Genomic DNA, 576,716 nt, shown 5'->3' on the forward strand with positions numbered 1-576,716 from the left:
TAAATGACAGCATAACCACATTCCCTTAAGTGAATGCCAGTGCTTTTCCACATTGTCCTGCTTTCCATCTATTTACTTATCTCTATTTATGAATGCTGAATAGTGGCTTAGTCTTTTCCACATTGTCCCGCTTTCTATCTCCTTACCTATCCTTTTCAATGTGTGGTAAATAATAGTATAGTCAGGCTGGCATGACCACAAAGTTGGTTGGGAGGCACTCATTTGTCGCTCTCCGTGGTGCTGAAAGATGTTTATTGGCTCAAAATTAGTTGTTTCTCCTAATTCTTTGGCACACATGATTACTGCCCAATCAAGAATTCAAAATAAGGAGGGAAAAAAAAGGCTAGTGGGGAAAGGGAAGATTTTAAAAAGTGAAGGGTTTGCAGGAGAGGCATAGTTATTGATTAATAGCTGGTTGGATTAATTTATTCATTACTGACAAATGTTTACTGTACAACAGGCACCCTGCTTGGAGTGAAGCTACAACTCCCTGCATGCCTACTGCCACCTTATAAACCTATATTTTACCTTGGTGTATCCTACTGTATATTGGAGAAAACAGGCACTAATCACACAAATATGGAAAACTGTAAATTTGTAACTGTTAGGTGCTAAGAAGTATACAGGGCCTTATGGATCATGAGAAACTAGAGCAAATATTAGTGTATCAGTGTGGAGCTTGGTTAAAAATTAATTATATTTTCTTCACGTTATTAAATTATTATTAGGAAAATAATATATTAAAGAAGATAAGATCTACTACTGAATTGTTTCAGTTCCAAATAAAATCTTTAAAAAATATTTAATGAGACCTTGCCTCCATGAACTCAAGTTAATAATAATTGATTTTATTCTTGAAATAGCTATATTATTTCCCAATAATGATATTTTTAATGATGATATAATAGTTTATCATCATCAAAGGTGAGAAAATTTGTTTGCACAAGTAGGTGAAAAAGATTTTAAATATTTACTTTTATGATCAAATATTTATATCAGTTAAAATGGTATTTTACTCATCTCTACTTTTCTTTCATTAATAGTTGTGATTTTGAATTTTTGTGGATATAAATGGATTTCAAACCTATGCAAAATGTTTATCAGAAAAATAAAAATCATTATAAAGCTTGAGCTTGAAGAATTCCCAAGCATTATTAGAATAGCCAATCTGTAGCTGACATGGTTACCATAAAAATAGCAAATCAGCAGCATATAGAATAGTATTATCTGATATTTATGTTGGTGGAGCTTTGGATCATTAACTGGAGCCATGCTCCCTAGAAGTTCCTGCCAGACGTCCTTGCTCCCCCATTTGCAATGGGTTACACTTTGAAATTCATGTAATGTTCCTTTGCTCCTAAAAAAAAAAAAAAATCCTCAAACCACTCCATGAGCCCTTGTCAGTTGTATGCTGCTGAATGCTGAAGCAGATGTCCAGAAATAGACATCTCTATATCTATGCCACTGGAAGAATGGGACACACACTCAGATAGTGGCCTTTCTCCAAAGAGCCCTGAACAGGTTTCTTATGACCAGAAGCTGCCTGGCTACGGACTCTGGCAACTTGAGGCCACCCTGTGTGGCCACTCCCAATAGGCGAGGTTGTCAATATATCATGGGATATCTATAAAAAATCATTTGTGGCAAACTAGATTAAAAGCTCAGCTCTTAGCCTTTTTCAGTTTTCTTCTGAGAGTTTAGTAACACCTGACAAAAGTATACATCTGCTTATTGGTTTAGAACATAGCACAATAAAATGTAGCATTCATGAAAAAGTACAATATAAATGTTCATTACTTTTAACACATTCACGTAAATTATTGCATGTAATTTACTTGTGAGATAAGCAGACTATTTCTCCTATCATCTAAAATATTAAATTTAAACTTTAAAAAAGTTGCAAAATTAGTACAAAGAATTACCTTATATTCTTCACTCAAATTTAACAACTCTTAAAATCATTCTCTCTAAAGGTATTTCTGAATCATTGTGAATAAACTGCAACCACTATGCTCCTTTTACTCCAGTATATTTCATTACAGTAATCACAGTAAAATGATCAAAACTAGGACATTTAATGTTGATACAAAACCAGTTGTAATTTAACATAGATAAAAGGCCTACAGATGAGATGTTATAAAGTTTATTCTTATCTTGCCAATTGTCCCCATGTCCTTTTTATAGTTATGTATTTTTTCCAGTAGAGTATTCAGTTCACATTACATTACACTTTGCATTTAGTTGTCATGTGTCTTTAATCTCCTCTAGTCTGGAACAGTTCTTCAGCTTTTCTTTGACTTTCATCGCAGTGACATATTTGAAAAGTACAGATATTTTGTGGAGTTTATCTCAATTTAGGTTTGTCTTTTGCTTCCTCGTGATTAGAGTTGATTATGCTTTTTTTTAGTCTGGAATACTAAATAAATTATATTGCGTAGTTCTTCGTGAGTCACATCATGAGGCTTATGATGTCATGTGTCTCTCATTTGTCATCTTTTCCTTGTTTGGGATTGCTGCTAAAGTCACTATTATTTCAGTTCCTAAAATGTTTATTTTTTAAAACATGCTCTTCCAGCAAAGATGGGACTGTAAACTCCCACTGTGAGCCTGTAGACTTTCCAGAGCTTTTATAGCTCACTCTTCTCTCCTGAGTGTCCATGCATTTGAAAGGTTTTAATCAGCTATTACTCTAACTGGTTTTAATCAGCTATTACTCTAACTGATTTTAAGCTGTTTAGGTGATGAGTGACTTAGAGACCATGTGTGTCTGCTACTTCATTAAACAAAAAGAGGCTCATAATGTCACCTGATCCCATTGCTGGTGATTTTAATCTTGATCACTTGGTTAAGGTGATCTCTATCAGATGTATTCATTATAAGGAATTTTTTATTCCTTTGTAATTAAGGAGAATCTGTGAATTACAGAAATGGCCTCAAGTGCTTCCCCTTTGTGTCTGCATTCTTCTTTGATATAGGATTTTGCAGTTTCATCATCTCATTGCATTGTCTCATCAAGACATGGAGTATACTACTTCACCCTTCAAATATGGGCTTGGTGATGTAATTTCTTCGGGTAAATGTGTGTTGGCAGGACTTTAAAAAGTGCTCTGCATTGGAGTTTGCACTCCATTGTTGCTTTCTAAATCCTGCAACTCCCAGTACTCAAGAAGACAGGACTAGCTTACTGAAGGATGACAGACCGGCTTAAACAAAGATAAGCCATCCCAGCTGAGCCCTGCCCCAGGTCAGCTTGCCAACCACTAGACAAGTGACTGAGACCATCCAGACTAAAGTGAGCCAGCCAGAGCAGAACACCACCCTGATAACCCACAGAACCTTGAGAAATTATAGATGTGTACTGTTTTAAGCCACTAAGTTTGGGGGTGGTGTGTTATACACAAGAAGCTAATAATCCCCAGGGAAGTACTTTGGGATTACATAAATAACTGACTACATGCGCAACTTTTACTGACTAGTTTTATGATTCTTGCCTTAGTTACATATTACTACCAAGGTTGCAAAATGATATTGCTACCTTTTTTAGAGATGAATGTAAGTATGGGGACTTAATATGTTTTTCAAGGACATATGACTTGTAAGTGGTTTTACCAGCATTAGAAGCTCAATCTTCTTCCTGCTGGTCCATGGCCTTTCTCAGTGTGCCATGCAGAGGTAGGTGAGTGACCTGATAACACAACTGTAACTCAAAAGAGCAAGCAACAGAGAAAAAGTCTAGTGTCCTTGGTGTTATGAGTGGCACCCTGTGTCCTCACACATGCACAGAAGCACCTCTGGTAGATGCTCCCTAATTGAAGGGTGCAGGGAGGTAGGCAGGATGGACAGTGGAGGAGAAAACATTAAGTACAGTTATCATAACAGGTTAGATGTTAATTGATTCATGGAAAGATATAAAGATAACATCTCTAAAAATTGCCTTTCATGAATATAATGAATGTCATTGATACTGGATTATAATTAATAATGTATATTTGTACAACATAGCTCAATATTTTTGGAGTAGCTTATGTCGTCCCCAAATTTTGCCACATTAACTAAGCAGAGGTAACTAAGACAACATGAAGTGACCCTGTGAGAGGAAGAAAGGACCCCTATGTTACCCTCTCACACAAATAAAACTGAAACAAGAAAGTCAAGAACCAAAACTAACCAAGAGCCAAAAGTGAATAAATATCAAAGCATAGACTTGAACTCAGCAATTCCAATTTCTGAAGAGTCCTTCTCACATGGCAGTCAGGGGTAGGTCCGAAGTCTTAGGATGCTAATATATCTGAGTCCTAAGTTTGTGCCTTGTGCCACGCACTATTCTAAAATCCTTACATATATTTTAACTCAGTATCATGAACTTTCTACTATACTACACATTAACTTTACTTATAAATGACTGCATATTTATTTTGAAATGCAACTTGCAGGTGTGTGTGTGTGTGTGTGTGTGTGTGTGTGTGTGTAAAGACTATCTTCCTGAGAAAGGAATTTAAAGCCCTACCTTTTTTCTTTACTGCTCCCTAAAAAATTTAAGAGTACGAGGAAGCTCTTTGCGTTTCCAGGTCTCTTAACAGTGCTTTTGGTGGCAGCGGCTGTCGCTAACCAGAACATTAGGATCCTGCCAGGGTAAACCAATTGTAATTGACTAAAGGCCAAACTCTGGCTCGTCCTTTTTGCTTCCGCGCCTAAACCTCAAGTTCCCCGCAGCTTCTCTCTATTGGAGTCGACGGCGGGGGTGGGTTTACTAGAGCTTTCCCCCGAGGGCAGTCTCCGACCTCTAAGAAGCTTCCTGGTGCACTGGACCAACGCGGTGTATGCCAGCCTGCTTTCGCAGGGTGGGGCCCCGGGGCATCAGGGGTCGCGGGGCGCTCTGGGTGGAGAGGAGCCGACCCCACGGTTGCTCTTGGGTGCCAAGCCTGCCAAGTATCGCGGGACTTGTGCACATCGCTGGAGCGGCAGCTCCAGGAGCAGCTGGAACACGCTCAGTGAGCACCGCCCCAGCCCGGGGAGGAGCGGGAGCGGAGAAGGGGGAGGGCTGGAGGTGCTGGTTACGTAAATGATACTAGCCCAGTGAGAGGCCTCCAGGCTGGGGCTACGGGAGGGGGAGGGACCGCGCGAGGAGGAGGGGCTGAGAGGGAGCGTGCCGGGGTGGGAGGGGGGCGGGGGCTGGGGGCGAAGTGACCAGGCGGCGGCAGCGGCGGCGGCGGCGGCTCTGCCGAGGTGACAATGTGCTAGGAGCCTTCGCTTGGTCTTCTGCTCCTCCTCGGCCTCGGCGCCCGCTCTCGCCGCGCTCGCGGAGCCCTCCAGCCCGCCGCTGCGCTATGAGGGCTTCTCTCCGGGGCTGGCCGAGGCCGGAGCCGGCTTGCTCTGCTCGCGGGGAAGTGTGAAGTGAGAGGCGCCGGCGGGAAGCCGGGCTGCACGCGGCGCTCGCGGGCCGGCGCGGGTTCCAGGTGAGCGCGGGCTCGGCGCGCTGCGCACTCGGCGCAGCCGGCCGGCGCCTGCCGGGCTGAGTCGGAGGCTGAATTCCGTGCGTGGACCGCTGTACCCTCTTCGCGGGATCCCTGGCCACAGTAGCAGGTCTCCGTCTCTCTCTTGCTTACCCTCTCTTCCTCTGCCTGGAGCGAGTCACCTCTGGGCAGCCCGAGTGCCCGGGTGGGCGCCGCAAAGTCCCGCAGCGGGTGGCAGGGTGCGGAGCTGAGCTCCCGCGGTCTGTCCCGGGGCAGGGGCGCGGACGAACCCGGTAAGGCGGCACCCCGCGCGGTGGGAGCGCGCTTGCCCGCCGCTGCAGGTGCGGAGGGAGGACTGCGAGGCGCGAACTTTCCGCCACCGCCCGCCCTCTATCCTGCTTTCTCCGCTTGCCGGGCGAGCTGGGGAACGATGGCCACTCTCTGCGCCCTGGTGGCGCTCGGCGGCGGGGGCTGCTCGGCCTTCCCGCCCCGGCAAGTTTCTCACCAGCTGCGGGCGCCCGGGGGCTGCGGTGCGCGGGCGCATCTACTCTGTCCGCCGGACATCGGGGACGCGCTCGGTCTCGAGTGTCTTCCTCGACGGCTGCCTTCCTCTCTTTCTGTCTCCCTTTGCCTCTCAAACCCTCTGTGTGTCCATTTCTGACTCAGTTTCTTTCCCTGATTCTCTGGATCCCCGCACCCGCTCCAGATTTCTCTGTCTCTTTTTCTTTCTCTTTCTCCCTGTTTTTTTTTGGGGGGATGTCCCTGTGTCCCTGGTATTCTATCTCTTCGCTGTCTCTCCGTCTTGCTATATTTTCTCTTTCTGTTTCTGCTTCTCGCTGCCTGTGTCTGTCTCTCTGTCTCATCTATCGTGCCTGGCCCTCTCGAGCACCACCAGCTCGCAGACCCGGAGGCTTCTTGGCCAGAGGAGCACGCCCCGGCCTGCCTTCTGGGCACCTCCAGGTACAGAGACTTCCCTTCTTGGAGAGGAGATGGGGGGCTCGGGGATGGAGACAGTCTACTCTTGGCTGGGCTATCCTGGAGTCGAGGGACTGAATGAGGGGGCGCAAGGGCCAGCCTCCCATCCCTGGGTCCGAGGGCGCTGCCGCGAACCCGGGGGCAAGGAAGCTGTTGGTCCGGACAGGGAAAACTGCGGGCGCCCCTCCCCTTCCCCCGTTCTTCGACTAGGATCAGTTGAATTTCCAGGTGGAGAGTCTACATCTCTAGCCTTTTACAGTCAGCCACTGGAGGAGACAGTGGGCAGATAAACACAGAAGCTTCGGGATCCAGGGAAAACTAACCTGGAAAGGGTGGGAGCTTTTCAAAGGCTAAGGTGTTGCTAGCGAAGGAGAGAAGCGTTGGGAGACTCTCTGCTTTAAACTGTCATAATACTCAATCCTTGAGCGGTTTCCTTGGAAGAGATAGCTGTCCCTCTTCCCAGAAATACAGCACAGAGATTTTATTTGCAGGGCTAAAGACACTTGGCCACCCCGACCCCCTGAAATTTCAAGTGTCCTTGGGGCCCCCCAGATCTTAAGCTTTATATGAAGGCTGCCTTTACCCAGGATTGCTCCCCTTGCCCATCGTGTGTATGTGTGTGTGTGTGTGTGTGTGTGTGTTTGCATTCATGCCCTCTAGTGTTAGAGAAACCTGCTGGTTTGAGAATATTGAAAAGTAAGGTCAACCTATTGGTGACGTACTTTGGACCTCTCACCTTCCCAGATTATTCTCCTTGATTTCACCCATCCTTTCCTTTTCTTCAGCTGATCTCTACAAACTCTTCCTCTCCTACAGAATTAGAACCTTAATACTGAAACCCTTTTCAAGTGACTTCAGAGGTGGATAGATTTGAAGAATTTTCATAGCCTAAGGTAGGCTTTAAACATAAGAAACGTACATTTTCCTGCACGATTTTCCACAAGCTAGGATTTCATGTCTGTTCGTTATGTCCCGGCCCACCTTCAACTCCACTGAGTTTTCTTCAGCTGCTCCTGCTTGTTTAAGTAAATACTTTTAATTTACTCTTTCTTTGATGCTCATCCCATTGTAGGGCTTAAGCTGCTTGCTTAAGTATAGATATTGTGTCTCAGATCAGATTTGGGGAAGAAGAAAAGAAAGCTTTTCCAAAGGAAGCACAGTGCTGCTGCTGTAGATTAATTCTGGATCTGAGTCCAGAGTGGGACTAGATGCTGTCTCAGATATGCAGACCCTAGCTCAGTGTGGGAAAACCAGTAATGCTTGCTAGGAATTTTTGGTTGATTGGGGGCTTTGAAGTCACCTAGCTATGCTAATAAGCCCACATACAAGAAGTTGAATTGTGCCTCTTTTTTCTGTTTAATTTAGTCTTTTATGAATGGGAACTGAGGTCTAGTGCAAGGGATGTTGAAACATGAGTCGGCTGTGTCTTTTTACCTCAGTTGCTGCTTGAATTTGCCCCCGTGTGCAAGACTTTAACTTGGCTGATAACTTGTTCTTTACCAGTCACTGCAGAATTGAAGGAATGCATTTAGAGGCTCGGATGGGTGGCGTCTCTCAATCTTCTTACCTGAGAGTAAACTAGGGCATGACATCATTTGTGGGTGAATACATTCATGTGGTTCTAACAGGTGAAAAGTTTTTTCTTTCAGTATGAAGAACAGGTGTCTCAGCTTAAAATAATTGAGGGCTATAAGTTGATCTGCAAACCAAATCACTTACCTTAAATAGTTTACAGGTTTTCTTACTGCTTCAAATATATGGGGTGAAGGTGTGATACTTCATGTTTATGAGAATTTGCCAGAGTACCTGGAAATGTACTGCCTTCTGAAATGAGATACTAGTAGGAATCTGTGTGCTGCAGTATTGCTTTTTTGATGATATGGTAGTCACCTCTTAAAACAGTTGGGGCTTTACCACGAGTGTTGTTCAGGAGCACGTTCAAGGCAATTTTGCTTGAAAAATATTACTTGTGAATCAACTGATCCTCTCCCCTATTTTTTGTATTTAAAAGTAGCAAAGACATAGTGAAGGTGGAAATTCTGATACAGGTTGAGATAAATTCTGATTTCTTACTGATAAGAATATTGAGACACATTTAACTTTTTAACTTAAAGTGCACTAATTTCAGGTCAAAATTATGTCAGCGTGAAATACGATGTTTCCATTTTCCTAACTTGATTTTTAGAAGTGGTAGTTGTAACAGGAACATTTCTATGTATTAGATATTTTGCAGCTTTTTAAAACTCTGACATTTTAGGAAGAGGGGAGAGAACAAGTAGTAAATGGGTATTTTGAGTCTTCCTAGATAGGTAAATGAAGAGGATATTGGTGTTTCTGAATAACAAAAAAAGTACAGAAAATGACTGAGAGTAAGGTATCAATAAAGTCCCACCATGTGAAATAAATAATATTACATGTCTCTGATAAGTGTTTATTGTCTTCATGAAAATGAACAGTTAGTATAGTTTTAACCTTTAATTTGCCTTATTAAACACATTTTCAAGTGGTACCTCTTGCAATAAACAGCAAATTCTTAACTGGGACTTTTAATACATCACCTTCTTGAGTTTGTCTTGGTATTAGTAGTAGGAACATGTAGACATCTTAAATTTGATGTCTAGCAGTTTAAATGTAGCAGGATTACTACTTTGAAGTCTGAGTGACCATATGCCTAATTATCCAAGAATTTTAACTGGGCTTTGGTTCTAAATCCTTCCTGCCATCAGAATAAGCACATGTGAAACATCAAATTAAGACTTTATATATGTATATATACTCATATTGACTCTGACAAGCTATTTGATGACATTTCTAAATATGCCCCTTCTCTTGCACACACACACACAGAAGCACATGTTTGAATACATAAGTCACATTTAAAGATCATATACTGTCTGCTTTTATAAACCATTTATCATTTTTAACAGATTAAACTTCTATTTACAATTTCTATCTTAAAGCACATTGTTTACTTAGAGATGTTTGCCATTCAGTTACGCCATACGTATTTTTGAAGAGTCTAGCTTTCCATTGTGAAATTTAGTACTTGGAGAATTCAAAGAAATTTGTGAAAATGTATAAACACATGAATTTAGTAGTAGTTGGTCATCCATTGGGGGCATTATAAGCAATTATCTTTGGGAGCAAAATATAAATCAAATGTATTTTATTCATTTTGATACTTATTTCTTCTTGATTCAGTTTTAGAACTATCTGTGTGTTTTCAATGTAGTATATCTATAATAATATATTTAACTGGTCCAAGATGATTACCAAGAAATAAGTACAGATGGCTAGAAACATCTGTGTGATTAATGTATGTTCTGATGTCCTTTTTGAGTACAATAACTAAAATTCATTTTTGGCTGTGAGTTTTCCAATTTTATTTTCTTAGTATTTCTAGGACCTATTTAATTAAGCTGAAATTCTTATTTATTTTTTTTACAAGTTATTACTTCAGATTATTAGGAGATTATTGGGGTTTAACATTTAAAATGTAAGTTCCAGTAGGAGACATGCTTTTTCTCAAAGGACACATCCATATAACTATAGACCTCATGAACTATCAGTTTCTCTCTTAATGTTTACCCTACTGTGTATTGTCCTCTCTTCACAACAGGTCTAAAGCAAGATGCAAAATATCAATTATTAAAAGTTATCCCATATTAATAGTTAATCCTCCTAACATAGCTTTGAGAGGGATTTAGGGAAAATAGTGACTGTTACCATCATAGGTATGAACATACTTGTGATCGTGTTTTTTGTTAGATGAGAAAATTAAACACACTGTCCATATTACTCAGTTTCCTTTTGAATTTTTTTCAGAAGTGCTTGCTGTTAAGATAGATGAGGACTGTCTAAGGTACATCATATCAGTGTTTTTAACATGATGTAGAATTAATTGGGACTCTGATAAATTAAACTACACTGAATTGTCACTTAAGTCTTATTTAAGATCTTGTAGAACATTATAGGAAGAGTGTGATTAAACTGTTGGTTGGCACTTTGGTGAGCATAATACATGTGCTGAGTAGCCACTGTAAACAAGAATTTGAAGCACAGCCTGTGCATTCAAAATCATCTAAATTACACCTCCGAGATAGTAGTAAATGCCAACTTAGTCTCTTGCCTAATATTAATTACCTTGATATTATAAACACAGCATCACTTTTTTTGTGTGTTAAAAAATGAATTTTGACATATGGGGAGGATTATCTTGTAGACCAGAGGCATAATAACTTACTTAATGTCCTGCTGAGATTTTTATTATATAATTAGTTTCAGATGGAGAGGATGAGATTTATATGGCTATCGAGACCCCTATGCAGTACTGCCATTAGTCTACTGAAAGAAAAATGGGAATACTTGGAAGCAAATGCATGTAAAGGTATAGCCATTTCAGTTTATTGAGTTTGAGTTAAAAATGATTACCAATTGATAAAATAACTAAAATTTATTTGCTAGATACTTTATACTTCTGGGTAAGTAAATATCTAACAGCTCTTACCACTTTTTATCCTCATAAACATTTGAATAATAAGTAGTATGACTCTCCCCATTGTATTAAAGAGGAATCATTTGCTTGAAATCACACAGCTAATGTGTGTTAGTAGGGCCAGGGGTCACATCAGTTCTTTCTGTCTCTGAAGCCAGTGCCCTTACAGTACTCAGTCTAACATTTTCACTAATGACTAATAAAATGAGTGTCAACCTCCATGTGAAGATTTTCTTTTGCATGGTAAGAATGATTTTAACAAATCTACGTATATCACAATCGTTTTACAAAAGAGTGGACATTGTAACACCAACTGGTGGTGGAACTAAGTCTCAAAATCTCATCCTTAAAATAGAATACATTTAGCTTCTTGTGCATTTTTCTACATTGTACTTATTTTTCTAATTTAGCAAAGACTGATGAAAATTTCATCACAGTCTGGTAATTTATTTCACCACATTCTGTAGCCTATGATTGGGAGCGTTTCATAGTCAGAACCACTATAAGATAATACGCTGCCTAGCCCGTGGGCCCCGAGCACCCACACAGCACAGGCCAGCATGGTTGTCATAGCCAGGACTTAGCCCTTAGATCTGTTCCCTCATCTTCCTAGTTGCAAATCTGGACAGTAACATTTATACCTAAGCAAGATGCTAGCAATTGCACTAGCCTCAGTTTACTGCATCAGTGTGTATTGAAAGGATTAGAGGATTGAAGGTGACTTGTTCCTTCATGGTAGTTAACCACAAATCACCATCACTAAGACTGTACCAATCTGAGTCCTTGGATGAAGAATAAATGTTGGGGAAGACAAAAGGAGCATGTCTCAAAAACTGATTCCATCCTTCCCTTTAACCAGTGTGTCCCAGCCTTAGGGATGAGTTTGCTCCTTTTTATGTCTTTGTTTGCCTTGGTGAGGACAAAGCAGTTTTGCTTTAGGTAAGAAAGAAAATTCCAGAGCTGAACTTCTAACTGCTTTTGTAAAACTGACTGATGCTATTAAATCCCAAGTTGCTTTGGATAGGGACTGTTGTGGCCAGTGAAGAGGAAAGGAATGCCGCTGGAGTGCAGGAGATGTAGTTACATTGACCGAGGGCACTGTTTAATGTCACGGCTAACAAACCAGTTTGTAAATTGAAATTACCTCAAGGGACGTTTATTTGTTTGTTTGTTTTAATACAGGTTGATCTCTGTATCAACAGAGTCTCATTTGCCTGGGATGAATCCAAGAGGATCTATCTTTATAAACATTTTCCTAGATGAGTCTGAGGTCTCAAGCAACCAAAGTACTTCTAGTACATTTTTCAGATTTATCAGTTTTTATTTATTTAACAAAATAGAGAAGGTACGGTGTTCTGGACTCTGTTCTGAGTGCTTTACAGATATTAATTCATTCAATCATAGCAACCTCCAAGGTAGGTTTTATTGGTACCTCCGTTTTACAGATAAGGAAATTGAGACCCAGAAAGGTTAAGTTGTCCGGGGTAAGTTGATTGAAATGGCAAGGCCTGAGCTATGCTATGTTGGTGAAATGATTAAAATGATCTACTTTCAGTCACAAGGCTTGAAGCAACAGAACTGAAAATGAAACCCAGATTTGTATGTTTTGTTTCCTACCTGAATAAGTTTTGCCTTTAGAAATGAGGGAAGAAAATCTGACCGACAAACTCAGATTTGTAGAGTTGAAAACAGTTTACCTTTTAAGAAGTCATACCAGATTAAGAAAGAAAGTTAATTATGAAAGGGACAATAAACATGGAAAAAAATCAGTGATTTTCTTCAGGTAGATTGATGTTTGTCTCTTCATAGGTGCCGATCACTGTGCACCCCCAACAAAAAAGAAAACAAAAAAAGAAGTGAACAAACACATAGTGATGCAGACAAAAGAAAAAAAAATCAAAATCTATAAGTAGAATTTCTATATATAGACTTCAATCAGTAACTGATCTAGTAAGAAATAGCTTATTTTCCTGCAATACTGTTCATAAACTGTTTAAATTACATTCTAAAATATTAATATTTATGAAAGGATTGGAGAAATCCTACTGAAACTTCTGGATTTTTTTCTCAAATATGTTTTTTGTAAGCTTTTATTTTATGGAATATCTGTACAAATTTGTAATCACTGGTAATCTATAAAGAACTGATATATTAATCTTTGATGAGATACATTTTCTCCTTCTAGCCTTTGGTTGATTTTCAGCAACTTTCTGTTACTTAATATTTGTGATGAATGCACTCAGGCAGTGTTTTAATGACTTCTCTTTAGTCTTAAAAATATTATTTTAGACTGACTGACATTTGATTAGGTTGTGTAAATTACTTGAATTAGATACCCCAGTAGTGAGTCACCCTACCTATCTGGTTTTTTAAAAAGTAAAAATCTACACTTAAAAACAATCCTGTTTTCAGATTCTGTAAATGAAGTGAGAGCTTACGGGATTACTGACTAGCCAAGTTTTAAAACTCAGTACTACTGTCTTTCCTCTTTCTCTCACAGCAAATTCCACCTCTTTTTCTAAACCCTCAAGGCTCATATTTCTTGATTTTCTTGATAGTTCAGTCTCAAATGGGATTATGGATCACTCATCCTGAAAAGTATTAGAAACCAGCCTGTGCCTGATCATGATTCAGATTTCTCCCATATCCTTTGGATTTTCACAGTTTCTGTGTATTTTCTTCTCAAGTAAATACTGTTTCATCATTTTTCATTACTCTCTTTCTTCCATATCTTTTCCCTGCCCTTCTCTTCCTGTCTTCCTTCTTCATAATGCTCTCGACTTTAAATTGTCTTTTTCTGTGGTTTAATACATCCTCATGAAGCAGGGCTGGACTGTGTATTCGTTCTCTTGGTTCTCTAAAAAATGTAAATAAAAAAAGAGCTTCTGTTCATTTCATCATTTAGTCCCTTAGTAAGTAAGAGGCAGACGCTCTGGCTCTTGCATCTGGGTCATTTAGCAGGAGGCTCGGGATGCTAAATTCACATCTCATTACCTTTGTCTACTTTTAGCATTGTGTGCTTGGGCCCTGTGGTCAGTTGGCAGGCACTGGCTCCAGGGGAATGCTGTGTTATTTGAGGGGGTGCCAATTTCAGTTGCCACACAGTTCTCACATTCCTTGGTCAGGTTTTCCTTATCAAAAGTCCAGGACATGTTTCATTGTTAACTCTAGGCTATTGACTTCATGTCAGGATTTCATTGTGATATTAATTGATAGATGGTGATGAACAATTCGTAAAATTTATATTCCATGGCTCCTGTTCCCTGACTTTGGGATGGTATTTTTCCCTATTTGGTAAACCTAGAGCAGACATTTTGTCACAGATTTTTTAAAGAGTTTTATTGTTGTTCACTAAGTTGAGATGAATCCTAGGTAATTGGATGGTGCAGCTGAATTAACACATTGAATTGCTGCTTATGAGACACTTCATTTGCTGTTGTAGACAACAATAGGCCCATTTTGCTTCTACAATGCTCAGATTCTTATTATCTATATAAAATTCTAATTCAAGTGGGATAACATGTATGCCTCATTTCCATCCCTTTGTAAGGAAAAATAACCTCCACAAATCTAAGATATTTGAAACTATCTCATTAAATAATTTTGAATTTCAACACATCTTTTTTTGAGAATGTTAATCAGTTGTCTCGTTGCTCACAAAAAAGACATTTCAGAGACACGCAGTCAGTAGTACTGCTTTTACCCCGTGTGCCCTAGGACCTGTGCACACGTGCAGTCTGCGTTTGCTTCAGGAGAGAGCCTTGTCCGAGTGATTCTGGGCAGCATCACCACCATCATAAGCATGGTGATGTGCAGCAGTGTGACAATCATGTCTGTTCTTGGGTTTTCCTCATTTTAGGTGTTTTAAGGGCAACTTCTGTAGGTCAGTGGAACGGCTTTTAAACAGGCGAGTTTTCATTTCACAAGGGAGGATTAGGACATATCTTTATCTAAACTCCCTCCTGAAACCTCATGAACTTAAACATTAAATTAAGGAATTAAAAAGATATCAAACTGTCACAATTTGGATGGAATGAAGCAGGGCGGAGGAAACTGCCCAAGATAGGGGGCAGTGGCCTGAGGTTGAGGAGGGAGCCCCTTTACCCTGAACAAGAACCCAAAGGCTGAAGGCTCACCGAAGCCAAGAAAAATAGAGTAGAAGAAGGGCACTGAGACTGAGACAAAATAATGACTCAGCGTGTATAACTGGAATAGCCCACCTTGCAGTCACAGCGTCTACTTCCTTTGCAGATGTCCTTGTAGCAGGTTTTTTTCCCTGCCCTTCCCAACCATCCCCATTAACATGGACTACTGAGGGGCGGTAAGGGCGACTAGGGATGCATCTTTCAGCTGTAGAATAAATTCCCTTTTATTTTGGCACCTAGGGTTATCAAGCCTAAGGATTAGTTCCTTCCTTACCCTGAAGCAAAGTCTTCTGTACAGCAAGACCCACTCAAGTACAGAAAGTTCAGCCATTTCTGCTCTTTTATTCTTAAATACAAGACAGCAACCAAGTATTACCAGACATTTAAGAAATAATTTAATGAAAAAGTTTTAACAAAAATCTGCAACATGAAAAAGAAAGACCAAGATAAATGAAAACCAATGACAATAAAATGACCTTTCAGGGAGCAGATAATTAAAAGACCATACAAGAGACCAACAAAATTAATTTTTTGAAAAATTCAAGAAAATATTGCATTCGTAAAATAAGATGATAGGGAAAAGACACAAATGGAGAAGAAAAACTGTTGGAAATTAAAGATTTTCAAATCAGCATTTTAAGGCAACATTTGTAATGTCAAATTGAGAAAAACTCTCAACAGTGCAAACAAAAAGAACAAAAAGATGAAAAAGGTAAGAGTCATAGTGAGTCTCCCTGAAGTGTGACTTCCTGCTGATTGGAGTTCTGTAAAAGAACAGAAAATGTAATTAGAGCAGATATTAAAGAATTAATAGAATTCTTAAATTTCTGAAGGAAGATGATTTGCAACTGAAAATTTTGTATCCACTCAAAATATGAGTCAAATGCAAGAGTAGAATAAAGACATTTTCAGGCACATAAGGACTAAATATATTTTCCTCAAATGTAACCTTACAAAATTACTGGAGGTTGAACCCCAGCAAAATGTAATCAAGAGAAAGAGAAAGACATAGCTTTGAAGCGGTCCTGGAAGGCACAACTCCTACTGCTTCACTCTGGTGTAGGATCAGTGCACAAAAGTGGAGGGCTTTGGCTGGTTAGAGGCTTTGGGACAAAAAGGGAGCTTTATACAACATACAGTGTCCAAGAAATATTTGCAAAGGCAAATAGTGCAAAAACAAAAAAGGTAGAAACTCCAGGAAAAAACAAAGAAAATGCAAGAAAGGAAAGTAATCATATAACTTTAGTGGACCCTGAAATGAACAATATTTTTATATTACTTAAATGTTAGGTTATGTATTTGCAAATTTTCAATTTTTTTTGTATCAATCTTTAAGTAAAATGTGGGAGATAATCACGACTATATAACAGAATGCAAGTATTGTCAACAATGGCAGTGTCACAGTAAATATGCAGATGGTGGAGGCTAGGAGTTAGGTATTGGGGTTGAGGAAAGCAGAAGGAGAGGATGGAAACTGGAAGAGGAGCCTGTTATAAAACAAGGTCGAGAGATGGTGTGTAAAGTTGTTATAAGAAGTGGAAGTGATGATATATCCCTTATAGCTACAAAGAAAAGTAAGAGAAGGAACAATGACTATATTAAGAGGAAGTGCATGCAGCAGTGTGGAGTAAGCTAAGTGGGATAATCTAGATAATGTCTAAAATACTTTGGGTCCATTTGTTTGATCAAAGTGTGCTTTGATTTGATTTAAGAAAAAAATGTGTGGTTACTTTTAGGTGTGTATGAACTCCCCAGATTCCCAAAGATTCCAATCACTGTCTGTCCAATCACCCTGGTCCATAAGGACATTTGAATTTAAGCTTTCTGTTGTAGAGTTAATCAACAATTAAAGGCAGTTCCCTCTGGGGAGAACTGGTTGGGGTTGGGGGAGGGGTGCAATTGTATAAAGAAATGTAAATACTTGGAATTTTTTGTTGGTAAACACAGTAGCAGTCATCCCCTACAGTATTAAAATGATTATGGGGCTATGAGGAGAGAATTGGATTCTAGTCCAGGTAAAACCACTAATAAAATCTGTAGTATGTCATTCAAGTTCTTTGGACCTTAGTTTCCTCATCTGTAAAATGATGCAACTGGTAAAAAAAAAAAAAAAAAAAAAAAAAAAAAAAAATCTCTGATATCACTCTGTAGTCTGATATTTATTTGTTTTGCAAAGATAGGCCTAATCATTTTCTTTGAGAATGAAATAAGCTTTAACTTTTTCAGGTGTGCTAGGTCTCAAGGCTGATTCAGAGTGCTTTCTTGCTCTGGCTCTTTGTGAGAGGTTGTTAGTTGCCTTTCTAACACTGGTCTCTGTTCTCCTTTACCTTGAGTCTGACTGAGTTGATCACTCAAATCCGAATTGTACATCTTTAGTTTCATTAATCTGTAATAATCACTTCCCAAACAAGGTTGTTTTGATACAATGTTTTTATTACTCAAGATCTTATTATAATTTAAAAATAACTTTTTTCTTGATGTAAAAATGCAAAGCATTACCAAATGATTCTTTAGAAGATCCTATCTCCATTCCACCTCTGTTTTCCTGAACATTTTAAAAGTGCTAAACAATAATTTTAAACAACGTTTTGTAGTGGTTTCCAGATAGAGATGGTAAATTTTATAGTCCTCTGCATTATTAAATTATACCAGTTACTGTGATTACCTGATGTGTGTACAGATTCACAGAGGAATTGATAGAAGAAGGATGGCCATTTCAACATTACACAGATGTGAGGATATTGCCATCTTAGATCGGCAGCTGTTCTGGAAGTTCTCACTGCTTCTTATTGTTTGGACTTATTGCGTAGCTAATCAGAAATGGTTGCTTTAAAAATGTTTGCTATTCCTAATGAATGTGAGAACACAGATGGATCCCACAAGAAATTTCTAACCTGTCAGTTGTTGGCAAGATTTCTCTGTGTGTATGTGTGTGTGTGCGCGTGCTTTAGCATGTTTTAACTATGAACATCAATCCAAAAGAGAATTGTAATACCTTTCTGTAGATAGGTGGAAATAGATTGACAGAGAGACAGAGATAGAGACAGAGACAGAGATGGAGAGGAAGAGAGAGAAGGAGGAATGGGGAAGTTTCCCAGTTTCTACCCTCCAGCTTGAGGCTTGTGTAACACAAAAAACATATTGTGAAAATTGAGAACAGAAGTTACTTTTGATACATTAAAATCTAGTATTTTTATTGTATGGAAGGATAGGGGATTCCGAAATGATAAAATACAATTAACAATGAGGCATTCTTCAGAGCTGTGAATATCTGGTTTCTGTTGACAGGTTGTGATACTAATCTCTTGGGTCACCTCCTTTGACCATTTTCTGAGTGATCTGGTTTTTGACTAGTGACTGGGGGGCAGTGAGAGCTGCTTTGTCTGGTTATCTTACCTGGTCTGATGAATCAAGGGCCCATTAAATTTCCTTTAAAAGGTGAAGTTCTTGGCAGTTAATTAGAAACTTTGGCATATAAACTACCCCTTGATTCTAAGAGAAGAAAAATGGCTGGACTCAAGTTTGGGAGGGGGCAGTGAATTATGGTTGTATTAATGACACAAGTTTAAGACTGTGGTGCCTACATAAATGCAGTTCAAAAAGTCTAAATTATCCAGTTACCTTGCAGAATGACAAAAGCACAGCTAGGTAGCCTCTATGGAATTTAGTTACCTCATCCTTAAAATGGCAGTGATAGAAATAGTAGCTAACAGTAATACAGCTCAGGTTTCTAATAGGTAATGAGGGTCCCTTCTAAGTGCTTTATATAATATTAGCTCCTTTAATTCCCACAGTTCTAAGAGCTAGATATTTATTTTCAACCACCTAATAATTATAAAACTGCTTCAAGGGTTGAGGTGACAACGCATGTAACGTACTAATTATTAACACATTAGCGTGTCTCCTCTTCTGGGTCCTCTATTGGTGTTTAGTGTGGCAGGTGCCCAGTAAATCTGGCCTGCTTAACCGATTTCTGAAATAAAATTCTCAGACTTGGAAGAATTATTGTAAAGAGTAACTGCAAAATCAGACCCCGGGAGTAAATAAATAGCAGTCAAAGATAGGATTGAAGCCAAGCAAAATAGAAACAGTAAACTGTATTAGTGAAATATCTAGAAATCTTATAGAAGAAAGAAGTGAAGGTAAAGGAGGGAAAGGCAAAGGAATATCATGTCATGATAAATAGATCATAATATTGTACAAATTGCACACAGTGCTGAACACTGAAATGCCACTTTGCAGGAAGTGCTTCTGGTTTAGAAAAAAGGTGATAAGCTTCTTGTAGTCCCTTGAACTTTATTTGGAAAATTCTGGCATCACTGCTGATTTTTGTTAGTTCTTGGCTAAATTGGACAGTCATCCTCCATTTTCCTCTTAGTTTTTTGATCAGCTTTTTCTGTGTAATTTTTTCATGGCTGATTTCTTAGAGAAATTGAAAGATGGGTGCTTTTTGTGTGTGTGAATATGAAAAATGGTAACAATTTAAAAACATGTTGCCATTCTAGCCTTAGTCCCTTGATGAAAAAGATGAATCATTATTATTTTTTTGTTCTTTAGAGACACAGACTTCATTTCAGTATGTGACATCTTGTTGTTTTGAATGATTTTTATAAAATGCTTAATTGGAGATTTTCTATTTTTTTATGTAGAAGGACATGTAATTTGAGATAACAAATCGTAATTGATTTCTCATTTAGAAATATTTAAACTCCAATTCTCTTTTCTAATCATATGAGAAGAATATGTTGTTTTGAACACTGATAGTTTGTCAGTTCCTTCACAGTAATTTGTACAAATGATAATTATACATAAATTAATAAACTGCTAGTGGGAATCTAATGATGCATCATGCTGTTTTTGATTTATTTCTGAATCATTTGCAGTCTGTTGAAATGTACCAGGACTAATTGTTTAATGTAACCTATAACACCTCAACTCCAAAAACATGTCCAGTAAATTAGAATATTTATTTTTAAAAAATGATGCACTAGCTTATGTTTTGTGACAGTTTATTATATAAGAAGTGGTTTTATGGATTATTAAATAGTATCTGTGTTTTATCTGTGTTTAAAAATCCTTTTCATGTTAAAAATAATGAAATTATTTAGATAACCTTTTACTACCTTTCTTATGTGATCCGAACAGTTTTCTAGTACTGCCTAAAATAATGTTGGGTCCTCAGCTTACGACATTTGCTTAGTACTCCTGTTGCGTCACATCCTGAAGTTTTGTGTTTGAATGTATCTTGAAAGTGATTAAAAGGAGACCTTTGGCATAAGCTTCAACAACCTTGTGAGGAGTTTCTACATGAGAAATAATTAAAATCAAGTAATAACTCCTGCTTTGTCTGGGAACCATGAATGAGGTTAACCATTCTCAACCAAGGTTACATTAAGTCACAGACAGACAATTGATTGTCTTGTATTGTTGCATCTGTCTGCCAAAATATTATACCACCTGTATTTATTTTATAGTGTAATAGTCCACTGATACTTACCTTGTAAACTTATTTGTGAGCTGTTTTCATGTTATTTAACAGGACTTTTGAAGTCAGTAACTCACACAAAATATTAACCATCATTTTAAATATAAAACTAAGATATAGAAAGATTTAGTGATGTGATTGATTTTGCAGTCTATTTTTCACTAAAAGTGAATCAAAGATATATACTCTTTTCTGTCATAGGGCAGGGCTGATGCCCACCATGTGTGTGCGTGTGCGTGTGCGTGTGTGTGTTCATGTTTCCCAGAGGGTTTCTACTTAAAGTTGAGTTTTTATTTTTATGGATATCCTGGGTATATATTTATTTATTTTTATATTGAAGTATACTTGATTTAGGATATTGTGTTAGTTTCAGATGTACAGCACAGTAATTAACTTATATATGTATATATATTATTTTCCAGTTCTTATCCCTTATAGATTATTATAAGATATTGGATGTAGTTCCCTGTGCTATACAGTAAGCCTTTATTATTTGTCTTTTTTATATATAGTAGTGTGTATCTGTTAATCCCATACTCCATCCCTTCCCCTTTGCTAACCATAATTTTTTTTTGTCTGAGTCTGTTTCTGTTTTGTAAATAAGTTCATTTGTATTATATTTTTAGATTTCACGTGTAAGTGATATCATATAACATTTGTCTTTTCCTGTCTGACTTACTTCACTTAGTATGAGAATATCTAGGTCCATCCTTGTTGCTACACATGGCAATATTTTATTCCTGTTTATGGCTCAGTAGTATTCCATTATATATATAAACCACATCATCTTTATCCATTCATCTGATGATGGATACTTTGGTTGCCACCATATCCTGGCTATTATACATTGTGCTGCTGTGAACATTAAAATTGGGAGTTTTTGTCTTTTTTGGATATATTCCCAGGAGTGAGATTGCTGAATTGTGTAGTAACTCAATATTTAGTGTTTTAAGGAACCTCCATACTGTTTTCCATATGGCTCCACCAGACTATTCCCACCAACAATGTGGGAGGGTTCCCTTTTCTCCACACTCTCTCCATCATTTATTGTTTATATACTTTTTGATGATGGCCATTCTGATTGGTGTGAGCTGATAACCTCATTGTAGTTTTGACTTGACTTTCTCTAATAAGTAGCAATGTTGAACATCTTTTGATGCGCCTGTTAGCCATCAAAGTATGTCTTCTTTGGGGAAATGTTTTAGGACTTCTGCCCAGTTTTTGATTGGGTTCTTTGAGGGGTTTTCTTTGTTTGTTTTTTTCTTTATTATTTTGAGCCGTATGAGCTGTTTGTATATTTTGAAAATTACTCCCTTGTCAGTCGCATCATTTGCAAATATTTTCTCCCAGTTCATAGGTTGTCTTTTCATTTAGTTTATGGTTTCCTTTGCTGTGCAAGAGCTTATAAGTTTGATTAGGTCCCATTTGTTTATTTTTGCTTTTATTTCTTTTGCCTTGGGAGACAGATCTAAGAAAATACTGCTGCAATTTATGTTAAAGACTGTTTTCCCTGTGTTCTCTTCTAGGAGTTTCATGGTGCCATGTCTATATTTAAGTCTTTAAGCCATGCTGAGTTTATTTTTGCGTATGGTGTGAGGGAGGGTTCTGACTTCATTGATTTACATGCCGCTGTCCAGCTTCTCCTGGATATTTCTAAGTGTGGGTCTCCACCATCTCTTGGGTACCACTCAAGTTACTGATCTTATTTTATGAAAATTCAGAATTACTCTTGACTTTTAGTTGTTTTATTAATTTTAGAGTTTGTTTTGACCTTTTCTTGGACCAAATTACATTTTAGTCCAACTTTTTTTTAACTCTTCTATCTAAACCCATATTTTCAGTGCAAATTTCTTGTCATATTTAATTCAGTAGTTTTGAATTTTTAGCCTACTTTCAGGTCCACACCTTCATTTTATTAGAAATTTCATGAATTTCTGCCTTTTTGCTGATACCCACATACAGATCTCCCTTTGCGGAGCCAAGACTATTCCTTAAAATGGCCCAGAGCCACTGACAACAACCTTTCATACATCCTTTCCCTGTTCTCACTGCTCGTCACACTAACACACCCTAAAACACCCACGTTTAGTCATTTTTTAGCTGATGTTATTTTCTGTCCATCTGTTTTTTAATCATATATGTGTCTAGTACTTGCCACGGAAAAATAATGATTTTAATGTAGTTGTATGCATCTGTATTTTATTAGAATTGTCTAAATAGCTCTGCACTTGTAACTGGCCAAAGGGCTACCTGTCATAATAACTTGATATATAAAATTGTGGACCAATAAAGTGTTGCCAGGTTTTAATAGAGAAGGGTACTTCACTGGTGCCTGAAATGATTCCTACTTAAGCAGTCAGTCTACATAATCCATTAATAAATCTAACTTGTGGTTTTGGGATCTACCTGGTTTAAGGATCCCTATTAGGTAGATCGCACAGTAGATCTACTATGTAAATGCCACATCCGGAGCTGCCAAAATTTCCCTAAGAGACACACTTACAAATGGGTTTTCAGCAGTGGGTTCATGTGCACCACATGAAATTACTGAATGCTTTGGCAGTTCTAAATCCCTGGGGGTCCACGTAGCAAAATCCCTTTCCCTTTGTGTCTGCCCTTTTGCTTGCTTTCTGTCAAGTCTCTGCCTTACTGAAGTCTCATGCTATTAAAAAGATGATTTTCTCTTTCTTGCTTCTGGGGATTGTGTCCTCATTCAGGGATGAACAACACCAGCAAAATAGAGCCACATATTTCATAAGGCCAAACTGTTCTATCAAAAAAGGACCTCTCATACCATTAAAATATGTCATCTTTCTATATGAACAGTATTACAAATTTATGAATGAGGAGCACAGTACCACATATTGTTATCTTGTAGAATTGTTACCTTTTCTTCTCTGTGTCCTTCAGCAGATGCATTCAGGCTGTCATTCATGGCTGTATTTTATAGGAAAATGTGTGTGTTTACCATTGTGTGGGGGCATCAAGGACAAGGAGTTTCCTCAGAATCTAAGATTCTTATCTGATGATATGCTTGGCTGATGGCCATCAAACTGGTCATTCAGAGGATTTAGGATTCCTGCCACACACCATGTATCAGTCTCAGGGATGACAGTCACACTACACCTCAATTGCAGATTTTTTGCGTTCTACTTTCTCAGTCCAGGTTCATGCCTTCAATTTATTAGAAACTTCCTGCATTCCTACCTTTTTCTGATAGCCATATAGAGATCTCCCTCTGCAGGGCCAGTTGGCCCAGCAACCGAAAGGGAGGAAGAAAAGGAGCCTGTAGCCCTAGATCAACTGTCTTGTGGTTGGCCTGGTGTTCCTCCCTTCCGGCAGCTGCAGTCCTGTGGAATGTGCTTTAGACCCTTTCCCTGACCTTGGCTGACGTGCTGTTAAACCTCAGTGAGGCAGAGCTTGCCTTTTCTCTTCCAGCAGGTCTCAGGAGTGAGATCTTGCCACTGGCTTGTATTCTCTGACCCTTAGCTTTGTTTCCCCTTGAAATGGAACCAACCAAGGAATTGTCCCGCTGTTGATACTCATGAAGCATTTAATACAAGTACATACATTTTTGTCTGTTTCTCTAGTTTAATTAATCCTTGCTGTTACCCTTCTAAATTATAGATGTGTATCTACATCCATCTGTCTTTAATAGATTATGAAATCCAAGAAGGCAGTCCAATGCAGTTTTTTTGTGCTGTACCTAGCAGAATGTCCTGTGCAATTAAGTCTTTCCTACACGCATTAATTAGGTTGCACATGTACAGATAGGTGCCCTGGGCCTTCCAAAGCAGTAGATGCTACTTTGGAAAATAATGCAGGTCAAAAAGGATTTAGGTCAGTCAAATCTTATCTGTCTTTCCTGGTAGGATAGTAGAAAACGTCTTTGCACTGTGGCATATTAATGTCTTCCTTGTGGTTTTTTTCCTCTCAGATTCCATTGTCAGCTAGTCAGAGATTGCACACTTTATATGCTTCTTGTCAAATTCATTGGGTATTTAAAGTAGCTGTGTCTCTGTGATTTTCACCAGAGTGGCCCAGGAGTTCTGCCACCTCTGTCATTTATAGAAATTCACCTGGAACTTGTTTCATCTGCAGAGGACATAGTCACAGAGTTGAAGATTGAAAGGGATCTTGAAGGATGATCCCGCCACCCCAGCTTCCCTTACCCAAGGTGGTGCCTAGTCTAAACCCAAGACTGACATGGTTCTTTAAAGTTGCCCCATATCCTGTAGTCAGTTCATTACCTACTTCACGTTGCCAATACAGGGCTCTCTCTAAATATAACTATGAGCATGTAACTGCTGGGTATAAAAACCTTTGAGAGCTCTACAGATTACATTTCAAATATTTTAGCATATTATTTGAGACCCTTCATAGACATCTATCCCAGAGACCTCTGAAGCTGCAGTTCTCATTTGTTACCCCTCCTAATCTAGTTTAAGGGTTCACTGAATTACTTCTTTCTTACCTGGACATGGCATAGATACCCATGACTCTATCTATTTCTTTGCTCTCACTGCTTTGCAACTTTGAATTACCCGTCTTTTCATTTCAAGGATCAGCTCCAATTACACCTCTTTTTAAAGGATTTCCCCAAATCTCCTGGGTAGAATGTTTCTGTTCCTTTCTCAGTTCCCCTAGTACTTTGTTCCCATTGCTATTGCTCGCTTGCACCATGTTATCATAGTTGTGTCCTCCTCTGTCTCCCGTTGTAACTCCCATTTTAAATTATAATCTTTTTCACAGTAGAGGCATCACATTCCTCTTTGTTCCCCCAAGGCCTACCAAAGTCCATAATATAGCTAGTTATTCAATAAATGTCTTGAAAAATTGTTAAATATTGATTTGGTAGGAAAAAGGACTGTGAATTTAATGACGCTGTATTGAATGAATCTTTGTGATACTCCTCGTGTCTTTTTCTGGAATATGATAGGGATATAAAAATATTAGCATAATCCATTCCAAAGATGATCACCACAAATTTATCAGAATAGCAGGTTCAAGGGGGTACTTAAGAACCATTCAATTCCAGCAGGCAGCCAGAACTTGAGGTCATTTTCAACATTTCTGGAGAATGGAGCTCTTGAACTCTTTATTTGGCCCTTTCTTAGGGAAGCCCATTCTGTTTTGGCGTTCCTCACAGAAAGAGGGCCTTTCCTTATGCGGAGCTTAAATTTGACTCCTTGTAACTTTTCTCATGAGTCTTACTGGTCTTAGTTATGCTTTGGGGGAGCACAGAAAACAAATTTAAACTGCTTTCTAAATTGCCAGTTCTTCACATAGGAACAGCATTGAGGTTTCTACTATATATTCTATTTTACAGGCTAAATGACCCCAAAACACACTGTGTGGGTGTGTATGTGTGTGTATGCATACATACATATAGCATAAATATAACATCTGTGTTAGCACACATATCAGTAATTAGCCAGAAAACAACTGGAAATCATTTTAATTGGAAGTAAGATAACTTGCATAGACAGAGGTAGAGACAAAGACAGAAAAGTAGATTACCATATAAACAGTTCACATTCTGATCAGTGTATGTTCGTATATATAATTTTGGATATTTACATTAAGGATGACAGATTATTGCGTTATACTTCCAGATTTTAGACTCTAGAATGGTCACATTTTCTGGTCATTTTATTGCTATGCAAGAAACTACCCAGAAATTTAGTGGCTTAGAAAAGCACTTTATTATAATCTCTCATAGTTCTGTGGGTTGACCATGCTCAGCTGGGAGATCCTCACTTGGGGTCTCTCATGCAGTTGCCATCAGGTGGTGGCTGGAACTGGAGTCTTCTAAAGGCTGAATGAACTGGTGTCCAGTGTGGTTTCTTTACTCTGATGCCTGTGTGCCCCTCAGCATGGCTGCTGTCTCCATTGGCAGAGTAGCCTGTACTTTTTACATGGCAGCTGAGGGCTCCAAGAGGCAGAAAACAGAAGATGCTAAATTAATGGCTACTCCTGGACTAGTACAGTATTGCTTCTATCATAAACTCTTAGTCAAAGGAGTCCTGAGTTCTGCTCAGATTCCAGGAATTAAAAAAAAAAAAAAGCTTAATCTCCTGATGGGGTATATGTGAATGTCAAGCTCACACTGCGGAAGAGCATGCTGAATGGGAGATGTTGTGGCCATTTTTCAAAAATACAACCTGCCACACCATGTATTTGGATGTTGTGGTGGAGTAAAGGTTGCACTTTATATACATTTTAACTTGTTCTCAGAAGAAGTAAATACAAATGTGATATATTTAAACAGTGGCATAAAACATGGAGAAAGCATGAATAGTGACCATAAAACATAATAGAAAACTAACTCACATCCTTTAACTAAAGTTCATTACATATTTACACTGCATTTCTAATTGGATTTCATGATTTTAAAGGTCCCAGTTCTAAATTTAGGTTTAAAGATGTTCAAAAGAATCTTCACTTAAAAAAAAAAAGAGCTAATATTTAACAATATTTAGTTTCTGGAAATTCATTTTTAGAGTGTAATATAATCTTTCCTGCTACTGATAAAGCAGTTCCATTACTTGGAATCTAATTTTAAAAATAATCCTTCATACAATTAAATATACCTAAACTACTATGTATTTTAGTGAAATACAAATTTTTCTATTTAAACCATTTTTAATGTAATGTAATATCCTAGATTTGAATTCTTTCCATTTCTTTCCTCCCTCTGCATTCCTTTAAATTTTTCTTCATTTTAAGAATTATTTGACATATGAACCCTAATACTTGGTAACATATATTCTGGTGAGTTGATTCTATTTCTCCATGACGGAGAAACATTTTCTTAATTCTTACCTGCAAATTCTCAGATAATTATATGTATCACTTAAAACGTTCAGTATATATTCAGAGTGGCCTAAAGAAATTAGTTCTTTATTTTTCCTTCACAAAATATGAAGTCTTGATATTGGTAGTTCAAGCCAGATAAGATGGCTCTGTAATGTCACCAGGGACTTTGGATTCTTGTAGTCACTCTAAGATACTCAAAATAGCTGCCAGAGTTTCAATCATGTCTACATATTCGGCAGGCAAAGGCCAACGAACATAAAAGAGCATATAGCATCTAAAAGAGGGGAGAACTGATATTGGGGAGGCACCTGGCTACTCCAGCCATGTCGCATCAAAAAATCACCTTCTATTAACTTTTTGAGAATTTCATGTTACTGCTTATTTGTGCCTTAATTTTGTCTATATAAGTCTCCAGCTCTTCTAATACTGAAGTTCTGCCTGATTTATAGCTTTCTGTTTGGTTCTTACATATGCGCAGTTGCCTTTTTTTCCCTCTGAGTTTTTCAACTGATATTCTTTCATTCTTTTTGAATTATGATATAGATATTTTTGTAGAAGATTTGTAAAATTAAGAAAATTATTGAAAAGTATGCTAATATCACTTATATTTTCACACATTCAGAGACCATAACTATTAACATTTTGCTGTACAATCTTCCAATCTTTCTGAATTTTATACATATATTTGTATATATGTAAATGCTTATGTGTATGTATATAGTTATTTACACAATTGCTACTTTATTCATATTATTTTAGAAAGTATATTGTTTTAAAAATATATATTGAAGATTTCTGCATATCAACAAATACTATTTGAGACATCAGTTTTGTGATTGCCTGGCATTCTATCATCTGCACAAACTTACTTAGTTGATCTCTGATTGTTAGACACTCTAGCAGCTTTCAAGGATTTACAGTCAAATATTACAAATGGCACTGATGAAGTTCTCTGAGCATAAATCTGCCTGAATCTCTAATTTGCTCTTAGCAAAACTTCATGGAGGTGGAATGAGTCAAAAGATAGGGAGATGTAAAGGTAGAGGTGAAATTTCTACAGAGACTAGAAAATAATGAAATGAAGGATACAAAGTAGGCCACGCTTTAGTGTGTGTGTGTGCTGAGAGTGGGCAGAGGTGAGTTAAGGAAACCTGTTTCAGCTTCCGTCTCCGAGGATGAAGGAACCACCATTTTTTCGTGTCTTGTCAGGTGGATAGGAGTAGGGGATGAAGGAGAAGGCATTCACTGTGCGTTACGAGAGAAGCTGGTGAATGTTTGGGACAGTCACTTTGCCAGTTCCTTGAACAGTCAATGGAAAAAAAGTGAAATAAGACAAAGAAAAGAAAGAATTGGCGTGAGAACCCACTTCAGTTAGGAGACAGGTCTTGACTTTTCCCCGACTGGGTGAATAGACAAGAGGGATGGATGATACAGTCTTCAGTTATGGAAAGCCACCATGTAGGCACTGTCTGCAAGGTAAACGCACTGTCACAAATCAAGGGGTGAAAGTGTTCAGGATCCTGGGTCAAGGCATGACCTACTGTTTGAACCATGGACCAGACCGGATATGGAAATACGCAGTGACTTAAGTTGGCTAATGGACTGCAGGAGAATTACATTTTAAAAGTGTACAGGATTCAAGAGGTCCTGATTTGTCATACTTTTCATAATATAAATTATCATAAGATTATTATCAAGTCATCTTTACAATAAAAAGTATGCAAGGAGTGAACTTAGGGTTCTTGAAGGCCAAATAAAACTGGGGAGGGAGGAAGAGAGAACATATTAGTGATGACTTTAGAAGTTATGGATTAATCAGCTTGCTTTGATATCCAGGAGATAGGGGAATAAATCAAAAAGACATTTGATTTTCATACACCTCAAAGAGCAGAACAAATAGAGGTAACAACCAGCATGGATTTGAAAGAAGTAAATCACTCTGAGTTCATTTAATTCTATTCTCTGACACAATGACAGGACTTAAATATGAGGGGAAGCAAAAGAGTTCATATATCTTCACTTGAGTAAGGTTTAGTTTTTTTTTTTAACTTTTTTTTTATTGAGTTACAGTCATTTTACAATGTTGTGTCAATTTCCAGTCTAGAGCACAATTTTTCAGTTACATGAACATACATATATTCATTGTCACGTTTTTTTTTTGCTGTGAGCTACCACAAGATCTTGCACACACTTCCTTGTGCTATACAGTATAATCTTGTTTATCTATTCTACATATGCCTGTCACTATCTACAAATTTCAAACTCCATGCTGTCCCTGCCCACCCTACTTCCCCTTGGCAACCACAAGTTTGTATTCTATGTCTATGAGTCTGTTTCTGTTTTGTATTTATGTTCTTTTTTTTTTTTTTTTTTTTAAGATTCCACATATGAGCGATCTCATATGGTATCTTCTTTCTCTTTCTGGCTTAATTCACTTAGAATGACATTCTCCAGGGACATCTACGTTGCTGCAAATGGCATTGTGTTGTTTTTATGGCTGCATAGTATTCCATTGTATAAATATACCACATCTTCTTTATCCATTCATCTGTTGATGGACATTTAGGCTGTCTCCATGTCTTGGATATTGTAAATAGTGCTGCTGTGAGCATTGAGGTGGAGGTGTCTTTTTGAAGCAGGGTTCCTTCTGGATATATGCCCAGGAGCAGGATTCCTGGGTCATATGGTAAGTCTATTCCTAGTCTTTTGAGGAATCTCCATACCCTTTTCCATAGTGGCTGCACCAAACTGCATTCCCACCAGCAGTGTAGAAAGGTTCCTTTTTCTCCACAGCCTCTCCAGCATTTGTTACTTGTGGACTTTTGAATGATGGCCATTCTGACTAGTGTGAATTGATATCTCATTGTAGTTTTGATTTGCATTTCTCTGATAATTAGTGATACTGAGCATTTTTTCATGTGCCTATTGATCATTTGTATTTCTTCCTTGGAGAATTGCTTGTTTAGGTCTTCTGCCCATAGTTTTCATCTCACATAACATTCTCATCCAGTAAAGAAAATGTAGTCTTTTTTTTTTTTTTTTTTTTAACTGAAGTATAGTCAGTTACAATGTGTCAATGTCTGGTGTACAGCACAATGTCCCAATCGTGTATATACATACATATAGAAAATGTAGTCCTGCAAAAAGGGAGGCTTGGTTTGTTATGTGTCATTGAATCAGTGACCTGCTAGGGCAGACCAACTGAGACTCCAGAAAGGTTGATTGGGTGCTTATGCTGAATAACATTTGTATTACTCTCCAGTATTTAATAATACAAAATATGGAATCTAAAGATGAGGCAAGTTGCTAAATCTGTGGGAATTTGAAGGAATTCAAAATATAGAAAGAAAGGTGGCTGAACTAACTTGAAGATTGATGAGAACCATCAATTAAAATGGCAATTTAAAAAATGGCATTGCCTAACGTAATAAAATGTAAATGGTAGTATCCAGTGTAAAAATGGCAATGTCTCGGCATTCTGACATGTTGCTGAAATGAGAAATGAGACTTGGTAGAGCTGTTTGAATTGTTCAGGAGGCTCTGTAGCGCTTCCTGTCTTTGCGTCACTCATCCTGCAGTAAGCAGTCCTCTTGTACGTTCTCAGTTACGAGACTGTAACACATCTTCATCTGTTTCCTTCCTTGGGTCCCATAAAGGGCCTGACTGTTGCTCTGTACGAAAATAGGAAGTAATTCTGCCAAAAGTAAATAATTATTTCACTAAAGCTACTCTGTTTCCATGCTTTTCCGTATCAACATATCCTTCCTTCCTTCCTTTATTTTTTCTTTCTTTCTATATTTGATAATTACTTGTAGATACAAAATAGTAAATAAATAATAGCATGTATGGGATACCAATCAGTGAAATGATTCTGCATCGTAATGATAAAAACAGATGTTGCCACAGAAATTCCTAAGTTAAAAAAAGAATCTTAAGAATCTAATTATAAAATTGTTTATGTTGTATTATTCTTTAAATAATGGTTTGAAAACAAAGACAGGATAGTTATACATGAAATACATTGTTTTAGGAATTAAGAGTGATTTTTTTAAATCTTTTTTCCTGAATTTAAAAAAAGTTGGTAATTTTGACTTAGAGAAATATATAAGGAAAATCCACTTACATTCACTTTCCAATGTAAGGAAAGTATGATGACAAATAAGATACTTCCATTGTCTTAAAATATCTTCTCAAAAACCATTTACTAATTACAATGGGGTAAATAGTAGCTTTAAGGACAGTTCGATAATTTCTTTTTCTTTAATTGCTGACAACTTGAATTTATTTATGAATATCATTTTGTTATTTAACTTTACATTGCTGAGTTCACTGACTATAATATCATTTGTATGACTTATTAAAAAACCCAAAGCTAGATTCCACATTTACTTTCATTCTTCCTTATCTTATGTATTTAATATAAATATATAAATGAATTATTTTAAAAATAGATATCTTTAATCTAATGTAATATATAAAATAGATAATAGCTTTGTTTTTATATAATCTATAAAATAGACAATATCTTTGATTTTTTATATGTCATATATAAAATTCAGGAGGAAAAAATATATATATGGATTTGTATTATTTCACTTGTCCAAAAACACTGGGCAATGATTCTGATTTATTTTTTAAATTAGTATTTTCTTGATTTAACAACACTTCATTGATTATCTCTTTGACTATTTTTCTGTGATCCCAGAATATCTCAATGAAAGTAAAACATTTGTTTCTTTCTATCAATTTTCTCTAATTTAAAATTTTCATATAATTTAAAACATAGAGAAAATTTCCAACTATTGTACTTAAGAACCCTGAATACTCTCTGTACAGATTCATTTGCGTTTTACCCCTTGTACTTTATTTCTACTTGCTCTCCCCATATATGTGTATATATATGTATTATATAATTATGTAATCATATGTGCTTATATATATATATATGTGTGTACATATATATAATTTTTCCCTGAATCCTTTGAGAACATGTTGCACACATCATGCTTCTTTACTTGAAGTACTTTAGGGTATATTTCTTCAGAATAAGGACGTTTTCCTCTATGTAGCCTCCGTACAATTGCGAAAATTATTTTATTGCTGATTCTATTTCACGTTTAGTGATTCGTCTGTTCAAATGATCTATTTCTTTTTGATTCAGTTTTGGTGGACTGTATGTTTCTTTTCTTCTAGGTTGTCCAATTTATTGCCATACAGTTGTTCATAGTCTTCTCTTACGATTTTCTTGTATTTCTGTGATGTTGGTTGTAATTTCTCCATTTTCATTTCTTATTTTGTTTATTTGTGTCCTTTCTCTTTTCTTCTTAGCAAGCAGAGGTTTATCAATTTTGTTTACTCTTTCCAAAAAAACAGCTCTTGGTTTGATTGATTTTTTTCTACTGTTTTTTAATTTCTATTTTATTTATTTCTTCCCTGATTTTTGTTATTTCTTTGCTTCTGCTGACTTTAGGTTTTGTTTGTTCTTCTTCTTTTTTTTTTTTTTTAATTCTTTTTAGGTGGTAGATTAGGTTGTTTATTCAAGATTGTTCTTTTTTGAGGAAGGTCTGTATTGCTATGAACTTCCCTCTTAGGACTGCTTTGCTACATCCCATAGATTTTGTGTGGTTGTGTTTTCATTGTCATTTGTCTCAAAGTATTTTTTATTTCTTCGATTTCATCACAGACCCACATTGGTTTTTTAGTAGTGTGTTGTTTAGTCTCCATGCAGTTGTTTTTTTCCCTCATTTGTTCTTCTGTGGTTGATTTCTAGTTTCATGCCATTGTGGTCAGAAAAGATGCTTGAAATAATTTCTAACCCCTTAAATTTGTTGAGGTTTCTTTTACGCCTGAGTGTGGTCTATCCTAGAGAATGTTCCATGAGCACTTGAGAAGAATGTATATTCTGTTCTTTGGGGATGTAATGTCCTAAAAATATCAACTAAGTCCAACTATTCTATTGTATCATTTAGTATCTCTATTGCCTTATTGATTTTCTGTCTGGAAGACCTGTCCAGTGATGTTAGTGGGGTGTTAAAGTCTCCTACTATTATTGTATTCCCATCAATTTCCCCCTTTATGTCTGTTAGTATTCGTTTTATATAGTTGGGTGCTCCTATATTGGGTGCATATAAATGAGTATAATGTCCTCATCTTGTACAGCTCCTTTGGTCATTGTATAGTGTCTTTCTTTATTTTTCTTTATGGCCTTTGTTTTAAAGTCTATTTTGTCTGATAAGAGTATTGCTACTCCCACTTTCTTGTCATTTCCATTTACATGAACTAACTTTTTCCACCCTATCACCTTCAATCTATGTGTGTCCTTCATCCTAAAGTGGATCTCTTGTAGGCAGCATATTGTAGGTTCTTGTTTTATTATCCAGTCTGCCATTCTGTCTTTTGATTGGAGCATTTGGTCTACTGACAAAAGTCCAGGACCAGATGGCTTCACTGGGGAATTCTGTCATACATACAAAGGAGAGCTCATACCGATCCTTCTCAAACTCTTCCAAAAGATTGAAGAGGAGGGCATACTCCCAAACTCATCCTATGAAGCCACCATCACCGTGATACCAAAGCCACACAAAGACACTACCAAAAAAGAAAACTATAGGCCGATATTGTTGATGAACATAGATGCAAAAATCCTCAACAAAATATTAGCAAACAGAATCCAAAAACACTTAAAAAAGATCATACACCATGATCAAGTTAGGTTCATCCCAGGGACACAAGGATGGTTCAACATATGCAAATCAATCAACTGTGATACACCATATCAACAAGAGAAAGGACAAAAATCATATGATCATCTCAATAGGTGCACAAAAAGCATTTGATAAAATTCAACACTTATTTATGATAAAAACGAACTAAAGTGGGTATAGAGGGAACATATCTCAACATAATAAAAGCTGTTTATGACAAATCTACAGCCTGCAGAATACTCAATGGTGAAAAGCTGAGAGCCTTCCCACTAAAATCTGGAATAAGACAAGGATGCCCACTCTCACCACTTCTGATATAATATTGGAAGTCATAGCAGTTAGACAAGAAAAAGAAATAAAAAGGATCAATTCAATTAAAAATAACATTTTAAACTAAATTCTGTTATAACTCAGTGTGTTTAGGGTGACACATGCATTTGGTTGTCATGTCTTTTAAGTATTCTTTAATTTGGAACATTTCCTGTTTTTTTTAATGACTTCGAATTTAAAAAATTCAGACAAGGTATTTTTAGACTTTCCTCTGTTTGGGTTGGCCTGGTATTTCCTAACGATTGATGCAGGTTACACATTTTTGGCAGACATGCCCCTGAAACGATGTGTCCTTCTCAAGTGCATTGTCCTTGGAGACTTGTCCTGTGTGTTTGTCCCAGTGATGATGTTGTCTTTGATCAGTTAGTTAAGGTCTCTGCCAAGTTTCTCCATTGAAAGGTACTATTTTCCCCATTATAATTAGTAAGTGATTTTTGAGAAGATACTTTAAGACTATGGAAATACCTTGCTTGTCATAATACTTCAACCTGCATGTGCTGATCCACAGGTATTTTCTGGACTAAATCAGTTAAGTATAATGTGCACTTAAAGGTGATGTTCTAACTCCATGAATCCATCTATATTTGTTAGTTGTATTCTACCCAAAGAGAAAATTTTCCCTTCTTCTTTATATAATTTATATATAACTTTATTTTTTATTTATTTATATTTTATATTCTTTACAATAACTATTTATTATGATTTTCCAGTTGTCCCAAATTGGACTTGTGAGTACTTCTTGAAGCTGGAGCCTATGTCCTTTCGACATATCTCCATCATTTTAAAATGCCTTACTCCTCCCCCAGAAAAAATGTCATCACCTTGAATTCCATATAAAGTCTCCTCCCTGTGTTCATATTCTAATATGTCAGGATAGTTTTTTCATATTTTCATAGTTTCAGTGAACTTTCTGAGAGTGAGTTTTATGTCACTCTTAGGACCTTTGTTTTTCTCTTTTCTCTTCCTCAGTTTCTGGACCCCTTAGATCTCTCTAAGACATATAGTGGGAGATTGAAAGCTAGCTCTGTTAGAAATTGGTGTTTAATTTTCTGTTTACAGGGAATCTGACATTTTTATTATTCTCCAACTCCCAGTTATGCTGAAGGCCTAGGATTTGTGTGTTTTTATTTGTTTTTGTTGGCTGTATTTTTTACAGTATTTGTGAAAAGTTTCAGATTTAGGTGGCTGCTGTTACCACAACTACCCCGAATTCCAGGTCCATGTTTTTAAAGCGTTCTACAAAACATATTGATATTTTACGTTATTTGCAAATAGGCCACGATCTAACCGGAATTCGTGGGCTGCATTGCTTTACCTTTAGTGTTCAGCATTCTCTTTATCCAGCTGTAGTTAAATTGAATGTTTTTTCTTTATCACTTTAATTACTTTATCAAATAGGATACTATCAATCCAGGAGGTATCTCTCTGAAAGATGTGTCCATCGTAATTGTAAAATCACGATTGAAGATGATTAAGACTTACTATGTGCCAATAAGTTGTGCTTTAAAATATCTCCCTTAGCTTTAAAAATTATCAAATATATATTTAAATACATGGAAATTGAAGCCCATGAAATATAAAAAATATACACACACACACACACACACACATACATATAGGTTAAAACAAGGTAACTGATAAGTAATAGCTGATTATAAGAATATAGACAAATGTACTCAGAAGCAGTCACTTCAACTGATGAAATAAGCTCTTTGAGCCTAATTAATATTATTCCTCCAGTTTCTCAGTAAAGAAGTCTGTTTGTGGTTGGGAGATAAGGGAGATTTAGATCAGGAGCAAAACACTCCAGGGCCTGAAAATTGCAGCGCAGAAGACAGTCTGCAAAAGTAGGAAATAGATGAGTGCAGGAGGCATGTCCCATCTGAGAGCAGCAGACGTTTCTCTGTTCTCTGGAAGCTGTGAGCCCAGCCTCAAGCTCTCTTTGCTTGTTCAAAAAGAGCTAGAAATTAGGCTGCGTATGAGAAATCTCTTGCTTTTGAATATTTTAAAATATTTTCAAAATCATGGTGTGTGATGTGGAAAAAAGAAGAAAAATAACACTGCATTAAGCCAGAGTTGGTTATTATCCCCCAGTTTGCAACCTCTGCTTTGGATACTGAGAAGAGACTCGTGGGTATTGTAGTAAGAAGAAACTGGGATTAGAAAAGTTGGCTCTGAGCTCAGGATCACTCCTTGTTAGCTGTGTCAAATTGGGCAAGTCGTGTGATTAGTGTTAACTTCAGTTCTCTTGCTGAGGAGGATGAGTATGCTTAAGTATGAAGACATACACAGATCTGCTAATTTTTATAATGTTATTTTATTGAAATTATATGTGAACATGTTTGTATTTTCTATTAAGTTCTAAGTTTTAAACTTAGAAAAGTGAAATTTATTGAAAAATATGTTTTCTTAGGAATTTGCTGATTTACTTTTGACATTTGACTATAAATTTGCTAACTGTATCTAGTTTGCTCTTATTCAAGAGGCTCTCTGTTGAGGATTTTAGTGACATAATTCGTTCCTGTGCCACGTAGAGGGTAGTGCCATCCTGTTGTCTTTCACACACTAGAGGAAGATAAATTAGATGTTCAACTCAGAATGCCTGTTCTGCTTGTTGAACTGTTGATGGGGTGAGCTGGTATTTCTGCTTAGTCCTGTAAAGAACCAAATGTCTGGGCAGAAATTCTGCCGGTCGCTAAGAACTAACGTTCCTCTAAAGACGCTTGCTACTTAATTTTTATTTGTATTGTCCATTATGCGTTCGATCTGTCTGAAACAACATGTTGTACTGTGAAGGGTTACTTTAATTATCAGTAGGTCATGTTTTGTTTTGTTTCATCTGAACAGTTCTTTTATAAAACAGTATACCCAGAAGCATAAAATTCACTTAAGTTGAAACAATTTGTGCTTTGAAATTACTATGCTCTTCCCAACACCTCTCCTCTAAAACAAATAAATGAATGAAGTCTAATTAAATAACCTTCTCCTTATAATTGGCTTTTTGAAAAAAAAAATGAATTTGTCTTTTTTTGTGAAATGTGCAAGTGGCATGCCTGCATTTTTCTCAGTGCAAGGTTTTCAGTTAGAATTGAAATGCAATTACAAAGTGAATTGGTGCAGTCCTCTGGATAAATCAAGCAAAATTCTCCTCTGACTCAGTGATCTTCATATATCAGACAAAGGTATTATTTTAAAAACTTGAATTATTTACTAACCACCTAAAATCTCCAACTAGATTTACTTATAAATGTCTCATATTTTTTAATTGTTTTTATGTTGTTCTACCATGTTCTGGGGGCACTAGGTTTCTTGCATTTTATATGAACCCCATGTGCAGGCTCATCTTAAGAGGGTCCTCCTTGACTGATACATAGAATATTTGCATATAGTTGGGGATATTTGTGTTCATCAGCCTATTATAATTTGCTAGATGTATACTCTACATTTTGCAAAACCTATTTCAGTATGTTCAAGTGTGTAGTATCTAAGTGTGTGTTGGTCTGAATTAGTTTTTCTGTGACCTTGGCAAATTGTTTACTCTTTTGCATTTTTTTTCTTTTCACAGATGCATTTTGTAGGAGTATTCTGAGGATGAATGTTTGCAAATCATTTTGAAATTGCCAAGTGCCACATACAGTAAGTAATACGTATTTTTATTTTTCCACTCAATAGCAGTCATGCTGAATATGGCAGACAGTCATAAAAGAATACATTTCTATTTACAGTTCTTGATATTTATGAATACTGAGGAAAATGTGTATAAAAGATAAAAATTTGGGCTATTCTCTGGTCTGAATTAAATTGTATAACTTCAAGATTTCTAGTGACTGATTTTACCATTATTCTATATACATATCTCGTACATAATTTTATCACTTACTGAGTTTTTTTCCCTTTTAATCGTAAGTTGAGAAGCATGAAGAAAAAAACTGATGTTATTAGGCAGTCTTGCTATGGAAATTTTAAAAAGGAATATTGAATTAAACATTAAGATTTGCTGAGGATTAAGATTTGCTGTGTAGGAGATAGTTTATATATTTTGCCTTAATTCTCCCTCAAATATTTTAAGATCACTATTTTTATTCACATTCTATAAATGAGAGAACAGAGAACCCAGAAGTTTTTATTACTCACTCAGTATCTATTTAAAGTGATGACCTGGGTTTTGATCAAAACATACGACTTTTCAGAAAATATAAGAGCCTGAGTATTTAAGAGTACAAACTTGTTCTAATTATTTCTTTGGGTTTTTGTTTTGCTTAAGCAGTGTCATGGAAATGGTGCAGCTTTTTGTTGTTGTTGTTGTTGGCTACCGTGTCACTGCTTCCATTTCAAATGATGCTTCTGATGCCTCACTTAGACTGCTTTAAACTGGCAGGAAATAAGTGAAAATGTGAATTCTGGAAGAAAGTCTATAAATCACCTAAATTATTCTTTGATAAAAAGTTCCTAGAGTTCTGGAGTTCTCTAAAAGTCTTCCTTCATTCATTAAAGAAACACAATTAAATGCTCTCATATTACTATTTTAGAGTTGGAAGGAACCATAGAATCACAGAGTCCTAGCCTCCACGTGCTCAGATTCTTTGTTTGATGCAGTAGGGTAATCTGGAGGATGATTCTAAATGAAAATTTCCAAAAAATGTGGAGGCAGTGATGACAGTATTGATGTTTGTACATTGTCTCCCAGTGTAAGTACTTTTAAAAAGGCAGCATAGTGTAGTGTTTTAAGAATTTTGACTCTGAATTCAGACCAGCTGGGTTTAAATTCTGGATTTATCATTTATTAGCTATATGACTTTTAATAAATTACTTAATGTCTCTTAAAAATGGATCTAAGATTAGGAATGACCAAATTTGTGGTGAGTTAATACATGTAAACTACAGTACAGGTCCAGCTACATAGTTAATGCTTGGTAAATGTTCATGGTTGTTAAACTGGAATTGATTCATGTGGATATTTTACTTCAAGTATGTATGTTAATAAGCATTACAACTTCATGATTACATTATATCAAGTACACAACAAAGGTACTCAGCGAGTACTGTCGATTGACATGCTCAAAAAGAAACAAAACTTCAGCCTTCTTCATACACAGATCAAGATGCTTTTAGTACTTTTCCTTCTTTGAACTTTTAGTGAAGAAACAAACCATTCAGACAGACAGCACTTACATCCTATGTGCTGACTGCACACCTAGCCTGCAAGTGTGTTTGTGTGCTGTTTTGAGGAAAGAGGGGCCAGTCATGTGCTTATGTAGTCTGAAATGCTTGTTTTCAAGGAGACCAGGCAAACTTACAGATACAGAATAAAGAGAATTGTTAAAATGACTGTCAGAAAATTGGGGGAATAGTCTCATCTAATGTTCTGTTAATTCATGGAAGTTAAAGGGATGTGGACAAAAAAACAGTATGTATTTATTAAGTATCTACTGTATCACATGCACTTTACATTCAACATCTCAGTTAATTAATCTAAGCAATAATATCATGAGGTGGATAAGTTATTATCTCCATTTTTCATATGAGGAAGATGCACCACAGAAAGCTTAAATTTATTATCCATGGGAACAAAGCTTGAGGGTGATCTAATTCTTTTTTGTACTGAAGTATAAGTGACATAAACACTATTATTTTCAGATGTACAACATAAAAAGTCAACGTTTGTGTATACTGCAGAATGGTCACCACAGTAAGTGTAGTTAACATCTGTCAACATACATCCTTACAGAATATTTTTTTCTTGTGATGAGGGCTTTCAAGATTTACTCTCTTAGTGACTTTCAAATATCAGCACAATATTATTAATTATAATCACCATGCTGTACATCATACCCGCATGACATTTATTTTGTAACTGGAGGTTTATACCTTTTGACCCCTATCACCCATTGTGCCCACCCCCACTCTCTCCTCTGGCAACCACCAGTCTGTTCTCTTTATGAGTGTGGGGGTTTTGTTTGTTTTTAAATCCCACGTATAGGTGAGCTCATAGGGCATTTGTCTTGCACTGTCTGACTTAGTTCACTTAGCATAATGCCCTCAGGGTCTGTACATGTTGTTGCACATGGCAAGAATTCATTCTTTTTTATGGTCGAGTTGTATTCTGTATTCTGGTGTGTGTGTGTGTTTGTGTATCACAATTAGAAAGATATGGTATGCTATATATATTCATATATATATCTCACATTTTTATCCAATAACCCATCAGTGGACACTTAGGTTGTTTCCATATCTTGGCTATGGTAAAAGATGCTGCAATGAAAAGGGGGGTGCATACATCTTTTTGAGTTAGTGTTTTTGTTTTTTAAAATAAATACCCAGAAATGGAATTGCCAGATCCTATGGTAGTTGTAATTTTTTGAGGAGCTTCTATACTGTTTTCCACACCACCAACATTGAGCAAGGGTTCCCTTTTCTCCACATCCTCGCCAACATTTGTTGTTTCTTGTCTTTTTGGTAATAGCCATTCTGACTGATACAAGGTGATATCTCATTGTGGTTTTGATGTGCATTTCCCTGGTGATTAGTGATGTTAAGCATTTTTTCATGTATCTGTTGACCATAAGTGTATTTTTTGAAAAATGTCTGTTCAGATCTTCCACTCATTTTCTTTTTAGAGGTTGATCTAATTCTAAAACTTCTTTAACCTCTTAACCTGGATGTTAAGCCTTGAAATTCAGTGGCTTATCTAACTTTCTTTTATTTGCGTAAAAATCTTACTCCCAAACCTCAGCTCATAGATATTAATTCTTTAATAAGTAAGTAGTTGATGAGTGAATTTCAGCTCAACAAATGACAGTTGCCTTATATTAAGTGTTGATAGGACCACGCAGCAACTCAAAACTAATTGCCTTGAAAAAGTGCTCTTTGAATAAAGAAAACTTGAAAAATTAAAAAGTTCCTTCCCTAGGGCCAGAGACCATACCTTATGCTTCTATTAATCTTACTTCTCAAAATGTGAAGTGACTGATCACACCTTCTTCTTGCAGTTTTTCAGTCACTTCATGCAGGGCAGAGAGGTTTGGATTGAAAAGTCCAGCCTGACTTCATCATTCGCCTTCCTATTCATCATTTTCCGGTGTGTCAGAGTTCAGGGACACTCCTTACAAGTGGTCAGCGGCACTGGGACTTGCCCTCTCCACCCTTTGGTCAACTTCCTCTTCCATTTCAGTCATCCACTAATCCCAACTCCTTTACACATCACTTCTTGAAACAAGCCATTAGTAACGTTTTACCGGAGGGGTATTTTCAAACTTACTAGTATACAAAGTACTGCTGCTGTAAGTATGAATTTGGCCAGTTCTTTGGTGTTCTCTCACTACTCTTGGTTTTGAGCTCAAAGAACACATAGAGTGCTTCTACTTTCGATTTCCAGAGTTGGACTTTGAAGACAAAGCGAGTGATTACATTTAGTGATTCTGTTTCATTTATTTGAAGAAAAAGTCACATGGTCCTGTGATATGAGAGGCACGGTGATAGTTCAGTACTAGAGCAAGTGAGAGGGAGAGACAAAAAAATGACTTTCAAGAAACTTCTGTCTTCAGTTTGAGGAAATAAGATGTGCCCAGGCATAAATAAGGCTGAGGATGTGGTGTCAGGGTGTGGGATCATCAGAATAATCTAACTTAGTCAAATTAATAAAGCCATTTCAAATTATTTGAGAAATAATAAAAAAAGGTCATCTATATACACATAAATACATGTATATGAAAATAAAGCATTAGAAGAGATTTAGGAAAGGAGATACAATTATGAACTGCATTGGTGCAAGATTTCATCATTGAGATTACATCTGTGCTAGATCTTTATGCAGGTGGACAGTGTTAACAGAAGTCAAGGAAATGGCATATCCAGGTTTAGCAGAGAAAAGGCATACTTTACACTCAGTGAATGGTAAATTAACTCGTTTGACAAGAGTAAGTTTCTTGTCTTGGACTAAGGACGTAACACTGGAAAATAAGGCTGGAGCTGGTTTGTAGGTAATACTGATAATCAAAATAAGAAATCTGAATTTAATTAATAGGGAATGGAAAAAAAAAACCAGAATATTTTGTAAGGCCAATCCTGTAAACAGAAAATTTCTTATTTGAATATTAGTCTGGTGTTGTCTTCACAATGGATTCCAGTTCTAGACAAGAAGAACAATTTTTAGGAAAATGTAGCAGAGTAAGAATGAAGGGATGAGGGTAAAACCCAGGTCGTAGCAGTGGGAATGGAGAGAAAGGAACAGATGTGGGTGGGATTTTTGAAGAAAGTAGGGTCAGGGAATAATAATAGTAATTAACACTTGTGTAGCATTTACTGCATACTAGGCTCTGTTTTAAATGATTTACATTTACTTAAGCTTCCAACAACCATGAGTGGTAGATGCTAATGTCATGCTACTTTGCATAATAGAAACTAAGGCACAATTTAACTAAGAATTTAAATTGTCCCAGGTCAAGAACTGGAAAATAGCCATGCTGACACTTGAATCCCATTCAGTCAAGCTCCAGAGTATCTCTAGTTAACCACTGTACATCACTCCTCTGAAAAATAACTGAGATTTCCAGGTTGACTGAACTGGAAAATGATGTTAACAGTAGAGACAGATTTTTTTTTTAGAGTTTTTTTTTTTTTTTTAAGAGTGTACCCCTTTGTTAGTTAAGTCTTCAGTAGGGAGAAAAATCTTCTGACCTTTAGGGAGAACTATCCCTTTGTTTAGTGATGAATCTTATTGTACATATTCACTTCCATGCTGGGCAACAGGAACAGTGTAATTTATGATATTGCTCAATTATAAATTAGAATAGTAAATATGTCATCTTAATGTGATCTGTCTTCCTTCCTTAGCAGAACTTCAAATGAAACAAGGATAGAGTGCTAAATTAAAGCTTTAATATCTTGGGTCCATGAAAGACCAATATTTTAGACTTAGTTTGCCTATGATACTAAACAATAGTTTTGACAAGGGAAAACCTAACACCCAGCATAGGGGGTATCTCTCTTTTTCTGCATTAGGGAAGTAGCACAACGTGATACTTAAGAGCAGGGCTCCAGACCCAGACTGATAACGCTGGTTCTGATCTTAAGACGAGGCCTCCTTAGCTGTGTGACTCGTGTCAGTTACTTCAGCGCTCTCTGCCAGTCTCCTCACCTCTGTAATGTGACCATAATAGTACTGTGTCTTCTGAATATTGTAAAGCTCAGTGAGATATGATACTTTACAGTGGCTCCTAACACAGTAAATTCTCAATAGATGTTAGTTGTGCTATTTGAACTTTATCTCATGTACAGTTGGCCCTTGAACAACATGGGAGTGAAGTTAGGGGTGCCCACCCACCCTGGAGTTGAAAATCTGCTTACTGTTACCTCTGCCTTAAAAATATAGTACATTAGATTGAAAAACAGATTTTTAGTCTGATTTTGCTGGGATTTTTTCCGATAACTGGGTTTTGAATTTCGTCAGATGCTTCCTCTGTATCTATCGAGATTATCAAGTGATTTTTCTTTTTCCTTTGTTCATCTAGCAATTTATATTGATGGGATGTTTTTCAGCTTCAGATTCCAGCGGCAGACCTGCTGCTTCCTTGTCCTTAGTGTGGGGCCTAGAGTGCCAGAGGGTTTTTCTCAGTGTTTATTCTCTGCCCTCCTAGGTTTGCATCACAGAGGAAGCCTCTTGTCACATTCTGGTTCCACCCCAGTGCTAGGGTGCTTGTTACTTGGTGCTCTGCTCTTGGTGGGGTCAGGAAGGTTATGGGTTCTTTTGCTCCTGTCTGTCTGTCTATCTATTGAGGAGTAGTCAATTTTCAATGTGGTGTGAATTTCTAGTGTACGGCATAGTTATTCAGTTATACATACATGTATATATATGTATATATATATAATGTTCCTGTTCACATTCTTTTTCATTATAGGCCATTACAAGGTATTTAATATAGTGCCCTGTGCTATACAGTAGGACTTTGTTGTTTCTCTATTTTGTATATAGTAGTTTGTATCTATGAGCTTAATTGTAGACTGTGCTGTTGCACCTGGGCCACAGCTGGGGGGTGGGGTTCAGTATTCCTGCTCATTCCTTCCAAGGGGCTCAAACTCTTCCTTTACTCTGTGGGGTTCTCTGCTGGGAGAAAACGTCCTGCGCTTGCCCCAGTGATAGCCAGTCTCTGCTTTGTGTCAGTGTAAGATTCTGGGGCCAAGAGTTTACCTGCCCCACTCCCCCACAGGGCCAGGTGACTTGTTTTCTGCCTCTTTCCCAGGGACTCTGGATCCTTTCCAGGGCCTTTGGGAGTATGAGGGTTTTCTATCCTAAAAGGCTAAATTTTGCTTTGTGTTAAAGAAGAATTTGGGGAATTGGAAAGGGCTTTGTATCTTTGTGACACCAGAGTGCTCTCTCCGGTTTCTGGCCCTGACCCTAATCCTTCTGCTGAGCTGCCAGAAACTGCCTGGAAAAAAAAAAAAAAAAGAGCTTATGAATGAGTGTCTCTCCCTTTGTGTCTGGGGGATCGCAGGGTGTCTATCCTGTCCTGTCCACCCATTCTGGCCTTTGAGTATTTGTTACCATTTCAGCTGTTTCCTTCTTACCATTGTAAAATGAGCACCCAGCCCTCTCATGTTCTGTCGAAGGTGAAATGGTTGCTGTGTCCCGTCTCCCCTCAGAGTGGCTGTGACCCTTTGAAATTTAGTTAATCTCTTTGCCTTGTGACCCCAGGTCTCTGATGAGCTCAAGAAAAGTTATTATTTTATAGATTATCTGGCCTTTTCTCATTGTTAGGATGAAAGCGATATTCTCTGGTGGCTTTTGATCTTCTATGTGGTAGCAAAACCACAAAATGTTTTTCGTATCTATTTTGACCCCGCTTTTTAAGTTTTCCAAAGTGAGATGAGTTTTTTCCTCCTCATGTTGCCTCGTCTGCATTTATCAGAGCCAGGGCTCCTGAACCAGTGCCAGCTTTAGCAGTCTTTCCACACAGAAGGAGTCGCTGCTGTCACGGTTCTGTGAGCATTGAGGCTCAGTGGATTATGTATAACAAAGTGTCATTGGTTTAAACCGGGTAGAGTTCAGGTTTTCTCCTGCGTGAAGGAGTCTGGTCAGTGGCCTTGTGGGGCTAGAGCTGGAGTGCTTCAGCCAGTAGGGAATCTAGTTTCTTTACATAGTTCAGCTCCAACACTACAGCCATGTGACTTCACCCTCAGAACTTACCCAGTGGCTAAGCTGACTCTGGGAGCCCAGCCATCATATTTGGGTTTTGTGCAACAGGAATGAAAAATAAAATGCAGTGACAGACGGGCCTGCTACCAGCTGGTTTAGCCCCCGTTTAAAGATTCCCTGGAAACTTCACTCAGTAATTCCTACCTAACCATCATTACTCTTTGTTGTAAAATACCTGTTATATACAATGCTTCAGTTGCACACACAACTCCTCTGAATGTGTCCCTCGCAAAGAAGGAAAACTAAATATTGGGTAGGCTCTTAGTGGACTCAGTCACAATTACAGGATGCAGACTACATTTAAGTAATCTGATTTCTGAGGCAGGATAATGTGGCTTAAAACACACAGGTTCTGTCATCAAACAGAGCTGGGTTCCTGATCTCAGCTCTGCAGATTACTAGTTGTGTGACCTTGAGCAAGGATTCTTTATTTATTTATTTATTTTTTAATTTAAGTACTGTCATTTTACAGTGTTGTATTAATTTCTGGTGTACAGCATAGTGATTCGGTTATGCATATATATTCCTTTTCATATTTTTCTTATTCTTTCATATTCCTTTTCATATTCTTATACAAGGTATTGAACTGGTTCTACTTTCTCAGCCGTAAGGGCATGATAATAACTACTGGAAGCATTTTTGTGAGGACTGGATATGATAATGTACACAAAGGGTCTGTGAGGACTGGATATGATAATGTATGCAAAGGGTCTGTCCCATAGGAGGAGATTAATATAGTATGTGTTCTTTCTGCTACCTTGTATTAACATAAATTCAGTTATTTAAGGGAGGACAGAGTCTATTCATGCCTTAATATTGATTGAGAAGGGGAGAGAGGCAATTTACCTGTTTCTCTTGGGTAAAGCTTTATGTTTTAGATTGATTTGAGACTCTCAATTTCTACCCTTTAAAAATACCATTTTTATACTTTGAACCACACTGAAACAGTGCTCAAAATTTAGGTTTGTGATAGTAACACTTTAATGTAATGTAAAGAAACAGATAAGAGGAGTTCTAGTTTGAATTTTTCCATTAGAAGTTATGAAACTTGTGAAAGTCATCATAACCCTCTGGACCTCAGTTTTGTCAGCTGACAACCAGTCAGGTGGACGAACTGACCTCTACCATCTATTTGACAGCTTTAACTCACCGTTGTATGTATTTTAATGTGCCCCAGACAGATTTTCTTGTCAAAAGAAATTTCCGAAAGACCAGCAAATAACTAATAAAGACTTATTTATTCAAACCGAAGTTGATTTTTTTTACAGGAACTGGCTTTGTTGAGAGGTTTTGCCCATCCTGACATGAAACAATAGATATTCATTAAGCAACATGGTGTTGTATGTTAGAAAACTGGCTTCAAATTCTGGTTGCAAAGATTGCTGGCTTAGACAGAGTGTGTTGTTTTGGGCCAGTCACTTAAATTCTATGGGCCTTAGATTACTCATATATAAATTGGGCAATATGTATTAAATTGATGGTGAATAACAACTGAAATAAGAACAGTGCAGAAGTACTTTTAAAACCTATACACGTTTAGTGCTAAGCTCTTTGGATGGTCCAATGGGTAAAGTGCAGAAAATGCCCTTTCTCTCCAGTATGGATATTGTATAGTAGTTTTATAGGTGAAATACAGTAAAATAAAGCTACTAAGGATCTCTGTTTTAAAAGTGTGTGTTCAATTTTGCCAGTCTATTTTTCTGTCCAGATTATTTTGTATGAAGCTGTGGGTCTGGTGCACCCCACAGAGACCAGACCAGCAAGGCATATCTGTGACTCTGTGTATGAAATCTTACCTTGAGGGAAATTTCCAGATGTGATCTTTCTCTGCATCTGAAACATTTTACTTGCAATCCAGTGAGGCTGAAACAAATAGCAAATCATTTGCAGTATGGGGCTGTTAGGGCTGTCTGCTCTTCTCAATTTGCCCGCTTGAATTGACAGTTAAGGCTCCTTCTCTGTAAATAGCAAGTTATTAGTAAAAGCATGGTTGCCATATGGCAGAATAGTCTCTATTGTTAAACTGGTTAAATGCAACAGCAATGCCCAGTCTTTAAGATATTATGTTCTGGGATAAAACCCTAGAGATTATTTTTGTTTTCAAACATATTTCAAGCGTGCATAGCCTCTGGTTCTATCAGTGTATGTATATTTATTTATCTTGTTAATACCTTCTAAAATTCTAGAAGTATGCCATATGTATATTAAAGTGTGCAAAGTGCACTAATATGAAATATACAGATTGATGGATTTTTACATAGTTATGGACTTGTGTTACTACCACCCAGATCAAGATACAGAACATTTCTAATCACCAGGAAGTTATCCTTACATCTCTTCCCCATTAATAACCTTTTGGTTTTTAATATTTAAAACTTTTTTTGCTTTATGATAATGAACTTCTAAAAAGGTAAGAAGTATTTTGAAGGGCAATTCTGATCTCTTAACAATTTTTGGAAGTATTAATAATTGTTTCAAAAATAAAAACCTCCAAACAATGCTGAGTAATGCAATAAACTATAGTAATACTGTTGCAAGCAATAAACTTCATTATACACTCACTGAATTGAAACAGAGGTGCAGTGTGGAAACCTCGTGACATTTTATCCAAATCTCCCACCTGCAGACCAAAAAATAGAGCCACCACACAGGCTGGTACGTGTTCCATTGGTCACGTTGCCAGGCAACCTCAGTCAGTATCAGAGACACCCAGTTGAGCAGCAGAGTCAAACTAGAAGGTATCTTGGAAACAGTAGGGCCCAGCTGAAAAAAAAAGGGAGGAGGGAAGAAGAGAGAGAAAAGAGTATCACTTCAGTGTTTATCCATGTGGTAGTCGTGACCACAAGCAGTTTTTCCCCTAGTAGCATGCATCTAGCTCAGAGCACAATTCTTTGGGTTTCTTCTTCCTTCACTGGGATTTCCTCCTTTGCTGTGTCTGCAGGTATGAGGGCAAAGGTTTGGCAAGATGCAGCATCATTACTTTTTAGGAGAGAAGGGTGTTACGGATCATTTCCAGCACATTCAAACCATGGTAACTAAGAGATCACTGAGATTTGTATCATACAGTATTGCATTTGCTTCATTTGTACTTAAAAATTAATCTGATTTTTAAGTTGATATACTTTCTTAAAAAATGGAAAGTACAAAATAAAATACCTACCATCTGAAGTTAACCTGTTTCATGAAAGGCATACAAGAATAGAGAGGGAAGCGTGCCTAAGTCCCTCTGGACGAGCATCAGAGGAGATGATCTATAACAGGCAAGCAGGATGAGAATCTGGGATGACAACTTCAGCTGAGCCCTTCACTCTGAGATGCAACTTTTATGTGTTTTTCCAGAGAGATGTCTTCCATTCTTCAGTTTGGTATAAACCCTTTTCTGCTGTCCTGTGCTCTAACTCCACACTACTCTCTTTTCTTCCTTCTTAGCAGATGACATACAGAGAAAACAGCATCCATGAACTACGAGGTTCCTGCTAATTTACTGTCCATGACTCCTTTTGTTCCTCCCTTCCGATGCTTCTCCCTCCATGAGCCAGTGCCATCATGTATGCTCTGCATCTCACCTGTGCGTGTTCCAAGAGCCCTAAATCAAATGAGTATTTTCTTTCTCTTCTGTATCTTCAGTCTTCTCGCTCTCCGCTGATCTCCTCCCCATTGGCATTAAACACCTCAAAGTATCTTTCCCCTTAAAAACAAACATGCACCTGTGCATAGATCCTCCCTTTATTCCAAGTCTACTTTCAACTACACAGTAGCTCTTCTCTCCGCTCACAGCGAAATGTTTCCAAGAATTGCCTACATTCTCTGCCTCAAAATTGCATCCTCCACTTCAGACCTCAACACACTGAGGCTTGCTTTCTCTGTTTATCTGAAGATGTTCTTTCTTAGGCCACTGAAGTCAGTCTTGGGACTATACATAGACTATACGTTTTTTGTTTTTTGTTTTTTTTTGATCTCTTAGCATGGTTTTGTACCATTAATCATGCCCTCTCTTTTTAAATATTCCTTCTATTGTTACCAGTAACACTGCACCCTCCTGATTTTCTCTTCCCTTCATAGCCCTTCCCTAATCTCATTTGTGGGCTTATCTTCCTTTCAAATTGGACTCTGTGGGATTCTTTGTGGCAGTTTCTCTGGCTTTAATTAACATTGCTTTCCCAACTTCCTCATCTTTACCTCTCTTAAAATTCAATTCCTATATTCACCTGCCTTCTGGGCAGTGTCACTTTATGTCTCAAAATCGTCAAAGTCTGCCAGCAAATTTATTAGTACTTCTAATTATTTTCTATAAAAATATATCTAAGTAAAGTGATGGGATGCATTAGGAACAAAATAAAAACAATGAAATTTGGTACTCTTATCAATGGCCCTGCTCTTAACAGGTCTTTGATTTCATCTGGAAATACTATATTTTAAGCTCTAGGAGGTAAGATGTCCCAAGCATCTAGCATAGAGTTGAGAGCATTTAGGTACTTAAATTTTCCAAATAAGGAAAACAAATAGCCTATATTTGAATAAATCTTAAATGCTTTTTTCTTTAAGCTGTATTAACAAATTATTTTGCTCATAACAGTATTGATCATAGTAATAGCAATGACTAACATGTACTGAGTAGTTACTGTGTGCCTATTCTTCTGACTCTCATTTTATGTGCATAATCTTTACCATGACCCTGTAAGTAGGGATGGCTCTTACTGCCCTTTTATTAACCTGGGAACAGCTAGACTTAACTGGGCAAATTCACCTCTCTGGTATCTCTAAATGAGAGGATAGGGGAGATGGGACTTGAATCAAAGACTGTCTGATACCCCTAACCATGCTACTTGTTGCTGAATTTTTAGAAGAAACACTGTATATTTCCGGCTGTTTCATGCAAGTGACTGTTCTGGTATTTTTGCTATTATTTAGCCTCTTCAGTGTCTTATTAGTAGTGGCATGTGACTACAAGTACAGTCTTTCTTAGGCATCCTCAATTGTCATTTTGGTTTTGGTTGGAATAAAGAAGGAACTTAGAACATGCATTCAGGATTTGGGTGAAAGGAAAGGAGCTTCTGTAAAATGGCAGGTGGAGATTATGGAGAAATATTAGGATGGCCAAGAGATACGGAGTTTTCATTGAGGAGGAAGAAAATATGGGAAAGCTGGGGAAAGACTAGGAAAAACATTTGACGTGTTGAAAAATAACTGAGAAGTCGATACTATAGAGACAATTGCAAATTGAAATGAAAAATCCTGGATAGGTGATTTTTGTAACTGGAAAAAGAGGAGAATATGGAAAAGAAATGAGATGAATAAAAACAGGAATATAAGAAACATGATGAAGAGAAACATGATTTAACTATGACTAGAGAGAAATACAACTTAATAAAATGAGAGGAGTGAGAATAACCAGGAATTAAAAATGGCATAAAGAAAAAAAAAATCCCATGCATCAGTTTAATAGGTTTCATTGATTAAGATTGCTGCCTTTGTATGTATCTGCCGGAAATGTGAGGCAAAAAGAAAAATAAAATGTTGATTGCTGTTCTGCTGGGATGGATCTGAATGGATGTGGGATATCTGAGAATTTTTATACTGATGATGGTTTTTGCAGGAGAGGAATCAGACCAGCATTTTCTTGCTCAGTTTGAACACTGTTTCATTCTACAGAAATTAATAGATATGAGATGTTGGAATGGAGCACAGCTACTGATTTGTTCAGATGTCAGTCAGTGGTTGGAATTATTTACTCTGCTTATCAAAATCAAAAGAAGATATTATAACCATTCAGCCACATAAATAATGGAGCTTTTCCTTGGACTAAACAGATGTTATTGATCACGAAGCTTTATACTCTTGCTGTTTGAGCTACACAGCTCTAAAACCGTTGCAGAAAATTTATGAGCTGTTTGCTTTTAGAATTGAACCTTGACTCAAAAATAAGCTGTAATAAGAAAAACTTCCTCTTGATAACATTGTTTCGCACTGCTACAGTGTAAACGATAGAGATCTCATTTCTAGAAAGGAAATTGAATAATTGAGGTGAATTTGAATAGGGTAATAATCACTTCTCTCCTGCCCCCACCATAGTCCCCATTGCTAATTTCTGATGAATAATACTGAAAGAAAAATTGTTTCCAGAAGTTGATTTAATTGTCAGTGACAGGCTCAAAGTGATAAATGGACATACATATTTTTTATTTTTGGTCCCCCAAAGTAATATTATTTAATTATTGCATTAAAATGATAATTAAGTTCACTTAAGATAGTATTTTTAAATTAGACATTTAAAAACAGACTGGATAGGTTATATTAGTTGGGTACTACATCTTGGCTTTTTTTCTTTTGGTCTCTGAATAAAAATAAATGCTAGGGTGCTTGCTTTTAACGGGGAGGTTTTTTTTGCTCATGGTAGTTTGATTTTTGAATCTAATCATTTTTGGCATTATCTCAGTGATGATTTTTTTCTCAAATTACGGTATACCATTGAGAGGAGACTTTTTCTATAGCAGCAATCACTGTAGTTCTCTGGTATTTCAATTAGCATGCCACTTTAATCTCAAGCATACAGAAGAGAAGAACATTTTGGGGTTGGAGTAGGTATGTCTTCAGTATATTACAATTTCCTTACATAAGTGGAATATAAAATTCATTTTTGTTGTTTCTTTTGTAAAAATGTAGCTGGATTTGATGAAATATAGTATGCAACAGTGAGAGTGATTAGAATTGAGTAGTCTTCCCCAGCTTCAATACTTGCTTTTAAATACTGGTCCTGGTGGTTTTAAGAGGGTATTTATTTGGAAGAAAGGCCACAAATGCAAACAGGAAAAAAGTAGTGCCTGAATCTTGGGTGAGACTCCATCCAGGTTTGCAAATTTAGCCACTTTTAAAAAAGGAACGTGGAGCTTTAATTAATATGACATGTAGGGGTGAACTTTTATCTTTCCAAAGTGACATAGACTCTGTAATACTGGAGACTAGTAGAAGAGAGAAATTGGGAAACACAATACTTATATCAAGCTTTATTTTTAACAGGAGCTTCTGCTCTCCTTTTCTTTCTCATTTACTATGTTTTGTGAATAACTTTTTTGTTTGTTTTATGAATCACTTTTGACACCCTTTGGGTCTGTTACTCTCCATTGGTTATACTTTATCATAACTGTACGTGCCCATGTACTCCCACATGCGTATGCACAAATACCACGTAACTCAGAATTTTATTCTCTGTCACTATGATTGGTGGTTTTCTTATTTACTTCAAAATAAAACATATATTTCCCCATCATTAAGACAATAGACACTATTTCTGAATAATTTGGAAATTAGCAAACGTAGTAAGAGGAATGCCAAAAAAAATTCACACATTCCCACCTATTTGCAATACTTCATATGAATGAGGTAAAAAGAAAAACAAGTTGACATCATAGTGCATAAACAAGTGAGTATCTTGATTTGTTTAATTTTATATGATCATATTAGCTTTTCTCTGTTATTACAAAATTTGATAAGTTTCTACTAGCTGCATAATATGCTGTCAGTTAGCTTTGTATCTATTTTGAACTCTTTAATAATTAATGCTGTCATAACATAGTGCATAAAGCCTTTTCTTTAATAGGGTGTTATAACAGGAGAGTTTTGCAGTAGAGAAATTGCTAGTTCAGAGTGTAGGATTAATTTTAAGAAGTAGGCCAAAAATCTTTTTTATTTTTAATAAACCACATTTCATTCCAAAAAGGTTTTTACCACTTACATTTCTCCCTGTAAGGGCCTGTTTTATCCAACCTTTGCTAAAATATAATTTTGTCAAAATCAGTATTTAATTTTAATTTAGTTCTTAAATTAGCACAATGGCTAATTCACTAGTAGTTTTCCCAGATGTTAGGGGAAAATGTTGCCTTGTTTTCCGCTTGCCTATTCACGTGCTTGTACATATAATCTCTGTTCAACTTTTAACTCTTGTAAAGAGGCTTATTTCTCTTCCTCAAGTATTTTTGGCAAATATCCTTACTTTATAATATTTGTATATTTCCTATGATCGGATTATATACTCCATTGTATTAGATTGCTTTATATTGATTAACACGTTACAGTCCTTAGTAATTTCATATGACAAGGTTGCTGTGCCAATAAGAATATGAATTTTAATTCTTTGGGGATATAATAATTTCACTTAACTTTTAATTAATTGGGAGCTAATTATTCAATATTCTGAGTTTTAATTCTTTATTACTTCTTCCCTCTAATTGCCTATCTTTTAAGGCACTTAATTTATGATTAATAACTTCCCTAGGAAATTTGCAGGAAAAAACCCCCAAAAAACTGAAGCAGCAAATCAAACTAATAAGCAAGGATATAGTAGCTTTAATAAGGTTTTTTTTTTTTTTTTAACGCTTTTGGAGTAGAAGAAGTTGAATATTTCACTGGTTTTTTAAGCTAGTTTTAAGAAAGGTGTGCATTATTCCTTTGTGTCAAGTATGGTGAAAAAAAATTTTACTAAGTTAAAATATTCAAGTGGGCAAATAAAATTTTATTTACATTTGTACAATTTTAAGATACAATTTTAGAAAAGAGCTTTAATCCATTTTACTTCTAGAGTTTTCTGTAACCAAGACCCTCTGCCTCCTCTCCTTTGTGCTGCTGGCATCCTGTCCTTTTGTGCCTGGAGTTCTGGACTTCTGTTTGATTCTGCTTCACTTTTTTTATCTCCCACTAATTGCCAGCTGGAGCAAAGTGACTCTGATGTAATGTTACAAGATAATTTAATATTATTCTTCCTTATTTTCTGCAAATAAACACCCTTGTTTTGGAAAGAAGCACTTGTAATTCATTCCTTACATTTTTTTACATCTTTTTTTGGTGAAGAATTCAGACTCCTTAAGGCTAGCCAGGAAGCTGGGGTTAAGATTTTCTAATGGTTTGATGTCTCAGTGGAAACATTTATTTTCTTTTTAATAATGTGATTTATGGCAGAAGATGGCCAGCTTGCTGGTGAATGTCTATGGGGAACTGTCTAAATGCTCTACTGTTGTCTTAAATCTCTAGGCTTTATATCCAGTTGAACATTCTGGATTTCTTTTTTCCCCTCTTGGCAACTATTAATGAATGAGCTTAAACCACTGGTATGCTGTGTTGTAACATGAATCCTGAGCAGTCAATAAATACCTAAAACGAATGATGAGTTTTTAGGTTGATGAATATAGTGTTTACAACAACTTTATTTCATTTCTTGTGGGGGGGAACATATATTGCTTTTTACAAGCTTTATAAAATGAAGACTTAAATTCATTATGTTTTAATGTGAATCTATAGCTTGTAAAGCCTCATTAACATATATTTTAGGCTTTGACATTCATAGGATCTTCACAGAATGGATATCCCCATACCTAAACATGATTGAAAAGCCCAGTGTGTAACGAACTGCCTTGAAAAATGATGTCTGCCTTATAAACATTCTCTATAAAGCTTCACCCTTCTCTCAATCTCTCTATGTCCAATTATTCTGTTTGTTGCTGTAATTTCTGAATTATCTATTGAAAAGGATCCCACATCTTGGAATGACTTCAGATGTTTCACTTACCTCCTTTCTTAGACTCCATTTCTCTTGTCTGTCTCCCCTCCTAGATCCTAAACAAGAAGGCAGAGACTCTGTCTTTTTATTTGTTTCATCTTTAGTGCCTGACATAGGTGTTGGCATCTGTATAGACACTCAATTTTATCTGTAGGATAAATGGAAGACATACTTTACTTTTTATACTTAAAGTAATAGTTTTATTCTGAAAGAATACATGCTTTTATTAAAAATTCAAACCTACAAATCAGTTCTACTCCTTTTGAGATTATTTGGCCAGTCTGTCTTTTTTTTCTCCTAACATTTTTTATTGATTTATAATCATTTTACAATGTTCTGTCAAATTCCAGTGTAGAGCACAATTTTTCAGTTATACATGAACATATATATGGCCAGTCTATCTTTTCAGAAAAATTTCTGTGTGTATGAAAATCCACACAAACCCACATACATACTTTCTGATTTTTCTGTGTGTGATGATTTCAGGTCTGGGACGGGTCTGGAATTTGATTCTACTTTACTTTAAAGCTAATAACTTACCTTGTTACTGTTTCATGGATGTCGGCAGGATGGACTCCTGAGTCAGAACAAAGGACATTTTTAGTCACAGCAAGTAGCTTAAGTTTCAGCGTTCCCGCATCAGCTCCAGTTGCTTCCCAGATCCCTTGGAGGCCATGTGGGCTGCCCCAGTGGATGCCTGCAAATGACAGGTTGCATTTCAGGAAAAGGACAATAACCACAGGGAATCTATTGTTATATAGCGGGCAGTAAAGGGCTGCTCTTTATCCCAGAGAAAGACCTCAACTCCTTCTTTAGGTTGCTCACTGTAACCACAGCCCTGAGCAATGGCCTGGGTGAAGAGCGGGTGGGACCCCACATCTAGGCATACACAGTGAGGAGTGTAGGACTGGGAGAGACCCTGAGGAGGAGGGTCTTCCAGCAATAGCTCCCCTTTGGTCCTCCATCATTTTGGATTCTGGTGAATTTTCACATGAGTATGCCATTCCATTGAACACCTTGATTAATCTGACAGAGGCTGTGACCAATTCCATTCAGTTTTGCTCATATTGTGTTTATACTTAAGGTTATTATGAGCAGAACTACAAGAAGCAGGATTAGGCAGACCTGCAGTATTTGACTTCAGTCATGTCTCCCAGGGTCATGGACTTAATCACTGTAAAGAAGTCTCAGAGGGTATTAGTAGGTCTTATTTTCTATAGCCCAGATGTCGTCTAAGGCAGCTTTATTATCCAGTGTGACTAGCGCAAGGGAGTTTAGCTGATTTTGCTGATCCTTGGATGTCACTGAAGTAGACCATCAAATACCTCAATCCCCAATGGCAAGGCAGTCCATGGGCCATTTAACTCCAGATACAAACATGTAGTCCAAAGGGGCACAGGCCTACTCCAGTTCAGTATTTGTTGGTAAACTTGATTTGGATCACAATTACATTGATTTGGTTAAGCATGTGTCAAGTCACTGAGAATTTATATCCTGAGTTGCCGTATATAGCATAACCCAAAGCTGCTCGGATATCAGGAGAAGCAGAAGAGGGGTCTCTTTTGAGGAGCTGCCACTGAGGGCATCAGGCACAGCAGAATAGTTCAGGACTGGCCTGTTTTATAGCACTTGGATGAGGTGACAAGGACACAGTAGGTCAGATTGCCAGCTGCAGAAGCAGCTTCACCCAACTTCTGTGGCCGTGAGCTTCCATTGCCAGGCTGTCATGTTGGATCTAGGTGGCGAAGAGCATGAATTGAGCCTCCCACCCCACCTCTTCCCTCTTCCTCTTGGGAGACACTGTTTCCTCCCCAGATGTCAGGATTGTTACGCTCCCTCCAGAGCTGTGCCATTTTGTCTGTCCCAGCTTAATAAATACAACATCACCTCTTTTTTACAATCCTCTCTTACTGTGACCCAGGCCTTTCATATGGAAGGGTTAAGTATGAGTGGGACAAAGGGCATTTTTACAAAAATTGCAGACACCTGTGTTGGCCCACGTGGGCCTCTGTAGCAGGATTCACTTAGCACCGTGCACAACCAAGAGCTTATTTTCCTCATGTTCTGGGACCTCGTCAATCCAGGAGAATCCAGGTACAGCGTTAGAACTAAGTTTAATACTCTAGGCTTCCTTTTGGCTGCTACTGCCATGTAGAACCAGGCTGGCTTGGAGTTGCTATGATGAGAAAGAAAAATGCACCATGTTCAGGAATGGACAGGGTGTAATCCATATTTTCAAAATAATTTTATAAAATTCCCCACCCATTTCATCCTGATCGTTGATCATTAGGAAGTCAAGAGAAGCTGAACTTTCTTTTGGGAAGGTCAAGTTCAGTAAGCCAACCGTCTTGCTCAGGTGGGTAGACCAGGAGGTGACTAGAAGTTTGGTCAGATCTCTTTTTCCGTCAGTTTTTGAGGAGGTAATTCCGACATTCAGCAAAACCTTTGAAAGGGAGAAAGTATGGAAAGCCATACCTTGACTGTTATTCCACTGTGGGGTGGCCTTTGTGATCAAAGACACACCACTGTCAGACTGTAGACGGTCTGGAAATTGGAAAACATGACTCAGTTTGGTTTCATGAGCCACAGTAGTGTGGCCAGAAGTGACTGGACTAGAACAGCAAAAGCATAATCTGAGTCCAGGCAGGATGATGATTTGTGTGCTTATATAAAACAGAGACACACTCTAACAGAGCTGTAGGTGGGAGCTCTGCTTCCACTGTCCCCCCATTAACTTCTGAACCATACTCATACAGGTACACATGGCCTCAGTCTGCCCAGGTGATAGGATACCTGAATCATCTTTTTCTCTTAAAGCATTTGAGGTCAGGGTAGAGGAATCAGCACGGAGAGAGAACTTTATGCCAGTGAATAAGTTTTGCATTTATTTTCAGTCTAGAGGACCATTCACCCACAGCACAACCAAATGAATGATTAATGTTTTCACTTTCCATTATTATTATTGCCATGGTTTCTTTAATTTCCCCCACATTTTCATCAGAACTTTTACTTGTTTATCAGTCACCTCTTTTGTGCCAAAAACTGTTTTTTGGTATCTTAAGGATAGCATGGAGAGTAAGAGATGTAATCCCATGGGGGAAGCAGTTGATAAATTAACAGGTACTAGTGATGTGCATTCTAAATAAACCACGTAACTGTATTGCACAGATGGTGGAAGGGCACGCTTTAGGGTAAGTTGGTCCAGAAGAGAACTCTCTGGGCATATTTGAGCAGAGATCTGAATAAAGGGTGAAGGGGGTGTGTCTCTGGATTACTTAGGAGAACAGTGTTCTAGAGGGTACCTCAAGCACGAAGATTCTCCAGTGCATTAAGTGAAGGAGAGAGTGAGGAGATGAAGTCTGAAAGGCAGTCAAGATCCAGATTTGGTTGTGTTACAGGTGAAGTTAGGGATTTGGAATTCATTTCAAATGTGATAGAAAGCCATTGGTGAGTCAGTAATGGGCAGAATATAGAAGAGATCTGATTAAACACAGAGCATCTTCTGTGTAGAGAATAGATTATTATGGGAATGTATTTAAGAACATAAGGAATAGCATATAACTGAGTGACCCCACTCCTATGTATATACTCAAGAGAAACAAATACATGTGTCCATGTAAAAACATGTACATGAATGTTCATAACCACACTATTCATGATAGCCAAAGAGTGGAAAGACCCCAAAGGTGGGTCAGCTGATACATGGGTAGATAAAACGTGGTACACCCATACAGTGTGGAGAATTATTTGTTAAGAAAAACAAATGAAGAACTGGTATATGGTACAAAATGGATAAACCTTGAAAATATTAGGCTAACTGAGGAAGACAGTCACAAAGGAACACACTTTATATGATTCCGTTTACATGACATGTTGAGAATAGAGACAGGAACTGTGTCAGTCACCCACGACTAGGGGCAAAGGGAAGGTTGGAGGGTTATAGCAAAAGGGAGTACCTTTCTTTTGAGGTAATGGAAGTGTTCTGGAGTTGACTGTGGTGACGGATGCACAGCTCTGTGACTACACTACAAGCCATTGAATTCTGCGCTTTAAATGGGTGAATTGAATAGCCTGTGAATTATATCTCAGTAAAGGTGCTTTTTAAAAAATAATAAGGCAGTATGTCAAGTTCCTGATGGTAGCTTGCTTTAGAGTGGTAGCAGTGGAACTGGTGAGAAGTGGGTTAAATCTGAAGGTAGAGCCAACAGAATTTGCTGCAAGATCAAACAAGGATGTGAAAGAAAACAGTTGCCAGAGAATAGTACAAACAACTTTGGCTAAGTTATGTCAACTGCTGCTTAAGGGTTCTATAAGCTAATGATTGAGAACTGACCCTTGGATGTGGCCATGACTGTGTCAAATAAGGTTTCCATAATGGCAGGAGCTGAAGCCTGTTGGGTTTAAAAGAGAATGGGAGGTTAAGGATATGGGGTGTGTAGACAGTGGTTATACCTAATTCTTTTCAGAAGTTTTGCATTAAAGATGAGCAGAGAGCTGTAAGGATAGCTGAAGGGAAGTATGGGGTCAAATTAGTTTAAGATGATTGTTCATAAAGCATCTTTGTATTGATAGAAATGACTTACTCGAAGAAAAACTGATGGAGGAGAGGTAAGTGCATCAGTAAAATCCATGAACGTGTGAGAGCAGAGGGTGTTGTTCTCCTGAAAGGATGGTTCATCCACTGTTAACACTTGGACTTGCAAATTTAGGGCTGGCAGTAACAGAAACCAGCGAGTTGATACATTGAACATGGCAGTATGCAGAATTCTCTTCTGATTGTTTACATCTTCTGCACTAAATGTGTAAGTGTAGCTGAGAGGAAATAGTGTGGGGATGGCAGTCTGAAGGCAAACAAGGTGCAAAAGTTGTGTGAGGGATGGAGATTGATTTGACTAGGAACTATTGCAGGATTGCTGCGAAGCACCACAAGTCCCCTTGTAGTGTGAGTTCCTAGATTTAAAATGAGAACAAGCAGCATATTTTGGGGTTTCTTTCTAGTCATGTTCATCTATGTGCATGTAGGAGTGGTGGAGGGGAAAGTTAAATTTAGTTAGTGTACTGGTTTGCTACGGCTGCCATAGGCAAGCATGAGAGACTGGGTAGCTTAAACAACAGAAATTTATTTTCTCACAGATTTTAGCAGTCCCAAATCAATGTGTCAGCAGAGTTGGTTTCATTCAGAAACCCCTCTCTGTGCTGTGTAGATGACTGCCTTTTCTGTCTTCACCATGTCCTTTCCTCTGAGTGTGTCTGTGTCCTAATCACCTCTTAGTAGAGAGAGCAGTCATATTGGATTAGGGCCCTCTTGTATGACCTTATTGAATCTGTTACCTCTCTGAAGGCCCTATCTCCAAATACAGTCATGTCTAAAATACCAGGGGTTAAGTCATGACATGAATGGGGAGGGGGAGGGCACAATTCATGTGTAACAACCAGTGCTGGAGTTTTAAAATTTAAGCATATTGGAGTGAGAGAGGGCATATGTAAGAGATGTGAAATCCCGTTCTCATACAGCTTACTATTTAAGAAAAAAGGGACAAATAATAAATAAATTTAGAAAAACAATTTTTTAATATGTTGGGGGGTAATAGGTACAAAAGGAAAAAATGAAGTGAGCAAAGAAAATATAGGGTGATATATAATGTATAATGTGGAGTTTTATGTAGGTTGATAGGAAAGCTCTCCATGATCTGACCAGGAAATAAGAGCTGGGAGCCAGGACCGTATCAGTGGGCAGACGACACAGCACCTGTACCTGCCCTGGGGCAAGATAATGATAAGTATATGTGAGGAACAGCCAGGAGACCCAAGTGACTGGCATGGAGGGCAGTGGTAAGAAATGAGATCAGAAGGGTATGAAGTAGAAGTGCTCTGATCTGATACAATTGGACCATAATTTCTTTAGCCAATCAAAATTTGATTAAATCAGGGAATCTATTTAATAGGTACATAAACATTTACGTTTTGCCTTAAAAAAATAAAGTATAATTTACATGGAGTGAAACTGCGCCCAGTTCAATGAGTTTTGACAGTTGTAAAATCCTGTATAACATACTCCAAAACTACCTCTGTTAAATATATTTCTGATAATTAAATATAAAACATATTTGTGCTCACAAATACTAAAATGTTTAATATTAATGTATTTGCAGTGGTCAAATATTAAATATATTAGTAATTTAATATTAAATATACTTGTAAATATACTTGTGATGCTCATCTTGTCTCCTGACCACATGAACCCCTACATACTGAACATACACTGCTTCTAGAAGGACTGGTGAAGAGAATCCTCTTTCTTTTTTCTTGCTCTTTCGCTGCTGTTCATGATGATGATAAGATTACTATCACTACTACTACTAACTAATGTGTCTTGAACTCCTATGTGGCAGGCAGTGTTAGAAGAGCTTTACATGTATTAGTCAATCTGATACTCATGATAACCTTATGAGGTAGCTTCTAATGATGTTCATAGCTTGTGACTAGGAAAATGGGGGCATAGAACATTTAAGTAACTTGAATTAAGCCATACAGTTAGTGAGTGTGGGAACCCAGATTTAAATCAGGCATTTTAACTCTGCAGTGTAGTTTTAGGTCTTATGCTTGGTTGCCTCCTAATTGTCAAATTTTGTTAGGAATACTTGAACTTTCCTTAGTTAAATGCAAGTGAAGATTTGCGTGTGTATATGTGTGTGTATGTATATATGTATTTTTAAACACTTTTTATATTGAGTTATAGTCATTTTACAATGTTGTGTCAAATTCCAGTATAGAGCATAATTTTTCAGTTATACGTGAACATGCATACATTCATTGTCACATTCTCTTTCGCTGTGAGCCACAAGATCCTATATATATTTCCCTGTCCTACGCAGTACAATCTTGTTTAATATTCTACATTTTGAAATCCCAGTCCCTTCCCACCCCTCGTCCCCCTGGCAACCGTAAGTTTGTATTCTATGTCTATGGGTCTGTTTCTGTTTTGTATGTATGTATGTATGTATGTATGTATGTATGTATGTATGTATTTATTTACTTAAGAGTCCACATATGAGTGATCTCATATGGTATTTTTCTTTCTCTTTCTGGCTTACTTCACTTAGAATGACATTCTCCAGGAACATCCATGTTGCTGCAAATGACGTTACGTTGTCAGTTTTTATGGCTGAATAGTATTCCATTGTGTAAATATACCACCTTATTTATCCAGTCATCTGTTGATGGACATTTAGGCTGTTTCCATGTCTTGGCTATTGTAAATAGTGCTGCTGTGAACATTGGGGTGCAGGTGTCATTATGATTTTCTTTTTTCTTTTGCTTTTTTTCGCTTTTTTTCACCATTTTTCCACATGAGGCATTCATTTAACATTATCTTTGCTTCTTTGTCTCTTAGTGTATCTGTCCTTATGACATGCTTTTTACAGCAGACCCTTTGTTTTAGGCTGTGGGTAGATTCCTCTAGTCCACCTTAATTTTAGACATTCACTCATGCAAAAATGAGTCTTCTTGTCAATAAGACCTGTAGTGAATTCGGAGTATTTTTTCAGTGCTTACCCACTAGATTTATCAGTCCTTAAACCAAACTCAGCAAAATTGTCCAGTCATCAGTTTGCAGAAGCTCGTGCATAGCTATCTAATACATTTAAAGTGCCTGAAAGTTCTGTAAGCACTACCAGCAGTCTTCTACTAGCTTCACCCTTTGGCAGCCTCAAATAGGCTCATAATACAACAGCGTCATAAAACAGACTGAATGAATTTGCTTCTAGTATGCAATTTTCTGCAGAAGAAAATATCTCATTACAGACAAAAAATATGTCTAACAGCAACTAAACCATACTCCCCAGGTAAGTGATCACCTCATATTTAAAAACAAACAAAAGTATCTTTCTTATTTCAAAAACATAGTTACCAAACTCCTAAGCTTTATTGAGATTTTACTTTTTTTATACTTGAAATCCATTTTTTATAAAATAGTAAAAATGGTGCATATTTGCAAACAAAAATCCTGTAATATCTCATGGAACTTCTGACTAACACTGTGAATTAGCAGGCAAGAGGAAAAGGAAAGTCGAAAGGATGAGCAAGATGGTAATTGATAGCTTTCTAACTCTTGAAGTTTTCCTGCCTAGAGAAATATCTTTAAAGAGTGGAATAACTGTGCTCAAAAGATGTTGAAATGATTAGAGAAGGGGTCGTATTTTCAGGATTGAAGAGCCTGTAGTTTATGCAAAGTTAGCCATGCTCCACATTGATTTGGCAAGCCAAGGACACTGCAGAACTTGGATTTGGCTTGAGAAACAGAGTAGTGTTTGCAAATAAATAGGGACTTACTGGAATAAAAACATAATACAGATGCTGATTCTCTTAAATAAACCTGGGCCACCAACTGTGCTTACGTTGGCTAGTGTTGCTTTGTATACCGTGCCATCCTCCTGCTCAGTCAGTTTTGTTCTCATGCGAAGAGTACTGAAACACAGCATAGGAGATTTCTATCTTACAAGTGCCAGTGGATACTGAATGATGACATTTTGTATGTTTTCAAAGTAGAGGTGTTTTCGAGGTAGACAGAATTAAAAACTTGAAATATGTAAGAAAGCTTGTTTCATAAATAAACAAAAATTTAAATAGTAACTTAGTTTTAATCACAGAAAATATTAAAGTTAGAGTTTTCTCTGATAATTTCTTGATATATAGAAATAAACAAAAATTTAAATAGTAACTTAGTTTTAATCACAGAAAATATTAAAGTTAGAGTTTTCTCTGATAATTTCTTGATATATATATCTAGCAGGGTATGGAATTAGAATAATTTGAATAATGCTTGAAGTGGCAATGAGATGTGATTTTCACTTACTATTATGGCTCAAGTTTAAATTAAATTCTCAATAACTTCAAGTGTTAGGCTCTTACTAGGAAATGACTTATCTTAGTTTAATATTTAATATTAAGTGGTTTCAGATTTTCTATTATAATAATAATCTTTCTATTTTCTTTTAAAAATGTTCTCATTCTTTATCTTGCTTAAGCCTCACAATTTTCTGAGGTGGATGGCACAGGAAATGTAAGCAAAGAAAATAAAGCAAGGAGAGGCAAAATGCCTACCTAAATTCATCTTTCCATTTGATGACAGAGCCAGAGATGGGGCTTTTTATGTCTTTTGTTATAGATCTTTATAATAAAAGACCCTATAATATATAGATCTTTTATTATAGGATCTTTTTAAAGTATTCCTTTTAAATCTGGAGATAGCTGTTTAGTTACCATCAGTGTTATATATACATTTTCATAGGACTTTTTTTCTGCAATAAACTGAAGGGACCTGCTCCATCTTAGGACCAAAGAAAGATAGCAAATTTAATAGCTCGAATGGTTCCAAATCTCACATTCAGGGATGTAGACATAAAGTACCATCATATATGTTATGTTACAACAAACATAAAGTAACATACGTATATGTTATGTTACAACAAGCCCCGTTGCCAAGTTTAGAGGTTGTGTTCTAATGTTTAGTTATAATTTTTACAGAGAAATGAAGTTGAAATGAAATTAGCATGCCATTTTTTCCAAGAAAAATAACAAAACCCAAATATCGTGTAGTCCTTAAGTTTGTACATTTTGTATCTTTCTTTTTTAAATATGTGTTAAATAAATGTAAATTTTATGTAAATATTAAAAGCAGACTCTGTTTCAATGTTTTTTAAAAATTGTCACTTTATGTAAATTTTGAATGTATTACTCATCTGGTTAGGCAACAGCATTTGTGTTGCTTTATGATGCAAAGGCAGCTGCCATTAATTTAAAGAGCTTCTGCTTCAGCAAATTGTACTTTGCTGTTTTTTTATTTTGAGACAAGTGTTTCTGACACAGTCCAAGTATCTTTGTATTTAATAGCTGTTCTCCTTAAATATCTGTCAAAACTGTTACTTATCTTCTTCACATCAATAAATTTATACTTCAGGTCCTATTATTTTAATGTAGCAAATGATATGAGACTGTTTTTGGTTTGATACAGTTATTGTATAAATAGAACAATAACTATCATGTTAATTTATTTCTGTGTATATGTAGTATAAATAAAACAAATACGTGTATGGTATTAATTGTACACTTTCTCTGAATCTCTCTCAATAATTGCACACACGTTTTTGTTACACCTTTAGAATTCTTGCTCTAGTTATTTTAAGTCACTTAACATTAAGGTGTTATCCTCTGAAATTATCCTCTGATAACTTTTTTGAGTGTGTGCTACTCTTTCTTGAATGCACATCTGTAGTGGATACTTTCTGTGCAGACCAGATGGGGTTTTTAAGGCTAAATAACTGGTGACTTATTTCCTGTAATTGCCCTTTTTGAGAATTTGAGAATTACTTTGTTTTATATCTTAATAGTAATAACCATGTGTTCTGTAAGATGGTTTACAAGCATTATCGTACTTGGTCCTCATAGCAAATCTGTAGGTTTGGCATTGTTATTTTCATTTCATAGATGAGACAACTGAGGCTTAGAAAGTCTTCCCTAGAATTGGAAGGGAAGTTATAAGAAGTGAATAGTGCCAGGCCTATGGGTGTATAAAGGCCAGCTCTTAACCACTGCAATGTATTGTAATCCAGAATGAACTTCTAGTTCAGCAGTATCGGCTCCTTACAAGTGCTGAGTCGCGCTAAATTCAGAACTGCACTATTTCACAACCTGGTGCTCCACAGAGTATCACGATAGGACTTTAAGGAAAAGGCAGTTCAACGGAAAGAAATCAAATAGTTGTCAAGGGCCCTGCAGGGTGGTGGCAGATCTGGGATTAGTTGTTAGAGTTCTAGCCACCTGGCTTGCTTACAGCTGTCACTGATTTGGGCTTTTCATTCTGAATTTGAAGGCCAAATGCTGATACATATGGGAGCATTAAATAAATAAGTCATAGATTTCATGTTATATCACATTTTTGTAAAACAAACTGCAATAATTAATTTTCTTTCTTTCTTCTTTCTTTTTTTAATACAGTGGGGTGCAACCTGCTTTTATCCTGGAGTTCACCCTCGTGGCTTGGATTTATCAGAGTCGTGTCTGTCTTCGATCTCTCTGTTAACTAGAAATCAAGGAAAGAGATGAGGAGGTTTGTTTACTGCAAGGTGGTTCTAGCCACGTCACTGATGTGGGTTCTCGTCGACGTCTTCTTACTCCTGTACTTCAGCGAATGTAACAAATGTGACGACAAGAAGGAGAGATCCCTGCTACCTGCACTCAGGGGTAAGTGCTTACAAAGCAAGTGTTTCTTTTATAGAGATGAGAATGGTAGTGACTTATGACACAATGTGAAATTTCAAAATAGGAGTTAAGTTTATTGACTTAGAAGAGCATTTTGGCAGAACTATTAACGTACATTTAACGGTGGGAAAGCTGCTTTACTTTTCTTGACCTTTGGCGTCCTGTTGGAAGAAATGACAAGAGTTAGCTAACCTCTAAGGTACCTTCCAGTTCTAAGAATTCCAACATTTTGTGACTGTGTGGAAAGATCAATTTAGTGAATATTCAAACTGAACATAATTTTAAATTTAGGCTTCCAGAAACGTAAGCCTTTAGATACCAAGCATGTAATATAAAAGGGGAAAACTTCTAAAGTGAGATTGTGAGGACTGTAGCAAAATGAGACTACGTGACACCCCTCAAAACTTCCAAAAACAATTATATATATGTATAAAGAAAAAGCAACATTTTGTTTTTTTAACAAAACAAGTGTTGGTGGCCAGATTTAACCTGTGGGTTACCAGATTGTTGCCTCATGTTACAAGCAAAAAGAGAATTTCAAGTATTTTATAAAGTCACTTTAATACAATATTCACTCTTTAGAAACCAGTTTCAATGACTAAGTAAGAGTAAATGCTCAAGAAATATGATTTATATAAATGGTGATTTATTAAGTCAAGTCGGAGAGATTCATTTCCTACAGTTATTCCAAATGATTTTTTTCTGTGCTTTCTGTTGACTTCTATATCTATTAATTTATTTCTGAAGTGTTCCTAGTAATTGAGTGCTTCTAAAGTACCTAAGCATGCTTGAAATTAGTTTTATTCTAATTGAATTAAACATTTTTTCCTTAAAATCTAGCTTACATCAATTCTCTGCTTAGCAAAACGTTTCTTTATAAACATAACAAAAGGTAAACTTTGAGTCCCGGTTAATATCTACCTTTTGAAAGAGTGAATCTTTGAGATTTGCGCTGATTTAGTGAATGTAGTCTGCTTTTAATATGACAGATATTTTTGAGATTATGAATTAAAATATGCTAATAAAAATAATTTCATCAATATTATCTTGTGGTATGAGGTTTAGGGAAACATGGAAAAGCATTTCCAAAAATTAATTTTTGTTAAAAGAGTTTGTTGGACATCTTAAGTTTGCTTTGCAATAATGCTCTGGCCCAATTGAAGAAATTCTGATCATCCTCCTCTTTTCAAAATGAGTCTAACTCTCTCACTGTAGTTTTTGACTAGTACAAAAGACTTGAGAAGTCCTTTGGAAGTGACGGAGTCTAGACCCATTTAGGTCATTTATATGCATTTTTTATGCCTTTATACTAAAACTATTCAAACAGGAGAACTTTATGAGTCCATCACTTTTTGATAAATGAACATGGGGGTTGATTTGCTGATCTTTGGTTAAAATCCCAGAATAAATCAGCCTTCTGCTTCTCTGTTAAACCAGCTGAGCTGCTGTTTGGCTGAAAGTGGAAGTGTGTTTTGATGGATAACATCAGTTTAGTATGATCACTGTGTCATTTGTTGAGGGGAGACATCTAGATTGGTCACAAAAAATGTTATAATCTGATTCAGCAAAACTATGACAGCCTTTTCTGGAAGTACCAAAAAAGCAATTTTTCTGATTTAGGTTCTTAATGCTCAGTTTCAGATCTCAAAATATAAAATTTAATGATGCAAGGCAAAAATAGTAATTTTCCTTGTACTTAAACTGTAAAATGAAACTATATTCTATTTTTAAGACTTGGCTATTAGCGTTATATGCTAGCATTATACTAATATTGGTCTTAAAAAAATGAAATTTAGACTATGATTTTAATTTCATCTTCTATTGTTACTTATTACTTCAGAATATTAATTTATTTAGGAATTTGTGCCATGTATTTAAAATAATATTTTATTTATAAGTAGGTGATGTTGTGCAAAGTGCACTTGACTGAAATTTTCCGGCTCTAGCTATGTTAAAAACAGGCTTTTTGACAAAAAAGTTGATCTTTCTGGACCTATGTGTCTCCATTATTAAAGCAAAGGGTTTGGACTGAGTGGTTTCTAAGATCCCTTCCAGTTCTACATTTTAAACAATTTTTAAGTACCCAGTATTAGCATACACTCTGCATTAATTTTTGAGATATGTTCACTCATTCACCAAATCATCAATTATTTATTAAGTTTCTATCAAGTTAAAATGTTATACATCTTATACTTGCAGAGAATTGTGTGTCAATTATATCTAAATCAAAAAGAAGAACATAGCCCAATAATAGGTGAAAAAAAACCAAACCCAAGCATCAGGACCCCCGACTTCACAGGTAGTATAACAGGATTACCTCAGAGTTAAACGCCCAGCTTTGCTGACCGATCTGGTCCTTACCTCCTCCCCCTTGAATTAGTTGTGTGACGTTTAGCATATTTTTAACAAAGTCTTGGTGTTCTCTCTTAAAATGAAAACCTTAGCAGCAATAAATCCTGCTTCCCAGGGTTGCCCTGGGAATTAAATGTGATGATGTGCATAAGCCCCTCAGTGGAGTAGTGGCTCACGGTACCCCTTTATCAGTACCTGCTGAACATGGGAAGGTGGGTGCAAGGGCTGAATGAGACTCCACCAGTCTCTGCTGTCCAAGCTGTCAGGTCCCCAGCAGGGGGCAGGTGTTCTGGGTGTAGCCTCCCAAAAAGAAGTGACTTTAAAAAAATTTAGTAGTTAACATACCTCCTATGTGCTAAGACCTGGAGATATAAGAGAACTGAGGTCGCTATTGTCAAGGAACTTATAGTCAGTAATAAACATCTCTCTCTCTCTAAAAATATAATTTACAAATGATTACAAGGCATAATGAGTATTGGGATGTAGGAGAATGACACTCTGAGTCAAGCATCTCAGGTAATAGAAATGGATCTAGGGTCTTAGATAAAATTCCACAGAGGCTGTGGCATTTAAACTGAGGTCTAAACAATAAAAGTCAGAAATCACTAGTTAATATGGAATGGTAAAAAATTACAGAACACCCAGGATACTTCTGAAGGGGAAAAATACATATGTTTTATAAAATTAGAGTGATTAAGACTGTACTGTTGGCACAAAGGGTAGACAAGTTGCCCAGTGGAACAGAACAGAGACCCTGGAATATATCCACAAGTTTGAACCATTCAGTACATGACAGAGGAGCATTGCAGATCCGTGGGGGGAAAGAGGGCTCTTTTGATAAATAGAGCTGAAAATAAAATGGTAATCCATATGGAAAACAGGTGAAATTGGATGCTTAACTCATGTCATAAACCAAGATATATTTGGATATATTAATATCAAGAAAACTAAACTTTTAGCAGAAAAAAAATTAGGCATTTGTAAGACCTTAAATGAAGGAAAAATTCTGAAATACTATCCAAACTCATTGACCATAAAATAAAATACTGATAAATTTGACTATATTAAAATTGAGAAAGTTGGTTCACTTAAATAGACCTTAAAGTAAAAAGAAAAGTTACAAACTGTAGAAGATGTTCAAGGTACACATATCTGAGATTATTTTCAAGCATATAAAAATAACTCCTATTATTAATAAGAAAAGCCCACACAGACCAATAAGAAAAAATGGGCAATAGACATGTCTTGGAAAAGTAAACACATATAACAAAAAAACTTACAAAAAAATATTTGACATTAATTATGATCACAGAAATGCACACCAAGACTGCAATGACATATTTATATTTGTTTAATTGGCAAGAATTAAAAAGGCTGATAATACCAATTGTTGGAGGTGATGCTTCTCTACATTTTTATTAGTAATTTCAGATGACAGTTTGGCATTATCTCTGAAATCTGAAATTTATGGATGACTAGCATTCAGTCATATACTTAAGAATATTTTTCCACAGACAGAAATTTTTCATACCACTAGTGCTCATAAAAATAAAAGCTCAAAATAACCCATAGGCCCATTAATGGAAAAGCTGATGAATCAATAGTGGTACATAAATGTGAGAGAATAATATATATAATAGTAAAAATGAATGAACTACAGCAGCCTGCACCAATATGAATTAATCTTGATGATACAATGGTAAGTTAAGTATAAAAGTTACATCTTTCAGAGATGGTACATAGCATGATACAGTTTGAAAAGCTAAAACTAAAATGTAAAAATGCATATGTTAGGACTATATGGAGACACAGCAAGCCTTTATGTAAAGCAAATGAGGCTAATTATGAATATGGGATTTAGGATCATGACTGTCTGTGTCAGGGAGTCAGGGGCATGGGATGAGGGCGAATATTCTGACTGAATGTAGGGCATTACTGGGGGCCTGGGTTTGTTTTGCATGTGGGTTTGATGTGTCTGTTACATAATAGGGATAACTAGGTGAATGAATAAGAGCCACTGAATGGATTTAAAAGTTGAGAAGCCACTGAATGGGTTTAAAAGACAGCAGACATGATTACCTCTGTGTTATGGGAAGATCACGTGTAGAGAAGAGGTTGAGGAAGAGCCTGTCTCTTCAGGGAGGCTGGTTAGGAAGTTGTGGTAGCCTTTCCTGAATTCTGTGTAGGACGTGATGCCTGCTTAGAGCAGAGTAGTGCCCGTGAGGAGAAGAAGTGGGTAAAATGCAGAGGTATTTTGAGATGTGGGAGTAAGAGAGCTAGATGCTGGACTGGCTCTGGTGGGTTTAGGCGATGGAAGTGTCAAGGACAAGTCTCGGGTTTCTTGCAGGGACTTACTTGAGCCAGTTTCCTGAGAGAGGAGATTGTAGGGCGAGATGATTTGAGGGTGGATATTGAGTTTATTTTGGTTGTGTTGAATTTGAGACACATATTAGGCCGCTGGATGGAATTGTTCAGTAGGAAGTTGACTACAAAATTAAACTAAGTATAAAATTTAAAAACCATCACTTTTTTTCCTACAATGGGTTACATTCTTCTCTTCCTTACTAAATGGAGTATATGGAATACAACTGAATCTTTGATTCGGAGTCAGCATGATCATTTAACACATCAATTATTGAATGGTGCTGTAAAACATGATTATTTCAGAGACTTTATGGGAGCACGTAGACTTGTTCTAGTATTAGATACAGACCCATGATTCCTTTTCCTGTTTTCTAAAGGATTGTTTTTGGATAACATAAGTTCTTGTTAGGGGAGACGTTAACTCTTTGATGCCACTCTTGGGCCGCCTAGAGCTAAAAGGCGCTGAAGGGCATTTCGAACTCCTAACTGGTATGGAATAAATACTAAGTGGAGCTACTCCCAACTTTGAGAGAATGGGTATTTAAGAGACCAGTGCTGCTGCAGTGGCCCTGCCCACACTGGGGGGAAATGAGAGGTTCTGGGGCCAGTGTGCATGAGCCCTGTGATAGGGGATCTGGCTCCTCCACTGAGGGCCGTGTTCTCCGGCACGTTAATTAGTCTCCCTGGGCCCCAGTCACCACCTGTAAAATGAAATGAGTATGAACCATGGTTTTAAATCATGGTCGTCTCCAAATGAAGGACTGTACTTCTAGGTATTTTTTTTTTTCCAACAAAACTGTGGAACTGGAACTATTTTTGTATCTAGCTTTTGAGCAGTCTGTAGGTAATGTGCAGTGTAAGAAGTGGTGATGCGGAAGTGACATGATGGGCAGGGATCTGCTTGGAAAGCCCAAAGAGCCTTCTCGTCATCACAGAGGACAAAAGGGACATATAGTTACCATATCCAAGAAGGGAAGGAACCTGCCATTCTTTATCTGATCCTGAATCTTAAACATAATACAGAGACTTAGGAAATGAAATAAAATTTACCTTCAAAAAAGGGAAGGAAATATCTAAGAAAGAATTGCTGCTTATATGTAAACAAAGTACACTAGTCAATAATGATAACAAAAATAACGATAAGCTGTTACTATTCTATATTATTTACATGTGTTACATTTTCGTAAAATGCTGAAGTAGACATTCTTCTTTTACATGTAAGGAAACTGAGGCAGAGTGAGCATATGGGGAAAACACTTCCATGTTTCTCCTTTAAACACACATACCATACTTCTTACCCCAGGTATGTGGGTTTTCTTTTCCCCTCGCCAAGCAGTTCTCTGCAACACCAGCTGGGTGTCCTGCAGTTCTGACACTGTCTACCTGGAGTTAGCGTCGTATCCCATAAGTTACGGGTTCAGTCCCACAAGGCTGCCCCAACTTCAGAAACCGATTGCAGGTCCCAGGTTGTCACCAGAACTTATGACGCACCAGCTATAAATTGGCATTTCCATGACCCCTTCTTGAGTTCAATAATTTGTTAGAATGTCTCACAGAGCTCAGGGAAATGCTTATATACATTTAACAATTTGTTATAAAAGATGGAGTGAAGGGTATGAATGAACAGCCAGATGAAGAGTTATGTAGGGTGAGGTCCAGAAGGGTCCCAAGGGCAGGAGCTCCTGTGCCCGTGGAGTTGGGGTGCATGGACCTCCTGTCGTGTAGATTTGTTCACCACCCTGGAAACTGTCTGAGCCCCATAATTCTGGGATTCTTACGGAGGTTTCATCACATAGGTGTGACTGGTCATCAACTCAGTCTCTAGCTCCTCTCCCCTTCCTGGGGGGTCGGGGGTGGGGCTGAATGTTTCAGCCTTGGCCTTTCTGGTGACCAGCCCCCAATCAGGAAATATATAGGAGCCTCCCCAAAGTTGCCTCATTGGAACAAAAGATGCTCCTATCACCCAGGAAATTCCAAGGGATTGAGGAGCTGTGTGTCAGGAGCCGGGGTTAAAGCCCAAACTTTAGAACAAAAGATGCTTCTAGTGCTCTCATCACTTAGGCAGTTACAAGGGTTAGAGGAGCTGTGTGCCAGGAACTGGAGGTAGAGACGATTTTTATATCTTCTATCATTTCACAGTGAGGGTAAGAGGAAGCAGCAGAAGTTTAACAGCCAATAGAACAGGATTTGGTTATGATAATGTAAGTTCAATACAAGATTCTTACCAATTAATGCCAGTTTGCATTGGAACTCAAGTGCCATGCTTTCACTGAGGTACCAGTATGGAGTACATATTCTGAAAACTTGAGAGTTTCATCCTCACTCTCAGAGACATCCTAGACCCGGCCAAATCTCCCTGGCTGGTAGGATGTATAAACCCCAGCCAGGAAAATATTTTCTAGGGACCGTTGGGTTTCAGATCATTTATGAAACAGTACCACCTTGTCTGCATTTTAAGGTTACTTTCACCCACTTGTGTCCCTCAGGACCTCCTTACTGCTGCTCTGAATTGGGGGAAATCAAGAAAGTGAGTGGGATTGTTGACTGGTAATCTCAATTCCATACCTCCATGTTCCCCTTGCTCTTGCCTGGGAGACTCCTGGTTTCTTCTCGTAAATCTGGGGACACAGGTCGCCTTGCTGTCTTGGAGTTTTTACTGTTGGCTATTGTATCAGCCCTTTCTTCTGTTTCTGTTTCTGTTTCTGTTTCTAAATGAGCTCCTCGTGACATTAACACCTAGCCATATACTCATTCATTACATAGTAAATGTTTGTTGATTGATTAATCTTTAGTACTTTAGGAGGGAGTTCCTGTGTGTAGGTGAGAGAAGAAACTGAAAACTGGTAAATCAAGGTCTTAAAATATCATATTTTCCTTGTTTTTTAAAAAATATGGAGGGTGGGGGTTGGCAGAAGAGTGTGACTGACTAAGATGCATTGTCAGTATCAGTATCAGAGTTGCCCTGCATGAATGATGGTGACCACCGAAACTTTCAGGTGACAGTATTTATAGTCACACAAAAAGTGGGGCATATAGACATAGTCAGCAATGGATTAAGGGCATGCATTTCCTAGATACTTTTCAATCAAGTTTATAAATAGTGTTCAAAATCTAATAGACCTTATACGCTTTTGACCTTTGATATTTGCTTTTGCCTTTCATACTTGTATTCACAATTCATCCTGCTCCCGTCTCCAGTCCACACAGACATATCAAAGTCAGGAAAAAAAATACACTGTAATACTGAACAATTATGAGGGTTACTGAGCCAGCTGCTTTATGTACATTATTTCGATTAATTCTCAAAGTAGCATTGAGGGTAGAGACTATTATTATCCTCATTTACATATAAGAAACTGAGATCTGAGAAGGTTAATTAATTTCCTTGAGGTCACAAAACTGATACGAGGGGAAAAGGACTCAGCCTAGTTTGTCAGAGTTTTGAGCCCGGACTTTGAACCACAGTGTTACGCTATGTCCTGGACTCAGGTGTGCCGAGACTCCTTTAAGGCAAAATAATCATAATGCTTCTATACTATTTATAAAATATTTACACATATAGGGATATTTCTGGAGGGCAAAGAAGGAGGTGGCCACTGACCTTGGGTAAAAAATTCTTACTTGATTATAGCTTAGGAGAAAAGTGCTCTGGCAGGCTTAACCTAACTGAAAGTCAGGCTTTCAGACTAGCAATTTTACAATGATTGTGTTTCTACAGTATACTAAATAATTTAGGTGGGAATTTTCCTCAGTAGTTTTCTTTGGGGCCAAGCCTCTGAAGTCTTAGGAAGAATGGTTAAAGGTTGTGATCAGTAGTGAAGCACTGTTTTTTCCCCAAAACTTAGTAAGAGTGATTGATACAATTTTTTTTTTCATCCAGTATTCAATAAAAGTACTAGGTACTATGAAATAGACAGAATTTAATCAAATAGAACATCTGCCTTCAAGAATCACACAGTCTAGTGGAGACAGGACGCGTCTGGAAATAGCTACATTACAGAACAGAAAGGGCTGCTGTAAGAGATACCAGGTGAACTGCTGTGAGAAGCCCTGAAGTATGTAAATTATGTGGACATGTGAAAATTAGGAGGGAGTGGGTACCAGGAGGCAATAAATTACCAGGAGAGAGCTATTGGCTTTTGCAAAATGAGGATATAAGAGATCAGTGAATTGGTTGATTGGGGCAGAATCAGACATGATGGGGATTTCTGGATTTCAGGTTGAAAGCTAGGATTTTGAAGGACTTTGAGTGCTGGGGAAAGGAATTTTTAGCTGTTTGCTAGGAATTGTGGAACCATTGGAAGTGTCTAGAAAAGAAATGATGTGTTTATCACCAGGTGAATTTTAGAAAGAGAAGGCAGTGTTGTTACATATGCAAGACAATAGTACTGAGATATTTTTATCTTAAATAATGATTCAGAACTAAAGGTTTATTTGTTAATTAAAACCACTTCAATTAGATGGTAAATAAAGGGAATAATTAGTCATTTAAATTCTACATTCTGCAAATTAATTGGCAGGAACAAGAAAGTTTTCTGTTTTGTAATACCAAGTTAAGATATTATTTTACAAAGTAGCAACTCAAAATTTTTAATTATTAGTGTGAAGTAAGATGAGACAGTTCACTCAGCACACATTTGAGTGCTTGGTTTGTGTCAGAGCTGGGAACAGAAAAATAAAGGATCGCTCTTATTTTCATGTTTAGAGGGGGAGAAAAGAAGTCAGAGTTATATGAATGAAATGTCAGCATTATTAATGCTTTGCTATCAGGAGGAGAGAGAACATATGAAATAAAGTGAAAAAAATCAGTAAGACAATATCTGTCTTTTGAGAGCAAGATCTAATTTTCAATTCCATGAAGACTAGAGGTGATCTGAGTAGAGAATGGAGAACAAAACTTTTTACCAAAGAGTCCACCAACAAAATGGAAATGGAAAATTTTATCTCTACCTAAAGCTGAGTTGCGGCAGAGACAAACTGCTCATGCTGTGTGCTTGATGAGTAATTGTTGAATGAAGAATGAATGCAGGATCCATTCGGTGCTTTCTCAGTGTTCGCATGACTATAAAGCATCCAGTATAGGTTGATGATTAAGAAACTTGAAATACCTCAATTATCATGGTAGACGTATTTTTGTTGTTGTTATTGTCTACATACAGTCAAATCTTTTGTTGGCTCATGTAATTTTATAGCCCAAATTGGCAAATGTATAGCCAAAGGACTCTCTTTTTTTCCCCCTCAGAATCTGTCTTGTGTTGCACTGTTGTACACTGTCTCTGTGATGCAGGGCACGTAAGATCACTGCGTGTTGACAGGTGGTAGTTCAGTCATTGACGAGAGCTCTGGAGGAGTAGGCAGATCACGTAGGATGTGTGGACTGAATACACAGAGGGCACAGAAGAATGTTTATCAAAGTTGGATTGGGGTGTTGAAAAAGAGGTAGGTGTGTGGTATATTTTATTCACCTGTAAAGAGAAGATAGGGAAAATGGAGATGATGGAAACTGAATTAAAGAATAACATTGGAAGGTTTTAAAAGAGAAAAATCCAACCAAAAAGGAAAATGACTAAAGTCAAGAATAAAGTGATGCAATTGTAGAACAAGACCCAGGGTTAGTCAATAAGTAAGGCTCTCTATAAATACAGCTGTGTGAGTGATTGAGGACAGTAGCTAGTTAAGGAATATTAAATTGTATTGAGGTCTAACATAATGCTCCACTTTGTGTGCAATTTGATGAGTTTTGGCAAATGAATCCCAGAGTTTAACCTCACAAGGATGATCCCCCCTAAAATGTTCCTCCATACTCCTCTGTGCAGTAAGTCCCTCTGCTTTAGCCGCAACTACTGATGTGATTTCTGAGACTACTGGTTAGTTTTGCCATTCCAGAAAATCTGACGAATGATACACTATGAATTCTTGTGTGTCTGGTTACTTTTGCTCAACATAAAGGTTTGGAGATTAATCCATGGTGTTGAGTGTATGAGAGGTTCTATTGTTGAGACCTATTCTGGTGTATGTGTATATTATACTTTGCTTATCCTTGCCCCTGTTCATGGGCATTTGGGTTCTCTCCACGGCTACTGTGAATAAAGTTGCTTCATCTGTACACAGTCTTTCTTTACATATGTGGACATATGTTTTTACAACTCAGGTAAGTATCAAGGAGTGGTAGTGCTCAGTTATATGCTAAGTGTTTTTTAATATTGTAAGATACTGCCAGTCTGTTTCCCAAGTTGTGAGACTATCTGCTAATCCCATCAGCAGTGTAGGAGAGATCTAGTTACTCCACATCCTGGCCAACACATTATGATCAGTGTTTTTAATTTTAGCCGATTTAATAAGTTTGTAATCATATCTCATTGTGGTTTTAATTTGCATGTCATGATAACTGAGCATTTTGCATGGGTATTTTTGGCCAGACTTCTTTTCTGAAGTGTCTGTCAGATTCTTTTGACTATTTTGGAACTGGGTTGTTTGCGGCTTGCCTTTTAAATTTTTAAAAATGATATCTTTCAAAGGGTAGAGATTTTTTATTTTGATGAAGTCCAATGTATCTTTTTCTCTTTTATTGTTCTTTTGGTACCCTATTTAAGAAATCTCTGCCTATGCCAAGGCCATGCTGTATTTTTTTCTAGAAGATTTATGGTTGTAGTTTATAAGATTTAATTTTTGTACATGATATGAGGAGAGTCAAGGTTACATTTTGCCAAAGTAAAAACCCAGCTGTTCCAGAAACATCTGTTCCTTGAAGATAAGAAAGGAATGGACTTTAGAAATAAGAACAACACTTTCATGTAATATTTCTCAGTATGCACCTGAGTTTTTTTTACTGCTTATATGTATGATTTATTTATAAATATTGCAGTTAACTTTCTAGAATTCATTGATTATACAGAATTGATATGAAATCTGTTATATAATTGAAAAGTATCCAAATCTTACTAACCAAATATTCCTTAGATATTTTAACTTGAAGGCAAATAAAAAATATAATTCATTACATTAACATAGAAAGTACTATTAATTTTTCTGATAATAAAATTAGTTATTGTAGAAAAATATAAAGTACAAATTAAAGAGAAATAATCTGGAATTCCACTCATAAATTTCCAACACACTAAAATAGAATTTAAAAATTTTTTCTATCAGTAAAATATAAACATTTTGTCCTGTATAAGATATTTTTTCAAAACAGTTTTAATGACTGGATAATCTTTTATCATATGTATATACCATAATTTCCACAATTAACTAATTTTTATTAATTTTCATGTATACTGCTAATTTTTTTACCACTAAATGTTATAAACATTTTTAGGAAGTTATCTTTAAACATGTTGATTATATTCTTGGGCTAGATTCTTGATTATGAGATTTATTTTTTAAAGTCATACATACTGTTAAAAGCCTCTTGATAAGACATTTCTTTTTTTTATTGAGTTATAGTCAGTTTACAGTGTGTGTCAGTTTCTGGTGTACAGTACAATTCTTCAGTCATACATGAACATACATATATTCATATTCATATTCTTTTTCACTGTGAGCTACTACAAGATACTGAATATATTTCCCTGTGCTATACAGTATAAACTGGCTTACCTATTTTATATTTATCAGTCAGTATCTGCAAATCTCAAACACCCAGTTTACCCCTTCCCCCTGGCAACCACAAGTCTGTATTCTGTCTGTAAGTCTGTTTGTTTTATATATAAGTTCATATGTCTTTTTTTTTTTTTTAAAGATTTCACATAAGAATGATATCATATAGTATTTTTCTTTCTCTTTCTGGCTTACTTCACTTAGAATGACATTCTCAACGGACATCCATCTTGCTGCAAATGGCATTCTGTTGTCATTTTTATGGCTGAGTAGTATTCCATTGTACAAATATACCACAGCTTCTTTATCTAGTCGTCTGTTGATGGACATTTAGGTTGTTTCTATGTCTTGCCTATTGTAAATGTGCTGCTATGAACATTGGGGTGCAGGTGTCTTTTTGAATTAGGGTTCCTTCTGGATATATGCCCAGAAGTGGAATTGCTGGGTCATATGGTAGCTGTATTTTTAGTCTTTTGAGGAATCTCCAGTGTTTTCCACAATGCCTGCACCAAACTGCATTCCCACCAACAGTGTAGGAGGGTTGCCTTTACTCCACACACTCTCTAGCATTTATCATTTGTAGACTTTTGAATGATGACCATTCTGATTGGTGTGAGGTGATACCTCACTGTAGTTTTGATTTGCATTTCTCTGATAACTAGTGATATTGAGCATTTTTTCATGTGCCTGTTGGCCATCTGTTTATCTTCATTGGAGAATTGCTTGTTAGTTCTTCTGCCTGTTTTTGGACTGGGTTGTTTGTTTTGTTTTTTTTCTTATTAAGTTGTATGACCTGTTTATATATTCTGGAGATTAAGCCCTTGTCAAATTCACCTTTTGCAAATATCTTCTCCCATTCCATAGGTTGTCTTTTTGTTTTGCTTATGGTTTCCTTTGCTGTGCAAAAGCTTCCAAGTTTAATTAGGTCCCATTTGTTTATTTTTGCTTTAATTTCTAATGCTTGGGTAGACTGCCTTAGGATAACATTGTTGAGGTGTATGTGAGATAATGTTTTTGCCTTTGTTTTCTTCTAGGAGGTTTACTGTATCTTGTCTTATGTTTAAGTCTTTAAACCATTTTGAGTTTATTTTTGGATATGGTGTGAGGGAGTATTCTAACTTCACTGATTTGCATGCAGCTGTCCAGTTTATCCAACACCGTTTGCTGAAGAGACTGTCTTTACTCCACTGTTATGTTCTTGCCTCCTTTGTCAAAGATTAATTGACCAAAAGTTTGTGGGTTCATTTCTGGGCTCTCTATTATGTTCTTTTGATCCATATGTCTGTTTTTGTACCAATACCATGCTGTCTTGATGACTGTAGCTCTGCAGTATTGTCTGAAGTTTGGGAGGGTTATTCCTCCAGCTGCCAAGGTAATCTACAGATTTAATGCAATCCCTATCAAATAACCCAGGACATATTTCACAGAACTAAAACAAATCATAATAAAATGTATATGGAATCACAAAAGACCCAGAGTTGCCAAAGCATTACTGAAGAAAAAGAATGAAGTTTTTGAGATTGTTCTTTTTTGAGGAAGGCCTGTATCACTATGAACTATTCCCTCTTAGCACTGCCTTTGCTGCATCTCAGATTCTGTGTGGTTGTGTTTTCATTGTCACTTGTCTAAATATTTTTAAATTTCATCTTCAAGTTCATCATTGACCCATTGGTTTTTTTAGTAGCATGTTTAATCTCTATGCTGTCATTTTTTTCTCCTTTGTTTTTCTGTAGTTGATTTCTAGTTTAGTAGCATTGTGGTCAGAAAAGATGCTTGAAATAATTTCTACCTCCTCAAAATTGTTGAGCCTTCTTTTGTGCCCAAGTACATGATCTTTCCTAGAAAATGTTCCATGTGCACTTGAAGGGAATGTGTATTCTATTTTGGGGGGATGTAATGTTCTGAAAATACCAACCAAGTTTAATTGTTCTATTGTGTCCTTTAATTTCTCTGTTGCTTTGTGTCTGAAGATCTGTCCAGTGATGTTAATGGGGTGTTAGTCTCCTACAATGATTGTATTCCCATCAATTTCTCCCTTGTATATCTGTATTTATGTATTTAGGTGATCCTATATTGGGTGCATATATGTTAATTTTTCATCTTGTATTGCTCCTTTAATCATTATAAAATGTCCTTTATCTTTCATTATGGACTTTGTTTTAAAGTCTATTTTGTCTGAAATCAGTATTGCTGCTCCTGCTTTCTTGTCATTTCCATTTGCATGGAATATCTTTTTCCATCCTCTCACTCTCAATCTATGTGTGTCCTTCTCCCTAAAGTGGGTCTTTTGTATGCAGCATATTGTAGGTTCTTGTTTTATTATCCAGTCTGCCACTCTATGTCTTCTGATTGGAGCATTTAGTCTATTGACATTTACAGTAATTATTGGTAGATGTGTGTTTATTGCCATTTTGAACTTAGTTTTGCAGTTGATTTGATAATTTTCATTTGTATTGGTTTCTTTTTAGTTTTTGTGACTGTTTTTGACTTGTGGTTACCCTGTTTTCCCTGTTTTGTATGTATATTAACCAATTACTATATCTGTCTGTTTTAAACAGATAGTGATATATGCTCATACCCATCCTACTGAGAAACAAACAAAAAGAAAGAAAAAAAAAACCTATTTTCTTGCTACACTACCCCACCCTTAATGATCTACATGGTCTCTTTTACAATTTCCTGTTTATTCTGTTGTAATTCATTGTAGTTATTGCCTTTCCAATTATGGTTTTCTCCTTTCTGTAGCATCCTGCTTCTTTTCTATTTAGAGTAGACCTTTCAATATTTCTTTTAGCATATGTTTACTGTTGCTAAACTCTTTTAGTTTTTGTTTTTTTTTTCTTGTCTGTGAATTTCTTTATCTCTCCTTCTATTGTAAAAGGTTAGCCTTGCTGGATAAAGTATCCTAGGTTGCATTTTTTTTCATTCAGGACTTTGTATATATCTCACCACTCCCTCACCACTCCCTTCTGGCCTGTAGTGTTGTGTAGAGAGATCAGCTGAGAGCCTTATGGGGATTCCCTTGTAACTAACTCTGTTTTTCTCTTGCTGCCTTTAGAATCATTTCTTTATCCTTAACCCTGGCCATCCTGATTATAATATGTCTTGGTGTGGGTCTGTTCGGGTTCTTCTTGTTTGGGACCCTCTGTGCTTCCTATACTTGGATATCTAATTTCTTCTTCAGGTTTGGGAAGTTGATAAGACATTTCTAATGACTTCCTGGAAAGCCCATTAATCTTTACATCTCATCATCAATATATGAGAATAATCTCACTGTGATATTTATAACTCAATTTAAAACATTTGCTAATGCTAGTACTTTCCAATCACAATTTTTAAAAATTGTTTTGTTTTGTTGTACTTAACAGTAAAATTTTACTATTAAATACTGAGCATAAATATATGCTGGCCTTATGTCCAGATTTTTGAAATGTAAAGATAAATGGATGGTGGCTTAAAGAATGTGATATGAGACACTGTAGACTATATTAAGCAATTACAGGATCTAGGTGGTAAAATTCTGTTTCTAACTAAGACACATTTAGTGGTATCAGTTAACTCCATAGAGACAGGTAGATAAATTTAAAACTTTAGGCTGTAATTCAAGGAAAGACCAGATCAGGACTGAACTGAGAGGTTGTTGTGATCACAAATTCTTTGAGTTTTTCTGTTTTAAAATTTTTTTCACATTGAATGGTTTTATCCATAGGTATTTTATTTTTGTGTAATAATGAGGATGTATTCTTTTCAGTAATTAGTCACTTGGGTCATGTCTTTCCTCTCATTACTGATTTGCAATGTTAAAATTATCATGTAGAAAATCTTTATATCTACCAGGGTCTTTATATCGTCTATTTATTTGATTCCATTCCATTTGATTAACTCTAGAATATGACTTAAAATCATATTTTTTTAAACTATTTTGATTATTTACCTTTATCTGATCAAACACACTTGACAAGTTGCAAACTGCTCTAGTCTGGAGAATGAGTTCTCCGATATAGAACTGTTATAGTTCTAGTCTTCACTTTGCTACTTTTAATGTGTTTCCTTCTATCACTCTGGCCTTGTAGAAAGTAAGAGACTTGGAGACCTACTCTTCATCTTTTCATGATTTATTTATGAATGGAAAACACTGTCACTATATTTCTAAATAGATTCAGACTGTGGAAATGTGCCAGAATATTTGTCTAAAAATCGTATTTGGCATTAACTATATCATACTTTTTTGAAGTACTTTCATATGAGTTTTTTTAGAAGGCGGCCACACTGATTCTATTGGGTTGGTATAATGAGTGGGGATACTGGAGATACAACGGTATAGTGGCAAGAATATGAGTACTGTGGTTGAAGATCTGGATTTTATCATGGCTCTGGCCTTAACTACAAGTCTGATCCAAACAATCTCAAGTTTCTCCATCTTTTGAGGATTAAATAGATGCACTAAAAAAAACTGCTTTAGGAATCATTAAAAAAGCTATACAAAAAGAAATGAGTGCATGAGATCCCTAATTTACCTGAAGTTAATAGTTCTCAAAACACAATTTTATTCCTTTAAGTAAAAACACTTAAAAATATTATTATTAAAAATCACTTAAATATAATAAATGATTCCCTTTTGGGGGGATTCATTCTTCTTTCAGGTTACAGTAACACCTAACCTTTACTTAAGAAAATGTATTTTCAATGTAGAAGACTATAAGAAAGGATGTAAAAATACCAATTAACCAACCACACAAGATTACTAAAAATACAGTTTTGGCTTATTTCTTTACATTCCTAATAGGGAGCCCACTTTTTATTTCATTTTTATATTCTGCTTTAATTCTCTGATTTTATACTTTGGATATTTTCCTCCATCATTAAATATTTCTTAAAACAATTTACTGGCTGTACATGATTCTATCTAATACATCATAATTTGTTTCCCTCTAACTTTTAAAAGAGAGGATAAAAAATGTCAAAAGTCTTCATTAATTCCTCACTTGTAATTGTCTTCATTATATTCTGCCATGCAGTATGTTTCTATTGTAGTTTGTTTCTTTTTCTTTTATGTAACCTATAAGTTATAATTTATTTCATTATTAATCTACCTATTTTGGGCATTCTACTTATTATTATATGAGATACAAACCAGGTCTCAAAAAATAGATTCCTAGAGGTGAGAATTTGTTGTTAAGGAGACTGGCAATCCTGGAAAACTGGAAGTTTTCGTGTGCATTTATTATCAACATCTTTACCATCATTAGAGCTATTGCTTATTGTCTGCTATATGCCAAGACCTCCACTCAAAACATCATGCACTGTATCATTTAGTGTTCAGACATCTCTATAAAGCAATTTAGAATTATCTTGACAATTTTCTGGACTCACTGTTTTGAATTGTTTCCCTTAAATATAAGCCTACTCCAGTCAGTTTTTCTCCACTATGACTTCACCAAAAAGGCTTTCATGAAGACCACTTACAGCTTCCGTCTTACTAAATCCAATGGCCAGTCTCAACTTTTATCCTATTTATCTATGAATAACATCTGAAACACCTTAATCATTCCTACTGCCTGGTAATAAATACCCTCTAAGACAAGTAACAAAAGTATCACACTCTCCTGATTTTCTACCTCATTGACTGACTGCTCCTCCTCAGTCTCTTTTGCAGGTTACCTCTCTTCACGTCACCTCTTACTGTTGACTTACTGTTGAGGTAGCTCAGGAAATGGGATTGAAATTATCTGTTCTTTACCTATACTCACTCTTTCAGTGATCTCATCATTCTATATGCCGTCTTGTAACTTTATGACTTGCAAATTTGTATATCCACCTCACACCTTTATCTTAATTTTGAGACATTTACAACCAAGGCTTATTATATACATTCTTTGGATTTGGAGACATCTCAAACTTACTGTGTTCAAAACTGAACTCTTAATCTTCCACCAAAAATTTCCCTTCTTGCAGTCTTCTCTGTCTCAGTTTTTAGAAGCTCCAGCAGTCCAGTTGCTTAAGCCAAAAATCTTAGTCATTCTTAACTTTTCTCCTCTCACATTTTATATTAGCAGATCCTATTTTATTCTTCCTTCAAAATATATTCAGAATTCAAGCACGTCTCACCAGTTCACTGGTCTTCCTGTTTCTACTCTTGCTCACCTATAATCTGTTCAGCCAGAATGATTCTTTTAAGACTTAAGGCAATGCCATTCCTCTGCTCAAACTGCTTTGTTGGCTCTGACTCACTCAGAGTAAAAGTTAAAGTCCTTAAAGGGCCTAACCAAGTTCTATACCGTAAGTGAAGACCCTGCCAACTTTGTATCCTGTTAATCTCCCCTTGTTCATTTTACTCCATTCATACTGGCTTTTTGGCTATTCTTGGAATATGCCAGTTGTCTTCCACCTCGGGGCCTTTGCATTTGCTGACTCTTCTGCTGTAATGTTCTTTCTCCAGTTTTCTGTCCCCCATCCCTCCCACTTTTAGGCATTTCTTCAAATGTAACTGACAAGAGTATGGCTTCCATGATGACACTATTTGAAAATATAAATTGTTCCTTATCCGTGCACTCCTTATCTTTCTTTTCTGCTTGGTTTTTCCCCACTGCACTTTTTACCTGACATATTATATATTTTACTTTTTTATGTTCTTTTATTTTCTTCCTTTCTGACAGTGGTAATGTCAGTCTGTTTAGTTTACTGCTGTATCTGTATCTCCAGAAGTGTGTGACACATCAGATATGTGAATGAGGGAAGTAACACTGAGTGATTACTTAATGCATCTATCATGATAGAAGGATCTGTAGAACAGGAATTCAACTTTTGTTCCCAAAACTATTTACCACTACAGAATCATTTCAAGACTCTTAACTAGAAATCTATATAGAACATAAACAGAATATAAATATGAATCAATGTGTAAGGAAAGCATGAAGATTTCAAACATAGGTTTTCCAAAAGCTGAAAGCCATTTTTTTCACATAACTTTATAATATTAATAAAAATGTGTGCATTTTATATGTCCTAATTTGTATATAAATTGGCAGAATATTTCTTAGCCACTTTAATAGGTTGAATAATGTCCAAAAAAAAAAAAAACATGTCCACTTGGAACCTCAGAATATGACCTTGTTTGGAAATAGGATCTTTGCAGATGTAATTAAGATGAGATCATTCTGCATTAGGGTGGACCCTAAATGCAGTGAATGGTGTCCTTCTAAGAGAAGGAAGGAACAAGAGAGAGACAGACAGGAAGTAGAAAACCATGTGAAAATGGAGGCAGAGATTGGAGTTTTGCTACCACAAGCCAAGAACTGCCTTCCAGAAACTGGAAGAGGCAAGGAAGGATTCTTCCCTAGAGCCTTTGAAAGGATCATGGCCCTGCTGACAACCAGATTTGCACTCCTAGGCTCCAGAACTCTGAGAGAATAAGTTTGTGTTGTTTTAAGCCACCAAGGTTGTGGTAATTTGTTCTGGCAGCCCTAGGAATCCAGTACAACTGCTAATAACCACGTTTGAAATGTTCCATAGTCATAAAAGCATAGAGTTGAAAACATAGCTTATCCCAAATCAGAGAAGCTCAGTTAGGATACTGAAAGTGATATTAAGAACTCTTCATCTCTGGTTCAAGATGCTACTTCAAATAGACTTCTCCATCTTTCTAACTTTAATATCACGATAAAAATAAAATGTTTTAGAGTTCTATAGGAATACACATTTCAGAATGCCACCTCTGCTAAGAAAACAATTAAGAAATACTGAGACTATGTAAACTTTTACCAACTTTTATATATATATATATAAACAGGCTAATGGAATGATTGTTTTACTTCATAATTTTAAGTTCTCATTTCTCATGACAAAAGGAGCTAGAAGGGAATTGGAAGCTAGGTGATAATGAGACAGGAGGGAAGGGGGCAGGACACAACCATTAAAAGAATGACACAGCCCATATGATCCAGTAATCCCACTCCTGGGCATATATCCAGAGGGAACTCAAATTTGAAAAGATTCATGCACCCCAGTGTTCATAGCAGCGCTTGTTATAATAGCCAAGACATGGAAACAACCTAAATGTCCATCAACAGATGAATGGTTAAAGAAGCTGTGGTATATTTATACAATGGAATACTACTCAGCCATAAAAAAGAATAAAATAATGGCATTTGCAGCAACGTGGATGGATCTGGAGATCCTCATTCTAAGTGAAGTAAGCCAGAAAGAGAAAGAAAAATACCGTATGATATCACTCATATGTGGCATCTAAAAAAAAAAAAAATAGTACTGAAGTTATCTACAAAACAGAAACAGACTCACAGACATAGTAAACAAACTTATGGTTACCAGTGGGAAAGGAATTGTGAAGGGATAAATTGGGAGTTCAAGATGCACAAATACTATTATATATAAAATAGAAAAAAAATTTCTTCTATGTAACACAGAGAACTATATTCAGTATCTTGTAGTAACCTATAATGAAAAATAATAGAAAAACATTTATATGTGTATACATATGACTGAAACATTATGCTGTATACCAGAAATTGACACCTTGTAACTGACTAATGACACAGCAATTGAGGATAGCACAAAAACTGACTAGAACCAAGATGGCGGAAGATCAGACTTTCTGTAGACCTTAAGCCGCATTATACACTCATTATAATATATTAGCATGCTAAATGACACACCTATGGGCACGATGACAGTTCCTAGGCTGACTACAAAAGGCTAAAAAGTGGGCTGGGGCTCAATTCCCAGGAAATCCCCACCCCCTTCCCCAAAACCGTTGGAATAACCTGACTACTTGTTAGCATATGAAATTACCAAGCCCATAAAAACTAACCACCCCTGGGCCTCTCCCCTTTTGAAACAGACCATATTCTTTCTATGGAATGTGTGTCCTAAGCTGCTCTCACTTTTCTGGACTACCCCACACTCTGGGGCAGCCTCTATTGCCTTCTGAGATAACCTGCTCTCTGTCTGTGGAGTGTGTATCTCCCTGAATATATCTACTTCCTCTTTACTATGGTTCGCCCTTGAATTCTTTCTTGCACGAGACAAGAACCTATTCTCCAGCAACGGTAATATGTGCGTGTAACTATTTATAGTAAGTACGCCGAGTAAAACTTACTAGTATGGAGCACTCGGTTAACTTATAAAGTGGCCTTGCTGATAGAATTTATATTATATAACATTTTAGAATTGACATCCATATGACAAAGAGCAAATGAAAAGGGGTTAATGGTCCATATGCATTTTTTTCTAACAAAAGAAATGTAGAGCCAAGGAGATTACATCAGTTATCAAACTTAGACAAGTAGTAGAGGCCAAAGTAAACCCACCAAGAGCCCCAAGGATTCCAACCTAGAACTCATGGCCTCATGAATTTTATGTCTCTTCCTGAAATGCATTACTGTCATTGTATCTGCTGTACCTATATCATTAAAAGTTACTTATATTTACCAAGAAGTACACACACAGAAAATCCTTTAATCCATTATTTTTGATGAGTTTGGTGGAATGTATTTTATAGCTCAATTACTAGTGATTTACGATTTCTGCAATTCCAAATTTAAGGTAATCCATTTCTCCTCTCCATTCACATAGTACCTCATCTAGGCTCCTTCCATTATAATCTCTTTATCTGCAGGCTATTTATGTTGCTGTTATTCTTATTAAGGGCACTTTGCATTCAGGAATTAAGATCCACTTGTGACTCAGGAAATAACTGGATTGTCTTTCCTAGAACAAGTACAGAACCAACATTTGGTGAATTAGTAAATTTTGATCTAGTTTGGATATCCTTTTCTACTTCTATTTTTACTGTGATTCTTTGAAGATCTTTTAGTTATCTGTGCTACTTACATGCCCACCAACTGGAATGAAATGAACATGACCATATACAGATGATCTTATCTTATTTCTTGATATAAAACACCTGGTAGAGTCTGTCGATGACCGTTATGAACATTATGTGCCCTCAATAAATATTTGGTGAATGAACATTTATAACAGATCTGCATTTCAAAGGTGAAGAATAATTTGATGCTACCAATGATTTATAGACTTTATTTTGACTAGTTCCTGAAATTATCTTGACATTGTGCTTTTCCCTTTGAACTATCACGTTGCCTTGATGTTCTTCTTCCCATCTATTCTCCACAATGATGGCAGATAAATCTTCTTGAAACACTACTTTGATGCTGTTACGTCCCTGCTCAGTGTCCTTCAGTAACTTCCAACTAATGGCAGCTCCAAGTCATAACTCCTTACTCTGGCACTAGAGGATGTTGACAGTCTGATCACAGCAAAAACAATTTTGACTTAGCTTTAAATGCCTTACTACAGATTAGTGTGTAGTTTCTTTAGGTGCTGGGATAAATCAATCAAATTAGACAAAATAATTGTGGTGCTTGCATGTTGTGGGGAGGATAGACAATAAATAGAATAAATTAATAAATAACCTGAATAAAAACAAAGTAACTTTCTTTCAGGAGGTACAAGTTCTATGAAATTAAGAATGGGGAAGAGGTGTGTAGGTAAAGAGGAAGGATGGAAATCAGTTTTGGGGAAACTGAGGTGTTTGCTGCCTTGCTTTCCTGAAATCACAGAGCTACAAGAATTCAGATTTTAGAGAAAAATGATTCAAGCTTCTTATTTACTTGTTTTGTCAGTAGGTTCTAGGAAATTAGAGATATGTGTCAGGAAAAGAAGTTCATTTTGACAGTTTAATCTTCCTAGGTCTCTGTAGCGTAAAATATTCTAGCTAAAGAAAAAGTGAATTTTTTTTTCTTATGTGATGAAACTGTGAGAATTCTTGGTTAATATATTATATGGGTATCATCATTAGAAAGAATAGAAAACATTTTATACCATTCTCTGCTTTGTGTATGGCCGTTTTTGTTTTATACACATTAGGTAGGGGAAAAACACATGAAGAATTCAGGCAAAGTATTCTGAATCTTAATTCAAGGCAATATATATCTTCATGACATTATTGATTTCTCCCTGATTATAAGCCTGTCATGGCATTCCTTGGCAATAGACTAAAACTCAAGTTCTTTTGTGTTTTCGAGTCTGTGGATCTTTGGTTCTTAACACCAGATACACATCAGATTCACCTGGATGGCTTGAAAACAAATGTTTGCATACCTCTGTCTGTTGATATAATTGGCCTCTGGTGGGGTGTAGGCATTGACGCTTTGTAAAATCCCTTAGATGACTTAATGTGCACAATAATTATTGATTTAGGTGATCTAGCTTTTGCCTCTCTCTTCATCCCCATCTCCTCCTACCATTCTCTGCACAGAGGGCTTTTTTCCATCCCCACCCCACCCCCAAATGCAAGTTATGCTCATCTCAGGGCCTTGGCATTTTCTGCTTTACTCAAAGTGCTTTCCCACAGATGCATTCATTTAACATGTCAACAAATGTCTATTGATCACCTTCTCTCCCTACTGTGGATAAAACTGAAAAAAGAAAATCTCTCTTAGCTTGGCTGCCTCTTTCTCATCATTAATAATACTATGGGAACAGACTATTGGAACACAGTAAGTACTCAGTAATTAGTCAATTAATTAACCAACAAGTATATAACTAAATATGGGCTTGAAAAGTTCCTACATTGAATCTTATTTACCATGAAGCTGTTGAAGCCTAACCTTTCGGTTCCCCTATGATCAGGAACCATTTTCACTGTTCTATTCTTTATAAAGAGGTTCCCTAAAATTAATGTGTTTCAAGCCTTATAAAATTTGAATGTGACTTATACCTCAACCATTTTTCTTGTAAGCTCTTCAGGTATTAATTTATCAGAATACTTATATTACTTTAATTCTACAATAAAATGCTGTAAAGAAAAGGCTGTGTTGGAATCATGTGAGTTGAGTGAATAAAACATTTGGAGCCAATAATAAATGTTTGAGGTAACAGCTTGCTTTGGAAAATGAGTTCATTTTAGCGTTTTTTTTTTGCAGAAATAGGTTTTTCTGTCAGTCTCCTATGTTGGACTATTTACAGTAATTTACCTAGTAAATATACTTAATTCCATACTGTTAAGTAATTAATTGCTGGAGAGCATTTGATGTTTGTATATTAGAACATTTTTGGTAAAAAAAAAAAATGAGTAACATGGAAATACATGAATTGGCAGTCGTCAATGCTTGATTGAAAATGGTGTGAAATTAGACTGAAAATTTATCGATGTGACTATATTTAAAATAAATTAGAGTTTTAGTTAGCATAAAGTATTGAAATATTTCCATCTAAAAATTTTATTTGAAAGCATGAGCCCTGCCATCTCTAAGAATAGAGAAGGGCATGGTAGCCTTCACTTAATAAATAATTTTTTAGTGTAGTCAGTTTACAGTGTGTCAATTTCTGGTGTACAACAATGTTTCAGTCATACATATACATATGTATATTTGTTTTCAGTATATTTCATTTAAATTCTTTTAAACATTGCTCCTGTCAATTTGAGGGAATATATTTCTTTGAGAAACTCTTGAAAATGAGCATTATATTTGAAATAAAATTTCAGAGTAGCAAACTGTTATTCAAGAACGTTCATAATTTGACTTAAATATTTCTTTCCATCTATTGCTTCACTAGGGAAAGAGTGCTACTGACTTCTTCAAAACATGCATGATTCCTGCTTTGTAGATTTGCTCACACTATTTTATATGTCGACTCACCTTGCTACTCAAAGTGTGGCCCTTAAACCGGCATCACCTGGGAGCATTTTAGAAAAATGTATCTTAGGTCCCACTCAAACCAACTGAATCAGAACTTTGTATCTTAACAAGAGCCCTGGATCATTCATACACACATTAAAATTACAGAAGGTCCTATTTTTGAAATTCTAACTTTTTTCAAGATAACACTCACACCCCTCCCTGTTGAAGTCTTCCCTGAATCCTCTAGAGAAATATAATATCTCAAACCTAGGAATTATTGTACATTTTAAAATTTTAGCTTTAATTACTATTATTTGTGGACAAGCTTCTTCCTCGGGTGTAGTATTCATGCCTCAATCATCCCCTAGCAAAATGGATTTCATAGATTTTCTTAAAATACTCTGTCAGTAAGTATATCTATGCTTCCCAGAACATTGCAAATGGATTACTGAGTTTAATGCAAACTAAATTTCTCTGCGATAAGAAGACAAATGATTGTCTACAAGCCCTGTAAGCTATTGCTTAATCGCTGGCGTTGCTGGTTCAGAAACTTTCCATCTTCTCCCTCCATTACAAACATGGTGGTGGAGGAAAGGAAAGCTGAGAAGTCTCCCTGCATTTTCATTTTGCCTGAGACCCTATAGAGTTACACTTGTACCATCCTCTCTACTTGTAGTGAGACAGCCTGGGTGTGAATTCTTGCTTTGTGTGATTTTTGGCAAGTATATTAGCTTTCTAAGTTTTAGTTTCCTCATCTATTAAAGAGAGAGAATACAGTAATATACTACCTACTTCATAGGGTTAGTGTTAGGATTAAATTATGTAATGTATGTAGAAAAATTTTCATAGTCCTTAGACTATAACAAACACTCTGAAATGGCTATTATTAATTTTAATATTGTTTTGTTATTTTAGATCTAGGTTAATTTAATGTAGCTATCCAAGGACAGCTCATGCAAAATCTCTTTAATTTGTATTCACCTTAAATAAATTACTCAAAATCAATGGTTTTGAACTTTAAATATGGATAATTTCTTCAATCTTGTCAGTAATTTAGCTAGCCAGACTTATTTAAATAATTGCCAGGTTGCTGAGGGGCAGAAGATCAAAAATTAATGTGGTAATAAAGGCTTCCTTGCTTTTGAACAGATCAATATCTGTAAGTGAATGAGAGGCACTTACAACTAAATATCCAGAAATGAATTAAAAATAGATTCATGGTGGTTGGCTGGAACTAGGGATCTAAGATTATGGTCTCTGCCAAAGCTTAGTGACCCGAAGACATATTCCTCTTCTACTATCCTCCCTTTTGTGTGATTCTTGTTAATTTCAATAGGTATTGACATGCTTGGATGCTTAAAAGATGCTGAAGAGTCAAGCTCTTTAATCAGTAATAGCTTAGCAAATACAAATGCAAATCATAGAATCTGTGTATATAACATCATATATACAAATAAAACATTTGCATGTATGAGTCTAGACATTCTTCAACCTCATTAAAGATATAAGGAAGCAGAAATAAAATAGAGGAGCAATTTGAGAATCTAAAATGAGGCGGATGTTTCTTGAAGCGAGACTAAAAGGATTCAAAGTTTAAAACCTTGTCAAAAGTCTACAAAAATCAAATGAAAGGTAGGTCATACTTTTCTCCAGATTATCAGTTACTAACTCAACTGATAGAGACTCGTGAAGCTCTGTTCTGGACAAGACATACTATGTGCTAGGATGTGAGCATAAGCCAGACAGTCCAGCCAATATCGAACATAAACTTTGAAAACAGAATTGCATGTTGATTTACAATTGCGATAAATACAGCCAATCCAAAATGATATGACAGCATGTAAATAAATGACCTGACCTTATCTATGTCAAGGCTCTAAGGCAAAGAGGAAATGACAGGTTTGAGGGACTGAAAGAAGCTAATATTACTGGAGGACAAAGACCAAGGATGCTAGTGGTGTGGTCAGGTCATTCTAGGTTATATTAAGGTTTGCTTTTAATTCTAAAAGCAGTGGGCCCCTATTGAACGGTTTTAGACAGGACAGACCTAATGTCATAACTAACTACTGTGTGAAAAAATAGATTAGAGAGCCTGAAATGTGGGTGGGAAGAAAGACCTGTTGGGTTTATTGCTGTAGCTTGGGAGAAGACATAATGGTAGCTTGAACTCGGAGAGTGGGAAGAGTAGATGGACTTGAGAAAGAAAAGATTTAAGAAGAGTAATGGGCGTAGCTTAGAGACGGTTGGAAACTGAGAATGAGTGGGAGGTGATGCAGATACCAGGTTTCCTTCCTGAGCTAGTGCCTGGTGATAGTGATCTTGGCTAAGAAAATGAGGTCAGCCTTGGATATATTGCCCTTGAGCGATTCATGTAAGAGTTCTGAGTAGACAGTTGGATACATGTTTCTGAGGCTTAAAGAACTAAGAGGCAACTTTAAAATTTGAAAACTATCATTTTAAGGCAGATGAAAGGAAATACTTCTGTACTCATTATAGAAACCTAGGAGGACACTTGTCATCTTACTTTTCTTAAAATGTGAGTAGGAAATAGGAGTAGGCTTCCAAAGATTTAGACGTGTGCAGTGGCTTGCAAGCTTTCTTTTTCTTCTCAGAGCCCTAAGGTACTGTGAAGGAGACTCAGAGCACCTTGTGTTCTGAGATGGTGTCTGGGAGTAGGAGGCCAGGCCCTTAACCTCCATTCAAGGAAAGGAGTCCTGTAAGTTGCAATTTCAAATTATATTTTACTTTAAAAAGATCCATTTTTTTTTTTAAATTGAAAAATATCTACCTTCCTGGATGGGAATTCTCTGACCCATTATTAAGGGAAAGTCAGGGATCTAAATTCACATCCCTAATACAAGCAGACAGAGTCATGAAGGACAACTGCTCATACTCATCTCCCAGATTATTTCTTTGGAGACAAAATATTGGATTGGTGGGACTGGTTGTTTGGTCTCGGGCAAACCTATTTTCATCTTTGTGATATTTTTGAAACATAATTTTCAGAAACAGTAGGGTGAAAGTTGCTTCAATTTGCAGTTTTATATTGAGTTTGCCTTGTCATCTGAGATCAGCAATTCACTGAACCAGATTACCCCCTTTCAGCTTGCAGATTTTTTTCTAGTTGCATAGATTCCAGACTAGTGGTCCATACCCAATAGTCCTCTCCTTGAGATGGAGTGGCCTGATATATTTTGTCTTGCTTTACTGTTTCTACAGTCTTATTATTAATTTCCTATGCATTTTATCACGTCTGCTACTATGTCATTTGCAGGATTAGTGAGTAGTCTTACCCTTTTTTGTGCTGCAAAGGACCAGTTACCACACACAGGAATGCCCATCTTCTACAGGAACTGAAAAGGTGTAATTTCAGCTCTCTGATGTTCTTTCATACTGACAATTTCTCCCAGCATACATTTGTTAGAGTTAACATTTTTTTTCCCTCTCATATTTCACTACAATCCACAAGAACAAACACGGTTTCAACATTGATCATTTAAGGCCAGTGAAACATTAGGAATCAAAGTGACAGCCTCCGAGAGAAGTATACTGTGGAATTAAACTTTATGATCCATTTACAAGGATGAAAACATACGTGGCTCATCTTAGTAAGTAAATACCGCTAAATTTATTTAAATATTGATCTGTTTTTAGTGGAAGGATTAAATGAATTTCAGAAGGGGGAAGTTATAAATATGTGCAATACGTTTTCTACTGTGATACAAATCTTGTGCTGTTTCACTTTACAGATCTGTAAATAGGTTGGTAATAACTGCAGCTTCTGTTGTGTAAGTTGTAACCATCATCTATCACCATGTGTTCACCATGTGTACATGTTGAAGTCAGTGTTCCTAAGAAGAACTAGTGACAGGGACAAATGAGTTTCTTTATAGCATCTGTCAGTGCAGATAACTACCTCATTTTATAAGCGAGAAGCTTAACTATCTTTAGCAGGTAATATAGGGCCTACTCTAAAATCCACTTTGTTTCCTTTAACAAGTAGCAAGATGAAGCTACACGTTCTCACTTGACTTTCAGAAATTTGTTGAATGATCTTAACCAAACATCATGTTTCATTTTTCAAGATGACCTGTAGATGATCACACAAATCTAACTTTATACAAAAACAAACACCACACACACAACAGTGACAACAGATGCCCCTAAAACCAGATGACAGTAGTTTTTGTGTTTTCTGTACCAGGGTGCTGAGAGTATTTAAGGTACTGGGTATATCTAAGATGCTGAGGATTTTTGCTGGCACTGGAAAAGAAAAAACAAGAAGACTAAATTTATTTAACTTATTGAAAGGAGAACTATTTCTATCTGGAAATAATTTAGGTAAAAATAAGATATATTTTCTAGAGTTAATTTTTCTGAAACAGAAAGCAATCTTGATATAAGGCTATTCTGTCTATAAACTGTCTAATTTTCTGTTATGTACAGAGCAAAATTTGGTATCAACAGAGTATAGTGAAATTTGCTTTAATTTCCTTCAGTTTTTAGTGTTTATTAAATAAATACAAATAGTACTTGAATCTTTACCAGTTCTGAGCTAGAGTAGTACTTCCAAAGAAATTTGATGCAGGTTATTAGATTAGCTTAAAATATAATTATTCATGGCATTGAGGTGTTATCATCTCCAAATTGTATAATTTTAAGTAAGAAAATGATTTTTTGTTTTTTTTCTTTTAAATATATATCTATCTCAGTTATTTCTACCTAAAAACTGAAGTGTGTTAATCAGGCTAATACAGATATTTGTCAACTATGTAAGTATTAGAAACTAAAACTTACATTAATTTAAATTTATAATCTAATATAGTTTCTTTCACCCTCTTTCCTCCATTTAATTTTTGGGTTAAGATTATGGGATGAAGTTGGTCTGTGACCATACACTGAAGTGTCCATTTGATGGTTTATGTTCACAACAATAAAGATTTAGCGTTTAAACATTCTCTCTAGCTGATTTCCAAATATGACAAACTAAAATGAGATTTCATTTGCATAATGAATAAAAAGGATTTTGAGTAGGATTTATTTCATTGCAGCCCTTTATGTCCTTGGCATTCTATTTTAATTTTTAACACCCATTTAACATGTGGCAATGTGTATGGTCTAAATGAAGTAAACATATTTCATTCTGTGCCCTTTGTAGTGTGACATACTGGCAATTTCAAGAAAGGTGGTGTCACTACCTTGTTCCCTTTAGAGGAAATACTATGCTTCTTCCTAAAGGAAAGGGAAGATAACACGAGAATAAAAACAGGTAAATGTCTAATGGTGTCACAGACCTGCAATAAATTTTACTGTTTAGCTTAAGGAAAGATCTATCATATTTGATTATACCTGTCATCTTTAATTTTAAAGTTTTATTTTTCACAATAAAATGCTTCTTCAAGGAAATACATTGAATGCTTTTTCTTTTTTAATTTATAGGGACTGCAGCTTTAAAACCTTACTGAGATACCTAATTTTTCAATTGTATTGTGGTCAGGGATGATTTCCAATAATAATGATGCTTTCTTTGAGTTCTTATGTTTTAAGATTTATGTGGAATTTGAAATTAAAAAAATAGAGGGCAGATTTACAAAAACCTTAAATTACTTTTGTAATCAACTACTTAGATTACTGGCTAGAGTTCTGACGTAGAACACAATCACTATGTGCGTATGTTTGTTCTAGATACTTGAAAGTGTACTTAGAGGCTAGTATAATAAATGGCTCTCTACTAGCTCCAGAAGACTGTGATACACTGAAGGCAACCAGAGCAGTTAACGTTCACACATATATTAAAAGTGAAATTTACAGAAACAATTACCTTTAATGTTACAGAATATTCTTAGTGTTATTAATATTAACATGAATGATTTAGTAATTGTATTTAACATTATCTTTAATAATATTTAACTTTTATTGTTTGAATCACATAAATTTCAACTTTTTAATTTCCTTGAGATGTATCACAGTCCTTTTTTTAAGCCACTTGGTGAGTTACCCTCTTTTTAGTTTTTTTCTTTAATCAGCTCTACTGAAGTGTAATTTATAAACAAGTACAGTCCCCAGCTTGAAGAGTGCACCATGATGAGTCTGACAAACGTACACAGTTGTGTAATCACCACCATGGTCCTCTCCTCACACCCCCGCCCCTGGAAATCACTGAGCTGGGTTTTGTAACTACTGTCTAGCATATCACTAGTGCTTCTGTTTACCTCTTACGGATTTGTTTTTCTTTCCCCTCTCTGTTTCATTTTGGATAGCTTTCATCACTGTCAGGCTCACTGCTCTTAGCTTCTGCAGTAATGAAACCACTGTTAATCCTACCCAGTATATTGTACATTTCTATTGTTATATTTTCCATCTCTATAAGGACTTCTGTAATAAAATAGGCATAATTTTTGATGTGACTATGCAGGATCAAATCTTGTCTCTGATGTTTGAACTTGGGGTCTTTCATTTGTAAAACGGAAAAATAAGTCTATGTGCCTCACAGGAGTAAAGGCAGTTATCTGTGGACAGCCTTTAGCAGTAAATAGTAAACCCTCCATCAGTACTCTCCATGTTATTTTTATTACTGTTTGGTATTCATGACTTATTAAATGACAATTCTTAGATAACTAAGAATGTTCATTATTTCTAGTTGTCAGGTAAGAGCATCATTTTCCTAAGAAAAGGCCCCTTGCTTCCTAGTTAACTCCTCTTCCTTTCAAAGTTCACATGTCAATTTTTCTTGAATTCCTGTTAACAGCATCCTGCCCAGACTCCTCTCCTCACCTCCCACATACAACGTACCTTCTCTAGTGGCAGTTGAGTTTTGTGAAGAATTCTTTTCCTGCTCACTTGGTATTTTTTATATCAATTTCTATATTAAACTTATATTTATTTATGAATTCTCCTTTGGATTGGGAACTCCCAGAGGAAGTGGTAGTATTTTTAGCATCAAATGTAATTGATGTCTGGCATAACAGTTATATAATATTAAAGGGCAATATGCAAAATAATAAACAAATTCTGCAAAATGACGTGCCACTTTCATTTTAGCCGTTTTAATGGAATAAATACATTGTCTTCACACTGTAGGGGCCTCCCTTCTTACCTACCAGCAAACTATAGAATGTGAAGAGTTTACCCAATAACTGCTTGACAACACATGAAAACACGTCCTGACCTACTGTCTCCAGAAGATTTCCAGGCCTGTTTGCCCATTTCCCTGTTTCATTACTTATTAAAAAGCTATTCAGCAGGAGGGGCTTCACGATGGCAGAATGGAAGGATACGGCGCTCACCGCCTCCCACAAATACATCAAAAATACACCTACGTGTGGAACAATTTTGCATAATACCTACTGAACTCTGACAGAAGCTATTATACTAGCAGGGCTACAAGAGAAATCTCCATGTAACTGGGTAGGACAAAAAAACCAACAAAACAAAACCGAAAAGAATCGGCAGAGGACCTGCGCCCTGGGAAGAAGCGGTGAAAGAAGAAAAGTGCTATCACCCTGAGAAGCCCCTTCACCAGCAGGGAGAGCAGCCAGGACGGAAAGGGAGCTTCAGAGGCTCCGAGGGGAGAGTGCAGCAGCTGCTCCTTAACAGGCAGAACAGAGAGAAACCGGTGCTCCACAGGCCAAGAAGGGAGACTGCTGGTGTGTGCAGGGGCTGGGTGCTGAAGCCCAGGGTGGAGAGGGCTGGGGTTGGCTGCTTGGACACAGCCTGAAGCGGCTGGAGTAGGGTACCAGCTGAAGCTGGGGGTGTGTACATAGCAGCTCAGGTCTGCCATAAAAACTCTCATTAGTACACCTGAAGGGAGGGGCAGGACCCTGACATAGCAGCCTCCTTCTTGGTGTGCACACAGGCTCACCAAGAAGAAAAGGGAGAGGACTCAAACAAAATGAGAAATGGAAGAGGAGAAATTACAATGAATACCCCCAAAATACAAAAAGCCCTAAGAGAATACTATGAGCAGTTACATGACAACAAATTGGACAACCTAGAAGAAATGGACACATTTCTAGAAACATACAGTCCACCAAAGCAGAATCAAGCACAAATAGATAATTTGTACAGAATGATCACTAGAAGTAAAATAGAATCTGTAAAAATAATAATTAAAAAGAAAACACCCTGCAAACAAAAGTCCACAATTCACTGGGGAATTTTGCCATACATATGAAGAACTTATACTGATCCTTCTCAAACTCCTTCAAAAGAGTTAAGAGGAGGGAACACTTGCAAAATCATTCTGTGCAGCCTGATACCAAAACTAGACGCAGACACTACCAAAAAAAGAAAATTACAGATCAGTATCTTTGATGAAAATAGATGCAAAGACTTACAACAATATATTAGCAAACTGAATCCACAACACATAAAAAATACCAAGTTGGATTCATCCCAGGGACACAAGGATGGTTCAACATACGCAAGTCAATCAGTGTGATAACACCGCATTAAGAAAAGAAAGGACAAAAACCACATGATCATCTAAATAAATGCAGAAAAAGTATTTAATGAAATTCAACACCCATTTATGATAAAAACTCTAACCAAAGTGGGAATAGAGGGAACATATCTCAACATAATAAAAGCTATTTAGACAAACCCATAGGCAATATAATACCCACACTGAAAAGTTGAAAGCCCTCTCATTTAAATCTGGAACAAGACAAGGATGGCTATTCTTACCACTTTTATTCAACATAGTATTGGAAGTCCTAGCTGTAGCAATCAGACAAGAAATAAAAGGAATCCAAATTGGAAGGGAAGGTAAAATTCTCACCATACACAGATGACATGATACTATATGCAGAAAACCCTAAAGATGCCACACAAAAGCTAGAGCTGATAAATGAATTCAGCAAGGTAGCAGGATACAAGATTAACACACAGAAGTATCTTGCATTTCTTTGCGCTAACAATGAAATACCTGAAAGAGAAAGTTAAAAAAAATCCCTTTTAAAATTGAATTAAAAAAAAAAAAAACTTGGAATAAAACTGACCAAGGAGGAGAAAGACTTAAATGCAGAGAAAACACTGATTAAGGAAATCAAAGTTATTTAAAGAAATAGATAGCTCATGCTCTTGGATTGGAAGAATTAATATCCTTAAAATGGCCATACTACCCCAAGCAATCTACAGATTTAATGTGATCCTATCAAATTACCCAGGACATTCCTCACAGAACTAGAACAAATAATCCTAAAATTTATATGGAATACAAAAGCCCCAGAATTTCCAAGGCAATATTGAAGAAAAAGAACAAAGCTGCAGGTATAAACACCCCACCACCAGACTTCAGACAGTCCTACAGAACTACACTAATCACATCAGCATGGTACTGGCACAAAAACAGACCTATAGATCAATGGAACAGAATAGAAAGCCCAGAGATAAATCCACACATCTCTGATCAATTGATCTTTGGGAAAGGAGGCAAGAATATACAGTGGAGACAAGAGAGTCTCTTCAGCAAGTGGTGTTGGGAAAGCTGGACAGCAGCATGTAAATCAATGAAGTTAGAACACTCCCTCACACCATACACAAAAATAAACTCAAAATTGCTTAAAGATTTAAACATAAGACAACACTATAAATCTCCTAGAAGAGAACATAGACAAAACATTCTCTGACATAAATCGTAGCAATGTTCCCCTAGGTCAGGCTACCAAGGCAATAGAAATAAAAGCCAAAAAAAAACAATTGGGACCTAATTAAACTTGTAAGCTTTTGCAAAGCAAAGGAAACTATAACCAAAATGAAAAGACAATCTATGGAATGGGAGAAATATTGCAAACAATGTGACTGATAGGGGCTTAATTTCTAGAAAAATCAAACAGTTCATACAACTCAATAATAAAAACAATCAAAAATGGGCAGAAGACCTAAATAGATGTTTCTTCAATGAAGACATACAGATGGCCAATTGATACATGAAAAGATGCTCAACATTGCTAATTATCAGATGCAAATCAAAACTACAAAAGTATCACCTCTCGCTGGTCAGAATGGTTATCGTTAAAAAGCCCACAAATGATAAATGCTGGAGAGGGTGTGGAGAAAAGGGAACCCTCCTACACTGTTGGTAGAATACTAGTTTGGTGCAGCCACTGTGGAGAATAGTATGGAGCCTCCTTAAAAAACTAAAAATAGACTAACCATATGATCCAGCAGTGCTACTCCTGGGCATATATCCAGAAGAAACTCTTAATTCGAGTGGATGCATGCACCCTAATGTTTATAGCAGTACTGTTTACAGTAGCCAAGACATGGAAGCAACCTAAATGTCCATTGACAGATGGCTAGATAAGAAGTGGTGTGTGTGTGTACACACACACAAACACACACACAGACACACACACACACACACACGAATACTACTAAGCCATAAAAAAGGAATGAAATAATGCCATTTGCAGCAACATGGATGGACCTACATGGATTATCATACTAAGTGAAGTAAGCCAAAAATAGAAAGACTAATGCCATATGTCACTTATATGTGGAGTCTAAAAAAGAAAAAATGACACAATTGAACTTATTTATGAAACAGAAACAGACTCACAGACATAAAAATCAGAGGTTACCAGTGGGGAAGTAGGGGATGGGATAAATTTGGAGTTTGGGGTTTGCAGATAACTAACTACTATATATAAAATAGACAAGGTCCTCCTGTATAGCACAGGGAATTATATTATCTTGTAGTGACCTATAATGAAAAAGAATACAAAAAATAATATATACATGTGTGTATAACTGAATCACCATGCTATATGCCAGAGAGTAACACAGTATTATAAACCAACTATACGGCAATAAAAAAAATTTAAAAATAACAATAGCAGACCAATCAGAAAAGGCCAAAAAAGTCATTCTCACACCATCTACAGCTTATATTAAAATTATAATTGTACATGGTTTTAATCAACAATTAGTACCAACCCACAATTTTCAGTTGCTACTATTTCAGACCTAAGCAATAAAATAAGAAACACTTTTCCTCTTCAAAGTAATTATCTAAATTACTACTTTTCTTTCATTAGAGTGTTTTTTTTCTCTTTTGAGAATTATTGCTGCCAAATACTTGTATTTCCTGAGCAAGGGGAGGGGAGGGTGAAGGGGGACTAACACAGCTCAGCAGGAGTATAAATATAAATCAATTGTGTGGAATTGGGTTCTCTGGCATTTTCATTAAAGAAAATCTTCTGTAGGAACAGGCACAGGACCAATAACTAAGTGTGACCTTGAAATTACTTGAAAGCAATTAAATTGCCTTAGTGAGAAAAAAAAGTGAACAGTGACAGAGAACACTGATCCTGTTCTTAACCAAGAAACTTGATGTGAATGTTAAAAATTGATGCTTGTGGTAAATTAATTAAAATATAAAAGATTTCTTAAACAATTTTAAATGCAGTGTTACTAATAATTGGTCTATGTTGAGCAGTAAAAATGGAAGATTTTAACGTTCAGAATGAAGAAGGAAATCTTTATTGTATGTGAAGTGTTCCTTAGTACTAATAGCATGAAATCTTACCTGAACTTAACAGTAAGCTTCCCTGTTATTTTAGCTAAATGAATACCTTTGTTATAGTTGGTGTGAGAGATGAATTTGTTTTAATATATGGGTTTTCAGTATTTGTGATAGAGGGAAGTGAAAACAATAGTATTATAGTAAGCAGTTTTAAATATAATACGACCTCTCTAAGTATATTTAAATATTTAGAGGTTACATTATACATTACTTAAAATTAATTTCCTGAAATTTAGTGAGCTTACCTTAGAGTTTTAATAGTATTTTATGGATCCAACTTAGTTTTAAACAGTCAAGATATATCATATTTGACTTTTTATACTCCAGATATATCAACCCATTTTTTTTCTATAAAATCCAAGTAGGATTTGTATAGTAGAAAGTATATAAACCAAAAATCTTGTTAACCAGTTCAGCAAATTTCCCATAATAAATTCATAATTAGATTATAGAGAGAAACTCAGGAAAAACAAATACAAGGAACTTAATGAAAATGATTTTATAATATTCCTTAGTCTATTACAATAAAAAGTGACATTTACAGTTAAAATATTACTTTTGGACCATTACTACTTGGGACTCTAAAAAATAGCAACTAACTGGTAAAGTTAAATCTCCTCTATAGTAAAAACTGGAAAGTATGTATTAGTATATATTTTTAGTATTCCACACACAGCCTATTTGCATAGAGTAACTCTCAAACCCTTTCAATCTGGCTTCCACTCCTACCAGATGGACAGTCTCCAAATACCTGTCCCCTCAATCCTTGGGTTCAGAATATAGCATTTCTCCCTTCCTATTACCCATGAAAATACCAAGGTTGAATAATTCTTTACAGCATTTAATGCTCATTTTCCAGGACTCCCCTGTCCTGGCAGTCACCTCTTGCTACTAAAGCCTGTGAATGTCACTCCTACCCCCACACCATCACTTCTGCTGCCTTCTTCACTTCAGCAGAGACTGAACAAGAACTGTGGCTGCCACAGAAAGGGAAATGACATGCAGAATGGGGCTGCCAGGTGAGAGGACGCAGACACGGATTAACTGTTAGTGCTCAAGTCATTATACAGAGGTGAGTCCCAAACAGAGGTATCCGTGGATCAGAGAGCGGAGGACAGAAGGAAGATGTCTTTCTCATCTTTCAGGTTCTACTTCAAAGCCATTCCTCAAGGAAGCCCATTCTTTCTCTAACAGACAGCTGAACAACACCAGCACTTATTTCTTGAACCAAACATTTGGTAGTTATCATTTCTTCCTTTGAGGGAAGAATTGTTTGTTACACTTCAGCGTATTCATCAGAACAGAGCTGCAAATAAGGTACGTCCGAAATGCAACCGCCCTGCCAGTGCAGAAAGTGAGAGCGTAAAAAGAACTTCAGACACCACTGTGTTCAACAGCCTTAATTAAGAAGTCAGGAAACAGAGGCACCGTGAAATTAATAGAATCAATAATCTAATCTTAAAAGTTTATGAAATAAATATGAAGTGACTTTTAATGTCATAAAGAAGTTTCAACTGCTCTGAAACAGAAGGTAGAGGAAAATTCTTGCTTTGAAGACACAGCACTTGGCCAAATGTCCGCTCATAAAACCATCATCGTGTTCTTTCTTTTCACTTGTGGATATAAGGAACCCCTAATAGTTGAGAACAAGCCTGTACCCAGGGAATATATTTGGACAGGGAATAGTAAACTGGTTTCTGGATGTTACTCGGAAGCTAAGTACTAATAACCTGTGTTAATTTAGAAGAAATCTGTCACATCATGAAATGTTTAAAGACTCTTGGTTATATAGACAGGAAATTGCTTGAATTAGAGCCCAGAGACTAAGAAAACCCAAGGCCCAAGCACACTGCTTTATTGTGGTTTGACCACAAGTGTCCATTAAAGGTTGAGGCTACTTCATATTGTTCAACACCAAACATACTATCCAAGCACGAGGAAGATAAATCAGTGGTCACTGGACGATGGCCTACATTCACAGCAAACTGCATTTGGACTTCTGATAGCATATATATTATGGAAAGTCACTAGGTAGTGTGGGAAAAAATAATAGTAATAAGGAGTAATGGGGTGTGATTTGGGTGTGGAAAACCAGTAGCATGTATTTTAGGGTGTGTTTGGGGTCTACGACCTGAGTTTTGGGTAGGACTGTCTTTGGAATGATTATGTTTGGTCCATTACAGTCCATTTTTCTACTGTCACTTGTAGCAAGGACTGAAATACCACTGCTAATACTGCCATATGGAAGGAAATCGCGGGCAGTGATGTGGGTTTCCTGGCAAGAGGGCACAAGGGTACTGCTTAATGAAAACTGATGCAAGTCATTGTAAGGAGGTGAGTCTGGAACAGAGGCGGCCATGGAGCAGGGAGCCAAGATGGAAGGCTAAGAGAATACCTGCTTCTGTCTCAGAAAGACAGGTTTGTACGCTAATATTGAGGTGGTTTCAAATATGATAAGAATGTAGAAGGGAAATAAAAATGACAAAGTCAAGGGAAGGGTGCTAGGGTGGAGATCAGTATTCAGAAATGAAGAAGAGATTTAGATAGAGGGTGAGTCTATCTAAATGGGCTTTAAAACTTCTTTGTGGAGTGTATTCTAAAATAAATTGGATTACAGGGGCTCCCCAGGTATGACCACACAGTGTGGGTGCAGAACAGCATGTCTGAGAAATATCAAGGAATCTTGTCTGCACAGCAACATAAAATATAATGGCAGATGTTTCAGTGTGACCATGTAACAGGGTAATATATCTGAGTTCATGGAAAACATGAAAAACTAAACTTTCTTTGAAATACAACATTTTCTGCCCTCTCCCAGGGACTAAATGTGATGCTCTGTTTAGAGATCCTGAACTCCGAATTTACCCAAGGAACTGCAAAATTTCTAACCACTGATACAATGAGTGATATACTTTAGCTAACTTAGGGTCCCAAATCACAGAGAAAAATTGGTGAAATCATCATGCTCTGGTAACGTCATTTGAATAGCCAAGGATTAGGGAGAAAGTGAATATACAGGTGCCTCTAGAATATGGAAGGGTGCTTTGGGCTCTTTGTATCCAGGAATTTGGCAGTGTTAATATGTCAGGAGATCTAAAGAGGGTACCAAGTTAGAAATCAAGCTCCTCCCCTTGTCACCACGTTATAGGAAAATCATGTTTTTAAAGAACCCTAAAGGGAAAAAAAATCCTAAAACTTCCTTCTATTGACTGCTGGGTCTAGCATTTAATCATATTTACAGGTTAATATCATACCCAGGTGCCTATTAACTTTTCCTAATCACCACTTAACCCTCTGTTCCTTTTATTAAATGCTAAAGCAACCATTGCAATTCCCTTGGTCATAAAGTTAATACCTAATCCTTCTTCCTCTTCTTTTTTTTCCCATTAGTTTCATTCAGTCATCAGTGGGGAGGACTGGATGAGAGTTGCCTGTACACTAGTTCATGCCCAGTGAATTTGTTTGGAATCAATAAATGATGCCAAGTAAAGAGCCAAGTCCTATAGTTAAAAGATTTCCACAGCACACTTCCCTCCTAGCACTCTTTGTTGAAATAGTACTTGCACAGATCACCAACTGTATTAACTAAAGATTGTTAAGAAAACAAAGGAGTCCAGATTATTTGAGCACAGTATATCCAAATATTCTCAAGTCCATAATACTGATTACCAAAAAAAAAGTACATACAAATAAACAAAAAGGTAAAATATAATGTTCATTTTGCTCAATATTCTTTCTCAGTATTTTCAGTGTTGTTAAAGAGGGTTCCAAGTTAATAATCGTTTTAATTTTTTATGTTTGATGATGGTAGTTATTAATAAGAAAATTAGTAACAACTTACATTTGTAAATTAAAAGGTTATCTTCTATATTTCAAAGTATTCTTTACCAAGTATCTAAGTTTTAAAAGAGAAAATTTCAATTAAGGAAAACTATTTGCAACTGAAAAATTGTGCTCTACACTGGAATTTGACACAACATTGTAAAATGATTATAAATCAATAAAAATGTTAAAAAAAAAAAAGAAAACTATTTGCATGTCTTCTATCAAGATTGAAAGACTTGCTTTTATTCTGCTCCACGAATATTTATCACCGTACTGTAAGAATTTTCTCCTCTAAAAGCTCATTAATGATATCCCATAACATTCATAATTTTATCTAATTATAAATTCATCAATAAACATTCTGGTTATCACACATTTCTCTATATCCCCAAATCTCCTGATGATTAGCCTACATGTTGATTATCTCCTACATTCCTACATATAACAGTAGAGCTCCCATCAAATTCCCAGGTTTGAATGTTTATGTTTGTACTGCAATCATTATAGACATTTAGAAAGGAAATTATCTTGAAATAATAACTAAAGATGCCATGTGCCAGGCACTATTCTAAGTATTTTATAAGCATTAACTTCTGTAATCCTCAGAACTCTGATGTGGGTAGCGTTGTTGCCCCCGTATTAGTATACTTGAGATAACTGGGGCCCAGGGAGGTCAGGCAATTTTCCTTAGATCACATGGTAATGCATACTGCGATTCAGATACAAGGAATTTGGGTTCAGAGTCTGCTCTCTCAACCACTGTACATACTGCCTGTCTCTAGGAATGTAGACATGTGTTAGTAATTTATTCTTTATCATTTATCTCACATATCCAATGTACTTGGTAGTTTGGGAAGAGAGAGAAAGGGAGATCAAGATGGCAGAATGGAAGGACACTTCACCTCCTCTTCGGAACATATCAAAAATACATCTACATGTGGAGCACCCCTCACTGAAAACCAGCTAGAGACTGGCAGAATGGCTCTTCGACAACCAAGGCTATGTAAGAACATCCACATGGAGTCGGGGAGGCAGGGAAGAAAAACCAGCAGCTCAGAACCCACACTCCTAGGAGGAAACACACAACAGGTGGAGGATATCACAGGCTTGGAGATCCTCCCTAGGGAGTGAGGGGTTTGAACCACATTGGGCACCAAGCCCTGGGGCTGACACCAGGAAGACAAGTCCCCTGAGCTGGTTTGGAAATCAGTGGGACTTACAGGAGGGCTATAAGAAACCGAGTCAGCTCATGAAGAGTACACACATGCTTGTTTACTCCTGGGCACAAGGCAGAGAAAGCAGACTGTAACTTCTGGGGGCTCTGGCCCCCTTCCTCCAGCACAGCTCCCCACTAGGCTGAAGGCTGCTTTTGCCAAGGGAAGTGCACACTTGGGTGGGGACGGAGCTGGCTTAGAGCCGGCACTGTATCCGAACAGGGAGAGGGCGGCCATTCCTGGTGCTGGTGGAGGCAGTAGATCTGGAGCTGTCTGGAACTCGGACTGGTGTACAGAGACTGGCCCAGCACATGCCCCAGTCTGCATCTGGCTCCATTCCAGCCCCTCTCGCGTCAGCACTGCTCCCCTCTTGGCCAAAGGTGCCATTGCTGGGAAGGGGTAGAGCGCACACTTAGATGGAATGGTGGAACCAGCTCAGACCTGAACTTCAGGGTTTCTGCTCCAGCACTTTGGGACCTGATTCCAACCTCTGATGTGGCAGTGATAGCTACTCAATACAGGAGAAGCCCTCACACCTGGCTCTGGCTCCAACCCCTCCACCTCCTGCCTTACTTCCCACCAAGGTCACAGCTGCCAGCACATCCTGAGAAAAGATTCAGCCAGCGCTCAGTTCAGATCCAGCACTCCCACCAAAGCCACTGGGCACAGAGAGTACTGCACATGAATGCTCCCACACAAGGACACCCTTTCCAGGCTGGGATAGGTAACTGTCTCACCTAATTTCACAGAGACAGAGAAAGTTAAACAAAATGAGAAGACAAGGATTTGTTTCAAATGAACAAGAAGAAGCCCTGGGGGGGGGGTAACTAATGAAACAAATAATCAGATAAATAGTTCAAAGCATTCGTAATAAGAATGCTAAATGAACTTGCGAAAATAGATGAACACAGAATTTTAACAAGGAACTACAAGATACAAAAAAGAACCAGTCAGATCTGAAGAATAGTAACTGAAATGAAAAACACACTGGAAGCACTGAACAACAGACTAGGTAATACAAAAGAACATATAAGTGATCTGGAAGACAGACTAATGAAATCACTCAAAAAAAATAAACAACAAATTAAATAAATAATAGTTTAAGGGGCCTCTCGAACAACGACAAGGCTACTAACATTTGCATTATGGGAGTGGTGGGGGGAGTCAGTCCCAGAAGGAGGAGAGACAGAGAAAAGATCAGAAATGTATTTGATAAAATTATGGCTGAAAAATTCCTGAACCTGAAGAAGGAAACAGATATCCCGAGACAGGAAACACAGAGCCCCAAATATGGTGAATACAAAGACACCCACACCAAGACATATCATATGAACAGATCATAACTTGCTGAAACTTTTTTCCAGTTTTTCAGTATAAATTATGCTGGTAGATAAATTTTCATCAAAATTTATGAGGATTTCCAAAGGATACATCTTGCTATCAAGGTCTAGAACAGTTTATAAAATCTTGCTCTATTATTTCAGATTATTTCCCACAAAAGTTGTGTCAATTTAAATTCTCACTGGCAGTATATGAGAATGCTTACTTGACCACACCCTCACCAACACTGAATGTTTTATTTTTTAATCTTTGCCCGTTTTGGTAGGTGAAAATGATGTCTTATTTTAATTTTAATTTAAAGAGGGTATTCACAAATAATGTCAGTAATGATGTGGAATATATTTTTTGTTTGTTAACTGTATTTCTTTTGGGAGTCATCTGCTTATTTCAGATCCTATAATCAGTTCTCCACATGGAATTTATATTTGACTTTAAACTAACAATTTCAAACATAAGATACAATAGGAACCTTGTTTAAAAAAATGTTGTATCAGGGCAACTAATGAGTCTGGGAAGCTTAAAAAAGCTTGTAGACTGAAACTCCCCTAAAGATTTCTAGTACCTGAATAAGCAATGTTAAAATTAAAAAGCTTTTGTAGTTTGTATACTCAGCTGCATTTATAATCCCTTCACTAAGCACACAAAACAACAGACCCAGAATCTCAGGTCAGAAAATCTTGATCATTTTCATTGTTACATGAATTGATTCTTAGTGTATGTTTTATTATTTATTCTACTATATGACTTTTAAAACTTTAAAACTATTATTTAGCATCCTTTAGGGATATTTATTACTTCAAAGGGTAGTTAAAATGAACTAAAATAGAATCGATTTTAGAGACCATCTTGGAAAACACTACAAAGGTTAATAAGTTTCATTTATAGTATACAGCAAAGAAGCAAAGCCAGCTTAGAAATTTACTATGCCTTGAAGGGTATTACTTCAAGAATTTTGCAGTGAGCCTCTGTGTGCTCTGTGTTTACATGATTAGTGTTCCATACCCAGACTAGCCAAGGCCCTTAATTACTGCCAAACAGCACAATATTTTATAAAAATTGCTTCAGTTCACCACTTATCTTGGTTTCCTTGGGACAGCCCTAGGTTAAAACTGCCCCACACACCCCATTTAGTTAAGCATTTATCAAAGAAAAAGGGCCCAGGTTTGGACAATAAATTATAGGCCTATAATATTTATAAAATATTATGAGGCTAGGTGACTTTTACTGGATGTCATTTATTTTGTATCACTGGACCAGAGCATAGTCTCTAAAACCAGAGCATTTGGGCTTATATCCTGGATCCATCATTTATTACATCTCTGAGTACGGGTATGGTACCCAAACTCACTGGTATTTAATATTAGAAAAATTAGAATGCTGTTTTGTCATCCATGAAATGTGGAAAATGATAGTATCTATTGTGACAGATTATATTTTTGTTCCTAAATATTTGCCACTCCTTATGAGAAGGTAGTATTTCCCCTCCTTATTGAAAGCATGACTGATTTGTGATTTGTTTACCCCTCCATATGGAAATATTACACATATTTCTCCCACCAAATTAGGTTTCTGAATTCTTTTGGTCAAGCAATGTGAACAAAGTGACTTATACACAGAGACTTTAAGAGTCTCTGTAATGGTTAAGCCTTCTCTCTCTCCCATTTGTCGTAAGATTGACAAAATCCCAATAGAGACTAATTCTTCAGTTGGGGTCCTGTCATGAAGAGGTGGAGCAGAGCTGCCACTGATCAGCAGTAGATATGTAATGTGAGCAAGAAATAAAACACAGTTGTCATATGGTTCTGAGATTTGGGGTTGTTTGTTACACCAGTGTACCTTGGCCTAACCTAACTGGTATAATATTTCAAAGGTTTTTTTTTTTTAGGATTAAATATATTAATATAAATAAATAAACAAGCATTTAGAACAGTGCCTGGCACACGGCAATTAATATATAGTTGATAACGATGACCATTACTTCTAGTAACATCTTAATAAAGATTTTTTTAATGTAAATTGCCTATTATCATATGAAATAATGTAAAGATGAGTAATTTTAGTGATAAATAAAAATTAACACTGAAAGAAAAATATTTATTCCAGTAGTAAACTGCCAACAGATATTGGGATAATTTATATTAATGTATTTTTCAGTATAATTCAGAGGTATATATAAATCACTCTAGTTTTAATATTTTTCTGGGGAAGGAATGATGGATATATTCTAACTTGAATATTTGAAGGGTTCTATTGTTACATTATTTACAATAGCAAAATATTGGAAATATATGAGATTCTTAACAATAGGAATTCATAAAATCTGGTATAGTCATTACAGTTCAATTCTTAGGAAACTGAAACTATTACAGAGTAATATTAGTGAAACATAAAAATGTTAATTATACATATTTATTAAGATATTACATACATAGATATATTAAATGAAGCATATAGTAACTCCATTTTAGAAAAACAAATGCACCTGCGTAATTTTCTTGCCTTTTATATTTATTTTCAATTTTTATATACTTTAATTTTATAATAAAAATAATTTAAAATTCCAACATACTAGGTTTTATTTATTGTATGTGGCTCAAAACCTAAGGATGAAAAATTCAGAAAAGGAAATGCTTCTTACAGCAATACGGTGCAACAGGACTAGCAAAGACTGTGGTGTTGAGAATATTGAGCCTGAGTCCCAGTGCTCTCTTTCTGTGTGATTTCAGCTTAGTCAATGAGCCCCAATTGCCATATCTACAAAATGATGATAGTAGTATCCATCTCTACCTAACTGGCTGCATGGAAAGGAAACAAAATCACTTATGTAGAACTCTAATTGTTCTCAATAAATGTTAGCATCTTACAGTCCACTCATGAAAAAGAAGAAGGATTAGGCTACACCAGTTGACTGATTCTTGAGACCTCAAGCAAACAAAATGTTCCTCCCATTCTTGAGGTTTATCTCCATCCTTCCACTATACAGCAACTGAATGGCGATTTTGCTGTCATTCTTTTCCATGTACTTACACAGGGACTGTGTCAAACAATACTACTTCAATTCATAATAAAATAGCTAAGTCTGAGACCTTTCTTTTGATTATTCTGTATAACTGCCATCTTTACTTTTAAGCATCACTTAAAATAATAGGATATTTTTCACAGAATTAGAACAACAAAAGACCTAGAATTGCCAAAGCATTACTGAAGAAAAAGAATGAAGCTGGAGGAATAACTCTCCCAGACTTCAGACAATACTACAGAACTACAGTAATCAAACCAGCATGGTATTGGCACAAAACAGACACATGGATCAATGGAACAGAATAGAGAGCCCAGAAATGAACCCACAAACTTTTGGTCAATTAATCTTTGACAAAGGAGGCAAGAACATAACAGTGGAGTAAAGACAGTCTCTTCAGCAAACGGTGTTGGATAAACTGGACAGCTGCATGCAAATCAGTGAAGTTAGAATACTCCCTCACACCATATACAAAAATAAACTCAAAATGTCTTAAAGACTTAAATATAAGACAAGACACTATAAACCTCTTAGAAGAAACCATAGGCAAAACATTATTTGACATAAATCTCAGGAGTGTTCCCCTAGGACAGCCTACCCAGGCAATAGAAATAAAAGGAAAAATAAACAAATAGGACCTAATGAAACTTACAAGCTTCTGCACAGCAAAGGAAACCATAAGCAAAACAAAAAGACAACCTATGGAATGGGAGGAAATATTTGTAAAATATTTGAGAATGACAAGGGCTTAATCTCCAGAATATACAAACAGTTTATACAACTTAATAGGAAAAAAAAAAAAAAACCCAATCCAAAAATGGGCAGAAGAACTAAACAAGCAATTCTCCAATGAAGACATATGAATGACCATTAGGCACATGAAAAAATGCTCCATATCACTAATTATCAGAGAAATGCAAATCAAAACTACAATGAGGTATCACCTCACATCAGTCAGAATGGCCATCATTCAAAAGTCTATGAGCGATAAATGCTGGAAAGGGTATGGAGAAGAAGGAACCCTCCTACACTGTTGGTGGGAATGCACTTTGCTACAGCCATTATGGAAAACAGTATGGAGATTCCTCAAAAGACTGAAAATAGACTTACCATATGATCCAACAATCCCATTCCTGGGCATATATCCAGAGGGAACCTTAATTCAAAAAGACACATGCACCCCAGTGTTCATAGGAGCACTATTTAAAATGGCCAAGACATGGAAACAACCTAAATGTCTACTGACAGATGACTGGATAAAGAAGTTGTGTTATATTTATACAATGGAATACTACTCAGCCATAAAAAATAGTAAATTAATACCATTTGCAGCAAGATGGATGTCGGTGGAGAATGTCACTCTAAGTGAAGTAAGCCAGAAAGAGAAAGAAAAATACTATATGATATCACTTATATGTCAAATCTAAAAAAAAAAAAAAAAAGAACTGATTTACAAAACAGAAACAGAGTCACAGACATAGAAAACAAACTTATGGTTACTGGGGGGGAAGAGGATAGGAAGAGATAAATTGGGAGTTCTAGATTTGCAGATACTAACTAATATACATAAAATAGATAAACAACAAATTCATACTGTATAGCACAGGAAACTATATTAAATATCTTGTAGTAACTTATGGTGAAAAAGAATATGAAAACAAATATATGTATGTTCCTATATGACTGAAGTATTGTACTGTACACCAGAAACTGACACAACATTGAAAACTGACTATACATCAATAAAAATTTTTAAAAAGATAATAATGAAACTTTATACATATATTGAGATATCTTCAATATATAGTGTGGCAGCTCTCAAACTTGTTGCTTTTAGGACTCCTTTACTTTCTTAAAAATGATTAAGGATCCAAAGAACATTTGTTTGTTTTGGCCATATCTATCAACAATTACTGTATTACAAATTAATACTACACAAACAATTATTTTTTTTAATGTAAAAAAATAAGCCTAATACATGTTAACATATATAATATTTAATGAAAAATAATTGTATTTTCCAAAAACTAGTGAGGTGACATTTTTGTACACTAAAAAAAATCTTTAATATGTATCTGAAAAAGCCAGCTGTATTCTCCCATCTGCCTTTGAATTCAACTTGTTACAATATGCTGTTTTCATTACACTGTTTTGCTTCACGCATGTACTCAGCTGGAAAACAGAACAGTATTTTTATAGCATTTTTCTAATAAGTGTGGATACTCGGCTTTGATACTACATCAAAACTCAACAAGTAATTGTTTCTTAAAGGTTACTTGCAATGAGGACACTGAAGCCATAACAATGAATATTTCACACTAGAGTACATTAAATTTATTGGTCTACCTTGCAATTTGAATTGTTCTTTTAATCTATGCATAATTTTGTAACATCATGTATTGTAACATCAGGCATGGAAAATATTGGTTATGCAGATCTTCCAAATGTTAGGACATTTCATATGCAATATTAAAAAAAAATCACATTTTCTTATGTCATTGCTGATCTCCTAAGAAAACACTTTAAGTATTAGGAAGCTATCAAGTTCACAGTGAAGAAATACAAGTTTTCCAAAATTCTAATTTTCTCTTGAAAGCTTAAGTTTTATCCTTGGTAATAGTTATTGACTCACTTCAGATTTCAAGGAAAATGTCTGCCAAAAGCGAGCTTTGAATACCCATAGTTTCTCTGTCAGCATTCTTCCAGTTAAAACTAATGCTATGAAAAGGGTAATTAGTTCAGCTTACCACTCAGACAACTGCACATGAGATTTCACTCTAGACAGCCACTGCGTAGACAGTATGGGGTATGAGCGCTTGCTTTATATGCTTACTTCCCATTTCACAAGTGTATATACTCACTGCCTCATTCTTAAGAAGGCATGAGCCGTTTTACTATTTGTTATCTATATGAGAACAAATTCAACACAATGAAAAAGGCAAAGAATATCTTAGTATTACTATAAAAAAATGTTGACCTTATGGACCCCCTGAAAGGCTCTCATCCATCTCCAGAGGGACAATTAGAGAATCATGGACATAGAACAAGTCCTGGTCACCCAAATGTTTACATATCCTTTACTGCTCTGAGGTAGGGGGGAATTTGTTACACTTTGTTTTATTCTTCTAAAAGAAATTTCTCCTGTCTTCATTTAACTCTGCTTTCCTGGTAGCCAGTGAATAATCTTCCAGTAAAAAAAATTTAGGAGCAGATTTAGTGTCATCATTCAGTTTTATCTACATGCTGAAGCCGCAGCCCCACCTCCACCTGCTGTCAGGTTTCCCGTGGGTAGACTGAAGGGTAGCTTTAGGAAGCTTACTTATGAAGAGGCAACAGTGTTCAACTAGTTCTGTTAAAGCATTAGTACATAGTCTCTTGGGTGAAACACTGTATATGAGGAAGCATGAAATGAAGAAGTATAGGTGTGGCCTCTGATAAACAACTAACAGTTGCTAGCTGTAGGGCTAGGTTGTGATTTTTTTTAGCCAAGTCTTGAATTCTTGATAATGAATAGAGAAAAAGTTGCAATTAGCTTCTGTCTCTTTGACGGTGAACAACAGACCGTAAGCTCTCTGTCAATGTTTTCCATCATAGATATGAACAGTATAGGAGCAGAAGCCCCATACAGAAGTCTGATGCTCAAACATGATGAGCATGTTGTACATGTATGTGCATATATGTACATAAAGTCCAGTGGATTCTCTTTTGCAGTCGTTATGTTCTGTAGAGTTTCTGTGAACACTGAATTAATCAACACTGAACTATCGCTTTTAGGAGAAATAAGAGTTAGTTTACCACAAACCTGTGGTCACCACACTTTTGTCATTCAAAATGCTATTTGCGTCATAAAGGTTCATTTGCTAAGTCCCTTATAAAATAAGCTGGATACCTGCCTTGAAAATCTGCTCTTCTGCATAATCCTTTCCCAGTATAACACTGAGCTGGTATTTCAAAAAATTGTTCTACAACTTCCTATCTGTAGAACCTGACTCACTTGCAAGTTTAACTAATTTTCTTGTTGTATCACCCTTGGAAGTGTGCAAGCCAGTCAGCAGTAGCCAAGGGTTTATTGTTTTCCTAACCCTGGGTAATGTGACTGCAGATTTCTTTGGCTGTCAGCCTCACAGCAAAGCTGTCCGCTGTGCTTTTTATTGGTCGTCATCTCACGAATGCACAAGTTTAGCCACTTTCCCGTCTTTTCCACAGCCCCATCATGCAGTACACATACATTTAGCACTTTGCAGAGTGGCCCCATGTACAGATCAGCAAATTTCCACTTCCTTTTTCTTGATGGACCGTATTGTTGATTCATTAACATTAAACTCAGGGCCACCATCACTATAACTCATGCTGGAACACAGCTTATCTAACATGTATTTTCTCCATAAGGCACATCACAGCCTTTCACACTTAGGAACACTACACAGCACTTCAGCACCATGTTTGGGGGCTGTTTTCAACAGCAAAAGCACCAAGGGGAAAAAAGCAACAAATGTGGCACTCAACAGACTGCTGAAAGGATGCTTCTTTTTTACAACATGAGAACCAAAACAAGAAGTCAGGGCATTACCTTCTCAGCCGGGAATGTGTACACTGAGCAACTAAAAATTTTTGTGCTCTGCTTATCTGCAAGAATGAGTATAAAGGCAGTATAAGTATTGATTTGTGGTTACAAGTATATTTTAGCAAGTAGATGAATTCACAAATACAGAATTCATGAATAATGAGGGTTGACTGTACTTACATAGGATTTAAAATTCAAAGGTTTTTGGAATTATAAAAATGACATAATCAAGAACGGAAAGATGAACTACAAATGTATTTCTTTTTTTTTTCCCCAGTAATGAGAGTGTTCACCTATAAATTCCCAATCTTTAGAGATACATGACACAGTATTATGATTAGGGATATTTAAGTAGCTTGTTACATATGGTGTAACATTAAAAGCCCAGAAATTCTGGACAGTTTTAATTATGAGCTCTTCTTCCAAATGCATCAACTCCAAATATAAGTCCAGTGAAAGAAAATAAATTTCAGTTATTAGTTCAGTTTTTAGTATTGAATGAAATATTGGTAGAAAAGCTATGATGCTTGAATATTAATAAAGAAAAAGTGCCAACTTGCAATAAAAAGTCATAAATCAGAAAACATTTCTGAAGCATTCAATTATATTTTGAAAATTCATTTTTGGAAAATTAGCATTTCCCTGACTATGATTAATTCCAGAAGTTTTAGAAAAGGCAACCAAACACAGAAATACAATTTGTAGAAAAACCTCATTATTATCCATTTTAAATCCTCCATATTTTAAGATGTCCTTAATAACAGCTAAATACTACAATCTTTCTTATCTCAAACTTGAATCTTTCTTTATTATAATATGAAGATTTTTCTTTTTTTGTGACTTGTACCAGTTTTTCTTTGTTTCTTTTTCCAGGTCCTGTCATGTTCATTAAAAGAGACCATCCCTAAGTTACTTCATTTGTATTACTCTCTCCTATGTCTGGTTTTTGTGCTAATTTAGATTAAACCTTTTTGAGTCAACTACTTTGTATGGAGTTATCAGTATGTAGAACAATATGATAGTATCATGTTAAGTCTCAGAAATTTAAGAAATCATCTTTTATGATGCAGTTTCCCTTATTCAGTGACAGAGAAACAACACAAAAGACCACCCTTCCATTTCTTCTTTACTCTGCCTACTTCAGCACCAAGTAAAGAACTCTGCTTTGTGATAGGCTCGATTAATGTAAAACTACAAATCCTTGGATGACAGCTCAGTTATGAATCCCTCTAAGTTAAAGTAGGGTCATATATCAAGCACCTGTAGGAACAGCCCTCATTTATATTCCTCCAACTCTCAGTAGGGAAAGTTCCAGGATCCTAAACTCTGGTCTTAAATTTCTGGTCCTAATTACGCATTCAAATTAAATTTTCTCAGTGATGAGGTTTATGTTAAGAGTGCCACTGATTTATTAACTATTTATTCAATATCCAATATGTGCCTTGAACAGTGCAAGTCACCTGGGATAGAAAATGAATGAGCCAATATACTTCTGTCATTTGCCATTTTCAAGTTAATTTTTGTGTATGAAAAGAAGAAACCACCATTTTCATTAAAAGATCATCCTTTCCCCAGCATATATGTGTTGGTCTGTTTCTATACTTTAGTCTGTCCTACTAGTTAACTTGTTGATCCTTGCACTAATCCCATACTCTGTTAACTTCTCAAACTTTATGATGAGCCCTGAAATCTGGTAGCATGTATTCTTAAAGATTATTCTGGCTATGCTATGTCTTTGTATTTTCATATGAACATTAGAATTATCCAATTAATGTCCACCAAAATGATAAACTATACTTAGACATAGTTAGAATAGTAAGAAATCTATAGATCAGTTACATTCTCCAATTAGTTAGCTCTTCGTTAAATTCTCTAAGCAGTGTTTTAAGACTTTCAAATATAGAGGCCACACAATGTTTATATTCACTCATGGGTATGTGGTATTTTTAAAATTTCATTTTGCTTTAGAATAGATAAACAAGATCGTACTGTGTAGCACAGGGAAATATATACAGGATTTTGTGGTGGCTCACAGCAAAAGAGAACGTAACAATGAATGTATGCATGTTCATGTATAACTGAAAAATCGTGCTCTACACTGGAATTCGACACAACATTGTCAAATGACTATAACTCAATAAAAAAACGTTTAAAAAATAAAAAATAAGTAAAATTTCATTTTGCAATTGTTTGTTACTAGTGTATCAAAGTAGAAGTGATTTTTATCTGTTGACCTGTATCTATAATTGACTCCTCTGGAGCTGTTTTACTATTTCTTCAGTTGTGTGCTTCCATTTGGAATTATTTTTCTTAAAGCCAAAAACTTTCTTTAGTATTTCTTGGAGTGAAAGTTGCTATTGACACATTCAGTTTTGTTTAAAAATTACTTTGTACAAATTTTTGAAGAATATTTTTGCTAACTATAGAATTCTGTGTTGACTTTTCCCCCTTCTTTTAGCCTTTTAAAAACATCATTTCATGTTTTATTGCTGCAATAGGGAAACAGTTATCAGTCTTATTGTTGCTCCTTTAAAGGTAATCTGTACTTTTTATTCTGGCTCTTTTTACCTTTGGTTTCAAATATTTGGGTCTGCTGTGCCTTGCTAGTGTTTTCTTTATATTCATACTGTTAAGGGATGGCTAAATTTCTTAAATCTGTAGATATGGAAATGTCTCAGGTATTATTTTTTCTAATATTGTTTCTGTCCCATCCTCTCTCTTCTCTTTCTGAGGTTTTAATCATTTGTATTGCCCCCCTTTGACTGCATAATACAGCTCATACATGTCTCCTATAATATATTTTCTCTTTCTTTGGTTTTTCATCTTGGGCTTCAGTTTGTATTTTTCCATTAGCCTAACGAGTTCACTAATTCTGTCTAGATTGCAGTTAATCCTCAGCCAATGAATTTTTAATTTCACATACAGTGTTTTTCAGTTTTAAAATGTCCATTTGACTTTTTATATATATTTAAAGTTTGTGATCTCTGTCTTTTCATTAATTTTCCCACTCTTCCTTCTATTTCCTTTAACACGTTTATAATAGCTACCTGTGAGTCCTTGTTTGGATCACCTGTAGGTCTGCTTCTATTGCCTGCCTTTTCTCTTCTTGGTCATATTTTTCTTGCCTCTTTGCGTGTCTAGTATTTTTCTCTTATTAGTAGTTTATATGGCCACTGAAAATAACTTTGAGATAAAATTCCTATAATAATTCCTCAAGTGGGTTGCATGTCTTATGTCAGGCAGGTGGGAACTGAGTTGAGGCTGGGTTGGAAGCTTACTTACAAACAGCCCATTCTCTGTTTTCAGTTATCTAAAGGATAAGGTCTGTTTTGTGGTTATTTCAGGATCCTTCCTCTAGTGGGGCTTTGTTTCTCAAGCACCATGATAAGAAGGGAAGTTCCATTCTGACTTTTCTAACTAATAACCTCATCTCCTTTATGAGCCCAGAACTCAGCATGTGCCTTGGGGGAGGGGACGGGAGGAGCTGGCGTTTGGATCTCCTGCAGCTTTCAGTCTGTGACATCACAACATACGAGAAGCTCCTCTGACGTTTCATCCTGCACTAGACTCCTGTCTAACCCAAACTCACTCTGTGTCCAGGGTGGGTAGGAGATGGGGGGAGAGAGACTAAAAGAGAGAAAGAGAGAAGAAAAGCCAAAGACAGCAGTCTCAGTACACCTGGGAAAGGCTCTTCCCTGTTTGAAACCTTAATTCAACTACTCTTTGCTTTCACAGTTTTCTGCTATTCTTTAAAAACAGGAGTTTGTAGTATATCTGTCATTTTTTTCCCTATAGCTTCTCTCAGTGAGAAAAATGGCATGTTACCATCACCTTCATTCTATCAGAGTGGGAATTTATCTGAAAATTTGTCTCATTTTTTTCAAGGTGGGAACATCCTTCCTTAACTGGTGTTCAGTTTTTGACAGTCATTAAGTTAGATCTTACTGACTTCCAAACACTCAGTTATAATGATGTTTTTCAAAGAGGCGGCTAATTATATTGAAATGTCTATCAAATTGGCAGAATGACTAAACTGTCCTATCAGTTTAGTCAAAACAGTAAATATGTCAACTGTTTTAGGAAAAAAAAATCAGAGGTAAGTTAGAATACTTAACATTTTCTCAGACATTTGCAAATACGTGCTGGTTACTAAGCATTTTTCTTAATGTTATTCATGATTAAACATCTGACTGCTTAGCAGCAGGCTAGCTTTGTGCCATGTATCTTTTAATGTCATTAGAATATCAAAAGTCTAATAAAGGATGCCCGTTGCTACTTGTCTTCTGCTATTGAGAAACTATATATTGCTCTTTTATAGGATATAGGTTCCTGCATAAAAATCTCTTGCTTTTGAAACCAGATCTCTCATGTCATAATCAGCATCTTTAAGAGTAAAACTTTACATGATTATTTAAACAAAATAACTAATTTTTTTGAAGTTTGCTGCTATCGATGTTCAAAATAAAGGTGGATGATCACTGGGTCTGGAGAACAATGATGGCCAAATGACAGCGGATCTCCCACACACACACCCCTCCAAATAAATCATAAAAGGCAACAATAGTGGCAAATAACCAAAATAACCCATGGGGTTAGAGAATACTACAATCTTTAAAAAAGAGAAAAAGAGTTTCCACCAGTCACCTCATGTTAAGCCTGTGGTTATGGAGCAAGTGGGGGAGAAAAGGCCTGATGAGTCTCTAGGAAAAAAATGAGAAGGAAGCAGGTGACACAGATGAAACACAGACCAAATTACTGCCCCAAAACACACTGAAGCATTATATTCCAAAATCATAAATTCACGTAAACTGGTTGACTGCATCACTAGTTACAGAGCAGGGGCTTGGTCTGCACAAGATCAGCAGTGGCCTTGTAGAAGCATTGCTTCCAGAAGAGAATGAAATACAAAGATAAGAGGTTGAAATGAGGCAGTGAAGGAACATAAGGAAATAGCAGGGAAAAATTACACTTCTTACAGAAAAACGGGTAACAAAACACCAGCTCTTCTCTCTCCCCACCACCATCAACACCACCGTTCTTTAAAAAACTGAACAGAGAAGAGCAAAAATAACAGAAACTCTGTACTCTTGAATTAGGAATCCTATTCATAAAATAAGTAACAGAGAAAAGCAGATAATATCAATATGATGTGACTGTTAAACATTTTTAAATTGTGACTAAGGCAGTTCTAACTGATGAAATCTATTTCCTAAAAACCAAACGTGAAGCTAAAAGAAATAATACATTCCAAGTTGAATTAAATATCCTAAAACGTGCATTTAGGGTCATGAAAAAACACCTTGAATTAGCAATACATAAACTAATAACAGAAATGGACAAATTGGAAGACAAGACAAGAGAACTGAATGAGCTCACAAAACAAATAGAAGAAAAAGAATGACATATCAGAAATAAAAACTAAAGGAAAAGAGTCCAGAGGGAAAAGAGATTCAAATGAAAATTTCATAAAGACCATTGTGTAAAAGAAGTAAAATCACCAGAATAAAAATTATATTTAAAAAAAGGTAAAAAGGGCCAGAGAGAAAGTGTTTGAATTGGACAATCAACAATAGTTCAAGACATGTATAATCAGAGTCTGTAAAAAGGAAAATCAAAGGAATGAAAGAAAATTAGTATTTCAGTATTTACCATGATAATCAAAAACATTCTGAAGATAAAAAGTACCTGACTCCATAACACCATTATCTAGCAAAGCTGTGGAAGTTTAAAGATAAAGACCTCAAGACCTTCAAGCAAAGAGATGCAAGTTCAACAGAATTACCACATTAACAGACAAAAACAAACACAAAGCAAGACACAAGTATAGTGGTATTTTCAAGAAATTTAAAGAATAAAAGTATGAACCAAAGACCTTACGTTGAGTCAAAACCTTTTAAGTGTCAAGGCTATAGAAAAACAGGTTGAAAAGCGCAAGGACTCAGGGAACACTGCACACGTGTACTCACTCCCCTGAGGCCTCTGCTGCAGGATGGGCTTCATCCAAGTGAGAGAGACAAGCAAGGGAAGGCTTGGAAAGGGCTGAGGGTGAGCGTTCCCTATGTGTACCTTCAGAACTAAGACTAAAACAAAGGTGGACTCACAGGTAGAAAAATAATCATGAAATTACAATGTGTGACAAAGTGTTGAAGAGCCTGGCTCCTGGCTAGAGTCCTACATGTGATCTTTCAGACCCCATTTGAGGCAAATAAAAGACTTGACTTGGAAGACCTCAAGGGAAAGCTGCCCCTCCCCACGCTACACATGGTGCACATCAGGGCTTGAAGTCTCTGAGGAAGCTGTTGGTCAAGGACCCAGGTCATGCTCTTAGAATAGGATAGTATGAAGTCTATTCGGGAGAGATGAGGTACAGAGTGTATGGTAAAGCAAAAGCAGTAGAATGGCTACACAGAATAAACCTGGTTAAAGGATATATAGTTGTTCTTTGCAATACTCTTATTTTTGCAACTTCACTATAAATTTGAAGATATGTTCCAATAAAAACTCAAAAATACCTATAAACTGAGAAGATGAGATTATTGGCAAAAGTATTTACTTGAAAGCATAGTGAGGGGTCATAACATTTGATATCTTTGTGGATCTCAATATAAATCAATTCCTCTCTTACGAAATATAGTTTCATGTTGGCTGGATTTCTCAGTTCCTCCAAATCTGTTGTCTGGCTCTCTCCAGTGTGCTGTGTCCCTCCGGAGGCCAACCTTTATGGACAGCATGAACTGGCTCCCTTCTTCTACGGTGTTCTCTTGTGCTTAGCCAATGAGAAATGTAAGCAGAATCACCATGTGTGGGAGAAGTTAGGTCAAGCTCGCTTTGTTCCTCTACTACTAAAATTTACTATCTCTTTTGAGTCATCCTCTTATACAGATACAACTGTACTTAAAGTTACAACTATCTCCAGGAAACTGCAAAACTGTTCCTTTCCCTTGCTTAGGAAACGTAACAGCAACCTTACCTTGTGAGCCTGCCGCCCAAGCTTCACTGTCCCTTGTCGGTTTCCTTTAACCCTGCCCATACTTTTGTAAATATTCCTTTTATTAAGCTTTCCCCGGTCACTGTGTTTTGAGCGTGTTTTATCTTTCTTGCAAGGATCTTGTCTGGTACATAATGCTAATGGAAAACAGAACAAAACTGTGAAAAATGTAATGTATTTAAATACTGAAAATAATTTGAAAACTGTATATTATAAAAATGCAATTATTAGTAGAAGCAGTGAAATAGTATGGAACATTAATCATTTTGATATATCTACATGGACTGTTTCACAGATGAAAAATGGATGAAATTAATTTAATTGTGTTAACAAACCATCACGTTTTCTCAAAAGATTTCTATAGAGTAGCCTAACGTAATGGTGCATATATAGCTTGGTAGGGATTAAATATTTTTATGTGGATACTGGAAGCAATACCTTAAAAACAAAATGAGGTCCATGCTATTTCTGGTCATTTATATTATAAGTTATCATCACTTAAATTTTACTGCTCTCCTTGCATCCATGGTTAAGACCCTAAACACCATTCAAGGGAAAGGAATTTTCAAAGTAGCTAAAAGCAGTTTAAATACAAAACATGGTTATTTTCCCTAATTTTTTTAAATCCTCCCTCCACTTTTCTCAAAATATTCTGTTCATATCTCATAACCAAGTCTACCACTGAATATTAGGATCAGCAGGTTAAGTAAAAGGGGACATTTTCTTTCATTCAGTTTATGTTAACTCCATCTTCTAGTAGCTCAGTCTCAAAAGCTTGAAGTCATCCTGGATTCCTACCTCTGTCTTACACCTCAGATCTTATCCATCAGCAAAAACTATTGGTTCAGACTTTAAAATGTAAAATCGGACTGCTCATCACCTCTTCCGCTTCTCCACCCTAGTCTGAGCTACCTTCTCCCCTCACCTCGGTTACTGTAATAGCCTTCCAATTGGCATTATTGGTTCTATCTGGCCTCTCTTAGTATCTCTTCTTAACACGGTGGTCAGAATAATCCCTTTAGAAGACAGACTACGTCACACTTCTTCTCTAAACTCTACAGTGGTCCCTTATTTCAGTCAAAGTAAAACTCAAAGTCTACACTTGCTTAAAATAATGCTCTATGTCATCTTTTCCCCATTATCTCTCTAAACTCACTGCCTGCTAATTTCAACACGCTCCTCTGGCCAAACTGGCCTTCTTGCTGTTCCACAAACGCAGCACTCATGATGCCGCCTTTACACTGGCTGTTCTGCCACCCAGAATGCTCAACTCTCAAATACCCACAAGGCAAGCTTTATGTATTTTCTTAAGTGTCACTTTTTCAAGAGGCCTACCCAGACCTCCTCGTTAATATTTGTAAGATGTTCCTCATCCCACCACTTCCTATTCTACCCTCTTTTCTAATTTTTCTTTGTTCCACAAGAATCATTATCTTATAACTTTCTATATCATTTATACATTCCATTTTTTATTTATTGCCTCCTATGACTCTAGTGCAAGGACTGGCACTAAACAAGTGTTCAATAAGTATTTCTAGAATGAATTGATGAATTAATATATTCAACAAATATGTGTTGAGTGTCTCCAAACTGTTGAGTACTCAAAGAATTTTTTTCTAATAAACATTTATTCTGTAAATTAATCATACTGAATGTCTAAATGATATTGAAGTCATAATGTAATAGACTTTTATCACAAAGAATTTCTAATTTCTGAGTAAATCCTACTCAAATATTTCTGTATGTGTATTTCAAACATATGAAAATATAAAGGTTTAGCTTGTCATTGCTCCCTCTTGTCTCTGCTCTCCAATCCCATCTCAGCTACAAGGCTAGATTATGCGGTTCTATTTCTCTTGGCTCCCCTGGGGCACTTAATATATTCGATTGGGGTTCTCTCTTAATGTGTCTGTTCCACAGCTGCTTATGAAATTTTCCAGGGTGATGTCTATTGTTTTCACTTTAGTTTCCCCAGCACCTAAAGTCAGTACTGCATAAATATTCAATAAATAAAAAGGAGAAAAAGAAAAGAATAAAAAAGCGCACAGACCTCCCTGCACATATTTTTTGTAACCTGTCAATGTATGATTGTTTTAAAATTGAGGAAAAAAAAAAGCTTTCTCCTCACCTTTTTCTGAATGTTTTCTTCTGTTATAAGTGCTCAGATAAAAGAAGCCCATACAAAAGCCCAGATAAAAGAATGGAAACCCAACCTAAGATAAAAATGAATGTATTCATATTATTCAATTTTTCTAATGTTTAAGTTTTACTACTTGTAGGTAATTAACTGTTTTCAAAATGTCATTTAAATATGCTAAGACTTTTAGTTTTTGACACTTTTTATCACCCTTAGAGTGGCATGAAAAATTTATTAGAGTTTGTAATGAATTCAGGAACCTAGGTCATGGCAGTTTAAGCAAAGACATATTTAAGACCTTAACTAAAATTTGAGCAGTTCTTATTATCAGTATCATTTATAAGTTTGATTTCAAATTCTCACTTACCTAATGATGGCTCTACCAACAATAACTTGAAATATAGTAAAAAGAAAAAGTGAAAATTAATTTAAGCACAAAAGTCAAGAACTCAAGGTTTTCTAAGTACTGTAAAAAGCACTTGATCTATGAATCTGAAGCTACTAGGACAGTTAAATTGATCAGCTAATGTATTAACTACATCCTAGGATAGGCTGATCGATATTTTGCCTTTAATTAAAAATGTAAGGATGCTACTAAGATAATCCTATGATGAATAAGATAAACCTAACTGTCCAGTAATTTTTAAATTATTACAGGCAAAAAATATATATACATGTCAACTCAGGAATTTTTTTTTAAACAACCTAGAGGGCAGATTTGGAGAATATCAAACTCAACAGAGTTATATTGAGTTTTGGCTGACATGTTTTCCAGTTATCTTTTATCTAGAAAAATAACTCACTGCTTTTTTCTTTTCAACCTGGCAATATAAAAAGATGCACAGCTGTAAAAAATAGGGATAAAATCAGCTTAATACGTTCTTACCTAAGCTTTTATCTTTATAAGGGATCAGTATTCTGCAATGAAGAAAAAAGCCCATCACAGAATTATAACTACCAAGATAAAACTTCTTATTGGTTTATTTAACAATAAAATTTAGATTTCAGTAAATCCTCTTTGCCTGAGGGAATAGCCAATGCTTGACCCAGTAGACAGATGTATTACGCATTAAAGTTGGAAAATGACCATTAGATCATACCCTATTGCCTTTGTTCTGCTTAGGTCACTAGCCTCTTTGAAATGCAATATTCCTAATGAGAATGAATGTGAAACTACAAATTTAACAAGAGTATGTTTATGAATACAGACACTAACTTGCCTTTGTGCTGTCTCAGTAGTTAACTCCTTATTTTTAAAAGTGAACCTCCTCTACTCAGACTATTCTCATTCCATAAAATAGCACCTTTTCTCCTATCCATAGACCCTCCTTCCCTAAAATTGCACCTGGGATGCGTCCTACAAATAGCCAGTCCCATTCTTACAGCTGAAACTCCAGGCAATCTTGTAATTATGTTCTTATCTCTTTTAATGATTATATGTTTGTTTTTGTCTCTGAAAATGTATACAGGTTGCAGAGGAAGGGGTATGTTTAAACTGCTGTAGATACTGCAGTCAGGTAACAAACACTGGGTGACTAATGACTGATCACACTCCCGTAAAACGGGCATTGAATTTACTTCAGTCCGGATACAATTGTAATTCCATGAACAATACTGGTTCCATCAAAAGGGAAAAAAAAAAAAAAAAAGAAGAAGAGCCTCAGGCTAGAAAATGTGGCTCAAGAGGAAGGACCCCTGCTGTGGGTAAACCTATCAGAGATGTATCTTGCCTTGTTGTGGGGAGAACCGCTGCTTCTGATTATGTGGGATTTAATGAACCAGAGTCTAGATCCTTGATCAAACCTCCACTTAACTTTGCCTAAAGAAATTTTCATACATATGCAAAGTGCTCTAATAGGAATTCTTTTATTTTTAACAAAATTTGTCCCATATCACGTTTTACCAATATAATTAGACACTGAACCTGTCATACAGCCCACTGGAATTATATAGAACATTTAAAGACCGTTTTAAGGTGTGCTCATAATTTCTAATTACTTAGATTTTTATTACGGATATAGTTTCCACTTCAGTTCTGAGTTCAGCCATGACCACCAAAACTGAGATATGAAATAGTAGTCCCACCACCCCTAAATCCACCCTTTTGGGTGTATAGTTATATCAGTTCTGGAAACACACACACAGCTGTGTAATTACCATCACAATCAAGGCAAAATAGTTCCATCACCTCACAAGATTCCCTTGTACCTTTCTGTAGAAAAATTTCACCTTTTATTCACATAGTTTACATATAAAGGGCATTGACACAGCATTGTAAACTGACTGTGTCAATTGAAAAAAAATAGAATAAAAGATCCTGCTTCAATCTTCCCTGAAAAAAAAAAAAAAGAACATATAGTTCATATTGCTGGAGTGGAATTTATATTATGCTTATCTAGAAAGCAAAATGTCTTGTATCTATATACTTTAATGACATCCATCCATCTAATAATACTTGTACCAATGAGTATGCAGTCTCGAGAAGGAAAAAGCTAAATAGATTCTTCAACTAGATTCAAAGTCCAATTAATAATTAATTGTTAAAGGCTTCAACTTCAAGAAGGAATGGGATAATTTTTCACCACCTGCTTCTTTCAGTAACTGAGGTTTAAACAGGAGTGAAATTTAACAAGTTATCCTCTACAGAACAGAACATTCTGCACAGTTGATGTCTCCTTGGCATTATCTTTTGATTTCCACTCAGACAATGTCTGATTCATGAGATGACAGAACAGATAATGTTACTTGAGAGTTAGAAATACTGCTGGCTCATATCGGAGCACAACCCCTCAGTCTGACACAAAGCTCCCAAAGTTTCCGAGAGACATTCTGTCCTGGAGTTTATAATGCCCTGTGTCCTTACAGTGAGGTCAGATATTGTGTCTCTGTTCTAAAACAGACACAAAATACACAGCTTTGGTTAGTGAAACAAATGACATGATTTCTTTTTAACTTTTCAATGACATATTCAGGGATTTTCAAGTATAGTACGATATAAGGATACGGTATTTCTAAAGTCATGATTAGTTGATTTTGAAGGTGATGAGTGTGTAGGAAAAGGCAGTAACAAAAACATTAAGTATCTCAATATTTCTCTATGCTTGATCCCATGAAGTAAAACAACTTACTTTTCTCTCTGTATATACAGTATGTAAACTGTATCTCTCTATATATCATAGTATACACAGTATATATCATATATACCTATCATAAATAACATGTATTACATATAATGTATACATATACAATGTGTGTGTATGTATGTTTACATGTATATCTCTAATATTATTAAGCTTTGAAAAGAAAGTAGCAATCTATTGACATATTCCCACTTTGAGCACTCCACTGTATGTGATATTTAACTGTTAAAATGTGGATTTATATTTCAATATTATTTCCCTTGTAAATTGGCTGCTGTTTTTCAGCACCAGAAGGAGAGTTCCTCAAGGCTTTGTAAAATAAATTTTTTTAAAAGGGAGCAGTGCTTCATCATTTTCCAGAACCTTGTGGTTGTCTTTATTGGTCTTTCAAAGACTCCACCAGGAGGAATTACATATTACAGTAAGGAACCCAAGTTCACTTTCTCTGCAACAATGTGAGAGAAGGTTACCCAGCAGACACTGTGATGGAAGGAAAGAGCACTGGCTGTGGAGCCAGACTAACGAGGACCAGGTACCACTTCTGCCTCTCACTGCTTCAGCTGCCAAGCCCCTTTCCATTCACATGCTCACTTTTTCCCACCAAAGTAATTACATCTGCATCACCATATTATTATGAATTTTTTTTAAAAAGTCATGTATGGGAAAATTATACAAATGTTAATTACCATTACATTTAAAATCCCTTGTTTCTCTTTCTATTATTGGTTTCAATGTTGATTCTATAGGCTAAAAAAGAAGAAAGGAAGTGGGATTGAAAAAAATTTGCATCTAATTTTTAGATGGTGCAATTAAAATAACATATTGAGAAAAACCCCGAATCAACAACAAACATTTAATATAACTGAGGAGGGAAGATGTATTTACATAGAGCTATATTCTCATTCTGGAAAGACTTGCTGGTATTGGTCCAAGAGAAAAGGTGTCCAAGAAAATGAAAAGAAAAGAAAGAGAAAAACTGTAGGGTGGTGTGTGTGTGTGTGTGTGTGTGTGTGTGTGTGTTCCTTTTCTATGGGCCAGTATATAAATAATGATGCACCCCAGCTTCCAAGGAGCAAAGGAGTAATGGATGGTAACTGACAGGAGCTAATCGTTTTGACCAATCCCAAAGAAATGAGAAAGATTTGTTATGTCATTATACTTTCTTTTCGAGTCTTGAACCACAAAAACTTCCACTTAATACCGTAACATAGTAGGATGGCACATGTTCATATCCATATAGCCACCATGTGTTTTACTTCTCTAACAAAACAGTAGACCTATGGTAGTTTTTAAAATTCCCCACATACTTCATCTTTCGACACCTTTGACCATGAAATACGATAGCACACTTTGATGAATATTTAAATTTCTGTCTCCTCTACCCCGTGCTACTTTAGTCAAAGTGTTCTATTCTGCAGCACACGAGAAACATCAAACAGCAGTTATTTCCATTGCTGATAATATTTGCATTTGCTCTGATGAGATGTAGTGACAACTTGTTTCATCCAAATAGAGGTCTTCATGAAAATGTATGTGGTCAATTTTGAAGTCAATTATATTTTTCCATTACTATACATTACTGTTTTAGAAAAAAAGACATACCAAGATATTTTGACCTTTATGCCACAATAAAAGAAAGTAAGTGTTACATTTTAGCTAGCCTACCTTAATTATATTTTTAAAGAAAAACTATCTTACAAAATAGCAATACTAACATTCAAAATAAGTCAGGCATTTGGGTTAGCTTACTTAAGCAGCAGGCAGTAGATATATTTTCCAAATCAAACATTTATTTGTCAATCAAAAGTTTTCCTGGGATTCTCAACTAGAAACACTTCTGTCCCCCAGAGAACATTTGGCAATGCCTAGGGGCCATTTTTCGTTGTCACAACTAGGGGGCCATTGGCATTACCTAGTGGAATCTAATACTCAGAGCCCATGGCTGCTACTAAACATCTCACGTGCACAGCACAGTCCTCACAATAAAGAATTACCCAGTCCCAACATCAACAGAACCAAGGGTGAGAAACTCTGCCTTAAATTAATACCCAGTAAGGTTCTAATAGGAACAATATTAATCAATAATGAGTTTTCAGACCAGCAAGCAATAGGATTCAGGAAAATAATAATAATAGCTCAGATATAGACAGTATTTATCAGGAGCCAGGTAATGTTTTATTAATTAGCCTACCCAGTGTTAACCACAGTCCTATAAGTTAGGGACCACTATTATTGTCCTTATTCTACGGATGACAAATATGAGACTTTAATCTTCTTGCTCAGTGTTACCCATCTTCTAACAGGCTGAGCAAGAATTTCCACGACAGGCTGCTAACTCCAGATTGTATACTCCTGACTTGAATACATCACTGTGCAGTTGACCTTTGAACAACATGGGTTTGAACTGCACAGGTTCACTTAAATGTGGTCTTTTTCACTAAATATATATTCGAGTACTACAATCTGCAGTTGGTTGAATCTGCAGATGCAGAATTTGGGATACAGAGGACCCGCTGTAAAGTTATACTTGGATTTGGGACTGCACTGAGGGTTGGTGCCCCCATCCCTCATGCTGTGGAGGGGTCAGCTGTATTGTCTTCATGATGAACAGAGAACCTGCTTTCTGATACAGGTTTTTTAAAAAGCACCATGTTTAGTAAAATCTATGAAAACCCCTGATGTATTACTCTTTACTAGAAAATCTCATTCTTGAAGATCAATGAAAGTTTAAGCACCCTGCAGATGTCACTAAATCATTATTTATTCATTTATTGAGATTCTCATTTCAGCTTTAGTAAATGTACTCAATGTCTAGAAAGATGAAAAATGCAACTAAGTGAAACACATCACACTAACAAAAAAAATGAGAACAGAAATCACTTAGCTCTGGTATAATATTACAAGTGTACAGGCAAGTTAGGATAAGAGAAAAGGTTCATCAAACCATCAGGCACTCTCCTATTTTCAGTACAGGACAGATAAGTTACAGGCTACTGAAAATTCACTCTGAGAAAATACAGACATACTAACTAGAAAGTATGGTGTATTATTACTCTTCTAGAACTGCCATAACAAAACACCACAGACTTGGTGGCTTTAAGAACAAATTTATTTCTCACAGTTCTGGAGGCTAGAAACCCAAGATCAAGGTTTTGGCAGGTTTGGTTTCTCCTGAAGCCTCTCTCCTTAGCTTGCAAACGCCTGTCTTTTCACTTAGTCCTCACATGGCCCTTCCTCTGTGTGCAGAACCCTTGTGTCACTTTCTCTTCTTCTAAGGATACCCACATTGGAGTAGGGCCCTACCCTAACAGCCTAGTTTTAAATGATTTAAAAACCTTATCTCCAAATACGGTACATTCTAAGGTACTGGAGGTTGGGACCTCAACATTAGATTTTGGGGGTACATAGTTCTACCAAGCATATGGCAAGAATGATTCCTAAGAAGACATGAGGCTTAACCTGCCCAGAACTCTTTCATGGAGGATTAAAAGAACAGTTTGTCAGATATTAGGAAAAATCTTAAAATAGTTACGAGAGTAAATAGCACTGTGTCAGTCCAAGGTGGCACTACAGGTGCTAAACCTAAAGGAGGATGCCCCAAGACCCAGCTTTTTACAGACCCAGGTTGAAATTTGCTCATATCTGCAAATGGCAATCACGGTCTCAGCAGCAGCCCTGGAATGTTTCCCCCATGTTTACTGGACAGAAAAAGAAATAATTAATAAATGAAAGACTTTCACAGCAAAAATGCATGGACTGTCAGTGTGTATCAGATCTTCAGATCAGTGACGGAGAGATAAGTGCAATCTAGAGTCCCTCTGCATTCAGCTAGGTTTCTTTTTTGTTTGTAACTGCTTGCTTTTTCCTCTAAGCGCACAGGCACATCAGATTTGCTGCCTTAACTCTAAGGCAGTTGTTTTCACTAGAATTTGAAGCCTGGTTTCTCTGTGCCTGCCAAGAAAGCAAGATCATAACTGCAGGACATGTTTTTCTCCTCCCTACTCTTGAAAGCAACACAACTTGCCTCCACCGAGGGGTCTGCCTACTCAGCAGGTCAGCAAAAAACAGAGAAAAAGATGAGTCAAGCAGAACAGAAGGAAAAGACCAAATGGAGAGATGGCAGAAAGAAGCATCGGAGAAGAGTGTTTTCTTAGAAAACATGACTGAAGCAAGATAAGCAGCATGGTAACAGTAAAGAATGCTTGTTAAGTAGAAGCAAATCACTAAGAACAATGATCAATCTTGTACCATTATAACATAAATTTCCTTTTCATTCTTTTTCTTAGTCTCCTATATCATGATGTCATGTTCCCCTCCTAACTCTTCTAACCACAGGAGCCAAGACTCACATAGGTTGGACTGTAACGAGTCCTCCCCCTTCAATCTCAACCCAATTATTTGTCCTTAAACAGCTCTTTCATCATGTGATTTCATTCCCTTTTTCTAAAAGTCTCAAATAAAAAGGACATTCACTCTTAATTATTCTATTACTTCCCTCCTTTTCTGGTCTCACCCTGCAGGTCCATGATCCATCCTTATTCCTCATTACTCCAGCACACAGTGATTTTAGTAATACCTGTCTCCTCATTATTCTAAGAACATGTAACCAGTTAGTCCAGAATGTTTTCTCTTTGCCCCTGTACTGACCATAGACACCTCATCTTCTCAAGCCCAGATAATAGCCAATCCATTTCCAAGTGATGGCTTCCAAATGGATAATACCATCTACCCTCTGGATCTCTTACTCTGTTATCTCCCACACTTACCTCAGATTTAACATGACTAACATTTAATTCATTATCTCCTCCCAAAAAGCTGCTTCTGCCCAGGGTTCCCTTTATATACTCAGCCAAGACAGACCTAAGAATCATCCTTCTCTCCCCCTCCCACATCCTCCCTGACATCCAGTCATTTATTAAACGCGACTGCAATGACTTCTTAAAAGCCTCTCACATCTATGCCTATGTCTTTTCCTGTGTTATTCATCATCTCCCACCTCACCCACTCTGTCAGCATCCTAACTCTCTTTTGTGTCACTCCGTCCTTTTTTAACGCACCAAACTGTATCTCTATCGCAGGGTAACCAAGGCCCATCTTGATCTAGCAGCTGAAGTAGTGGTCACCCTCGACCACTCTGACACCCCCAAGAGAGCAGGATCATCCTGACCCATGACTAATGGTGAATGTCTCCAAGTTTTTACACAAGGATGGCCTTGATCTGAAATGCCTTTTCTTCCATTATCTTTCAGATAGATTCTTGTACACGTTTTAAAGCAGTTCAGATGCACCAGTTTGATGAACTCTTCCCTGACTTCACCAAGCAGACTCGGATATGTCTTCTCCAACATTATATTTTGTACATTTTGTACAAACTATGATTTGACACTGATAATCTTATAATATAGTCCTTGTACATGATTCCTGCAAGTAGGCTGCAAGCAATTTGAAGGTCTGACTCATGCAGCTTTTTTTTTCATTTATATGTTCCCAGAATATATCAGAGTAATTATTCCATAGAAGACTTCAAATATATGCATTACTGGTTGAACAAACAAGGACTAACCATCTAATACATATGGTAAAATATTAGTTGGAAGCATTACAGAAACAGTCCACAAACTACTTTTATAGATGAAAGAGTAATTCTGATGTTTTACTTAAAAACCTAAATCATTACTTAATTTCTGAACCTTAAGAAAATATGCCTTGGTATCTTATATTTATATTTAAATGTGTAGGAGTATACTAATAATGCTATAATAATATTTTAAACAAAAACACTCAGTTACTACTTGTGACATGATGTCTTGTGAAATATTCCATACAAATCCCAGAACAAAAGAAAACATATCACCATAACATGAGACAGAAAATTGATAGCTAAATAATACCCATTACATCAGTGAATAACTAGCTTGTAACCAGTTCAACTAAAAGAAAAGGAATTATTTTGCTATTTTAAAGGAACTTGTGAAGTTTTTGTATGTGTTTATAAAAATTTATTACTTACACTTAATATTTTTTGAAAATAAAAACAGGATGTTAAGGAGCAATTCTGTGAAAGACGTTTACATAAAAAATAGGAATATTACTTTAAAGGTGATATTTTTAAGGGACATCAATTTATATTACACTTGAAGATAATTAAAAGTTTCAACTTGTACATAAATGATATTATGCTTTAGAAAGTTTTTTAGCCAGTATCTCTAGAATATTAACTAGATATTGAATTATTTTCCCTGTGTAATGCATACATAGTCCAAGATCTATTTCATTAAAATATTTTGCCAAGGTAACTTTTGATTAAGGTCATGGTTTTTATACTCTTGAACTTATTAGCTTTTCATAAAATCAGTGTATATGTTAACTTCATACATCTTGCTAATTCTCACTTCTATGACTTGGACCTTGTGCCTTTGTTAACATCTTTCCCATTTGCCTCACTATTTATTAACATACATCCTTTTTTCCCCCCAAAATCGAATTCAAATCTGATTCCCTGCAGAGCTTTATATACTTAACTGAGCCCAGATCTTACTCATCTCTTCCCTTTTAAATTATGCATTGTTTCTGTGTTTGCTATAATACTTTTCACATATATATGTTCTAATTTTCAGTTGATTTCAAGAAAGTAGAACTAGATGTTTTATCTCCTTCTATACAAAGTAGATATTTAACAAATACTTTGACTTAATTATAAATGCATTTTTGACATTCTCTTTGTTATTATTTATACACTAGACATGTTTTTCAGTTCACTTTACTTCAATTGGCCAGGTAACTTTTTACTCTCTTAAAGACCTGTCTGAAAATAAGTGACTAGCAAATAGTTGTTGACAGCTGTTTCATAGCTATCTCATTCCTATGTGCAGTGGGTCTCTGTGTATGTGAAACATTTAGTATCCTTAAAGTAAAAGTCGGAGAAGAGATTTTTTAAATGTTGATCTTTCAAGTAAACCCAGTTATAGCCCAGGAATCTATGTATCACTGACTCTTTTTAATCTTTTCCTTTGCTTACACTATTCCCTCTATGTACATCTTACTTCTGAATATTAACTGTTAATATGGAGCTCAATGCTTTACAAGTTCTGGGTTCAGCATCTTAGTCCCATCTGTCCACCCCCACCAATTGCTCCCTAGAGTTCATCCATACTGGCCAACTTTCACTTCCTTAGAAGACCCTGGCTGACACTGCCTTTGCATGGTTGAGTCAAATCATTAAACTTTTAGCCCAAATGAAACTTCCTCAAAAGACCCGACCTGTCACATTAGGCTAGGTATTTTGTTATGTGGCTGTATGCCACCCTGGACTATTCCTTCACAGTACTTACAATTGTTTATAATTACGTAGTTGGTTGATGTCTATCTCCCCAGCAAACTAAGATTAACATAGTATCCCCAGGAGCAAGTACTATGCCTCTGGAACACAGTCGACACATAGTATCTATTAAATGAATTAACTCTAATCCGTGCTGCCATGGTACAAGAAGTTTTAAGTATTTTTTCATTCCTTTTCATTCACTTACTCAGCAAATATTCAATGAAAGCCTTATAAATATCAGGAATAATTCTAAGAGCTAAGGTAATAAAGTGAATAAAGGGAGTGATGTCACCAAGACGGCAACATGGATCGTTCCTGACTTTTCTCATTCTCACAAGAACAACAACTATTCAAGAATTCTAAAATGCAAAGCGAGGCTGAAGCACGCCTGCACCTCAGAGACCAAGACAGACTTCATGAGTCGTGTAAGGGAAGCTGCTCCACACTGAGCACTGCAGTCCCGTGCAGCATCATGCAGAGAGGTCTCACCTGAGCCTCCGGATCCTCAAGCGGGAAAAGAGAACAAGGGGGGACAGCTAGAGCACCCCAGCATTGTGGGCCACTTTGTCGGAGCCCCTACTCTGATTTCTAACCACAGAGATTGCAGGGGAATCTGCAAGGCTCAACCACCGATAATCTGACTGTGATGAAGGTGGGAGGGGTTTGCAACAACCAGCATACGGATCTTGAAAGATTAAGTTCATACCAGCAGAGCCATAGCAGTAATCCCAACCAGTGGCTCTGCTCATCTGCAGAATCCAGTGGGGGTGCACTCTAATCAGGGTACTCGGCAGGGTGCATATCTCCTTGGACTGGGTCCCTAAACAAAAATATTTCACTCCCTAAGCCCGGTTTTCCCACACCCAGGCAAGGCGCTGAGTCGCAGTCCCATCTGCTATGGAGAGTGCATTCCAGCCACATCCTACCAGAAGGCCTGGCGAATACACCTGGAAGCAGTGCAGCCTAGCCGTGCTCTAGCTGAGAGAAAGACAGCAGGGCCAGTATTTTGCAGAGCAAAGCCAATAGCCCTGTTTAGCCAGAAACCTGGGGGTATAGGTCAGCTTGAGTTAAGACAACAAAGTGCTTTACTGGTTTTAGAGCTGCTTCTCCCACTGCATTTGGCAGGAGATCTAATCCATACCCCTGCTCACTGCTGGATACAGCCTTCACTGGGTCTGATGAGGGCACCTAAGCAGAGCACAGGGGACTGCTGTTGAGCCCATTCACCAGCCCTGTGTACAGTGACACTTATACAGGGAGAACAGTATGGGGCTTCCCCCCATCTGCAGAGTAAAAAGGTGGCCTCACCTGTCCAGGGAATCCAGTGCACACTCAGGCATGACTTCAGGTCCCCAAACAATGAGCTGCTTAGGCCCTGACTTCTCGCCTCCCGCTACTGCCAGGACAGGGAATTAACTGATAGTTTCATCTACTAGTGCATGTAGTACCCAGTCCTGATCGTCTAGTCAGCCTGATCAGAGTCCATCCTACAGCCTCACTTGGTAGGGGACCAAGCCAGCAGTCTTGTCCAACTTTCTCGGCCAGTAGTACACTTCTCCATCTCTGTTCACAGAGCTGGAAAGGTTGCCTTGACCCCAAATAGGCCATAATACCCCACTCTGCCCAAGGACATTACCAGCAGACACCTAGAAACCCAAACTGAGCTGACTAGTAAAGAACTGTCTCTGCCAAAGCAAACCTGTAAAAGCTGGGAGAGGCGCCCTTTAATCAGATGTGTAGATACCAACATAAGAAATCAAGGATCATGAAAAATGAGGTAAATATGACACCAAAGGAACTGACTTAAGCTACAATAACTGACCCTAAAAAATTAGAGATCTATGAACTTTCAAGCAAAGAATTCAGCATAGTCCTCTTAAGGAAGTTTAGTGAATTACAAGAAAACACAGATAGACAACTAAACAAAATTAGGCAAACAATGCATGAGAAGCTCAACAATGAAATAGGAACCAATAAAGAAACAAGAGCAAGCAAACAAACAAAACGAAAATCCTGGTGTTGAAAAGTACAATAACTGAACTGGAGAATTCAATAGAGTTTCAAAAGTCGGCAACCAAGCAGAAGAAAGAATGTGTGACCTGGGAGATGGGACATTAGAAATTACCCAGTCAGAGGAGCAAAAATAAAAAAGAATAGAAAAGAGTGATGAAAACCTATAGGAATTATGTGACACAATGAAAACAAAAATCACATTATCAGAATTCCAGAAGGAAAAGAGCAAAAGAAAGGGATAGAAAGTATATTTAAAGCAAAAATGTCTAAAACTTGCCAACCTGGGGAGAAAAAAGGACACTCAGATCCATAAATATTCCCAATATATAGAATCTGAATAGAGCTACACCAAGACACATTATAATTATCATTTTCAAAAGACAAAAATGTCAAACACAAGAAGTTTAACAGCAGCAGGGAAAAAGAAGTTACATACCAGGGTAGCTGCATAAGACTAGTGGCAGATCTCTCAATAGAAACTTTTCAGGCTGGGAGGAAATTAGGTGACATATTCAAAATACTGAAAGAAAATCACTGTCAACCAAGAATTCTGTATCCCGTGAAGTTGTCATTCAGAAACAAAGGAGGGATAAAGACATTCCGAAACAATCAAAAGCTGAGGGAGTTCATTAACAACACCAGACTTGCCTTACAAGAAATGCTAAAGGGAATTCTTTGAATGGAAGCAAAAGAATGCTAATTAACAAAAAAAAAAATGTAAAAAGGCGACATAAATCTCACTGACAATGGTAAATATATATATATAGTCATACTTAGAGCCTACAATATGGAAAAAGTGGTGCATAAGTCACAACTCTAGTTTAAACATTTTTGAAGTAGTAAAAATAACCAAAACTACAATAATTTGTTATTAGCTATACAATGTAAAAAACATATAAACTATAACAGCAATACCTAAAATGTGAGGGGGAAGAGAAGTAAAAGTATAAAGTTTATGATTTCTATTGATATTAAGTTATTATCAGTTTACAATAGGTTGTTATTTATTTAAGATATTTTATGTAAGCCTAATGGTGACTATGAGAAAATACTGTAGTAATTACACATCAGAACATAATAAAAAAGACATCAAAACACAGAGACAGCTGGATAAGAAACAAGGAACAATGGATATACAAAACAACAGAAAAATTTAACAAAAGAGCAGTAGTAAGTTTTCACCTATCAGTAATTACTTTAAATGTAAATAAATGAAATCATTCAGTCAAAAGACAAAGACTGGCTGAATGGATGAAAAAAACAAGATCCAACAATATGCTGACTACAAGAGACACATATTAGTCTTAAAGACAAACAGACTAAGACTGAAGAGGTAGGAAAATATATTTCAAGCAAATGGTAACCAAAAAAATCAGGAATAGCTATCTTTAGATCAGATAAACTAGACTTAAACTAGACTTAAACTAAAAATGGTAAAAAGAGACAAAGAAGGTCACTATATAATTATCAATGTGATACATCACATTAATAGAATGAAAGTAAAGAATCATATGATCATCTCAATAGATGCAGAAAAACCATTTGACAAAACTCAGTATCTATTCATGATAAAAACTCTTAACAATTTAGGCATGAAAGGAAAAAACCTCAACATAATGACGGCCATATAAAACAAGACCACAGCTAACATCCTACGTAATGGAGAAAGGTTGAAAGCTTTTTCTCTAAGTTCAGGAATAAGGCAAGGGAACTCACTCTCACCACTCCTATTCAACAAAGTACCGTAAGTCCTAAATAGAGCAATAAGTTAAGAAAAATAAATACAAGTTATCAGAATTGGAAGGGAAGAAGTAAAACTGTCTTTGCAGGTAACATGATTTTATATAGAGAAAATTTTAAAGACTCAACCAAAAAAGTGTTAGATCTAATCAGTGAATTCAGTAATGCTGCAGAATACAAAATTAACATACAAAAATTAGTAACATTTCTATACACTAACAATGAGTTATCCTGAAAAAAAATCTCACTTACAATAGCATCAAAAGCAATAAAATTAACTAAGGAGGTGAAAGAACTCTATGCTGAAAACTACAAGATATTGATGAAAGAAACTGAAGAAGTTGTATAAATGGAAAGGTATCCCGTGTTCATGGATTTGAAGAATTAATATTGTTAAAATGTCAATAATAACAAAAACCATATATAGATTCAGTGCAATCTCTATCAGGATTGCAACGGCACTTTTTTACAAAGGTAGAAAAAACACTCCTAATATTTATATGGAACCACAAAAAACCCCAAAGAGCCAAAGAAATCCTGAGAAATAAGAACAAAGCTGGAGGCATCACACTTCTGATTTCATGCTATATTATATAGCAGTAGTCATGAAAAGATAGTTGTACTGGCATAAAAACAGATAGACCAATGGAACAGAGTTGAGAGCCTGGAAATAAACCCACACATATACAGTCAATTAATATTTCACAAGCAAGCCAAGAATACTCAACGGAGAAGGACAATCTCCTTAGTAAATGGTGCTGGAATAATTAGATATTCACATGTATAAGGATGAAATTGGACTTACACCACTCACAAAATAAAGACTTAAATCTAAGACCCAAAACAATGAACATCCCAGAACAAAACATAAAAATAAAGCTTTTTGACATTGGTCTTGGCAATGGTTTTTTTGGATACATGTAAAGCATAAGCAACAAAATAAAAAATAAACAAGCGGGGCTACATCAAACTAAAAAACTTCTGCACAGCAAAAGAAACCATCAACAAAGTGAAAGAGCCTACAGAATAGGAAAAATATTTTCAAACCATGTATCTGATGAGGGGTTAATGCCCACAATATATGAGGAACTCACACAACTCAATAAAAAAGAATAACCCAATTAAAAATGAGCAAAGAATCTGAATAGACATTTCTCCAAAGAAGAGATACAAAAGGTCAACAGATTACATGAAATGATGCTCCACATCACTAGTCATTAGGGAAATGTGAGTTAAAACCTCAATGAAATATAAACTCACATCTCTTAAAATGACCATCATCAAAAAGACAAGAGATAACAAATGCTGGCATGGATGTGGAAAAAAGGCAATCTTTGTGCACAGCTGGTAGGATTATAAATTGGTAGAGCCATTATGGGAAACAGTATGGAAGTTCCTCAAACAATGAAAAATAGGAACTACTATATGATCTACCAATTCCTGAAATTATATTCAAAGGAAACAAAAATACTAACTGGAAATGATACCTGCACTTCCACGGTCATAGCAGCATTATTTACAATATGCAAGACATTGAAACAACCTCAGTGTCCATCAGTGGATAAACAGATAAAGAAGTTGTTGTATGAATATTCAGTGGAATATTATTCAGCCATTAAAATCAGGAAATCCTCCCATTTGTGACATGAGTGGATCTTGAAGGCATTATGCTAAATTAAAATTCAGACAGAGGAAGGCTAATACTGTATGATCTCACTTATAAAATAAAAACCAAACTCATAGAAAAAGAGATTAGGCTTGTGGTTACCAAAAGCAAAGGATGGGAAGGGGGAAATTCAGGCAAGTTGACAAATATCCAGTTATAAGATAAATGAGTACTAGAATGTAAAGTACAACATGCCATATGATATAAAGTTGTTGAGACTAAATCCTAAGATTTTTCATCATAATGTTTTATTTCCTTTTTTCTTTTCTTTTTACTGTATCTATATGAAAAGATGTCTATTAGCTAAACCTGTTCTGGTAATCACTTCACAATATATGTAAATCAAACCATTATGCTGTATGACTTAAACTTATGCAGTGATGTACATCAATTATTTTTCATCAAAAGTGGAAAAAAATGAGTCAAATGGCATCTGCTGTCACAGGACTGACATGTCATTTGGGAGAAACAAAATAGCTGATATACAGACAGACAGATGACAGGAAGGGAGATTTAGAGATTGTTGTGCACTTTAAAAATGGTCATGATATTGCCTGGGAGAATGCTTTAGACTGCATAGTCAGGGATCTCCTCTCTGAGGATGTGCCATTTAAGCTTTGACTAAGAAATAAGACATAAGACTCAAATTATAATGTCATAACATGTAACCCTGTGGTAGAATGGTCTACTAGTTTGTCTACCCCACTGGACGGTAAGGTCTTTCTTTGAAAGTATGGATAAATCCTCGGTACTTAAAAATTATGAGCAGCACATAATAGTACATAGTATATTTTTCTAAGGTGACTGAAAAAAAAAACTGTGATTAATGGGGCAGATGTGACTGTTTCCAATTTATGTATAAGGCAGGAGACCCAGAGAAGTTAAATGATAATGGATATTCTGAGTAGAACCCAAGTTCTACTTGAGTTCCTTCTCCAGTTTTCCCATCCACCAAAATCTTGATCTTGAATATAGTTCCCTGTGCTATATAGTAGGTCACTTGGTCATCTGTTTTATATATAGTAGTATGTATCTGTTAACCCCAAACTCCTAATTTATCCCTCCCCACCCCCTTTCATAACCATAGTTTGTTTTCTATGTCTGTTTAATGTCTATTTCTGGTTTGTAAATAAGTTCATTTGTATATATATTTTTTTAGATTCCACATATAAGTGATAACCTATAGTGGAAAAGAATCTGAAAACGAAAAAAAATATATATATATATAAATGAATCACTTTGCTCAACACCTGAAACTAACAAAACATTGTAATTTAACTATACTTCAATTAAGAAAAAAATCTTGATCTTGCTCTTCCTTTTAAGAGCCATGATATACAGCCAGTAAGTCTTCTGTATCAAGTCACAGAATTGATAAAGTAGATGAAGACATCATTATTGCACAGAAAGAATATCACTCGTATTGTGATTTTTCTAAATCAGTTATAAAACATTCCAGTTTTAAATGTTAGGTTTGAGTCTGTTCAATAAATTTACCAAACACCTAGTTTATATAATGCCATGGAAAGAAACTATTACTATTTTATTGCCATGAGGTTTACAAACTAGTCAGGAAGACAAAGATGAGAAAAAACTATAAATGACATTATAAGGCATGAAGTTTGATGGAAACACAGCAGAAGCAGCATTTGAATGTTTAAAGGACTGTTTAAGGTACAGAACAAAACACACAGGCCTTCTTGCCAGAGGCTTATTGAAGCTAACAGTCCAAGGGGAAAATGCACCAATGTGCTGTTTAACTGAATAAATTAGGCGTTTCTTGTTGAGAAAGTTGTTTCACCTACTCTGAATCTTTCTCTTTTTATTTCTTAAAATCAGGGAAAAAAATTATCAGTTTACTTGTGGCTGCACACAAATTATGGTGATTTAATAAAAAGTCATAGACTTAAACCTGTGATGAGGAAAAAAATTATACTTTAATTTTATTTTTGGTTGGTGTAACAGATTGTACAGAAACAAAGAAAAAAAGCAGTTAAATCTATATCTGAATTAGATACTCATTATAAACCTCATCTCCAACATCATGATGATTTGGGAAGACATTAAAGGATTTCTGTATCAGCAGTAACTATATACAAATTATATTTTATGTTGTAAGAGAGATTTTCTTGAGAACCTATATAAATTCTTATGTCTGTTTAAAAATATATACTCTCAACAAGATAAGCCAGCCTGAAGGAATTCTGAACATCCCACTTGTCAATAGGTTTTATGACCATCTTGATGATTTATATAAATTAATTCATGGTGCACTTTCCTCATGTGTAAATTTAATACTGTGTTTACATTGGTTTTGATCGATTCTGTCATAATACTGGCCCAGAAGAAAAACACAGCATTTTCTAAGATAAAAATTATAATTAAACAGCAAATAAAATTTGCATTTTCTAAATCCATCAAGAGACTCCTTATTTTATATATATATATATATATATTATATATATATATATATGCATGTATATGTATATATCTATCTTAGAAGCAAGGATTTAATGGCTAAAAGTAACAATGTACTAATTGTGAAAAACAAGCTTACACATCACAGTCTAAAAAATGTCCAGAGAGTTCCCCATTTAAGCTAGCTTGAGTAATTTCTACAACAAAACACATTCAGCCATTGAAGAAGCCACATTTCATAAGACCCTTCACAAGCCGTGGAATCCGTAAAATAAAGATTTTTATCAAAGAACAAGATAACCACTGAATTTACAGTACCAGTCCATCTGAAATGTATTGTTTAGCTTAGAATTCTGTCCTACGCATAATAAACAGTCAAACCAGATCAATATAATCCCAGGCCTGAACTTTTTATATGAAGTTTACTATTTTTCCTGCTGATCAAGTTTCACAGCAGCGCTTTCTACAAAAACAGATGTTCTCTTTAAAGTTACCACATGGTATTATAAAGGGTACAAGCGTCTTAGGAATAACAATGAATAGGTTTGAGCCAGAAAGCAGAAAAAGAAAATACTGATATGCTGACTTAAAAAATGAAAGTATTTTACTTTTGCCAACTTTTCCCTTTATCTTGCTGATGAAATCATTTTTTCTCTAGCTCAGTAATACTTAGCATCTACTGTAAGAATAATACGTTTCCTCTTAACCATTTTGATGCATAAAAATGCAGAATCATCTCCCTGTTAAGCATTATCATTAAGGTAATTTTACAATAAATTGTGAATAATGGCCATTCCCTAGGTGTCACTCATCATTCAAAGAACTTCACAGATACTACCTCATAGATTTTCACAACTCCGAGAGGAGGTACTATCTTACTTTACAGATGAGGATGGTGAAACACAAAAGTTAAAAATCTGCCCAAGGTTGTGCAGCTGAATTGTGGTAGAGCAAAGATTGGAACCAAGATAATATGATTTTAGAACGCACACCTTTATCCATTAGTAGTTCATACTACCTCTCAGTAAAAACATTTCTTAATCACAGTGTGTTCTACTCAGGGTACCAAAATGTCAATGCCCAAGAGGCATCAGAAAAACGTCTTCTACTCTAACATATTTAGTTTAGGCTTTAAGGGACTCCAAAATGACCTTCTTGATTTGGCATTTTCATATTTTAGTTATGCATATCCTGGATTTTTAGCTTTCCCCTACCATGAAAAATACAAATGTGTGTACGTCTGTATCTTTCTTCTGCATTAGACAGGATTCAACTGAGATGGGAACCAGGTGTGGCTCTGTGTCTACAATGCCTAGCAAGTGTCTGAAAAACACGTAGTACACAGTTAAATAAATGATTACTTAATGAACATATGCATGAATAATTAACAGTAAATGTGTTAGTAATCTCAAGAGACATACTCTGTACACAAAAAGGCTAGAGATAACAGGGAGTAGTTACACCTAAACTCTGTACAGGACTTAGAAGATTAAGAATTTCCTTCACATACACCATTTAATCTTCAAAATACCATAAGGACTACATTGCCATCTGTACTTTAAACATAAGGAAGTTAAGTTTCATATGAAGCCCAGCCAATGCAATATATTTAGGAAGTAGCAGAATCATCGCTCAAACCCATGTTTTCTGACTCTGAAGACGGGATATTTTCCATTCCATACACGCCGCAAAAAGAACAAGTTAGACCTTAATTCATACCCCTTCTTTAAGATTGATACAGTACATCAAATCACTTTCAATTTCTCATAAAAATAACCTCAGCACATATTTTAAATAATGAAAGGTTAATAAAATGATTGCTTCTTGTTTTAAAACACTCAAGGATCTTTGCTTATTGGGTACTTATATAAACTGTTTTCTAAAGCAGTGGGTTTCAAACTTTACTGCACATCAGGAACATCTGGGGACTTTATTTTTTTCTAAATCCTAATATCCACTCTACACACCATAAATTTTAAATTAGAATCCCTGGGGCTGTATCCAAGGCATCAATATTTCTTTAAAACTCTACAAGTGTTCCCAACGTCCAGCCAAGTTTACAGACCATCCTTCTGAGTTCTCCTAGACTCCTGCTGTTTTCTTTATCCCTTTATTGGATTAGAGGGCAGACTTCTGTTGCGTTGTGGAGATTAATGTAACAAATGATGGTGTAAAGAAAAATGAAAAAAAATTAGTTAAAAAAAGAAAATATGTGAAAAAAATAAGTGTATACATTACATGTGTACATACACACATGGGCCATGAAGAATAGAATATATCTTAATACTGTATATTTTCTTACCATTACTTGTGTGCATCCAATGAGTCAATGATAAGTCAAAGCTGATTTACACTTTAGGAATGAAGTCTGAGCTGTATAAACTACCTCATGGTGAAACAATTAATCTCTCGGAAGCTTTTGTTTTGTCATCATTCTATAAAGTTTGCATAAGTTAAACAGCATTTATCATGATGGTAACTGCAATGCAGAATTTGTCGTCACATTTTAGGCAATTAGAATATATCAGGGGATCAATTTTGCTATTTTCAGTATAGATAAATTTAAACAAAGGAGCTACGAACTGTTTTCACTTTATGATTAAAGAAGCCCTCCAGGGAAGTCACTGCTGCTATGGCAGTATTTAAGTTGGACACTAATAGCTGGCAAAATGCATCAATAAATGGGACAAACATTTGTCTTCGTAAATAATTATTCTGTATATATGTCAGAAATAACCAATCAGCTCTCATTAGGGACAAATTAAAAATAGTACAACAAAGAAATAAAAAAAAATCAATACATAATAGAATGCCAGGTTTGAACATCTAACAGCAAAGATTATTGGGTATCTACACTATTGGGCATGAAAGATGTCCATCTCAAAGTGGATTATTTTTATTCCTCCTTCCCCCAACTGTGACTAAGGTTCAGTCAATATTTGTAACATAATGCTAAAATCTCAAAACATGTTCAAAGTGTGACATACATATATATATATATATGTGTGTGTGTGTGTGTGTGTGTAAATATTCTAGATTTTACTAAAGCATACCATAAAAATGGCTTTGTTATATTTAGTTATGATGTGTTCTCATTAGATTCATTTATTCAACACAATTTTCAACCAATGCATATCAGATATCTACTATGTTCCAATCATTGGTCTAGGCACTAATGAATAACACATTGATCAAAATATGTCTGCCTCCATGGGTCTGACATACTGTTTAAACTTAAAAATCAATTAGTACTTTAAGCCAGTCCACTTTGAAATAGTTTTCTACTTTAAAAAAATGGTTGTTTAATCACAGCATGCTAGATATCTGCTAATTTTCTTCCTGTATGTAGTTTGGTGGTAAACAATTTGCAGTGACATTAACCAGTGTAACTGAAATATAACCTTGTTCCGGGGCCAATCTAAAGTTCTAGATTATACTAAATCCTAGTGTTTGTTTGATTTCCAATAGATCACTATATTACACAAAAAGAATTAACGTACAGGTTGTTCACATTCAGTTCTTTGGCAAAAATTTGTATTCTTCCTTAAAAGTTTCGTAGAATTCACCAATTACCTGATCTGAGCCTAAACCTTTTCCTGTTCAATGGTTTTTAACCACAAATAGGACTATGCAATATACTCTATTTCTTTCATGAGAGAATTTTGGCATTTAATACCTTTCATGGAATTGGTTTATCTAAAATTTTCAAAGTATGGCATAGAATAGTACATAATACTCCTTTAGTATATTTTTAACGTCCGTGGGATATGCAGTGATATGCCCTCTTTCATTTCAATTCTGACAATTTCAGCCATCTTTTTCCCCCCTTGGTCATTTTGGCTTGAGGTTTGTCAGTATCAATGCTTTTTTCCCCCTAAACACCTGCTTTTAGCTTCATTAACTTCTCTATTCTCCTTTATATTTCTTTCTACTCTAAATTTCATTATTGCTGCTGCTATCTTTATTATTTCTTCCTTCTGCTTGTCCTAGGTATAATTTACTTTTCTTTTTATGATGTCCTAAGGAGGAAGACTTGCTTGCTCATTTATGTTCTTTGTTCTTTTCTAATATAAGCATCTAGTGCTATGAATATTCCACAAAGATTCTACTTTAGCTATATTCCACAAATGTTATCATTTCATATTTTCAACACTAAAAGCATTTTCAATCCCTCTTGAGACTTCCTCTGTGAGTTAAGCTTCCAAATATTTGAAGATTTTCCAGATGTATTTCTGAGTTTTGTTTTTAATTATTTATGTCCAGAGTTCATGCTTTCTATGTCTATTCTTTTGAATCGATTAAGGTTTATTTTGTGTCCTAGAATATGGTCTATCATGGTGAATGTTCCATCTGCACTTGCAAAGAATGTGTATTCTGCTATTGTTGTTTGGTCTGCTATATTTGTCAGTTTGATCAAATTAGTTGATTGTGTTGTTCAGGTCTTCTTTATCCTTTTTTATTTTCATTCTAGTTGTTTTATTAATTACTGAAGGGGATTGTTGTGTCCTTAATTAAGGGTTTGCCTATCTTTTCAATTCTATCCATTTTTGCCTCATATGTTTGAATCAATATGGTTAAGTACATGCATATTTATGATCAAGTCTTCTTTAAATACTGACCTCGTTATCATCATCTAATGCCTTCTTTAACCCTGTTAATATGCCTTATTTGAAATCTACTAACATTAATATAGATACTTCAGTTTCCTTTGGGTTAGTATTTCTATGATCTATTTTTCTCCATTCTGTTAAAGTCTCTTATATTTAAAGTGGATTTCTTGTATACTTCAATTTCGCTTTTATTATCTAATCTGTCATTCTGTCTTTAAATTAGTATATTTAGATTATTTTCATATGGATTAACATTGTTAGATTAAAAAAAATCTTCCAATTTGCTGTCTGTATTCTGTTTGTTCCATCTCTTGTTTTTCCCCTTCCTTTCTATCTTTTTAATTTATGATTCCGTATTAGCTTTGCTATTGACTTCTAATTTATAACTCTTTTTAAAGAATGTGTAATACCTACCCTAGAGTTTAAACTACAAATCTTTAATCAGTAAACCCTCAAATATTATATTGTTTCACATGTATTGTAAGAACGTCATAACACTATATTCACAATTCTTTGCCCTCCCATCATTTGTGCTATTTTTGTCATTTATTTTTATATGTGCAATAACATTTCAATGTCCTTCACTTCTTTTTGTATATCCAAGTTTTATTTGATATTATATTCTATATCCCTAAAGAACTCCTTTAACAATTTTTATAGAGCAGTTCTGCTGAAAATGAGTTCTCTCCATTTTCATTTGTGAAGGAACACCTTTATTTTGCCTTCATTGTGGTAAATTTCAGTAGGTATTGAATTCTTGGTTACAGTTTTCTTTCAGAATATTAAAGATCTCACTCCTTTGTCTTCTGGCTTTAGTTTTGATATGAAATCAGCTGTTTATAATTAATGTATTTTCCTCTGGATGCCTTCAAGATTTTCTTGTCTTTGGTTGTCATCAATTTGAATATGATTTGCCTTATGTTTGTATGTTTTAATTTGTTGAGCTTCTTCAATCTGTGCTTTGATGTCTATCACTGAATTTTTTTTCATTAAATTCTCAATGGTTTTCTTATTAATTTTTGAAAATTATTTGCCACGATTTCTTCATTTATTTGGTTCTGTTCTATAGACTTGGGCTATAATTACACATATGTAAAACTACTGCTTCTGGCATTACAGATGCACTACTTGATACTGTACCATAACTTGATTTTTTTCTGATTTTTCAATGTTTTAAACTTTTTTCCTCTTGGTTTTCAGTCTGAGTAATTTCTGTGGATCTACATTCAAGTGTAATAATTCTTGCCTCAGCTGTACCAAGCATACTGATGAGCCCATTAAGGGCATTCTTCATATTAATTGCTAACATTTGTTTAATTCTTTCTTATGGTTTCCAGCTCTGCTAAAATTACCTGTGTGATATGCATATTATCTACCCTTACATTAGTCTTTAACAATATTAGTAATAGCTATTTCAGATTGGTCTGATAGTTCTACTGTCTGGGTCATATCTTTGGTCTGTTGAATTCTTTTTTCTTGGCAATGTGTCCACATTATTGTGCCATTTTTGTGTGCCTCATAAATTTTCTTTAAAGTTAGATATCTTGTGTAGGACATTAGAAACTGAGTAAATAGTTTTTATATTTTTAAATGAGAGTGACTGTCCTGCTGGTGCTGAGGTTTGAATCCTTCTACTCAGGAGTTGAGCTAAGTTTGGGATTTGTCGTTACCAAGGTTACTGCCTGCATCGCAGGATTCAAATTCTTCTAGTATTATCTTGTGTTCAGAGCAGGGACTAGTTGGATCAATGTTTTTTCTCAATAGCTCCTCTACCCTCAACTAAAGTCTTCCCTTTGCTCTGTGCCTCAGAGAAAGACTCTCCGCATGCTGTCTTACTCGCCCAGCAGTGTCCCACTGTTACTTGTTATTGGAAGCTTGTTAGCCTGGTGGGTGGCAGACCAGAACGGTGGGTATTCTCTCTTGTTCTGATTAACCCTCAGTCTTAACTAGATTCTGTGACCCTGGCCTTTCTCAGAACTTCAGTTTCTTCTTCCACCGTCGATCTGAGACTAGCAGGTATCCTTCCCTCTTCTCTAGGGAAAGAGTATTTTTCTGCCATCTTCCCCTGTTTCAGTGGGTTTTCAGCTGGGACCCTAGGAGTCATGGTTTGTCCCTCCCCTAGCAGTTTGAGGCTTTCCCCCTGTAAAGAAGGAGGAATGAAAAAGCCAAGTGCTGTTTCGTGCCTCTTCCAGAGTGGCTGCTGTACCCTACACAGGGTTTCCAAGGGCTCTAGCCAATATTTATTTTTCTTAATGAGCATCCAGTAAGGTCCATGGGAGAAAAGCCTACAAATGAGTGAAAATTCCCCTTAAATCTCCAGCCTCTAGGAATACTCTATTCTCTTTCTAGCCTGCACTGTCTGTTTTAATTAGATAGAGTTTAATTATTTTTACACTTATTTTTATTGAAATATACTTGACTTATAACATTGTGTAAACTTAAGGTGTTCAACATTGATTTGAAACATTTATATTTGTAATTTGATTGCTGATGTGCCAATAATTAGCACCTCTATCACATGAAATAATTACCACCTCTTCTTAGTGGTTAGAATAATTAAGATCTAGTCTGCTAGCAAGTTTCATCATTATATTACAATACTGTTGTCTGTGTTCTCTATACTGTGCACTAGATCTCTGGGACTTATTTACTACATGATGCAAGTTGTACACTTAAACATCTCTCCCATCCCCTCAACCCCCAGTCCCTGGTAAGCACCATTTTACTGTTTTTATGAGTTAGTTTTTTAGATTTCACATATAAGTGATGTCATACATTACTGTTGGCCGATGGTGTCTGCCCCAGGCAAACAAGTGCTTGTGTTCTGCCTTAAGTTTCAAGTTAATTGGTTGCCCTATCACCTCAGCACTCTGATGTGTTCAAGAAGAACAGAATTTGCAGATTGTATAGCTTTTTGTTATTGTTGTTTTAAATGGTGAAAGTAATAATGCTCTTTCCAGATTTCGACATCCCAAGCAGAAAGTAGAAGTCTCTTGTTTACTTACTAAGCCATATATCATACCGTATTGCTTATTATAGAGCAAGATCACGTCCCTTATGCAGCAGAATTAAAAGCCATGATAAAAGTATACACAAATTCTAATAAAGACATTCAGGTTAAAATATAAACATATTTTATGTATTCTGGGCGAGGCTTCAATTACCTGAAAGAATTGATGAGAATAATCACAGAGATGTTACCTATTGTTAGAACTCATAGAATATTATTAAGATGTTAGAAGATTGGAAATGGGCAATTATGTTGCATTGTTTAAAACTGTATGTTTATCTGGAAAGAAGTAAACAGAAATAATACCCCAAGTGATAGGGAAACTTATTTAAAGTTTCATGCTTGGAAATATACTGGTGCAAATCATAAAACAGAAAATCAATTTGCAACGTATAATAAAATTACAGGCTATTGAGTAAAAAACAAAAATCATCATGCCCTTGTGAAGAATAAATTTATCAAACTAATCAAATTTATTTCCCTAGCAAAACAGCACAGACAAAATAATAAGCTGTAATATACTGTGACTTTATATAGCTTCTGATTTTGCTATGAAATAATTTTGAAAATCCAGAAAATAATGGTTAGGACAAAGTCAACATTCCCTTCAGTTCAAACCACTGTCAGTATCCCAAATGCCCTCACATGCTAGGGGGTTCAGCATTACCTGAAAGTGTGCCATCCTTCTTTGACCACAATCCTCTAGAGACACAGCTGTTACCATGTGATGACCAAGGTTTGTGTCTGACAGCAAAAACCAGTATTTTATAGGCAAAGTTTACCAACAAAGAAGATTTACAACATTCATCTTATTCACATGTATTTTGACATATAATGTGTAGTAACATATTCGATGCCTTTTCCCTCACGTCTGCCACCTGCTGCGTACCCAAGCACTCTGTGCCTTCCTGTGTTCCCCTCCCCCTGCTTTAGGAAAGAGCTGATAGACTCATTCACTCTCAGGTATAAGTGACTAATAATACCTTAAACACACACACACAAATTGTTTAATTTTAATTGCTTGTTTTTTAAAAAAATTCTATATAATGTTAAATTTAAGCTTATGTAAATGCTTTTCTCATCAAACTGTTCTGTGGAAAATCTGAAGATAGGTCCCCAGTTCCTGTTTATATATTCCCCAGTGATGTTTCTAGATAATTTATAGAATTCATTTTGTAAATCATTTCCTAACATTCTTAACACTAAAAATGTTAAGTTTACTTTACACTAAGTCTCAGTATCTTTCCTTCTGAGAGCAAAAATTTTTTAAAAAACTTTTTATTTCTCTCAGGAAGGTCATGCTTCACCAGTTCTAAGCTCATGCCTTCAGGGTTCTATCTCACGTATCATTCAAATGACTCTTAACCCATCATGGTTGGGTATCTGAAGGGTGGACTAATCTGTGACAGATTTTCTCCAATTAGATATAGTCTGCCTATTCAACAATCTGTCCCTACTAATCCTATTCAACTTTTAATTAAGGATCCTTTTTTTTAAGCTTAAACATTAAAAATTCTCATCTGCTGACTATCTATGGGAGAGTAGTTCAAACAACATTTCTATATAATCAGCAAGTCTAATGCGGTGCCACTAACATTGTTCATTGCAAACAATGTAACAGAGAGTCACAGAGAGCAACGTGAAATCTGAGTTTCTGACCCTCTTCCTTTCTTATACTGGGTGCCCACCCTGGGCATACTCATCTATTTTCATGAAGCATAGTCAACCATATCTCCAGTTCCAAAATGTTGCTTAAGCTCCAGATTTATATCTAGCTTCTGTGGACTAAATTGTGTTTCCCCAAAGTTAATATGCTGAAGCCTTAAGCCCCAAGGTGACAGTATCTGGAAAGAAGGTCTTTAGGAGGTAATTAAGGTTAAATGAGGTCATAAGGGATGAGCCCTCAGCTGATAGGACTGTGGGCTTAGAAGGAGTGAAAGAGCTTACTCGCTATCTCACCACCACGTGAGGAAACAGAGAGAAGGTATGCAAGCCAGGAGGAGAGCTCTCACCAAAACCTGACCATGTCAGCACCCTTATCTTGGACTTCAAGCCCCCAGAACTATGAGACTATAAATTTCTGTTATTTAAGCCACAAGTCTGCAGTGTTTTTTATAATCAGCCTGAGCTGTTACGCTGACTACTGATCATGTCCAACAGGTAACTCAAGTCAAACACATCTAAATGAATACTCTGGATCTCTCCCCTATCCTGCCCCTTCTCTTGTATTCTCTATAACATGTAGTAGTAGCAAGCCAGAAGACAGAAAATTCTCGGAGTCTCCTTACCCTTCACCTACGGACAGCCTACCAGTTACCAAATACCATAAATTATCTTTTCAATATAGCCATAACCTAATCTCTCTCCTCTTAGTGTGGTGATACTGGATCTCATCTTTTACGTGGACTATTTTAGTAGATTTCTCGCTTCAAGTAGCTTCCTCACATCAGGTTTTACACCTGAGCAATCCATCTTCTGCTGTCATATAATCAATTGAAAATGCAAATCTTCCAAGGCCTCCCTTCTCCCGGAAACTGTCAGTTTTATCCACTGCTTGTAAGATGCCAGATAAGCCTCCCTTCACCATGACCTGCTTACCTTTCTAACTTATCTCTTGTTATTTCACACGTACCCTCCTCCCCAGTCATTTATTCATTTGTCAATGCTCAATTCATGACCCAGGTTCCCCCTAAGAAGCACCTCTTCACCCCTTTTCCTTCGAAGAAATGACTCCTCAAATTTGATGAGCAATTGCTTTACTAGGCTCTTTTACATTAAGGCTCTAATCCCCTCAAGGTAAGCAAACATAGCTTATTAGCTGTATCAAAGTGTTTGGTACACAGTGGACACTTAATAATGGTTTGTTGAATAAAACAAAAGAAATTTTAAAAAAATCAAAGCACTACGGAAGCTATAATTAATATTCACTCTAAGTTAAAGAACAGAATGATCAAAAACAGAAAAATGGTCAATTAAATGTTACAGTAAATTAAAAACCATCTCCAAAGATAATTTTAAGTAAAAATAGTAAAACATAAAAGTATGCAAACTGTTGATCATGATTCAGTTAGAATTAATGTGTGTGTGCGCGTGCATACACTCAAGTGTATACTGGCATACACAGAAGATTATAGCAAAATATATCAAACATTAACAGAAGCTACTTCTGATGGTGGGATCAGAGGTAAATTTTATCTTTTGTTAAACGTGTGCATTTTCAAATGTGAAAATAAAATGATTCCTATAGCGAAACAAAATATTAAATGGAATTAAAATATTTAAAACTCTAAACAATCCACTTGATTTTTAAAATAGGAGACTGGTAAAGCTTTGATTTAATTTATGTCTTAGTCAAGGTTCTATAAATGAACAAACAATGCAGGTTCAACTCAAGAGCAGGTTCAGTCAAGGTCCTGAGAACTAGAATCAGGAAATAAAAAGATGTTTGCAACCTGGGTCCTTATTTCTCTGAGGGTACCTGATCTCCTGATCATGCTGTTCGCCATATATCTGTTTTTTGTTTGTTTGTTTGTTTTGGTTTTTGTTTTACAGTTTCCCCCCGTCCTCACTCCCTCTCTAGGTTGGCTTTCTCTGCCTTCCTATACACACAGGCTAAGCAAGGCTGAATTCTTCTACTCAGAGTTTATGTTGCTTTAGTTGAGTGACCATAGAGACCAACATCAACGAATGCCGATTCCAAACTTCTGAGAGAATCTGACTGGCCCAACATGGATAAGGTGTGGCACATCAGCTGGTCCAGGTTGCAGGGGAGGGGTTAACAGATTATATTTTATAAACACTTTGTTTTTCCTCCTACAGTGGTGAATGGCAGTTTATAGGTGGGACTAAACCCCAAAGAATAAATAACAATGCAGACGTAGCAAAACAAATGAAAATGTAAATTTTTTTCACTCATACGTTTACTAGGATTATGAGTTTACTGCTGGGAATATATCATCTGAGATTTCCAAAAACAGTCCTCAGGTTGCTATTACCATTGAATATTTATATATAAAAATAGTTAGAAACAATAAAACAGATTGCTAACGAAAATACTGCTATGTCAGTATATGTTGTTTGCTTTTCTGTGTGACTACACAGTTATCCGATTCTCTAAAAGTCATTCAAATTTAAGTATAACAAATTAGAGAGTTGCACAGTAGAGACTACCAGACATGACATCAGAACCTGAGTCTAATACCAGTTTTCCCATTTAGAATATTTGTGACAATCATAAAAAGCCAGTGATTTCTCTAATTAGCAGTTTCCTCAGTTGCAATACGGAGAGAATGAGACATGACTGCATCTTTGCATTGCTATGAAAACTGAAGTGGAATCAAGGTACACTGAACATAAAAAAACAACTTTAGGGGGCATAAAAGTAAGCGATGTGCAGTGACAAGTGCCAACAAATAACCTCATTTCCACCTGTACTTAAAATACAAGAAACTGAAGACAATACATGTCATAACTAAAGCTCATTTCAGCACTTCAGAAGGAGCTACACTGCGATGCAAAATATCCTCCATATGAAGAATCAAAATAAAGTTCACATTGTACATGTCACGTTGCAGTGGCAAGGTACAAATAGAGTAAGTTTCAAAAACAATAAAAATGGTTATTTAGAGAAGAAGAGTTAACTCTATTTCAGAAGGGGACTGGTTTTGCTCCTGCTTGGCATGAAAATCTTAAATACTTTGTCAGTCATATATAGCAAGTTAATTTTTGTGCTTTTAGGCAATAAAACACTAGTCATTATGTTCTTCTCAAATTCCTTGGCAACTATGTAGATTGCTGAATGTTACTACTATAAATAACACCTTAGTAATTCATAAATAACAAAACTTTAAGAACTAAAGTAGTCAGTTTTTTTTGAGTAATTTCCAAAGATAGCATTCTTCAGTTTACACTGTAATATCATAGCAATCAATTATTTACTTGAGAATGGTTTTTGATGGATTTTTTTTTTTTTAACGGTGAGTATATTGTGGCTCCAAAGCTAGCACTCCCACAATTCCCATTCCTTATATAGGTAAGAGTGTATGCAGATTTTTATAATTTCACTTTGCAGGTAATATACATTTAATAATAAAATAACATTCATATAACTTAAAATTTGAAAAATATACTCACAAAATTCGTATTAGAACAGAATCAACAATTCCCATTTTATGAATAAAAAAATGAGGTTTCTGAATTCCTAGTAGTGCTTTTTATGGGATACCAAGCTGCCTATGGATACACTCTTCTTTGTTGTTCCCCAGGTCATGGGTTCCCCATCGATCTTCTATTATCTATGTGATAATCCTGCCAGAATGAAGATTCCCTTCTGCCCATACATTTTACATCTCCTCCATGTTTCTGCTTGTCCTTTCCTACCCACACTCTCAGGAAACTCTTATTAATTCCATTTCCTTCATTCTTAGGCTCTAGCACGTTAAGACAGAAAAGCTTTCCCTTGACTAATCACCTTTTCCTTTCAATGATAATCATCTACAGCATACCCTTTAGCATTCACTTACTGATATTTTATCTCATTTAAAACTAAAAATGATTACTGTCAGTTTTCTGGTTGTTTCATGAAAGTCACTCAGATCATCTAGTTGGCTTGATTTGTTGATTTAAGGGTCTGGCACAAAGACAATCTGCTCAGTCTCTTCTGAGGAGGCTAACCATCAAAACTTAAGTTTCAGAAACTCAGCCTGTAAAAATTGCCTCCATGTTTATGAATGAACAATCCAATATTCTAATGCTATACTCTGCAAACCCACTGAATTTGTTTTGTTTACTTTGTCTCAGCTTCCAGTTTTGAAAACTGAGATCACCTGCTCATGGAAAATAGAGGGGGAGCCGTTTAAAATTATTGGAATGTATTGAACTAATTTATAATGTTCAATATTCCCACTCCATTATCAGTCAAAGGCACATATTTCTCAAGTGATCCATGTCAGCCTGTCAGGCATTTGCCTAGAATGGGACACATATAATTTTGCTTCATTAATAAATTATACAAAATTAAAACAAAAACCTCAATTAAATAGAGTTGGGAGACCAGAATGGGGAGCTCTCAAGACCTAAGAGGATAGCAGAGCCCAACAGGAGGGAAGACTTCTTTCCTGGCAAAGACTCAGCCTGTGAAAAGCCATGGACTCTTTGTTTGCTATAGCCTTCCCAACTTTCTTTTCCTCTCTATAAAAACATTCTACTTCCCTTGTAGTGAGGGGACTTGCACAAGGCTGGCCATAGTTGCAGACCCAGAATTGCAATTCTCTACTGATCGCAAACAAACTCATCTTTCCTGGAGAAGTATCTAGCAGTCTGTTTACTTCAGGCCAACAGTATATTAAAGAGAAACTAAACTGCTGTATCTGCACTGGTAACTGCCTAGAACAAGGAGATACTGATTCATTTCATTTTGTCTGGCACCTGAGGCTCTACCTAGACCTTTCCCATTTTCACAGCAGCATTCAAATAGTTACAGGTACTCGCTTTTTGTTATGTAAAATGTTAGGTTGACTACAAAGATTTAAAAATTTAAAGAAAGAACATAGGGTTTATTTTTCAGGCAGGAGAATACAAAATCATGGCACTAACAAGCTAAATACTGGAGGAAGAAAACTGATTGCAATTAGAAACATTCAAAATATCTGAGCGGAAAATGCTCCCTGCAGACATTATCTTTTTTAAATTTAAGTTTTGTTCATTTCCTCCAAGCCTCTGGGTGACTAGTGTAGAAGGCAATGTGGAGAGTAACATACATTTCCAAGTGGAAATTAACAAAATCGTTTTAAAAATCCAGAATAAATAAGAAAAGTTATTTAATAAGAGCTGTTTTCTCCAAGAGGGATGTTGAGAAACCACAGAGACATTGTTAAGGAGAAGAGGACACGGTGATGTCATCAGCCAGTTTACAGATAACCCTTACTGATATAAATGGCAGAATCCCAGCCATTAACTGCAAACCCCTACTTCAGCAAAGGGATTTTTAATGAAAAATCATCAGTGATGCCATGCTTTGGGTCTTATCTAGTATCAGGAAGTAAGTAATGTTGGCAGTTTTTTTCCTCATACTCTCCACTTGAGACAGGCTGGGACCTGGGTCCTGGGACTCTTTACTGGAGTGCCTGCACCTGCGCCTCCTTGAGCACTAGAATACAGAGCAACTATAAGGGACTAACAATTACTGCCTGCATGGGCAGCTGGGGCAAATTGTGAACAATAAGATATAAAAAGGCCAAAACCTAATTGCCACTTCTGAGTTGCTGGGAGTAAAAGCAGGGCACTGCTGCATGACCTCGGCAAACAGCACCACCAAGGGGGTGGGCAGACTACCTAAGCCACCCTCACCCCACTTAAGGCACCAGCTCACCCCACCTCCCGCCTCGGGGATCGAGGGAGGGCACCTGTTACTTGTTTTTGCTCCCTCGTGCTCCAGCACGAATCCCAATAAAGCCTTGCCTGGATTCTTCATTTGGGCTCTCATTAATTTCTATTGATGAAAGAATCCAAGAACCCTAATTGGTAACACACTCACAGTTTAAAAATAAAAGGCTTAAATCTGCTAAATTAGATTTCTTCTGATGACAGTAATTTATAGTTTAAGTTACTACAGCAAATCCTAAAGTAGTGTAAAAATTGAAGCACTTCAAACCCCGAAATGGGAAAAGCTTTTATCTCCCTTTTTTAATTTCCTGTGCTGACATATATGAAGGCTTGTTTTCTGTGTTAAATATGTATTTATCTGTAAAGATTGGGTACATCTTTTTCTGTACATAGTACGTGCATATTCTGTTTTCCTATTTCATATATGTGTCAGTAAAAGGAAATTATATATATTTTCTATTGCAATATTTAGTCAGTTGCTATAGGTAACTGTCAGAAACAAAATGTTGCCAGAAAAAAACCACTAGAAAATTGATGCCAAACAGGGATAAACTATGAGCACAAGTGGTAATATACTAAGGTCAGATAGAAAAGAATATGGCATTATGTTGCAAGACAATGGATAACCCAAAAGCCCCAAAAGGAGAGTGGAGTGAGCAGACTTGATTCTCTGTCTCTCAAAAGAGAAATATTTTGGATCTCCTTACCAACTGTAATAAGATTATAATAAAGATTGATGAAGTAAATTATAAACTGAGGTTGGACAACCAGAGACGAAAATTTGATGAACATAGTTGTAGTCGGAAGTGCTGAGGAAGGAGCAGAAATGGGGAAAGAGTGGAAACATGAGGGACTCTTTCTTTTCACTGAATATAGAATGGATTCCTCACTAGCATAAAGTCTAAGTGAGGCCATACTTGGTAATGGACTTCTTCAGGACTATACATGGGAATAATTTTGGACCCTGGTGTGGGTATCAAAGTTGATACCAGGGTGCAGGAGACAGAAGAGTAAACACTCCTAAAAAAATCAAACTCTTTTTTAAAATCAAACAAACATGCATTAAAAAAAGAAAGTTAGCGTTCCTGTCTCTTTCTCTCATTTAGCACCTTCTAATCCTGCACCTAATGTAGCCACGATAATATCAAATGTTAAGAATTTGGTAAATACTCTCATAAGGCTTTTCCTAGGTGTATACAATCCTTTTCAGTGAAACAAAAAACAAATCTCTTTATACAGAGTCTAACCTAAAACACTCAATTCAGGGATAATATTAACACAATTGGGGACTATCATGTTTAGAAATGAAAAGAACTATATAAGCCGTTCACCTTACCTTTGAAGATTCTCAGTTTCCGTGGGTCAGTGGTGCAGGCAAAGCCGGGCTCTGCTATCTGCTCTGGGTCTCACAGGCTGAAATTACGGTGTCAGCCAGGCCATATTCCTTTCTGGAGTTTAGGATCCTCTTCTAAGTTCACAAGATCGTTGACAAAATTCACTTCCCTGCAGTTACAGGAATGACGTCTTGGTTTTCTTGCTGGCTGTGTTCAACTTCTCCAGAGGCCACGGGGCCCTCTCACAACATGGCTGCATAGTCCTTCAAGGCCGGAAGAGAATCTCTTACTGGGAAGGGCCTCGTCCCTCCTGCAGGAAATTATGTAATTAAGTCAGGCTCACCCAGGAAAATCTCCTTTGCGATTAACTCAAAATCATCTGCAAAATCTCTTCACCTTTGTCATTTAGTTGAACCGCATCACAGTATGATGCCCTATCATACTTGGGGCCCTCCACCACTCAGGGTGAGGGGCTGACACAGAGCATGGGTTATTCAGGCCAGCTTAGAATCCTGCTGGCCCAGGAGCAGAGAGTCATCTTAGAACTCTGCCTACTGCACCCCCTGTACCCAAGCTGGAGCCCTTCAGGGCTTGAAGGGGAGAGCCTGGGAATTCATCATAACCCCTCCTTGGCATGCTGGGTATGCTCCGTAGCTCTGGAAGACTTCCAGAAGCTCTGCTTGGCTTCCTAGTCCAGTAACTATCACTTGCAAATTAGCAGTTACCAGAAAAACAAATTTGGGCTGAATGTTGGGCTCCCATTTAGCTTCCTTTTGTTCCAGGATTCTTGGCTCCTCGTGTGCTCCCTCCCTGCCTTGGCTTGACTTTCAAACACCTGTTGGCTAAATTTATTGATTTATTTATCTTTAAAAATAACATCCAGGTGTTCTTGCTGTTCTTATTAGAAATGTTAATCTGCAACAAGATGGCCCTCCATCATTGGAACCCGAAATAGATTATTCGGGTATCTTAGGAGATTTTATTTGCAAACGGTGAATTTGCAAGATGTAGCACACCAATAAGAAGCTAGCAAGTGGTAAAGTTTGAAAGAAGTTCACTTCTTTCTTAATCAGTAACATCTGTGATAATTACAAAATAGACTAAAAATCAGCTTTTAATGTTAATCATTTTACTTAAATGTAAATTTTATTGATATTGACTCCACACCACCAAGAACATTAAGCAAAAATTTTAGTGTATGCACCAGACATGATATTTTTAAAAATATTCTCCTTAATCATCATTTGCATGTTATTTTTCTTTGATAAGTGATCACTAATAGAAGCAGCTTTTATTTTGGGGCTTAACTAGTCCAATGAGCTTTGGAATTAAGAATCTCACAGGAATATTCTAATGTAAAATTTTTATGAAACAAAGTAGATGTTCAGCATAATTACCACCCAAGTTGGACCCTCAAAGTTCTGTTAATTATTGACATTCAAACATGTGGAAGATGCTCTTGTACACCTAATTAGTAACTGTACTCCTCCTCCTCAAAGTTTTAAACATTCAGCTGGTATCTCTGATTAGTTAACATTATGAATCTCATTGCTACTTATAAAGTGGTCCATAAACAGGCAGCATCAGCTACACCTGGGAGCTTATCCAAAACGAAAATTCTTAAGGGCCCTACCCCTAGACCTACTAAATCAGAATCTCTGGGGGTTGTATCTCGGAATCTATCTTAACAGTCCCTCCAGGTGATCCTTAGGCAGGCTGAGGTTTGAGAAGCATTTATCTGGCCCATCTTGATAGCAGTATGAATTTTTATTTTAACAACAACAAAACAAATAGATCAAAGCACATATGTGAAATTTTCCCTTTTTATGTTGTGCCCATCTTTGAATTAGTCCATAAACTGCCCCATCAAGAAGGAAGAGGATAATAAATCCACTCCACGCTTGGATACGCCTCTGGGACACAGGGCAAAGGGCCCAAGCCTGAATGTAGATTTGAGTGTTATTTCTCATTTCCACACAAGGGTTTGGGGCCATAAATTCTGTCACAATGCAAACAACTGAACCATAAATCAAAGACACTAGCACTTCAGTCTTGCTTGCAGATTATGTAGTGAGGAGTTTGAAAGTGGACTTTTAAAAATATAGTGGGCACAAGTTTCTAGCATATCAAGAATTGCACAGAATAAAAGCATAACCCTGAAAATAAAATTCACAACCCATAACAACCATGATATAAGTAATCAAGCTTCTAAAACTATAACATAGTAGTATTTTGCTTGTAATCCTCTGAAAGTTAAGATAATTACTGCTTCTATATTGATATCAATATGATTTAGCTGTTTCACCAACCAACAACTTTAAATCATTTTCAATAAAACCATGATATAACTTTAATTATTTAATATCACCTAAAATGACAAAATTTAAAAACATGTAGTATCCATAGAAATTAAAAACAGGAAAACCTAAGGTCCAAAATGAAACATGCACAGAGTATGGTCATCTTTCTTCACAGTAATTGACTGAATTCTGAAGTTACATGTTACGTAAATCCTGTATTAAAAATTACTAAATTTGCCATTTATTTTTTTCTAACTTTAAACATAACTCTTTAGTGACTAAATATTTTCCTGAGACTATGAACAATAAAATATGTTAAATCCAGACAGATGTTACTGAGCCTCTATCCACCTGGTATGTTTATTTGCTTTTTAGAATTTGGTAAAGACTTACTCTCTTTGAAATCAGGGATGCACATTTGAAAGATAATTATGCTAAAAGTATTCTCACCAATGGAAAAGTTTTATATCTGCTCACCCTGTCCCCTCAATGATCAGAGTAACTGCAAGACAGCAGATCAAATTTCGTGGCACTGGTACCATAAGAAGTAAATGCTGATCTGTGGACCCACTGAGATGGTTGTTGCAAATAAAACCACTTTTGAAAGATCAATTTATAATACCAGTAAGAAAAGCTGACCACCACATTTATTTTAAGTCCATGTTCTGTCAGAAACTAATCTCTCTTTCAATGTATTGTATTTAACTTCATTTTATAATGTCAGATCCACTGTGAATAGTTTAGTATTTCAGGGGAATTGAATCCTTTATTTGAATACTCCATAGTAAACTAGTAATGGGAATAATCCTATGGAAAAAAATAAAAAGTAAATAACAAGACTTTGTATTCAACACAATTAAAATTAAAATGTCAGGAAATAACTGAAAATATGTCTAAGTTGCCTCTAAGCTACTTGAGATCAGTAGCAGTGTCTTGTTCTTATTAATTTACATATAACCCTTCATTGGTTCTAAAATTATTATGCAGTTGGTGGTAATTTGTATATCTGACAGAGCACTGAGTTTGGAAGAGTCAAAATAAAATGAAGTATGTTTTAATTAAAATGAGTTGAAAGTTCTTTAAAGTTTTTTAACCACATAAGCAATTCAAAAGTTGATTTACATATTTTAAATGTTACCAATGTGTTTTAAAATTATTAAATAGATAAATGAACTTCTAAAAAATGAAAAGATTCAAATAGATGTGCAAATATTGATAACATATCTATTTTAAAGTTGATAAATAATTTTTGTATATTCAAATAATAAAAAAGCATCTATACTAACCTAAAAGGTATCCATGACAATACTATTTATCTTAATTAGAAATACGTTTAATTTCCAAAAGATATGAACAGCTCATACAGCTCAATAAAAAAAAAAAAATACAATCAAAAAGTGGGCAGAAGACCTAAATAGGTATTTCTCCAAAAAAGACATACAAATGGGCTACAGGCACATGAAAAGATGCTCAACATTGCTAATTATTAGAGAAATGCAAATCAAAACTACAAGGAGGTATAACCTCATATCTATCAGAATGGCCATCATCAAAAAAATCTACAAATAATAAGTGCTGGAGAGTGTGAGGGAACCCTCCTACACTGTTGGTGGGAATGTAAATTGGTGCAGCCACTACGGAGAACAGTATGGAGGTTCCTTAAAAAGCTAAAAATTGAGTTACTGTATGACCCAGCAATCCCATTCCCGCGCATATATCCAGAAAAGATGAAAACTCTAATTTGAAAAGCACATGCACCCTAATGTTCACAGCAGTGCTATTTACAGTAGCCAAGACATGGGAGCAACCTAAACGTCCATCAACAAATAAATGGATAAAGAAGATGTGGTATAGATATACAACAGAATATTACTCAGCCATAAAAAAGAATGAAATAATGCCATTTGCAGCAACATGGATGGATCTAGAGATTACGATACTAAGTGAAGAAAGACAGACAAATATCCTATCACTGATGTATAGAATCTTTAAAAAATGATACAAATGAATATATTTATAAAACAAACACAGACATAGAAAACCAACATATGGTTACTGATGGGGGAAGGGAAGGGTAAATTAGGAGTTTAGGATTAACAGATACACACTACTATATATAAAATAAACAATCAAGGCCCTACTGTATAGCACAGGGAACTATATTCGATATCTTGTACTAACCTATCATGGAAAAGAATAGATGTAAAACTGAATAACTTTTCTGTGTACCAGAAACTAACACAACATTGTAAATCAACTATACTTCAATTTTAAAGAAAATAGGAATATATGGGTTCTTTCCACTAAAGATTTCAACTTTTGTAGATGATTTAATACTTTATTATACTACTAAAAATGTATGGTTGAAAATACATGAGTTAAATAATAAGAAAATTTTTTCTTTATTCTAAGTAATTAAAGTATGATCATGGATGCACAGTGGACTTACACACATTTTTTTGAAAAGCAAGAGAGTAAAAATCATTACCATAAAATGTTTACATTTTTCTAGCAGTTGTTCTAATATGTTAGTAGAATTTGAACAAATTAATACTGGCTTTTACAGTGAATGTTGGAAGAAACCATTTGTTAATTTTACTAATATAGCTGTAATCAATTCAGTATATTAAATAATATTAATATTTAATCAGTTTTATTTAATGAATGGATAGCCATTTAAAAATTTATTCAGAATGAAGTGGATATTTAATTTATAGCAAAAATCTATAGTTGCTAAATATAGCAACTTAATCTATCTAACTGTTGTATAACTTTGGTGTCTCAGTTATCTAAACTTTTTGGTGTATTTTTATAAATTGAATTTTCATACTTGATAAGATTATAAAATACTTATATTCATACTGTAGCACCTTCTGAAATCCTCAAAATTACTTCGTAAAGAAAAGCTTGGATTAACCTTTCCTAATCAAGCAAATGCTTCCCCAAACTAAGCCAAGTCTGATTTCACAGTATTATTTTCTTATAAAGTAGATAACTGTAAGGTTTTAACGTTTTAAGAATGGAAGAAAATTGAGTATTTGAGAAAGATACACGGTGTGCAAGAAAACCAATCAGGAAAATCAGTTTACTTCTGTGGGCCTTGAGGAAAATAATTAGTCTGAGAGGCATGGAGGATTGAAGCCACAGTTAGTGCTGCCGTGAATTTTCTGCTTTTTTATTCCACCTTCTTTTTCAAAATAGAAACAAGAAGTATGAGTACTGCTACATTTTCCCAAACTAAAATGATAGTCCTAGACAATATATTACAAATACATTTTGTTTTTTAGAAGAGTTACTAGAAAGGGATATGCTTATTCCAGATCATCTACCATTATCACTAGGGAAACAGTTCTGTGGCCCTAGAAGCCCAGAAACAAGTTATACAATCAGATCATTCAGTGCTCAGGTTGCATCCAACTTTATCCATCCTTGTATTTTTCAATGAATTATATATAAAATGAATAATTTAGTATTAAATCACCTGGTCCTATTCTATTTTAGCTTCAGATATGATTCTACAGACTAAGGTAGGTTGCAACATGCATTCTAAATAGCTTTAAACATTCTTGACATTCACTGTTATTTTATTTTCATCAAAGCATGGTTTGTTCTGGAACTTTCCTTTAGAAATTAGTCAAATGAATAAGTATATATTATCTTGGCACACTAATTGCAAACATGCATATGAGATATTAAAATATGCTGAATTATTAATTATCACTTCATTTTGACTCCTTTTACTTCATTATATTCAAATATCTAAATGAACACAGTGGTTGATATTTCTGTAGATATTTAGAAGAACTCATGATTGAAAGCCTAGAATACAAATAGAGCAATGATAGTTTATTTATCAAATTTTAGGAAAATATAACCAGATATTATTATTTCTCTAAAAGGTTTAGCTTCCCCAAGTAGGGTAACAGTTATCAAATTAATATTTCATTAGTATGATTTCGCTCTCCCATTATTTCAAGCACTGTTGAAGCCATCAGCCTTCCACAGTGTGTCCTTTTGCCTTTGGCATTAAGTCTAATCCTGTCCCTAGCTGAGTAGAAGAGTTTGATCATCTTCAACATACTGATCCACAACAACAGCACAAGCACCTCAGGAATGGTATTAACCCCTTTTAAAGAAGTGGAAATAGAAGTTTAAAAGCTAAACAACCTCTCAAGGTTAACTTGGCCAAGAATGGCAGAAATAAGAGTCAAATGTAGGTCAATCCCATTCCCATAACTGCCACATGATCAATGCTCTGTTGAATGCGTTACAGCACAATTACTTGTTTATAGGTCTGTGTCCACACTAGCTTCTAAACCTGTCAATGGCATGAACTTCACCAGCTTTATTCTTTCCTTGTAACATAACCAAGCAGCGCTTTAATGATAGTTTACTCTTTGAAGCGTGAAGACCAGCGTCTGAGGGGGAAATGCCCCTTACACTCCCCTGCCTGTAGACTCCTCCCTGACTTGGACCTGAGGACAAAGTCCACCCTTTCTTTTCTGAATTTTGACCACATCCTCCTCCGTGTAGTCTCACATCTCATAATTGATCTGTTTTAGATTGACCCTCTGTAGTCTTGGTCTCTCACTCTACTAACCTATTCTGGCTCATCCTCAGCCTCTCTACCCCCAGAAGTCAGCTCATTCTCACTGTCTTCCTCCCACCACAATCCAGCCCCAGCCAATGGTTTATTGGAATGAATTGCACACTATTTCCAACATTATGAAAGAATTAATCTGTCCTCTCAGTTTGGCTTCAGTTTCTACAAAATGCATGTGATTTGTTCTGGTTGATTACCTTGGAGAATGTTTTGCTGACTGAAGCTCCAAGGGTGGTTTTGTATAAATCCACCCTGCTTCTCTTTGCTCTGTTTCCTAAAGGTCAGTTAAACATATGTCCTCAGAGATTTGAAAGTTACCACAAGCATTTGTCAGACTGCCTGGCACCCATCCCAAATGAAAGTCGATTTGCTAGCTTCAGTTGTTTCCCCCTCCTACTAGTATTTAAGCTTTAGGCTAATAGCAATTTTGTTTTTCAATCTGCTCATCCAATGTTGAGACAATAGCTATCACCATTTGTACACCAGGTTTCTAAAACGTTAGCCTGAACCAGCTCAAAATTGCAGAAGAAAGTTTTAAGTTCTGCTTTGTAAACTGCATGACTTGGAAAGTGCACATCAGATTATTCATTTAAACTGGTTACTAGCACAGCTCTGGGATATTTATCATCCCATATTCTGAAGCCAACTCTTTTAATTTACTCTCAGAGTAACAGAACACCACTATACGTAATGAATGTCACACCAGACTCAAACATATTTTAAAAATATGATTAAGTGAACCTTAATTCTCTTGTAACAAGATCTCTAAAATTTATCATCCCCTCATGACTCATTTTCATTTCTACATTAAGTGTGGCAAAGACTTTATTCTAAGAAACTGAAAGTGTGTATTAGTTACTCATTTTTTTATTCCAAAGATGCCATGTACCATAGAGATTTAGGATCTTAACAGCGGCAATCTATATAATTAAGTGTGGAAAAATCTTCTAAATACAAATTACTCTATGAAAAACACACTGTAAATATATCCTCTCTTGCTCTTCTGTGACAGCTTGACTCCTTTTTACATCTTTTTCTCTTTTTTCTCTTTTCTTAAATGATAGCTGACTCACTTAGAATGCCAGCTCCACCACTTACTACTTGTATGATCTTGAGCAAGTTATTTAACCTCTGTGCGACTTAATTTTTTATATATCTAAAAAACAGTGGAGAGGGTAAGCACCAACCTATAGACAAATTAACATAATATCTGTGTTATGTAGAACTGTCCACTAGAACTCTTCAATAAATGCTGGCTGTTTGCTATCAATAGTACCCCTCCTCTAGACAGAGAAAGATTAAACTCTGGTGTGCTGCTCCACTTCAATGACCTTATTTTGATATCCTGTTGATCTTTTTTGTTTTGTTTTCTCTCTGCAGCTAAGTATCATCCTTCTCATAAATGAACTAATACCACTGTTTTCTGACAAGTTTATTTACCTCTCTCGACTTTTCTTTGTCTAAAACTTCATACATTCTGAGATTCTATCAACGTGACAGAAAACATCATTCCAGTCAGTATCTTTTGCTACCTTCCATTTCTAACTAAATTCCTAAGACATATCAGAGCAGGATGAGGGGTGTGCATCTTTTTACTGCTGCAGTATTTTGTTGTGTGAATGGATGTGGAAAATGCTCTACAAAAGGTTCTCTGTGATAGTCACTCTCTGCATAAAACTGCCCTGCGCTTTGCCACGCTCATAGACATTTCCTCACACAATCCACCCTGCCAAGACCTTTTCACATCTTTACAGGTATCCCAGTCCTACCCAGCAGTTAGCTTCAAAGAGAAGGGAGTTCACGTCACCTCCATGCTTCCTTACACACCACCCCTAAAGGGGAAAATTAAATGGGTTGACTTTTATCTTCATAATTGGGCCACATATATTTAATAATTGATGGCTTAGAGGAAGGCATATAAATAATCAGGACAAGAATAAGCACTCTCCACTCTCTGCTTCTTTCCTTCTGGCCCTAAAGGATGTGGCCTTTCAAGCCATAGAGCTGTATGATTTGAAAGTTAGGTTTATACCTAGAGCTTGAAATGTACGATGCAGACCTAACGTACTTTGATTCTAGAACATTGAAGCCAAAAATCAGATAATGGAGTTTTCAACAGAACCAAATCTATCTTCATAAAGCATTGATTTGCCTTGGTTTGAATCATTGTGCATTAATTCCTTAGAAAATTTCTGGGAAAGTTTGATTAAGAGAGGGCTTAGGGTTAAGACAACTATAAAGAGGGAAAGATAATAAGATAAAAAGAGGTAAACTGATAAAGTATTAACACACAATACTTTTTAAGTTATGAATGTATACTATATTACATAGGGTAATTACTTAAAAAACTATACATTAGAAATATAAAGATACATACTAAAATCATACTAGAGATAATTCAAAGTGAAAATTCTAAAAATGTCAAATAACCCACAGGAAGGCAAGAAAAGAAAACAGAAAAGAAACAGAAAAAGAGAGAGAGAGATGCTTTAAAAAATCAATTAAAAAGACAGAGATTAGCAGATTGGATTAAAAACTTAAAAACACAACTCAACTACACTCAGCAAAAAAGGGGGCATGAACGACTGATATATGCAACAACTTGGATGGAGCTTTAGGGCATTATGCTGAATGAAAAAAGTCAAAATCCAGAAGTCATAACATTCTCCAAATGACAAAATCTTAGAGATAGAGAACAGAGTAGTGGCTGCAGAGGTCAGGGACGGTGGGAAAGGTGGGTGGTTGTAATGGAATGGTTCTGTACATTGACTGCGGTGGTGGTTATATGAATCTACATATGTGATAAAATGCCGTACAACTACACACTCACGCTGTACTAGTGATAGTTTCCTGGTTTGGATACTGCACTGTGGTTACATAAAATGGTTTAATTAGTAAAAACTGGGCAACATGTATGTGGAACCTCTCTGTACTATCTTTGCAATACTTCCTGTGAATCTATAATTATCTCAAAGTTTATAAAAAGAAAAAAATTTTTTGAAAGCTACGTGATGAGAAATAACAACAGAATGGAAACTAATAGAGGTGTCAAAAGCATAAGAGATGATACTGAGTGAAAAGTACAAATAATACCACTATTTATAAGCAAAGGAAACTTAAAAGGTGGAGAAAATGGTAAGTTAGTACAGAAAATGGAAATGTTGGAAGGTGAGTGATCAAGAGGTTTTATTTGTTTTGCTGTTATTTATCAAGAGGACTGATTACATTTAGAGTGAAAATAATAATGTCAATAATAATAATAATAATTAATAATAATATTGCCTCAACTCCCCCCCCCCCATATTTAGTTACTTTACATAAATTGTATCTGTCAGTATCTGGTAAACTAGTGTGCTAGGTACAGCCTTATTATAGATTAAAAAGTTTGATTTTATCTAAAAAAAAAAAAAAAAAAGAGGATTGAGGGATTCCAGATGCAGTGGTCAAGGAATTTTAACAACAGTATCTAACAGTACTGCATAGGTGCATCTCCACCTACCACTGCAAGCATGTCGCATGGCCAGGATTAACGAGATTTCACATAAATTACCCCATCTTTTATGGTTCAGTTTAAACCCAACATAACTCTCTCTGGGAGATTATGGGATTATTCCTTTTCACTAACATCTCTGGAATTTACTCATTTTTAGACTTAATGTATTTTCTGATTTATGCATAAATCATACTTCTCACTTCAACTAGTCACCCAAGTTTTAAAAAATTAATACAAAAATAATTCAAAAGTTTTTTTAAAAAATATGCATAGCCTTTACTACATATTGGCTCTTTAGGTCCTCACCATCCTCTCATATTTTAAAATTTTCCACAAGAGTAGGGGTGGATACATACTATTCAAGAGGGTTGCGAATATCCTTACTTCTCACAACCACATGATGTCAGCTTAGACATCACCGCCAGTGCTTTATTCCAACATTGCTCCGATGTTAATTCCTCTTCAGAGCACTCCTTTCCACCATGTTCTCAAAGAGCTAAAGCTAACTTTATGGATTGCCACAGAGCCTTTAATATCACAACTCTTTTTGTTGGACCAATTCTGGACCCATTTAATTCTGTTGCAAAAGATGCAATAGAGTTATCCAAAAAACAAGTAAATGATTACATAACATCCTTCTCTGCAAAGAATATATTTCCTTTGGCTTGAAGTCAGTTATTCCCAAACTCAGGGTGAGTTCCATTCCATCTAGTATCATGCCCAAGAAATTAAGGGCAAATCCTATTTCTATAATTTTCTATGAGGCCAAGCCTTTGAGGTCATCTTTCAGCACCTGCTTTTGTAGTATGAATTCTCCAAAGACACCTTACACAAATACAATCCCTGTGTCTTGCTCTGACATGAACTAACATGCCCAAATTTCTTACAAAAAGCACAAGAATAGGATGTATCCTGAGACTATTCAAACATGTGTGTATATATATTTGATCTCTCCAATTAAAATGTAAGATCTTTAAACACAAAGATTGTGTCTAATATTTATCCTCTTTAGTGCCGGGATAGGTACTTTTTTTCTTGTGAAGTATTTATTTTGTTTCCAAGGTAGAAGCAGCAAAGACCTCGTCCCTGAGCCCAGACTAATTTTTCAACCACTCACCGAACAACTCTACTCAGATGGTTTATAAGTGGCTCAAATCTAATAGCCAATGCCAAACTCTGGCTTCACAAGAACCCTCATTTCTTTTACTCCCAAACAATTCCCCTCCCCACAACCTTGCCCAACTTTATTTAAATGACTTCAGCATTTATACACTGCTTAGGCCAGAGATCCGAATCTCGTCCTGAAATCTTCCCCCCCATTCATCTTTCAGATCCAATCTATTATCAAGACATGTTCACTCTATAAATGTATCTCAACTTCACATGCTTCTCCCCATCTCCATTTCCTCCTCCTAAGTTCAAACCACCTTCCCTGCCCTTGGACTACTATTAACAGACTAGTTATTGATCCTCAGGCTTCTCTTATTTCTTTCCAACTAATTACTAAACAGTGACCCAATGAGATTTTTTTCAATGTGACTCTAATTATGTCATTTCCCTCTCATGCCCCTCCCTCTGTTGACAGTATTCTTCAGTGGCTTCCACTGTCCTTCAGAGAAAATCCAGAGTTTTACCAGGATCTAGAAGATCCTGCATTGGCTGCCCCTTGCGTAACTTTCTACCATTACCACTTATGAGTCTCCCCTTCATCCACTGGGCTAAACTCAGTATGGCCTTTAGTTTGGGGGGGGGGGCATGTTGAGCTCTTATCAGAGGTTTCCATGATTACAGGGTGTTTTACTTTTCAAAAAACTAGTGTAGAATACTGAGTCTTCCATTCCGACATGAAATTCCAGTCACAAGTGATTGGGATAAACTTGAGATAAAAGGTTTTAGCGGTTGTGGGGTTTAAAAACAAGTGCCAAAGCAATTATACAATTGCAGATGTCCGTAAATTCAAATTGGGATGCCAAGATTATGTCTCTCTGTTAGTGATTTTCAAATGTGTGATTACCAAATCCTGGTGTTTTTATGGTTGACGTTTGTTATAGGATCAAATATACTGTTGTAGTTCTAGTATTCATTAATTATATTGTAACTAAAACTAGAACATCTTGTTTGGCACAGTAAACAACCTTTCCCTTTTGTTTTAATAAACCTGTGTCTTATTAACATATATAAAAAGATGCATATATCTTATTAACATACATATGGATATATATATATATTTGAGAATGTCATGTTTTTCCTCTGATTTGAAAGCTCAAAGTCAAAAGAATACACTATAATGTCTAAGTGACACTCTTCTAGAATAAACCAACCTCCATATTAATGCTTGCAGCATCTGATATTTGGAATCCAGCTATTTACTATAAAAAGCAAATATAAGGTAATGATTTGGAAAAGTGACAAAGTCACAGAGATAGAGTTGTCTTTTTATTGCTACAATCAAATAGCAGGAGAAAGCTAGCTCCCAGGGGCTCCTGCTCAGTGTTTCAGGGACTCGTCGCTGGAAATGCTATCTAGCTATTTCACATGACTTGTAAATAATGCTTGATCATCCGGTCAAGGGCCAGCTTTAGAACTACCACAGAAGTGGAAAAGTGCTCTAGCCTGTACAGCTTTGCTGAGATCATGTAACACCATACACCGAAGAAACTAAATACAGCCAAAGATTTCCAATAAAAATGCAGCACTGCAAACCACTACCAAATCTGGCTTCCTGAATTGTTGTTTCTGCATCTATTGAGACGATCATGTGGTTTTTGTCCTTTCTTTTGTTGATGTGATGTATCACGTTGATTGCTTTGTGTATGTTGAACCATCCTTGTGTCCCTGGGATGAATCCAACTTGATTGAAGTGTATGATCTTTTTTATGTGTTGCTGGTTTTGGTTTGCTAATATTTTGTTGAGAATTTTTGTATCTATATTCATCAAAGACATTGGCCTGTAATTTTCCTTTTTGGCAGTGTCTTCACCAGCTGATCTCCTCACTGGTGAAGGGGCTTCCCAGGGTAAGAGGACTTTTCCTTTTTTACTACTCCCTCCCCAGGGCACAGGGCACAAGTCCCGTCCTGATTCTTTTTCTTTTTTATTGTCTTACCCTGTTACATGGGGATTCCTCTTGTAGCCCTACTAGCATAGGATCTTCTGCCAGAGTTCAGTAGGTATTCTGCAAAAATTATTCCATATGTAAATGTATTTTTGATGCATTTGTGGGAGGAGGTGACCTCTGTGCCCTTCCATTCTGCCATCTTGAAGCCCCTCCTCTGAATGACTTTTCTTTGTTTCTGTAAACCTTTGTTGTTTTCAGGTGCAGCTTAGCCTCACAATAGCTAGTTGTAGCAGTAATTACTTCCAAATGCACAAACTGGGGAAAATACAGTTCGAGGCTTCACTCAAAATTCACTGACTTTGTGAGAGACAGGAGGGTGTGAGTCTGTGTGCTCCAACTGAAAAGAGGCGTTGTAAAGGGGGCACTTGAAGTCTCGAGACTTCCAGATTCCTGGGTTTGATTTCTGCTTCCATCATTAATTGAACAAAACTTCAGGCAAGTTACATAAACTCTGAGCCTCACTTTCTCGAGGATCACATAATGGAGCTTCTGTGAAGACTACATGTGATAAAATATATTAAGCCTTATGCATAAATGGGCTTCCTCTCCCACCTTCTGATTTTTTCCAATGAAGATCCATTCATGAAAATGTTATTTTCTCAGAAATAATTTGTAATTTGGCTTATTTTTATAGTACCATTAGTAGTCTACGTTGAAAAGTAATTATACTGTGGTTGTTACCCATTGTCAACAGACATTTTATCAAGCCTTAGTATAAAACTGACCAACTTCTTCCCGTTTTTTTCTGCAGTGAGATATATACATATTTCTTTGCACAGAGGAATCTTTTTATATATAGTGGGTTTGTCTTAGCTAAAGATACGAGTACTTATGAATTTATAAATGTAATGTATCCTACATACTCATCTGCATAAACTTTTGATTGTATGCATTTTTATTCAGAGCATGTTTCTTCATCCAATAAGTGTAATTCTGTCCATAGAGGATTTACCTTTGAATTAGTTCTGCTGACACTTTAAAGCATGAGTTACTTTATTAAAAAAAAAAACTACTGATTAAATTACAACTTGGGAAGTGAATATTTACTAAAGCAAGGTATACCTACTTATATTTCTATTTTAATTTTTTTCTTTTTTATTGAAGTATAGCTGATTTACAATGCTGTGTTAGTTTCAGGTATACAGAAAAGTGATTCAGGTTTGTGTATATAAATACATATATATACACACAAATATATATAAATAAATTTATATTTATATACACACTTTTTTTCAGACTCCTTACTATTACAAGTTATTATTAAGATACTGAATATAGTTCCCTGTCCTATACAGTAGGTCCTTGCTATTTATCTATTTTATATATAGTAGTGTGTATCTGTTAATCCTAAACTCCTAATTTATCCCTCCTTCCTCCTTTCCCCTTTGGTAACCATAAGTTTGTTTTCTATGTCTGTGAGTCTGTTTCTATTTTGCAGATAAGTTCATTTGTATCACTTTTTTAGATTCCATATATAAGTGATATATGATATTTGTCTTTATCTTGCTTACTTTACTTACTATGATAATCTCTAGATTCATCCATGTTGCTGCAAGTGGCATTACTCCATTTTTTTAATGGCTGAGTAATTTTCCATTTTATATATATATATAAAACCTCTTTATCCATTTATCTGTCGATGGACATTTAGGTTGCGTCCATGTCTTAACAATTGTAAATAGAGCTGATATGAACATTGGGGTGCACATATCTTTTTGAATTAGAGTTTTCTCCAGATGTTATGTCCAGGAGTGGGATTGCTGGATCATATGGTAAGTCTATTTTTAGTTTTTTAAGGAACCTTCATACTGTCCTCCATAGTGGCTGCAGCAATTTACATTTCCAGCAAGTGCAGGAGGGTTCTCTTTTCTCCACACCCTCTCCAGCCTTTATTATTTGTAGACATCTAATGATGGCCATTCTGCCTGGTGTGAGGTGATACCTCTTTGCAGTTTTGATTTGCATTTCTCCAATAATTATCAATGTAGAGCATCTTTTCATGTGCTTGTTGGGCCATTTGTAGGTCTTCTTTGGAGAAATATCTATTTAGGTCTTCTGCCCATGTTTTGATTGGATTGTTTGTTTTGACATTGAGCTGTAAAAGCTGTTTGTATATTTGGGAAATCAATCCCTTGTCAGTCATATCATTTGAAAATTTTATATATTTTTAAATTTTATAAGCATGACATAGGAACCTGACAGATTAATGTCCTCAAGAAAATAACTTCATTAGTTAATGAAGATGGAATTAATTTGTAGATATTCCATTTTATGCAACTGAAACAGCTTTCTGAATGAAAAAAAAATCTAGCTTATGATGAAATAGATGAAATTTGTTCACCACATACAGTCTGTCCTTTCTTTTTCATGACAGGATTTAGTTATTTAGAAACCTTAACTGTGGGTGATGTTACTATGAGACCTCAGTGCTGAAATAGTCTGACCCTCAGAGCAGCAGAATTTTCTCGGAATAAAAATGTGTAACTATAACTTATTCATCATTTTCTCCTTTCTTTGTCCAAAAATAAATAAATAAATAAAGGAACCAGAGCTACACCTGTATCCCAACTTCATAATCGTATTGATTCTTACAACATTTTGGCGAGAATTATTCATGGCTTTATGCTACTATTTATGTTTCTCTTTCCATTAATGCTTTTGTTTCAGAGAATTTTCAAACTGTGTCTATAAATTGCCTTATATCCTTTTTGAATGAAGTAGATTATAAATAAATAAATGTAAACAGATTACTATAGTTCTGTGTAAAATGTTTTACCATTTGGTGAAAATGTATTAACATAAGTGGTCAGAGGCTGTGTCCTATATGGTATAATTCTTCACAACAGCCTTGAATCTCTAATTTTGCAAAAGTAACCCTAGCCCTATTCTCTTCTGTTATAATCCAATTTTTTTATTGTTTTATCTTTAGTAGATATGAAAAACAAACTATTCTGTACTTTAATTGAACTAGATTCAGACCCTAATTCCTTTTGCCCATTAATCCTAATTTAATCCTTCATATTCTATATACTTAAAAATATTTGTTTGTTTTCTCAAGAAGTATTCTATACAGTTATTCATTTCTATATATGGTAAAACATAACACTTGCTTTAAAAGAAATATCAGGACAACTTTGGGAAGCATTTTTACACAACAGTATGAGAGCTGTTTTGTTCTTCAATACCAACTTGCCAACTGATTGCTCTATTGATTTTTTAAATGCCTGAGAATATAAACTGCTTGAGAATCTGATCCAATTAGATTCATACTCCTTTGCAGAGGTCATGTTACAGGCTAGTCTTTGAGATTTGTTTTGAACCCGGGAGGTCTCTTGACTGTTTCTTTACCCGGTTACCAGCTCCTCTCAATGCTCACTGCCCAAATACCTGTTGTTATGGAGAAAGCCTTTAGGCTGGATTTTCCCAACACTCTGTTCCAAAGTTCGTTCCTTTGGGGAGAACTATGGTGCTCTCTGTTTTTATGGCCTGTCTTCCCCCTGGCCAAAATCTCTGCTCTGAAGCTGAGGGTAAGGGGACAGTGGTCTACTTTTTTGAGGAGTGAGATGCCTGCTTCATAGGAAGGATACTGATGGAGGTGGTAGCTTCTGGTCTCCTTGGTTTGCCTCTCTCAGCATAGGACTTTTGCCCCATGAGTATGTGTTGGGCAGATGTGATCAGGGCCCCAGAAGTCTTGGCCTGCCAGGTGTCTTCTCAGCCTGCCATACCTGAGGTATACCTGTGAGTGAAGGCTAGGCAGAGGAGCAAAGCCCAGGCTGCTCAGCCACTGTTGTCTGGAATAGAGCTTTTGCAGCACAGACCTGGGGGACGGGGATGAGAATGCTGCCTGTCTGCAATTTAAATTTTATTTTATCATTGCAAGCCCATTAAAAATAACAAATTTGATTTACTCATTCTATCCTTTTGAAAACCTAGACTTCCTATCCTATGAAATATACCTTCAGCACCTTTCCCAGTCTATTTTAAAATAACCTCTGTGATTGAGCTTCTTCCACAGTCTCAGGAAGCTGTTCCATAATTCATGTATTGTGTGCAGTCAGGAAGTTGCTCTGGATATTCAAATCAAACTTCCTTTACCTTTATAAAAATAACTTTCCTCAATTAGGATTTTTTATATTTATCCTACTCACTTATATGCCGCTATTTTCCCTCCATTTTATATGAACATGTATGTCACATTTATCCAACAGAAATAGCTATATATCAGCACCATTTAAAACTTTAAAAATCTAAAATGTAACATTAAAGAATGTAACATACCACATTGGGTAAGATTTCTTTGATACAGGAAGGAAACAATAAATGTTCTCATTAGAATCTTTTTCATAATGGTTTATAAAGGTTCTTAACTTAACAGACTAATTATTAAATATAGAATTATCAATATTATTAGCAGGGATGAAAAGGGGTAATTCAATAAGAGCCTACTGTTATCACCATTAAAAATTGCTTAAAATAATTTAGAGTACATAAATAAAGTATAATACTGCAATGATATGCAATAACTAATCCTTTTCCTGTTTTATTGCTAAGGCTATAATTGAAGTCTAGTTAGTGCTCCAGGTATTTGATGAAATGTCTCATAATATTCTTGTTGAGATCTCCACTTTGGAATGGAGACAATGAAATATATGAATGACATATATAGGGTTTTTTTTTAACCTATGTTTATATAGGTTTACTACCTTGTTTAACTGTGTTAAGTTTATTTTTAATATTTATAGAATTGTATATACTTTAATAAATGTATAAATAAATTTGACTTATATTTAATCTTTAATTTTCTACGCTTGTCATTGATTAGAATGAAGACAAAAAGGCATGCTTATTACATGTGTAAAAGATGGTCAACTTGGAAAAGATACTGACCATAATAACTCAAAAACTAAAGACTCTCAAAATAATTTTCGTAAGTTGAACAAAATGATCATATCTAAATCTATAGTCTGTATTCAGTATTATAATATGCTAAATAAAAAGGATATTGCCTTTTATCATTTTTATAACATACATCATACTTTCTGATTGTTAAATATATGCTTTCAACAGTTTTAAAATAGAAGAATTGAAGGCCATTAATCAAAATGTTTGTCATTTTCAGTATCTTTTGTAATAAGGGATTATATTAAATTATTTAAAATAATCTAATCTCTAAAAAGTGAATAAACTCTTTCCTCAGAAATACAGTCATCAGAGAATAACGTATAGTGATTAGACTGAAAGTTTTTATTGTTTCATTCTATTGAGATTATAAACATTTATTGAGATATTAATGAATGACTTAATGAGACCAAGTGACCAGTGTAAGGCTCTGTAGTCAACAACTAAATGGATCCGTTAGACTGCAGAACTGCTCTGAAGTAATCAGATGCGTGTAATTGATGGACCCTGAGAGTTTATTATCAAAATGTAGACAGGCGGAAGCCCTGTCTGGGAATGCTGTTATCACAAGCTAAGTGTAGGGAATCTTGCTGCCAGTGGAGGCATTTCATGCTTCATGTTTGCAAAAAGTGCTGTGATTTAGTTGTGTACTGTTGTTCAGATGGTTTCTCATTGGTGATTTGACATTCTAAGTTCCAGCTGCTCAGGCCTGTGAGTCCTCCTGTGAAAAATTACAAACTCCCTGCCAAGTTACCTGTGGTAATTTTGATGGACCTCATTTATATTGGTAGGATTACTCTACACCGCTCTCTTTAAAACTAATTTGGTTCCAAAATAAGGGCCAATTAAAATTATTAAGACGAAAATGGATGCACTGTTTGACATTTTGTATGCATTAGAAGGCCCTATCTTTTTTGCGAAGGAGTTTTGCTAGAGTAAATAAGATATGCAAAGTATCTGTTATAATATGGATCTTCTGGAGTTTAAAAGCAGCTATCCAATTTGAAATGCATGCTCCACGTAGGCTATATCTACTGGATTGCTGAAAATATCTTCTCCAATTAACTTAATTAACTGAAAACTGTCACTGTTGGAATTGTGCTGGCATAGCCAGATAGTTAAAATGTACAATTATTCTTGCTAGACTCAGAAGTTGCTTTAAGAGTACTTAGGAATGTACTTAGTATCAAGACTAAGAGAAATTTATGGCTGCACAGAAGCATCGTTTACTCCATAATCAACACTAATAATGGTAAGTGATGTGAGGTTAGGTTAGTACCTACTTTTAATGAGAAAAATAAATTGTGTGCCTGCTAAGTTAGACGCATGAAATTTGAGTACAGGGAACATTACACTAGGATGTAGGCAGCTGAAGGTACTTCTTTGTTTTAAAGACTCCATGTAGAGAAAAATGACTCTTGTTTCTGTGCTATGCCCAAGCAAATAGCTGGATTATATCCCAGTGCTTGTTCAAAGAATAAATATAGAATGCTCAACACATCTACTTTTATGGCACTAAGTAGAAAAATTTAAAATATAAATTCAAGTACTTAAACTTAAAGGCTCAAAAGATTTCATGTCCCATTAAATGAAAATAATTTAGTCCTACTCATGTCTCAACAGAATCTCTATTGTAGAGGTAATAAAATAATATGAATAAAGAAAATGGGATGTGAAATAGGTAGTAAATGGTGACTATTTCTTTTAAACTGTATTTTTATCAAATACTTGAGGGTAGTGGATTCTCTTTTATCTTTTCCTTTGGTGCCTTTTTTTTTTTTCCTTAGTGATAGCTGTAACCAAGGTAACAGTGATTGCAGAGATTATTAAGATAAACCCGATATGATTAATACTTGTCCGTAGTCAAGACTAATGCCCTTAAGCATTAAAAAATTCTAATTTTAGCTTAATACAGTTCAGCAGTATTTGTTTAGCACCTCTGATATACTATGCTTTGCCATTACAAAAAATGAATGGTACATCGTTGCTGTGTGTGTTTGGTGAGGAAGATGAATTAGCTGTTCATTTGCACTCACTGCAAAGAAAGAAAAGTCTAAACTGAGAGTTTAGGAGAGACTTCTTGGAAGAATTGCCACAATAAAAGATCAAATAGTTAAATGAGAATAAATATATATATATCACTTATGAACTATCCTGTAATGTTTAAATAATTTTGCCAGACATTGTTTCATGTCAATCTAGTAGGGATTCCAGACATTTCACAAGATAGCTATTCTCCTCATTTTACAAATGAGAAAACTGCCCATAGTATGGTGAATATTCTTGCCCAAGATACAGATACTTCAGTATACAATTAGCATTTCACAGAGAATAGCTCAAACCCAGGTAATCTTATTCTAAATATTCCCCCTACCCACACCCTCAAATGATATCAAGCTGCTTACTGAGTTGAATAAAAACAGTATATAAACACGACCACATAAGGCAATGAATGGAACTGCCTGTTGACTTGTTTTAAAAGTAAGATCTTTTGATATGGCGGGTTTCTGGCTATTAGCTTACATGGAGAGTCTGTCACTGTTTCAAGTTTGGCATTGCATTTTCCCAAGATGTTGCATAAAGTGTTGTCTCAGAGTTAACAAATGTAAAGTGCCGCTCAAACTGGGCACATGTTCTGTGTAGATCAGTTATTATTATTGTTTTTCTCAAGCCTGTTTCTTCTGTGTAAAACTCAGTGCAACTGAGGGGCTCATTAAAGCCAGCTGGACAAGGTCCTATAAAAGTAGGCCACCAAGCAGTTTCCAGGGTAGCAAAGGGTAGTGGCTTCCCAAGAAGAAGAGCAAAAAGTGCAGTCATGGAAGGAAATATTTGGGCATTAAGGTTCCCCTCTGAGGCTGTTTGCTGGGCTCCAAGCCTTGGTGCACAGCTTCAGCATATATTCTTGTCATCCTTTATTACCCTGGACTCCTATGATTAATAAGGCATTGACTTTAAGACACAGTAGGATAGCAAGTGTCTAAAAGTTATTTGCTGGCATTAATCCTAGCCAGAAAATTGCCACTCCAAGTAAACTTTAAAGACATATTTGATTGAAGGAAAAAAGAATCCGTTCAAATAAAAATTAAGATATTTCATTTAAATTCGTGCATATTATAATCTTGTAATCAATTTTTCTGTCTGTCTTTTTCTCCTTTTTTTTCCCTCCCTCCTTCTTCTCTCTCTGTTTCTCCCTAGATACACTTCAATATTTAACTTGGCACTAAGCAGTTATGTACAATATTTCATTAGCAGACTGGCTTCACCTTTGAAGGAAAATAGTATTCACATAACATACTTTCTTGGTTTATATGTTAACTATTTCTCTGCCCCTTAGATATCTTGCTTGCCTTCATCTTCAATATTTCCATTTTCAGAGCTCTCAGTCTTACATAACCTATGTCCCTTAAACAATAATTTATTTGTTGGCATTAAGGAGAAAAGATGAATAAAGTTATTTTATGTTCAAAATAATATAACGCACATGACTATTTTTTTCGCTATACAATGCTTCCTATCATTTAATTTCCCAGTACCTATTCACGTTTCATTGAATCCAGGTCCAGTCTTAAAAGCTGTATCTCTTTTTGTTTCAATTAAAAAAATACTTCTTTACAGAGGATGTAAAGAGTCTACCAGCTAGCTTCTACCTGATGCCGAGTGGTCTGATGTGAGAAATGTTTTCGAAGTGAGGATTCCTATTGTGAAAGTGTAGTGTGTAGTACTTAATAAATGTGACCTGTGTTGTTCATACATAGCCAGTTAATGTTGCATGGACACGTTTAATGGCTAGATCTTTTTTTGTGATTCTTTCAGCTGTTAGTTTATCATCCAGAGGTTCTAATAACTCCAAGTATCATTTAGTCTCATCACTGCTTCAAAATTATTGGAGATCGTAGCTTTGCTACTAGGTCATATTACATGATGTGTTAGCAGAGAAGAATTTATACCACTGTGTCACAAATTTGCTTTTCTTAAATATTTTGATAATCATATTTCAACAGAATTCATTTCTCTCACAAGCCTATAGATTTTATTTTGTGTATTTAAAACATTAATCTGAAAAGAGCTAGAATAGCTTTACTGGAATGCCAAAGGGATGTAAGGAGCAACGAAGGGTCATGACCTCCATTTCAGAAGGTTTAATTTAATATTTACTTTCAAATCATTGCCAAAAAAAGGCTAATTTTTGCACTCACCCCCAATCCATTTTTGTCCTCAAGTCTCTTTCTTTATGCATGATGCGTAGGATCTCTCTGCAAAACCAGAAAAGAAGAAGGATAGCTTTTTCTTAATATCTGAAAAGAATGCAGTTCTGTTTATTTATAGGTCATACCCCAAAATATTCTATTTATTAAACTTAGAACAGAAGTGAATAACATGGATTACTTACTTACAGGATAATTTAGAATTTGCACAGTTTCATCTGAAAAAATTTTAGGAAATTAAACATATAATATTTTTAAATGCACTGGATTTAATATTTATAATATTGAATACAATAGTTTTGATTTTGTTGCTATGAAAGATTTCAGTATTAAGCATGAACTCTTATAAGCTGAATATTGTCATTTTCAAAGTATGCTTATGAGCTCCTACAAAGCATAAAATATGTAGATTCAATAGCTGGTTTTATTTTCTTCAGATATTATATCTATAAAACACAGTTGTTGATGTTTATCTTCTTATTAGCAAGGTGCTAGACACAATAATGATTTGAGGTTTCTCTCAGATCCAAGAACAAGTATTCTATTCTATATACTATTAGTGTACATATATAGTAAGGAAAATTTATATTTATCCTTAAGATACCACTTTTGTTAAAATATTTTTTTTAGACAAGCAAGTTGAAATAGAATTTTGACGTCTTCCAGTGGAATTTATATAGCATATTAAAAGAATCACAAGAAAATAAAACCATAAAATAGTGTTTTTCATCCCCAGACCTGATACAAGCCCTGGTATTAGATACATCTCCACTTCCCTACTGGCTTCTGGTTCTGAAACACATTCAGCCAGCAGAACTGGTAGAGTGGAGAAAAGAGACAAACACTTTTGTTATAAACCAGAAGAAATTCATAAGAGACCTGCCATCTTTCCACCTGGCTGTGCACAATGACTTTGAAATGGCTCATAGTACTCTCTTTAACTAAAATAACAAATATGTCTCAACACTGAAATGGTTCTCAAGCCTTCTTATCTCTTGTAGATACAGTGACTCAAAAGACTTGTATGCACAGAGGTGTTTATCACCTCTTGTAATAGTTTCTCAACCGATATTCTTACTTCTCATTTTTATCATAAACCATTCCCTTTGCTAACACTGATTAGTTATAAAATACTATACTTGCACCATGTAGTTCAAATACTATTAATAACTTTCCATTGCCTTCAGGATAAATCCAAAATTAGTAGCGCAGTCATCAAGTTCTTGTAGGCAATGACTGTGAGGAATATCAATAAATAGCAACACTCTCCCCTGCATGGGTTCCAAAAACATTGAAAGATATGAAAAGGTGCAGGCTAAAATAGAACTTTTATTAATGATAGAAATTAAATTCCAAGACATAGCTTAGAATGAGAACCAAATGGTCCTGTTAACTGAATCAGAGAATCAAGCAGAGCAGTCCAACATGACCCAGGGTGCTTTGGGAGTACATATCCCATATCAGCAAAATAAATACATAAATAAGAAAATAATTAAGTAAATTAACAGTCTTAAAACACACAACAGGTCAGTGATCGTGAGTTTCTTGTGACTGTAAGTCTATTTTCACAGGGGATTTACCATTCACATTTTTTTTTCTTTTAAATTAATGCTAGATTATTGTTTTGTTGAAATTTTATTGAGTGTTTACTCTGTGCAAAGCATCATACTAGGTTTAATGGGGAACCAGAGACTAGGAGTCTCTGTCCTCCCATAGTTCATAAACTAGTGGACAAGATGGATGCACAAATAAAAACAAACAATAACACAAAACCTCGGGGATGATACTAAATATGAGAAGTGCCATTGTACAGGAATGATGTACTATGGCAACAGGAAGGAAGAAAGGTAAATTTCTGTTCAGCAGCATATTCTACTTAAAAGAAACATGTTATAAATAAATCAGAAGTAAGAAATGACTTTTTTGTTTATTTATCTTGATAAACCTAATATGGAAAGTAATACACAGTGTTCATTAAAATAATTAAATTATTGAAACATCTCTCTAGAAATATTCTGAAATTTGAAACTGCAATAGTTATTCCCTTATGACCCTTCATCAGACACTGCAGGACTCATTATCTTTGTTAAGTATGCCTGATACAATAACTGTCAGGTTGGGAAAGGTCCTTCTGATTTAGATTTTGCTTAGAAAAACTTTAAGGAGCTTAACAAAATCTTATTTCTTTTTCATATTTATAAAGAACTTACAAAGGATAACAAAAGTTGATCTGGACTAGTTTAGAGAATCTAGGCAGTGCTGGCCCACAGAACTCTGCAATGATAAAAATGTTTTAAATTCTGTCCAGTAAAGTACCTACTAGCCCCATATAAATCTTGAGTACTTGAAGTGTGACCACTGCAAGTGAGGAACTAAATTTTTAGTTTATTTCAATTAATTTAAATTAAACTAGCCCCATGTGGCTAGGTGCCACTGTATTGTACAACACAGCTTTAGAGGGTGTTTGTGAAAACCAGCCAGGGTATTCCTGGTTAACTGACGAGACAAGGCAGCCAGAATGACAAACCGAGGGAGAAACCGTCCGAGCCTCTGCTCGTCCCTGAAGCCCGTTCAGCCCTCACTCTCCTCCTTCAGTGCACAACTAATGTGGCAGGCCTCCCACTTGATATAAGAGAACGAGTGAAAGGAACAGGTGATTCAGACAATTGGAACCATGAAAAATTATGTATCTAGGAGATGGCAAAGTGAAGCCACCTACATCGAGAGAATTACAAGTAACGAATTTCAAAGTTTCCTTATCTATGTGCTTGTCCAATGGGAAACACAATAATTCCTTGCTGAGTAGATCATCACAGTGAATTAGCTGTACAATCAGAAAGGAGGAAATAAATGGGAAAGATTGCAAGTAGAATGCATAGCATTTGGCAATTCCTTGAATGAAAGGGCTTCTGGAGAGATTGGTTCAAAATTGACCACAAAGATAAACTGGAAGCCATTAACAGAAAGACCCAGGGAAAAGGTTGGTTTGGAATATAAGCTCAAACTATGTGCGGCTGTAGTCCTGGAATTTACTTGAAGGACCTGGTCATGTTTGCCTACTTTGGTAATGTTTTCTATCCATATTATTAAAAACAAACAAACCAACAAACCCACCCCCATACTTTGGTTAAATCAAATACTAACTAGATTGGGTATTTCCCTTGTATTTTTTGTTTGTTTGTTTTACAACTACCACTGTTGTTTTTCATTTCACACCTATGAGGAACACAAAGTAAAATAAAAACATCAATTGTCATAAACAAAAGACTACATTAAATATTCAGATGAGAAGTTTGATTCATTGTTAACAGAGGATCAGCGAAAAAGTCACTCTTGGTGGGATGATATTCAAAACATTTCAAGAGCTTCTCCCAAATATATATGAATTATTTTATGAACTTGTCTATAGAAACCCTGCAACACCTCTCCATTTTCGACATCTGACACCAAATCATTTCACTTATTTATAGAAAATGTAGGGAGTGGAAAACTTTTCACTTCTTCCCTTCAAGTCTCTTTGGCTGCTTTAATAATTATATTGACATAATATAGATTAACAGGAGAAAAACAAATTTAATTTTGTACATATAGAATCCCCATTAAAAATGTGAGACTTAAAGAAGTGACCAAGGTAGGCAACTTTCAAATCTTTTAGTCAGAGAAACAGTAAATTTGTGAAGAACTGAAAAGACAAAGAAGTCTGAGCTTGGGGTAGTAAATAAGTGAGGACGTAACAAGGTTTGTTGATATAGCCTTCTAGCTCCTAAATTCCCTATCTCTGGTGATAAGGATGTCTTCCCCCTGTACAGGGAAGATATCTTTCACATTGGAGATGTACATCCAGCTATCAGGGGGATAAAGGAGGGTCAGAGTGGCCTTCATGCATTAGCTGTTTTTTAATTAGCTTTAATTCAAAATAATCCATATGCCAAAGTGGCAACTTTGGGGGTGCCATATTTTGCTCCCCTTCAGGAACAATGGATGACAAATTTTCATTGACAGAATATTCAAAAGAATGCATGTACTGTCTTTAGTAATATATCTTAAGCTTTTAAAAATGATTTTGCCTTGTTAGCAATGAATTGTGGCTCAGTGGCATTAATGCATATATTGAAGTAGACTTAGAAAAAGATGTTTAAGAGTATGTTATATACATTTATTTGAGTTAGGGTTCTATGAAATGTTTATTAAATCAAACTGAATCGAGGTTCAGTTTTTTCATGTGGCTTTGATCAGAGTTTAAGTTATTTCATAATTAACAAGAGATAAACTCTGAGACAAAGCAGTGTTCAGATTGAGTAGTTTAACACTTATACTTCAGATAATAAGCTAAAGGTATATATATCATAATACAGGAAGTACCATGAGAAATGAAAAATATATGGGTAGAAACAAATACTCAAAATTATGTGGAAACTAAAATCTGATTTACTCTAGCTGAATTTGTCTCTGGCAAAATATTTGGAATCAGTAAAATGCTAAAATAATATGAATTATTACAATAAAGTATAGCATTGTATAATTGTGAAACTGTTGCTCAGAGTTTTGGGTGACTGTGAATAAATCTGCCATAAACATTCACATACAGGTTTTCATGTGAACAAAAGTTCTCAAATCAATGGATTAAATACCTGTGATTGCTAGTTTTCCACGTGATGTTTAGTTTTGTTAAGATGGTGCCAAAGTGTCTTCCAAAGAGACAGTACCATTTTGCTTTCCCACCAGAAATGTCTAAGAGTTACTGTTGCTCTGCATCCTCACCCACACTTGATATTGTCAGTTTCCTGGATTTTGACCATTTAAAAATGTGTGTGATGGTATGTCACTGTTGTTTTAAATTGCATTTTCTTAATGACAGATGAGTTTTGTCATCTTTTCTTATGCTTATTTGTCATGTTTATGCCTTCAGTGTTGAGATATCTGTCCAGGTATTTTGTCCATTATTTAATTAGATTGTTTGTTTTCTGACTGTTGAGTTTTGATAATTCTTTGTATATTTTAGACAGATATCCTGGACCAGATGCTTATTTTGCAAATATGTTCTTCCTGTTGGTGATTTCTCTTTTCATGCTCTTATTTTGTAGAGTAGAACTCTTAAATTTAAATAAAATAAATTTTAATAAAATTTTTTTTTCTGTCATGGGTCATGCTTTTGGTGGTATATCTACAAACTCATCACCAACTAATGATTATTCAGGTCTTCTTCTATTCTTTTTTTCCTAGAAGTTTTATAGTTTTGCTTTTTTAAGTCAGTGATCCATTTTGATTTAATTTTTGTGAATCATGTCAGGACTGTGCCTAGGTTTATTTACTTATTTTTTGCATATGACTGTCCAATTTCTCTAGCATCATTTGTTAAAATGAATATCTTTTCTCCACTGAATTGCTTTTGCTGCTTTTCCAAAGATCTGTTGACTGTGTGTAGTTCACTTTCTGGGTTCCCTGTTCTTTCCATTGACCTATGTGTTCTTTTGCCCAATGCCACAGTGTCTTGATTGCTATAGTTTTACAGTAAGTCTTGAAGTCAAGTGGTATCCATCTTCCAATTTTGTTCTTCTCCTTAAGTATTATTATTTATTGTAGACCTTTTCAATTAATCTTCTGCAATAGTTTGTCAATGTATACATAATAACTTGCTGAGATTTTCATTGAAGTTGTTTTTAATTTATAGATTGAGTTATATTAGGTAACTGACATCTTACCAATATTAAGTCTTCCAATCCATGAAAACAGACTATCTCCCATTCATCTCTTTGTTTCATCAGACTTTTTAGTTTTTCATATATATTATATAATCTTGATTTCTAGTTTTCTTCCACTGTGATCTGAAAACACAGTTTGTATGTTTTTTTTTAATCATCTTAAAAAGCTTATAGTATGCTTTATATCTTAGAATGTGGTCTATCTTTAAGAGTCTGACATGTGAAATTGAGAAGAATGTGTGTTCTCCTGTTCTTAGAGTATTCTATGTATATCAATTAGATCAAGTTGATTCACAGGGCTGTTCAGGTCTTCTGTATCCTTACTGATTTTCTGCCAACTAAATCTATCAATTATTGAAACAGGGGTATTGAAATCCTTAATCAAATGGTGGATTTATTTATTTCTCCATGCAGTTCTATCAGATTTTGACTAACTTATTTTGATGTTCTTTTGTTAGGTGCATACATGTTGAGGATTATTCTCTCTTTTTGGAAATTTGACCCTCTATCATTATGTAACACCCCTTTTTATCCCTTCTAATTTCCCTTGTTCTGAAGTCCACTTTGTCTGAAATTAATATAGTTAATTCAGCTTTCTCTTGTCTTGTGGTAGCATGGTCTGTCTTTCTCCATCCCTTTACTTTTAGCCTGATCTTTATATTTAAAGTGGTAGACACCAGAGATGTGGGTCCATTTTTTTAATCCACTTGAGCAGTTTGCATTTAGTTGGTGTATTTAGTCCATTCATGTTTAAAATGATTATTTGTATAATTGGATTAATAATACCATGTTTTTAACTGTTTTCTATCCATTGCCAGTTGTTCTTTGCATCATTTTTCTCTACTTCTTCTGCCTTCTCTTAATATAATTGAGATTTTATATGATTCTATTTTATCTTCTCTCTTACTATATAAATTATTCTTTAAAAAAAATGGTTGCCCTAGAACTTACAATATATATTTTAAACTAATCTTTGTATATTTTATGATGGTGCTATACCACTTCACATAGAGTGTAGGTAACTTTTAACAGAGTATTACCAGTTCCTCCGTCCTGTGCCTTATGACAATTTTTTCATTCACTACACTTATCTATGTGCTAAAATCACCCACTACCTTATTTCTATTATTACTTTAGAGAAACAGTACTTGGTCATTTCAGTTTAAACAATCTTGGAAAGGTGATTCAATGGAGACAGGGCAGTCTTTCCAACAAGTGGCACTAAAACAATTGGCTATCCACATGCAGATATAAAACAACAATGAGAAACTGAACCTTAAACTAAATACTTATCTATTAAAAATTCATTTGCTATGGAGTATAGGCCTATATGTAATAGGGATAACAATAAAAAATTGTAGGAGAAAATCCAGTGACTTAGGGTAGGTAAAAATTTCTCAGGTAGGACACAAAGGAGCAAATCATACAGGAAAAAGACATTCATAAATTGGACTTGGTAAAAATTTTAAATTCCACTTTTCAAAAGATAATATTAAGGAAAACTATGGCAAAACGGCAGAAAACATTTGCAAAACACTTATCTTATATTGGACTTTATCCAGAATATATAAAAAAACTCCTATAACTTTATAATAAGATGACAAACTATCCACATAAAACAAATGCACAAAAAATTTGACCAGACACTTCCCAAAGAAGATAATATGATGGCAAATACACACATAAACCGATGCTCAACATTATAGCATTAGGCAAAATCAAGTTAAATTCAAAATAAGAACACACATCTGCTAGAGTGGCTAAAGCCAAAAAACTAAAAATACCAAATTTTTTCTAGAATGCAGAGCAACTAGAAGTCTCACTAATTGCTGGTGAAGATGGAAGAAGATCTACTGTGGGAAACAGTTTGATAGCCTCTTGTAAATTGAACCATATATTTACCATATGCTCCACCAATCCAGTTCCTAATATTTAACCAGGAAAATATGTCCACATGAATACCCATGCACAAATGTTCACAACCTCTTTATTTGTAACATCCAACAATTAGAGATGATCAAATGTCCACTAACTGGTGAATGGATTAAACAAATTTTGATACAGGCTTACTGAGAAATACTGCTTAATGATAAAAAGAAACAAATCGATAATCTCAGAAATGTCATGCTAAGTGAAAGGAGGCAGATACACACACAAAAACACAGAAACCTGAACACTGTGCAATTCTACCTATATAAAATTCTAGAATTGTAAAAACTATAGGAACATAAAACAATTACAGTGGTCACTGGGCTGGAAGTGTGAGGAGGGGACTGTCTGCAAATGAGCACAATGAAACTAACTCAAGTTGGGAAGTAGTCTATATTTTGATTTTGGTGGTGATTATACCTGTATACATTTGTCAAAACTAATCTTAATAAGGATTAATTTTATTATATGTAAATTATATTAATATATCTAAAAAAATTTTATGGGATAGAAAGAATAAACATCAAACAACCCAACTCTTGGCCATATTGTCATAAATTCTCACAGTAAAGGCCCGTTTACTTCAGTATTATTACCTTCTACACATTTGCCTTTCCAAAAAAAATGTATTAAATTGATTTAGTTACTCTGATGCAGTAAAATTTGCTCTTTTATATTTTGTTATAGGTCTATATCCAATTAACAATATGCAAATAAAGTCACAATCTAAAGGGACTTTATGTTTCCTGCAGGAATAATTATACATTATTAGACTCATTTTTTAAGGATGAAATACTTGGGTGTGTAGACTGCCTATGCTTTGTCAGAGCCCAGAAAAGTCATGGCATTAGGGAGTAGTAAAATATATACACTATTCTTTTAATACAGTATATCTCTCACTTGTAAGAATAATTTAATTATTTTTAACAAATGTGAGTTCTCTGAATTAACATGAAGGATGATCAGTTCAGTATTAAAGAGGGACATTTTAAATCAGTAACCATGAGATTAAGTTAAACCAATTAAGAAAAGGAGAGATACTGGGTTCCAAGAATTATTCAGTAGAATTTGATGCCTTTCAATTGAGTTTAAATATATAGCATACTTCCAGCTAGATCAGAGGACCTGAACTGAGTTTTCAATTGCTATCAAACATCTATCTATCTACCTATCTATCTACCTACCTATCTGTCTGTCTGTCTGTCTATCTATCTGTCTGAAGTTAAGCTGCCTGGGTTTGATCAGGACTTCATTTGTTAACAGGGCAATCTTCAACATTATTTAAGCTTTCTGTATTTCTTTGTTCCTTCTTACATAAAATTGGGATGGTGATAAATACTGCACATTCCATGAAGTTGTTAATGCAGATTAAATGAATTAATGTATGTAACGTGCTGAGAAAGTGCCTCGCACATGAACACAGCTTAAGCCTGTTTTGACATTGTTTTTATTGGACATTAACACAATTTTCCAATGAAAAATTTCTAGTGATACTAGTAAGAAAGATACCAAAGAAGAAAACGAAAACTGTTGGTGGGTAAAGTAGAACTGTGAAATGTGTATTATAAGACGTAAGAAACACTAGGGTAGAAATTTTTTCTGTTTTGTTCACTGACATATGCCAAGTATCCCAAACAGAGCCTGGCATGTTGAAATCAATGAAGGCTGTTGAATTAAATAGAATTGAATGTGAAGAGATGGTTCCATCATATCTAACACTTACAAAAGTTAAATGTTCAGTTATGTCTGAACAATTATAACTAAACATGCAAATATATATACATACAGAACTTGAAACCGTTTAATGAATTGTTTACCCCACACTCGAAAAAGGAAATCTGCATGAATCGGATAATTTGAAGGCAGGAAGAAAGGCTACAAAATGTTTTGATAAGTCATTGGGATCTGACAGGACAAAGAGAAGGTGACAATAATTCACATTAGATGAGAAAAATATGGGAAGAAAAAGAAAAACTCAAAGGAGAAAAATGTTTATTAATCTATGAATTCCTGAGTTGTACTCTATGGGGAAATGTATCTTGAACCTTGCACAGTTAAACTTCACAAAATTTGGTTCCACCTTCCCTGCTTCCTTTTTTCTAATCTGCATAGTGTAAGATGACCAATATGAATGGAGATTAGCTGAATAATTATTGTGAAAACTAGACTTTATAGCTCTGCCTTGGACCTCCACGTATAGCTGCCTTTACATTCATAGGAATATCTTTTAATAAGAGCATATTCTTTCACATAATGATTGCATATTCTTTCTTAAAAGGGAGATAATGTACCATCCTCACCATCTCAAGCTGGGGATCCCTGAGTAGTTTTCAGTGAGGGAACACATTATGTCAATTCATGCAAGGCAATAACAAGATGCTCCTGCCATGTGACTCTGCTTAGTTGGGTGTGATATTCAATATGTAATGGAACTTTACTGCATTACTCTTCCTTTTCTGTTTTCCCACCAATCTATTTTTTCCTAAGACACTTACTGTTTTAAAATTATCATAAAGTATTGTTAAGATCATAGAGATAAATTTGCAAGATACTTGCAAGCTAAACTATTCTGTAACTCAGCTAAGGTAAAGAGAACACTCTGGCTCTTAACAATTCTCTATTGAAAACACTTTTCTGCATTCAGACAAAACACCTCAATTTCCAATCTTGAGACACTGTGAGTCTATAATGTTATAAGATATGTAGGTATCTGGGTTTTGATGAATGCAAGTCAAATGGACAAACATGATGCATATAATCTATCTGGACTAAGTCATTTCATACAATTGGTCTCCCATTTGAGAGTGCATGAATTTAGCACAGTTCAGAGGGAAAAAGAGGCCAGAATGAAGAAACATAGCTGGAAGGAAACAATATCTAAAGGATGGTGAAATGTCTTTGCTGTGCTGCTATGGAAGATGAACTAAAATTTTGATCAATAAGCAATCTAAAAGTCCACTCTTAAAAAAAAAAAAAAGACTCATCTTAAAGCTGAACTAAGGGGAAAAAAAGGAAAAACAGAAAGAGGAAGAAAAACCTCTCATTTTTAAATCACTGGAGTACTTTTACCCCTGTGTACTATAAAATAAGAAGGATAATTCAAATTGGTTCAGGACATGCAGAGGAGTAAATAGAAAATAACTGAAACTATAACAATATAACAATGCATATTAAATTAGCTACCCCTCCCCAGCAGCATGAATGAAAAACTATTAAGCATTAATTGCAATGGAATTACCTGTTGGATGACATAAGCTACTAACATAAAGAAATTATGAAGTTGTTTCCTAAAGTGATGGCTACTACTTATTCCTGTAGAAAACTGAATCTATTACAAACATTGGAAGACAGCTATGCCAGAGTAAACTGATTTTCCTTCAGGTTAAAATAATTTCATGGGAAAAATTCCTCAAAATATTAAGTTACCTTGAAAATCAAGTCCTAGTGCAAAATCTCCATAAGTAAATGTTAACCTCAACCTCGGTTTAGTTTTAAGTAGTACAGGATTTAAAGTAGCAATGTGTATGTAATGAAAATTAAACACTACCATATGTAGTTATGGAAAGGTGAAAATGAAACCATCAAATGTGAAAAAAGGGGTATCAATAAAGATATTTTAAACATCACCACCCCCTAAAAATCTGTGTGTATATATGAGTATATAATATATAACATTTTTGCACAAATGTAAACATACATATATATGTTATTATAAAAATGTTACACATATTATATTTGGTCAGGTAGAATATTAAGAATTTTAAGAGTAAACTATCAAGAAAGAAGAAGGATGCATTCATTGTTTATCCTCAGGCTCAGATCAGTGCCTGTTATTTTATATTGGGTCTTGTCTGGGTGATTAAGAACCCACAATATGTCCTTCACCTTATGATGTAACCAACACTTCCCTAAAAAAAGGTTTAGGTAATAAAAGCCAGGGTATAAATGACAATATTTCATATAGATCTGATGAGCTGTAAGAAAGAGTAGGTTCATTTAAATATGTAACTTACTGGTGTTTGAGTGTTGTGCTGATTTTTATGACAGCATTTAAATTTCAGAATGATCATATGTCTTTAACACAGAAAGTAAATGTACATTAGAAGAGTATTGATTTAGGCCATGTGTATTCTGAATGGTTGAGTTCTTGGAATATTTGGATACTTTAAAAAGGGCAAAGGTAGTGTTTGATGGATTCCTGAAATTTTAATGACATATTTGCATTATTTAGTCAGTACATTCAATTGAATTCTACTGACTATTAAATAAAGTCATCCTTTATTATAGCCTATTATTAGTGTCTTGGTTGTTTTTATTATTATTAAGTAATAGGAAATGCCTGGAGGCAATGGAAAACCCACAACATAGTATAAATTAATACTAAACAATAAGATTTATAATAACTGTGAATACATGCAAAGATCAGCAGCTGGTTTATACAGATGGCTAATAAAATGTTGGAATGCCCAAAACATAAACATAAGGGGTGGCAGCAGGAGGCAGGCAGTGATTAGATAGGTGATCACTGAGGTTAGCTTTTAGTTCGAGTAGAACACTGAATTTTTTTTTCTTCTACCAGAAATTGTCTCCATGAAAAAATAATTATCAAAATGTTACGATTCACATTTCGGTGCCTATTGCAGCAGGTTTACATCAGCTTATTTTGATGGCCTGAAATTATTGCTGGAGCTCCTAAAAAAGATACGATTTAAAAATCAAGTAACCATTTAGGTAATAAGAAATCTGAGTCCATTACTTGACAGCTAAATTGAAGAACTGATATAATTTCATTTTTCTGAATTGACTGATGAAAAATGCAAACTTCCTCTCAGGGTTACAATCTGATCACTCTGAAATGCAAACCTTACAAATCTTCAATTAGCCTCACGATGTTTTACCATCATAGAGACTGGCAGTATTTTAACCTTGCTTCAAGAAATGCATTCTGATGAATATTTTAAATGAAACAAGAAAATTTACTTTCATAATTTCACTCTATGTGCCCCACCATTCTAATCTTCCTTTTTCCATTTTTGTTCTTCCCTCAACACCACTCACCACCCCACATCAGAATACACATATATATGAAATGCCCTAACATACCTTCTTCCATGAAATTGACCATGTGATTATCAGTAAAGAAAGCAGAGCACATCTACCATTTGAACCTAATCCATACACTTGACCGAATAAATCCTATCCAGTAACTGTAATCTTTACTTGATGTTGTGCCATTAAGGATAATCAGTAAGAAGGTTGATCCCATGCCTAGCATCAAGAGCTGAGTACCAAAATGAAATAGTATCTACATCACAGTCAACCAGCAGTGACAACAAGCAACCGTTTTTGACAGCAAAATCCCGAGACGAGAAGAAATGCAAGTTATCGTCACTGTATCTACAGTAATTTCCAGTTTGTGACTACTGCACAAGAAAGAACTGAGGGAGTAAATGTCTTTATTTTATTTTTGTCTTGCTGTCCAAATTCTTTTTGGTTCCTCTCATTGGCCAAATCCAATCTGAAACTAGGGAAGAAAGTCCACAGATGTTCTCCACAAAAGTCAGTATCTTAGGGCATAGTTTGAGAAAGGTTAAGAGCGGAGTGTGGATCTGGAGGAACACATTGAATGTTTTCTGCATTCCTTCCTCTTTCTTCTCAGCATCTGCTCTTTTTCAGGTGAAAAATGTGTCCCTAATACAAGGGATGCGGAAATCCCATCAACTACCATAGTCTTAAGAATTTATGTCAGTTTTATCATAGTCTCAAACAAAATCTGCCATGTTAGCAAACCTCAGTGCTCTTCACATAAGGTAGTCTAGAAAAAAAAAGTAGGGGAAAGAATTCTTAATTAACTTAAAGTATAGCTGCTATAGTCTTATGGCATGTTGCTATTCATGAGGTCTTAGATGATAATTACATATTCTTTTAGCTACAGCCGTTCTCTGTGTATCCTAAGCTCAGTCAGCAGCTAGTCCACACAGTGTTCTTTACCTGGTGGTATGATCCTGTGTTACAAGCCTCTGATTGGTCTGCCTTGTTGTGTTGCCTCATTATTCTATTACCCAGCCTATCACAGAAGTGAGGTGCTCCAGAGAAATCTCTGGGTTCAGAAATAGTTCTCCTTTCCCCCGTTATGTGGCAGCAGTCTAATTTCCTATTGGTAAATAACATCAATCACCTCAACCATTATTGTGGCCCCTTTCTCTGCAGAGAAGGTTCAGCAAGTTGAGCAGCTCATGATGGCCAGGGGGCAGACTCAATTTCCAATTTAACAGAGGCATGATTGTGTTCTTTAGTGGAAACATTTTTTTCCTTCCATGGAAACTAGTACCCTTCTACCCATAAATGTTGAGGTTATAGAGATAAGAAATTTTCCTTCAGTGAGGTATTTGCTGAAAAAGGCCACTCTCACGTTCCCCCTTGTTTCTTGGACCTGTGCATTCTGTCTATAAGGGATATGACATCATACATTGGATGATGCTCTAAGGTGTATGTATAACATCCTGTGCTGACAGCTTCTCAAATCCACAAGGTATCTGTCTCCCAAGTGTTGCCCTAGTAGTCTTTAGCAGATTATTCCATTCTGTTAAAGTCACTGCTTCTAGATGTTGAGGTCATGTGAGCAGTAGATCTTTTTGGTGAGCTCATGGTCATATTTTTTCCCCCATAAATTATTTCCCCTGGTCTGAGGTAAGATTATGTCAGCATCCAAAGAAAACAAGGATTTTGTAAGTGTACCAATGGAGGTGCTGACAGAATCATGGTCAGAGAAGACAGATTCCAGATACCTGTTTCTCCCTGCTAAGAAGACATTTTTCCCCTTAACGATGAAAAGGGTCCAATGGAATCGACCTCACACAAGTTGGTCAAGAGTGATGCCACGTGCCTGGAAAGTGCGCCCGTGGGCAGGTACAGCCACTGCTTTCTGACAGTTGGCATCGAGCCTGACGTTGAAGTCTTGCTGTCCCAGGGGCCCATCTGTGCCTGGGGTGCCCCTCCCACTGCTGCTACTTGGCGGTCACAGCACTGCCCTCTGGGGCTTTCATCCGTGAAAGTGTTTCCTTTAAACCTGCATGGAGGAACACCTGATGTCTGGGAAGATCCCCCGAGATGGGTGCGCTACTGTCCATCCAGCCTCCCCTTTCCCAGACCACAGCTCCTCATTAATAAAGTGGTGAGTGGCGGCAGCAGCAGCCGAAGGGTGACGCCACATGCATGGCTGTGTGCTGTCTCCTGCCACTAGCAAGTTGGGTGGCCGTGACCACATCAACTGTGGTGAGAAGATCACGTTGTCACATCTGTGCAAAGTCTTCCTCTGTGCTGTCCTGGACTGTGAGTACCTCTCCCTTTGTGCAAGCACTAGATCAACTGCAAAAAAGAGGGACAGCTGTAGGAGGGATAATTTTGTCCATGGGACAAGGGAGAGAGTGGAAGTGCTGTGGAAGTGCTCTCGGGAAGATTCCGTGGGGCCTGATTCTCCATTTTTTGTGCCCATTTCAAGGAGACCAGTCATCTACTCCTCCCTCAGGCCTCCTTGCCATCAATTTTCCAATCCTGTTAAGTCCCTTACCAGCTGCCCACCCTGATAGCCACTGCTCGCACATGAGTGTAGATCCCTCCCTGCAGCCATCTTTCCCGTCACATGGTGTTCAGCCACATTTCCTCTGACTTTCTGCCCAGTGGGAGGATGTTTGTTTCACCCACTATCAGGACCATCCCCGAGAAGGGCTGTCAAGTGGCTGCTTCTAGCAAGTACTAGCAGAGAGGGTAGGTTCTTATTTAATCTAGGCTTCTGTTGTCTCATCCTTCATTAACTGGCCACAGTGCAGTCCCCATGAAGTAAATTACAGCTGTGAGTGAGAGCAGCCATCAGCAACCCCATACAGTGGGAACCAGGGAAACAGATACCTCAGCCTCATTCATCTCCTATTACCTGGTATCTGCCAGTGCCTTGCCAACCGGAAGTCAAAGGACAAGGGAGCCTGGATAATGTGAAATAGAGGTGAGCAACCCTTGACACAGCAGGCCGGAGATGGTGCAGAGGGAGGCCTGCTGGGCCAAAAGAAAGACATACAGCACAACTGCCATCAAAAAGCCTCACCATATAGCAGAAGATTTAATTTTATGCCTTAAAATACTTTAAGTTATTTGAGATGATCCATTTTTTTCTGCTCACAGCATTATTTTATAATGTTTTAGTTGTAGACTTTATGAAGGATTTTTTTTTTTTTACTTCTAACATATGGCGTCGTAAGAACCTACTGAGTAACATTTGCTTCACATTTTCTGTGACTAAGAGTAGTTAATAAATTTTGAGCATTCTTGGACATTTTATGCAGCTTCATAAATAAGTAAAATGTTTACATTCAGAAATTATTTTAAAAATATGCATCTTTTACCTCAGATGTACAGTCAATGAATGCAGTGCTCTTTTTTTTTTTAGCCAAAGTGGGTATATTTTTGCAAACTTGATGAATCATATGTGTGATGATATATCAGATGCTAAAAGTGCACTATTGTGTATCTTAGGAACAATTTGCAATGTTGGGTTATGTAAGGGGCTTCTTTGAAATGGCATTGTTCTACTGCAGTCCTCTTACAAAGGATTTCCCAAAGCATCCTGAAGCCAAAATTGGTGCTTTTGTTTCTAAAGAATTCTATTTTTTAACTACGGGCAGAGCTAAGGGGATGGGGAGACTCCTACTAAAAGCTGAAACTGAGGCTATTACGAGAGCCATTGCAAGCTGAGGACCTTTTAAATACTTTTAATGACAAAGCTCATTCTTAATGCAGAAGAAATAATTTCATGTTTCAGCATTATTATATTACCTTAGTGAACATTTTAAAAGTTGGGTCACTCATTTCCAGGAAATATTTATGACTGTAACATGTGCCAAACAACCTCTTACTGTACATAAGAATAGCTTCGGCTTTAATACACATGTAGATGGTTTTGTAAGGATGGATTGTGAAAAGAAAGTGGAAATTTTTATACTAATATAGGAACTTGCTTTTTTCAAAAAAGGAACCAAGAACTTTGCTATATGTCCTTGCTCAGCTGCTAAATTTTTTCTGTATCTGTAAATTGTAATGAAGTTCCTACGAGGAAATTTCCTGCTGAAACAAACCATAGTTCTTTATGGGTACCCGTCTACCTGCTGGTCATCTAATGTATATTAAGCAGCTTGCCCCCCTTCAGGAACTCTACTCGACTCTCATCCCTTCTTTTTCATGCCTCCAATATCTACTAACTACCTTGTATCTGTCACTGTAAAAGCCATGTTATATCATCAGCACTGAAAACCAGAGTTTTGGTTAATATGCAGCTGAAATCACCTTATTAGGTAATATTGAACTGATTAAAAAATACAGATGATGCTAAAGAAAGAATGTAAAAGCCTTCTAATCTAATGAACCACTGCTAGTCTCCATTGGTGACATATATTTATACATCACAGAACTTCTTTTAATGGAAATGAGTTTATTTTGTAGCATTGTTTCATGACCTCTTTTTTTAACTCAAGTATAATATGAACACCTTCTGCATAAATATTTTATAGCATAGTTTTAATGACTTTGTGTTTTATGTGGATACAACAGTTTATATTGTATTTAAAATATAGGATATATAATATTTAGTATAATATGTATATGCTATATATATGTATATATGTGTGTATGTGTGTGTGTTTATATATGTGTATACGTGTGTGTGTGTGTGTGTGTGTGTGTGTGTGTGTGTGTGTATGTCTCAGAGAGAAACGGATAGGATATCCATTTATTTTTCCTGCATGTAAAAACACTTAATATTACTAAAATCATCTATGCCAGTAAAACTTTGGGCATATGCATATTTCCTTAGAATATATTTTTATAAAGGAATTTGAGTCATAATTTATGGGCTATGTTTCATTTTCTTTTATAGAATATTATAGAAATGTGTAATGTGGACATCTACTATAGTATATTTTGCATTGGCATATAGCTTCAGTCAAACAAGACTGTGAAGTTATTTAAATATTTTGAAGAAGAAGAAATTATGGACAAGAAAGGCAGGTCCATGATTGTAAGGCTAATAGGTGCCGAAATTTAAACAGCCATACTTTGTATTGAGTGATTATTGAGAACCACTTCTAATAGCTACACAAACTATTATTTTATTAAAAGTTACCATTGGGGATTGAGAAAGATTAATCATATACTCTGCTTTATTTAAATGGTGGTTTCTTTAACCATCTTCTTAGAATCTGATATGTGATCTAATTAAAACCTCTTAAGGCCGTAGTCTTCACACATTTTAGTTGTGTGCCACTATCAGTAGAAATTTTTGAGCTTGTATCAACCCGAGTATTAAATATGGGTGAGGACTAATTATAATATAATAATAAAATATAAAAATAAATATGAAGTAGAGGTTTTGCTTTTTTAAAATATCACAATGGGTAGTTTTATACATCTTTGAGACGGAGAAAACCTCGATTTTATTTGCTCTGTTCATCAGTCTCTCGACAGAAGAATTAGATTGTCTCAAAGTTTACATCTACTTTTCTCAACTTATTCACTGACTGAATAAAGAGCGTCAGGCCCTGGGCTGAGTCAAAGTGGAGGCAGAATACGTTGATGAGTCTTCGTAGACTAAAGGGGAAAGAACAAAGTGCACTAATAAAAACAATACTATCAGGTATAGCAGATAGGTCTCAATTTCCAAAGGTTTAGCAAAGTAGAGTGTTATTTCTCTGATACCCATTCTGCACTGGGCATAGCTGATCAGCTTCTGGCTCTCCTCCAAGTGATGATTCAGGCACCTGTGCTACTGCCTTCTTATGATGGCTCCCTGTTTTTAACACATGGCTTCCAAAGTTGCTATTGCCAGGGAAAGGGCAAGGAGAATCGCAATGGGAAGTTTTTATGGGCCAAGCCTGGAACTGGCACCAATCACTTCTATACTCAGTTATAAGACCACACTTAACTGCAGGGAGGCTGGGGAATGTGGTATAGCTAAGTGTCCAGGAGGCAGAGAAAATGGGATAGTTCAATAGGCAGACTCACAGCCATAACATATAAACAGGCAATGATAATGGAGTGTTATGAAAGACATAATGGAATAAAGTAAAAAAGCTATAAAATCATAGAAGAGAGACCATTTAAAATTGGTGAACAGGGATTATTTCAGTCATCAGAGATGGAAGGAACTTCCTAGCCAGAGAACTATCATAAGGAAAATCAAAGAGATGAGATAAACAATAATTACAATATAGCACGGTTAATCGATAATTTCCTCATTAAATTTCCACCATTTTTTCATAACAATTCTCAAACAAATTTGCAAAGATGTATACATAAGGAAGAATATTAACTGACTCACCATTTATAACAGATTATTGAAACAACATAAATGTTCAAAGACAAAGAACTAGTTAAATAAATCATGGAAGAACCAAGCTATGCCATATTTTACAGCCATTATACAGTGGGTATGGATTCACATATTTATTTGGAACAATTTCTAGAATTAGAATTGCATTTTAAATGATAAAATAAGCATGTATGATAATGATAAAGATAAATGAAATGATAAAGTCCACTGTGAATGAATGATCATATTTTAAGTACATAAGTGTGTTTCTGAATATATTGAAATTGACCAGTCAAGCAGTAGTTTTTTTCACTTTTTTTCATCATGGCTACCTACCTACCTACCTCTCTCTCTGTCTCTCTATCATTTCTTTCTTTCTCCCTTCCTTCCTCCTTCTTTCTCTCCTTTTTTCTTTTAAATGAGCAAATATTTTACTTATCATAATAATAATATATTTTGATTTTAAAAATAAGTAAAAGACCATTTTGGAAGTCAGTGTTCCCTTGGCTCTGTGAATGATCTCTCACTTAGCTGGTGGAAAATGCTACCTTATTAATATCTAACAAGAGGCAATGCTGTCTTGGGAAACAGTAGCTAATATCTGCTGAGCTTGATCCCATTGGAACTTGCTATTTGCAACATTCATGCTGCATAAAAATCTATGCAGCATCTACATTTTACTGAAATGTAATGGGCAAAAACCAGAACACCACATATGGCCATGTTAAAAATGAAAAAAAAAAAATTATTGTCAGATATATCAGGTTTATAAAAATGCATAGTTTTTTTCTAAGGGATGGCAAATGAATTGCCATTTATTCACACATTAAATAGAATGAATTTTGTTGTTAGATATATATTAAGTTATGCATTATAATATTGATATCATAATATTGATATTTGAGGTCTATTATTATTTCTAATGGAAATGGGGCAAGGCAAAGATATACTGAGTTCCTTTATTTTAACAATAATTACCCTTGATAAACTCATAGTCTGTAAATTGGCAAAAGAGCATGGCCCAGGGGACACTGAGCCAGAAGGCAAAATGGTTTAGATGGTGGAAGGGTCCTCCCAGTACTGGTATGATGTCCTTATCTTCTGACTCCACTACAAACACGTGTGGTTGACAAGACAAAAAGTACTGTCTCAGGGAAACTGATCTGTTAGCAATGGAGTATGAATATTCAAAGATGAGAGAGATTAAAAGTCAAGGTTTTAAATTTATTACAGTTGATGAATTGGAAGTGATAAAAGTGAGAGAGGAAGGAGCTGCAGTGTCATTGAAAAGATAGATTTTAAAGGCAAATATACAGAAATCAACAATTGGGTAGACCTGAAGATGGAAATACAATTTGAAGTAATTTTTTGGAAAGCATGACAGATGGGAAAACATTTAGATTTTGGTCGAATGTCATGCTTTTACCAGTATGCATCATGTATTAGTATGTCCTTTAACAAAATAAACCATTAGATTTAGAATTAGTTGTAGAATTGACCTACAACTTTTTTAACTCAAGTTTTTTCTAGGTATAAGATGTCTCATTTCTTTTTTTCAAACAGACAGTGCTTGTTGTTAACAGGACATTTCTGCAATTGAAAAAGTATTCATAATGCAATGTACATAAGACAATAATGGAATTAAGATGTAGTATTTCTTTTGGTAGACTGATTAGTTGGTTTATGTATATTTTGGTGGTCATTGTCTTTATCAGTGGGAATTCTCTAATAAAAATAAATCTTTAATCTATGTAGTATGCACTATGTTAATGAAAATGAAATATATACTTTATGTAAATAATTCTGCTTTTATATTTCTACAAGTTTTACAATGTCATTTTGAGTAAATTATTTATCATTTTTAATTAGCTCATCATATAATTAGGAAGAAAATAACTTCCAGGATAGTACATTAATCTATTTCTGCAGTCCAAACCAGATTTGGAATTGGGATATTTCTGTCCATATTTAAATCAATAATCAAGATATAATACAGATTTAGTTACCTTCTCTATTACATTTGCCTTAAGAGTAGAAAAGCAGCACCAAAACATCAATGACAGTTCTTTTTGTTTTTTACATTGGCTGTGGAGGAGCATGGTATTTTGTAGGTATGTGGGTGGTCTTTTTGTCTTTTTTTCTTTAATGGAGAGAAGTCAACAGAAAAAGAATAGAAGTTGCTATTTACAGGTACTGGAGATCAGAGATGAAGCCACATACTAAATTGCATATCTTTTCTATTTCTTATTTATACTATTTGAAGGGAAAAAAAAAACCTACTTCTAGCAATTCTAGCATTCTGTCAGGTAAGAGCCAGAAAAAGAAAAGGGATGGTTCCACATAATGATTACTTAGCATTTTTTTTTCCTCAAGCAAGGTGAAAAACACCAATAGGTCTGTTTATGCATAAGAAAAAAACATTTTGTAAGAAGCCAACTATGCATTCATTAGAGACCATTATAAAAAATATATTAAACTTTGGGGAAGAGACACTTAACCTGATATACATTAAGTTGTTATCTATTCTAAGAAGCTGCAGATAATTAAGAAGAATAATTATATGTGCTTGCAAACTGTTTGTAGGTATAAGGATACTATTTATGACAATTTTATGTTTATTGATGGTAACACTATAAGACGATACACTTACTCTTCCACTGACAAAACTATAATCTCCATAGTGCTAAGCAAAGGAAACGGTTACAGCTCTGAAAACAATATATAATACAAATTCTTCTGTGCACCTTAAACTGATCTTTATGCCCTAAAATGATGTACTTGAGCCCTGTGTCTTTTCCACATAAAGTAAACATTAATTCTACTACCTAGTCTTGGTGGCACGGTGTTGACTCTAGTGCCTTTCTCTGCAATGTAACGTATTTTTGTTGGAATTTCATAGAGGATATTTTAAAGAACTGTGAATGGTGTGAACTCTTTTAATTTCTAAAACTTCTAATTTCAACCTCAAATTCTTTAAATTTTCTTTAATGTGTCAAGAATCAAAAATTATTTTCCCCAGAAAAAAAAATTAATCCTATTTTTTCTGGCATGAAGATTATAGACCAGAGTATGTAAAAAAAAAACTATCTATCTACCTATCTACCTACTTTATCAATCTAGATCAGTTACCCCTGTCAAGATGATACATAGATATACACATATACATAAAATATCCACAGTCAGTAGGTGGTCTCATCTAGCCTGATTATGTTCTTGACTTCAGGATTAGAAGAACCCCTAAAGGAACCATAAAAATTCTTTTTTAACAGTTTCTGTGGACTCAAAACTTAAAAAGAAATTCTAGAGATGAAAGGTATTTTGACACCTAAGTCCAGCATCTCACCAACAGCATAAATTCACCCAAAGTCAACTCCAACAACTCCATCTGATTCTAGGGACAGTAATCTTACTACCTCCCAAGGGAACATATTATTGTTAGAATTTTATTTCTTAAATTGAGCAAAATATGCTTTCTCATAAAATTCCTGCCATCATTTCTATTTTTTGCTTCTTAAAGTGAATGAGAGTCTTTATAAGCTTTAAGATGACAATCGTTTAAATAGTTTGAGGTTGAATACATGTATCTTTTCCATTTAAAGTTTTCCCAGTTATTACCTTTTTTCTCTTTGAGAGGATTTCCAGGCTGATCACTTTTTTGATACCCATATCTGAAGTTCCCTAGAAACGCCTAATCTCTTTTGTAGTTTGCCCCATACTGTTCCAAAGTCAGGATGACCCTTCTAGAGCATAATCTACTGGAAGACCAATTGTATATTAGTACTAGTAATACCAGCCTTGATGTTTCATAATCAAGTCAGAGGAGAGTCTCTGTACTGTGTTCTATCGTAGTTTTGAGCACACTCTTTTATTACTTTAGAACTTGTATTTTATGAAGCATTATAATTTACAAATTATTTTCACATGCTTTTTATCCTTTAATATTTTATGGAAGTATAGCTAATTTAAAATATTGTGTTAGTTTCAAGTGTACGGTATAGTGATTCCGTTTTTCTTTACTGCAGATTATATTTCATTGTAAGTTATTATAAGATATTGGTTATAATTCCCTCTTCTATACAGTAAATCTTTGTTGCTTATCTATTTTATACATAGTAGTTTGTATCCATTATTCTCTTACCCCTAATTTGCCCCTTCACCCCCTCCCTTTTGTTAACTGGAAGTTTGTTTTCTATGTCTGTGAGTCTGTTTCTGTTTTGTATACATATTTTGTATATTGTATTATTTTTTAGATCCTACATACGAGTGGTATAGTATTCGTCTTTCTCTGTCTAACTTATTTCACTAAGCATCCACATTGATGCAAATGGCAATATTTCATTCTTTCTTATGGCTGGTTAATATCCATATATATGTATATGTGTATGTGTATATCTCTCTCTCTCATATCTTCTTAATCCAATCATCTGTTGATGGTCTCTTGTTACTTCCATGTATTGGCTATTGTAAATAATGCTGCTTTGAACATTGGGGTACATGTATCATTCTGAATTAGTGTTTTTATTTTTTCTGGATGTATACCCATTGCCTGATCATATGGTAATTCTGTTTTTAGTTTTTTAATATCCCTTAATTTTTAAAATATATTTTAAAGTAATCTGGGTCCTAATATTTGCCCTTTAAAGTATGTGGAAATTAAACTCAGTAAGATTAATGTATTAGGAGCTATAATAAAGCAAAACATTGGAAGAGTCAAAACCAGAACTGCATTTCTTTTACTATAACCTAATTTAATGTCATTATGAAGAGTAAGTTAGTTTACATTAGAATTGACCAGAATCTTGTCTTATTATTAAATGTTAACATACATACAGACATGCACACTTGTGCCTACACACAGATATACACACACGCACACACACACTGAACCATGTATTTTATAGCTAAAGGGGGCATTAGTGTGGTGATAACTTGGAGGAAATGGCAAGAACATTAGCCTGTATATCAAATCCTGAGTCCAGTTAATAAAGACAGTAAAGCCCAGAATATTGCTGTGAAATTCCAGTTATAGAGTACACAGACTCCAGATCTAACTTGATGTTTAAAATTATGTCACCTTTATGAAAGTTCTTTTTACTTATTTAAAAATGATTAGACAAAGGAACCAAATTGCTATGGGATAAAGCATTACCAACTTTGCGTGCTTTTATAAATATATAATGGCAATAGGCATGTGAAATATCAAAACACTTAAGTGGATGTGAAAATAAATTAATCTTGGGATATTTTCAAAATTTCTCTTGTATTTTGCACAACTTGGTCTGCCCAGAACTCAACTTCATCCCTCTCTAATAAGTATATTAAAAATATGAAAGAGAAGTTTTAAGTTTTGGTGTTTTGTGTTGCTTACTTAAGTCTTAATGAATAGTCAGATCATATAATCTGTCTAGACTTGAAAGACTATATGCAGCATTGACTTAATGAATTAAAGTAAGTGGTTTTTATTTTACTGTAGTGTGTGGTTTGTAAATAAGCAGTAAGGACTTGATGACTGTATTATTAAGCCAATATATAAAAATACACTTTAGAATCTAATCCAACACACAAGTTTATTTATTCAGTTCATTATCTGTATGTTTGTATGTATGTGTTTACCTGTGTGTGTCTTACAGCTGTTATTTCAAGAAACCAAGAAGGGCCAGGAGAAATGGGAAAGGCTGTGCTGATTCCTAAAGATGACCAGGAGAAAATGAAAGAACTGTTTAAAATCAATCAGTTTAACCTTATGGCCAGTGATTTGATTGCCCTTAACAGAAGTCTGCCGGATGTAAGATTAGAAGGGTGAGTTTACATTTGTTATACAATCTTACATATTAGCAATCCCCAAATTTCAGAATATCTTAAAACTTTAGTTAACTCAGATTATTTGAATCCTAGAACTGCGTGGTTCTGAATACCTGTTCAATAGTAGGAATTTACTGTGCATGCATATGATGAGAGAGATGAACTGTCTCCTTCCCTGGCACAGCAAAACATGCTACTTGCAAACACACTGCAGAATACACAAGCCTAACAGGTTTTTTTTTTTTCCTTCATGAGATGTCTTTTTGCATTGCTTTGCTTTATCGTGCCAAAAACAGAGCAAATTTGATCTTTGATAAATTATTTCCTCACCTGTATAAAAAGCTTTGCTTTGAAATATACACTTTGCTATTTCAGTGTAAAAATAAGCCATTGCCTGTATGATTCTTTGATCCTTTAAAATTATTTATTGTGGGTTCTTTAGCAATTTATGATGTTTTTTATAATTAGAATACTCAGTTATCAGCCATGGAGGAAATATTCACTCAGAAATAGTAACACTGCATGAAAAATTACGTTGAAAAGTTTAACTTATATGTGATTAACTGTAAGTCATGCTCTAGATAGCTGAACATATTTTAAATGGATGTAATAAAAATCAGAATGTTTAGTGGCAGTATTGTCATCCTTGTATATAGTACTCATAAAGTAAGCTCTTGGCACTTAGAAAAGGTATGTCCTCAGATTTTAGAAAATCTCCCAATTTACAAATATCCTCCGGAACACACTTCTATTTAAAAAGAAGTTGCTCTTTTAGACTTGTAATGGCTTTCTCTATACACAATAACATCATAGTTAATGCATATAAAGTTTACCCACATATAATGGGTTGTATTACATTAGTAGTAGAGTGACGCTAACATATTTACTAAATATGACTTTTGCCCTTTCTGAATTACTTCAAGTAAACCAAAGTAAAGTAAGCAAAGCCTTGCTGAGATGCTGGCCTGAGTTGTCAGAAGGTTCATTTGATAGCTAAGTTACTGGTTTTGTATACCCCTATATGCTTTTGAAATGTCTCTCTCAACAAAACCACAAATAACTACATGTTATGGATATTTTTGGTCCCTAGCAAATGGCTAAAACATCAAATTTAACAATTGTGTGTTCCAAAGGCCTAAGTCACTTTGCAAGTAGTTCGGTCCATATTTGTGTGTTTTGTTTGTATGTGTGTAGATACACTTGCAGTTTTAAAGATAAACAATAAGCATATTCTTCTAAATGATTTTGAGTATTTTACATGCTAAGTTCATAATGTTATAATGTTCCATTGATTCCCTTGTTTTATATACCATATTGTGATAAAGGGGTAAATATGTTAACTTATGTGTTATGGAAAATCACGTAAACACTATTTCAAATTTTTTTAAATCTTCATTTTCAACTACCAGAACATATAAAATTAATTTTTTTCTATTTAAAAATCTATTGGAAGTTTTATTGGGACCACACTGAAATTATACTTTAACTTACAGAGAAATACTGTATTCTTAAAATACTGAGACTTCTATTCAGGCAAAATGGAGTATCTTTACATATTTGGCATGCTTTTATGTCCTTCAGCATTTTTTAAAAATCACAACAATGTTTATATGACTTTGTACATTAACAAAAAATACAATATGTGAACATAGCTAAGTTCAGAATGGTTATACATTTTTCTTCAAGAAGCTACGATTGTCATAAAGTTAATTTTCATATCAGATCTGGAATGATTAAGGTAAGAACTGTTTTAATACAGAGCCATCATTTAAAAAAAAAAAGAGGTAACATCACTGTTGAACATCCATTTAAAATATTTGTGGCCAGTAATATTACTTCCATTAAGGACTATTTAGCATATTAAGTACTTAAATAACTAAGTCTTAAACTCTGGAACAATTCAACATTTAAAAAATGTATGATTCAAATTGCTCAGTATAAAAACTACAAAAAATGCCATGCTTACTGTGGATATTATTGCTTTAATTTTGAGATTTTGCAAATAGTCTATGAAATAATATTAGTGAAGTAAATAATGTTCTCTTTTATTTTTATGACATTACAGTGTATGCAATCAGTAAAACAAACAGAAATGCCATCCACTATTCCTAGTCAAATCATAAAGTATATGTGAAGCTCAATGGGGACATTTGCAAGCCATCTTGAATGACTCAGTTGTGTGCCTGCCCAGGAACAACTAATGCTGAGACATGCATTGTGAATCAGATATCCAAACTTACCAAAAACATGTAAAAAGCTGTTAGTACTCATTTGATACACAAAACTTTTTTTCTCAACTTTGGTATTACTTACAATTCAATTTTTGGTTAGAAATATGGACACATTATACTAATCTCAATGATGACTGATATAAATTATATAAATATATAAAATATGAGAATCACAAAGAATTAGTTTTAAAATTAGTTTAAGTTTACTTTAGTGAAAACTTGAGTTGGTATTTATTAAGAAAGTGTCTGAACTGTACAAAGACTGAATTCACTAAAATATATCCTTACTTAATTTGGCTTGGCTGAATTCAGAAAATTGTCCAAATAGTTTAATGTTGTATTTGGCCTTAATATCAATCTGCAAATATTTGAAGATGTGTTCAGTATGTTGACCTGAAACAAATAGACTGCCAGCAAGATGGGTTTATTTACAGTCACCAGAGAATTGCAGTTCAGGGTCTGCAACCATGACAAGCCAAATGCAAGTCCCCAAATAGCAAGGGAAGGAGAACACTTTTATAGAGGAGAAAAAGAAGTTGGAATGGCTATAATAAACAAAGAGTCCATGGCTTTTCATTAGCTAAGTCCTTGCCAGGAGAGAAGAGTTTTTCTTTGTCCTATTGGGCTCTGCTATTGTTGCAGGGTGTGAGAGTTCCCCCTTCTGGAGCTGTATTCAAACTCTACTTAATTAAGGTTTCTGTTTATTTTTTTTTTAACATTCCTCCCTTTTGATCATGATGTTTCTTTAAAAACACTGCTGATTAGGAGTCGGGTTTTCTAATTTTAATGGCTTTTTCCCCTCAGTGTCAGGAAGGCCTTTTTCTGAGTGCAGTGTATCATGTCAGAAGGAAAGTGCTCAGCTTGGAAACTTATTAAGGTCACATTCAAATAACAAGGAGAAGGGTTAAGAGGGAAAGCTCTAAGGCATTTTAATCCAGAGTCTAAATGTTGTCAAGATCATAGACATTGGAGATCATCTGTTGTGTTATATTATTATCAAAGGTTTAGAAACAAACTTCCAATAGGCCTGGTCTGTGTATCTTAGGAAAACTATCTCATCAGACATCTGCTTCAGTACTGGGAAATTATTACTTTCAGGCCACAAAATGATGAGAAGGTCTGGTCAGTGTCTGGTGCTTTCTTTAGGTGTATCATAGAAATCCAAGTGTCTATTCTTGGGATTTCGCAGCACAAGGGTTGCTTAGCAGTAATGTGATGGGGTCTTTCTCTCAAGGTTGAAGAGAGTACTTCTGGCAGTATCTTTTCTAATAGACAAGATCTCTAGGTTGCAAGGTATAATGCTTAAGGTCTTTGTCTCCTGAGGGTGCAATGTGAAAAGATAGGTCTACCAAAATATGGTTATTTTTAATAGAAGAAATTAGGCCTTTGAAATATTGGAGAATCTCTCCCTTTAGCAGTTGTGGGTCAAAAAGAAGCAGGAGCCAAGTGCATTGGGTGTCCTGTCACTCAAAGTGTGAGAGCCTATGAGTTGCAAAAGGGGTGGATCTGAGATTTAGAAGGACCAAAGACAATGCTTTTGGCTAAGGTATTTGGAAGATTTCTACAAATTTTGTCTCTACCTACTGAGTCCTAATGATGCTGTTGGTACGTTCATCTAAGCTAGGGGATTAAGGCAACAATCCACATGAGTGAAAGTGCTGTAAAACTGGCTGAACAGCAAAGACTTGTCAAAGCACATGGCCAGTGAAACTGGGTGTAGCTGATCTTCAGGTTTCAAAAAGTGTGAAAACATACAGTCCATGACTAAAACATACTCATATCCGTTGGAATGTATGAAATCCATTTATCAGAACTCAAATGGTTTATTTGTCAATTTAAAATGTCTGGGAACAGCTGGAACAGACTTCCCTGGGTTGTACTTTGGAAAAGTGGGACGAGTGAGGTAGGCACTTTTTGTGGCCTTGTTAGTGTTTCCCCACTAATACTGATTCGTGTAGGCCATCATTTTGTCAGCAGAGCAACGGTTTAATGCATGTACATTGGTGAGGAGTAGGACTTTTAGTCTCTGACAGGACTGGATTGTTATTTGATCCAAACTAGAACTGTCTTTTTTAATTAAACCAACAATTGTTGAATTTCCAATCTTGTTACCTGCTCTCTGAGGCCAATTGCTGGGCCTCTCTAGACAGTTTTTTCTAAATTACTACTTGGATAATTTGGAAATTCCCTTTGGACCATGACAGAGATTTGGCTGCTGTTGGTCCTTTTAAGGACAGCATTCCTTGCAGAAAGAGTAGTAAGGTGATTTTTCTTAGCTTCCAGAGATTCAAGTTTAGAATGTCCTGAAATCTTAATGTTAGCTAAAGCAGGGGGTAAAATTATTGCATACATTAATTCCTGAACATAGGAGCCATTTAAAATTTTATTTCCACTGGATATAAGGAAGCCATGTTGCTTCCCCAACATTCCAAAATCATGAGGTACTTCAAAAGCGTATCTACTGTCAGTATAAGTAATGTTGGCAGTTTTGTCCTTGGCTGAAGTACAAGCATATAATTCAGCCTGTTGAACTCAAGTAGCTATAGGTAAATACGCTGCCTCGATAACATCAGAAGGAATTGTAATAGCACACTTAGCACACTGTTTGCCATCGTCGCCTTTCAAATAAGGATCATTGGTGGACCTTGAGAGGTCAACATTACCAAATGGTATGTCCTGTAGATCATTATGAAGAGTCAGGAGGTGGTCCACCAGTGTTAAGCAGTGGTGAGGAACTTTGTTGGTGATGGAGGGGAGAAGAGTAGCCAGGTTAAGGTTCTTATACTGTAAAAGAGTCCTGTGAGGGGCAGTTAACAAAGGGACTTCATAAGAGATAGGGGGCTGGCTGAGAAATGTTGAATGTGGTGAGAATTAAGGAGAGCTCTACTATACCAGGTACAAAAATGGTTAAAGGGATCCCACAATAATTTTTTCAGTGATTTTAACCAAAAGGGCAGTGGTTGTAATGGTGCTCAGGCAAGGGGGTTAGCCCAGTGTCACAGGGTCCAGTTGAGGGCTATACTATTTTATGGGTTGATGATGGTCCCTGTGTTTTTGAATGAGTACCCCAAGGGCATTCTCTTCCTTTTTCATATACACGAAGGAAAAGGCAATCTGATCACTGAGATGCCCAAAGTCAGATGAGTTCATCAGACTCTCCTTTAGGACCTTGAAGGCTCTATCCTCCAGTTCTTCCCATAAAATTGGGTTGGGGTTGTTACTGTTGGACAAAACATGTCAAGGCTTGGTCATATGAGAGAAATTTGGAATCCAATTTTGGCAATAATCAAATAGCCCAAGAAAACCTCACAGTTGGTGCTTAGTTTGGGGTTTTGAAAAACTTAGAACACCACGAAGTCTATCTGATCTAGGTGTAGCCGTTTTGTTATCAAATGCCCTAAATATCAAACCTGGGTTTGGGCAAACTGCAATTTTCCTTTGGCGAACTTATGTCTCTTTAGGGTTAAAGGCTTTATAGCAAGTAGATGCTGTCTTCCTGTAAAGAGAAGGAGAGCAAAGAAACAAGCCATCCACATATAGTGACAAAGTAGAACCTCCAGGGAACTTTATGTCATCCAGATCAGTCTTCAGAAATAAGAAAACATTTTTCTCTAATCATTTGTTTGTCTAGTTAAACTTAAAATCATATTGTGCAGAGAGGCAAGCTTAGAATCCTGGTAAGCCTCAAAATACCAATCAAAAGAAGTATTCCAGTCAGTTCTAGAACTTTCTGCACCTTTGTAGTCCAGCTCAGTTTTAAGGAAATTCAGTTTAGGAATTTCAGAAGTTCCCCATCATGGCTGTTGATATTCTATATTGCCTTTGGTCAGGTCAGTACACTTAATTATATATGTGCATGAGGAAGAACCCTGGTTTTTTAAATATAAAATCAGCCACAGTCCCTGCAGGGAAGACACCCTCAAAATAGCTAGACGACTGGGATCCCATTTCCTAGAGGTTTTTCTTCTAGAGCAAAGAACAATTTTCAAACAGTTTAAACAGCATATAGCACAAATGGCTTAATTCAAAAAGCTTGCAAGCCAGTCCCAGCCAGTCCTTAGAAGACAGAGTGGTCCCAGAGGAAACAGGCTGAAGACGTTTCTTTTTAGCCAGTCTTCACACGACAGCTCTTCTAAAGGAATAGGCTAAAAGTTGAAAATCCAGCACAGTTTCATCTGAAGTAGCCCCTTCTCAAAAGAATTGGGCCAGAGGCATTTTCAGCCAGCTTCAGTTTGATAGAGTCTGATCTCAAGATCAGACCAAAGTGCCAAAGGAGTAGTCGCATACAGTACAAAACCTTAACCAGAAAGACAAAAGCTTTAAATAGATCCTGAATAAAGCCTGCAGAGCTTCACACAAAGAGGACTTGATCACGAATCCAGGAGAAAGATACACCTTGAGAATCCAGGGTTGGTGAGAAATGCAGTGAGTGACAGCGAGCTCAACTGTGGGTACCACACTTGTTTGCTCACCAGCCGTGGAGTCACAGAGAGTCTCCTCTGGTCCCTGAAAAAGCCACCAAAAGTTTGACCCGAAACAAATGGATTGCCAGGTGTTTCTCCAGGAAAGCAGGCTTTATTTGGGATCAGCAGAGGATTGCAATTCAGGTAAGCGACAGGCAAATACCTGCACAACAAGGGAAGGGGGACACTTTTATAGAGAGAAAAAGGAAGTTGTGAGGGTGATGGTAATCAAAGAGTCAATAGCTTTTTTTCATTGGCTGAGTCATTGCCAGGAAACAAGAGGAGTCTTTCTTTATCTTATTGGGCTCTGCTATCAATACAGGGCATTAGAGCTCCACCCCACCCCCATATCCGTACTCTATTTAATTGAGGTAATTATCCCATGTTTTCAAAGAGAAAAAATTAGATTAAAAAATGTTTTCCTGGAGGCAATTGTGATGTAACATCAGGACAAATTGGAGCTGTGTTCTAGAATGTCCATCCCTAGCTATGTTTAAATATTTATATTAATTTACTCATTTACTTAATATATTTATCTAATTAATATATTTACTATATTAATATATGATACATTTATACATAATCTTTAATTTTTTCAGGGACATAATATAATAGTATCACAAAGAATCATGGTACTTGGATATTTTAAGTACAATCAAGGTTGAAGGACTTACTAAATTTCTTACTCTTTTGAATGCCTTCAATTTCTGGGATTCTTGTGGTTGAATCTATGTAAGTATAAATAAAATTCCAAACAACTGTAACCAACCCTCTCCGTTTCCCATCCTCCATAAATTAAAAAAAATAGTGTAATGTCAAAATTCTACTGAGAACTTGGAGAAAAATGACTATCAAGTTGCACTGATGGTTCATCATTAGGGATTTGTTAGCATGTTTCTCATCAATTATGGGTCTAATATTTTATAAATTGATACAGTTTGAATTTAAGTAACTGGGTCTAAATATTTCTCTTTTGGAAAGCAAGTAAATAGATGACATTTTGTTTGGTTTTCAGTGTAAGAGTTTTAAACTAATACTTAAACAAGAGAGCGAGAGTGTATTACCAAACTTAAGAAACTCATTAAGAGATACTAACACATTTTTTAGCACCTAATATGCTAATATGTGCCAAGTTCTTTTCTACATTTTGGGGATTTAGAAGTAAACAAAATTAAATCCCTGCTTCATGGAACTTAGAACAAATAAAAGAATGAAGAATGGTAAGGGATAGTGAATAGAGTAGCAAGAGAAAGTCTCTTTGAGAAACTCACATTCGAATAAGTTGAGTGGACCTTAAGCACCTAAATATTATAATTTCCTTTTACTAATACACAGAACTGTTACATATTTACTGGGATCCTCAAACAGACAATGCGAGAAATATAGCAGACCTATGGATATATAAAACTCCATAAAACACAAAGCAATGGAGTAAATGTTAAGCAAATGCATAGGTGCATGTTTATGTATGTGTGCGTATGTGTATTTGTGTTATTTTTTGAAAAGTGTTTGAATTTTGTTTTCATGAAAGCCAGCCAAAATCACACTTTGGTTTGCAAAAGCTGTCTGGAACCAATAGTATCCCATGCCTCTAGGCTTTCCTGAAGTTGAGGAAACAATATGACTCTCATTATCATCAGGGAGGTACATCACTCTGTAATGTCACATGCAAAACAAACAGGTGGAACAAAAAGCCAACTGCAGAGAGATCTTTCAGGTAATTAGGGGGAAAATCTTTAGGTATGGAGCCAAAACACACAGGTTTAAGAACTGGCTCTATGGCCTCCTATTGGATCTTGGGTAAGTCATTAATTTTCTAAGCCCCTGTTTCCTTTTACTGAAAACTAAGTAATCAATTAGTTAACTAACCAACCAGTCCTTGTCATTTACCTAATATAGGGTTAGCCTTGAGAACAAGAAAATGGATATAACAGCCCCTGACTGTGGACTAAAAGAATATATTTACATAAACAAAAATACAATATTGTATGAACATACCAAAAATGATGAAGAATAGGATAGTGCTGAATTCCTAGTGAAATGTTTATATTCATTACTATTATTATTCTGTTGAATTCTTTTGTGTTTTGGCTTTTATTTTTTGACTAAGCAAGGAAACTTTTTAAGCAACTGGCTTCTCCCTTTACCATTCTTTTTGAATAAGAAATTAACATTGATTATTAGGTGAATACTTATTTTAAAAAGCCGGGGCAATTATAACAAAATGTTAAGATTATTTAGCATTTACTTGTATTTGGACATTTAATAGCACTTCAAGTTCTGGTATTGAGTTGTTTGAAGGTTATAATGCAGCTGGCATTTAAATATATTTCATCTGGGAAAAAATGAGGAAATAGGAAATTTATTTCAGCCATTTATATCCTAGACCAAATAACTGCTTCTTACGTATGCACACTTGCAAGCTGATAAAGAGAAAAAGACTCTAGCAGTCTGCATTATTAGTGGAAAGGAGCTGCAGCATACAAATTCCAAGTAAGATGCTCTCAAAGGACAAAGAGTTTATTTACTACATCAAGCAGAAATAAACCATAGTATATATTTTTCTGTGCTCCATCTCATAAGTGTACCTGTCCATTTACATGGATTGCCTTTCCTATGAATTAAAATATAGTAAATGTCACATTGATTGCACAAGGAGTCATAGAAAATGAGAATATTAATTGGATTTCTGATCTCTGTTCCACATCTTTTCTTTTTAATTTGAGAATTACTGCAACTTTCATAAGCTGGCAAAATTTTTGCCTGGGAAGATAGTAAGAATTTCTGTAATATCCTGATTTATGGAATGTGCTCATGTGTAGAATTAATTCCACTTCCCCAGTTAAAAGGAGTGTGTAAGAATGTCTGTCTCTGTGTATTTGTGTATGCACACAAATATGTATTTATTTGAAGAAGGCTGAGATGCTAGGTATTGTTACCTTTGAAATAATAATACTGTTGTACTATAACTTTCCCGTCAAATAAGAAAGTTGAGTAAAACATGTCTAGGTATGTTTTCAGGGACACGTTTGTGTACCACTGTAGGCAGAGCTGTGTAACTCCATTTACACTTGAACTACCCCTCAAGAGTCTCTTTATTTAATTTTCTTACACTATGAGTTTGAATTTTTAAAATTTATAGTAAAACATAGAAAACATAAAATGTACCATCTTAACCATTTTAGTGGTAAGTATGAAGGGGACCAGAATGTGCCACCCTTCAATATAGCACTTTGGCATGAAAGTTATTTCAAGCTGAAGGCAACTGAGAAAAAGCAGGCACAGGAAAAGCTCTCTTCCTTCCCCCATCTGCCTAAAAGCAAGTTTCCCTTGTGAAGGTGCCTCTGTTCCTTGAACAAGAAAAGGAACAACTTGGGTTGCTTCTAGTTTTCGGCTACTGTGAATATTCCTACTATGAAGATAACTGGACAAATACCTCTTTGAGACTCTGTTTTCAATTCCTGTGACTATATATACATGGAAATGGAATTGCTGGATCATGTGCTAATTCTATGTTTGAGGAAGCTGTTTTCTACAGCAGCTGTACCATTTTATTTTATTTAAAAAAAATGTTTTTGACATGAAAGAAGTCAATGACATTTTTAAATGAGAAAAACAAATTGCAGGGCAGTCAAAAAACGAGAACAACTGAGAAAAGTAAAATTATTGATCCCTTCTAGCTTATAAACAGAGGCCTTGCCTCACCACCTCTGTAATATTTGTTAAATGCCTACCTCCAACTCAACATATATACTGACTTCTTTTTTTTTTTTTTTTTTTTAACAATGAAACAAGTATTTCATCATAGGTACGTAGAAAAAGTTCTCCAGAAGTAGCTGAAATAGTGCAGTTGTGAGAACCTTAAACTGAGGCTCTAAAGGTTCCTGGTTGGATCCTGGGTTTTGGCAATTGTTTCATTATTTTACTTATTTATTTTACGGAAACATTTACAGTATCGTATTAGTTTCAATTTTACAGCATAGTGATTTACAGTGATTTTTATAGACTATACACCACTGAAAGTTATTACACGATAATGGCTATAATTCCCTGTGCTATCCAATATAGCCTTGTTGCTTAACTATTTTATATATAGTAGTTTTAATCTCTTCATCCCATACCCTTAGCATAGCCCTCCACTTTCCCTCTCCCCACTAGTAACAACTAGTTTGTATAACATATCTGTGAATCTATTTCTGTTTTGCTGTATACAGTCATCTTTATTATTTTTTAGTCTACATATATATGAAATTATACAATATTTGTCTTTCTCTCACTTAGGTTACAAAGCATTATGTTCTCTAGATCCATTCATGCTGCTGCAAATGGCAGAATTCATTCTTAATACTTATATAGAATTTCTTCTATATTTTGGCTATTGTACATAGTACTACTATGAACACTGGGGTACATGTATCTTTTCAAATTTGTGTTTTTGCTTTTTCCAGATCTATGCCCAGGAGTGGAACTGCAGTAGTTCTAATTTTAGTTTTTTTAGGAATCTCCATACTGTCTTTCATAGTATTTGCACCAATTTACATTCCCACCAACAGTGTATAAGGGTTTCCTTTTCTCCACATCCTCTCCAACATTTGTTATTTATAGATTTTTTGATGACAGCCATTCTGACAGGTGTGAGATGATGTCTCACTGTTTCAATTTGCATTTGTCTAATGATTAGTAATGTTGAGCATCTTTTCATGGGCATGTTAGCCATTTGTATGTCTTTAGAAAAATATCTATTCAAATCTTCTGCCCATTTTTGATTTTTTTGATATTGAGTTGTATGAACTGCTTAGATATACTTGGATATTAACATTACAAATATTTCCTCTCATTCATTAAGTTGTCTTTTCATTTTGTCAATGGTTTTCTTTTCTGTGCAAAAGCTTTAAAGTTTAATTAGGTCTCATTCGTTTATTTTTATTTTATTTCCTTTGCTTAGGAGACAGAATACTACAGTTTATGTCAAAGAGCATTCTGCCTATGTTCTTACTAGGAGTTTTATGATTTCAGGTCTTCCATTTAGGTCTTAAATCCATTTTGCGTTTATTTTTGTATTTGGTGTGAGGAAATGTTCTAATCTCATTTTTTTATATGTAACTATCCAGTTTTCTCAGCACTACTTATTTAAGAGACTGTCTTTTCTCCATTGTATATTCTTGCCTCTTTTGTCATAGATTAATTGACCGTAGGTGCATGGGTTTATTTCTTGGCTCTCTATTCTGTCCCATTGATCTACATGTCTGTTTTTATGCCAGTACCATGTACTGAATCCTGTAGCTCTGTAGTATCGACTGAAGTCAGGGAGTATGGTATCTCTAGCTTTGCTCTTTTTTTCCTCAAGATTGCCTTAGCAATCCAGAGTGGTTTTGTGGTTCTGTATGAATTTTAGGATTATTTGCTTTAGTTCTGTGAAAAGTGTCATGGGTATTTTGATAGGGATTGCTGTAGAGTACTTTTAAGTACTATGGCCATTTTAATATTAGTAATTCTTCTAATCCAGAAGCAAGGGCTATCTTTCCATTTTTTTTTTTGTATCATCTTCAATTTCCTTCATCAATGTTTTATAGTTTTCATAGTTTAAGTCTTTCATCTCCTTGGTTAAGTTTATTTGTAGGTATTTTACTCTTGCTGATGTAATTTTAAATATTTTTTTTAACTTTCTCTTTCTGATAGTTTATTTTAAGTGTATGGAAAAGCAACAAATTTCTGTATATTAATCTTGTAACCTACAACTTTGCTGAATTCATTTATTCTAACAGATTTTAGGCACAGACTTTAGAGTCTTCTGTATCAAATATCATGTCATCTGCAAATAACAACAATTCTACTTCTCCTTTTTAATTTGGATGCCTTTATTTCCTTTCCTTTTTTTTTTTGATTATTCTGGCTAGGGGTTTCAATACTATGTTAAATAGAAATGGTGAGAGTAAGCATCTTTGTCTGGTTCCTGAATTCAGAGTAAAGGCTTTCCATTTTCCATTGTTGAATATGAGGTTAGCTGAGGTTTGTCATAAACAGCCTTTATTATGTTTAGATATGCTCCCTCTAAACCCACTTTGATGAGTTTTTATCATAAATGGATGTTGAATATTGTCAAATTCTGTTCTGCATCTCTTGAGATGATCATGTGATTTTTATCCTACCTTTTGTTAACATGGTGTATCATATTTATTGATTTGCAAATACTGAACCATCCTTGAGTTCCAGGAATAAATCCAACTTGATCATGGTGTATGACTTTTTTTTTTTTTTTTTTACAATATTGTTGAATTTGGTTTGCTAATGTTTTATTGAGGATTTTTGCATATATATTCATAAAAGATACTGGCCTGTAAATTTCTTTTTCTGTAGTGTCTTTGTGATATCAGGGTAATGGTAGCCTTGAAGAATGATTTTGAGAGTAATCCATTCTCTTTATTTTTTTGGAATAGTTTGAGAAGGATCATTACCAGTTCTTTATATGTTTGGTAGAATTCCTCTGTGAAGCTGTTCTATCCTAGACTTTTGTTTACTTGGAGGCTTTTTGGTTTTTTTTTTAATTGCAAATCCAATTTCACTACTAGTGATATGTCTGTTTAAATTGTCTGTTTCTTCTTGATTCAGTCTTGGCAGGTTGTATGTTTCTAGAAATTTATCCATTTCTTCTTGGTTGCTCGATTTGTTGGCATGTAACTATTCTTATTATGCTCTTTTGTTTCCTGCGATCCTATGATCTCAGTTGTTATATCTCCTGTTTCATTTTTTTATTTTGTTTATTTGGAGATTCTCTTTTCTTCCTAGTGAGCCTGGCTAAAGGCTTACTGATTTTCCTTCTGTTTACAAAAAAAAAAAACAAACACCTCTGGGTTTTATTGATCTTTTCTATTTTTTAAAATCTCTATTTTATTTCCTCCCTGATCTTTATAATTTCCTTCCTTATGCTGACTTTGAGGGGTGTTTTCTCCTAGTTCCTTTAGGTGGTAGGTTAGGTTGTTTATTTGAGATTTTGTGTATTGAGGAAAGCCTATATCACTGTGAACTTCCCTCTTACAAATGCTCTTGTTGCATCCCATAGATTTTGGAGTATTTTGTTTCCATTTTCATTTATCTCAAGCTTTTTTCTTATTTTGTCTTTGATTTCTTTGTTAATCATTGGTTTTTTTAGTAGCATGTTGTTGAGTCTCTGTGTGTTCGTTTTTTATATTTCTTTCTGTAGTTTATCTCTAGTTTCATAGCTGGGAAAAATGCTTGATATAATTTGTGTTCTTTCAAATTTATTGAGACTTGTTTTGTGGCTAGCACGTGATCTATCCTAGAGATCGTTCCATGTGTACTTGAAAAGAATGTGTATTCTGCTGTTTTGGATGTAATGTTCTGTTGAGTGCCACTGGTTTATTGCGTCATTTAAAACTACTGTTGTCTTAATGATTTTCTGTCTGGATGATCTGTCCATTGATGTAAATGGGATGTTAAGTCCCCTCGTATTATTGTAGTATTGTCAGTTTCTCCTCTTATGTCTGTTAGTGTTTGATTTATATATGTAGGTGTTCCTGTACTGGGTGCAATATGTTAACAGATGTAATATCCTCTCCTTGTATTGCTCCCTGTATCATTATATAAATACCCTTCTCTCTATTTTGTTACAGCCTTTGTTTTAAAGCCTATTTTGTCTGAAATGAGTATTGCTACCCCCTCTTTCTTATTGTATCCATTTGCATGAAATATTTTTTCCATCCTCTCACTGTCACTCTGTGTGTGTGTCTTTAGCTCTGAAGTGTGTCTTTTGTAGGTAGCATATATAAGGATCTTATTTTTTATCCAGTCAGCCACACTATATCTTTTAATTGGAACATTTAGTCCATTGGCATTTAAAGTGATTATTAATAGGTATGTACTTATTGCTACTTTATAACTTGTTTTCCAGTTGCTTTTGTAGTTTTTCTCTGTTCATTTCTTCTTTTTGTTTCTTCCCTGTGGCTTGATGATTTTCTTTGCTTCTGTTCCTTTCATTTTAGTTGTTAAGTATTATTGATGTGTTGCTACTGTAGGGTTCATATTTGTTGACTCATAATTATATCTACTTGTTTCAAACTGGCAGTCACTTAATCTTGCCGGGTAGCATAACCTATGTTGCAGGTTCTTCACTTTTAGCCCTTTGAATATATCATGCTACTACTATCCGGCCTGAAAAGTTTCTGCAGAGAAAACAGCTGATAGCCTTAGGGGGGTTTCCTTGTATAGGATTCTTTGATTTTCTCTTACTACCTTTAAAATTCTCTTTAACTTTAGCTTTTGTCATTTTAATTATGATACATCTTGATGTGGATTTGTTTGGGTTCATCTTGATTGGAACACTGTGTTTCTGTATTGGGAGATCTATTTCTGTTTTTTGTTTGGTTGTTTTGTTTTTGGTTTTTGGGTTTTTTTCAGGTTTGAGAAGTTTTCAGCCATAACCTCCTCAAACACATCTTCAATCCACTTCTCTCTCTCCTTCTGGAACTTCTAAATGCAAATGTTGGTATGCTTAATGTTATTCTAGAGATCTCTTAATTTATTTTCATTTTATAAAAAATTTGTTTTTCTTTTTGTTGTTCTGATTAGGTGATTTCCATTATTCTATCTTAAAGATCTCTTATGTGTTTTTCTGCTGTATCACTTAGTCTGCTATTCATTCCTCCCAGTGTGTTTTTTCTTTCAGCTATTGAATTCTTCATTTCTGATTGGGTCTTTTTAATATTTTCTAGTGGGTCTTTTTTATATTTTCTAGTTCCTTGTTAAAGTGCTCACTGTGCACATCAATTTTTTTAACCTAATCTTTTAACATTTTTATTACTAATGCTTTGAATTTTTAATCTGGTAAATTATTTATTTCTGTTTCATTATTTATTTTTTCAAATGTTTTCTCTTGCTCATTCAAGTAAGAGTTGTTCCTCTGTCTTTTTATTTTGCTTAACTTTCTTTGCCTCTTTGAATTTAGGTTAAACATTTACCAATTGTGATCCTGAAGGTGTGTTCTTATGTGAGAGCATCCCTGTAGCGTCTGCCATGTGCCCACTGCCTCTCATGGCATAGCTGGATTTGATGTGGGCCTGGAGATGGAAGGGATAGAGTTGGCACTGGGTGTGAAGTGGGACTTCCTCTCTGCTCAGTGGCCATCACGTCCTGTCGAGGGTGTGATCTGATCCTAAGTTGCTTGAGCAGAAGCCCTACAGGTTGAGCTCAAGATGGTTCTGTTCCCTTTAAGTGTGTGTTTTCCCCTTTCCCTGCACTGAGATCCTTGCCTAGAGGGGCAGGGTGCTGAAATAAGTGGAGCCCTGTGGGCATGTGTGGCTTGTGTTGGCCACAGGCAGAAGTCCAGTTTACTGCCTGTGCAGATGCCCATGGCTCTACTCAGACTCAGCTTTGCGTACAAGTCCCCTTTGTCCTTCCAGCAGATCACTGCCCCCAGCCTCTGCTGCCTTCGCCCTGTTGTAGAATTCTTCCCCAGGGCAGGCAGGGCCTTTGTGGACCCTCAGAGTATATAGGCATGTGAGCTGTGGTTTAGCAGCTGACATCAGAGATCTGGGCTGCTTTGATTGTACTATTTGAGTAAGTGCCAACAATGCCACTGCCACTCCCTCTGTGCTCTGCCCTGGGACCAGTTTGCATCAGTGTCACATAGCCTAGTCTTCTCCTCCATCATGGCTAACCCCCATCCAGTGCCACACTGTGATATGGAGTGAGTAGAGCCAGAATTTTTGCTCGACTTAAGCTTGATGTGCAGTGAAGCAGTTGCAGGAAACCCAGCAGCCTCTAGAGCAGACCTCTCTCTTCCCTGCCTAAGGGGCAGGCCAGTGTGGATGCTTCTTAGGAGCAGAGTTCAGGCCTTCCCACAGCCCTTCTGTTAGTCCCAGTAGTTCTCCAACCAGCCAGGGGGGCTTGTCTCTCCCACATAAGACAAGGATATCTCCCCAGGATGGAGTACCCAATATTTGGCTTGAACTGCTCACTCCTCAAGGTGGGTGTCCTCCCCATGTAATCTCCATTTTCATCTGAGTCCCCTTCCAGGTACAGATACCACACTAATTGCTTTTCTTCCTTTCCTACCAGATTATGTGTATGTTTCTTACAGCGTTCATTGTGTAGTTCTTCCGCCAGTTTCCAATTAGTTTTCAGTGAGCACTGTTCCACATGTAGATGTATTTTTTGTGTATTCATGGTGAGAGATGAGCTCCATGTCCTCTTATTCCACCATCTTGATCCAAACCTTTGAGGTTGTACCGTTTTACATTCCAGTACACAAGGGTTCTAGTTTCTTTACATCCTTGCCAACATTAAAAAAAGTTTTTTTTAATATAGTAGCCATCCTAATGATATGAGGTGATATCTCCTTGTAGATTTGACTTGCATGATTAGTGATGTTGAACTTCTTTTCATGTTCTTTTTGGTCATTTGTATATCTTCTTTGGAGACATGTCTATTCACCCTGTGTTTTAATTGGGGTGTTTGTTGTTGTTGTGGTCATTTGTATATCTTCTTTGGAGACATGTCTATTCACCCTGTGTTTTAATTGGGGTGTTTGTTGTTGTTGAGTTTTAAGAGTTCTTTATATATTCTGGATATTAACCCCTTATATGATTTGCTAATATTCTCCCTCACTCTGTAGGCTGACTTTTCACTCTGTTGATTTTATCCTCTGAGTAAAAACAGAAGTTTTTAATTTTGATATGGTCCAGTTTATCTATTTGTATATTTTTTGCCTGCACTTTTGGTGACATATATAAGAAGTTATTGCCAAATCTAATGTCATGAAGTTTTTCCTCTGTATTTTCTTCTAAGAATTTTATTGTTTCAACTCCTGTGTTTAGGTCTTTGATCTACTAGAGTTAATTTTTGTATGTGATAAAGGTAAGGGTCTAACTTCATTTTCTGGCATGTGATTATACAGTTTTACCAAGATTTCTTGAAGACCGTTCTGTCCCTATTGTGTAATCTTGGCATTCTTGTTGAAAACCATTTGACTGCATGTGTAAGGATTTATTTCTGGGCCCTCTTTTTTGTTCTGTTGGTCTACGTGTCTGTCTTGATGCTAGTACTAGACTTTTTTATTTACTGTAGCTTTGCAATAAGTTTTGAAATCAAGAACTATGACACTTCCAACTTTGATCTTTGAACAATTTTTTTAAATGTAGGTATTTTCTTCCCAGAGTGGCAATTACAGTTTTAACAGCTTTCATTTACAGCCTCATCTTCAATAATAAAACAAAAACCTTTTATTATTTTATACATTTGCCATTATCAAGATCTAATTGTGTAGCCATGAAAAACCAAGTGATACAATTCTCCATCATAGAACGTTATGCATGCAAGATGAAAAAATGTATTAAAACATAGTATGTAATGAAAAAGAATATGAAAAGGAATATATATATGTATAACTGAATCACTATGCTGTACACCAGAAATTAATACAACATTGTAAACTGAAAATACTTCAATAAAAAAAATCTATAATACATAGAACTGTGAGTTTAAGAGTACCATTGTATGGAGGTGAGGTGAAGGAAAACTTTATAAGAGGACCTTGGAGCTGGATTTTATAGGGTGGATGTATGTGGAACCACATTAGATAGACAGGAGATAACTTTCTGGGGAGGAAGAAAAGCATATTGAGGAGCAAGCCAGTTATGATTAGAGCAAAGAAAATGAAACTACTTGTTAAGAACACGGATTATAAGTAAACTTGACCTTGTACCTGGCTATTACTTTATTTTTACTCTTAAGAGTTTATATATTCAAGTTGGCCAAATACATGTTTTCTTTTGTTTTGTAAATTCTAGCTAAAAAAGCAGAGGATTTAATTTTTATTTTCTAAATCTACCATGACAATTATATTTTTATTCGTATATTTCCTTGAGTAATTTAGGACTAAAAGAGTTCTTATATTTGCCCACTATCATAGCTATTAATGTTTCATATATATATATACACATATATACGTATGTATATATATTATTTTCTGTATTTTGATTCTATGTGATTTTGGACAGAAATGTTTATTTTTTAATCTGTTAAAAATTAGAGCTCATATCAATAAAATTAGATTTTGTTCTAAAAATAAAAATTTTAATAGGACATGAGGAAAGCAATTCTTTAAATGTAGACATTTTGGGTGATTAACTGGAAAAAGGTGATACAGTCTAGACAGAAATTATATGAGGCCTTGTAAGGCCTTGTACAACTAGAATGGAAGTTGTAACCAGCCATTCTGGATCATAGGCCTAAAGAAGATGATGATGAATCTTAAAAATCATACCTCTGCCTTTGTTTAGACATGTTGTAGTAGACAACTAGGAGGCGATGGAGCCATGAACAAAATGATACTTGGGAAGAGACATTCCTGAAGTGTATATAACCACTGTTATGGACAGGAGAAGACTGAATTTAATAGGATTCCCTATTGGCTTTTATATTCTCATAGATATGATTAGATAGGAATTTGTCTATAACAGTTGCCTTGGAAGCATAAAGCAATGTGTGGTAATATATTAAAATGATGGAGGATGATAAAGCCCATATTCAGGATAGCTTCAGGAAGGATGGGCACATGATTGAATTTTCAGTTGTATGGGTCTGTGCATGTGTTTGTGTTTTAAACTTGAAGGAAATCAGGAGGAAGGACAGGAACTTTAAGTAGAGATGATCCGAAGTATATGTTGAACTGGTATTCCAGAATTGGTGACTGGATACCAGGCAAGAGGAAACAGGTCAAGGATGACTCTAATGTTTCAAATGTGGTTTACTAGGAGATGGGTGGTATTGCTGATTTCAGCACACATATAAACAGACATACACACACTGTCTCACACATACAGAGGCACACTTAGCACTTTTAATCTGGGTAGTGAAATTAACATGAACACATTAGATAAATCCAAGTGTTGTGGAAACTACTGTTATCTTCACAGGCGGAGTTTTTGCCAGCATATGAAAGTTGTAGTTATTCTCAAATTAAAAAGAAAAGATGTATAACAAAGTTTAGAAATCCAATTAATATTCTCATTTTCTATTTCTTCTTTGTGAAATCAGTGTTACATTTATCTGCCAGTGTTAGCATAACTGGGTAAAATATAATTAAAAAATTTTTGAGATTCTGGTATTTCTAAAATGGCCCTTGTAAGTCAATTTTATCCTTAAAAATGTGTAGTTTTTTGTGCTTGCTTTGGCAGCACATATACTAGAAATGTGTAGGTTTTTTTTTTGTTTTTCAGTATATGAAAAAAATCTAATTTAAAAAGTAAAGACAGTTCCTTAACAAAGATTTGCATATTGATTCAACTTAAGAAAGTGTAGTTCTGCTATTGCTAGAAAATCCTATGTGAAAGGAATATATGACTTCTGTATAAAATTCTTCCTCATTAGTTTTTTCCATGGACAGATGTTTTCTATACACATATTAGTGCCTTAAGGGAAGGCTAAATTTTTCTAATGCCAACTTACCATGTTATTTTACTGAGGAAGAATTTGATTTCATAGTTAATATAATTTAATCCATGTAAGTAAGACATAGTTTTATTGACATGGGAGATGTTGGCATGTCTAAAATTCTCATAATATATTGTAATTAATGTTTTCATGACCTTGAAAAGTCTCCTGTAGAAGCTAATCCACTTTCTGAATGATAATTGCTGTATAAATAAGAAAATCTGGGCTTGGTCTTTAAATTTAAATATTTAATATCTTAATATTGCTATGTACTTTTGTTGTATTAACACACTGAAAACAATGCCAAAAATAAATTTTGCTTTGTATACTCTCACTCCAAGTTCAACATGAAACATATAGAACATATATAATGGTTATTCTGATATTAGGATAACAATATATGTGTACAAATACATTTCCCACTATACCTTTATTTATTGCATTAACATCCTTGCTTTCTTTTTTCCCTGAGGAAAGGCATTCTTTCTGTTCCTTTTATGTCTTTTTCTTTGTAAATAGTGATACAGTAAGACAGAGAGACCTTTTCACTAAAATGTCATAGGAAACTGTCTGGTTATATTGAATGAGATAATTTTCTAAGATGAAATTCAAAGAAATTCAGATGCAAAGAGCCTGTATAAAGCAATTATTTTATCATCATACTAAGTAAGATAAAGTTAAATTTTACAGTATAAGTTAATAAGTAAAATTTAATTTCATAAATATTCATTCAGTGCCCCCTTTCTGACCAGTATTTTGTGAGAAATTTAAAAACAAATACAGCACACCCTCCCTATTCTTCATTGAACTTACATAACACAGTGGTTAGGGAAAGATTTTTCTCCCCTATGAGTCAATTAATGTACATGAATTAATAAATTCTATACTAATAGTTAATGTAACTAGTAGTCAATATTGTTGAATTTTTACTATATAACAGGCCTTACACTATGTCATCTACCTGCATTACCTCACTGAATTCTCAGTAAAAGCCCCATGAAATAAGTCCTGTGTTTTATTGTGTTTGTTTTATGGATTTGGAAGCATACTCAAGAGGTTAAGGAACTTCTCCGAGGTCATGCAGTTGACATTTGAGCCCAGGCAGTATAATTTCCATCAACATGCTCTCAACCACTAGAGAAAACAAGTGAATGTAACAGAGGAAAAGACAAGATACAAAGAGCTTCATGGTAAACATGAGCCATGGGTTAGCCCTTGAGTAATTATGTGGGACGTACAGATCTAAGGGAGAACACAGAGATTTCAAGTGGGAAGAAGAGATGAGGAGATGGACAAAACAAGGTGACTGTACGGTGTACTGAAGAGATGGACCTAATACAAGAGTGAGTATTTTGAGGACAACTCACATAGTCATGCTGACTCATAGTTACGATCAGTCTGCTCAAGGAGGCTCCTGGTGCTGCCCATCAATTGTATGAAACTTCCCCTCTGTTCTCTCTTCCACTCTGTGAATTATGATTTCAGAATTTCAGCACTCCCTTCAAACCATACCTCCTCTCCAATCCTCGCTCTCAGTTTATGATATTACTTTCTTTTATACTGAGAAAAACAGAAGGAAACAGAAGAAAATCTCCACGAGTCCCACCATCCCATCTCCTCCTCCCCTTACTTGCATCTGTAGCCATACACTCTGCCTTCTCTCCTATTACTATGAAGGCATTGTCCCTGCTTCTAATGACAGTCAGCCCATCTACTGCACAGGGGATGCCCTCCCCTCTTAATTGCTCAACCACATTGTTCCAACAATTCTGCCCACCTCTTTGATCATCAGTTCTCTTTCTCTCAGATTATTCCCAGCAGCATGCAAACAAGCTGCTTATGCTCCCTTAAATACAAACATGTAAACAAAGTGCCTCTTTAGCCTTTAGACAACACTGCTCTTCACAGATATGCTCGCTTCTCGTTTAAAATCTTCTTGAGAGAATTGGCTGTGCTCGCTATCTTGCACCACTCCCCACCTCCATTTTGTCCTAAACTCCCTTCGGTTAACTTTAATCTTCACGATACCAGCACAACTGCTCCTGCCAAGGTCATTAATAATCCCTACGTTGCTCCATCTAATTGCCTGTTCTCAGACTTCATATTTCTTGAGCTATCACCATGATTTGTCACAACTGATTTCCATCCCCTTTTTGAAACAAATGTTTCACTTGGCTTCCAAGTCACCATGCTGTCCTAATTTTCTCATTTCTCTATGAACACTCCTGTTTGTTATATATTTGTGTTTTTCTTTTCTTCCTCTTTTTTTTTTTTTTTTTTTGTAAATTCCCTAACCTCTAAATGTAGGTATGTCCCAAAGATAAGTCCTTGGAACTGGCCTATTTTCTGTGAGCTCTCATTCTCTTGGCAATTTTATTATTCTCTTCACTTTAAATATCATCTCAACCTCCAATCCAGACCTCTCTTCTGACATCCAGAACTGAACATCTAACAGCGATATCTCCACTTGGATATCTAACATTTATCTGAAACTTAACACGTCCCAAACTCGGCAGCAAAGAATCCCCATAAACCCCCTCTTTTCATGGAGTGCATTGTCTTAGGAAACGGAAACATCATTCTTCCAATTGCTCAGGCCAAACCTTGGAATCTCATTTGAGCCCCGTTTCTTGTAACCCACATCTGACACATCAGCAATTTCAAAATATTACCTCTCATCATCTCCAGCGCTCCCATCTTAGTCAAAGCCACCAACAGTTTTTACCTGAATTATTGTCATAAGCTACACTAAGTGTTTTTTGTTTTGTTTTGATTTTTGCTTTTCCTTTTTCCCTACAGTCTCTAATTCAATAGAACAATCAGAGTGATCTCATTAAAATTTAAGCCCGTTTGTGCTACTGCTTAAATCACTCCAATGCTTTGCATCTCCTTCAGTGAAAAAGCCACAGTCCTTTCAGTGTCCTACGAAGCTCTACATGATCTGGCTTCCCATGACTTCTCCCCTGTTCTGCATTAGCACTTACCCACTTCCTCCTTCAGTTGCAGGTGCAGGGAACACAGGAACACACGAAGAACACTCCCACTGTAGGGTTTTGGCACTTTCTATTCCCTCTGCCTGGGGTGTTTGTTCTCTGAATGTCCACATGGTTTGTTCCCTCACCTTAGAGTCTTTACTCAAATGCCACCTTCTCTCTGGAGTCTTCTCTAGCCACATTATATAAAATGATATACCCGTGACCCTTTGTCTCCTTTCTCTGCTTTATTTTTCTCTTTCATGCTACTGGCTACTTAACTTAGAGCACGTTTTACTTACTTACCTTCTTTACTGTCTGTTTCCCTCGCTAGAGCATAAGTTCTCTGAATGCAGAGACCTTTCTTTGTTTTATTCACTGCTGTATCCCCAGCTCCTAGAAGACTTTGATGTATGGTGGGCACTCAATAGATATGTGTTGAGCAGATCAATAAATTAATGACTGGTGGTATATATTCTGATGGTATATAGAGGACATGACAGGCCAGAAGCTTGACTCTGATGCTGTAATCAGAAGAGAAGAGCTGTTACAGGTTTTCAGAGGGAAACTGATGTGATGAAAGAGGTGTATATAGACCTGCATTGGGCTCAGCTAGTATTTTTGTCGTCTTTTCTTCCAGCAGGACAGTTGGCCTGGAGCAGAATAAGAAAAAAATGAACAGTGGAAATACTTCCATGTTGGGAATGTACAATGTGCTCTGTAAAAGAGATCAGAGAAAAACTGAAGTAGTTGGAATTTCGTAATAGCTAAGAGAGGGCTAACAAATAGTTATATTTAAAGTTGAAGGTTTTTTTTTTTTTTTTTTTTTTTTTTAGCTTCTATTTGTTGAGAAACTAACTAGTGGGTGTAAATCTCTATGCTAGGTGCTGAAATTCTAATCCTTTAGTCATCCTTTCTAATACTCAAATTAGGCTGAAAAAGTAAATGGCATTATTCCTATTTTACAATTAAGGAAACTGAGGGGAGAAGAGAACTTTTTGTTCGGGGTTAACTATTGGAAATGGCTTTTTTTCCATAATTTCTTCTAAACTTGCTGCCAGATCTCTCTGTTCAGTATTTGAATGACTGACTTACCTGCTTTGTCTATTGTGGCTATTTTCCACTGGTACAAAAGTCACATTTTCAAATACAAAAGTTCTACTATAATTTTTCTCTCATAGGTTTCTAAAAACAAGTTATACATCTGCACACTAAGTAAATCATGCCCTAGGTTTTCTTCATTGTTATTGAAGGTATTCAATAACCCACAAGGCTTTTTACATACATATCAGATCACATTTTTTAAATGTTAATCCCCGAGGGCACGCTGTTGGCTTTCTCAGCAGAAGCCACTGCTTTGTAACCTGTGCCTTAGGTGATAATCCTTCAGTGGGAGGTGGATGGACCCACCTCCTAGCAATTCTGCTGTAGATAATGTTCTGATGAGACTGAGTATAGATCTCTTTAAAAACAAACCAAAGCAAGTCACATTTTCAAATAGTAACGGTGAAACCTAGTTTGGGGTAAAACTGGGGGGACATCATATTCTCCAATGTGGCAGGCATCTGGTTTCCATTCTTAATGAGGGGCATTTTGGAGGCTTCTTCACTGAACAGTTGCCAACATGGACCGAAGACTCCCAGCTGACATCTTTCAGTCCCCCTCCCCAGCCCAGGTTTCTGCTTCAGGCAATAAACCATTCATAAATTTGCTTCTGGGGCTCCCCACCTCAGCAGACAGTCCTACAGAACAGAGCCCCAGCAAGAGGGCTTGAACCCAGCTGCCATCTACCATGTCCACTAGTTCTTACAAACTTGTGGCTCCTTGCCACATGAAAATGTGGAAACGTACTTCTTCAACAGCTGCTCCTTTTTTTCCCCACCCAGTCCCTACAGAGCCCTCGAGGAGACTTCCTGCCTCACATGTCTCCAGACATCAGGGAAATCAAGTCACAGTTCCCCAAGTGCTTTCTTATTGTATGGGACCAACACATAAGTTCAGGTTACAGTTTCACAGCCAATAAATATCTATGCCTCTCTGAAAAGCAGTCACAATCTCTGAAAATAAGTATCTTGGGACCCCTGTCATTTGACTTGATAAGAGAAAAGTTACCTTTCTCCCTTGCCCCAGAAGGAGGAAGTACCACCACATACCTAGTGTCTTTGAATTCCCTACTTCATTGAACTCTTCTTCAAATTCCTAATCTTTTTTCAAAGAGGCTGGAGGTGGGTGATGGAGATTCAGAGTCACAGTATCACCTCTGACCTCTTTCCAGCAGTTTCTTCTAGAGTTTGGGTTATTTATTTATATAAAACTGGTGTCAGTTTTGAGACTTGCTGAAACTCCAGAAATAGATTTTACTCGCCCCATTATACATATCCACATTTGTCTGTTATCAAACTGTATACAAGTTGCAAAGCCAGAATTTGCATGAGGCTCCCTGACTCCAAAGTTGTGCCCTTCCTGCTGTTCTTGACTTGACTTCCTTGAGGGAGCAGAGGACAACGAAATATGCACAGAGCAATCAGGGGACAATGGTAAGAAGACTGAGATTATAGAGGGCAAGCATAAATATCCATGAAATGCTGCAGTGTACCTTGTTCAGTGAATGTGAAATTGAGGTTCAGTTAATGTGTACTGTACAATTAATGAGTTCTCAGCTAGAATGGATACACCTGCATTTAAGGTATATCTCAAGACCAGGTGACTGTAGTGGACTCTGGAGCAGAAGGAAAAATGAATGTGAGTCCTACAGTACTGTCATTTTAAAGAGTCCAGAATTGATATGCATCGTGGTGGGAGTGGGGACCAAAGGGAACAACAGCAATGAGTAAGTGGGAGTCTGAGACAGATGGTGTAGACTTCAAATAAAGAAACCCAGAGGGGGGTGGATAAATAATGATGCGAGTAGCACTGGGAGTAAGGAAAAATTGGACAACCCCATGCCAAGAACTTAGGGAATATAGGATGAGATAAGACCTTTAAATGTTTCCTACCTCTGACAATAAAAATTGTGCAAGAGCAAGTAACACCTGGAAGAAAGTTTTTTCAGTGTTTTGTTGTAACCCCTTGTTACAGTCAAGAGAATCAGGTAACAAAAGATAATGCTGAGCAACATAACAGATTCAAGTGTTTTTTTCTTTAGAAAAATGTTATTTTTCCATTCTAACATAATACTCTATCAAAACAAATAAATAACCAAACCAAAACAAACAAACAATGGGAGTTGAGCAAGAAAAATGGTCATATGCCTAGAATTTAAGTAAAAAATAAAATTTTATTGGTAGGAGAATCACCAATGTGGATTTGTGGGGAAATGTCTATTTAACTGTTACATTTGTGTGTCATGTACTATTCCAAAATAACATAATAACTTCTAAAAAGACATGTAGTCCCTTTTGTAAACAGTTTCCGTCATCGGAGAATCAGCTCAGCTGTGAGTGATTTTAACGGAAGTAAATTGCTTCCAGTGTGTGCTTAACAGACTGTGTCACAAAACTGCAGCCCGAAAACCGGAGGCTGAAAGACCTGAGGGTTACCCGAGATGCACACGTCTTAACTGTCGCCTGGCTTTGGCAGTCTCTTTCTGGGAGAGCCTGGCTGGGGCCACATGACTACTGTATCTTCATATTTATTCTTGATGATCTGGGGGTAGACAAGAGTTAGGGCCTTCCTAATAAAGCATATTCATTTATTTTCTATATATGCATGGAATATTTGTGTCTTACAAAGAGCATCGTTAGCAAAAGAGGTAGAGTTAAGTTGCACAAGGTCCCCATCCTCTCTATGCTTGAAAACGGCAACCAAAAATATTTATTGGCAGATTATTAGTTTTATCTTTATGAAATTATAGTGATAAACGTTTTCCTTTAGTGCCACCTTTAAATAGGTGAACAAGATTTCACTCTGCCTTTATTGTGTTTATAGTGACCCTTACATACAGTGATCATGACCATTATTATGATTTATATTTTTCACTCACACGTTTTATTACATTTACTACACAATACATCAGATGAGTTAGTGTCACCATCATCACTTATAGTGGCTAGCTGAGTTTCCCCAAATCACTTTGGAAAAAGGACCGTGCTCTGTCTCAACCCACATTCTTTAAATACATAAGTGTTCCACTCTTCATCTCACTGCTGTGGGCCACATTAACACCCAGGCCGCCGTGGCTGTGATCACTGGGGTAGTTTTCCACTTGACATACTGTAGCTGGAGTGGCTGCGCATTCTTTGGTGCAGAACATACCAAAAGTTCAACTAACTCCTCCACTAAATACATGTTTATTAGTGCCTGCCAGGTACCAGAAACTGTGCCAATCCTGTGACTGCAAATATGAGTTAGACATATTCCCTGCCACTCATGGAATCTGATTTTATTCATTAGGTTACAGTCTATTCATATCGTTATTTATTTTGATGCCAAATCTGCCCCAAGTTTGGGTAGTTGGAGCCCCTTCTTTACTTTCTAGCTGAGAAAAGGAGAAACATACATGAGACACACCTGGTATATTAGAAAATGTAGCATCATCAATTGATCTGTTTCTCTAAAACACACATATAGAACTTTCAAAAATTAGATTTTTCAAGGGCTGAAAGAGGAATTTTAGCATTAACTGAGCTTTTGATGATTAAGCAACTTTGAAGAATTAGTTTAAATGTCTGCACAGGTGAAAAGAAAAGGCAACCTTTTCTTTGAATGAGCTTTTGGGAGTGATCACAACAGCACACTTCTCCTTTGCATTCAAACTAAAGCAAAAGGATTTTCTCTTTCTCCTTTCCTGCTCACTCCCCTTCTCTTCCTAAACATTTTGGTCTGAAAGCCATTAAGGAAGGCTGTGGTCAGCCAATCGGAGAGTCAGAGCCCACACAGGATGAGGACTGTGTCCACATGTGGCTCTGGGTGTCAGAGCCTCTAGAGAAGAAGAAGGGCAACCACAGGGCATCAGAGCCCAAACAGAGTGAGGAGAGAGGCTCTGTGGCAAGGCAGGCTCGCATGGGGTATCAGACCCTGTGTGAGTCCAGATGGCAATCCCATGGGAGGTGGCCTGGCAGGGCATCTCAGAATGCAAACAGTGCCGGGAAGGCATCCTCCTAAGAGATCTACCAAGGGTGGTTATTAGAGGCTGAGTGAGGCAAAGAGTGCTTTCATATGGGGGACCAGCCAGTCTTAGATTTCATAGCCAAGTCAGGTGCACAGGACCTCAATGTATGAGAAATGGCATTTGAAAGGAGGGTTTCACACAGGGTGAGTAGGTTTCCAGGCAGGGGCTGGCTCAGGGCAGGATGTTGGACCCTAGGTAAGGTGAGGGGAGCTGCTGGGTGGCAGGTTTATCCAGAGCTGTGTGTCAGACATGGGCAGGATAAGAAGAAGCTGGCACCCTGTGCTGAGTTTCAGAGGTCACATGTATGGGGGAGAAGATGACAGAGGTGATGGGAGACTGGCTGCATACAGTGGGACTGATCAAATAAATCAGGCTACTTACTGTCAAAAACAGGAGGTTAAAAAGATGGAAAGGGAAAATCTAGAATGAACCCTGTGGAATTGGAATGGAACTGGAGATGTCAGTGTTAATTTTTGAATTTCAATATAGAGGAAAAGAGAGATTAAAACAAAGTTTAAAAGTGTGCACATGTACACACACACACACACACACACACACACACACACACACACTCCTATGGCTATCCACTGAGTGGGCTTGGAAACAATGACATCTCGGTAACAGTGAGCATACCTAGCACTCATATATTGAATTTCTTAATCCATCTAAAAGGAATTAGAGCTCCTTAGAGAAAAATGTCTGAATGCTGGCCTGGGTCAGGGAAAGCACAAGTTGAGTTTAGACCATTTTGCTGTACCTGAGACCAAGAGAGTGGATGCAGAATGATGGGGAGGGGGGAGCTCAGAAGCCAAGGAGAAGGGGATCCAACTACCCAAACTTGGGGCAGATTTGGCATCAAAATAAAAAATATGAATAGACTGTAATCTAATGAATAAAATCAGATTCCATGAGTCTATACTCTTATGAATAAATGAATACGTAAGTAGATATTCTGATGAGCAGTGGGACATCTAAACAGTTTCAACGGTCCTCCATACAAAGATCCTTATTAATTACAAAGGGGAAATAGATGACACTGTCTTAAATGATGAAAGTGAACACCGTCAGCAATGGGATGAGTCAAAATCTTGCCCCACCTGAGAGTGTGCAGCAGCTCTCGGGCAATGTTCCTGCCAGGGATGCATAATTTGAATCTAATTATGAGGGACATTAAACAGTCCAAACTGATGGACATTCAACAGCAACAGCAACAACAAAAAACTGGCCTGTAAACCTCAAAATGTCAAGGGCAAAGAAGTCAAGGATAGCCTGAGTCTGAAGACCCTAATGAGACATAACAATCATACGGAACTCATGATTTTAAACTTGAGCCTTTTGCCCTAACGGCATTATTAGAACAATTGGTGAAATTTGAATAGTGTCTGAGGATTAAGTGGTAGTAATGGATCAACTAAAATTTCTTCATTTTAACTGTTCTATAATAGTTACATAAAAGGATATCCTTATTTGTGGAAAATTCTAAAATATTGAGGTGGATGATTCATTATCTTAATGAATGATAAAACAATCTCACATCATTCAAAAAAAGTTCTTTGCACTATTTTGTGGTTTTGAAAATACAACTTTTTGGAGTCTTGACTTAATTGAAGATGGGTCATATGTTCAAAATCATTTTAGAAGCTGATAAAAATAAATATATTTGTAGCATCTTAAGTGTTATGGATTAGTTTCCATGGGATGGAGTTTATCTTACAGTAGGTTTATTAGGGAGTGCTCTTAGGATTCATATCTTTAGGAAGGAAGAGAGGGAAGCAGGATTGTGCAGATGGAAAATTCCAGCTGTTTGTTGATAAATGTTTACTATGGAGGTCTCTGAAATAACAGTGATTTTTTAAAGCCTTTATTTATATGGCTTGTACTTTCCCATGGTGTAAGTTACTCTCACTGTGACAGATCTTAAGGTACCCACTTACATCCCTGGATATGAGGTAGAGGATAGTTGATGCACAGATCAGGTCTTGTGAGCTGGTACTGCTAGCCAGCATGAGCACATCACTGGGCTGAGCTGGGATGCAGTCTGAATTGAAGCTTCAGGCAATCTTATGGGGAGTTTTGAGGATAGTGTGCACCTTCAGAATGGTCCTAGATCTGGACAAGTGGGCCAGATCACCACACCCCTGGACTGATCAACTGTTGAATACAATTGCCTTAGCAAGAGGGCAAGCCTTTGAGAAAGCCAGCTCTCTTCCCTCCAGGCAATCTTCAAAGCCAGCCTGACAACTGGGGCTGTTTGCCAGCAGCACTCAAGCAATTTGAAGTAATTTGGCTAAGTCTGTTTGTTTTTCCTGGCTGAAGAATCTAGGCAGCAAGTCATAGCACCTACCATGTTCAATAATGGATCCCCAGATTTGGGTCTTACTGAATTCATAAGAAGAAATCACGGACCATATATATACAGAGAGACTCTCTTTAAGAAACCCTTCTCACTCCCAACTCTGTATCTGCTCCACCACATCAGGAGTTTCAATCGGTTTTATTTAAAATTCCTAACTCTAGTGCATTAAATGACATTTAAAACAAAAAAAGTTATGAAAACTATGCATTTTTTTTAATTCTGAAGAATCTTTATGAATAGAGTGATAATTTGGGATATACAGAGAAAGCAATTTTTTGCCCTGTTTGGGGTAGCTTTTTTCAACGACAGTCCATCTTTATTCCCATAGTGTTTTACTAAGGCACCAGCTTTAGTAGGCTGAACGACGCCCTTCCCTCTCCCCATGATAATGCTACATCCAATCCCCAGAACCTGTGACTATTACCTTATCTAGCGAAAGGGACCCTGTAGATGTCCTTAAGCACATTGAGATGGAGAAATTATCCTGGGTTAGGGGTGTGGGCCCAGCGGGATCAAGGGTATTTAGGAGGGTGCAGGAGGAGTCAGAGTCAGGGAGAAGGCCATGTGCTAATGGAAGCAGAGACTGGAGTTGTGCACTTTTAAGACAGAGGAAGGGATCCCAAGACAAGGGCTGCAGGAACCTCTCCAAGCTGGAAAAGGCAAGGCAGTGAGTTCCCTCCTCAGAGCCTGCAGCACTTCTGATACCTTGTCTTTAGCCTAGTGAAACTAATTTCAGGCTTCTGACCTCCAGAACCCTAAAAGAATAAATTTGTCCTGTTTTAAGCCACCATGTTTGTTGTGATTTGTTACCATAGCCCTAAGAACTGAATACACCAACCTACCCCAAGAAGAGCTCCAGCGTTGAAGGCGCTCTTCTAGGTCTGGCATACAAAATCTGTTTAAGATTTACAGATGCTAAATCTGTAATGAGATGCTAATTGGAGGTGATAAGGTTTTATGGTACATAAGTAGTCCTCTAGGTTCGTCTTTGTACCAACTGTTTTTTCCTTTGGTTTCAAGGATGAGAAGCCATTTCTAACTGAATCAAAAAATAAGCATATTTATAGCACACGAGGTAATATACAAAACCCAAAGGAAGAGGAAGACATGAATATCTAAATGCACAAGAACTCAAGTATGTCCAGAGATCTAACAGGAGGATAATTTCTGGAATGAATGAAGTTCATCACCTGGCTTTTGGGTAGACCAAGATTCAGATTCCAGAAACATCCTTTTTATTGTTTAACCTGGGTCACAGAAAGAGTATACGTCTAACTGATAGTTTTACCAAGACTACGGCCAATAAGGGGGAGGTAGGAGACTGCTATCCACTTTGTTTATGGTGACCATATATCTGATTGACTCAGATTTATACCTGCTGCCTGGAATAAGTATTAATTACTAAGAGCCCAGTTTGGACAATAAATCCATCGTTATTATAACTCTACTGCCTGTGCCAGAGAGGCGGCGTAACATGGTGGCTAATGTCACAGACTTCCTCTTTTGTCTTTAGCCCAGAAATAATAATAATGCCTACTTTTGAAGATTTTGGTGAGATTTAAATGAACTAAAATATACAAAAATATGCATGCTAATGCATTGGAACAGCATCTGAATATTACATTTTCTTTGTGATTTCATTTTATATTCCCCTGAAATTAATAAATAGGAAAATGACCCAATAATAAATTCCAAAATGAAAATATCCAGCATCAATACTAGGAAGAAAGGTTTGATTTAACAAGTGAAGCTTCTGTAGCAACTTGTGTAGTCTGATGGAAAAGCTCTGGATTCAGAAGGCTTTAGTCAGCTCTAAAATCGAACAAGCAGTAGCCGTGCCTTGGGTAGTTGATTTAACTTTCTCAGCCTCACTTTTCTCAACTGTTGGGTTGTCAATGATTGAAATGATCTCTCTAAAGCACATAGAATCTGTCTGGCCCTATTAGACACTTGGCCATGTTAATTTCCTTCTCCTGGCTGAAAAAAGTGATGAAAGTTATATTTTTCTTCAGACTGAACAACTACATAGAAAGCACGGAAAGAGTCTTCTGAACAAACTTCCCTAAGCAGAGGGACCTCAACCATTCCTTATCAAGTTATAAAATTATCATTCACAGGGTGGATGGGAAGGGGTTAACACTACCTGCTATTCTAGGAACTGGTCCTCAATTCCACCTACCTCCCACCACTTCCCTATAATTTGAAACATAATATGTATAATAACTACATTATAAATTTGCATGCTTTCAATTTTAAAATGGTTTTTCGTACTACATCTCAAATGAATTTCAAAACAGCACATGAGTTGGCATGTCAGGTAATAATCCCATTTCACGGATGGGAAATGGAAATTCCAAGAGGTTCATCGACTTGACCTGGATGATACAGTTTATAATTGGAAGAGACAGGCAGGATACTTAGCTAGTTTTCTGGACCCCAAAATGTCTGCCTACTTTAAACACACTGAGATCCTTGACTTTGAAATAGAAGCTCCTGGATGTCTTATTAAAGCAAGCACCAGTGAAGTATGAACACATAAGTGCTAAACTGTTTCTCAGCTTCACAGCTTGTTTTATCAGCTATTTCAAGATTATTCCACTTGAGAGTTTTGTACTTCTGGCCTGCTGTGAGTCACTAATAATATAATCCATTTTGGAAGTGGTGGTAAATTGTGGGTTATGATAACTTTGTTAGAAGTTTCTTATTAATTATTTGCCCTCACTTTCCATCTGATCCTTTGTTGTTTAGTAGACATGGTATTTGTGCTCAATATGGAACAAAACACACACACACACACACACACACACAGTGTTAAGATAAACAAGTGAGTTTTTATTTTACTTGACCTTGAGTTTGAACATCAAATGTGAATCTGGATTTCTGAAAAACTGAGTTTTAACTAACTTTATTAAATAAAGAGGATTTGGGAGGGTCGATTTCAAATAACTATCTCCAAGAAAAATCTTCTTCGAACTTAAATTAGATAGGCATAATTTAATCGCAGTTAGTTTACAATGTATGATTTCCTTAGCTTGTTATTTTCAGAGAGAATTTAAGATGCACTGAAATCGTGCAGGCTCAGTCTTTTCACTAATAGGTTGAATGGCCTAAGAGTAGCTTCCATTAGATAATGCCTCAGAGTGTTGCAAACCCTTCATCAAATACCCCTGTTAAGGGGATGTGGAGTGGGGTATGTGTGGCCTCCGAGCTGTGACATGTAGCCCCAGCCTAGGGCAAAATAATCTGTGGGGCCACACAGAAAGCAGACAGCAATCTAGAAAGTAAAAAAGGCTGAGAAATAAGGGAAATAGGGGGTACTATTAAAGAAGAAATTCAGGGAAATAAATCTTTGGATTTTCTAAACTTGCATACAGTTCTGTGAGCATGTTGGGAAGCATTTAATGGAGTAGACACACAAAAAATTTGAAAAAAAATATTAGGTTGTCTAAAATAATCTTTTCCAGTCAAAGGAAGTTTTTAAGCAAGACTAATAGTGTTATAAGCAAAATGAATAGGAGTTTTATTGGATTTACTTGAAGTTATTGCCTATATATTTTTATCCTCCATGTAAGTATATATAGGAAATTTGACTTCTGATTTCCTAGCTTTTTAGATTTGGCATTGAGAAATAAAGCTGAAGCTTCTGAAAATGCTAAGCAACTGTGAAAATGGGATTTTGCTTTTGTTTTCGCTCTGTTTTACCGTTGACTACAATAGATCATCACCACATTTTTCTGGCTGCATATCTATTATCATAAGGAAACGTTTTTAGTCTTGGGAAAATAAGGAAATTCTTCTTATCAACATAACTATATTGCTTCCCATATGCTTGATTAAAAAGCCTCTGCATATTAAAAAGAGATTTATCACGAGTTCTTATAAAAACTTGCACTGATATTATTTCATTTCAGTTTGGTTGTAATAACCATTATCTTTTTCCTAAGCAAATCATGGTAATATTTCCTATCACTTCATTAGTTTGATTAAAGAAGTTGTAAATACAGGTCTTCCAGTTTTTGAAAAGAACCACTGAGCCAAACATCTGCCTATTCTTACCAAATAAATCTATACCATCTATAGGAATTTAGCTAATAAGTTGAAAAATTTTACTTTTAACTGTCTCTTCTCACTTTCGGAGGAGTTTGGTTTATGCAGCAACATAATCAGTGTGATGTAGCTAATCTGTTCATTTCAGCTATTCTCCTGATCAATAGTGCGGTCTACTCAGTTTAAAGAGAGCCACGCTGATCATATGACATGACATTTTTGACACACTGAGGTTCATTCAGAGAGACATGAGTCTTTCTATCGTCTCAGTAGCCACATTTCCAGTGTAGACACTGAATACGAAAGGCACTAATCAAGTGGCAGGACTGAGAACTATTCTGGATGGAATAATTCAAGACAGTGGGATCCTCAAGGCTAACTTGGAACAGGAAGCGCATTTTTACCAAGTTCTGCAGGGTTTCTTTAAATGTCATGGACTCCTTGGGACATCTGCTTAAACCTATGAACCCTTTCTTAGAATGCACAAAATATGAAGAGAAGGAAAAAGAAGCCAACTATATTGAAATTTATTCACCAAAATATTTTAAAATGAATTTTGAAACAGAATAATATGTCCTGTGATATTACTTCTATCTTAAGGTACTTCTAATAACTACCATAATTTCAAAACAGGCATAAATATAGATAATATCCTCAGATACCTGTAACTATGATAATGCTTATAAAAAATCTATGATTACTGTTAATGTCAAAGTAACAGGTCCTGCAGTATGACCCTAGTTTGCCTACATTTATAGTTAAAGTGCTGTCTCTCACTTAGAAATATGTATTTTTCCAAGTTTATGAACCCCTGATTTATATCCATGAGCCCCCTTTGAGGTAGTAGAAAGCCACGATAAGAAACCTTGTGTCTGTCATTCCTCTGAGAGGTAGAAATGATCATGAAAGTCTTGGACGATGCTATTTAGATTATACGCGCACACACACACAGGAAAAAAAGGAATGTTTCCCGTTTTGTATTTGAATTTCTGTCCCTTTTTTATGGAAATATATGCCTTTTGTAAGTCTGCGTGATAAGAATATTTTCTGTTTAGTTTCTAGTAGAGGAACATATAATTTAATTAGTAAATGATTATTTTAAGTAACTCTGGTAGCAAAAGAATGAAAAGCAGTTACTTTAGTTTAAGATACAAGTCTCTTATGAAAAATGGTAAGAATACTGTTTCATAAGTGGAAAAGGGGAAACAATTCTGATGGAGACGTTTCTTTATTCTGTAGTATTTCTGTTATGGTTACTGTCCTATTCATATCCCCCTAAAAATGTGGATGTTGAAAAACAGTGTCCATTATGTCTCATTTAACACATCAACTGAAGCTGAAGAAAAACTATTCATGCGAATACTGTCAGTGACTTAATCTTATCCAGAACTACTTTGGCCATATTTATAGTTTGGATGACACAGACCAGTGTTACTCAAATTGTGGGCCAGGGACCTGCCTGGGAATCTGTTAGATACGCAAACTGATGAGCTCCCTTCTGAGCTCCTGTACCGTAACTTGGGGCAGTATGGCCAAGGAGTCAGTCTTTTAATGGACATAGACAATGGTGAAAAACAACAACAACCTGAATTAGTTGCCAGTATTTAAACAAGAAAAACTTCACGTCACAAGAATCTAGAATTCCAGTTTCATGAAAAAGAAAAAGAAAAAGGCCCATCTTCTATGATACATCCAGACAACAGAATATTATTCAGTGATAAAAACAATGAGCTCTCAAGCCACAAAAGGACATGAGAGGGTTAGAGGCTAGGGGAGGAGGGGTGAATAGGGGTAGCACCGGATTTTAGGGCGGTGAAACTTCTGCATGATCGTCTAGTGGTGGATACATGTCATTATACATTTGTTAATTGTGTCTCTGTGTTGGCTCAGCAGTTGCAACGCGTGCACCACACTCATGCAAGGTGTTAACCTCAGGGCACGCTGTGTGATGGGGGTCGGGGGTGTAGAGGGAGAAGGGGTGTAAGGGGGCGCTACATTTTCTGCTCCTTCTTTTCCTGCAAACCTAAAACTACTCTAACAAAGAAAGCCTGTTAAGTATATATGTAGACACCCCACCATACAAGGATCTGGCAAGACTGAGTCGGTTTTTAGCATAACAATGCCCTGCAGCTGAGTAGCAGCCACTCTCCTCTAAATGGCCCCGACACAGCAGTTTGCCTCAATACACAACTTGTCATTTTAGGACAATTCCTAAGCTGATTTATATACTGCAAGCCCTCATACCTTAATTACTCACATAATCCAAAAGTAAGTTGTAAGAGCAGAACTGTCATTAAACTCATTCACTAATTGAAATCCTGGGGTCTTGAGAACTCTCGGTGAAGTGGCCTGCTGCCCTGTCTACTACTCCTGTTCCCAGCTGTGGTCATTCCGTGGATGGGCAAGCTCAGGGTCAGTGCCTTCCACAGTCTAGCTTGTGTGCCCCTCGGTTGACCTCTACAAGTTAGGTGCTGAAAGACAAAAGCAACTTGCTTGAGGGCACAGGAACACTGAATGGAAGAGGTAGTAGCACTTGTCTGCTAGCGACCAACTTGCAAAGCCAGTACTCAGAATCGCCAGCCTATACCAAAATGTCCCTGACAAGTCTTGCATTTGACAGAGTTGACAGGGATTTTTTTAAATGGGAAGTAGAATACAGAATGAGGAAACAGTGTCTAAAACAGAACTGCTAAGTGAGAAATAACTCAGTATTCCGCATGTCTTCCCTCTCACTCACCCTGCATATCGCCAGTCACTATGTCCTTAATTGTATCAATGACATTTCTCAGGTCTCTCTCTACTCTTCCAGTTGCATTGTCCTCATCATTTGCTGCCTGAGGGTTTGCAATAGCTTCTTAATTTATCTCCCTGTCACCAGCTTTGCGGTCAACCTCCTTCCCCATTCAGTCAGCTCCAATTTCTTTCACAAGTCTGCTAGAATTATCTTCAAAATGCAAATATGATCATATGGCTCCCTACCTAACATCTTTCACTGACATCCTAGTTGAAATGCCTTGGCATCATTTAAAACTCCTTCAGACAGACTTTCAAAGTTCATCTGCAGCCACTGCTCCAAAGGTGCCTTATGATCCAGGGTGCACTTGGAGTTTTTAAAACACTCAGTTTTCTCTTACTGTCATACCCTTTTACCATGCTGTTTTCTTTGCTAGAATTCCTTTCCTCACCAAGTCCACCTGATAACTTCCATTCATCCTTCATGACTTGACAAAATCACCTCCTTCCTCGGAAACCTTGTCTAATTTCTTCCACCTTCTGATTCCACTGCAGGTATGGTAAGAAATACCCCTCACCAGAGCATCCTCTTTACATCTTTTTGATAGTACTTATTACACAGTTTATCATGATTATTTTTTCACATGTCTGGTTTCCCTCCTCTAGAGTGCAAATCAAGGACTATGTTTTCTTTATCTCTCTTCTCCTAACATACAGTAAATATTTAGTAACTATCCAGTGAACAGATATATGAATATGTGGGTAAATTAATGTGTGTGTGAAATTTACAATGTTATTTTTCAGCCTGATATCATTACAATGAAATGATGAAAAAGGGAAATTTTGTGGCAAACTGCACATATGATTCAACTTCTTGTCAACTTTCTCATAGTCATTTTAAAATTAGACGTGTGCATAAAGTTTTCCAAAGTGAGAGAGGGTGGGGAGAAATTATGTAAGATGTGGGAGAGAATCCCTTGAAACAGTGATTTTTCCAGGGTTGTAGGATTGTGTGTCAAATGACTACTAATATCTGTTGTAAAATAAAATGCCTTGAATTTGTATTTTTACATCAAAATAGACCATGAAGACATACAAAAATATTATGTTTTTAGGGCTGTTGCTTTCATCTGACATTTATAATTTGAGGAGGCTTTAGCTATCCTTTCATATCCAGGCAAAGCAGCTTTTCAGGAAAAGACATTTAAGTGTCAAGTGTTGTTGGTTTGGGGACCCTCTTTTACAATGAAAATCTCGAAGAATGTTTTCAGCTAACTCTGACATGATTCTATTTGTTACTTGACTGCATATCCAATTAGATACTTTAAGAGGCAGATGTTTTTGGACACACATTTCTCTATAGCTGACTTAGAGTGCATTTTATTATGTGCTTGATCTGAAAACAAATTTCACAGCAAAATTTACAGAAATATGCTGCTTAGTTTGTAGTGCAATTCACATACTCAGCATGAATACCCGATTTATGAAGGTGTCAACAAGCTGCTTAAACCCACCCAAACACACATAATACAGATGGCACTGAAGGCACCAGTGCCTGAAAAATAATTTGTGACATCTGTAGCCTTCTCATAACCATTTCAGGTTTTCGTGCTTTTCGTTCAGTGACTATTTTAAGCTATTTCAAATACATGGAGACTCATAGCAACACGGACATTGTTTTCCTGAGCATAAAAAATAAAAAGCTGACTGTATATAACTATTGTTCTTTAAGCTTCTATTACTTTAACATAACTAGAATGTATAAATGTGTTTTGGTAGTTCATTTTCTTAGTAGTTTTTCTTATGTGTGCATGTGGGAAAAATCAGTATAAATATTGCTTTTGAATATCTACATTTACAATTTCTTAATGAAAGGTACATATTTCTACAGTTATGTATCTGTGGAAACAAACAGATTTATTTCTGGGTATTAATGTAATAAATGCACTTGGAAAATTTTCCAAAACATTCTTAACCACGTAATGAATAAATCTAAAAATCCCCACCCAAAATATGCATAGCTAAACATTTGCTATTCATGATTCCAGACTTCTTTTTCTAAACTAATATCCTTATATAGCTATCTCTCTATATATATATAACTAAGCAATTCAGCTATGTGTTACTTAAGCAGACTTTTATTGATACTATTTTTTAATATGCCCTGTGTATTTAATTCCATGGCTATCTTTTAATGTCAATTAACTGTAGATCTTCTTCAATATGAAAATGATAAAACAAGTATTCAGTAGATATATCTTCCATTTAATTAATCTTTTATTGTTGTATATCGAGTCATTTTTGTTTTTGTAGACCATATTGGCAATAAAGCATTTAGCAGAAGAGGTTTTAGAACTAAGATCAGAATCCAGAAGCAAATGAAAACATTGAGAACCTAGTCTTTAAAATAAAAATATTTTATCCCTGAAGAGAAAACATTTTCAGGTTTAATTACCAATGGAGGCATTTAATACTCATAGTTATAGAATTTCTTCCATTTACAGTAACATTTTCCTTCCTGATAAGTACTTTAGCAAAATAACAATTTTAGGTTTCATTACTTGATTTAAATTGAATATGTGCTTTTCCCAAAAAGTTAATTAAAACTTGAAGATGAAGCAACGCCACTCTGCTTTTTAAAGCCAGTACATTTGATAAACTTTCTCAATATGAGATACAGCCTTTTAAGTTTTAACAACGAAATACTTATTTCAGTTCACTATAAACAGCTACTGGATTTCATAAATAAAAATAGAGATCACTTATTTTCTTATTTGATCCAGAACTGCAAGTTACATTTACATGTCTCTTGGAGATTATCAACAATTTTTCTTACTTTAAAAATGCATTGCAAATAAGTACTTAACGTTAAGAGTATTTCTCCACTTTCGCCGTTCCCTTAATATCTAAGTTAATATTATGAATATCAAATAAAGTTTACTAATTAGTGTATCCTTTAAGAACATTTTCAGATGTTCTCCCCTTTAACCCTCATGTTATTAGTAATTATCTCTCCTCTCTCAGGAAGTCTTTTAATTCTTAGTGACTCTCAGATACTATGCTAAACATTTTGTGTGCATGGTCTATTTCATCTTCTTAGAGCCAGCTGAGGTCGGTACTATCATAGCTCTCTTTGCTCATAAAGAAACGAGAGACTTATTATATAGATGTCAAATAAATGGACCAGGCTGACAGAGCTAGTAAACTGAGAAACAGTTTCACACTCAGACTGTCTGACTCCCAAATTTATGCCAGTCATTTAACTACCAACTCATTCTGTGACAACGTTTGTTTCTTACATGTGTCTCTAGTTACACACACGGGAAAGGCACAGATTACTACAGTTGTTTTGTGAATATGATGGAAGTATTTCTAGATGTTTGAAAGTTGTCAGCCTGTTCTACATACCATGATCAGAACTATCCTGAGCCTGGAAGAGCTGCTTTTGTTTACAGTGATGTTGGTTCTATTCTGGGGTCATTAAGGATACTTCTTCCCCTACTATCAATGTGGAGAATAAACCAAAAGTTCTCAAACTTCAATCTCAAAAATTATTGAAGCACCCCCAAATTGTTTATATGTGAAAATTATAACAAATGATATTTATTGTATTAGAAAATAAAACAGAAAAAATTTATATTTTTGATGTATTTAAAATAACAGTAAATCCATTACATGTTAAATATTTTTAAAGCAAGTAACTTTATTTTACAAATTTAGAAACTGCTAAGAGTAGTATCAGTCTCTTTAATGTCTGTCTTAGAAAACTGCTGAAATCTTCATATCTGCTTGTGTATTCAGTCTGTTGGAAATGTTGCTTTGGTTTAGGTATATGAAGAATATTAAACCTCACAGAAATGTATAGTTGGAAAAGGGAGATGTATTTAAGTAGTCCTTTAAGACAAATACAGATATTTTATATTTGATGCCATACCAAAACTCAAAGATACTACATGAAAACGTTAAGAAAGGCAGTTTCTTAAAGATCACCTGCAGTGTAGAATCTAAGACAATATCACTGAACTTTCTACACTATGCTATATTAAAGTCCTTTACTTATATAAAATTTGGTAACATTATTTATTGTTCATTTGGGAAATATTTGTTCATCAAATTATGTTTGTCTTCCAAATTGAACCCATTTCCAAAAGCAGTTTGGCAGATCTACAATATAAATTTGCAATATCAAACAATTACCTTGGCTAATATCACAATCACTTTCATCAGATAACCTCTACACAGCTGTTAAGCTCTTTATGAAGCTCTCAAGCTCAAAGTGAAAGATTCCAGATTTCCAAAATTATAATTTTTGCTCTAAGTCTTGAATTTTTATTATTGGCAAAAATGTACTATTGTCAGTTGTCTTCCTTGAAAAAAACAATCATTTTATTAATTTTCAAGAAAACATCACACAAATTCCCAATTATTAAATGACTGTCAGTTGTTCCTTCAGGTAACAATAGCATCCCATGAAACAAGCCACTAGTTTAGTTCCCCGCTCAGATGGTCTCAAGAGTGCTTTTCTTTGGACAACCATTAAATTTAGGTATGTTGCAGGAGTGGTTTAGGCATTGTATTAGTCCACGTTCTCCAGAGAACCAGAACCAATAGGAGATACATATGTAGAGAGATGTATACATGCCTAACACATATATGTATATATTTATTATAGGAACTGGCTCACTCAGTTACCAAGGCTGAGAAATCCCACTATCTGCTCTGCATATGCCAGAGAACCCAGATGCAGGTGGTGTAATCCAGTCTGCATCTAAAGACCTGACGATGGGGGGTTGGAGGAAGGGGGTGAGGAGAGGATGGACAATGGAGGGTGATGGTGTAAATCCCTGAGTGAAAGCCTGGCGAGAACCACGGGCAGCAGAAGATGGATATCTTAGCTCAGAGAGTGAGCAAATTCTCCCTTCCTCTGCTTTTTTTTTTTGTTCTATTCAGACCCTCAACAGATTGGATGGTGCTCACCCACATCGGGGAGGGCCATCTGCTTTACTTAGTTCACCAACTAAAATGCTAATCTCTCCTGGAAGCATCCTCACAGACACACCCAGAAATAATATTTTACTAGCTATCTGGGCATCCCTTAACCCACTTAAATTGACACATAAAATTAACCATCACAAGCATATTTTCCATTTTATCACCCAGAATATTTACAAGGTATTTGTTATTGTTTGTGTTGTTTTTCTGCTGAGAAATGTGTTTCCATTGCTTTTTACTGGGAGGTGTACTGAAGATTTTAATGATCTCTCATACAATGTGGTGCTGAAGGAGCCAGTGATTTACTCACCATTGATTTTACACCATTGGTGCAAATGTCAACTCTGAAATAAAGGCAAATACTGTCTTAGTTTTGTTTTGAAACTATGTGAGAAGCCTTGCACCAATCCATCAACATTTCTTAGATTATCCTTGAAATTAGCTACGGATATGGGTGAGCTAAAGTTGTAAAATTGTTTTTCACAATTTACAGAGATTTGCAGATTAAAGCCATGACTTTGATCCTGAATGCACAGAAGGGTTAATTTAGAATAATGGGTTGCATTCACTTGTGGTCCCTCTGTCTGCAGACTTAAACTAAACTATGTAAGAAGGCAGATGTCAAAGAAGTGTTCCAATACCTCTTCGAAATTTAAATATAACAAACTGTATATTAAGAAACCGCTTTTCTCGCTAGCCACCATATTAGCCTGAGTAGATTCAGGAAACATGAAAAAATAACAAGACCAAAGAGACTTAGTCTATTACAAAAATGAAATTGCACCAAAGTAGTCTTACAGTATTTCTAGTTTTATACATTTTACCACAATCGTCTGAATTGGTAAATTTATTGCACTATAGAAAACTGTCATGGTTATACGAGGAAACAGCAAATTCTGGACTACCAGCCCATGTTGCTTGATCAACACATAATGAAACCCTTGAACCTGATGTTTTGTGTCAAATGTATCTGATTTCAAGTTATTTTAAACTGTCCACATAAATGTGGTTTTGATTATTTAAAATATAATCTTAATGACTTTTTTTGTTTAATCATTCTTGGAATAGATAACTGAATAAATAATGACAAGACAGAAAAAAATTTTTGAAATATGTGTGGAAATCTCTGGTGGAGTCAATTTTGAGGGCCCTGAGCCACAGTGAACATGCTAATATATCAGAGCTCACTCTGGGTGAGTTTGGATGTGTCCCTCTTTTAAAAACGCAGGTTTGGGCCAGTAAGTCCAGTGGTACATTTATAAACATATAAGCGTAGATAACTTTGTAATTACTACAGTGCATCACTTAGTAACCATACTCAAAGATCTAGATCTAGCTGCTGTAATTGGACAGAAAGAAATAGAGTTCAAAACCAAATGGAAACTTGAACAACTACCCAAGATGGCACTTACAATCAAAACTGAGAATAAGGGAAAGAAGTACAATTTAATTTGAAGTATATATTGAAGATATTAAATATCGAATTTTGTTTATATTACAATTAAAAATAGAGTGAAAATCTTTACTGTTCCTATGGCATTTTTATTAGGGCTCTTTTGACTATAAGTAACAGAAACGCAACTGATACGAGTTCATCAAAATGAGGGAAATAGTGTACCTTGCTGTCCTCTATTAGAGTTGACGAGAATTTCCTCATGTTACAGAATAAATAAGCCAAGGAAAGAGTAGTGATGCAGCTGGGAACTGGGCTTCTTTCTCTGTTTCTCATCTCCTCTCTTTTCTCTGCATTAGCTTCCTTTGCTCACACTGTTGTACAATTTTCCCCAAATAGTGGAAAACATGGCCTCCCCAATTTTTATCTTACAGTAGCTTAACTCCCCTGGACAGATGCCAAAAATTAAAGGGAAGGGATTCATTGGACCAGCTTTGGTCAGATGAACACTCTGGACCACACAGATTAATGACCAAGAACTAAAAATCATATTAGTCCTCATTTGGATGACAATGATGACAATCCCCACATAAAGAACAGCATTGTCCCTGGCGAAGGGAGTAGCTACTATTCAGAAAAAATAAAGGTGTGCACAGCAGAGACACATTGTTACAAGATTTTTAAAAATTAGTCTATTAAAAGTTACTATAAATGATGGCTATAAAAGGTATCCATTTTCAATAAAAATAAAATCCACTACTAGACTGACTGCCACCTGGGGAAAACAAAACACACAAAAAATGCTATGATTATTAGCCTAGCTAAAGCTTTGCATGTAAGTTAATTGGTACTTATTAATATTAAAGCAGAAAATATAAGCACATTCATCTATGAACAGCAAAGAACATTTGATAAACAGCAGACTATTTCTAAATTAGACTGGTGACTTTCATTTGTATTTGCGTATAATAAACAGTAAGATGTGACTTTTCTTATTTTTGTTTAACATTGCATTGGAAACAAAAATCATCTTAGGGAAAACAAGTGTATTTTATTTCAGTCTTAAAACACAAAGCATTTTCTCACACTCAAAACATGCCTTTCATTTTCTGCATCTTGCCCTAAATTGAAATTACTTTTAGGTTTCTGGTTTCTCCACTCTCTAACTGCAATAGTCTGGAGCCAATTATTTAAATGTAGTGTGCCTCGGTTTCCTAATATGAAAAACAGATCTAATAATCCCATCTCGTAGGAGTAAAATTTTTGAATGAGGTGATATAAAGGAAACATTCTGAGCTAGGATAATTAAAGTGTTTCTCTTACATGTGTAATTCGGTCTCCTGACCTTTCTGACAGTAGCATACATAGTGAGAATGGAGACATTCTCAATCATAAATAAGACATACAAAACGCAAAAGTGGGATAAAAATTAGAACTTAATTTAGAAAAAAATAGATTGAGTTGAAATGCTAAAGATAAGAGTTATGTCAACTTCCATCTCAATAAATATGTATGACTAACCAGCGTTAATAAAAAATGCCTCACCTCAGAGAAAAAAAATTCACATTTGTATAACCACAATAGTGCTGCTTGCGTTTTTCTATCATTAGCTTTAACATGGAAAATGCACATGGTTATCAAAACCACAAATAGGTATGAAAATAAAAGAGTTTTAAACCAAAGTGTCCAATCATAAGAGAAACCTTTATTTGATTTTCTTCTTGTGTGTGTTTCTTTTCAGTGTCTTGTTCTCCGTGAAATTCTCTCAAACACTGCTTAGAGGCAGGCTGGCCCTGCAGCAGGTTCCGTGATGTGAGAGGACTGTAACTCAATTTTCTGATTTAATAGTGCAGGACTATTCAGGCATGAAATTACCTCCTTCATGTAGAGCAATCCCCTTTGCCTGGCAAGTCAAGGCTCAAAAACTTGATGTCTACTGTGATTACAGCTGTTGACCCAACCAATTGTTGCCGGAATCAGAGTTAAGCTTTTCTGTATACTCTGCTGAAGAAAATATGCCTCTTCAGATAGTCAAAAGGTGAAAACAGATATAGAGCGTTTACTAGAATCTGAGCACTCTGTGATTAACATTCTGGGTTAAAAAGAACCAGATCGGATTATAGCACAGATGGAAGATGTTCTACTTTTTTAAACTGAGGACAAAATGCTTTCATTCGATATAAATGAGGTATTTTTAATAAAAAAAAATTCTACCAGGTTTAAAAATTATACAGGAGGTAAAGTCTAGCTCAGCTTTCTCTCTGACCATCTGCTACACAGGAAACAATCAATTTGTTTTTTCCTCATTAACTTAATCAAACACCCTAAGTGCTGGGTGTGTGTGTGTGTGTGTGCGCGCACGCGTGTGCGTGTGTGCGCGCACGCGCGCGCGGATGTTTATGGTCACTGAGGCCTCTCAAGTCTGAAAATGGTAATACTCTACCAAGCTGTTCAGTAGTAATCTAATTTGGACCACAAATACGAACCAAATCTATATATTTTTTCCTAAGGAGTCACTTTTAAAAGTAAAAAGAAAGAGGTGAAACTAATTTCAATAGCATATATTTTAATATATCAAACATGATCATTTCAACACAATAAAAACATGTTTGATGAGATATTTTATATTTTTTCATACTAAGTCTTTGAAATCTGGGATACTGTTTACACTTAACTGCACATCTCAATGTGCACTGGCCATATTTCAAAGACTCAGTAGTTGCAAGCTCCTGTTACTGGGCAGTGCAGGTCCATCATCCTTAAAATCCTAAAACAGTGTGGACTCAAGGGTTCTTGGAATACCTGACTAAGTGGCAGACACTGGAGCTGTGGGATGGTTGAGGCAAACGGACAAAGATATTTGCTTTAGTTGGGGCTTTTTCAATAGGATAAGACTATGAAGGATGTTTTCTTGCATAGACAATGGAAACAATAGCAAATATTCTCACACACACACACACACACCACTTATTTCCCTGCCTCACTGACCTTTCTTGTCTTGAGCAACGGATGGATTCAGAAGTTTAGATGTATTTAGATCTTAAAGGCTAGAGAACTGTTTCAGAAGAAAAGACAGATCTGGGAAGGTGACAGTCGGAAGGAAGAAAAGTGTCATTGTTGAATGAGATTTAGGGAGAGTAACAGGAGAAGTTGAAGTCATGTCTGACTAGTAAAAGAGCATTTGGTTATGAGATAGGAATGTAATTGCCCTGGGTTATCCATTCCGGTGCCTCTGGTAAAGATTTAAATCACATTTCAGTTTGGTGAGATGTTGAATTGATGGTTTTTACAATGTGACATGATATCTAGATGGACTATGAAACCAGCTAGGTTTATTTGGGTTACATTTATATTCATAGGGGTTAAGTAACCAACGACATGGCCTTATTTTTTAAAATGTTTAATCTGCCTGTCACCAGTTATACAGTGTACACAACTGTTTATACTTCACAGCAATATGAATTAAAATTGTTTTGCTTTTCTGTCTTTGTGAGTGAACTTGGCACAACACTTTACATTTATCTTTATAAAATCTGATTTTTTGTTATCCTTCTTAGCCAGAAATTAGCTTGATTTTCATAGAGGTTTCTAATAAATAATTTCCACTTATTTATATAGCAAATACATAAAAATTTCAGAAATACTCTTTAAAGTTTTTTAAAGGCAAAACTTAGAAGACTAGAAAATTTCTAAGCAAATTCTGTAAGTTTTAAGGTTGTTGTTTTGTGATTTACTTAAGACTTATGTATAGCCTGAATAAAATACTAAAATATCTTTGTCACAAGGGCTGGTTTCAGTATTTTAGAAACATGTAGCTTAAAAATTGCATTAATAATCCTCATTAACAACAAAAGTTGAAATCTGTCAAGTCCTTTAAATTGGCCCTAAGTTCCTTTTCTTGCATAAAAGAGCTATTGACAAACATTAATTAAAATAAATATCACACATTCATAAAAATATTTTGATAAAATATTATTATTGTGTGCATGCATGTGCTTTCCTTCAGATCATGACAATAAATCAAATATCTCTGCCTATTTCTGAACAATGATGGCAAATAATTTTATTTGAAAATACCTGTAAAGAATTTATAATTCTTGCCCACAGAATCAGATGAGCATAAATATATGTATATAACTATACAATTCACCCCATCTTCTCTCCTACAAACTTCGATGGTACTGATGTCTCTAGCTGCTTTATTTTCATTATTAGGAAATAGAACACAAGGACTCAGACTGGGAGGCATCCAAATTTGTTTCTTTCAGTGGCATCTTGAGAATGAGGGACCTATCTTTCTGGAAGACTTGCTGGCCTTCCTCAGAGCTGACCAGTCTGCTATAGGCAATTAGTTCCTGAAGAGCCATGACCATGACTAAGGACCACTTAAATGTTAGAAGCTTTTCTCCTTCTACAACTTCCCTCTGGGAGCCTGATTTCCTCCAGATGCCTGGTCTGTGATCAATCATTGTCTTTATCTTGACAGAGTCTGACAGAAACACACCGTCCTGTCCCAAGAAGTTCCCACTGTAGTGAAGCACTGAATTCCCCTTTGCCACAGAGATAATAACTAATGATAATTTTCCTCATCTAATTTGCCTCCACTAATTTCATGACAGTAAATGTCAGAAGTTTGCTTTGCTTTCTAATATTTATAGGCAATAGATGGCCTCTGGAAAAAGACTTCCTGCGGTTCAGTCACAGCTCCATTTCTTACCAGCCATGCTGCTTTGGGCAAGTTACCTAACCTCTTTGTGCCTCAATTTCCTCATCTGTGAAATGGAATAATAATAGCAGCCTACTTCTTAGGTTAACTGTCAACATTTGATGAGTTGAGAGTCAAACAGTTGTAAACCACACTGAATAGTGCCTGGCACCTGGTAGGAGACCAGTCGGTATCAGTTATTATCACTGCAGGATAATAGTGTCTTTTCTCAGCAGTGATTCTAGACTGCACATCAGAACCATCCAGCAAAATTTTCTTAAATCACAATATTTAAGCCTGAACCTGGACTTACTAAATTAGCATCTTGAGAAGTAACCCCGCATCATGTGTTCTTTTTAAAAAGCATTTCCACGAATGTTTCTGTTATGTAGCCAAGTTTGGGACTGACTGCTTTAAGGACCATTATCAATCTAATGGGTGTCGAGTTTGAGTACCTGCAAATTAATCATATACTAACAATGGCTATGCTGTGTTTTATTGATTCCAAACCACTTATTCAATGTCCTTATTTACCTGGAGATCCCAAATGAAAAGGTGAGACTGACTTTACCTATGCCATACACACGCAGTGAAATAGTGGGATTGAAAAGCACAAGGGACCGAAGTTTGACCACGAAAAGAAAATGCAGACAAAGAGAGAAATCAAGATTTCTGTTAAACTCCTTAGAATAATAGCCATTTCCTGGGGGACTGACAGTGAACTATCTGGGTCATTTTGAACCAGAGTGCACATCTGAATGTCCCTATATCTTAGTTGGCCCCACGATTTCTATAGCTCCATCCAGAGCACAGCTGCATTCTACTCAGAATAAACTTTTCCGGCCATCCTGGTTATTATTAGCTAAGATTTATTAAAGGCAAACACTTGATTTATTGAAAGTCAAGCCTTGTTCTGTGGGCTTTGCATGATTTTATTGTAACAATGCAGTGAACTAGGAACTATTAATATCACCATTTTACCCATAAGGGACCTGTGGTCAAAGAGATTAAGCAACTTGCCCAAAGCCACACAATTCATCAGTGATACAGCTAGGATTTTAAGCATTTTAACCTTAAAGAGTCAACTCCAGAGCCACGTTCTTAACCACCGCTCAGTGCTCCCACCGCCCTCAACTGCACTTTCCCCAGAGAGATCCTTCTGAGATAAATACACCCCTCATGTAGACTATGGTTTCTGAGAGACAAAAACACTCTTCCCTGGGAATTACCTTCTCCCTCCTGACTGTTGTCTTCAGAGATCAGGTTTAGCCATCACTGTACGTTCTTAGCTGAAATGGCTGCTCTTAGCAGTTCAAGTTTGAACGCTATTGAGAACTGTTTTCTATTTTCTTCCAAAACTTACCATGGGAGAAATAGAGCCATTTCTCCTTCAGGGTACTTTCCTTTAGATATGATTAAGTAATCTATATCCATAAATGCACTCAACCAGGTGAAACAAAGAATTCCTAAGAAACCATAATTCTCGTAAGTTTTAAGGCTGCTTCTCACTTCAAATTGTCCAGATAAAATACTTCACCTCAAATTCAACTTTACTCATCTCATGGCAATCCTCTCTGCCCTTAGCACTTCTCAGATTTTCAACACTTTGATCTGACAAAGAATTTTTTATATCTTTCTTTGTTTAGTGCTCAAGGCCTTCTGACAGATGGGGAATATAGCAGATAAGCTTCTTCTTAGTGGTAATTAAACATGAACCTCTTTAAATTTGGAAAAACGTCACAGCAAATGGACTTAAATTAATTACTCTGTCTAAACTTTTAGACCAGTGGATAGTTATACATGCAAACCAACTCTGCACAACCAAGCTCTTAGAGTGAAAAGATTTCGCCCCTGGCAAGCATCCTTCCTGCTGCCCACACCCCCTACATGGTAACACAACCCCCAACTTCACTCTAAGGAACTGTACTACTACTCATAGATCTAGGATTTGGGTAACACTGACCCAAGCAGGCTAGAAGCTCCATCTATGGAGTCCATTCTCCCGCCCACGTTGATTTCATCAGGCCTCGGTCTGTGGGCCAGCTTGCACCGATAGTGCGTGGCAAGTATTTGCTGCTGTCCTCTGAAGAAGCAGCTTCCTCTTTCCTCTGAGAGCTGTGGGGAAAGACCGGCTCTTTTCTTTTGGACACTGGGATAGAAGACTGTAAAGCTTGGGACTGTTGCAGCTGTGTCTCACAGAAAGAGAAAAGCCAGCCTTAGAAAAGATATGCTATTCAGAAGAAAACATCTCTAATGACCGAGAATTCAAATCACACCATATGTGAAGTCAGAGAACTTGGAACTTTTCAAACCCTTTTCACACTTAAGGCTGTGCTGACTGGGATTTTGATTCCATACAACATAAAAAGGCCTAATGATACTTCAAGAGAGAAGGAGAAGAGTTCATTCTTGAATTATACATCTTTACAGTGGTTCTTTTATTTGTTTCTCTCCCTTTTTTTTATTTTAATCTACTAGTGCTAGTTGCACCAAAGACACAGGGAGTGAATTTCTTAGCGACTCATAGAGTCAGAGGTGACAAAGACAGAAATAAAAAAAAAAACAAGGTATAATATAACTCAGTTTCTGTTTACAGGGTCTGATTAAATCAACATAATGATCAATGCAGATTTGAAAGCAACGGTGCTGCTGATAGGAGGCTACTGCTGGTAGTTGTTGGTCCGTTCATTTTTAATTATATCAATTCTGTGATAATTACAAATGAAACTATGTTTGAATAGTCACATTGTAATTATAGATGTGGGCTTTCAAAATAAAAGTTATTGGGTTTTTTTGGTGCTCTTTGTATTCTGATTTTGAATAATTAGGTTCTCTTAAAATTCTGCGTTCATGACCTTTCTGTTGAATGCCTTTGGCAATGTATTTGCTAAGTGGTCATCAGCCTAAGTTTAAGTCCCATGAGTTCCAATTTTGATTCATTCTGTTATTCTCCTGATTTCTACATCAAAACCTGAATTATTCCATTGCTATTCCATTCCCTTGGTGCCCAATAGAAATTCTATTTATATATGAAAGCTTTTTAGAAATTTGAAGATAGCCTTCATAACTTACCCCCTCCTCAATCTCTAACATCTTCTTCAGGATAAATTCTCTCAACATCCTCAAGTTTTTAATTATTTTTTCAATGTGATACAAATATAACAAGGTGTTTTCCCCTTAAGAATGTGACTACCATCTTGCAACAGGAAATTGGGATGGAGAAGGTAACTGAAAGAGATTGTAACTTCCTCCACTTTTATGGGATACTTCTGAGCATATAGCCTTTTCAGCTGAGATTACAGATTACAGAACAGAATACAAACGTATTAACCTTGACAAAACAGAAAGTAAAGTGACAGCAAAGAATTAGAAGATGAAAGAGGGGAAGAGCTCAAGGGTTGAGAAGTTAATACACCTTTCTTAAAACTGGAAAATCAAGATATACTATCTGTAGTTGACAGAACAAGAAATAAGGATTTAGGTATGATATTTACAAACATACAAATACAACTAACAGAATAATTACCAATAGTATTATAAATATACTGGGAAGAAGAGCATGATAAAAATGAATTAAATATTAACCTAGCATAGCTGAATTTCAATCGCTATTGTTAAATAACCCAATAAAAATGAGTGTATATGTTCAAATTTTAAAAAATAATAGTTTATTGTTTATAGCTATGGAGAAATAACAGAAAGGGGCTACAAGTGTATCTCCTTAATGCATCTGAGGAGCTGGACTGAGTGGGGAGGTTAACTGGGAGATTGTGGCATTTAATTATAAGTTCTGTAACTTCTTCAACCATTTGCATGTATCGCTTTTAGTAAAAAAAATCATCCTGTTAAGTTCAGAAAAATTGATTCTCTTCTGCTGCTAATGACTTTCTTAAATGCACATTATATCTAAATTTTAACATTTTTTTCTGAATGGAACTGTATACCTATTATAGGATTATGGTAAAAAAATAGAATGCAAGAGGAAAGGGGAAGTGTTTTCATTCTAAGAAGTAGAATAAAATACATTACAATTTTTTTTTTAGGTTTAGTATACTTGAAATAGAATTCAACCTTAATTTTAGTGAAGATCTTAAACAGTACTATGCTTCTTTCTTTATAATCATATACAGCATAGCGTGTACATTAAACTTCAGGAAGCTTGAGATGTAGTCACCTTTCTTTCCTTAACACTTTATCCAATATCACAGTGGTTTCCTTAATTTTTTTTTTTTTTTTTTTACTTTTATGTGATTTACTCTAAGACAAAGTAGTTAGTGAGAGGTTTTGCAATTGTTTAACAGTGGAAGATAAACAAGATATGTCTGAGTGGAGTAATTTGTGCTTATACATATGTTAAAAATTTTTACTAGTGCAAAAATAATCAGTCTTATAATTTTGTCATAAAATCTGATTAGGGACATAAAACTGGAGATTATAGTATTATTAGAGTTCAGAGGCTCCACAATTTTTTTTTTTTAATCTAATTTTGGAATGTGTCTCTTTTGGATTCCAAAGCAGGATTTTTTTTTTTTTTTTTGGAGGGACTGGTTCTTTATTTAAAAAAGACACTTATCAATTTTCAGTATCAAAACAGTTACACTATTGGTTTCTCTTTCTTCCAATTGGCTCCCAAAGAGACCACACCAAAGGAGAGTACACTTTAAGCCAATTAAGCTGCAGGATGCACACCTAACAGACCTCACTGAAACCTCACCAAAAAGGGGGGATTGGGTAGGGAAAGAAACTTTAAAAGATCATCACACTGCCAGCCCACAGACTGTAGAGAGCTCTCACAGCCAGAAAGGGTGACCGGTGTGCCCCAACCCCAAAGAAGCAAAGTTTCAAAATAATATAAAATTTAAAAACAGTTTTGTACACAAGCTATTCAAGATTTCTCCAGCACTAACTGATACAAAGCACAATGAGATGGCACTTTTAGAGACAGCAGCTTCAGACCTAGAAAAGGGTGATGAGATGTTTCATATGGCTAAATTAGTGGCAAAACTGATTTTCTTTTTTGCCTTTCAAGGAGGCAGAATAGCAAATAAGTGGTCACCTCAACATAAGGGGCAGATGATCCTGTGAGCAGCTGGGAACAGGGTAGAGATGGGACAAGGATTTGGTCTCAGACAGAGGTCTCACCATCTTGTTTGGTCACTTCTGATGAAAAAAATAAAAATAAAGTTGCGCAAAGATACCATAAAGCTGAAAACCTGAACAGCCCTTTTTTTTTTTTTCTGGCTAGCTCCTCCTGGAATCACCTTTCTGGTTTGGCGGGTAATTTTTACAGAGCAATGAGGTTTCCTGTAATGGAATCTTTCTCTGGGCTGTTTGGCTCTCAGTAAGGCAAGCCCGTACCTTTCTTCCCTCCTCTATGGAGAGGGCAAGATGCATTAAGCTGAAATGTTACCTTTCAAAAGTGAGAAAGGGATTAGACCGCTGCTTCAGAACGGGGAGTTATCTGGAATGTTCTACAAAAGGTTGCTATATCAACAAAAAAGGTAATTACAAAATGTGTACATCACAATATGCTTTTAAAGACACTTTGCATTGTGCTCACATTCCCTTAAATGTTGTTCCCAAAGGTGCTCAGCCTTTTTTTTAATCTAATTTTGGAATGTGTCTCTTTTGGATTCCAAAGCAGGATTTTTTTTGACACTAGGGTAAGAAGTCTTTTATCTGAACTCTGTCTTGAATTTTCTAAGGCTTATCATAATCAAGACTTGTATTGAAAGCATAATATATTATTCAGATATGCATTATGTCCTCGATCTATAACTGCAGAGCAAGAATCCTAGAGATTTGCCCAGTTGCCACCGTCTACATAGACCTCTCAGAAATCCTACCTTTGACATATGTAAAATTACTTCCACAAGCAAGACATTTTTTGGCCGGAGATGGTGGAGGAATTAACTCAAAGAAACTTAAATATTAAGGCATCAAAGTTTCTCTAAATTGTTATCCCTAAAGCTTTTATTTTAGGAATCATAATATGTCGGACAGTGAGCATAAAAATAGATGTTGTCCTTGCATACTGAAGTCAATTTTCTAGATATAATTATTTAACTTATGCATTAAGAATTCTTTTTTTTTCAACATTTTTTATTGATTTATAATCATTTTACAATGTTGTGTCAAATTCCAGTGTTCAGCACAATTTTTCAGTCATTCATGGACATATACACACTCATTGTCACATTTTTTTCTCTGTGAGTTATCATAACATTTTGTGTATATTTCCCTGTGCTATACAGTGTAATCTTGTTTATCTATTCTACAATTTTGAAATCCCAGTCTATCCCTTCCCACCCTCCACCCCCCTGGTAACCACAAGTCTGTATTCTCTGTCTGTGAGTCTATTTCTGTCCTGTATTTACTCTTTGTTTTTGTTTGTTTTTGTTTTTGTTTTTTAGATTCCACATATGAGCAATCTCATATGGTATTTTTCTTTCTCTTTCTGGCTTACTTCACTTAGAATGACATTCTCCAGGAGCATCCATGTTGCTGCAAATGGCATTATGTTGTCGGTTTTTATGGCTGAGTAGTATTCCATTGTATAAATATACCACTTCTTCTTTATCCAGTCACCTGTTGATGGACATTTAGGCTGTTTCCATGTTTTGGCTATTGTAAATAGTGCTGCTGTGAACATTGGGGTGCAGGTGTCAACCTGAAGTAGATTTCCTTCTGGATACAAGCCCAGGAGTGGGATTCCTGGGTCATATGGTAAGTCTATTCCTAGTCTTTTGAGGAATCTCCACACTGTTTTCCATAGTGGCTGCACCAAACTGCATTCCCACCAGCAGTGTAGGAGGGTTCCCCTTTCTCCACAGCCTCTCCAGCATTTGTCATTTGTGGATTTTTGAATGACGGCCATTCTGACTGGTGTGAGGTGATACCTCATTGTAGTTTTGATTTGCATTTCTCTGATAATTAGTGATATTGAGCATTTTTTCATGTGCTTTTTGATCATTTGTATGTCTTCCTTGGAGAATTCTTAATTTCTTATCTCCTTTACTTCTAATTAAAAGCTCTTGCTGCTTTAGCCATGGCGGTGGGTGTGGTGAATAGGAGAGGATCCTACCAAAGATATGAACGTGTGGTCTGGTGGCGGCGTGGCAGGGGGAATGGAGGAATGCCACTTCACTACTTTTACTTTTTTAAATTTCATTTTTTATTGAAGTATCAATGCTGTGTTAATTTCTGGTGTATAGCATAGTGATTCAGTTATACATATATATATTCCTTTTCATGTTCTTTTTCATTATAGGCTATTACAAGGTATTGAATACAGTTCTCTGTGCTCTACAGTAGGACCTTGTTGTTTACCTATCTTATATACAGTAGTTAGTATCTGCAGATCCCAAACTCTCAATTTATTCTACTACCCCTCCTTTTCCCCCTCTGGTAACCAGAAGTTTATTTTTAATGTCTGTGAGTCTGTTTCTGTTTTATAAATAAGTTCATTTGCCACTACACTACTTTGAAATGCATTTTCCATGGAAACTCTGCTACACAATTTGGCTAATGTATATGATGATACTGCTCATCTTTTTAGCTATACTGTGAGCTAAAGAGGCTTTAGAGGCTTAGCCTGGCAAGTTCAACATCTTACATAATTTTGTTTTTCTAAGAAAATGCGATCCAGTTTTACAACGACTAAGTGAGCTTTAAAAAGATGTTTTAGAGTATTACCAGTTCTTATATTTGAAGTCACTTTATATGTGTGTTCATGTATGTGTGTTGTCACATTGGGTGGTATATGTGTAAATAGTATGTTTTGTGTTGGTTCCTGAAAGCTATTACCAAGTTCAGCTGCCTAACTGAAGGAATCATGCATGGTTGGCCTGTGAAGAGCTGTTGTAGGTATGAACAATTTAATCTGAATGACTGTGCAGTGATGAAATTATAATGTTGATAGTTAATAAAGACAATAGAAAGTCTTGCATGAATGTACAGCAAAGACAGTGTGGGAGAATAATCATCCCTAGGTGCACTTTGGAATCCTGGCATGTCATAGAAGCTTTCTCTGATTTGTTCATGTTGCTTTCTTGACAGAAATTCAATTTAGGAAGGAAGTCCTAAGACCAACGCTTGTTACCTGCTTTGTGAAGCACGGCATTGAAAACTGTCTCACACTTATTAGCAGTCATGATGAGAAGACGCTAGTGATGATTACACCCGTATACCATCACCCACTAACTTTATTTAGAGTGATGTGGGACACCTCAAATAACTGTCCCAAATGGGCTTGGATCATTTTGCCACTTAAATATAGAGACAATCAAAATCATAAACCATAAAATGTTGTTCTTTAGACCACATTTTTTAAGCATCCTTCATTATCTCCTCCTTTCACAGGCTTCCTTTGTCTTCATTTGTATTCTAATAATGGTAAGAGTCAATTTAAAAATTTTTTTTTGCCATAAGCATGTGTTTTTGAGAATTCTTTACTTTTCACTTACAGAATGGCATCCAGTTGAGCATATATGTCCAAAAAGATTGATTTGTCTGGCAGTGCTTTCCCTTCACCTAAGTTCTTGTTCAGTTGGAGTGACTCATATTGATGGATACTGGTGCTGTCTGTGATTCGTCCTTGACATCTCAAAGACTCTGAGGGATTCATCTAACTTTATTATTGCTGTTTACAATTTGTCTCTTGACAATCACATTTTCACAACTAAGCTACACTGAGGAAAGTGACCTTCTGGCATTTAACCTGCTGATACTGCTTACTATAAGACTTAATTCAATCCAAAATACTTTTATGCAACATCTACTATATGTCTGGCTGTAGGAGAAGTTGCTGTAGGTCTAGCAGGGAAGACAGACAGATAACTCCATGACAGAAGAAAAATGCAGACATACATGAAGTGTTAATGGAGCATCTATAGTGGAAAAATGAAAACTTTGCCTTCTAGTGGAAGAGCTGGATCAGAGTAGTCAGGGAAACCCTAGTAAGGTAATGTTTGACTAGATTTGAAGGATATATGTATTTTAACTGCATATAGTAAGTACTGTATGTTCCCTGATTAAGGCTCTGTTTTCAGGGAATATTGCTTCTCTTGAATGTCCTTGAGAACACAGTTCTGCTTTTGGATTAGTATAAAAATGAATGGAGGCAGCATTTTTTTTTAATACAGATTCTTCCAGTGGACTCTTCACAGATTAGGGTGATGGCTAATAGTATCCTCTTTCTTCACCCATGGTCCAGGAAACCCAGAGTAACTTAAAACCATACGGTAAAGTAATAGATTATTAACCTGAGAGAATTTAGAAGTTTTATTGGACACCATGAGTGGTTTCAACCTAACTGGGCATCAGGGTCACCCAGGGAAATTAATAAAAATGCAGAATCTTCAGCCTAATTTTGAATATTTTGCTGTAGTACGTCTGGGAAAGAAAAATAAGACAAAGACTTTTCATATGTAATATAGGTGATTCTGGTTGTCTGTTTATGAAATGGGGCCTGGAAACCATTAACCTAGATTTTGTATACCAGCTAGTGAAATACGTATTTCTTAAACTTTCTAGTCTATGTTTTTGTTCTCAGGGGCTGTAATTAGCCCCTAGACAAAAATATCCCAGAACTTGCAGCCCAGTTGGGGTGAGGGAATACTTCATAATGAGATGCATGAGGAGCACTCGTAACCAGTCAGCCATTTTTTGCCTTGAGCAGCCCTGGCGGAAGTTGATAGGGGAATAAATCTGTTTTATATTCCTCCTTGTTCACTTCCAATTCTGTTTTCATGTTCAACATCTGGATGGGTTAATAACTTATTAATATTCTGCCATAGGAAGCTCTTAATTTATCAAGGTTGGAAGCCTTGCTGTCAAGCTATCAGGACTGGCATCCCCAGCTGTCACTCAGTGGTCTTCTCTGTGATATGTCTCACATCACATTTCTATATAGATGTATATTTTTTAATGGCAATTTTCCTTTTGTTTCAAAGCCTCCTCCTACTCTTGTAATTTCTTTCAAAGTCATTCATACTAGAAGCCTGAGGCTTGCCCTAACGCCTAAATCTTAAGGGACCCCCTTCATCCGTTGCTCCCTCAGTCTTCCCTGAAGGAGTGAGTGACAACACTTTCCACCCAGTGCTTTGGAGAAAACTCTAGGAGTCTTTCTGGATGTTTCTTTTTCATTTGTACCACACCCTCAATTTCAACCATCTGAAACATTTGTTCATCCAACCGTGTAATGCAGCCTGAGTGAATTCACTTCTGTTTGACTCCCAGGCTGTCACCTACATCATTGTGATCGTTGCTTATCTTCACTCACACATCCAGAGAGTAGCAAGCGGGGATTTCATAAAAAGTATGTATGATAACATCACTGCTCAGCAGCGACTTCCCAGTAGATTGTGATTGCATTAAATGAAACACAAAATCCTTACTTTCCCTACTAGGCCTTTGGCACTACGAATTCTGCCCACCTTTTTGACCATACTGAAAATACCACATTCTCACTTTGTTCAGACACGGAGGACATAATACTGTTGTTTGGACATGCAAGCTCATACCCTCTGGATCACTGCCCTTTGTTATCCTCTGAGGAACTTCACTCCTGACTGACTTTTTGTAAACCAAGTCTAAGTTCAAACATCAACCACCTCAGAGAGCCTTCTCTAATCAGCCTAACTAGAGCTGCTCCCATTCTATCTCTCTCTCAGTACTTTACCCCATCTAACTGTTACATGGAACTTAATTTTTCTTAACTGTTGATTTAATCAAAACTTGTTCCCCCAAAGTATAAGATTTTGTCTGTCCTATTATTACCATATCCCTCACCCTGGAAAAGTGCCTTATACATCATTGTAGGTACACAGTAAGTATTACTTGAATAAATAAATTAATACATTTAAATTCATGATAACCTGAATTCTTGACTTTTTTCCCATTCTATAATCTTCCAAATTTTGAGAGGACTTTAGTATGTTTTCTTTTTTTTAAACTCTCAATTATAATATTCTAACAATTCTTCTTTCCCCATTTTTGATTTCACTGCAATCTACCTTTCATAGAGTCGCCAAAGTTAAATTTCTAAACGAGTAAGATGGACTTTTCTAGATCCTCAGGTCCATAAGATAGAGTCAGAAGTTCCAAGCAAGGCCTAAAGGCATTTTGTAGTTTAGTCTCCATCTTTATCTCTACCTTCACTTTCTGCTACTCCCTCTTGTGATCCTTACTACCCAATCACATAAAACTACATATAGTCTCAGACATACCCTGTTACTTTTTGATCCATGCCTTTTCCCATGCGAGCACACTATTCCTTTGGAGGTCACCTCATGTCCCTTCTTCATGGGCAGTTGGTGCCTTACGTAAGTCTCTCTCTTAGCTTTCATTATACAATACAGTAATTAACATGGAAATTAATTCTTTATGTGCAATTCTAGCCCTGGAGACTAACACAGTGATCAGCATATGTTCCAAAGGTGTAAACTGAATGAAGGTTGGATGGATGGATGGATGGATGGATGGAAGGAAGATATCTTCCAAATAATCCATAATCATCATGTAGACAGGATCCTTTCTAAATCATCTGAGTGTTGCCTTGACATAGGGCTTTAAATGGGTTAAGGACTTAATACTATTAAATGAGTGAATAAAATAACTGACTTATCATTAAGTAAATGTCTAAAATAATGGTATTCTCATACCTTTGTCTGAAGGAGAATTATCTTTCTCTTAAAAAAGTATATTGTCCTATGTCCTACACCTGTGTTTCCTGATACAGTAGCCACTAGTCACTGGATTCTACTGAACATTTGGAAGGCAGTTTATTCAAACTGAGATGTGCTATAAGTATAAAATGCATGAATACACTTGGTAGAAAAAAAAGTGTAAATTAGCAAGATAATAATTTTAAATGGACTACATATTAAAATGTTAATCATTTGGATATACTGAGTTACATAAGCTATATGATTAAAATCAATTCATCTGTTTCCTCTTACTTCTTTGATGTAGCAACTAGAAAACTTAAAGATAAATTATGACTTGTCTTTTATTTTTATTTTATTACAACTGTAGTTGTCTTTTTTCCAACATGTCTATTATTTCTAACTAACTCACACAATGTTAATGCTCATAATGCTACTCTATTTCTAGGAGCTCCTCTTTTTATAATATTTTCTTTTTTTTTCAAGACTAAATAGTTAAGTCAGATGAGTGTCACATATCTTTTTGTGTCTCTGCTTTGTCAGTAACTCTCTCAAGGCATAATAATCAAGTGACTCGTTTTCCTTTTTACCTCTACCACCTGAAAAATCAAGAGATTATTTATTTCCAAAATTTTAGAATATGCCTAACTTAAATATCAGAAAAGTCCATGGCTTTAGTTTTCTTTATTTAAATTTCATTCAGCTTTATCTTTAAATATCTTATGTTGCATTGTGTTTTATGTATAAGCTCTGCCTTACACAGTGTGAAACATTTATGATTTCTATGTTTACTGTTTATTTACAGTAAGGCAAGTTCAGTTTTTGAAAACTTGTGTGTATTTTTTTCTTTAGTTGAGTGACAGTTATGGTTCTAAATAAGTCTGCTTATTCAGTCACAGATATTTACCTACAAAACATCTGCAAGTTTAGGATCACATTTGTCTAGGGGTATAAGAGGAAGTGGATTTTAAGGTAAGGAGTACGTTTAAGGCCACGAGTAAAGAGGCTACTTCATTCACCATGCAGAAATAGCCATCGGGATTTATTTATCAAATCTGTTCACCCTCCTCACCTCTGATCTTTCCCATCTTTTACCTGGGTGACTTCAAAAATCTAGCTGCTACCCTTTCCTTCACTATTATCTCCATCAAATTTCTTGTCCCTCCACACAACTACCAGAGAGATGATTAAATATTTATAATCTAAAAACATCACTTTTCCAAGAGCTCCCATTCATCATTAACTATGAGCCCATTAAGTACAGAGATGAAGTCCAAACCCCTTGATAGGGCATTCATGGCCCCCATGAAATTGAACTTCTGGCTGCCTCTCCAGCATCCTGTCTTGCTTGCTGCTTTCTACTTCCTGACAGATTTACTAGCAACCCCAATCGTGTCTTCCTCAGTCACATCTCCACACTCTGCTCCTCCGTTTGCCATCACTCAGTCCTTCCGTTGCCCTCTCCTTAATAACCTGTTAACTCATCTAACACTTCCAATCTTATTATGAGTCTGTTTATTATACATCTCCCCACTTGACTGTTCTTATTTTCTGCGGCTTAGTTTTTTTAATCAGAAAAATGAGAATGACCCCGACTCACTTTGTAGGAGGACTGAGTGGGTTAATACATCTCCTGGCAGATGGTCAGTGCTCATTAAGTGTTAGTTATATTGAGGTTGTTCTTGTCATTAGTACAATTATCAATAGCAGTAGTAGTTTGTTATGATCACATTGTTGACACACAGTAGGCACTCAGTAAATGTGCATAGGCTGAATAAAGATTAGGTAATCAACTTCACTGAGGAACCCAGGAGTAAGGGACAGGAAGAGAACTGACTGAATTAAGAAAGACAGAACTGAAAAAGAAAGCTTAAGGCCAGCTATCTCCACCTGAAACTAGTCATGTCTCCACCCTGTCTGAACCTTGATCACTCAATTTGACTGTCCCCTGGGGAGCCATATTTCACAAAGTCATTGTAAGTTCCCTCTGAGACTTTAGTAAGTATTAGGTTATGTTAGATTAGACTAAGGGAGTATATGTAGTGCTGAAATGGGACTTTTCAGTGTACCCTCTAAAGCAATATCCTGATTTACTTCCTACAGTTCTGTACTGCTAATTTGGCTCTTTTCTACTTAAACAATAGTTAGGGTAATTTTTAAGCAACCAATAAAGATATTAGCAATTTTTACTAAGTTTTCAGTTAGATGAAGGAGGAAATATATCATGTAGTTTCTGAAAACAGATTAATAACCAAAAGATCATTCCAGAAAAAGCTGTAAAAAGAGTAGGGCTAATTCCATACTAATTAATAGTTGGTTCTTTCCTGTGCCTGTCACTCATAATATTATTTGGTAAACACAGCATGTTGACTTATAAGATGGACCTAGATCCTGAGCTTTTGAGTGTTTACTATGAGAAAAATAGACCTTAGAGTCAGGAAAATTTATCTGTATATTACATTTATATAGAAATGAATATAATAGTATTAAATATATGTTGTTATATATGTAATGTATGACATAGTGTGTGAAATCTAATATTAGGAAATGTTTACTGAGCATTTGTTTCGTTTTCATATTTAATCCGCACAATAGTATGTGGCTAAGGTTAAGTATGTTTCCTGAATTCATGAAGTCACAAAACCTTACAAGGTCCAGCCCAAATCTCCTTGAGTGGGCCAGGGCCTGTGTTATGGATCTCATGCTTTTCTAGAAACATGAAACATCGGAATTATTCTATTATTCACAGTAATAGCAACAGCATTCATAGGCTACGTGTTGCCTTGAGGACAAATACCATTTTAAGGAGCCACAGTTATCACCAGCCTACTTTCAGCAGTCCCGTACACTGGCACCACACTAGTTGAATGACTCTGGGCTGGCTTCTCAGTGGATAAAGCAACTCTTACACGATTCTTTGCCTTCTGTTTCATTTCACCATTCATTCTTGCAGCCCTAGCAGCCATACACCTACATTCCCTCACCCTGACCCTGAAGTCTGATACCTGAATCACTGCACTGTCTTGTTTTAGTTACGTGTGTGTGTGTGTGTGTGTGTGTAGCTTATTGAATATTTATGCCCAGAATGGTCTACTCATATGGTAGATGAGCAAGATATATTTTTATTACCTCAAATGCCTTCGAGTGTTATAGTTGATCATAATCACTTATCATAGTTTGACTTCTTGATCTCTTTGAATCTCTCTATATTTTATATCCTATATGAATATATTTATAACAAGATCTATGAATTTGTTAACTGCACTGAACTACAAAGAAGAGAAATTCTTTTTATTTCAAGTAACTTGTTCTCTGCTGTGCTGCAGGGACTACCCACAATAACAGTACTTAAGAATTTGATGAATAGGGTCCAAAAATCCCCTTTATATTTTCTATGTGACTTTAAAAACATCGATCAAGTCCCTTCCAACCTGTCCTAATTCCAAAATGAAGAGTGAGAATCTTCAGTGTGTTGCAGCAAAAACAGAAGAATTTTGGTTTTCTAAAAGAAAAAATAAAGGAAAGAAAAAGAGTTTGTGAAAGTTCAGGGGGAAAAGTCTGCAGATGGGAGTAAATGGTGTTTCTGACTGGGTAAAATGAGCTTACCCAAATCCTTCATAAAAGCCAATTTAATTAAATCACAGGATACATGGGGTTTGCTGTTATGCTTGTTGACCTGTTTTTAGGTCACAAACCTCGATGGAGAATTTAATGAAAGTTCAAACTCTTCTAAAAGCAAAATGCATGTATGCAAATAAATACAAATTTTTTTCAGATAATTTCAGGGAATAGGACCCAAAGGATGGACCTTAGGTTAATAATTTCTGACTGAATCTATAAATTAGGATTCACTCTACTGAAGCGCACTGTTTCCACTGTCTCCTGCTACAGATTATTTCCTCATACGCTGTAACATTTTTTACTGCTTTAGCACTCATTCCTACCATCATTTACATAATGCTGATGCTAATTTCTCCAACTCTGCTAGAAAGTTTGTTTCCAGTAAAAAGTTTTAGAATAAATCCAGCCTTTCAAATATTGTCCTACATGCCTCATAGATTTGAACATTTTCTCAGCATGATCATTGTGTGTTTAATTCCAGTTGTTAGTGACAAAATCAGTAATTTAAACTTCTTGAACGATATTATAATAACCTTCTATACTAGTTCTTACACTAGAATGATATACAATCTTCCTATATTTTAGCTTTCTGACATGTTCATGTAAAAACTTTAGATCACTGAAATTCCTTGAATATTTGGTTCATATATCTTAACAATAGTGTTCATAGTATTTTTTCTTATGTTTTTTGTATTTTCTTCAAGTTTATAAATTTTTAGTTATTGAAAACTGCCACCAATCTTTGGTGGTAAGGTATAAAGTCCACTTTAAATAACATTTTATTCATTTATGTATTGCTTGAATATATGTGCACAAGAACTTGCTAGATTTTTGGAATACAAAGTGATTGGTCCAAATGACTTTGCCCCAATGAAACCTATAGTTTAGATGAAGATAGCTGGTAATTCATTAAGCAACAAAATGAACCTGTAATTATAATTTATAATAAGTACAAAGGAGGAAAAAGGCAGGGCATTATCAGATAAAGTAAATTGTGAAGGAGTCCACTTGACAAATATATATTTAGGGTAATAAATATTTATGACATTATGGAGAATATATACATTTAAGCCAAGGAGAGTAGAATGACCAGCATCTGGCCAGATTAAAATAGGGAATAAAATTCACATCAAAAAATAAAAACCTGACTGGAAGCTGGAAAGATCTTGGCACATAAGGAACTGACTAAAGGCCAGTGTGCCTGCATATGTGTTACTGGAAAATGTCAATGTGGTTTGAGAAATAGGCATGCTCCAGATTATGCAGGATCTTGAGGGCCATCTTAAAGAGTTTGTATTTCATTTCAGTGTAATGAGGACCACTTAATGGTTTCACACCGAGTAATTATACGATCATAATTCCATTTTTTTAAGTATCATTTGAATGGTTTATGAAAAAGGATTGGAGCTGGGCAAATATGGTGGCAGGGAAAGCATTTAGGAGGCTGGTTTTTTAGTACCAGTAAGGGAATCATGGTGATTTGAATTAAGAAGTTATAGTGATGATAGGAAGAGATAGACTCAAGATATATTTAGGGAGTATAGTTGACAGACTGAAGGTGGGGGCAGTTTTAGAAATGATTCCCACATTTCTAGCTTAAATAACTTAATAATAGAGGTGGGAATCATTTATAGAGATGTTGGAAACTAGAAATATGAAGCTTGGCTGGTTTGAATTTTGGATATGTTCATTTTGAGATGTCTGTGGGATATTCAAGTGGATATACTAAGTTAATAGCCCAGGGGAGAGATTAGGGCTTGATATAGAAATCTATGAATCTCCTAGAAGAAAACATAGGCAAAACATTCTATGACATAAATCTTAGCAATGTTCTTGTAGGGCAGTCTACCCAGGCAGTAGAAATAAGAGCAAAAATAAATAAATGGGACCTAATTAAACTTACAAGCTTTTTGCATGGCAAAGGAAACCATGAGCAAAACAAAATGACAACCTACAGAATGGGAAAAAATATCTGCAAATGATACAACTGACAAAGGTTTAATTTCCAGAATATATAAATAGCTCATACAACTTAGTAACAACAAAAAATACCCAATCCAAAAATGGGCAGAAGGCCTAAACAAGCAATTCTCCAATGAAGACATACAGATGGCCAAAAGGCACATGAAAAAATGCTCAATATCATTAATTATCAGAGAAATGCAAATCAAAACTACAATGAGGTATCACCTTATACCAGTCAGAATGGCTATCATTCAAAAGTCCATGAAAGATAAATGCTGGAGAGGGTGAGGAGAAAAGGAACCCTCCTACACTGCTGGTGGGAATGTAGTTTGGTACAGCCATTACGGAAAACAATATGGAGATTCCTCAAAAAACTAAAAATAGACCTACCATATGATCCAGCAACACCACTTCTGGGTATATATCCTGAGGGAACTCTAATTCAAAAAAATACATGCACCTCAATGTTCACAGCAGCACTATATACAATAGCAAAGACATGGAAGCAACTTAAATGTCCACTGACAGATGACTGGATAAAGAAGCTGTGGTATATTTATTCAATGGAATACTACTCAGCCATAAAAAGAATAAAATAATACCATTTATATCAACATGGATGGACCTAATGATTGTCATTCTAAGTGAAGTAAGCCAGAAAGAGAAAGAAAAATATCATGTCACTCAAATGTGGAATCGAAAAAAAAAAAAAAAAAAGAAAGAAAAAAAAAGCACAAAACAAAAACAGACATGCAGACATAGTGAACAATCTAATGGTTACCAGGGAAAAGAGGTGGGAAAGGATAAATTTGGGAGTTTGAGATTTACAAACATTAGCCACTATAGATAGATGGTTTAAAAAGTTTCTTCTGTGTAGCACAGGGAAATATGTTCAATATCTTGTAATAACCTTTAATGAAAAAGAATATGAAAATGAATATATGTATGTATATGCATGACTGGGACACTGTGCTGTACACCAGAAATTGACACATTGTAATTAACTGTACTTCAAAAAAAAAAAAAGAAATCTATGAGTCATCAGTATATAAATGGTATTTAAAATTATGGTCCTAAATGAGATTCCCTAAGATGAAAGTATGGTAGGAGAAGAAAAGTGAACTCAGAGGCAGCTTTGAGGACATTTACAGCATTGGTCAAAGAAAACAGTCCATAAAAGTAAACTGAAGAAAAATAGTAAGATAACCCACAGAGAGGGTAGGCGAAGAAAGCCAGGAGAAAATAGTAATCTGAGAAAGATCTATCAAGGTGAGGTCAGGAAAACAACTGCTGAGTTTGGGAAAATATATGTCATTGGTGAAACTTTCCAAAACAATTTTTCTAAAATTTTAGATTCAGAAGCCAGACTCAATTGAGTTTAAAAGACAATGAGACATGAAGACATGGAGACAACAAATGTAGGCAACTTTTCAAGAACCTTTGCCTCAAAGAGCGCTGTGTTTTGGGAGGGGAGAGCGTTTGGAGATATGCAATCAAGAAAACATTTTAAACACATGGTTCCTCCTTGCCCTCACCATCTTCTTCTTTTTTTTTTTTTTTTTAAGTCAATAGATACTATTAGAGCAGGTTTAAATGCCTAGAGTTAAATTGTAGGATACCGAAGCTGTGTCCCAGGATAGCTTGATGTGTGAAAAACTCTCCCACATTTGGTGATCCGAAGTCATCAAAAATGACAAAAGTGAAGTTGAATACTGAGAGTAGAGAAGACATACGGGAGGAATGTTTTTCCTTTACAGTTTGATATTCAAGACTAAATTCAGAGTATGCCATTATTATACACTGTGGCAGCTGAAGGTGTGGCTGACAGGTCTTCATTCTCAGACTGGAAACCTATTTATACTGCATAATGGAGCATGAGAGCCATTTTCCTTACATATTTCCATATTCATCATTTTCTAGGTATAAAAATTCATTGGTTTCTAAGCATTTTTTTCAATACATTTCAAAAAGTCAGTGAAATACAGTAGCCACTGTCCACAGGAGGCTGTCAAGCACCTGAAATCTGGCTAGTCCTAACTGGGATGTGCTGTAAGTGCTAAGCATGCTCTGACTTTGAAAACAGTACAAAAAAGGTATATAAAATATCCCAATAATTTTTATTATTTAAACAAATGATAATCTTTGACATACTAGTTTAAATAAAAATATTAAAACTAAAAACTTAGGAAGTAGTTATTTTATAGATCCTATTTCCTCCATATGAGGCAAATTTTTGTTGTTTTTCTGATTATTGGTTATAATGAGTCATGAATTTGAAATATAAATGACTTCCATTTCAAAAATACTCCTAGTATTACCCTTCTATTTATTAAAATGAGATTAAAACAGGAAGGTCCAAAATATTACAATAGGATTTCACTTTTCTTTGTTTTAAAGTTTTGCAGTTGTATATACGCAGAACTTTCAAGATAACAACTTTCCGTAGATTTTTATCAGTGTTTTTGCATATACTTAATAGGAAGAAAATATAATAATTAATGTCCTCCTCTTTAAAATGCTTTATAAATGGCAGCTGTATTAAATATCTTCATTTTTATTTATATTTTTTAAATTAAATCATTCAAGTTGCTTCTATCTTCCTGAAAGACTTCTATGTTTTATATTATTGGGGGGTAGGGGTGGTAGGAGGGTTCTTCAACATTTGTCTTACTTCTTATGAACAACATCCATGAAGAACATGACAAATATCAAATAAAATTTAAAATTCAGTTTCCAGTGATGAAATTCTCACTATTTAATATGTAACTCACATTTAACCTCTTATTTCGAAACAGAAATTTGAGCAAAGCCCTGTTTCTGGCAGGGATTATATCTGGCAGTACATTTGGAAACCAGCCTAATGTGTTTGAAGAGAAAATATAATTGTGTAAGTTAGTGTAAAGAAAGGTTATTGACATTTTAAAATTTGTATTTTAATATTATGTGTTATATGTTTTATTCTAATGTATATACCTCTTGATTTCAGTGGCATCAAATTGATACTACATGCACATTCTGGCAGCTGTTAGCCCCAAGAATTTTATAGACCAAGCTGACTCTGATAATTCCCTTATGTATACAAAGCTTTAGAAATAGCTATCAAAAAGAAAAAAAAATCCCTTGCTGAGGAATTAATATTCCTGTAATGTAAAAATTATGCAATGTTAAGATTAAAATAATTTTCACTTTTCATAATTCTAAGCAAAATGAATGCTTATGGCTAAAAAAAGGGAAAAAAGCAATAAAACTGCATAGAAGTGCTTTTAAAAAAAATCCTTTTCAGAAAAACATTTTAAGACTTACTTTCAAAAAAGTCTGTATGAACAGAATTTGTGTGTCCTTAATCACCTCTGGACTTTGTTGACCATATAAGTGTCACCCAGAATAAGATCCTGCCTAAGCAGTCCGGGAGGTATTTAGTGCAAGGAAAGACCAGGAGTATTTACTGAAACAGGAAGCATCTAACAACGACATAGTGGTGGGGCAGGAGGACATTTCAATTTCCAGAATACCAGATTATCACATCAGATATGGATCAAATTTTCCTGGATTCCAGGAAAATTCCAGATACCGGATTCTTTGTCAAAGAAATTTGACAAAGGAGCTAGTCAGTAAAAGGTCAAATACATAGATCAGTGAACCCAAACAGAGAGTGGTCTGACTTTCATCAGTAGGGTCTCGGTAGTCAGCCTGGGACACTGGCGTTCAAACAGGATTACATTTACTGAGTTTACTCAAAGATTGTGAAGAGGTGATTCTATGTATTTTAGTATCAGCCATAGACAGAGATGTGTCAGTTACCACATGTCTTTCCTTCTTCTGCGGATGCTTCTTTCCTACTGACTCTTTCCTCGGCCTATAACCACTCTGACATCACTTCTATTATATAAACAACCAGGTAAACAAACCTACATACAAGAAATATGCCCTCATTTGACCCCAACCCCCCATATGTTGCACTATTTCTCACTTTCTCTTAACAGCCAAAATTTTAGAGTAAGTCTTTACTGACTGTCTCCACTTACTTAATTCCAAGTTATTATCCTATCCAGTGTAATCTTTCTGTTCCCCCAAGACTGAGAATTGAAATTCCTCTTACTAGGGTTACAGAGGGCCGCTGTGTTGGGAAATCCAGCAGAGGCTTTTAAATCTTTTCCTTACTATGTGCTACTGACTATTGCCTTCCATGAAATTACTTTATCTTTTGTTTTTTAACAGGCTTTATTTTTTTTTAGAGCAATTTTAGTTCACAGCAGAATTGAACAGAAAATACAGAATTCACACATAGCCCTCCCCACCCACACAAATATACTCCCCCACCATCAACATCCCACATCACTATGGCATATTTGGTACAATCGAAGAACCAACATGGACACATTATTATCAACCAAAGTCCATAGTTTACACTAGGGTTCACTCTTGATACTGTACATTCTATGGGTTTTGACAAATGCATAATGACATGTAGGCACCACTATAGTATCATACAGAATAATTTCATTGCTCTAAAAATCCCTCATGTTCTATCTGTTCATTCCTCCCTCCCTCCCTCTCCCCAAACCCCTGGAAACCATGATCTTTTTATTGTTTCTGTAGCTGTGCCTTTTCCAGAATGTCACTTAGTTGGAACCATACAATTTGTAGCCTTTTCTGACTGGCTTCTTTCATTTATTAATATGTCTTTTAAGTTTCTTCCATGTCCTTCATGGCTTGATACATCTTTTTCTTTTTTTTACTACACATATATTTTTAAATTTACATATATGTACTATTCATTCTAAGAATGTTTAGAGCTTTAATTTTTAAACTTACATAGTTATCTAAGGAATAAAGGCAAGCACAAAATAAGAATTAACTCAAAAAGATACATACACCCTGCTATTAACAGCAACATTATTTGTGATTGCCAAGATATGGAAGCATCCTAACTGCACATCAATAGTTGAATAGATAATGGAGATGGAGTGTGTGTGTATATATATATATATATATATATATATATATATAATGGAATACAGCTCACCCATAAGAAAGAAGGATATTTTGCCATTTGCAGCCTTTCATTCACTTTTTTTTTCACTTCAAAAACCAGAATTTTATAACTGGCATAAACATTTCCATTACATCAAAAACATCAAAATACCTACAAATAAACTTAATCAAGGAGGTTACCTATACTCTGAAAACTGAAATGACACAAAGAAATGGAAAGATTTCTTGTGCTCTTGGATTGGAAGAATCAACACTATCAAAATGGCCTCTACCATTTTGATACCAAAGCAACCCACAGATCCAAGATAACCCCTGTAAAAATGCTCACGACATTCCTCACAGAACTAGAACAAACAATTTCTCAATTTATAAGGAACCACAAAAGACCCCGAACAGCCAAAGCAATCTTTTGTAGGTCTTTTTTTTTTCCCCTCTTTCTTCTTTTTGCTCTTTTCTTATGGTTTGATGACTAGAGAAGGTCCTTTAACATTGGTTGTAAGAAATCACTTTATCTTGAATCTCTTCTAAATTCTCTGAGTTCTTAAAAGGCTCCTCCCTCCTTGAATTTTTCTTTTACCTCTAACATCTTGAACATTAGAATCCATTCCTGACACGTATTTTTTTCATACATTATTACCAATTTGTGAGGAATTATCTGTTGATGATCTCCCATTGTCTGTCTTAACATCTGACTAACCCCAGAGCTTCAAAGTCAAACATTCTGTCGTTTGCTATCCATATCTTTTGGCATCTATCAAAGTCAGCTTATGACCTAAAATGATGCATGAACTCTCTCTTTGCCTCTCCCGTACCTGTTCCTTTTAGGGTGCTTATCTCTGTTACTGATGCTTGAAAATCTGGAGTCATCTCAAATTCCTGTATATATTTCCCCATACATCAAAATTAATCACCAAAAGTCAAATATCTATTAAGTATGTCTAATTTTTATCTGCTTCATAGCCTGTTTTAATAATGATAATAATAATAATAACAGCTAACATTTACTGAGTTCTCACTATGATGCAGTCACTGTGCCAAGCGCTTTACCTGATCAATTTACTTGATCTGACACCTTTAAGAGATAGGTGTTGTAACTAATTCCATTTAAAAATGAGAAAATTAAAATGAAAGGTGATTAAATCACTTTACCAAGGTCCCATCCCAAGTAAATGATGGGGTCAAGGTTTGAGTCTAGGCATTCTGATTATTCTGATTCTGGAGCTTGCCTCCGAATCTCCTTACCTGTCTCTAGCTTTCAAATATTACCACTTTCCAAACCTAAATCTAAATGTAAATATCTCTATGCATATTATTTAGGTATTACCAGTTGGAGATCCACATTAACAGTACTTTGTACGCTGCTAGCATGTCTCAAGTTTGGTTTCATTATTTCGGAAGTCTCTTACAAATAAACTACTTCAGCTTCTGCTTATGATGAAGCCATACCCCACCAGCCAAGCCTGCTCCCTGTTGAGCCGTTTTGAGATGGCCTTGGCGTTGGGTGCAGTTTGGGAATTGGAGCTATCAAAGTGCCAGCACACCTTTATGGTCTCTGACCCTGAATGTGCCTGTTTCCTGCTGGAAAGTGATGGTTTTTAGCAGAATTCTGGTTTTCTAAAATATTTCGTACTGAAATCTCAGTCTGTGGGCACGTGTGACCTCTAGGAGCGTGATACACTGAGACAAAAAGGTTCTCAGCAAGCAGCAAACTAAATCCTGGTAAGTGAGGAATGAAAAAGTATCGCAAATACTTTGTACTCCACTTCCAGGGAAGATCTGTGTTTGTGGGACTTGAAACTTAAACCATTTTGGGGTCTTCTTTCAGAGCAAAATACTAAAATTTGAGGTGATGAGATTAGCTAGTGTGCTGAGTAAGCTGTGCAATGGGCTCTGAGGCTTGACCTTCCCCTTGGCTTTATGGTACATCTGCCTCGATCCACTTCATTAAGTACCAGAATCATGTTGACTCAACAGTTCCCCCCATGAGTGAATGTTCCCATATGTTCCAAGTATAAATTCTATCCTGAGCCATAAATGAAAAGTTTGAATGTATAGTAAGAAAAAAAAAAGAAGACGAAGTGATTTGTAGAGATTAGAAAAGTAGAATAAGAAACTGAAAATAGGATTAGTATAAATCTTGAAGCCTAAAAAACTGAGAAGCTAAGTTACTCAATGACCTACCAAAAAAGGAACCACTCACTTTCCAGTACTTTACATTCTCTCAACAATTCTAAAATCATTTTCTTCTAGACCACAGGCTCTTATGTTGATTTCCTTTAGTTTATTTATGCACTCCAAATCTTAAAAATACATGTGTACATATGCATACATATATATGTGCATATAAACATACGTATATGTATTTCTGAAAAATCAAGTGCTATTTTAACTTGAATATTTATATTAATGGCCTTGGGGTAGAAGTTCTTAAAATGTTACTCTTATACAAAGTTTTACACTTGAATCTCTTATGAATTCTACTATTTCGGGTGTTAATAACACTAAAAAGCAAGTTGTAACATTGGCAATCAGTAAATCACCCTGGCCAAGGCAGCGGAGTAGGAGCCAGAAATCACCTTTCACGAACACACCAAAATCACAACAACTACAGAACAACTACCGACAGAAAACACTGAAACTTAACATAAAAGTTCTCCCGTAACTGAAAACGTAAGGAAGAAACCACAAGGAAACGGGTGGGAGGGGCTGACTCGCAACATAACCAAAGCCCATACACCCCAGGTGGGCGACTCACACGCTGGAGGAAAACCGCGTTACAGAGTTTCTCCCACAGGAGTGAGAGTTCTGCGCCTCACATCGGGCTCCCCAGCCCAAGGGGTCCTGCGCCGGGAAGAGGAGCCCCCAGGCTACCTGGCCTTGAAGGCCCACGAGCATAATCCGCACGAGCTGCACGGGACGGGGGTCGGGGGGGACGCAGGGCTCGCTCTGAAGAGCTGCGCACAGAATCTCGTACTCGCCAGAACCGGGGGCAAAAGCAGTGCTTTCGTAGGCGCCACAGTCAGACCTACCTTCTGTTCTTGGAGGGCTTCCTAGGGAGCTGTGGGGTGGCTGTCTCTCACCCTGGGAGCATAAAAGCTGGTGGCAAACATAGCGGGAAGCAGTCCTGGGCAGGAGCGCTCCTTCCCGGGGGCAGACATCTTGCTCGGCTCCTCAGCACCAAGGCCGGCCCCGCCCGCGGCCCGCAGGCTTAGGTGCTGACGCCCCAGGTGAAACAGCTTACTGAAACACGTAGCCCCGCCCATCAGCAGACCAGCTGCGTGAAAATTTCCCGAGCAGGAAGCCAACTCTAGACATCCCTGTAAACAGCCCTGCTCACCAGAGGGCCAAGACCCAGCTCCACGGTGGGCAGAGACGCGCTCCTCACCAGGAAGCCCGCAGAAGCCTCTAGACCAGCCTCACCCACCGAGGAGGCAAACACCAGAAGCAGGAGAACTGCCATCCTGCAGCCTATGCGAGGAGTCCACAGACCCAGGCCAGACTCTACCCTGGGGCCAGCTGGCCCCTGGCCCTTGGGCGACAAGAGATGGGTGCACCAATTTCCCCCACTACCTCCTAGACACACTGAAGAGACAGGTCACTGTTCAGGGAGTTCGAAGACCTAGATTCTGGTCACAGCATAGTCACCCGGAGTTTGAGAGATTTTATCAGGTTATTTTCTTTGTCTGTGATGCAGTTTTCCCATCCATAAAATTAAAATTATTAGATGGTCTGTAAGCACCTTCCTTGTCTGTGATTCTGTGGATACTATTATAAATATAACGTAAAACAAGGGAATGGGAATATTTATTCACACATACCTGTGCTCATGTGGCAAGAAGCGTGGTTTCTTAAGGGTCTTGGTTCCTTAGTAAGTCCCAGTCTTAGTATCAGTCATTTTCTCTTCTCCTTTTCCTAGCTGCCACCTGTGCTCCCTGCATCATGGTGCTAAATGTCTCTATGGATATAATTCTCCAGAAAGGAAACTGGGTTAACTATCCCAAGGAGTAAATTCCAGTGCTGGTACCAGGAGTCTAAACCACCTGGAAACTAAATGAAACAGGGGTTGCAATGAGGAACTAGATGCTAAATCTCCCCAATGTGGTAATCTCTCAGGAGGAGAAACTAGAAAAAAGAATCAGTGCACATTTGTCTCTTCAAGCAGGGACTGATCAAGCAAGTGTGAGTGCATGGAGTAGGTTAAATTAGCAAGGGAGCATCACTGAGTGGGTAGGAGCTACAGGTGTGAACAGAAGAGAGCAGCAAACAGGGTTGTTTTTTTTTAATTCAACTTTATTCCCAAAGGATTTAAGAACAAAAGAAGAGTTTCAATTAAATAAATCATAAAGAAAACTAAATTTCCAGGTCTAGCCTGGAGCTTACCTATAGTAGAGGAGAAATACATCTTTTAAGTATGTGATTTTTATTTTTTAAATATAAAATTATAGCTCCTGAGTAATTGAAGATAATATTTATAATTTCTTTACTATATAAAACTATAAAAGTATTCACCTTTAAACATTTAATTGGGTGGTCTTAAATCTTAAATATCATTTGAAAGAGAAACCCATTATACTGATATTCAGTTTGTTTTTCAGTCAATATGCAATACAGATCTGAATTTTTGTAATAATGAAATGAAGCGCAAATAGGAAATGAAAAATGAAATATGAAATGAAACACATGATATGTGTTTTAGATCGCTCACTGCAGTAGACATCAGCAACATGCAAAGGCTTCTGGACAGATACCAAACCTATTTAGCAATAATTATAGTCACTATTTCTCTTCACTAAGTAATTGCAGATGAATAGTGGTCTACTTTGCTAGAACTCATTACTTCATATTTAAAAAATCGTTTAGAAATTATCTTATTACAGGTAAAAGTATTTATCACCCAGGATTCTCATTCTTCAATAGTAATAGCTGTGCTTAACTAACATTACATGGAAATTAAGAATAGATATATTTGACAGTTTTGATATTGCTTGCAGTCACTGAAGCATGATATTTTATGTTACATTTAGCAATCACGTTTGAGGCTCAGGGCACTTGTGAGATACTAATGATGGGAAGGGAGGAGTTGATATATGGAGATTGCTTTGACTTCAGTTTTTCATTACAATTCAGAAAATGCTTGGTAATAAGGTTGTTCTTTAGACTATTTTTAGGTAAAAAGAGAAGTTTACATTTTTATTGAGTGTGTATGTGTATAAAGAGAGAGACTGAGAGAATGAAATGTCTTATACAAAAGAGCACATACTATATAATGGCAAAATAATAATAATATGATTAAGAAAAAGGAGATAAGCAGTTGCTTTGGGGAAAATTGCTTGCAAAGAAATTTTCTGCAGTTATAATGTTTCATATCTTGCTAGGAGTTTAGATTCTAGGGGGGCATACATTTATCAAAGCTTAGGAAATGTACACTTAAGATTTATATATTTCATTGTATTTAAATATTACCTTAAAAGAAAAACTGATTAAAATCAAACTCTAGTTAATAATCATGCTGTGGAATTTAGGAGAGGGGTAGTATACTCATGCTTTGAAATGCATTAAAATAAGATGGAAATAGAGGGTCTCGCAAAGGAAATAAACACGCCAGAATAACTATGCAAAAAGAAAAAAGCTGTAAGAGAGAACTAGGCACATAAGGCAATAAAACACAGTATAAAGCTCTATAATTAAAACAGTGTGATAGTGGAGCATAGACAATGAAATGAAATAGAACTGTATAGAGATAAATAACAAGAATAAATGGAAGTTTATAACAAGGTGACATCTCAAATCAGTGTCCTGGTCCCAATAGTAATAATAATTGGTTAGTCATTTAGAAAAAGATATAAATAGATCCATATTTCACACCATACTAAAGAATAAGGACCACATCAATCAGCAATCTAATTTTTTTTAAAAAGCTGTGTTCCTCTATAAGAAATGCTCTTCTATCTGTAATTGTAATGCATGTGCATAAAAGAAAATATTGATACATTTGAAAACATGTAATAAAAAAGCCTTTCACATGGAAAAATACAAGTAAAATAAAAAGACAAATATAGAACTGATGGAAAATACTGACAAACATATCACAGATAAATGGACTAATATTGCTATAATTAAAGATTTCTAAAAAATCCAGGGGCACAAAGCAAAACAAACAAGCAAAGAAAAAAACCTCCAAAACAAAAATAGACAAAAAACTAGAACAGACATTCACTCACACTCACACACACAGATATAAAGTTGACTTTTAAACATATTAAACATGTTGAAAGACATTTGACTTCATTTCTAATAGAAAAGTGCAAGTTAAAACTGCTTTGAGACGTCTTTGCTCACCTATCAGACAGGTAACAATTTAAAATTTGACAACACATTCAAACAATGTGTAAACAACAAACCTATGAGAAAACAAAAACTGTCAAGCATTGATGATGGAAAAGCAAACTGGTACAACATTTATAGTCAGTGATTTGTCAATATGTAATAGAATTGTATATGCATTTACTTTTGACTCAACAATTCTATATCTAGAAATTTACACTGAAAATATACCTCAAAATGTATTTTAAAAATGCATGCACAAGATATATATTAAAAGCAGTAATCATCAATGGATGGTATAACTAGTAAGTGAAATTTTGATAAAAATAGAATATTTTACAAAATCCCAAGTTATCTCCTCACAAGGTACTTATTATTACAATGGGAAAAGACTGCATTGGAGAAACCTGGCAGTAATGACACAAATCAACATCATGTGCCTCCTGTCACAGAGCACTTAAGATGACACAGCATCGCTTCTATTGTATTCTTGCTCCAAAATGTGGCCTGAATCGAACGATGTGGAAACGTCGGACAAATCTCCCTTCCCCCAAAATGATGTGCCTGTTGTTGCCATTGATAAGAATGGCTGTGCTTAAAGGGAAGGAATTTGGAGAGAACAAAATTATTTCCTATTTAAAACTGGGTAGGAGAAATATAAAAGAGAAAATTCATGATGCATATAGTCTCTTAATTGCCACTTAATTTGGCAGCAATTAAGCCTTGCAATTACTATTTGATATTTTCAAATTTTTATTTTAGTAGGTAATGAAATTTGGTTTCTGTGCTTTAAGTTCTTCACTTGCTTCACACATGAGACTTTGATCTTAATTTTGTTCTCATTCACAGATTTAAAGTATTTTTGTAAAAATGCACAAAATATGATGGTATTTAAGTTCTATGACAAAGTATAGTTATTCCCTGAAGCATTTCTTTAGGGTCAGAAATCCATGATATTCAGTTTCATAGAGTATTGAGTATAATTTATATTGATTTACTTACATATTTTACAAATAAATATTAATATAGATATAAATAGGTATATAGATATATAGTGCTTTATAGTAAACGAAGCTAGAAGTACATGAAAACACCATCTGAGCCAAAGTGAAAAAAAAAAAAACAGAGTTCTCACAGAGCCTACAAACTTTACTCCATACAGATAGGCTCTCCACATTGACCCCATTCAAATAAGGTACAATGACCTGCCTCATAGTTTGCCCTACTATTCATTCTATCCCCAATTCTTAATCTAGAGATACAGCTGTGCTTCTGAAAACAGAACTAATCATCTTTGTAGTCAGGATAATTAAGATATTTCAAGGCTTAGGGCACCCCCGTAGAGTTGTCCATTGTGTGCATTGCCCACAATTTACTCTTCTTAATGATGCAGTGCACCTTGGTGAGGGGCTGTGTCTCACTGGAAGAAAGAGTGCCTTTTTCTGGACGCAAAAGCCTGATTTGCTTTTAAGCTTGTGGTGGCAGGGCACCACTATCCAGAAGGGATATATTTTTCTAATCATACAAAGGTAAGTACAGGCTAGCTGTGGCCATGACTCTAGTTCAATAAGCCCATTCACATCTTGCCTGGTCCTGTGTATCTCTTCCAGTTACTGCTTTGATCCTGAGATCTAGCTCCCTGTGTTATACCATGATCCATGAATGGAGTATGTTTCCTGTACTTGTGTATCCATGTCTTTGATCCGATAAAGCAGAAACCCACTTATTTCATGAGTGATTTGTTTTCTTTTTCTGATCTTTCAGGGACTGTGATCTTCTATTTCTGAATTCATCCCCTGGATTTGATCCTTGTGACCGACACTAGGTCCCACAAACACCACCAATTTCTCAGTCAGTATCTTTATTTTGCTTGTTGCTAGACACTCCATGGCAATGCTTTCACCCTTTGCAAAACACCACACTGTTCTTGACACAGACTTTTACTCCAAAACATCTTTACAATTCACTCTGGCCAGTTGAACTTTCCTTCATTATCTGTAATTCCATCTTCCCTGAAGAATGCATGGTTTACAGCCAACCATATGTATATGTATATATACACACACATATATATTCTTAAGTATTTGATAAGGAAATAAACATTTTATATTCAGAGAATTCTGTAGCTAGAAAGTCTTATTATGAGAATACTGAGAGGAAACAGATCCTTTCAGGGAACCTTTCAGATCTTTTCTTGGAAACAGTAGTTACAGTATGACAGAGAATTTTCCAGACACTTCAGAAGGACTCCATTCTCTCAGTGTGTTGAATTACCTAGCAACCTTTTGATAGGAGAAGGAAGGGGAATAAATATATAAAATGTACTGGGAGTTTAGGAGAGTGAACAATTGACTAACCCTGGAAGAAATGTTTTTACAGAGGAAGTGTGGCTGGAGCCCTACCGTGAATAACATGTGTGAGCTCTTCAGGGAAGAAAGCCTTTCAGATACAAAGAATTCTCTAGATGGACAGAGATAAAGGCATGAGAGAGCTTTGTTTCCTGAAGGAAACTGGAGATGTTCAGTATCACTGAAAAGTTAAGTGCCGTGGTGAAAGAGGTGACAGGAGTAAGATTGAGCTGGGAGGAGCCTTTCTATTTCAGCATTAGACAACGATGAGCCATGAAAACACTTGAATAGAGGAGTGGCTGCTTGGGTCTGCGTTGTGGAATGCAATGAGAAGGGCATACTTTGGGGATCAAAAATATTCCACAAATGCACCATTTTGATGCCATGCAATAACTTAGAGAAGAGGTGGCAGTGAACGTAGAGGACATAGTAGCAAGGAAGATAGGAAAGATACTGATGGAGTATCATCAGGATTTGGTGATTCATGATGTCAACATCACCATCATTGTGTCAACATCAAAGTTTGTGCCTTTGATCCTGTGTGGTGGTTTTATTATCTCAGAGAGGTGAAAAACATAATTCTGAGGGTGGTCAGTTGACTTGAATGAGACCATAAATGAAGGAAGAAGAAAAGCCAGATTCCAAGCCTGTTGAAATCAGTGTTATTTTCACTAACAAATGTAGGAGTTTAAACTTACAGATGACAATAGTGAATAATTTTGTTGCAAAGTCACTTTAATTATAGTTACCACATTCAATAAACACATTTATTTTAGACAATTTATTGTTAAGTACTTTCAAAAGCATGAAAGAATTATACTCAGAGGTAACAGAAAGGGAACAGCCTCCTAAATTCATGTTCCAAAACAACAAAGGCCACAACAGTTACTTGAATGGTGTTCTTTTACCTTTAGCTGCAGAGTTGAATTATAGTTCATTTCCAGAATTAAGTAGAGTTCTTCACAATAGAAAGAATATAAAACTTGTCTGTACAATGCTCATTTTTATGTCCTGGAAAAAAGAGACTGTTTAGTAACTATTGACATCATGGAAGTAACTCTAATGGAAATATATAATTGCCATTATTTTGGTAGGAGTTAGATCAGTGATAAGTTTTTTTTTTTTTTAAATATAAACCAGATGTCAATTTAGCGTACCCAGTCTGTTAAAGTCAAGATAGGTCAGCTTAAACCCCAGAGAATCATCTTCCCAAGATTTATTCAATTCCCTGGTAGACTTACTATTTTGTGCCTGCTTTCTCTTTTCTTCCCAGTGTGATCCAGATACTAAACCTGGCTTCTTTCACAAAGTTGGACACATACTCATGTAACCACCAATGCAGTGCATTTATGAGTAGGGTGAATGTAATTGATAATGGTAGGGGAGGTTTGTTGCATTACAACACTATAGTCAAATATGAATCTTAGACATAACTCATCTTTAAAATATCCTGCAGTTATCACATCACTGAGGAAAGCCAATCGGCCACTTCAGCCCCTCATCACTTTGCTTGTTCATCTCCTCTCCCTGGTCCCTTTGTCCTCCTCCTTTATTTAGTCTTTCCTACTTTAAGCCCCTGCCTTCCTGGAGCAAAGCAAAGTTTCCCCGATCTCTCCTGAGAATGCATACCTTCAGACCCCTATCTGCTGCCTCTAGTGCCTTTTCTAAGAATTCTCCCTAAAAAAGGCAGTTTCTTCCCTAAGTGAGAAAGGATATTATCCTAGCAGGAAAGAGGTAGAATAGCAGTTCTTAAAGTCAGATTTCCAGGGTTTGAAACCCAGTTCTGTAACAAAGAAGGAAGTTACTTAACTGCTCTGAACATTAGGTTATCATTATCTCATGGGAGTAATTTAGAATATTATAAAGATTATTAACTGCTGACTCCATGGAAGCTCACCAGAGTAACCACCACCTTGACAGATAATTCTCGTAGTCTTAGAAAGAAGTGGCCAAGGTAGATATTTATAGAAATTGGGGTTCTGGGTTTAAGTGGCTTAAAAGTGGTCTTTTAATGCAGGAATCTTATTGAGACTGGTCAAGTATGTGGTGACACAGTTTAGGATTGTGGACATATTGAGGAAAGAGCCTTGAGGTCAATTGATAAGCAAGCAATTTGTCTAATTAAGATATGAATTGGCCGTGAGAAGACAGCTGAGCTGCCTGTTCTCCTTCAGGGGGATTGTTTGAGCAGTGAACTGTTTGAATAAATTTATTTCCTGGAAGTTCTTGAAGCAAGTGTTGAAGCTAGTTTATGAGTTCATAGTCTTATCAAAGTTTTGATATTTAACCTATATGGCTGCAGGAGATTTCAGTTCTCAGGGTCAAGTGAGATGATCTGTAGAAAACATATAGTACAATGTTTGCTACATAATTAAGAGTTCAGTCAAGGTTTGCCACTTAGTACTGGCTTTCTTATTATGATGTTCCTTAAATCTTGGCTTGGCTGTGGGAGGAAATGACCTAACTCTGGCTGAGGAATGCAAGATTTGATAATCAGACTGACCCAAAGGGTGAAGCAAGTAGTGGGGAGCTATTCCAGCTTGAGTCAGCAGGAGGGGGAACATGTTGGTAGGCACTTAATTCATGGATATTCAGCTAAGAACAAAAGACAAGTTAACATGGCTATCGTCAGAATCCTATCAGCCTCAAGGGTGACCCAAATAATTCTAAGACCTTATCAATCGTATTTTATATAATGCTTTACAATAGAAGAATAGTATAATAATAAATTACATTCATATAATTCCTTAATAATCTCATTTGTTTTCTGCGGAAGTCCTGCAATATAGATGTGGCAGGCAGTTTTACCCCCATTTGGGTGATGATGAAACTGAAACTGAGAGTTTGCTCACGGATCCTAAATGGCAGAATGGGGAGATAAACATAGGTTATCCAGACACAGAACCTTCTCCTATATGTCAAAATAGAACGATGCTACTTACGTTTGGGGGGCATGTGTTCTAACAGAATGACTCACAGACTAGTTTTCTGATACTATATCCTTTCCCTACCTCTAGCTTATTTATTTGGCTCTAGAAGCTTGAAAACCCACACCAACTAAAGATATAAAAAGATGTAGGAAAATGAGTATTTCTACACCCCTGGTTCAGATGATAATGATGTAGAACTAGGATTGGGAAGTTGATCTGATAATACAACAGCCCACCTCATTGTGAAGTTTCCACGCATCAACCTCTTATTAAATATATTTGGTGACATGCAGAAGGCTCGTTTCTGGGGAGGCAGAGATGAATAAGGTTAACCTTCCCTCTTCTTTTTAAGAATCCCCTAGTCTTTTGGATTAGATGTATTTATTGTGAGAGAATGAAATATGTGAAAAGATTGAGGCATATATGAAGTACGAGGCTGAGGAAAGGGGCTGAATTGTTTTCTCTGCCGTCAGGGAAGTGTAGAGAAAGAAATTCCCCAGCTTCCTGTTCCTCCCTTCACTAGGCACAGCACTCTCCCACCCAGCATCCTCATGGCAGATTTCAAACAAAGCAATAATCAAGGGAGTCTTGGGAAATCATCCTGTCCAATAATCCTCCATTTCCACCCACCCCAACACTTAGAAGAGAGCAGAAGGAGCAGGGAGTGGGTCTGATAGCAAATAGGCCAAGGTGTGTACAGGATCTACCTGGATTTCAAAATAAAAATGTTTGGGGCAGATGAATAAGAATTTGCTTTTGTAAAAAATTTGGATTACTTAAGTAGTAATGACTTATAGGAACTTACTTTTGGAGAATTTAACACCGTGTAAATACAAATCTACATATAGAAACCCATGCAAAATTAAGTGCTTCATTTTACTTGAGGCCCTAAGCTACTCAATTATTATAAAAGAATCACTTTCCTGTCACCCAAGTTTTCCTTGCATGGATGCATTGGAAAATGACGAAATTTCTCTCTGTGAATATGAATGTTAATGATTGGGAAACAGGGAAACCACACATAATTCTGCCAGGTCCAATGCAACTCCCACAGCTCTTAAAAATAAAAAGTATATAGAGGAATTGTATCAGAAGTCTTTGTTTTTAATTGCTGTTATTAATCTTCTTTGAGACAGCAAAAGGTAGCCGCTGACTCACTGAGCAGCAATCTGACAAGCCCATGCAAACTACAATGTTGACAGCCTTTGTTTGCAGTCCTAAATGGATTGTGTCTAACTAAACCACTGTGTAATTGTAGATCCTGTGTGATTTCACATTCTCATCTAATAGTCAATTTTTCTTTCTTTGATGTGGCATGTTGTGTTCAGTTTTCAGTAGCTTATCTGAAAACATCAATATGGTTTTGAAAAGGATAAAATCAAATTGTAACAGTCTACATTCCCATAATGTGTGCATAGCCAAGGGGAAAGATGGTAAATAGGTACACTAGCTCACTGGATTTCCAAGTTCCAGACAGTGGAAATTTGATTCTAGCCCCGTATTCTCTCCGAAGAAGAGCAGCTGGATTCATTTCTCATATATTTAAGTCAACAGCTGATACACAGAAAACTGGGTGGACATTAGCATATATGCAGATGACCGAAGAGATTGTAAATGAAGTGGAGAAGACTTTCTGACTCCAGTGCTTATTATTACAAGAAATAATGCCTTATTAATTTTATCTCATATAAACACAGAAAGAAATACTAACCTTATACATCTTAATTTAAAATGTTGATATAAGCAAAAAGGTTTCACACATATACGTATATATGTATGTATTTTTAAAAAATCAATGTTTCTGTTAAATAACTTTAGGTAACAGTTCTCAACTTTGGCTGCACATTCAAATTCACAGAAGAGTTTTGGTTTTTTTTAAATCCCATTACCCATGGCCACACCTAAATCAGAATCTTTGTGGCTGAAACCCACACATCAATATTTTTTTTCAAGCTTTCCAATGTGCAGCCAAGATTAAGAGCCACAGATATATTATTAAAGAATTTAAAAGAAATACACTTTTACTTCCTTTCAGGTAGTGTAGATTTGAAATATCAAAATACAGTGCAAATATGAAATGCTGCTATAATAAAGTGCATGATTTTACTGGAATACTAGATTTCGGGGGCTTAATTTGAGTAGTGGGCATTAAATATTCCTTTCAAATTGATGAAAATTGCTGTTGCAGTCTGCTACTTTTACTCTTAAAGTTAAATACATATATATTGTATTCCTACAATAATAATGTCAACTTTTCCAATTCTATTTAGATATTTACATAAAAGAAAAACAATGTCTTCAAAAGGCAGAGCGCTAAAAATGTCTTTAGTCTATATGTACATAATTTCAATGAAAGCTGGCTTTCTATGCTTAGTGCTAATGCAATGATCCTAGGGGAATCTATTTCTCATTTTGATTTAAAGATATATAGTTATAAGATATCAACTATTTAAAAAGGCATGATTTTAAATACTTTGAATGTTTTTCTATTTTTCAACAATATCATTTAAGACATTTGATATAGTGTATAATATGGAGCAGACGTCATTTTCTTTACTAATATTATGAAATAACAAATTACTTTATTATTACTACTATTTATTACTATATTATGCAGAATATTGAACTAATTTTGTGACTTGAGACTTGTATTCTGTGATGTAAATATGTGAACTAGTCAACTTTGAAGGTCCTTTCCAATTCCACCCTTTGGCCATTCTGAGCTTCACTCTGCAGTGTAGACCACACAGTGTCTACCACATGATTCACATTACATACTTTGATCTTATTATGTAAAAGATACAAAAGCTGAGGTGGACAGTGGTGAAGTTCTTCCCAGTACTACTACAAAGAAGAAGTCTGCCAGGTGTCAGGGAGAAGAGATTACTAGAGAAGTCCAATCTATGTATCTGCTTTAAGTACTCACCCGCACCTCTATCATACAGGTTTCTGGTTTTGTTTTGTTTTTATAATTTCTGGAAAAATCAGTGAGTTAAAAATTCTGCCAACTTAGATATTAAAGGCATTAAAAAAAAAAAAAACCGAACTCTTTCAGTACTTTTCTGTGGCCAAAGGAAAAATTATTTCATTCACCTATTTTAAGTGTACCCTTTTTACATTTAATGTGTCTGAAATCAGGATGAGTTCACATGAATGGTTAGTCACAAACCTTGTCTACCAGCTAGCAGCTGTGATGTAGGCAATGTTTCTTAAGCTTGTAGGAACATAGTCACGGCTGTTCACATAGTCATGCTTCAACTAAGTACGTGCAGTATTTATACGATATGTGTAGAGTTTGCTTGTCATTCAACATTTTTTCAGAAAGATTATAGTATGATTCAGTATTAGAACAAAGAATTATTATCTGAAAAGAAAGGCAAGGAAGCAGTGGCAAAAATTAAATTTCTTATGAGGAAGCCAATATTTACCGTTGGAGCAATGACAACAATTCTGTATTTTCTTGTTAATGAACACCTGACTGATTATATAGCCTTGTTGCTTATCATGTCAACCCAGGACCAGCAATACTGACATCACCAGGGATCTTCTTAGAAATGCAGAGCCTTGGGCCCATTCCCAGATCTACAGGATCAGAATCTGCATTTTATCAAGCTCTCCACATAATTCCTTTGCCCCTTAAAGTTTGAAAGGCACAGCTTTCTAATATAGGAAGATGCTCACAAGAAAATGAAGTTGTTTTGTATTCTGTTACTGAGGTATGTGCCAGATGTTTGCCTCTCATACGTTAAACAATACAACCTAAAGCTGGAGAAGTCGCATTAGAATAGATGAAAGAAATTTGAAAGCAACAAGAAATCAGCGTGACTGATTCATAAGCAAGCCTGACAATGTTGATAGAAATCTTTGTCCAAATGAGTTTCAAAGCTTTTTCTATAGGTTCTGTGTATGTCTTGAATAGATCTTAGTGATAAGAAAGCATTATGCTACAGTTTATTTGACCATTTTTTTTCTTTCCTAGTGGTAAATAAAATCATGATGTATCTTACTGTAGGTGAAACAACAGGTTGGATGAAATACAAGCGATAATTACAGTTCAGTGTGTCACAAATCCATGAGAAGCCAGGAATATAATAACTCTTGTTCATACATATCTGTGCACTTGAGATAACTGGATAAACTGACATAGAAAATAATTAATCTGTGTAACAAGAACTAGCCTATAATTATTTTATTATTATACATAGTTTTCTTTGCTAAATAACTGTTTACATATGTGGAAGAGGAAGAATTAATAAAATCTTAGCCATATTTTATTTTTATGCTACATTAAATAATGACATAGTGGAAATTTTCTCTAAGTCAGCATAATAACTGCATTAACGGCAAATTAGTTCATCATAACTTTGTCACATATAATGAATATAAAATTAACATTTGTGAGTGAACTATTTTTAAACACAAAAATAAAGTATGATGCAAATCATTTAAGAAGCTGGATCTAAGTATCTGCTTTTGACATTTTAAATGATTTATCTAAATTAATATCTGGTCCGTTTTTTCTTTGTTAGATGTAACTTAAAAGAAATTATTTTTTTCCAAATGGTACTGAGTAGCCTTTATGGACTCTCATCCTTGGATTGAACCAGTAGTTGTGGACTGTTGGACTGCTTTTCCAGCTTGACTTCTTTATTGATGATGACCATGCATTTTGCTCAGCGTGCTGCACATGAGGGGGTGTTTGGATGAGGCAGAAGAAGGGAGGTTTGAGGAAAATCATGGTGAGATCCTTCCTGGGTTACTGAGACAGCTCTCAAATTTCATGTAGTGATAACTGCCTGGAGGTACAAGTCAAACGATGATGAGGCAAGTAGGAACTATTTGAACCTTGCCACCAGAATGGGAAGAGTTGACTGTGAATCAAACTACTTTTCTTTCCTCCTACATTTTGGCTTTTCTTACATACATAATATCTTATATGGTGTCGATGCTTAATGAATGTTATTCAAATAAATACACGCTGAAGAAATGTTATAGTTAGGTATATGGTACATTCTTATCTGGCTATATTGCGGAACACTTCAGTGAGTAGATATTTTAGATGGTTTTAAAAGATGATTAAAATCTCAACAGGCATGCCTTCAGTATTTGCTTTATTATATGTCTTTGTCTCCTACATTTTACTGGATTTTTTTCACTCACCTGTGAAGGAGACTAATTTTAACAATGCTAATTTTGTGTCGTGGATTACATTGCTTATGAATGGCAGGCAGTATCTGATTCATTTTACTTTATGGAATGATTTTCATTTTCTAGCTTCTCAGAGTATTTTATAGGGAAAAATAATCTAAGGTAAATAACCTTCTATTTCTGCTCTGGATACCCAGGGACTTTTTTTTTTTTTTAATATTCTGTAATCACAGTGATTTAACATTACATGATGGACATGTTTGAATGTTGACAAGTTGATAGAGAGCCATCTGCGTGTTAAACTTGGAATGACCAACTAGAGCATATTATTTATCAAATGTCCCTTTTTAAGATTGATGACTTGAAAAGTAAAATCTGGACTTCTTTTAATTTATGAGCAAAATTCAATGTTTTTCTCAAAACATCAAATTCTGAAAGTAATGAAAATTATGATGTAAACTCTTACTAACCAACCAGTATGCTCCATGACCAGAAGCATCTGAATTACCTGGAAATGTTAAGACGCAGATTCTCAGGCTGCACCCCAGACCGACTGAAAGAGAATCTGCACTTTAACAAATCCCAAAGTGACTCCTCTCACATTAGAGCTGGAGAAGTGCTGGTAGCCTGCACCTTCTGTAATCTCTGATTTGGATTAAATAGTACTCATTGAGAATCTGTAAAATGCATCGTGGTTCCTTGAAACTTTCCTTCCAAGTAGACGTGGATTTATGGCATTCTCCAACAGAACAGAAAGCCTACATGACTAGATTTCAGAATAGAAAAATCATCTAAGTTTTACAAGCTTCAAAACCCTGTGAACATATGTCTTTTTATGTTCTTAGGACTTTTGGAGTTAAATAATTCTTTTTTTCTAAACAAAGAAGATGATTGTATCTACTAAATGAATTCATCTGTCCCTGTTGAGCCTGGTCTTCTATTGATAGTCTCAGAATGTTGTTTTAGCTTTCTTAGACTTGTGGAAATCATGCCCCTTTGTTCTCTGGAGTTAATATAAAATTAGTAAAAAAATAAAATTTGTTAAAATAATATTAGCAAGTATGCATATTTAATTTTCAAAGTGCTGTGTGATTACTCACAATGTTTATAAAAAGGAAAATAATTTTAGATAATCATAAGGTGTTTCTGTAGGAAAGGGCTTTCAAGTCTAAAGTTGTTACAATAGATAATTTTATTACAATGATCAGAATGAAAAATGAATGTATTCGCATGTCCCTCTTTCCTTTTTTCCAGATGCAAGACAAAGGTCTACCCTGATGAACTTCCAAACACAAGTGTAGTCATTGTATTTCATAATGAAGCTTGGAGCACTCTCCTCAGAACCTGTTTACAGCGTTATAAACCGTTCCCCACACTACCTACTCTCTGAGGTCATCTTGGTAGATGATGCCAGTGAAAGAGGTATAAACATTTTTCTTGTATATTTTTTCAAATTAGAAAGCTTTATTATATTCAAAAAAGTAACTGGGCAATGATCTGCATTTTGCTTGTAACTACACTAACCCTGCAACCACCTATCAAATTTTCATCATTGTGCCTTGTTGGTGCCAACTCCAGGAACAAGTAACTATTTCTTTCAATTTATCTCATGATTCCATTTGGTTCTTACTAACCTAAAAAAATCAGCCAAAACGGCTTTCAAAAGTGTTCCCTTTTTTTCCCAACTCAATTGATCATATGATTGAGCATTTATATGTGTTTGTAGATGTTTGTCATTATTTTTAGTGCTGGTAAAACAAAAATAGTTTATAATTACGGAGACTGCAGTGCATTTCCCAGTGTGGCCCAGTTTCTAAATTAACGCCTAGTATATTAAATTCCTCATATAACCTTATCCTTGTCAGCCAAGTGTCAGGGTCATAATGCACTGTGCATTAATTTACTGATGACACCTCCTCGATATCTCTATTTTACATAACACCAAAAAACAGCAATAGGAGTTGCCCACCATTTCAGTGTGTTTCCATCTGGTTAGTAGTATCTCTTCTCTGTCTTACAATGGTTTCAAAACTTTATAAATTCTTCTTGCACATTACAGATTTTCTCAAGTTAACATTAGAGAATTATGTGAAAAATTTAGAAGTACCAGTAAAAATTATTAGAATGGAAGAGCGCTCTGGGTTAATACGTGCGCGCCTTCGAGGAGCCGCTGCTTCAAAAGGGCAGGTCATAACTTTTCTCGATGCACACTGTGAATGCACGTTAGGATGGCTGGAGCCCTTGCTGGCAAGAATAAAGGAAGACAGGTAAGAGCACGTATTATGTCTGTCTGGGTTTTAACTGAACCTGTTAGGAGAGTTCCAGCTGCCCATCAAAACTTTTCCTCCAAGTTGCTATTTTCAGAAGGTTTATTTCCTAGCTTTTAAAAAAGAAGTCCTCTCCCTCCCTTTTATTTAATAAAGACCTTAACTTTTTTATGCTGAACATGAATATTTTATTAGAAATAGTCTTAACAATTCAAACTAGGTAATGTAGATGTTCTTATCTCATAATAGGGAGGAACAAATACGTTCAAGTATCTCCTCCCAGTTGTTGGAAGTGATGGGAACAACAGTTTAGTCCCTCCCACTGCCAGACCAGTCTTCTCTCTACCAAGTCACTGTCCTTACTCAAAATCTAGTTCAATGCCACCTTGAGGGTCTTAAAAATAAACTCACACACACTCATTCACCCCACTGAAATGAAATCATGATTTAAAAATAAAACAGCACAATTGTAAGAATAAGTTTAATTATTTAAATAATATTGTCAACTTTGTGCATACAAATTATGAAATCTGAAAAGTTGAATAATACTTTAGAGAAATTAAGAACCCTCATAGATACTCACAATTATTTCTGATGATGATGCTACGAAGTGTCTTTTTTTGTAGATACTCATGAACATTGATGATAAATGAGTATAATTCCTAAGCCCCTAATGAAGACAACTATGCCGACTGCTGTCTGATATAATGAAGCATCGCTTAACACCTTGCTTGCATCGTCATGTTACATACAGGAGAAAGGTCTTTTTAGAATTAAAGTTTTTATTTAAGCATCCAAGGCAGGGGCTGCTTAGTGTGAGCTACTGCAGCTGTATCCCATAAATGGCAGGATTTGGTACTTGCCAGGAAGATGGATGGAGGTTGTCAGTAAAATGAACCATAGCAGTTGAAGAAAGCAGTGGAAACCTTTTAGTCAACTGAGTAATCTATAGCTAATAATGTTTTTCCATTCTGTGTATTGTACAGTATGCACAGGAGGGTAAGATTGGCAAGGTAAAATGAACTTGGAACATCTTAAATGCATCTCCTGGCAACTTTTCATACATTATGCTGCCTTTTAAAATGTGTTTCATATCCAAACCTAGTGAGTTTTAATATAATGTTGTTTCAAATGGTTATGCATAGATCACTTATTTTTTAATCCAACAATATATTTATATTGTATTTGCGTGTAATGAATTTGAATGTCTTGTCCTGCTTATATGTTCTAAAGTTGCCATAACTAGATAATAAAGTCCTGTTCAAGGTTATTAGATCTAATTTCACCTCCCTATAAATTAAATCATTAAATTTAATGAAGAGAGAAAGATATTGATTTTATAAGGACCAGAGTTACCAAGAAGCTTTTTCAAGGCTGGATGAATCGTATTGATTTCAGAGGACCCTAGGCGTTGGCTAATTGTGTGCAATAAAACCCTGATTAAAAATGAGTGTTGGGGATACTGTTGTTACAAAACCAGAATAAATGATGGACAACATTTCCTTGCTTTCCACATCTGTGGTTGATTCAAAGGCATATTTGTGTATTTACCTTCTACCAGATACGAACAACAAGCTTTGCTCTTCGGAATTAGCTACAACCAATGCACAGTTGGTTGAACATTTACTGTGGAAATGACAGAAGGTTGATCTCATAACAGAACATATAATTCTGAGTTAGAGGAAGACTGGAGAAAGCTCAACATGGATTAAAGGAGTACCTAATTATCTGCCATGGTGAAATGTTCCTTACCCTAAAAAGCCACCATCAAAGAATTCCAAATGTCCTGGCCTTCCCTCTTACTTTTATAAAAAATGGATCATGAAACACTGGAACATGAAGTTACTTACTTCTCCCTATCGTAAAATATACAGATTGTTGCTATAAACTATTAAGTCTAGGACCATTCACTCAGAAATTGTCACAACCCTACTATCTTTCATAGGAAGCATTTAGTTATTTGATGATCATGATTTTTATTGTTGCTTCTGTTTGTTGCTTTTTCTCTGTTTGTTTTTCCATGAAGATTTTCTCAGAACTGTCTCTTTAAACTAACCTATCATCTTTGAGATACCAGATCTAATTTGCCATCATTCATGCTTCACTCCCTGCATGCTATTGCTTTTCACCGGGCTATCGCTAAAATGATGCATAATATTAAAGCAGCTCTACTAATCATTCTGTGGATGGAGGTTTTATGAAAAATGGACCATGTTCATCCTGCTGAGTTTGTACTTAGACTGCATTTGGAAATCAGCTTGAAGATCAATTAGTGTGTTTGATTAGATTATACATGATAGAGTAAAGCTGACTGAAGTAAGATATAGTAAAAGGAAATAATTCCACAGAGAAAAAGGATAGAGTGAAAATAAAGGCAAGTTAAAGTCACAAAAAAATTAAATTTCAACATATGAGCTGTATTAAGTTTAAAGAAGCGAATGTAACATTTAAATTATTATTTATCTGTAAACTGGTTTTAATTTTTCTGCAGGAAAACAGTTGTATGCCCCATCATTGATGTGATCAGTGACGATACCTTTGAATATATGGCTGGGTCAGACATGACTTACGGGGGTTTTAACTGGAAATTGAATTTCCGTTGGTATCCTGTTCCCCAAAGAGAAATGGATAGGAGAAAAGGAGACAGAACTTTACCTGTCAGGTATGTAGATCATATCTTCCAAAGCATAACCTGTGTATTCCTATAATAATTAAGGTGTGTTATAAATTTGTGTACTCATTTTGTAGGCTTTTAAAGGCATACACTTTTTATTCATATTTATGTATGTTATCACATTTTACGTGATTAATAATCAATGGCAATATTAAATCTAGGTTAAATTAGCACAGAATAAGTATTGGCAGAGTGCCAATTTTTTGAAACCGTGTATTCTTATACTCAAAATATATTTATTGTGAATTTTCTATGTGACAGATACGTACTAACCTTTATGGTACTTTAGGTAGTTATATACCTGCCTAAGTGTATATAGTTTATAATAGAGAAATCCTCAAAACTGAAATAACAAAAATGTTTTGGTAAATATTTACAATTTACCAACCTTTAAGAGCTATCTTCCTTACAGATACAAAAGAAAGATCATTTGGAAAATTTCAGTAAATTAACAATTATGAAGGGTTTATTTTTTTCCAAATTATTTAAAATAGCTACTTAATTTGAAATATTTATGCATAAAATATGTGTTTGCCCTTAATACAGAACAAGAACTATCATATACATCTGCAGTTGTCTAGTAAGCAGTGTCTACTTTATTAACATAAAATTATCACCTTCTTATTTTAACACATTATTGTGTACCTCTTACTTGCAACCAAAAATTTTCCTGAACAATACTTGGGGAGGGAGTTCACTTATTTCACTCTTTAAAGATGAATTTGGCAAATCATCATTTGGTTGAAACAATACAGAAGCACCTTAACATTCTAAAACAATGTATATAACCCATTATCTTAGTGTCTCCTAACCTACTGAGAGAATGACTCATCCATAGTTTAGACAAATTATATGATGAATAATTAAAACTAATTCTAAAAATTGGCTAATGGAAGAGAACATCTCTAGTTGCTTATTATTGAACAATTAAATATTGAGACTATCAACGCTCTTAACATGATATTAACTATGTCAAAGAGAAAAATAAAGTATAGTTCCAAACAGTTGCATAATGATGTGAAATTATGATGTCAGTATTTAAAGCGTAATTTAGTAGTCCTTAAATCTTGCTGTTATCTTCACATTCACCAAGTCTTATTGATCCTTGGCTTTAACAGCTTGAGGAAATACAATGGCTCGTATTACCATTGTTTATTTAATAGAAATCCTATTTCACAGACAGTGGTTTCATTTAGTGTTAGACGATTTTCCAGCTTCAGCTCCCAAGTGAAAATTATCAAAATACTTGACCAGTACACTCAAATATAGATAATGTGTTTACCTGAAAATGAAGCTTAAAAGAATGTATGGGTGTACTTATTTTTTAACACGTTGACAAAAGACATGCTTTATTTAACTTTATTTACTCATAGAGTCGAAAGTTAAATAATTAAGAGGTAGCCAGCATTCATAGTAAGAAATTACCAATCTTATTCGTAAAAGTAAAAGTCTACATATACATTGGCCATTATTTCTCATCTTTCATTAAAACAAAAGTGGAAACATCCAAATTGCTGTATGTATTTTAACCAAAATGTGTGCAGCATTATTGCAATAACATGGAGAGGTGATGAAGTCTAAGCAGATTTTATTTGTTTGCCTCAGTAACTGCACAGTATTTCACTGTGAGGGAGCAGTATTTCAGTGCTGTGGGAGCTGAAACAAGAGAAACAGAGAAAGTTCAGTCTTTGCTGAAGTTTCTAGATTTTTATGGCAAAAGGTTAATTAATTCACTGGCTGTGTTGTAACAGCCTGCAGGTAATTTTCATCAGCATAGCTGTAATGTGAACTTTCTTTGTACTTGTAATCTATTACTTGAAGATGTGATCATTTTTCTCACATTCATACAAACAGATAAATCATTTGAGGTGTTAAAGACAATTTTTTTTCCTACATGATTAACAGAATTCTGAATAGCTAAAGTGATTAAAATGAGGTTGAAATTTTAGTTTTCTTAGCAGAATGCTTCATTTAAAATGTCAGTTATGACAACTTTCTAGTGACTGTAATTGGCTAGTTAGTCATCATTTAGAAATACAATCATGCATCTGCACACGTAGAGAAGCAATTTGAACTTGTGCCCTAATCTTAGTTATACCACATTTAAAGTAAAGTTTGTAATGGTTATACTTATTATTCTATTGTCAACCTTTGGGCTTTGATATTTTCTTTTTGATAATTAAACGGATTTTGTGAATATTTGCCATTTGTGAAGTTACGAGTATGGAATAATAACATACATAATACAGCTCTGTTCTTTCTGTTTAGTTTTCTTTCATCAGTAAACTGTCCTTGACATTTTAGTAGTCAAATTAAATGACTCCTCAGGAAAATCTCAATTATATATGCAACAATACAGTCATCAAATTGTTAAACCAGAGGTCATAAACTAGAAGCTTGTGTGTCAAATACGCTCTGTAGATATGTTTTCTTTGGCCTGTACAATGTTTTGCATTTTAAAAAATTACCAACATTTTAAAAATGAGGTGTTTTAAATTTAAGAAATCTAGATTTCCAGCTATTCTTGAGGAGTCAGAAGATCTTGCTACAATGGTCTGGTCTTTCTACTTGGCACCATCAGGAGTTGAATAGAAGCTGCCCACATAGAAATGGCTTGAAAGTTTAGCCCAATCCCCCGATTCCTTGTGGGTATGGGTCCCTGACTCTAAGGCTGAGGCTCAGTTGCCATTTTTCATTCTTGCCCTTTGAGAAGTATTTCTCTGTACTTGTGTCCCAATCAAACGTGAGAGAAACATGTTTATGCAACTAATCCACTTCACATATTAGCTTTATTTGTGTGGCTATAATCTTTTAAATTAGTGACCCTTGACTTAGAGGCTACTGCCTGGAAAATGGCTGGGTTGGAAAGTCATCAAACACACTAGCCTTGTTACCGACCTAATGGAATGGATGGCTAGGAGCATAAGTTACCTGGTAGTGTTGATGACCTCCCAAATCATTTCCTTAAGTGGGAGTGTAGTATGCATTTTTTTCTTACACCTATAACTTTGACTTGATGGGTTCAGGCTACTGAAATGAGTTGGCTTCCATATGCACATGCACGTGCATACACACTGTTGAGCATTGTGCTAGGTTCTACACATACAGAGATGAAGAAGGCTCTCTCTACTCTAAAGTTCCTCACTGACAGGCACTGGCCATTAAGTACGCAGGGTAAGGGGAAAAGTCCAGCATAAGTGGCCAGAGAGTGGATGTAGAGGAGTTAAACTAATCAAATGATACAGTGGTGGGTGCTTCTGGAAAAGAACTGGTATCTTTAATCTTATTGATTGTGTTAGTCTCTTAATTATGCCCTGTAAGTAACCCTAAATAAATAGTTATAGAGGTACTTGTTTCTACTTTAACTTCCCAGTGATTAAAATACATTACTTAATTAAAGGCCAACCAGTTATTTATCAAGTCTACTTATCTGCCTTTACCCTTTGGTCCCACCTTATGGACTCTTGATATTTTGTCATTATTAATATTCTTAATATGACTTCCTTCATTCTTACTTTGAGTACCATGTTCAGTATTTTTCTAAAGCAAAATAAAAATTTTAGATTTTCTTCTAGTCCTTGCTATCATAATAAGTTAAACATATATGTAATTACAAGTTTTTATTTCTGACACATTTGACTTCCCTTTATCCATTTTATTAACATTTGTCTGATCTCAGACATTTATTTTTCTCTCCATTGGAATTAGGAATTTATAAAGAAGATAAAATAGATTTAAAAACATTATTAATAACAACTCAGATTACAATTATTGTGAAAAACTCTTAGGATGTTCAAATATATTATTTTCTGTATCCTTCTAGTATGATATTGTAGAAGTGTTGAAGCTGACTTTTAATGATCTGGGTTTTAGTTCAAGTTCCTTCTATTGGGAATTTACCCATTCTTCTCAACTATAAAATGGAAAATTATTCTCCCTGCCTTGTTTACCTTGTAAAGTGCTATACAATATTAAATGAGAAAAAAATTATTTTAAATTTATTTCTGATAATCTAAGTAACATGTATATACATTGAAAAATAAATGTGACAAGTATCTATAAATGTAAAGAAGCAGAACACCAATAAGCCACTTCTTTTAGTATTTTGTTCTATTTTCTTTCAGAGCATTTCTTTCCAGATATATTTCTCCACAGTTTAAAAATTGATGTATCATTAATATTTTTCTATTTGCTTGTGAAAAAACTTTAATGGCTGTTAATATGTCAATTATTTACTTAGTTCTTTCTCTATTTTTTATAGTCTAAAGTAAATTAAGAATTTTACACTTTTTTGCCAGTTACGTCTGTGATCTAGTTTTTGCATATAATGTGGTCTTTTTAGAATTATGCAATTAAGCAATATGAAATTTGTTTCAATATTCTTGATACCTTCAGCCAGTTTGATTTTCTCCTCCCCAAATCATCACTGCCTCCAACTTAAGGTTCCTCTAGTAAGTACACTAAGTGAAAACACTTACTTTATTTTGTAAAATCTTACACAAATATAAGACATTTCTTAGTATTTAATAGCAACTAATAATATATTTCTTAATTATATCTGTCAGATTTTCTTTATTTTCCTCAGTCCAATGGAGCTACACTTTGAAATTGAAGGGAAGAAGCAGAGACAGATAAATCCTGTGAGATATTTCTTCACAATAGAAGCTCACTAAAGCAACAGCACAGGGGAAGGTCAGGTTGTACATAGAACAGACTTTGAAAGAAAGAGTTGAACTTCAGATGTTCAGCAGTTCAACATTCTCTCCTACTTGTGTTAAAAATCTAACATATGTTGACTTTGAGAGAAAAAAAAATTCCACTTCAGGTGGAATCTGTGTATCTATGTTCTTTGGAGAAAATGGCATATTTATGGTACATTACTTCCTAATGGTTTAGGGGACAATTTACAAGACTCTCCTCACAATCTGTTGAGAAGAAAACGGGTGTTACAGAAAGTTTTCAGGGTGGTGAATTGAATATCACATTTATATACTGAATAATTGTATCACATTAACAAAAATATTTTAAAACATCAGGCCCCATTATTTATTTTGACCCCTCTTAAGCATTAAATGAAAATAAAAGGAAAAATTCAAATTTGCACCATTTACTGTACATCCTCTTTGGAAGCTTAGGATTTTATCAGGTGGTGAGGATTATGAAAAAGGATTAAGGAAAATGGAAAAAAAAAGCTATTCCTTTTTTGAGAATTTAAGTCTCTAAGCACAGGTTAAGGTATTTGATTCTAATACTTGTTGATAAATGGATTCTTTGGCAGAAAAACAAGCCATTTGCCCACACTAAGCAGAAATTTAATTTTTTTTCTTATCCTTTAAAAATAGCTTTGCAAGTGTGTTCTGTAGACTCTACAGGATTTGAGTAAGCCTCCTTGCTCAGAGCCTAAGTCAGCAAAAACTCTTAAAGTAACAGTTTCTTCTCCACCAAAATCTGCATCTTCTTACCCAGATGTATATTCAAATGAGTGTCATGGTGTGCAATATTCCACTAAACTTCCCATTCTTTCTCTGTAAAAATCTTTAATTACATTCATCCTGTGATTAGTCATCACTCTAAAAAAAAGAATAGTTATACCTTTGCTTCTTTTTTCTCTCTTATGTTTTCTTTATTGGGTGTAGGGGCCAGATAGGGAACGGAGAGAAACTCACAACGTCTAATTTTTCCCTCAGTTTCTAAACCTTCACAATGGCTAACCAAATGAAGCCACTGTATTTTATGATTTTTAAAAATCAAAATTATGTAAATACTTCAGTTATTTGCCCCACATTTGCATAAATAATAAAATATTTATGTTCGCCACTTCTCTTTATTATGGTTTATAATTTATAGGACATGTTATTAACACAGAGGTAAACACTAATAGTCTAGACATTGTGTTATTTGACCACTGCAAAGAACAGCCAAAAGCGGAGCTATAGTCTCTCAAATCTTTAGCTTTTTTCTCTCCAGAGACTTTGATTATTTGCCAAGTAAGAATAAATAGAACCCTGATATATCAAAGGATTAGTGAGAAGAAATGATGTTTCAGTAACTTTGAAAGAAATTGCTTTGAAGAACAGTATAACATTTTCAGGAAAATGTGGTGCATACGTTTGGAGATTGAAATCAGGAAGAGTGTATTTCGAATTAGCTACCTCAAACCCTTTGCTGTGTGAATTATATGGATAAATTGAGGGATGACTGATTGGTAGATGAGTAGATAGATGAATAGATAGATAGAAAGAGAGAAACTATTTTCTTAACTGGGCCACTAACTACGTGGGGGTCCTCGAACGAGTCATTTAAATACATTACAACTAAATTTGGGTGACTGTAGCTGTAGGGATTTTAGAGCTCTAAAATATTACAATTCTATTAAAAAAATTAGACTCTGAAAACAAGAGAATAAAGCTGATTATAATCTTGATATACAGACGTTTTCCCCTTTTTCATTACAATTAATATTTAAAATGTGCGGTACTTGCTTTATGCTGGTACTATTCTAAGAGTACTACATATGTTAACACATATATCCCCATTTTATAGATGATTAAATTTGAGGCACAGAGTTTAGGTGACCTGCTAAGGTCACACTGTGGGGTTGAGTTTTGAACCCAGTCAATCTAGTGAATCCTTCTAAAATTCAAATTTGGCTGCCTCTTAGAGTCTCTTTACTGCCTACGTGCTTTTCACACACATGGCGGTTATCCTGGGTGTATTGTCTTATTGGTGAAAATGCAGGCGTTGTGTTTAGTATTACTGAATAATCAAGTGTATTCTTTCAGTGTCTTTTGATTTATCAAGTTCTGGTGGAGAACTTATTTTCCCACGTCATACGCTTACTTTTTTGAGTCCTTTACTATTCTTTGTTGTTATAAAGTTTCTATCTTTAATTCTAAAACACTATCAAACTCAATCCACAAAACCTTTACTAGATGATAAAGTCTTTAAAAATCCTGGAATTAGTGAAGGCATCTTTGTTATCAGATTAACAGATGTGAGCAAAGAAATTTTTTTATAGTTTCATAAATAAAATTGCAGGTAATTTTGAGTTTGGCCATGGGGATATATATGCTTATATGCTTATCAAGCATCTATTAATAGTCTAATACTATTAATAGATACGGACTATTCCTAACATATGGAGTATTCTTACAGAAGTAATAAAATGTATATAGTAATAAATATAATATTCAAATAGAAGTGACAATTGCCTCAAGAGAAACAGAGTGCTGTACAACAAGGTAGAAGGGAAAGATTACAACCAGATTGGAGGGAGGAGATTTGTACGTAAGCCAGGCTGTGTGGAATATATGACCATTGCATTGGCCTCAGAATAGAGTGGATTTGAACATGTAAAGGAAGTTTACCAAGGAAAATTCAAGTGGTAAATGGATGTGAGCAAGTGTACCAAGGCGGGAAAGTGTGAAGCATTTACCAGTAACAGCTAAACACTTTAAACACAAAGAAATAGTTCAAAGGAATGGAGGAGCTCATTGGGTAGCTCCAGACCACTGATGCCAAGATAAAAAGCTGGAATGTATTTCTTAAAATAGGCTTTTGATTTAAAGTGAGACATGTGTGACTCTTTCTTTCACTTGAATAGGTAGAGACCATTGTAGGCTTATGACTTGGTCTCAGGGAATGGAGAGGCCCAAGGAGAAGAAGAGAGACAGGGACAGCAGGTTGGTGGAGCAGTCAGGCCACACGTTTGTTGCTTAGGTTTGCAGTTCTATGTGGGAGTGGTTCGTGGCACCCCAAATTACAATAGTAACATCAAAGATCACTGATCACAAATCAGCAGAACAAATGTAATGATAATTTTAAAATTTGAAATATTGTGGGAATTACCAAAATGGGACACAGGGACACGGAGTGAGCAAATGCTGCTGGAAAAATGAAGCCGATAGCCTTGGTAAACACAGGGTTACCACAAACTTTCAGTTTGTAAAAAACACAATATCTGTGAAGCTTAGTAAAGCAAGGTGTGATAAAACAACATATGCTTAATAGTCAGAAAAGAGCAGGCCGAAGGCAAAAGAATGAATGCTATACCACAATGAGAAGAAAGGAGATACTCTTTTCTCTGAGACGAGAGGAAGGAAGAGGCCCTGAGAAGATACATACACATACTAATGCAGAGTTTAGATTTCATGATTGAGGGAGTTTAGATTTTATGCGTTGCCTTAACCATCAGTTTCTTGAGAAGAGTCCAAAACTTTTGGAAAAGATTCAGTTAAAAATGAGACAGTTGAACAAATAAACAGAGATAAAGGGATTGTTAGCTGTTTGTGGACTAAGCAGAGAGTCAATAACATGGACAGGTAATGTGACCAGATGCTCTCAGCTTCAGTGATTCTCTGGGTCTGGGGAACAGAAGTTGATGAGGAAGGGTAAGTTGACCCAGGCAGTAACATGTATAAAAAGAGAATGGGGTCAGTAAGGCAAGGACAGACAGTCTAGGGTGCTGAGCTAGGTGTTCACTGACATGGCAGGACCTTGGAGAGGGAGTGGAGGAGGGAAGCAGTCAGTTTCTGGAGGGGGTTATTCTGCGAGAATCTGGAGGAGCTAAGGGACCATAATCACGAATGAAGGATAAAAAGTGACTTCCATAGGATTGAAATAGGAGGGGTTCAAAAACAGATAGTTGTATTCAGAGAGGCAGATTTCAGAATTCAACATCTTGGATCTGAAGTAGTTTTAAACGATTTTGAAATCCAAAGTGAGAGCGTGTATGTGGGGAGCTAAAATGAATTGAAGGACACTCAAGACTTTTGTTTGAATGATTAACATCAACAACAAAGATGTACTACCCAGCTTTATTAACTGTTTATAATGTGCCAGGCTCTGTGCTGAGTGCTTTACGTCTATTTACTCAATTTATCTTCACCTACTTACTGTGTGGTAGGTAATAATCACAGCCATTGGGGTGATTATTTTTCCCCCCTAAAATTCATTGAATTGGTTGGTCTATTGGTTGGTCTAACGTTGTATAGACATAGCCTTAAAAAGAAAATAATCACATCAGCATATCTAAATAGTTCATGGGGGACATTACAGAGCAGTTCACTTAGAACAACATGTTACATAACACTGGCTGTGGCTGTGGCTGTTACTTAAGGCACAGTCTCTGGACTGTTTGAGAGAGCTAACCAATTTGCAAGTACAAAAAAAAAAGATCTCCCTAGGAGCATCTGTCTTCAGAAAAATACAGGATTTTTTTTTTGAGAACTTGCAAATTTTAAAAATGTTTTTGTTACTTTTCAAGGAAAAGTGAAACTTATTTGAGTCATTCTTATGGTAAATATATAATTTATTGTCACCATGTAGTATATACTTCTCAAATATTTGTAGGAATTATGATCAACTGAAACTCAATATATGCATTAGTTATTTATTAGTAAATAGAGAAGTGAACAAGCACTCTGAACTGATCATTAAAAATGCATCACTTAACATTCTTAAGTGCTTAGTTGCATTATGATAGGATAATTGCAGCAATTTTTATTCCTCATTCTATTAAATAGACTATTCAGAACTGTAGTACCTTATACAGTTATTTCCATGGAGTTCCAAAACCCGAATCAGGTGAGGGTCATGGCTTAGCTGCCATCTGCTTAGCTTTGTTAGTGTTTCTCATTATAACTCAGTAGGTCAGTGTTAGTGTTCATGACAGGAACCCAGCAAGACGAGAAGTAATGAAACAGCTCTGAGACCAAGCGAGGCTCTGCTGCTCCAACTGATGGACAGTTAATTACCCGAGTATAAAACAGTGAGAGCACTGGGAGAAATAGACAACTTTGCAATACGGTAGATACACAGGTACAATATTATTGGTGGTTTTTCAGTGAACTACACTGTTCAATTAGAGGCCATGAGCTATCCTGTGGCAGAAGAGGATATAATTTTGAGAAAAACAAAATATTTGGTTTTCTAAGAATCTCAGACTACCCTTGAATAATGCAAGGGTTCATCTGAGTAAGATTACATTTGGCCCTCAGTATCCGAGGTTCCCCTACATCAGAGGACTCAACCAACCCGGATTGTGTGGTACTGTACTATTTGCTACTGAAAAATATCTGCATGTAAGTGGACCCGCACAGTTCAAACCCATGTTATTCAAGGGTCAGCTGTACTTGGAAGAACATTCCAAATCTAAGTTACTAGATCAGTGTTTCTCATCTTTAGCAGCACATTAACAATCAACTGGGAACTTTATGCAATACCAGAGGTCTGGCCCCACTCCAGGCCAGTTAAATCTAAATCTGCAGAGAGTAGTACCCAAGCATGGAAATATATTTTTTAAAGGTGCCTCAAGTGCTGCTAATGAGCTACAAAGATGGAAAACCTCTATTCAAAAATAATTATTACTGGTATAGATTCATTTGTGGATAACTAGAACTTTCTTTTTTAGTTTCAATTCATACTACTTATACAGAAAGACTTGCATAGTTCACACATTGACCACTGACTTTAATGTTTTCAAATTAATTAATATTTAATTATTCTTTTTAAAACCTAACACCTAACTTTTTAGTTTCTGTAGAGAAATTTGGGATATGAGAATTAAAAAGCATTATTTCCAGGAAAAAAATTTGGAATCTGTGCCAAATGTCCTTCTAAGCCTGTGAATAGTATGCAGGATTTATGTTTATCCATAGGGTTATATGATTAATTCTGTCATTTTAATTAGGTAGAGAGAAAAATAAACAATTAGCTGTAAAGCTCTCATGGCACTTACGATACGCATGTAACTATCATTAGATACTTATTACCGATAAACATTTTATAGCATTTAATAATTTTCATATTTAATGGACTATAGATACTTTCATACAGTCTCTTTCCATAGGTTTCTAGAGTTCACATTAAAATAATTTATAATTTGGTGACGAAAGATCACAATGTCTAGTTTCATGACCAGTTCATCTCTTTAAGGGTAGTGCCAAGAGTAGTGCCAACTTCTCCTCATTATGCCTTTCAGAAAGAATGTATATGCCCCTGTCTTAAGTGGCCAGTGTTCCTTCCTTGTATCGATTTGATTACCTGCAAGAAAAACATAGACTAATCTAAATTTAGTTTTACAGAAAATGTGAAATAAAATGCTATTTATTCATTTTAAAACCTCTTACACCTTGGCTTTATGTTTCCGGTTGGAGATTTTTCATTACTATTTTTTTTTTTTAATTTAAAATGTCTCAAAAATATTTGCTATAGTTTCATTAAACTCCACACATTGTTTTCAAAAGATATTCTTTTCTTTTGTTTTTTTTCAACTAGGACCCCTACTATGGCTGGTGGCCTATTTTCTATTGACAGAAACTACTTTGAAGAGATAGGAACTTACGATGCAGGAATGGATATCTGGGGTGGAGAGAATCTTGAAATGTCTTTTAGGGTAATTGATTTTACTTTATTTTTTGACTCTGAACATACTATGCTATAGCATGCACAGACTCAGTAATTTACTGTCATATCTTTTTTTGTGAAGTGATGCAAATTACTGATCAGTCGGTCATTTTAATACTTGTTTAGAAGCTCTGCTTGAGTCTTTTTGCATGCAGTATTTACTGTGAAATGGGAAATTAGAGGCATTTTAAAAGTTTTCAAAAGTAATTCTTTTATACATAGTACAAAGGCGTTAGGGCTTTCAGCTTTTGAAATAAAGAAGGGCTTTATTTTTTAAATAAAGCATTACCCTATAAAATCACTTTGTGTTTTTGAACTAAAACTTGGAAGTGTCTGTGATATCTGAATTTGCAAGTGCTGCCTGAGGTTATTCTCCAGTAGCTTTAAGAATAACCTATGATCAAAAGGAATTCTGGATAATTCAAGTAGCATAACTGTTTTCACAATCATAGACATTATTGTGTGGTGAATCAGTTTGAATAAGGCAAATGCACTTGTTAAATGGCCTTCCAAGTGAACTGAAGTTAAGGATTAATCCCACATATATCTAATACTAGGAAGCATATGAATAATTTAAATATTTGGTTATATTCAAAAATATAAAAAAATGGGCACATAAATAGTGCCTCCATGCTAAGAAATGATAAGGGCTAACATAATGGGGTTTTTGTTGTTGTTTTCCGTATAATTTATCATGAACGATTCAAAACACTATCGTTTTGCTAGCATTATTTGCACAATAAAATTATTAGAGTTTAGATATATTTATCAATGAAGTTCAAGAGTTATGCCTTTTAATTTCTCATTTAGAAAGTAAACTTTGTTTTTCACAAGCATAAGTATATTTGATGTTGTGTAAGAAAATGCCAAAATTTGAGAATAAGAATTACTTTGAATTTATATAATGTGGAACTTAATGAGTCTTGCAATAATCTGAATTATTTTAGAAGCACTAGACTGTCCTTGCTATACAAATTTTTGCCTATAAACCTTATAGTCTGATGTCTGAGAAGGTCATTAGTTAATGGAATTTTATTCTTCCCATGTTTATACTTATAGTTGGATGGAACTTGCCCCACAGGACTTAGTAACATACTCAGGAATATCTTCTTTTCATCAAGCGCATAATATATCTTTTTGCACAATCTCTGGGGACACTTGGGGACCCAACTTTTCACTCAGTGTAGCTGTCAAAGTGCAGAATATAAGAGTGGACTGTTTAAAAAATAGAAGAAGAAAAAAGAAAGAAGAAGGGAAAGGAGGGGAGAAGGGAAGAAAGATAGCATATTCAAAAGCTTAAAAGTAATTTTCTCTTACCCTTAGATTTAATGAAGAGCATATTTAGACATTCATTAACCCCTATTCCTTGGATGCTGTGCTGGGAATTCATAAGAAAAAATCAATATAGCATTATTGGTATTATCTAATGACCCTACTGCCTACCTTTCTTTCTTTCATTTCTAAAATTCTTATTCTCCTCTTTTCTGCTCACCTGTTAACCTTGACTCTCTGCCCATGGATTCCCCTTACTTTTATCACATAGCTCCCAGATCAGATGGATACTGTTCATCTAACTGATTGAAAGGTATGTTAGGAAGAACTTAGGGAGGAATGTGTTAGGAAAGAATTTAGTGGAATAATATGCTAACCCAGGAGAACATTATCAGGAAACGCAACAGAGATATTAATGTCTCAAACAGGAAGATTTGAGAATATGGTATGTGATGCAGATACCAGGTGGACAGAGTGAATGCAACTAGTGGCCATAGGAAGATCAGATCACTAGATAATAACACAGGAGGTTTTCTGTGATGAGTTGTTTGAGATTATTTCATAAGTGACTGCTTCTTAATTCATGTTTTACTTTCCTACCTGTGACATAAATATGTGTTTAATAGTTCATATCCTAGCTGAGGAAGCTATTGAGTTAGTGAAAACACTGGAATGGTACATTAGCAAAAGGAAGGCACTCCCACTTTAGGTAGATTTCATGAAAAGATGCATGACTTAATGAGATGAGAATATATTAGGGATTTATAACCAGAAGATGTGTGTCTAATATCCAGCTTAATTATTATACAACAAACATATTTTAATTATGTAATATGTCCTTTACACTTTCCAAATACTGAGGCTACAAAAATGAATAAGGCATGATGCTTTTACTCTAAAAGAAGCACATCTCAAAGGAGAGATACATAGATATTATCGACAGCAGAAATGACAGTTTCTTTTATAAATTTATGTCTGAAGTTTTCTTGCCTCTGTCATGTTAGTATAGGCAAATCACTTAGCCTGAACTATGAAAAGGTTATTATAATAATAGTAAAGTTATAGTTATTTTAATCTATATAGCTCTTATCTATGTAGATTTGAGGATAAGTAAAAAACATAGAAATAGTAAGTGCCTGCAAATATTAGTATTCTGACTGGCCTTAAGGAAGTTTAAGCCGATCCAAAGGAATATGCTTTTAGGGATTTATTTATGTATAACAGTATCACTTGATGTTTGATGACTAGAGTATTGTAAGTGCTGACAGACCTTGAATATCTGATGAAAACTATAGACATCCCAAGAAAGATGCATCAGTCTCTTACCCATAATTGATTTGAATACAGTTTCCAAGGGTTGAAGAAACCCTTGATGTCTCTGGGTAAGAATTCTTGGCATTAAATAATAGTGACTTCTAATATTTATAGAGCTAGTAAGTAGAATAGTTAAAAATTGAGCCCCAGCATTCTGAGACCGGTGGCTGTGATGCTGACTGCTGTACTGCTGCCTCTCCCAGTAAGGTCCATCCCTCCATAACATGGCAGTCCTGACAGCTTTTAGTGCTATCTGGAGAGAGGGGAGAAGCTAACATGCAAAAGGGGTCTTCCTCTCAATGCTGAGAAGGCTGTCTCATGTAGTGATTTTATCTTCTCCTTAGAGGCGTTAGCCCTTTATGGTAGGTGATGCATGTCCGATAGCAGTGAGAACATGTTGAGGTAGATTCTAATGCTTCTGAAAACTTAGGCTCAGGATTGTTCTCTATGTCCTTACACAAAAGTAACCAAAATAACATAAATCCTAAGACATAAATGTTAATTTCTAACTGATAGTTATTGATTTCCTACTCAGTAGGTGCAGGGCATACAGTTGTGAACAAGAGAAAAAAATGAGTGTCTTTGTGGAACTTATACTTTTAGTGAAGGAGACAGACAATAAAAAAGAGAAGTTAAATATATTAATGTACTAGTGATGAGTATTAAAAAAAAAAAACTAAGGAAGGGAAGAGGAATACGAAATGGTAGATGTCGGAAATTGGTAGGGGTTGAAATTTCAGACAGGAAGAACTCATGTATGTGTGAGAAAATGACCCAAGTTGTAGGAAAAGTAAAAAACCTCAAAAAACGTAGAGGTCTCATTGTTCAGTGCTCACTTAGGACCAGCAATGGTGCCTGCGCCCTCCAGCCAGACTGATTTGTGGGGCACGGGGTAGAGTAAATATTGGGAAACTACATAATATGCTTCAAAATAGCCCATGGAACAAAAAGAAGTCAAAAGAGTAATAATACTTTGAACAGAATGAAAATAAACACAAAGCATATCAATGTCTGTGATGTCACTAAAGCAACACTTAAGGGGAATTTGTAGCACTAAACATCTGTTATTAAGAGAAGAAAATATGAAAGATCTAAACTCAATGACTTCAGCTTCTACCTTCAGAAACTGGAAGAAAAGGGAGGAGAGTAAACCCAAAGTCTGTAAGAGAAAGGAAATAATAGAGATCAAAGCATAAATTATGAAATACAAAAGAGGAAAAGTTTAGATAAAAGCAATTAAACCAAAAGCAGTTCCCTTGAGAAGATTTATACAACTGATAAATCTAACCACACTTCATAGGAAAAACAGAAGACACAAATTACCAACATTGGGAGTGGTAACAGTCACATCATTATGGATCTACAGATCTTTAAAGGATTAGAAAGTAACATTTTTTTACACTGTTATGCTAATAAACATGACAACTTTGATAAAATAGATAAGTTCCTTAAAAGACACAAACTATCAAAGTTTATAGGAAGAAATAGATCAACCCAGTAGTCCTACATCTAGTAAAGAAAGTAAATTTGTAATTTAAACACACTTTTCACGAAGGAAACTCCATTGCTAAATGACGTCACTAATGAATTCTACCACATATTTTGGGTAGAAATAAGAACAATTCTACACAAATTTCCAGAAAATTGAAGAGGAGATATTACTTTGCAACTCATTTTATAAGGTCATCATTTTCAAATAGCAAAACTTGAGACATTACAAGGATAGAAAACTATACACCAATGTCCCTCATGAACATAGATTCAAAAATTCTTAATAAAACTTTAGTGAGTCAATCTTCTCAATATGTAGCTGAATATGCAGCATGACTAAGTGAAGTTCATCCCAGTAATGCAAAAAATGGTTTAACATACAAAACTCAATCAATGTAATTCACCATGTTAACAAATTAAAAAAGAAATATCAAATGATCATCGGAATAGATGCCAGAAAAGTATTTGACAAAACCCAAGTTCTATTCCTGATTGAAAAATAAAAAGAAAGCAAGAAAAAGCCCTGGCAAACTAATTATAGCAGAGAACTTCCTCAACCTAATGAAGGGCTTGGGTAAAACAGCCTACATTATACTTAATGTTGAAAGAGGGAACGCTTCCCCAAAGAGCAGGAAAAGATAAGGACATTGGCTTTTCCTTTTTCTGCTTAACATTATGGTAGGGTTTTTAGGCAGTGTAATATAGCAAGAACAATAAACAAAACATTGGAAAGGAAAAAGTAAGAGTGTTGTTCCAGATGGCATGATTATCTAGAAAATTCAACAGAATGCATTAAAAAAAAATCTACCAAAACAAAGCAGTGATCTTATGTTTGCAGGATACAAGAATACTACAGTCATTGAATTTCTCTATACTTGTAACAAACAATCCAAAGTGAAATAAAAAGTCAGTTAAAATGAAATCAAAAATATAAAATAGTAATAAATCTGACAAAAGATATGCAAATGCCCTAACTCTGAATACTATGGTATATTGCCGAGGGAAATTAAAGAACAACTAAATAAATGGAAAGATATACACATTTATGATTTGGAAAACTCCATATGATATTAAGATGTCAATTCTCCCCATATCAATATAGTTTCAATGCAATACTAATCAAAACCCCAGTGGCCTTTTTTGGTAGAAATTGACAAGCTAATCCTAACATGCATCTGGAAATGCAAAAGACACTGACTTGCCAAAAAAGTTTTGATAAAAAGTTAAAGAACTAACAGTATAGAATTTCTAAATGTATTATAAAGTTATAATAATCAAGACTGTGTGGTATTGGCATGAAGACAGACAATAGAACAAAACTGAAAATTTGAAAATGCACCCACAGATAAATGAACAACTAACTTTCAAGAAATACACAAAGGCCATTAAGTGGAGAAAGGATAGTATTTTCAATAGTGCTTGAACAACTGGATATCCACGTGGAAAAAAATATTTTAAATCCATACCTCACACTATATAAAGAGTTAAAAGGTAAAACCTAAAATTATAAAATTCTAAAGAAAACATAGGAGAAAATTTCTTGTGATCTTTGATTAGGCATCCCATAAAAGTAGAAATCAATAAATTGGACTTTATCAAAATGAAAAACATTTGCTCTTCAAAGCCACTATTAAGAGATTAAAAGGACAAGTCACTGACAGGAAGAAATTGTTAGCAAGTAATATATCTGATAATGCACTTTCCTTCCAGAAAAAAAAATCCAAAAGACTCTCAAAACTCAGTAATAAGAAAACAATTAACCCACTGGAAAACGGCTCAAAGATTTGAACAGACTCTTCACTAAGGAAGGCAGATAGATGTCAAATAAGCACATGAGAAAATGTTTAACATTATTAGTTATTAGAGAAATGGATTTAAAAGAATGAGACTGCACTACACATCTATCAGACTGGCTAAAATTAAAAAAGACCACATTGGTGAGGATGTAGAAGAGCACATGCAACGGCGGTGGAAATGTTAAGTGGTACAATAACTCTAGAATATAGTTTTACTATTTCTTAAACAACTCCTAGGTATTTACTGAAGGGAAAGGAAAACATGTCCATGCAAAGAGATGTACAGTAATACTCGTAGTAGCTTTATTTGCAATAGCCAAAATAGAAACAATGCAAATGTTCATCAAAAGGTGAATAAACTATGATTTGTCCATACGTGGAATTCTAGTCAGAAAAGTGAATGAACTATTGATAGATCCTACAACATTGCGAATCTTGAAATAATTATGAATGAATGAAACAAGCCAGATAAAAAGATAACATACAATATGAATCCATTTATATAAAATTTTGGCAAATGCAAACTAATCTGTGAATGACAAAAAGCAGATAAGTTTTCTAGGGACAAGAGATTGGGGTGGGAGGGGAGAGTTGGAGGGAAAGATTAACAAGGGTCATATGAAGACTTTTGGGGTTAATAGACTATTCATTATCCTGATTGTAGTGACAGCCTCACATTTTTCACATATGCCAAAACTTATGAAATGGTACAATTTATATATATGCAGTTCAGTGTATGTTAATTATACTTCAATAAAGCTGTTAAATGTTAAAACACACACAGACAACCCAGAGGCATCCTCCAAAGAGAAATAAATGAAATACAAATGTAATTGATGGTATCTAGTCAGCTGTAGACCTCTATACTTGAGGCAAGATTCTCATTACATTTTAGTCCAGTTACTTTCAATACCCTGTTGATCATATTCTAGCAAGCTACCTCAGGAAAGCTAAGGGGATTCAATAAGACAACACTTACTGAAGTTTGTTTTAAATAAATGCACCATACTATGGAAATATTGATTTTATTATTATCTTTAAAGAAATGGGTTGTTTTGTCAACAACCAAAATTTTAATTAACAGGATTGAATTTACTTTAAAAGCTCCAATTTTCTTTCTTTCCAAATCACAGTGAAAACAATCTTTATCTGAAGAAATAACCAAGTGAAATGTCTCATGATGTGAAATCCATTTGTTTCTAAAGTGTGCAAGCAATGAAGTTGAAAAGAAGTGACAGCTGACATAATAAATAACAGAGGAACAAAAGGCAGACTATCTCATTGAGCAGAATAGCATGGTAAATGAGACGAGAAAGTTTGTGGACTTTTTGGGGATTGTGGTATCCAGGTGTTTGAAAGTATCAAAAGAAAGTAAACAATTTTGTAGACATGTCCATGCAGATCAAATTTTGACAAGTGAACATGTTAGTCCTGATAATTTGTTAGACAGAAATCAATCTAGACAAGAGTCTAGTTACTTCCCTTAGAACTTGTTGGCCTTTATTTAAATTTAATTCATGCAAACTGAGCATAGTGAATTGTCTGCCAGTTTATAAAACTTGACTGTTTTTGTTTTATTTGGCCAGTCATAGAACCAGCCTATAATAGAAATCTTTTAGTTAACTTACTCTAATGAAGTTCAGGTGTCAGCCACAATTTTGGTGGAGATAGTTTTGTGGAATACTTTTCTTTAAATATGATAAAGCACTCTCTATGTGATAAAGCACATACAGATTTCTCAGCCTCTTTTTTCCCCAAGATTTATTGACAAAAACTGTATATATTTGAGGTTTGTGACATGATGGTATACATATATATTGTGGAATGATTACCACAATCAAGCTACTTAACATATTCATCACCTCATCTAGTCACCTTAAGGTCTACTCTCAGCAAATTTCGAGTATGTAATACAACATTATTAACTATAGCCACCAGACTGTACATTAGATTTCAGAACTTATTCACTTTGTAACAGAAAGTTTGTACCTTATTAGCCTCTTTTAAAAAAATATCTAAAAGAGCATAAACTTAAACATGAAAGTCTAAGAGACCATGTTCATGCATAGCCTCCAGAAAGAATATAAACCAGTACCAGTGGTTTATATTAGCAGACTACTCTCTGGTTACCTATCTAGTGCAGGATAAACCTTAAACACATTCCAGATGGCTTGAAATTTTTGCTTCTGTGCTTAGAATTAGATTTTCTGGCATTTGGGCCACCCCTCTACCTTAAACCATCGTTTAAACATATCTCTTTAATGAGTCTCCCTATTCTTTGTTTAATTGAAATTACAGAATATTTCTGAGTAAGAGATAGCTGAGACATTATGTCTAATATTATATATTTTTAAAGCATTGGGTCAGTAGGATCATAAAATGATATTTAATTAAGGTGTCTATAAAGTACTTTATTTTTCCAAAACAAATGGGTTAGAATTTTATTTTAAATGTTAACCTGTAATACACACCTGATTTTCTCTGCTCCCTTAGAAAACACAAGTGAAGAATAGGAAAATTAGATAATCAAACTTTAGGATAATTTTAGAAGATGTTCACAGAACTTGTTTCACTTTTAAAATTATAGTAGCGTAAGGCTTGGTAATTTTGATAACTATACCTCTTCATTTAAACTTTCTAGTTCACAAAACCAGAATATGAGAACAGACGTGTATTGGTCAGTCATGCACGTGATGCTTCACCTCGTAAACATACACTACGTGGGCACACACTGTTTTTAAGAAACATAAGGCATTGTAGGAGACTCAGGTACACTAGAACTTGTTATAAATCTCTGGTTCTCTTTTATGGTCACTGAGTTATCTCTTAAATGATATTCTTTGAAAAATATTTTTCGGGTTGTTTGTACCACTCACAATTTAGTGACTTCTTGAACTAATAACATTCACTGCTTTTTTTGTGTGACCTCACAAAGTCTTATTATATGAGTGTTACTTTGAGAATGTAAACATATATTTGTCAACCTGCAAATATACTCATCTAATATCCAACTTATTCTGTTTTCTCTCTGTTTATTTTATCCATTTATCTATCATTTATCTATCTAGTAATCATCTGTCTAGCTACCTATTTATATAAATTTATGTGAGTGTGAATAATTAAATATTCATGAAGACCCAGAATGCAGGTCTAATTGTAGTTATCATAAAGGATATAATGTGATAATAAATATATGGATTAAAAAAGTTTATAGCATAAATAGTCTATCTCAAATGAGGGTGGAGAGGTACTTAGCAAATATCTTGGAGAAACTGGGACTCAGATAATTAAGAGAAATAGGGAACTAGGAAACTCTGAAGATGGATAGGAATTAAATGCATTGAAAAAAGAAAGAAATGGAATGAAAATGATACGATAATCTTTTAAATATACATTTTTATTTCCATTAATATATAAAGCAGAGGTGAATGATATTGTTACAGGATTTATTAAGAAATATTCATTGGGAATAAATTTTATTGGATGATCATTCTAAGTTTTTGTTTTATCTTCTTGGATTAAACTATTTAATGGAAATAAAGGAAAATGGAAGAGAATCTATTGATTTCTACACCATGATAAAAACATTTTGGACAATGTTGTTCTTTAACAAATACAGGTACATTTCAAAGATACTAGGCAGAATTTCCCTGTATATAGCAATAGCAATAATCCAGATGTACCTAGCTTTTTACTGAGTTTCAGCACATTAAGAAACCAACAAACTTTATTAGAGATCAGTATCTGAAATATCACTTTTGGGAAACACACTCCAATTCTGTGACTGTTTTTTGATCCCTCTCTGCTAATGTGCAGGTATTCCATACGTAGGTAGTCACATTAACTATAAAAATCTTTATGATCCTTCTGATTCTTAAATATGAAGGACCTTGATTTAACTGTTTGCATTTATGGCAATAAAATGAGCTTTTTGAAGAATTTAATGCTCTCAGAATTATGGCACAGAAAAGTTTGACACTTTCTGTCGTGGCCAATTTTTACTAATGCTTCCCATTAAGTGTACTTAATCTTACAAAATAGCACTGAGAATTAAGTCAATTATCCTGCTGATTTACATTTAAAGTGCACCTAAAATATTCTGATAATGAAATGTTTAACTTTCTTTTTGTATCCAAATATGTGCTGCAGTGAATTGACCTTGAACTATTTGAGCTATTTATTTTACAAGTTAACATTCCATTTTTTTTCTTCATGGAAAGGAAAAGTTAAAGTAAATAAATTCCAAAAACATTTCTAGTTTTGAAATTTTAAGAATCAGTTAAAAATACTGGATTTGATTAAATGAGATAAACCTGCCATTAAATTCAAATAAAATTTGCAAGTAAATTTAGTTCAGAGAATTTACTAATTAATTTAGAGATATTTGTCAGTAGTTGGACATAACAGATGTATAGAAGACCAGTCCCTGGGTTCATGGAGCTTATGCTAGAGGGAGATGATAGACAATAAATGAGTAAACAGAAAAAAGGGTCTGTTAATTTCAGATGAAACTGAGTGCTTTGAAGAAAATAAAATGAGAGCCAGAGTGCTGGGTAGAGTTGTCAGGGAAGATCTCTAAGGAAGCATTTTAGCTGAGACCAAGCTGACAGGAAGAATCCAGCTGTGCAAGGATTTGCCAAGGAGAACATTCAAGATAGAGCATATTGGGAGATGGAATATTACATCTCTCATTCCAAGTCTACAGAATCACAAACATCCTAAAGCTTTGGGGGAAGGAAAGCTTTCTTATTTAAGAGTTAAGAACAATTTATTTGTCCAAAACAATATTTGGTTGAATGAACAAAACACTTCCAGGTGTTTATTCTTTGATGAGACTTTACATTTGAATAGTTCTTTATAGAATTCTTTCACACATATTACCATAATAGATCTCAGTACTGATTAAATATATGAGGAGACTTTTCCTCCCATTTATTTGGTTTTAAATTTCATGCATTTGTAATGTTAGCATTATACTTCAGATTACCTCTCTGTAGCAGTCAGGTATCAATCTACCTTCATTTTATTTATCAATCAATACAACTAATTATATACCTAGACCTGCACTGGACACTATGGGTGGTATGTCTGTCTATAAGATGTGCTCTTGGTCTCGTCAGTTTGGAGAGTACGGTATAGTCTAGGTGTCATTTCAAGGTGCAAACATAAAGCACGCTAAGTTCAAGGGATAGATTCCTGTGATCTAAGGTAGTCAGGGAAGAATTTTTAAATTAGAAATTCAAGGGTCTTGTTTTGTAGACAGCAGGAGAGGAGCAGGAGCTAGAAATTGGTTGCATGTCAGAGCTCTGCTCCTGTGTTCTTCCTTTGTGCTTTGAGCCATATACCTAAGTTTAGGCTAGAATGTCTGGTCTTCTCATTTTTTTTTTGTTTTCCCTCTTGAGAATTACATGAATAACATATCACTAAACCATTAAATATATATTTTTACCAAACTAGGTTTCAAGTGACAGAATTAATGAAATATTCATTAAAAAGACAAAAAATTGAGACTATTATTTTCTATATTGCTATATTTGATCTCTTAAAGATTTCTAGGACAAAATTCCAAAACTATTGTTTCTATATATGTGCAGTTAGGAAACCCAGTGCACCCTGCTAATCAAAATTAATGCACTCAGAATCAAATTCATGTACTTTTTATTAAAGAGCCAAATATAAATCTCTATGGTAACTACTGCAGTAAATATGCAACATCTTAAGCTATGATTATACTGTCACTCTTAGTGATGTCTGTCTTAAGTACATGACTACCAGTCGTTTCACTCTTGCTCTAGTCAACCAGAAATGTAGTTAAAAAAGGAAACCAATTATGAGATTTATTTAAATAAGGCTGAATGGTTTCAGCAATAACCGAATCTAGATACCAGAAATGATTCTTTTGAGGAAAGACTTTGATCCAACTGTTCAGAATTTGAATCAATGAAATTGAGTTTTAAGTACCATTGAAAAGGTGGTTGGAGATTTTTTAAAGATTTTTAAAATTACCCTTAAAAATATATCCAACTTAACAATTTTCACTATTCTGCAAAAATTAAAACTTGATGGGTTAAAAATTCTTGAAATATTTTATTGTCAAACTAGCCACTGGTTTACACTGTAAGTATGCTAAAATTGAAATCAAAATTTTGGTGTAGCCTTTCTCTACTGCCACTATGATGTTCCTGAATATTAAAACACATTTCTGCAAGAGCTCCTTTGTTGTCAAAGATTTGACTACACTGTACTACTCATTTTATTATTTCCTAGTCCAGCAATATGCAATCTCAATCTTGTATTTTTCCTCTATTATAATTGGTCAACCAAAATTCTTTATTTATATTTTTAAATTTTGTATTTTAATTGGTCAACCAACTTTACATTCTATATTTTAATTGGACAAACAAAGCTATTTGGGTTTGAGAAATCATCATAACTTCTGGAATTCCTGAATTAAGATAAGAATCTATAAATAAATTATTTCAGGGTGAAGTGTCCCACACTAATCCTGTAATGATGAATGGTAATGAGACCTGATGAAAGGCCAGTGCTCCTTGATCATTTCTCTGGCCCTACAAGACAAGACCCAGGGACTACAAGCTTGCTTTTCATGTTTGGGGAACAGGATGGAAACCCTTGACTCTTTAAGGTCATGGAAAGTTAAAGGTGTACCTGAGGAAGTTGGAGATGTGTTGCAGAGTGGAGGCAAAGTATAAGGAAAGTGACAGATTTGAGAATTAGCATTACAGAACTTATAATTAAATGAGAACGTGAGTATGGATGTTTGCCAAGAAAGACAACACGGAGGGCAGAACAGCAAGACATGTCCTTAGGTAGCACCTACATTTAGGGGTGGGAGAAAAAAAGAGTGAATGCTAAGTCAAACTGTCAGGGAAGAACAGATATATATATAGATAGATAGATAGATATATCTCAGGAAAACTTCAAATGTTATGGTGATTGTCAACAGTGTCCAAATGCTGCAGAGAAGCGAGAAAGAATAATGAAAGCTCATAAAAATATTCATGTGCAGTTTCAGATGATAGAATCAAGATACTAGAATATAAGATGTTAAGAAAATTGAATTGCAAAAAATATGTAGAGGAAAGAAGTCCTCTTTAAGAAGTTTCCCAGCAAATGGGATAGAAAAACACATAGTAACTTAAAGGGTAAATATGATCAAAGTAATTATTTTATATTTGTTATACTTTTATCATAGGGGGTAAATTAAAATGCAAGCTGATAAGGAAGTATTTTTTTTTAAATCTAGGAGATATTGAAAAAGAAGGAAGGGACAACTGATGAGATAAATACCTACAGATGTGGAAGAATATTAGAGAGAAAACCAAGTGCACCTGTGTAACACTTTTTCATTTACAACAGAGTTGTATGCTCATTATTTCACTATGTTCTTACCAAAGCCCTTTGGATGAGTTATTTTTGTCTTATTGTATAACTAAAGGTTTTGAGTCTCAAAGAGACTAAGTCCATATGGCTGGAAGCTGTCAGGGCTGAACGTCAAACCACACCTTCTGCTCCCAGTCTGGACTCCTCTATTTGAGTTCACAATCCTAAGGGCAGGGTTTAAGTTTGGAGAGGAGAGTTGACTCGTCTTCCTAAAATGGAAAGAAGAAACTCAGGCCATATGAGATGTCTCAAGGTGGAAATGAATGGAAAGTCAGGTCAGCTGTTTTTGAGCTCAAGAAAAGGGGAAAGCAAAAGATTATCTACAGAGAGGATGGGGTTGATATTGGGAGCTTGATAAGAAGTGAAAGTTTTGGACTAAACACAGCTTCTTAAGCAAGCACCTGAATGAGCATTGGTGTTCTCTATGAAACAACCTTTAAATGTCACAAGAATGACACCTTGCAATTTTAATGAAACAGGGATGATAAAATTATCTTCACTGTGCTTTAAGCATCGTATCTGGAGAAATAAACTGTGCATGGCATTCTCCTGGTTTGTGACTGATAACTGAGCAAAGTATCATTCTAAATGTTGTGATTTTATGGTTACTTCTTTTACTTAAGTGTAATGTAACCTATGTTTACTACTGCTAATTTAATTTTTTTTTAATCAAAAACTGTCAAAGTAGAGTATTCTCTTCATAGTGGGTTTTGTGGGTATTTGTAATGAGAACTTGAGGTGATATCAGTATGGATATTTTTATGTTTCACATTTATCTCACTGAACAATTTACAGCAATAAAAGAGATCTGTAAGATGGTTTATGGAAGTGAATCATAGTTTTCCAGTAATGGCATTAGAGGTTTATATGTGTTCCATAGGGAAAGTCTTTATCTGAAGCAAAACTGGTAACTTTCTATTAAAATGTCTCAGGTTTTTGACAAGAAACAGAATGTCTCTAGTTGATTAAAAACCAGGAAAAGAAAATTCTGTCCATGAAAGGAATACAGTTAGAGTGGGGACCTCTTAAACCAGTCCTTTTCTTGTAAGCACGAGAGACTGCCTCCAACTGTCAAATGCAAACTGGTGACTGGACTTCAACGTGCTGAGTCCTAACACTCACAAGGACTAGATTGGCCTGTGAGCTACTTAAAGACAGAGAGCCATGCTGTATTATTTTTCGTCTGTGCTCCAGCGCCCAGCATGGTGCTTGACTCAAAGTCAATGGCTAGTCTATATTTGCTCAGCAGATGCCAGCCAAGTCCTGAGGGAAGACGCTTGAGAGGAGAGAGTGCATTCCCTCTCCTAAATTTACCAACCGCCTTCCATTTAAAAAGCATTTGACGGCTTTGCAAGCGATACAGGCAATTTTATTTAAATTAAAATGCTATAGCTGTAGTCAGGTGAAGTGGGCCCTTTAAAGATGGAGAAATTGAGTAACTGAAAGATAATTCTTTCGGAGGTACTAGGTTTTCTTTTCCTACCCCACCCAAGTTCTTTTTAAGTGTCTCTGGCATTTGTAAAAGAGCAGGAGGTCTTGTCGCACACTGCAGCTGGATACCCAGGGTGGTTTACTGATATTCAGAGGGGACTGCTCTGGCATGAATCCTAGGGCGGCATCACACAGCTGTCATGAGCTGCATCTGAGGCCGGAAGTGGCAGATGTTACTGATATCTGACAGGCAGTCAGATCATCAGACATAGGAGGACATGAATGTAAAATGCAAAATATCTGACCCAAATATTTAATAATCACAGACCCTTTCCATCTAGTTCTCAAAAATCTCATCTACATATAACTTTTTCACGGTTTGAATTTATTTGTAGGATTAATTGTACAATGAGGAAAGCACAAATTCCAATAATTCTAGGTTTGTCTTAGTTAACATTCCCTTTAAAAGCACTACAAATTCTTCCAAAACCTCCACTATTTATCACACTTTAAGATTATTATTTGAAAGGTGAAAAAGTGTGACTCTATCACCCTATTATTTCTTGTGTTCTTTTCTTCATGAATTATCTGCTTGTGACCATCTATGCTAATAAAAAAGCAATACTTTGTAGTAAGTATGAAAAGCTAGGCACTAATTTTTTTCAAGAAGAACCACCTTATATTTCACAGGATTTTCAATATCCGGTAGGCTTCTTGATTTTCGTTTCTTGCCTACTGTATTCATACATATCATTTAAGAGAAAGAAGATTTGCCACAGCACCATCAGGACTTTGTGTTGCTCTGCTGATCTAGAGGATAATTGGGAATTTCTGCAATATCAGCTGTCCAAATAAGATGTGGAATAATGACAGGTAACAGTTCTCCCAATGCCAGGACATACTGTAGCCATAATGTTTGGGAACTGTGGAGGTCAGAATGCTTAAAGGCGAAGAAAAGTTGTTGAGAGGCAAAAAATAATAGTAGAATTTACATTATAAACTGTTGGCATGTCACCACTATTTGTTTTAACTCCCAGGAAGGGGTATTTGTGTTTGAGAGGAGTGGGAGACTGGGGTTAAAAGGACTCCATCTGTGACTGCCGCCACCCGCCATACCTCTGATACACACCAGTTCATATACACACTGTCTCAGTTCCAGCTCCGAATAGTTCCTCCACTTATAGTCACTCCCAGTATAAGCACACCTTTTCGTGCTTTTGCTCTATTTTTACTTTTCTTCCTTCCTTGTACCCAATCCCCCACCCCTCAACCCCCAAAGCCACTTGCTAAATCTTAGCATAGGTGGTTGGAAACTTCCCTTAAAGAAACTCATTTCAGAATCAATGTGTTAAGTCCTTTAGAAAATGAGTAGGTGTAAAAGGTCCATTTTGAATGTTGGACTTTCAGGAGGTTCAGTTCTACGTTAACATAAAAAGTACTTTATAAGGGTAAGTACTTGATAACTGGATATTTTAGAGACAAATTGATGGGCTGTATGAAAAGATGTAGATTCAGCTGAGAATTTTCTACATTTAATGCCAATGTGAAAATAAATTACTCAAACAAATTGCCCTAATATATGGCTATTTCTCCAAAAATTCTTTTGGAGAACAAAAGTGCTTTTATAGTTTTCCCTGTCTTTATAACATTTGAGACCTTTCTAAAATAAAACTCCCAAATTTGAAAGAAAAAACACATTGCCTCATGATAAGTTCTACAGTGTCATTTCTCATACTTTCTCGTTCGGAGAATGTTCTCCTTACCATGTTCTTCTAATACAGCTAGAGTGAAGTAAGCTCACCTAAGGAAGAAAATTCAGATTAAAATTTTGGAGAGTTTTATCATTTCATCTAAAAATCTGATCTCTAAAAGTGGTCTTTAATCTCTATAAAGAGATTAATCTGAATCGTAGTAATACAGGAGAAAGTTAGTCATTATCAACCTCACTTCGTCTTCTTTTGCTTATGAATTTTCTGAGGACTATCAAGGTTAAGTGACTTGTTCCAAATTCTACAATCAATTTGTGTTTATTTCAAGTCTAGAATCTAGCTTCTCAATTTCAAGCCTGATGCTTTCTTCTCTTTTTCCTACAAAAAAAATTCTATTTTTTAAAAAGCATTAAATTATCAGGTACTGGGTAGATTACTCAGACACGTTGAATCTGTGATCTCTGGCAACTCAGGTGAGCACTTGAAGGCCACAGCAACTTGATATACAAGAGCCTTCATCTTGAGATGTTGTGATGGTATCAGGGTACGACCTGAGCTCTGGAGACCTCTTCTAGATCATATAGATCAGATCATATAGATCTCCACACTGTGCAATGAAAACTAGGTCCAGAGACAAACCCGCCAGTTAAAGAAGACATTTCCCAAATCAAAAAGACCATAAGGAATAACGGGCATGTTTCATGTCAAGAATGAGTGGAAAATGCCTACTCAGCCCCTTCGGTCTGCCCTTTTTGAATAATGACTTCCATGCTTCTTGTGTTTGTGCCAACTCATCAGGGATCACAGTGCCTTCAGGATCGCAGTGAAGGCTCTTTTAGACCTTGTTTAATTGTAAGAATTAAAGGATTTTTCACCAGTCTACTTAAAAATGTATAAATAAAGTGGAGAGTTGAAGTGCTAACAGGGATTATTTGAAACAAACAATGAAAATAGAATGAAGTAAGCTGAAAAGTGAGTCATGTATCTTGTTTCATTTTTCCCTTTGCCAGAACCAAAAAAAAAAAATAGCTTTCATTCCTAATTCCACTTAACAGTAGATACGTTTTGTGTACAGTGTAATTTTCCTGTATCAGTATTAATAGATAGATTAGTCAGTATGTATCGAGCATCAGTATTTTAAGCATTTTTTCAAACTTTGCAAACACTGAATTAACATTATATTTAGGTTGTGACTCTTTTCACTATGTGTGAATTATACCAGTTACATAAAGTGAAACGTGATGATGAAATTCAGTTTCATAAAGTGACTTTCAATTTCGTATGTTGATGAAATTCAGTTTCATAAGGTGAAACGTTTGATACTTTTTCTCAAAGAGGTAGTAAAGTGGTTCAGGAGATAAGACTAATACATATGTAAACTATATATATATAAATTATGTATATATAATACACATAAACATACATGCACACACACAAACATTTATCAAGATGGCAAACTATGCAGAACTCACAGCTCATTGTAGTGGGGTGGGAGAGAGGTAAGTAGTACGTGTGATGAGTCAGTGAGAACTGAGATCAATAAACGATAGCATAGTTAAGAACTGTTTACTAGAAGAAAATGTACATGGATTGAGCTCAACAGGGAGGATATAATAGATAAGGGAAAGCACTTACATTAATTCTTCATTTTGGTCCCCCAGATTATGTCAAATTATTACCTTCCTCTCTATTTCCCTTGCCATCCCTCTAGTTCAAGTCATTCTCATCTCTTTCCTAGATTATTGCAATACACCCCTTTAATCAGTCTCCCCTATTTCATTCCAGTTCATTTTCACATAAAGAGGTGCACTGCATTGCCTTACTTCTCACAACAACCCCCTGAGGTAGGTTCTTCAAGTCTCACGTTATTACCTAAAACCTGAAGCACTGAAAGATGAGTTCACCCAGCTAGTAAGTGGTGGGGCTAAGATGTGCTCTCAGGAACTTGAGCCTGCACTCTCCTAACCACTTGTGCTATGTGCCCTCCGTGGTAAACTATGGTTGTGGTGGTTGTTCTTGAGGCCATATTAAACATTGACTTTGTGCCAGTGATAGTATGTATGTGGGGTTGGGGGAGGGGCAATAAGGATTAGTAGAAAAACAAGCAGCTGCATGAATCTGGCACAACAGCTGTAAAATCAGAAACAATAGTACCACTAGAACTGAGATTGCAGAGTTGGAGCTTGTGAAGTTTATGAACCTTAATTAAAATGTCACTGATGTAGGTGCCAAAAACCATGAAAAGAATAATGTACGTTAGTTAATTGTCTTCTATCTAGGGAAAGAAAATCAAGTACATGATCAAATGAGCAATGGGCATTTTACATTTTGATTAATAACATTCTCCATCATCAAAGACTCTCATAAAAATACCTGGGAATGAAGACAAGTGATCAGTTAGTCTCAATACTCTGGATGAAAGAGAGTTTGTATTTTATACATGGTCAAATCGACTTGAAAGATATAATATATAAATACTAATCTTTTGGAAGGCTGGACAGTAACAATCAGATATGCTCAGTGATACAAAGTAATTTGGACATTACATGTTCAGGTGGATGAGACATCATGTTTTATTCAGTTTATAACTGTTTGTTTAGACATTGTAAAATAATTTTAGAGAACAAAATGAAGTATTCTCATTGGAATCTAATTGTTTATTCTTTTAAATACCTCACCTAAACCCTAGACATTGATATTGTTAATTCACAAAAGAGGCAAAACTCACCAAAATTTAAGTAAAATATTTTTTAAGAAATAAGAATCAGCTAATGATCTATAGATGTTGGTTTTCCTGAGCAGCAAAAACAATAAAAGTTAATAAACAAGTAACATTTTTTTTCTTCCCATATGAAGTATTAGGCATGGTGCTTGATACAATCTTTTTAGGGTCTTAGGAAGTAGTTACTATTATCCCTGTTTTCCAGTGGGAACATTAAGGTTCCAATGGGAACATTCATCTTGAAAATGAAAATGATAGTCAAGTGAGAGAGCCACTAGAAAAATTCTGTTTGCTTATTTCCAAGCCCAAGTTCTTAATGACTGTGCCATACTCTTCCTTTTTTTCTTCTTTCTTTCTTTCCTTCCATCCTTTCAAAATATTTATTGAAGGTACACTAAGGGAAATGATCATGGTAGTCACTAAGGACACCACTCAGTTTGAACTCTTTTCACTTTAAGTTTTAATCATATAGTTTTCTGGGAACTGTTCATTTTTTAATTCTTTCATATTACCCAAATGTCTACTAAGTACACAGTAACTGCTCAGTATTTGATCTATTAAATATTTTAATTTTCTATTAACTAACTGGGTATTACCATGACCAGCTATCAGCCTAATTATTGCATAATGCTGTGAATTCCTACCTTGATCTTTTTATTTTAGTGCAAATTTAGGGGAGATGCTTTACCTAGGCAATGCAATGTAAGTATTTATCCATGCATTCTGTGAGCATAGATGGCAATGGAGTACATACTTTATTCCAGGAGTCAGTAGACTATGACCCACAAGCAAAATATGGGCCAATATTCACTGAGTTATGGAACAGTTACCTCCACCTCTGTTATCTCCTAAATATATTTTAAAAACTGCCTCCATCTGTGAAAATCCACAGCAGGGACAGGTTTTCCTTCTGTCTCGCAACTCAGCAATCATCATTGCATTACGCCTATACATGTGCACACACAAAATCTCCTTGCAATTTGGAGTACAACTAAAAATCAGCAGTTTTATATATCCTTACCTTTGCCTATTAGGAGGGAAAGAAGTGAGACCACTGAAACTCTGCTATTAAAGGATTTCAAACTAGATGTTTTTGTCTTTTCTGTGTATGTGTTTGGGGCATAGAACCCATACACCTACAAAACCAGGGTGGGGCCAAGAAGTGGTAGAGTAGTAATAAGTTACCCCACTCACATAACCATGGTGCTAGTTCATATTTGCAAAATGGCAAATTGGGAACCCTGGGGGCAGTTGTAAATCACTGGTTTGTTTGCAATTGGGTTTATTGCATCGTCTGAATTTAGTGAGGGTACAAACTTAAAATAGTTTTATTTTTTTCTCCAATCATTGCTTCAAGCTCTAAAGAATATTCCTTTCCAATCTGATGTCATTTAGGACAGATTCTATAGCTTTCTGATTACTTTCAATTATTAAAAATACTAGTAATGTTCAGTTTAAAGGTTTGATTTCATGAACAATATGTAGTTTCCATTCTCTTCTCTCCCCAGGACAATGCTGATAGGAGCTCTTGGAATGGGGAAGGGCATGGTTTTCTGAGTTGTCACTCCTGCAGTATGTGGGGTCAAATACGAGGGCTAGAGAAATGGCAGGTCTTATCTGGTATATTGTACGATATCTGCCTATTGTTGGCTCAGTGTGGTTCCACTTGCTGCTGGTGGCCTCCATCTATATGATAGTCTTCTGTATACCATTTCACTGTTTTCTGAAAAGTGTTCTGAACTTCACCTCCTGTCTGCTCTGTTATCCAAGGGCCTTTCGAAGAGGGAAATCTTAGTCTCTCCCTTACACCCTGCAAGGTCCCCCACTGCCTTCTCAATGGGACATCTCCTTGCTGATCTGCCATATTGCTAGTCCCACAGCTCATTTTTTTTCTATTCTATATTCTGCTCTCTGTAGAGTTTTGGAACCACTGAAGTCTTGTCTGGTTGTCTCCAAAGACCACTCCCTTCCAGGTTCACTACATCACTGGGCCTATCAATTTTCCTGAGGAAGCTGTTCAATAAATCCCAACTACACCTTCAGGATTCTCTAGACTAGAGGTGGTCCCCATTTTACGATGGTCTTATTTTTCCCCACACTTGGGGCTTTCCCACAAAGTCATTCAGCACATTCTGCTGTGATGGGAACACCCATTGGGTAATCTGCTGATTTTGCTGCTCAGTGAGGGAACAGCAGGAAGTGAAATGCTAGTCTCTCCTTCATTTGTTTAGTTCCCTTAAATGGCCTTCGTGAACGAAGAAAAAAGCTCTTCAGTCATATCTAATCCACAGAGGAGGAGGAAAAGCTCTACCTCTAACACTGCATTCCTCACAGTAAGGAAAAGATTTTCAATTCCCTCTCAAGAATAGCATGTCATATGCTATTTCGTCTGAATTGGGGGCACCCTGCTGAATAGCATGGTCATAGTACACATACCTGAGTACTTTACTAAGTCATGTTTTAAGTGAGAGAGTGTGTGAGTTGGACTATATGGTTACTTTGATAACACATTAAAAATAATATTGTGTTATTTAGCAAACTTGTTTGTCATAAACCAACAACCATTTCTAATGTTTATTTGTTGTGTTGTGACCTCCAGAGAACTTCCTCAATTCCCAAGGCATGTGGAACAACAGTTGGGTATCATTTTAGTACACTACTCTGCCTAGTTTGGTATTAAAAATATTCCTTAAAAAATGTAATTCAAAATCCCTCCAAAATACGTCTGTTTAAATCTCATAATTCTGCCAGGGGATGCTTTTTTATATTAATCATGGTAGTTAATTTTGAGTTGACCCTTCTTCCTGTGCAACCATCATACAGTGACACCTACCACGTAAAAAGCACTGGGCTTGGCTCTGGGAATACAACCATGAGTAAACCTCTCACCCACCCTTTCAGAGTCTACGTTCTAGTAGGGGGGAAAGTGCATAGCCAAGCATGCAAATAAATTGCCAATTATGATAAGAGATGAAGCAAACAAATAGGGTGTTATTAGAGAAAATAACTGGGGTGGGGCACTTTAAATATGGCCATTAGGGAAGATTTCTCTGCTGAGGTGATGTTTTAGCTGAGATGAGAAAGATAGGAAAGAGGCAGTCAGGTGAAGGGCAGACAGAATTGTTTTCCAGGTGTAGGGAAAGTACATGTGGAAGCTTTGGTGTGTGAAAAATTATGTGATTTGTTATTCTAGGAAATGGAAGAGGCCAGTGTCACCATGGTTTATTGACAGAGAAGAAGAGTAGTGTAGCTCTTGGAGGCCCTGATAAAGGATCTTGTTTATATTCACAGCACAATGAAAAACCATTGACAGATTTAGCAGGGACATAAAATAGCATGATTAAAAATTTTAAAGGCCACTCTGATTTCTCAGTACAAAACAAATTATAGGAGAGCAACAGTGAAAGCAGCAAGACAATTAAGAGTCTATTACAACTGCTAGACAAGAGATACCGATGATTAAGACAAGGATGGTGACACTAGAGACAGAGAAAGATGGATAGACAGAGAATTATTTTATAGATAGCTCCACTAGGATTCATTAATGGATGGAATATGAGTGATGAAGGAAAAGAAGAAATCGGTGACTCCTAGGGTATTGTTTGTTTGTTTGTTTGTTGGAGGGGGGCTTCCTGTGGTTGCTTTGTTTTGTTTTTGAATTGACCACCTGGGTGAGTAGTGGCTCCATTTTTTTATGATTAAAAAAAAGAAAAAGAAAAGAAAATCTGGCTGACAAGGTGGGATAAAACAATTCCACTTCAGACATGTTTCTTTGGATGTCTCTGAGGCATATAAGAGGAGGTATCAAGTAGATGTTTGGATACACAAGTCTGGATCTCAGAGGAGAAGTCTGGGCTGAGATGTCACTGTTGAGGATTTGAGTATTCAAATCGTACATAAAACAATAATACAAATAAGGCCACCTAGTGAGTGAATAAAGAAAGAATAATGCCAACATTTAAATAGAAATTTGGAGTGAGAATTATACAGAGGATGAAAAGCAAGATGATCCAAGAAAAGAGTACTAGATATTTGTCAAGGGAAAAATTTGTGATTTTTATCATGGCAGTTTTGTGGGACTGCAGAACTAAACAGCATTTCACAATGAGTAGAAAAGTGGATGAAAATGGAGGAAGAGAGGCAGTATATATCAGTAAATTTTTTATGTTAATTTTAGTGAAGAAGAACAGAAAAATGAGGTATGTCAGATGGGAATATGGACCAAGGGATGAACTTTTTGTTGTGTTTTGTAATTTAAAAAATTTGTTTACCTATTTTTTTCATCGCTGAAAGATAGCAGGTTTTAGGAGATATTATGTAAAGATAGACATAATCTGGTAATGAGGGAAATAATTGCTGTTTCAGGAGAAAATCAGAGGGAAGAACAAACCAGTGAAGTCCTTAAGACAGACTTGAGGGATATGCTGTAGACTGACATACAAGTATTGAATTGTCTTTGGTAGGAGAAGGATCAACCTCTTTCATTTTAATAGGAAGGAAGAATGTAAAGAGGTGTATAACTACAGGAAAGTTTATAGGCTTTATGCTAGAAAGATAAGAAAGTTACTAATCAATTAAATAATTTGATTAGTTAAGAATGAACTACCCAGTCTTTCTAGGAGAATGGTGAATTCCATTCCTCCTTTATAGTAAACATCATTTCAGTGTTCGGATGGAACATCTTTTCCATTAGCATTACAGTATTTAAACAATTACAAAATGAGAGAGACTAGATTGTACATGTAATGCACAAACCACTGTTGATGAGTATAACTTGTTATTTGTCATCTTTCATTTTCTAGAGAAAATAAGTGTCTCTTACTGCTACCCAGGACCAACAGCAGCCATCTTCTAAGATGAGTATAACTTGAGGGATCAATAGGAGAGTCATCTTTTCTTTCAAAATAAGCAGCTCTCCTTAAAATAAGAACAAAGTTAATTACAGATAGCAATAGCTATGCCTTTCATTTATTGGGAAAGAAAACCTATAGCACATATGTAAATGCATGTATGTAAATATATGAGTGTGTGTAGTATATGTGTACATATATTGTATCCATTTATTTTATATGTGTATATATAAAATACACACATACAAACATGCTATTACTATAACCTATGGCTATATCATATAATTTTTTGGAATTAAGTGTTTTATGGCTATTTTACTTAATACCTAGCCTCAACAGAACAGTAAATCTAGGATACCAAGAAATATATGACATGTGTCTTCCAAAAGTTCATAGTTCTAAGGGAGCAATAGTGAAGCGAACAGTTTCTTACAATGCAGTACATTACATTTTCTTAATAAAAGTATGTTTAAAGTACCAAAGTCACACAATACCAAACTCCCCACAGAGCTTCCTAGAAGAAATTATCGTGGAAATGGGCTTTATAGTGTGCATGGATGTTGAATAGAGGTAAAGGATACTTAGCATATTTTAATAAGAATAATAACAAATCCAAAGGCCTAAGGTACAGAGGATTCGGACAGCTGAAGGTGAATGTTTGTTTAAAATTCCAGGTGGATGGAGTATAATAGATTGATTTTTCTCCAAATCAAATTTTGTTGTTGACCACGGCATCTAACATGTACAATTCATTCATTCATGGCAGATTTTGGATACCAAATATCTATTACATCAACATTAGGTTAACTATTAGATACTGAAAAATAGGTAGTCTAATAAAGGCACATTAAAAATAATTACATCTTACTTCCACAATTCCAATGCTACTATATTTAAATGTATCAAGCTCTTCCAAATTCGAATCCTTTGCCAAACCCAAGTATACTAGTCCTAAATTTTGTGTCCATCTGATATTTGTTTGAACCGTATAAGATCTGAAGATTTGACCTTATCTGAGCTAGCCTCAGTTGCTGCTCAGACAATATTACTGCATTATCTACAATGATTGTTATACAACAAAACTCTTTTTTCCAGATTTGGCAATGTGGAGGCTCACTGGAGATTGTGACTTGCTCCCACGTTGGTCATGTTTTTCGGAAGGCAACTCCATACACCTTCCCTGGTGGTACCGGTCATGTCATCAACAAGAACAACAGGAGACTGGCAGAGGTTTGGATGGATGAATTTAAGGATTTCTTCTATATCATATCCCCAGGTAAACAATTTTGCCATTTTTCTTTCTCTGCAGGGCAAAATAAGGTTTTAAACATGCCTAATATGTGTTCCATTATTGCTGCTATTCTACTTGTTTAAATAAAACGTTGTTTATCATCATAATATTATAGAAAATTGTGTTTGAGAAGTTGTATGATGAAGTCAATTTTGACCTAAAATGAAAAAGACTATACTTAATCTCAAATGCCTACATATTTTTTTTCTTCATTCCTTTCTGGGCATAAGTATTATGCTAGAGAAATGAAGTAAGCACTATGGAAAGAGGTCCAAATTTAATTAACATTTATCAGCTCAATTTAAGAAAATTTAAGAGAAGTCAGTCTATATTTTCATGTTACACACATAAATCTGACTGAATTGGTTAAGACATTTTTTTAATGTTTAAACAGAGATGTTTTCTAATGCCTTATTTTCTTAAATATCTGAGTAGGGAAAGATTAAATGACTTCCCACAGAAACAAGATGGAAAATTATGCAGATATAAAAATTTATATTTTTAAAGAATATTTAATGACATGGTAAATTACTCATCAACAGATATGTGGAAAAGTATGTGGGACAATAAACAATTATCCTACTTTAGTTACAGAGAAGGACAGATATGGAAATAGAAGCAAACATCAATGGGTATCACTGGGTAGTGAGATCATGAGTAATTTCATTATTTTCCTTATACTTTTTTATATTTTATAAGTTTTCTTTATAAAACATAATATTTATTTTCAGAACTCATTAGAACTAATTTTTTAAAAGTAAATTTTAATAAAGTATGAAAAAATTAAAAGAAAGAATTTAAAAAGTCATTAAAAAAGAAAAAATAAATCATGAGAAAATCCCATTAGTGGATGATGTGATTACGAGAAATTTCATTCTTTATAATTTTCTAGAATTTCTCCAATAGTCATATTACTTATTTAAAAAACTTCTGAGGTATTATATTATTTTTAAGGAAAAAAATGAAACATTATGAGAAGATACTATCAAGAGGAAGACACAGGGTTGCCTTCAAGATCTCAAAGTCTAGACAAAGAAATCAATGCATAAATTAATTTAACAGGAATTCAGCTGTATTGATAAAATAATTTGTAATGTTCTATTTCTGACAGTTTATGAGAGGCTTTATGGGCATTATTGTTGGTATTATGTAACCCTAAGAACAACAACAAAAATCCAGGTCCACATCCTCTTGTCTACATGACCAACTATCACAAGGGTTAGAAAAGCCAGTGAGGGTTCTAATTGACATGCTCTGATTTCCAAAAGTATATATGAGGCTGTGAAAATCCTTCTTTTATACATGAAGAAGGAAATGAACAGTATGAACTTTCCTATTAAGATCCAGCATTCCTTTTCAGAAAAGAAAAACTGGGACAATGCTTGTGTAAATAGGTGATTAGGAGATGGACTTTTTTACACATTTTTAACCCTCTTCTATGTCAAGAAGCTATTGCCAGGAATACTACTTATCTCATGTAGGTACATTTCTCTTTACAAAAGGAACCCAGCCCAGATGTTCACAGAGTTGAGTTCAGCAAAAGCATATAAAATTTGCAGCTAGGCAGTGACATTTATATAACCTTTTCATTTTCTTTTGATGATCCTTTTTGAATTCAAATCATTACTTGTAAAACTGTATTAACTCAAACATGAAGAAAGAAGTAATGGGAGAAAGAAATGTGTTTTGTGTGATTACATACAATGTGCATTCAGGAATATAGGTAATGGAGAATAATTGTAACCATATGTATTATATTCACTCATGATGAATATTATTTGCAAAATGTCATGTGTTAGCCTTTTGTATAATTTCCCATTGAGTTAAAAAGGAAGATAAATGGTAGAAACATTTCTCAAAGTGTAATGAGATGACAAGCTTTAGAGTTTAAAGGGTGAGAAGGAATGTCTGCTATCTGGAACTAATGGCTTTATGCTGCTCAACAGGGACTGGTTTGTATATTCTGGAAATTGTAGTTTTCACATTACAATAAATATTATTTGGAAGGTTAGTATTCTTATAAAATGGGCTCATTTAAACCCAGGAAGGTCCTTTGGAAAGTAGTAAAAGGACGCTTGGGGCGGTTGCTGAAAATATCTGGGAATTTCCTACGGGGCATTTATGCTTCTGTATGTCTCAGAGAGAGTCCTGTGCAGTGTTGAGCCTGCCTGCTGTCTGTGGGCCGAGAGGGAAAACCGAAAACACGAAACAAAAAATTGCTTCTCAGTGGAAAAGGAAGAAGGGAAGTAAGCTAGAGTTGGATGCCTGCAAACAATTTTAACCTGAGGCAGGTTTCAGATCACCCAAAAACAGATAAAGTTGGTTGTACTGGGAAAGTCAGGAGTCTGTCATTTGTATGATGTCAAGCCTTTGTTGAGTGGATAACTATTCTTGTCATTACTGATGGTTTCTGTTACTCTTAAAATCATGGATTTCTTTGCTATTATCTAAAGATGTTGGGTTTCTATTTTTCATCTCCTTGGGTAACAGGTAAGTTTGTAATAAGAGAAGTTGGTATGGGGGGAGATTGGAGAGACGTGCACATCCACATTTACACCTAGAATTATATCCTTTTCTGTAGTACACATAAACACACACGTTTATGAAAAACTCTAAGAAGTTTATATTGAGTTTTGTGTATGGAGAACCTCCATAATAACCTATGTAAGGAAAGTGTTATAGTTCTTTCTGGAAACACCTCCATGTATCTGTTCATCTGACCATGCGGTTTTGTGAGGAGACTCCCATTGTTTTATACTAGGGCTTCTATGACCAAATCTTAATCTCCACTTATGCAGTTGTTCAAGATGTAATCCCTAAGTCCTGAGCCTTTATGATTGCATTTTGACAGCAATTTTGCTTACTTCCAATATGCTCTATGAAATACTACTACCTACGTTATTGGTTGGTTTCAGGGATGCTTCAGTTCTGTCCTGAGCTAACTGGGTATTCTTTCTCTCTCAGAAGTGTATTTCCTGCAGTTTTGATACCACGGTCCATCCATTATTAATGTGTGCTATATTGTTTTGTTTTTATTACTTGCCTCTGTATCCAAAGTAGCTCAGAGACTTGTATTTACAGTTCTTAGCAACTTTCCTGTTGCTTTGCAGTTCTTGAAAAAAAATGTGTTGAATAATTAGAAGAATAAATGAGTGACTAACTGAAAGAATGAATTTTAAAAGAGAGCCACTTTTGTTTCTTCTTTTCTATTGAATTCTCCATGGATGTCTGGTCTACACCAGGGCATCTCTTCACAAGAATTGCAGCAAATGGGAACGCTTTGTTCCACCTCTCTAATGCAACCTCCGAATCAATAAAAGAGAGGTGAATGGTACTCTTCATATATCTGCAATATCACTCCCCTGAGTCTGCCATCAGAAGAGAAGGTTCTGTTGGCTTACTTATGTGCCTAGGGTTATATGATTCCACCATAATCACTGGCACACACAATAATATAATCTTACCTTCCAGGACTAATATGAAAGTCTAATGGGCACTAATATGAAAGTCTAATATAAGAGGGCAATAACATTTTCTAATGGAGCAGCATAATACAAAAGCCCATGAATTTAAAATAAAATTACTTTTACGCATGCAGATTTTTACTTCTTTCATGGCCCCATTAATTTAAGGTTAAAATGAGATGTATGAATAGCTACATGTGTGAATTGTTTCATCTGATTTTTAAAAAATATTTGCTATGTGTCCTCATTGTCTTGGCCTATGCCCATTAGCTTATTGGCAATATTGATAGAGTTGCAGTGTCTAATTATGTCTCCTAAATGGGTGTATGAATGACGACTAGAAATACTTTGAAATAGTGTTGAAGAATACGTTTTCAACATTTGTTTAGTTTGCTCTTCGCTTGTCTTTTTAAGGATGTAAATACTAAAGCATCATCGATTTTTAAAGCTCTGTAGCCTCTTAAAGCCTGAGGCAGTTTTTTACTAATAACTGGGCTTTTTCAGCTTGAGCCCATCTGATTGTCCTAACAAATCCTTTGAAATGATGTGTTGTGAGCAGAAACCACTCTTCACAGAATACCCCGTTATAAATGACAACAGTTTTTCCCCTATTGGTCACCGGTAAAAAGCTGAAGAACTTTAGAGTGTAGTCACCACAGTAACCATCTGTTTGGAATGCTGGCTATTCTATAAATAAATTGATTTTCTTTCTTTGGGGAGGCAGATTTCTAACTGTGTATCAATTGACATGGTGATTAGAAGCAGCTGTTCTGATACAACCTCAGGTTGTTCGTCTTCCTTGTCATAATGGACAGCTGAGCTCTTGCTTTGAGCACAAATTGAAAATAAAGTGCTCAAGACTCCCAACACCTACCTTTAAAGGTATGTATGTGTAACTAAGAGAAAGCTTATTTTCCTTGACAGTGTTGTAGTATTTTGATCTGTATTCCAAGTAAGCAGAAGCCACACATTTAAAGAAGGATCCTTGAACTTATTTTGAAGGTTAACTGTCTATTGTTAACCTTTTAAAATGCTTTAGAAAAATCAACTCATCAAAGGTAGCCTTTGTTAATAGCATCTTTGGATCATGATTAAAGTTTAAGGGCTATATTCATGTCTATCTCTTGAAATTTGTATCTATAAAATACAAATGTTTTTCAGCATGCTGATTTGTTTAAAAGAGACAATATTTAATAACCAGCCCTTTGAGTGTAGGGCCTAATTTCTTTTATAAATCATAGAATGTGGTTCCAGGCTGATTTCATAAGCACAGGTTTTGATATTTCCAGCAGAATGTGCAGCATGCAGATATATTTTTCTAATAATCCAAGGATATCAGTTTTTGGTTGGGTTAACATGAATTCATCTGAAAAGACTGTAGCACTTCTGAAAGTAAAGTGCATTTGTACTTATGAATTTTGAATTTTATTATTTAATAAGTGCTTTTTCAGCAGTATCAACCATAGTGTCACTGAGTGAATATGATATTATGAGGAAGAGATGTTAAATCATTTTAATATGCTATGTTGTAGTAACGCTTAATTCGTATACTTGTATGATCCCTTGAAATGCTAAATGTTGAAGTTAAGGATAAATATTGTTGGTATAGTGGACAGACAACTGCTTTTCCTTGCTATAGTCAAGCAAACACTTTTGAATACTTTAATTCTTTGGGGCATTAGGTCAGTTTTTATTGTTGTCATTGTTATTAGTATTTCATGGGTATTTGTATTTTTATCATAGTGACACTACCTTGCTCTGTCTTCATTTGATGAGAATTAATAAGTTCTTGTTCTGCACTGTGCCAGGTAGGGTGATACAAACACAGAAAAGATGCTTGCCTTTGCCTTTAAAGAGTGACTGTCTACATCATCATCGTGAATTAGTTCAAGTGGAAAATTATATAAAGTGCTTAGTACATGAGGAATACACGGACAAGAAGTAAAGGGGATACTTATGTGAACTGCCTACATTTTCCTGGTTTCCTGCTTCTCACTCGCAAATTCAAAGTCAAACGAATCTTCAAGTCCTTTCTATTCTACCTGCTAAGTTCTCTCAAATCCATCAGTTATCCTCATTCTCATACCCATCCCGCACCCTGATAATATCCTGATTGTCCTGATGGCTCTCCCTGCCTCAAAGCTTGCCCACTTTTCACTCAGCCTTACAGTGCTGGAGGACCTTCCTAAACTTTGATCTCTCACTTAACCACATATTAACACAAAATCAAAAGCCTGGAATGTGGCTGATAAGGCCCCATGTGATCTGGTCCTTGTCCAGCTTTTCCAGCCTCTGGCTCTATGCTTTCAGCCTTAGCATTCCACCTACCAGCCAGATAGAACCATATTCAGATCCAAAGCTCAACACAGTCCCCTCTGCATTTAGGTTTTTGCACATGTCTCAAACCAAATTTGATGAGTTAATGAATGCTGCCACCTCTGCAGAAAGTACCACCTGCATTCATCATTCATCTATCAAGTTTGATATAATTTCCCCCCAGGGACTCCTGTGGTTCCCCGCACTTCTCCTATTGCAGCATCTATGCATTTTTTAAAGTATTTCTTCCTTCAGCTAGCCATATGAATAAAGGAACTGTATCTGTTGTTTTAAATGTGTTTGGTTTTGTTTTTAGAGTTCACTGACCTCAAATTTTTAAAAATTTTATTACATATGTTAGAGGCAAATAAAATATGTGTTTCCACCATCACCTCTGTCCACCTTCCTTGAAAGAACCCTCTGTTAAATATTTGATACATAGCCTTCAAATCCTTTTTCTATATTCATTTGCATACATATACATATATAAGTAAATAAGATCATATAATGGGTACTATTTTGATTTCCTTTCTTTTAACTTAATAATATGTCCTGCAGTATTTTACAAATAATTCACAAAGGATTGTATCATTCCACTTAGCAACTAAATAGTACTCTTGGATCTCTTTACCCTTTTATATATTCATAGATCTTTATGTATTCTGGGAATTAATCTTTTGTCTGTTATATACATTGCAAAGCTTTTCTCCCAGACTATTGCACATGTTGTAACTCAACTGATACATAAAAAAAATTTTTTTTAACAATTTAATTGTTTATGTAAAATCTGTCTATCTTAGCCTTTGTGGGATTTGGGTTTTTTTTTTAAGTCTCCCCTAAGCGTAGTACATTTTAAGTGCCCCAGAAGTATTTGTTGAATGATTTAGGTTTGAGTTGAGTAAAATGCACCTTTTTATAAGTCGTCAGGGATCTCTCTGGGCAATAAGTACAAGCAAAATGCAAGAATCAGATAATTCTCCTTAGGGATAATATTATCTTTATCTATGGAACATATATAAAAGTATCAGCCATACAGCCACCATTTTAGATAAATCTATTAATATGATTATATCAGTTCCCATTACAGTAATTCTTTCCAAGAATCTTGAATTGTGTTCATGGTCCATAAAGATGGTATAAATAATATGTATTGAATGTTACAAAAATATTGAATTTGAACAGAAAGGGTGGATCACTGTATCCTCAGAGTCTTTGATTAGCAAGTCAACAACTATTTCAGATAATTAACCTCTCAAATAATTTTATCATTAGCAAATATGGGCAATTTCAGAATATTTCTAGAGTGAATAAATGTACCGTCTTCTAGTATAGATCTGTTGAATGAATAAACAGTACCTTCCGGGGTTTAGATACCAAGATTATTCATACATTTAGTTTTTGCTTCTCCCTCAAACAAAGTGTGTATAGCACTAGTCTAATCAGTGTTTGTATATGTGTATGTGTACAATTAATGCAGTATTCTGAAGCTTCCTATTAGTAAACTCTATCCCAGTTGGACTGGATGGGTCATGATTAATTTTCATTTCCTTAAGTCTTGTTCAACTAGTCAAAAGTAGGAAATTTCAATGTTTTTAAATTGGTACAAATGAGCAAGAACACTTGTGAAAAATGCATGGGTTTTTACTGTTTGTAGTTGGCTGAGAGTTTTAGTTTGATGTAAGAGCATTAAATATGAATCAAACAGGACTTAGGTGCATACAGAGTTTTTATACCTACTTTCATCTTATCATCTTCAGAGTACCCTAACTCCACTATTGAATTTTATCATAACCAAAAGAACAGCTTAAAAATTATACCATCACTTACATTGCATTTCAATTCTAATTCTTAACTGAATTGAGTTGATCACTCTGACACTCAGCAGCAGTAATTACATAAGTTTACTGGTGGTCAGATGGTTACACATGGCAAATTTCTTTTTTCTAATACTCTCAGGCTAAGTCCCCCACATTAGGTGTTCTGGTGGATCATCTTTGCCTGATTCCCATGTTGTCATTATCTTTTAACTATTTCAAGTAAAATATGAGTCCAATTCTGGAGTTACATAGTTACATATAATCTTATGAAAGCAAGCAGAGTCAAGGATGACTTTTAGAGAATTGGGAAACCTAGTCTTTTCTAGATCCAATAATGATATATCAGGTGGTTTAAACTTTCCAGATGTGTTAAGTTGAGGCTCTTTAAATAGTCCCTTGCGAAAACAAAACAACCCCCAACCAAAAAAACAAACAAACAAACAAAAAAAAAAACAACTAACCACAGAGCCTTTGACTGCATCTCTCTTCAGAAACTGCAGTTCATTGTCTCTGTGTCCAGTGGAAAGGCCAGCTTTCTCCTGAGACCTGCCATGCTCAGGAATGTACCTCCATCTCCGGGAATCAGTAGCATGTCACAGGCAGTTTAAAAAAGAAAAGTATAGACTTTCCTTAATTCATGATGGGATTACATCCTGGTAGACCCATTACAAGTACTTTTTAATATGAAAAGAATTCTTGTAATCAATTATAAAGGATGAATGCATCACAGAGATAAATGCACAAGGACACAAACAATTGGCAAACTACAGAAATGATCTGAGAGTTTTTTGCTTCATTTATTTTTCTATATAAAAATGTGTAATGTGGATGTAAACAAAATACACTTTTTAATAACTGTGGACATTGTACTGAGTGACAGTACTGCCTGAGCTGCCCCCAACCCACCCCTTTCCCCAAATGAACTTTCCCCTGCTGCTCAGAGATGAAACAAGAGGCCAGCCCCCTTTTCCCCCGTTGTTTAGTGACCTTTATGATTACTGTTGTTGTAGTAAGCACACTTATCATGAGATCTACTCTCTGAGTGAATTTTTAAGCTCACAATAGAGTATTGCTATCTATAGGTACAATGTTGTATGGCAGATCTCTAAAATTCACTCCATAGCTGAAACTTCTTACCTGTTGAACAATAACTCCCATTTCTCCTCCCTTAGGTGGGCATCATTTCCCTCTCTGTGTCTGTCTATGCATTTGACTACTTTAGATGCCTCCTAAAAGTGGAATCATATTGCATTTGTCTTTGTCTTTCTGTGTCTTTCATTTAGCATAATGTCCTCCAGGTTCATCCATGTTGTCACATATGGCAGTATTTCAATTTTTTTAGGGCTAAAGAATATTCCATTGTATTATTTACCACCTTTCTTTATCCATCCTTCAATTGATGGGCATTTGGGTTGTTTCTTGGCAATTGTTAATACTGCTGCAGTGAACATGGTAGTTCATGGAGATCTGGATTTCAGTTCTTCTGGATCAGTACCCAAAAGTGAATCATATGGTAGTTCTATTTTTTATTTTTTGAGGAACCTCCATACTGTGTCCCATAGTGGCTGCACCATTTTCACATTCCCATCAATAGAGTACAAGGTTTCCAAATTCTCCATATCCTTGCCAACACTTGTTAGCTTTTGGTTTTTTGATGATAACCATCCTAACATGTGAGGTGGTATCTCATTGTTTGCAAGTTTTGGTTTGCATTTCCCTGATTAGTGATGTTGAGCATTTCTTCATATACTTGTTGGGCATCTTGTCACTTTTTCTTTATTATTTCTGCTGCTTAATATTTTTACAAGAAATTCGCCTAAGATGAATTAATAAAATTCTTCATATGTCTTTTCTAATATTTTTAAGGTATGTTCTTTATAATTAAATGATAAATACACCTAGAATTTAGTTTGCTCATAGGGTGCAATAGGATTATTGTAAGTGTAAAATGTAAAGACCATAATAAATTGTCAACATAGGAAAAAAAAAAACTAACCACATACTTGCCTACCATTCAACTCTAATGACAGATTACCTCAGCATCCTAAAATTTACAGTCCCTTGGGAGTAGCTCTTCTTTGGCATATTAACACAAATTCTCTAGAAAATAAAAATTTTATTTTTAGTAGTTATCTTTATCCACTGGCATTATGAGTTAAAGAGAGCTTTGCAGCAAGTCCTTGATAGGAAGGAATGCTGGACAATGGGTACAGGCCAGGATGAAAAGGTGCATTAGGGAGACAGGGTGAGGGCTTTGCAAAGCAAAGGGGAAACAGTTTCCTAAAAGGTAGGTTGCCTGTTTAACAATAGGCTTTCTGCATAATTTTAGTCAGAAGCAGCAGTAACATGGAGTAGTTATTGTTGATGTGGATTGTCAATGCTTAAGAGTGGGTGGCTGCCATATTAATAACTGTCTGGCTATGAGCCACCTAATGTGAAAGCTCAACTTTAGACCATGTGCACACATACACATGGATTCATCACACAGAGTCAGTAAGTACTAATTCTAAAATAATTGAAGAAATATTTACGTTTCAATTGCAGAAACATGAGCTAAAATTAACAGATTGTTATATTTTACAAATAGATTTAACATGACAAAAATAATGAAGGACTCAGATTAGTCTTTGTCTTTGGTTGGTTTGGTTCTACAAATAAATTTTAAATTGTATGTGATATTAGCAATTTGAATAAAGATATATTCTAAACATATGGAAACTCCAATAAATGTATCAAACCATTAAATCTTTCTAATTTATATGGTTGAAAATAAGATAAATGGAGTTACAGTGATAGTATTCTTATCACTCAAATTTATTCTGTCAGAATTGTCATTACTAAATGAGCTCCATTATTACATCAGTTTAACTTTTTAACTGTTTGGTATTATAAATTTTGTACATTTTTGGTGCAACATCTCTATGGTGAACAAAATTTGAAAACTGTGATAAATGAAGGATTTTATACAAATTAATAATTTAGGGAATTCTATTATTTTGGCATAATTTAATTATGTTTTCAATAAAAATTCTTAATGGAATTGAGGAACGTAGAGCCCAAGAACATAGAGCTGAATAAGTTATTTAATTGATCAAAATGAACATCCAATTACATGTAACTATGTAAAACTAGCCTTTGATCGTTGTTATTTAAGCGAAGGTGGAAGGGAGGGACTTTGACTGGAAAATAAGGTATAACAGGGTACAGTGTTTTTACTGAAAGGAGCTACTATATGGAAGAGCTTAGATATTCCCACAGATTCAGAAGACAAGAAATTATAAGGAGACAATTTTAAATTCTAGATCAAGAAGCTTTCAAGAAAAAAAATGAATCAGTTTGCAATGCAATGAGCTCCTTGTGTCTGGAAATATTCAAACCAAGATTAAATGTCTGTCTTTTAGGGATGTTCTAATGAGGATTGATTAAGAAGTTGGATTTGATTTCTTACCAGATCTCTCTAACTCTAAAATTCTACCATCAGAGAAACTTACATTTAAATGAAAAAAAATGTCATATGTATTAGTCTCTGAATTAAAATCAAAAGGAAACAAATTTTGACTCATGAAAAATTTCTAACTAGAGAAATTCTCCAACCATGGAACAGGAAGCCTTGAAGAAAGGTGACTACATATCTTTGTTTCGTTGGAATAGTCATGGTGCATGCCTGTTACCTGGAATGATTATTAATGGCATCCACTTTCACTCACAACAGTGTCCTGATTTGAACAATAAAATACCTGATCATCCTACTTATATGGCATTGAATATAGTCTATATGGAAGTGACTGTCTCTGGAAGGGGCTAAGTGGACTAATCAGGATAGCAGTCATTATGGCACTGCATGGGGAGTACACACCTATTTTACCAAAGTCTAGAGGTAATCCAGAAATCTTTTAGGCTTTTAGATGTCAGTTTGCAAGTAAATTCTCTACTTTTATTTATATATATATGCATGAACATATATACATAATGTTTAAACTTTCAACTTTACAAAATAGAGTGTAAACATACAATTTCTCGGTTATACCAGACATAAGAGAAAAACTCTAGAAAGATTAAATAAATGGTGTATATATGAGATATATGTATATATGTGTGTGTATATATGTATATATAATATATGATGATAAAAGTTTAAGTATATTCTTCATGTAAGAAAAAATGTACATATAGCATGTATATACATTTTTCTACAAAAGAAACAATATATATACACATATGTATATATATATTTTTCAGCTCCATAATTGTATTGGAGATATTGACTTATTTCAATCTGATTTTTTATTAATATACTGTACCTTCTCTAGCAATAATAAAAGCACCTTACCTTATATATATTGGGAGAAAAAGCCACATAAAATTCTAATTTTGATTGAAATATCATTATAGATTACAATATAATGATAGTAGTTTTCCCTAAATGTTTGGAAAACTAAGTAGACATGCCATAGTATTTACCAATATCCTTCTTTCCAAAAATCTAGAATACGCCTACAAAATTATTTTATAATTTCAGATGTATCAAACACATTGTCTTCCATCGTAAAATACTGCTTTTAGACACAATATGTAGAGCAGACACCCTTGCACTTCCTCACTCCTGCCATTAATTCCTATGGCATCTATTGTAGTTTATATTCAATGAACCCCCCAATTTTAAAATCACCTTTCTTATCTCTGTTAATGTCTGCCAAATAGCTGTATGGCTAGTGGATGCTTATGTGTTCAACAATAAACACAAATGAGATTAAATCTTAGCAAATGAAAATATTTCCTACAGCCATGTGTTCTATTTTTGAGAAATTCTATGTAATATCAGACTAAACTATTATTTCTGTGAATTTTGTGGATCAGTGTTTGAAAAATGAACATGTTCAGGAGGAGGAATTCTTTAGGGTTAGGATTTTCCCTGCCAAATACGTAAAGTACACAATTGGAACATATTTATCATCTCAATTCAATGGTTTACTAGTCTAGAGTCTCCAGCCTTTGCAATGAAAATATAATTTCTTCATTGTGAAATAAAATTAGGACAGTTGGAAGCCAGTGCTGATGGGCTGAAAAACAACCTGGGGAAACTTTGCATCTACTCTTCTCAATTTTCTTACATTGGCTTTTCCACTGTTTAAAGTCACTGTATTTTATTAACAAAGAAGTGAACAGGAAGGAAAGCCATGAGGTATGGGCTTCTTGGCAGGCTTCATAGTGCATGTTCCATAGGGCTATTGCCCACAAATGTTCATTTGTGTCAGATATAAAGATGTGCTCACAGAGGTCTTTTTCCTCATGGTTGTCAGTAAAGAGCAGTAGAGGAGGTTGGTGGTCATGTGGGAAAAATTACAAATGAGTGGTCTAACACAAACCATACCATAAAAGCTCTATTCTATTTATAAAAATGCTAGTATTCCCTGTGACAAACCTTCTCCAGTCTCACTTTCCACAGCTTTCTTAATTATCTTTAAGCAGCTAATCTAGCCTGGCCTAGGCATGGCCCAGAGTGGGTAAGTAAGGCTCTACTTTCATTCTACTTTCAAATGTCATCTCATCCTGGTCCTGAAAGCCAGATCCTTCTCTGCACAAACCTGTGCCATCCAAGATTCTAAATTTGATTGCAAACTTCACCCCAGACCAGACTTCTGGGGACGGTAACATGGAAATAATGGTTTTGTTTGTTTGTTTTGGGGGGAGGGGGGTTGTTGTGTCTAGTTTTGTTGTTGTTGTTGTTTACCTGTAGAATCTTTTCCAATAAGAGTTACTTGATTACTTGATGTTCTAGTTTCCCATTTTCTTCTGGCCTCACTTGGGAAAAACCTCAAATATGGGTGAGAAAGACAGTAAGTAGAAAACCACCTCAGGGAACCTGTATTAGCTGCTAGCATTATAGATGTGCTTGGCTTAAGAGTTGTCCAGGTCAGTGGAAGATGAGAGGGTATGCCAGGATCTAGAGTAAGCAATTAGAGGCCTGGGAGGAGTGAGAGTGGAAGAGGTGAGAGATGACCCTAGGGTGGTAACCCAGGAGTCAGTTTGGCTACATAATGATGAAGGGCACTACATCTGGATGAAGAGAGACTTGGAACAATAGTAGCTGTCTCCCACAGATGGAGCTTTGGTGATATCATCCATCCTCAGCCTTTCATCCTTTCTCCTAATCCATGATCATTGCCCAGGGACCCCTATTTTCTCATACCTGCTTCCAACTTCTTTTATTTTACCATCTTTTAAAAATCCAATGTTCGTTGAATATAACCAATAATTGCTATTTCTCTTCATTCTTTTCTCTTCTCTGTAAATTAAAACATTAACAGAGAAAAGATTTTGACTTGTTTGATCAAACAATAAAAACGTGTATTAACATAGAAGTAAAGTCATAATCCAGTACTTAGCTATGTAACCCTGGACAAGTGATGTAATCTCTCTATGCTTCAATTTCTGTATCTATAAAGAGGGAATATTTATAATATTTATTGCACAGAATCTCATTATCTCCCATATCCCATTTTTGTGATCAGTAATGAGATAAATGATGTAAAGATACTGAAACTGTATCTGAGACATACCTAAGGACTTTAAAAATTACACATAATAATAATAATAATAAATATCCAGAGAAAATGATAAAATAACACACTGGCCAATGGTCAAATATTTTATACATAAATATGTATGTATTCTATTTTTTTAGAAAAAGTATTGAAAATATTATTGATAAGTAACAGATATGTGACATAGATTATTTGTATAAGTGACATTTTCTTTTATATAAGAATATACTTCTGGCTTACTTTAAGGCAATGTTTGTCAACCTGGGGCGGAGATCATAAGCTGCTTTGAAAATCTGTGAAGTACATAAAACTATTCCCAGTCAGATACATAAATACATAACTTGGTTCATATACATTTGGAATTCAAAGAAGCTTTGGTTTCTATTTACAGAATTCACAGACACATAGGAGCCCAGGACCCCAGGTCTAGGACTGTAGCTTTAAAAGCAAGAAAGTGAATTAGGCAACTTGGATTTGAATTTAAGATCTAATCATGTAGATTATTTTTTAATTTGGGGAATGTGACAATCTCTAAGTATTGAATATTTTTATTTAAATTAGCAGTTGAAAATGATGACCTCTCTTTTCTTTCTGCCGTTTGGTTTATGTGCTTGAATATTTTTTAGAAAACATTTTCTAGTATTTTTTAAAATTATTCTTTCCTTAAAAATTTTGGTTCTTTATTATCTTATTAGCATGAGATATTTTATTGTCTTAATATTCTTACTTATGTCTTATTTTCACTAACTTTAAAATCATATGCAAAGGGTACGGTGTTACTTTACTAACTTTAAATAAGTAGAATCTGATCTTTGTCCTCTGAAGGTTACTGAGCAGTGCAATGCATGAAGATTTTTGGTTTTGTATTGTGCTATGTTTAAATGACACGTTTTGAGATGCTTTTGCAAATGACTTGGCAAATGCTGTATCAGTGTCTTTGATGCAACTCTGGTCTGTAAAGATAATACAGATTGATTTGCTGGAGAAGCCCATGGTCTTCATGAGGGAAGGAACCAATCCTGTTCCAAGTTCCACATTTAAGAGATTAAACTAGGGTGGCCACAAGAAAGAAAGTTGCAGCGAAGGTAGGGAGAAGCAATCTTGACCCCCAATCAGAAAAGATGGGCTCAGATGCACAGAGCAAACATGAGGCTGCCCATTGTAACTGAGAGCTCCTGGGGCTGGCTGCTCCCACAGTCGTGTGCTTATCTGGGATTGGCAAGTTGGACTGGTAGATGGGAATATTTCAGCCCCACCACAGTGCCCTGGACATGGCTCCAGAAGGAAAAGGTGATTTTCAGTGAAGAGGCTCCACCTTATTTATGAGATGCTTCACCCTGTTAAAAGTGTTTGCCTCATTTTCATTTCTGTCTCTTTATGGAAGACCCAGCCACCATTCCTCCCTAAGTCCTGAACCTGGTGGCACTGGTCCACTAGAGTTGGAATCTTCACCACCTCATCTCTACAAGGCCAGGCCCTGGGGCACCTTAGCACCCTGTGGAAGTGGCTGAGTGAGGAAGTCAAAGGTGCCTTCCATTAGAGATCCTGGCCAATCTGAATAGGAACTTCCTCATCCCTGGGCCTAAGCCTGAGAAGTGAGGCATGCCAGCCTCACAGAAGAGCAGGGTACCACGTTGGGGCTCATGGCCCCAGAAAAGAAAGCCTTGCTCCTGCCTCCAGTGTGAGACACATTATTCAAGGCAACTCGAAGTACCAATCTGCCTTGAATAACTGTTCTTTACTATTGCAGTCTGAACTCAGACACTCTTCTATTAGAATATGCATGTTGACAAGATCTCTGGTGATTCTTGTTCAAGTTAAAGTTTGAAAGAATCATTTGGTCTCATTTTTATCTCCTCTGGTTGGCTCTCTAGTTTCCCTCTGGCCCCTATAATAGGTCCACAGGTTTTTTTTCAACATTGAGTCCCTTGATTCTAAAATCAGCCCAGCTATCTCAGTCGGTAGAGCATGAGACTTTTAAAATCATACTCACTAATCGTTATAATATGATTTCTCTGGGAGAACTTAAATACATAAAACAACTACTAACAGAGATAAAGGGGGATATTGATGGGAATACAATCATAGTTGGAGATTTTAACACTGCATTAACATCATTAGACAGATCTTCCAGACAGAAAATAAATAAGGCAACAGAGAAATTAAATAATACAATAGAAAAATTAGATTTGGTGAATATTTTCAGAGCCTTACCCCCCTCCGCCCAAAATAGGATATACATTCTTTTCAAGTGCACATGGGACATTTTCTAGGATTGATCATGTACTTGGGCGCAAAAGAAACCTCAACAATTTTAAGATAGAAATTATCTCAAGCATCTTTACTGACCACAATGCCATGAAACTAGAAATCAACTACAGAGAAACAAAGGAGAAAAAAAGAAAAGCATGGAGATTAAACAACATGCTATTAAAAAAAAACAGTGGGTCGATGATGAAATCAAAGTTGAAATTAAAAAATACCTTGAGACAAATGAAAATGAAAACACAACCACACAAAATTTATGGGACACAGTAAAGGCAGTCCTAAGAGGGAAGTTTATAGTGATACAGGCCTTCCTCAAAAAAGAACAATCTCAAATAAACAGTCTAACTCACCAGCTAAAAGAATTAGAAAAAGAAGAGCAAAAAACCCCAAAAGGGAGCAGAAGGAAGAAAATAATAAAGATCAGGGAGGAAATAAAATAGAGATTTAAAAAAACATAGAAAAAAATCAATCAAACCAAAAGCTGTTTTTTTTAAAAAGTAAATAAAATTGACAAACCTCTGGCCAAACTTACAAAGAAGAAAAAAAGAGCACAAATAAGCAAAATAAGAAAGGAAAATGGAGAAGTTACAACAAATAACATAGAAATACAGAATATCATACGAGAATATGATGAAAAACTATATGGAACCAAAATGGATAACCTAGATAAGATGGACAAATTTCTAGAAACATACAGTCCACCAAGACTGAACCAAGAGGAAACTGACCACTTGAACAAATCAATCACTAGAAATGAAATCGAATTAGCAAAAAAAAAAACCTCCCTACAAATAAAAGTCCAGGACTGGATGGCTTCACCGGGGAATTCTACCAAACATACAAAGAAGAACTCATACCAGTCCTTCTCAAACTCTTCCAGAAGATTGAAAAGGAGGAAATACTCCCAAACTCATTCTGTGAAGCTGCCATCACCCTGATACCAAAACCAGGCAAAGACATTACCAAAAAAGAGAATTATAGACCAATATCACTGATGAACATAGACGCCAAAATCCTCACCAAAATATTAGCAAATACAATACAACAGCACATAAAAAAGATTATACATCATGACCAAGTGGGGTTCATCCCAGGGACACAAGGGTGGTACAACATATGCAAATCAATCAATGTAATACATCACATCAACAAGAGAAAGGACAAAAACCACATGATCATCTCAATAGATGCAGAAAAAGCATTTGATAAAATTCAACACCCATTTATGATAAAAAACTCTCACCAAATTGGGTAAAGAGGGAATATATCTCAACATAATAAAAGCTATATATGACAAACCTACAGCCAGCATAGTACTCAATGGTGAAAAACTCAAAAGCTTCCCACTAAAATCTGGGACAAGACAAGGATGTCCACTATCACCACTCCTATTCAACATAGTCTTGGAAGTCCTAGCCACAGCATCAGGGAAGAGAGAGAAATAAAAGGGATCCAAATTGGAAAAGAAGAGGTAAAAGTCTCACTACATGCCGATGACATGTTACTATATATAGAAAACCCTAAAAGGTCCACACAAAAACTACTAGAGCTGATTGAAGAATTCAGCAAGGTAGCAGGTTACAAGATTAATGTTCAAAAATCAGTTGCATTTCTTTACACTAATGATGAATCAACAGAAAAAGAAAGTAAAGAAACAATCCCCTTTAAAATAGCACCAAAAGTAATAAAATACCTAGGAATAAACCTAACCAAGAGGTGAAAGAATTATACACAGAAAACTATAAACCACTGATGAAGGAAATTAAAGAAGACTTTAAAAAATGGAAAGATATCCCATGCTCTTGGATTGGAAGAATCAATATTGTTAAAGTGGTCACACTGCCCAAGGCAATCTACAGATTTAATGCAATCCCTATCCAATTACCCAGGACATATTTCACAGAACTAGAACAAATCATAATAAAATTTATATGGAACCATCAAAGACCTAGAATTGCCAAAGCATTACTGAAGAAAAAGAAAGAGGCTGGAGAAATAACTCTCCCAGACTTCAGACAATACTACAGAGCTACAGTCATCAAGACAGCATGGTATTGGTACCAAAACAGACATATAGACCAATGGAACAGAATAGAGAGCCCAGAAATGAACCCACAATCTTTTGGTCAACTAATCTTCAACAAAGGAGGCAAGAATATACAATGGAATAAAGACAGTCTCTTCAGCAAATGGTGTTGGGAAAACTGGACAGCAGCATGTAAAGCAATGAAGCTAGAACACTCCCTTACACCATACACAAAAATAAACTCAAAATGGATCAAAGACTTAAGATAAGACAAGATATATAAACCTCCTAAAAGAAAATATAGGCAAAACATTATCTGACATACATCTCAAAAATGTTCTCCTTAGAACAGTCTACTCAAGCAATAGAAATAAAAGCAAGAATAAACAAATGGGACCTAATGAAACTTACAAGCGTCTGCACAGCAAAGGAAACCATAAGTAAAACAAAAAGACAACCTACGGAATGGGAGAAAATTTTTGCAAATGAAACTGACAAAGGCTTGATTTCCAGAATATATAAGCAGCTCATATGACTTAATAAGAAAAAAAAACAAACAACCCAATCCAAAAATGGGCAGAAGACCTAAACAAGCAATTCTCCAAGGAAGACATACAAATGATCAATAGACACATGAAAAAATGCTCAATATCACTAATTATCAGAGAAATGCAAATCAAAACTACAATGAGGTATCACCTCACACCAGCCAGAATGGCCATCATTCAAAAATCCACAAATGACAAATGCTGGAGAGGCTGTGGAGAAAAGGGAGCCCTCCTACACTGCTGGTGGGAATGTAGTTTGGTGCAGCCACTGTGGAAAACAGTATGGAGATTCCTCAAAATTCTAGGAGTAGACTTACCATAGGACACAGGAATCCCATTCCTGGGCATACATCCAGGAGGGACCCTACTTCAAAATGACACCTGCACCCCAATGTTCATAGCAGCACTATTTACAATAGCCAAGACATGGAAACAGCCTAAATGTCCATCAACAGATGACTGGATAAAGAAGAAGTGGTATATTTATACAATGGAATACTATTCAGCCATAAAAACCAACAACATAATGCCATTTGCAGCAACATGGATGCTCCTGGAGAATGTCATTCTAAGTGAAGTAAGCCAGAAAGAGAAAGAAAAATATCATATGAGATCGCTTATATGTGGAATTAAAAAAAAAAACCAAACAAACAAAACATAAATACAAAACAGAAACAGACTCATAGACATAGAATACAAACTTGTGGTTGCCAAGGGGGTGGGGGGTGGGAAGGGATAGACTGGGATTTCAAAATGTAGAACAGATAAACAAGATTATACTATATAGCACAGGGAAATATATACAAGATCTTATGTTAGCTCACAGAGAAAAAAATGTGACAATGAATATATATATGTTCATGTATAATTGAAAAATTGGGCTCTACACTGGAATTTGAGACAACATTGTAAAATTATTATAAATCAATAAAAAATGTTAAAAAAAAATATAAGGTTTCTCTGTATGTAAAGTGATTCCAGCCCTCCTCCCTCTCAAAAAATATAATGCTTCCTGTTAAATTTGAACATCAGATCAACAACAAATTATATTTCAATATTCTGTGCAATATTGGGTATTTGGGTCATATTTATACCAAGAAATTTCTTGTTGATAATCTGAAATTCAAGTTTAACTGGACATCTTGTTTTTTTATTTGCTACATCTAGCAACTCTACCTATAGATGAAAATTACCCCCCTTGTAGAACTAGTGATTTCTACCAGCATCACTATGAATATTTGCCTAAACAGCTGTATCTTTTTCTATAACAATTTTTAAGTTCCTTTTCAAAGAGATGGAAGTTGAAATCCTGGTCTCTACCCTCTACTGAGCCAACATGTATATGCCTTTGTAAACCTACAAAAGATGTCACTGAACATAGCCTTATTATATCTTAAACAGGATCTGGTCTTGAGATACCAAACACTCTGCTTTCTAACACTTGTCAGAAGAAAGTACTTTAAATTAACTATGAAAAGACAAAAAAATCCTGTTTGAAAATAGTCTCCAACATACAAAAATCAGTATCAACTAATACTCTGCAGAGGATTAAATCTTTCCAGTGCCGAAGGCACATTTTGCTACTAAGTCATTCCAGCTTGCCCATCAGGAGTCTCTCTTGCTTTAAATTTGATACTCTATCTGCTGGATCACTGCTAAAGCGTTCTCTGGTCTTGTAGGAAAACTGGTACCACCTTCTTTGAGTGGGTTTTTTAAGGTCAGAATTGGCTCTGCTATCATCTGTGTTGGGGATTTGCAGTTGAACACTGAATTGGTGCGGGCAGGTGACTTTCCTGAAGGTACCTCTTACTTGTCCTTGGGCCCAACTCTGTGTGGAGATGAAGTGCACTTTTATTTGGATAAGAGTACTGGATGAGAGCGCTCTTTAATTTCAATAGTGTGAAGTCTGGTCCTGCTTGCCAGGTTTCCAGAACTTAGATAAATGACCTTAATCAGCAATATTATTACTGCAGTTTAAAGTCTTACTACAGGCGTGCTGTTGATGTCTGATTTGTAGTTTCTACCGAAAGTCTCATAGAAGATCATTTAAGGCATGTGCTGCTAACAAGGCACTTGCCTGTATATTTAAAGCCTATTTGGGGATCAAATTAGAATTACATGTAATCATATCACTCTGGCAGAATGGCCTCTTCTGAATTCTCTTTTTAGGTTTTGCCTTCAAATTTTATCCATTGTCATACAAGATACAATCCCAGGCATTTTAAAATCTTCACTTTTTAAATTTTGTTAACCTAATTTCCCCTCTTATTTCACATTTACATAATAGTTACATTAATTTATATCATATTTATATTAGGGACACAGTGTAGAAGATTTTGCTTGTTTTTGTTACAAAAACAAGCATTCGTGTGATAAAGTACAGTTGAAAGAATATCAAAACAAATATCCTTGTACACAAATGCTGTTTAAAGACTAAAAACTAACTGTACGTTAAGAGAACCTGAGTGCCTCTTCTGAATTGCCTCATCTTGACTACCCTGCTGCTAGAGTTGAGTGCCATCTTAAATTTTGTGATAAATATTCTACTGATTTTTTTTTTACCACATACATGTTTATGTGCTTGCTTTTGATCTTTTACGTAACTGGAATGAGTTTGTATGTATTCCTCTGAAACTTAATTTTTTGCTGAATATTATGTTTTTTAATGTTCATCCACACTGATTCATTGTCATTGCTGTGTAGTGTTCTGTGCTCTGACTACGTCATAATGAGTTTACTCCTGCTACCAAATATGGCTACTTGGGTTACCTCCAGCTATCTGTATATGGCTCCTGGTACAAGAGATTCTCTCATGCATGGTACCGAAAGTGTGCAGTCTAAGGATTAGCTGCATTACCTGGAGCTTGTTAAAAATTCCTCACACTGGATCTACTGAATCAGAATCTGCATTTTACTATACCTTTTGTGGCTACAAAAGTTTGAAAAGCACTAGTCTATGGGATATGAGCCAATTCTTATTAGTACACACAAAGTTCCTCTTACTGTGACACTTTTACCAGCAATGGCATTATCAGGCTTTAAAATAATATACCATAGAGAATGGAAAAATTGTGTTATTTTTATATTTTCCTGATTATCAATACTGTATATAAATGCAACTGATGTTCACATATCAGTCTTCTATGCAGTCATGTTGTTAATGAGGTTGAACCGCGATTATTTGTTGCCATCAATATTTCTTCTCTTAAAAGCTTGTTCATAACATTGTTCATTTTTTCATTTTCTTTTTATCATTCCCTTCTTGATTTTAAGATATTCTTTATGTGTTCTGTAAACTATTCCCTTGTTGGTTATAGGTGCTGAAAATATTTTCACCCACTTTGGGGCTTGCCATTTTAATATCTTTATGAAGTTGTTGATTAACTGAAGTTCTTATTTTTCATAATAGTGAAATTTATCAATGTTTTCAGTGGTCATCAGGTTGTGTGTATGTGTGTGTGTGCTTGTGTGTGCTTTGTCAGTTTGGTTTCTCTGGTCATCTGATTCTTTACATTTTTGGAAACAGAAGTCACAGTGAAGTTCTCTATCTGGACCTTCTATCACCTTCAGGTCCTAGCTAATGCATTCCCAGTGGCAGGTGTGTACAGACAAGAAAAAATAACCAGATGGAAAACAAAGATCACATTATAGCCAGGCTGATGATATGCACCCATCCTCAAAGCTGGATTCCAGAGCAGACACAATCTTACCTAGGAACCCAGTCAGAGGATATTAAAACACACACACACACACTTTAAATGCAGAGAGATTGACTATAACATGTTCACTAACCACAAGGAAGCAGGAAATGCTGGAGACACTAGAGCTCCTGTCCCTGCTTGTGGGGCCCAGGACACCCATCCATTAGTATAACACGGTCAGTGAATGCTCGGGGCTGTGCCTGAACAAATTTGCACTGTCTCCCTCCACAGCTGAGGGAGGTAAGAGCCACAAAGGCAATGGAATGAATATAAAATCATCATGTTCTTCACCTGTTGGCCAAAGCTAGCTCAATCAGTTAACCAAAGCTTCACCTATTGGCCAAAGCTAGTAAAACGAGACTGACATTAATCACTGCGTTCTCCCTCTGTCTTCCTCTTTCTCCATGAAGCCATCAGGCTCTGGTCAGTTAAAAGTAAAGCTAGTCTGATTCCTAGCTTCATAATGCTTCTGCTCTCTTTGTTCTGTGTATCCAGGGACCAATGACTTTGGCATTCAGCTCTTGCTTCCAGAAATCTCTGTAATGGCTCTCAAAAAGACATTACATTTTACTCAAAACATACCACACCATGGATTAAAAATTCACACTTTATTCTAACTTCCATTTTACATTAGGTTCAGTTGTGTTGTCCAATATAGCTCACATGAAGATATATAGGTTCAAATAACAGAATAAAGTATGACCTACATTTAAACAATATAACCTTAACCCTCTCATTACTTAGTTCCTACTGAGAGTTTTTAAACCCCAACCTTTGTAATAATGTAAATTCAAAGGAATTATAGTACAATTTCTTTCTCTCACACTATTTATTATTTCCCTTGTCTCAGCTGGAAGGGTGACGAGACAAAAGATAATATGACAAGAGTTGAGTTGGGGTAATTAATATGCATGGACACTTTGTTTCTCATCAATATACGCATTGTGAGAACTTAAAGAAAAATGTACAGCTTATCATAAATATTTTCTCTACAACACTATTTGTTTTCCTTTTTAAAATGCAATGCAGAATAAAACTTTAATCAAGGCATTGGCTGTACATGAAATGAAAATAGTGCAAGATTTGAACATGGGGAGAGAAGTATGTGGCAACAATTTGATAAGATTATCTCTTGAAATAATCTGTAATAAAAAAATCTATTAAGTAACCTCATTTTTTTGGCTCAGAAATTTCCCTATATGTCTATTCAAAACTACTCTTTTCATTGCAAATAACCACCTCTCTAGAATTTTAATAAAAACAAATTTCTGTGAAGTTTGCTCAGAGAAAAGTGACAGTATAATCTAATTTTGACAAAGAAATGTTTAGGCACTATTTGATGTACTCTGATGTCTGGTTTTATCAACAACCAAGGAGATCTTAATATATGGGCTTCTGTCTCAGAGTGCTGAGAACTAATTTGAAATACCTCTATTTTTTTTCCCTCCAAAACCACAAGCATCTAACTTTTGGGATAAGTTGATAGCTGCTTCTCGCTGTAGAAATAGAGAGGGGTAAATGTGTTATGAAAGAAACAAAGGCTCTGGAGGCAAGTGCCCAAGGCAATCTTCATTAAAAAAGAAATTCATTTGACTAGTTTGAACAATTTAAACAAAAGCTATGTGCTGTCATTATGTGATCTATTTTGGGCTTGAATGCAGTTGTATTGGGTTACATAATTTATTACATCTTATGGGAAATATTTGGAGTTATTACCTTTTGGAATCAGCATTCAAAATACCATGATTCTCACACTTGGCTAGTGGTCCAGACACATTTAACCTCTGTATCTTTATACACCCTCTTATTTCATCCCAGATTGCCCATATTTATCTGAAAAATGCCCTCAAGATCCTGTTCAACTATTGTCTTTTTGCTGAGTCTTGTCCCATGGCACTTTATCTGGAACCCTAAAATTGCATTCATAACAATGTTTATAGTATTTATTTACATCTGTAACTCATTGGCAGCTCCTCAAGGGAAAAGACTTTGATTTATTTGTGTATCTCTGCCCAGTACCTGGAGCAAATGCTCTTCTATATAGGAATGCCGAGGAGAATGGGCAACAGGTAAATGAATGAACAAACAAATAAAAGTAGTGTTTATTTTTGCAGGCATATTTGAACACTATGAATTTATAATTTATGTCTAATCACCCAATATTGTCCAGCATGCCAATTGCTTCAGACATTATGGCTTATGAGAAGAACTAAAGGGTCTGGTGGTATTAAAAAGAATTGAGGTTGTCATTAAGTTTATGTGAAAATGAATGTTGTATATGTATTTGAATGTAAATACTGTGGAAGATACAAAGAGATACTGTTTTCTTCCTCAACCAAATCTAGAAATGAGGAATTTTATATTCTTTATATTCCGACTTTGTAGCCAGATGGTCTAAGGCCTGTTTTACAAGACTTGTCTACTTGGAATAAATTCTTGAACCTTAATGAGTCCCAGCAACTCATCTGTGAAATGGGAATAATAAATTCTGTCCTAGCTACCCCCAGAAAAACTCTGAGTATCTAACCAAGTGAGATAGTAAAGTAAATGATAAGTGGTCTGTAAAGCCCTGTTTCATGGTTTGCAAATGAGATCTCTCTTTCTTAAGTAATATTTTTGACAGGATCAGATTTTCTGCATGCTGAGAGTTCAAGCAAACTAGTTAAGGAGCCTCTTTACAATAATACACCTGCCTCTTCTAGTCACTGGCCAAGATTTATGAAATTACACTGAAGCCTAAAATCAAATGAAGAAAACTCATTAGCCTTCAGCCTAATGACAAAAGAAAAGGAATGAAAAATAAGAAATCAGTTTACTCATACACCTGTTTTCTATTATTCAAATGTTTTGTTGTAGGAAAATAAGAAGCATGTAGGTGTGTGCTGCCTCCTCTTGGATGCTTTTCCATGTCTCACATCTCCCTTTTTGTTTGTTGTTGTTGTTGTTGTTGATTGAAGTATAGTCAGTTTACAATGTTGTGTTAATTTCTGGTGTACAGCACAGTGATTCAGTTATACATATGTGTGTGTGTATATATATATATATATATATGTATATGTATATATTCCTTTTCATATTCTTTTTCATTATAGGCTATTACAATGTACTGAATATAGTTCCCTGTGCTATACAGTGGGACCTTGTTGTTTATCTATTTATGCTTAGTAGTTAGAATCTGCAAATCCCAAACCCCCAGTTTATCCCTCCACTCTCCCTCCCTTCCCCCCAGTAACCATAAGTTTGTTTTCTATGTTGGTGAGTCTGTTTTTGTTTTATAAGTAAGTTCATTTGTGTCCTTCTTTTTAAATTCCACATATAAATGATATATGGTATTTTTCTTTCTCTTTCTAGCTTTCTTCATTTAGTATGACAATCTCCAGGTCCACCCACATTGCTGCAAATGGTATTATTTTCTTATTTTTTATGGCTGAGTAGTATTCCATTATGTGTGTATAACATACATATGTGCATATATGTATATATACACCACAATTTATTTTTTAATTTTTTCAAAATTCACAGTATTTTTTCATATAATCTTTTTTTTAAATTTGAAGTTTAGTTGATTTACAATGTTGTGTTAGTTTCTAGTGTACAGCATAGTACCACCACTTCTTTATCCAATCATCTGTTGATGGACATTTAGGTTGTTCCATGTCTTGGCTATTGTAAATAGTGCTGCTATGAACATTGGGGTGCAAGTTTCTGTTCGAATTAGTTTCCTCCAGATATATGCCCAGGAGTGGGATTGTTGGATCATAGGTTATGGAGAAAATATTTGCAAATGATGCGACCGACAAGGGCTTAATTTACAGAATATATAAACAACTCATACAACTCAATAACAACAACAACAAAGAACCCAATCCAAAAATGTGCAGAAGACCTGAACAAACATTTCTCCAGTGAAGACATACAAATGACCAATAGGCACATGAAAAAGTACTGAATATTGCTAATTATCAGAGAAATGCAAATCAAAACTACAATGATGCATCACCTTACATCCAGAATGTCCATCATTAAAAAATCTACAAATGATAACTGCTGGAGAGGGTGTGGAGAAAAGGGAACCCTCCTGCACTGTTGGTGGGAATGTAGTTTGGTGCAGCCACTATGGAGAACATTATGGAGGTTCACATCTCCCTTTTCTAATTCCTCCCAAGCAGAATCAATCACTTTATTCCCTATGCGTCTGTGGAGTTGCTCAAACCTTGAGTTTAAAATGTCACACTGATTTGGAATGATCTGTTTGAGTCTGCCTTCCCCACCAAAAGGGAAGTTTTTGTGGAAGCATGTCTTTTCCTTTTCGTATCACTACTGCCCACCTAGCTCTGCACCTGGGATTCAGCAGGGCCTCAGGAAACACTGACTCTTAAAAAATAATGGAAGTTTCAAACTTTTCCTTCAGATCCTTTAGTATTAAGAATGCTCTGAAAGAGGCAAAGAGAGAAGAGAGCCTGAATACATGCCAGGGAATGGAGAGGTTTTGGGAAAGAAAAATCATGTGACAATTCTTCAGAAACCTTGGTAATGATGGAAGGCTGTGTAACTGACCTAAAACTTAGTACTGAAAAAACGAGGGCTTTTCACTTGTTGAAGCAATGCTGTCTATTCAAGTGGATAGATTTATGGAAGGGACACGGGAAAATGAGAGCTACTCCAACAAAGGCCATTACAGAGAAGTGTCCCAGGAATCTGTTATTAAGCTTAATATCCTTTGTTCTGGTGCTATAAGGACTCAGCTATAGAACAAATAGGAAACATGCTTGTGAGGGAGAAATGGATTTTATTTATACAGAAAGTAGAAAAATCCTCAGCCTTTGAAAGAACAGAGGAAAACAAAAGCACTGGAACAATATAAAAGACATGTGATGCCTTGGAATTATATTATTTTAGACACTCAGGCTAGGGCTAAGGAGTTTGAAGCCCTTAGCTAGAAGAAAATTGGGTAATTCTATTTATTTGGCCAAAAATTTGAGTAGTAATGAAATGTATAGGAATGTGTTTTGCTATTAAATCTTAAATTCATTCATTTTTTTTTTTTTGCTTGAAGAAATGTTGAACTAAAACTCATACTCCCCATTCGCATGAGTTTTGCCACATAGAGGTGAATGGAGCCAAGTAAATAAGGAGTTAAGGTGCAGTTTAAAAAGTAGAATATGGCATGGAAAAATGCACAATGGAACATATAGAAAAATCTGAAAATAGCTTGAGGAAGCCAGAGCAGCCTTTCTGAGTGAAGTGATATTTCTAAGCCAAAACAGAAATGATGAGCAGAATTTAGCCAGGGAGAAAAAGAGACAGTGGGAAAATGGAGTTTTTCTGACAGAAGAATCAAAGTTCATCACTGCAGAGGATTGAGGGAGCGTGATGCTTTCCAGGACCTGAAAGGGAGAAATTTAACATAGTTGGAAGAGTTTAGCAGCAGCATGCAATTCATCTTAAAGGGCAACAGGGTGCCACGGAGGGACCTAAGTGGAAAGTGAATGATTCTGAGAGCTCGCTCTGTTATATGGTAAAAGAATTGGAGTGGGGATGAGTCTGAAGGTTGCAGGATGTGCTTGCTGTTCTCAACCTGCTGTAGAATGTTGATGGCCTAATCTTGTATAGAAATGAGAATGGAGAGATGTACACGAAGTCCGGGAATTTTGTGGAAGTAGAAATAACGAAATGTAGTGATTTCTTAAAAGTTTTAAATTAAGAGAGGGAAGAAGTCAAGGATGATGGCAAGTTTTCTGCTGCAAGCAACTGGGTGGATGGTTACTACCTTTGTCTGAAATGGGGGCCTCAGGAAAAAAGAGTTCTGGTGTAGTGGCTGTAAGGTTCAGATGACGAGAACTGAAAACCCATATCGATTACTCACCATTGTTACTTGTCATATTTACAGCTCAAGAGTTCTCAAGTGCTTAGACTACTTCTAGTTTCAATTCAGTTTAAAGATTGTTTATTGATTTCTTGGACATCAGCGAGTTATCTTGGTGGATGTCATAGGAATCCATAGTGAACTTATGGTGTGTGGAATGCTGTGGTCCCCTAAAGTGTTTGAAACTGCAGGCAGCAAAAAAATCTCAAGATAACAGTGAAAATGATTTTTTAAAATTTTGAGATCAGCTTGAAGAATCATATCTTGAACATTAATGGAATGAATAAATTCTTATTTTTCTGTTATGGCAAGAAATTCTTATGGGGATTTTCTAGAATGTCATTTATAAGGAGACAGAATGGAGTGTTTAAGCAGCTTATGAAAGAGAAGAGAAAAGAAATGTCCATGAGGAGACATAACAGAGAGAGTTCAAAAGCAATACGAATGACTGGCTATGTGACTGGCAGCTCCAACATAATGAGCTCAGCTGTCTGTGAAGCTCTGCAAGTTACTACAGTGGTAGATAAAGGCCTCACTGATATTATCTTCCATGATTAGTATCCAGGCAAAGACACTAGAAGAGTTTCATTTGTTAAAACAAAAGGCTAGTCTCAAACAAAGCATCAGCTGCCACTTTCAGATTTGCTAGGAGAACAACTCACTTTTTCCTTTAACAGGGAGAAATAGTCATCATTTTAATTTGTCTAGAAGGGATACGCTGCTAATTACCTTCACAATAGCAAGAACTGTTCATTTATAACTTATTAGTCATTGCCCAATACTGATATTTTGAAACACTTCTTGGCATTTCTTTTATTAAGCAGAGATGTAAAGAACACATTGCTACTTTAAATGAATACAAAATTCATATTATAATTTGAAATAACAGAGAAAAGTAGGACAATATTATAGAAAATAAGTACCTGCACAATTGAAGATTTACGAAATTATTTGCTTTCTTCAATGACTTTGTTCAACATATGGCACATGCTGCACATCATTATTTTGAACCCAATCAGATAATTGTATTTATTACTTTCAAAGAATAAAGCTTTTTAAATAAAGCATTTTCTTTAATGCAGCACTAGAGTAACTGGACAAAGAATCACTTTAAACCACTTCATTAAATCATTTTTAATAGTTCATATTTCTTTATCATAAAAAGGATATGTCTGTGCAGGAAAGATAGAAATTAAAAGATTTTTTTTAAAAAAAGGCAATGAGAACTACAAATGATACCAGTGATAATCACTGTGAACGTTTTTATGTATATTCTTGTAATCTCTAGACAGAAAAAAAGAACAATTAATTTACCTACCTTGAGCATCTTCCCATTCAGAATTTATATTTACACTTCATTGTGACAGCAGTATGTTGCTATATGTAGTAATCAAAATTATTTTTTCAAACCCGATTTATGGGATTCTAGGTCAGTTAAAACATAAACAGCATAGCAATGAATGTTTTTGGAATTATATCTTCGCCTAGCCTTAGTATAAATCATTAGAAGTTAAAATTTTAGAATAACTAGTGAAATAAAAGAATCAAATTTCCTCATGACCTGACAGCTTCCTTTATCTTTCCTTTAAGTCTACCTTTATGTCTTTTGAGTGTCTATTCATTAAGTATCTACTTGGTACTTTAATTTAAGAGGAAACCTTAGGGATTCTAGGATGAATAATGTATGGATAATGGCTATAAAGGAGCATATGTCTATTAGGATGAATGACAAACACACAATAATAGCAAAGGGCTGGATAGCAATGAATAGTGGGTCAGAGAAGGAATTGAGTGCCACCTGCATATAGAGCTACCAAGCACACCTAGAAGTCTAATTGATTCAGTGAGTTCCAGCTATGTTTGGGATTAAAAGAACAGACTGTCAGACACAACTGGAATGGTTAGTGGTAGAAATATTTTAAATAAGAGGTACAGTTCGCATAATCAAGAGCCATAGACTTTTGATCTTCTTTTAAAAGTGGCCCTCACCTGGCCAATATAAATACCATCAGGGAAACCAAAAAGCTTTGCCAACCCAGGGAATTAGAGTGCGGGCACGTAGGGGTAACTGCTGCACTCTAATCAGGGATATTCTTGGCTCCTAGCTCATTTGTGAGACCACAGGGGTCAATTTACATTTCAAATCATCAATTGAGGTTATTTCAGTTGTAGAACCTCTCCTATTAAGCACCAAAGGAGTACAAAGTTATTCTGTAGGCGGAACATTTTATTTGAAGTGTGGTTATATGTAAAGGATGCTTTTAGAATTCAGAGATCATGGACAATTGTCTAAGCAAACTAATAAAACATAATCCTCTTCAATATAATTATAACATTAGTTTGAAAATGATCAAATTTACTTTCCAATTAAAAGCCCTTGGTAGTAATTATAACTTGGCATTCAGTTTTTTAAAATTGTAATGTCCCAATATTTATTAGTAAGGGAAGCTACAGTGAAATTAACTGAGCACTCCTCTGCTGTGGGACTTCCTAATGCAAGGAGTTTTTGGTGTATCTAACTGGGTAAATCCCTGGTGCAAGAGTTCTAATTGGTTCAGGATATTAAAGTTCTTTTCTGGGGGTATGGCCAAGATGGCAGAGTAGGAGATCCTGAGCTCACCTCCCCTCAAGGGCACACCCAAAATTACAATTTATAGCAACTGTCTATGAGAACAACCTGAAGACTAGAAGAAAAGATTTTCTACAACTAAAGATATAAAGAGAGAACCATAATAAAACAGGTAGAGGGATGGAAGCATACTATAGTCAAGACTCATACCCCAGGTAGGTTACCCACAAACAGGAGGATAATCACAATTGCCTTGGTTCTTCCCAAAGAGCCAAGGGTTCAAGCCCCACATTGGACTCCTCAGCCCAGAGGTTCTGCACCAGAAAGATGGGTCTCCAGAAGTCTGATTTGAAAGGCCAGTGGAGCTTGTATAGGGGAGAGACAGAGGGCTGTAGGAAACAAAGACTTTGTCATTAAAGGGCACAACCAAAATCTCCCATGCTCAGTGTACCAGTGCAAAGGCAGGAATTTGAAAGGAGCCTAGATCAGACTCAAAATCAAAATTACAATGAGATACAACCTCACACCTGTCAGAATGGCTATCATCCAAGAGACAACAAGTAACAAGTATTGGTGAGAATGTGGAGAAAAGGGAGACTTTGTGCACTGTTATTGGCATTGTAAATTGGTACAGCCACTTGGAAAACATGGAGTTTCCACAAAAAGTCAAAAATAGAACTGCCTTATGATATATCAATTTCAATTCTGGTTATTCACCTGAAAAAAGTAACACTAATTTGAAAAGATACATGCACTCCAATGTTCACTGCACCATTATTGATAATAGCCAAGATATTGAAGCAATCTAAGTGTTCACTGATAGACAAATGGATACAGATGATGTGGTATATATATATATACACATCATATGTGTGTGTGTGTGTGTGTGTGTGTGTGTGTGTGTGTATATGTTCCATTGTGTGTATGTATATAATATTCTATTGTGTGTATATATGTATACAATGGAATATTACTCAGCCATTAAAAATGAAATCTTGCCATTTGCTACAGTATGGATGGACCTAGAGCATATTATGATATGTGAAATAAGTCAGACATAAAAAGACAAATACCATACTATCTCATTTATATGTAGAATCTAAAACACAAACAAAACAAAATAAAAACAGACTCACAGATACAGAAAACAAAAGAGTGGTTGCCAGAAGGGAGGGGTGAAAGGGATTAGAATTATAAAACTCCAGTTATATAATAAATAAGTCATTGGGATGTAATATATAGCATAAGGAATATGATCAATAATATTATAATAACTTTATGTGGGGACACATAGTTATTAGACTTGTGATCACTTCACAGTGTATGCAAATGTCAAATCATTAGGTAGTACATGTGAAACAAACATAATATTGTACATCAGTTATATTTCAATAAGTAAGTAAGTAAATAAATACAATGTTCTTTTCTGCTTCCATGTGCTAAACGCACTCTAGGCAAAAAAGTTATAATCAACACTTTGCAAATATGCATTTTCTAATTATTAATAAATGAATATAAATTTTAAATTGACAAATATTTCACTATAAAAATTTATTTCTATAACTCCATCAAAGAATCCCTGATATTCCTGGCAGCCTCTGATGAAGTTTCAAGCCCTGTACAATAAGCATGCCACCTTGAAGTTTAAGTGGAAATGCTACCATTTGAAATGTAAACTAGTGATGCAGATTAACATTCGTTCAGCATGAAGAGCATTATGGTGCCACAACAGGTATATTTAATATGATTTTCCTAATTACAAACTAATGTATATTCACTATAGAAATTTTTTAAAAAGTATAAATGGAAGATAATGCCACTATAGGTAAATTATGGGGAGGAAGGAAAGGAAGAGAGATTCGTGGGGCTTTCAGCTCTGTTTGTTAATTTTTTTTTTTTTAAAGAGATCTGAAGCTCACATGGTAAACTATTTGCCTTTGTTACACCTAGATTGTGTGTACATAGTTTAATTTATCTATTTTTAAATATTTAAAAACCTAAAATAAGACATTTTAAAACAGCCATAAATTCACCACATAGTGATTACTCACTTAGCATTTTATTGTTTAGGCTTCCAGCCTTTGTTATATGAATAACCAAATACATGTTTTATTATAAATGTGGAATTATAATTTTTTAATATTATTCTTTGAACAATGTATATTTCTATGTAAAATATATAGCATATTAAAGATTTTATATGTATATACATGTCTAAATAGATAGATGATAGATAAAATTAACATCACTATTCCATTTGGCAGTTTAGTTGTGTTTTTTTTCCTATCACAAGTTAATTGTTGCAATATTCATTTAAGTACTTTCAAAATGTGTTTTAGAACGTTTGCATGAAACTATACTCAGCATGACCCATTTAAAAATCTTTGCCAACTTCATAGGTGAAAAGTCTCTCATTGAGATCAATATTTTTTCCCCAAATGTGGAATTACATTTCACTAGCCAACAGTTTAAATGGAAATACTGTCGCACAGAAATGGTGTTTTAAGGGTACCAGGATTTGTTTTAATCAGGTACAGTAAAACGTGGGCATGAAAACTACTTTCATGAAATAAGTTTGTTATACTCACAGATCCTAGAAACAGGAGGCATGGCATGCCATTCAGGGCAGCAGCTTGGGAAAGTACCAGGATCAGTCAAGAGGCAGAGGGATTGAGGAAAATGTGGACAAGAGCCTCTGTTGTGGTTTTGTGGGAAGGCAGAGTGAATAGCCTTAGGACTGGCTAAGTTTGATAATCAGTTTTAGTACCTGAGCCTTCCCTCTCTGTGTACACTGGAGTTTTTCAGACTGATGGCTTATTTCCCAATGGCTGGAAGGGGCTATTTTTATGTTCAATCTACTAGAAGTTTGTTGGTAGATAAAATATACTTTAAGTCACAATACATGTTTTAAAAACATGTATTTCATGTTTGGTTATCACAGGAATATTTTACAGGTACATTAGGTGATATTTACAACTGATTTTAAAAGCTGTTATTCTATTTGTGTCTTCAAATGACAGACATTGAAAGAATGGGAATGTTGTATGTGGCTTTGAAGTAACAGAATGTGTTGATATTTTCTAAGCCAGCCAGCATTGTACTGCATCATTCCTGTTGTCTGTCTCTTAGCAAGTCTCCATTTCCCCAACTTTCTAAGCTGATTAGGAGGCCAGGGTTCTTTCATCTCCCATCTTTCTGCTTACTACTCCGCTCACCCTCCTTGAACCCCTTCATCCCTTCTTATTCTTTCTCACCTACATATTACACATATATTCTTCAAATGCAGTACATGAAAGTCATCTGGCTCTTAATGCCACTTGACACTGTTTCCTTACTGACATTAATTTTAAAATTTTTGATTCATTGCTTATTTATTGTTTCTTATGTCACCTGATGTACTATGACTGATGTTGATGGTGAAATCGAATTTTTTCAAGATTCTTCTTCCTTTTCTTTCTCTATAGAGAAAAATCACTATACCATCACCATGAATTTAGTTCAGTTTAGTTAATGAATTCAAAACTAGCCCTTCATTAAATTCATATTATGGAGTCCATGAGAGAAATAATCTGTGAATATAATTGAGTCTACTGCTTATCCTAAAATGACTGGTAGAAAAATATATCATAACCTCTATTTGTGATGACCTCATGTTGAACAACTTTTAATAGTTTATAAAATATTTTCAAAAACATTGATCTTATTTTATACCCACAATAATATATGTTAGCCAGTTATAATGTATTTTTACTTTATCGTATGTTTGTATAGATACACATATGAATGTATGTGTGTGTATATATATATTTGATATCTTTTTATCTTATTTTAGTCATACAGACAAAAATTCAAATCATAGACTTTGAACTTACTTAAGTTCATACAGATATAAAGTGACATATTCAAGACTAGAGCCCAAAAAGCCCAACTTTTTTTTTATTTTTGATAGAAAATACAAGTATGCACAAAGGAAAAAGTTAACGATCATTCACAATCCTATCACCAAAAAATGCTCAATTATTTAAGAGATACATTTTGAATTCCTACTATGCTGGGTGCCATTCTACTCTACTGAGGAGAGCCACAGTGAAAGAAAGCAAATGACAGTCTGTGCTGTCATGGAGATTTCACGCTAGTAGGGTGACTGAAATAGCTAAAATGTGCAGTATTTGTCAAATGGTGACAATGTGATGGAGAGAAACAAAGCAGGAAAGTGCTGGGACTGGAGATGTGGGATCTAGTGTGAAGCTGATCAGTAATCCAAAAATATGTCATTGAGGAGAAGCAAGATGGCGGAGTAGAAGGACACTTGTAGCTCACCCTCTCCCACAAATACATCAAAACTCACATCTACGGACCTACTCAGCCAACCAGAGCACCTGCTGAACTCCGAAAGAACATCGCCCTCTTCGAAAGACAAAGATGCCAAAAATCTGGTAGGAGAAAAGGAAAAAAGAAAGAAGAAAAAGCAAAGCAGTGCAGGACCAGTCCCGCAGGGAGGGAGCAGCAAAGGAGGACTGGCGCTCATTTGCTGGGTCTCCCCTCTCCAATGGAGAGGCCAGAGGGACGGAGGGGGAGCCTCCGAGGCTCAGATCTGCCCTGAGCACCCCTTGACTGACAGAACTGAGTTAAACGGGCAGGGAGGGTCACCATGACACCCAGCCCGAGACGCGAGCGGGCAACTGGGGCTGGGCCGGGCCGGGCCACCCGAACCGGGTGGAGGACTGGGGCAGCTGCACTGAGGCAGCCCCAGGGGACTTCAGGGTGCTGTGCACCATGGCTGGGCGGGGATACGGAGCAGAACAACCTTGGTCCCCCATAAATTGCGACTAAAGCAAAGCAACACGGCTAATGTGCCCTGGGGGGAGGGGCACCGTAGCCTTTGTCTTCTCAGACCTGCGCCACCATTACTGGCGCTTCTCCTGAGAAGAGAGGCAGGGCACAGCCACAGCTGCCATCTCCTCCTGTGCAGCACCCAGGCAGGGGTGGGGCCGAGACCTGAATCTGCACCCAGGGGCTCCACAACCTCCTAGGCAGGACTGAGACTTATTTACAGCCCAAGGCAGATAGGATCTTTCTGCCCTGGCACCTCAGAGAACTTGCACAGCCAAGACAAACAAGGAGCTGGGATTTGGCATGGAGCAGGGATGGGGCTGTTCCGCGGTCTTCCCTGAGCCTGCCTTCAGAGCGCCGACCCAAGGCTTAGCAGGCAGCTGCACAGAGCAGCGGAGCGACCGGCACTGGGAGAGGGCAGGTGGCCAACAGCCTTCCTGGCAGAAACACAGCACCTGACCATGGTGCTGGGAGGGGTCACGATCCACCCACCTGCCTTGCCCGAGCATCTGACTGTGGCATCGGGAGGGGGAGTGACCCACCCGCCCACCAGGAAAGAGCTCAGCACCTGACCCAGTGTTGGGAGAGGGTGCGATCTACTTGCCGACAGCCACTGGGAGCAGCACAGATGAGGGCGCCAATAGGGGGCCTCTGGAAACAGCAAGCTGAGTTTGTGAAACAGGGCGAAGACACACAGACCTCTCAATAAAATCATTAAGAGTACAGCGTCTCCAGGAGAACTAGATAACTGATACTCCTTAAGCCACAGTGCCAGAGAGATATGAGCAATATGAAGAAGCAGAGGAACCACTCCCAATTAAAAGATCAAGAGAAATCCCTTGAAAGCATGATCAAGGAAATAGACATTGATGGCCTACTAGATCAAGATTTCAAAAAAGGAGTGATCAAAGTACTGAAGAAACTAAAAGAAATAGTGTTTAGAGATATAAAGTATGTCAAAAATGAAATAGAAGCTATAAAGAAGAACCAAGTAGAATTAGTAAACTCATTTCCTGAGATGAGAGCTGACCTAAAGGCTGTACAAAGCAGGCTAGAGAATGCAGAGGAACAAATAAGTGACCTAGAAGACAGGACAACAGAAAGCACCCAATCAGAACAGCTGAGAGAAAAACAAATAAAAAGCAATGAAAACAATATAAGGGACCTATGGGATAATATAAAGCGTGCCAATCTACACATAATAGGGGTTCCAGAAGAGGAAGAAAGAACAAAGGGGATTGAAAAGGTATTTGAAGAAATCATCACTGAAAACTTCCCAAACCTAAAGAAGGAATCAGATATCCAAGTACGGGAGGCTCAGAGGGTCCCAAACAGGAAGAACCCAAACAGACCTACACCAAGACATATTATAATCAAGATGGCCAGAGTCAAGGATAAAGAAATGATCCTAAAGGCAGCAAGAGAAAAACAAAGAGTGAGTTACAAGGGAACCCCCATAAGGCTCTCAGCTGATTTCTCTACACAAACACTACAGGCCAGAAGGGAGTGGCAAGATATATTCAAAGTCCTGAATGAAAAAAAGATGCAGCCTAGGATACTCTATCCAGCAAGGCTATCCTTTAGAATAGAAGGAGAGATAAAGAACTTCACAGACAAGCAAAAACTAAAAGAGTTTAGCAACACTAAACCCATGCTAAAAGGAATATTGACAGGTCTACTCTAAATAGAAAAGAAGCAGGATGCAACAAAAATGAGAAACTCATAACTGGAAAGGCGATAACTGACATGAATCACAAAAAGAATTAACACAAAATTATGAAAGAAAACAACTAAATCATTAAGAGAGGGAGAGGGAAGCAAGGAAAGCCACTGTGGAAAAGGGTATGGAGATTCCTCAAAAGACTAGGAATAGACTTACCATATGACCCAGGAATCCCGCTCCTGGGCATACATCCAGGAGAAGCCCTACTTCAAAATGACACCTGCACCCCAATGTTCATAGCGGCACTATTTACAATAACTAAGACATGGAAACAGCCTAAATGTCCATCAACAGATGACTGAATAAAGAAGAGGTGGTATATTTATATGATGGAATACTATTCAGCCACAAAAACTGACAACATAACGCCATTTGCAGCAACATGGATGTTCCTGAAGAATGTCACTCTAAGTGAAGTAAGCCAGAAAGAGAAAGAAAAATACCATATGAGATCACTCATATGTGGAATCTTAAAAACAAAACAAAACAAAACAGAAATACAAAACAGAAACAGACTCATAGACATAGAATACAAACTTGTGGTTGCCAAGGGGGGAGGGGGTGGGAAGGGACAGACTGGGATTTTAAAATGCAGAATAGATAAACAAGATTATACTGTATAGCACAGGGAAATATACACAAGATCTTGTGGTAACTCATAGTGAAAAAAAAATGTGACAATGAATATATATATGTTCATGTATTACTGAAAAATTGTGCTCTACACTAGAATTTGACACAACATTGTAAAATGACTATTACTCAATAAAAAAAAATTTAAAAAACCCAAAAACGTCAATGAGAAATTAACATCTGAGCAAAAACCTATGTTACAAGAATTAGATACAGTATTTCAGACAGTAGTGTTGCTGTCATTCTTAACGCACCACAAGAAGACCAGTGTGGCTGCAGCAAAACGAGCAATAGCAAGAGCTGAGGAGGCTGAGGTCAGACAGGTTGGGGGAGGGGGAATAAAGGACACGAGGAATATAGGTGAATTATGTAGGACACAGCAAAGATGCTGGTATTTTCTCTGAATGAAATAGAGCCATTAAAACGTTTTGAATGGAAGAGTGACATGACCTAACTTAGACTGTAACAGATCACTCTTGTACTGAGAATAGACTGTATATGGCTGAGTGGTAAGGTAGAATAGTGGTACCAATTGGGAGCCTATTACAATAATTCAAATGGGAAATGGTAATAATGTACGGTAGAGATGACATGAAATGATTACATTCAGATATATTTTGAAGTTAGATCCAAGAGTATTTGCAGGTGGAATATATGTGGGTTGTAAGAAAAAGAAAAGCATCCGGGAAGACTCAAGTTTTCACGTGAATGAATAGAAAGAGGAGTTGCCATAAATTGGGATAAAAAGATTATGAGAGAAACAAATTTAGGAGAAAGATCATCAGTTTAGTTTTGGACATGTTAAGTTTGAGGTGAACTTTAGATATCCAGGTGGAGATGTTGAATAGCGTTTTTGAAATATGAATCTCAGGTTCAGGAAAAAGTTCAGGTTGAAGATATAAATTTGGGAGCCATCAGTGTATAGATGATTTTCAGGTCAGATCACTAGATGAATTCACCAAGAGAGTAGGTGTAGAGAAAATGAGATCAAATAAGGGTTGAGTGCTAAGACTATTCAAAGACACTGATAAAGAAAGAGTTAATTAACCTCTCAAAAGGTGGTTATTAAGTCAGCATATAAGTAAGATATATACAGTTATAAAGTAAACATTAAACTTAAAAATTCCTTAAATTACTCATAAATTTCAGTATGCATGGCTTGGTTTATGCCAGAGGGTGGCAAACTATGCTCATGGGACAAATCCAGCCTGCTGTCTTTTTTTAAAATGAGAGCTAAGAATGTTTTTTGCAATTCTAAATTATGGGGGGAAAATCAAAAGAATACTTTACGATACATGAAAGTTCTATAGACTTCATGCTTTAGTGTCCATAAATAAACTTTTACTACAACTTATCCATGCTCATTTTTTATGCATTATTTAGGGCAGCTTTAATACCACAAGAGTAGCAAAGGTGAACAGCTGCAACAGAGACTGTGTGTCCTGCAAAATCTAAAATATGTACTACCTGGCCCTTTATAGAAAAGGCCTGGCTTGTACAATTCTATACAGTTGTATATCAGTATGTACAGTAAAGTACATTATATAATTAAGAGTATATATATGTATATATATGCAAGATAGGATTCTTCAGGTTTTTAAAGATATTTAAAACATTTTTTTTCTTTTATAATGAGAATACATCTAATTCACCTCAGTTAAGCTCACTGTACTTATGTCTTGAGCATCAGCTACATGCCAAGTGCTTTATAACTTATCACATTTAGTATGAATTTGCAATCCCCATTTTACAGACAAGAAAGTTGAGGATCAGAGAGAATGAATAAGTTCTCAGGATACAAGGCCAGGCTGATCTGGGCTTTAAGTCGGGGATCTCTCTTACCCTGCCATGTGGAACTGAATGTGTGAGGCATCAGCACCTGACATACTGTAAGCAGGTGAGGAGGTCCTCTCAAAGGAGATTCCAGAGGTTTGGAGAATATTCAGAAATTTGGAGAAAAGTGACTAAAATGATTTTTAAGGAAACAATATTAAAGAGCTATTACTTAGAAGATTTAGAACTATGTGTTTTAGGGGGGACTTGAGTGATATCCATAAATACATACATTTACTCATTTCTAAATTCATTCATTTTAAGAAAGTGGTTTTTACATATTGTGTTAGGTACTTTCCCGGGATCTGGAGAAAAGCAGATAAATGACACACATTCCTTGACTCTAAGAAATTTTCAAACCAGTGAGCAGATAAACAGGCAGCTTTATTATAAAGGAGGCACAAATAAAATGTGATCTCATAGGTCTTATACATTAAAATATGGGACATTTCATTTTTTTAAAAAAAGTATATTTAGATATTCATTCCTAACCATTGACATTTACAATATGTCAATCAACAAACTATAGCCATACCCTTCCCAGCATGCCTTCTGTTGTATCTGTCAAATGGCATTCTGACTTGAATGAACTTTACATATGATGACGTCCTGAATGTTCTAGGTAGTCCTGAACGTGCTGTCCAAAATCGAGGCTGCCACATTGTGCACAGTAAAAATGCACTTATAATTACTGGTATAATTAGAAAGGGACAAGAGTCCTCCTAGGAGTTTTGGTTGCTTGAATTGAGGTAGTAGATTATGAAAATATTTTGGAAAAAAAAATTTATGAGCTATTCAAGCCTGGGAAGATGGCTGCTCTTACTGATTTTACTGTGCCTAGCTGAACCCCTGAGAAGAACACTTTGCATTTTGAGAAGGCATGTGATTCTATAATGTGTCTATTTACGGACAAAATATTTCAGTGATTTGAGTGGCAGTTCAGTGGCTTGGAAATATGAATATGGCTCTAATACATACTATTTTCTCTCCCCTTTGAGAGTCTTATGATCCACTACTTGATAGGATATGTTTCTAAAGAAAGATTTTATGCATTCTGTCTCTATGATCTTTACAAATTCTTTACTAGGCAGTGGCATTAACCTCACATTAAAATTTTCTGCTTTTAAAATACAAAAGACTTTGTTTGCAAACTGTTTAATCACATGGTGTAAATTTATGCGATTTAAAGTAACTTAATTTGTTGTACACAGCTCCAAATGGAAGGAGTTCGTGCTTGTTGACTGGCCTGACAAAGACTTTTAACACGCCATTATGTTGCTGTTATTGTCATCCTTTTATCTTTGAGCTAACAATAACATTCTGACAGTGTTAAAGGACATCTGAATTTTTCTACAGAAAACAGCCCTGAGCCGACATCAGTGCTTTCACAAAGGAATAAAATAAAACTGGCAAAAATATTAGCTTGACATCATGAGGGAAAATTGTTAGAATGGATTTATATCCAAATCCATTATCCCATTTAATCTTCACAAAAACCATGTGCTGAAGGTATTATTGTCCTCATTTTTCATATGAAGAATTCAACTCAAGACAGTTATTTCCTATGCCTAGGGCTACATAATTAAGAGATGGCGGAGGCAAAACCAAACTCAGATTTTCTTATTTCGTTCTTTCAGTGATATGGTCTTGGAATGGTGTCACCCACACCAGAAAACCCAAGTACCCTTATTTCTTGGATGTTCTCATTATGCCATCACCATTAATCACTAACTACACAGACAAGAATTAGTTAATGCAATTAGCTGGAGGAGAATTCTAGAAAGGTATATTCTGTTGGCCGATGGAAGGACAGAGGACGTAGGACAAATTTTAAGCTTGGGAAGAGTTCACCAGGATTGGGTGATGGACTTCAGGACCATGGGAGGATATCTTATGGGCTGCAAGTGTACTGTGGTTGAAAATATGAGAAAATATACAGAGACACTCAGAAAAATACACGATCATTGCTGAAAACAAACTCCACATACTGTACAACTTTGCTCCAAATTGGAAATGCCTTAGGATCCACTATTTGGGGAATTAAGTCAACAAGGGTAAGATTTCCCATGAACAGTCTTTGTATACCTCTTGAGATAGGGCTCTTCAAAGAAGCCTTAACTAAGTATGCACTTCACTCCTAACAGTACATATTACTGATTGATGAGTGATTTCTTCTATCCTTTGCTGTTCTTTCCTGACACCTTGGTAGGTGGAAAGTGCATAAATAATTCCCGCACATCTGGAGCATGAGACCGATGGTTCCCTGAGATCAAGGACAAGCTCACAGAAAGAATCCAAGCTCACCAAACGGTTCAATAACTGCCCATGTTCCCTGAGTTGAAGGTTTTCCCCCTACAAAGTAGCAGCCAGCCAGGAAATGTGTGGCTCAACAGCATATTCTGCAATGATGAGAATGTTCTATAATTCTGCACTGCTCCATATGGTAGCTACAAGCTATATGTGCCTACTGAGCACTTGAAATATACCTAGCGTGACTAAGGAACTGCATTTCTAATTTAACTTAAGTTAGTTTAGATTTAATTATGTGGACAGCACGGCTGTAGAATAAAGAGTGGGTGATGCTTGACCCAAAGCATAGCCCTAAAATCAAGTCACTTTTGAGACCTACAGAGGAGTGCTGGAGTGTCACAAACTCCCAATAATTACAGAAGTTGAGTCTCTTCTGGGATCTCCACCAGCTCTAGAATGGAGATTCTCTGAGTCTCTGTTTTAAAGACTTTCAAGTCAGCATTTCCTGGCAAGGCTTCTAACTCCACTGCAGTCTGACTCTTTTTAGCCATCTGTAGGACTTTTTATCCCAAAGTTCTCAAAACAGCAAAAGCTTAAGGAAACATCATTTATATGATCACTATCTCTATTCACCCCCATCCTGTCCCATATCTCTGTGATAGCCTACAGCAACACTTTATTCTTTATCATTAAAACTCATACATTAATACTTTTTATACCCAGGCCACATAATGGAAAGCAGAGAACCTTCAGTCTGGAGACTTGGGTCCAAGCCCTCGCTGAAGTCCTTACTGGCCCTCTGAGCTTAGGGAAGGGAATTACTTAACCTCTTTCAGTCTCAATATTCTCATCTGTAAAAATGAAATAATATATATTGTACAGGATCATTAAACAGATTAAGTGAGAGAAATATATATGATAGTGCTCTCCAAAAAATAGATAAATAGAATGCTAGGAAAATAGAAAAAACTGTAATTGCTTTGTCAGTCATCTGGTTTCTCACAGACTCCCCCATTCTTCCCATTTCTAAAGTTGCCTCCCTAATATCTTATATTCTCAACAGACATTATTTTTTCAACATACTTTTAACTATAATACCATACATTTACTACATAATGCATAGATAGATTCTCTCTTAGACTTTGATCAAATATCTGTGCAATTTAGAACTTCTAGATATATTCTCAAAAAAGATATAATGCATATATTGTACACAACTGTGTGCAACCAACTGGGCATTTCAGGGTCTCATTCTGCTCTGAAAATTGTCCACTCCTTCACATCTGTCCATCTAATACCTAATTGTTTATTGTAAAAATTACAGTTAAGGATAATATAACTGCGTTTACAAAGTTTGAAAGGAGAAATTCAATGTTAGAAAGTTAGAGTTTGATTAGGCATCAAGCCCAGCAGTGATCGTTATTAATTTTAGTTTTAGAATAATTCACGGGTGATTCATTCTATCTCGATATTATATTTTGTATATTTTGCTTTATGTTTATTTAATAGTTGTATTTCGTCTTTTGTTAAGTCTAGCCTTACTTTTGCCTATTTATTCATCAGGGTCTTAGTGCATTAATTATCAACTTATGTGAGCACATACCATATAAAGGACGATAACCCCTAGTCTCTCATGTTTGTTAAATATACAACATTTTATTCCAAATGCTCTTTTTGCTCTTGTTTTGGTAATAGATATTTTGAAGATCTGATTTTTAAAAAAATTTTGTGTACTCAAATTTGCAACTGTTTCTTTATAATTTTTTTCTATGTTTTCTCAAATCTGTAAATCACCCATCCTTCAATGGTTTAACCAATTATTGTTAAGTCTGGTCTCTCCACATCAATCAGTCAGTCACCTATATATTTTATTTGTTCCTAACTTTGTTTTTGCCGCTAATACTGAAGCTAAATTAAGAGGTATACTGTCAGACAAGAGTCATGGAAGAGAAATGTCTAGTCTTTTCAGTTCTGCCCAGAAGAAATGACAGACAAAGATTATAGCAACAGATTTCCAATGAAGGCAAAATGGACTAGCCAAGTACTACAGTAGATGCTTGGCATGTGTGATTTTCTTTCATGTTCATCACAACTGTCAGAAGTAGGTATTATTCAGCCAAGATAGCAGAGTAGAAGGACGCTGGTAGCTCACCCTCTGCCACAAATACACCAAAACTCACATCCACGGACCCACCCAGCCAACCAGAGCACCTGCTGAACTCTGACAGAACATCACCCTCTTCAAAAGGCAAAGACGCCATGAATCTGGTAGAGAAAAGGGAAAAAGAAAGGAGAAAAAGCAAAAAGTAGGTATTATTGTTATTTACAGAAGAAGGAACTGAGGCTCTGAGAGGCTAAGTACAGTGTGGTATGCTCATAAAGACAGAAACCAGTGGAGCTGTTTCCCTCTTCCAGATCTGGCTGTCTCAAAGTCAGTATTCTCTTCACCAGACCGGTAAGGCCGCTTACCTCACCAAAGCTCTCCGCATACCCGATACATTCCCATTAATAATGATGATTCAGAAATAGCTAACCAGTAATTGTTGACCCTTTCTCAAATGCAGGCACTCTGCTCAAGGCTTTCCACGCTTTATCTTATTTGGTATTGACCACAGTACTGTAAAGTGCTATCGTATTCCTGTTTTCAAGATGAGGAAGTGGAGACTCAAGGTAACAGAGTTACGAAGCATTAGAGAGAGGCTTATTTCCTTGGTCCTCTTCCTCACTCTTGGCCCCTAACCACTCTGTAAGCCTGCTTCAGACGACTCTCTACTTGATTCTGTCTCATACTTTAAATGACTTCCCAGTCATTTGAGAGTGGAAAGATCCTACTGTAATGAATCACTGCCCAAATGTATTTTTTAGCACATTTGTTTGATTAGGTGCTCTTAATATATTCACTGCCAATGTAGTAGTGTTAATCGTGCTTCATAATTTCACGGTGTTAAAATGTGCTTCCTTTGTTTGCTTGTTTTTAAAGTGTGTTTCTACCAGGCAGAATTTAGTCAAGAGGGAAAAAACACCCACACGAGTGTTAGGTTTCCTAGCGTGTCCTAGAGCTCCTTTGAAAAACAGTGGCATTCCCTCCTCACAGGAGTGTTGACCCTGAAGTCTGTCATATTCATAACAAAGCCGTGGCACCGGATTCATGTTTGGGCCTGGCCTGTCTCTGATGTGCCGTGAGTTGCTTCCCAGCCGCGTGTCCCGGCAGGGGAATCTATTTGAGGAAGTCCCAATACCATTTCATGCTAGACAGTAGGAAAGCCTTCACAAAGCAGTCCCTGACACTTTTATTCTGCAAGCTCTTGGAAATGCACTTGAATATCTGGCTCTCTGGAGTCTGCCCGGTATTCACAGGTGAGCACTGAGGATGAAAGAGCATAGTCTGAATCAAACAGAGGCTTTCCGGAGCGTTGTGAAGGGTCATGGGGGTGAAAGAACTAGTGGATTCATTCTAATAATTCTACCTTTCTCCACTTTTCACTAAATTTTTAGAACTGAAGATTGTGATTTCAAGATCACCACTGTTGCAGGTTCATTAAAATACTTTAGATACCATGTTATTTGAAATTATTATAGTACTTTAAAATATCATGACAAATTATACTTGTTCTATCCATCAAATGCAATTCCAGAGAGTACCAAGGATGTTCACATGAACATTCAACAGTAAACAGGCTTGTGTAATCCAAGGAAAGAGCATAAAGTGGGAATCAAAGGATCTCCATTTAATTATCATCAGCAATAATCAAACACATAAATGAGGGGACAAGTCAGTGGATTTACTCTGTTATAACTTCCTATCCATGAAATACGGGTAAAATACAACCAACTTATTTTGCTTACAGAAACATTGCAAGGATCATCTACCGTATCACGTAAAATAATTTAAAGTACTTTTAACAAAAGAGACTAACTTCCTGGTTTTTCCTCCTCCTTGGCCAAAATATACATGAACATGATAAAAGCTTTTAATTATAAAATCTTCCCTAGGAGATGGAAGAAATAAAAATATTCTTTGTATAAAATCAAATTATTCATGAATAAGACTCTGTTAGATTCCACATTAAAGCTGTCACAAGTCACGTCTTAGGATGTGGCTGACCATGGCTCAGTTTACTGTGAAATCATTCAAATTGGTGAAGACTTGGGAACTAATGTAAATCCAAAGCGTAGAGTGACACACGTGCAGAGAAAGAAGCCAGGAAGTAAAGAGATGGGCATATCCAGAAACTGATGCCAGGAAGTATCCAATCTAGCAAACAGACTTAGTATCCTAAGTCTATGGACACTGATAATAGGTGACCATCCAGGCTAAAGGCAACATAAAATAGATCCAGCACTAAGTAACTCTGAGTCTTACGTGTGACTGCAGAGCATAACGATGCTGGATGAAAAGCAGAGCAGGGACCGTGCCAGTGGAGTCTGCTAGAGGTATCAGGGTTCTGCTCCTGAGAAATAGATGTCACTTTTCTCAGGTGTGGTTAAGAGCAAGGAAGAGACCCAGTAACCTAGAGCCTCTGAGATTCAAGGACAAAAGAGTAATGCAGGAACAACTGTATTAAAAGTAGATCATTAATTCAGAGTCAGAATAGCAGGAAGGGTAACATTTATTTATTGGTTCATTCAAAAAATAGTCATGAATTCCCTACAATGTACAAATGAACATACTAGTTTCAAGAATGTAGAAATAAGAGGTGCAAGAGCGCTTATGTGCTCGTATTCTAGTTAGAAGACCTGTGGGCAGACAGGTGGGGAGGAGCGTTGTGTAACCAGAGGCACAAGGCAAGCGGGGTCAAGGCAGTGGCTTCTCAGAGAATTTCACACTTTATCATGTCTTGCAGAAACTAGTAGTTCCACCGTTCAGACGAATATTTAAGACAGAGGAAATGTGTATATGTGTATGCATATATGTGTGTGTAAAATCTGGGAGATGGGGTTGGAACTAGAGCTAGGGGTGAGAATTTGAAGCTGAAGAGAAAGGAAGTTTACAGTTTCCCGCAGATCCATGTATGCCACATAAAGAGCTCTAGTCTTCATCACGAAGAACGTGGGGAGGCACTGAAACACTTAACCACAGGAATGACTTGGCACAGTTTTCATTCTGATTCCGTCTAAGCATTAATGGCAAGATCATGCAATATCTTTCAGAAAGGATGTAAATATGACATTATTTTTAGAAGATCTCAGATTTAATAAAGCGTAAACAATTTCATTTGGAAACATGAGTTAGCATTATAATATTTTTACATTTTGTTGCAGAAGCTTGCAGTTGTGAGCTTCTAGAGCTGACTCAAGAAAAAATTCAATAAAGACTAGAGCTCTATTTTATGAGATTGCTCAGTCCCTAGCACATAAATAAATCTCTTATAAGATCATATTGATCCCTGCATCTCTATCACGAGGAAAATATAGGTTCTGAACACTCTGATCAATAAAACAAGGAGTTTTATATAAGCATATAAAAAGGAAAAATAAAATGCATATATTAATCAACCATAGAAACCATAAAAACTTCACCATAGTGTTCATTTTTCTTTGAAACAAGCTATTTACTAAATGCACCATCTCTCAGGAAGTCTAATTATTTCATGTGAAAGTTTTCTATATCTCAGTTCCATGAGGAAATTTTTTCTTTCATACTTTTCCAGTGGTGTTTGACAATAACAATACAAAGATAGTTTACATATTGTTTCAATTTAAGGAGTGTATTTACACAAATTAACATTTTACTGTCTACTTCCTTTATCACATCCCTACCCACCTACCTAGCTTTCTTTCTAATAATCCATCCTACTTTTATTCCATCTCAAAACAATAGACTATCAAGCAAACAGACTTAAAAGACATCAATATGCTTCTCATAAATACTTAAATGTAATACTTTAAGTACATAAATACTAAATATTTAAGTATTAAGTGCTTAACATTTCATACTAAATATTTAATACTTAAATACTTAAAAAGTACTAAATACTTAAATAGTACCAACTAAAGTCAATCTTTGTTTAGAGGGGTTTTTTTTAGGTGAAATTTACATACAATGAAATGTAAATATCATAAGTGCATATTTCCGAGTTTTGACAAATGTATACGATTGTGTAAATCTAGACTCTATTCAAAATATAGTACATTAATATCACTCTAGAGAATCCCCGTTACCCTCTACCTGTCAGTCCCACCCTCCCATGGTCAGTCACGGCTCTGATGCTTTTGAACCATGGGTTAGTTTTGCCTGGTCTAGAATGTCATATAAATGGAATCATATAGTAAGGCCTCTTTTATTGTGCAATTTTTTTAGACTTACTTTTGATATTGCATGTGTCAGTGGTCTCTTCTGTTGCTGAGTAGAATGCCATTGTGCGAATGTACTACACTTTTTTTAATCCATTCTCCTGTTACTGGACGTCTGGGCAGTTTCCTGTTCTGTTTGGTTTGGTTTTGCCATTGAGAATTAAAATGCTATGAACATTTATGAACAAGTATTTTTGTGAACATCTGCTTTCGTATAATATGCATAAATATTTAGTAGTAGAATTTCTGCATCATAGGAAGAGTGAATATTTAGTTTTATGACAGTCAAACCATTCACAGTCCCCCCATCAAGGTATGAGAGATACAGTCACCCACATCTTCACAGGGACTAGGTACTGTCGGTTTCTCAAGTTTTACTATGCTGGGATGCGTATAGTGGTATCTCATTGTGCTTTTAACCTTCACTTCCCTTGTGACTAAGGATGTTGTGTTCTTTTTTGTGTGCTTATTGGCCATTTGAATGTATTTATTTGGAATACCTCTGTTCAAATATTTTCCAGTTTTTAATAGAATTGTCTTTTTATATTACTGATTTATAAGAGGGCTTTATATCTTGTGTATCAGTCCTTTGTCAAATACCATTTGCAAGTATCTTCTCTCTGTCTGTAGTTTGCCTATTATTTTTTAATAGTGTCTTTTGATGGGCAGAACTTAAAAAAATTTTGGTAAAGCCCTGTAATTTGTCAGTGGTTATTTTGTGGTGTCCTGAGAAGTTTTTTTCCTACTCCCATGTCACAAAGTCATTTTCCTGTGTTTACTTCTAAAAGCTCTACGGGCTTAGTCTTTAAATTTAAGTCTGATCCATCTTAAATTATTTTTCATGTGCAGTATGAGGTAAGGGTTGAGTGTTTTGTTTCTCCTGTGCAGTTTCTCAGTTATCTCGGCATCATTTTTGAAACTATTTTCATTTCGCCATTGTGTTGCTTTGGCACTTTTATTGCCAATCAAATGTTTATTTAAATGTATGTCTATTTCTGGACTCCTCATTTTGTTCCTCTGACGAGTGTGTCTGTTCTTTTGCCTGTACCACAGTGCTTTGATTAAGATAGCTTTGTAAGTCTTTAAATCAGATAGTTCGAGTCTTCTAGATAGGTTGTTTTTCAACATCGTATTAAGCAGTGTAGGTCCTATCATTTTAATAGACCATTTAAACATAATAATTGGCTATTTTTTACTGTTAGGAGGTATAGCCGGAACTGGCAAAGGAATATTATCTTTATATGAATATTTCTCTAAAATAACTCAGTTTTTGTTCTTTTTAAGTGTCTCTATATCTAAAAATTTAACTAGAGTTTTGTCAGTAATGGAGTGGTTGTCTTAGGAAAATGTAATGTTTCAAATAGAAGGTAGGGATTCTTGAAAAGTTCCTAATAACATGCACTTCAATTATTTAAACATAAAATTAAAATATATTTCAGTTATTTAAACAGAATGTAAAGTAATAAAACATGTGAACTTCTTAAAGACTGAGGGTAACATGATTTCTGTATAGGGATGAATACAAGAGACTTCTGATTACATAAATGTGATGCCAGTTCTTGAATAGCTCATGTGTGTCAGGGCTATTTCTTATTTGTCACTGGACTACAATAGCTCCTAAGATACCTAGCAGTTGTCTGTGGACTCAATTTATTTGCCTTGTTGGCTATTTTTACCATTGAGCCTAAAAGAAGGTGCCATGTATTCTTAACAAAATGGAAAAACCCAGGGTTTTGACTGAGACATGTTTAATTCTAGGCACCTGTAGGTATTTGGGATATCTTCATAGGGGCTATCAATGAGGGCCCCAAATTCCTTGAACCTTCATCACTACTGCAGCCACTGACAGGCTGAATCTTCACTATTATTTTAGATAATATGATTATTGTCTCTCTTTAGGCAAGTATAGTTTTCCTTAAGCCATGTGAGATGAATTGCAACTCTGGTTGGAGTTATTTAAATTCTGTCCTTAGGAAATGTTTCAGATTTTGGTAGACGATACCTCAGAATGTATATTACATATTGCAGTGAAATTTGCCTTTTAAAATCATACATGAAATCATATATATAAAAGACATAAACATAAAACAAATATATGATATAATAAACGTTTGTTACAGAACTGTGAAAAGTTGTTCATTTTCATTATCGCTGATATGCTTAACTGATAACCCCAGAGTTTATTTATAAATGTAACAATAAAATCTCACAGTATCACAGCATAGCTTTTAGTTTGAGAGGCTACATAAAATGGGTACTCTCCTCAAGTAAAATTATCTACTTAATAGTGTTCTAGAACGTTAGACACTATGTTCTGTGGTTAAGTTGTTTTTGATAATGGACTGTGAGGTCGCATTTTCCTCTTGCTTAGAATTTTCCAAATTAACGGTGAGAGTCTCAGTCTCAACATTCTGCCTTTTTTTCCAGCCAGTATCTTTAATTGTCAGTTGTTCTTACTGAGAACAGAATTTCTTGTCTACAGTCACATTCTCCTTGAAGTTAAAATGGATTCAAACATCTCAAGTGGACTTCAAGTCTGATATTGTTCACTAAATCTCTACTAAACGAAATGTCTAATGATTTCTCTTTGATCACCTTCTATTGCTTTTTGTGAGTAAAGCCTCTCAGAATTGGTTTGAAACCTGTTTGCTTTATTTTCTATAAAGTTATCTGTAGATTTTTCTCATTAGCTTTCTATTAATCAAGTACATTTAAATCTAACTGCTACTAAGTAGATTTCTCTTAACACTCTTTGGAAAAAAAACTTGAAGAAATGTGTCTCTGGTGTATTATTCGGAGTTTCTAAACTCGGACTCTAAAATCCTGTGTTTTCACCTACAAGCCTGAGAACTGCCAGTTTTTAGTTGGTTCAGATTTTAGTTGTGAGAAATCTAGCCCCTCAGAAAAAGTGCTTTTTAATCAGTTCTTGAAATCAATAATGCAATAAAGCAATTTATGTGAAATAAATTATTTGGAAAAAAAAAACTATAGGGTAGATATCATGGACTACTCTAGTTCATTTCATGTTTAAGTAAGGTATTTTATCACTAAATTACTTTAGGAAAACCCACCATAGGTGCAACTTATGGTAAATAAGCACTCTTCTCAATTTTATATGCCCTATGTATTCTACTTTAAATCAGTATTCCCCAAGCCTCTGTCATTAATTTATTTACCTCTTTCATTACTTTTGCCATATCCTAATTATATTTACATTTTTCTTTAGATTGATTTAAATTTTTTTCACAATGTAACTGAGCTGTAAACTATGAAATTATAGCCGGATACATATTAAATAAACACATCACTACTAAGATGTAAATTGCTATCCATATACCACCTAGAAGTCATCATTTTTTCACTAGTACAGGTATCTCTAAGAAAAGCTTTCGATTGTATTACATGATCCATATAAATGTATATATTTAATAATACCTATTTTTGTTAACTTGAAGACTGATTGAAAATAGAGGTGTCAGTATGTTAAAAAGAACATTGTATTAGAAATTAGATAAATTAGATATATATTCTAATTGCCTTTGGATCTCTTTTTTGCAGTATGGTGTTGGGTACATACTGTTCTGAGTCAAAATCTCAGTTGGAATATTTTCATCTCCACATTAAAAGTATAAATTCACTAAAATAATCTCTAGATCCCTTGTAGCTTTTAACTCTCTGGGAGAGTCAAACATGCTTTTATAGCACTCTTGGAAGACACTTTGTTTTTGGCAATGCATTATTAAAATTGTATTACTATTACTTTTTTGTTATTTTTCTTGTATTACTTATGAGTGCTATTCTTTGTTTTAATAATTCATTTGAGTTCTTGTAACCTTATTAGAGTTCACTGTCTGCCTTGGGATCCCAAGTCTATTCCTGTTTCCTCACTTGGCTACACGTTCAATGCAGGAAAGTAGGTTGCTTCTGATATTTAATGAATGCAAGCTTTTTAGTTAGCTGAGGCGTGGTCACTACCAGGAGGCAAACCTGAGGCACTTTGCTTTGTGGAGAACAGCTGGAGAAAGACTTGACTTTGATATTCTCTGTAACATTGGGCAAGTTTCTCAAATACTCTGGTCTTCCATGTTGTCACTTGTAACAAAGTTACATTTACTAAACCTACCATGAGAGTGCTGGTCAAGGGATAGCTGATCGTTCAGTGTGGTTGTCAGGACACTCTCCTAACACACCAATATCAGTCACGTTTGTCATTCAGCTGGAGTGATGGCAGGAGTAGGTACATCATTGGTTCTTCAGCATGTGCCTTTTAAAGGATAAAGGATGACAGTGTGCAGCTCTGTTATGTTCAAATGGGCCTTATAAAAAAGACTGCTAATTAAATGACTAACTGAAATAAATCGACAGATATTTTAACTTTTTTATTTAAATGTACTCATTATTCTTTGGTTTTCTATACTGAGGTTCCAATTTACTCATCTCAGTAAATTTTGAGTATATCTGAGCTTTAAGTGGATTATGCCCTTACAAATCATAAATGTGTCTGTAGAATGTGAATATTTTTGCATATTGCTTAAGGAATACTTGACTTCTTGAAATCATCCTCTGATTTGCTTTGCCTTGACACAAATTACATAGCACTCTAAATATATACATTAATAGCAAAAATGCTGCTCTTCCAAACAGCAAGTTTTTCTTACCAGGGAAGAGTGATCCAGCCATCTTTGATATTATTTTTTCCCTCTTATTTATTTTAGACAATTACTCATCTTAGAAAAATCTCTGTTTTCATAAGGTGATTTACTGTAGATGAATTGCGGTATTTCAAAAATATTTTTTTCTCTACTCTTCAATATGTGAACTCAGAGTTGCTTATGTTTTACTAGACACTGTGGTTAAAGGTCAGCAAAGTGACAGCTCACTTATTCCATGCAATGTGAGAACTTACTCCAAACAATGGGAGAGGTTACACAACACTGCAAGTAAGAATCATAAGTGATGCTGTTTTGCTTTTGTTCACTTGTTTGCTTTTTTTTTTCTTTTCAGGATTAAAAAAAATGAATCTTACAATTTTTTTCAAAATAGATCCTCTTTTGCTGATTTGATTCACACATTTGCATGATCTTTTAATAAAGGGCCTGCCCTTTTTCTTTGCATTATTCCAATTTTTATACATGGAACTTTACTACATAGCTTCTTCCTTAGTGCCATTTTCAGCATTTTTAAGTCTACAAGAGGCTACGATGAAAGAAATGTGTGGCGTGCATTCACGGTACTATGAAGTTTTTTTTTTTTTTAACTCACTGAAATACACTAAAAACAGAACCTATTTTCAGCCGTTCCTTATTTCAATTTGCATTCCTTGCCTGAATAACTGTAATAAAATAGGACAAAACAAATTTTGATGGGCAATTTCATCGCAGCCCATCTGTTCGGTTATGCTGCGAGGCAGAACTTGAGGCTTATCTGTACCACTGCTTGGAGGGCTGCCTTATAAAGTGTGGAGAATCAGAACAACAAGGTATTTCATTTACTTCCATTTCTATTACTGTTGGTTAACTCCCCTTCCCCGCCCTTCACGGTGGAGCTAATGCAGCAGTCAGGTAGCTGGTGGCACCAGAGATGACAGTTCAGATGGAACTGGAACCAGACCTATTCCTATTCAAGGTGGTCCTGACCACAGAGCATTAGCGGGATGGATCCAAATTGTAATCCACTAGGGAGAACTGAGATTCACACAGTAGAGACCAGCTATACACTCCAGGTTCAAATGACAAGAGGGATAATTAAAGTGAGGGTCCAGAGCCAAGAGTGAGCAGGTGGGCAGAGACCAGATCAGCACCGGAGCTGACTGTGATCCAACAAAGAGGAATGCTGCCTGGAGCCATGTGTCTAGAACTACTGTTTACCAACGGGAGGCTTCCTAGGATTAAAAGATCAGGAAAACGTTGACAACCGCCTCAGCGCTTGAGGACTAAAACAAGGCGAAGGTGAGACTTAGGACTTTCTCCTTACTTTCCCAGTAAAACTCCTCAGATGATCTGCTTCCTTTGAAAGACTAAAGGAAAACAATCTGCTTGTGATTCATGGGTCACTTGTTCTTTCTCCAAAATGGCCTTGCACATTTTATTTTATTTGAATGTAAACACAATTACTGAGCAGTAAATAATGATTTTCCCTACCCATTGATTACTCAGTGCATGTTGATGCTAGAAATGCATTGATTTGTACAAGCCCAGCTTAAAATGGAGCAGATGGGTATGTAAAGGTTTACTCAAAATCAATGTGAATTAGATCGCTGCTTCCCAGTAAAACAGATTATAAGTTAGAATGGTTATTTTCTTAAACCTAATGTGATAGAATGCTGTCTAAGGCAATCTGTTAAGGTAGACTCACTCAACATGTAGCCCTTGATCTCAAAAATCAGCATCAGCAAAAGAAACGTATGATTTAATAAGCAGAGATATAAATATCAGATGAAGGGACCATATTGTGTCTCTGAAAGAATAGTTAATGAATTTTAGCAAATCTCTGAAAAAAAAAAGTGCTTGGCAATAAATCTTGTAAAAAAGAAAGATGATCACCTTCTTTAGGGTTACACAGTATTAGATCCACTGCTTTTCTTCCTAGACTGGGTGTTTGCATATATTCACGTGTACATATGTTACAGTAGTTTAATCATTGCACTGCTCTGTATGCACGAGTGCTGACTGGGTGGCTTCAGTTAAAGGAAAATCATTAACATTTATGTCCTTGTTTACTGCTGTTGCTTACAATGTAAAGAAAATGATCATCAGTACACAGTCCATTGGCTCTCTATTCAGGCTACTTCTTTCCTTTCACATGAAAAAGGTCTAATTCTTCGTGTTTCTGAATATTAAGGAAATAAGCTATTCTTTGCCCAGCTATTTTCCTAGGAGTCCTTCTTGGAGGTTTGGAAAGGCCAGGCAGGAGAGGCAGGTGGCAGAGGGGGTGCAGCAGGCAGGGTTTTATCCTAGTACAGGCTGCTGCTTTGGCAGAAAAGCAGAACATCCTAAAATGATTGCAGGTTCTTGGTTTTCTACTAGACAATGCTCGTCAGATGGGTTTTGCTTGTCATCCCATGTCCACTAAAGTGATCGATTTGCAACAGTGTACCTATGTGTGGATAGATGTCCCGCCACCAAGGGTCTATGTTCATAAATGAGACTACTTAATAAACCTTTATGGAGTGTATATGTTGTACCAAGCAGCATAATGTGCAAGCACTCGGGATTCAAAGAAACATAAAGCAGAGCTCCTGCCTTCAAGGAACTCACAGTCTGGTGTGGGACCATGATAACTCTCTGGCAATATGAGCCCTAGGCGAGCTGTGTGAAGACAATGCTTCAAGAATTCAGAGAAGCGAATGTGATATTAACCCAGCCAAGGAGGGTCGTGGTCTCTGAGGTGGGTCATAAAGATGGGTTGTACTTTGGAGGACTGGGATAGGGTGAAGGTGGAATTGGTGAAAAAGCTAAGGAATTCAAAAAAGTCAGAGAAAATGAAGATACAATGCAAAATTTGGAAGGGTGGGTTATATTAACTACTAGAACATGGAGTGATTGGCGGGGAAAGAAGCTAGAGGGGTCCTGAACAGGCAGCCTGTTTCCCCTGTATATTTTTCAGACTAAAACTTAAAGGAAAATTATGTATTTTTGTCCAAGTATTTAAGTTTGAGAAAGATTCTATTGAACAGAATATGATCAGCACTGCTGGGCATAACACAGAGTGGGCATGTTAGTAGATCAATAGATTTAACAGTGTGTGTGTGTGTGTGTGTGTGTGTGTACATACATTTATAGCATAAACATTCCTTTCAAGGTTGGTGTGTGTCTAACCTTCATCTAAGTATACTTCCAGTTCTGCAATAAGTAATTGGCTTAAGTTATTAACCCTTTTGGGATGTAACTATATGGTCTGTAATATTCATTTCAGCTCTAACCTTCTTTGGAGTGACCATATAATTTTTTGGTTCAAAGAAAAATATTTGAAGTCATACTGTCCTGGGTTCAAATCCTAGCTCTGATACTTGCCAGCTGTGTAGATGTTTTCATTTTGTACAGGGTACTCTAATCTTCAAATTCCTCTTGTGTAAAAATAGAATTAAAAATGTGCCAACTCACGAGATTGCCTTCGGACTAAAAGTGAACATTTTGCCTTACTTTCTGCCACATGGTGAGTGTTTAACACATGCTACCTATTATTACTATGATACTATATTGATTAGTAAAGTAATAATGTCCACTTGATTTCTTACCCTTTGAATGTAGAAAACCCACCTTTTTAATTAGCAGCATTACTCCCCTCAGCCTTGGGCAGTGACTCCTCATGCTTGAATTTTAGTTCTGGCTTTCCTCGGGCTTCATAGTTTAGCTTCTGGTACTCCCCTGAGGCCTGATTTATTTTTGGAAGACTAATCAGACCCATTGCTTCAGGTAACTCTCCCTTGACTGCCAACTTGGTTTAGTGTGTTCACAGCTCTGGGTAAGGGGCGCCACCACTATTAAGCCCAGTTGCGTGGAATTGACACTGATGGGGCTGTCACTTCAGACACAGGAAATAAGCAAGAAAGGAGGCAGGGAGGGTATGTAAAGAGCGTCAGGACCACAGAGAAACGTGGCACCCTATTATTTTCACAGAAATGAAAGAACTGGATGTTTCTATTCTAACACGCCTTATGAAAGAGTGAATAAAGGACCATGCCTTCTTCCCCTCCCATCCAGAGGGGTCTAGTTTTCCACCTCTTGAACCTGGATTGCTCTTAAAGCCCTGCTCTTGTGGCCCAAGTGACGTAGAGTAAGTTCCGCGCTGAGGACTGAAGAGGCCCATGCATATACTCTACCTCTCCCTCTCGAAAGAGAGAAGGCCTGCGATGGGAGCCAGCCGATTCTAGCCCACTGGAGAGTGAGACACATGCAGAGAGAGGCTCTACATGCCAGGCTTCCCAGCCAGTCATCAGAGACCCACCGCCCCCAGCCACCCAGCAGATCCTCACAAATGCAGCAGGGAACTTGAACCTGAAAAGAAAGAGAAAAGCGCAGATAAACCCGCCAAGTGACTGACCTGCACAAGTATGAGCTTAATAACTGGTTGGTGTTTTAGGTACTAAGTTTGGGATGGTTTGTGCTATAGCCAAAGCTGACTGCTGCACTTAGCAGCGCACGGATCACCTCTACAACGACCTCCACAGGTGGCCAGCTAGCTCTGCATTCAAGAAGCAATCCCATCCTTTGTCCCCATGGCCATTTTCATGAGTGAGGAGACTATATGGGCTCAATAATTACTTTAGGTCAGTAAAATATCAAACACATTAATTGAGTTTTCCCTGTAATAGATTTAAATCACAAAATTTGCAATCTGTTTTTGAAGCACCGAACTCCAGAACGCAGTTTTTGAAGTGTCATTGTCCTGTATTCATTTTGATTTCTGATTTACTTTAACCCAGTAATATTTGCTAAGCTTAAATGCATTCAAAGTTGTTGCTTTGTTTTGTTTGTTTTCTCACCACATGTTACAAGTCTTTGGGATTCACTAAAGTCTTCTGAATCCATTTAGTTTTCTAACTCTCTCTGGTTGGTAAACACCTTAGTTATGTCAAAACCCAATAGGCTTAGTGAGCCAGATGTGTGCCTGCCCCACCAGCTCACCCCATTTCGAGCCACTCTTTTATCATCCCTGTCTTCCTGTTACAGCTTAGATGTTCTCAAACTCTGGCTTGCCTCCAGCCTTTTCAGAGCAACACTCTGAGTTATGTCTGTGGCGTTTGTTTTATCTTTTGGGGGTAAATGTCCTGATCATTTGCTCTATGGATTTCTGTGATGGACCTAGTGAGGATTCTGCCAGCCATAGTTATCTCTATCAATCCATCAGCTAATTGCGAGACCTTTTCTTAAAAATGCAATTTTGCTACAATCACTGTTCTGTACACTCTGACCCATTATAGTAATGAAAGAAAATTAAACCACACTTCAAAATATGAAAAAAAAAAAACCCAAAGAGCAGCATGATGAAATGAAATGGTTATATCTATAGCCTGAAATTTAAATGTTGGGCAAATTCTTTGTCTGTAGGGAGTTTTTATGTGAAGCTCTTTTAGAATAAATATAAAAGATAAAGGCTGGAGTTAAATAGAAGTGTTGAATTGACTCCCCAGACCTGTGCCTTTCACATCATGTTTATGCAATTGTGTTTTTAAGTCAATGTCTTTATTCACCTGAAAATATCACCCAAGTGCTTTATCTCATCTACAAAGGAACACATTTGAGCACTGCTCAGTGGGTTGGCATAAAGTTTTAATCTCTTTATAGCCATCAGATGAAACTAACTGGGAGTCTAAAAAGTGAAACAGTCTCCATCATTTACCTTTCAATAATTATTTTTTTATGTAAAAAGCATTTAAAATTCACCATCCTTGAGCTGCAAGTTGCATAAGCTAAAAATCACACAGGTTATGCACTGAGTGGAATACAATGAAAAGTATCATATTGAGCACACAGAGGTGAGATACTGTTTTCTACCCTTCCAAAAGTCAAATGATAACAGAATACCTATTTGTAAGCAAGCAATATTGTACTGGGAGACAAAGAAATAATTTACAACTCTTATAATTATGGAAAGATAATTTCTAGTTTTATCTCAAGGAGTTAAAATAGAAACTTAATTTTCAATTAACCTCAGTTCTGGGAGCATTAATAATACAACCTCATTGTTGGCAAGAAGACATTTAGCCTAACTTTATAATTCATTAACATATTGTTCAATATCACTTCTCCTGTGGGAAATCAGCAAAATTTGATGATTAGAGGAGTAGCCTTAGAGGTTCAAGGGAGAACATAACGTTTCCAGGAAATTCCACCAAGGCTATGAGAATAGTGTGATAGCAATTAGGAAGTACAACAAAGTAATATTCTGGAAAGACTACTTTGGGCCCAATGAAGTCAGATCTCACCTAAAATGCTGTGTTTTCTAACAATATGTTTTAGAAATTAACATTTAATCCATTTTTCTCTGTAAGTATTATTATCTTACCCTTTTTATATGCATTTGAATTTTTATATTTTCTGCAAAAGTATAACTGCCGATTTAGTACCCCCTAGGTAATCTGGTTCAACCTCCCGACTTTACATTACAAGAAACAGAATCCCATTTAGTGGGGGTGATTTTCCCATTCTGCTCTGCTGATTTCTTCTTTATGAATGAGTAAAATCATTAACTTCATTGAGGCTCTGTTTATCCCTTTACTCCACTCACTGAACACCTTCATCAAGTCTGTCACTACATTAGGTTCTGGAGACACAAGAATAGACATGTTCATCCCTTAATCCAATCAATCGTTGGAGAGTCTTATACAAATCATTCCTACTGTAACTTTCTATTTAAACAAACCAGAAAAACATAACTATACTATTGTCAAAGAATATAAAGAAAAGTAGAACTGTTCTGTTTATAAGCTCAAAATATTTTACAAAGAAAATAAGAATTTTCAAACTTATGTTAGAATGTGCCATTTATATCACACAAAGTTCCTTCAGTCTCATTTGTGCACTATCATGACTCTCATACCAAAATTGCTTGAAAGGATAAGTTTTCCTAATAAAGATTTGCTTTACAAAAAGCATATCAATTTCATGAGTGTTATGACTAGATCATCCTGTAAATGGACCAAGACTTTCCATTCTCACTGGTTTTATTCAGAGCTAGTAGAAATGGCCATAGGCCTAGGATTTCCTTGCCTACACTCTTTCCTGTTAGATAGTCAATACATGTAGTTGGATTGATTGACTAAACAGTCTTATTTACTGCACTGAAGGAACCATCTCTATAAAAGGGACCCCCTTGGTAGCCAAATCATCTGAAGGATGTCTTCAATGCAAAGAGGAATGAGTTATTTCCCTCCAGAGAAAACTGATCTAATACCAGCTTGGGAAAGAGATCTAGACCCGTGTCCATCATTGTAAAGTCAGTGTTATTGATCATCATCAGATGCTTTTATCCTTTCCACTAGAGTACTTAAGAAATAAATATCACTGATGAGAACTAAAGCCTGTTGATGTGTTCCTGTAATTAATCTTAATTAATAATGCACTAAATATTTCCTGATTGTGTGCACATACATCATTTAACACTGATTTATGCCAAAGCCGTTAGGAAGGATTTACGGGCATTTCACAGCCAAGGTTATTGTTTTCATTATTTTTCTTCCTCCTTTCCCATCAAAAAAAATGTCCTAGTTACCAAGAATGAACTAATTTGATAGTATTATTTGAAAAAAGTATGGTTCCTGTCTCCTTAAAAAAAAATTTTCAAAATTGTGTCTTCGTTTAAAATATATAGTTTAGAAAGTATATGTATGTATGTATATAACACATGTATACATATATACAATAATGCATATATATGCATATGTGCATGTCTCTCTGTATATATATATAAATTTTATACACATATACATATATATACGACAAGGAGAATTTACTTATGAACACCATGCCTGTCATATATGCACAGCTTCAGACAAAAGTCATGCTAGGTTCACCTATTAAATAGAGGGATGTGATGGTGACAATTAGAACCTGGTAGGAGGACTGGGTAAACCAGCTGATATCCATTCTCTTTTAGACTAATGGGAAAACAAATGCAATGAGTTAAGCTGTTAAAACAAATACAAATCTGCTCCAAATCAGCATTAATTTTAATAAATGTGTTGTATAATATCAAGACTTCTGAGCAGTGTTAATCAGATAAAGTTATCAGGTGAAAATCAAGGTGGTCTCTAAAGGGACTAGGGAGCAACTGGCACACAACGGGAGGAACTCTGTCTGTGAGATGGATAGAGATTGGGGTGAACAATGGCCAGTGTGTGAAAAGAGGGAGGAGAGTGGAAGAGATTAGTTACAAAGAAAAAGCAAGTCCAAGTTTGAGATCAGATGGCGATAAATGAGGCAATTCCAAGGTGTCACTAAAGGTTCAGGAACCCTAACGAACTGGGTCAAATATTGAAGGTAACATATGGGGAATGATTATGTTCCCACTGGATTATGAGTGGTGTTAATCAAGAAATACCATGGAGTATTCTTTCCCTTTTGCCTGGTCGGATAGTACGAGAAGGAATTTCATCGCAACTACCTTTTGTCTTCAGTTATTTAGGTGTCATAGGCACTGTGATACCTTTCTTAAATTTAGGCTATCTATAACCAAATTATATATTGTAATAGAACCCAAAATAGAATTTTTTGGCTATATCCTTAGAGGAATCAAAATAAAGTAGTTAAGAGCACAGATCAGGAATTGCTGCCTTTAGATCCAGACTCCAATCAGTTATTAGTTATGTGACCTTGAGAAGGCAATATTGCTTTTTCATCTTCAGTTTCTTTATTTATAAAATGGATAAAATAATTTCATCTTAAAGATTTGAAAGAAGATTAAATGAATTAGTATATACAAGACGATTTCACCATAGAGCTTGGAACAGTAAAATCTCAGTAAATGGTTGTTTTTGTTGCTGTTTATTCGTGGTGTAACCCTCTGAATTACACCAGGGTTTTAGAGATTACCATTAAAAATGTACATTAAGAAGATTTAAAAAAGGAATATTGAATCCTAGAGAAATAGGAGAAAATGTGTGTTGCAAATCAAAGAGAAACATAGCAATAAAAGATGGTACTTGAAGGCAATGAAATGAAGAAATGAACTTTGTTTTTTAATTGAAATTTCTTTAATGGGGTAGAAATAGAATTTGCTTTATATAGTGCGGAAAGTTCCTGGTTTTAAGATGACGGGGTGTAAACCCTGAATGAAGAGATAAAACGCAAGTGATGCAAATCTAAGCAAGATTGTTTTGCTTACTGGCAGGGAACAAAGGTGTTCAGGACTTTAAGAACCTTCGTCTGTGTAAGGGAAGGGAAGATAATAACTATATGAAACACCCCCTCTGGATTTGGTACCTGGAAATAGAAAAATAATCTTAAGAAATAAAAGGAAAGTTAAGAGAAGGAAAGGATAATAAAGACAAAGGTCCAGAAATGGATCAGACAACAGAAAGCATGATTTTATCAGTCACTAGTTACACAGAGCTAGATACTTATGTCCCCAGCCGAGCAGTCAGGAAACATTTTTGATAACTCTAGCTATCATTACCAGCAAATTCTGAAGAAGATGGTTTACTCTCTGAAGCCAAAGGTCAGCATTGTTTTTTTTTTTTTTTTAACCTGATCTACCATTTCATTATTTACAGTTTCAAGAGTAAAAAATAATGATGGAATTGGCTATTTTCCCAATCTGATATTTTGGAAAATCACATGTTTTCCCGGTTCCTATTGCACAGTTGAATATGACTGGTCCTGACAATAAAGCAACACAGAGGCTGTTACTTCTATCTTAATGAAAAAATAAGGCTAAACTTTTATGACCTTGTCAATTTCTCTATTGACAAAGCAAGAGTAGGAAGGGTAGAGATGATCCAGAAACATTTTTAAATCACTGGTATGGATAAAAAATTGTCCAAAGTAGAGTAATTATGGAACAAAAGCATTTAAGGATGAAAATATTTGTCATGGAAAATGGAAATACTGGGAGATAAAAAAGAAAGTTCAGTAGTAAGGTATGCCGATTTATGATAATAGAGCTTCACACAATATTTTCTGAAATGTGGTTGAATAAAAATGAGTAATAGTAGATTATAGTTGTCAATTATGCCAGTAATACAGATGGGAAAGATTGAGTTTTGGGAAAGAATGAATTTTGAAAAGTTGGTGGGTTTTTTTTTTTTTCTTAGAATGAACTCTTTGTATATGTCTTTAATGATTTCACTTTGATTAAAAGAAAATCCAGTGGATAATAAGTTAAATAAAATACATGACAAAATATTTCTGCCTCTGATGAAAAATCTCACAGATTTGCTGCCAATAACATAGTATATTACTTATTCATCATGAGGCACCTACGTTAATTTTTTTCTGATATTCTTAATAAGAACTTGTTCCCATAGGCGATTAGACAATAAAAAGGCCAGTATTTCTCAGAAAAAGCTGAACACAACATAGAAATCCCTGCCCACATTGAGAAACTAGCAAAGCCCTTTCTGGGTGAATGGCCAGCCAGTGGAGACTACTGTTTCTCTTAAGGAACCACGGGTATCACTTCTGTGGGATGGAGAAAATCCTTCTTTGAAGGACATTTAGTCAGATGTTTCCCTAATATTACCCTGTGTATGTTTTACTTGTGGGTAAAAACCTGCTGGGTTTTAACTTTGGAGGAATCAGCCAGGCAGAGTCAAGGAGCTGGACTGAATTGACCTTATGTGGAGTTTAATAGCCAGAGCTCTGAAGTCAGACTTGTCATCTTGAATCCTGTTTCTGTCATTGCCTTGCTGTTGGACGGCTCACACTTAGTTGATTTCTCTGAGCCTCAGTTTTCTCATGTCTCTACAAAAAACAGAGATAACACTTGCATCATACAATTATGGGACCTGGGCACGGGACAGAGGAAATGCTCAATAAATGTGGACCATTGTCATTATGACCTCAGGGTAACATCCCAAAAAATTCTTCACAACTTTCTGGCAACAAGATAGTACTAACGTACCACTCTTTTTAACTTCCTTCAAAGGTCAGGTCTTGTTGGTTTCATACCATAGTTCATCAAGTGAATGTTCCATTGTTTTCTAGAATCAGTGTCCAGTGGAGACTTTAAGGAGCCACCATGTTTATTTTCTTGAGAGTTGCATTTAATTTATCCAAGACAGATGCCTCCTTGGGGAGCCCTAAAAGCCTGAGACAGCATTTCTTTTGGATGACACTGCATCTAGTTGCATCTAAAAAGGGACTTTGAGAGAGGCAGCTCGGCACCACTGAGAGAGCACAAACTTTTTACATAAACTGGACATTGTCCTGCTCACTTACCTACAACTTTGGTTAAGATTCATTTCCATGAACTTCGGTTTCCTTAAATGAAATGAAATCATAATACATATGGGCCTGGGTTTTGTGAAAATTATTTAAAAAACAGGTATACAAGAACTATACAAAATTTCTAGCCAGCTCTCAGGAGAGGAAGTAAGTCAAAGACCTGTGTTTAATCATCGCAGGTGTGCCAATACTCTATCAACACCTCAGCCAGCTCTTTCAAGTCACTGGAATATTTTTCCAGGTCATGGGATTTGTCTCCTTTTGCACAAGTCCTTTTGGCTATACTACATTTTGCTTTGCATTCCAGATATTTATTCATTCAACAAGCAACTATTAAGCTGCTACTACATACAAGGCATTGTTCTAAATGCAAGAGGTACCATGGTGAACAGGGTAGATACAGTTCCAGCTCTCAAAGAGAGTTTAAATTTAGTGGAGCAGATGAATAATTGATGAGTAAGAAAATAAATAGGACAATTTCAAAGACAAAGTGCTATCGAGATAATACAGTAGTGTAAGAGCAGCTACAGGAGATGGCTACTTTTGATTGAATGGTTCAGGAAAGCCTCTCTGTGAAATGTGGCGTTTAACCAATGAATAGGTGCAACCATTTAGCTATCTGGGAGAGAATGTTTAAGGCCAAAGACATAGGGCAAAGCCCTAAGATAAGGGTGAGCTTGATATTTCTGAGGAAAAGAAAGAAAATCAGTCATAAGGGAATACTGTAGACCAGGTGGCCTAAACACCAGAAATTTATTTTCTCACAGTTCTGGAGACTGAGCAGTGCAAGATAAAGGTGTCAGCGGTAGCTTCATTCTGAGGCCTCTCCTCTTGGCTTGTAGGCAGCTGCCATTTTGCTGTGTCCTCCAGATCTCTCCTTTGTGGGTGCATGGTGAGATCTCTCCCTCTGTCTGTCTGTCTCTCTTTCTCTTCTTATAAAATCTACAAGATTATAATCCCTGTTGGGTTTGGGCCCCACCCTTATGACTTCCTCTAACATGAGTTACATTCCAAAAGCTCTATCTTCAGGTACAGTCATATTTGGGGTTAGAGTTTCAGCATACAAGTGGGGAGGGTGGACACATCAGTCCGTAGCAGCTAGGAAGGCATAATTAGTGAGGAAGGGATTGATACAAGATATAGGTGGAGAGGTAGAGAGGGACTAGGTCATGCAGGGTCTTCTATTCTAAGGAGTTTGGTTTTATCCTCAAATAATGAGTGATGGGAACTCATTGGAGGGTTTGTAAAGCCTATTAAAATCTGACTTAAAGTTTTGAAAAGTCACTGTGGTGGCTGTGGGGAATACTGAACGTAGAGGAAAGAGAATAACCAAGAAAACCAGTCTGAAGGCTACTTTCACGGTCAAAAGGAGAACTGATGGTAGCTTCAACTGAGACAGTAATCAGAGGGATGCCATAAGTGATCAGAATTAGTACACGTCATAGAGGGAGAGTCAAAGGGTTTGCTAATAGATTGGAAAGAGAGGAATGGTAGGAGAAATAGAAGTAAAAATCTTCTAGATTTTAGTTATGAGCTAGTGGATGGTTGGAGGTACCATTTGCTAAGATGAAGAGGATTGGAGGAGGAGCAATTTCAGGTGGGGTATGGCTAAATCCAGAGTTTTGTCTTGGACTTGTTGAGGTGCCCTTCTAGATATTCAAGTGTAGATGTCAAATAGGCAGTTGGACTCATAAATCTTGAGTTGTTAGGATTAGTGTTAACAATTTGAGAGTCATCTTCATATGGATAGTATTTAAACCCATTGGACTAAATGAGATTACCTAGGGAGAAAGTTTAGATTAAAACAGAGTCTCACAATTGAAGCTCAGGATATAACAACATTCAGAAGGTTAGCAGAAGATGAAGCACCAAGGAGAATCTAGGGTGGCTGTTGAGATAGAAAGAAAATCAGAAGAGTGTGGTGTTGTGGAAGCTAAGAAAAGATAAGTTGGTAAAGATAGAATACTCACTTGCCTGGAATGCTACTGAGAACATAAAATGAAGATTAAAAGGTGACTATTATACCTGGTAGTGTGGAAGTGACTGTGACCTTGCTTAGTTTCAACGGACTGGTGTTGATGGGTGCCTTCTTAGCCTAGATTGATGACAGAATGGGGTGTGTGGAACTGGAAACAGAGACTTTAGACCAGTGTATTTCAACCTTGAATTCACCTTAGAATCACTTGTTGAACTTTGGAAATCACTAAAACCTAATCCCAGACCAGTCTAATCTCAAATGGATCACAGAAGAGCCTCGGGGAAGGAGGGTGTAGGGGGAGGAGCTTGGAAGTGTTTTAGGAGCTGTGTTTTTAAAGAGTTCCCTGGGTAATTCTAATAGGCTGCCAACATTGAGAATCACTTTTACTGACAAATGTTTTCAGAAGTTGTTTTGTGTGTATGAAAGAGAGCAGAGAGATGACCATGTGGCAATATGGGTATTTGTTTTTCTTATTATTATTGAAGTTTTGACTGTAATTTTTAAGCAGAAATGCTGAAGGAATGAATGAATATATGTATGTATGTATATATTATATATATATATAAACACACACACACACACATACACATGACTGGGACAACCAGAAATTGACACATTGTAACTGATGATAGATACACACACACACACACACACACACACACACACACACACACACACATATACATATATATATAGAGAGAGACAGTGTGTAATACTGGAGGATATTTATGTACTCACGAGGAGATCTAGTAAAGAGGGAGAAATTGATGATTCAGGGTAAAGATAAACAATAGCAGAGGAAAGTCCTTGAGAAGGTCAGAGGAGACAGAAACTGTATAATTTCAAGCATCTTATCTTCCGATAGCAGGAGTAGACATTTTATTTTTTTCCACTACTGGCGTAATACATTTTGCCCGATTTGCAGTTATAGCCTGATCCTGAGTAGGGAAAAGGTATGAAACAAGTCCTCAGTTTTTTTTAAAAAATGCTTTTCAAAAATGATTTTAAAAGCTGTCTAATTCTTAATATTTAAAAAAATAATTTAAAAAGACAGTCTTCATACATGCTAGTGCTTTAGTTAAATATTAATTTACCAAAGATACATTAAATATCTTTTGGGGTCATTATGATCAAGGTCATGAGCAAGACGTGTATAGAAATACCTGTCTCATATTTAGTTAAATAGGAATGAACAGCTTATTCAGTACAGAGCTTTCCAAAGTTTAAGAGCACAAGCTTAAGGGCTTATACCTCAGACAAATACATAAAAAATGGAAATCTATTACCTAAAGTCAAGTTCAGTAAGTTATTATAATATACTAGAACGAAGGAGATGCTTTCATCAAAACTGTTGGATAAAGAAGGCTACTTTTTGGTAAGTAGTCCAGACACTTTTGTGAAAATTCTAAAGCTTAATATCTTTATAACAAACAAACAACCTCTTTTTTCAGTTTATAAGAAAGTTACTTGGATTTACACAGAATGGATGGTTTAATTCAGAACTTCCATGAGTCATCAAATTGAGTGAGGTTTTACTGTCACACTAACTTGAAGTTTGTTTAGTTAGAGAGGAGAATATGTTTGCTTAGACTCAATCCTAAAGGTCTCTAGGTCTTTGAGTGTGGAAGAATTCACTATTTCCTCTGCTTTGCTGATGTATTTGTGTGGTTGTAAATTCTCCCTAGCAACTAAAAGCAACAGAAAACAGATTTTTGGTTTCTGGAGCCCGATTAAGAAAGAGGTTATTACAAAATTCATGCAAATATTTATGCACATATGCATTTATCACAATGTCATGTGTAATACTGTTCAGGGATAAGATCTGACAACAATAGGGGACTAACTACAGAATGGTACACCTAATAGACTATCATCCAGCCATTGAAATATTTACAAAGTTTTTTTATTAGGAAATTGCCTAGGAAATAAAGTAAAATAAAAACACAAATGCATAGTACAGTTGTTTTCACCTAGATGAAAAAAATGGAAGATAAATACTTTAAAAAATGTGGTAAAATATTACTTTTGCTTATTTCTGGGTAGTGGAACTGTGTGATTATTACCGTACTCTTCCTTTTGGGTATATCTTCAGGATATATCCTTCCTTTCCATATATTTCACTGAAGCTTTCCACAATGAGTATATACCTCCCCATGTTAAAAACAAGTATGACTTTTATAGGTGAACTCAAATCATGAAAATGTTATAAACAACCTCACTTACTTTTTATTCCCTTTTAATATGATACATTAAATAAATTAGAAGATGGTCTCAGGCTTTCCTTTAAACATTAATATATATCTAGAAATATTTTAAAGCTTTTTTTATTGAAGTATAGATGATTTACATTATGTTAGTTTCTGGTATACACCATAGTGATTTAGTTTTATATATATATATATATATATAGTATATATATATTCTTTTTCATTATAGATTTTAATATTTCATCATTTCAGTATATTATATTTCAATATAGAATATATTTCTATATTCAATATATTGAATATAGAACTTTTTTAAGGACACTATTTCTAGGAACTAGGATAAACTAAAATTGAAAAAATTGAATTTTGGTTCTAAGAAGTCAAAACACTTAGTTTTAAAAAAATACTTTATTGCCAAAGTCAATTAGAGTCATGAAAACATTATGAAAAGTGAATAATGTGCAAAAAGAATTGCTCAGTTTATAATAAAGCTTCACCACTTGTAATTTATTACCAGATGCTAATGCTAAATCTAAGACATCTGGCATAATATATGAGAAAACATAGTAATTAAAAAGGGAAAAAAGGCATTGGATTTAGCTGTTTTAGTAATCAAACTAAACACAGGAATGACACGACAAAATTGAAGCTGTATTATATGTAATCCTCGCAATTTAAATTGAGACTTGAATGTGAATGACACCAGAATTTTTCTGTCCCTTTCTTCTTTGAGTCTATGTATCTGTGTCCCTATCATTCAAAACCTTGGAGGTTATTTAAAGTTCATCTATTCCAGCCTGTCAGTTTACTAAGAAGAAAAGCAATGTCCAAAAAGTCATATTCCTTGCTGAAGATCACAAAGATAAGAGAGAGAACAGAGAGCCCCATCACTAGACTTTTCTTCAAAACCTTATAAAGAAATCATACCTATTTTGTTTTTACCTCATTTTATTTATTAAAGTGTAGTTGACTTAACAATATTTTATTAATTTTATGTGTAAAACAGTGATTTGATATTTTTATAGATTACATACCATAGAAAGTTATTATAAAATATTGACTGTATTCCTTGTGCTGTATATTACATCCTGTTACTTATGTATTTTTGTAAATGGTAGTTTGTACCTCTTAATCTCCTTCATTTATTTTGCCTCTCTTGCCACCACTCTTCCCTCTGGTAACCACTAGTTTGTTCTCTGTATCTGTGAGTCTGTTTCTGTTTTATTACATTTTTTGTTTGTTTTGTTTTTTTAGATTCCACATTAAGTGAAAACATACGGTATTTGTCTTTCTCTGTCTGACTTATTTCACTTAGCATAATACCCTTTAGTTCTGGTCATATTGTCATAAATGGCAGTATTTCATTCTTTTTTATGGCTGAGTAGTATTTCATTGTGTGTATATACCACATCTTCCTTATTAACCTGTCAATGGGCACTTAAGTGGTTTCCTCCACATTGTGGCTATTGTAAATAATGTTGCAATGAACATTGGGGTTCAGATATCTTTTTGAGTTAGTGTTTTCATTTTCTTCAGATAAATACCCAGAAGTGAAACTGCTGGATCATATGATAGTTCTATTTTTAATTTTTTGAGAAACTGCCATGCTGTTTTCCATAGTGGCTACACCAGTTTACATTCCCACCAGTAGTGTACTAGGGCTTAAGCTACAGTGGTCAAAACAGTATGGTGCTGCACAAAAACAGACACATAGATCACTGGGACAGAACAGAGTTCAGGAGTCAACCTATACACATATGGTTGATTAATGTATGGCAAAGGGGGCTGTAGTGTTCAGTGGGGAAAGGACAGTCTCTTCAATATGTGGTGTTCGGAAAACTGGACAGTTTCATGTAAAAGAATGAAACTAGCACATTTTCTCCTACCATATACACAAATTAGCTCAAAATGGATTAAAGACTAAAGTGTAAGGATTGAAACCATAAAACACCTAGAAGAAAACATAGGCAGTATGCTCCTTTTACATCTAGCTTAGTGATATTTTTAGAGGTCTGTCTCCTCAGGCAAGGGTGAAAAAACCAAAAATAAACAGATGGGACTTAATCAAACCAAAAAAGCTTTTGGACAAGAGGGAACCATCAACAAAACAAAAAGGCAACCTACTGAATGGGAAAAGATATTTGCAAATGATATGTCTGATAAAGTGTTAATATCTAAAATATATAAAGAACTCATATAACTCAATATCAAAAAAAATTAAAAACGGGCAGAGGACCTGAATATGCATCTTTTCAAGGAAGACATACAGATGGCCAACCGGTACATGAAAAGACGCTCAACATCACTAATCATCAGGGAAATGCAAATCAAAACTTCCATGAGATAACACCTCACACATGTCAGAAAGGCTATCATCAAAGAGCCAAGAAATAAAATACCCGCTTTTAAAATAAATAAGCATCCTATGTTTAAATATTTAAAATTTAATTTTTAAAAATTGCTTTGCCTTACAAAATAGCCAAATCAAAAACCCAAAATCAGTTTTGATAACAGAGTGGTAACAGCAAATGCTCTTCCACCTTAGGCATAAATCTCACCGTGGCCTTATAATAGTGGTTTACAAGTGTGGCAGGAGTACTTCTCTGACGACTTTTAAGAATTGTTAGATGGAATGTGAGTAATAACAAAGATATTCAGAGCTCTGTGTGCTTTATCTGTAATTTGCTTTGTTTTGTTTGTTTAAGGCAGATTTCACACATCCGAGTGCCTTTTTTGGTCTCTTAAGTTGTAAAGCTAAAGTTGTGTTCAGACGTGCTGTAAGTCCTCAAAGCCTTTTCTGAGTTCCTCCTTCAGACTCGTCAACTGAGACAGTTCACCACTATCGTCTTTCCTTCCAGCCTCCTCCCTTCTCCTGCTTCCTTCTTTCTTGATTCTTGTGCTGTATAGAAACTGGGGCTCTGACTGGAAGTTGGAACATTAACTGTATTGCTATGAGCCAGTTGGATACACAGTGAAGTTCCAGTATTCAGTAAACAACACCCAAATAGTTGATCCAGATCTCTTCCTGCTAGACAAAGAACACTTACATACTGTTAACCTAGGGGAGCTGTTGTAGTTGTTCCTTTCAAATCTTAATTAAGTATATTGCCTTTTTTTGTCCTTAAAAGTATGTGGGAGGTGGTTAAGTGAGTTTTCCATGGAACATGAGCTGATGACTCTTGCTTAGTACAAGGAAAGTGATGAGCAGTTAGAGCAGTTAGAAGCCATCTCCAGAGATAAGGCTCTAAATTAAAGCTTAACTGTAAACTTCAAAGCTGAGTAACAGAAAGGGAGTGGGGGAACCCTTATCTAACTGTGATGCAATTCGGTGGAGAGAGGGTAAGTGTTGATTTCAAGGACCCTGGCTGTACTTGCAGGGGTTGCCTTCATACATAATTGTTTCGTTAGTTCGACTTACAAACACATGAAAAAACACCATTCAACTGCATCTTTTAGAATTAAAGAAAAGTTTGATTGAGATTCAAACTGAAAAAATACTCAGCTTAGACTGTAGACTGAAATGCTACGAACCCAGACTTTTTGTTGACTACCCTGATTTTTAATATCTTTCAAAGAGGCAGAGAGTTAAATGACCAATCTGACAGACTAACAGTGATCTAATTCATCTAATGACTAAGTCTGATCAGTTATTTAGAGTGCAGTCATTCAGTCCCTGGACAGTTGAGTGCAAGGACAATCTATGGATGTTCTCAGAGATAATACTCAGGACTCTGGTGAGAAGGCAGAGGTGACCAGCCTAGGAGAGGAAGATAGAGGCCAAACGCAGGGACAAAGAGAAACACCGCCTGGCCATACACGTGGGCTTCACCCCTCAGGAGAAATCCTGCTCATCCCAGGAAAGCCTAATTTAGAATGTCTTTCTCTGCTCATCTGAGGATTGTTCCAGAAGAACACTGGTATAAGGAAACAGATGTAACCACTAGCCTAAGGAATGTATCCCTGAGAAAGGGCAGCAAGAACGTGGACACTAATGCAGGAAGACAGACAAAACTGCAGCCACCAAAAGCCTGGCTTCAGGAGCCAACGATTTATTTTCCCTTTCTCATCCACCTCATAGGGGTCAAAACGACTTGACTTTGATAATGCAATTTTCAAACCACTTACAAAGCGGTAAATTGTGGTCTTTCTGATAAGCTCTGAGGAGAGCAAGTGCTTTTTTTTTCCCAGCTATTTCCAGCGACTTTCAGCAGGACTAGCAAATCCAACTATATGCTTTGGAAGCAGTTTGAGTTTTAAAAGGGAAAGGCTTCCATCTACTGGATTCTTTGAGTAATAAAGAGTATGAGAGGCCACTACAGATTTTCTTGTGGTGTTGGCAACGCATAAGCTGGCATATCCAGAGTTTTCATAATTCTTTTAAATTGCATTTTATTTCAGGGATTTATTTGTTAATGAACACATTCAGATTTTACAAAATAAAAATCCTACTTTATGTCACACGAACGAGTCAAAAGAAATACATAATTTGCCTGTCTTTTCCCTTGGGAAAAGTAAGATGGAGCAGTAATATAATCCACAAAAAAAGTTTTATTTATTAAGAAAATCCATAGTAAAAATAACTTTCCCTGCAATATTAAGATGATTAGAAAAAACGAGGTGTTTTATTTATACAGTCATCTCATTTTTTCCCATTTCTAAACATGGTCTTTTCATGAGCAAATCTCATCATCATTAGTGTGCCCCTACTTTGAGTTCAGCTAATGCTACTTAATAACATATCATCTTGCTTGAATGCTGCATTACTGAGTTAGATAATAGCAGGGATCTTTGGGGACATACTTTGAACTACACCAGAGGATATATACACAGTTTAAGATAATACATGTAATATTTCTTCAGTCGTTCACTGAGTCATTACAAAGAGGTAAAGATCATTTTTACCTCAGTAGTCAGATTCTTAAAAAGGACATAAGAGTTTGGAGCTTTTATTTAAAACAAATTCAGTTAATTGAATGCAGATTTGGGTGCAGCATAATTTGTAGGTCTATCTGTCTTACTGAACTCTCTTGAATTTATAATCCCAGTTTATATCAAGATCGTATTGAAAATCTTTTCACTGAAAGAAAATGAGCAAGAAATGGCAGGTAAATGTTGTCTATTTATAACTATGGCCATTATATGTAAAATAAGATAAAATTTTAAAATCATGATGGCTTTTTTCCTTCAAACTCATAGCTATCTAGGACAGTATTATCTGTGAGTTTTCCGTGGTCCCATGAGGCTAGATTGAAGAAATAAAGCAGAAAAATCTTAAGCTTTGTCTCCTAAGCTTCAACAAATACCTAAGGATTCCCAGATGGGTTCTCTATGGCTTTAACTAATTCCTTCCTTTCTAAATTAGTGAATATAAATTTCATACCTAGAAAATAATAAATCTTGCTAAAGTAGGATTCTGTTAGGGTTGCTATAGAATTCATTTAGAATACTCTTAGCAGCAGAATCTGGGATATATTAGAACGTTAAGACCCACTCAGTCAAGATATGACGTTATTAAGTGTACCTGCAGGATTTCCTAAAATAGGAGTTTTAAAGACAGTGAAATGATCTGCTGAGAATAATAGATGATGTAGTTTCTGTTTAGATAGATATTAGCTTGGTGAGTATATGCAACAGATATTAAATTATAAAACATGATGTGATCACAGTAATTCCTCCTTAGTAAAGACCTATTTTAGTCTTGTGGTTTCCTCCTATTGAGTTTTCTGGGTTCTGTTCATTGTCTTTTTTGTGTATGTGTGACCAGCCTTTTCACTCATATTTGTGACTCATGTTGATTGACACCAGGAATTTTTATTTTATTTTTGCATCAGAAAATAAATTTCTTGGCATTTGATTGAGAGAGATTAGCCTTTTCTTTGCACTTGGTCTACTAATAAAGTCAGGCCCATACCTTCTACATTTAGCAATAATAGAAGAATCACTCTATGGCTTTAGTCTATGCATTAACTTTGAATTATTCAAAAGAGAATTATGAAAGAAATTAAATTAAAAATTACATAGAAGTAGTTCATCTGACTTAAAAGTAATAGTTCATTCATTCATTCATATAACAAACTTTCATTATTAAATATGTGCCAGGCATTCTTCTAGGTCCTGGGGGTGAAGAGATACAGGAATCAGACAAAAGTCTTTATTTTTATGAGCTTACCTTGTAGCATAGAGATAGACAATACATGAGACAATTTGTGTGATTATGATAGTAGCTAAGGAAATTGGTAGATAGTGAAAGGGGATAGGAGGAGTGGCCATGCTAGTAAGTAGGGTAGTGAGGAAAACCCTCACAGAGAAACTAATGATTTAACCATACCGGCACCTCGGCCTCCAGCTGGAACAAAGCTCATGGGTCTCTGAAGACACGACCATTCGCGGTGCATCTCTTTTTAGCTGGGTTATCCTGATCTACCTCCCTGTGAGTGTGTTCATAAGCCCCCCATCATCTGGGAGTACCCTACCCTTAAACTCAGGTAGACCACTCAAATTTCAAACCCAGAGACTGTTTCACTTCCAGTTTCCTGTCCAGGGAACTGACACGGAGAGTACCAGTTCTCTGTAGGAGAATCCTATCCCTACACATCACACTTAAATTCAATCCCCATTCCAGATGCTCACAGGGATCATAGGAGGAGGTTGCTCTGCTACAGTTGCTCAATATTCAGATTAAAACTGAGTATTTGTCATGAATTACTAACCTCCTCTGGTTGACTATCTTATGAATGATCTGAGGTATGTTGCTTTGTGCCTCTTCTCTTGAGACAATGAAGAAGTGGACATGTAACTAAGATTTTATATTAGAGAGGATGGCTGCTTCATGAATTTCCTTCTAACAAGGAAGCCTAAACTCTAAGAAACTTAATTCAAAACCATTATTCAATTTCTCTGTTGTAGGTGCCAAATCTAATGTAGTTTACAACACATGTATAAAACTGCATTCCTTTTTTTCTATGTTAAACAATGCAGAAGGCAAGTTGGTTGCAACAATTTCTTGAATTACAAAAGTATGTATTTAAAATCATGTATTACAAAGTCAAAGATAGTTTTTCTCTGATTAACCATTGATTGGCACCATTTTGCCATACCTCTACATTGTCTTCCATAATTAAGAATCTTCTCTCTGCACTTAAAATTTAATAAACTGTGACTTTAAAAAATGTTTGATGCCGAGACTCATGAAGATTTCTTGTGATGCTATGTAAAATTAAACCATAATAATAGCAGTAATTTCAGAGAACGTATAATATATGGCTGGAAATACATAATGTATGCTTAACAGATGACACCTCACTCTTTTAAAGCAGAAAACAAAACTATATCAGCAACGTTTTCTTAAAAAGCCACCTAAATTTTATATCATTTGCTCATCTTGGTAGGACAGTTTAAAAATTTATATTCGTGTATTATAATAAAGTATGTGTCATACTGACTAAGGACTAACAGGACTAAGGACTCATAAAATAAAACCATCATCCAAAATGCCATTTAGCTTTCCCTCTTTTTTTAAGAAAGCTTTAAACTTGATTTTTATTAACAAGGCTTGATCAAATGTTCTTAACCTTTTTTGAATTACTATTGGCCATTTTTAAGAGTGAAGACCTTGGTTATGAAGCTATGAGTGAAAGTTAAAATACTGCCTTAGTGTAAATAATTTTTAAATAGTTCCTCTCTGGTCTATTAACATTGTGGATATTCTCCCACATATTCAGTTCCTTAGAAGGCTGTTCAATTCTCACGTTGTATATCTAAAAGAAACTCGTAAAAGATAATTATCTAGAAACTATTAAAATGTAAAAGCATACAGATGTGTTATAATTACTAAATATTATTTAAGTTTCATAGTATCTGAATTCTGTAAATATTGACACAGCATTGGTTTATTATCAAGCAGAAATCTATAATTATACTATATACTAGCCATGCAATTTTAATGTTCTTAACAATTTGTGATGAATTTGCCTTGCAGAATACCTCTTAACTCAGTAAACACTCAACATTGTTTAGGAAGGAAAAAAAATACAAGATTGGAGGACTACATAAAAAAGATTAAAGGGATTAAGACTGGTGATCCCTGTGAAAATACTAATAAAACACTGTCCTGATAACTATTATCTGAAGTAGCAAATGTCTTCATCCATGACTCACATCACCAAAAACTGCTTTAATGTTTTTCCAGGCCAGCAGAAGGGATGTGATTAAATTTTTAAATTTTCCCATTTGTAGCTAAAAATTCAAAAAGTGGAATAAATAAGATTGCAATCTGTTATTAGATTTCTATTTCTATTGTATTCTACTTCTATTTCTATTGTACCTTACACAAGTAGTTTATTCAAGGTACATGGCTAGTATGTGATGGACCTGGAATTCATACTCAGGTGGATCATTCACACATGCGATACTGAAATCAATCATCTAAATTTCTTTTCTCTAGTTTTCAGCCCAGTACTTTTTAGACTCTAGCATACTAGACATTTCAGAAAAATGGCAGTAGAATACCTTTCATTATATATTCTTAAATGGATCATGCATTGATATTTCAGATGTTCAATTTTAAAGGGTTTTTAAAATATATATATATATTAAAAAATAAATTATCTGAATAGTTTCACAATATTCTCCTCAAAATTTTTTTCATAGTTTTCTAGATTTTTGTAAGATGATTGAAGACTTAATGCTATATCAAAAAGAAGACATTTCAAATACAAAGTGAAATGACACAAAAGGGCAATAGATTATTTATCTATTTCTATATAATATATCACCATAAACCTAATGGCTTAAAACCACACACATGTATTATCTCACACTTTTCCTGTATGTCAGGAGTCCAGGTGAGGAAGTCTCACATGTGGCTATAATGAACATACCAGCCAGGGCTGCTGTCTCATCTCAAGGCCCAAATGGGGAAGGATCTGCTTCAAGTTCACCTGATTGCTGTCAGAATTTAGCTCCTTACAAATTGTCAAATTGAGAGGTTCAGTTCCTTGCTGGCTTTTGCCAGAAGTTTGATAACATGTGGGCCTCTCTGCAGAGAGAGTTGCCTGTTGAAGCTTACTTCACCAAGGCCAACAGGGGAGAGGGTCAATAGGAAATATGCTAGCAAGATGTGAGTTATAATCTTAATGTAACATCATCACTGTAGTGACATCCCCTCATCTTTGTCATATTCTCCTGGTTAGAAGCAAGTCACAGGTTTTACCCATACTCAAAGAAAAGGGACCACCCAGGGGTCTGAATTCCAGGAAGTGAGCACCAGCAGGGCCATCTTAGAGTCTGTTTGTCATAGAAAATAATACAGAAATAAAGCAGTGACTAATCCTTGGTAAGAGCCAAAGGAAAACAATCTTTTTTTCCCTAAATGTTCCTGAAAAATAAAACCAGATGGCATTTTCTGTAATGCCCACCCAATTCACTCTCCATCTCATCTCACCCATGGTGATTAACATTTCAGCTTGATGATCAGTTCCTTGGAGAAGCCTTTCCTGACCTCCCCTCCCTAACCACCAGTGGATCAGCTGCCTATTCTATGCTTTTATGCCCTGAACGTCTCTCAAATATGTTTGAAATTTTACATTTGGTAAGTTTCATTTGTGTTGATATTTGATTAACAATTGGCTAAGCTGTAAGGGAAGAAACTGTATATAGTTTTTGTTCAACACTTTAGCCCTATCACCCAGCACAGTATATAACACACCGAGAGAGACAACGAAAACATACTGAGTAAAGGAACACGTTCCTGGGAGTTCAGAGACCTAGTTTCCAACGTGAGCTCTTTCACTCATCAGCTGTGCTGCTTCCCATAGGTCCAACCAACTTTTTGAGCCTTAGTTTTTTTTTTTTAACCTGTGAAAGGTCAATTCTAAGTCAGTTACAATTTGATGATGCAATTTTGTGATTTCATACTGTTGTTAGTAAATTTTTACTACGTTGAAAATTTTTTTCTCTAGAGTTTTCAGTAACTACCTCCTTTATTTTTTGACCAATGAGTTTGAGGTTTTAACCTACTTGCAACAAGCAAAGTCAGAGGACAGGATAAATAATGTGAGACATTTACATTACATTTATATTTTAAGAAACACTCTGGATATTCTTCAGAGTTTGTACGTTTGAATACATAACTAAGGTATGATTCAAAATGCTTTCCTTTCCCCTAGACATATCAAACCCTCACCAGAAAACAAAGAAACTACATTATACACATGCTATTCATTTCATGATGTTGGCACTCTGTGCCCTCCCCTTCAGCCGCCCAATCCCCACTATGGACCCACAGGGTTTGTTGAATTAGATGGTAGCATAGACTGAGACCACTGAGACCACTGACAGCCTAAGAAAAATACGGTGCTCTAAAAAGAGAGGCATGTTAGTATTCTCTGTGTAATAGAGTACTAGGCTGTAATGTAGAAGAATATTTTAGCATCACAATAGTACAGCTGACACATTTGGCCTGTTTTCATCATTGCTGAATGTTATTTAGTGACTGCTGAGAAGTTCTCATACCAAGCACTGTTACTTCAGGTTTGTGAACTGTGCCTTATGGATGCAATAAATAAACTTTGCTTTGCTTTCACTATCAAGTCTTTGATGTGACCGGTGCTAGAAGAAAATAAATACTGCATGGGAAACCCAGGAGCAATGTGTTACTATGCCTTTCCCCCAAATCATAAATCAGACTCATGCTCATTGAAATTTTTGTCATTGCTTGTTCCATGGTAAGAGTGCAAAGTGTCCTAGGGGTGACTAATGACTCTCCTATAGCCTTTTTCTGCTCGTTCAGGATAGAAGGGGGAAGTTTGTTGACAACACAGGTTGAGAATACTTTTGCAATTTTTCTTTCAAAACAGAAATTGGCATGTCCTCTTAGAAAAGGTTTTTTTTTTCCTTTTAATCTGAATTCCTACTGCTTTTAGTAGTTAGTTTTAACCGAAAGGCCATGATGGAATTTGTGTTCTTCTTGTGTGGCCTATATGTGAGAATTACGGCAAAGCAGTAATGTGGGTAGGGAGATGGCACATACAGAGATGTGTGAAGCCTTAGCTTCATTTTACTAGTACTTTGGGGTTAGAAAAATGCTTGGATTGAGACCTTAAAGGTACCTGTAGGAGCACAATTCTGAGAAGTCTTGAAAGTGATGTATGCTGTTTCTCACTGAAAGGGCATCTGGGCCAATGTTAAGTTGTTGGTTTCCCACGCCATTCGTCTGATATACAACAGATACAACAGAAGTGCACAGGTTCAGAAAATAACTAGCCTCCTCTACTATTAGGGGATGGTGTGCCCCTTGAGGTCCATATCCACAATAAAACAACAGCAGACGTGGTAGGTAACATTTAGTGAACACTTAACTATGCATTGTGCACTGTTTAAGTGTTTTCACATGTTAACTCATTTAATCATCACAATAACACTTGAGGAAGGTGCTACTAGTATGCTTATTTAATAGAGGAAAGAAAGGAGGCCGTATGAGGTTACATAAATTGCTCAATCTCACACATCTAGTACATTGCAGAGCAGAATTCAATCCCAGGCAGTGTGAACCAGTGTCTAAGTGAACAGTTGTGTTCTTAATCTCTTTTAATCATATCTCCATATATTCAGAATTGTGCTGAGTAAACAGATTAAATGATATAGAAGTCATTTCCTGTTGAAAATACATATACTGTAGGTTTACTATCTGTTAGCCTAAATAATTGAGAATCGAGAATGACTGTGTCTACTTAACATTTCTTCTATTTGAGTTAACACACTGCAGGATATAATCTCAGGTATAGCTTTAGTTTATGAAATGGAACAACTAATTCACACTGGTCTTCCTAGGTCATATTAGGTTTTTTTTTTCCCCCCAAATAACTCACAATCCAAAACATAATTAGATTTCCTTATTGGCTTTGCAGACAAGAAGTCTGACAAAAAACAGACTAGGAAAATGCACTTTAATAAATATTAAAATTGTTAATGATGTTCTTTGTTAATGAGACCAAGTAACACTCTGGAGCCAAATTTTGCATAAACATTTCTTTCTCCCACGCTCTCTCTCTCAACATGTTTAGTAAGTGTAAAGTAGCAACTTTAAGTCATGAAAGCAAATATATAGAGACATATTTCTTATACACACACATATGGGAGAAAGTGAGAGAATGCAATTTGACCTGAGCAACAGCAACATCCCCTGGAAGCTTGTTTGTTATGCAAGCTCTCAGGCTCCACTACAGACCAGCTGAATCAGAATCTGCACTTCACCAAGATTCACTGGTGATATGCCTTTAGTCTGTGCTCTCAGTTAGAGCTGGAAAGGTGGGACGGTGAATGCAGTTACCAAACCACACAAAGTGAAAGTGGGGCAGCGATGGTTGCCCAAAGGAAAGCTGAATGCTCAGGAAAACGGATGGGTACAAAGCCATGAATTGGAAATGACCCTTGCATGTTTGAAGAAAAGTAAAGTGGCGGTGGGGGGGGAGGAGGAGGAAAGAAAAGAAAAGAAAAAAGAGAAAGAAAGAAAGGGAGAAAGAAAGAAAGAAAAGAAAAAGAAAGAAAGAAGAAAGAAAGAAAAGAAAAGAAAAAAGAAAGAAAAGAAAAGAAAAGAAAAGAAAAGTCAGTGTTGTTATAATGAAATGAATACAGATGATTAATTTAGAGCGATAACCAAGAGTCATTTCATGAAGAATCTTTGATCTTTAGCAATGGTTAGGATCAACTCTTTTTAGCACAATAGAAAATCACTGGAACTTTGGAGCAGAAGACAGACATGATTTTATCTATATTTCAAATATATTGTCTAGGGAGCAGACAGTAGTGAATAAAGGATAGATGGAGGAATGTAAGCTACCAGGGGGACTAGTTAGGAGGCTATGGCAATGCTAGTCTAGGCAAGAGATGAGAGAGGGTGGGACCAGGATGGCAATAGGGATGGTAGAGGGGCTGGGGATATACAGATAGTTCCTGACTCATGATGATTTGACTTACAGGTTTTTTGGGGGTTTTTTGTTTTTCTTTACTTTACCATGGCATGAAAGCAATGTGTATTCAGTAGAAACTAATTCTCAAATTTCAGATTTTAATCTTATTGCAAGCTAGCAACAATGCAGTATGATACTTGAGAGGCTGGGCAGCCCCAATTCTCAGTCAGCCATGCAATCAGGAGGGGGAACAACTGATACACTTACAACAATTCGGTACCCACACAATCATTCCATTTTTCACTTTCAGTACAATATTCAATAAATTACATGAGATATTCACAGTTTTTTAAATAAAATTGGATTAATGTTAGATGATTTTGCCCAACTATAGGATAATACAAGTTTTTCAGCACATTTAAGTTAGGCTATGGCATTTGGTAGGTTAGAAGTATTAAATGCATTTTCGAGTTAATGATATTTTCAACTTATGATGGGTTTATCAGGATGTAATGGCATTGTAAGTAGAAAGATCTGCATTGTGAATGTATACTCAACAAGAATTGCTAATGAATTGAACATGTATGTGACATAAAGATGATAAAGAGATAAAGAGGAATATTCCTATGTTTTTGCCCTGAGAAAATGGGTGGCTGTTTGGGCTAGTTACTGAAATGGAGATACTTGAAGATGTATCACATTGAAAACCAAGAGACCTTTTTAGACACGTCAAATTTGAGATGCCTATTAGAGACTCCAGAACAGTTGTTGTGTAAACAATGGGATAAAGTACTTTGGAGAGGTTTGGGTTGGAGGTAAGAGTTTGGGAAACAAGTGAGATGGTATTTTAAGCCATGGAACTGAATAATCTAATTCAGGCTCTACTCAAAATCACTCAATGACACAAGCTAACAAAGGTCTTACCATCCTGTACCTGCACATACAGGGATACAAAGTCTGTAGTAGAGGAGAAGAGAGCAGAAGGGTCTCCTATCACTTCTACCTTTGAGACTAGAAGTGATATATGTCCCTTTCTTCCACAGTTGATTGGTTGGGACCAGTCAGATGTTCTTGCCTAACTACAGGGTCCTGAGAAATGTGGAGGGATATATGAATGTTTGGTGAGCACTGCTGGGTCTTACATAATATCTTACTGCTAAATAAGAAAATATCTATACAGAGGGGGAAAGCCATGCTCACCAAAATATTAAGATAAGCCCACAGTATTTTTGTGCCTTTCTAATGGTAGTTGAAAATAATTATCTGAAAACTATCTAGGACTAGGACAAAACCCAAGTTGTCATGGCAAGCCTTAGGCTGTATGGTAAGGAGGCGTCAGCTGTCCTCAGTGAGCTATATCATTTTCCACCAACCACCCTTTGACAAATCTGGTGTGAGCAATTAACATTTTCTCTTATCTAATGTAAAATACATGATGAATCTTTAAACTTCCTCCAGTCGGAAAAGCACTCATAAAAGCCTCCTAGGAAAAACTTCTGGAGCCAGGAATACTAAATCTTAACATGACGAAAAAGGGAGGATACTGATATATAAATAAGCTACTTCAATTAAATTTTTCCACCTCAAAAATGAAACCAGAACAGTAAAACTGACTGTTGAACTAAGTCCTCTGAAGCTGCAGTGCCTTTTTTTCCCCTGGACCCAACAGCATCTTTTTATAAGATTTTCAAGACCTTCGATTAGATCACTTCAGTTCCTGGAGCACTTAACACAAAGAGAAATTCTTTCAGGGATCTATTTTGTAATTGTTTTCAAGCCTCTTTTGAAGGTTGCACTACAGATTGGACGATGTGGATAGAATTACTTTGAAAGGAAGTATTTGTCTGCTTACAAAGCCCAAAGATCTTGTTGTTTTCTGTCCAAACACTATCTAGAAAAATCAGTATTTTATTTTAGAAGGAAATGGTTTGGCTGCTTACACATATCAGAATGCTTTCTAACAACATTAAGGTATTTAATTCTAGGAAGAAGAATTCTGAAAAAAACAGAAGTGAGGTGGTGGTGAAGACTGGCAGGTGATGAGCTTCAAGAGTGTAGTTTCATTTGAATATAGTGACCCAAATAATGGTGTTAGTTACAGACATTTAGATTGTCTAAACAATTGTTTGTTTTTTACAAAATGACTAATTGGCTTTGCTGCTTGGTTGTGATTGAATATACTGAATACTGGGCCTTTTTTTCTTTTTCTGTGCCAAAGTTTGGTTGCTTACTGGTCTTAAAGAAACATGTTAAACAGAGACCTTTTCAAAATAATCTAAGAAATAACTAATCTTTTCACAGTTACTTGGTCATTTCAATCAAATGTCATTTTTAATGTTAATAATAATGAGCAATTCATGTCTCCATATCTTTTTACATAAAAATTAGTAACATTATTATTTTTATTTCTCAACTAAAAAGCTCTTTTATGATTATCTTTTCTTTCTTTTTTTTTTAAATGGAGGTACTGGGGCTTGAACCCAGGACCTCGTGCATGCTAAGCTTGCACTCTACCACTGAGCTACGTCTTCTCCACTTTTATGATTTTCAATGGAAATATTCATTTTAAATTCATATATTCTATTATTATATGAAGTATAGTTAAGCAATTTTAATAGACATATGTGAATATATTTCATTTGCTTATGTTAGTTTCTTTAAGCTTATTCATTTACTAACTCATCCAAGGATTTGAGGTGGTTTACACTAACTTTAAACAAACAAACAAAAAAAAAGAAAACAGTTAATGAAGAAAAAATTAGGTCTATGGTACACCTAGAATAAAAATCAAGAAGGAAAAGTTAGAATATATATGTGCCATCCATTGTGAGGATCATATTTATGTAAATTTCTCATGAAATCCACAAGTGGTAAATAAATGACACTAAATGGAAAATGTGAGCATTAACAAAAACAGTGGAGCTATTGAAATTTTTATTAAAGAGAAACAACCACATTATCATACAGCTCAGTTAAGCTTTGATTATGAGATGCTAAATTAATACCAACTTACACTTAGTTGATTAATTACTCAATCTAAGAAGTACAAGTACTTGGTGATAAATATTTGCATTTGAAAGTCATAACCAATGAAAAAACTTTTTATATCTATTTAATATACTAATTGGATATCAGTGAGAAAATCAGTGTAGTAGCAGCTGCATATGCAATTTAATCTGATGAAATTACAATTATAGAGAAAAAAACTGATAGCAAAGGAAACAGAATAAAATAGTACTAAAACGAAAATAGCACAAACTAATTTGTGTGTTTCTCTGAACAATTCCAGGTGTTGTCAAAGTGGATTATGGAGATGTGTCAGTCAGAAAAACACTAAGAGAAAATCTGAAGTGTAAGCCCTTTTCTTGGTACCTTGAAAACATCTATCCGGACTCCCAGATCCCAAGACGTTATTACTCACTTGGTGAGGTATGAATTATTTATTATGGTTAAGTTATAAATATATTTTGCAACAGGAGCAATTTCTAAGGAGCTCAATATTTTTTTATGTTGTGAATAAAATGCTTTAAGAGTTTTTAAAAATAGATATTTTAAATGACTTCTCATATATTACAAGGACCATAAAGGTCTACATCACTAAGATCTGTAAAAAGTAAGAACATAGTTTAGGACTAACTAACTAGTGTTTTCTTTTTTTTTTTTTAACAACAGTTCTAAAACTTCTTGGTCATATGGATCTTAACTCAAAATTTATTGTGCACCTCAAATAGCTTTTGTTTATGTGAGCTATAAGTATTAATATTTACTGTGTTGAAACTGAAAACTTCAAAAATCTACTCATTAATTTATTAAAGATAATGTAATAGTTCATTACATGTTAATTTAAGTAACATATCTGAAAAAATAAACCTGTTTTACAAAGCAAAATTAAATAGTAAGAAGACTAGTATCATTTACATTTTTTTTAAAATTTCATTAATGTCTGGGCTAATAGAAGATAGCTGGATTCTTTCATCTGCTTTGATATTCAGTCTATTATAATATCACACACCATGTAGCCAATGGAAGACTCCCTGTACATTCACGAGAAGTAAAGGTGAAAACTGCAAGTAATATCTTAATATTATTATTAAAATTATATTGTTTGTGGACAGACTCAGAACCCTTAATCTGTACCATTCTTTTTCAAAATGTCTATTATCTTTAGAGAAGAAAATTTAGCTTCATCATAACTATACAAGCATATGTTCATAATACATATTCAGTTGCTCCAAATAAGAATTATTCCATTATGAATTTTATGTTCCATATCAGTAGTTGGCCACTTAACAGGGATTAGGTTTGAGAATCAAAACTAATTTAATATTGGTTGTAACTGAAGCATCTAAACAGCAAAAACATAATGCATTTGGAAAATAATTATTAATGAAGTTTGTTCTTTGTTAAACTTACCATTTTTATAGGTCATAACAGTAGAATATCTGAAAATTCAGAAATCAGTCTATTACATTTTTGGTTCACTTGCCAAAATATCTATGACTTTACCCATTCTATAACTATAACGTAAACATGACTTATGACTAACTAGAAAATAATTGAAGAAAAAATGCAGTTCAGCCCTAGCTGAATTGTTTTTAGAGGCTGTTTTCCATGCTTTATCAATGCACTATTTGCCAAGTCTCCACTTCCTCATTCACCGTGTAAATATCTCTCTAGAGAATTTTTCAGTTTACATCTACTTAACCTTAATCTGAAGAATGTAGTGCAAAAGTTCACGTGTAATGACACTGAATATACTACTTTCTAGGTGTAACTTTAGTCACTTACTAGTCCTGTGCCTCTGTTTTTCATTTGTTTCTTTGTTTTTGGAGGGGGTGTTGTTGCTGTTTTCAAATATGCAATACTCAACATTCCCAAGTTAGCACTACTGTCATGGGGACTTTATTTATATTCAATACATAAAATATATGAGAGTGTGTTTTAAACTAGAACACTGTTTGCATGCTAATTATTATAATCTAGTTCTTTTGAAGATCCTCAATAAAATATCTTAAACTCTCATTTCTTTAATGAAAAGTTTGTTGGATCAACTGTGAACCTGACTGTACCTTTAGAACAAGGGAGTTTTTCTATTAGTGTAGAAGAGTATTTCTCCCACGGTAGTCAATGGACCCAGCTAATGAGTAAGCACTGGTAACTTTTTTTCTAACAGGAGGTTATGTCCAAGGCCTGTAACAAGACAGATGTGAGTAAAGAGGATTTTTTGGAAATTCTATGGTGACTCCTAAGAAAGACTCAGGACTCTGAAATAGAGAAAAAGAAACCTTCTTACACTGGTTGGGAATGTAAATTGGTGCAGCCACTGTGGAGAACAGTATGGAGGTTCCACAAAAAAACTAAAAATAGACTTACCATATGATCCAGCAGTTCCACTCCTGGGCGTATGTCCAGAGAAAACTATAATTCAAAGAGATACATGAACCCCAATATTCATAGCAGCACTGTTTACAACAGCCAAAACATGGAAGCAATCAAAATGTCCATTGGTAGATGTAGGGATAAACAAGTGATGTGTGTGTGTGTGTGTGTGTGTGCAATGGAATATTCCTCAGCTATAAAAAATAATGATAAAATGCCATTTGCAGCAGCATGGATGGACCTAAAGCTTATCATACTGAGTGAAGTAAGTCAGATAAAGACAAATATCATATGATATCGCTTGTATGTGGAATCTAAAAAAAGATATAAATGAACTTTTTTGCAAAACAGAAATAGACTCACAGATAGAGAAAACAAATTTATGATTACCAATAGGGAAGGTGGGGGAGGGATAAACTAGGAGTTTAGGATTAACATATACACACCACTATACAAAAAATAGGTAACCAACAAGGACAAGGAACTATACTCAATATTTTGTAATAGCCTATAATGGAAAAGAATCTGAAGAAGAATACACACACACACACACACACACACACACACACATATATAAATAACTGAATCACTTTGAGGTACACCTGAAACTAACCAACATTGTAAATCAACTATACTTCTGTAAAACATAAAATAAAATAAAACAAAATATGTCCTACGTGAGGTGTATAGGTATGCTGTTAACTGCTGTTTCAAAAACATAATAAATTAAAAATCTGTGATATATATTAAGTTTTGAATTTTCTGGGATATTAATGTACTGTAGTTTTCCACTTTAAAACCAGCCTTAAAGAGATGCAATCCTGTACCTGTTTCCATGGAAACAGAAGGACAAATTCACCACACTACCTCCCAATTCAATTTTGCATACTTACGTATACATAATTTGACAGACACTTGGTAATGAGTCTGGGATGAACTGTTAATGGACAACAGTCATTTACTTAGATCTTTTTCTTATTTACTATCTGTCATTAACCATCATTTAAAAATAAAAAAACTATCTTTTATTATATATGAATGTACTGTCTCTCAAATAGTTATAGCCTCAGAGTGCATTCAGGTGTCCAAGCTACATCTCAAGAGGACACAATTATTTCTTTGTAGTTCAATTCATATGTACTCCTCACTTCATTTCAAATGAAATTATTAGGATTTAACAATTTACAATCTCCATAAGTTTCCATGTTTATCAAAGCCTAGATATTTAATATTTCAGTGTTTTGGCGAATATAAATATTTTCCTGTCAATTTCTCTCTAAAACTTTCTCAGCTGTATTGAAAGATAGAGGCAAATATGGTATTCAGTTATCGTAATTATCACCAAAGTAATCATCAGTAGATTTATTCATATCAAATAGGTGTATCTTTATTTCTTATGTTTGCATTTTACTCAGGTAATTGAAATATTACTTTACCCAGCCCATGAATTACATGCAATTTCCAATGGGAAGTTAAAAGCTGTGCAATTGCTTTGAACTAAAACCTTTAAGTAGCTTAATGAAGCATGTGCCTTTTAGACTCAGTAAACAGATCATAATGGAATAAGGAAGTAGAGCTTTCTGAAGCATTAAATTCTCTCTTAACTAGCCCTTTAGCTTATGTAGATTTAGCATGCCAGCATCTGATCTTGTAAATAAAAAAGCTAATTTAAGTATAAGATTGAAAAATGTCTTTCTAAAGTAGTAATGTTTCACCCCAAAGTTTTGGCCTATGACAGGCCAGCATTTCAGCAAAAAAAAAAAAAAAAAAAAAAAAAAAATGTTGTAAGCTATGTAGAACACAAGAATATCAGAGGGCAAGAGGAAGGAGAAGAGGATTTCTGGAGCCAAGTGACTTAACTCTTGGGGCTTAAAATTCCCATTTGCATGTTGCTTGGAAGACACTTAAACATTAGGCTCTGCATTTTGTACAGCCTACTTAAGCACTTCCTTTTCCTCTTGTATTCTTTAACCTTATCAACCAGTTAAGGTCCTTGCACACACTGACACTATATTCCTTAAATATTGTTAAAGAGCAAATTTAAAAATAGATATTTATGAGGCTGCGAGGCTGCTAGGCTGCTAGGCTGCAGGGATTAAGATTCAAATCAGTTACTGCTAAATGCAGAGGCTAAAACACTGAGAGATTTACTCGCTCTGTTGGTAACCAGGAGATCTATTTTTAAACTCACCATCTTTTTGACCCTTTAATAGGATAACCAGTAAGAAAGCCTCATTTTATAGGACTTACACAAATGAGGGCATTCTCTCTGCTCATGATTATACTTCCAAAACTCTTTGCAACCTAGTAGCTGATTTTTATCTCAGTGTAAGTAAATATGCACATGTACAGGAGAATATATTGCTCTTCATCAGATATTAACCTTAAAGAATGTTGGGCTGGGAAATCCACCTATGGACAAAATGAGAGTTTATTACCTGGGAATTTTTTTTTAACTTTACACTGCTGATAGACTAGAGTTAATTCTAATTTTATTATTCAAATCTATATTGCCAAAAACAACTGCAAGAAACTACATTCCAATTAGGCATTTATGAATTCTCCTAGGATTCTTGTTTATTTTTGTTATCCACTAAAATAAATGAAATTGTTCAGTAGCTTGTGTTCTCTACTATTTCGTTGAAGGAGGTTAAGGCATCACATACTGAGAATTTTTACATCTCACAGTCAAGGCATCCTAAACTCAGGTCTACATAAGCAAAGTCAGCTTGGATTTGTTAATTATATAGATCTTGCAAATCTATATAAAATCATCCTTCTGATTTATTCACAATTTGGTAAAAAGAAAATATACTTAAATACATATTCACTAGAGCAATTATAATATGGAAATATTAACGTTAAACTTTGGAATTCACTGTAAATGTGCCCATTTCCTTCCTTACAAAATAAAGAGAAACCAAATGAGGTTGACATATTTAAAATAACGATAATGAGTAACATAATGTGCATTTGAAGGACAAGCATGTGTTGGACTAATTAAAGCCAAAAAAAAAAAAAAAAAAGCTAGTTGAAGCTTAGACTCTTATTTTAGAAAGAATTTTACATATAAGTTTTGAAATGCAAAGGTGGGGGTCGGAGTATGTGACTCCTGGTTAGAGTTGGAGTTCCTGCTGTTGCTTGCTGTGACAGTCCAGCAGAGGGAGCAAAAGCTAATGAACAAGCCATATAAAAGGTAAGAACATTACCATTCATAACTGCTGATAAGTAGAAATATTTAGAAAAAGGGTTGCTGATTTCAGACATCAAAACGCAAGTGGGAAAAATACTCTCAAGTTTATGTCATTACAAATTGTCCTCAGTCAGTAAAAGATGATGTGTAAACAAAGAAATCGCAAGCAGACAGCAATGTTAAAACTATACTGGCCCAAGGCAACATATTCAAAGCTGTACCATAATGTAAAAAATGAGTCACAAGAATTTTCCAGAACTCAGATCTACCAGTGTGCTCTACTTATGTTGATACAGGTCAGAATCTGTAAGGAGTTTCTAGTGGATGAAGTTCTTCAGTGTTTGTTTGCCTAGATTTTTCTCAGGATTAGTGAATGGCATGGTCAAGTAACTCATGTTGTCAGGTAACACGATACCAGTGACAAAGTCAGGGTCTTTACTGAAATTTCACTTCTTTGCTTCAACAGTGTTCTTTGGGAATATATATTTGCCTGAGTCCCAGGGTGTTCCTAGAAAGTAAGAAATCGCACAAAACCATCCTAAATCTGGTCTTCCTTTGCCTCTCAGAAGATGAGATGCATAGTTTGAACCTTCTGGTATGCCAGTATCTTGTAATGTGCATGAAGATTTGCTTGTTGGAAGATTGTTAGGAGACACTAGGGCCCATTTTTATATCTGAAGAAAATATTATAGATGCCCACAGTGTTGGGCTTATTGACTTGAGAATAAATTGATGTACACCAAGCTGCCTTCTAAGTGTGTGTGGATTTTTAAAACTCTGGGTATCAGAGGACTACTAGCAAAAACCTCTACGACACTGTCTCTGTCCAGATGGTATGTCTCTCTTAATTTTGTAAGATAGGTATTATAACCCTGTTCACTGACAGTCCATCCTCCATCATATTTGTATCTGATGTCATCCTGACAATAGCCAGAAATCGGTTTTTTTTGGACCTCGGCCCAACAACAAACTGGAGAGCACTTTGCTTCTAGTCTCTGGTCGCTTTCATGTTCGCGTGTCTTCACCTCTGTCTGGATGCCCTGTCATTTACCTTTACTTCTGTTCTACTGGACTTAAAAATCCAGGACTCCATTCTGACAAATACTGCCTGTCTGTCTGGATGTCAGGATTAGGCAATTCCCAAACTCATTAAAACAACTTTCAATTACTTATTTGGGCAAACTACTTAACCTCTTTGTATCTTGAGCTTTTCATGAGTAAAATGGAGATAATAGGTTGATTTTATATTAGCGATTACACATAAGTGCTTGGAATGGTTCATGGCACATACAGTACAACACTAGAAAATTATTATTATTATGGTGGTGCTGGTGGTTGTCTTCCCTGCCTCATTCTGACTGCTTTCCTATAAACCAGTGACTCCTGTCTGTGTCTCGCCTCCTAGAACCCATGTCCAGCTGGCCTCATCAGACCTGACTTGCATTCCTATATTGTACCCTCTTCACACCTGCTACATCCTAAGGGACAAATAATATTACATGTCTAGAAACTGCCAAACCACTCTGTAGAAAAGTTAGAACATATCAGAACTAGAGCAGGCTCTTTTTCATGCTGTCCCCAAAATGAGTCTCTTCTGGAATTCTGAAAAAATAATGGCAGCAGTGACACAGTGTTTGAATCTCTTTGAATTCCCCCAATAAAGCAGAGAGAGAGCATCCAGCACAGCAAAACCAAAAACTGACGGACAACATCAGCAATGAAATTAGGTGACAAAGTAGGCTCACCAATCCCAAAATATGGCCTGTCAAATTCATGACCATATGATACTACAATCTTGGCAAGAGAAAAAAGCAAGCAATGGGGTTTCTCGTGGAAATGCAACCAGCTTAACACCTGAATTGCCAACAGATACTCATGAGAAATGATTTCAGGCCAATTTGATAATAGTAACTGAAACTGAGAGAAGTATTTTCATACAATCCAATTTGCTAGTCAGTGAAAAGTCTCCTCTCTAATCTCTGATGGGTCTAAACACTCTGCAGCCTGTGGATTCTTAAAACTTACTAGCTGAAGCTCCTTCTCAGGAGAAACTTCAAGGAATAAAATCCAAATTGAGGAGGTAGGTACAAAGGGACAAAGAAAATGGAAAGTTCAGATAAAACTGGGAGAGGTGAAGAGAGCCAGGAGATCTCAAAAAATAGAAGGCAACTTTTTTCAACTCTTCAAAAAAGTACAGGAACAGACCTAGACTTGTGAAGTTAGAAATGGTCTTCTGTGTAAACATTTCCTGTCAGAGACAGCTGGAAACATTTATCCTTAAACATCCCCACTGGGTAAAGGAGAAATCAGCTTTGCTATGAAAACCTCCTTAACTTTCCACCAGAGTTTTCAAAATGATTCACAAAATAAATAGGCTCCCAGCAAGCAACTGCTCCATTGTGTTCTCCTGATACAGAGAGTTTCAGCCCTGATTATACATTTGAATTATCGGGGGCACTTTAAATTACATTCTGGTCCTACTCCAGACCATTTGGATCAGAATCTATGAGGGTGAAGCAAAGCAGAAGTGTATTCTAAAAGCTTTTGAGGTATTATTAGGCAGCCCAGGTGGGAACCACTGAAAAAGTTACTTCAAAAAGGAAAAGTACTTGTAATGTCACCATTCGACACCAAGACACTGTATACCATCCTCCAGAATGGTGGTTGCCAAACTTCATACGTTGGAATGACCTGGGAAAATTTAAAAAATGCTTGACGGCCAGATTATCTCGTATACCAATGAAATGGGAATGTGATAAGAATGTCTGTGCATGGTACCAGCCATCAGAAGAGTTTAAAGATGACAAGTGATTCTGCCCTCTCCCCCCAAAAAAATGAAAGAAAGAAATTATCTCCTGATCAAATCCTCCCTCTTAAAAGATCAAGAGAATTGGTTTCATGCCAAAAAAAAAAAAAAAAGGGTAAGGAAAAGAAAAGTATAAGAATAATGACAATAAAGAGTAGAACATCTCTACAAAACAATGAAAGCACACGAAAACTTTATGCTCATAAGACAGAGGAAAATTGTAACCTAATATTTCAAAATGAGCTGAGGCAAATTTTATAATGATAAAATATATAAAAGAACAACATAAATGAAATTTAGAAGACCCTCTGCAACAAGGGACTGAAATGTGGGAAACAATTAGAAATTAAAGAATGAAACATTTCAGAAATGAAGGCTGAACCTGAAAGAACACATGAAGTTAATTACCCCACAAGAAAGAGTTTTAGAGGGGAAAAGGTGGAAATGTTTAAAAATTAAAAAAAAAGAAATAAAGACAAAACTACTGAAAAGAGAGTGACATTTATAGAAGGTAAGCAAGAAGATTCAAAATAACAGGATTTCCTAATGAGAAAAATTTCAAAGCAATGAAACAAAATTAACATTAACTCAGTATTTGTTCCATTCAATAAGATTCAATTATATATAATACAATATTCTATATTTATGTCTTGAAAATAAAACTGGAACTATATATTAAAATGGAACACCACATAAGTGGAAGAGTGAAACAGAATGCATATTAAGATACATTGTAGTAAATTTGTTGGACTTAGTTTGGCATTCAGGCAAATAAATATCTCTAAGAATAAGGGAAAGAAAACCAGATTATCATCAGACTTTACAAAAGCAATTATTTATGCTGGAAGTGAATAGAGAAACATTTTAAAGACACCCAAGGAAATATAATGTGAGCCAAGGATTTCAGATCCACCAAATTGATTTTCAAGTATAAAGACCACAGATATAATTATTAACATGTATGAACTCAGAATATTGGTCCCAGTAATTGGGAACATCATTCACCCACTTGCTCAGTCCAAAACCTTAGAATGCTTCTTAATGTCTTTTTCTTTTTTCTTTCCTAGCTCATGTCCAATTCAACTGCAAGTACTACTGGCTACCTTAAAAACATCCCGAATTTGACCTCCCCACCTCCATTGTTATCCTGCTCTTCCAAGTAACAGTCATCTCTTGCTGGGGTGACTCAATAGTCCCCTTATTTGCTTCTCTACTCCAGGTCTTGCCTCCTTCTAATCTGGTCTCCATACAGCAGCCAGAATAAATTATTAACATGTCACCCTTATGCTCAAAAACCTGTGATTCCTTACATTGGTAAGTTCTGGAGACCTCTCTAATCTGCCCCTTTGCTCACGGCACCCTGGTCACATTGTCAGGCCCATGTTTAACTCAGTTTTCTTAGCTGCAGGGAGCATCCATCTGCTGTTCCTCTTTCTGGAATATTCTTCCATAGGTGGAAATAGGGCTGCACTCTCCCTTCGGTGAGGTATCTTTCCGGGTATCAATTTCTCCCAGTGGCCTTTCCTGGCCCCCAGCAGTATCCCTTCTGTCAGTTTCTCAACCCTTCCTGTGCTTTGTATTTCTTTCTAGGACTTCCTGATATTTTGACATATTACAAATGTATTTGTTTATTGCACGCCTCCCTTCTACAATGAAAGCTCACGATGGCTATGTTTACTTTTTCACATCTGCGTCCTCAACACCTCAAATGGTGCTTGGCATGAAGTATATGTTCTCTCAATAATGTTTGTTGAGTGAATAGATGGATGAATTCATAAGAGATATCACGGGCCAAAAAACCAAAGTATACCTATTATATAAAATAGATCAATAATAGGTTGTTACTGGGGAAAATATTTTGGAAGCATTCTTAAATTTTGTGCTTAATTTGTCAAAGAGGAGGATAACACACATTTACCTTATGTCCCTTCAAAATGCTACTATCAGAGTTTTACTGGACTGAATATTGCTTTAAATCTTATGTTGTCCATTAAAGGGGGGGAACCTTATAAATGATTCAGCCTGTAACTCCTGTAACTTTTAACTAGTATCTATTCAAGTACCATGCACCTTTAAGTCAGACTGCATAGTTTACATCTAAAGGTGAATTAATCATTTTGTGAGACAGTTAACTCCTCTATGTATTAGAGTATTACACTATTTTACGCTTTTTTAGGATGAGAAATAATAATAACAACAAATAATTTATTGTTTTTCAAGAAGTCTACCTTTTATAAAAAGCTAACAAGAAAAGTCTGATGTAAGGGATTTTTAAATAATTCAACTGATATGTTATATATTGGTCAGACAATGCGAAACATAGGCAGACTAATTTACTACATCATGTATCAATTTTTACCTTCTTCAATCCAGTCCAGCTACAGTTCCTAAAAAATCTTTAGCCTATAGATTCAGTCTACTCCAAAGCCTGAACCAACCTAAATCAGACTGAGAGTCCATTTCAGCCCTAAACCCACCAGTATGGGACTCAGGCATGATTTTGCCTCCTGTGCTTGTAACCTTCCCCACTAATATTCACAGTGTATTCTGTCCTTTCTATGGGTTGCTGCTCAGATTTCTTGACGAAAGGGTCTATAATCCTGCTCTAAATCTCAAGCCATTGGCACAGGGCTTGACCACTCTACTTAGCTCTGTGCAACCGTTACCAAGTGTGAATTCCAATCCCCACTATTCTCAGTTGCTAACTGGAGCCTTACTGCAGATCACACCACTTTTCTCAACTCTAGGAACAACACTGCCTGACCATGGGGTTCTGCACCGTACAGAAAAGTGAACTATATAAACGTAATCCAGCCTCTATAGAAGTTTCTAATCATATTCCTTTGTCAATAGGGAGAAACATGTTCCTAAAGCATAGATCACTAAATGGATATACACAAGTAATGTGTGAGTGAACAGCAAAGTATGTGTATCTGAGTAAGAGTCAGAGATAAGAACTTTTTGGAACCAGAGTAGACAAGTGTAAGAAATACTACTTGGGGTTGAGACTAAGGAAAAAATCTAAAACATTCCACCTATTAGAAGGATTTTTCTTTTTTGCATTTACTTGGGCTTGATTTAGTAGTTTTGGCATCTTTAAACTCAATAAATGGCTTTTGTGATTACATTTGGCTCAAATATGTATTAACATTATGTTAATTATGGGACTAATGCAGTGTTTGAATATAAACTATGAATCTTATGTTTGTAGTTGGCAATTTAATTTTGATTTTGAGGCATTTTTCATGTGAAATTACCACGTAGCCTTGTAATAGCTTTTCTTAGGGTGAACGGCTTTCCATGAAGTTTGGCACTGGGAATAGAAAAAGATGCATGCGTATATTTTAGTTAAAGAAATAAACCATGTAATTAATCTTTATTAATGTATAGAATGGAGCATCTAGTAATGAACCAACTTAAAAAACATAAATTTGAATATGTAACTGATTTGTTTCTATTCTTTTGCATATGGCACTAGGACTTATAAACACACTATGGTTATTTGAGTGGAATTTGGAAATTGTCTTCATTTTAAAGGGATTCGGGGAAGAATTTCCAATTTGTAGTATTAGATGTTTTCTTCTCTTAGCAGGGAGTGCTGTAAACAAGGAGTGCCTCTTGACTGGTTGCTGCTGACGATGCCAGCGCTATTCAAGTTTACATGATTAGGAGTTTAGAAACTTGTACCGATCTCAGAATGGGCATAGAAAAATAAAAATAAATATTTACAGCAATGTGTTCTCCTTGGAGGAAATTCCCTACAACCCTGTATTACTTTGTTATCAGTATGCAATTTGAAAATATCAGAAAGATTTTCTGACTTGTATCTTTGTGTGTATTTCCTTTAGATAAGAAATGTTGAAACCAACCAATGTTTAGACAACATGGGCCGCAAGGAAAATGAAAAAGTGGGTATATTCAACTGTCATGGTATGGGAGGAAATCAGGTAAATGCTCCTTTTTTTTAACAGCTTCATATTTTGGGGGAAAAACATTAGTGTGAAAACTATCCAGGCTCACTGCCAATAACAATATGTCTTAGTATAGTGAATTAATGGGCATTCTAATCAAGAATTAATTTGCCTATTTTATTATCCCGAGTATCTTAAGAAGGCACCACAGAATTTAATAAAAAAAAGGCAACATCTTCAATGAGCCAATAGTGAATGAGGACAGTGAAATATTTTAGACACATCTCATGTTACCATGTCTAAGAAAATGAGGACTACGTTTTATTCTGTCATTAACTAATCATATAAAATAATCACTCCACAATTATGATGTTTTCACAATGGTGATTATCCTAAACTTCTTTTGAAAATGTTTATGTATTTCATGTTTTCTATGAGTTTGGTTGGTTTAATAACATTTTGAAGTGCAGAGATAACACATCTGTTACATCTGCCTTGGCTATATGAAGACGCCCTTTGGACCAGCTAAAAATGTAGTATTTTAAACACGACTTATACTTGACTAAAGTCTAGAACACCTTTTTTGTGTGTAACAGTCCAATTAATTATCAGAAACGTATCAGACTATAACAAGGATTCTTGTGCTAGCAGTAAGCATCGGAAAGTGGCAATGCAAGGTGGGCCACGTGGAGGCTGCTTGGCTCTGCGTCTTGCTGCCATGGCCACTTTGAAAGACAGAATTTGGAGTTCATGGGAACTTAGAGCAGAGTTTGAGACAGCTGCTCTTCTGCAGACAAGTTGTCTGAAAAGGGTCAAGGAGAAGCACACCAGTGAGTTCTTTATCTAGTGCTTTAGAGTGAACTGAGGAAGAAAAAATTATCCTATCCAGCACAACATGATGGTTATATTGGCAATGCAGCTGAATGTATCAAGAATCCATAGAGAAAAAGCCAGAGGAAACAGCTCTATTGAATTTTGGCACTGTACTTCAAATGGGATTTGTGCAATTCAAGGAAGAACATTAAAAGGCATTTTCTCCCTAATAACAAACAAACGAACAAATAAAAACAACTTAACTATCAAAATCCTAATTGGTGCTCCACAGTTTGCATATAAACAAGAAAAATTTGAACCAAAAATTTAAACCAAAATTTCTAAATTATAGCACAGAAAAGTGACTTGATGAAAGATGATAAAAACAACAACATAGGCAGAATGATGACAGAGCATTCAGACACAGTCCAGCTTACTGTATCAATTCACAATGAATGTGAGAGGCTTCTACTACCTAAAACCAGTGGAGTCTTGGTGAATTCAGCCAGAAATGGCAAAAGCTTAACAGTCAGAGGACTGGATGTGTAGGGTTTAATTTTTTCACATAAGAAATCCAAAAGTAATCAATTGTTGATAATTCACTCAGATTCTCAGCGATTCCACCAAGAAACCAGAAATTCTCTGTCTTTCCATTCTTCAATCTTTAAAGTTAACTTTTATCATCAGCTGATCACAAGAGGTCTGTTGAAACTCCAGATTCCACATTCAAAGCAGAAAGAAGCTGGGGCAGAGAAGAGTTTCAGTAGCCACCTCTGTCCTTTTATTAGGAAAAGCAAATGCCTTCCTTGAGACTCAGTATACCTCAGTATACCTCCATATATGTCTCTTTGGCCAGAAGTGTGTTACTTGGATGCCTCATGGCACAAAAACACTAAATACTTCACCTCACACTCGCACATGGCTGCTTCCCACAGTTTATTCATCATGGCTGTTGGGTGGACATTTAAAAAGGTCTCCCATAATGTGTTTTGACAGCTTATGGTAAAAGTTAATTTATCATCTGCACCTTGATTACCTACAGAATTCAAAAAGAGAAACATTTATGAGATCACTCTGACTCCGATGCAGATGAAAATGAAGGAGGAAGATCCTCTAGATGGATTATCCTCATGGATTCATTAAGGTGCCGTGGTTAGTACTAAAAAGAATAACCAGTCATATACTTGTATTTGTTTAAATGACATGAAGCATCTGGATCATAAACGTTAAAAAATTACATTGTTCACTTACAAGTTTTCAAATATCCAGAAATAAGCTACCCCACTCTGCTGTAAACTGCTTGTCGGTGGGACTATATCTTATTCCTCTCTCCATCTCTAGTACTTGGCACTTGGGATATGTAGGTACCTAATAAATACTAGCCAAGTAAATAGATGAAGGAATTCATGCTCAGAATAATGGATTTGTACCTTACTACCATGTAGACATTGCCAAAGAATGCTGTTATTGTCATAATAACCAAAACTATAGAAAGATACCAATCTCAGGGATTCATAAATAAAAGGAAAAAATAAACAATAAGTAAAAAAAAAAAAAAACTCATACCTACATATATTCTAATGTCTCTACATCATCAACTTAATGACAAGATAGAACTTAAAACCAGTATTTGTTTCATCTACATGAAAACTCATTCATGTCTGCAAAGACGAGAATGTGTACTGGAGCCCATTTTGTTATAACACAAATAATGGAGACAAATACTTACCAAGAGGAGAATGCTTAAATAAGTTACGGTCTATCCACAGTATAGAATACTACATAGCCACCAGAATGACTGAGAGGTCTGTATGCATTGTCATCAGAAATTGAAGAGGGAAAAGTAACCCAGAGTACAGCCTATTTTGAGTGATCTCATTTGTGAAAAATGTATGTGAACATTTTCTCTATCTAGTATCTATAACATCTATATTTATATAAATGCTATACAATCTATGAGAAATGTATAGAAATCTAATTGGAATATAAATTATCTCTGGAGAAAAGACTGAGCATTTCATTACCAAATGTATAAAAATTTTCCCTCAATTTTTTTCTCTAAAGATTAGTAAAATTTATAAACAACTAATACCAGCATGGCATATATCAGACACTCAGTACATATTGGTCTATTGCCATTAATTATTCTCTATTATTTCCATGTTTTCTCAATTATTTCTGTTCTAATTCTAAAAGTAAAAACCATAATGTTTATTTAGTGGCTAATGCCAGAGGCAAGATAAAAGTGCAACACACTCAATGGTATTGCTAGGCTCAATAAAATGAACTGCCTCCCCTGTTATTCTAACAATTATATATTATATCCCTTGCAGCTAAGTATATATTATGAAAAAATAAAACCTTCCCATAAAACTTTCTTATGATTTTTGATGAAGCTCAATATTTCTAGGATGATTAATTCTAGGGACATGTTTAAAATTTTGACTTACTTTTAAAAAGAGCAGATCTTAGGATTTTATTCTCAGAGCTACCTTCCCTGTTTTTTTATTGCTATTCTTTCATGTTACCATGGAAACAGCATCTATTTTTATGGTTATTTAGTTTTGAATTTTTAAAAGTAGCCCCAACCCATAAAAATATTCAAATTTCTTTCTCCTGCTTTTACACAAAAGTCATAACAAATGTTAATGTTGGTTTTTTTTTTTTAGCATTTCCACTCCGTTACATTTCTAAAAGAAGGAGCTTTATATTTCTAGACAATTATACCTTTAACCATTTCTCGTTGCAGGGGAGTTTTGGTGGTTTGGGGCTTTTTCTTTTAATTTTGGAGACATCAGGAAGAAATTTACTTTTCAGTAGTTGTTGGAAATATTTTTCTTAAACATTTAGACATTCAGATATCCAGCATGTTCAACTTTCTTCACTAATAGCACCTGACCCAGTGCTTGGGATATTGTAGGCACCTAATGAAGACCAGTCAAGTAAAGAGAGAAAAGGATGTGCGGACGTTTTTGTAGCAGAACACTGTAAAAAACAAGATAGCAAGTGGATAATTCTTAGGAAATTCACCACTTGATCATCTTGAGGTGCTCTCTTTAAAACCTTAGTAGTAAAAGTCTTCTACCTCAAAGGATAATGACAAAATTCAATAGTCCATTCCTATGTGTTCCTGAAATGCTTTCTTTTCATTAGCAAGTAATATCATGATGATCATTAAACATTCTCAAAAGAATGAAAATGAAGAATTTGATTAAAACTTGAACATAAACTTTTACAAGTGAAAGAAAGAACAATTTACTGCTTCAAAGTGTGTTACTAGAAGTTACCGATTGTCTTTTTATACTTCTGAAAAGATGACACAGATTCCTAGAAGCAGTTCCAAGTCCCCTATAATGCTAATGACTCAGATTTATAACTTCACCCCCAACTTCTCTCCTGACCTCTGGGATCTACTGCTAATTAATAACTGGGAATCTTTACAGATATCTCAAAACCAGACTGAATGCATTTTTCTTCCCTTTCACACAATCATCCAAAATTAAAATCTTATCATATACACTTCATTTCTATAATTTGATTGGTCCCCAAATCCTATATTTCTATGAAAATAATCTCCCTTGACTTCTCCCTCTAAGTTCCTTTAAAACCAGGACCTCTCTCTTTGTCCTAGCCTACATCTTCTTTCACCCTTGTGGTCAAAACTCATTGTTTCCATATATCATATCAATTCCATAAATACATACCATACATGCTACATTAGAATTAAAATCAGATTAAAATCTCCAGCAATTCTTCACTGCCTAAAAATAAAGTACAGATTCCCTAGTTCTGATATACACAGCCCCTCATAATTTCATCCCCTTTCGGCTTTCCAGCCTAGTCTCCCTTGATTTTTTAATAGTTCCTCGTGCTTGGGACACATCTCGTAATTCTTCGTTCCCTGCATGCGCTGTGCATATTCATCCCTCTACAATTCACTAATACTGTCCTAATTGCACTATTGGTCAAATACTGCTCCACTCACAAACTTAAGACACACTCACTGTTTAAAACCCAAGTAATTTAGTTTCTTCTCTGCTGCCTATTGGCTAGCAACTTCTTAACCTAAACAGGGCATATATTTAATGGATAGACTATAATTTATTTAATCAATCCCTTACTGTTTAATCCACAGTATTATCTGTGAATTTTCATTGTTATAGCCTAGATTCAATGATACCCTTGTAGCTAAAATCTGGTGAGCTCCCATTCATATTTACTACTTTACAAATAATGTCTGGGAGCAAATTTGCTAGGTCAAAGGTTATGCAACATTAAAAGACTTTTAATATTTAGTGACATATCGTCTTCTTTAACGTTTTACCAATAGGACAAATAGCTAAAACAGGAAGAGGCACTATGATGTACATTTAACATTAATTGCCCCCTTTGATGTTTACAACAATATATGAAGTGCATAGTGTTATCCTGATTTTACTCATTAGTTTAATGGAAGCCCTGAGATGAATAAAGTGATTGAGGTGGTAAGAACCTAGAGCCGGGTGATACCATATGCACTGCATCTGTACTGATTCCCAACCACACTCCCCCAGGACTGTGTTCACAGGGGCCAATCCTAACTGGTGTCATACTTTTTTTGTTTGTTTTTCATCTTTGCCAATTTAGTATGGGAGAAATAGTTTATCTTACTTTAAATCATATTTCTAACATTATCAATGCCTTTAAGCATTTTTAAAGCATTTTTAAAATTGGCATTAATACTTTATGAATTTACTAATCACTTTATTAAGTAAGATTATCTTTTGTCATACACATTGCAGATATTTTTCTGACGACATTTTGTTCACGTTGTGTTTTCACATACAGACTTTTAGTTTATTGACCCAATCAATGTTTGCCTTTTTTCTCTTTTTGATGTCAAAATACCATTCTTTTCTAATGAGGTGCTTTTACATGACACAGACATCATCATAAAGGAGCCAGTATGGAAACTGGTGACTAGGTCTTAGCCTCACTGGGCATACACTAGATCTATTCAAGTATTGACACTGATTTTTATTACAATTTATATAATTGGGTACAAATTAGATTAATGTAATATTTATAAAACACCATTTTACTTTGATATCAAGTATCAATATAAAAGTTTTAAAAATCCAATGATGCTTCCTTTGAATTTTAATGTATCTTTAATCAAAAATAGGGAGAAAAGCAGCCTTCTTCCATGTTGTATTTACTCTTTGTAAAGACAAAATTATAAAATGATGGAAAACACTCACATTTTAGCAAATGCATTTATAATGTTTCTCTTTCTCCCTGGAGCCACTCATTTGGAGAGAGCTAGAAAGCACATGGAAACATTCCACGTAATTTATTGCAGTAAATTATTCAGAGCCATTTTTCAAGGTAGCAAGCCTTTAGGGAAGTGCATGCTAGCCATTTATTAAACCCTGTTGTCTGCCAAGATGAAGAAGAGATCATTAGGTCTTATCCATACTTTCATACAAATGTCTCCTCTTCTTTTAAAATGTGATTATTTACACTTATGAAGAATCTAACTTTAAGACAGGTGTATTATGAATTTTGAGAGTAAACAAATACTTTCTCTCTTCATTACAGACCATCTCCTAGAGAAAGCTTAATTATTTTAGTAATGTATTCTAATGTACTCATAGATTGTAATGGATATATTCATTCGACAGATATGTATTCATTTTAGAGTTTACATTTTTATAAGTACTGTAATTACTTACAAGCCTTTTCTACACTAATTTGGTCCCCTTTTAGTAACTTGCACAATGGAATTAAACTTCACCAGGGATTTCACAAAGTAAAATCCTAAATGGCCTGTGGGGAAAAAGGAATATGTACCATTCATTAAATGTCTAAATGAGTTGGATACATGCTAGCTGGAAGAGAGCAGAGTTATTATAACTTCTATAGAAGTAGGAATTATTCCAAGAGCCTTTCAGTCTCATTATTGCTTGGCTGGGAATACTTCTTTGGTTTTTCATCGGCTAATGCTCCTACTGGGAGACTAAAATACACTGAGGATGGAATGGTAAATTGTCTTAGTCATTCATCCAACAAAACCTGGTTATCCTAGCCTATAACAGACACTTGAGATGAGGTTAGTATATGATGTTAATAGGAGAAAACATCGAAAGAGGACATTCACATTGACCCAGTTTTTCAGGGGATCATGAGGCGTCTGTTCCTCGAGTCTATCAATACAAGGGTTAGTTTCCTTCCAAGTAAGTCTCAGCAGGGCCTGCTCTCATGGGATCAGTCTGGTGTCAACAGCATCTTCAGGATGCATGTACAAGTCAGTGAGCCCATTATTTCCATGCTACTCTATTTATTCTTTTTTTAAGATTTTATTTATTTATTTATTTATTTATTTATTTATTTATTTATTTATTTATTTATTTATTTATTTATTTATTTATTTATAGAGGAGGCACTGGGGATCGAACCAGGACCGTGTGCATGCTAAGCACGAACTCTACCACTTGAACTATACCCTCCCCTCCTCTATTTATTCTTGATTCTTTTCATTTTATTTTCCAAGGAAATAAATCCCCTCTAATTTATCTGTATGGAGCTCCAAAGTCATACCAACTCCATTGTTGCAAACTGAATAATGCACATTTCTACTTGAATGACCAAGTTTAGCCTCAAACTCAGTATGTCTATCAATAATTAACTCATCTTTCATCCAAAGCCCTTTATCCTTCGATCTTTTATTCATCTATCTTTTACATTTTCCGCTCATCTTTTATCACACCCTTCCCTTCTCAAACTAGGCACTAAGCCTTGTGGATTGTTTCTGCTTATCCTTTTTACCTATTTCTTTTTTTTTATTTCATTAACAATTATACTTTCCAAATCTGGGTCTTGATTGCCTCATATCTGAGTCACTGTGATCATTTTCAGTATAGTTTTCCCAAAGCTCCAGCTTGTCCCCAACTTTACCAGTTGTAGCAGAATCTTTCTCTGTATTTCTTCACTCTCTAAACCTCATTCCTTTCTCCTTTTATCTTCAAATACTTTTTTTCCTGTCTTATGCATAATTCTTCTTGACTCAAAACTCGTCTTAATCATCACCCTGAGTTGCTTCCTTGTTCAAATTATTTTCCGGCCAACGTTTTAGTAAGTTTTATATTAAATGTTTAATGGTATGAATGCAAAAATCTACTATATATGAAGAATATTAAGGTCTTTTGAAGTGATCCTCTCTTTTTTTCCCTTAGAATTCCCTTAAATGTGTGTGTACCTAAATTTTACTGAGGACATAAATAATTATTTTAAATTACCATTTGAAGCACTTTGTAATAGATAAACTAATTTTATCTTGGCTTAATCTAGCTGTAAAAGCCACTTATTAGTTTCTAAGTAAGGCAAATAATGTCTGTGTTTTCCAAATTAACAGTATTGCCTAGTCCACCTTCATATTCAGCAGAAGCCACACAGAACTCATGATTATTTGCTTTGCTGTACCTGAAATATTTTTATCTTACTGTGTTCCCAATTCTATCCTAGTTATTAAATTCTTACAGTATTGGAAGAAAGTAACAGGTAAGGGTATTATTCCTAGGGTTTTTTTTTGTTTCCTTCCAAATATGAAAACTTGTTTTGGGGGGAAAAAAAAGATACACAATGAAGTCTAGATAACATAAAACTGGATAAGAAATTTATGTTCAAATATTTGACTGACTAATGCAAGGATGAGAAAACAAAATTTAGAAGGAAAATAAATCTAAGAAATCTGCAAGTCAAATGTCAAAATGTCAGGTATAGTATTTTATAGCACCAAGATTTTTTTTAATAGCACCAAGATTTTTAAAGCATTCTTTGTTTAAACTCATCAACTTTTAAAAGAAGTCATCCTATGTAAGATTTTATTGAAGATAACTCAAAGTGAGACTAATCAAATGCAAGAACATGGCTAAAAACAAAATGTTTTAAATATTTCATTTGTTCACTACTAACTATATATATCCCATGTATATTTTGCTTGTTAGAAATGTACACATAATAACAGTGACAAGATATCAACCAATATCTTTCATATTTTAATGGCCCTAATTATATATTTTTTTGTTAAAAAGGAATTTTATCTAATATATAATTGTCATTTTCCTGTATAAACTATGAAGGACAAATCTTCCTAATTTTTATTAGGTAATTCTTCTAGTTAATAATCTATTCTCATCTTTAAAAACTATTGCTTTTATTTATACAGAAATATGCCAATGTTTCTCCTTTGCACAGAACATTTATTTTTTTCCATATTTTTCTAGGATTATTTGCATCCTACACTAAATTAAAACACAGATCAGCTGTATGAGTTGGTTTAGTTATTATTATTAGTTTTAAGCTCTTTATGGGTAGACCATGAATGCCTGGTCCCAGCAGCCTATGGAGGTGATGGGAGTGGAAGCTATATTGAACACTACTCCTAGAGTAGACATCTGCAGGTGCTTTAAATATGTATATATAATATGATTTTCAAAACCACCCCAATAAGAAGGAATCATAATTAGGTTATATACTTCAGATACTCTACTACACTACACCATACTTGATCTAAATCAGCTTTGGTGAGAAGTCAAGATGATATCAGAAGATCTGAGTGTCAAAATCCCTCTGTGACTCTTAACCTACTTGGGCTGCTACAACATAATCCCATAGACTGGGTGAATTAAACAACAGACATTTATTTTCTCACGTTGGAAGGCTGGAAGTCAGAGATCAGAATGCCAGCATGGTTGGGTTCTGGTGAGGGTCCTCTTTCTGGCTTGCACACACCCACTTTCTTGCTTCCTCATCACATGGCAGAGAGCAACAGAGCTCTGGTCTCTTCTTATAAAAGCACTAATCCCATCATGAGGTCCCACCCTCATGGTCTCATCTAAACCGAATTACTTCCCAAAGGCCCCACCTCCAAATACCATCATCACATTGGGAATTACAGTTCAACATGTGAATTGGGGGTGGCAGGAAGGACAAACATTCAGTCCATAGCAGGGGTGTTATGAAGTCCCTTGTCCTTTCCCGCCCTCAGTTTCAAATACTGTAAATTGATATGGTTGAACTGGATGTTCATCAGTTAATATTCTTTATCTCTTTTGTTGGATAGGCAAGAGCAGTAAGACCAGATGTTTGTGAAATCTGTGGTCTGGTGACAGGGGACATGAATTTAGAAAGCTTGAAATTAGGGGGAAAAATTAGAAAACAAATTCTTTTAGAAGATATCTCAGAGCAATGTGAAAATTTTGAGCAACCTACCAGTTACCAAAACCTAATGATTTAAAGGGAAAAAAAAAAGAAACCTGTTAATCCAGAATTCATTGAACAGTGTATATATACCCAGTAATATATGGGCACCAAAAGGAATAAAAAATATACACTTAAAACTTGAGCTCTTTTTTGTAAATAAGGAAGTCGGATCAATGCTGCCTGTTACAAGACAGAGTCCTTCCCATGGGTACCCCTAAGAAAATTCCATGACGCACTAAGTATTGGAAAGAGTTGCTTGCCTCCTGAGAAAGATTTATTTTCTTTTCTACTCCAAATACATGGTTCACCCAGAGACAATAATTCAATAATATTGATTATAAAATGAATCATATTTTGTGGACAAGTATTTATACTGACCTCATACTTGGATTCTTTTTATTATATTACCATTGTTTTTGTAGATAGATTTTGTCTCTTTTATCTTTCTCTATGTAGGAATATACATTATATAGACAATATATATGTAAAATTCTGTTTAAATCCACTTCCACTTTTAACAAGATCAATTATAAATTAAGTGAATAGGCATACAGTCCCTACACTCAGTCTCAATGGGAATACAAAACAAGGATTCTTGAAATAAAGAATTTTTGTACTGTTGTACAAGAGGCATTCAGAAAAAGATCTGATAAGGACAGGGTGGGCCTAAAAGGCTTCGCAGAGCTGTCAGGGAGCACAGAGAATGGGGTGTGTGTGAGGACAGCGAGACACTGGCCTAAATGGAGTAGAAGGCCTGGACTAGGGAGAGTGGAAAATTAAGTTTTATAAGTAGTGGAACTAAGATTTTAATAGAATGTAAATGCCGAGCAAGGAAATTCTGACTTGAGGGGACAAAAGAAACAATGAGGTTCAGACTGAAAAAGTTGTCAAAGGCTAGCTTGTCACCTGTTTCTAATACAACCTCTTGAAAATACTTGTGCATGCACTGTTGCTATTAAAAATGACATGGTGAATGTGGCCAAAATGAAAGGGGCTTTTTATTCTTGTTATTTAGGACCCAAGTATAATTTCACCACAAGCAGGGACAGACTGTAGAACTTTTTTTTTTTCAGTTCACTTCTTTTGTTCTGTTATCAAAGGACTTGATCCAATACTGAGCAAAAAGCTACATGTGGTATGTACAGAAATGCTACCTTTCCATTAAAGGAAAAAAAGCTTCAGTGGGTTACCATGAAAACAGCCTAGCGTCCATTCCAACCTCTAATAGAGAATCTTAGTCTTCTAATGAAAACCTACCAGACAGATGTATTACTACTACATCTCTCTAGTTGCTGACTTTCTAAATAGATTTTGAGATGTTCTTTTTATTTAAAAGAAGTAAAATGTAGGTATCCGGCTGGGATATACAGAAATTGTTTATTTTGTTTTAAGAGGTACAAAAAACAACGTCTGGCAAATTCAGAGTCGCATTTTATTGTCATTGCAATACCAAAGAATAATCAAAGTGGTCTCTGTAGGTCACAGTGGCCAGTGTTCAATCCACATCTTACACTGATAAGACCAAGTGCCATTTCTAGGTGGTAGAAATGGTCACGTTGCAATCTGCCCACTAAAGAGAACTTTCTTCATTCAGTGAGTGAAACAGTGGCCCATGAGGCAGATTTATTTTTCACTATGAGAATCTTAAGGTATGACATATAAATCTGACATAAAAGCATGACCTCGAGTTTTAGACTGAAGTTTTTAGAGACATGTTAATATTGATCTCTGAGATCTCCTATAGACAAGAATTCCAAAGAGTTTACGTAGACAGCCCCCCTTCCAGAATATGGAATTTAACTCTCCTCCCTTCTTGTGTGAGGGCTGTGCTTATTGACTTTCAAAGAGTAGAACACAGAAGGGGGTGGTGGTGACTTTCCAGTGGAGAAATGTGGCAGGTGCTACCTTAGGTAGGTGGTCAAGTTTTTACGTTGTGAGTCACGTTAACACCATGTACCCTTGATAAAATGTGAGAATGGCACTTCCCCTTTGTGATCTTCCTCCCAAACACCTGAAACCCCAATCTAACCATGAGATGAACATTAGACAAATCCAAACTGGGGTGCATTCCATAAAACCCTTAACTAGTACTCCTCAAAACTGCCAGTCATCAAAAAAGAGTAAAGTCCAAGCACCTGTCAGAGCTGGCTAAGGCGATACGACCACTGAATGCAATGCGGTGTCCTGGGTGGGATCCTGGAAAAATGACATGGGGTCATATGGGATCTTTAAGGAAAAAGTTGGGAAATCTGGATAAAGATTGGAGTTTAATTTTTCAAATGTTCCAGAAGAAATGTTAAGTGTGTGAAAAGAGCATGGGATTTGGGCCTGATAGACCACAGTTCAAAGGTAGGCTCTCCCGTTTGCAATCTGAGTGACTAGGAATTCATTTATCATTCTCAAGCCTCATATTCCTTATTTGAAAAAGAGAAATGATCATGCTAACCCTGAAAAGTTATTGAAGAAACATATAATTTATGATTTGTACTGTATCATCTTTCCTATACTAATATTTAAGATGACTGCTATCTTGCCAAGCACACAGCAAGTTATCCCAAAATATTTAGTGTCTCTCCTTCCACCTACTTCCAGCCCAGTATCCAAAGGCCAGAATCTCTGTTCCTTTGCCTGATGATTTTCTCTGCCAGTGACTGCTTTGCCCGAATAGTCACACCTGGGGGATTAATCACCCCTACTTCCTGGAAGCATACCTCAAGCAAAAGCAGAGGGCAGGTGGTATAATGATCCCAGCTCCTTCACCCTTCCAGGGAACTGAATCTGAGGTTTGCTCTGTACTGTTTCCTAGAGATCCGCAGCAGGATCCAGCCCCAGCTGCGCACAGTGTAACGAACTGGTAACGTCCCCTTTACTGGCTGCTTTGCCTTCCCTGCACTCCGACTAGTCTTTCTTGGGATCATCTACCTACTTAAGACCACTCGCACTTAAATCCTTGTTTAATGTCAGCTTTCGGAGGAAGCCAAACTAAATTGATCTTAGTTGGCAGCAATGACAAATGCCATAAGTAGGATTTCTTTAAGCTTGAAACCACCTAGAAAAATTCAGTATTATTGCATTGGTGCAAATGTTGTAGTAATATTATGGAGGTGAATTTTTTAAAATTATGTCTAATTTAAATTAACTAATAGTTTACCTTTATAGATAAGAGGCAGTTATAACTATTAATAAGAGTATCTTTGTGCTATCTAAGGACATTATAATTTGCCTCTTGAGACTTTTTAATATATTTAATAATTTTTCTCTAATTATATGCCACATACTACAGTTTTAGGACATGCTTAATAATACAATATATGTGAAAAGCTTTTGAAATTTTAGCAAAATACCAGTAAAAATATATTCAGAAATGATGTCACATACAGGGTGTTATACAGGGCATGTACACCAGGGGACAGGAATCTGAAAAACAATATCTGTATATGCAAGCATGATCTAGTGAGGTTTCTTTTGGAAGGAATTCCTATGGAGCTTAAATTTGCAACTTATATTCTTCAATATTACAATAGTAAAACATGAGTAAATATTTGGAAAATATTCAAGAATAGATTTCTCAAATTGTAGACGTCCTTTAAAACCTTTCAAGACAAAATATTAAACATACATAAACTTTACCATCAGTAGTGCTTAAAATGGGAGAATTTAATAATGAAGTAGAAAGAAAATAGTAGTATTGGTCACATTTTGTTACTGTATTAGTGAATTCTACTTATTATATTATTTTATTCTCATGCTCTGTTTTCCACAAAGTGGAGTGGACTAGAGAATTCCAAAAACAAACTGTTTTCATTAATTCAATAAATAATTACTGGACACATAATCTTCTCCTAGAACTGTCTCCATAGGTATTCAAAATATATCTTTAACATTGTTATTGGGGCAGCAAGTTTTAAAAAATAAAACAAAAAGACAAGACAGTGTAATCAAATGTAGATTATATGCCTGGAGTTTGCACAGATGATAACTAATACTATGTTAGGTGGGTTAAGTACTGTGTTTAGAATTGAATGTATTACCTCATTCAACCTCTGAAACATCTCAGGAAAAAAGGGGCATCTTTATCCCTTTTCCCAGATGGGGAAGCTAAAATTCTGACAATGGCTCACAGGCACTGTGATTCTGATGAGTGTGGAGGAAGGTCCCAAACCCATCTGTGTCATTTTCCAAAGCCCACTGTTTTCATGCTGTCCTGCTCCAAAGATTTATAGAGATAATTCCATAGCTGCAATACAGTGCAAATAAGCTATCTGGGTAAGTTTAATCACAATATACTACATGAAGACTGAAGAATCTACTAAGACTTTAAGGATGTGATCTTTTCCTGGACAAAGTGGAATGGGTAGTCCTACTGGTAATGAACAGCACATACCAGGTAAGGGATGGAAGAATGAGGGGACCTGCTGAGCACAAACAGGGAAATATCAAATTGTTACATATAGTTACATGCAAGTAAAAGGAGAAAGAGTTAGTCTTCATAGGTGATGTTGAGGACAAGATGGAAATACTGAACTTGAGGTACACACCTGTTTTTAACAACAGTCTTTTAGAGCAGTCAAACTGTAAAAGACCATAGATATCACATAGGCATGTAAGCTAAGGGTACACAGCTGGATGCTACCTACTTCTCTTTACCCTCCTCTACACAAACCACTGAGATAACATGCTAGAAAGTCTGAAATCAAATAAGACAGAAAAAGCTCCTGTGTGAGAGCAAAAGTCTCTTTACTTGGCATCCCCATTGATGAATTCAACTCCATCTATGCACTCTCCATGCTAATTTCAGGACCGTGTGATATACAGTAAGAGAGAACTTGTTTAAAAATAAATCACATTGCTAAATGTCAAATTTTTATGGATAAACAATTTTCCTTCTTATTTCAATATAAATGTTCTTGGGCTGCTTTTACAGAATGAGGGAAAAAACTATCATGGTATATTTATTTTCTTATAGTTTATCCTTCTGGATAGTTGTGAACAGATTTCTCAAATTGGCTGTACTTAAAATACCTAAGAAGGACACCCCCGGCCCCCACTGCCCTGGGGGCCCAAAGCTCCATAATGGTATGTAAGGAACAGTATAGTCAAGTGGCAGAACAATGGCAGTGAGCCTGGGGTCCAGACAGACCTCTGTGACTAAGCAGCTCTGGCAAGGTGGGGGAACCCTGTAACTTTAGTGACCTAGGTTTCTTCATCTGGAAAGTGAGGCGGCTGGCGTAGAGTGACATATAGAATCCGTTCAAACTGTGAACTTTTATAGTAAATACTGTCCTGAGGAGCTCAACAGGAAAAGTATTTTATAAATTCACAAGTACATCCAGGGAAATCACAACCTGTATAAGTAATGAAGCTGAATCAAATACACTTGTGAGCCTTTTAAATACACACATATCTTTTGGCAAATTATTTCACCTAAGGATAAAAGGAAAGAAACCCTGTGTCAAGACAGAGCCAGCAGAGGGCGTTTAGTTCCCGAGCCTCTTGCTGAAGGAGGCGTGGTCCAGGTCCCAGTAACACAGAACACAGTGTCCTTGGCTTCCAACATGCACCCCTCCAACAAGGTTTTGTGAAAGGCTGCTTATGCTGCTTGCAGTTTTTCAAAGGGGTAAAAGATATAAGAGTATTTTTAAAGAAACAGCTATACAACATTAGGATTTTAAGGATGATACAATTTTAAAAAGAATATATTGACACGTTCTTTCATTGTGTGAAAGCACTAATTTAATGCAGAGTATTTTGGATAATTCACACACAGTCCTTAAAATATGTTTAAATGTTATTTTAGTTTTAGATATTTGAAGAATCATAAAATGCCTTTGGACATACTTCCCAAAAATAAAAATCCAGAGCAAACTATATGCATGTGGGCTGTAATGAAAAAGCTTACCTTCTCTGAAAACAATATTAAGACTGAAAGGAATTGAAACTGGAATTGGCTATCATCTTTTAGATATGTGGAGTTACTCCTAAACTCTTTTGAGTGCATCAGTTCAGATACAGAAATCAATCTGACCTCAATGAAGTATACATAAAAGCAAATAAATCGTCTAATCACAGTAAAGAACCACTTTATGAAGATATATTTAAATAGAAAAATGATTATCAAAACTATTGCTCTGATGCTTTTGGAAAATACAGCTGGACGTTACAATTTTAAGCCCAGACACCGAGACACAATCGAATACATCTGAAATCTAAAGTCCAACTTCCCTTTCCAAAGTTTGCAATGACAGTTTGGAAAACTGATTCCATGACTCTTAAATGCTTCAACCAGCACAAGGAATAAAAGGAAGTGTATTAGTTTTCTCAGACTGCTGTAACAAACCATCACAAACTGGATGGCTTAAAACAACAGAAATGTATTGCCTCACAGTTCTCGAGCCTGGAGGTCTGAAATCAAGGTGTCAGAAGGGGCACTTTCTTTCTGAAACCTATAAGGGAGAATTATTCCTTGCTTCTATCTTCCAGTGTTTGCCAGCAATCCCCATGGCTTGCAGATGCATCAGTTAATTTCTTTTTCAATTGTAAGGTCCAAATAAAGATAATGTCATATATGTACATATAGGCTTAGGCTGTATTCTACAAATATCTTTCTTAAATGTAATGTAAATTACTTAAGATATCTACTAGTTGACCCCAAAATGAATCAAAATAGAAACTGAGGAACAAAGAATGCTTTGTGGCTGCTCTATAGAACTGGCAAAAATTTAAATTGCCAAACTATCATGGAGAGCCCTCAGAGAATTATTGCTCAGGCCATGATTATACTAATTCTGTAAAATTAATGGCGAATATGGATGCTTTGGTGTCTCCCTTTACATTAGCATCTGTGTACAACTAAAAGCACGCCACTTCCAAGTGAAAATTATCCCTCACATGGAAATAATTTCATAATGGGCAAAAGAAATTTCTCAGAAATGACCCTCCCTTAGGTTAAGGTATGCTAACCAGATTCATTTATTTAATCAAATGTTTGGAATTGTATTTAAAAATTACTAACCATGTTTGGGAAAGATACAAATACTTCTCTTTGATGTGTTGCCTTTATTCTTCTTTTGATTACTCATTTTTCCATGAGAAGGATGTACGTTAAAAAGTGTCAAAGATAGGAAATTTTTTTCTGAATTCCATACCTCAAGTCTGTAATATATTTTAAATAGTTCAAGTAAATGAACTTTATATCCTTCTCAAGTTTTTATATGGTTGAGCAGAATGCATAACCTTCGTGAAAATTTTCATTTTAAGATGTTAGCTTACGAACGTACTTGGGTTCCATCAATCACTGACTGCATCTTCCTCTCACCACTGCTTATGACTGTCCTAGAAGCCCTGAGTAGCAGTGCTGTTCAGGCAACCATTTTAAGACTAACTTGTTCAGCTTAAAGACTAGGACTCTGAGTTTATAAGTGATTTGTAGAGCTGAGTTCCTGAGATTTCATCAGACTGCTTTGGGAAACAAAAAGACTCCAAGATGAATTTCCTTGCCGTACTTCCTCTTGACATTACAGAGAGAAAAAAAAAAAAAAAAGACCCACAGACTACCAAAGCATGCTTATCATGATTCACAGAAGAAAACAACTTGTATAATCATGGACTTAATAACCTTCATGAAACTTTAATAATGTTATAACAAATTATTCACACTAGGAACAAAATAATAGAGATTATTATAGTATCAGTTTGAGTTAGCTAACAATGAGTCTACTATCCACCTTGGCATTTCTTGGATATTTTGAGAAGAATTATAGTCAAGCCCAGCCAAAACCACATGAGAGGGATAAGCATAGTGCTTGCCTTTAATGAGATCCCTAAAGATCATTCGACAACCTTCAGAAACCTGCTGACATTATCTAATAAAATTTATGTGATGTACTTATGTTATGGAAAGAAAGAGGATGAAAAACATCATTGTCTCTAGAGTTGGGGAATTGGTCATGTGGTGGTGGGAACAGGGACTTCTCTTTACGGAACTCCATGAAATTTACACTGTATTTTACTGAACCTGTTGTGTGAGCTTTATAAGGCAAGTATAGTACAGGAAATGCAGTACAAATAATATGCATTTAATAATTTAGTTGGTAAGTTGAGGCTTCACAAAAACCTCCTAAAGCAGATGACACTGTCTCGATTTTGCAACTGAGAAAAAGGACGCAGAGAGATGAACTAGCTTTCTCAAGATCACACAGCAGAGATCATTTGAAAACACAAGTTTATCTGATATGAAAGCTTCCACAGATAAATCTGCTATACTGTGACTTTTTGTTTTTAAGAAGATACTATTTTATTAGCTGAATTTTTTATTTTCAGGTATTTTCTTATACTGCTGACAAAGAAATCCGAACCGATGACTTGTGCTTGGACGTTTCTAGACTCAATGGACCTGTAATCATGTTAAAATGCCACCATATGAGAGGAAATCAGTTATGGGAGTATGATGCTGAGGTAGGGTATCTTCTTAATTTACTTCTTATTTGATGCTTAGACTCACTTATGCATTTCAAATACATTTAAATCCTAAGCTATTTTTTCTCTGCAATGGAAGAACTGTATTTTCAAGCATGCATGCTCATTTCTGAGAGCATTAGGGCAGTATATCACATAAATAAGTTTTTTGCCAAACTATTCCATTAGTATGAAACATGAATAAGGAAAATAAAGTCAATTTTATGTGCTTGAAATTTGTTCTCACCATGTACTCGCTCAACATAAATTAGCCAATGGGCCAGCCACGCTCATCTGAGAAGTATGTCCGTCCTGTGTGAAGATGTGCATACAGGAAAGCATCAGTAATATTTTCAAATTTTCAAATATAAAATTTTAAACTGTTGTGATCTGTGATACTTATGCTTCTCAATTTAAAGGAAAAAAGAAAAAAGCCCACAAGATTAGCATGGATATCCTTCATATCAGTAAATATTTCATAGATCAATAAATTAATTAGGTACATAACCAATTAAGGAGTATCTTCCCAATATAGCACAATTTGTTTTCTGATAGGAGAGAGGGACAAAAAACAGTAAAGTTGCTGTTGGGAATTTATAGCTGGGCAGTGTGTAAAAACCAGATCAACCATCAGATGGAGCTAATAAAAAAGAAATATTTCCCTCTGCATAAAGAAGCTGCCTTGAAACAACTGCATTTCTTTCCGTTCTCTCTGCTTAGCAAAATGGGTTGGTCACCTGGTTTATGTTTTCCACATGATTAAATGGTTGGTGACTTATTTAGGGATGAGAAATAAACTTTATTCTTACAAAATAAGTAATTCAGTAGAGGTAAATGCATTTCACAAATGCAGTGTTCTCTGCAAGCCTAAAATACTCTGCAAGAGGAACATTTTAGAAACCAGTCTACAAAGTTGTTGGTATTACTGGTATCTTAACAAAGTCTTCTTCTTTAAACACTTTTCAAATGTCAATTTAATTTGCATGATGTTGTAGTTTCTTAAGTGGAATATCAGGAAAACTTACTGAATTCTTTTGTGATTTGAAACTGGTTGTGTAGGGTTAAAATTGGGCTCTAAAATTTACACATTACCAGGCTCCTTGGGCACAAAGTACTTTTCTTCCAGGACATTATTACAAGCACACTGGACCCTTCCTATATTGCACCAGTGTGTTCCAATCGGATTCTTTTGTCTTCTTAATATCTTATTCATCTTTGTCTGACCACCATGTTCTTCTCTTCAACTGTTATTATCCATCACCCCCCTTTAAGCCTCCAGATGGATGCTGATTCCTTCAATAATATACGTGGGTGACCCTGGACCCTGAGCTCCCTACCTCTTTCGTGAGGAAAAATACAGATACATGTAGAGATAAAGGAGAAAGCCCACAAGTTTTTCAGTAAAACTTTCTGTTGTTGCTGTCATTACTCTTTAGTTTTCACTAAGAACCAGGACTTTACTGGGCTTGCGCTAAAAAACAAAGAAATCTAGCATATATTAAAAGGAAAGGGGAATGAGTATATTTTTTATAACATAAAATAGTGTTGATTTTCAGAATATGTCTAATCTTTAAATTTTTCTGTAATTTTTGAGTGGACAATGACTTCTGTAGTCATAATTCAAATTACTTCATACTTGAAATAACTACCATTGGTAATTAGGTGTATATTTGTTCATATTTTTATCAGTCAGTAGCAAGATTATTGAATATTAAGGGAAGTTGAAAGAAAAGTGAAAAAAAAAATAAATAGCTCCAGCTAAGACAAAGAAATGTTTTTCATAAATTTACTATTTGGGGATGACTAGTAGTTATCTATTGCAGTATCTTTAGAGCATTGCAGTATTTTGTGTCATGTAAACTTTGTTTCTAAAACACACACCAAAAGTTTATAATATGCCATAAATATTGAAAAAAGTCTATTTTTAAATAATCCAATCATCTTGATAACTATGTTAACAGTTTAATTCACTCACCTACATGTTTATGTTTTCAAAATTAAATTGTGATGTTCAACTTGTATAACTTTAAAATTTTAAATCATAATGTAGTGGGGTTTTTTGCCAAATTAAAAAATGTATAAATCAAAATGTAGAGGAGACACATAAGAATAGAACAATTGGAGAAATAACACACTGCCTTTCTGGAAATTTCAGCTTTGAAGAAAACACTGATTTTATTTGTGAAGAAGTCAGAAAAAAAAAAAGAGATAATTTTTTTTAAATGAAATTGAAATATAGTATTTATTTTTTATAATTACCTTTTTCTTTAAGTTTTAGATTTGTGATCACTTTAGTCTACAGAATTGCTACCCACAGTGTGATTCTAGGACTAGTAACGTCACCTGGGAACTTGTTAGAAGTTAGGAATCTGAGAAACTACCCTAGACACACTAAATCAGAGTGTATTTTTTAACAAAATCCCTAGGGTATTTACATACACTTTAGAGTTTGAGAAGGACAGGTCTAGATAGTGGCCAGACATCTGCTTATCTTCTTTAGTCTTTTTATATGCACTGTTGAAAAGTACTGCAAAGTTAGGAAAAGGCATAAATATATTTCGGAAAATGACAAGGCTGCCAGGAGAGATGGGGGAGGGAAACGGAGCAAAAGAATGAGACGTGCTGAGATGGGAAATGGGAGTAACTGCCAAGCAGCTCTAGGTTCGTATTCCAACCAGTGGAAAGTCGACGGCTGCCACCTGCCATTGCTTTAATTCAGTTCTTTATCTATGGCTATCAAGGACAAATGTATTCTTCTTTGAGAAACCTCTGAGGTGGTGAACTTTCAAAGCAGTATGAAACTTGGTGGAGTTCAGAGAATTACAGAGCTGAAACTTACCTTAAAGTTCTCTCCTATTAGCCTTCATCAGGAGGAAGCTACAGCACAAAGATCACACTGCCAGCAGCTGAGGCAGGATTTAGGTCCTAATAAAGTAATCAAAGAAAGCTAGTTATCAGTACAATTGTGAGTCTCACAGTGGGAACAGCTGAAATAGTCCATCACCTTATCTCCCATAGTCCTTTCAATCTTAAAAAAGCAAGTCATAAATAGGATCAGAAATGTCTGTACATCCAGAGAAAAATTGAAACAGTATCATAAAGCCTCAAAACTGGAGTCTATCTGGCTGCTTTGGTTTGTTTACTTCTTAGGTGGTTAGGAGAGGGGAAGAGAAGGCAATAAAGTTTACCGAGTGTCTATAATTATACATATTTTCTCATGCAAGAATCTATTTTCTTACAATAGTCCTATAGGATAATATCATTATTTGTATTTTTCATATCAGTAAAGCAAAGCTTACAGTGTTTAAATTCCTTGTCTAGGTTTGTACACCCCAGGTTTCTGGCACTAAATCCAGCAATCTTTCCACTACACTACATTGCTTCCTGAGGTCACTGAAAAACTAGAAACAATTAGATGCTTTCAAATGATAATTAATGATCTGATTAGCTAAGTGTACAGTACTACATATGAAAGAAATTGTTAAATACTGTTGATTTTTCAGTACCAAATTTTATTCACAAAGAATTTCTCCTTTCCTTAATAATTGGAAAGATATTCTGCAATATATAAAGCCTATTTAGATAAACAGGCATTCATGAAACTACTTTGTCAGTATGGTCTAATTGCTTAGAAACTTTAGCAATATATATTTGCAATATGATTAATTAATATCTAATTGCTTCACCTTTTATTTGAATGAAACTAAGCACACGGCAATAAATACATGTCTTTGGTCAACTTTGATTTGAAATATGGAGTTTTCCACTTTCTTAATTAACACTAAGTATTTCTTAAATAACACAATCATGAATGTAATTCAGTATCACTTTGTACCTGGCCAAACATGTTCAACCTAGGGGCAATCTGAGCATCATTAGCAACTCTGAAGATCCCCACCTGGTCTAGAATCTCCTGAATAAAATACCTGAATATTTTGGTGCTATGAAAGCCTACTGCCACAAAGTTAAAACAAAAGAAAAAAATCCCTAAATATCATCTCACTGAAACAGTTTTAATATTATTTTTATAAAGATCTGTCATCCATCCATTCTCTTTAATTTAAATTTTCTTATATTATTCTATTTCATTGTAATTGCGTTCCAATCCATTTGAAATTTACATTCTACTGCAATAAGTGCACATAATGACATTTCCTTTTGAACATCCAGGCAGCTACATACAGTGTGAGAATCTAATTTTAGAACAGAACACTTATGCTCAACAAACACTATGCAACAAAGAAAAAAAAGGAAGCAAAATCTGATGCTAAAAATAAGTCTTGTTTTTCATGTGACTGAGCAAGTTGACTGAGAAAATACTTGCTGTGAATTTGATATCCATCTGTATCAAATGTTTGCCAAAATCACAATATTAGAAATTTTTTTCAGTAGGTAAAATATGTAGGATTGATATTTACTGAGATCATAGAAGCTTATATTTAGACTTTATTTAATGCTTCCTCTTTTATTTACCTTTATCAGAAAGCAGGTAAATGGGAATATAATTTTAAGGTAAGTCATCTATAACTGCCAACCCAGCCATTTCCCTGTGTAGCTTTCCTAATAAAAATAGAGGCTCAATTTACCTTTTGAAGGCTGTATATATTAGACAAGTATTACCTTTCCCTAGTCACACTGACCCATAGCCGTGATATCATATCAATTAGCAAACAGAAATTTTAATAATTTAGTATTGCATTTTTAGTTTTTGCTTGTTAAACATTTACACTTTTTTTTTTTTTTAGAATACTCATTTTCTATTCTAACAAACGCACAGATCACCTTGTCAGGAGCTCACACTTAGTATTTTAAATAAAGACTTAATTGTATTAATTTTTAAATAATTGTTACTTGGTATTTGATCAGTAGGAGAAATCCTATTGCCTTGGATATTAAATGTCCGTAGTAGTCCAAATTGAGTCTTACTTTGTTTATCATTATATGCAAAAGTAATTAATTGAGTTTTATTTTAAACTTTTAGTATGGCATCTTTTAAACTGAGACCTGTATGATTGGTTCTTCAATCAGCCATGCAGTCACTTCTATTTGTTCATTTTAATATCAAATATTTTACCTAGTGCTTTTTAATCCAAAAGTGCAGCGGTATGATCTAATTTTATAATTTTATGATTCTTATTATGTCATGAAAATTGTTTCTGTAGCCTGATTCCAGTTGGCTTTCAGTAGTAATTGTATCTTTAAAAGGGTAGATTTAGGGATATTCCATGACACATTTTGTCTTAGCAAAATATACAAATATGTTTGAAGGCAGGAATTATTAATTTTTTCTTATGCATCTTAAAATAGTATGATTAAAATTTTGTAAATCCCCCTAATGCTTTATACTTCAGTGGAGAAAAATTAAGTAATGGTATATTATAATAAAAAATGAATACTAACTTTGGGTCCATATTACTCTGTTTCCTAGTCAGTATTTTAAATAATGCTATAGGAAATGATATTTGGCAGTATGCTGCATGTCAGCCTGTATGTCACATTGCCTTCAAAATTGAGTTAACATGACAGTTCCTAAAGTTGTGAGAGGCATTTGTAACAAATATGACAAAGGGCTGGTATGCTTAAAAAAGGGCAGTTAAAAGAAAAAAAGTAATCCAGTATAAAAATATTCAGCATAGGAGACATAGAAATTAGCCAATAAAAATAAAAAACTATCCAAAATAAGTAAATAAAAAATCATTTCATATATGCTCTTTTATCCATTTATTTATCCTGTCCATATGTCAAGAAATGTTTTTAGTGGCAACACACAATACTGGTGTAGATGCAGTGACATTGACACTAAAACAGTAATCTGGTATATAATAAGCCCAAGAAAACTGCTACTGCTGTTATTGCAAAATAATTATTATAGTTTTTAAAATTTTGCTAATATGTATTAAAATGTTCATACATTTTGACCTTGTGAGTTCACTTCTAAGAATCATCTCTAAAGAAATGATTATAGATTTGGAGAGAGATGTTCAGAAATATTTCTCACAGCATTATTTATAATAGTGCCAAATTGGATATCCCCACCAATGGAAAAGTTAAATGACTTTTGGCAAATCTACTTTGTAGAAATTGTTTATTTTTTATGTTTTTAGAATATTTAATTATAGAATGATGCCCACAATACAAACTGAAGGATATTTAACTGGATGACCTCAATTGCATATTTGCATAAATGATAAAAATTACTAGAAAACAAATAAAATATTAATAGTGGGTTTCTCTTCTGGAGAGAATACTCAGAAAAAAATTTACAATCCTTTTTTTCTCAAACAAATGAAAACACTAAATGTTTTAGTGGGTTTTGTTTTTTAATGAAAAATAATTTTGTATCTCAATGGAGTTGTTTCAGATTTCTAAAAAACCATAAATCAGAAGAAATTAGAAGTATCTGGAGTGAAATTTCTTTGAATTTTCTTCATTGTCATTCATGTAATAAACATTCTGGGACAAAATATTACAAGTATATTTTTTATGGAAAAATTTATACTGCATTCATGTTCTGGAGTTACATTTCCTGAGTATAAGTAAAATCAAGTTTTATTTTTGTTTTAAACCAAGGAAAATTTTATAATTCATTTTTCTTTTTAATAACACATGAAATTCATAATCACTAACACCTGGGGCTTTAACATGACATTTACCAAAAAAAAAAGTTCACTGCAAAAAAAAAATTACAAAGGGTAGAGGATTATCAAGGCTAAAAATTTAAAACAGTATACATAGGAAATTCAAGTTTGAGTTTACAAAAAAGAACCCAAAAAACTAGTCTCCTTAACAAATCAACTATATAGTGAACATTATCAATTCACAAATAAAATTGATTACATATGATAATGTTACCTTTCTTATCTTGTAATCATTTATCTATCATTTGACTATAGAACATAAGTCTCTGAAATGGAAAATCCAATGATTTGTATCCATTAAGCTGCTCAAGAGATGTGGTTTAATTTTATCCTAATTTATTTTCTTCATTGGCCTTTCACTAAGTATTTCAATCAACAAACTGTAGAGTGCCTCCTGGGAGCAGGCACTAAGCTGGACGATGGAGGTAGTCATCGTCCCTGGCCTTCCTGGAGCTTATGTTCCTGTGGAGGAAACAGATGGAAAACAAGAAAGAGGCAAATAAACTAATCACAAATTTTGTTTGGAGAATTAGGACAAATTAAGAGCCCAAATGGAGTTGATCGTTTTTGGGTTTTTTTTGCTCTCTTCATGAACTTCCTAAATGACATTTAGATGAATGTAGCAATGTGTATATGGAACATTTTTAATGCCACCAGGTTAGACCTGTGAAAACATGGTGGAAACAATCTGAGTACCATACTGTACCACATAAAGCAAAGCCTGAAAGCTAAATTATCTCTCAGATTCTTCCCTGGCATGCACTCAGGTGTAGGGCAAAGGAATGAAGAATCCAAAGACTGTAACTGAAAACTCCCTGGACTAATCAATGATTTTGAATAGGCACTCACAAAATAATTCATTTCATGCTAAGAGCATTTTATTACTAAAATGAACACTATATTATCAATAGCCTTTTCTATCCAAAATAACTTTTTGCCAAAAATGTTTCATCATTTGATCTCAAGCTCTTCTCCGTATTCTCAATCTTATCTTCATTTACTCCTACTGAAAACAGTTGACATGAAAGCCAGCTAAAGGGATGTGGCTCACAGCTCTGTGGATGCAATTATTGTGACATGTGCTTTCCCTGCTTATCCAGTAGAAATTGTATGTTGCCGAGAATGATTGATTTTTTACTGCCCTTGTACTTGATTTTGTCATTATTCATTATTTTTTTTGTCAAACAGACCCACACTTTTCTTCACATAATCACCCAGTCCTGTCTCTCAGTAAGCAAAGTAGCTGATGGCTCCCTACAGCCCACTGTGGAAATATGTAATGATAGCCTTTTGCAAAAATGGCTACTAAGGAACTACACAAGAATGGAAATTTTTAGAAATATTTTTAAGAATTCTACTGATTACTTTCTCTAATAATTTTGGTGGTTTGTGTTGCAGACTTTAGCAGTTTTATTTTTGTGTTTTTGTTTTGTTCTGTTATTGAAATCTAGCAACTTCTTTAAAATGTGGTTAAAAAAATGTATGTGCTATTTCTCCATGGAATTATTTTTATGTCTTTTACTTCTTAGCTGCTCATTAATTTGGAGGCTGTATATATTAAGAGGTGTTTGTTATTATACATTAATAGGTATGTTCCAGGTTTTTTTCTTTATTTCAAATATAATACATGCTTAAATATAATTGATGGAGTACATTATGACATATTAGCTCTTTTGAGGCTAAGTATAACCATGTCTATGTGGCAACAGATTTTGCACTAGAGCTGAAAAAATCAATAAAAAACCAACATAGCCAAAAAATTGATTGTTCTTGGAACACTGAAATTATTAAATTTTGTTAATTTTTATTCAGATACTTTGTGCAGACATAACATATCCTTCTAGAATTTATTATTTTAACCTAACACTTAAAGCAAATGCATTATTGAAGACTAAGATGTAATTTTCAGTAACTTCATGCAGTAAATCATTTCTAAACATTTCTTTGTGGTTGGTTAAGTTATATAATTATAATAATAAAAGCTTTTAAAAATTGTACCTTCATCTCTGACTTGTATGATTTGTGACTATCTTCTCAGTAGGCAATAAAATGAATCATTATTCAGTTCAAGTCAAAAAACTGGTATGGAATTCTTGTAAAGAGTCCAAATAAGAACATGTCCTAGTTCTTGATCTTAAGGGTTTATTGTCCTGTAAATAAAGGCTATTACGTTGTCCAGTACCTTACTATGAGAACACATGGGAAGTTAAGGAGTTACACTGGTTCAGATGAATCAGTTAAAGGTTAGTAGAAGACACAGTTGAGCTTGGAATGCTTGTGACAAGGCTGGGAATGGAAGTAGGGGAGGAGAGGAGGGAAGGGGTGTTGTTTAGATTAGACCCACAGTCAAAACAAGGGCAATCCAAACATGCGTCTGGACCTTTTGTACAAAGAGAACTTGTATACAAGGCAATTTGCATATATTTTCTTTGTTTTCAAAGGAACAATACGTGGTAGGTACAGTGCCCACCAAGTTGCCTTCTCAGACTTAACTATTTAGTTTCACAAGTCTTCTTATAGATTCTAGCACAGAAACCACAGCTTACTTCTCTCAGAATTTGCAGCAGCTCCCCCAGTGGTTCACACAAACTCATGGGAGCTAGTTTCTCCACAGGTGACAGCCCTGTGCAAGAGGACAAGAGCCACATAAGGCGGGTGGGGAAACTATCCTGGCTTAATAGCCTTATGCCTCAAAGGAGACAGTATCTCTGTAATAACTCTGTAGGCATAGCTCTTGTAACCCCGGGGAACATGCACAATTACAAGTCTCTGCACTTAAAGAAGCCCAGACTTTGGCTTCCTGTTAGGTATTATAATACAGTTTATCAGATGCAGATGCACTTAATCAGAGGTGATTTTTACCATAAGTAATGTTGCCCATAAACATAATTAACATTTTCACCCATATCAGGTTGGCAAGGGATCAGAGTTAGATAGTTGACGGAAAGTCAAATTTTTTAAGCAGTAGAAGAAACAGCATAGTACGTATTAGTATAACTAAGCATTTTCTGGGGAAAAAAAGAATCTAGGTCCTCAGAATGATTTGGTAGCTTGCCCAAATTATCACAGCTAGTAACCTGGGGAACAGAAATTCACACTTAGGGCTATCAGACCCTAAAATGATCTTTGTACTCCACTACATTGAAGAGGAATTTTCTTTGGCTAGTTGTTCTTATCAGCAGTGGCTTTTGACTATTAATGAATTCCTTCAGATAAAATATTTATGCATTTTTTAGAAAGAACAATACTTACTAGTTTTTTTTAATTATCACTATATATGTAGTTGACAACATATTCAATCTAGTCCTTAAAGTCATATACATTTAAAAAAAAGGATCTAATAGAAGCAAACAAGGGTAAGTGACTTTTTTGGGGAAAAGGACATATATACACAAAGGATCTCAGGTACGTAACAAAAATGAAGACATTTATTGATTTTAACTAGAACTTTCTAGAAAAAATGTCTTTGTTTTATTTTGTATCTTTTTTCAAGTTGGCTGTTGGTTCATAAGCCAAGAACATAATTTCTGGCATCATGAGTATAAATCAACTATCTTTTTGCCTATCTTTGGCCATTTCTTCTTTTATCCATTTTTCGGTATAAATGGCTTGATTCCAAGCATCGAAAAGAACAATAGCAAAGGCCTCAATCTTGAAATCTTCACATCTAATAGCCTTGCTCTTTTAATTTCCTGTTTGTTGTGTATTAAGCATCCTCTACCACAAGCCTGTTTTCCATTCTTTTCTCAGTACAGTGCAGTCCAGGGTGTTTGTAGTCCTAATCCAAAAAATTTACAATTGTCTAGGCAGTGTTTCTCCACCATTTTTTTGCATGCCTCCTGCATTTTTTAATCTTCCAACTTTCAATATAATATCAAGCCCTCCCCCAAAAAGTATTTGTCTACCATTAATTTTGGTAATTTGCAACAAAAGTATATGCCATGCTTTTTTCAAGATATATCTCTAAATCACCTCCCATATTCAAATACTTCTCTTCTGGTTGGGGAGTTTTTCATATAGTATGGTTCTAAGCATTGCCCATGAAATTGAGCAGAACTGTGTATAATAATGTATATAATTAGTGCATAAATTAGTATGTAAAAGTATGTGGACTTAAAATGTATATCTGAAAAGTCCAAAAATATGATTTCAAAATGTAAATGTGAACTCAAGAGAGAAGACATGTAATGACTGGTTAACCTGATGCAATTATTGGAATTAAATTTCAGCATTTGGGTACTGAGAAGATACTAACTCATGAATATTGTTATTATGAAAAATATATATAGGTTTAATATTTTAAAGTGTATGTCCATCACATCTCTGTTTTTATTTGATGTTGGTATTTTTAAGGTCCTTAAAAATGCAAACCAAATATAAGCACGCTATCAAGACACATCTTTGTTGCTATGATAATCACTCTTCTACAATGAATGTCTCAAAGTTACAGATACTATGGCTTGTTTAGTATTTTGGAATGGGAATATCTCTAGCAGTTTTGTTCATTTGGGTCACAGCTGTTTGCGTGTTTATGAAGAAGTTACTGAATAACACATGTCTAACAAAGCTAAGATGCTGTGAAAGCTTGTTAATATTAGTACTCCTCAACAGAACTCTACGCTCGTAAGTGGGCTTTTTGCAAGAGAGACTGAATTCTTGGCAATGCATGATAAATGTCAGCCAATTTCTTTAATCATTTGCAAATAAAGGTGTATTAGACAATGATGAAACCACAACAGTGAAAGATGTATAATTAATTCAGAGCCACCTGTGCACACAGTTCCTATTACAAACATGTCACAATGTTTATACTAAAAAAAACCAATTTTTTAAGAGCAGATTTAATCTGTGTGCTAGTGGCATTTAAGATAAAATATGTTGCACTGATTATTGGTTATCTTTTACAGAGACTCACCTTGAGACATGTTAACAGTAATCAGTGTCTCGATGAACCTTCTGAAGAAGACAAAATGGTGCCTACCATGCAGGACTGTAGTGGAAGCAGGTCTCAACAATGGTTGCTAAGGAACATGACTCTGGGGGCATGAAGACTGTTTCCCCCAAGCCATGAAAGTGTCTAAACTTATGTTTTTCCATTATTTCAATTAGGGAAAAAATATATTAACTTTGCTGAATTGAAAAGTTTTAAAATCCTTTTAGTATTCTAAAACACAGTTGTTTATAATTCATTTTTAGGAATGTTTGCTTATTTCCCTACTAAAATTTGTATCTGATTAAAAAGCACATAAAAAGAATAAGTAACAGCAAACTGTTATTAAACATCAGAACAACTTGAAAAACAAAGTGTGTTTACTTTTTAAAAACTCTTTATTGCCCTCATGTCACAGGATTAGTTTGGGGACAAGGGTTATTTTTATTTTTTCTTGTCATAATGATTGAAAGAGAGACAATGTAACTGCCTTATAAAATAACTTCATTATAAAATATTATCATTATTTTATAAACTCACTCTGTTACTACTAGACCTACATGGAAACATGTTGAATTTCTGTGTCAAAAGCAAGACCACACATTGAATTATTTCTGAACAATGAATTCGTTGTACAAAATCAGTTCTAAATTTTGTACCAGGAAAAAAATTAAGTTGGATATTGACATCTCATAGAGTTCTTATAAAAACATCATATTTAAAGAAAAAAGGAGGAGAATTTGAAAATTCAATTTAAAGTACATGAAGTCAAAAGAAACTAGCTAGGCATTGAAGGAAGCATGATGAAGCTAAAAATCGAAAACTGGAACATTTTAAAAGATTCTGTTTGGGCTGCAATCACTTCTTACACAGACTGGGTGTAATAGCTCCATCCCAGAGTTGATGTGGGAAACTCATCATAAATTATGGCTCAAGGAACACAATCACAATTAATCTACCTTCACAAGTTATTTTTCCATCTTAAAACACTTTGTTTTCAAAACACATGAGCAGAAGACATGAAAAGGAAGAAAAAAAATCTATTCGTGAAATTTGTGCTAATAAGTTTTAGTATTTAACATCATTTAAATTGCCTGTAAAGTTGCTCTACATATGTATTTAATTCATTACAAATGCACTCAACAGCTAAGAGAAATTTGGGGTGGGGGTGAGGGGTGGATGGAAGAAGTAACTTCCAGAGTAGATGCCATAACTTTGGCTCTCATCTTTTATTAAAAAGCTCTAATAGAAAATTTGTTTCAGTTTGATCGGATTGGCTACAGACAAACACTCTCTCCCTCCCTCTCTCTCTCTCTCTCTCTCATCGGCACACACACACGAGCACTACTTTGTAATGACAAAGAGGGCGCTTTCGAAAGATAGTGAAATCTTGTATGATCTTCCCAGCTAGTACTCCTTCCTTTCTGGCTTTAAGCTAGTATAACTCAGAAAGAATTATACAACCTGGAGCATTTCAGGTTTACTCCTTAAAGTGTAGACATCCCTCATCTGGGAGTCACTGGGAATCTCTGAATTTTTTACCATCTTTGAAATCCTCTGTGTTCAAAATAACATGGGCCGAAGACATGAGTCAAAGGAAAGATAAATCTGTCTGTGAAATTTGTGCTAATAAGTTTTACATTTATTTAAAATTAAGATTATAAGCAAAGTTTGAATGTCAGGACTTTTTTTTTTTTTTTTTCCTGAGGAGAGGATCCAGGAAGTTGTGACTCCCACGAGCTAGTGAATCACTGCCTTCAGTTAGTTGATAGTGGCCTCACAAGTCAACTGAGGTCTGGCTTAACAATCACATTTTCCATGTTCACTCTCTTTTCTTCCCTCTTTTTCTCTTGTCCTGACTAAATATAATAAAATGTCCCTGCATGGCATTCTTCCTTGAACTTAAAAAGTTTAAACACTCAAGGACTCTTTCATACAATCTGCTTCACTTATAGATTTGCCAATCAAAATGCATATGTTATCTAGAAAATAGTAAGTTTTTAAAAAATACGGCTACTCCATTGCAACTGAATTTGACACATTTCAGCAGCATTTTAAATATCTGAAAGTTCATTATGGTCGTAGCAGAAATACAGGAAATATGAAAGCTGCCTGAGTTTGAATGCCAATGAAGAATTTTCCAAGAATCTTCAGTTAGTTTCAGCTATTAGAATGTCTAACAAACGAAGACATAAAATATTACAAAACACCAAAAACCAATGACTAGTTCAATCTTCTTTTCAAAAATATCTATTGTATTAACACAGAAAATTGAAATCATGAGTGAATTCACAATGCATTCATCTTATTCATTCCTTATCTATGGAGCTAGACTAATAGATATTTCAAATGACTTGAAACTTCCCCATCTGAGGTCTTTCCCATTGAAGTTAATGCCAACTCCAGCCTTCCAGATGCTCAGATCAAAAACCTAGAGTCAATTTTGACTCTTTTCTTTCTCTCTCAGCTTTAATCCATCAGCAGATTCCCTTGATTCTATATTGGAAATATAACCAGACACCAAACACTTACCACCACATCCACTGTGTCACTATCTCTAACCTTTTTAATTGCAGTATGTGTATAATTTGGTTCTCTATAATTTCCCAACCTTTGCCCCAATTCATCTTTTTTCAGTATGACAGCCGTGGTCATTCTGAAACATAAATTTGATTGTTTCACTTCTCTGCTCACAATCCTCCAATGACTTCTCATATTTCTCCAACCATACTTCTTACAATGGTCCTCAAAATCTTTTATGAATGACATCCTTCTACTGGAAGGTGTGCACGTGTGCATACACACACAAGTACACACATTTCTGACTGTCCCTCACTTACTCTACTTTGGCTGCCAAGCAAATTTGTGTCTTAATGTTTTGCTCCCTTGCCCAACAGAGCTATCCTTCCTTTTCTTTAGGTCTCTGTTCAAATATCATCTCCTCAGTAAGGCAAGCCCTACTCCCTCCTGTCCTCCCTACCCCGTGTATATTCTCTGACGAACTGCAAATTTGCTTCTTTATTTTCTGTCAACAGTTCTCCCTTTTTACCCCCCTAACATCCCCATCACACACCCTAGAATGTAAGCTTCCTAAAAACCTGAGCTTTGTTAGTTTTGTTCACTGTGGTATCCCCAATAGAGTTCTTGGTGCATAGTTAATATTCTTTAAACATTTCTTGAATTAATGAACTGAAAAATGTGTGTTAAAGTTGTAAAGTGCTACTGTGTTGTATCTTTTTATTGCACATTATTTTAAATTTTAAAGTCTAGTAATATATTTAGACAGGATTTGCATAACTGTCTTCAAATACAATTTTCTTCCTAATATTACTTGCATTCATGTATGGATTATACTTTGTTCTCTATGATAAAATATCCAGCTTTATGTAAATGAAACATGACATTTTATAAACATGCTGCTGTATTATGTAAGTTGCTCCATTAAGATAAAAAAATTTTATTTTTATTTCTTGGTTGTGTTCAATGGCCATTTGAAGGCCTAGATTTTGATTTCTAGAGGGAAGACATATCATTCTCTTAAAAATCACACGTATTTTCATGGTTTCACAGGAGCTAGCACTGAATTTATTTTCTAAATACAAGTCTATGAACAAAACATAACTGTAGAAACTTTGAAAGGACTTTACAGATGATCTTTTCTTAATCTACCTGTTTATAGGTAATAAGCCTGAGGCCCAGATGTGTAATGTGGCTTGCCCGAAGATCATATAGCTGTCAGCAGTGCTGCCAGACTCATCATTGTTAATATAACCTGATACTGTCTTCAATTAAAAAGAACTCCAAAATATAAGAGGGCACAATAATGAGGAAAAAAATCTTGGTTAAACATTTTGTGATAAGTATATTGATTCTTTAGAGATATATAACTTCTCACTACCTTTTATACTTAAATAAGATTAGTTCTATAAAATACCACCACAGACAATAAAGACCTGCAGCAAAAATAAAGATATTAACAGGAAACAGCACGAGTACAGACCATTCTAGGATACTGGGTAATAGCCTCTTCTGCAGTAACTAGCGAAGCATCCTCTCCCCTCACTTCCATTTTCCTTACACTTATGTTTAAGGTGAAAGTAAGACTGGCCTACAGCTTGCACAGAGAACTAGACTATCTCCTGCTGTGACCACTGAGTCAGTGCCAGGTTATACAGCTCTAAAGACTGCAGGGTAATCAGCAGAGATCTCTAGGCTTCCCAGTAGAGCTCTGCAGACTGCAGCAAACACAACCCACAATTTCGATTTTGCCCTGATGCTTAGAAACAGCTTAGTAATAAAAAGGAAAAAAAAGAAAAGAGAGAAAAAAAAACAGCAATAAAACAACAGGAAAAAGTTTACTGTTTTTATTTTTTGGTGGGAGGTTAAAAGCATAGCATAAATTGGTTCTGTAAAACTTAAAATTTTGGCTACCCCCCCCCCACAATGTCTTCACCACTTGTGAAGTGATGATCTTTTCTGATCACAACTTTATTTCCATCATATTTACAGATGCTAAATTTAGTCTCAGAGGAGGCAATCTTGTATACATTCTTAAGTTATAAAGTATGATAATTGAATAAATAGGAAGAATTTAGGAAATTCAAGATCTTAATGGATGTGTCATCGTCCACAATCTTTATGCATTGCTGATATCTACAGATTTTGAATAAATGTCCAGTTCAGTTGGGCAGCAAAAATTCAGTTAGGTCTTCAGACAGTCTGTGTTCCAGGAATCAGCCACTACCCACCATTTTCCCCATTTTTCCTCACTATCTCAAAATATGGAACGATAAAATCAGCCACTCTTCAGCTGGCACACAAACACATCTGGTATGACTACACCGTGTTCAAACTGCTAGTAAGTATAAGCTATTACATGAATTTAAGGTACTGAATGAACACCACCAATGTGTTTTAAATAGTTTGTATAAATTTGTGTCCAACTTTCATTTTATATTCAATAAATTCTAAAGGCAATTTTAATTGTATGTATATATTTAAAAGAATCCTACTGAAATACTAATGATGCAGGGCAGTTTTTCTGTTAATGCCACTTCTATAATATTTGTATCATCATTATATAGTTATCATTTTTGTTTTTGTTTTTAGCTAGGGAGAACAAATCACTTAATATTCTGTTTTTAATAAGTAAGGATGAAGATGGGAAATTAGATGATTAAAGCCATTTCTGTAATGGTTAAAAATGAGATTTTCATCATGCTTTTAATTTGGGGTAAAAATGAACGTAAACTGTTTCTTAGTTTCAGTTGTACTTTCAGTTAAAAATAGCACAAGTAGGAAAAAAAGGACTCGATTTTATGATGGGGGCAGAACTTTTGTTTTTTTGGTCAGTGTAGCCACAGCTAAGGAATAATAATTTAAAAACTGTTTTAGACACACGCTTGGCACATAGTTCTTTAAGATTTATAAAAGTAGATTGTGCATAAAGAACTACACATTTTAAATATTGTAAGCATTACTAAATGGTAAAATTGTTCTTTTGCTATAAATCTCAATATTTATGCATGTATATAGAATTTAAATTATCAATTTAGTTTTCCTTTGCTATATATTGTCTTTGTACAAAATTTTTGTTAGCATTTCAAATAGACAAATAATTTCAGAGTTTTATGCTTATGTTCCATTTCATAAATTATTTAAATAAATAATTAAGTGCCTAAGGACCTCTTGGCAGTAAGAAAATATTGTGGTCCCAGTGCAATTTTGGCACCAAAAATACATAAAATAGAAACAGTAAAATGTGTATGACTTTTAAAATTTTATCAATTTTACTTATTTGAAATTAATTGATTTTTTGTCTGTTTCATAAAAAAGACTTGAAGTAGAAAAGTTAAAATGCTTCCTATTATATGATTAAAATTACTTTTCAGAATACTATGCATCATTCCCAATTCCTTAATTCTTGTGCTGAAATCCTGGAAGACTGTCAGAGATAGGAGGGGTGATGGAGGATATACACATCCTAGTGAAGTGAATCCTCAGGTGATTCCTAGCCACATACAGAATAAAGGGTGAAAATAATAAAAGATCATTTCATTTGCTAAGTTAAAAGAATGAAGGAAAGAAGAGAAGAAAGGGAGGAAAGAAAGGATTCTAATATTATCTATTTTCATAATTTTATTCTGAAGAAAACTAACCTAAAATATTGTATCATGTTTGCATGATTCAGAAACTCATTGACTGGCAAACATGAATACCTCATTGGTTTTCCGAAACTTTTTCTATAACTGTCAGTACGAGTAAAGGATATTGTCTAGATTATTTGTCATACATGTAAACGATCCCTTCTTGGCTTTCTGTAAGCTGGCGGGACTCCATATTACACCTACCTTCTTTCTGCTACATTATTTTCTGTTACTCTTGCCCAAGAGTACAGCCTTGTCTTGCAAGTGCTAACCAGGTTAACCTCAGGTTTTGACAGTTCTATAACTTACTATGTTTGGCTTTTCTTCAGCACCTGGAGGAAACAAAATGTGAACCCTCACGCTCCACAACTGCACTCTCCCGCCTCCTCTTCTGTCCCTGCTCCTCAGGCACCACTCAGTGGCCTCTCTGCTAATTCACTCTTTCTGACATAATGACTATTTTTTCCACATGACAGAGGATATTAATTACCAATCTGCTTCAGCTATCAGAAAGAGTTGGCAGTTGGCAGATAGAGAGTTGACTGAATTTCTGCTGACAAACGTCTTCACCAAGTTTGTGCAGTGAAAACCTAGATAAACACACACACATCTGTTTCACAGTTTTCTCTTTTGCTGGCACATGAACTTAGTGTGGCCAGCACCCTTCACCTACCACGCAGTAACTCATACACGCAGAACCCCGGAGATCAACTCTGTCTAGATGATTGAGGTCAGAACTGCAAACAGCCTTCACAAAGATTAATGGTGCCGATGCTTTCAGCTCCTGGGCTCCCAACTTGATTTCTCGGTGTGCACTTGCAACTTTCTGACCTTCAGAGGATGATATGGAGTTAAGCTGCATATATAAAAGCCCTTCAAAGTTCTTCCTTCAATTATATGGATCCAACTGAGTGGTGAATCCATTTTTCTCACACACTTAGCTTTTGAAAACTCTGATTTCCATTAGCAGAATTAGAAACATTTGACTCAGCAGATCACCACATCTTCCTTTGGATATACTTTCTTCATTTTTTGGTCTTCCTCCTGCCTCACTGGTCAATTGTGTTCAGTTTCCTTTCTAGGCTCTCCTCCTTTCTCCCATCTCTTAGTATCGGAGAGCTCCAGGGTGCAGTCTTGGTCATCATCTCTATGTACATTCATTCCCTGGGTGATCTCACCTAGAACCATGGATGTCAACACATCCTACATGCTGCTAACTACCAAGTGTCTCTCCCCAAGTCAGAATCCTTTGAAGTGCACCTGCCTATTCGGCATCTCTTTCTCAAACTTAGTACATCCAAGACTTTACCATACAATCCGTTCAGTCCAAAGAGATTTTCTATTCAGTGGATAGCGACTCCATTCTGCCAGTTGCTCAGTCTAGAAATCTTGGTGTCTTTGAATTCTCTTTCTCCATTAGAAAATCATCCTTCATGTGTAACTGAAAAATTGCGCTCTTCACTTGAATTTGACACAACATTGTAAAATGACTATAACTCAATAAACAAAATGTTAAAAAAAAAAATCATCTTGATTCCACCTTCACAATATTTCCAACCACTTTTTAACACCTCCACAGCTACTACCCTGATCCACATCACCATCTGAATTACCACAGAAGTCTTCTGATTGGTTGCTACCCTTGCCTCATCCATGTCTATTCTCAACAGAGAACCAGAATGATGCTATCAAATGTAACCCAGTTATGTCTCTCCTCTACTTAAAACCCTCCAGAGGCTTCCTGTTTTGTATAGAGTAAAAGCCTACAAGGGACCTGCATGATCTGCCCCCTTCTAACTCTTACCTCCTTTCCTATCAGGTTTCCCTTTACTCACTTCATCCCAGTCATTCTCCTTGCCACTTATTTTAACAAATTAGGTGTGCTCTTGGTTTAGGGCCTCTGCCTGGAATACTTGTTCCTAGATATGCTAACTCCCTCACCTTGATCACAACTTACATTCTCAATGGGATCCCCATGTACCATTTTTAATACTGTAGCCCACCTTTCATACCTCATCAAGATACACCAATCCATGACACCACTCTACCTTTTTTGTTCCATAGCCCTTATCACCCATTAACATACTGTCAAATTTACTTCTTTATTGTTTTTAATGCTTAATTACTAATTGCCTCCTTCTCTCCACCCTCCACTCCCATCAGGCACCCACAACTTAAATATAAAATCCAGGAATCTCAATTACACTCTGATATCTAAAACAATGCATGACACATACTGGGCACTCAATAAATATTTTTGAGTGTCAAATGAATTCCATCTTTTCTCCCTTCTACTGGTGTACTATTGTCCATGCCTGGGGTGAGAGGGAGGCAGAGAGAAAAGGACTTCAGTATTTTTCCTTTCTTTTATGTTGATATATTTTAACCTCTTCTTTATTTTTAAATTCCTCCTACTAAAAAGATTACACTGTCTTTCTTTATTGCAGAACTATTAGTTTTTAAGGGAATAGATGTTTTTGGAACTTGAGACAACTCCGTAATTACATAAGTAGTAGAGTAATTAAATTTGGTATGACTCAGATGGGCATTTTCCCTCTAATAGAAGCATGGTATTTTATGATAGGATAATGGAATGTTAGGGTGACAAGGCAGCTGGAGATGTGATCAACCCCTGAATCACAGATTAACCTTATTTGTACATATGTATTGTTATTTCTCTCTAAGGTTTATTTCTAAAAACTAAATACTTGCTACTTATACATTCCTAAGGATATGTACATTGAAAGTGAATACATAGTACAAATTTATAAATTCCAAATTTTAAAAATACTGAAAATTAAATTCTCCCTGCTGTGTCCTTTGTTAGGGTCATCATTTATGTGCATGTCACTGGAGCTGGGAAGAGAGATGGGCTTCTCCCTCTTGTATTTCTCAAACCCAAAGTGGTGTCAACTTTCCACTTTGACATTCTCTTCTCTTTCACCTGCCATGGACAGAACCAGGAGATCTAACACCGCAAAACTTTGGGCAAGAGGTAGAAGAGCCAGTGGTAGACTCTGAAGACCTACGGACAGTTGCTTGTAGCTGACAGGCATCTCAATATCACTTAAGCAGCAGAATAGCTATTTGTGCTTAGTTAACCACTAAGGTCAGTTTTATTTATTTTGAAATAGATTCTGATTTTTAATCCTGTCATTAGAGTGTAGTAGGGAGAGTTGAAATTTAAAGTTGAGCGACTTCTGCTGCCATCCCATTGTGGCCATGTACCAGCTGAGCTGGCAAGCTTCCTAGTCCTTCTAGGCCAACGTGATCACTGAGGGCATTCCCTGAAGGGCGCTTGGAAGGGTTAGCAATGACTCAGGTAAAGCCTTTGGAAACAAAATGTAAGCTACCTAAGGGCAGATTTATGCTGTCTGTGACATGCTGAGTGTTGATTCCTTCATCTAGAAGAACAGCTGGTACAAAGGATGCTTTTGATGGATAAGAAATGTCCAGGCATCTTGTGTCTATCTTTTCCCTTATTTTCCCATCATTCATGGAAATCGCCATCTGCTTTGTACCATAATCAGATTAAAAAGCCCTGTGTTTATCCCTTTTGAGCCCACATTCAGTGGAGTAGGATTTAAACTAGAGCACCCTGAGACTGATAGATTCTGGAACTTAGCTTTATGTAAGAAACTCTTTAGATCGGCTTCTCTGAAAAGTAGCACCTTAAATTTGCAGAGGTAAGCCCAGAATACAAACAATTTTGGCCATCCCTCAGTAGCTACTGTACTAACATAAAACTCTGTTTACAATAAGCTCTACTGATCCTAAATTCGGGTTTTACAAATATTTTAAACAATTTCCAAAGCTATTAGCGTTACTGCTGCTTTGTTTTTCAAAAGATGCAGTTGGCATCAAAGTTCAAATTAATGCACATGTGCCTATACAGGAGTCATACAAGTTACTTCAGACTTTAACAGCTGAAGTTGCCTATGGCATTGCACTTAAAATATTAACTATTATCAAGGATTAAAAATTGGACCATTTATTTTTCCCACAATGAATGACTTATTAGCATATTTTCTAATACTTCTTTTAATGTTTTAACCCACTTACAGAGACAATTAGTCAGTCAGAACACTTACCTATAGGTGAATAATACATTTTAGGTAGTTTTTATGCTTTGGAAACTCCTACTGGGTTTTGGTCAAATACTAGATTCTCTTATAAGAATAAAAGGTATTGATTTATAATACCCTGAATTTTGCTAGAAGGCTCAGTATAAAACCTTTTTCTATGCAAATAACTAATGGCAATGTGATGTGTGAGGATTTGCTATAGTGTAAGTTATGATTAAACATCAGTTATGACATGATTAGGTGTCTAATGTCATTATCAAAAAATTAAGAAAGATGAGGACAACCATTTATTTGCATTTTTAACAGGTAAATTTAAGCTGAATAATTTCTAAGCTTCAAAGAGTATAAGGAACCCAGTAAAGTAGATACACTATCTTCATTCTTTATTCTCCACCCAGGCAGACCCTTTCAATCCCATTTCCCTCCTCTGTCCCAACCTACTTCCTCCACATACGTGCCAACTAGATAAACAATTTGAAAAATGATGTCTTGTGGTCATTCTCTGGAGATCTGTCAGGATCTGAGACAATGGAGAGTAGGCTTGAGGGAAAATCAGTTAAAGAGAAAAGTAAGAGGTTTTTTTTAATTTAAAATTCTTATAAATGTCTGGAAGAAATATTATCCTGATTATACTAACATGATTAGCTTACCACGACTGTCATCAGCCAAATTGAGTGCACTGAAAACAGATAGGATATATTAACGTGAAGCCGTATGCTTATATGCTAATATTCTATGGTTAGAGAATTTGGTTAAAAATGATTTTCAAATTAAAGTTCTTGAACCAACATGCAATTTGATAAATCTAGTTTCTGACTAATGCTCTGTGAGGACATTGTTGCTTCAGCATTAAGGTGGAGATGAGATGTGTAGACAGAAAGACTTACATGTTTACTAAGATATCAACCTATTTTATGACTTCCTGCCTATCACAACAGTTTTTATTTTATCGTTCCAAAATAAGAAGTTTCTAGGTCAAAGCTGCATAGCAAAAAAAAAAAAAAAAAAAAAGAAAGAGTGATTGTGATGTTCTTTCAAAGTATAATTTGATTCAATTTTAACCTAAAACCTCCATAATTATAGCAAGGGTGTTTTACAATAGGACTGTGTATTAGACAGGACAGCATCGAAGTGGATAGATGTGAGCCAACTGACAATTCCAGAATCGGGAAAGTACCTTAAAGCTACTGCTTTCATGGGACAACTGCAACCACCATCCCCACCTCCTTCTGATAAGAGATCGAAGAAATGTACACATGATCCAGAATTAACCAGTCTTGGAAACTTTGCCCCTGACAATAGTGATCATTCCAGAGGTAGACCTGTAATAGAAGCTAGGTCAATTCGATTTTTTTTTTTAAATAAGGGTTCTATTTGGAACTGGTGGGAAATACTCTAATTTTCACTCAGGATCAAAAAAGGAAAAGAGCCTGTGTTCTAGCCTCAGGCAGAAATGATATGAAAGAAGCCACAAAGAGAACGCAGGAAACAATGAAAAACAAAGAGCTGAAGAACTGTAGGTTGCTAGACCCAAGCATCACTAAATCCAGTTCTATCCTCATCCTGTCTTTTGTTTGGCTAAAGCACCAACAAATCCTCTCTCGCTTAATCTGGTTCAGGTTGGGTTTTAGACACAGACAAATTAGATTGTACTCAATAATCAGTTACATAACCTAGCTGAGCCTGTTTCATTATTTGTAAAATGTAAATGATAAAATGCACATCCTCTATATCTTGTAAAACTGTAATCTATGCAAAGCATGTAATTGTGCGTGAGTGAAGAAGGTACACAATCATCACTCCTATTTCCAACACAGCAAAGAAAGAGAACATGTACAACAGACTTTATTACACACCCAAGTGAAATGCTTACACACCACTAATGCACCTAGAGTTTAAGCTAAATGACTATGGCTTTTTTTCTTTATATTTAGTGTTTTATTTTAGTAAAAAAAACAAGTGGGCCTTACTAAGTCAATTTCTCTAAAGTAAGATTATTTTAAAACTTTTTATAAAGAAAAATATACCTTATAGATGACATCAGCTACTTTTCAAGTGTAATGGCTTGAAGTTTAGAAATGTGCTTATTAAACAACTTCTGAGGTACAATGGTTATACACCACAATTCCACCTGTTTAGAACCAAAAATTTAAACCCGTTTTGAAGAATGACTTTGGCTAAGGAAGCCATTATAGTTCTGACTCTCATAAAATAAGTTCTCCAATTATATAGTATGTGGGGAAAAAAAAGCCTTTTTAAAGTCAGGACACAGCTAGAAAAAGGTTGTAGCAATGACTGACAAGGGATGTGATTGGATTGGAGCAATGATGGAATTTACATTTGAAAAGAAAAAAATACTTTGTATTTGATTACAATTGAATATTTTCATAACTTAAATTACTAACAATATCAACAATAATGTGATTAACATGAGTAATAATGTTAATATTAAGCAATATTCATCATTTAAATTACTTTTTAAGACCTATCTTCTGGGAACTAAAGCTTAATATTTTTAAATGGTTTTAATAGACCCAACCTCTACTTTTTAGGAGTGTATGAGTGAAGATGGTTAATTAATAATATTATGAAAAGGCATCAACATTATTGCCACCTCTGTCTATCTTCATGTGTCACCTGAAAGTATATTAACTTTCTAATCTTATTTAGTATAATGGAGCATTTGCAATATTATAGAAATGTAGTAACGGTTAGCATATCTTTAAGAAAGGTGTAGTACTGAGTTGGTGTCTCAATGATGAAATGAAAGTAACTTTGTGATAGCAAGAATAAAATCTCAGAGGTAATCCTGCAAAGGCAGAAGCAACTATTTTCATGACTGATTTTCCTGGTAAAACTTTAAAATCAAGTTTCCTAATAGTTACAAAACATAGGCCTAAAGTCAACTTACAAAATCATAAATAGTAAAAATATTTTAAAATTCTACTAAAGAAAAACCTTTCAAAATCACCCATCACTTAGTGCATATATATATATATATATATACACACACATATATATGTATATATATATACATCTGTATAGAAAAATTCTATTTAAAAAAATGACAAATAGGCATCTTATGGGCTTGGAACCAGGCTAAAAACATCCTGCTATGCTCCCCTCGGTTTCATATAAAAGGCTTGGAGGTTAGAGTTGGGTAATCTGAATTCTGTCTTCAGCTAAACTCCTGACTTCAGAAAATAAGGCTATAAGAAGCTTTTGCCATTTTCCCTGAGCAGAGCAGGCATGGGAAGAAGAGTGGTGCTTGCTATGAAGATTTCCTGTTGGAGTTGGTCTAGCCTGTTGTCTTTCCAGGCAACCATTCTCTTTCAAGCTGCCTTCATGATGCTTTCTTTGTATATTAGTTTCCTAGAGCTGTTGTAACAAAATACCCAAAACTGGATAGCTTAAATAACAGAAATCTATTCTTTCACAGTTCTGGAGGCTACAAATTGAAAATCATGGTGCTGAAAGGGCTATGCTCTCTCTGAAGACTCTAGAAGGGAACCCATCCTTGCCTCTCCTAGCTTCTGGTACTTGCTGGTGATCCCTAGTGTATCATCCCAGACACATGACCATTTTCTCTACAGAGAACGTCTTTTCATATTGTCTTCATTTTTTGCATTCTGTCACTGCACAAAGTCCCCCTTTTTATAAAGATTTACCATATTGAACTAGAGTCTACAATAATGACCTCATTTAATTTGATTACACCTGGAAAGACTTTATTCCAATAAAGCCATACTCTGAGGCTAGAATGCCAACATATCTTCTTGGGAAGACACAATTTAACCCACAACACTTGGGGTTTGCCTCTTCCTTTAAAGTTGACTTGCAAAAGCAAGAGTATAAAGGAAGTCAGAGACGAACTTTGGTCACCTTCACTTTCTGCTATTCTTACCCATTCTCCATTCCTTATTCATTCCTTGCCCCTCTCAGTCCACATTTCCTTTTCTTCTAAAAACATAAATATTGCTTAATACTCTCACCTACTCCCCATTCACACCTCCTATAAACAAATACTTATAATCAGCAGTCAGAACTTCCAATAACAAACCTTAAGAAGTGGGTGATATTGTTTTAGGCATCTTTCTTTTCATTCCATCTGACTCTCCTCTTAGGTGGTTCCAGTTTCCACATGGACAGGGCTCCACTAACAGGCCAGTCAGGTTGAAATAAGAAACACTGCAATATCACTGCAGTGGAGAAATCTCTATGGGAACATGGGAAGATGAAGAAAACTGTCTCTTCACTCCTCATTCTGTTTGTAGATCAAAGAAAGATACTAATAAAAGAAGTGAGGGATTGGTTAAGTGGAATGGAATGCAAATCCTTCCCTTAAACGTCAAACACTTGATAGTAATGAATAATACCTATTTTTCATAAGGAAGGAGGTTTTGATTAAGGCTTTGATTTTGTGGTGAGAGTTTATACACTTGGTTCTTGCCAAAAGTAATCTTCTTTTCCCACCATGTGACCACACACCCTAAATCTCCTACTAGATCTCTTCAAACTAGAAGTCAGGTTAAAGGTATGCTGAGATGTTGATTTCCTTTGCTCTTTAAAGGATATTTGATGCCTTTTCCTGCCAAAGTGTCCAAGCAGCCTCCCTTTTTGCCTAGCGTTTAACAGCAGTATTAGAATACAAACAGTGTTCTAATTTTCTATGTGTCTATGCCATAAAGTATTGCAAAGACTACTGAAACCATACCCACTGTCAAACAAAACTGAGTTTATTAACGTGTTGCAGCAAGGCAGAACATACACCATGGTGAACCCTGGAGTGTCTCAGTGAGAGAAAGAAAGGAAGGAAGGAGAACTTTCTGAGCAGAGGAAGTAAGGTATACAATGCATGAAAAATATGAATCACAATAGTGTAACTGAAGAGCTGTAAGAAATTTGTTAGACAGGAGCATAGGGCTCCTGTGGTGGTCAACAGGAATAAGAAATAAGGGCCAGGTCATGCACACCTTTGATAAGGATTGGGAATTTTTTCCTGTGAGCAATAAGGAGTCACTGAAGGATTATAAACATGATAGTGATACGGTTATATTTGCATTTTAGAAATACCTCTTTAAAATCAGAAGGAAGGATAGATTTGAGAATTTGAGACATTTGCAATACATAAGGCCTTTAGATTAGAACTTGAAATAGAGCTATAATGTTAGAAGTGATTTGTGAGTTATGTTGGAGATGAGTTGTATGACTTAATAGGCAATGGGGATGAAATAGTAGGTGGAAAAATCCAGGGCGGGAATAGCAAATAGATTTCAACACAGGGTGATAACTCTGATGAATTTGAAGACTCTGCCAGGAGTGCTCAGTTCACAGTGATTGGAGGTATACATGAGCATATACTAGGAAAGTGATAATCACCGTTGCTAAGGCATGAAAAGAGAAATGTGACACATTTGCCATGTGACAATGGCAGTATTGGTTGCCTAACTAAAAATTATTTCCCATTCTTCCTTCCTTCCAGAACTGCAATCTTCCTTGAGACAGCCACTCCTCTGAGATATTATTCATGTTCTTTAAGAGAAATTGATCACATAGGGCAACTTAAATAGATATCCATGATAGGTTATCCCATCCACCTTTGCAGAGGGACTGGTTTATAGTATGCAAAAGCCAATCAGCACTTGACACTTTCCCAAACACAGTGGTTTGTTTAGAAATGGGCATGTGATATAAATCAGACCATTGCGATGCCAGAAGAGTTTTCCTGTAGGCTTCTAGTAAAGAAGTTTCTTGCTCTTAAGAGTAAGCCAGGACATGGAAACAACCTAAATGTCCATCGACAGATGACTGGATAAAGAAATTGTGATATATTTATACAATGGAGTATTACTCAGCCATAAAAAATAATAAAAACAATGCCATTTGCAGCAACATGGATAGACCTGGAGATCATCATTCTAAGTGAGGTAAGCCAGAAAGAGAAAGAAAAATACCATATGATCCCTCATATGTGGAATCCAAAAAAAGAAAAAGAAGACACTAATGAAGGCATCAAAACACAAACAGACTCACAGACATAGCAAACAATCTTATGGTTACCAAAGGGAAAGGAGGTGGGAAGGGATACATCTGGGAGTTCAAGACTTGCAAATATCAACTATTACATATAAAAATAGATTTAAAAAAGAAATTTCTTCTGTATAGCACAGGGAACTATATTCAACATTTTGTAATAACCTTTAATGAAAAAGAATATGAAAATGAATAGATGTATGTATATCCATGACTGGGACATTATGCTGTACACCAGAGACTGACACATTGTCATTGACTATACTTCAGTAAAGAAAAAGAGTAAGCCAATCTTAATAAGCCAATAAATATCTTTATTGCTTAAATGAGTTTGAGCTATGATTCCTGTTACTTGCACTCAAAAAAAAAATCTCATTAATTTATGTCTTTTCTTTCATCCATCTAAAACAATTCCCAAGTTTCTAATTTCACTGATGAGGTGAATGTTGGTTCCACTTATCAAGCTGGACAATAGAAGAGGGGAAGTTTTTAAGTTACTTGAATTTGTGAAACAAAGAAGATCTGTAGATAAAGATTCCTAATAAGTACATGTATATACATCTAGACTTCAAGAATGAGATCTAGGTTGGAGTTTAAGATTTAGAAATCATTAGCGTACAATGGGTGCTCTAAGCCATTTTGCAATATTAGACAAAATATCAACCTAGTAGGTAAAAACCAGCATTCTTTTTTTCACTGACACAGAATAGAGTAGTAAGTATTGGATAGAATACAAAATATCAACATATATTGAACGTCATGAAGGAAAGTATTGTTTCTTATGTTTTGTATTTTTTAGTTATATAGATATGTTGTCTGGATCACAATATATTTTTCTTACTATAAGTAGCAGTCAAAAGAGTTTTCAAAACACTGGTGTACAGTAAAGAACTCAGAAAAGTGGCAATGAAACCTGGGGAACTTGTAAGGAGAGCATGGAAAGAGAAATCTTAGTGAAAATTTTGGATGCCACCACAGACTGATGGAGAGTCAAATTTCTGTAGGCTGATATTTGGTTTAGTGCCTATTGTACATCTTTTCCATCCTGTTCCTAGAAAAATGTGTCCTTGCTTCATGCACATTGATCCTTTATGACTTTGATTCATCCAGTCTCCTATCATCTGAAATCCTATCTTTTTTTAACACCCCATTTCTTTGTTTGGAGTAATTTTTGAAATTTCATCAGCTTCAAAAATTTCTATTCAGCTCCCTTTCACATCAGCTTAAGAACCTTCTTCTTCAGGCATTGTAAACTTCTTAGGTTACTTAGCACCCTAGAGTGAGAGTGTCAAAAAAAAAGCAAAGGAACTTATCAGTTTCCATTTTTATAGCTGAATTATCTTATATAAATATATTTTTAAATGAGAAGTTCAATGAAATTGGCACATGTAGACTTAGATTTGATAGGCTGAATCATTTTTTTACTCAAATCATAGCAAAAACCTCATTTTCACAGAGGAAGATGTAGCGTGATGTTATAAAAGATCCCCAGAGAATTAGTTGGATCAACATTCACGTCCGCTTTTCAATAGGTCAGAAACAGCATGGACCACTATTTTCTGCAGCTTCCCATGTAGGCCAGATGTCATGCTGGTACCCAACAAATCTCAACAAATCAATATTACTTTTTAAAAACTTTCTCTTTTTACAGAATTGTTTGAGCAGCTAGAAGGATTAATTTTCTTTCTCATCAAGGTACAATCAACACAATACTGCATAATGAATATTCTAATACAGTTGTCTATTCAATGATCGCTTCTTTGTTATGTAGTACTACCATAATTTTAAAATATATTTGGGATATTATTTGATTTGTATTGTATAATGTTATAGTCCACAAATGCACTTCTCTAAGAATCTTTGAATAAAAGGGGCTCATTTCAAGGGAAGGACAGAATCTTTCATTCCTTAAACTGTATCTGAATCAAAAAGCAAAAATAAAACATTTACAGATGCATACTTTTTTGCCCTGAAGATATACAAAAAATAAAAATAAGAAGGAGTAATTTATAGACGAGGCTATTCATTATAGCATTATTTGTATAATGTATATTTTATATTTTGGTATATTACTTTCTATACCAAAACAATTAAAATATCCATCAGTAGGGAGCAGGCTGAATAAGCTATAATCTAATCACATAGTGGAATATTATATAGCTATAAAAATAATAAGGGAGAGCTATCTATATGACCCTGTAGTGATCTCAAAGACCTATTACCAGATAAAAACAGCAGTTTGAAGAATAGTTGATTATATTTTTCAGGAATTGGGCAACATATTTTCATCTAACATCCAAGATTTTCATAAGATCCCTGCTCCTCCTCCTTCTAGAGGTGGAGTATACATATTTTTATTTCTCCCCTTGAAACTTGGAGGAATTTTCACTGCCTCAATTAATAGAGTATGGTGGAAGTGACATTATGCCACTTTCAAGGCTGGGTTATAAGTGGTGATTAGCTTCTGCCAGTTACCAGGTTAATTACATTTGACAATATTCATCATGGATGGGGTGGCACTGATTCTGGATGTGGACTTGCCTTCCTTTCCACAATACTTCCGAAGTTACCATCCTTAGATTTACAACATGCCTTATTTGCCTTCATGATATGTCAAACAGCATCAATTCTGACTAAAAAACTAATCTGCAGCAGGTATAAAATAGATTCATGTTTATGGGTGGACCGCTTTTTTGAAAACTCAGTTATGGAGCCAACTGGTTGACAACACCTCGGGAATGAAGGTACATATTCTCCATGATGCAGTTTATATTCTAAATGAGTGACTAATGTATCAGAAGGTTTCTCCCATAGTTAATATTTATGAGTCTGGGAATCAAGGAATGAGACTAGGAGTGGCTAGTCTCTCTCTAACCCCAGAGATCTCTTAGTTGCTTCCTATACCTGTAATATTGAGCTCTACTGTTACAAAGGCTTTAGATTACAAGGGGGAAATGCTTCCACCTTCAATGCAGACAGCAATGAATAAGTGAACTGGAATCAGCAGGCAAGAAAGGAATTGATTTATTGCACTTGATGGATAGATTAATCCTGAGTATCAAGGGAAAACTGGGTTGCTACTACACAATAGGGGTGAGGAAGAAGATGGCTGAAATCAGGAGATACCATAGAGTGCTGCTGAGAACACGGGTGTCTTCAATGGGGCACTGATTCTAATGGCCAAGACTTTCAGGAATAAAGATTTAGGTCCAAGCAAAGAGCCATCATTCACCAGGGTGCTTGCCAAGGACAAGGCGAAATGGTAGATGTAGTGGAAGATGGTAGTTATAAATAAATAACCATTGTCAGGTTGAAGTAATGAAGTGATAGTAATGAGTATTTTTTCCTCATTTTGATATAAATATATATATGTGTGTATATATATGTGGAGTGTGCACATACATATATATATGTAAGTCATCTTTTTCTCCCTCTCTACTATCCTCTACTATCTAACATGTTAACAGTAACAAACATCATATGTCAGTGTTTAAGTTATAGAATACTAAAGGAGGGGTTTGCTTCAGCAAGAAAAGGAATAAAAATCACCCAAAGAGAGATAAAATAACTTTTTATCCTCTTTTGAGGAGAGGGAAGTGTGTTTTTGGTGATATGAGGTATAGCTGCTTTATGTTAGACAGAATGTACATTTTTGGGGAGTTAAGTATGATTAAAAGAGAGATATATATTGGATAGTAAGTTGACAAAAGATGGACTGTGGTGGCTTTGTACTGTTTCAATTTAGCTTAGTTTGAACTAAGTTTCCCAGTATTCTCTTCCATACATAGTTCTAGATTAGGGTTGGTTACAAGCAAAATTTGCACGGGATTTGAAGACTGATCAGACTCAGCTGCTTGGTTCACTCAGGTCAGTGTGAAGTCAGGCATTGTTGTAGCTCACAGTTTATGACATTGTGGTGGATGGCACAGGACAGCTGTTTGAAAGGTAGCTCCTCCAGTTTCCCCTGGATCTCCTCTCTCAACTTCTCCGAATACTAGTCACATTGGGTGCTAAAGTGGCAAAGTTTTCCAGTTCTTTTGCAACTTACCTACATCATCAAAGACGGGGAGTTGGAGACTCTGAGACACCACTGCTGCTTCAGGTAATAGCTGGATGTGGGTTCCAGTGCATCTTCATAGGTTCCAGTTTGTTCCCCCTCTCTTCACTTGATGTTACTCATTCCTTCCTCACTGCTGGTCCTGCTGACTTCAAGCCCAGATGCCAGCAGTGCCAGGCTTACATGGACAGCTTAGCCAGATTGTGTAATGTCTAATCCTTACAATAAATCCTTTATATCACTCATAGTGATTTTGCTTCATTGACCAAATCCTAATAGATTCAAGAAGAGCTTGTAGAATATGCTAACTTTTTTAAAGAGAAAAAGTGGAAGAACACGGCGAAGGAAACTATCAACAAAATGAAAAGACAGCTTACTGAATGGGAGAAGATATTTGCAAATAATATATCTGATAAGGAGTTAACATCCAAAATATATAAAGAACCATACAATTAAATATCCAAAAAAATCCAATTTAAAAAATAGGAAGATGGCCTGAATAGACTTTTTTTTTCCAAAGAACATACAGATAGCCAACAGGTACATGAAAAGATGTTTAAAATCATTAATCATCAGGGAAATGCAAATAAAAACTACAATGAGCTATTACTTTGAACCGGACAGAATGGCTATCATCAAAAAATAACAAGCAACAAGCATTGGTGAGGATGTATAGAAAAGAAAACCCTAATGCACTATTGATGAGATTGTAAATTGGCACATCCACTGTGGAAAACATCCCAAAGTTCATTACAGCATTATTTAGTTACTAAGATATGGAAGGGACTTAAGTGCCATTGATTGATGAATGCATAAAGGTGTGGTGTGTGTATACATACATACACACACACACACACACGTACATATACACACACACACACACACACAATGGAATGTCAGCCATAAAAAACAAAATCTTGCAACATAAAATTTGTGGCAACACAGATGGACCTAGAGGGTATCATTCTAAGTGAAATAAGTCAGGCAAAGAAAGACAAATACTGCATGATCTCACTTTTATGTGGAACCAAGAAAACAAAACAAAAAGAACAAATAGAACAAGATGAAAACAGACCCATAAATATAGACAACAAACCAGTAATTGCCAGAGAGGAGGGAGGTGGGGGTTTAAGAGTTACAAACCTTCAGTTATAAAGTAAATGTCACAGAGATATAATAGGCAGCATAAGGAATATAGCCAGTAACTTTGTATGGGGACAGATGGTTACTAGACTCATTGTGGTGATCATTTTGTAATGTATTTAAATGTAAAATCACTATATTTTTCACTTGAAACTAACATACTGTACATCAACTATATTTCAATTTAAAAACGTGGAAGGATAATCTGGAAAGTAATAAAAATGGTTATTCTGTAGGAAGGAAAGATGAAGAGGAGAGGCTGAAGCTAGAAACTGAAAGTATTTTGGGTCATAGTTTCAACTTTGGAATCATGTCAATATTTTTCATGAATTAGAAGTTAAAATTAAATAAAAACAAACAAAAAACCCAAAGCAATCCCTTAAAATGGAAATTAAAATAAACTCAACAGTATATAAGGTTGGTGGAATAGCCAGATATAGAAGAGCTATTTCAAATGACTTTAAAAAACACAATACTTTGACTCAAAAATGTAGAAGTACATATTCTAAGGTCTGAAAAGAACCACATAGGTTTTAAATTGCTTTCAGTGGGCAGGTTTATTTTTAATGACAATGTAGTACTTTGAAACTCTATAATGTGTACACACAAACTATTTTATATACACACATATTATAAAATAAAGCAAATTTTCCTAAAATTTATATATTTCTAGGTCTGTGTCCTGAAAAGTCCTAGAAGCAAGGAGCATCCTTACCGCTCATACTGTCATCTCTTACTGCAACTTTCCAATGAAAGGAACTAGGACTCTTTGGACAAATGGCTGATTCAGAGTCTAGGGCAGGGAATGTAAAAGATGAACCTGAAATATCTTTTTATACTTAAAAAAAGCTAGAAATCCATCAAAGAAAGGGAGCCAAGAACCTCTGGCATTGACAAGATAGCTTGAACATCAAAAAGAATAATGGCTGCAGTGGACAGAAATCATAAAATATGTTAAAATCCATGAGTTCCAAAGGCAAAACAAAAACAAAAATGACAAAACAGAATATAATGTATTGGTCTCCTAAAGAGTTTGCAAGGGCACCAAATCATTATTTTGAGAACTGACAGGGAGGAAGAATCGAGCATTTATCCTGTCTTCAGTGGACTTTCAGAGTCATCAAATTGAATAAAGATCTTCTTTATATAAGAATCAAGGCTAATAAATGCAAGGGTAATGATAAAGCTACAAAGTCACTATTTTTCAAGATCTAATGAAATAAAGTATCTAGGCAATACCACTAATAGATGCCAAAATCCTTAAGTTAAAAACCTGATAGAGATATAAGAGGTAGACAACACTGTGAGAACCTATTGATGAATCTTTATAATACTTAAATTTAGACAACCAGTTACAATGTGTCTCTTAACGTATCTTGCAGTGGGATGCTCAATAAGTAGACCCAGCTACCTATTTATAGAAAATAAAGAAAATCATTCATGAAATAATCAGAGCAGAAAGTTTATCATTGTTGAAGTCTGGCTATAGGAACACAGCAATTTATTTTATTATTCTCTTTATTTTTATGTGTATTATTGGTGAAGAAATATTTCTATATTTACACGGGTATTATTGGTGAAGAAAATTTTTCAAAGAGCAGCTTAAAGTCTCTTTAAAAACCTGCAAATTGTGTGATTCCATATTTTTCTTCCTTCTCTATTATTTCATTCTATTGTTTTCTTTCTTCTCTATTATAAATGGTGTATATATATGTGTGTATGTATATATATATATGTATAAACTCTATAATGAAAACAAAGTATTGGAATAAGGAGGATGTTGCATTTGAAGTGAGAAATTTGGCAGTATTTCAAATATCTGTCCAATCTGTGACTTACTAAAAAGAAAGTAAAACACTCTTCTGGTTTGGTTTTTAAATGTTTTTAAATTCATGTTTTGTAACAAAACAAACAAACAAAAAAAACAAAAATGAAAGACTTCTGCTTTTTTAAATCTTAAAAAAATCCTATTGGTAAAAACTACTTAATAGGTGTGTCACTATTATTAATTTTATTGGCCCTCTTTGTTCTCCAGTCCACATGAAAACACTGTGGTTAATGGGTGGACAATGAATGAATGAATGAAGTAGAAAAATTAGACATCAGAATGCCTAGACCAGTTCTAAAAGGTTAAAAAAAAAAAAAAAAACTACAGTTAAAGAGCTGCTGAAAAAGTGACAAGCTGCTCACTACAGCCCATCAGGGGATGTTTTTTAAGGCACCTGCACAAATATACCCATCCAAGTAGGGCAGCTTCCACCCTGCAAATGTTTGGAAAATACATCCTCTAGGCTTCTGCCTCCTGCTGTAGATCTGTGGGGTATATTAATGGCAGGCAAACAGTAGCATGCTGTGTTTGATTGCTCAGGGCATTATTTTTTTCTCTAAAGTCTGCATCAGGGAATATTTTTCTAAATGTTTCTAAAGGTCATTTGGAATCTTCCTGAAACTAGGAAAATAATGAGATGGCTGGAAATGTTGATAATTGAAAATACAATAAGCCTTTATGTATATGTCATTATCAAGACAGCCTTCGTTTTCTGCAGAGATGCTCTCTTCCAAAGGAAGCAACGTACCTGAAACTGGACAGAGTTCAGTATAATCAGTGATGAAGTTCTTAGGATATATGTTGCTCTAAACTCCTGTCCTAAAGTATTTTGCATATTTCCAAAAATGTAACTTCACTCTTGCCACAGGTAATTTCCAATAACTAGAAAAGAGTTACCAAAATGCAGGTCAAATCATCAAAAACATGCAGCTAATGATTTACCCAATGTTAATATTCTTCAAACACAAGTACTACTTTTTCGCCAATAAACAGCTATACCATTTAGTATAAAATCCTCTGCAAGCAATGCTTTTCAATTCTGATGGAATTAGTAATGCTGATGTTGACTGAAGTAATCATAATGGTGAGAATTAATATGCTTCCGTTGAGAAATATAGCTGTCCACTCATGAACAAGTTGGTGATATTTACTGCTTATAAATTAAGACAAAATATTTACTGTATAATATTGCAATTATTAGCAAAATATAAATTTTACCTAACAATTTTAGCATTTGTTAAAATCATGTCAAAGTATTCCATTCTGAGGAGAATGTGGGAAGGTAGACATAAAATTATACAACTTTAGAGCTGAAATGAACCACTGACATCATTTCATGTGACCTCTTACGTTTTCGCAGGAGATAACAAGGGAATCAGAGAGCTAAAGTTTTTTTGCCCAAAGCAATCTGTGCTGGTGCTGGGACTGGAACTTAAATAGTGCCTATTTTCAAACTGGAAAGGCAGGAAAGCAATGAGGGCAGCAGGCGTCACCACCCTCTTTTGCAGTAAGCATATTCTGGCACTCCAGCTTGAAGAGAGAGGTATCCATTCCTCTCCTCTCTGATTTGTATTCTTCCTTCTCTGTCTATTTATTCTTTATCCCATTTCCAAGTATACGGGATAAAAACAAGTTGGGGCAGTAGCATTTAGGTTTGGGGTGACCAATTAATTTAAGGTGGACCTATTCTCGCTGTACTCAAAATAAACTCTGATTTCTCTATATGTAATTGGGAGGTTCCTGGAAACCAGAGACCTCTCTGTATCAGGGTAAGATGAAGAAGATATAAATACAGTTTATTATGGATCAGACACTGTTTCAAAGCCTTTTAAACAAATAATCTTATTTAAGCTGACTGCATTCCATGAGGTGGTTATCACAGATGATACAAGTAAAGCACAAAGTATTTCAAGTGTTTAAACAAATCATATAAGCAGTAAGTGTTAAAGCCAGAATTTCAGCCCAAGCCTTAATGAATCTAGACATTGTTCTTGACAATTATTCTATGCTAGACAGGAAAATTATGCCAAGTCTACTATTAAAAATTACATTTCATTTGGGTTAATAATTTCAACTTTAAGCCGCATATGTTTTACCACAACTCATAAGAAGTAAATATTACTGATAGGTTTTTTTAGTACCTTTGTCTTGGGGATGGGAGGGGATTTCTATGGAAATGGGACACATCAGTCTACTCAACAAATAATGTCTATCTTTCATATCAGGCATCAGGCATGGAGGTATAATAGGAAACGAGAGATATAAGGAAGGCAAGTCATATAATAAATAAATAATGAAAAAATAAAAATCCAAGATTATATTGCTATTTATGTTAGATTTAGACAATTTTCATGAGTTATCTTTAAAAAGTAGAAGAGATGATAATTTGATGATTAGAAAGAAGAAAACAAGGTAGCTTCTAGAAGCAGAAACATGAAGACTGATTTTTAAATAAATACTGACTACTGAAAACAGTTGATGTCAAAGACCTCTATTCTCCAATATCAATTAGAGTAGAGGGAAGACCAAACTCTCTTTTGAAAAGGTGTAACTTTCTTGAAAGAGATTTCACTGGGGCAGTGAGTGAGGAGAGAATGACAATCTCTTTCTTTGGCTCTCAAGAAAACATCTTATCCAGTTTTATTTCTTACTCTTCCTTGAACAGACAATGAAAAGGTCAAGGGAATTTTTTTTTTGACCTCTGCTATATACCCAGTAAAAGAAGTTTCTTCTGTATTTGTGAAGGAATGGCAACAAAATTAATAAGATGTAAGATCTTCCAGAACATACAATATGGAATGTGATTGAAAGTCTTTTTCCCCCAAGATAAATCAGAATATTAGAAGGGAAAAATGAAACTTATTCATCCTAAAAGGGGAAACAGCAGCAAACTTGGCACTGACTTCCTTTTATTTATCTCATTCTTCTAACACTGCGTACTTCCCCTTGATCAAAATTAGAAGCAAACATATCCATGTAATTTTCATATAAATTTGAGCACTTCTGTGATGTTTTCTTACAAAATGTTTGTGTATGTCCATTAACACATTAGTCTTAGATGGAGAAATTTGTAGGGTTAATTCTCTTTGTTCTTTTCTAGGACAACACATGAAATTAGCCCTGAAACAAAAGCTTGCCGAAGAAGGTGACTCACATTCAGATATGTCTTTGCTCCTGTGTGCAGCAATAAGAAAAACTGTCATCCTCTCCAGTCTCTGTCACTTGCTTTAAATCTCAGCACCTAAAGAATTGAGAAACTTCTTTCTTACAGCCCTTTGGGATCGATTCATTATTATTTTAATCTTTATAAAATCAGCCACTCGTAAGGGTATTGAAGTGGATTTATTCGCTATGAGTTGATTGATACTGGGATAGCCATAATTCAAAAAAAATTTTTTTCCCACACAACCTGCGTCATGTATAATTTTTCAACATTTAGCAACAGTACATGGCAGGCACTACAAGTATCTGTTGAATGAATGATGAATCCCTTTCAGTCTAAAAGTTCAGAAGAACCCTAACAAAATGAGATTAGAGCTAGTTGAAATCAAGGCCCTTTTTGAGTGGAGCAGATTAGGCCTTTGGAGGAACAGGGAAAAGTGAGTGGAGTACCTGGAGGTGATTCACAAGCCAGTAAATCCAGAGGAGGAAGTCTCAAAGACCAACTCTCCAGTTAATGGCTTTACAAAGTAGCTTGGATAGAAGGCCATAAAATCATAAAATCACGTGCATGGACCTTATAAATTGAAACTATTGGGTGGCAACAGTGTTATTGTTATTATGAAAATGGAAAATGTGCCGATTATGTATTATTGCTCTGGGACAACACCAGCAATGAATGATCAGAAATGAAGACTTGATAATCTTCAGAAAAAAATGCTTAGTAAATATCTGTATTTTAGGCATTGCAGAAGATACAAAGAAATATAGGGAGAGGGCGCCCATCTCTGTATGATTGTTTTATTTAATGCTTTAACAGTAAGTCAGTGTTATTTTCCATTATGTTACAGATGGGCAAATGAAGCTCAGACAGGTTAACTACTTTGCTTAACAGTAGAAGACAATGCACAGTAAGCACCAATACCCTTAGAGAAATCAGAGGACAGAGAAGTTATATGAGCAGTGTTTCCCGCTCATAATAGGCTCACCTAGGAAGTTTGGTAGTGAAAGAGTAACACATTTAACATGTTAATCTTTAAAACATTTTTATTGGTTTGCATTACTGAGTTGGTATCATTAGAATATCTCCCCAGACCTCATCACCTTTTACCTCAATTAGCTGAATGGTAGCTTCTATTCTCTATTTTCACATCAACTGAAAAGATTTGGTGAACAGAGTCTTATTTTGTCACTACAGAATCTGAAAGTCTAGCCATACAGGAATAACTTATTTAAGGTCAAAATAGAAAAATGTTTTCTCATCCTCCGTACTTCAAACAATTTTGGGTTTGAATGTTCAGACTCAGAAACAAAGTTTTGCAACTTCCAAACTTACAGGAAAACATGGAAAGCAGTCTTTAAAAGACAAAAAAGAGACGAGAATGATCCTAATCTTCAGAACATTCTCGGGAGTTTATTAATGTTTCCCTTAGCAAGCTGAAACTATGGTTTCTAACACCGTTGAGGAAATTTGTTACAAAGCCTGGGAGGTAGGTGTAGACTTTGGTCTATTTTTATTCCTCCCTAGAAACTCTCTTTGGTTTTCACAACAAAGAAGTGGTAGGAAGGATGGCACTATTCATTAATTTCTTTCTGGTTGATTCATGTTTTCATATCTAGAGGTTGCTGGATTGAATTTCTGGGGAGAAAGTGAAACATGTCAGCATCCAATAGTGGTATGAAGAGTGGTGAAGAACCTGGAGATGCTCTCTAAGAGGGTGGGCCTGGAGGAAAAAACTATGCAACAGATGTATTGACTTGTTACTTGAATGACCTCACTGATACCTGAAGGATGCTACCTGGGAAGCTTCCTGATGTAAACATTTGAGTTTACAAACAGAAAATAAGAGTACCCTGAGAATATGCCCTCCAATTCAGCATGCTAATTCTTTTTTTAATAATGCAACTGTAGATAAAGAGTTACACAAGTTGTGCTAGGTAAGGAGACAATTCAGAACCCAGACTCAAAGTAAAATACCAGTTCTAATACTTATTGAATATACCACCTTGAGATTTAGTCTCTTTAATCCTTAGCTTTTTTCATCTTTAAAGTGGGGATAGTAATAATACCTACTTCATACAGTTGTCTTGAAAGTTAAATGAGGTAATCCATGTTTATTACTTACTAACAGAAGATCTGTTCCAGGAGTGCTCAAAAATTATTTTGATATTGATTTTATTTTTATAGAGCTCAAGTTCTCACATCTATGATCTTATTTTTCTAAAGATTGCTACAAAATAAGCAGTAGCCTCAAATTCTTAGTAAGATTTCATGAAACCAGTGAAGGAAACACTTCATTAATTTTTTAAAAAGTAAAAATTAGAAAGAACAAAGTAGAGAAAGAAAATTTTCTTGCTCAGCGCATTCAAGGTTGAGTTATTCTACCCTTAAAAGCCATAGCAAGAGGAAAATAAGAACCCCCTCCTGTTACTATCAGGGGGGATATTTAGAGAATAAATGACTTTCTCAGGATCACAGAATGATTCAGTCACAGATGGGAAACAAAAGTCTCATTAGTATTAAATCCCCAAGGTCAAGTCTGGGTCTTTTCCAGGCTTTCCCGTTTTAACGTTGCTTTTTCTACTACTTGACAATGGCACATTAAAAACACTGATGAAATGTTAAGACTAACAATATTTTCAACTTTACTGCATGCTTATGAGGTAGTAGCTGTCATCACACAGTAATGACAACACAAATGATTGATAATGGTAGTTTCTGCTCTTTTGGGAGCCAACAGGGAATGTGAGCCAGACCAGGGCTGGAGGCACGGAGCACCAAGCTTAGCTTGCAGACCCGGGAGACTTTATCAGAAGGAAACAAGCATATTAACGTAAAGGTTTTGACTGTAAGCAACATTCTAAGATTGTATCTGCCACTTGAACCACATTTTACTTCTTATCCTTGTAACTGTGGTCTCTCATACTATATGTGATTACAAAGATCCGATTGTGGCTGAGGCCAAACTGCATCACTTTCCAGGGATATTTTTTTTAAACTGCAGAGGTCCTGGTTTAGTCACTTTGGTTTGAATTAAAGCTGAATTACTCCTACCTGGTTAACTTCTTTAATCACTGTCTCTTCGCCTGTCACTTCCTCAAGGGTGTTCTTGCCTGATCTTCAGTCAAAGCCAGGTATCTAGTTATAAGTGCATGTGAGGCTCTTTTTTTCCTGCAGGGCACTTTCCTTTGTTTGTAATTCGTGTCTATTACTGAGCTTATTTCATTAATGCTCAACTACCCGCACTAAACTGTGGTGTCAGCTAGAGCAGAGACTATTTCCTTTACTCACCAGTATCTCCCCAGCCAATAATTATAGTGCTGGGCACCAAGTGACATCCAGCAAATATCTGATGATTAAATACTTGTTTTGAATTAGGTGGAGAAATAGTTCCTTACCTCATCATAAAAAAATTTACCCCATGTTCATTTTTGAATAAAAGGCTTATCTGAAAATAGTATCAACCGTTTCAGTTCAGCAGTTGGTTTAAGGAAGAGGAGTGAATCAGCTCTGAGGGTCAAGATATTAATATTTTACCTGATATTTTAATAAAAACTTGAACTATAAAGGTGAATCCAGTATATATTTTAGAATATGTTCACACAGCAAAATAGAAAATACACTGAATTCAGAATTTCATAATGGGAATTTCATCCAGTTTTCCAATTGCTGCCTACTTGGGCTATTAAAAAACACCCCTCCCTTAGCTTATTTATTTTTAAAGGGAGTTTACAAGACCTACTGTACTCACTGAGAAAGTGTGAGGCTTAATGACTAGGTGCAAACAAAAATACATTTAAAGTTAAATGTAAGAAGAAATGTAAAGAAGAAAATTAAAAAAGAGAGCCTAGTATTAGTAGCATGATGGGAAGCAAGCAAAGTGGAGTAGATGTCCATAGAAGGAATTTGATTCCACATTTTGATAAAGAGAGGTAAGTTAGACACAACAAAAAAGATAATCAACCTACATAAATATTATTTTGTTAGCTTTAGTGGTTAACCCCAGATTATAGTCACTTCTCATGGCCCTCAAGATGAAAAATCAATTAACTCTCAATCCCAGCTCTTTAAGCTACACTGTAGTCTTAAAATCTTATTAATGACTAGGACGTGGAATGAGTTTCTGTATGGTTGTATTGACAGGTAGAGAAATGTAACATAGTTGACCTATAATAAATAAACTGAAGCCTGTGGAAGTTAGCTTGTCTGAACGTTATCTATGCATATACTGTCCCTGAGGGAAAGAAAGGAACCAGCAACTCCAGTGCCCACCTCCAGTCAGGGAGCGTGACTATCTCAGCTGATCCTCACAGCCATCTTTGAGGAAGGTGCAGTTTACACACGGGGAGATGAAGATCTACTGAGGCTCAGTACACTGACTGACGGTAGCGCTTCTAAAGCCACTTGGAAATTCTCAACTGTGCTTATGTGAAAGATAATAAATCACACTGGTCAAGATGAGCACACAAGTTAATCTTATTTCTATACTATGCCAGCAGTAGGAGAGAGAGCACAGATCAAGTCTGGATACCCAACTATGCTGAGACAAAAGGCAGAAGGGTCTTTATGCACTGCGGAAGCCAATGAAAAAGCACTGGAGAACGTTAGAAGGGATGTTGATCAGTGTGATGTAAGGAGCAGATTGAGTTATTCCTGAGTTTACAAAGGCTTTTTCCTGTGCTCAGGCCATCTCTGTTTGCTGACTGGGGCTCATCCATGCAAGTTAGGTCCTTACTCTCCCACAGAAACTGGGAGATGGGGGTGCTATCTCCTTGAATGTTTAAATTTCAGAGAGGAGGCTGGCAAGTCCTTGAGAAAGTCATTTTCTGGGTTGTACAACTGGCAAAAAGGCTGGGAACAGTATTATGTACATTTTAAAGGAGCAGCGAAGAAAATGTGCAATCACAAGTTTTCTAAACTAAATGCTTTAAGAAAAGGGAGGACAATTGCCTATGATCAGGAAGAAAGTTGTTTAAAGTTTAATCAAGCTGAGGGGAATGTTAAGACTGTCTTGATCAGTTACAATTTAGAACTGCAACAGGAAATATAAAACCAATCAACCAATCAACCAGCCAACAAAAACTAAAACCAGAAATCCCCAGGCTCCAGCCCAGATCAATTCAATCTGAAAGTCTGTATCTCTTAGTGATCTGGGCTTCGATACATATTTTTTGTATTTTGGTAAAGAACATATAGCATGAAATCTACCTTCTTAACAAATTTTGAAGTGTACAATACAGTACTGTAAACTATATGTGCATCATTGGATAGCAGATTTCTAGACCTTTTACATCTTGCATGACTGGAACTCTAATCCATTAGAAATTGTGGTTTATACATAAACTATTATTCAGAATTAAAAGAAAAGACATCCGGTCACATGCTGCAACATGGATGAAGCTTGAGAACATGAAGTTAAGTGAAATAAGCCAGTCACAGAAGGACAAATAATTCTACTCAAAGGAGGTATCCAAAATGGGCACTGATATTTTTAAAAGCTGCTCAGGCAATGGAAATGTGGCTTGAGACTCACATATGTAGGTCCTTGTCCCATAATGTCACACTCCAAAACCCCATCACTGAGCTATGAGGATATTCCTTATCCTCCACTACTGCACCTTGCCTTCACCATGATTTCTTTATCGGGAAGAATTATTTTAGATTTGGTGATGGTGTTGTCATTTCAGTTAGTGACGGTATAAGTTATGAGCGCTTAGTTACATGGATGTGTTCTGGCAGATGCTGTTGGTTACCAACTTTCTGCCCCTCTCCTTTTTGGTGTATATATTCTTAGTTTTATTTGAGCAGTGACATGCTCAGGGAAAGCAGACTCCTCCCCAGCCCAGACTCAGGAAATGGAATATGACTGATCAAGGACAATTAAGCTGAGTGTTACTCCTTTCCCAAGAAGTTAACATGACCCAGTGCTGGCAAATATGTTGTAAGAAAAATCGTCCTGAGTTGCTACTGGACAGGACTTTTCTCCCTGATATGAAGAAGTAGTGACAAATCTTGCCTTTTCCTCTTACTTTGGGTGGGTTATACAGCAAGTGATGCTTACAGCTGAGGCAGCCCTCTTGCAATCACGGAGTAACAAGTGAAATGATGAAAAATCACTCCTGAAGATGGCAGAGTGGAGAGTTAAAAAAGAGCCCAAATCCTTAATAATACTACGTAACTGTATCTCACTTAGAATCACCTACTTCCGCATTACATAGTGTGTGCATAAAATTTATTTTTCTCACTAAGCCAATGCTAGTTAATTATTATTGTACTTGCAACTACAAGTATTCTATTTGATGATATGTCATAACATGGTAAGCAAACACAGACTTATGAAGAGGTTACAGAAGTCATGAGTAAAAGAAAAGTGCTGTTTCTACATCCTTGCACATAGCAAGGATTCATCTCTCTTTCCACAACAGAGAAGTAGGAACACTTGTCAGAGATTCCCTTGTTTTAAAATTATTGATAGTTGTGTCTCTCCTCCCTATTAGACTGTGATCCCCTAGAGGGTGAAGGCTATGTTCTATTTGTCTTGGAATCCCCTCCAGCCCTAATTTAATGCTTCGCACGTGCTGGCTCAGTAAGTGTTGAATTGACTGAACTGAAGTTTGAAGTCTGTAGCTGAGTGATTTATGAAGAGTGGGATAATGTGTGAGTTGAATGAAGTTCTCCATGGAGATAAAAATGTTAGGAGGATTAAACGTGTCTTTAAAAAACACTCTATGGAATGAACGTCATGAAATTTTTTTTTTTAATTGGCCTTTGTAGGGTCACCATCATCTCATCAACACTTGAATTATCAGTTTAGATACAAAAATCACACTAGAAAGTCCTTGTAACTTTTTATTTGCTTCAATGATAAACATTTGCTATTCCTGAATAGTTCACTAAAATGGCTGTTTTATTTTATTTATTTTATTTGGGTTGTCATTCTTTTTTTCAAGGTTGTCTACTACTCTAAAGGATCATGTGAAACTACTGGCTGCCCCTCCCATCTCTCTCACCTCAGCAACAGAAAATACCACATCAGTTTGGCCCACTTGCCCAGTAAGGACAGTCATATGCACTGATAATGGAGTTAAAAATAACTCTCTCTGTTTGGAACTCAGGATGGATAGGAGACTCATCAGCCTCTAAGGCCATAGCCTTTCAGAACTGTCAACTGCCACTCAAGGACTTGACATAGTTGCAAGGCATTACAAGAGCCAATATCTTCTCCACAGCCCAGAATGATTCAAGATTGTGCAAGAGAGAAGGAAATTCCACTTAGGGCATAAACTCAAAGGGTCTCCTTTGTTAAAGTCAAGAGAACTCTCATTTAACATTATTATTTAATTGTACATAGAGCTTAGAGGTGTCATAGGAGACTCTACAGTCATGTAGCCTTTGACTCTAGGGAGGTCAGTGCCTGTACCATCCATCACGGATTATTAGCTTTTCAATTTGTAAAGGTTGCCAGACATTGGAATTTCACTGATATCGAACAGAACCTGACCTGGTGTTAATCAGCATTAGAGTAAAATAGTTATTTCATCTGATCAGTTAAACTCTCTGATACTGAAATAAGTGGTATATCCATCTGACCTTGTCAAGGAGACATGAATAGCCATTTTAGACCAGCTTAAAAATAAAAATTTAAACTTCGTCACTAAAAAAGTGAACAATTATTTGCACAAGATTCCTAAACTTCATTCTCTTTTGACCATCATTCTCATCCTAAATCTCCTTCTAAAGAAAGCTCATTCCAACCATACGCCTGCCACCACCTTTCATTTCTACTCTTAGCAACTCTAACAACATGAATCACAATCATTTTTCAGGAGGCTCTATTGCCTTATTTTATATACAACTGTCGGTATGTGTGCTGAAGTGTGCTTCCCCGCTTTTACTACAAAATAAAGCCTATAGTTCTTATGTTTCAGAAAACTTGTTTTCACTTTTATGTAGTCTCTTAGCCAGATAAGAATAAATTTTAAAAAAAATGCAAGGTCTGTATGCACATTTAAATCTACAAAACATTGCTGGGACAAATTTTTAAAAGATCTAAAATACTGGTCTTTTTTTTTAGTCTAAAGCCTCCATATTGTTAAGATGTTAATTCTCTCCAAGGATTTCTACAGATTCAGAGCAATACCAAACAAAATCCAAGGAAGAATTTTTGTAGAAATTTACAAGTGGATTCTATTATTTTTATGGAAATTCAAAGGACAAAACATCTTTGAAGAAGAACAAAAAGTTGAAGGACTAACACTATCTGATTTTAAGACTTATTCATAAATGACAATAATTTTGGGAGTGTGCTGTTGGTGTCAGGACAAAAACACATCAATGAAACAGAGCAGGGAATCCAGAAATAAATCCATATATATTTTGATGACTTATTTTTGACAAGGTGCAGAGATAATTCAGTGGAGAAAGGATTTTTTTTAAATACTGAGACAACAAATATAGCTCTATATGAAGAAGACAATAAGATGAAGAAGAAGAAAAAAAAGAACTTCAATCCATAGCTCACATATTTTATAAAAATTAATCAAAAATTTAATAAGTGTGAAATCTAAAACAATGAAACTTCTAGAAGAAAACAAAGAAAAATCTTTGTGACCTGAGTTAGGCAAAGATTTCTTAATTGACACTAAGATAATACTTAGGAGTAAGAAAACACAATCTATAAAAGGAAAAAATGCTGAACTGTACTTCATCCAAAATTAAAGACTTCTGCTCTTTGAAAAATATTATTAAGAGAATCCAGTGACAAGCAAAATATAGAAGAAAATATTTTCAAGTTATAAATTTGATAATGGAAGTAAATCCAGAATACAGAGCTGTTAAACTCACTAATAAGAAAATAAAACAAAACAAAAACCTAACAATATGGGCAAAAAATTTGAACAGACACTTCAGTAAAGAAGATACATGGAGAGCAAAGTTCAATATGATTAGTTATTAGAGAAATTCATTTTAAAACAACTCTATAATACTCCTGGAAACCTATTAGAATGATTGAAATGAAAAAGATTGGCCATATCAAGTTCTGGCAAGGATATGGAGGGACTGCAACTCTCATGTACTGCTATTGGCAATGCAAGGTAGTACAACCACTTTGGAATTTTCTAGGAAAAAAATACACCTGCCATACTATCTAGCCATTCCATTCCTAAGCATTTATCAAATAAAATTAAAGTATATATTTATGCAAAGACTTGTACAAAAATGTTTATAGAAGCACTATTTGTAAAAACCCCAGACTAGATATAATCCAAATACTCATCAGCAGATGAATAGATAAGCAATATGTGGTATATCCATATAAGGAAATATTACTCAGCAATACAAAGGAACATACTACTGATAAATACAAAATTGTAAGTGAACCTTCCCTGAATTATGCCATGTGTAAGGAAACAGAAAAAAAAGGACTATATACTATACAATTTATATAAGATGCAAATTAATTTATATGGACTGAAAGTAGATTACTGGTTGCCTAGAGAGATCAGGATGGGTAGGAGGGAGGGATGGGTCACTGGGAGACTTCTGAGGTTGATTGATATGTTAATTATTTTCATCGTGGTGATGATTCCTTGGGTGTACACACACGTCAAACACAGCAAATTGCATACATGATTGTGTACAGTTTAGCCTACATACATTAAACATTTAATAATGATTTTAAAAAATCAGTTAAGATCTTGTCACCAGTTTTATGTGCACAGTAAGGTAACTCTCCTAATTTTCTACTTAAATATTCGAGCCAGCAGTGATGAATTTAGCTTAAAAGGAAATAAATTTAAAAATAAATATAAAAACAGGAGAATAGTGTAGTTAGCAGTCATGAGTGAATCCCAAATATACCTCTTTCTGGCAGATTCCATTTGACAGCAAAGAGCAGAGGAAAGAGTGCTAATGTAGAGTTCCGCCTTTCTCATACTAGTAATTCAGCTTTGGGAAAGACAACTGACAGTTTTTGAGACCCAGTCTCCACCTCAGACAGGAGAGCAATGATATCTATTTTGGCATCTGCAGATTTTGGTGATGATCAAATGTGATAATTCCATAACATCATTTTAGAAGCTGTGAAATACCGCATAAATGTGAATAGTGAAAAATGCTAAACAAATTTACCAATGAATCAGTGAAAAGAAATGCACATTAGAAAATGGATTTATTTTTTTCCCATTACTATTTTCAAAAAACTTTTGTCAAATCCTTTTCCTCTTTTCTGCATGTTACCTCTCAGATGCCTTAGATTTTCTAGACCTTCTCAGGAATTAATTAATAACTTCATTTTTCAGGGTATAAAAATATTAGTTTAATCTAAGCAAAAATTTCACCCTCTCATTTGCTCCTCCCTCACACGTCAGGTCTGGAGGCCTTGGAAGCCTGCAGGGGAAGGACCGTGAATGGCTGCCTCACTGTTTATCTGTATCATCTTTTCCACTAGCTGGTTCCCTGTCTTATAACTCCACAGGGTTGACCAATTCTAACTTGAATGGTGCTCTCTAAATCTGTCTTTGGAGTTCTCTGTCTGTGAGAGGCGCAATTGCTGTTTTTCTCGTGAAGTAATTTTGTGACTTTGAAGATCCACCTACCTGCGACCTCCCATAGCCACAGCCGACTTTCTCAAGATGGGGGACACCTTCCTCCAGCGGACTCCTTCCTCAGCTCCTAGCTTCTACTGCAAAAAGCCTCTCTATCGAGCTGACTTCGGCCATCCATTTAGGCCTTGCATATGGGGTTCCTTTTAAGATAACTCACTTCTGGCTCAGTTCTGCAGGGGCCGCAGCTGGCTCTCGAAAAACAAGCACCTCTGACCGCCCTTGGTAGAAGAGAGGCTTGTTCCTGCGGCCGACTTCTGTTTCTCTTTCTACAGAGGCAGCACCAGCCAGGCTCTGACTTTCAGTTGTTTACATACAAGGCATACACAGTCCCTGTGGCCGCCCAACTTCGAGGGACATATGTCAAGTCCTCCAAAGGTCTCTCTCTCTCTTTTTATTTTTTAGTAAAGAAATTTTTACAGCAGCCATGGCAAGAAGTCTCTGTGGTCTTAGCCGGCCGCGGGAGCTCCGGAGCTCAGAAGCCAGGTGCCAGCGAGCTGCGACACACTCCACAGGCAGCTACTTCGGCTTCCGACATTCCTGCAGGCATGCAGAGCAGAAGCCCTGCCCGCCGGGCCCCTGCACCGGCTTCTCGTGCACCTCTAAGCACACGGCCCACGTGAAGCGGCCCAGGAGGTCGGCCTCCGCTGTGGACCCTGACAGCTGCGCCCGCTCTCGCGGTCCCGCGATGGCGCTGCCACCTTGCTGCCGCGGGGCGCCGCGCAATGGAGGCCGGGAAGGAGGAGCCAGAGGAGGCGGGGCGGGGCGGGGCGGGGCGGGGCTCCAAGCAGATCACTGGAGTTTCATCCAACTGATGGAGGGAGGCAAAGACGTCTCCTTTCTCTGAACAGATGGGCTGGGAGAAAAAGACAACCCTTTGACGATCTTCACAAAGAAATTTCCCTGTGCATTCTTCCTCCTGATGTTTCTCAGCCTTCCTTTCTGTAGTCTTGAGATAGAAAGAGGGCTGGTTTCTCTGATTGCTTTAGAAAGTGAGGGTTCTTTGGCATATCTTGTTCTCAGTTTACCTTAGCCAGAAATCCCAAACAGGAGACTTGTTTTTAACCTCCTATTAAAAAGACTAGAGTTTGATCAAAGAATGGAGCAGAAAAAAACAAAAAAAAACAAACAAACAAAAAACGCAAGGAATGATCTGTTGAAAGTATGTGTTGGTATAATTTTTAGGTCCTAGTAGTGAAGCAATGCAACTATCTCTCTTAATAATTTAAATTTTTATTATTTCATTTTTTGAAAAAAGCATGTATTTGCATATTCTAATTATTTGTAAGCCAAACTATTATGTAAAGACTACTGAATATGTGATTGTTTTCTAGGCAAGAGTATAAAATGGAAGGAAAATAATGATTATGGGAAGAGATGTACCTAATAATTGCTAATTTGGCTGGTATGTGCTTCTTTAATAAAAAAAGAGGATAAATCCATTGCTTTAATTTTCAGAATAATCCTAGGCTTTAGAATTCTTATCTTGAAAGTTAAAATTATAACGACAATTTTGCTTACTCTAGGTATAGCTTTTTAAAAACCATGAAATAATGGGTGTTGATGTCAAAGTCAATAACCATTATTGTAAATAAGAATATTCGACTTTCTTATTCTTTTCATGTCTATGAACAGAAAGTTTCCATGTGAATTTAATATATCAGAAGGGTGTACCTATGCTGGGAAAAATGGTTTTTACCTAGTATCCCAAAATCATTAGTGTATATATGTAATACTTAACAAATTGAATTAACAAAGCTGTGTTTTGAATAATCATTTGAAATATTTATTTGTAAATACTTCAAGACATATGAGTTATCCTGCCTTAATTATACATAGTGAAAACAATACTTAAGATAACTTTACATATAATAGATACAGTTTTGGCTGCCATTCTTCAAATCTGTTGATGTGAAAACTGTGACTTGTTTACTTTCATTGCTAGTCCAGGAAGAAATGTTTGTAGCTTAGTTACTGAGAAACTATCATTCTGTATTCTTAGGAGACCACTTGTCAGACAAATAATACTAGGAGGGAAAAACAAGTGCTGAAAAAAATCACACCCAAACAGCATATTTGTGGCATTATACTTTTGACAAATACAGTTACATGGTATTAACATCTTATAGCTGTGACTCAATACAGGGCGTATTTTAATGTCTTTTCATATATTAATAAAAGTCAAGCAGGATATTACAAAAGATGTTACATATAGTGTTACAGAAACGACAGGCCAGTCAAGAAACAAGCACCACTCGGAGGGTTGGAGTACTCAGATGTATTACGCCAGCTGGGGCTCAGAGGGGCTTCTGCTCCGAAGCTCTGAGCACCTTCAAGATGTGCACGTGAGGTTTTATAGGGTAAAGTACAAGCTTGGGGTATTCGGCCAATAGGCATGGAACAGCTTTAGCAGCATCATCATCACAAAAGTGGAGGCAGGGAGGCAGCAAACCAACATTCCAAAGCCAGATATGTATCTTTGAAAATCCAGCTGGCTAGCAAAAAACATGAACAGCAAACCAACACTAATTAACCTAGATTTACAAGTTAGTCCAGCAGAACTCAGATCAGTATTCCAATACTTAGACTTGTTAGCACAGCCCAGCCTCTCCTTCACATTCCTAGACTTATGAGTTATCTTGTCAGACCAGCCCAGTTTTTCCTTCACAATAGTAGTAGACATTTTATATCTGAGTTCAGAATTGGATCAAATACCCTGAAACTGCTTTGTGCCCACTTCCTAAAAATGTATCAGTATTTTATATAGTATCTTGACTGATTTGTCCAATGAACCGTTAGGTAGAATTTGACTCAATCATTTTAAATGATCTCTAAAAAAATGACAGGTTTGAGGATTTATTTTATTTTTGGAAGGTTGCTAACAGTAATTAAACTTGTATTTTAAATAATTAGATTATACATGTATGAATGTAATTCTTCACATTACCCAGGAAGCAGAATTGGGATTGCCTGTAATAGCTAACCCCAAATACTTAACACTCTAGTCTTCATTTGTTCTATCTCCATCTTTTGCTTCTACTTTGAATTTCTATCTCCTCTTCCCTTCCACTTTTTAGATGCTAAAGTGCTTCTGCCTCTCTTCTTATCTCTTCATCCTTTCAAAACCGAAAAGGCATTTACTGAATATCTTTTAACTTGCTGATTGATGAGCTGATCACCCATTCATTTTAAGGAATTTCAGCCAATGCCCTAACTCATCCAACCATTGTTATTTTAAGCCTTTCTAATTGGAAATGTTGACATCTTCAAGCATAATGCAAGGTATTTTAAGGGACTGGCAGATCCCTGAAATTATCCTATAGCAATTAACAAGAATCTCATTGAAGAATAGGATGACTGTGATATAACTGTCAAGGAGACAGAAAGCAGAAAGGACTTGTTCTCAGGTAATCTCTTCAGAAGTCAAAATTGAGACCAAACTCCAGAGTTTAGTTATCAGGATTTGGACATGAGATCCCCTGTGTCAATTTGACTTAAGCATTATTTCCCTGGAGAAAAACTTTTCCAGGGAAATAATGCTGTAAAATGACAAATAATTTCAGAAAATTCCTAAAAACCTATTTGTCCAGGCAAATAATTTTCTCACCTGAGCAAACAGCTAGCTTATCAAATAAAAGTTTAATTAAATCTGAATTAAACTACTGAAACAAAATCAAAGCCCTATAATTTTATCTGATCTCCCTCTTCTGAGATCCTGTCAAGATATTACTCACCCTTTCTGAAATAACTTTAATAAACTTTGCTTTTCTTGATCAAAATGTTATTCTGAGGGTCATTTCAAGGGAGTAGGCAGTTGACAGGTCTTAAGTTTTGCTTCCAGTGGGGATTGTTGTTATGTTATTCTAAGCCGACCTGTCCTGCACAGATGAAGCATACAGTATCCCCTCTCCACTCTCTGTTCTGCCATTGTCCCTATCCTCAAAAGGACACTGTGTGTCTCTTCTATGCTCCAGCACTTCAGGGGAGATAATCTTTTTTTTAAAACTGTGTAAAATTTCATTTTTATTAACATACCCTCTCCAGAAACTGCCATTTCTACTCCCTTGGAACACTTTCTTATCTCCGATTGTTGCTTCCAGAAGCTACATTTCTGATAGAGTTGTCTAAGTTTAGGTAATTTAAATAATTATGTCTAGCAAGAGATTTGGGGTATAGATAACAACTGAGATCTCTTCGAATGCAGATATTTAAAGATGCCCTGAATCTAGCTTATCCTTGGACTGTGTTCTCTTTATGGATAAGCAAGACAACAGGACTATAGTATCTGCCGTTCCACTAATTTCCGTGGTTGATTTAGCTGATTTGCCTGGCACAATTTCTCTTTTCTTCTCACAAGAGCTACATGGAATCTTACTGAATCTCAGAGTTTGTTTTAAAGAATAACTGTCTTTAGAAGTGATTCATCACAGTTACTAGACTTCAAAGAGCAGAACAGTAAGTGTGAACTCCAGATTAGCAATCTGTGAATACAGTGCATTTATTTACTTACTTTATACTCTGAGGTCTTAATAAGATTATGATGAGTAGACTTCCATTTCCAAATGACTTCCAATAAAAATAATTTAGAAAGTCATCATTATTAATGTGACCTAAAATCAGTATAGAATGGACGGACTTAAATAAATAAAAACTTTTTCAGCTGCGTCATTAAAGCCATTGGGCTTTAATGTATTAAGATATGATTTTGGGTTGATAAACACATGTATGATATTTTTCCAGGAATGAAAATGGATTGTGGTATATGGTATGTTGGGTTTTAAGACAGTATAAAAAAAAATTTACAGATTTTATTTTCTAAAATTTAAAGCATTTGTATAAGAGATACTTACAAAATACTTAATTTATTAAGCATTTTATATTTAATAAATGATTAAATTACAAGCTAGGAAAAAGTCAATAACTTATTTTAGGGAAAACGATTAACACCCATGATGTAAAATAAATCCTACAAATAGCAATATTCAATGTAAAATAAGCAACAATATTCAAAAATAGGCATGTAAAATAAAATAGGCAACAATATTCATATGTAAAATGGGCAAAATAATTACATTAAAAACATACAGAAATTGAAATATAAATGGTCAGTAATTATATGAAAGCATTCCATTTCGCTGACAGTCAAATAAATGAAAATTAAAATACCAATAAGATGCAACTTTTCAGCTGTCACATTGGTATACTCTTAAAAGTCTGATTGTAGCCAATACAAAGGCTCATACATTGCTGAAGGAAGTGTCAATTGATGCCACTTTTTAAAAAAGAATAATTTGGCAATGTATATCAAGTTTATCTTTAAATGTATCCTTAAATATATATTAAGCTATCCTTAAAGATATTCACACTAGCACATTAGTATGCAATGATACGGACCCAGGATACTTTTTGAAGCATAGTAATTGCAAAATAAAATGACACACAGAAAAATTTATCCATAGAAATTTTTTTTAAATGGATCATCCATACAATGGATTACCTCCAGCCATTAAAATAATGGCATAAATCTGTGCATCCTGACACAAGATATGTTCACAATTTATGAAATAGAAGAGTGCACGCTACAAAACACAGTGCTTAATATAATCTCAGTTTGAGAAAATTAGAAGTATAGCTAGATAAGGAGGTAAGGAGTTAGATAGATATGGAAGTGAGTAGCCCTCTGAAGACCAGTCATCTGGCTAAACAGCAGTTGTTTCTGCAAAGGGAGATTGTAAAGGACAAGATAGGAGGGGTTCAATTTCTGTTTTAAACACTTCTATATAATTTAAATGAGCCTATCTTATTGGTTTTATATCAAAAGAGAAATTTCCATTTTAAGAGTAAACTAATATTGGAATCCCTCTCTGGGGCTATTATCCATTTCATATGGTCACTTCTATATGCTTTGCCAGTTTCTCTTTGTAGGAAAATTGCCATTCCTACCTACCCCAGCCATTCAAATATTTTCCTGTATCATTTCTTGGAAAAAGTAAGTAGGATTACTTACCACTTTACTTGGAAATCTCTAATATCTGAACCTTTGCTCTTAAATCCCCCAAGATGGTAACATAGGAAGTGGAAATGGCAAAATCAAGTCTCCAGATATCTGTTTCGCACAGTTAACAATGGTGCTGAACTGATCCTGGAGAAAAAGGATGTACCTGAGATGCTCATGCGTGCTTATCATTCCCTCTTAGATTTATGAGACTTTCAGCCTTTTTCACCCATTTTGAATTGTTAAATGCTGTTCCTGGTAATTTCCACCTAAAGATGTAACCACCACCAGTATTAGATGTAATGACCCACTAGGGTTGTATATTTACCACTTCCATGAGCAAAATGTGTATATATAAAAGAAGATTGAGTTCTCATGGTCAGACATCCAACAGGGTTGAGTTTAGTTCCCAACTACTCCACATAACAGCTCTGTGGCTTGCAACAAGCTATGAAGCCTATCAGGCTCTGCCCCTAATCTGTTAAATTGTAATAATAGTAGTACCTGCCTCATAGACTTATTGTAATGATTAAATAAGATAACACATGTAAAGGAGTTATCACAGTACTGGCACATGGAAACATGCAAAATACTGGCTCTTATCATTTATATGTGGTAATAATATATAATATTACTATGATGGGGCTCAAAGTGTGCTTATCAAATTTTTGTGTTCATGTAAATCCATAAGAATCTTCTTAAAATTTAGATTATTATTCACTAGGTCTAGAAGGGACCTGAGAGTCATTGAGTATCGAAGCATTAAGGGATGCTGACAACCAGCTAACTATAAAGACTAAAGTCTGAAAATAGTGTCTGACATGCCACACATAATAAACATTTCTTCTAGTTGATTAATTGTCCCTAGGAAGCCTAGATTAGGTTTTATCAAAGATGGAGGACACTGTACTGTGGAGTCTCATGAATGAATTAGCATTTGCGTTCATCAGATTAGAGAGTTTTCACTAAAACCAAGTCTTAAGAGAATGAGACACCAAAACAGTCATGTTTACATTGAAATTTGAAGAAAAAAAAAGGGCAAAGATCTTGAACACAGAGATATGTCTGGGTAGAGGGGCCAGCCAGGGCTTGTGTAACAAATGACATCAGTGTCCTCAGGGTCTGTAAATGGGATTATCTAAAGGAGAGGGGAACCCATTAGAAATTAGAAGAGTGTTGGAGGTGAGTTGTCATCCTTGACTGTTCAGCAGAGACAACCCCAAAAAAGGTGAGTATGATATACCCAGTGGGAATTAAAAATATAAAAAATATTCTGGTGGCATTTGGCCTGAAAGACAATGACAATTATCGTACAGTTTTGATTTTTTTTTAAAAAAACATTTGGAACATGAAATTATTCTTTGGTTCAAAAAGACTGAATCTAATAGAATTGTTGATTGATTTATCTTCATGCTTGAAAAACCTATCTACTTACCTACACTAGTGAAAACAAAGCAATGCAAGTAATTAAAAGCACTATTCGAGTTGTTAAGTAGTGCTTTAATTCTCAACAGCCTTATGTCTACAGGCAGTCTCAATCAAAATGAAGTTTATATCCATTATGTATTGCTAGCCTCAAAAACCCAGTTTAGTAGATACTGTGATTCTCTGGAATATTCAGCATCAGTCCCAAGGACAGCTCTGCTCAAAGGCTGGTGTGGCATTCCAAGGCAATAATGCAGAGATGCAGAGCAATGTCTGTCTCCTGGTCTTTGCCTATGTTACACAGCTCGGATTAAGAGGGTATTGTAAGGTAATTACAAAGATGTTAAACAGTCTCATTGCCTCTCGGAGAGGCCCTGTCAATATTCCTTTGAAACAGAGCAATGAATTAAAAGCTAGCTGAGGGATAAAGAAAATGTTAGAGGTAATGATCATTCTTAATGAAGAAAGGGGAGCTATCAAGTGGAATGCTGAAGAAATTGGAGTGAGACCTCACATTTACTATCTCTCACATTAATCACCTGAAAGAGAAAGTAAACATGCATTAATTAAATCTGCAGATGGTATTAAATAAAGTTCATTGTTAACTCTGATGGGGAACAGTGTTTTTACAAAAAGGACTCTCTCAGTTGGAAATAAGGTCATAAAATGCCCGAGATGTGAGTCCCGAACAACCCATATTTACCAGGATATTAGCATTTTGCAATATAAAAAACAATGACATTTTCATTTTTCTTTCTTCTGCTTTTTTTCTCTCCTTTCAATTTTTTATTTTGCAATGCTCATTATGGACAAAATTGAAAATATACATAATTAAAAAGAATACAAATTAATTGCTACTGTTAACATTTTGTTCTGAATTTCCAGATGATTTTCCCTCAGGTATACAACACATTCACTTTCATGTTTTCAAATGGATTGGTTTCTCTAATTTTTAATAGCAATCCATTTCTTCATTTTCAGGAATCTGAGGCTGCCTGCTGCTTTAGCTGATCAGGCAGGGGCACTTACATGGAAGTCGCTCATCATGGAAGCTGATTTCTTATTTTGGCTATGTCCACAGAGCTTCCAGTAGCTGATTGAACCCCTGAAAAAGTCAGGCAGGTGGAACAGAGGGAGTGCAAGGGAAATGTAAACCAGTGGAAGCAAGGTGAGCACATCTTTAATTATGTCGCCTTAGCTATGAAACATAATAATACAGGCAGAGAACTCACCAATCACATTTGAGTCGTACAGGTCCTTGATAAGGAAGAAAAACTGTCATGATGGCAGCATCGTGACTTACACAGAGGGATTATACAGGACTGGAGCAGGAGCCCTGGCGCTTAAGGGGGTGTCCCCCATACTCCAGGAGATAGTTTCCATTTGTCTAAAAGGATGGCCCTTAAAAGAATGTGTGTTTTATGAGAACAGGGATGTTTGTAAGTTTTATTCTCTGATGGACCACAGGAGCTAGAAAATGTCCTGGCACCTTGGAAAAACTCAGTAAGAATTTGTTGAATGACACAACAAAGAAAGAACAGCTATTTTAAATATTTCACTCTTTTAAAAGTTATTTTATTTATTAAAATTGTAGTAGGTACAATATACATAACAAAATTTACCCTTTTAACCATTTTTGAGTGTACAGCTCAGTGCTTTCTAGTACACTTACACTGTTGTGCAACCATTGCCACCATCCATCCCCACAACTCTTCATCTTACAAATCTGAAACTCTCTACCTATTAAACAATGTCTCCTTTTCCCTTTCCTCTGGTCCCTGGCATTCTGTTTTCCGTCTCTATGAATTGGATTACTTTAGGTACCTCATATAAGTGGATCATATATTATTTGTCCTTTTGTGACTGGTTTATCTCACCTAGCATAACGTCTTCAAGGCTAATCCATGCTGTAGCACTTGTCAGAATCTCCTTCCTCTTTTTTTTTTCCCCAATAGTGATTCTGTGATTGACACGGACTTAAACTTTGAAACAAACAACAATGAAAACACAGCCACACAAAATCTATAAGATGCAGCAAAAGCTATCCTTCCTTTTTGGGGCTGCATAATATTCTTTTGTATGGATAGGTCACATTTTGTTCATCCATTCATCCGATGATGGACGCTTAGGTTGCTTCTGCATTTTGGCTCATGTGACTAATGCTACTATGAACATGGGTACAGTCTCTGCTTTCTGTTCTTTTGAGTACATGCCCCAAAGTGGAATTAGTGAATACTACCGTAATTCTGTTTTTAATTTTTTGAGAGACTGCTATACTGTTTTCCAAAGTAGATATACCATTTTACTTTCATGCTGCTAATGCTCAGTGGTTCTAATTTCCTTGACAACACATTTTTTCTGTGTTTTTAATAGCAATCTTAATGATGAAACTTTATTTCACTTACTTTTGACAATATATTTTAATTGAGTTATAATTAATATACAATATTGTAGTAGTTTCAGGTGTACAGAAGAGTGATTTGATATATTTGTATATTATAAAATGATCAATGCAATAAAGCCAGTCACCATCCATCCCCCTACCAAGTTGTTACAGTACCATGGACTATACTCCCTGTGTGTACCTCACACCCCCTGACTTACTTATTTTGGAGCTGGAAGTTTGTACTTCTTAGTCACCTTCACCTACTTCATCTGTCCCCTCACCCTCTTCTCTCTGGCAACCACCAGTTTGCTTTCTGTATCTATGAATCTGTTTCTCTTTTGCTTTGTTTGTTGCTTTGCTGTGTTTTTTAGATACCACATATCCGTGAAATCCTATGGTATTTGCTTTTCTCTCTCTGACTTATTTCAGTAAGTATAATACTCTCTAGATCCATCTATATTGCCTCCAATGGCAAGATTTTATTTTTTTTTCTAAAAGAATAATATTCTATTGGTGAGCACCCTTATGACCATTTCTTTGAGCTCTTTATCGAGTAAATTACTTATCTTCCTTTCTTTGGGTCCCCTCCTCCAGGGGGATTCATTTTTTTCTTTTGTCTGGAGCATATCCCTCTATCTCCTTAATTTATTTGACTTTCAGTTTTTGTTTCAATGAATTAGGCAAAACAGCTATCTCCTCTGATCTTGAAAGTTTGGTCTTGTGTGGGAGTGTCCCCTGTGTAGATTGCTTGTGCCTGGGAGCTTTAGCAGGCAGCTGGGGCTACAGCAACATGGTCCAGGTGGAGTCCCTGCCGGACTCAGTGGTGGCTCACCAGCACCTCTGACTCCAGAGACAGCTTCAGCAGTGGTTCCCTGCTTGTTTGGCAAAAGCTCTAAGGTTAGTAAATGGATTTCCTTCTCGTATAATCTAGGTGACCTTTAAACTTCTGCTTTTTTGCAGTGTTCCAGGGCAAGAGAGTCTGCCCTTGGACCCCTTAGCAATATCCCTCCCTACTGCAATTCGCTGTATTGGCGGTGGGGATCCCCTGGATACTGTCTTTCCATCCTTCTCACCCATTTCTATTAGTATTTTATGTGCAGTAGCTGTTCAATCAGCCCTCAAGTCTCCAAGAGAAATTGCTCTGTATGTAGATGTAGATTCAGTGTTTCATGGGCGGAGATAAACTCAGGATCTTCCTACACCACCATCTTGGACCCTTCTTAACAATATTTTTAATTTAAGCTTGGAAAAGCATGGTTATTAGAGATGTTAGTTTAGTATTTCTGGGAAGGACAACTGTTACTGATAAAGTAATAATTTGGTAGATTATTTTTGTAAAATAAAATTCCTAACTACTGTTCATTGAAAGAGAGAAGCTGATTTTCAGCTTTCCTACAAATACATTATGGAAAGCTTCTCCTCCTAATTCTTTATACTGTCTATTAGAATATTATATTTAATTTAGAAGAACACTCCACCTTTTTGCACAGACAAAAGGGGGTCTGAATGATAAAGTCAAGCAAATGTGACGTATGTCAACTCACCATTGCTTCCATACCGACCTAGTGTTCTCTACTCTTGAGTTGGCCAACAATACCCCAAATATTTCTGTTAGCAATTAGAAGCAGGAAAATTTATGATTAACTATTTTAAGTCTTTAAAGTAAAAGAATTCATAGAAAATTTTAGGCATCAGAAGTAACTTATGTTTGCCAATGTCTTACTTTTGATCACAGCCAAACAGAAGCAAGCAGAATGTAAGCAAAAGAAGTAAATAATACACCAGAAAATAAAACAGCAATAAGCGTGATGATACCTATTTTGATTCTATTATCGCATGACAATACATACGCACAGCCATCTCCCAATTGCTTGAACATCCCTTTCTTTTCAGGGCTCTTCATAATGAGCCTATATGCTAGCGCAGGTATTGATTGCATAGTATTGAACAAAGGAACAAAGAGAACACTGATCTGATATATTTACCTAGCATACATGTCATTCAAAATTATATCAGTCCTTAGGGAGAATTAGTACAGAATGACATTATTAGATTGTCAAACACATAAAATCTCTCACTGCTTTCAGTGATTGTGAGCCATTTCAACAGGTATCTGTAATTGCTGACAGCAGAGTATAAAGGAAAAGAGTAAGAATCAAATAGGAAGCTTTAAACGGAGCCGCGGTCAATGAACACACCAGTCAGCGAAAGTGTCTAATTCTCCAGGTGCTGCCCACAATTAAGGAGATTTTAAGGTCTTGACTTTTGCTCCTTGCCTAAAATTGGTGTTTGACTTGATTTGCTTAATTTACTAGCCTTCAATAGTCAGCTCTCAAGTCAGGGTAAAACTGTAGGCTTCTAGTTCTGTCTGCAATGGGGCCAACATATGTGGAGCATGTGGGGTTTGTGAATACTGTGCTTTGTTGGGCCAACAGCCTCAGTGCCAGCCTGATTGTTCCAAGTAGTGGTTTGTTCCTTAATGAAGATTCCACGATGCAATTGTTGTAGAAAAATAATCATTACTTTAGGACAGATGGCAAAGTGGCAAGATGGGGAAACGGTCCGTATAATTCTGACTCTCAATCCTGAGCTTGATGAAGGATAAGGGTTTGAATACTCCAGGAGGTGCATTTATGCAGCCCTGAATCACCCACTTATTGCTTAGCAATTCATTCTCTTTTCCTTAAATAAAGCAAACTTTGCCTACGGGGCTGAAAAAGTAAATGACAATGTTTATCTTTTAACTAATTAAATACTTTGAGTAATGCCAAGGCATGGTTGTGTTTTTCCTTCTGTGCTGTGTGGTCTAAATTCTGAAATGCAAAAGGAGAAATAAAACTGAAAGCTCAGATAAATACGTTTTTTAAGCTAAAACATAAATGACTCAACCATCTGTATCGTTTAGGTTAAATATGAATAGCTGTGATTTTGACTCTCACATTTGCTGCTATAGCTGTAGATCTATGTTCAGATATCACGTATGCACCTACTTCAGCAGCATGCTTTTCTGGGACAGTGAGCAAATGCACACATATCCTAATTTCATAATGAAAACCTTTGGTACATTGCATCAATAAAACTAATTTTAATTGATCTAGTATTCTGTTACCTATTGTTATCAGTCACTTGCCTTTTGGTCCAATCTTCTACTTGAATATGTATAATATAACTGAAATTTTTCTTGATGCTTACATTTAAACCTCACCTAACCAAGGATTAGGAAAATTAATGAATGATTGATTATAGCAGGAATTTTAAAGCCAAGCTCTTGAAATTTTATGTAAAAAATTGTGAAAGCAAATACACTTTTCTTCTAAAAGTGCCTTTAACATTCATTTAATTGCCATAAAAGTTGTCTGTAATTCAAGACAACAAATGACCACTAAAATAGGAATGATGTTATGGAGTACATTATTTTCAAAAGATTTTGCCCAGTTGTTCTGAGAAGGTTTTTTTTTTTTGTTTTTTTGTTTTTTTGTGGTTTTTTTTTTTGCCTATAGTCCTAGAGTAAGACAGATACCAATCAATGTACAAATTGTCTCATTGGGACAGCATATTATTCAGGTTGCCCTATCAGCTGTTTTGTTAGCCACACTACTGCTTAGCTGTTGACAATGAACTTTACTCCACATCCTCCCTTTGTTGCCTGTGTTTCTCTTTGACCAATTACACATGATAATCTAGTACATTTCTAGCATTCATTCATTTGTTTTAAAATACTTGGGGGCACTGCTAAATACTATACAAAGTCCTCCATGAATCATTTTAATAAAGGTAAGATCTAGTCCTAGAAAGGTAATCAGGGGCCACAGCTTCAAAAATTTATGTGCCAGCCTAAGGATTTTGTAATTAGTTTGTAGAAAATAAGAAAGCATTGGAGGCTTCTTAGCCAGGAAACGACACACTGAATTTGAGTTTTCCATGGATCACTTCTATGGCAGTAGGATGAAAGTTGAACTAAGGAAGATAAGGTCAGAGGCAAAAGCAAAAGCAAGAGATAAAGAAAACCTGCTTTTGCCAAGTAGAGGCTGGAATCTAAAGCAGTGGATTGGTTTTAGAAATATTTAAGAGGGAAAACTCATAAATCTATCCAAAAATTGACATAGAAACAATGGAGGAAGAAAGATCTTTGGGGAAAAAACTGAGATTTTTGTTGAAAGTTTTTGTTTTGTTTTGCTTTAGATTTTTACATCTAGTTTTGGTATGGTATGGCAAACATCTGATGATGCAGATTTTAAGCTTGGGGATTTAATTTGGGATTTTAAAAGAGCTTACAAAATCATTATGTGATAACTAAATCATAAAAATGGGTGAAATTATGAGAACGGTCATAGAGAAAAGAGTAATTGAATTGTATGACTTCACATGAACGTGGGTACACGAAGAATCCTTAAAAGAGACAGAGAAGGAATGATCAGAAAAGTCTGGGGAGAAACCAGAGGATATGTCATGAAGGTTGGGGAATAGAGGTAAAGAAGGAAGGTTCAACAGTATTTACCGTTTATTGATCAATAAAACCAGCTCCACAAATCTGCTCTTTTCTTCCAACAGACTTAACCAATTACATTTAAATTGATTATTTTACTGATAGTACACTATTTTCACTTTGTATGTGGAGACAGAGCAGCGTACATATTGATATGACGTTAAATACTCTATATTTCTGGATTATGTATAGTCTGATAGTTCAACAGTCAAAATAAGTGTTTCACTCATTCAAGGAGAGATTTTATAAAACAAAACGTCATTATTTTCCATAGATGTGTTTTCACTTTAAAGTAGTAAAGAGGGAGGCCTTTGTACATCAGCATAAACCAGTCTTTGGATGAGGGTTTCCACAGAGAATGGGCATAACTTTAAAGGAGGCAGCTGCTTTGGTCAGAGGAAATTTCACCTAGAGGTACTGGGCTGTGTGTCTGTAGGCAACACTCCCAGCGGCTGGGGGAATGTATGTCTCTGTCCCGAAGCGGGTGGTGTTCTGGGAAACACCGCAGTGTATCCTACAGCCATTCATTTAAAATAAACTCACAGAACCTGGCATATAGCATATGGTTAATAAGCATTAACTGATTTTATTACATGCTTGAATAAAACGTGACTTTGCGTTGCCTAGCACCTGCATAACTCTTTATCCTCAGCTTGTACAACAAGCGCTCCCCCTCCTCTGCCCACATTTATTGTTCCTTAAACTTGTCCTCCTGGCCTGCAAATATCAAGTGCCCTTTACCTAGAATCCACTCCCACACCCCAAATTTATAATTATTTCCCCTTAGTTCACAACTCAAAAATCAACTGTCACTCCCTAGGGAATTTTTCCATAACACTAAAAATGTGCTTTGTTTCTCCTGTTTAATATTCCCATGGCATAATGTGACTTCTCTTCCAAGCATGTATTACAGTTGAAGTTAGACTCATATGTGGTTGGTTATTTGATTAATAGTGCTCCCCTCCCTTGGACCTGGAGTTCCAGGAGGGCAGGAGATCAGTCTGTTTCTTGCCCACTATATTGTCCCCAATACCTTTCAATATGGCAATAAATAGTCTTTGAATAAATGAGTGAATAAATGAGCCAGTGTCAATAGGTGTTATGAAGAGAATAAATATTTTCTACAAGACATAAAAAATAACAATAATAATTTTTATAGAGGAATTAAATCCCAACTCCCACGATTTTCTTTTCTTTTCTCTATCCAAAATCTCAGATTGTATTTTATAAACCTACATTTAAAGAAAATAAATAAGGTCTACTGAAAAGTATGTAAATAGGGAACTAATCTCAATTAGTTGTAGGCTACCTAACTACCAGGAATGTTCATTTAATGAACTAGGGAGTTTCATTAAATAGGTTTTCTTTTTTCCGTGCTTTCTATAAAAAACCAGAAAAAGTCTGCAAGTGAAAGTAGGTGATTTGCAAACCCAGCTGTAACCTGGATCATCTTGACTGCAGTGAATTATTCTCTTTCTAAAGCTTTTTATCACCACTGCTGAAAATATGTTCCTGACTAGGATGAGATTCCTCCTTTTGCTCCAGTTTCCCCCAAAACACTCAAATTAAGCTGAATACATATTTCCAATTACAATGAAATTCTAGTGTTATAATTTGCCAGCTACACTAAGGTTCTTACTAACTTAAGTTAATGAGCTGGGAATGCTGCTGCAGCTCGGCCTGGGACGGGGATGCTGAGAGGCTATGGATTCGGGTGCTGACAGTGAACGTCAGCCTGGACCACTTCTAGGTGGGAAATATTTGTGAACGTGAGTTAATTGCTCAACATGAACATTTCCTGAAAAGTGTTAGTCTCATGCTGTAATAGTTTCCTACCGTGGCTCCCAACTTTTAATAACCTAGAGAGCTTGTGAAAAATGATCTCAGCCCCATATGCAAATATTCGGATTTGGTTGCCTTAACAAGAATCTCAGGTAATTCTGATACCGTTGTTCTATGGACAGTAGCTCTGGGCACACTGGCCGAGGGGGTTAGGTTCCAGCTCCCCAGCACACATGAAATGGAAGCTGTGATTGACTCCTGTTGAATTCTCCAGTCTGTCTTGCTCCCTGCTTCCCTCCCAACCTACTTTCTAGTTCCAGAGAGTGCTAACCTTCACCCTGAGGCTGTTTTATAACGTTTGCCTTTCTTCCTCCATTTCCCTCTGCTTTAACTGAACTTTGCCACCTTTTCCATATTGAAGTCCAATTTTCAAGGATCTTACAGATGCTAACTCTTCTCTAAAAGTTTGAATCACCACCCTTGCCTGTGTACACCTGTTCTACACCACATAGCAGAGACCGCAAATAGACAACATGCAGACGGACCTTCTCTATCCCGTAGCAGTCATCACCAATTGATCATGATTTTGACTCAGTTCCAGACACTTGTAAACCATGATGCAGAAGCTACCACCTACCTATGAGATTTAGCAGATGCAATAAAACCTGTTGGCCATTCTGGCTGTTAGTTTTTAAGGTTATTACTGTAGCTACACTGTTCTATAACATTCCTTTATATATATATGTCTCCTGCTAGACAGAAATAGGGATCATACTTTATCTTTATACACCATCAGCTCTTATCCTAGTACCTGGAGCAAAGTTGACCCAATGATTGCTTGAATAATGAATTTATAACTGAAAGATACTGCTTTCTTGAAGAATATAAAGATTTTCTGCATTCACCTTCTCTTTAGAAAGAGCTTCTGCTCTTTTATCCTTACGATTATAGCTTCACTCAGTAAGGTGTTTATAATCATTTAGTTGAGGGTAAAAGCTAGAGGTAAATTAGCCTATCTGAGAAATATTTTAATTATATCATTTGTATGTTGTGGAGATCTCTAAACCAAGATATATAACAGTGAACCCTTTCTTACTGATGTTCTGAGTAAAGAATTGGATACTGCCCCACCTCTGATTATCAGGGGTTAACAGAAGATGAGAAATCTAAGGCTAAAGTCTTCTCTTCTTAATTCTTGGGCAAATGTCATTTTATCATCATCATAGCAATAGCATTTATTGAATATCCTCTAAGCTTCTGACTTTAATATACAAGGGTCTCACTCTACTGACCTGCCCTTAAAGAGCTTTAATAAAGTTTATTCTTCTTAATAGGGTAAGATAAGATTGCACTGGAATGGAACTGGCATAATCAGAAAGCAGGAACGGGAGGAACAAATATTCAAAGCAAGGTAGATACAATTAATAAATATCTTCAAAACAGAAGCATTAACCTTTTTAAAGTCCTTGTTATTAACAAGAATGCTATCATTTATAACATTACTGTGGGTTTATACAACGGGGATCCTCCAGAGAGCTCAAAATAAAAGAGATATACCAAAGATAGTGGTTCAGTTTTATGAATTGACTCTCCAAATAAGTAATTAATATGGGTAAGAACAAAATAACCTATGGACCTAATTATTCTGGCTTCCAGAACTCTTTAAAGTATGTCTAGGCATCATGCAAATGTTTGGTGAGAGAATTAGCTGGCAATACACATGCAGTATGTTAGCTGGTGTATACATATACAGGAGGTTAGTTTCAAAGAATAGCACTGTAGTTTCTCCTAAAACATCAGGAGATTCATTATTTTAAAAAGATCTCTTTATGGCTGTTCTTGATTGTCACCTCCGATTTTCCTAAAATTCTGTTCAGCCTTAATTTTTTTAAAACATTGTCTCCATTCCTTCTATTGGTTTAACAAATGCTCTGGGCTGAACATTCATGTTTATACCTCCTTGCCTAATAAGAAATACAACAGTAAGAGGTTGGCACATCTCAAAATGTTCTTACTTAAAAAAATTTCTCAGCGTTATAATTTCAAGAAGGCTGATTTGGGTCCCTCAGAGAGGTAGCATGGTATGGGAATAAGATTGAGGAGCTTGAGAGAAAGGCAAGATGAAGTAAGTACAAGGTTATTAATTGTAGCAATGGTTGTAGTAGCAATTATTGGGAACAATCTAAATGCCTGATAATAATGGACTAGTTAACAAAGTATTGCGAACGAAAAATACTGCAAACAATATCAGTAAACAAAGAATGCTGAAGTCATGAAGTCATCAAGTCATCAACGGCTGCTGCCACCCCTCAGTGAAGACAGGCCTGCAGCCCAGCCTCTGCAGCCACTCACAATGGTGCACCCTGAGGGGCTCAGAATAAGAAAGGACAAGATACCGGCCCTAGATAGCTAGGTGCTTGTCAAAGGAATGAATTCAATAAGCCCAAATGTTTGCTTCCTCCCATATATAGAAAAGCACTAAATTCTTTAACTTGAGATGCCTGGTTTTCTTTAGTTAACAAGTAATCTTTTATTGTTCCAACTACCTGGTCTTTGTTGTAAAGCTCCTACGTATCCTAGCTCCTCCCCTACCTTTTCTGAGCAACTCCTCAGAGCGATCTGAGAATCTGAGAGGCAATCATCCCAGCTGAAGTCCTCTCACCAAATAAAACATAACTCTCAATTTTTACGCTGCGCATTTATTTCAGTCGACAGTATGATACATTCATGTAGAAGACTAGGTAGCCATAATAAAAAAAGAAGTTTTTTCTTAAGCTGATATTAAAAATTACTGTTTTATTAAAAGCAAGTTGTAGAGGAACATATATTGTGTGATAGTTCGTGTTTTAAAAGGAGCAATTATATATGCACATATCTACATTTTTGCTTGTTACTGCTTCTAGTTTTTCTTTTAAGACACATCCAAATCTGCTAACACTGACTACTAACATTTGGAATTGGAACAATGTGATTCTAACACTTTTTTTCAAAAAATAAGCAAATATAGTTTTAGCACATTAGTTACATTATAAAGGATGTGAACACCAGACTTTTCCCTGGGTTTAAAGCTTGGCTTCACTACTTGTAGGCTATGTGAATTCGAGTACTTTCACTTAACTTTGTGGATCACAGTCCTTGTCTACATAATGGGTCCAAAATAGTGCCTTCCTCTGGGAAGGACTAAATGAGATAGTACACTGAAAGCATTGTCTGACACATAGTACCACTCAGTATGTGAGGCTGTTATAAAACCTCACTGGGCTCATCTGCTTGGTTGAATAGCCCTTTCTCTTTAGAGCTCTGACTGGGGAGTTTAAAGAGTTTTCCACTTCCCATCAGCCAGAATTAGAAAGAAAATAAAAAATAAAGAAAAAAACTATAAATTTTAAAGTCTAACTTCTTTTGAAGAGCTCTGTAGTTTCTTGGGTCCATACTCTTCCAAATGGGATTTTTCACTCTATGAATTTGCAATTTTCAAGGTTTCAAATGACCTACTTGCTAAATGTAATTCCTTTCTCTGTTTTCTTTCTTCCTAGCTTCTGCAGCTTCGAATTTCCTTTCTCATTCTCTGAATTGCAACAAATTACCATGTTTACACACATTAGAAGTGGTATTGAATCCTTGCTCTGCTGTGGACAGATGCTTGATGCTCCAGCTCCTCAAATTTTCTCAGCATCAAGTTCCCTGTATTCGGACAGAGTTCTCTACTTTGCTGCTATTTTTTGAGGATCAAATTAGCCTGCCAGTGTGAAAAGTCCTGGCTTACATTGAATGTCCCATTTCCTTTCCATGAACCATTCTATTCTTACTGAGTCTATAATTAGTTATTTTTTGTTTTCACTTTGTCTCCTTTGCTGGTTCTTTATCTTCCTTTACCTGCCGTTCTTTCTACAAACCCCAGCCAAATGCAGATTTTCCCCAGGATTAATACCTGCTCAGTCTAGTCCTGTCATGAACGAGCAGATGGAGAGAGCAGAGCAACCAGGGGTAAACGTCATGCAATATCATTGGTTATATTTGCATATTCATGTTCTCATTTGCACAATACATGCCTCTGTAAGATAGTCACTGTCTTAGCAATTTATTTTCTTCAGGGCTATTTTACCTCTCAGACAACAGGCACTCAATAAGGATTTGTTGATTGCTCATTGTAAGCAGATGAAATCTGAAGACTTTATATTTTTATGAGATTGCAGTATTTCTTTTCCTAATACACCTCATACTAAAAAAAAAAAATAAGAACACCCAGCTTGAACAAGGGGTATTTTTTCTAATTTGTGGTTTATATAAAAAGTTCATAAAGGAATAGCCACAAAAAACTGACCGTTTGTCAAAACACTTTTATTGTACCTATTTCCATGACATGAAGTCTGTCTCAAGCACATGTGGAGGAACAGTCAACTGTTTCAGTGATTTGTTGCTGTTTATATTAATTCAGGTCTTCCAAGAAGCAGTTACCAAGATGGGATTAGATGCACAAGAAAGTTCTTGGGAAAAACGCCTAAGAAGGGTAAACTGAAAGAAGACCATGGAGGGTTTGCCACCTGTGATGGAGAAGAAAGGAGGGAAGAAAGGAACTGTAGCACAGTTCTCATAATGTTTCTACTCAGCCCATAAGGAATCCTCAAGCCAAAGTTAAAGCACTCCCGTGTCTATATTCATGCCCCTGCCAAGCTCAGCCATTAGCTCAGAGCAGCTGGATCTTCCCATATGTCCTTGGCCCCAACCCAGGGGTGGATCCCAGGGGACAGCAGCTGAGGCCCCAGTCAGTTAGACTCCCTGTAATGTCTCTTAATGTTTAGGGCAGGGAGAGGCATAGCTTCAATTATGCTGCAAACCAGAGCATGTCTCAAGGCCAGCTGAGATATAAGAGGAAAGGAGATTGTTTCCACCCATTGATGGAGAAGGAATAAAAAATGCGTGGCCATCTTCAACTCACTTTCTTTGCCCTCAGGCTGACGATGATTTTCACTTAACTTCCCTTGATTTGATAGGCCCAGTCTTCATGTCCCCTTCTTTGTATGGTTCTGGGTTACATCGGCCAACAGGGAAATCTGTGTGAGATTTGGGAAGTGGAAGTGACGTAGCAACTTTTCCTCTTGGAAGGTCTTAATTATTGGGTGTGGTGGCAGCACAGACCCACGGGAGGTAAACATTTCCAGCTTCTCCTTGTTCTCCACTCCGTGTCCAGCTTCTGCCGAAATGCTGGTCTTGTTGACTAACAGTAGTCCAGAGCCCATCACCAGATTGTGGCTCGAAGACCAGAGAGGCAGCAGTTTCCCTGATACGTCTCCACCAGCACACCCTTCCAAGTTCTACGGCTGGGGCTGCACTAGCTGACTTCTCCGATCGACTGGTAGGCATCTCCTCTGACCCTCCTCTTCCCACTTTGCCACCCTTGCTTGTGCAGTGCTTCCTTCCCCTAATCGTGTAAGATCTGGTTTCTATCGTAAGTATCTTAATCATGTAACTCCTAGGCGTTCTGCTTCTCTGATTAATTCCTGACAGATATACCAGATAACTCTCTTCCTTACAAAATTTTTAATTGATTTTTCAAACCTCTGAAGTGCAACACTGAAAATGGTATTAGGAAGAGTTCTAGGTCATTATCATTGATTTTGTTTTTATCATATTACATTTCCTGGGACCAATTATGTTTATGGGAAAGTACACAAAACAATAAAAGATATGTAGTCAAAAGTATTTATTGATTACAACATTTGTATAGAAGTCTATACAGTATACTGTGGAGAGAACCATTAAAATCAATTAAAGAAATGGTCCCTTACCGAAAGTCATTTGACTAACTCTGAAGACTATATTCTCTAGGTGCAAACAGTAGAATCTCAGTGGCTTAACACACAAAGGTTTGCTTTTGCTCTCACTGTGTGCCTGGCTTAGGCCACTTGGGAGATTTGTCCTAAAGCATCACTAGGGGACACAGGCCAGTGGAGATGCCATGACTTGGCACATGTATTCTTCTAGTGGAAGAGATGATTGGAAGGTTGAACTCTTCTCTGATTTTTTCAGAAGTGAAACGTGTTACTTACTCCCCAGCCCATTATCTGGAACTATTCGCAAGGCCTTACCTAACTGCAAAGAGGCTGGGAAATGTGAGGGTAAAGATGGAATGTTTAGTGAGGATCATGCACTCTGCCACAGAGAAGGAATAAACATTAAAACCCAGAAGACACTTTAACAAAACACATTAAAGCAAGTGTAAATAAATAAAGTAACATAAATTCTGGGAAGATTCAGATGAAAGGAATAATTCGAATTGGCTGATTAATTATCATGACTAGAAGCCTTCTTGGAAAATGAGGAGCATTGAGGCAAGTGGCAAATGATAAATTGGGTGAAGATGAGTTCCTGGTAAAAGGAGGAAATTAACGATTGATGGTTAAGCGCTGGCAATTTAGTTGACATCTCATGAATGAGGAAAGTGATGAGGACTGAAAATAGTGAAAGAGTAGAGAAAGTTTGAAAAGGATGATTAGTAACTAATAAAGAAACACAAATAGATAAAAGAAGATAAAGATAGATTAAGAAAGTTAAAGAAGATAAGGGAGAGATCACTATTACTGAAGCTATGCATGATAAGTAGATTTGATCTTAAGATAGGTAGACATAAAATTAAAGACTTTAATACTCAGGTGTAATCTAGAACAAGTTTTACTTGTTCTGTAGATAAGAGAACTGAGATCGAAAAAACGTTGTGACTTAGGCAAAATCTTACAAGTAGTTTTTGCAAAGACATAGGATATAAAACAGGTCTTCCTCATTCTGGATTGGCCTCTATAATACATTGGCCTTTAATGCAAATGAGACATCAACACAAATAAGCATTTAGTGTTAACTTTACCCTGGAGAAAAGTAGCCAGTGAGTATCAACCTAATACTTGAAGTGAAATAATGCCAAAATAGATCTGATCGTGCAGCCAGAAGGAGTGGAAACTGGTAAGAGAGGGAGAGGCAGCAGATAAAGACCATCTATATACGTGGTTTAGAGAGCATTAAATACCAAATTAAGAGGTACTGAGGGCACTTAGGACACCTGAGCTGAATTGTGGCTTAAGCTTTTTTTAAAATTACAATTTACGCTTCATATTTTTAGAACTTTGCAGTTTTATTTCTTCCAGGTTTTCTTGTGGCATAGCCTGTCACAAAATTCCATTTTAAAAAGGTCAAATCTATTAAAAAGCAAAAGTGCTTGAGCTGTTTTCTTGTTCTTCCTTTATACATTCTGCCTTAATTTTTAATGGTTAATTGGAAACCAACTTCAATTTCAAACGCCCAGTTGTAGTTGAAGACAGCTACCCTTGTAACTGTTGCTAGCTGACTGTCAGACCTCATCTGTTAGGACCTGCACTTTCTGATCTGGGAAAACTTGAGGGCCAATTTAACCAATTGTGCCCAGTCTCCCAGGGTGAGGGAGAACAACAGCAGGGCTTTTAGCTTTGGCGTCAGTAGAGCAAGTAGGGAGTGGTCCTTTAACAGTTCCCTCTTGCTAGTGTTAGACATTCCTTGGACCTCATGTGCCTTCTTGTACTTAAGAAGGCTCACTTCCTCTTAGCTCCCAAATAACCCTGAAATCCATTTTGCCAGCAGGTAAAAGACTAGGTAGGTATACACCCAGCATGCTGTCTTTCTGTATGTTCACTACACCTCCCTCTGGGTAAGACCAGAGCTCTGGCTCTCAATCATGGAAATCTGGGCCCCTCTATTTACCAGTTTCTGTCCTTAGGTGGGATAGCCAGGCTTCATTTTCTTTAGTTTTAAATATGAGCTAATAATAGCTCATCCTGCAAGGTCATGTTGAATGTTAAATGAGATAACACTTGTGAAGTTTTTAATATACTTTCTTAGAGATACTAAGGAACTTGATGAAAATGCCAAAACTAATAAATGGTGAAGTTTGGACTTGAACTAGGTTCGATATCTTTCCTGCATAGTAAATACAATGATGGGTCCATAAATGTATCTGGTTATCACCACTATTATTCAAGAAAATCTGCCAGTTCCTGAGGAATTACAAAAATTATGTGACCCTTTTACTTTCCGCTCGACTGCCCTAGTGCAAAACTGTTAAACGGAAAGGACCTTTGTATAAGTGACAAATACTATTCAGTATCCCATTAGGTGCCAAGTGAGCAGTGTGCATTAGGTATATTAAGATTTGGATTGAGGGAGAGATTATTTAAGGCTGATAGGCAAACTTCATGAAGAAGGAACGTGAGCTAAACTTAGAGGGACTAGTCAAGTGTGGATAAGAATAATGAGAAATACAGTGTATTCCAAGGAGGAATTAAATGAACAAAGACATAGAAGCTGGTATGGATGGGGGATAACTAGCATATTTGGCTGCTGGAGTGATTTGTATAGAGAGACAGTGATGAGTGGTGGAGCAATTTGAATCCCAACCTAGAGTTTATGGACAATAGTAAATTGATAAAGGGCTTTGGACCTTTGAAGAAATTTTATATTCTGACTAAATTTGCTTTAAAATGCTGTCTGAAATTGTGCTATGTTTTCAGCTCCCACTGGCTCACATTTCATTAATTAGATAAGAATCTCAATTTTTCTCAGTTTGTAAAATCTTATCTTCCCATATTTTTTCACAAGGGAATCAGAGATCAAGATGAAGATTTGAAGCTCCTTAGAAAACATTCAAACAAACAACCACAAAAACGTAAAACTTGAAAACCAAAATGTTTCTGACAGAAAGATTTTCAGTAGAAAACAAAACAAAACAAATCTTTATTTATAACATAAGGAGAAAATAACTTATGTTTAATATTATCTTTAATATTATGAAGATAAGACTACATCAAATTTGAAGCCTGGAAACACGCTGTTGTTTCCATAGCCACAGAGGACGCTGTGGGATGGAACTGTGGGCTGCGTCTTTTCTCCCCTGGTCTTCTATAGACTCTGCCTTTGTCCATGTGCTGATCCGTAAAACAAATCATAGATATCACTTGATCAAGAAAACCAAATACTACTTCTAAACCAACACACTCACACCCTCTCTACCATGTCTATCACTCTTTCCTCTACTTTAACAAACAAGACAGTCATCTACAACTTTTAAAGTCTCATAAGTGTTTATAGGAACATAATTCAGCTCAGTAGTTAATGCTTACCAACATTTATTTTTTATAAATTTCTATTTTTAGAGTTTACCAGTTACCAGAACTTGGTGTACATGAACTCAGTCAAGACAAAGTGGTGTGACATCTTTTTGTTTCTGTTTAAAACAAGCTATTTTGACTATGTCTTAGTTTCAGAATAGCTGGGCTAAAATGAGGTTGTCATTTTTATACTTACTCTCTCACAGCTATAAAAATGGCTTCGTTAAATGAGTAAAACTGTTTTAGGTCATTACACTCTTAAGTGAAGGGAAATATATTTAGCAGCATAACAAGAACTTGACATTTTAAATGCAGTTAAATTCTGAAAAGTATTAAGCTGCTGATTGACTGCCAATTACACCTATAGCAGGAGTGTTTAAATGAAAGTTAGCATTTCTTTTGAGATTTAGGTTACATTTTTTTGACAGTCACAGACTTCACTCTTTTCCAGAATTCACTACAGCCATCCATATTTGGATACATTTTTTAATTCATTTTCTTTTTTTCACTCACAAGAGTCTTAAATTTATTGAGAAGTGTTAGTAGGATACTGTTCGAGTGTCAGATACAGGGTAAACTTTTTTGTTATTAGAGGAGAAATGATGGTATTTTAAAAAGTATGAAAAAAGTAGCTTATCAATAAATTGCAGATATTTGGTCATTTACATTTTATTAATAAGAAATGTTACTTACATTTTATAAAGCTTAATAGCTTTTAAATCACTGTCTAAGAAGATTATGTACCTTTATACTCACAGTGATAAGGAAGGGAGGAGAAAACTTATCTCCATTTTACAGCAAGTAAAAATAAAAGCTTCAGAATTGGTGGTTCTTTTTGATTCAGTTGCCCTCACCATTCCCAGTAGACCTAATTGCAAAAGCAGGGTGCATTTCTGGAAATATATACCCATTGCTTTGTCTGGCCTCAGTAGTGAGCTCTCTCTACTTCACCCGCAGCCCCCACATTAGTAGGAGAGTTGAAGTTGCCATCTTGCCTCTCTGGACAACTGTAGAGCTGTCACCCTGCCAGCCCCAGCCAAGAGAACAGCACGGCCTGAAGCAGGAAGGTGGAAGCCACCCTCGCTCCTTAGTCACTTCTGCCCTCTGTTTTGTTTAAACTTGCTTTCTGGGTTAATATATAATTTCAAATCCCTTCCATTTTCACTCTTTCTTACTGCGTTTCTATCCATTTTTAAATGACCTGATAATACTGTGAACACAGAAATATTCATCGGTTTGAGGCTGTGGGTTTTGTTTGTGTGTGGTTAGTAATGCTGCTGCAGTGGTTGTTATAGTAACCAGTTCTCTTCAGCAGAGGAAGGAACACGGGCATTTGATGATGCTTGAGATTTAATAGAAGGAGATGAAGTTCCTAGATTTCATATTTCATGAGGAGGTGATTCCACGGCAACTGCTATCTTTTTAAAGTCTCTATTTTTAAGTAAAGGATAAAGTAGATGCAGGTGCTATCTTCCCATTCCCCTGAATTAACCTGGCTAAATTGTCTCCATTGGGTAGTTAATTTTGTTTATGTAGTTATTCATCTAATGTGTGTCCAGAGATGTTAGGCAAAAATACCCGTTACCGGGAAAAATGAAAACTGCAAAGTTAGCCTTGTATGACATGGCCACTCACTGCAGGCAGTTTGCAAAGAACAACTGCATTCTCAGTGGGCTCTTCCCTCTTGCTTATTGGTTTGATTTAGCCTCTTTGTTTTAGTGATTTTTTTTATTTCAGAAGCATCATCTGTTGCTTTGAAACGCATTACTTCTTTACTCTGTACGCTCAATTGTTTTCCAGAAGTAGTGCCATTAACAGATCTATTTTTGCACAATAACAAGAGTGTCTATATACGTACTCCTGCCTAAATCAGTGTCCATACACGGATTCAAAAATACTTATATATGATCATAGAATATTGGAGTTACTTTTATTCACTTACTATACTATGGAATACTTCCCAAGTTAATACATGACAATATATAGAACTTATTAAAATAAAAAATTGCACAATCTGTTTGCCTGTTAATGAACAGCCTGCCAACTTATTGCCCTGATTAACCTGTGTGGTAATGAGTGTTCTCATCCGCAAAGTAAGTATTGATGGAAGAGGAATTGCTGCATCATGGAACAGGAAAGAGTCATGCTTTGTAAATACTGCTAAACTGTCATCCAAAGGGTGTTATAGTTTATACTCTATTAATGATATAGAAGTGTGAAAATTCCTTTACATCCTCAGCAATAACAGATATTAGTTCTCGTTCAAAAATATGTTGCCAATCTGATAGGCAAAAAAATAGTATTACATGGGTGTCTTTATTTTGAAGGAAATAGGGGAGTTAAGACGACTTCTTTATCAGTATGGATGCCAACCCTTGAATAGGTTTATCATATGTATGGAATATGTATATATATATATATTCAGGATTTTCTCCCAGTGTTAGTTTTCTTTTAATTTTTTATTTGTCTTGGATACTTTTAATTTTTATACAATATCCTTCATTATAAAAGCTTTGCATTATTGTGCAATCAGATCTTTCTGATCTTTACTTGGGAGCTTTTCTTTTTCTATATGTTTTATTCCTCTTACTTTTTCGTTTCATTTTAAACTTTATATATTAATGGAATTTGAGTAAATTTTCATATATACTATGACGTAGGCATGTCATTTTTCTTCCCAAATGGAAAGCTAACTTTCCCAATAACACTCACTGAATAATTCATTCTTTTTAAATGGCTAGAAAAACACTTTACTATTTACTAATTTCTACAGGGAACTAGTTTTAGATTTTTTTCATTGATTGATTCAGTTCCTGTAACAGCACCATTATACACACACACAGAGTCACATGCTGTATAGAGTAATATGGCATCTCTTTATAATAGAGATGTCTTCCCATGAAGAAATATGTTATTTTTCTTTAGTTTTGTACCTCAATTTAAAAAATATGTAAATATTTATTGTTATGTTACTTAATATTTTAAACAAAATTTATTGCTAGAAATTAAGTGATGTATTAAGCTTATGAAATATTATCCTGACCGATTTGTTTCTTTTTTTACAATGTGCCAAGGGAAAGATGAGTGATAAGCAGGACTGATCATTCTTTTGTAACTATTAAAAGTACTAGAGTGAGAAATGTGTAGCTTGAAATAGAAAACAAACAAATGTAATCAATGTTCTCATAGCAACAGACGCTGGAATCATTGTGTTCTCCTGTAAACTGTCACAGAGCGGTATTGAGTTTCTGGGGTAATACTAGTGGCAATAAATCGTAGCTACTCCTGTTTAGTTGGAAATACCCTTCTGTAGTTAACCATTCTCTCCTTTCAATCCTGTCTGAATATAAGGTATCTTTCCATGTCAGTGTATTTTAAAAGTTCTCAGAATCATTTCTTAACCCTGATAATTCTGTCTAATAACATTCAGCTTCATTTGCTATGAATTTTTAGATTTTGTTGGGATTGAGAGGACAAGAATTTGGTATCAATAAATGTTTTAGTGTTGGCTAAACTAGTTATTAACTCTGGGGGTCTTAGGAAAATAAATGAGTACAGTGGAGCTATAATAAGCCTGGGTTGTTTTAATGTGTAATGGCATAATAATGTGCAATTACATAATAAATATGTAAAGTGCATTAGTTTTGGTAAAGGCACAATAAATGTTGGTTACCTTTTATTCCATTTACATGCATGTATATGAGGTACCAAATCATTCTGCTTTATTCTTCATTCATTAAGTAATTTACTGAAATACCAATTATCATACCTAGTTAGTAGTGCAGACAAAACTAGCAGTAATATAATGGAGGAATACAGAAACATGATAGAAAACAGGAAAAAATAAAGAACAAATCCTAAAGCAGGTGACATGACATATTTATAAGGTTTTCATCAACTAATATGAAATAACATACTAACACAGTCACAATTGTGAACTCCATAAAATGTTTTTAAATAAATAAAAGGATACTTTTGAAATAAATTCTTGGAGTCCAGTGCAAACACTGTTGACAGATTCTGACAGAATTTACTTCTAGTCATTTCCTGAATCCCACTGAAATGATGGAAAAAATATAATTATGAGAATAAATTCATAAGTACCAGCAAGCTGGAAAAGTGCCATCCACAAAACAGAATAAATAGAAATTCAGAAAATTATAAAGCAAATTCTATCAATTTGAGGATGAAACCCAAGGGGACTAAGGATTCTGCAATCTCAAAGAGGAACTCTTTCCAAAAGCTGAATTTCCTGGTACAACCATAATAATCCCACCATCAGAGGTGGTGGTGCAGGCTGACCCAAAGAAAAGGCCATGTGGAAGAACTTATCCGCTTGTTAAATCGGTGTATGTAATTCTCCAAAAAAGAGGGGATGTTATTACCAAGCAGATTTGCAGACTGGGCATTGGGGCCAGAGAGGCAGAACAGTGCCACAGCTACTGAGGCCACCAGAAGGTAAATCATCCTTTCTAGAATAAAAAGCAAGTTACCCTCAACACTAGAGGAAAGACTCCCCAGGGGCAGACCTCGCTCTCCCCTGGGCAGCCCCTGGCTCTGGGCTTCCTGTGGGGCTCCCTCTTCCCTCACTTACGATCAACTCTTCTCATGGTGACCTCTTTTTTAATTTGCTGTCCCAGATAGTGTCATCTCTTCAGGGAAGTCTTCCATGACCACCCTACCTAGAGTAGAACCCCCTTTGTTAGTCTCCATCTCAGCCCTCATATATTTATTTTTTTATCAGAGCACTTATTATGACTCTGACTTGGAATTATTTTATTTGACTGCTTACTTCTATTTGTCTCCCTCAATTCAAATGTAAGCTCCATCGCTGTGACCCTGTTTCTGGTTCATGATGCTCTTGCCTGCCTTTTCTAGAGCCTGGCAAGAACAAACAAGTTGCTCAACGAAAGTTTGTTGAATGAATGAGTGAATGAGATTAATTAAAAGTAAGTCATAGTTTTAGCGGCAAGGAAAATTTTATTTCTTTAGAAATAATATATCTTCTTTGAAAGTGATCCAATACTCTAGAAATTAGTCCCAAAATGATAGCAAGAAATGAAACACAAAATCTATCTTTTTGTAACTAAACCCCTTATAAGTACCTTGAAGTAAAAAAAAATTACCATTCAAATTACAGATAGTAGAAATTAATGGAGAGCAAAAACTACAGAGAGAAATGGATGAAATAAACGTTAAGTATATATATATTTAAATGTGAATGTTTAGGAAAAAATAAAAAGAAAATAAAATAAGTTACATTTTAAAACAGAGGAAACATAATAAAAACAAAAACAAATAAGTTAGACATAAAATAAATAAAAACAATGGGGTTCATCAATAAAGCAAAAAGATGGTTCTGGAGAAAGGACCAGGAAATTAACAAAGATTTGGTAAGATGTATTGGTTTGCTAGGGCTTCCCTAACAGACCAGCACAGAGCAGGTGGATTAAACAACATAAATGTATGTTCTGAGTTCTGGGGGGTAGAAGCCCAAAATCAAAGTGTCGATAGGTTTGGTTTCTGTTGAGGGATTTCTCAGCCTGAGTGTAGCACCTCCTCTGTGTCCTCACATGACCTTTCTTTTCTGTGCCCACCCCGTTGGTGTCTCTCCCTGAAGATCTAAATTTTCTCTTCTTATAAGGACATTAATCAGATTGGATTAAGACCCAAATCTAATGACATTACCTTAAATTAATTACTTCCTCAAAGGCTCTATCAGAAACAGACAAAGTCTAAAGGACTAAGGGTTAGGGACTTAACATATGAGTTTTGAGGGGGACACAATTTGGTACCTAATACTAGGCAACAAATATTAAGAAACTGTATTGGGCAAGAGAAAAGTGTTAGAATCACACATGTGAAACTAAACATTTTTATAAAAATTACATTAAAATTTTACCAATAAACTTGAAATTTTATGGATGGATTAAATAAAGCTCAGAAAATAAAAATATCCAAAATTGATTCATGAAACTGTATAAAACTTGAATCTTCTACTAACTCCCCACCAAAAAATGTAAATGGAAGTCAACCAAACCCTCCATCCAGTTTCTGCTCTTAATTAAAGTTACTAGAGCCAGGTAACTTCAAGTAACAGTTTTATGTCCTATAAATTTTTTCCAGAATGTAGAAACATATAGTTTCACAACACCCTCTGTCAGAGTAATATCCTTGATTCCACAGCAGAACATGAATATTTGAAATATGACAAAATAACCACATCCCAAGGTAATTCAAAATAATTGCAAATATACCAAATACCTATTTGTTTATGCAATCCAGTAGAGTGTAAGCAGATTAATACAAGATGCCCACAGAGTTACCCTAGAAATACAAGGATGATTTAGCATTGGGCACTATATAATCTTAATCCTTTTAACAAATTAAAATGCAAGAAAAGAAAGATTAAAAGCCATTTGATGTGATTTATTAGCTATTTTTCACTTAAAAACAGTAAGCCAGGAAAAAATAAAAGGTCCAAACTTGGTAGACCAGAAATACCTGGGAAACATTCCTTTTAGAGTTGTAACATTAGAAACATTTCCTCTACATCAGTTAGCAATTTTGGAAAATGAATGTCCTGAGCTATTTCAGTATCACAAGGGAAAATACACACACAGTAGATTTCTCTTTGGCCAAAATTCTCACAGGAGGTATTGTTTTCACACTGTAGCCTTGATATCAGTATCCCTAAGTACTCAGACACACGTGTGATGTTCTGTCACCCTATCTTGCCCTCTTTCTACACACACACACACAAATTGTCAATCTAATTTAAGTATTACTTCAAATAATGTATCTGGAAATCCATGAGTCTGGAGAACAGTGTACCAGAAGTGTTTATGTGCTTTAGAAACTATCTTATTACTTAACAAAGCATGGGCTGGGATCAAAAGAAAAAAAAAAAAAAGGCTATTTCCAACTAAGACCATGTTCTAAAAGAAGACCTTCACCGGACTGACCATCTGACCATCCATAGTTTGTATTATAGGTTCTATTTGCACCTGTAGCAGCTTCAGGTCTAATAGTGGTGAGATATTTAAAGATCAGTTGAATGCCAATTATTAGACACCCATTTGCTCATACAATCATTTGCTGTTTTTAATAAGTAAATTATTCCAGTGCAACATAAAAGCTGTTGAAAGGGACTGAGGGTCTATTAATAGCAACCCAACCTTACAGATGCTCGTATGAGAACGCTGCTTCTGACGCCCGCACCAGCACAGCACACCCTTCCTGTATTAGAATATGCCGGTTCTTCCGAAATAAACTGTTTTATTTTAATAATTGTTCAATGTCTCTCAAGGAATGTTGCATAAATAAATGTGCCAAATATTTATCAGAGTTCAGTCTCACACTTACTCTGCCTTGTGCTATGGGATGGGAACTTAAAATTACATTTCTTAGACTCCTTTGCCAGCTGTTCGCTGGTTAGGTTCTGCCAAAGTGAGGCACTTGTGCTAGAATTTAAAAAGAGAGGAAGTCATTATTATTTCTGCCGTGGCTTCTGCTTAGCTGGCTCCTGGAGGTGTTTTGGCAGTCATGGGGGGACTGGGCGGGGGGCGGGGGGCGGGGAGGCAGCACCAGCACGTCAGACTGAGAGAGGACTTGAAGCTCCTGCAGTGTCAGTGTGTGTCCTGCCTCTCGACTTACTGGCATTTGCATTGCAATCTCTGCTGGTATGGTGGCCCCACTTTAGAGATAGGCTCTGAGTAAAACTACTTTCTCTCACTCCCTGACCATTCTAACTCTTCTATAACCAATTCCTCTATTAAGTTTCCTCTGTTTCAAGTAACTAGGGAGGTTTCTGCTTGTCAGCCTGGATGGGTACAATATGAGATACAGAGGAATCTGAGAATTAGGAGGGTTATAGAATATAGATATTGTTGGCTTGAGCCCCAAAGTCCTACAGTCCTTGTAATTGCCCAGCAGCTAGACCAAGAGAAGAACCTGGAGTCAGCGACAGAGACATCAGTGATTTATTGGACAGGGAATCCTACAAGTCAGAGGCAAAGGTCCTGGAGCATCCCATCCTGTAGGGCCTACAGCAGGCAGGACTGGGCAGCGATCTTGTGGCTACACAGGGGAGGAGGAGGCTAACAGATACAGGGGCATGGCATCAGAAAGGCTCCTAGTTGCCAGGGAATGCATCTTCTCACAGTTCTTTGGATTAGCCACCGTTGCCAGGGGAACTGTTTCCTATTAATGACCGAACATACTGGAGCTATTTTGCCCCAAGGGCTAGAATAGTTGTTAGCTGGGGATCTGGCTGACCATGCAGATGGTTATTACAGAATTAAATGTTCAACTTAGGTGGGGGAGGCAATCATGCACTTAAGATAAGGGCAAGGCAGGGCGAAGTTAGGCAGGAGATGAACAGGGAGCAAGAGAACAGCCACCTTATGGGACCTAACTGTACAGAGATGAAATCTGAATAAACTGTGAAGTATTGTGTTGTAGTTAAGAGCTTGGGCATGTAAGTGCTAAATAAATACTAGTGGCTATTATTTATTCTCACTATTTACCAAATAATAGTAACACTTAAAATTTACTCTCTATTAGTATTAACTACAAGGGGCTTGTTAGCTTTAGGAGAAATACAAATTGGGATGTCTAACTATATATGGGCTCTTCTGTTTAATTATCTAACTAATAGGATTAGGGCAGCCCTGGTAATCTACCATATTCTTTCTATCTATAGCCCTTATAGCTCTATAGGGAAACTACGTTTCCCTTTGGCATGCAGAATTTTTGCAAGTTAGGAGTTTAAAAACACCACCTTAAAATTAGCTCTTGAAATGAAAATATTCTTGGAAATATATTTACCAAGAATACATGACTCAAGATAAATATTCATCTCAGTGATGATATTTTTGTAATCAATATCAGCTTGTATCAAAACATACTCCTTGGAGAGCTTCAGACATCACCTTATTCACTGCCAGAGAGTCCATTAATTCTGAAGAGTTTTAAGTTTTGCCAAAAATGAACATTTCCTAGCTTTGTCTTTAGCATTTGTAGATTACACCAGAAACCAAACGAGGCCATGATTATTGGGAAAGGAGGTTGGGAGTGAATGTAAAGTGAGGTGGGGAAGATTTTTATACAAGAAGTTAAACAGAAGGATTACAACATAGACTTTTATGTGAAATGAATGCCATCAAAGTGATGAAATGCATAGGTTTTTGCAAGTGAAAAGCTTACTTATTTGAAATTATTTATTATTTTTAAAAAATATGTTCTTAGCATATACAGATCTGTTTCAGATCACTAGTGTTTGTAAGGTAAGTACAGAAATACAATACCACACACATGACCTAAAGAACCATATACTTCAACCTAAAGTGTGAGAATTGTCCTACTGAGCAAATGATTCCTGGAAGATAAAATGTTATATGGGGTATTTTTAAAGTGGTTGGATGAATCACAAAGCTCTTCAAGAAATAAATACTTCAAAGCCTAAAGTTAAAAAAAGTGTGTACTGTTCCTCTAAATAGAATATCTAATACAGAAAATAGAAACAAGTTAACTTCAGTTCTTAAAATTTCATATAACAAGTCTGCTGGAAATTTTTGTAGAGTTTGGTGATGAAAGCTTGGCAGAGAGGTTGGGAATTTATATTCTTAAGATGTCTCACATTATTTCATATGGACCAAACCAGTTGTGGTGAGAAAAATAAAAATCAGCCTTCTATTTTCTGGATGCAAATATGAAAACTAATACTCTTTTATCAATGTTTAATGCCTGAAATTTTAAATTGATTAAAAACATACATGCTAGTAACACTATAAAATATAAACCTTTAAGTCTGAAATATGAAAAACCTAAATTTATAGTCCCCAAAGAGCTCATAATCAGGGGTGCTGTCTTAATCCATTGAGAGTTTTTATTCAGGATTATATGAGGTACAGTAGTAAGAAGCTTCTCTTTATAGGGTACTTCTTTTCTAGTCATGAGCAAGTAAAATCTGCAGAAGTCTTTGTGGCTTTCTGGCTTAAAATGTCTCTGTCCTTGTTCAACAGCAGAAAAAGCCCCTGGAAAATGGCCTCCTTCTCACTAGGAGGACCACCTCTCTCTTGGCTTTCCAACCAGTGATGAAATCTGAACAATATGCAAAATTCTAGTTATACTGGATTCTGGGGAAATAATATGTAGCTTTCCTGCCTCTGAAGTAGAAATATATAAAGAGTGGGAATGGAGACACTGAATGATCATATACAGCACAGGTATAGAACAAGAACAATGTAAAGATTATTTTTAATTATAAGGAGTTGAAATTTACACTCTAAATCCCCTGCCATTTTTCATAGTTGATTTGTTTGCTTGTTTGATTTTTTTTTAGCCAATAGGAGATTTGTTATGAAGTGTGCTCTTGGGGAAAACACCTGTGGGAGGTAAGGAAAGGGAGCTAGATTGGGCAGAGGGAGAGAGGCTTAAGGAACGTATCAGCTGACCTTATTGGGAATCTCAAAATGGTATAAACTTTCAGAGCCGCCCCAAAAGTTGGATGGAAAGACCAAATGTTTACCCCATGTCAATTAAGCACTTTTTGTATTCTGCTTTGAGAAGAAAGAATGGCCTTAAGTGAAGCAGGTGTCAGCTAAGGCAATCCTCAAAGGGGACGGCTAGGTGAGGGATGTCTGGCCATATTTCCAGCAGTTGAGGTAACAAAGCCTTTCACCCCGAAGAGGGTGTGGATGATACAGCCAGCCTCCTTTATAGACCACTCTCTGTTGGCTCATATCCATTTCTTCAAGTAAGGTCCGAGAATCTCTTACAGAATTCCAATGGACTTGTCTTCCTGATGTCTTGACTTTTGTTTCTATGGGTTCTGAACTTCTGGTCACCATGACTTTCTCAGTCCATTTACTATTAAAACTGACAAAGGGGAGCAAAGAGTGGCATCCAAGTTGGTCACTTAAGTGCCAACCATCTTCTCAAATGTGCCCATTGTGTAAGAGCAGCCCATCTCTTCTTGAGGGCTAGTCCCTTGACACAGGAGCTTAAGTGCTCAGATGGCAATTATAGTTTGTAGTTCAATTAAACCTTTGCCAAGTCCTTGACAGAAGCGTCCCCTAGCAAAGGCATTTATTATTTTGTTTAGAAATTAAAAATATTAAAAATATTTTGGAAGAATTTTTCAACCCAGAATATTTTAAGAGTGAAAGGGAAGATGTGCTATGTGTTTACTGTAATCGCCTATGACTCTGTGAACACAATTATGCAACTGCTGCTAGGGAAGAAACTCTTACTTAACATAATAATACACAGAGTTTGATTTTAATGGGGTGGTTGATTCTTCGGTACTATTTTATTATGTTATGGATGATGGTGAAGGGCACATGGACATGGACTAAAGATATCCTTCCTCTATGTGTATATGTGTGTATATATGTTAGAACAACTATGCAAACTAACCTTTTGGTAGGTAGATGAGCATTTAGGACTTTTCAATTTTCACCATAACTAAAGCAAAATTTTAGAGAAAGATTAATGTCATTACCTCTAACTTGTAGATGAATGAAATAATGGAAATAATGAATCCATTATAAATAACCTAAGAAATTCCTACTTTGTGCATGTGCTCTGAATGAATACTGAAAATAAGATCTTTCTCATTTATCAGAATATTTTTTATATTGCTCACCCAGTATCAGTAGGGCTAATGCTTTGGAATATCCCAGAATGCTAAACAGGTCAAAAGTCCTCTTTTGGACAATGAGGGGAAAAAGGAAGAAAACTAAAAATAACTGCAATATTAAAAATTTAGGTATGATTTGTTGACCTTTATGTATTTATGAAAACTACATAACTGTGCACGTACATATTTAAGAAGAAATTGACATTTTCTGAAAGGATGGATGTACCTTAAGTTGCATTTGTTGTAGACGGAGTAGCTAGGAGAAACCAGGTAATGTTTATATTTTCTGCATATACTTAAGGGTCACTTGCACTGAAATAAAATCCCTTACACTTCAAGGAATTAATATATAGGATTTTTTTTCACTAATGAGTTATCTTTATAATTTTCATTTTTTCCCTCATATTTTTGCTGCATCTTTCCACTGGATTTATTTTCACTCTTCCATTTTAATTCAACTACTACATCAAGTTAACCATCTCCAGTTCTGTCAGCTGCTTGTACAAATAAGGAAGCTTCCCCATAAAATTTACTTAGAGTTACATTCGGAGAATATTAACAATTTGCCAGCGTTTGTGTGGTAAATGTGAATGTTGCATTCTCCCAATATTACTTATAAATGCTTTGTTTGTAACTATAGAAAAACAGTATATTTGTGCAATTGGATATTCTATATTTTGCACCCTTAACTTTTGGGAGTGAATGTTCCTATAAAGCTAGAAAAACACAACTTGGAATTTTCTTAGCATATTGTACTTTAGAAGTTCTGTGTTATTTGCCCTTATAGATGAGTGAACTAAGTGACTGAAACTAAAAAGAGACAACCCAACATTAATTACCACTTGCTTTAGATTTCAGATTTTATCATAGAAAAGTGATATTGTTCTGTTGTTCTCTAGGTGTTCTCTATTGTTCAAATTATTTCTTGTTTTTTTCTTATCTTCATTTTGTTATGATTTTCCAAGACTTTGAATAGATTAGATATCTAACTCTAGTGTATTTAGAAGAGAATTTTCATTGAGGAGTCTCACTAGAAAATTATAAGTATTCAATTTTTCCTAATTAGTGTTTAGTCATTGAGTCTTAATGACAAGGTGCTTACAACAAGGAGCATGTAAAAGGCATTATCAAAAAAATCTGTCATACCTGTTAGATGAGACTGCATCAGAGAATTTCACATGAAACAGCCAAGACCAAGTCAGAGGTACCAACGTTAGCATTTCTTTAAAAGCATAGGTTACACATACTCATAGATGGAAAAACACATCTGTTGGAGTAGTAGAAGTAGGATGCTCTTGAAAATTATGATTCATTCCTGTAACATAATGATTTGTGGTCAAGATATAATCTATCCTGGGATGTTTGGATTCTGCTAGATGTTTTTAAATCATTGGTAACAGTCTATCGCCGTCATTGGTGATCTAATCACAGGAAATGACATCAACCAAACATTTAATATTGGATAATTTTTCCGTGATTTGTATAACATGTTTTTTTTCAAAGCAGCATGCAACTTAGCTCTTCCATGCACTATGTATTTTTTAGACCTCAACCATCAACAATTCAGAAACGATTTACCCAAACTTAGTGATCAATTCAACTACCTAAATTTTATGTTATTATAGCTTCATTAGTATCCACTTTTTAATACCTACACAGCTATAATTTTACATTTTGTCAAATTATTTGATGGCTGGTTCTCCTATTAGATTATGAGCTACATGACAAGCATTTTGTTCTTCGGTTTTATTTTCTTTTTTTGTGGAGGGAGGGCAGTAAGATGGTGGTTTTATTATTCAACAATCAGTGCTTAGTAGAGTGCATGGCAAACAGATGGCAAATCAAACGTATTTATTACCTCAATGACTGAATAATGAATAAGATAAAAAATTGGAAATCATTACTGATTTTTTTTTTTTTTTTGGTTTTCTTTTTTGGGGGGGTAATTAGGTTTATTTATTTATTTTTAATGGAGATGCTGGGGATTGAACCCAGGACCTCATGCATGCTAGGCATGCAGTCTACCACTGAGCTATATCCTCCTCTTCATTACTGATTTTAATGATCTAGGTAGCTGTCAGGTTAAAAAAAGAAAAGGAGAAGGTCAACATAGCCTTGTGCAGTTATTTTAGCATCTCCCCTCAAAACATCAGAAAAATACCAATGCATATAAACAACATTTTAAAGATTAGCTGTGCTAAATAAAACCAATAACCCAACAAAATGTTAAACACCTCTGTATACCAAAAGTGGAAAGAAAAAAAACCAGCCCATAATCAGTGAGCTGGGCAGATGCTTCATCGAAAGCTGAAAAAAAGATAGATGTGGGTGGTTTAACGGAGATCAAATGTAACATATAGGTGACAAGGTCCAAGGCCAAGGGGGAAAGTATTAAAATAGAGTGGTAATGGCCTATGCAAGACAAATAAAAAGATTTCAATCATCGTATGAGATCAGCAGCCTGGGAATAGACATTTTTTAAGCTTCCCAGGTGATTCTATTGTGTAATTAAGGTTGAGAACCAATGCTTAACAAAAGTTATTTTCGTATACAGGCATATTTCAGTTTTTTTTTTAATCAAGTTATAATCAGTTTACAATGTTGTGTCAATTTTCAGTGTAAAGCACAATTTTTCAGTTATACATAAACATCCATATATTCATCGTCACATTCTTTTTCATCATGAGCTACCACAAGATCTTGTATATATATCCCTGTGCTATACAGTATAATCTTGTTTATCTATTCTATATATACCTGTCAGTATCTACAAATTGTGAACTCCCAGTCTGTCCCTTCCCACCCCTCTCCCCCTTGGCAACCACAAGTTTGTGTTCTATGTCTATAAGTCTGTTTCTATTTTGTATTTATGTTCATTTGTCTTTTTCTTTTCTTTTTTTAGATTCCACATATGAGTGATCTCATATGGTATTTCTCTTTCTCTTTCTGGCTTACTTCACTTAGAATGACATTCTCCAGGGACATCCATGTTGCTGCAAATGGCATTATGTTGTCATTTTTTATTGCTGAATAGTATTCCATTGTATAAATATACCACTTCTTCTTTATCCACTCATCTGTTGATGGACATTTAGGCTGTTTCCATGGCTTGGCTACTGTAAATAGTGCTGCTATGAACATTGGGGTGGAGGTGCCTTTTTGAAGCAGGGTTCCTTCTGCATTTATGCCCAGGAGTGGGATTACTGGGTCATATGGTAAGTCTATTCCTAGTCTTTTGAGGAATCTCCATACTGTTTTCCATAGTAGCTACACCAAATTGCATTCCCACCAACAGTGTAGGAGGGTTCCCTTTTCTCCACAGCCTCTCCAGCATTTGTCATTTGTGGACTTTTGAATGATGGCCATTCTGACTGGTGTGAGGTGATACCTCATTGTAGTTTTGATTTGCATTTCCCTGATAATTTGTGATACTGATCATTTTTTCATGTGCCTATTGATCATTTGTATATCTTCACTGGAGAATTGCTTGTTTAGGTCTTTTGCTCATTTTTGGATTGGGTTGTTTATTTTTTTTTCTTATGAAGTCGTGTGAGCTGCTTATATATTCTGGAGATCAAGCCTTTGTCAGTTTCATCTTTTGCAAAAATTTTCTCCCATTTCGTAGGTTGTCTTTTTTGTTTTGCTGATGGTTTCCTTTGCTGTGCAAAAGTTTATAAGTTTAATTAGGTCCCATTTGTTTATTCTTGCTTTTATTTCTATTGCTTGGGTAGACTGCCCTAGGAGTACATTGCTGAGATGTATGTGAGATAATATTTAGCCTATATTTTCTTCTAGGAGGTTTATTGTGTCTTGTCTTATGTTTAATCCATTTAGAGTTTATTTTTGTGTATGGTGTAAGGGAGTGTTCTAGCTTCACTGATCTACATTCTGCTGTTTTCCCAACACCATTTGCTGAAGAGACTGTCTATTCCATTGTATGTTCTTGCCTCCTTTGTCAAAGATTAATTGTGCTTTGGAGATAATGCATCTTTAACAAATTGAAGGTTTGTGGTAACCCTCCACCAAGCAAGTCTATTGGTACCATTTTCCAACAACATTTGCTCACTTCATGTCTCTATGTCATATTTTGGTAATTCTCACATTTCCTACTTCATTATTATTATTATATTTATTATTGTGACCTGTGATCAGTGATTTTTGATGTCACTATTGCAAAAAATGAAGACTCATATATGGCTAGCATTTTTTAACAATAAAGTATTTTTAAATTAAGGTATATACTTTTTTTTTAGACATAATGCTTTTGCACACTTAATATACTACAGAACAGTGTAAACATAATTTTTACATGCACTGAAAAACCAAAAACTTGTGTGACTTGCTTTATTGCAGTGATTTGAAACCAAACCCACAATACTTTGAGATATGCCTGTGCTTAACAAAGTATGCACAAGTTCTGTAAAATACCTGTGACAAATACAAAAATGGACTCTACAAGCTCATAATTCAGAGGATAGGAACTATGGATGGCCATGAAGGGAAATTGTGTAAAAATGTATGCGAGTTAACTAGTTATCAGAGAAATGAAAATTAAAACATTGTTGAAAATTATTCCATAGTCAGAGAGTCATAAGTAGCAAAAAAAGAACCTTAAATATTAGAGAGGATGTGGAGAAATACAAATATTCATAGATTGTTAATGTTAATATGATAATAAAATTACTGGAGAAATGTTTTGAGTTAGGACTAAAGGCTTGAAAGGTTTTTGAATAAATTTTTGTTAGGAATATTTCATTGATAATACTGTATATTTTATACTGAATCATAGCAGAAAGCTTTTGATTTAGGTGATACCACTATTAGTGGTTTTAGGCTTGATCACTTGGCTATGGTAGTGATGGCCAGGTATGTTCTTTGGAAAGGCTTTTCTGTTGCATTTAGAAAGTAATCTAAGTGACAATGTACAAATATTTGCTTCATCAACCTTCCATCTCATGGTTTATCATCTCTTCATGATACTTGAATGAGTCAATTATTTCATTAGGGGTTGCAAAATTGTGATTTTTCTAATTCTGTCACTTTTTCTTTATTAGCTAGCATTATTACTTAATGATAAGACTTTGATCATCCACTGTGGTGACCTTCAGTGCCTTTTTAAAATGCAAGGTAAATGATTGATTTTTTTATCTTTAATTTACAATTTTAGAGTATTGTGTGTGGGCAGACTACTTTTTTGAGACACTTCATGGTTTATAGAAAAGTAAAGAGAAGTATATAATTACTTTTTAAGATTAAATATAACTTTTAAGAGTTACTTCATATTCCATGAATGTGCACTAAATGTCCCAAGTGTTTAACTTACATAGTGAAAACCTTATGTCTTACATACCAAATATGCTTTGCTAATCAATTTGCTATGTTAGATTGTAATGCACGAAAATTATGACTCCAGTAGTGAATTTCATAGAAATTTTTCCATTTGCAGTGCTCAAATAAAGTAGGATATAGAACAAAATTCAAAGATAGTGTCCAACAAAACCTCTTTAGGTATGTTGCTTATTTCAGGATCTTCTTTTAACAAGAAATTTCAAGATCAAGGTTAGAATCTTATAAGTTCTCCCTTAATTTCCTCCATCAATCAACACTGTAGTTTGAGTTAATTATTTCTGAAATCTTGGACTTTACTAGAAGTTGTTTTTTAAAAACAAATATAAATAAACATATTTATTATTGCTCCCACTTCTATTGCATTAATACAGAGTAGGTAAATTTACAATATTTATGAATCTAACTTTATTTTTGTCACTACCTTCAGTATGATTTTTACACTTTCATGGGTCTTCCCACTCCACTATGAAAATGTGGTTTTTCATTATTCAGTGCATGTGTGTGAGAAATGGCCTATTTTAAATAATAAGGCCTCCTATTTACCTTTCAGCAACCAATGTCTTATCAGTCTCTTCTGGGCACTAACTGGCTTCATTAAAATTTAAGCAAGAGTCTTTCAAAAATTCTATGAAAGTACCATTAATTAGTAAAAACAAGGAAAAGAAAATTAGCCTTACTCATTAAACATTAGCATCGAGAAAATTGCTTAATAAAGCTACATTAAAATTTTAATTTACATAATCAAAATATGGCAGCATTCCACGCACAATTCATTTACATTTTTCTCTCTCAAACACATCATGGGAATTAAATAAAATTGATATGATTAGACTCCACTTTATCTGCAGTCAAATTTCAAAAATTAAAAAACACCTTTTTTTCAATTTTAAAAACTTAAGCCTTTAAAGAAATCACAGTTCTTTTACCAGTTAAGGAATCAAAGGGTTCCAGGTATAATGGTGTATTTTCAAACATTTTCTTCCATTTTTTTTCTATTTTATAAAATTTATTATGCAGGTTATTTCTGTAATGAGTTTAATTTGCCTAGTCCATATTTTTCTTGTATTTGAAAATGAATTGATAATCAGAACTGGTTACAATTTTGCCACACAGGAATCAAAGACAAACACAAGTTTAATTATAAATATAAATTTATAAATTAAAAATTTTATAGAAGTCATTATCAATGTCTTTAAACATTTTCCAAATAATATTATCATAATATGTCTTATTATTTTGCTATTTATTTGCTATTTTGTTTCAACTATTCACCTTTCAATTCATATGACACAATGATCCATATGGGGTCTGAACACACAAATCAAATTGGGAGTTGCTGAAATTTTTACCTATTCTCACAGTGTGAGAGTGGTCTGAATTTTTCTCGCAAAGAAATGTGATTGAGAGATAAATTACCACTTCACTTCAGATTCAAAACCTTGGGCTTTTGGAAAGACATAAGCAAAGTTAATATTTTAAATTAAAGAGAAGATAGAAAGGGCTGGATATATATAACATGGATGTTATGTAAGACTTATGACATATAACATACATACTACGTTAATATTACATATGAAAATTTCATTATTCCACAATTTCATATAGAGTGGAAAGAGCTATGGATATGGAAGATATGAAAGCCAGAAAAACTCTGCTTCAAATCCTCCCATATTCCTCACTTGAGCACATTTCTTAACTTTTTTCAATTTCACTTTCTTTTCTATACAATGGGGCAGGAAGATACCTAATTTACAGAGCTTTTTAGGATGATCTGAGACAATATATGCAAATAAAAAATACATGACATCTCTGTGCTAGAATAGCAGTAAGTACTTTGCATATATCCAATCTCCAAAATCCTTTAAGGCAGAACGTATCATTATCCCAAATTTACAAAGAACAGAAAAAAAAAGGCCTGAGTTTCTGTGAGAGTAAGCACAGGGCCTAAGGTCACCCAGCTTGTGTAAACAAGGATCCAAATCCAACTTAGCCTGACTTGCCATCTGCTTCCTTCTAACATACACATCCATCAGCTCCCACAGAGCTGGGTGTACAGTAAGTGCTCAAGAAATGCTGACTCTCTTCCTCTCACTCTTTCCTATGACTGCATATCCTGGGGAAGTACATTCATTTAGACTTTAGCCAGACATGTTGTATTTGCTATGGAAGTGAGATACAAACAACTAGTGAGTAATATAAAACTTCATATCAGTGTTAAAAAATAGGAGCACAATGGTGGAAAACAGACAATAGAGGGGCAGTTTTTGCCCTCACCTCTATGCTTTATGATACATCTGGGACAAAAGTTTATTGGGCAATAGAGTTCGCTGCCCAGTATTATTATCCACGGCGCAGTCTATGATCATTTTCTGTCTGTAGTTTGTCATTTGGGTTGAATTTACTGCTAAAGAAAAAGACATATTGTCAAGACAGGAACATAAGTCCTCTCTTTGTCTTGCCAATAGACGTGGTAAGTTGTGCTGGGATTCGGCTCCCCACGCCCCCACCCCCCAGACACCGACTTCCACCCCACCCCCCACCTCCATTGACTTCTTCAGCCAGTAACAGGAGTATACGCCATCACAGAAGCGATTAAAACTTCCTAATGTTAACTTTTCTGAGAAACCATGCACTTGGTTGTTCATTTTGACAGGTCTTATCTGTTATCCCTCCTTTGCTTATGCTCACTTATTCTACTCACGTCAGAGTCTTTCAGGTTCTGTCCCTCAGTTAAGGGTAAGAGATTCAAGAATTACAGAACCTGTCTTCCTTCCATCAGTGTTCTATTTGGGAGCCCAAATGACGCATTCTTAACACGCATGTGTCCTGAGTCTGTGGTTTCTTTCCACCAGAATTAGAAGCTCTCTGCCCCCTTTAGAACCTACACTTGGGAGAATGTGCATGGGAGTTAGTAATAAGGAGATTTCTTTTCTACATTTCTCTAGTGTTTTACAATACAGATTCAAAGCTTTCACGTCTTTTATGTTCTTAACTGCGCTGTAAGTTAGAAAGGTGAGCAATATTATACAGATCCACAAACTGAGAAATATAGGAGTGAACTATTTGTAAAGATACTGTGAACAAAAAATACTGCAAACCATATCAGTAAACAAAGAATGCTGAAGCCATCAAGTCATCAGCGGCTGCTGCCACCCCCCAGTGAAGACAAGCCTGCAGCCCAGCCTCTGCAGCCACTCACAATGGTGCACCCTGAGGGAACTCAGAATAAGAAAGGACAAGATACTGGCCCTAGATAGCTAGGTGCTTGTCAAAGGAATGAATTCAATGAGCCCAAATGTTTGTTTCCTCCCATACTTAGGAAAGCACTAAATTCTTTAACTTGAGATGCCTGGTTTTCTTTAGATAACAAGTAATCTTTTATTGTTCCAACTACCTGGTCTTTGTTGTAAAGCTCCTATATATCCTACCTCCTCCCCTACCTCTTTGGAGCAGTCCCTCAGAGTGATCTGAGAGGCTGTCATCCCGGCTAGAGTCCTCCTACCAAATAAAACATAACTCTCAACTTTTAGGCTGTGCGTTAATTTTAATCGACAATACCCAGCTGCTAATTAGTAATCAATACTCAAACCTGAGCCAGAATATCATATCCACTCCTTTTGTCAGCAGATAACAAAAGAAATTACCGTAGTTTCATTTCATTTATTTCCTAGCTGCTTTAAATAATGTTTGAATAACTAACTTGTTAAATGATTGGCAGTTTCCTAAAAAAAATGCGATAACACTTTTATATCTTTTTATCTTACATTTTAAAGCAAAATAAAAGCACATGGTACTGTATGAATGAACTGCCTGTCATCCCACTCCCAGGCCGAGCAAAATGTTCTATAAAAATAAACTCAGTCTAATTCCATTGAATCTGGAAGCTACTGCAAATATGTTCAGCTTGGCATGAAACTAAAGTCAGCAGGACAATTAAAAATTGGTTGGAGACATCTGGTTTCAGTTCTGACATGTAATGGGGTGAGAAGTCATCACTTCCTTCCTTGCAATCAGAAAAAGCTGAACAAATTGAAAATCAGTAACTCTTCTTGGACCCATCAGGGAAAAATTTCACGCTGAAATCTGGAGAGACGAGCAAATCATGGGGCTACAATTGGAATTTGCTTACCTGGAGTGGAAGTCTCTGGAGTCCATGTGTCAACCATGTCTTTTATTATCTGTATTCTGATGTTTTGACATTTGAGGACTTGCTGACTCTGAAGCAACTGCTTCTCTCAAGGTTAGCAGATTCCTAGAGGGTGTGAGCAACTTGCCAGCAACTGTGTTTTTCAAATGCAAACCAACCCATCGGAGCCCACACCCAACCACCTCCTTTATTAGTTTATATCTGTTTAAAAAACTGAAATACATTTTAATACACAATTGACCCTTAAGCAGTATGGGGGTTAGGGGTGTGCACGCAAAAAATCGCGTGTAACTTTACAGTCAGCCCTCCACATCCATGGTTCCACATCCTGAGAGAACCAGCCATGGATCATGTGGCACTGTATTACGTATTTATTGAAAAAATTCCCTGTATAAGTGAAACTGCAGAGTTCAAACCCATGTTGTTCAAGTCTCAACTGTATTCCAGAAAAGAAAGCAAGAGGTCTAGATTTTTTTTACTGGTGAATTTTACCTTACATTTAAAGAATAAATGACATCAATTCTCTACAAATTCTTCCAGAACATAGAAGCAGAGGAAATCTGTTCTAACTCATTTCATGAGGCCAGCATTACCCTAATACCAAAACCAGACAAAGACATTACTAGAAAACTACAGATCTGTATCTTTCATGAACATTGATGTAAAAATCTTCAAAATACTAGCAAATCAAATGCAATAATGTATAAAGTAAATTAAACACCATACACCACTACCAAGTGGGATTTTTTTCAGGTGTGCAAGGCTGATGAAATATTTGAAAATTAACCAGCCAATGTAATCAGTTACAGCAACAGGTTAAAAAGGAAAACAATATAATCTTATCAATTGAGGCAGAAAAACATTTGACAAAATCCAATAACCATTTGTGACAAAGACAAAAACAAAAACAAAAACAAAAACTCACAGCAACCTAGGAATAGGGGAGAATTTGCTCAAGTTGATTTAAAATTAAACCATGTAGAAAAATTCCAATAGTCATTTTGATGCTATGTATCCTTGATATGATGGCATCTAAATGGCACTTCAATTCTGTATTTTGCCTTTCAAAACCTATACCCATGGACTAATCATGAGTAAGACATCAGAAAAATCTCAATTGAGAGACATTCTACGAACTATCTGACCAATATTCCTCAAAGTTGTCAAGGTTATCAAGAATACAGAAAGTCTCAGAAACAACCTAAAGAAGCCTAAGGAGACATGATTTGTAAAAGTTATATGGTATCCTGGAAGAGATCCAGGCATTGAGAAAAGACATTAGTTAAAAATTAAGGAAATCTGGCTAAAGTATGGGCTTTAGTTAAGAATATATATCAATATTTATTTTTTAATTATAACAAATGTATGTGCTAAGATGTTAATAACAGGGAAACTAAGTGTAGGCTCATGGGAGCTCTATTATCCTCTTAATTTTTCTGTAAATCAAAAATTGCTCAAAATATAAAGTTCATTTTAAAAAAAGGTATCAAAGGTATCTGATGTCAATGTCAGCGTTTACAGGTCTTTGTGGTAGATGGTGCCTGTTAAATCGTATGTAAACTTGACTCCATACTCAGAGGTTCTCTCTACCTTTATTCTTCTGTGTTTGCTTGTTTGCCACTTGTATAGAGAGGACTGAACAACTTGGTGAACTCTCAGTATTTGTTTCTTATTGAAAGCATGTCTTGTTTTATCGGAAAATGTTTCCATGATATAATTCCCCATCCCTTCTCAAAAACCAAAGAACTTTTAAAAATAGTGATAAAAGCACATTTTCAAAAATATTGAAATGAAATGTTTCTTTCTGTCACTTTCTTCCATATTAAGTCTTGCCCACTCTAGCCCTTTTCAGCTGCAGGCACTGAAACTACTAAGTGCCAGATTCAGCCCTGCCTTCTTTCTGAGCCAACCATTATATATTAGTGTGTTGGTCTGGACAAGGTGAAGTGCAGTTTATCCACCCTTGGGCATAGCTAGACAGTGAGTCAGGGCCTATAGATTTGATTCCCACATGCACTGGGCTTCCTCCTCTTTTCAAACTGGCCCATGCAACCCAAGTGCCATAATGTCTTGGGGCTTAGCCTGAAGTGAAAGTAATAATGCAGATATAGTGCAGAATATTCTGTCACAAATAATAATCCAATTCCAGTCTCCCAGGAGGGTTATTCAATATTTGAAAACAGTTATCAAGGCACCCAAAAAAGTCCTGATGGACATACACATTTCTCCAGATGTAGTCTACACACTTCTGGATCCTCCAACACCTTAACTGTCCTTCCAGAAAGAGACCTTCCATTTGGATGTGGCCCTGGAAGAAGGACATTATCCCAGCGCTGAACCCATTTATCACCATCTTCACTATCAAGTGTTTATGAAAATACTAACATGACTAGCATATAGAGTGGTCTGTGGATTACAGTACATAGACATACCAGAGGATGTCTCTGCCTTTTAGGTTCTAAAAACTTTGTGAAGCAATTAGAAAATATGAAGCATGTAAGAAATCCCCACCAAGTATCTAGCCATGAAAATGCCTGAGTGTTAAGAAGAACCAGAGGTTACTTCAAAACAATATAGAGGAGGATTTGGGGACAAGGTGGTTTAAAGCTGGACCTTTATGTGAGAAATATTTTTTTCAGAGGTAAAAAAGATTTTACCGTAGGAGAGAAGGCATGTTTAAGTCATTATCGGGGCTCATCTTCTGATCAGACTTCAGGATGTAACATGGGATAGGTGGCTTTAAATATGAGAAGCCTGAGAAAAAGTAAGATGACTCTGTACACGGATATTCTGATAGAAGGCCCTTATATGAGACCTTATAGAACCTTCAGGAGATTCAGGGACAGTCATCTTACCCATCCTTTAACCCTCAAAGGACTCACTCTTGGTACAGCAAAAATGAAATTTGAATAACCAACATAGACACCAAAGAGTTCTAAAGATCATTTATGGTCTAAAGTAATAAATTTCCAATCCCCAAAATTCTAGAGTTATATGTCCTAAATGTGGGGCTAATCTGACATGAAAGGCTATGGAAAATGAGAAGCCGTAATTGTAACAGCAAAAGTTTTCTAGCATTCTGATCTGATCTTCCATAATATTCACTCAGAATGAAGAAGTATAAAGCAAACTAACAAACTGACTTACCTAATGCGAAACTGTTTGCTGATTCATTCTTTGCTGAGAATAACTTTAATCCAGAGGCTGTGCTCCAGGAAGGAGATAACAGAAGCTAATTATCTCAGAGGAATGGACAGGCCCTCTGGAGTTGCTCCTGAAGATTCATTGAGGTTAAGAGGAATGTAGCACCCCATAAAATGCCCTGATTGTTACCACTTTCTCTGTTCCATCCAGTTTTTCTATGAAACCTCCTGACCCCAGCCCCAAGATGGGCTCACAGTCTTGAAGGTATCAGTCTGCTGTGACTCCCTTTGCCCGGCAAATCCTTCGAATTTGAATTTGCTTTTTGGGGTGCAGAGGCTGATTTTTTGGTAACAAACCTTGGCACCCAGCGTGGGGCACGATGTCCCCCTCTTTTCTAAGAAGGGAATTTCTGCCTGAGCCCCTTAAGTCTGCAGCCTCGGCAGCTGACGCTCCGGAGCGGGAAACGGAACGCGAGAGATCAAGGCCCAGCAGGTGCTGGGGGGTCTCTTTGCCCTGGGGACTTCCTCCTTCTGCTTTACCGTCCGTCCGGGCCCTTTGACTGCTGCACACCTTTGAGAGCTGAAGGACCACTGTTAGGACTGCCGCGACTCCTTGGCCAGGACTAGGGTGAGTTTCCCGCTGAGGACAGAGGATCCTTTGACCTTCTCCGGGGACTCCCTGAGGCAGGCGAGCCACCCCCATGCGACGGGGCTGTCTCCCTGAGGGAAAGCCCGTTTGTCAGGCGCCGGCTGGACAGCGGTCCCGGGCTTAGCGAGTTTGGAAGCGTGCTTTGAATTTGTCCTTGTGTTTTCGAATTCGCGCCGGCATTTGTCATCTGTAATCTGTTATCTGTAAAGCTTGCCTTTATAATCTGAAACTTTGGTCTAGTGCTTCCACCTACCAGTCGAGGTTTTGAATGTGTAAGAGTTTTTTGAAGGTTTTTTTGGTGTGTGTGTAGAAGTGTGCACGAATTGACAAAATGGGCAGTACCGTTTCAGTTCAATCAGACAGTGCCTTGGATTTGTTGTGTTTTTGTGTGTATGGCCATGTGAGGTTTCTATCTTGTGTCTCATGTTTTGTGATTACCCTACTGTCTTGTAAAATGGGAAATTCTGGTTCTGTTCCACCACAGAGCACTTTTGGCCAAAGTCTGTCTGATTGGAAAGATTTTACTTCTAAGATCACTTAGAATCAGATGAGAATGCCCTTTGGATGGTTCATTGAATTATATATGCTTGCAGGTGCTTGATTGTGAGTTGAAGGAAATTGGGCCCTAAAATGGCCATGTTGGGGTTCTTTTGACACTCTAAAACTGTGCCTCTGAGTTTGAATTCATTTTTCAGGGTGCAGAGACAGAATTTTTGGTAACAAGATCACTAACTGTGAGTAAATGGTTGTGAATCTTGGTCCCCTTGAGCTGTCTTTCTGATAATAACTGATTGTGTTAGTCAAGGTCCCCTAGAGAAATAGAACCAATAGGGCATGTGTGTGAATATGTGTGTGTATAATAAGGAATTGGCTCACTAAATATGGTGAAGCCTGAGTAGTCCCAAGATTTACAATAGGCAAGCTGGAGACCCAGGAGAGCTAATGGTGTGTCTCCAATTGGAGTCTAAAGGCCTGAAAACCAGGAGAAGCAATTGTGAAACTTCCAGCAAGATTCTGTGAGCAGTAGAAAACTGATGTCCTAGTTTGAAGACAGTCAAGCAGAGAGCAAATTCTCCCTTACTCAACCTTTTGTTTTATTCAGGCCATCAAGGTTAATCTCATCCAGAAACACACTCACAGACACACCCAGAATAATCCTTAATCAAATCTGGGACCCCACTCAACCAAGTTGGCAAATAAAATTTACCATCACACTAATATTTACTGAGAATCCAGTACATGCCTGCCACTTAAACTGGACTTTAATCTTATTGTTGGCAGATGAAAGGACCCTTAAATTAGGAAGCCCAACAAAGTGTGGGTCCTTGCCGCCAGCTGTGAAAAAATTCACACAGCAGAAGCAGAGGAATGAGGTGAACAGCTACTTTATTGCTCAGAGGAGGAAACTGAAGGAAAGTGCTCGAGCAGGGAGAAGGAATGAAAAGTGCTCGAGCAGGGAGCCGTCAGCCAAGATGGGCGGTAGGGATAGCTCCACCCGCAGTAGGGCCATGTGGACTCTTATGGGAGGTTTCTGCTGTCATGTCCTCCTTCTGGGTGTGATGGAGCCAATCAGTCCTTGTTTGAGTTTTTCAGTCCTTGTATGGGCTTTTCCAGTTGTTGTCATGGCAATCATCAACTGTCATGGCACTGATGGGTGTATCATTCAGCATGTAATACATTACAATGAGCATACAATAAATCAAATCCTCTACCATCTTGGATTGGGTGGGCTCTAACCAATTCTCGTTTCTCTGCAGCTGCCTCCTGAGACTTAGAGAAGAGTAATTGGTTTCTATTTGAGGAAGGGGTAGGGGAATGATCCTGGGGGCAACAGCCTTGGTAACAAAAAAGGAAAGTTGCTTTTAATCAGAATGCCTGCAATGTAGTGGACCCAGCATCCCCACTTCAAAAAAACTCTGAAGATTCTGTTCAGCCATGAAAGTTTTAAAGGGAAATGAAGGAATAATCTCAGTTAGTCATTGAGATAGGTGGTCAGAGATTGCCACCCCCCCAGGGCCTGCAGGCTTGTCCTAGTCAGCTGCTTGAACCTGCTCTTCTATGACTCAGGGAGGCCTGGGAGACTTGAGCTTTTCTGTAAACAAGAGGCAGGGTGGTGGGAGGGGGGCACAGAGTCCTGCTCCCTTTCATTATCATATTCAACTTAATCATCTCAGAAACTCAGAGGTCCAGTTATCATCTCTACTTTTCCAATGAGAAATCAGAGATACAGGATCATTAAATATCTTTTCCAAATAGCATACCTCTAAGTGGTAGAACAGCATCTTTCTGGCCAAAAGCTGGCTAAAATACGATGTCACACCAACTGACACTACTTTCTATATGTTTTGAGTTCAACTGAGTCATTTGAAAAACCACAGTTCTAGCTTTGGTAGCAATGGTTGCTCTAATGAAAGTGAACTTAAATCACACCTTTGCCTACTATTGTGCATAGCAAGCTTGGCTAAGGACCTTACTTTTATAGGATGACCTAAAGAAGGAAAATTACAAGGCTTTGGGGAGATGGTTTAGAAAGTCTGGCTGCTCAAATATGGTGCATATGAAGGGGAATGATAGTAAATAATGGCTAAAATTTAATGACACCTATAAGAGTGGAGAAGTAGTCCTTTTTAGATTTTGCCTGATTCAATCCCTTGGTTTCTTGAAAATCAAATTGACGCCCAAGGAGTTTGGTTTTGTGACTCACCCAGCAATTGTTAGATCTAAAAGTCAAGTTAACCTGGGGAAAATCTTGAGTAATAGCAAGCAAATTTGTACTCTGGTCTGGTAACACCAAGCAACTTTCCCTGCTCATCTTTCCACATTGTTGTATAACTCTAATAAGTGATGTGCTGGAGTCTGTTCTTACCTGCTTGCAAGGGCCAATTATGCACATCTCTACCCCAGAGCCCGTTGTTAAACATTCAGCAGCTCACTACTACCTTTTTGCCTTTGTTCTGATGACCACTTTTTTTTCCATAACCTCTGTCATTTTCACCTACTTTATTTTCAAAGCTACTTATCTACCCCTTAATACACTAATGTGTAACCTGTTAAACCCCTTCTTGCCACTTTTATAAAAACTGTCGGCTGAAAAAAATGCACAACCTAAAAGTTGAGAGTTATGTTTTATTTGGTGGGAGGACTCTAGCCGGGATGACAACCTCTCAGATCGCTCTGAGGGACTGCTCCAAAGAGGTAGGGGAGGAGGTAGGATATATAGGAGCTTTACAACAAAGACCAGGTAGTTGGAACAATAAAAGATTACTTGTTATCTAAAGAAAACCAGGCATCTCAAGTTAAAGAATTTAGTGATTTTCTATGTATGGGAGGAAACAAACATTTGGGCTCATTGAATTCATTCCTTTGACAAGCACCTAGCTATCTAGTGCCAGTAAATTGTCCTTTCTTATTGTGAGTCCCCTCAGAGTGCACCATTGTGAGTGGCTGCAGAGGCTGGGCTGCAGGCTTGTCTTCACTGGGGGGTGGCAGCAGCCGCTGATGACTTGATGGCTTCAGCATTCTTTGTTTACTGATATGGTTTGCAGTATTTTTTGTTCACAGAACTCATGCATTGCCTTTTCAAAAATTGTTTTAGAATTGTCTAGTTATATTTGAGCTTTTCAAGGTAGACCCTGTGTCTTTTCATCTTTGTCTTCTGAAGATAAAGTAGAGCCCTCATCACATAGCTGATGCCTAGTAAATGAATCTTAGGCAGGGCATCTTACTGAAGGCTTTTTTTAGCGCAGGGTGAATGAGATCAAAACACTACTTGGAAAAGGTGACTTGGGCAGCGGTGACCCATGAATTGGAGTGAGGAAGACTGAGAATCAGAAGTGCATTTGGAAGGTTAAGTGCCTGAATCAGGAAGACTACAGAAGAAATGTCATCTAAGAGTCCGTGAAGAATCAAGAGCAGTTGTTAAAAATCAGAAATGATCAATATCCTTGCTACAGAAAGTATGAAGACTGAGCCAGCAATATTGACGTGTCTTGGAAGCTTGTTAGAAACGTAGACTCTCAGGCCCCAGGGAGACCTATTGAATCAAAATCTGCATTTGAACAAATTTCCCAGGTGATTTGTATGCACATTCAAGTTTGAAAAGCACTGGTCAAAGAGGGAAAAAGAATAAAAGATGACAGGCTTCCTTCCTTTGTTTCCTAGTCAAAGGATGTCTCAGTATTTTCTTCCTTTACAGATTTCTTTACAGATTCCTATGAAGTGACACTAGGCCAGGGACAGGTGAAACAGCTTGGTTGTCTCAAAGAACCAGGGAAACAATTGAGGATTCTTTGTGGAAAGTAAAGCCCTGTTATCCACAGAAGATATGCATACCTTTTGAAATCTCATGATGAAATGTGAAGCAGTGAGGTTTGTTGTCTATTGCATTTTTGTGGCAAATACTTCTTAACTATATGTAGAGGCTGCTACATCCATAAGCATCCTTACTTCTCATGTACCTCAGTGATGCACTCAACTCAAGTTTGTCTTCCCCATAGGAATTTAAAAAGCGTCTCTTTTTATCTATTACTTCTAGTAGTCTTGTTCTTCAAGGCCATTCCTGAAGCTAAATTCCAATCAGTTAATCCCATAGATTAGTTGTAGGGTGATAATATGTTAATGGCAAGAGGACATGATACACATAGTGCTTATATTATGCCAGGCACTGTTCTAAGTAGGTTACTTATATTTTTGCCATAGAATAGGTTCTTGCCTTGCACAGGAAGGAATTCAAGAGCAAGGCATAGTAAAGTGAAAGCAAGTTTATTTAGAGAGATACACACTCCATAGACAGAGTGGGGTCCAGTTCAGAAAGGAAAATGGCTTAGGAGATATACATTCCATAGGCAGAATGTGGACCATCTCAAAAGGTGAGGGGGAGAGAAGCTAAGAGATGTGGGGTGTTTAGTTTAAAGTAAAAGTAAATACACACTCCATAGACAGAGGACAGGCCATCTTAGAAGACAGAGAGAGTGACCTAGAGGTGCAGAATTTTTAAGTTTTATGGGCTCGGTAATTTCATATGCTAATAAGTAGGAGAATTATTCCAACTACTTTGGGGAAGGGGCAGGGAATTCCACAAATCGGGCCCCTGCCCATTTTTTGATCTGTTATGTTCAGCCTAGGAACTGTCATGGTGCCTATGGGTGTGCCGTGAGGCTCAAGGTCTACTGGAAGTCAAATCTTCCACCATCTTGGTTCTAATCAGTTTGTCCTGTCCTCAATGGCTGCATCATTCCTTCAGTGCTTGTGCCTTGCCCACTTCTCTCCTGTCTCAATATCAACTCATTAAATCTTCATAACGCTATGGTATAAGAAATATTAATGTGACCTTCCTCATTCTATAGGCATCACACTTGGCAAATCACTTTCTTATGCAACAAATTACCTCTCTTTCTTTGTGTTAGCTAATTTTAACTTACACAATTCTGTTTTAAAATTGTCTTTTTGTAGGAAAAAAACTAGACTCATGAATGATGTGAATTGAGAATCCTCAGATGGTTTGAAAATAGCATTTTTGAATTAAGTAAAAACTCTTTTGGAATGTCTCATACCCCCCCCCCCCCCACCAAACACACACACATCTTTCCTTTCAACTAACCCTTTTCCAGTAATTCTATTTAGGCAGTTCTGCTCATAAATTTTCTTTTTATTCTCTTAGAAATAATTTTCTAAATTTTTCACTTATGAAAAATATTAAATCTTGGTCCTGAAATAATAAGGGATATAAAAATACCAGAATTTTTATAAAAGTAAATAGAGACATATGAAAATGAGTTCCCCTAAAACCAAGTTCCTCTGCCAAGTTCATGATTGACCCCTCTATTCAAAGCTTTATTCTTTTGTGTTGTTCCCTTTGTTGTTCCCCTCTGACCTCAGTCCTTTGCTAACCAACCAACCGGAGTCAGATGTCTAAAATTGCTGTTGTCTATAACATTATTAATGTTCAAATTCAGGGTGTTTCTCCAAGGCAAGATAAGCTCCCAAACCCCTGGGTCATGGACCACCAGACCAGAGACTTGTAAACCATAGACATCCTGATTCCTGAAATGTCACAAGATGACGACTAACCCCAGCTTCTTTGCTCTTCCCTTTTAAAAACCCATAAGTCAGAGACTACGATGGACTGGTTCTCAAACTTGTCTCCCACTACCTTGCTTGATGCCCTGCAATAAACCTTTACTTTGCTGCAAACACCCGCTGTCAGTTTGGCTTTCTGTGCTGCGAGCACAGGTGTCCATGGCTTAGTTTCACCTAGATACTCTACTTGTTTCTGCTTTGTCATTAATTACCTGCCTGCCCTCTGACTCATCACATGACCTCTATTTCTTCATGTATAAAATGAGAGTCTTGGACTAAGTCTAATTGTTTTCTTTGTCCTAATCCTGGGGATGAACAATTCAAGATGGAGGACCAACGATCTCCCATCATAGACCAGATTAGAAACCCTACTGCAGAGCCACTTTGTGATGTTGCAAAGATGTCCATGGCTTTCTTGTTGCTAAAAAGGAGGAAATAAAAGAACTCTGCCAGCAGTCTACTCATCATGAATCCATGCAAGGGTGACAGTTAATCTCCTCTTCCTATTAATAGATGTAAATGCCTAGGGGCTTAACATTTTCCTATTAGCTTAATAAGGAGAAAAAGATTGAAGGGGAGGCAGACAGAGGCACCTAATTGCATAGCCAGAGGCTATTGCAGTGTTGCTCAAAGGGACAAACTCAAAAGAAGAGAAAAAGGCAAAAGAGGCAAAATGGTAATTCAGCATTGCCCACGCCAGCAAGTTGTCCCCAAAGGAAAGTAAAAGCAAGTCATTCTGATCTCTTTTGGTTCATCTCTAGGAATACATTCAATTAAAAACCCAGATGAACTTTTGGTCACTATCCTGCCTGTCCAGCTATATAAAACAAAACTAAAGCCATATTGATCTCCCTGAATATGCCATGGAATACTTACGACAATAATATAAAAGGAAAAAACAGTGCTAAGTCTCCCTGGTTTTGCAAAGCCATTGCGTTTTTCAATTTGGGAAGTTTTCAGGTCTCATTATGTTCAGATGTTTCATGGACATTTGAACACAGGGAGCTTGTGAGAAGGAAAGGGCTATATATGTTTGTAAAATGAAAATGCATTTCATATATATGTGAATTATTGCATTTTTTTCTAGTTTCATTCCTAAATTAAATAGATTTCTATCACATCTGAAGTACAACACCCTAACAGTTACTTTGGGTTCTTCAGATAATTTGTTCCCAGAAGAGAAAAATAGTACCTTGAAAATAACATGTAAATTGAGGAGAAATTAGGAGTTACATAAAATAGGCCAAATCTTGCATACTGAATGAATTTATCTCTGAAGAACTTTCTTAGAATGTTGTCTATTAAGCTTCTGTTCTGATATTACAAATAATGCCCTAATGAGCCACATTGCATAGACTCTAATTTGTACCTGGGAACTACTCAATAATTTGAAATTGAACAGTCTTGTTTGAGTGCTTACTGTGAACCAGGTCTTCTATTAGATGCTGAGCACACAGGTATGAAAAAATAATTGCTTTAGCCTCAAGTATGTTAGGGAGGAATCAAGGTTGTTGCTTACAAATAGTAAACCTCTCTGGTTAACATCTTATGTTTCCCCAATGAGGGAAATTGTGTTTGGATTCTGGGAACCCCTGAAGTAACTAATGTCTGCTTTTAACTCTAATGGAAATTCATGTAATTCAGCACCAATATGAGATTTGCTTCAGACTGTTTGGAGGGTCAGGGAAAGGGTAATAGAAGTCAGAGCACTTGAGCGTAAGTTGAAATTAGAGCACTTTCAATTTTGCAAAATATTACCAGATTGCTCGCTGAAGTGGTTGTCTCAATTCACACCCGCCAGCCATATATGAGTTCCTGTTGCTCAACTTTCTAGCTAACAGTTAACACTGTCAGATATTCAAAGTTTTGCCAATAGAATAGGTATGGAATTATAAACCCTTTGGTTTTATTTTGCATTTTTCCATTTAATAATGAGGTTGAGGATCTTTTATGTTTATTTCATTTTTAGTTTTTTCAGTTTTACCTTCTGTGGTGTCTGTTCATGTCTGTTCACGTCTTTTGCCAATTTTTTCATTGTGTAGTTTACAGTTTTCCTACTGAGTTGTAAAGCTGTTCATTCTTAATTATGGTTATGAAGTCTTTGTCTGTATTACTGATGGTAGGAGAGGCTACACAGTAGTAAAGAACTACAAAATCTCATTGAATTAATGCACCAGCAGTTTGTTTCTGGCGTGACACAAATTCTGCTTCATGTCTAGGCAACCCTTTGGGGATTTAAGTTGCTTTCAACTTGTGGCACATTTATGGCCATGTTGGGGAAAGAAAAATGGAAAATTGTCCATAAGCTACTCATAATCCATTGGGCATAAGTAGCCACATGGCTCTGCCTAGCTACAAGTTGTGGGAAATGTAGGGGAACATGGACCGTTTGATCAGTATACCATCTCTGTCACCAATACTTTATATCACATCTAAGTTACTAATGTACTAGTCATTCTTGAGTGGGAGTTTCATTTTATAAAAATACTTCTCAGTGATTATTGAGCTATTCATATGTTTTTGCCTTTTAATATGTCAATGTGACAAATTATATTAACCAATGTTTAATTGGTAGATCATCCTAGCATAAGTGGTAAAAACCAAACTTTCTCATGACCAATTCTATTTTTGTATGTTGAAAGGCTCAGATCACTAGTATTTTGTTTATAATTTTTGAACCATTTTCATAATATTAAACTTCAATTTCTCTTGTAATTTTTTTCTGGATTTGTCATGAAATGAGTTGGCAATATTATATTTCCTGAAAGAGCTTGAATGCAGTGAAATCATCCATTCTTTTGATAACATAGTGAACTTACCTGAAAACCCGTATACTCTTGTGCTTTGTTTCTGGTTTTTTTTTTTTTATTTTGAGAAGTGGATATGTAGGTTCACATCGACTGATTTAATTTCTAAAATAATTATAAGTATATTCAATTGTTCTACTTTTTGGGGTGTGTTTTGCTAAATTTTTTATTTTGTTGAAAACATTCCATTTTACCTATGTTTTGGCATAAAAGTAATTTTAAAATTCTCTTTCACCTATGCTTTGTCCATAATTGTCTTCTTTTTGTACACCAGTCAGAGGTTTGGGTCTGTTTTATTTGCCTAGTTGACTTAAACACAACTTTTTACTTATTTGACTTGTTTTTTGTTTTCCTTTTACTACTTCCTGCTTATATTTTAATTTTTCTGTTGTTTGTTACCTAAAGTCTTACACTGAAAGCTTAGCTCATTAATTATTTTCTTGTTATCTTCTGGTATAAAAACTTACAGAAAAAAAGTTTTTCTTTAAATTCCCAACAGCTGTAAGCATCGTATTTTTATTTGTAGTATTTTCTTTATCATTCAGTTCTTTCTATTTTTCAATTTATACTGTAATTGTTTTATCTCATTTTTTTTGTTTTTGTTTTGTTTTTTGGGCAGTTAGATAATTTGAGGTGGTATGTTAGTTTTACTTGGAGGTATATGGGTTTTTTCTGAGTACTCTAATTTTCTGAAATCTATCTCTAACTTAGTGGCATTGTCATTTATATGAAAATTATGAAATATTTTTGAGGCTTTATGGCTTAAAATGTGACATTTTGTGTATGCATTAATATAAGCTTGATAAGTATGCATTCTCTAACTTGGGAAGTAGAGATTGCAAACTGACAAACTGAATTGTTAAAATGGTTTCCATAAATTTGTGTCAACTTGAGCTACCAATTTAGTAAGAAAGTTAAAATCTCCATTTGATGGAGAATGTTTGCTTGATGAGGCTGTGTTAATAAACTTTCAAGTTTAGAACAGAACAAAAAGTGAACATTTTGTCTCTTAGTAATGACCTTTTTGGTCCCTGACAGTGTTTTGTGTCTTAAAAGACTATTTTAGCCTCTAATTAATACAGCAACAGCAGCGTTCTTTTCCTTAGATTTGACTAGGCATTTTTTCTTTTCTTTTTCCCCTAACTTTCAAACTGTGTCTTTAATGTAAATCTGTAAAGCAGTATGCAAGTGAATTTTCTTTTGTATCCAGAAAATCTTTGATCACCAAACATTCTTACTCTGTTCACCTTGCTTGTGATTACTGACATATTTGGATTTATCTATTCCTTATTATTGTGCTTTCTATAAGACCTGCTTTCTCTATTTTTTTAACCTCCTTTCTTGTCTTTTTTTGCACTACCTAAGTTTCCTATAACTGTTTGGGTATTAAATACTGTATATGTATTCTTCTGGGTACTTTAAAATTTTTCTGTACTTAACAAGGTCTAAAGCAAATCAACCTCTACTTTCTGAATAATATAAAACCTTAAAACTATTTTATGTCTGACCTATCAGTCCTGACTTACATGTTATTGTTGGCAGAAAGAACTCAAACACTGAACTTTTATTCCCCAAATAGAGGTTGTTATACTATTATTTTTTTATTCAATTACTCTTCAATTACATCTTAGTACTTACTTTCTCATTTCTTTGTTCACCTTGCTGTAGTGAATGTTAGGTGTTTCTCCATGATCATTTTTTACATTTTCCTTATTCCTAAAGTACATCCTTCAGAAATTCCTTTAGTGAATATTGATGGTAAAGTTTCATTTGTCTGAAAATGGCTTTATTTTATTCTTGCGTCACAATGAATGTCTTTATTGCACCCACGGTTTTCAATAAGAGTCCTAATCTGAGTATGTTTTAACTCTGACTTTTTGCAGCATCTTGAAAACATTTTTCCCTTTCTTTCGTCTTCTGCTGTTATTAAGAATGCTGCATCAATATGCACCGTGAATCAGATGGTTGGAACTCAAATTGGACCTCTGTGAGAACTTTCCACGCGTTCACATTTCATGAGCTTTTTATTTTCCATCTCTTACATTTTGGGTTGTACCTTCAGATTCATATTTCCACATTGTTAATCTATCTTTAGCAGTGTCAAGTGTGCTGTTTAATCTGTCCTTGGAGTTATATTTTATTTTAATGATTGCATTTGTTTCCTTAAATACACTCTAATTTCCTTTCAAATATGCCTAGACTTTTAAGATTGTGTCCTGTGGAAGGAATCGATGTTCCTTAGTCAGGTCCTTATTTTTCTTACTAGTAATTTAAGCATTTATTTCATCATTGTAATTAATTAATTTACTTTAAAAATCCTGTCTTCCTCTATAATAGACTATTAAATTTCTATTTAATATACAATTTTGTATTCCACATATTATAATTTAAATGCACAAAATTCTCATGGGACTAAAGTGTGTTGTTTTTGCCAATTCTCATTCATAACATTCATTCCCTATCTGTGTGAATTGTGAGCTTACATTCATTCAACTGCAGGACAAACCACTGAATCTCAATCCAGTGATTGTAAATTCTCAGAGACATTTTCTTCCACTTAGAGCCTTGGCCAGGATAGATGTATTCCCAGTCCATCCCCTTTTGGGCCAGTAAATGATCTTTAAGGATCTGACTTTTGTGGGGCATGCCAACCCCCTACCTTGCTTGATTCCAAAGTCTTCTGTCCACTGTGTACCTGTTAAGTCAGAAGTCTCTCAGCTGTAGAGATTGGCGTACCCCTGACAACTGATTAAAACTCTTGTTTCCACTCTTTTGTCATTTCTAACCTCTGGGCATATTGCTTAATTTGAGGGAACTTTTTTTTGTATTTGTTCCAGTATTTCTAAATATTTGGTAGTAGGAAGCATGTTTAGGCAGTATTGACTCCTGAGTTACCAGAATAGATACCAGTTTTATGTGTTCTGTTTAAAAAAGTTATCATGTTAGGAACTGCATCTAAATATGGATACACTCTGAAGCCACAGAATGCAATATTGGGTACGACACTGTTCAGATTCTCATTCTGATCCCATCACTTAGTCTAATGATCTTTGATACATTGTCTGATCTTTCTCTGCCTTGGTTTCCTCATCTGTAAAATGAGGATGATGCCTTATGGAGTACCTTTGAGAAGTGAGTCAGTAAATCCAGCAGAGCCTGTGTGTGTGCATTAAGTTTTAAGTAAATATTAATTGATCAGCATATCATATGTAAGTAGAGGCATTAAAGTACTTGTCTAGGAGTTGAAAATGAAATTATCACTTACTGTACTGCTGGTCTATATGAGGCACTATTTAGCTTCTGTATTATATTGACAAATGTAATCCTCACAATAAGTCTATTATGTGTACATGGAATTTTTATTCCTATTCTATCTATGAATAAAATTGCTCACCTAAAATTCACACAGCTTTTGCCTGATTGAGTAAGAATGAAATCCAGGTTTGTCTTGCTCCAAAGTCTAAAGTTGGCATCAAAAGATTTAAATTCAAGTGTAGACTTCATCAGTTACCAGTGTTATAATTATAATATCCAATACTTAATATTGTACTTATGTGCCAAGAACTATTTAGGAGCATTTAAACTCATTTATTTAGCATAATAAGGGTTTGGAAAAGGTACTATCATTTCGATCACCCCATTTTATAGATAAGGAAACTGAAGTACAGAGAGTTTTGAGTAACTTCCACAAAGTCACCCAATAAATGAAAAGTGGAGAATTTGAACCCAGACTGTCTAGTTCTCAAGTCCATGCTTTATTCATCTGTGCTGTAGAACTTGTGTAAGTATCCTGTACTGCCTGAACTTTAGATTTCTCACTCTAATAAGAAGATTACATACTGTACTTTAAGGGATTTTTCTGAGGACTGAATAACATCATCATTTAGAAGAAATTTTTTTTCAATAAAAAACTTAAAACAGCTTGGAATTTTTATAAGAAAGTGAAATTTTTATATGAAGGTTTTTATATGAAAACATTTTTGTACTATGAGCAACAATTTAAGCTCATAAGATGAATAAATTGCAACCTTGATAGTTTAATACTTACTTTTAATTGTCTTTTGTCCAAAAAAGGTTGTCAACATTAAAATGATTATTTCATCAGCTTTTGTGGAAAAATGAATTTCATCAGAATGATCACATCTTGACTATCATTTATAAATATTTACTTACATCTTCCCCTTTCATTATAACAATGACTAATCATGCATCATCTTAGCTTGATTATATGAGTGATTTAAGAAACATTGAATTATTTTCCATGATTGAGGGTTTGGATATTCAAGAGAGTTGAAAATTGTCAAAAGAGACACCTGTGAATTGAAGAGATTAGAAATTGTGTTGTTCATGTTTGAAATTTGGGGACCTAAAATAGATATGGATATATTAGAAATATCTGTCTAAACTTCTCATTCCAGTCCCTTCACCTTTTTATCAAATGAAATATCTTTACAGATATTACTTTGTAGAGAAAAGAAACTTGAATTACACATTTTTTAGTGTCACAACCAACTAATGGGGAGAACTGACTTTTGACATGATCTGAATAGAAATGCCCTGAAGATCTAAATGGGGATGACTAGCAAAACTAGAGTAAGATTTATTTTTTTATTCAGTTGCTTCAGACTGAACATGTACTCTATACTATGTGCTCTATTTTTTCATTTTAGAAGGATGACAAAGTTGTTTTGATTGACTCACTTGTACAACGTAGACGTAGATTTCATCGCAAGTCCTCAAGTCTGCATTAACACGTCAATGATAATAGTGTTTAGCTGCAGGGGACCCATCAGAAGTTTGATAAAACACCGTGACTATGATGAGAGCAATGATGAATACATGCCGTAGCAGTTTATAGAATAGATGTGAGATTAATCTGTGGTATACGTTACAGTAGTAGTAAATCAGGCAATTCACCAGGGCACAGTAGTTTTCCTAAATGACTCATCAGAGAGAAAATTGTTAAAATTAAGACATGTTTTGTTTGAACTAGTTTCTTCAAGGGTAGAGCCAACATTTAAACTGAAAAATTGATATACTTCTTTGCTCTTTTATTAGCATTTTCTTCTTATAATTTTCTATTCCCTTTCCACCACCAGTGTGTGAATCTGTTTCCCCAGTATGTATGATTAGAAAAGGTAAAGAGGGTTTTTAAGCATAGCAATGTATTCAAGCTATATTTTCATTCCTATACAAAGATTTTATTGAATGGCCATATAATATTTCACAGTAACGTGATCTAATGTCATTCTCTTATTAATAAGCTTTTAGGCTATCACTGTAATTTTGCTACTAGAAGCAATATGACTCTGAGCACTTTTGTATTATTGTATACACGTGACTGTATAGAATCCTTAATAATGAAGTTTCTGGGATAAAAATGAAGCCAATATTAAATATCACAGATACTGCTAACTTTCCTTTCAAAGGCTTATGGCAATTTATGCAAACATAAGCAAGGGGACAAGCGGGGTTCCCCCCATGCTGCCAATATTCTTAGTCTTTTTTAAGAAATTTTTTAAATATGTGGTTGCATTTCTCTCTCTATGCCTCTTATTTGTTCAGATATAATTGATTTACAATATTATGTTATTTTCAAGTATACGTCTATTGATTAGATATTTTTAATACAGTATAAAATGATCACTACAGTAAGCTCAGGTACCATCTATCATCAAACAAAGTTAATAAAATATTGTCAACTACATTTCCTATGCTGTATATTACATCCATGACCTATTTATTTTATAACTGGGTGTTCATACTTCTTAATCTTAATCTCCCTCTCGCTCATCTGTTTTACTCACCCTGCATCCCTCTCCACTTAGGCAGCCGTCAGTTTGTTCTTTGCACCCATGAGTCTGTTTTTGTTTTATATTTGTTTGTTTGTTTTGTTTTTAAGATTCCATGAATTATTGAAATCATATGGTGTTTGTCTTTCTCTGTCTGACTTATTTTGCTTAGCATAATGCTCTCTAGGTCCATCCATGTTGTCACAAACGGCAAGATTTCATTCTTTTTCATTCTTCATTCTATGTGATATTCCATGTTTTTTATCCATTAATTATCTTTGGATTCTTAGGTTGCTTCCATATCTTCTAGGTAGTGCTGCAGTGAACGTAGGGGTGCATATATCTTTTCAAATTTGTGTTTTTGTTTTCTTTGGAAAAATCCCTGGGAGTGAAATTGCTAGATCATATGGCAGTTATACATTTAATTTTTCGAGGAAACTCCATACTGTTTTCCATAGTGGTTTTACCAAATTACATTCCCACTAACAGTGCATGAGGGTTTTCTTTTTTCCACATCTTCACTAACATTTGTTATTTGTTGTCTTTTGGATGATAGCCATTCTGACAGGTGTGAAGTGATATCTCACTGGGGTTTTATTTGCATTTCCCTGATGATTAGAGAATATTTTGATATGAAGACTGTGTAGCATTGTATTTGAGTCATTATTTAGTACTCTAATTTAACTTATCCTTCAAGGAACAGAGAGATAAAAATCAAGTTATATTGAACAAATCATAGATAGTGCTCACATTTATAATTCAGATACAAGAAAATTAATTTATTGCTGTTTATTAAAATGAGGATTTAAAAATTGACCTAAGTTCTATATTTACATCTATATATACATATTTTATTTCATAAAAACGACTTTCTTTCCAATTTTTTGAAAGTAGAAGATAAAACAACATCTAAATAAAAAGAGAGATGAGAAGTAGATTTTTCAGAAACTAAAATGATTTTTAAAGCCCAGAATTGTTCCTGGCCTTAGAAAATTGAGTCGTTTGTGCAAGAGATGGTTCTCTAGCTGTGGTACCTGACTAATATTATAACACTGAAGACCAGTTGACAATGTTCAGTGAATATATGTGAGAATGGCTTTCTAAATATGTCACTAACTTCTCTTGAAAATCACTTTACATTTTAGAAACACCAGCTATGAATAAATGTTTCTATAATATACTTTTACTTTCAGGTTTTCAGAATTATTCATAACAACTTGCTGCATAAAAAGTTTTCACATTTGCAAGTTGCTAAAGAATACAGAAGTTGCTAAATAATTTTATAGAGTATTCGTTCTATTAAATAAGTTTTAAATAAAATATACTCGAGCAAAAATGCAGTGTTATCAAGTATGTTACATTTCCTAAAACTTACTTTAAAATTTTATTTTGTAAACTAAAACACTAAATAAAATCCCCCAATAATATAACAAATACAGCACTAGCCACCAAAAAACTTACTGTTAATATTTGATAAAATTTAAATCCAGTATTTTTTTAGAGGAAATAAAACTGTGCTTATATAAAGGATGAAACTGTCAAAGCAGACTGATGAGAATCACTCTTACCCAAAAGAAACAAACTTTCCCTGGTACTGCATAGTCTGCATGGGCTCAATATCTGGAACTGTGACGAGCCATGGTTCTGTAAATCCTGGATTCCATCACTGTTTCTGTCTCTTCTTGAGTTAGCTTTTATAAGTTGGAATTTTCCAGGAATTTGTCTATTTTATCCTACCTACATTTTCAAATTTCTTGATGTAATGTTGTTCATGGTAGCATTTGGATATATTTGTAATGTTGAAGTTTCTGTAGTGATGCACCCGTTCCATTCGTGAAATTGTTTTACGGTGTCTTCCTTCTTTCTTAATCAGTTTCACTACAGATGTTTACATTTTATTTATATTGTCAAAAAATTAACTTTTAGCTTTGTGAATCTTTTATTATATGTTTGTTTCTATTTTATTATTTCCTACTTTAATCTTTATTATTTCCTTCCTTTTACTTTCTTTGGGTTTATTTGCTGATTTTGGTCCCTCCCCCCTTTAGCTCTTAGAGTGAATGCTTTATTAATTCAAAAGTCCTTATTCTTTTAATACATACATTGGGCTTAATTTTCTTCAAAGTAGTCTTTTAGCTGTATCCCTTGTATTTTTATATGATCCATCTTAAACTACATTAAAATTCTCATGGTCATTTATTTATTGATCCATTTGTTACAGTTGTCCCTCAGTATCCATGGGGAATTGGTTCCAGGACCCACTGCAAATTGGGGATTCTGAAGTCTTTTATAAAATGGTGCGGTATTTTCATTTAACTTACAACTTCCCATGTACTTTAATTGTCTCTGGGCTACCTGTAATATCTAATGCAACGTAAAAGCTATTTAAATAGTTGCCAGTGTGCAGCAAATTCAAGTTTTGTTTTTTTAAACTTTCTAGAATTTTGAGGAGAAATATTTTTGATCTGTGGTTGGTTGAATCTGTGGATACAGAACTCACAGATTAGGAGGGCCTACTTTATTTGCAATTGTATTGTAAACTTACAAATATAGGATTGTCTAGTCATATTTTCTTATTGTTTCTAGCTTAATTTCATTGTGTTCTAAGAAATTTTAATGAATGGCATTCCACCATGTATATATACAACTCTTTCTACTCTTTCTATTGTTGACATTTGGATACTCAAGAGATTTATATGTGTGTGTTTATTCTCTAGATTTGTAGATTTGTCTTTAAATACATAACTGTAGCCTTATAAAACTTGATTGTCTGTGTAACTTTGTATGTAAAATATATAACTTTGCCTGTAATATGTAATATTTATTTAGCTTTATATTATTATAAACACTTGCTTTATTTATTTTGAAGCTGTTTTACTAGGCATATATAAACTTAGCATTGTTGTATCTTTCTTGCTAACTGAAACTTGTGATCTGGTCTATTGTTTAGACGATTCACAGAGATCATTTTTCTCTTTTGCTAATTTAAAATAAAAATATTTTAGGTATCTAATATATCCAAAGGGTAGATTTTCTTATATATCCATTCTTGTTTCTCTTGATTTTTAACCCTCTATTATTATAAATAAATCCTTCAATTATTTATCTCTTTGATGGTTTGTGCCTAAACATATCTGCAAAGTTTTTTTTGTCATTTAAGGTAATGGTTACAGCAATTAAGATGTGGATATGTATTTGGGGTAGAGGTATAATGTCGTGTTTTAACTCCATTTTGTTTCATTCATCTATTCCTCATTCATACTTTTTTAGTTTTTATAACAGATCTTGATACCCAGTAGGATGAGTATAAGAATTGCTCTTCTTCACTATAATCTGTTATTCTTGCCCTTTACATTTACAGATAATTATGATTATCAACTTATCAGTTTCCACACGTACACACACTTACTGAAAGTTTCTTTTGATTGCAAAACATCTATATATTAATTTGGCAAATGTAACACCTTTATATTTTTGTCTGCAATTATTGCCAGATTTATACAGTACATTGAAATTTTCCAAATAATTACATCTATTTAAAAATATTCTATTAATGTAAGCTAACCTTGTATAAGCCAGAGTCATTCAGTGCATGCCTAATTTGTTTTAGGACATGAAATATACCCGACTCTAATTACACATGCACTTACTGATTCAACGTTAACTTGAAATAGTTCCTGCCAGTAATCAATTTACTTTGCATTGCCATCTTTTCTATTCATCAACTTGCTGAGGCCAACTTACTTTCCTTGGATCTTGGTTCTCAAGTTTTATTCTTTTCTCTTATATTTATTCCTAGTTTTTCATGTGTGCTCCTGATGAGTATCAAGGAAACCAAAGATTCTCAGCGTAGTTGTAAAACAAGAAAAGCCTGATTCGTTGAGACAGTACAGACGTATTTTCCAGAAGGTAAAATGTAAATTCAGAGTCTTTGCAGCTTTACTTCCTGCACTAAATATGTCTAGAGATGCCAGAGACTTAAAAACATATTTTAAATGACTTATCTTCTGTATGGAGTCCAGTTCCCTAGAAACAGATCGAAACATGTCTTGAAAGAGACTTGCTGAGGGACTGGCATTTGGAGAAACCTGTAAGGGAGTTAGGTAGAAAGGACAGAAGCAGTACAAGGTCCTGGCGTCAGCTGATGTCCAGCCTCCAACTATTCCTCAAGGAACTCTGGAGCTTACACTGCAGTACAGATTCTGTCCCAGTATTAGGCAAGAAAGCAAAAACTTTTGTAATCCCTACCAGTCTTTCAATTATTAAACATCTGGTTGTAAAAGGCAACTCCCAGATAAGTGATTTCAATCACCCAGGGACAAGTCTCAGAAGTTACTGGAGAAGTTACAGGTGTGAGCCTTGAGTAACTCTTGTGGCTGTTGAAGGATAGGCATGTTGAACATGTACACAGGGTTCCAGTGGATGTGGTTAGGTACTGTCAACATATGTTACACCTTTATTCCCTTGCAAGCTCTCTTTTACATGAACTGATATTTATAACAAATACCTGTCTCATTATTAACCATGATTTTATATATATATATATAAAATATTCTTTTATTGTTCAGAATGAGTTAAAAGAAATTCACTATCTGCAGGTACACATAATTTGAGAAGAATGTTCTTTGGCTTCTTTCATGGGCTTAAAAATTATATCTGGGGATCAAACATTTTTAAAGGAACATATATTGAAATTATAATGTCAATTAAGGGGATATTAATAGAAATAAAGGACTACAAAAGACAGTGATTAAATGTTTACTGTAACTATTTCCCTGTTCTTTCTTTTCTTCTTAAGACTATTTCCAAACCTACCTTTATTGTGACTGAGTTATGGCCACTAGGATGTGCGTGGCAGTGATGTATTTAACTACCAACACTGGCCTATAAAAATCTCTCATTTGAACCTTCAGTCTTTATTTCTCTGTGTGTGCTGGTTGGATGTCTATGTCTAAGGTGACCTTGGGGGACATGTATTCTAGATGGCAGACCCTCCATCAGTCTGAGTTCCTGAACCACTAAATAGAGCCTATCCCCTCCCTTGCCTCTAGTTGAACTTTAAATAAGCAAGGAATAAACTTCAATAATACTAAGTGGTGGAGATTTCAGGATTTATACAATACAATAGCTAGTGTTAACTTATTTAATATGCATACCAAAATCCAAACACTTTTTCAGCAACATATGGATTATAAAAATTGTTAAACACACTTAAGTGTATGACAAAAAAACTAAGATTAAAATCCTTTCTAGTCTGTCATTATTAGAAACATATTTTAGATATTTCCAATAGTAAAGAGTATTGCTTAATATCTTGAAGCTAAATCTCCTTTGCTTTATACATTCTGCTTAGTCCATAATGTAATAATTGAAGATGACAAAAACAAGGAGTACTTTTAGAAAATGTAGAACGGGAACATTTTAAGGGTTCTGAGGGCAGTTGTAAAATTTCCTAATAAGTTTTTTTTTTTATTTGCCTTAATTTGATTTTCCTTTTTTTCTGGGTAAAAATGATTATAATAGCCAGTGAGCCTGAGCCACAGTTGGTATTGGATCCGTTTAGTTTTCTACTCTCAGATTATTTGGCCAAGCTGCAAACCAGCTCCTCAGGGAACATCAGAAAATATCTGTTCTTCCAGTTACAAATTTGATTGTAGTAAACTCACCAGGTCCTGAGGTGACCTTTTACTAGAAAGATTAAAAGGGAGCAAGTCTGCTCAGACACAATATTTTATGTTCCTGATATTCCACCAACACAAATAATTTTCAAGGAGGTTGAATCTCCAGAAATATCTTATCAAACATAGAAAAGTTGATTAGTAACTCAGTAACATCCATTGGCACAATACTTTCGTTTACCAGGGAGATTATCATTAACGAACAGGAGATATAATTCAGAGAGGCTTTGAGAAAGGAAAACAAAAGTGAAAGTCTATGTTGGATGTCTGTTTGTTGATATCGTAGGAGTAAGTATGCTGTTTGTGAATAAACATTTTGCTGTGACCAAATGGTGGAAAGGGCTGAATTCATCCACTGCAGGGGACAGGACAACACCGAAATTTCCTGCAATAGATTGTAGCCATAGCCAGTCTTTTCTCAGAACAAGTGCAGAACTTAGTTGAGTTTGCAACCACACTATCTTTAAGATATTTTCTTTCATATAGCCGTGATTACAAATCTGATGGGTATTTGTGTGTGTGTGTGTGTGAAAATTATACTTAACATGATAAAAAGTGCAGGTGCTGCCGACCTGCGTCATTGCTTTGAAAAGAATATGATTTGAGGAGTAATTTATCACAGTCTTTCCTTCCTTTCCAGGCTACTATCTCCCAGAAACATAACTGTATTCATGATTATGCTCAAGCATTGTGTTTGAAAGTCAGGAAATTAAATGTATGTTCTATTTTCAAAGGTCAAAGTGTGTGTATCTAACAATAAATATTTATTAAGCACCTATTTAGTTCAAGACATATTAGAAGAACATCATAGAATTCTAAATGTGTTTAATTTTATTTCCCATATTTAAATATGAATGTGGTGATTTGAACTATTTCTTCAAAGGCTATTATAATAGGCCTTCCTTCAATGGAAGATTTCTAAAAGTATAAATTGTGCACTTTTTTTTTTTTTTTTGCTTTGTAAAGTATTAATTGGCTTTCTTGATTGCTCATGCCAGTGAACTATGTGTGATTAATCTGCACATGTTTTCCAGAGATCTAAAAAAACAATTAGACACTGGTTTACAAGTCCCTTTTTAGCATCATTATTTGAGACTGTGTAACATAAAACAAAAGTTTACCTGTAATTATTTTTATTGCATTAGTTATGGGGCTTACAAGGGAGTACTTTTTGTTCATTTAAGTTTCTGAAATCCTCAAGGTCATCAAAATTCCTTAGCAAATTGCTGAACTGAGAATGAAAACTCCTAGACTGCCATTCAGGTTCAAATTGCATCTCTTCTCTTAAGTGAAATAACATCTTTTTCAATCACATACAGAGATATTACTCAAGTGTTCTTTCCAAAGTGGCTATGAGAGGTGGTGTGGTTTAGATAGTGCCTGAAGATTTGATGTTGACTAACTGGATAATTTCAAGGAGGGTCATGGAGATTCATTTGCTCTCTTAAACCCATAGATTTATTTGTGTAAAATTTGGATTTGGGGAAGTAATTTAGGATGTGGAGGGAGCTGTGAATATTTAGAGTTGAAGGAAAAATGTGCATATATTTAGCCCATAGTATTTGCCAAGCTTTGGACTAGGTACTTCATGTACAATATTTTACTGAATCTTCATAACAGCCCTGTGAATTAGACATTATTTTCCCTATTGTACAGAAAATTGTCTTTTAGAGTTACAGTGAGAGAAGGGCAGGGGTAGAATTCCAACGGGCTATTTCACTTGCGATCAAGATTGCCTCCTTACTTAGTGCCTTCTAAGAACGTTACTCTCTACTTTCCTCCGAACACAAAGCACATCTCTCTTTGAGCATTCTTGAACCCTTCATCGCTGAACTTTTTTTGCTCTGAGTAAGGCTCTAAGGTGAAAGAGGGGATGAATAGTTATGAAAACAATGATACAGGTTAAGACCTGCTTGTTTCTTTGCAGGGCAGAGCTATCAGCCACCTGAGAGCTCACAGTCTTACAACTGCAGAGAAACACACCTACTGTGCACTGATTGTCCCAGGCAGTTCCCCCTTAGGTGGCCAAGCCAGCTCAGCAGGAAGCGTAGCAAAGGCACTCTTGTGCAAATTCCCCAGGCTCCTGTCTCAGAATAGCAGGTTTCTCACAGTAGCAAGGTCAAAACCTTGGTTATAAAGGTTTCTGGATCTTCTAACTTGATTGATTCTCCCCCATCCCACCCAAATCACTACAAAGGTAAGAGATAGCAGGGGATAAGATTATTCGCAGTAAGTCCAGCCTTGGCTGGCCAGTGTTCTTCTCTGCATGCCACCCCACCAGCCCTGTACCTGAGACTGTCTGTTTTGAGATTTACTATGTTATTTGTGCTGTTTAGTTTTATTCTCAGTTCAAACATAAACTGATGGAAGTCTATGTGGTTCAGGACACAGTTCCCCTGCTTATGGCCCCTTGGCATAGTGTACATTACAAGCTGAAGGAATCTGAGAAATGATATGTGCAGGAAGGACTTTCTGATCTTCCCCTGAAGCAGGTCATAAGACACTCATGTGAGGGATGTCCTCTCTTTACTCAAGGAAAGGAGAACCCTTATCTCCAGAAACAAAGGGACACAGAGAAGAGTTTGCATGGGCCCTGCCCCACCTTTGTTCTATCACATCTCTGCCCCACGTTACATTCTTCATCAAACCTTGCATAAAACACCCAGGTTTAACTGTTTCATTGAATCTTCATTCCCTTATGAGGGTCCCGTGTCACTTAAAACTAAAATTAAATAAATGTGTATATATTTCTCTCGTTAATCTGTCTTTTGTTACAAGGGAACCAGTTGAGAATTTAGAAGGAAAGAAGAAAAAGGCATTTCTCTGCCCTATGAAATTGTTCTCCCCGTGCTGGTTGCTTGAAGAACCGTAGGCAGAGCTTGGGGCAACGATGGTTCTTGCAGAATTCAAGAGGCAAAGCTCAGGACTGATTACCATCTGGGTCGGAGAGAATGAAAACGTTCTCTTTCAGTATCTGTTTTTAACCATTGCTTAGCTTAGCACTTCACATTTTAAGTGGGAAAATTCCAAAGCAAATAAAATATCAAAACAAGTAGTCACTGCATTCTACATAATAACAAGGAAACCTACCAGGAAAAAGGTGAGATTTAGATTTCTAGAGTCTACCTTCCGAGTGACATCTGCATTTAAAGAGGTGAGAGAAGGGAAAGGGACATTTCTGTCATACAGGGGTAAAGTTCACAGAGCTTTTAATTAATAGAAAAGACTGACTAAAGAGCAGAAGGCAAAAATTCTGTTTTGTTCGTATCAAAATTATTGATGAGAATAGAAAATCTTGTGTATGCCATATTAAATTATTTTTCTGTCTGTATTTATACAACAGCTGTCAGAGCAACTGCAGGTTTTCAAACAAATAAACCCAGGCAATGTGTTCACTCATGTTCTGTCTCACTGTACTATTTATGTCTCTCTCAAGTGCAGGGTTACACCTCGCCCTCAAACCTGCATCCTGCCTTTTCAAAATCATGGTGTTTCTAGCAAGACTGGTGTCAGTTTACTTGAAAATGCCTTTCCATTTCTTCAGCAGACTAATTGTTTCCTTTAATCCCACATACACTTGCAGAGATTGCAAATTAGGCCCCAGAAGATAAAACAAGCAATGTAGTTATTGACGAAAAGACACAGTACCAGAATAGATCAAGAATTTAGCAAAGTGGAAATAAATTTACCAGGATATAGCAGATATAATCAAGTAAATCTTGCAAATGGAAAGAGCCTAATGGAAAGCTGTATATTTATTTCATTGTATAGATGTCAATACAATGGCACTCTTTAGTATGTGTAAAATGGTGATTTAGGATCTCTCCTAATGCAGTAAATGATTGTTATCCACTGATGTCTCCACCATTTCCCTATTGATTGGCAATCTGATATTTAACTAAACTAGCTTACACTGAAGTGAATTTCAATGGCACAATTTCCTTTGTGAGCTCGAGCAGACTGCAATTTTAAAATTCAGTAGTATATTACCATACCAACAGGAAAAGCCTGATTTCTTAACTAGTTGTCACTTAAGAAGAGTAAAGAATAAACCTTGGGCCTGCAAACCAAACACATGAATAATTGTCCCAAAAATAACAACAACAACTAGAAAACTGAATCTTGACTTATGAAAGTATATTGAGATCTGGCTAAACAAATTATTAGGCTTCAGTAGACAATTTTCAGAGAATACTTGAAACTAAAATTCTGTTTCTATGACCAAAAATCCCCAAAGGATTTGGTATTTACTCAATTATTCATTTACACACTTTCTTTCTCTTTATTCACGAATAAACGTGTCTTAAGCACCAATCCTTGGGACCAGGCATAAAAGGTAAAAACAGATCACTGGCAATAAACTGTATCAGGTTGCTGGTACCTAGATTGGTGGGAATTGTGATAATCACATAAGAGAGGCTAACTTTTTTATTAATTGCCAGTGTCTATGAATTGCTTTTCATGGAATATACATTTGTAAATACACATTGATATCAATATAGACAGAGAGATGACAGGACTTGATTCATTTTTTTAAATTTTAAAATTTTACATTTCATTTAGAAAGAGATTGCTTCTAACAAAATAGCTGCTGAGAACACTTTAAGCACCAAATATTATCGCCTATGTCCTGACTCGCAGAAATGCTGATGGAAACTCCCTAAGTAGTGAAATACAGTGGGCTTTTCTTTTTCTTTTCCGGATATCATGAGCATCCTAAGGCTCTTTTGAATTGAATGGCATTGTTTTCAGAAGACCATACATGTGTGTCTCTTCAAAATCTCTTCATCTTTCATTTCATCTTTACCATGATAATATTTTAAAAATGTTTTGGTGTTTGTGTTTCTTCTTTTCTACTTCACAGTCTTCCCAAAGTCTTGTCAGATTTCCCCAGGATGATCCATAGTCAGCTGCATATGTAGAGAGTCTGCTGCCCAAATTCTTCTATGTGTCTAGCATACATAAATAAGTAGCTCTCATTAAAGGCTTCACTGCCACCTCACTTCTTAATATGAATCATTAAGAAAG

At 35.7% G+C, this 576,716-nt stretch overlaps 1 protein-coding gene and 2 long non-coding RNA genes across 3 annotated transcripts; 1 reads left to right on the top strand and 2 right to left on the bottom strand.

Moving 5' to 3' along the window:
* The first annotated feature begins 5,173 nt into the window (after nt 1–5,173).
* GALNT13 (polypeptide N-acetylgalactosaminyltransferase 13) lies at nt 5,174–467,573 on the top strand. The gene is given in 14 exon segments (XM_032479456.1): nt 5,174–5,583; nt 37,972–38,042; nt 66,143–66,388; nt 207,864–208,032; nt 296,738–296,828; nt 296,830–296,905; nt 297,543–297,750; nt 300,242–300,412; nt 311,702–311,819; nt 336,915–337,095; nt 422,063–422,202; nt 434,000–434,098; nt 452,438–452,572; nt 464,118–467,573. Coding segments are annotated over 12 exon segments (1,671 nt in total). The 5' UTR covers nt 5,174–5,583; nt 37,972–38,042; nt 66,143–66,246; the 3' UTR covers nt 464,259–467,573.
* On the bottom strand, nt 26,289–48,392 carry LOC116663625. Its single transcript, XR_004319861.1, has 3 exons — nt 48,160–48,392; nt 47,394–47,555; nt 26,289–26,485 (listed from the first exon to the last, which is right to left on the bottom strand). It is a non-coding gene; the product is annotated as an uncharacterized LOC116663625 (long non-coding RNA).
* On the bottom strand, nt 238,978–262,037 carry LOC116663624. Its single transcript, XR_004319860.1, has 3 exons — nt 261,232–262,037; nt 243,519–243,528; nt 238,978–238,990 (listed from the first exon to the last, which is right to left on the bottom strand). It is a non-coding gene; the product is annotated as an uncharacterized LOC116663624 (long non-coding RNA).
* Nucleotides 467,574–576,716: the final 109,143 nt, after the last annotated feature.

This window comes from Camelus ferus, chromosome 5 (genome assembly GCF_009834535.1).
Source record: "Camelus ferus isolate YT-003-E chromosome 5, BCGSAC_Cfer_1.0, whole genome shotgun sequence".
Taxonomy (NCBI): domain Eukaryota; kingdom Metazoa; phylum Chordata; class Mammalia; order Artiodactyla; family Camelidae; genus Camelus; species Camelus ferus.